We start from the raw sequence: 511,814 nt of genomic DNA, 5'->3' as shown, positions 1-511,814 counted from the left end.
ACACGGCGTGTCGACGCGGTGCTTTTCAAAGCAACTATGGACCCATTGAACCTGTTTTTTTTTGTTCTTTTTCGTCTTCCTTTTCTGAAAAAGAGAAAGTGTTCTTAAACCGTCCTGTAAAACCTCTGACTTTCTTCAACCTGTAAAGCAGAGGGAGAAGGAAAGACATCGTACCTCATCACTGTAACTCCACGGGCCACTGTATAGTTTTGTTTTGTTTTTTAACCGTTTGTTTTGTACTTTTTTCTTCTAGACCTTGGGATGTACGAGCTCCAAACACAACTGTGAACAGATGTTACACATGTTGTGTGACTATTTCACTTCTTAAATACGGTCACTGCTCAGCTTTTACGTCCTGTTAAAACGGGGGGGGGTTGTTTCTGGAGGAACTTCAGGGGGTTGAGACATTTACCGCGTCTTTTACGATGAGCTTCAACTGTTTTTGAATTGAGGGAGAAAATGTTTGGACGGGTTTAGTCAGAACTGACGTCAAGGAGACTCTCGACAGCACTTTATAATTTATCCCGTGTGTGGGGGGGGGGGGATATGATTGTGGGAGCCATGCAGGTTTTTTAAGGGGAATTTTTTAACCTGATTGTTTTTAAGAAGGGATGGGGGGGATGAGACATGAAGGGAAACCCCTCGTCACATCTGTCCACACACACACAATCATTAAGAAAAGATTCTACTCATATTTAGTCAGTGACGTAGCTCCGAGTCATCGGACACATCCACCCACGAAAACCAAGAGCACGTTAATTCAGCATGAAGACGCCTAAAGATGAAGTCACATTTAATCAAAGAGAAACATTTTTATTCATATTTTTCATCTTTAAAAGGGAACATTTGGTTACTGGTGACCGATCACTGATTTGTAATGTGCACCTGATTATCCCAGATCCTGTTTGCATGCCCACCTGTTGCTTTTTGTTTTTCTTTCTGTAATTTGTTTGACAAGATGGCAGCAGTCCTTCAGCTCTGCAGGAATGTATAGATGCTGTAATACATGTAATGAAACCTGACTTGTGTAATAAAAAGGAGTACACCAGCACCTCGTAAGGTTTATATATAGTGTCTTCATTGTAATTAGCATTCATAGAGTCGATATAATGTGAATGAAGCACACTTTATATATTCAAAGTCAACAGATTTAATATTCCAGTCAGGTGAAATGAAGGAAAGTTAGTGAGCGTTCTGTGTTGACGAGGAAGTCAGCAGTGACACACTCACGTTTACATGTTTACATTTACAAAATACTTTTGCAGACAAAGTACCCTGTTCAGAGCAGGAAGTTCATGTAATAAAAAAAAGAAAAAGAAAAAGGGTTCTTCAAATACACAGAAGAGGAATCCGTCCAGGAGGAGGTTCAGCGGGAGAACTGCCGCTTGTCACCCTTTCCTTTATTGACGTGCTTAAAGATTTTGGATTTGTGCACGTTGTTGGACTTCTGGTACCCAAAACCGCCTCCGCCGCCTCGCTTCTGCAACTTACCACCTTTACTGCTGTGGACGTCTGGAGGGAGGAGTCCAGTTAAGGAAAACATACATTTCTAGATCATTCTGTGTGAAAATAATACAAATAATGACAAAAAAACAACCAAACAGAGTTCATAGAATCGCAGCAAAAGGATACTCAGATCGACGTATGGAGGAACTTTAAAGCCAAAGGACAGCGCCACCATGGGGAGGTTGAGGGTGTTGACGCTGTAGATCTGTTTGAGCGAGTGGGAGTCGTAGGCCCTCACGTAGGACTTGTAGGCCTCTTGGGCCGACTTGTGGAGGAAGTAGTTCTTCTCAATCAGCTTATCCAACTAAAGAAAGCAGTTTGAAGTGAATCTCGAGCGATCGGTTGGTCAGCAGGGACGTCATCGCATCACTGAGTGAGTTACCTTACCTGGGACTGGATATCAGAGATTTTACTCCAAGAAAATTCAAACTCGCTCAGTGGAACCTGGACAACATAGGACCAAAGTTAATATTTAAAAGACAGATGGTACAGTGGTGGTAGGGAATGTAGGAAATGGTGGGATTATGGGATGCTAAAAAGACTAAATAAATGTAGAAATCAACCTTGGCCTGTTTCAGGAAGCGGAGGAAGCCGAGCTCCTCTGGTCGGAGGATCAGGAGCGCGTGGCCTCTGCCATTGATGCCTCTGGCTGTCCTGCCCACCCTGTGGATGTACTCCTGTGAATGGGGAGTAAAGCTTCTAAAGAGGAGTCCTAATCTGGGACTAACTCAAAATGTGACCAAAGCGTTATTGTGTTGCATTATGGTCGTGGTAGTTTCAATACCTTGGGGTCATCCGGGGGGTCGTACTGGACGATCCAGTCCACCTCGGGGATGTCCAGCCCTCGAGCTGCCACGTCGGTACACAGCAGGATGCCCGAGTCAGCGTTGCAGAACTGGAAGAAGGTGGTGGTGCGTTTGGTCTGCTTCTGCTTGCCCTGGGAAACACAACAGAAACTTGTTGAGGAGGCTGAACACCATTTCATGACGTTTGAAGGTGAACGTGACGTGTCTTACGTGGATGGCCATGACGGGCAGGTCGATGTAGTTGAGCAGTTCGTAGTGGAATTTCACGGACATACAGGAAGAGAAGAAGACCATCAGCTTCTTCTTGCGGTTCTTCTTCAGGAAGGTGAAGAGCAGCAGGAAGCGCTTCTCTGATGGGCACACCACATAACCCTGAAAACACAAGGGAGACCAACTTTATAGCAGCTTAGTGTGCTGTGGACCTTCAAGGCCAGATCCAACGGAAACGCAGCAGACCGCACCTGCTCCAGGCCGTCGACGGTGGCATTGTCTTTGTTGTCGTCCACGCCGACGTAGAGGGGCTCTCTCTTCAGGGAGATGCGAGCCAAGTCCTCCACCTTACGGGTCTGGGTGGCTGAAAACAGCATGGTCTGCCTCTTCTCTGGAGAAAACACAGGCAGTGAAAAAAAGTGATTTAGAGCGAGCAGTAATTGAAACTGAAGGAGCTCAAATCTGACCTGATGATGTCCTCACAGTTGTCTTTGCTTGGGTTTGGAAACTACACATTTTTAACAGACAGCCTGTGTTAGAAACTGGAGGCTGGGCGGAGTTAATAAAGGGGAGGATCCAGTGTTTCTGGGGTGTTTTTTACATAAGCTGTCTCTTACAAGTCCCCTAACTCTGTGGAAGTACAATACTGAATAGCTGAAGTATATCAAAACTATATAAAAACAATCCCATCAAAGCGGAACAGAAGCTTGGCAGATACGTACTGGGCAGCAGTTTGATGATCTGCTTCAGTTCCTCCTCGAAGCCCACCTCTAGGATGCGGTCGGCCTCATCAATGATCAGACACTGTAGGTTCTTGTACATGAACCCAGGTGTATTCTGAAGACACAAAAGTTTTTTTTAATATCCTTGTCCGAGCATTAAAAACACACCGGTTCCAGAAACGTTGGTACTGCAGTACAGGAGCCTGCTCACCTGGAGGTGGTCCAGCAGACGGCCGGGGGTGGCCACCAGGATGTTGACACCGTTGGCCAGTCTTTGGGCCTCTGCTGAGCGGTTGCTGCCCCCCATGATCAGACCGTAGGTGTGCACATGGTGCACCATCAGCTCCTTCATCACACCGTAAGTCTGCATCGCCAACTCACGCGTGGGCGAGAGGATCACTACACCGGTGCCTGGCAGGAGGAGGGGATTAGTTAAGACTTCACTTACATAATGATACCTTATGTAAAAGAAATGTGTGTGCTAAAGCCAGAAAACACAGAGAAGAGGAGGCGAATTAACAGGAGTATTACCGTTCCTGGGCATGAACTTGAGTTTGTAGATGAGCTCTATAGACGGGATGAGGAAGGCCAAGGTTTTACCGCTGCCCGTCTTGGCAGCAGCCAGAACATCCCTACAGAGAAGCAGAGCAAACAGAAACACTGTCTGAGTATCCACTATGTGATCCTGGACATCTTAAAAGGACATGAACTGACCTCTAAAGGGTCGCAGCCATTGCCAAAAGACATGAAGCCCAGTATGGTACATCGGGTACAGAGTTACAACCAACTGAGGAGAATTGGAAACGTACCTTCCCTCCAGCAGGGGACGAATACTTTTGTGTTGGATCTCAGTCATGTGTTCAAAGCCCATCTCCTTCACTGCTTTCAGCGTGCTGTCGCTCACCATCCCGGCAAGAGAGGCGAAGGATGTGTCCTCGAACGCTCCTGGAATATCAGTTAACAGTTAGTGGTGAGTGGGGGGCTTTCCCAAAAGCAGGTTCCGTTTAATAGAAAGGCCAAGGATGAAAAAAGAAAACAGCACGGAAAGAAATAAAAAGCAGCGTGTCCTTGCAGTCTGTCCCGTCAGGAGAACCACTGGTGACTCTTCCCAAAGACAACCACATGAGTCTCTGTATGCCTTAGTTGACACCCGTTTCATGATGGAAACACTGAAAGGGCAACACATAAAGGCAACACAGCTGCACTTTGCTCCTAACCTCCAGTGAATGTGCGTCACCTGCTTCTGGTCGTATATATAGAACAATTCAGCCACCTTAAGGAAAACTATGTGCTGGACAGATGATACACAGCCCGTATTTAATATTATTATTCATTAGTTAATTAATTAATAACTCAGCTAATTGACATTCTCACAAATAATGAAACTGATCCAGATCCAGCCAGGTCTAAAGTGAGCAGACATCCTTTTCTTCAATACCTGTTAGGCCAGATGGTAATTCAGGTTGATCTCCCTCTTTTTCATCCTCATCTTCCTCCTCCTCATTATCATCTTCATCTCCCTCCTCTTCGTCATCTGCAGCTTCTTCTGTCTTGTCAGTAGCCTGTTCTCCATCTTCATCTGCTAATGATGCCTCCTCCTCCTCCTCCTCCTCCTCGTCTGCTTCCGTCACTGTTTTGGTCTTCTTCTCAGCTGGAACGAGGATCATGACATGTCAGTTAGCCATCATGAAATAAAAACTTATCACTTACAGGTTGACAAACTCCTCCAGCTGTTACCTGGTGATTCAGCAGCGTCCACAAGCTTCCTCTTCTTCTTCGTCTTCTTCTTCAGGGGGGTCTTCTGTGTTGTGGTCCGCTCCAATGGTGCCTCAATCTGCTTCTTCTGTTTTTTCTTGGGCTCGGTCGTACAAGCAGCTGCTGGTTCCGCACAACAATCCTCTTCCAGCCCGTTTGCTGCCAAACATACAGCAACAAAACACATTATTTTCACCTGATGGGCCAGATGATGTTAGCAGTTATGATGTGTTACATGACGCTGCTTCCTGTTAATTCTAAATGTTTCTACCGGTTTATGTAAGTAACGTTAAGTATAAAGTTAAAGCTTTTTTGGTTTTCTCCGGTAAAGTAACATCTTAAAGCAGAACTTTGGGAATCCAACCGTGTTACAGTGCTAGCTAGCTAAATGTCTGCGACGCAGTCTTATAAATCACAATAACCTGTAACTCATCACGGTGACATACACACACAAACATCTGTTGTTATTAGTTAAGGTCAGCTAACGTAATTTATCTCTATGAAATCCCAACTTTAACGTTTAACCGGTGTGACAAGAGTTTCCGATCAAGACTCATGCCGTGCGGAGCTAGCATGGCTAGCTTAGCAGGTGAAGTTCGTCAGCCGGAAATAAGCAACGACGACCGAATACTTTTCATTCAAAGGACATACCGGCCTCTTCGTCTTCCGTCCGCTTCTTTAGTAGTTTGCGCTCTTTGTTCTTATCATTTCTTTTCTGAATTTTCTGGCGGAGAAGCTTCATCTGTAGGGCCGCCATGGTAACGGCGCACTGCACACGTGTGTATGTGTGCGGGGTTGAGGACCCTTCGGGGTACCCGTCTGCGTCGCCTGTGTGAAAATGCGAAGGACCCGCCTCGCACGTCGCACAGGCATATAAAATGCCTCAACGACAGACACTGGGCCATGGGGAAATAAAGACAAATGGAATAGAAACCATAGCATTAAGTTAAATAACCAATACTTTGCAACTAAAACAGTTTTTTAAACGTTGGGTTAGGGGGTTTCTAAGCCCGCAGCTAAATAGCCTATAAAATGGTTCTAATAAACAAAATAAAACCCTAATGGTACATATTTTTGAGTTACATGACACTGACAAATGGCAGACTTTTAGGCTTCCTTACAATCATTACAATTCATTTAAAATGAACAGTTGTACTGCAGAGTGTGTCACGTCTTCCAAGTCTTCCTGCGTGGTGGGCAGATGGCAGCGAATGTCTTGTCTACATTCTCCAAATTCTTCATGGCCTTTTTTCCTCATTAGTGAGGGTCACATCATTCTAGAAAAGTTTCACTGCTTAGATTTGACTTCTCCAGGAAAAATGCTCTATTTTGTTCAGAGGATTCTTTATAAATTAAATGCAGTATCTAAAAGATGAAAAGCGTTGAGTCTAATCTTGACATACGTGTCAAAGTCCGTTTTTCCTGTGTTAACCTGAGCTCTCCAAAGGCCCTGATCAGATCTATTATCTTGCGTGTACAGAACACATCTTCTATTCTCACAAAACCTGTAAATAATAATCTAACAGAATTTGCCGGTATAAATCAAAATATGAATTTACTGACATGCACAGTGATGATGGGAAAATGACAGAATACATCCATAACAATACTATATACCAACATTCACTCAGTCCTGTGAATAATGTGACATTTTCATTGTTGTGGCGATAAATGTTAAGATATTGAAGAAACATATTAAGAAACACAGAGGCCAGTAAAAACAGGTATTTTCTCTTTAATGGGAGCAGAACATCTAAACATCCACGAAGGTCATCCTATTGGAGATGGGTCGCACAGCGTCCACTGTCTTGTGCTTACAGCTCAGAGCCATCCATAACTTTCTGGCTAAAGGTTACTTCCATGTTAAATACCACACTGAAGGAACAGACCAAGTATCAATTAGTCTGAATTGTCTTTGAAAGGCATGAGACATGAGAAAAGACATCTCTCTGCTTTGATTCCTGATGTTGGATCTGCTCCTTGGTATTGTAATTTAGTGTCCTTAAGTCCTCCGATACCTTTTTATCCTGGAAATAGTCCCACAGCTTTTACTGGTATCAATATGGATAACTGTTGTAAGTGCTAAGAGTTAATACGTTACAAATGTCAGGACTTCTGTATGGCAACAAGGGCAATTCACTTGACCGATACTTGTCGATCTGTTTTCTACTGTTGAATTACTGATTTAAGTGTTCCAAGTCTTAACAAGCGTCCTATAACCTACATGCAGGAACAATAGCGGCGACTCTGTATCTAAAATTTCAAGCCAATGGTGTGTGTCTCCTCCTCAATCTTGACCACATGTGGCTCTGTCTCCCTTTTGATGTCAGACGCCTGAATAATAACCTGAGAGCCGTTTTCGCTCAGCCTCTCCAGCGCTTGGCCTTGCTGGACGGGCTGCAGTAACTGAGTCCTGGACATTCTCCTGGTGCGCTTCATCTCCCCCCATCTCTGCATCCTCCTCCCAATCTCAGACCGTTGGTTCTTTCGCTTCAAAAACCTCTGCCTCCAAGAGTAACTTGTCTGCTGGGGCCCGGAGCTGCTCCGTAACTGTGCGCTCTCCCCCACCGTGGGCATGGGCGGCACTCGAACGCATCGTCTCTGCTGCACGTCCTCCTCCACTGCTTTGAACACCAGGTCCGTGACGTCTCGGCGAAGTCTCATGAGCACCATGGGGTCTCTGATCTGACGCATATCCGCCAACATAACCTCCGCGAACTGGTTTAGTATGTCGTGTTTGGGTGTGTTTGGTGCAGCTGTTTGGTCAGGCTGGTCGGTAGGACCCTCGTCGCTGTGGCGGTGCGGGCAGCTCAAAGACATGACCTCTGTAACTTGAGGCTGCGGGTTTGGACAGTGCAGGGGAGCGGGGTTCGGGGTGGAGGCGACAGACTGGGGTTCATCATATGGATCTTGCCCAGTCACATCAGCATCCAGTGGGCTACCAAATGAGCTTCCCATCTCCTGGTCAATACTCCCTTCGGTCTCCAGCTCCTCGTCCTCGTCCTCTTCCTGGTCGTCAAACTTCTCCTCCTGCAAAAAAAAAAAAAAGAGTCAAAGGAGGAGTCAGAAATATGAAAATCTGCAATCTAGACCTGCAGGCTTCTCTGCACTCACCAGATACAAATCAGCTCGGCGGCGGACTATGTAAGGCCTCAAGAAATCAAGTTTCTCCCTGAGCATCTTCTGCTGGGCCGTGCTGACCCTCTCCGGATGCCACAACACCCTCCCGTACTGAGTGCGGAGCGATCTCGATCTTCTCTCAACATCAGATACTGCAAGGAAAAATATGCTGCTATAAAATACGCAAAATTGTGACTGAACAACAGTAACAGTAAGTAGAAATAAAGAAGGATCAAGGATAAACCATACACGTCAGCAACCCTCAACCCTTCCGCTGTTGGAAGTGAAAGTTTCTTATATCTGTACAATGTAAATGTCATTTAACATTAGGGTTAGCCAAGCCCATTCCTATGCCATAAATACAGACTTGAATAAACTTGAGTTCACCTCGGTTCATACCTCTGCTGCTCCCCCTCTGCTTGGATATTGCTTCAGGGTGTTTTTTTGAATGCAACAATCAACCAACACTACACTGTCCCTGGATGCCTCCCTTCACTCCAGGCCTGCCAGGCTTACCGGGCTTCCCGATGGACAGCGCGAACTCGCTCCACAGCTTTGTCTTCAGGTCCTTGTCGTAGTAAGAATCGACCGAGGAATTAAAAAGACAGTCGTGTTTGCGCCAGAAATCTATCAGCATGTTGTCCATTGTGGGACCCCAGTGCGGCCCCCGGATCTGACCTCTGAAGTGTGTCATGGTCCGCGCGTAACGCTCCCGTTACCTCGGAGAACACGGACTGCGCTCCCTGCACCGGCTGGTCCCCCTCACGGATTATGTTGCGCTTCTTCTTTAGTTTTGCTTCATCCGGATGGGGGTAAAAATGTGCAGGACGATTACTGCCACCAACTGATCTGGAGTAAGGACTGGCGATTTTAGAATTTATATTATGGAGATTTAATTAATGTGTTCATTTTGTACACAGAAATGATGATACATTCTGTCCGACATCTATTTATTTATATTACTATAACCATAATTCATATTTATATTAGCTTTTGATGATGATTAGGCCTATTTATTGTTGTTATTATTATTATACTGCTCTTGTTATAGTGTTGTAATATAGGTATATATAAGTATTAGATATTTTCACAACTATATTATATAGATATGCCTATTATAACAATGTTATTAGGTTATATTGTAATGCAATTATTACTATTAATCATAATAATAATATTTGTTTTTTGTGTCAATTTCCAGAGTACAATACGGTGTATATGAGCCGAATATATACATAGAGAGACAACTGAAATAAAAAAACATTAAAATTTAAATAACTTAAAAATAAAAACAAATAAAACAAAGGGGGCTGTATTAATATACACGATGATAATACGACCCCCGCGTTATGTGCTACATCCTCCTGTAAACTGATGCCGTCCTCTCCGGGTGATTGACAGCTGCACAGCCCCGCCTGCGTCGCTCTGCCCGGCCTCCGCCATCTTGCCTCTCCCTGCCTGCCAGGAGCCGAGTGCGGAAGTGGAAACAGCACTGTGCGGGCTCAGGGTTCCGCCTGTGGACGGCTTGCCATATCCTCCAGCCGACACAGCCTGCTATCCACCAAATTCAACCGTTTCTACGCGGCGACGACCAAGGGAGAGATGGCTGGACGGTTACCGGCGTGCGTTGTCGACTGCGGCACAGGGTAAGCTGTTCAAACCGGACCGCCGTGCAAACAGGGGGCTCGGGTGTCAGAGAGAGGCTGAGTACGGGTTAGGGACTGTCAGTGTCAGCAGCAGCAGCAGCAGCACCAACAACTGGGTGTGTGTGTGTGTCTGTCTCTGTGTACATGAAGACAGCTAGCTAGCCAGCGAGCTAATAATGCTAACGACCTGTGACAAATGATGGCTCTCTCCCGGTTGCGTACCGAGAGGAGCCCAGTCAGGTCACCGGAGCTGCTCTGAAGCGCTCAGTCGCCGTTTGTTTTCCTTCCCGTTAGCTAGTTTCACCATTAGCAAGGTTTCTTCCTCCGGCTGCAAAGACCCAGCCAGTGTACGCTGTGGCAAGACCGAAACCTGACCGAGGCAAGCCCCCCCCCCCTACACACACACACACACACACGGTTTCATTCATTTGGAAGTGGCAGGCCGTTATTGTCAGTGTAGTCTTAACGTTTTATGTTCATTTCCCAGATTCCCCATAATGGCGTGTGTCCCGTGAAGATAAGCGCGACTTTAGCTCATGCGATTCATATATGTATTTGTTAGTTAGTCTGGATGTGAGCAGGCGCAGTACCACTTCCTATTCAGCCTACACTTCCTCATTCACGCTTTTTAGTCCATATATGGTCGTCTCTCGGCATCCAAGCATGCTTTTTTGATTAACTTCTCTAATTTCCTCCCCTTTGCCCGGCTGCCGATCATTTCTCTGACCAGATTGTCTCAGTTGTGTTGTGACCTAACGAGAACCTGCTTTAGCGGCAGATGTTTGAAGCGACGGACAAAATAACAGCGGGTTAGATACTCTGCTCGCTCCTCCCGCAGCAGTGCGTGTATTGGTCTCTTTCTAGATGGAGTTTAAACCATGTTAGACATTTGAAAGAACTGGAACTATGAATGATCGCTCGCTTTGAGGAACAGATGTGTCTTTTCAACCAGTGCGGACATGCAGAAGAACAGCACTCAGCATGAAAGCTATGCTCAGTTAGTTTTGGGGGCTAAAAGTGGTTTGCATTGCTTGCATGTACATGTAGAGGCTTGAACTCACTCCTCACACTGCATACCTCCCCACTCAACCCCCCCCCCCCCCCCCCCCCCAGGCTGGGAACCAGTCTGCTGCTTCTGATCTGCACTGGGATAGCAAAAGAAAGTGCAGCTGAGAATTAGGTTAGCCTGCACTACTTTGTACTCATCAAGCAGATGGCTTCTTCTCTCAGGCCAAGCCTCACAGTCATAACACATATGTTCCAATATCAGTAACTACAACACTTTTTTTTTTTTGTAATCTGCAGAACTAATGCTCATAAAGTCACAGTTTGGGTTGAGATTTTGGTTCATGATTAGTGGAAACTTTGACATGCTGTGGCTTTGCAGCTTGGCCAGAGAGTACCAGCCATCGGCAGATGTTGTTAAGTGCTGAGGGAGTTCAACAGCTGTCTCTGAGTCATGCTCATGATGTCCAAACAGTGACAACTCCACTTCCTTTCTACGCATCAACCTTCTAAGCAGCCTGGCTGCTATTATTAGAATTGGACTACTTGACCATGCAATGAAAGAGCCACACGCATCCAGATTTAGTATAGTTTTGTTTAGGTTGTCTTTTTGTGCAAAACTAGCATAGTCAGGCTCCTGCAGCAGAAAAAAACCCTCAGGTGTTGCAGCTCAGTGCAGTCTTAGGGTTGGGTGGAGTCATTCTTCATCTGCCTTAAGCAAACAGTTGAAATTTCATACCATAAGGGTGCAATCATTAACGGGCCTCAGTCTGCATCGATTACAAGGTGAAGCAGACACACATTATATACGACGTGCTTTCTGTAAATACAAAAAAAAGTAAATGCTTCATTGAGCTAAAGATAACGTAAGACTCGCCCCCCCCAAAAAAAGATACTAACATATCATTATTTACCAAAAATGTTTTTCTCCGGTGGTTCAGCTGGTTGTTGGGCTCCACTCCAGCTGTCCTGTCCGATGACCTCCACCGTCAGACATGCGGTGTTTCCCAGGCTTGTCAAGGCAGGTTGAGGGTAGACAAGCTGGGACTGTTCTGTGGTATGAAGGTGTTCAGAGTACTGCTGCTACATTTTGTTGCTGTTGTTGTCGCTGTCATGAAGCAGCTGTTGTTATCTCTGCCAGTCCATCCTTTTTTTGGATTAAAGTGACAATGGGGCGACGTATGTGACAGTAAGAAACATCTTAAATATGCACATTTTTATGCTGGAGTCCAAAATGTTGTGCTCATTAAAGTGGAGAGCCTCCCCCTTTAAATGCAGTCATGGGACACACCATTCACAACTGTGATTATAATGACTGTAATAAGAGTAATAACACACGATGCATTTTCATTACAACCAATAAACAGCATACATCTTTTAGGCTATACCAGTGTGATATTTTGATTAAGTGAAAGGACAATATTGGACACAATAAATATGCAAAATGATATGTTATTATTTTTCCATTATTATGTTATTCTTTAAAGGTTGATAATACCAAATAAAGCCTTACTATTTATTTAAAGCTGCATTAATAGGTTTTGTTGCCGGTTGGGAGCAGTAAAACAAGCTAAATATACATTTACATTTCATCACCTTAAAAAGTCGTTGCCTATTTACACATTACACAAACATTAGCATTCATTTTGAATTGTGTTTTTGGCGACCTGATGTCCGATATTCACTCTCCGTTTAGGTCTGTTTTGGTCTCCATCGCCTGAGAAACTATCCGGCTTTAGAGATGCTAAATGCGCCACCGTGTTCACCAGCTAGTGCCTAGCTTTGTCTGTCTGCTGTTCGGTGCAGGGCAGATAGTGTACAGAGGATTTATCAGCTTTTCTCCAGACCGTAATACCAACAGTGAGCTGAAAGATGAAAGAAACCTTAAGGCACATTAAACGTGGTGATTTAATTCATTGTTGCAGCTTTAAGTTTAAGTCACAGAGATACAGTATGTTGACCACATAACTTCATGAACTATTTGGGCTTTTATCTGACACTCTTATCTGAAGTGACCTGAACTGTTCAGTCTCAGCTGACGGTTTGAGTTGGTGCAGTGTTATAGAAGAAATGTTAACGAAAGTCAATGTATCATCCGTATTTCTCTCAACACGTGTTGTTTGTTATTGTGCTAAATTTCAAATGATTAAAAACCCATCACCACATTGCGTTATGTATTTAAAGTATCATAAAACTGGTATTTCATCAATGAGCAAAGTAGTAGCAGTGACCTGCATACATGCATTTATCAAGCCCAGAGACATGACGTATCAGAGGGTACAGCAAGTCACAAGTGGGAGAATTTTCCTATATTACAAGGCAGCATAAACTTTGACAAAAAAAATCGACAAACTGAAAGAAATTGTGCTGTTATTTTTAGTAATACAGCACATAGTGGTCCTGCCAACTGTTCCCCCATGTTTTCTACTGTATTTGAACACGATGTATTGTGTTCTTTCTCCTGGCTCTACCTTTAAAAAAAAAAAAAATCAACATTGGCAGCTCTGTTGGTTTTTCAGTGTGCTTGACAGATAGGTGAAGTTGCCAGATTAGATTATATAACTTTATTCGCAACCGTGTTTTCAGCTCCTGGCAAACCAAAAAGTCAAGAACAAAAACAGGTAGCGGTGTCACCTGTCGGGCAGTGTCACAGGAGGGTGATGTTATTTGACACAAGAAAGCAGGACATAAGTCGCGGTTGATATCATCTATCCATCTGGGAAGCAGACTTTCCTTTTTGTCTTCTAGCTAAACACACAAATGCAACACACATGGGCTTTTGATCCCATGTTTAGGAGGAAAATACGTTTCTCTTTTTCTTCTTAGATAGTAATCAAGGCACCCGTGTCATTCAAATATTTGACATTAAAATTGCATCTTTTTTTGATATTATTTGGTACCACTTCTGTGCTCAGGGGATTATAAGGGTCAGCCTGCACTTTAGAAACTAAACTAAACTGGCAGGTATGTATTGCAAGCATTCAACTCCTACCATTGAAGGTGAAATATGCCTATGTTGTGTGGTCATTAGTCCCATTCACAGGATGCAGGCTGTTGGGAGAAGTCTGCCATTGGCCGACTATTTCAGTCGGCATTCTCGACCCCTTTCTCTATCTGCGTGTTACCGTTTTGCGAGGGCACCGCCGCTGCGTCCCGGGCTTAGCGCCGCCCCAAGATGATTGTGATTGGTTTAAAGAAACACAAACAAGCCAGAGGACTATACCAGAATGGTAATGGGTTCAGCCGGACCTTAGGGCTGGCTATGTGAGACTATGTGGTCATAAAAGAATTTCACATTTCAGCTATTTGCGACCAAAGTTTGCTCCTAACATTCCCAGGTAATTCCATATACAGACTGCTGATGTGGCCCTTCCTGCTTCTTTTTTTATGAAGTAGAATTCAAAGGAGCCATTATTATGACCAGGATGTGGCCTATTATGCCCACAGTGCTTTGGCAGTCGTCAGCAGTGTCCTCTATCAGTCCCTTGGGCCCTGTGTGCAGGAAGTATGGGAGTCCTAGTGTGGGCCTACCCCAGTCAGGACTACATCTGGTTAGCATGTGCCCTGCTAAACACCATTTGTACAGAGCAGAGACACGGAGAAGGCTGTAAAGTCTAAAGTCTTTGATGCTAAGGCTGGAGGTGTCTTAACCAAATGTTATATGAGCATGGAGGTGGAAATGTTGCGTACCAGTCATAATGATTTTTACAAATGTCTTACATAATTCTTTTTATTCATACGACCTCCCTCGTTGGTTTGGGTTTTGCTTGCTTTTTTATTGCATAGAGAAGCAGGCAATAAAGAATGCAGCCGTGCTGAGGTCAAGTCTAGTTTATATAAAGGAAGGTCAGTTTATGTAGAAGTGATCTTTTTTTTTTTTCTCCCCCTAGACAAATATGAATAGTCTTCAGTTTCCCAATTCGACATGAATGGCTCTTTTAATGGCCTCCCATTAGCAAACTCCAGAGCCGCCGCTGCTTTTGGCATCCAACCAACCCGCCAAAGGACAGTGACGGCATTGATCAAAGCGATAGCGTAGGAGACGGCAGCCAAAAATAATCTTTACCGAAGTCAACTTTCACGCATACAAATGCAGCACCAGCAGGACAGCAGGTGGTCGGTTTTGTCCAAGAACGTGCACGCCTCCATATAACGAAACGCAATGCTTTTCTCTTGCAGTTACACCAAACTGGGGTATGCAGGGAACACAGAGCCACAGTTCATCGTTCCATCATGTGAGTGTTTCACTGAATTCCCCCTCGCACCAGCCGAGCACGCCAGTGGCCGTGGCAACAATGACCATGATGCATCTGTGATGAGAGGAAAATGCTTCAATGTTAAAAGAATTCTGAAGATTGTTCCTTAAGATCCAATCTTAAAGTTTTAGTTTTTAATATAATATGCAGAACAAAAGTAAAATGTTTAATAGCTCTTGATCAGTTGAACTGGTTTAGCAATAAAATGTACTCAACTTTGTAAGAGAGTTCATCCTCTCTGATGCTCTCTGTTGAATTCTCTCCATTCTCTTGTCAGGTATCGCCATCAAAGAGTCTGCCAAGGTCGGAGACCAGGCCCAGCGGAGGATGATGAAGGGGGTGGATGACTTGGATTTCTACATCGGAGATGAAGCAGTAGACAAGCCCACATATTCCACTAAGGTACATGACCCTGGCGTCTGAACACGCCCACAGAAGCCACTGGCAAAACAATTAGCATGTTTGATATGTTTCAGTGTCTTCAGCGCGCTGATGTATTCATTGTACATGTAATCCTTTTAGCGACCTGTAAACAAGACAGCGTGGGAATCAACTCTGTAAACTAATTTACCTTTAAAATATTTGTAACATTTGCGCTTTACATTTAATGTGTTTCTCCTACAATATGGCGCCTTTTAAAGGATGTTGATTAGCGTTCATGTGTTAGTAGTTCAGAGGTGAGGAATGGCTGTTTGGGGTGAGTTGGACTATGTGGAATAAGAGAGAGATTAGATGAAGATAAGACTATATGCATAAGATTAGTATATGCTCTGTGACTTTGCTGACAGTCTGATTTCATCAGATGCAGCCATTCCCGGTTATCTCGGACTCCGGGCATGTTAAGGTGTAAGAAGTAGAGCAGCAGCACACGCACAAGTTGTTCAGATTTCCTCTTTGGTACAGGCAGTAGACGCTAGACTCGTCATAACGGAGAACACTTTTGCAGTTATATAAGCATGAATAAACCTGCGTGCTGTTTCTGCATGCAGTGTTCTAACTAGCTGAACCCTTGTGCCAACAGTGGCCCATCCGTCATGGGATTGTGGAGGACTGGGACCTAATGGAGCGCTTCATGGAGCAGATCATCTTCAAGTACCTGAGGGCTGAGCCCGAGGACCACTACTTCCTCCTGGTAAGAGGCTTTAAGACATGCGCTCAGTCCAGATCGGACTCCTGCTGCATGATTCCCGGACATTTTCTTTTTTTCTCAAGTTCTCTTTTTTTTTTTTGAAATTAACATTTCAACTCATGGGTCAACTACAAAACGTTGGACAAATGTTGTGTGTGCTATTTCTCGTCCGTCCGCAGACAGAGCCTCCTCTGAACACACCAGAAAACCGAGAGTACACAGCCGAGATCATGTTCGAGTCCTTCAATGTACCCGGGCTGTACATCGCTGTGCAGGTGAGATTTGCTGCGTCATCTAGTTTGTGACAAAGGAATACCTTCAGCTCTTTCAGGATTTTATCAGTCTGACATTTCTGTGTGTGTGTGTGTGTGTGTGTGTGTGTGTGTGTGTGTGTGTGTGTGTGTGTGTGTGTGTGTGTGTGTGTGTGTCAGGCTGTGCTTGCTCTTGCGGCCTCCTGGACGTCCAGACAGGTGGGAGAGAGGACGCTGACGGGCACCGTCATCGACAGTGGAGACGGCGTCACCCACGTCATCCCTGTGGTGAGTTTCCAGATGGACATGTGTGCCTGTCGCCGAAACATGTAAACTCGTAACATATTTCTGTATTTATTTTGCCAATATACTTTCATAGAAGCTTGATATTTATATTTTATTTGTCTCACGTAAAATTTCACAGAAACTAGTTTTAATTTCTGAGAGAGACATTTTATTTTCCTTCAGCTTTTTAAATTTAATCTATTTTCGTGTCTATTTCATTCATTCTTCGCTGTTCATGAACACTGAGGACTCCCATCTCACCACGATTAGGGGCAGCAGCCACCTGTCTACCGGCTCAGTAACAGGATAGTGTTTAAATGTTTAAAAGTAGGCCACAGCGTTTCAGAGGCTGGAAGGAATTACTCAGCTTTAGGAAATGTGCTTGCAGAATATATTTAGAGGCTGGGTGTCTGAATCAGCATGTTTGTAGCCACTGCTGAAACGAGCCAAACACAACACCGTGGGGACATGGAGAAGTCCTCGCAGCGCACGGATCCGATGGAAAAACACATAACGGCTATGTTGCACATTATCTGACCTAACCGCTGTTTCCCTCTCCCCCCTTGTCCGTCTCTTGGTTTGTTCCTCTGTCTCTCACAGGCTGAAGGGTACGTGATTGGCAGCTGTATAAAGCACATTCCCATCGCAGGGCGAGACATCACCTACTTCACCCAGCAGCTCCTGAGGGAGAGGGAGGTGGGCATCCCGCCGGAGCAGTCACTGGAGACGGCCAAGGCAGTCAAGGTAGGTCCCCGGCTGTAATCCCCATCAGCCGCTTCCCTCATGAAAATGAGCTGCTCTGTTGAGTAGCTACAAAAGCACATAGGTTAGTATTTGACATGAAACATTAAAACCAAAGGGGGATAAATTAATGAAATACACAAGTATTTAATATTGCGTCGCAAACAAAGAGCTTTGTCCTCTGTCCCTGGCTCTACAAATATAATCACAAACAAAGGTTCCCTTCTTCAAACACAGCTCAAGGTCCTTCCTCTTCAGAGACGTCTTTCATCAGACAGTCAGGCCGTCTTTCTTTAGACATCAGGAACAATTTGATTTGTCTTTTAACATCTTGATATATTGAGATGGGTGCTTCTGGAAGTCTGTCATTGGGGTTTCTTCAAACTCCAGCTCCATTTAGCGTAGTGACAGTGATGGGCTTCTTCAGTTTGAAAAATTAGATTGGAAAATTGGAGCGTCATTGTTTTTCTTCATGAGGACACCAGGTGGCACTGTTGGTCTGCCTGTAATGTGCAGCTTGTGCTTGTCACTGCTTTTGTTTTGCTTTGTTTGTCTAGTTTCTGACAACAAACACTGTTCCCCAAACTGAGATCACACTAAGCGACAGACGCACAGAGCGCAAACGGCAGCACTGACTTAAAGAAGATGCACTGAAAGAAGTAACTTTTGTTTTTCAGTTTAAGCTTCGTGTCTCCGCTCCCGGCATCACCAGAACAATTTGACTTGTTTCCGTTTCCATTTTTCCAGGTGCCAAATAGATATGACTTTATGTTAATATCACACGCCTTCCCTTATTGTTGCTCCTTCTGTCAGTCACCACATTTTATTGATTCACCTCAATTCTCCACAGTTCCCCCCCCATGTTTGTTAAATAGCTTGTTATCCAAGACTTTGTTGTCAATGTCAAGGTCCATTCTTCATTACGCCGAGACGGACAAACAAGAAATAATGTGAATTCAAATAATTAGCATTAGCATCGACGGGACACGCGTCGTGCATATTGCCAATCATGTCTGGAAATGTTAATTCCACACACTGCAGTCTGGCTGGCAGCGTGGACCACATTCCCTGCTAACCAATCTAATGACATCTCGTCACCGTACACCGTCATGTTCTGCTCATTCATAGTCGCTGCTCCAGAAGCAAAATGTTGAGTTAGTGTAATTACACTCCCCACTTATGTTAGTTTTCAAATGAAATGTGTTTTTATAACTTTCCAAGTAGCAGCACAATACACCAGCAAGGTGAACAAAAAAACAGTCCCTGCTCTCATTGTCAGTCTCGCATTACGACACAACGATAACAACAACGCTGACACAAATGGAAAAGGACATTTGTGGGTTGATTCAGCTGACTGATGATATAAACGGTCTATATAAACAGTCAAGGACGTGCACGCAGCAGGAAAAAATTCCAAGCGTAACAATGCCACTTCTGTCGGCTGTCATCTAATCCCACTCCCAGCTGAAGACACAAAAACTGCTTCATATGTTGACGTTCTCATCTACCTTCCTGCCTCTCTAGGAGCGGTTCAGCTACGTGTGCCCGGATCTAGTCAAAGAGTTCAACAAGTACGACACGGACGGCTCCAAGTGGATCAAGCAGTACACCGGCATCAATTCCATCAGCAAGAAGGAGTTCACCATCGACGTGGGCTACGAGCGCTTCCTGGGGCCTGAGATCTTCTTCCACCCAGAGGTTGGTCAGCGTGAATCAAAGCACGCAGCAGCATTTAAGGTTATTGAAGGCTGCAAAGACTAGACGCCCCATACGTAACGACCACAGTCTCCAAAGTCTGAAAGGAGCGGCGTATTGAACAAGGGAGTGAATACGGAAAACAACAGATCGATGGGCAACCTTCGAGCATCCCCACGAGAACACAAAGTCTTGCATGTAAACGTGTCAAAACACAAACTGGTATCCATCACAGTTTGTCTTGCTGAGTTATGCAACAATGAGTGTGAAAAGTTGGATGAGATCAGAGAGATCAGAGATCAGTGTCCCCACCTTTACTCAGCTAACTTCCCTCTTCACTGCTGTGTGCTTTTCTATACACATAGTCTCTGACATAGGTGAGAGATCCTGGATATTCGCTCAGGCACATTTTGGTGAGTGATAATAGCCGTTACTGCACAGTATAACATGTCGTCTTTGTTTACCCACGACCCCCTAGTTCGCCAACCCCGACTTCACCCAGCCCATCTCTGAAGTTGTGGACGAGGTGATTCAGAACTGCCCCATCGACGTCAGGCGCCCTCTCTACAAGGTAAGATGACGTTCACCATGACGACGGGGTGCTCGTTTGCGATGAAAGCAGTGTGAACAACCGTTGAAGGATTCACAGGCTTTGATTTTGTTTAAAGGGATGAATTGCTTCCTTGTGTCTCAAGTCTTGACTCATACTGATGAAGCATGTTTTGTGAAGATGGCCAGCTTGCTGTATGTCTGACTCAAATGTTGAAAAGGAGGGACATTGATACGTCACTGTGTTTACCAAGTGGTATTTCCCAACGCCCAGTTGTGCCCATCGCACTTCCAACGCACTATAGAGGACTGTTTTCTCAGACCGGCTGGCCGTTAGCCAGTTGCAGGTGGCAGGTTTTAAGTGCTTCTTATTCCACTCTGTTATCCCCACCTTTTTCTTCCACAGAACATCGTCCTGTCAGGAGGCTCCACCATGTTCAGGGACTTTGGCCGGCGTCTGCAGAGAGACTTGAAGAGGACGGTTGATGCCCGACTGAAGATGAGTGAGGAGCTGAGTGGAGGCAAGCTCAAGGTGAGAGTGCACCTTCATTTATACGCAGCAAAGATCGATACTGCTCGACAAAACACAATTACTGCGTGAGGAGTGAAACTGAGATAAAATGTCTTTTCCCACTACATTTATTGTTGGAACAGATGTCTGTTGAATGTAGATTAGTTGATTTCAGTATAAACCTAATGTGGTCCTAAAATCTACGATTGAAATGTTTCGCCATCAGGGAAGAAGTGTATGTCTCTGTTAGTCTCTCCTGCCTCCTCCTTAGCTGGTCAAACTGAAGGCCTGTGTGATTCATCTTGATGGGATGTTTAATGTCATCCAGCCTGAGGCGGAGCTGCCTGGCATCTGTAAATCCACCTCGGGCATGAGGCAGAAGCAGATGGTGAATGTAGCTAATCCCAGTGCAGACAATAAATAGAAGACATGCTGAATTTCACAAGTAATTTCAGCAGGTGTTGTCTGCAACAAGAGATATCTGTCCTGAAATGTCCTGGACGTAGATGAGAACAAGTGTGTACAGGCCCTCAGTATGTATGTAGACTTGATGTCAAATCTTTTATTTACTTATTTAATTCATGTAACACACACGACGATATGATGACAAATAGAATGAATAGGATCCCTTCAGTACTTCAGATAATTAGATTGACAGTAGCAGTACATCAGAAAGCCACATATGACAGGTGGAGCGTATTTAAGGTTTTATACAGTCCCACTCTTCACTAGAGCTAGTTGTTTCTCATTTCATATTGTGTTGAGCTGCTTCGTAATGGTTTGTGTTTCAATTCATTTCTCCAAAAGAAATTGGCTTTGCAAAGTATTAAAAAAAAAAAAAAAAGATAGATTCAGATGTATAGTGAAAGTCTGAAATCACAAAACGTCCCAACACGTGTCCGAGTGCTTCCGGTAGAGATTTGTTAAAGCAACACATGCACTCGCATTACCTCTCCAAACTGAAAGACTGTAATTGTGAGTGATGTATTGTGCGGACAGATTCTTCTCTGCTCTGCAGAACGTCTGTCGAAAGTTTTCAGATTGTCAGAAGTGTCGGTAAAAGCCGCTTCCATTTAACCCACCTCATTCTGCCCCATGGCATCCCATAGCTGTTGCATCCCATACCGTAGCTCCCGAGGCGGTTGAACTAATCCCACATTTCTCCTCCCTGTCCTCCCTCCTCAGCCCAAACCAATCGACGTCCAAGTTATCACTCATCATATGCAGAGATATGCGGTGTGGTTTGGCGGATCGATGTTAGCGTCAACTGTAAGTATTTCAAACACGCGCCCACACTACTTTCTCAGCATGACGCGAGGATATCTACTTTTAGATTGGCCAGATTTGTTTCAGTTTATTTCAGTCAGAGTGGAAGTGAATGCTGTGGGTGGTCACATGTCGCCCTTCATGAGTTATTTGTGTGAGCAAAGCTGATCATTTTCCCAGCGGGAAATATGACTTGTGAGCAAAGGTCTCTGACAGTTGATTCACAAAAGGCTAATTGATGTTAGAATATAACAGAATTATTCACCGATAAGAATTCATTATTTAAAGTCCAACTTGAATCATTAAATTAGTTAATTTTTGTAATCAACAATCATGTCAAAGCCATTTTTAGATTTTTACTAAATTGAAAGGGAGAGAAATATGCATCAGAAATGCTCCTTTAGCCTCCGAGCCTCTGAGAGGGCGGGACTGTGTGCACGTTTGATTGACAGCTGAATAGGCAGGAGCCTCGAGACACAACGTAAACAAACTTGTGCCGGTGACTGTAGCTTACAAGACAAAGACGAGAGAATTGTGTTACTAAAAAACATGAAAACTTCATAAAAACATGGACATAAAAACTTCCTGGTAGAAGCTAACTACAACTCCCAGGGTGCATTTCTACAAGAAACATTCTATAAGCTTAAAACTCTGTTTACGTGTGCTGCTAACGGTGGGCGAAAGCTAAAGATTACCGTGTTGAGGAAAACTGAAAACAACAACCCGAAGCCGAAGAAATTCACCAGTGCTTTGCATCGCGCCTCTGACTGGCTTCATCTCCATGGCAACAGCGGGCCAAGGCTAATGGGTGTTGTAGTATTTTGAGCCGTGACGAGCGTGATCCCTCAGAAACAGAGCTGAAGTGATTAAAGCTGTTGGTCATAGCGTGAACCCACAGGATCGCCATTATACAGGAGAGTCCTGCGTTTCACTGAGGGTGTCGTTTAGAGAAAAAGACTAAAATGGGATTCAGAACGGGGGGGAAACACACTCCCACTTTGTATTTGAATTATGTACACATTTTTACCTCATCCGTACTTTTTTTTTTTTCAAGAGAGCATAGCACACTTAATATACATGTTGTAGATGAAAATATATACAATTACATTTTTGGGTGCAAAGAAAGTGCTGCTTTTCTCAGCAGCAACAGCAGCAACAGTTTATTTAAAACGACACCACCTGCAGAAAAATGTATGTAAATAGTTGTCTGGGTTGTTTTTATTTCCTGTTCTTGTTTGGCCTGTGTTCATACTCACCTTCGTCTTCCTTTGTGCTTCCACAGCCTGAGTTCTACCAGGTCTGCCACACCAAAAAGGACTACGAAGAGATCGGGCCGAGCATCTGTCGCCACAACCCCGTGTTTGGAGTCATGTCTTAACTTTGGACCTCCGAAGTCTAACAGTGGCCGGTGGGGCTGCGGCAGGGGAGGGGAGGGGAGGGGAAGGGAAGGGGAGAGTGTGCGGGGTGGGGGGGGGGTGGCATTAGGCAGTGTAAAGGACAGGCTCAGGAGGTGGAGGACGGTTGTGCGTCTGTGCTTTTTGGTTACTTGTTCAGCTATGGATGTGTGGGACGAGAAGGCCATCCAGAATATAAAAAGGAAAAAAAAAAAAGAAAACCAGACCAAACGCAGACCGGCTGGAGGATTTATTGTGAATGTTCCTTGTTTTTCTTTTTCTTTCTGCCTTTTTTTTTATTTTTTCTCTTTCTCTTCACAATGAGGGAAAATGGTTTGTAAGCCAAAACAATTCTAAGAACATTTCTGGATCTGTTGAGCGACATGCAGTGAGTGATGATGATGATGATGATGATAAAGATGGTGTCGGTGGAGGAGGCTTAGGATGATGTCAGAAACATTGATAGTAATTTCCTGACGCCAGAACATATTATTTATGTTATTAAAAACACAAGTCCAGGCGAGATCATTGACAAGTTTAGAACATATTATTGTCTACTTTTTCTTTTTCCCTGCGTTTATTTTCCAGCTTCAAATGCACATGTCTGTGTATCACGGTAAGAGCTTGTTTATATTTCATACAAAAGTTTTTTATATGTAAAACTTGGGAAATCAGGGGTAAAAAAAACAAAAACAAAAAAGCATGGAATACCAGTAGGAGCAAGAGACTGTTTTAACCCACGATGCAGCTTTGATACGCAGTATTTTCTTGAGTTTGAGTTAATGTTCTCCTGTTATTCCCCACGTGTCATCGCTGTCTGCCCTTTAATTCTTCATACAGTACATGTACGTCACATCTGCTTTCACTTCAGACTATGTCAGGATTCCACCTCTGTGATGCAGTGAGAGGAAAGAGAGAGAGAGGACTTGCTGAGGTTATAAAGATGAAACGGAATAAGGACGACTGTCAGACCAGTATTGTTAGACTAGAAGTTTTTTTATTATTAAATACCAAACTATTAAAAGAATGGGATTTGTGTATTTAATGCCTTGCAACATTCCAATAAAGGCTCAAATTTGTTTCTAAGTGCTGGAGTCTCACTTCTTACTTCATTCCTGCTCAGATGCTGGTGATCAGTTGTGAATGTGTGTGTCCCTGACGGTCAAGAAAAGACGATTCTTGAGAAGTTGCAACCAGAGAATGTTTGGTATTTATTTCCTGATAAATTGCTCAAAGGTTACTCCGCTAGCAGGGCCATAGCACGGGTTTTAGGAGTCCAGATTCCTCCAGTGCAACCCCAAGACATTATTCGACTAGACGCCATTTTATTCATATAGGTTGTGTCCAAACTATGGCCCGTGAGTTATGTCACAATTAAAACATATATAAATGCAGTTCATGTTGTGAGTGCTAGCTGTCACTATCTCCACATGGGAATACCAGTCGCAGGCAGCACGCTGCACCAAGCTGTTTACAGCCTCCAACATCTACATGTGTAAATGCAGGATTTAAATTCCCACAAACGTAGGCAGTTTACAATGGTTTCTTGGTTGAGTTAATACTGGCAATAACAAAGTTGCCTGGTGCAACATCAGGTCTAATGAGATGTGCTTTAAAGACAGTAATTTAGATTGGTTGAGACCTGAAGGGCCAATAGAAGCTCAAAAGGGTTATTGTTAAAGGCGATCATCTTGAAATCTATGCCAACACCATTCAGCGCACGTTTGTGACCGGGAGAGTCATGATCATATTTTAATATTTTGCATTTAGCCTAATGCTTCTGACTGAAAACGTACCCTTAGGCAAGGATGAACAAGAAATCATTTTACTGTCCAGACCCGGGTCTTCCAGAGTCTCCCTCCGGTAACTTCACGGTGAAGGACGAACTCCCTCACAGTCCCTCTGCATCTCCGATGTCCACAGCTGTCTGCACACGAGAAGGCGAGGGTGGTGATGAAAAGGCTTGCTGAAGAGCTCTTACCGCTGGGGTCCTCTGGAGGATATTGACCCCAGCTGCCTCCTTTCTGCCAAGGCTGGAAACTCAGAGAGGTGAGACTGATGGAAGAATGAGTGTTTCTCAAGAGCAGCTACCCAACCGTGTGTGACGCCACAAGGTCCCAGTAAGTGAGTTCGGCATATGACAGATGTGGAAACATCACAACAGTTAGTTTCAAGCTTGTTGTATGACAGTGTAACTGATCTAAAGGCACCTGGAAAACCCAACAGCCAGCTTCTCCTGGTGAGCAGGTGGTGCAGAGTGGCGTCTTTCAGCCCGTTGTTTTGGTTGCACGGCACGCAGCTTTAAAGCTGTTTTGGTTCGGTCTCTCTGCTCTCACTAACCTTGTGGGTTTGTCAGAGCTGCTTTTAGCAAAAAAGCTTTAATAAACACACTACCTGCCCCCCAGCACCAAACGGCAGACGGACAAAATCAGCAACTAGCTGGTGAACGAGCATTTAGCAGCTAAAGAGGCGTTTTTCTCAGGAGTTGGTGGGATTAAAACAGAACTAAAAGGAATATTGACCTAAACACTCCAAATGAATGCTAATGTTGCTCCATGTCTGCTGGATGTTAACTAGTTAATGCTTTGCTAGCATGTTAGCCATGTCAACTTTATAGAGCCGTAATAAGTCAAGCCGGTGTTCCTCAAAGTGTCAAAGCTGGCTAGGCTAGTTAGACTAGCTAGCTTTAGCAGGACCAGTTTAGCTTTTATTCTTTGTCATGATTAGATTTAGCAATCTTTTCTTCATTTACAAGAAACAGGTGCGACAGTAAGTTTAAGTAAGTTTAACCTTAGCTTAGCCTAGCCATGGCTATCTCGTCAGCTAGCTTTAACTTGACTCGTGCTTTACGTTAGCTGCTTTATGTCACTACAGTTCAGCGGTGGTTTTTAGCTACATTTCATAATGCAAATATTATGTGCCATTATGTGTCGTGTATATGGCAGAATGATTTTTTAATAAATGTCTGTATGCAGGACTCTTATCAAACTTTGTAAGGAATTAGTGGGATAATGAAGAGAAAACATGGAGAGAAAAAAACCTGAAATACCTTTATGAATCTACGGTAAACTCCACATCACTGACAAATATCATTGCAAAGCATTGCCAATTCAGTGCAGCATTGAGAAAGCTCCTGCAGACTTGTTTGTGAGACTCCATGTCCCTGTCGTACATGTGGAATTTCAAATGTGAAGTTGTCCGTCTGAGACAGCGCGTGGAAGGAAGGCCAACAAAAATCCAGACCCAAAACACTCACGAGGAGGAGAAAAGGGGGCAAATATATTGTAGAGTTGCAATACTCCAAAGCAACAACTGTCAGATTGATACACCGTTAAAAAAAAAAACCCAAAACAACTCTGCAGAGATCCACAAAATGCTGAAAACTCTCTCGTCACAAATATATAGTGTACTAGTGTGTACTGTATATGCTCTGCTGGCTGAGTGGGAGCAAATCAGCCCTCCCAGAAAAGTGGAGGCTGTTATAGCAGCAGATTAATGCCCGTGGATCTAGAATGAAATATTCATCAGTCACATATGGGTGTAGTGTTCAGGTGCCCATACACTTTTGGTGATGGAGTGTAGCTGTAAATGTGTCCTCTTCAGTTGTCAGAAAAATGTGAGAGATCTATGACACAATCGTCCCCATTACATCGCCAAATGGCTCCCCAGTTTTTCCTTGACTGTCCGTTTGCTCCTTGGAGATCTGTTATTAAAGTCTTGTTTTCAACATTTCGATCTCTTCGGTGTGAATGACGAACGAACTTGACGGCAATAGCCTCATCTAAATGGAGGGGGAGTGTCGCCCCTGTGCAGGTAATCACTTCTTACTGAAAGTCAAACAATACAACACAGCACCAGATGGAAATCTGCATTTAAATAGTGTTATCCTCCTGACAGGAAGTCAATTCTGGAAAAAAAAAACAAGCTTGCACATGGGCAAGGACGAATCAAGCCTCTGACATCCACATTTAACTTGATCTTGTAAGTGTTTGTAAATTATTTCTTTAGATGGAAATATATTCACTGTGTTTGGGGATGGGTAAATGTCTTTGCCTCCTCTAAGAATACTTTGCGCATGAAGTTCTTCATTTGTCCAACAGATGTCACCATCTCTGCATCTCCTGGATTTTTCTTTCTTCCTTCTCAACTGTTTAGACTTTTGCACCTTTGCATCAACATGCAACCTAATGGCAAGCAGTTCCTTTGGGTCCATAAGCTACATGGTAAGCAGCAAGATGCACACGTGGCTCAGTGACTGTAAAGACATCCGCTGAGTGTCTTCATACTGTATGTTTTCATAAGCTCCTCTTTTTTTGCAGCAGCAGTGTAGGTGAAAGGTCTCGGGAGTGGGAGGAATTAATGTCCAGACCAGCACAGTGTGCAAAATGATGTGCAGCCAGCATCTAAAGAGACTGCAAGAAGGTTAAATACTGATATGTCACAGGAAGCAAATCGATTTGACAAGGCATTTCCTTTTGGAACCTAAATTGCCGTCGCTTTCACTCCGCACAGCCAATGTCCTGATTCATTTGAGGGCTAATGACACATATACTGCAATGATTGCTGGTCCTTGTGCTTCATACTGGAAAGTAATATCGTTTTATCTTCAATAACAGGCCAGAAATCAGATGTCGGCTTACTTGAGTGAGTGCCAATCACAGGAAGAAGGCTGACACGCTTTGTGAACTTTGGCTGCTGTAATATCAAGACATACATCAAGCTACAGACGGCTGGGTGTTTCTGCTTTTCTGCTGATGCAGACTACAGACGGCACAATATGCAATGCAATATGAGTGACAACGAATAAAATATACATATGTAACAAAAGCCAGAAGGTCGCTGCGCTGAACAGCAATGTCCTCATACTACATAGCATCATTTGCATACAGGCTTATCGCCCCCCGTCGTTTGGTGTAAAGAGCAGCCAAGGTGTGACTGTAAGCGACATGTTGGAAAGGTCACATTATTTAGAAACAGAAAGAAAGGGCACAGCAACAAGGTACTTGCAAGGCTTCAGTACCTTGCAATGTCTTCTGCTTCTTAAATATGCGGAGCTAATCTAACGCTGCCACCCACGAAGCCACCATAAAAGTGGGAATTGATTTCTATCCGCCTGATAATTTCAACATCGAGTTCCAAAAATCTTTTCCAAAGTCAAATTATTTGTACTTCTTTAAAACTATTTGCAGTGGCTTCTGCTACAGCTTACTTTTTTATCAATGCATAGACAAGTGGCTGCAATACACTTAGTGTGTATCTGGAGGACCAAAAAGTATATTCAAAGTATCTGCGGCAGATCATAGCCGACACTGGAGTATCTTGACAATTTCTGATTATGCATAACATAAACATATTGGTGACATTAGAAGAGGTTACTAGATGTTGTTTATTGGGTAATGCTTAACTTTACAGGGATGTTACTTCTTAATATATGTAACACACACTACATTACACTGTTTGGGACAATGTTGCTGTTCTGTTTCAAGTAATTTCATTTATTTTTGGGAAGTATTCCTTATACATGTTTTTATTTTTGCACGTTTAGCTGACCTGCTGTGCACTGACTAAAGGATTATATGGGTTATGCTATCCATAAGCTTGAACTGATTCATTGATAGTGTACTGATTGAACACTGTCAGGTCCTAATATTGTCGCAGTAATTTCTGAGGATATCAGCCCTCTCTTTCCCCCCCCAGTCAATGAGAAAACATAAATACCTGTATTAAATAAAACCTCTCTCTCTGTCACTAATGTGCCACTGGTTTACATGTTTGAATGTGACATTGTGCTGCGTCCTGGCTCAACATTTCTTTTTCAAATGAATGCTGCATAATGGAGCCAAGTCAATCAAAACAAACAAACACACAAACTGTAATCTGCTGATTAACAATTTGTCCCATTATGTGTAATCATGCAACTCCCAATTAGTCTAATCTGAAAGTTAAAAATCAGTCACAACGTCTCGCCATGTGCAAATACAATGGGGCTCTATCTCAGTTTGATCCATGTGCCCAAATGGATTTTAGTACATCGAAATGTTTCATTTTCCTGCCAGACCTCCGATATAAACGACCTGTCCCTAACTGTAGGAAAGCAGGAAGAGTGAAGGGAAATTGGAGTCTTTCTGTCCAGGAGAGTGAACAGACATAATGTTTTCAGGGAGCTATTTGCCAATGGTTCTCGCTCAAACTGATTTTCTGAACAGGCAGAGTGCAGCAATGCTTTGGTTGTGTTCCTCATCACTGTCTCTTGAATATTTCATGGTTATTTTATGGACCAAGCGGCTTTTGAACTAATGCCGTGGTATTTCGTTCGACATTTTTTGGGGAAAAAAAGAAACGCTTTTCATTTCTGTTGGAGAGTAAGATGAGGAGGTCGATGCCGCTCATCAGCCGTCGGCTAAATATTAAGCAAAGACTGGAAACAAGGGGAAACTGGGCTGGCCTCCTGTTTCCTCCTGTTTCCAGTCTTTGTGCTCGCTAATGCTAACCAGTTATTGGAAGTCTGTCTGCAGACTGCGATGAGTGTTTACATCGCACAGTTTGGGGAGATTATTTTACCGTACACCTTCATTTTCTTCATTTAACACCTTAATTAACCCGGTCAGACTTGTTTTTCATTATGTCGCCTTGTTTTGAGATCTCTGCGATGAACTCAATGAGAACAATATTATTATATATTATTATAATTACTGTTTATTGTCAAACAGTATGGTCTGTGCCCTAACCCACCAGTGTCATAAAGTCTCAATTCAGAGGTTGTCGCCGTTGCTTTCATTTAATAAAAACTGCATAAACAGTAAGATGTTGCATCGAGATACATTTTGCTTTATGGTTTGGGGTCTTGATAGATGGGATAAAGAGAATTTCCCTGTTTGATTTAGAGCTGAATGCTAGAAGCAAATGATTTGCACCCAAAGGCGTAAAATATTTTGTTACTTTATTAGCTGTGAATACGGAGATCCTAATTGCGCATTGAATTTACAATAACTACCAACAGCAGAGCTTTTTTATTTAGATTTAAAGGGCTTTACAGGAACGGTATCCATCAAAATTAACGTTGTCACACCACAAAGGCCTTGCTTCTGTCTGATCGTACTCTTATGTCGATTTTCCTTCAGTAAACTACAAAGAGCATGGTCAAGCCGAAGAGTGGAGGGAGGACATCAAGGTTGTTGGATTTTTGTACCATTTGGGGGCTGAACTTGGAGGAGTCAAGAAAGATAGAGTCAGGGGAGAAGAGTGGAGATAAAAGGCTGAAGTCTGAGGGTTGTATAGAAGTGGATAAGATAGTCCAGGAGGACATATCAAGGAGACAGGCAGAGATGTGGAGGGTGATAGGAGTTTGAAGGAGGGATGGATCCTCTCCTCCTGCAGCTGAGAGCAATCAGGAAGCTGGAAGAAAAGAGACCAACTCAGAGCATATCTGTCACATTCTCTTCATCACTGCCTCTTTTTCATCTTTTTACAAAGTCGTAGACAAAGCTGATGATAACGCAGATTCGACATAGCACATGACTCCTAATGTGAGCACTGCTAACCGACCCAAAACAGCACTGAGAAGAAAGTAATACTGTAAATATAAACCTAATGGTAAATCCTGATCATGCAATTGTAACCTTTTGGTTATTATTTCTAACAGTATGTTTAATTATTCTCCACAACCTGTGCAGAATCGCCAAGGTAATATCCTTGGCACAGAAAAGGCATTCGCATAAGCATGTTAATATGTCTGGCTAGTGATTGTAGGTGGGGCGGGGGCAGTTTCTGAATAGCTCCGGGAGGTAGAGTGTCAGCCCCGCTCGGTTGGCAAATGTACACATTTAGGACGTAGAGGAGCAGATGGTCAAGCTGACCTTAGCGAGCAATTCCAAAAGCTATAGCTGTGTTTTCCAAACAAAGGGCATTATGGGATGTTACACTTCAACAGCACCCATGCCAAATAGGAATATTTGTCACAGAAATAATCATTATGTGACAGTCAAAAACAGACAAGGATAGAGCTGATGTTTTTTCTTATCTCATTAAAAGACCTAAATCAGCGATGCGGTTGCCCGACTTCCCTGCTCTGTCTGTGGCACTCCGTCCCAAGCCCACTGGCTCCTGCTGAAAGTCAAAACTGGAATGTCAAAAACGCAATGGATCTAATGGCGATAACATGGCGTAAATTGCGCTTACAAATGAATGCAGCTTTAAAAAACGGGTCACATATATTGGTGGTGGCCACAACATGTAATGTAATCACATCATGTAAAAACCACTTGAAAGTCTGAAGTAACACACTGCCTCTGAAGTGGGTCACGACAGGCTGAGTGTTAATTAGCGGCATTTTGCAGCAATGAAGAGGTCTGGCAATCAGCACTTTTAGGCTTTTAAAGTAAGACCGGACAGCTAACGCCTCCCCAATTAGGCCAAGTCATCTGTATCTTAACTGCATGTTAATTGGACAAAAAAATTAAAGAACTGTTGAGCGGAACAGTCTCAAAAGCCACGGCAACGTAGTCCAGACAGGAACACAGCCTTGACTGACATATAGTATGTGTAGGGTTTTTGCTAATTGGCATGTGGCCCGCTGTGACTCACTTTTATTGCAGCGTTTGCAGTGGCGGTGTATTGACTTTCCCTATGACACGCCGTTATTTCAGCCCCCACATGTATTTGTACAATTATAAAGGTCACTAATCAGTCTAGTGACACGCGGCCATGCCCGGCCACGGCATGTTGCTGCTCCATTGTCGCATCTGGCAGATCACCGACAACAAAAGCCTTTGAGCCAGGTGACAGGTGAGGTCAGTCACATCCCTCTGCGACCACAGAGATTCCTTTGAGGATGCTGCTTACAGGTAATAAGGTGCGAGGCGAGCTGTGCCGCTGTCAGGGCGGCGGGAAGAGCAATGTCAGGCCTCGTATTTGGAGGTGGATTTTAAAGCCTGTGTGTCTCACACAGACTGGGGTTGTGATACAAGTGTCAGTGGTTCACAGGCTTGTGTTGTGGCCAGAGAGAGACGAGAGCAAGACTCCAGGCCTGATGAGCAATCTTCTCTGAGGAGCCTCCTGGACAGATTGTGAGCGGTTGATATAAAAACAACAGAGTGAGGAGGGAAAGCCGTGCAGCCCGACCTCTGTGTTACGTGAGTTGTGTTTGAAAGGACTGGCCAATTAATATCTGTTGGTCTGATAGCAGATCAGTTGTTTAAATGCCAACCATTAGCCGAATCAGCCTTTCAAAAGTCTCCGTGTCAAAGTCCTGTGCTTTGTACGCCCACCATCCACCCCTCGAGTGGTACATGTAGTACTTAGTGCTACTTAATTATGTTTCCCGAAAATGAATTGTATTTGGCAAAAACAATAGAGTAGTATAATCTGTGATTTGGAGGAGACAGAGTTGTGTCGCCGTAGTTGTGCTGATGAACTTTCACTTTTGTGCTTCTTTGTGTTTTCATACAAAACTTTTCTATTCCAAGAGTAACTTTACTCACTCTGAGTGAAAAACACCGTCCTGAGACCAATCAATATGTGGACTTCTATAGTGCTGTCCAGCTTTTTGCTTATCAGCACAAAAAAAAAGCGCCATTCAAGCTTCAGCCGAGTGAGGAATAACATTAGCTCCGTCCCTTTGTCACAATCAGATAACTTTTAACATTGAGAGCTGGATGCATTTTATCTGATTGCCGCAATGCAATTTGTGGAGATTTCTAGAAACTTTGTTGGACGGGTTGCATCCACTGGACCCACTGCCTGTAGATGTTGGTACCATTTGAGCGTGTTGTTAGGCAAGCAGTGATGTGGAAGAAGAGAGTCAGGCTGTACTGCAGAAGCTGCTGCTAGTGGTTATTGGCTACTTACTGTAAAATGTCTCTGTACTGAAGTTACCCAACTATGAATGTATTCTCAGCCTGCGAGAGGGACCACAGGTGGGCTCGCTGATGGAAAGAGCAAAAGTGTTTGCACACACAGAGGGACCAGTTTAATCAGAGAAAGCCAACGTAGAGCAACTTGTACACATTCATACATCCTCTAGTTGCACCAAGCACGCACACACAGACGCATGACATTAATGGAACATGAGTGTGATTGATGGAAGTGTTAAACGCGTTACCTGCTGTAACCCTTATCTCGAAAGACATGGGAAATTGAACACAGTTCGCCCACCTTGTTCAATCCAAACGGGTCAGGCTAGACTGCCCTTTCCCCGTTCAGGTCTAATCTCAACCTTCCTCCATGTGTGTCGCCTCGTGCAGCTCGTGGTAGATGAGAACACTGGACAAGGTTTGAACAAAAATGAGTGGTGTTCAGATGAAAGGAGATTGCTCACAGTTTGAAGGATTACTTTTAGCTGGAAGTGATGTAATTTCAATGCCAGAATTTTAAGGTACTGACAGATGCTATAGCACATTTCAAGGACATCTGTCACTTTATTGTTGGCTTCCTGCAGCTGTTCCCTTTATCTGCGCAACATTAATTATCATTAATATACCCATACATCTTATATTTACTGCAATCATTAGCATGTAGCATTTTTGACACAGCGGCAACGAGCTGCACGGTTCAATATTTAAATATTAATAATGGCTCAAATGAGTGTGAAATGTGAAAGGTGTCACTCGTAGTGACAAACCTGTAGAGAATTATGACTTGACTGCTGTTCCCCTCAGCTCCATGGAGCATTTTAGTGCCCTTTAGCAGGCAGCTGTTTCCAACGAAAAAGACCTAATAATAAACCTAATAAACCCACTGTATGCTAAAGGGACCCCTGAAAGTCGAAGATTCAGATCGTCAGTCGGACTCAGATTCTTCTGCTTCTTTTGTCAGTCAGTGTGCAGCGTGTTTCTGGGGACATTGTGGTCCCCAGAAGTAGCTGCGTAGTGAGCGCTCTTCACTTTCACACTGCTCTCCAGGGTAAAATCATTCCTCTACTTTCAAGTCATCCCGTCCACCCGGTGAAGATGTCTGCGACGGGTGCTGGGAGCTGTGGATCCGGACCCAGGGAGAGTCCGAGTGAGGTAGTTAATACGTTCTATGTATAAAGATCTATTCTCTTCAATTGTCTAATATAAAAGCACTTTTTAAAATGATTAGCATTTGTGTGTTCATTTCCCAGAGACACCAGAGAGCAAACTCTGCATTTTCCACAGATCCTCTGACTAAAAGCATACAGCTACAGTGTCTCTCTTGGATTATACTCCAAATGTTCAGAGTTAGACACAAATATATTTATTAAATGCATGAAAAGGGCAAATCTGATTGGGTCTTCTGATAAAAATAGGTGATTTTATTTCCCCATAGCTGCAGTTTCTTAGTAACTGATCCTCAGTGACCTCAGTGATCCTGTTAAAGCTGCTGGTCACTTTGTAATAATATTCAACACAAAAAAAAAATCTTCATCTCACTCCCAATTTTGTCACGGTCAGATGATCTGTCAGCTAAGTGTGAATGAACTGTTATTGGCTGAGGGGTGGATTGAATCCCGTCTCGAGGGGCAGAGCAGTAAGGCACAGCGGTTTGAGAGAGAAGGGGCAATCAATTGTGGCTTCTTGCCAGAGATATGGGCTGTTTATTCAGAGCGAGGGGAAATAAGATAGGTCCCGAGATAGGCTGGAGGAGACACAAAAACACTCTGAGGTAATCAGATTTTACCCACATTTCCATACGAGCGACCTTTTTTCAGAGAAAGGCCTCGACCTGACTCTGCAATGGGATTTTCTCATCTCAAATATTGAGTTAAACAAAGGCAGCTTTCAAATAGTTTGTAGGTTTTTTTTAATAGAGAAAATGATTAGAACCATTATAGGTAAAACATTTAGGAACTGAGCAGAATAATGGTTGGATTTACTGTAATCTGATCTGACTCCAAAAAGTAATGGTTCAAACAAAAAATAATGATGATAATAATAGATTCAGTCAGACGTATGAATAAAGTTGGTGACGGTAACGGGATCAGTTGGATCGCCGGAATTTGCTGAACTTCAATCGACCGTGCAGATGCACACGCCTGCAATGATCGAAACACATTCTGCAGCAGCTGGAGGAAATCAGGATTGCACACTCAAATCGAATTCTGCTCTGTGCCTGTACACTCACGCATTCATTTAGAGCGCTTGCGTCAGAGGTGTTCGGTTACTTAATACTAACAAAGACCTGACAGCCAATCATTTAAGGATCTGGTCAACTCTAAAAAATTAGCCCCATCCGGTAAAATGCTGGTTTAAATCAAAAGGTTACTGTTACAGGTCCATTCAGACTGATATCTTACATTTTCTATATGTATGTAATTACAGCTTTAGAGGTGTATGTGCCCTCGAGTGATTCATACCCTGTTAGCTTGCCAACGTTGCATACAAACGTCAACAGGAGTCTGGCACTGATTTCTCCAAGACAAACACAAACCAAAGTGTCCTGCAGGTCTCCGGTGGGGTTTTGGTTCGTGTTCAGTGGGACCAGCTTCTGATCATCCTGAGCACTCCCTCTAAACCCCAGCAGGTCATGGCAGGCTGCAGTGTTTACTTGTTCTCATGGCATCTTGTTTGCTTTACAGTTAATTTAATGTCGAGGGCATTTGCGTGCCTGTTTGCCCAAATGTCCATAGGAACAATATGTTAAGATTATATTGTAACTTTTACACTTTCTTAAATGACATAGAGCCTTAAGATTCAGGTTTAGAAAACCGTTATGTAAGTGTTTATCACCATTTCATGGGAAGGAAATTGTCTTAGACGTGCTCTCAGTAAAACCGACACAAAACACACAGGTGGAAAGGAAGACAACAGGAACAATAATAAAAAATAGGCATGCAAATTTGCTTAATAGCAAAGAATTGCTGTGGTAGAACTGAAAAATTATGCAAATAAAGATAGCAGGAGTCAATAAAAGTACATATGCAAATCTAGCAAGCTTGCAGTTAGACTGTTATTGCCTGTGTGAAACGGTTATTGCTGTGAAAATGAAGCTTTTCCTCATTTCTCAGTATTATCTTGGCATTTGGTTACTTGCGGGAAATACCATGGGAGCAATAAAACCCTAATTTATTACAGGAGGGCCAATAGGGGAGAAAGTGATGACACAGTGTATTTACACTAACGTGGGACAGCTTAATTGAGATATTTCATAATTAGATTTAAATATTTGCTCACTGGATGTACAGAATGCACTTCCAGGTTCAGCACGTTGTGGACGTGACAAACATACTGCTGCCGAAAAACTGTACGATGGAAATTACATTCAAGATACAAAGCTTACATGGCAACACACCCAGGCTAGGAATTGTATTTAATCAATTATGCATAAAGTGAAGTCCGTCCCAAGAGCAGCAGAGCTGTTATCATGAGACAAGCATGAGACAAGAAGGCTCATTTCAAACCAAACGTAGGCCTACGCTTTCATCCACACTTTTTCATGCGCACATGAAGCCGGATGAAACACATGAGAAGGATTCCCACGAGTAAGGAAGGAGTGTGACAAAGGGCATAAAATACATATATTTAGCCTCCTTGGAAAATGTCACTAAACAAATTCCCTTTTTTGTAAAAAGAGGAAATTGACCGTCTCTTAGTCTCTTCAGTAACTGTTGCCATGCATGTCAATCCTTCCATTCTCGCACAGTAAATGCTGTATGCAGTGTGCAATTTACGATAGTAACAGTGGTAGATTTGCTATTTATAATTTGTAGGGTCTTCATTTTCACACTGAAGTGAACAAAAGCAGGCTTCTGACTGTCACGTTTGTAGGTTAAAGTGGCGGCTACGAGATGGGCCCGATCACAGATAACAATGAAAAGGCAAACCTGAAGGAAGTAGAGGACCTGACCCGCTGGTGACACAGGACAACAACCTGCCCCTGAACGTCAGCTGGACCAAGGAGCTGATAGTGGACTTTGGGACACTTCATCCTCCAGCACCTGGACTCCGCAGGATCCTATGCCAGGATCCTGTTTGTGGACTTCAGCTCTGCCTTCAACACCATCGTCCCGGCTCTTCTTCAGGACAAGCTCTCCCAGCTCAACGTGCCTGACCCCACCTGCAGGTGGATCACAGATTTCCTGTCTGACAGGAAGCAGCACGTGAAGCTGGGGAAACACGTCTCAGACTCGCGGACGATCAGCACCGGCTCCCCTCAAGGCTGTGTTCTTTCTCCTCTACTCTTCTCCCTGTACACCAACAGCTGCACCTCCAGTCACCAGTCCGTCAAACTCCTGAAGTTCGCGGACGACACCACCCTCATCGGACTCATCTCTGGAGAGGATGAGTCTGCCTACAGGTGGGAGATTGACCACCTGGTGACCTGGTGCAACAGCAACAACCTGGAGCTTAACGCTTCAAAGACAGTGGAGATGGTTGTTGACTTTAGGAAGAGCGCAGCCCCACCCGCCCCCATCACCCTGTGTGACTCTCCAGTGGACACTGTGGAGTCCTTCCGTTTCCTGGGCTCCATCATCAGCCAGGACCTCCGGTGGGAGCTGAACATCAGCTCCCTCATCAAGAAAGCCCAACAGAGGATGTACTTCCTGAGGCAGCTGAGGAAGTTTAACCTGCCACAAACAATGCTGGTTCACTTCTACACTGCCATCATAGAGTCCATCCTCACCTCCTCCATCACCGTCTGGTACGCTGCTGCCTCCACCAAGGACAGACGCAGACTGCAGCGTATCATCCGCTCTGCAGAGAGGGTGATCGGCTGCAACCTCCCATCTCTTCAGGACCTGTACTCCTCCAGGACCCTGAGGAGAGCAGGGAAGATCGCTGCCGACCCCTCCCACCCCGGACACCATCTGTTTGACCCCCTCCCCTCTGGCAGGAGGCTGCGGTCCATCAGGACCAAAACCTCCCGCCACAAAAACAGTTTCTTCCCCTCTGCAGTCAACCTGACAAACTCTCACTGACACCCCCCCGAACACTACCACAAGCTATACGTTATATTAACGTACATCACCCCTGTCCCCACTGCGTTACATTAACGCACTCACCCCCTACTGGACACTTTATCTGGACACTTTACTTTATTCTGGTCACTGCACTGTTGTTATTTATCTTATCTTATTTTTATTTTTATTCTTATTGTTATTTTAGCTTTTATATTATACTTATTTGTTATCAAAACAATAGCACCTTCAGACCACAGCAAATTCCTTGTAATGTCTGTTACTTGGCAATAAACAGTTTCTGATTCTGATTCTCTGGAAGAACCAAAGGAAGGAGCTGTCCACCCTCTTCTGTGGAGACGGGGATCATCACAGCGGTTGGTTCAGCTGAACGTACACTAGGCGGTGCTCTACCCTGTCTAAGGGATATTTACACCAGGCGTTGCAAGAAAAAGGCTAGGAGAATCATGAAGGATCCCAACCACCCGGATAACACCGATAACGGCCCTTTCTCCCTGCTGCGATTTGGACAAAGGTACATACACCAAGCCAGCACTGGGAACAGGTTAGGCTGGATCTGCTGGAGTGTAAACTTCCCACACCAAAGAGAACCGCAGAACTCTACGGCCATAAAACAACAATTAAAATAAATTATAACTCACTTCAACAAGACTTTTAATTCCTGGAAGTGTGGAGAATGCTTTAAATAGCACCAAGACCATCACCATTTTTACGTTGGTTGGTTCAAGGTGCTGCCCTAACAGGCTGCTCCACCCGCGGCGTGTGGAGGAGAGGCACCGCGGCCTCTACGGTCAGCACTGCTCCCTGTAGACCTGCTCCCAGTAGACCTGCTCCCAGTAGACCACACACACCGAAATGGACAATCCACATATTTCTGAATGTATAACAAATGGTGTAACACCCACACCTCTTTGTGCAATCTGCTATAATCCCTTTACCTTCATTTCTTTCGCTCTGTGAATGTGTAAATTACAGTTGCTTTTTACTTTCAGTAGCTTCTTTATTATTGTTTTTATTGATTATATCTTATTTTTCTACTTATGTCTCTATTGCACTATCCTGTATGCTGCTGGAACAATGCAAACTTCCCCGCTGAGGGATTAATAAGGGATTATGTTATTTTAACCATCGGTGTCTTGCTCAGGGATACTTTGACAAAACAAGCGAGCACTAAGAGAGTTTTCACCTTTGACTTTTCGCAGCTGTCTCACAGCAACTAGACACAAAGTAAAAGGTCTTGTTTTCATTTGCCCTGGCTGAATTCGGTGTTTGAAGATCACTGTATGAAGCCAGAGAGACGAACCCCATACTCCCACTGACCAATACGAAGTCCTGCAAAAACATGAAACACTGCCTTCCATTAACTCAAAAAGAGTTGAATCTCTTACATGTGCTTCTGTGGAGCTCTCACACTAATAAAGCATTCAGCGTCCATACCACCCAGTTGGGGAGTCTCTTAGATCAGAGCTTGTCACCTACAGCATTTCCTCTCTCATGCTGCATTGAAATGATGATTTGAAGTATCGCGGCCAAAGGGAATCAAATACCACGGCTCTTTTCTTCAAGGGTGAGCTACAAAGCAACATGTGATTATATGGTTCTATATCTCATTACAAGGATGTTACTTCTTATTTAGGAATACAGGAGAGCAGAATGATGAAGTCTCTAACCAGAACATCTATTATCGAACCTCCTGGCAGATGTAACGTTTGGCAGGTTTCTATTAAGTTTGAACAAGAAAACAGGTTTGAAGAAGGTTTTTAGGCGCTACCTGATAGTATGCAGCTTGAAACATCATTGCTAGTACCGCTAGGCTGGTTTGGATGGGGTTCATTTTGATCTTTGCTTGTGATTACTGTGAATGTTTTAGGGTCCAAGGGTTCGTTTAATGGTCACCGTTGTATAACGAATGAAACGGTCCAGCACTGAATACTTCTTTATATCGCTTGCCAGATGTCAGCGGGGTGAACACGCTGTTGAGAACTTGGCACGGGAATTTTACTCGTGTAAGTTTCCTCCACCAGGGTGGAGATTTGAGAGGACATTTTCTGTAACGTCTTGTCCTGTTTGTAGTACTCGTGTGTTTGCCGCCAGCCTGATTACCGGCCCCGCCCTGATTAGTTTCACCTGTCCCTCATTAGTTACTCACCTGGGTGTATTTAGTCTGTGTGCCCCCCTCCTCCTTTGCCAGTTCGTCTTTGTCCACTGTGTCAAGCGTCCCAGCAATCTTCTAGTGTTGTGTGTCTATGTGTTTTTAGGTTTTTGACTCACCTTCACCTCACTACGCCTTGACTGCTTACCTGTGTACCGAACTCTGCCTGCCTCAAGTAAGAGACTGCTATTTACTTTAAACCCTGCCTGAGTCTGACTCGTGCCATCGAGTCCTCCTCCTTGTGCACCCGGTCTTTACAGGTTCTTTGTGATGCTGATTCCCAGGAAACTGAAACAGTTCACCTGCTCCACTGATGTAGACAGGGTGTGTGTCGTCTCCCTTTTTTTTTTCTACTATCAACGATCAGCTCCTTTGGTTTTGCTGACGTTGAGCAGTAGGTTGTGCATCACTCAGCAAGATTGTGGATTTCCACCTGGTAGAAATTATCTATTTTACTCTAAATGCGACTATAATTTACTAAATGAACATCATGCTGTATTGACGAAGACTTGAAACTAGCGATTGAGACCATGAACTCGTGAGGAAAATGTTTACTGGGGTAATCGATCCAGTGAGAAGCAGGCTCATTTTCTCATAGACTTCTATACAATCAGACTTCTTTTTGCAACCAATGGAGTCGCCCCCTGCTGGCCATTAGAAAGAATGCAGGTTTAAGGCACTTTTCAGACCCGGAGGTTGGTGCTTGGTCTTGAAGCAAGTGGGAACAATCTCCTGCGACAGTAAGATGTTATAAATGTCAGTGATGACATCAACTAGCTGATGATCGATTAGGCACCTGTTCTCAGTGATCAGGCCCAGCAGCCTCACTCACATTTACACTTCTTCTCACATCTGCTGTGGATACTGACACTGGCTGGTCCCCTGGAGGCGGAGTAGATTTGACAGCTGACTCTTTGTTGAGGGGATCAAAGCGAGCGCAGAAGGTGTTAAACTCACCTGGTAATGTGGTCTCACACTTGATGGGGGCGCTCAAGCTTTTGTAGCCTGGCTTTCTGGTTGGGGATTGCTTTTATTGTCTTTGTGATCACCACATCATCAACACATTTGCGGCATCTCAGAAACATGTGCCAGTCCGTGCAGTCCTGTGGAGCTGCTGTAGCTTCATCTGTCCAAACTTTTACTGTCTTTTTCTGATGGTTTGACCCTTTTAATCAGCTGGGTGTAAGTAGGCAGGAGAAGCAGGGAAATATGGTTTGATTGACCAAAATGGGGTCAGGAGAGGGCTTTGTAGTCACCAGCTACATTAAAAGTACCATCCGGCTGTTTTGTCCTGTGACTTCTGATGACCTCGAAAGGTTCCTGTAATGCATTTTTTTTTAATTTGCATCTGGAGGAATGTCAGTAACAAAAGCACTGGTGAATCCTCTGGGCCGATAACATGGCCGGCATCTTTTGGATCTCAATTTATGAAACAGAAACGGGAATAAATAAAAGGAAACAAGAAAGTCACTGTTGGCCTAAAGATAAGATTCCTCCCCACTGCTTTTCCACAATATGATGCAGCCTGATCTCATCTTTCCTGCTGCTCCTTTTAAAGTCCTCAAACATCACATTTTTCTCTCTCCAAATACTGCGACTACAAAGTCACAGCCCATTACTGCTGAGCATATGTCTTTACTCCTTCACTATGGTATAGCCTTCATCAAAATATGCACTGATGTATACTTACTACAGGTCCTTTTAATGGCACTGTAGATTAATCTGAAGTCTTAGACCCTTAGATCATGATATATGTCCAATGTCTCTGTTCAGTGCCAACACAGGAAGTTGTGTGCCCTATATGTAGTGAGGTGGAAGGTAAGGGTGTGGAGGTTGGGGTGGTGGATGGACATGTACACAAACCGTATCCACAACGTCTGTTTACGCTTCCCTGACAACACATATGCAGCGTAAAGAAACGCTGTGCAAATGCAGAAACGGAGCAAGTTGTACATAAAAGTTCTAAAAACTGAGCCGATAAGATGGAGAACCAAAAATCTTCTTGTGTGCAAAGCCAGAGCAGAAGAAGAACCAGTTTTGGGCAGCCAAATAAATTGTTGATTCACTCTCTCTACAGCAATACATTATGCTGAAATCAAGGCCGTCCGTGGCTGCAGCGATCCTTTTGAAGTTGAAATTTTAAAAGTTAAATAAGGCACACATACTTGCGAAGATATAATATGCAGTGATCCTCATAATGCTCTCTGTGCTGCGGGAGACGAGGTCCTGATTTTAAAGGCCACTTTTGAGATTCAGCAGCTGATGGTGCAGTTTGAACAGTATCTACAATCTACGATGACTTGGCAAAGACATTTCACAAAAAGGCAATTCATTCTGTATCACAAGGGTGCAATAGTGTATTTCAACACAGTCAAAATGATTTCCTTCATACTGTCTTTTATCTTTTTGCACTTGTCAAATGGACAAAAACTGAATTGTGGGGAATTAGTGCTTTAGTAGACAGTGTGCTGGGACAGCGAAGATGGGCAGAGACGGTGGATGGTACGCAGCAAAGGTCAGAAGTTCACACATGACATTTATCACGTCTCAGAGCAGGGGGCCTTGTTTGTTTGTTTGTTTGTTTGTGAAATAATAATGTTACATTTGGATCATTTTTCAGCAAATGTTTGAAATGTCGCAAAAAATATATGCGAGTCAGCTGGTTTGGGGCAAATAAACTAGGCACATTGTAGAGCACAGATTTGAACTTGATGCATGGCTGTAATCCACCAGTAAACAGGGGACCCACATGCAGGAGAAAAATGGAATCAGTTTCTATTGGGCAGGTTTGAATTGTTCATGTCGGCTAATGTTGGCCATGCTTCATGCTGTCGGAGACTAACCTTCTGGATTGGACTGAGGATCAGAACGGTATGTGTTGCTTCACTTGTATCAGAGCGGTGTATGTAATATATAATAGTGGTTGCCGACTGAAGTACTCGACCCTTGAAACGACCTGGACCCCCGTTCTGAGGCAAAACACTGGTATCCCAAGCAGCACATTTGTGACATGAAAAGTACCCGTACAGCCACATTCAAGTTATTCAGACAGTTGAACACATCTGGAATATAAAGTAAGTAGCTATAAGACACGGGAAAAGATTTCTGCCACCCACAGCATCTTTTTAGGCTTTAAGGCTATTTTCTTCTAACTTAACCACATTGATTTTGTATTGGGCTGTAAGACTGCGGCAAGACACTTCTGAGTGCACAGCAGTACTGTGCACGACCCCATCCAGTGTGACACTGACGGAGGACTGAAGCAGCTGCTGTTGAGCTGCTGACATGCTGCTTCAGCTGTTGTAGACAAGCTGTTGGTTCAGCAGCAGGCTGTCAAAACTAACCATGGAAGTGGCACACAGCTTCAGGTACGAGCGAGAGGATAAAATATGATCCAGGAAGGCCGGTTTGTGTGATAGATCCATGAGTTTGAATGATTATCGGATGCCAAAACACTGAGCAGTTTAAAATACAATGAAACAGGATTTTTACCACTCTGGAAGATTTCACAGTGGTAATGGTTTTATCTTTGGTCCTAACAAATGCGAGATAAACAATAGACTATCCTGTAATCTACACGGAAACCTTTCTTCAAACTTCCAACTTCTTTGTCTGAACACTTGACGTCAAAAAGTCCTCCAACAGAAGCATCTTCTAATCTGAACCTCCTGTCGGCAGGACACCGTCAGTTTGATGACGTGACGAGGCTGTGGTTGAGATCACGGTCATGGTTTGGGTTAAAACGACTACTTCATAAAGGTTAGGGGGCCGTCGTCGTCACGGTTACAATAACAGCCACACGGTTGAGGTCGTGGAACGATCGTGGTCGTGCAAGAAAAAGAAAAGTTGAGCATCAGTTATATCACAACTGGAAAGTATTCCATTGAAAGAAGAGGAAAGAACAGCACCCGAGGCTTTCCTCCACTGAAAAGGGTTTTCTCTTACTTCGTCACACGGTTCGGTGATCTGATCGGTTGAAGTTAGCCCGTGATAGACGATGATAGACAAATTGCTCATTCAATCACCTGCCAAGTACTTTTTGAGAGCGCCTGCCCTTTCCCAGACGAACCACTGGATGCTGTCATCAATCTTGGGAGGACAAGTAGTTGCCTGTGTCTTGAGAAATGAAAGCACAAGCCAATATCTACACATTTTAAAATCTTCCACACCCCTTGCAATACTGGCACAGAGACACAATGATGTACAGTATAAGACTGAACAAGTGAATACTATTCTGAATATACAATTTGGGGACACTGATGGATGTTCCCCTCACAAAGACCCCCAACTTCATGTGGTTTTTCCAGCAGTTGAGCGCAGCTGAAGTAATTTTGGATATCAGTGTCTAACAAATCTAATTTACCATATGAAGGGCTATTGGCCTGGAATAACTATGTATTTCATTTAACACAACGCTGATTATTTGTAAGGCAATATTCCCGCCAGCACAAGTGTAATGAATTTGAACGTTGCGCAGTCATTTGAGTTGAAACCCAGTGTGCCAGTGAGCGCTGCTTCGTGGGTATGGCGTGCAACGGCTGAACAAAAATGAATTTATAGGATCCCATTATGTTTTTGACAAGGGCTATTGGTAGCGTTTCCCTTGGGACACCTTTATAAAGCAGCTATGTAACGCCCATACAGAGCATTTACAGCAGCATCGTTCAGCAAACATTTGATGTGGTGATCCTGAGTTCATTTCACACTACACTCCAAACAACAGAGAAGCACATTTTGCAGAATTCATTGGCTGCCATTTTCCACCCAAAGAAAAAAGATTTAGTTCTCAGGACCGCACACAAGCTCAGAACGCCATAAAGAATGCTGATTACATTAGCTAAAACTGTTATTGCCTCAATACTATTACCTCCAACTCCCATGGTGATTCCCTGTTAATGGAAAGGTGTGTAGCCCTCTGTGTGTGTGTGTGTGTGTGTGTGTGGGCATCCATTGCTCCATACCTATGACAGTTTGTTTACATATATTTGGCATCATTAATTCATGACCGCAGGTCACCCTAAAAAAATAACAGTATACATTTTGTTCTGCGTTAATTATAAAAGCTTAGATTATTCTCTGCTTCCGATAAGCGTGAAGTCTAATGGGGTTTTGTGGATTTGTGTCATCGACGTGCTTTGGAGAAATGAGCTCGGGTGTAATGATTTGACAGGTGAAAATGCCAATTTACTGTAGTGTATCAGAATTGACCTTATCAAGGTTCAGAATTTCATAAATCCACCAGAAATAGCTGTTCATTATAAGTTCAATTTGACACTCCAGTGGTGTGTGTCCTGGTGAACTTCTCATTAAAGAATCATAATTAATCATAGTGTGTGTGTGTGTGTGTGTGTGTCCGTTATAATATTCGCCAAATAAGTAATCTTTTATTCAATGCCACTGTATAAGTGGTTTGCTAAAGAAAGGTGTGTCGTGGGTCTTATAGGGGAGTCACAATACCGAGGAGATGGTTTCATGAATTCAGCTCAGTTCATTTGATTCAGCCACAGTCGACCAGACACGTTGGCAGTGAACACTGTCATTCAGGCAGCTGCCTGGGGAGGTGTAGCTGCAGGGGTGGAAGGTAACATGAATGTGCACAGCTGGGGGGGGGGTCAAGTTGCTCGAGAACTGCTGAATGATGACTGGATTCACGTTGTGCTCACTTCCCCTGCTCATATTTTCGGGGAATTCAAACCAGTAATGCTCCTAACCATTTTACAGTTGGGTCAGGTACGTTTCCAATGTGATGGCCATTTAAAGATACAGTGTGGCGTTGCAGTGAGGTACTGCCACAAAATGAATATTACAACTGTGACCAGAAAAGAGCAGGACCCTAACGTGTAAAAGTCAGTGTACATACTGTGTGGCCTGTCATGTGATGTGCAGCTCGGCCTAATCTGATTCGTTGCACTGCAGCAGTGCAAGAAGCCAGGGCTCTCCAAAGTGTTCTGCAGTGAGTACATGGTGGTAATGCCTTTGCTCTGCTTATTGGGCCCAACCCTGCATCCACTTTTCAGAACTTTAGTTTTGTGTAATTTCAGCAGTAGGTAAAGATCCAGTGTCCCACATAAGCATGTAAAGAAGAAGAGCTTCTAGTAACCCAGTCGCTAACCGTCAGGGAGTTCCTGGTGCATCGAAGGGCCTGCGTCCACATAGTGTTGTTCCCTGGCAGAGTGAGCCTACAGATGGACTTTTCTGTCTCTGCCTCTCCAGCCCCTTTCTGAGAAGTTCAGAGGTTTTCAACCAGAAGTGCTCAGAGTGGCCACACAGAAGAAGGCGGACCGGTCTGTGGAGTTAGTTCTTTGAGGGTTTAGGGATAGCTTTTTACTGGAACTCTAAAACCAAAGCAGCTCTTTCCATGCTCTAACCCTAACCCCAACCCCAGTAAGCCATGTCATAGAGTAAGCCTGCAAGGTAGATCTGTTGCAGGGCGGTTTAGACAGGATTTAAACAGACGCTCAGCTCAGCATTGACAAAACAGCAGCACATTAGAGGTGTGGTTCACCTGCAAATAAATCACTGAAATTGTTACTGAACAGCAGCTGTCGTTCCAGGAGCAGACATCAGGATTTATAGCTGACACCTACAAACACAAATGGATTTATTGCTCCTGATCTGGACCGTGTGGATGGGCTCGGGACATCTTTGCTTTCACTGTAATTGTTGGTATAATCGTTGATTTTGGGCTCCACACTTTACCTTCACAATTAACAAATGATCGTTCGTTAAACCTACTTGCTGACTTCCTGACGTCTGCACCACAGGAGCACAGGGCCTGTGCACATATTATTATTATGATTCTGATGAATCTGTGAATCACGTTATGACATGGCAGCCTCGTTATTTATACATGATTCTGACGCAGCGGTGTGTGCAAACGAACCACAACATCTCGGTAGACTCTTCTTCGTCGTTGATTTTGGCCCATGAGTGTTTGATTGGTGCAGCTCTCAGCTTATCTCAGCCAGGTGTGTTTGGGATGACGGTGTCTTTGAAAGACAATGGTTGCAATAAGTTAATATTCTCTAATTGCAGCTTTTAGGCTTGACAGTGGTGTGTTCTGCCTTTTTCAAATGTAGATTGTATTGCCACCTGGGACAGTAATGAAGTGGTAGCAATTAGAGTATCACAGTAATGACAGTGGATCATGAAACCATTTAAAACCATTATAATAGAAAGAGCAGTCAAATGACTCACATCGTGTGCATCACAGAGATCATCAGACCAGCTGGGGACTCGGACTCCTCCTTGACACAAATGTCCTTGGACCTGACTATTATCCTCATTGTCTCTCTCCATTTTTCCTCACACCTCCTCCTCCTCCTCCTCCTGCTCCCCTTTCAGGTGTTTTCCTCTCCTCCTGCCTAATGATACATGCTAATTGTTTTTAAATGGTTTTTTTTGTGCCGGCGCACCTTCTCTCCCTTCAATTCTATTATATCCGCTGGACCATGAAAAACCAAAAATTCACACAGAGGCCGGTCAGACGCACGAATCAATACATCTAAATACAATTGCATGGTTACTCGAGACGCTGTGGGCTTTCTTTTTCTTTTGCAGCCTCTACGTGAAATAGCAAGAACAAAAGAAGCGATCCCGATATTGGTGCCGCGATGTGCTCAGTTCACCGTCCAGAGCCTTCTCCGAACCTCCGTGCAAATTACAGCGCTGACATCACATTACATGCCAAAAAGAACAGAAGGCACGGTTATTTGTTTCTTCCTTAGAAGCAGCACATCAAGCAGGAGACAATGAATGAATGTGAACATGAAACGCAGTAACAGTTGTTTGCTTTGTTATTCAGTTTGTGATTATGATTTCTTCCACAGTACACCCCAGCTCCATATGGTGCACTGTAACTTTTCCATATCGCTGCATAGTGTGTGGCATTATCTTTTATTGCTTGCCTTGTTGGCAGAGACACCAGACAGGAGCGGCGCCAAGAAACAGTGCATAGAAACAACGCTTGCGAGATGAAAGGAACAAGTGGGAAAAAGATTAAAAAAAGAAAATGTGTGTGAGAATTTTTTTTCCCTTTCTGCAGCTGTCCACGGCTTTTTAATTTCATCTGAGATTACCGAGCGTGATGAGCTTAGTCGTGTTGCGAATCCCTCCGCGCGGGCTTCACCAACGCACCCCCACGCTCTGATGGAGCTCCATGAATTCCCCTTATTGCTGTTTAATGGAGATGGGTACCCAAACAAATGAGCAGCCTTTGCCTGGCTCAGCACCGTGGGTTCTCATTAATCCGGATGCTTGGAGACGCTGATGGCACTAATTTTTCAGGCTAAGCGGCGCCCGCGCCTCACCGCTTCATGGCACTCCCACAACAAGAGAGAGTTTCAATCAGAGACACAGCCCAAAGGCGAGGAGGTTGTGGTGTTCATGTCACACCTGGTCTGCTGAGCTCACTCCCTCACTGTTGAAATCCTCCCCCTACGGTGCCCATCTGTGTCTGTGATCCAGTATTAAAGGCTTGCTAAGGAGAGACATAAGTGCAAATTACATTTGAAACAAAATGTCTTAAGAATGCAGCCTTCATTTTCATTAATTCAAGCTAAAAAAAGAACCCCTGTAATATAAGCTGCGTTAGAGGGAATGAAAATTAGATTGCTGGAAAACACTACAATGTTCAAATTTGGCTCTTAGGCTGAGCAACGTTATTCAACCGTACAGTATGGTTGGTATGAAGATACCAGCAAACAGGAGGACACTGTGGTCTGATAAGCGTCTTACACGTGAATGTCTGAGGTCTTTAAGTGCAGCTGAGGGGTGCAGGGGGTGTTTCCTGCATCACTATACACAATATATTAAGTTTGGTTTAATCACTTTGCAATATGTTCGTACATATAAATACTTTGTACTTATATAATATATATATACTTTTTCTTGATGAATTTTTAGAATGAAATAACGACCATGAAACAGACATTCATGCTCCCCTGAGGATAAATTGGAATAAAATTTGGTGATCCTCTGACTTTTCATCTAGCACCAACATGAGGTCAAAATGTATGTTTGTCCAGACTAACGACATCCCCATCAGCCTCCGCTGTACTTTGTATTTGGGGCTAATTAGCAAATGTTAGCATGCTCACATGATAACCAAAGATGGTGGACGTGGTAAACGATATACCTTGTAAACGTCGGGTTTGTAAACGTCGAGTTTGTAAACGCAGGGTTGTCCAGCTTAAAAGTTTAACCTGGCTTAACTTTTGCCACAACTTGATGTCATCCGACAAGATGCCGCGTCGGCCGATCAGATACATGCAAGCGCATATTCCTGCTGGATTTGTCACGTGAATGCTGAAAATCGTTGTGATAACTCTCCAGAGCTGTAAAATCCAAACCTTTGATCAGTGTTGTGTTGATCGTTGTGCTGAACGTATGAATCTGTTCCTCAAACTGGACTTCCTGGGTCATATTTCATTGTCTCTCGGTGTACATGTACAGAAATTATGTTGTAATGTTGTAACCCATTAAAAGTGAGATTTTATTCAAGTCTGAAAAGTCTCAAAAGTATGGCTCTGATTTATATGTTAGATCTAGAAGTCAAAGATTTTTAGTTAGCCCAGGCGAGAGCAGGTATTCTTCCTCTGGAGGTCGGCAGCGTTAGAAATATTCAGGAGGAAAGCAGCTTGTGTGGGCTGTGTCATTTGGGAGAAGTGAAGAGCGAGTCCATTTGTCTTCAGTATTTTGCACACTATGGTGATGTAAGAATGTCATATATCCATGAAACAGCTCAACATTTGTTCAGTTTTGATACGTTCTAAAGCGTGAAAAAGAGGGCAAGGTGAGCAATTTCATGAGTGTTTCTTCTGATTTCTCTGGTACATTTTATGTCAGTGATTTGTGAATTTTGTTGCAGAAAATTTGATTGATTCCTTTTTATTTTGACATTTTGTGGTATTTATAAATGTGTGTGCAGCGTTCTGGATATCTGGCTGTTATGGGTGTGTAGTGGGCTTGGCATAGCTGTATGCATCATTCATTCATTCAGACATGATTTGACTACAATATGCCATGGTAAAAAAAAAAAGCAACAACTGTAAAGCTAATACGTCTTCTTCTAAAATGACCTCACTTACGCAGCACTTCCTGATGGTGACAGCCTCCCTCCTCAGCCCTGGTCACCGTGGTAATTACGTGTGAGCCAGAGTTCCCCAGGATCCCTGCGGGAGTTCCTTAACCGCTTCACAGTCAACGAGCATGGGATTCCCCAGGGGACCTACCGACATGGAGAGTGTCAGCGGGACTGATGGCGCTTTTTGAGATGTATTATGAATTTGCATAGATTTCAATATGGGATGGGCGCGGGGAGGGGGGGGGGGGGTTGAGATAGGGCTTCCATTTGCAGCAGCGATATGGCCTACTTTAGAGATTTAATATCCAGAGTGTGGTTGAGAGCTGGCAGTGTAGATATAGAGAGGGTGATGATGAGACCCGTGCTGGTACTCGTAATAACCTCCAGGCAATGTGGGATGGGATGTAAACATGCAGATGTTCTCACGTGTGCTTGTCATCGGTCTGTATACAAAGATGGCCGACGCGTCTCCACTTCCTCCCACTGTACAGAAATGAAGGCAAACTCACCCGGAGAGGCCGCTGCCATCTTGCGCCGGTGACGTCATTTGAAGCCAGAGTCTGCAGCAGTGGTGATTGGGGGTGAAGCCGCGGTGCGAGGTCCCGCCCATACACCCACCCGACCCAATTGCGAGCACACCACAGTCAATCACAGCTGTCAATCATGACGTTTCATGATTGACATAAAATGACAGAAACCATCTTTGGGAAAAATGTGTTTGACGTGTACTTTGACTTTTTTAGCTCGGCCCATGTTCCATCCGCTAACATGGAGGGGGCGGGGCTTCTGACCTATACTGCAGCCAACCACCAGGGGGCGATCGAGACGTTTTGGCTTCACTTTCAGGGAGCCATGTCGTCCATCTTTTTATAGTCTATGGTTCCAACAATGCGTAGCCACAGACTCTACTGTAAACCCAGTTTGTGGGTCTGAACTGGATTACATACTGGTAATTTTTTTTCTCACAGCTCTCTGATGGATGTTCCACATCTGCGCATTTACACGAGATGATCTCGCAGCGTGAGCCATCATGCTGTCTGTTTCCTCCTTCCCTGATTCCTCAAGTGCTGCAGACCTTCTCCAAAAACCGCAGATGATGCAGACTGCTTTGTGGAACATCTTTATTAGGCGGAAGTGTCGTCCTGGCAAAGAACTTCATATTTTGCTGAATTTATTTTGTTGTATTATTAATGAATTGTGCATGTGTGATTAAAAGAAGAAAGGTATTTTGATGCAGATGACAAAATATGTGGGACATATATGTCGGGAGTGCAGCGAATTCCTCAGTAATGCGTGCTTTCATTAATGTGGTGTTGTAACACATTCAGACCACATCTAATTATTTGTCTGATGGCAAAGGCTTTTTAAATATTACTGAGGATGAAATTGAGATGGAAAGCCTTGAGAGTGAGTGAGTTCAGGCCGTGCTCGTAGGTTGGAAACTGCTCCAGCAGGATTTTTGAGAATCTGTATCTATATGCAGAGCAGATAATGAGAAGGCTACAACAAGAGAGGAGCTTACAGGATGTCTGTGATTGCTTGAGAGTGCAATGCACAATCAAACCATGCATCCATTACTTCTACTTATTTTGTTCAGGGCTGCGAGGAAGTGCACAGAGATACATGACTTCAGACTTCAGCTCTCTATAGTAGGTCCAGCAAACTAGAAGTACTAGCAGGAGCAGCGGTGTTAGCAGTAGAAATAATACAATAGTAGAGGCAGTACTGACGAGGTACATGTACTTATACTATTGATCCAGTGGGGACAGCAGCACAGTGGCTTTACAATCACGCAGCTCCCTTGAGAAATCTCTGCACTGCTTTGCATTGGCAGTTTGTTACCGCAGAAGAATTGGCACACTGACACACTGATGAATGTCTCATCACCCGGGGACATACTTAATAAACATTTTATTAGCTCCTGCAAACAGCCTACAGGGGATCAAAGACATGCTTGTTTGACATTTGGACGCATTTAGCTGATTGGCAATTCATCATCTTGCTTCACACTCAGGAACGTTGCCCCTCCATTCATAATTCATCTGACTATTCATTAAATGCTTTCTAATTCAATAAATTATCAGGAAAATTGGTTTAGGAAAACCATAATGCCGGTAATCACTCGGTGGGCCATGAAATCTGAATACATAAATGTTAAGAAATTCAATTATAATGAATGCCATTTGTTTTGGCTCTGTTATGTTAAGTGAAGTGGATCTTTTGTTTGTTCAGAGAGTGAAAGAAAACCGAAGCAAAACTGACCATTTGCTGCTGACCAGGGCGTTCAACACTAAGGTCGAGAAGTCATTTTTTCAGCTGTAGTGTGACAGCTTCTTGGTACGTACTCAGAATTACTTACTCTGCCTATAATGATGGCAATGTGAGGAATTAATCATAATTTGCTCTCAGTAGGAGGGTCAACTACAGTAAATGCCAAAGCTGCGACTGTAAAATGGCATTTCTTCTTCTCACCAGGCCACTTCCTGCCCGCTTTTGAATTGTACACCCTCTTTGTTAGTTTTCCAGGTGCTATTTTTCGCAGTGGTGGCGAACTCTAAAGTATGCTGGCCTCTATTTGCCTTTCTGTTCAGTTTCTTTTGTAGCAGACAGACTCATAACGCTCAGAAATGGAAAGACGGTGAGTGGGCTTTCTGTTGCAGACTCGGGTACGTTCCCTTGGTTCAAACTGGCCTCTTGGGGTGAAATTTCACTGACATTTTCATGGTCTTTGAGTATGAATGAGGCCTCTTACTTTCCACATCCATGAATCTGTTACAGCAATATTATTTCTGTAATGAGCTCTCTGCTGCAAGGTCATTACTTTCTGTCCAAGCTGCAATACCGAGACTCGCTCTCATTGTCACCTTAATGGTTGAGTATCAAACAGACTAACTTAGCCTATGCCTAAGATCACAGCACTTCCATTCTCATAGATAACGATGACTAAAAATGAATTCAAGGACCCAAACATTTTTTAAATCATTTACTGCATCATCAAATCTCACATTCTGCCAGTGATTATGTTAAAGTGGGTTTGATTTGTTTCCTCCAATACATCAACAGCCCTACACTAATTGAAAGAATTCGGCACACTTTCCCCCCCAGTTTTCTTCTGCAGAAGCGACATCAGACATTTCCTCAATTCAAATGAGTAGAATGTTTTCAGCCAAAGAGGCTGACTTCAGAGGCTTTTTACTGCCTTTAGTTGTGTAATTTGTAGTGCAATAGAAGGTTGTGTTTAGATGAAAAAACAAACAAAAACAACAACTTTCAAGAACGTTCTTTCATTTCAAATTTGAATAGATTTTAAAATTCAGTTGGCTTTCTGAGCCTGAATCAGTGCATCAGAATGTTTTAATTTACGGGCCTAATATGAAGCAAGGCACATCTGAGACAGACGTGCTGTTCCACAGTCTTATGATGGATAGCACACCTTGACAAAATCATCTATTCTATTTTATCTATGTTTGAAATCAAAGTGAACCAAGGCCATTCAATCAGTTTCTGCACCCTCACTGCGAGGCAAGTAAGGCAAGCAAGGCCCTCCCCATAATACCCGAAAATTACTTTTACCCTTCTGGCTTGTTGAAACTTCAGGAGGTTTCATAAGACATATTGTGCACATAGTGGTGGAAATCACCAATCACTTTGTTTAGTCCAGTTTAAAGATTCGTATTCACTGACCATGTAGTTGACTATCGGAATCAGAAATACTTTATTGATCCCCGGGGGGGAAATTGTACAGTATCGGTTCTTCCATACGGTGAGGAATGTGTAAAAAGGCGGCTTCCTCCTCCTCTGGATATCTAATAAGATTATTGAATGCGATGTGATTTAAGGTTACATTTAGTTGTGTTGTGTAATTGTGGTCAAGTGGTTTGAATATTGCAGGCGACAGGCGCAGCTTATCAGGCTGATTAGCAGGAAATATTCATAAGAACAATTCATTTAGTTCAACCTGCAGCGATACACTGTCAGTAAGGTGAAAGGCGTGCTGCGCACAGCATTCAACTGCCTCGTATAAAACCAAAACAGTGAAGACGCCGAATGGCACAGAGACACAGACTGGTGGCTGGTGAAGACTGTTGAGCATCTAGAAAGCTAAAGACCCAGATATTGTTCACTGGACCAAACCAAGGCAGAAAAACCACTAAATTACTTTTCATTAAATTAATACAGAAAAAAATACATTTGTTGGAGTGCGGTTGGTGTTCGGTGCGAAGCATGTTAGTTCCTAAATTGTGGCACTACGTGTGAGAAACTTTGGCTTTGTTAATGAGCTTTTTCAACAGCGCATCTTACCTGACGAGTTGTATATATATATAATAGTGGTGACCAGTTTTTTAACTTAGCTTTTCTAGCTAGGTTGTTTTTTAAAATGTGCAAAACATCCCGTGCAAATCTAACGCGCCTCGCTGTAATTAGACCCCTTGTCTTTGCAGGGGGGGAACACTTTAATATTCTGGCAAGAGACTGCAGATGGAAGAGGAGTCAGTCATTTACATTTTAATTAATGTTGATTAATGTACACTGTCCACGATAAAGAAATAAATGCAAATACAAATACTTACATTAATCAGGTGGACCGAAAAATGACTCCAATGGGAGTCTGATGGTCCTCTGTGTCTGCTGAATGTGTAAGCAGGTAATTTGCTGGCAGCCATAACAACTTGATTACAACCCATGGAGATAGCTGAGGGCATTAGTAGGATGCTTTTACTAGCCTAGGCGGTAAACTAAAGTAGCCCCCCCAATTGTGCAACAAACATAATATGAATTGTTTTTGTCACTCCTCTCTCCTTACTTCTGTGTGGTAGACTTTTCATCTTTTGGAAATACAGTTCCCATAATGCTTTGGGGAATTTAAAAAGGTAAAAAGGATTTTTTTGCACATATCTGTTAACAACATTAAAGCATGCTGAAGTAGCTGCTAGCAGTACTCATGGATTTATGGACGACTATCACTGAATTACTTTGATACTGCAGAAAACTTGAAAACGATTCTCAGGCAAGCCTTCGTCGTTCTGGGATAGGGGAAAAACGCTCTGGCTTGTTTGTCTTCCTTTGAACCAATCACAATCGTCTTCTTCAGTCTTGGGCGGCGCTGAGCCCAGGATGCAGCGAAGGTGCCATTGCAACACAGTGTCGGGGGGGGGGGACTTGTTTTGGTGGAACATTTGCACATGAGGAAGCGAGCCCTGGCATTAAAATGGTTAAATCCCCAGTAACGGGAGGAGAACGGTGACTGAAATAGTCCCAGCAGCCTACATCCGGTGAGCCAGACTGAGTCGCAATTGACATCTGAGATAATGAAATGCTTGGAAAGTGTAAGTCACCCTGAATCTAAAGATATGTGTGTGTGTGTGTGTTCAGATTTGACTGAGTTACGACTTATTGGGGCAATCGAACGTTTTGATTATTGAATGTCGTTAGAACGCTGATTTTGTTTTGGCCATGAGGTGACATTACAACAAACAACAGAAAAAAAAGACATTTATTGCCAGTTGCTGAAGCAAACGTATTAGCATACAGTTGCTTATTTACACCTGATGAACGTAAGTCCAATATTAATCAGTTCTGTTCACCGACTAATTGCTAACTTGCTAGCTTTTGGTGCTGGGCAGGTATAGTTTATCAGAGCTTTTTCCTCCGTCTGACGTCAAATAAGGCTTACTAGTAGTATTAAATGATTATTTCAGTCAGAGACACTTACGTCAACAAATCGACCATTTATAGCAAAATCGTACAGTTAGATTTGGGGAGCTCTTATTAAGGATTCTGCTGAGGGAGCCCCTTAATAAATACATAAGTGAACATTAATTCTTAGTTAAATCAACAATATGAAATAATATCACTCATATACATTTATGGCGGCTGACTGTGTCGGTCAGCCAACAACCGAGACATGATGTCAGTTTGCTTTGATGGAACTTTTATGAGTAGCCTGATAAAATAAAATGTCTCCTCACTGGCGTCTTGGCTTTGAAAACACCTGTTCTACAGGGGTGAGTACCGATCCTGGGTAAGGACTGTAAACAACAAGACTAAGGAATAAAAGGTCAGCTTTAGATACGTGATCATTATTAACACGCCCAGCAGATGCATGCATCTTACAAGCTGATTAACATAATGTGACATTAAACTACTGCAATCTGAAGATAAAAAGTGTGTAAACGCTGTCATCAGGTTGTATTTTGTCAGTTTCATTAACCTTAGCACACATCGGTGAAACACTGTGTATTTTGCATCCACAGTGGAGCTCCGGGGTGTAGGCGACAGCTCCGTCCAGCTCCGGGCCGCATCAGAGGCCATTAGCATCCACTGGTTCAGCTGGGTGTTAACTTGGTGTGAGCCGCCTTATGCATGCCTCTGCAAAATGTTCTAAGATTAAAGTAATCCAACCAGGAGTAACAGCTTCTATTATATAGTATGGATGACTAATAAGAAAGAAGTCCTGCAGGCTGGAGCGGAGCTGGTTCTGTGGTGAGAGTGGAGGCCCTCAACTATGTGGCCTTCCCTCGTCTATCAGCTGTTGCATGTGTCTGCAGTCTTTTCACTGGCGCCATGAAGACACCTGGCCAGGTACAGGGAAGTCCTGCGTTATGCATAATGGCTTAATACAGTAATAATATAATTATGTAATTATACAGTTACAGGATATAACCAGCTCTACAGCCTACAGAAAAACCTTTCATACTAAAATACAGTGATAGAATCAGCCTTTTGCTTTGTAGGCTAGCTTGTTGACCACACCCTAATGCTAATGTACTGTATGTAGGCTACAGGCAGCCGTGCTATGATGTGACGTGATGTAAATGGTACGAAACTGGCTGATTTAAAGAGCTTGTAAGGTCCACAAATAAATGTCTAGCATTGGACAGCTGCTGCAAATGCTAAGCCAACATACAAATAAAGTGCACCTCGGTCACACACACACACACACACACACACACACACACACACACACACACCCACACGTACACAAAGGCACACAAAGTCAGAAATTTCTATTTCACCACTAAGTGAGTAGGCTGATGCAGAATCTAAGAGATCGTCCCCGGAGTGCTTCTTTTTACAGTGTAACTACACGTCCCTAATAATAACAGTTTTCTAGTTTCCTGTGTGTGTGTGTGTGTGTGTGTGTGTGTGTGTGTGTGTGTGAGAGAGAGAGATAGCAAGGAGGGATAAAGAGGAACAGTATGTGAGGTGCATATCTGGACCTTCTCTTGACTGAGGTAACACTTGCCTCGGGGTAGAAGGGGAGAATGAATATTTGGCCTCTTACCATTTTTCATATCGGCATTGGTTTCCCCTGGGCCCCCCCCCCCCCTCCCAACACACACACACACACACACACACACGTGCATTCTCCAACAGATACCCATGCTCCAACGCCTAGAGCTGCCTCAAACGAAGAGCTCCTAATGGGCTGAGGGAGACCTCTAATAAATCTGCATATGAATGTATTAATGGTGGAGTCACGCTCGGCAGATATTCATTGTGGAAACAAGCCTTGCTTGGGAGAGGATTGCCTACGTTAGTGGTGAAAGAAATGAATATTGCTGCAGCCTGGGTGGTCAGCCAGTGCTGCTGACAGCGTTCTTTAAAGATATCAAGACTGTGATGTCTGTCAGGTGTCTGTTACCCTGCCGTATTGTCATATGCTGTGGTTGTTAGGGTAAATGCTAAACACTGCATACCCAAGCCTGCAAAAACACATTTTTACAGTATTATAGTTAGCCATAGATATTCCACCGCAGGAACCATGTTTTTCAATGTTGGCATTTATTCATTTGGCCTTCAGGATCTACTTTATGCACGTTTTGACCTGTGCAAAAAAAAAAAGTGATTCTGAAATGATATGCTGTGGAGGAAACGTGGCCCCGGGAAAAGACATACACCTCCACATGAATACTCAATGTCAAATGTCAATGTCAAGGACGGCGTCATGTGATCTCCCTCAAATGTGTCTCGAGCAAATGACTGAGCGGCTCCTTGGTTATTACTTGTGTACATGACTTTACCATAATCTGAGGCAATAAGCCTCCTCCGCGGCCTCGACACTTCTCATAGAATCTCCATTATTGATCTCAGTCCAAGCCATCTTCGTCCCACCCAGTGTCAATAGCCAGGATACGACTTCCCTTACCTTTAATGAGCTCAGTACGTCACGTCTGTCACAACACCACTGACTTCACAGACGGTATAAATCACAGGTAAATGGTTCTAAGCACGAGGCAGCGATAGATAATACTACCAAGCCAGCTCCATACTTATAAAATAAGTGAGAGGTTAAAGACATTCTAATCATTGCACTGTATGTCCGACGTATTACATTCCCCAAAATCTACACCCACGCAAACTCCACAAGCACACTCCACAATTAAAGTTAATTGTTATTCATTAACTTGATGGCTGATGGCATTCATGAGTGTTTATATCCATTTAGCCTCATCTTGGGCAGGCGGCAGGGAAGAGGGAGAAATCCTTCACGGATAGATGGTCACAGTGCAAAATATGCTGAACCTTATGCAGAGCCTGTCTGTCACAATGCTCTGGAAGATTTACAGTAGCTGCTTTGCCCTCATGATCTCACTGACCTGGCCGGCGGTATGGAAGAGGGCATTTCTGTGTAGTAAAACCAACAAACCGTGAAAGAAAAATACACAAATTTGACTCAACAAAAGCCTGATGAAGCATCCTGACCATGGATCTCTCAGCACTGCATGACCTTCCTTAAGGTGGACTTTCTTGAACATTCCTCTCTCTGAGAAAGAAAAGAACAAACCCTTAAATAGGCCCTTCAGTCTACTGAACAATCAGTCTGGGCAGGACCATTCTGCATTCAGGGATTAAGAGTACATTTTTCCAGTGCTACAGATTAAAGATGGGAATAAACAAACAACAAGGATGGTTCTGAGAATTGTAAGGTCAAAATGGTGTAAATGGGCATAAATGGTGAGTTCTCACCCACGTTGTCGTAAGGACTAAGTGTTGACAGTTGAACTGACCTTTTAATCCATGCACACAGTCTCTGCATCCTCCATCAACAAGGTGCACTGCCAAAGTGGTCCTGCATGTCCTCGCCTCTGTGTTTTTTATGACACAGAATTGATCTGAGTCGGAGTTTGTCCGTTTCTGTGTAGGCCTTAAATTATGCCTGCGCTTGTACGCTGCGCTCCTGATCGAGCAGAGGGGAAAATAACTGGTTGTAATAAGTGCGGCAGACTGTAGCTCACCACAGACGCTGTCAGGGAGCACAACACTAACACATGATGTGGCCTTGAGGAGACCAGAAAATGCCAGCAGGTAGTCTCAGCTGGCGGGTGACTCATTGCTCAAGATCTGGACACAGAGTGCAGTATTTTTAGTCTCAGTATCAACTGGTGAACGGTAATTTATCTTTGTTGGGGCCCGCTGACGTTAAATCAACCCTGTAACAAATCAGTCATAAAGTCGACCTCGTAACAATCGATGTGTGTTGTCATAAAAACAGAAGATGTTTAGGACTTTAATTAATCTGTGTAATGGCTTAATTCTTTATTGACTAGCGGTCTTTGCTTTTATCAAACCTCACCACTTCACAGGGCATCACCTCCTGGCACTGTAACGACAAGAAATATTTAATACACTGAGAAAGAGATCCATCTGCTGTAAGCTTTACTCTGCTGTAGCTGCCCATTCTGGACAGAATCAAACTCAAGGAGCACTGAAGTACTCTCAGGCGGAGCCCGGAGAGCAGTCTCACCGGCCCGTCTCCGTGACCGAGCGCAGCGGTGTGACGATGTGTCAAAGCCACTCGGGGAGAACAGGATAGCAGTAACGGCCGTTGACGTTCAGGGAACGGTGACTTAGAAATGGAGCTCTGATCACAGCTTTTGAAATATTCATTCTTACGGTGACGAAAGGAAAGCTGCAAACACAACCAAATAGAGAAATGTGCCTCTCGGCGTGGAGTGCTGCAGGGATAACGTGTTTTTGTATGCCAACCTGGAAGTTAGCATCGCCCCGGTTCCCTCGATCCAAAAGCCAATGGGATTTTTCCACAGGCTTTTGGATTGCAGAAAATAAGCTCTGTGGCAAACAAAAGTGTCGACTGTGCCTCTTCCTCATTCCCTGTGTTTTCCTTCTGTTTTCCACCTCCTTGTGTTCCTGTCAGAGTCCCCTGTTTGTTTTCTGTGTGTGTGTGTGTGTGTGTCTGGGCGTGGCTACCTGTTCCTGCTCCGGCTGCCAAATTCACTAATCAAGGTCCAGCAGTACATAAACGCCGGCTCCTCACTCCATTCTTAGCCAGGTGGCTCAGTAGCCAACGTGGCTCAAACACTGCGGCCAGTTCCTCTTGTAATTTTACCTCTAGTTTGCTTGACTCCCGTCTAATCCTGCGCTCACGTTCACTACTCTGCTGAGATCTCCATTTGGCTGCCTCGCTCTGTGCCTCACCAGACCATTCACCAGCTCCTGGATCTGCTCACGCTGCCTGCCTCGCTTTGCTCACTTCCTGGATTGACAATAAACCATGTTGAACTGTGATTCACCTCGTTTGGGTCCAGAAAACCTTGTGATTACTACAAAAAGGTTATAGCAAGATAATCTTCACTAATGAACTCCACTTTTTATGATTTTTGAAGCATAAATGAAATAGCCAGAAGGGAAAAGTTAACGTTAACGGCTATAAACCAACTACACCACGGTCGCATTACTTCAACGTCACCGCCTCTAAGCTTCACTTTTAAGAGAATATAGATAGATAGAGATATAGAGTATAAGCACAATGAGGCTGTAAAGGCGGACTAGTGAGCAGATGACTTTCTGTGTTTGGCCACTTGTTAGCGACCGCCTTTTTTAAGACATGTAAAAGCTTCAAAATTCACGAGTGGGGGTATCTGCTGACGTATTTTATGTCGTAGAACAAAACGTTGAAATCTCTTCAGCTTGTGTTAACCACAGACCTTATTTCAGGCATATAACCAAAAACCCATTCAAGACGCCAATTGACTTCCGACGAGGGAACTGGAAGTGTAAAAATGTGAACTCATTTCCGGGTTTTATGACTCATTCCTGCAGCACCTCTATTTGGTTTCTCTGCATCAGGAAACCTCCATTGGCGCTGCAATACACACATACAGGAGGCATTACGCTGCAGTCAGAGTCACCTCATGACATACACGTGATAAACATATCTCGGGAAGATAAAAACAAATGAATTAATAACGGCATCATTACGGTTGGCAGCGAGAAACATGCAGAAGTTAAAGTTGTGCAGTGGGTAAGGCACATGAGCTGCAGTTTGATCCTCACGCAGAGACAGCGATGATAAATGGCGCACAGTGAGGGGGTCTCCCACAGAAAAAGTGCAGAGGGGTGGGAGCTCACCTGGTGTCTGATGGAGCACTGGATAAGGTCTATTCATCAGCCTGCCTCAGTGAGAGATAGCCCTGCCAGTGCATCCACCGCTCACAATGGGGCTACCTTGAATAAATAATGGGAGATCTGTGGGAGCGAAGGGGGCACCCCTGCCACTGACCGCAGCTGAAGGAGGATCCTCTGTCACTGGACTGCGGGGGAGTGTCAGCTGAATGATGAATAGTCTTTATTTAGATGAGGAAAATGACAGCCACAGCATGTCCACAGAGTTGAGTAGCTTTCAGTGAACAGTGTGAATTTGAGACATAAATTAGTTGATGCGTCTTACTGTCTGACACATGTGCCGACAAAATCTAACCCCCCCCCCGTAATCCTCATGAATGAGATTTCAAATATTACAAATGCGGGCACGATTGCTCTCACGGCTCATACTAAGAACCATCTCTGAGGTATTTCAAAGAGCGACAGATGGAAAGACACCCTTCACCACTGACGTCCAGTGGGAACAACCCATAAAATGTAAGGAAACCATCAAACGCCGATATAAAATGTCCCAAACAAGACAGATGTTCTTCTCCCGAGGACGCAGTGTTGGATGTAAAGCTTTGAAAAAGAAACAAACAGCCGTCCTCCTTGTTGTCCAGTGTTTTGTTCATCCATCCGTCTCCTGACCTCCTCTTTTCAGCCGCTCGCTGCAGTCACTGATGTTCTTCTTCTTGGAGGACAGTGTCAAAATACATGGCACCACTTTCTGCTTAGGTTAGACTTTATAAAGAACTTAGAGGTTGTAACGAATGGCCCACCATTAATGGCTGATAAATCGTTAATTCTCAATGAATAAGTAATACGTCATTAATAAGGAGAACATATGGTATAGTGGAAAAACTCACCTCCCTTGGACGTTGGAAGTTGACCAGCTGCAGAGCTGCACCAACCCCCCTCCTACTTCAGATGTTATTAGCAGAATTATTAATGTTAACATTGCTTGGGCCGTGTGATTAAACAGTCATGAGGACTGCTGCTGCACAGTGAGCATTACATGTGTGATACGGTTATTTCACCGTATTTCACGAGACCAGGATGTAAGGGAATTTGGCCTCGGCTCCATTTCAAATGAAAACCCCCAAAATGACTCAAAGTCTCAGTCAGCCTGAAAAGAACAAACCAAATGAGCGTATGTGATTGGAATAGAGCAAATCAATCGGGGATAAAAACGTACCTTTAGCTTCCCTCCCAACACCCTCTCTGTGAATGCTCTGCATGCAGCCACCTTTTAATCCCTGCTGGAGCTTCCTGCGCCACTGTACCCTGATAAATAATGTAGCGGCCTCCACATAAATTGGCCAATAGATGGGAGGCAGACCTTTTTACTTGAACACTACTGAAAAATGCATTAAAACCACGGCGATGGGGGTGGGGGGGGGGGGGGGGGGTGTGATCAGGCGGCTACAGGTGCGAGTGCCACAGGTTATCACAGAGCACCTTCTCCAGCTGCTAACACACAGGTGTGATCACTGAGCAGATGCAGATAACACGCCTCCATCCCTGAAGGAAGACGTGTGGAAATAAAACCAGGGTGCCACCTGTTGCTGGTGAACCTGGTCAGACATGATTAATGTTTCTGAAGCCAGGCAGGGAGCTCAGCCTCGTACAACTTCATGGATATGAGACCTCAAAAGTAAGGAAGGACACTAAAACCTCCTCCAGAGACGGATGGCTTGTCTACCTTTAAACATGTTGTAATTTACATATTTATGAGTCATTCATTTCTGTGTTAAAGAACTGAGATCGAGCTTCTAAGCATTATAAAACAGCTGCATTACAAGTGGATTTCAGGGCTGTGCTCAAGTCACCCTTCTGCTTCACCTTTGTAAAAGAATGCAATGAGCTGAACTTGGGGTAACTAGAGTGGGAGTCACAAACCAGAGACTGTGGTTCATGTCTCCCACCAACAGTCAACCAGTTTAACCATGGAGTGGACTGTTGTACCCCTGGTGATCTGACTCCCTAACCTCGTCTAAGTTGTGATGCATTAATGTGTTCATCATTTGAATGTTGCAGCCGCTAAAGTTTGGGCTAATTTTAATTACCTTATACACTGCTGGGTGAGGCTGTGAATGTCAACCCGGGTATCAATAAAGTCAACCTCTGAAGCTACGACAACACGTCATCATTTATTTTATTAATAACACAAAACGTGTTATTAATCTGCACATTAACTAGTAACTAAAGTCATCAGCAGTTACTATATTTGCCTCTGAATTGTTGTGGAGAAGAAGTGCAAAGTAGCATAAAATGGAACTCAAGTAAAGTACTAGTACCTCGTAAATGTAGGTAAACCGCTGGTTTGATGAAGGAACCTTATAGAACCCAGTTGGAGAATGACTAGAGATAGAACCTTTTCTGTTTTCAGTTTGTAGATTGATGCCAAAAATAAACGTACACAAAGAACAGTGTTATTTAAATGACTAAGTTTTGACAAAGAGGTCAGAGTGAACCTCGCAATTCCGACGTCATGATATATGTAAGCAGCATATATTTAGTTTTAACTGTGACACGGTTTTCATCTTCTTACTGAAGATAAATTAATATCCGTATATGTACTGTGTAAACTGTCTTTTGAAGATGAGGAGGACATGTTCTTCCACCTACAACAAAAACAATTTTCTCAGCTGAAAATAACGCCCTTGCCTCAAACAAACATTCGCATCCGCCCACGTGCAAGGTCGCGGCTCGTTGCAGTCCACTCCTCCTTCGAACCACCCAGGGTTGTCTGCAAATGAAACCGTCCTCTCGCTTCCCTTTCAACAGACAATAAAGCCGCCACAACGAGGACAGTGCTCTGAACGAAGGCGGAGGATTGCTCTTGAAAGACGTTGTGCGCCCAAGACAGAGCGAGGTGAGGAGGCAATAAAGTTGCTTACTGTGGGATGCCGACTAACAAGGTGAAAAACAGATCAGCGTGGCGACACCTCGTCTTTCATGTTGTGTCAGCAAACGAACGGTGCAGACGGTACTTGGTGGTTATTCTGCTGCTCAGCGGGACATGAATAAAACGCCTCCCCGAGGAACAGTGGGGACGTCCCCGCCGTGATGGACCAGCGTGAACCAGGCATCGACCCTGCACATCAATTCCCCAGCACTCACAGCGGCAGAGCCAAAACCCCGAGGCTCGACCAGCTCTTCATCCCCATCCGTCTTTGGATTAATAATCTATAACCTAATCCATCCTCTTACATAGATTAGATCTGGCTCAGAAGGAAACCAGAAGAAATAAACACCCCAGTGCTCTAAGGTGTGTGTGTGTGTGTGTGTGTGTGTGACTTGGTGCTCCAAAAATTAAACACAGAAAGGCTGTTGATCTGCACCATGATACAGTTATTAAGTGACATTAGATATTTCAGCAATAATATTTTCTTCTTTGCTTCCACTTTGCTTCAAGACTGCTGATAGAAAGATGCTGTAAACCGGCCTTCAGTGCAGTAACAGCAACAGCAAGGACTTCAATAAGAAATCAATACCATTTAAAGGACTATTGTCCTGATTTATATTACAGTGTCTCAATATAAGGAAACCAACCATAAATACATTTGTTACCTTTATGATTTTAGAGGCTGGTAGTCTAAAATTCTAATTTGGGCTACAAATAATGTTCAGCCATAAGAGTGTGTGCAGCCTGGCTTATCTTTGGGAACAAAAGGAACGTCTGATACCATCTGCAGCACTTTGCCTGGCTCCAGAAAACACACTCCTGACACTAAAACAATCTTTTTCCTCAAATGAAATGGGCATTTTGTTTTCTTAGCGCCGTGTCGAGGATAACATCTCTTCAATTTTGGATCGCTTTTTTGAATGTTTGAGATTCAAGATCGCTATTTGAAACTACTCGACTTTTATGTTATTCCCATTGAACCGTCACATTCAGGATTTTTTTTTAAGACTGCCATTACTGGATAAAGTCCGAACATTTAGCAAACTCTTCCCAGCGTCACTGATATTCCCGCCTCCTATGATTGCAGCACATGCATGACTGAATGACCTCTCTGATTCAGGATGACACACGGTTGAAAAATGCAACGTCAAAGCCCGATGCGGTCTTCTTTTCAATGACCCCTGCCTTGCTACTTCTTACGCGGCCCAATAGATTCTCTGAAAGAGATTAAAGATACTCCCATTGAGGAACATCACCAAAACACTTTCATCAAAAATGTATAATCTTTTTTTGAAGTGCCCCTTTAAAGCTTAATTTCTGTCACCCTTAGAGACATCAAGCATTTGATCAAAGGTGCTGAATAATTAAATACCTTTCAAGGAGATCACAAAGATTAGCCCAATCTGATTTCTCTCAAAAATAATATTTGAGAAATCACTAAATGCACTCGAGAGCATATGAACTGATCCTGGCTGTTTACCTCACGTCACGATGAACACAAAAATTCAAGGTGACCATTTATTCTCACTGAACTACTTTTGATTATTTCACAAGTTCAGGTTCTATTCATGTTGAAGAGTCTTTGCACACTTTACAAAACACATGAAAACATCTATTTATCCAACTCACAATTACTCATGAATATCGCCTCACTTACATACAAGACTGACCTGGAATAAAATAATCCTGAATTTAAGTTAATTGTTCATGAATGATGAAATACTGTATAAGTCTGTATATTTTATAGTTTATCTTAAACATATACATGGGTACAAATATTTACATGTAGATATTCAAGCTTATTGTGTGCCACGGCCATGGAGAATACTCACCTGTAATTGAAGCTATGAATTATTTATAGATAACGGCACTGCTCTGACATACCAGCTTTATTACTGTTGTTATCAGTAATAAATACTAGCTGTTACTTGCCTGAGATTTCCTCTGCTGGTTGGTGATTAATGTTCACTGCAATGTTGACAAGACTGAAGACGGTGGAAGCATGATAACCCTTTTCTGTGAAAAACAGAAGACTCTGTGTCATTTCATATTTTTGTATAACATGGTTTGTTGTGAATAATCCAACAAGCCCTCATATAACAAAACCGGTTGTTGCGCTTCGTATGCCTCATGAGCGATCTGATCTGCTGCAACTGGAAGTTTTGAGACCTCAAAATTGCTGATTTTATGGAAGATGTTTTGAATGACACTGATACGAATGCCAACTAAGTTGAGAACATATTTTTTACAATTAGCGCCCGTGGGGGACAGCTATCTTGCTAAATCTATGTTAATTACATTGAAATGTACAGTACAGACGGTACAATTAAAATAACTGATTTTTTTAAAAATACTCAAAAAAGCGACTTTGTTAACGAGAGTAAATGTAATCTGTTACTTCCACCCCTGGATTTAATGTTGTTATTAGTAACTCAAGTGACTACCTTAGAGATGACAGCAATTTGGGCAGGTTAGCAGTTTTAGAGAATCCTGCACTCACACTAGGCTACGTAATTATGTGACGGTGGATGTTATTGACCTGGGTCTGACGTGGGTCTGCCGCAAGGCATTGTGGGACAGCATTATCTCCTTTACTTTGGTAAAGGATGGCCCAGTGTACCTCACGCTAAAGGAGATAAGAAAGGGAATTTGACCAACTCTTATGGCTGCCACTTAGATACTTCCGGGTCACTTCACTCTATCAGGAACCTTCCTAATCTAAAAAGACTATTTGACTGCAGCCCTGGTCTCACAGAATTGACATTCAAGCTTGAGATTCCTGAACAACCTTTGAATATCAAATCAAAGTACTCAAGGCATACGTTCAGCCATATGCTAATGCTGCAGACCCAACAGTCAGGGACTGCTGAGAGGATTAGCACCAAATACAAACAAAATAATCACAAGCCTCCAATAAACACAGGGCTGTGCTTTTCTTTTGCCAGGTATTATGCTTTCATCTTCTGCTGTATATTTTAAAGGATTTTTTCTCTCCAGACTCGAATACTTGGAGAGAGTCTGCAGCTACATGGCCGTCTTTATGGCTGCCTTGAATCCTCCAGCGGATTCCTGCCTCTTCTCAAACATTTCTACACCGATCTGTCAGCTGAGAGAAAGATCTAATGAACACGAGTTAGTTTTCATTAAGTTTTTATTGGTAAGCTTCCATCTGTCGGTCATCTTTGGTAGTTGTTGCTGTTTTGCCCTACAGTATGTTTCTTATTTTCATACCATGCACATATTGTTTGGTATGCATGCATTGCATTTCATTGTATTCCATCCTATCCTACGCAACAGATACTGTAATATAAGCTTAATGATATGGTTTTTTCCGCACAGTCTGCATGACCTACGGCAGCTGTGCCTCTAATCAAAATCATTTCACTACTTTTCATCGTTCCATATCCACTCATACTAATTGTGTGTAATGATGTTTCTCCGATTGTGTTAATAGCAAGAGAGTCCTGTTGGCTCTGGGTCTAATAGCCAAACCTGATTGCTCATCTCTCCCATCACCCTCCATAGGCCCTGCACCACATGGACTCATCGTCGAGTGCAAATATCTTACTTTCAAGAGAAAGTCAGCATGACGCCAGTGGCCTGTCAGCCTGTTGCAGCAAATTATGGCTTCGTGAGATTACAGTGCTGTGGGGTATCATTGCAATTAGGAGAGTGGATCAGTGCAGGCTGAAGTGCTATAAGGGCCCCCGGAAGGTATGGAGAGATACGGTATGGAGAGTGTTGTGTGGTCATATTGAAGGTTGTTTCTGGGTCTGCGAATGACAGATGTGCTACCTCTGAGTGAAATGACTGTTTGCTAAGCCCTTAGTTACTGTCAAGCTCTCCATTCTCACCGGGAACATTATGCAGTTTTCAGTGAAAACAGTGGCAAATTTACAACTTGAAAGTCTTCGTAACGTTCGAAACAATGACTTCAGACAGAAGTAAAGAAAAGCAGCTTCTCATGTGTGACCTGTAACCTTTGATTTTGCTGACAGTCGTTGGCAGATTTTGTCGCTCTTTAGCTAATTTAGCTAATAATTGCACCACAAGTTGGTTGAAAACGCTCTATGTGGCTGCCTTTTTAATGTTTCCAGCTGAAAAGGCATCTTAAATATGCACTTGATGACCACATACATGATATTGTGCTAAAAGACTGAGGCTAAAGCTGCCAGGGAAAAGGTCATCATCCTCACCAGAGGATGATATAGAGCTATAGAGCCAGATAGTCCAACTATATAAGAATGATATTGGTAGGGACTCTCTCCAAACCGAGTATCTCTTAGACTACAGACCCATGCACAACGCTTCCACATGCAGAGAAATCAAAGTGTTGACTGGCCTGTTGTGCCTGTTTGTAGTTGCTAAGCTATGATTGGACAATCACTGTTTGGGGGAGGTTTGGCCTTTAAAAACTCAACACTAAAGCCTCAGTTTAACATTTTACATCTAATAGTGGCACATTTTAGCAAACAGTGATTCATTGCAATTATTGCAGTCGGTAAACTGCATAAGGAGGATGAGAGAAGCAAGAAGTATTTGCAAGTGTATTTTGCTAGTACATTTTAACACAATACTTCCTGTCAGCAGAGCATACCTGAAATATTTTTATGTTAAAATATGGTCTGTGTAAGAATATAATCATTCGCAAAATGTTTTCACAACTCAAGGTCCACTGACTTGATTTTTCCAAAAGCTTTCAATCATATTAAAACCACATCTAAGTAATGCAGTTGACTGTTCTGGAAGAAGCAAGTAAGCGGACCTTGAGTCGGTGTTGTTTTGTGAAACTAATATTTTCAAGGTCAAGAATGAACCGTCACGCCTACATTAACAAAATCAGCTCTGTTTAGAATAAAAGTGTGTTTGCCAGTTACATCTACGTCTCGGTGCTGTGCCCCTGGCCCCCGTCATTTCTGCTGTTTGGAACATTACATTGGATTTTCAAGCTAAATGACTGCAACGTGAAATGTGAATGAAATGATCCATCAGAGCTGAAGGGTTAGTGAATTAGTCATTCTGATATAGGGTCGTGTCATGGTGGCTCTTAAGTCTTAGGAGAGACAGACCCAGGTTCTTCACTGTAAAGCTTGTGAAGTCCATATCTGTCATTAGTTTATTAGGAAGGAGTCGTCACCTGTAGTAACAAAAGTCATCAGGTATGAAGAATGATGGTAATATAACATGATGATAGTAATTCAGTTCACTGCACGAGCCCTATTAATCTTGTCACTTGAAACATATTGCTGTGATTAAAACTCATGCATAACACTAATTCATAATGCCAAACTTATGGATTCTGGTGCATAAGCACACAGCAGGAGCTTAGCCTATGGAAGCCCAGGGTGTTCAATATTAGTAATAAGTCTGTATGAAATCAATAATCATATAAATTAATAAATACATTTTTGGGTTGTTAGCTTGCATTGCTACTCAACATCAAAGCTAATTGGTGCTTACTGACTAAATTTTTACTAGTTGTTCAGCGTTCCAGCTAAAGAGCTAAGGGACATGTGATTGGCTTAAAGGCAAAGCATCCAACCCTACCTTCTAGGGGGAAAGCTTCTGGCCATGGATCTTGGCCCCCCCGACACTGCGTCCTGGATCATGGACTACCTCACTGGCTGGCCACAGTGTGTCCGAGTGGATGGCTGTGGATAAGCGACACCGGCACACTTCAAGGAACCGCGGCGGCCCCATTCCTCGTCGCTCTCCTCCTTTGTTGGATGCAACAAAGACAACAAAGAAGCTCAACACCTGAAGCTCAATATCAGACCAAAGAGCTGGTGGTGGACTACAAGAGGAACAGAAACCCCCTGTCCCAGTTATCATCCAGGGAGATGGAGTGGAGAGGGTGGACTCATACAAATACCTTGGGGCCCAAATCAATGAAAAACTGGACATGGTCTCACAACGCTGATGGCCTCTTCAGTACGGGACAGAGGAGACTCAGATCCTGGACTGTGTGCAACAGGCTCAGATACTCACATTACTCTCCCTCTCTATTGTCTCTATACTTCACACTAATACCTATAGTATCCATTGTATATTATTATAATATGTACATATCATAATATACTTTATCACATAGCCCATACAATATTATGTTACAATAATATGTACTGTACTGTGCATTGCTATTGCCTATAATTTGAGTTTCATTGCTCTCACTTTTATTTATTTATTTTTCAAGTTTCTCTATTTGTCTTTACTTATTTCCTGGTGTGAATTTCCCCCTCTGGCGGATCAGTAAATGATTGTGTTATCTCGTCGTTATTTAATATTGAACACTTTGGGGCTCCATGCTGGCTAACAGCAAAGCATTCTTCGCTGATACTGATATGTGTCATGATATTTTTCTTGTTCTCCATTTTCTTATTCATTTCATTTCGTTCCATTTGGCTGTGGCTCATTAATGTAATGAGACCACCTACATGAGCCTTGTCTCCTCACTTGCATGTTATTTACGTTTTCACCGTCTGCGCTCGTTTCTCGTTGTGCAAATAAATAGATTCAGAAATTGAAAACACATTCTCACTTCACGGCCTTGTTTTCCCTGTAAGGAGCTAAATCATAAACCCAGCGTGAAGAAACATGTGTCGGTATCGGCACCTAACGGTCCCTTTGTCACGTTCCTGTCCACAGGATAGCGACTGGCATCGCACACGCCTGCCGGTGGCCATGAAGATTTGGACGGGTAATCCAGTTTCCCAGCCACGCATTTCTCGCAGGCAACCCGACTGAGCGCTGGCGGCGGAAGGATGAGGAGACTTAAAATCTCATTTGGAGTTTGCATGGGCAAGGTGAGTCAACCCCGGGAACGATGACCCCTGAAATCAAGGTCCAGACACCTGCCTCCACCAGGCCCCATCTTCATTACAACATCCTGCAGAACAGGGACACATATGAAGGAAATACACAATCTTGACATGGTCACAGGGTTTTATCAATGCCAGTAATCACAGTGTGAAGTTAGATGAAAGGGCTTCTGTGGATGTTTTTTTTTTGTTTTAGTCTCCGCGTGAACAAAAAAGCCAGGTAATCAGACATCGTTAAGCCTGCTTAAAAAATGCAAATCGCCGGCTTTTGGTTTCATAACAAAGAGTAAATAGGGACAAGTCTTTGTGTCCCACTGAGCTGTGATGGACTCTGCGAGATGAGGAAGCAATTTCCCCTTCAAAGCAAATTGAACAGAATTGATTCGGTCCCATCCTCTGCGAGAGTGCAGCTTCAAAGCGAATGTTTCTCCGAGGCCTTCGTGGCCAGCGTCGTCGTACTGAAGCAAACCAAATCCCCCGTGTTGTGTGTGTGATCCAGTCCCCGATGAACGTGTAGTTAATTCATTCCTCTAAAAGACAATTAGCCTGTTCAATCAAATCCTTTGGGCATGTTTGAGTTTGGATAAGTCCAATTTCCCCACTAAAGCTAATGATTAATCACAGTGATTACCCGCTGTGTTCATAAATAGAATTTCTCGTCGACACGCGTGGCGAACTCGTCCGATCCTTTATCCCATAGTTTTGGTCGCGCATAATGATTTACATCGCAAACAGCATTTTGGTTTATTAATATGACTCATTAACTTCAATGTCCATCACAATCACATATGAATGAAATCTGATGTCACGACAAACGCTGTGAATGCACACGTATCCTTGTAAAGATCAACTCAAAGTTCAAGACTTTTGATAAAAAGAAGAAAACACTTAGCCTCGGGCCATTTAGTATTCAGGTCTACTGTGTTTTCACAGCCATGCAGTGAGGCACATGTTAGGCTACATTTTCCAAGGCTAAGATATAAAAAGCCAGTGACTGAAGGGAATGGAACAAAAGCAAGTTCCAAGGGGGACAGCAGATGGGTCCGTTTTCAGGAGAAATTGAATATCTTTTTCGCATTGCTTTTGCAGTAAAGAGATTTGTGTGACAGATCTGAGGGAACACTTGGCAAATTGCTGTAACAGTCTTCAGTGCTTGAACCAGAGTTGACTGAAATGTTCCCAAACATTAACACGGTTTTCTCTTGACTCGAGATGAATAGAATTCTATTTGAATGGACGTTGGAATACAAGTTGAACATTGTTCTGTTTTCATTTGAGTACACTTTATTTGTGCTACTGTAACGCTCCAAAGAAGCATGCTATTAACGGAATCGGTAGCCATACTTGTCTGTAGATTAAAGGACCTGAAAGGCTAGAAATAGTAGTATCTTAGTTGAATGGACAACAACACAGGACATCTTGCTTTCCCAAAGATATTGTATATGTCCATTAGCCAAAGCTTTAGCATGTTTCTCCTTTATTTTATTGAGAAGCTCTCGGGAATTGCTTTAATGCTCAGCTCTGTCAGTGTGAGGAGAAGGCAGGCAGCCGTTCATTTAGTTGCTTGAATCTGGTTTCGCCTGCAGGTACTGCTGATCTATTAGCCCCATCCGCCGCTCGCTGGGCATCGAGCGCTGTGCACACAATGGTGCTTTGTAGTAGAACAAAACCTGGAAGTCATTGAAAGGACCTTTTTACGCGATGCATGTATGCTCAGTCATGCACATCGCCTGGAACGCTTCGCTTATGGCCATCTGACGGAGGAAATATTAATTATTGAAGAGTGATAAGAACGTATCTCAATGTGCGTTTAATTTTGTTGCACTCACAACGCAGAGGAGAGCTTCTTATTGTACACACATCGAGCTGGATGCAAACACCCAATTACTAATGTAAATGATGTTAATTATGTTGATATCTGTATATAGTTGTCAGCTTGACAGCCAACGTGCTCTGACATGGCTTCACCAAGCACTGAAAATGTATCAAAACTCCTTGAAAAGCATGCAACCCTGCAGTTACAACCAAAGAAATCGCCAAAATAAAAAGTAACAAGGTTTCCCCACATAAAGGTTTTCATACGCAGACACAAAGGCAGACAGGAAGTCGGATCCATGCCCAAACAATTAAGCACAAGAGACATAACCCCTCAAACACGCCCACGCCCGCATGCAGCCGTATACACATCCATATACACACTCATCACCTATTCAGGCATGACAGATTAAAGTGAACCCGAAGCTGGTGATTCAGTCACAGTGTACGAGCCCTCTTGCATGAAATCAACCCCACGCGTTTACACCGAGCTCAGTGTGCAGCCTATTAATTCATCTGCCAATACACATCTGCACATGGGAAGTAATTACCAGAAAGTCTGAACATGCACAAGAAACCACCTAGAGTCATTTACACCTGCCTGTACACGTTAAGTTATTTTAGCTGCATGTAATCAGCTGACATTAATTAGCAGATTGTAGCGTCTTCCCAGTTTCCATCGAAGCTTAAAGGCTTAAATACACTTGAGTAAGTGACTATGATGGGCACTAATAAACTGCTGTGCAACACGACAGCATTAGAAACACAAATACACACGACTGGCCTTATCTGGTGTGGTGTTAGGCCTCTCCCCCATATACTGACATTGATATGCAGCCTCAGACACTTGTAAAGCAAAAAGCTCGTCAAGACAGCCACGGGCAGATTGGGTGTACAACATCCCTCTAATGAACCCCCCAGATAACAATGCATGATGGGAAACAGATGTGCTGCAATTGTTCAATTAACCCCCAGTCTTTTGATGGAAGGGGTCCCTGAATACCTCGACATGCTCCGCCATGACTATGTGCAAAGCAGGACCCAGGGAGACATGTGGACAAGAGCAAAGAGACAAAGGAGGAAAACAAAAAGGGATGAAAGACCTTTTTCCTCCTCAGACAAAGAAGCCGAGCTGAAACGCCACGACACCAGAGGGCTGTGCAAGTGTAATTTATCAGCTTGTGAAGGCCACTGCAGACACATTTACTCACTGTGTCATGATGAAACATATTTCTCCCCTGCCTGTGGAATCACCCCATATCAGCCCCCCCACCCCCGTAACTGAGAGTTTCCCCCAGCAGTGTAATAAGATTGTGTCCCTGTACGCCATACCATCCATGATTAGGGTATTTGTCAATGTTAAATTACATTATTGATGCACATAGTGTCAAGAATAGTGAATTAGGCCTGCTGGGATTGGGTAGACGTCCATCTGACTGTACCGTTCCTAAGGTGTGCCATGAAGGTAGAAGACTAACATTCATTCTAGAATAAAGACCGGGATCGTTTGTCTGTTATCTGCCGACGCAACGCCGCCAACTGTGGAAAGCTAAATGACAAAACAAACACTGAAATTGGCGGCTTTACACTACCGTCCATTTCCGAGCTTGTGTGTATATATATATATATATATATATTATATTATATTCATTGCATGAACAACAATAACAGCACAGAACAATTAACTGTACAATGAACCTAAATATAATTTTATTCTATGTCCATATTATGATTCTCTTTTAATTTCACCATCATACATACCTTTTAATAGACCAGCCTGGCTTTGTAATAAACAAATAAACTAATCTTTACTTAAACTTTTAAAATAACCCTTGCATGTAAATTATATTTTATATATATATAAAATGTCTTACCCTGATATTATATATAAAATGTCTTTCCCTGACCCCCAGGGGCCCTGAAGCCCCCGCTGTGTGTTTGGTAACACAAAGCTGTTGAGGGCCTGTGTCAAATGGTTTTATTACCTGTATTATTCCTGTTGATATTACGCTTATATATACTGTACCTGATTAAATTCACATTTAATCAAATTACCACTAATTAATAGACACCGGGGGTGTGTACTGTAGCATTCCAGCATATGACAACCGGCTGATTTATACGTCTGTGGGCAAAATATAATCAAGCTGCTGTGTAGCCCGCAGAGCTTAATGGGAAATTAAAGCCATCTGAGGCACATTAGTGATTTTGGGCTGTATGAATAAAATTAACTCGAACTTAAAGCAGTATCTGGGTTGTTTTGGGGGGGCGCTCAGTGGCGGTGGAATTAGTTGAAAACACAACACTGACACCAAAAGGAGACGGTGGCTTATATTTGCTCGGTCAGTCCTGCATCAGTATCACATGTGTTTTAACTGTGTGTTTTAAAAGGTCCATTTAATGGTGTTTTGTACAATGCTGCCTATCAGGTATCTTGTGAAAACACACTGTACATACATCCTGGTATTTCGTGTGAAGCACTTTCTGAAGAAAAAATGGAAGTGACTGCAGAACTCTGTCATTTGTCCTCAGGCATCAAGGGCTTGTTTGGGGATGTTGGCACAGACCTCGACAGTCATACCTGAGGTTTTACTATCCCCTTGCCCCCCCCCCCCCCCCCCCCCCCATTCGGGAAATTTCTGCGGTCGCCCCTGAACACCAATCATCACCGGTCACTTGTGCACATACCTACCGCGCTGCGCTGCGCGAGGCATACACAGTAGCTGTCAGATGCGGTTGCGCGCCTGAACCGCACACCGAACAAAGAACGAAAGCACGGATCAGACCCGCGCTGTAGAGTTGTAGACGTGGGGGGGGGGACTCGCTTTGCTTCTCCGGCCGTGCTGTTTTGTTCTCACTTGGATAGGAGGACTGTTTGTGTCGGCGTCCCAAGATGAACCAAACCGCCACCGTCTCGCATCAGGTGAAATGCCAGTCTACGAAGGCCATCAAGGTAAGCCTCACGGATGCGTGTTCTTCAGTGTGATCAACTTAGTCGTGTCTTGTGGAACTCCTCACCACCACCAGCACCAGCACCACCAGCACCACCAGCAGCAGCAGCAGCAGCCCTGTGGCAGCTCAAAACTTCAGTGCGGCTTTGGCGAGCCGGGTATGCGCATTGACGCACAGCGCTTTGGAGACGGGTTTGGGGATGTCGGCGTCCCCATCACGACCCGATGGAGTTCAGGCTCATGTTTGAAACTGTCTCATTTTGACACGATGGTAGGGAAGTGCTGTTGATCCCCGTGGCCGTGTTGGGGTGAGGGAGCTCCGGTTCTTGAGTGCGAATGCGTTGGATGAGGAGCCACGCACTGGCGCAGTGGCGAGATTTCATTCATATCACGTCGCGCTCCTTATTATTATATTGTCTGTGCGGGCTGACAAGAAGTCATACAGGCTTGTCTCCCATCAGCACACCTCCCTGAAACATTTGCGCTTTGGATTTGGTCTTCGATGGCGCATCAGTGGCTTAACTTTGCCGTGCACGGTCTCGGGAGATCAGCCTGGTTTTCTACCTGCTATGAACAAATCACATGAAAGTGGCAGCGGGGAGGCAGCAAGGAGTGTGTGTGTGTGTGTGTGTGTGTGTTTAAATGTTAGGCTACCGTTTAAACATGGCGGGAATGGTGAGAGGACAGGTACCGTGTTACGTTCGAGCCACGATCGACGGCAGCATCCGCATTGTCTTCAAATAGTGCACCCAAACCTGGTCTGAAGGAGTGTGACATTTGTGGTGGTGAGTGTGTGTGTGTGTGTGTGTGTGTGTGCGCGCGCGTGTGTGTGTGTGACTCAACAGCAGTATCGATTTTGCTGCGGGTTCTGCATCACTTTTCAACCTCAAAGTCCCACCAGTGAAATTTAGCTTGAGGCAAGTTTATCGACCCCCCGCCCCGCCCCCCAGCCCCCCACGCTGCCCCAGAAGGCTTGCAGTTTTTGAATAAGAGGCTGAATGTTTGGAAATAGTGGGGTTCAACTTGGGATGAAAGATGGGTTCAGATATGAAACTGGTTAATGGGATCCGTTAAGGGGGACCATTTTGGGCAGTTTAGAGTCATCAGGTCTGGGTGCTGAGCAGTGAGACATCATCAACACCCCCAGCCATGTGGGCTCCTGATGCTGGGTCCTTCTCCGTGACCCCCTGTGCTGAACCCGACCCTCCATCCGTCACCTGTCTTGGCGGTTCTGATAAAAGGCACTGTCTTTAAAAAGAGGGTTGCAGCTGTGACGTTGCACACGTTTAGGATGCAGCCAGGGTATTATGGGATGCATTCAGCGTGGGTACTTCGGGACCAGCAGCCCGTGGAGCTGTGTTTTGGACTTAAAGGCCAATTCTGGTTTATTTCAGTTGGCCATCATTTCTATCAGTTCATTGCTGGGATGGCGGCGAAATCCCTACATGCCCATGACCCCCGAAACAGGTGACAGTTAATCAGTTTGGTTGTTGCCGCGTTCCCTGATCTCAGCCATGCAAACGTATCTGATAGATACCAACTGATAGAAACCAACCTATGTGAGACCCAAATTGTAATAAACCAGCATGATCCCTTAAAGCCCCTGAAAACTATAGGCAACACATCTTAAGTATTCCTTAAGAGAAGTGTAACATTTAAACATTCATGACTAGATGAGCAACAAACATCGTCAGGTATTATTTATTCAGTTTAACACTCCAGAGAATCTGCTTCATCAAGGCTGTGTGAAGTGTGCTTTGATCAGATTTAACTGGACAGTGACCAAACAACATGAGCTGCCATCAGCTTCGGATTCAAATGTGGTTAAATCCTGACACGAGTACGGAAACCTCTAAAGGGAAACAACCAAAACTGTAGTAACTTTGGCAGAAACGGGTGTAGTTAGGCTGGATTCCATCATTCACAGTAAGAAGCTGACTGAGGAAATATGTTGTTTCAGGGCCTTTACTTGATGTGGTTCTAGCTTTATACCTGCACGGGACCATTTAAGTCAGCCAGGATCAGTCAGTTTGATTTGAGTTATCTACAAACTGTCACCGAGGGAAGGTCATTTGGGAGTTTGTGACTGTGCGTACCTCCATTGATCCTCATTGATTTAAAACAAACAGCAGCTGATTGGCTTCAGCAGACGGGGTGGAAGTGGCAGGTCTTCAGTGGACATCAATTTGTTGTCACACACACTGAACACAAGGACAAAAAGAACCCCAAGTTGTGCTGTAACGGAAAATGAACCATGTCACATACAGGCGTCTATTAAAGTGAATGAGGCAGTGAACCAGAGAAGAATTAGAGGGGTGAACAAGCTCATATTATTTATGTTCTGCGTCGCTACAGCTTGATGTGCTGACACATATTGACACAAGGACAAATAAAAGAACATGGCACTCTGTACATAACTGTAGACATTACACGTTTCTGAGCAGTGAGCAAATATAAAAAAACCAACACCTTATTCCACAGGAACAGACTCGCTGAGCCAAATTGCTTTTAGGATCTTTGCTTTGTCTTCCAGTGACAATAAACAGAGCTTGAATTACATGTGAGAATATTCAGCCTCATCTTCTGCTGCCTGGAGGCTTTTTGGAATCTCTGTGTGCGGCACTTTTCTCTTTCATGGCCCGTCGTTTCACTTTTAGGGAGGCCGGGCTGCTCGCTGCATTCAAAAATTGGTAATGTATGAACCCCCCCCCCCCAAATAATAACAGTGTCTGACACCCCGAGGCGTCTGCTGCAGCTCGGCATGATGCACTTTGCCTTCAGCTCACAGCGAACCTGTCTCGGAAATCAGTCAAACAAGCAGGGATCATAGCTAGGATTAAGTACTCCAAAACTCCTCTGTGTTGCACAGAAAACCCCGCTAATCTCTCCACGTCTGACCCCTCATCGCCTGGCGCCGACGGCTCCCTGTTATCCTCTTAAATGCCCCCCCTCTTCATACAGTATCATAGCTGTGTCCTTATGCCACAAGCCGAGATAAGAAATCCAATTAGGAAAGAGGGCAGCAGATTCTTCGTGGGCCTTCGTTGGACTCCTGGGGTCTCGCTGATTCTAACAAGCCTGGATGCGGCCCCCGAGGCTCGTGTCATCGGCGGTCCTCGGAAGTGTCAGGTCCACCCACATGCAGATCGCAGCTATAAACTGGGACTGTCGGGGGGGGTGGTTGTGTCAGTGCTTCTCTCCTGGCGCGCACATCGCGGATGGCAGCAAGGTCGTGCGAGAGAACGTGCTGTATTTCCCAAGCTGTGCTGTAACACTGGGGATTTACACTTTTTACAGTGTTGGGATATCAACAGGAAGTTTGCATAAGAGCGGCAGTCAGTGATTTATGTAGGTGCAAAGGACCGAGCCTCTTGTTTTGAAATACCAATTTTAGGATCCCGTTTCATGATGACAAGATAAAGTACATCTGAGTGCGAGCGCGCAGCTGCATCCGACACCCACTTCCTTCAAGCCATTTATAGTCCCATCACTTTTTTAAGGTTCTGGAGTGACAAAAAAGCCTGGAACTGAAAATTAAACTGACACGAAGTCAGAACACAAGCACGACACAACACACAACACGACACAATCAGTGAAATGAATGATGCTTTATTACTACTTTCCATCCTTATTTACTGTCCCCACTGTACCACATGACACGGGCTGTTCTACACAGTGTGTAGACGTAGTCTGAAGTGTGTGTGGGGTGCCTAACGCTCTTTTATAAATAACAGTGTGGGAGATGCACATGTTTTGGTGCATTCACATACAAAATGTTGTCTCGCTCAGTTTGCTCTTCATAATAATGAAAAGCCGAGAAAAGATACGGAGCAAATGGCATGTTGTGACCGTAGACTGTATATGAAGATGGGCGACATGACGGCTCCCCATAAGTGAAGCCAAAACCTCTCTATCGCCCCCTGCCTGGTGGCTGGCTGGCTGCAGTATAGGTCATAAGCCCCGCCCCCTCCATGTTAGCGTATGGGACATGGCTCAAACTAAAAAACTAAAAAGTACACATCAAATACATTTTCCCCAAAGTTTCAGGTAGTTCTCATCACGCTGATGTTTGTTAGTGTTTGTTTTTCTGATACGTTTGGTTTTAATTTGTTATTTGACGCTATAAAAACGGGGTGAAACATCATGATTGACAGCTGAGATTGACTGTGGCGTGCTGGCGATTGGGATAGGCGGGTGTATGGGCGGGACCTCGATACCTTGGGTCTACAGCCCCCCCCATCACTGAGCGGCCGCATCCATTTCTGTACAGTGAGAGGAAGTGGAGACGCGTCGGCCATCTTTATATACAGTCTATGGATGTGACACGAACTCACATCTGGCTCCAGGTGTTTTCGCTGACTACCACACCTTCAGTCTTAGACGAAGGACCTCAGCGGTGAATTCGTTTCATGCCATTTGTTCTATATTTTGTCTTCGGCTAATCGTTGATTTGAAGAGCAAAGTGAGTGAGATAATTGCACCTTAGTTTACCAACATCTGTTGGTTGCAACAGTTGAGTGTACTCAACGGTGAGTCTTATCCCAAAAACTCATTCATTAGAAAGCCTTTTCACCAAATGATAATCAATGATTTACTCTGCATTGTCCAAGTACAGCAAAAAGCTAAATGCACTGGACTGTCTGCTATGCGGTCCATGAAACCCGCCTGTTCTCAAAATAGAGCGTTTTTGTCACTGGAGATATATTCGGAGTTTAAGCCCTGACGCGCTTTGATCCTGCTCAAAGAGCGCCTTATTTCAGATAAAGCACTCTGACAAGTTCTGATGCTGCGGTTGAAGTCAAAGAGACTCCGATTATTTTAAAGACGAGTAATGAGGACAACGCTGAGGAGAATCAAACTCCGTCCCTGAGTCGGGAGAGAGATTCAAATCTCTCCTGTCACATCTACGTCTGAAGCATCAGCGCGGTCGCTAAATGGTTTCATGTGGAACTCGTCCATCTTTAAAAGTGTTCAGTCTGGAGAGCCAAACCCCGGCAGACGTGCCATGTGTTCAGCGGATCAAGTGGTGCTGGCTGGCTTACTGTTGGTTGCTGTGGATTGCGTGATGTGTTTGTGTGATAAAAGACAGAAGAATATCAAATGATGAGAAGTGTTCATAAAGAACGAACAGAGATGGAATCTCTTGTCTGGATAAACAAAATATTGAACTCCAAAACATTTCACTTTCATTTATGTTTCACATCGTGCGCACGGCGGCTCGCTCAGATACGCCGTCCCTCCGAGGTTTCCCCTATCGCTGGCAGGGGGACCGGCATTGTTTGCAATCTCTCTGCCAGCACGCGGCGCCGATAGCTCTCATCTCCGTAACTCAGCACCCTGGATGCTCGACAACTCCGCCGGCAGGTTATTGAACCTGCGAGGCGTTCCCCTGTTCCGAAGATCTATCACATAAACAGTCTTTAAAAACTGTGCGGGACTGGCTGGCTCCGGGAGTGATGGATTGCTGGAATCAGTCTCATAAGAATGATTGCGCTGGCTCTTGAGTTGCAGAGTCTATAAATTACAGAGCTATGCCGGCTGATCTCAATACATCCTCCTCTCCGGGTACATCTCTCATCCCCAAACCTCACCGAGGAACGTGTGATAGCTGTGCCGCTAATTTGTTTTGTGGTTGAGACATATCTGCCACTCATTTGCATAAGAGCGCTTCCTCTCGAGGAGGCTTATTTGTCCCTGTAAAGAAAAGAGAAAGTAACATGATAGCATTTGCCAAGCTATGCGTATTATATACTATACAATACTTGCACTCATGGGTCCTATAGAGTCCTTGCTATTGCATAATGACTTCCCACTGTAAGATCTAAAGTAGCTGCTTCTTAGAACATAATGGCAGTTGGTGTTATTGAGGAAAGAAAACAATTAAACCCTCTAACATTCACTCGAAAGCTCAAAGAAAAAGGAAAGCGTGAAGAGATGTGAGTGATGCAGTTCTGCCCAAAAGCCTCTGTGGAGGTCACATCATCCAAAAGGAGCTCAATGCACCTGACGATTAATGGTTCCAAAAGCCAAACGTTTCTCTTTTGAAGACACAATCGCAAAGATTGATGAGTTCATTCACAGGCTGAGTTATGTTATCACAAGCGTGTTGTTGGTGCGCTGTCTGCAAATGAGAAAAGCCGTGCAGCCATTTAGATGCTATTAAACAAGTTCATTAAAACACAAACTTGTCCTCCTTTTTATACAGTCGAGGGAGCGAAGTGACTCTTTATTCATCACCGTTACAAAGATTTTGTAAGACGTGACATTTGTGATGAAGTAGGGTCGTGTCAGTGAGATTATCTCAGGCCCAAACGGGCTGCAGAGCTCGCTGTGCAGTGAAATTAAGAGGTGTGAATGTATCATGGAGCACGAGCAGCATGCACTGAATCCTGAGGTGCAGAATGAGTAAAGGTTCTAGTGGAGTTTTGGTAATAAAATAAAATAAAAGGCAATAAAATGAGCAGTAAAGTCCTCACTGTGCTACAGATATGATGAGTGTAAGGTTAGTAATCATCCAACACAGCGTTGAGGAATCAGGCTGCATGGAGTGTTTTTAACAAGTTGATTAAACTGACATGTTTAGGCACATTTAAACAAGAATCCATATGGAGTTTAATTCTTGTTGGATGCTTTATAAAATCCTCTCCATAAGGTGGCCTGTAAGTGTGTCTGTCCTGCAGGTGTTTGCTGTGTTATTGTCTTTCATGGTGTTTCCATATGGAAGTGCCATATGTCTTTGTCTTTAGCCGCTTGTCCCGATCGCAGGAGAAAACGCTTAGAAACTGCGACTTTGACTTTTTTTAGAAGCCATGTACAGAAAATGTGCTTTCTTCAGAGTCTCAGGTGAATCCCTGACGGAAATATATACTTAACATATGTTAGTGGTTTCAAAATATGGCGGGGGATAGGAGAGAGATGCACATAAAAACATGCATGACCGTTTATGTCAAGACGACCACATCTGAAAGGATTCAGCAAACAGGAAAATTCTTATCCGAATCTAAAAACAAATTAACTATTTTGGAGGCTCATTCAAATATGTTACATACCAAATTTGGTGTAGTGTGTAGGTGGAGTGGTGTGGGGAAAAAAAAGTGTTTTGCAGAAAAGTGATAATGGCATAAAATCTGCGTAGGTGGAAATGAGCGTGTGGCCTTTAAAGATAGATGCACGTTGAACCCCGGGAATCTTTCTTGGGCTCCCAGCTCAGGAGCCGTGAGTGAAGACGTTAAAACGAGCGTAAAGGTTCATTCTCCACCTTGGAAGTAGTTTTTTCTAAACGTTTTGTTGTTGTTTTTTTGGACAGCTGATAGTCTAGAGGCAGACAGGGCAAGAGGAGAGACAGCCTGAGGTGTGCGACATGCAGCAAAGCTTCTCAGCTGCAGCTGAATCAGGGACGTAACTATTCAGTTACAGGGTCGCCCCAGAAATAGTAGTTTGCCATAACAATCTTGACACGAGGTCCGCTCACTAGCTTTTTTCCGTTGTCTTTTTGGAAGGGAAAGTAACAATGAGTGGAACAGCTGGCACACTGAACCGGAGGTCGCGCCCCGGAGAAGCCTCATGCCGTAAGGAGGGAGCGAAACCTGCAGCCTCAGAACCGGATATTTCATGTTGACCGAATGGATTTCAGTGAGATTTGATGTTTTTAGACAGAATTGTGCTGCTTGCTTACTAGTACGTCACTATTCCTGCTATCTTTAGTGAAGATTTGCTGATTTGAAAATGTAAAAACATTTCTTTTGAATGGTCTGGCCATGGAATTCTGAATTGTTAAGCAGCACGCCTGAGAAAATGTTTCAGTTATTTTTAAGTATTTTTTCTGTTTACTTCGTCTCTGTTTGTGCTGTGTCAATCAATATTAACAGACTGACCACACATACACACACACACACAAAGTTTTTCCTATTGTACAGTCAAATACCAGTTTGTTCTCCAGAGGGTGGTCTTGAGTAGAGGGGGTGTTAAAGAGCTGTTCTTTGTTTCAGTGTTTTGGCGAAGGGATATTAGAGGAAGAGCGTGGAAATAACCTGCATTATTGGGAGCACATTAGCATGCCAGCCGTGTCTGGGAGCCCCCTGATGAGCGAGAACAAAATATGAATGTTTTTATTCTAATCAGCATCAGCAGACTAACAACCAAGTGCGTTGGGGTGATCTACGGCTGCTGTGACCTCTTCTTGTAGGACATCACATACGCTGACAGTCTCACTGAAAACAGTGAGTACGAGTTAATTAACACAGGCGTTTAGTCCGGGTTTAGACCGGGGCGGAGGGGTCCGTTGCTGTTCTCACGCCGACTATAGCCATTAAAAAAAAAGCTATTCATCATTTTCGCCAGCTGACACTATTGGCAGAGCTGCGTTACTTCTGATTGATTTCTGGCTGCAGGGAGCATATTGCTTCAGAGGCATCTTTCCCTCCAAGGTAGGGTGACTATTTTCACCCTTGTGCACACAGTAGGCGTTTTCATCAGGATGGGGGACAATGATTTCAGCTCAGCACACCTACCGAGTGCACCTTTCAGGTTGCAGACCAAACTGGAGCTAAAAGAAATAACTGCTAATGTTACTCCTTGTTCGTAGGACGTGTCAGCAAGCAATATTTTGCTCACCCCTTTGCCACAACAACTTTATATTTATAATATGTCGTATAAAATCGGCCTGTTGCACGGCAGACATTTTGACATGTCGCAGTAGGAAAAGCTCTGACGGTCGAATTCCATTTAGCTGCTTCAGTTTCAGGGTGCTGGTAGTGCTGGCTCACTGTTGTGCTGCCATTGCTTACTGGGACAGTTGAATAGAACGGAGCCATCGTTTTCCCACTTTCACAAGTCAAATGGGCTGTGATAAAGGCCTACGCTCTGCTTGAGAAGTATTTATAGACTTCTTCTGACGTTTTTTAGGGGCTATTGCAGCAGCTATGTCTGAGCTCAAAGGTCACACAGGGGCATCAGTCAATAGTATCACATATCATGGTAAGGTTAACACAGTGCCACAGTAAGCAACATTTAGCTACTCTCTCCAGCTTTCATATATAGATCTGTAACAGGTTTTAGTGGCCTGGTTGTAGCCAGACCACAAACAGTCAAGCGGGAAACCATCTGCTTCACAGCTTGCCAGCAGTCTGTCCAGCGGTTCCCTGCCTCGACACTCTGCCAAGTTTTTAAGTTTAAAGCCAAGGCAGGGACGTTTGCGCTGTGAATACATAAACCAAGCGCAGCATTTGTCCTCGGGCCAAACTTCAGTGTGCTGAGGAGTTCATCCATCACCTCATGTCGAACGGGAGGACTCCCCGTATCCCTGTTTTGAAATGATTATTACCTCTGGTTCACGCGCCACATCTGGAGCAAAGTGACCCTTAGTTCAACCGAACTGCTGTTTTGAATATTAGAATTCGAGATCTCGGCTTCAAAATCTCCCCTCGCTTTTCCTTAACTCAGATTTGCACATACAGCGCCAATTCTTTCCTCATCAAAACGATGATAGTTATCCCTATTGGCCCTTTGCAAGACCCAAAAGTCTTGTGGCCTTTGAGGTCAGCAAATATGAAGACGCTTTTAGACCTATCTTTGTAAAGGATAAACAAGATCCAAGATACTCTAATCACTATTACCTATAGCCAGAATACTGAAAGCATACAGTATATAAGGACTTTATGGGGGGAGGCGGTGGAGAGTCAGTTGAACCAGAGCACAGAAACAGGCATTAGTATGTGTTGACATCTCACTGTTACTGCAGGTAACATGGCCAGCGAGGGGCCACCAGGCCACCCTGGCTTTCAAATGACTGTCTCCTGGCGGTAAGAGACATTTATAAAAGGTTTAATTCAGAATGTTAGTGTGGGCCTAAAAGGCATGCTTTGACATTTCAATTTTAGCTTGCCCAGGGTAGAGAATGTTCTATCTATCTATCTAAAAAGATAGATTAAAATCTAATACAAAGTGATTAAAACAGATAATACTGAGACAAATTTTGAATGTCAAGTTCGGCCTTTTGGACACGTTCTTGTACATTACCACTTCTATAACCCCCACATCATGCTGCAGCAATCATAGATTAGTAATTGCCTGAGAAAATGTTCAGATCTCCTCTGTTGTTTCCTTCTTTACACACTGGGATCTATTTTCCTGAAACTGGCACAGGCTCCTGGTGCAAGTCATTTTTGCGATATGGGGTGCCCAGCGATGGGAGTGCGTTCCCTGGCCGTGAAGAGGAGGAAACAGTTCACACTCGAGTCACCACAACGTATATACGCCAAACACACGTCACTTGTAATGAATAATGTGTGTCGATGGCAGATGAAATACTTTTTAGCTGCATTTATGTCTCAGGCCAGGTTCCCTGTACATATTATTATAGGTTAAGATTGGATAAGACGTTAATCCAGGTCAGGAAAGCTACCAATCAATAAATATGATCCAATAATTGGGGTGGTCATCGTTGCTACTGTCATGTTTAAGGATTCATGATGCTGACATTGTTTTTTTTTCTTCTAAAATCTGATAACTGATTATTTTCATGCTCCTTTTAGGCAATTACATTACCAGTATTTCTTATTTCATTGCAATACCAGCATTGATCTGTTTTCCACCACTGGCGTCACCAATACTCATCATGCTCCCATTTAATGCTGGGTGCAGATTGAGGACAGCTAAGTGATTTATTGCCAATTTATTTCTTACCAGAGCCTGAAAGCAATCTAACTAGGACAAACATAGTGCCCAGGATAATCTACAGTAGGTGGGTTAGAAGGTGGAAGATGATATTGGTGAGTAATTGTCACATTCAAACTGATTATTAGATACAAGTTAGATCAATATAACGTGATAATCCAGCGGTCTTTAAGTTACATCAGTCTGACATCTTGGTGGTATATGGGTCAGGTTTTATCCTAGCATGGGTAATGGACTGAGTCTGCGGCACAGTAGTGTTATTCGTTTCTTTCGTTCATTTTCAGTGATGGCTAGTGATGCCCCCCCCCCCCCCCCCCCCCCCGCTCTTTAAACAGATTATGAAATGAACGAAGGGGGGACTGTTCCTCCTGCAAAGGGACAGACTTTAGTCATTTTGAAGATATTGTTCCATTCTGTTATCCTGGTTCATCCGGCAGACAGGCAGGCAGGGTGTTGATTGATGCACCTTGAGATTAAAGTGTGAAAACCTGGTTAATTAACAGCTGGTTGGAAATCTACTGCACTGTCTTTAGTAAGGACAGGTTGAAATGTAATTTCCAAATGCACGAGTACAGAACCAGAACTCATTCGGACCGGCCTGAACACTTGACACACTGTCATCACCTGGCAACGCCTAAGAGTTTTATACCCTGGTAAGAGGACTGGACTCGCAGTGCTGGGAGGCACCTGCATGCAGAATACATTTAGAGCATCTTGCAGTCCCTGACTGGATATTCACTGAACAAAACAGGCTGGACTGTGAAATGAATGTATTCCTCATTGCCTTCGCTGTGGCCCGCGGCTGCCAGAGAACTCTGGGGAGAGAGAGAGGAGTTATTGCTTAAGTGTGTTATGTGTACGCTCGGTGCATTTGTATGTATAAAGTGTTGTAGCGGTGTGCCTGAGGAGGAAGCCAAAGCTCATCCCAGTAACACAGCGGAGGGGAGGGGGAGAGGTGTCAAAACATTAATGAACGGTTGTGAGTTCTTCTATTCACTGCTCCAGTGTGGTGACAGAGCCGCAATAATGGGAGCTGCACATAATGAGCCGCTGCAAGGAGAGGGTACACACACACACACACACACACACACACACTCACACACACACACACACACACACACACTCACACACACACACACACACACACACACACACTGCAGGAAAGCTGCTTAGAAATACAGTTTGGGAAGAGAGCCGCTGGCCCCTGTTGGTTACCAGGGGAAGTGACCAAGTGCTGGACACATTCAGTTTGACTGGATTCAGTTATTTATTATTTATACTTATTTATTCACAGTGTTCCTGCGTTTGCAGGCTTTGGGTTCGGTCAGTACACGTCTCAGCTGCTGTATGTTGTTATATTCAGTGGAGCTACTGAGAAATGGCATCAGTTTGAGTGGTGCTTACAGGGTTTTACACATTGACATGGATGAATCTGATAATGTTTTTTTTATAGCACAAATATCTGTACATCAATGAACAGAGGAGAGTGTCAGATCTCTTCCAGGACATTCTGAGCCTGAGTAATGTCCAAAGCAATGTCTTTTCTTTTTTGTCTATTTGCTATGAAAAGTTTGGCACTACAGTTCCCATCTTGCTTTGGGTGAAGCAAACAGGAAGTAACATGTTGGCCATGTGGTCAGTGAGCCCTACTTTAGCCATGTTGTTTTGGCTTGTGTCTATTTAGATTTAGTTGAATCTACGTTATGAAAAGTTTCCGTTTGCTCTGGATGGATGTGCAGACAACAACCAGCTGGATTACTTTTGATGGAGACGAAAAGCATCTAAACATCGAGAGATCTACATTCATGAGGAGCATCTGTTCTGGACACCTGTCAGCAATGTGCAAGTCACTCCAGCAACGTAAGTCTGTGTGTTCAGACGTGAATTTGTTATGGATGTGAGACGAAAGGGTGAGATGTTTTTGATGAAAACGGCATTGATCAGGTTTAAAGTGTTCTATAATAAATCTAATTGTCTTAGAATATCTCATCAGTTGAAGCAGTGCTGTTTCTGGCTGTTCTGGTGTCCTAGGCCGGGTAAGAGAACTGATTTCAAGAGTTTTCCTACAATCGTGTCGTTTTCTTGCAGCGGGCTTCCTTATTGTGTCTTCCTTCAAGATATTGACACTTGCAATCCTCCCGGTCGGTCAGATTTTTGTGGTGCGTTCAAGACACAAGCGTTTGATCGGTCGCCTCTCCGATCTTTGAGGTCAACTCGGGGCGCTCAGGTGTCTGAAGATAGCAACATCTTCGGCGTGCTGTTTGTTCTCCCCGACACTTTGGCCCTAATCAACAGCAGCCTGTGTGGGATGCTAACTGAGCTTCAGACCTTCGGGCTGACATTCAGCCGTCCCCTGTATGGGCTTATGTGCTCTTTTATACGAATCACTACAAAACCCTTGTTTAATCATCACTTTAGACTGACGACACTGAACATTAAAAGCTGACAAAACAGAGAAACTCACACTTGCGTCCCCTCCGACACTTGGTAATCGCTCCCCTTCCACATGCTCACACAAGAAAATTCCTCAGAAAGCGAGGCAGTTCACGGTGCAATAGGATTTAATGGCGGTAATAATCTGTAGCAGCGGAAACCTGACAGGTGATGCAATTTCCTGGGCCTTTGCTTCTCTTCTAATCTGGTTTAATAGGATGTGAAGCTTCGGTTGTGCTTAAAGCTCAGCGAACAGACCACAATCCTTTAGCGTGCTCGCAGCCCAACTTGATATGACAGGGTACTCAGCAAATTATTTACTCGGAAAAGAGATTATTTCGGCGCTCTGAAAGGTGATGCAAGTTTAGCCGAGGATTGTTTTTGCCAGTGCACTGCTCCGGGATGTTTTGGGGGCTGACAGGGACACAACACCGGCTGTTCATTGGTATTCTGGAGCCGCCCTGCCTGCCTTGCTGTACTATAGAATGCATAGACTTTGTGACAAAGTTGATGAAGCATGCATTTTCATCACAGTGCCAGGGCAGAGCTCCGACAGTGTACGATGGAAGCTTTAAGCACCAGTGGGGGGTGGAGGTGAGTTATGCAATGTGTGTACAGATTGTAGTACACATGTGTTTGCTTGTATATCTCTGTATCTGTGTCCTGTATCTTTATGCATGGCAGCTTGCAAGTCATGTTTTTACAGCCCAATATCACAAATTCGCCTCAGGAGGCTTTACAATCTGTACAGCATCTCACGCTCTGTCCTTAGACCCTCAATTCAGATAAAACTCCCCCAAAAAAACTTTTAAAGGGGGGAATAACATTAGAAATTGTTCTAAAATCAACGGGAAGTTCGTTATTGTGGTTTGGCCTGCTGATTCGGGCAACTTACCAACAGGGTAAACAGGAGCTGCAGCAGTTGCTCATGGAGGCAGTTAAGGTACTTAAAAACCCTTAGCGCCCAATTTGCGTCAAAACTCCTTCTCCAAGTCCCAACTCAAATCTGAATGAACAGAAATGATAAACATGTTGTTTAGATTCTGTGTGAGGATGTCATCGTCTCCGATGTTCATCACGAATAACGTCCGTAAATCCGCTTAGAAATCATTGAAAAATGAAACTTGCCTGAGAATTATGACATCTTTAGTAATCCAGTGATGGGTGTCTGAACATCCAGGAACAGGAACTGCTAATAGATAATTCGGCGTACTTTTAATGTTGCAAATTTGCCAAAATGCAAATAAATATAGGCCAAAAAGTTGTTGCCCACAGTGTAACTTGAATCCATGGCAACATTATACCTCCTGTTTACATCCCCAAAGCATCATTGGGGGTGTTGTGGGCACAGTTCTCTCATTTTTGTGTGAGGGGGGGCCCATAGTGTCAGACTTTGAAAACCCCTGCTCTAAGTTGCACCTCGTGTAGCTGATGAATATGTATGGATTAATTAATAGCCCATGAATCTGATAAGGTGCTCTGTCATTTAGTCCTCTAAGCTCTAAGAATAATGAAAAGTGCCTGCGGCCTGTGCGTACGCGCCACTCTGCGTGTGAAGATAATTCTCTTTTCTTTTGACAGCAGTCTTCACGCTGTGTTTCAGTTGTCGTGGATGAGAGGGATAGGACGCATCTTCTGTGTCGCTAAGCTCTTCAAGTGACCCTCTCCTCTCGCTGCTGCGCATTTAACTCCGGTGAAGACACAGTGGGACTACTTTGGTGGAGAGATGATACTGTAATGACTAAATAGCTGACTGCTGAGCTGGGTTCAGTAGTGGTGGCAAGCTGTGCCCCCGTCTCCCGCAACCCATAATTAAACCATCTGAGGAAGGGCAAAGAATAGGGATTATTCATGGCTAGTTCGTGGCGCATTCAGCAGGTCGCTGTAATACTTTCTTTATCTTGTCATGTTTGCTCGTCTTCCTAAATAAGCCTGTTTGCTGCATGTGTCCTCACCCTGTCAAGGAACCTGGTCAAAGTGTCCAGTGTCATTTGAGCGATGACCCTAATTATGACTTTAACTGTTGTCTATTGCAACATTTATTCCCGCAGTCTGTGAATATAAACTGTAGAAAACGTTTTGACCCTGTCGCACACGCAGGGCAGATCACATCAGCGTGGACGCAAGAAAGTGCATAAATCTGGCCGCCGGATGGCGCCAAAGACGCCTTTTTTCTATTTTGCTCAGCTTCGTAGACAAAAGATAAGACGGGGAAAGGAATTATCATAACATTTTGATCTCAAGGTCTTTGTCTTCGTTATAGAAAAATGAAAGATCCACTGGAGATTCGTGTTGTTTACCTGACTGTAATTTAGCTTAAGGAATCAGTCGGGTATTTGACTTATTTGCGTTTAGCATTATTTTGCTTTGCTGAGGTTGCTGTTCTGCCAGATCTACGTAGGTACCCGGTACTGTGTTTTTTACATGTCGTATACACCGGGTGTCTGAATGTGCAGATGTGTTCACACAAGTGCAGATGGTGCACATACGTACGCGTTTGCGTGGTCCCCATGGTGCTACATTTCTGGGCTGCACACAGACGGTCTGATCCTTGCAGACATGTGCACATGAAGACATTTTACATCCATGGTGGAACCTTGCAGCTAAGCTAACGAGCGAGCCGTAACTTGTACTTGATGAAAATGTCAGAGTTGCATTGTGGGAAGTGTAGGACCATTTCATTTTATAATCGGTAGCAGCCCTTGTAATATGAACAGCTGGCATGGATTACTTTACGTAAAGAGAATGAATAAAACATGTCCTATGACAGCCCTGTGACTGACAGGCAACCTGCAGGTGTACCCTGCCTCTCTTCCACTGAATGCAAGAACCCCCCCCCACCACCACCACCACCACCAGCCCTCTGAACAGGATAAGCTGTATAGGAGAAAGGATATATTAAAATTTCATATGAGCATTGTTACCTGTGTGTGAATTCTGTTCCCTGAAACGTTTTAACTTTTTCTTTTGACTTCTTCTTTAAGTCCCTGGAGACGGTATGTCCTACACAGAACTGTAAGGAAAGATAATGCTACTTTATTTCTGTCCTAGGGCAAGAAAGAGAGCCAAAGTAATGGTAGGTAGATGGAAAATCATTGCAGGAAAGTGGCAATGTCAGTGAAGCATACAGAATATTGTATGTTGAAAGTAAAATGAGTAAAACAGTGTCAACATGTAATGGTGAATAGAAGGGGAAGCAAAACCAGTATTCGTTTCCAGTCACTTTGAGTAGAATTGAAGTAAAACTGAGCAGACTCTGGTCATTGTGGGGGTTTCTGTGATTCAGCCTCGTACCAAGAAAAAAACAACAACTTTACTCCCACATCTCACCTAGTCATTCACACTCGCCCCGAATAAACATTGCACTTTGTAACTTGAACTAAAACTCAAAGAGAAGCCTTCTGTCACCCCCCCCCCCCCACCTGCAACTTTGTGATTTATAGTTGCCAGGGCTTTGACTTATTTATTTATATTCTCTCAAGATAGCTGATCGTAAAAAGCAAAAAGGCGAGGGGGGGGGGGGGGGGGGGGGGGGGGGTACAGAAGCGGCTTGATAAATGGTCCGTGGAAAAAAACGGACACCTGATAGGCAATTCCAGCGGGCGAGAGACGGATATTGGCCAGAAAATAAAAACACCTCCCTCAGCTCAGATAACACCTCAATCTGTCTCTTAAAGGAGTGAGAAGAATGGAGCGATAGTTCCATTAAGGGCCACAACCGATTCTTTTCAATATCTGTTGGAGAGTAAGTGCGCCTTCGTGTCCCCTTTTCTGCATGTCAGTTGTGTCTGTTGTCGCCGGTGCTTGGACCGACAGTCAATATGGAAACCAGGCGGAGACAGATTGGTCGCCAATAATCAGTTTCCATCTGGATTCGCTGATTACAGAGTGTAAGGGAAGTGAATGTAGAGAGCGGACAGAGGTGCTAACGTGTCTCCGGTTGCGCTCAGCCTGCGGGAAAGCAGAAACATGGTCGGGGCTGAGAGAATAGCTGCTTTGTGTCCTGCTTCAATGACAGAAATGACGAGCTAAATGCTCTGCGCCTGTGATTGTCCCTCATTCTCTGCATATTAACGGAACCGCTGCCGACATCAGCCGCATTAAATACAAACCTCCCTGAATTGCTGAAGTGCTCTGAAGATCCACTTATTTCTTTTCTGTTCATGGGCCCTTGTGCAATTTTTTAATTATTTATGTGAGCTGCACAAATGAGCAAAAGTGACGCCGACAATCACACACACACAGACACAATGAGCCACAGACCTTCAGTGATGGGCTATGCGTTCAGACAGAGAAGATACAGGGTAAATACAGCATGCAGTAGTTGGGGAGAATGCTCTGCTGCACACGTACACAGTGGAAACGTCTCAGGAGAGCCACATCTCCGGGCTTCACTCATCACCGGGTGCCGGAGGATCTTTGTTGCTGTTCCGCTTGCGAGGAGGCGGCGCTCAGGGGAATCTGCAGCCTCTTCCGTCAGAAGCTGTGGAGTCGTGTCAGCACCCAGCTCATGCAGTACCCTCTGCTGGCCAGCAGAAGTCAGCATTGTTCTACATAAGAGACCCGACATACAGGAATGCCCTATAAAAGGCCGAGAGCACTGCCAGAATATTACCTACACATAATACTAAATAAATAAAGTTATGCACTCTTCTCTTGAATAATCCTTCGGGTGCAAGGGGGGAAAAGCCTGCATCTGCAAACAAAATGGGTTCTATCAGCTCTCTTGTCCATTGAAACTAGTTTATTTATGAGAGTAAACTTCATTTGGAATATTTGTAGTTCATAGAGTACCATTAATATTCATATTGATATTAATAAATTAAAATAATGATCAATTTAGTACATTTAAATGTGTGATATTGCTGTGTAAGTGACAAAAATAAACAAAGTTAGTTTGCTGCCTTGATGACTATAATTCTCTACATTTGTACTGAGACACAACGTTGTAGCATTTAGCATTAGCAACAACTATCACTTGTGTACCGCACATGTATGAGTATCTGTAAAGACTTACTGCCTTACTAGTCCTTCAATTCTACAAAACAGATTCTGACTACACATGTAAACATCCGTTGTCCTTACAGCTAAATGTCCCTCCTCCCATCAGACACCCACACAGGCTGAATATAAAGTTCTCAGCACTCACTCATCCAAGTTACACACCGGAGATGTCGGGATGTCTGAATGTAGGGCAATGTCACAGTTTTCGGTATGATACCACAATTGGAGTTATGAGAGCTGGGGGGGGGGGGGGGGGGGGTTCAGCTCTATACACCAGGGGAGGATCAAATCCAGAGTAAGAAAATGTCACAGTGCACAATGAAAGATAATAGGAAACCTCTTATGTAGTCATGGAATCACCCTTTGGGGGCATATCTTGGTATCTTTGGTATCGCCTCCAGGCCTACCTGGGGTCCGACACACATATACACACACACACACGCACAGGTGTTTCTGCTGGTGTAAGCTCCCACTGTGGAGGATTTACCGTCAGCAGGCCGGGCTAACGAGAGGTCACGCAGAGACCCCTCCTCCTGGGTTCATCATTACTCCCACCAGTCACCGGCGAAAAAATCAATACCCGGTGCTGTGACACAGCGAGATCGAGGACTTTCCGTGATGTTTTCCCTCTGCTTTTACACAATATAGGATACAGCATGTGATCCGGCCCTTCAGTAACACAGAGAGTGCTTGGAGTCAAGACGCAGGGTTGTGTGATGAATAGAAATAGTCATACTCGCCTCTGGCGATTAAAGTGCGGCCGTCACTGCTTGAATATTCACATAACCCCTTAGATTGCATCTCAAAGACAAGATGAAGATGATCCATCTTCATTTACAGCGCTTCATATCTGACTGGGCTGTTGTGTGTATTCAATTGAACTGTTCATAATGTTGTGAATGTATATAAGGCTGTCCCCTCAGATTGTGTACCTATCTGCATTCCCCGCGCTCTGGTCCGTCTCTCATCTTTCACATATCAGTATAATCAGCAAGTACAACGCTGACATTCAGAGCCTTGACAGTAAAACAGTGGGGACCCCTAAGCATACTAAATCACACAGAATATGAATACAAAACAATGCTCTGAGGCTCTTGTGATGCATGGATGTGCATAATTACTCAACACAGGATTTTCTCTCAGAGGCGCTCCTTTGTCTGGAAATTGTCCTTCCTTTTGAAATAGTTGTGTCATCCGTGGGGTTTTAGTAAGCTGCCCCCCATATTGTGTGAGAGATGGGAAGATGTGTGCATTTAAATGCAAAGAGTCTACAGAATAAGAATAAGGTGGTGGTATTGTATGTTTTTCTTATTGTCATCAAATCCCATGAAAAGACCCAAAACAAAAATGAATTGATCCCCCTCACAAGTATTTTATAGATCTTCTTCCTCTGTGCCATTCAGCTGCATTGTCATGCACAAACTATTAAAAACACACCAGTGAGCCACAGTGCTGCACTGGGTGACATGTTCCTTCATCACCACGAACACACACACTGTAGTTTATTTTGACTCAGTCCCACATACACCATTTTGGTGTACAAAAGTGATCCCTGATAGTCCCTAACAAACAGTAAGGGAGGCATTTCAATACTGTATATCAAAATGACCAGCCAGTGTGGGGAGTGAGCCTCATTGACGTATTCGTTAAAGTGGAATTGGACTGATGTTTAGAGCTGGGCGGGTGTTTCGAACACGCATCTTAAAGTTCTCTGATGTCTTAAGGGATAGTTTGACGCTTCGGGACGCACACTTATTCGCTTTCTTGCCGAGAGTTAGACGAGAAGATGGACGGTCTGCATGGTAAACGTGAGCCGAACATTTTCTAACCCTAAAACGGAGCCAGGCTAGCTGTTTCCCCCTCGAGAGGGATATCAATCTTCTCATCTAACTCAAACTTTTCCATTAAGAATTACATCTTTATTCTTCACTAATTGCTTCAAAAATATGTACTATTATCTATTATTTATAAATACTGTAGGAATAAAGGAAGGCACTGCTGTCTACATGCTACTTACACATGTACTGTATATGCTTGCTTCTCCTCATGCGAGAGTTCGTCTGTTTGAAATGATCCGCTTGTATTACAGCAACCATCAAAGGACGGGCATTGAATGAATTGATTACACCAGCAATGGTCACCCGTGCACAGCAGCGGGAACCAATCAGGTTGGATTTGAGCAGTCCGTTCAGCATCTCTATCTGACCTGTGCAGCACGCTGCCTCGTCAGATATGGACATTGTTATGCAGTCCACTGATGGCCTGGTCATAGAAACAGATAATTGAATCTACTTGAGAAGGGAAAAATAAAAGACCCATCGAGATACTCTGTAGTTCGTCTGGCTGCTTGACGGTGTTCCAGTCAACAAAATTTCCCATAAAAGTTTTGTAAGGTAAGAAGAATTGCTTTGAACTATCTCCACTGGCCTCCAGTAATGTGTTTCTTATCACAGTTGAGGTGGCTGTAATGCACCGTAGCACCATGTTGTTATTAGATGCACACTGCAGCTTTTCGGGGGTAATTCCAATTTTTCACGAGATAGGAGATGCCGCTTCTTTAGCCTGAGAATAGTTTGATATAAATGCAGTCTTTTGGCTCTGCACGAACCAGTACAGAAACCTTGCAGTGGCCATTTTGAACGGCAGCTCATTTGAATCAGAATGAAGTCTTAGTCACAGCTGTCAGTCGTATGACAAACAAAGAGAAAACAAGGAGTTGAAATTGATTTAGCATGACTTTTTTTTATTTTTTATATCTATGACTGTGTTATCTGTGTATCTATGACTGTCCCTTGGTAAATTCTTAACCCTTACATGGGCAAGATGATTATCATTATGAGTCCAATAACTGAATTTCATGCTTTTCTTTTTTTAAAATATAACTTTTACGATGCATTTTACAATTTGTATCTGCTGGGATGGATTCTAAAAAATAAGAGAAATTAAAAAGTGTTTGCATCACCTTTTTCAAGATTGTAAAATCGCTTCTTAAACACAGGGCGAGCCTCAAACCTTTAATGTTTTTATATTAAACAATCACACTTGTGTGTGAAAGGGGGCAACTCACCTGACTGTGCAGTTCCCCTCACATCTATGGAGCGCTTTAGTGTCTTTCAGCTCATTGTTTTGATTGATCTGGCCCACAACGTTACTGTTTTGGTTCGCTCGCCTGGCTCTCGTAGCGGGCAGCTATTGTCAGCTAAAAAAGCCTTAAAAGCCCACTGTAGACAGTCGAAGTTAGCGACTAGCTGGAGAACACAGTGGAGCATTCAGCAGCCGGGTATTTCCTCGGGAGCTGGTGAACACATTTTATTATTTGAATGTCTTATTTGCCTCATGTTGCGCATTCTGTTAGCACAGTGAGTTACTACTGAATCAACCCAGCAGCTGTCAAAAGCAAGCAGCTAAGCAGACATACTGTAAAGGAAACACAGGAAAATAGAATAATATATAATAATATTACCCACTTAAAGTAAGTCCCATGTGATGCTAGATGGCAAACAATTGCCTCCCTTCACCAAACAACATTTTAGCCTGCAGTGCACTACAACGGCAGGTAGACTAAAACGCCGGAGAACCTTTTGAAACCAGAGCTTCTCTTCATTTAATCTTCTCGCTCGCTAACCTGATTCCCCTTCATCTTCCCTGCCGTCAGTGGCCCGGGAGAATCTAATTCATGAGAGGTCGATGACAGAATGGGGCCTGTGGTCCCGTTAAAAGGCTCCTGTGCTTTTGCCAGTGTGGAGAGATTACTGCGTCGTTAAAGCTGGACGTCAAAGGATTAGTGTAACAGGGAATTTATTAGAGTGGAGTTATTGATGTGAGTTTGACGGGATGTGACGCAGGCATTAAAATGTGTTAAAAATCTGTGGCTGTGAGCTGAAGCTAAACCGAAACCCCGATGACATCATCAGGGTCGATTTCTCTAAGGCTAAGGAAAGCTGACCTTTCATGTGTAAAATTGTTGGAGTTGGAGATGATTATGTCTATCTCCTGTGTAAACACACTAAATGCCAGACAGAAAATGCCAGCTTTTTATCATTTCCTTTGCTAGCGTGATGCTGCAGCCTACAGCACAACAGAGCGGGAAAACCCTCCGTAGCATCGTCGCACTCTGCCACTGTTCTGGCAGTGGACCATTTGCTTTGGCCAATTTATGGTTCATATTTTGCTGCTATTGACCCGCCTCCAGAGAGGAGCGGCTGTGTTGCCCACAACAGCGATTTCCTCCCCGCAGCGTGAGCACCCCTTGCCCAGGCATGAAATTGACCTTGGCCTGCAGGCTCGGTCCTGAGATAAGCCCAAACAGGTGCGATAAAAACCTGATTCCCTGGGCACCCATGGACTGAGTGGTGAGAGAGCAACCTTGGGGCTGTGACGTCAGAGAGGTTTTATTATCCCCTTGCTGTGAGCGGGGGAAAGACATGCAGAGTCGGAATGCAGCTCGCCTGCCCACCTGCCTGCCCGCACTCTTGTGTGGCGTATTAAAATTCATGAGCTACGTTGGTTTGAATGCCAAGGTTTATGGCAGCGTTCTCCCTCTGCATAGGCCCTCAGGGATGAACACCGGGAAAGATTAGAGGAGGACGGTGGAGAGAGATATGGGATCAAGAGGGGAAGAGAGTGAGGGAGAGAGATATGGAGGATAGGAGGCGATAAGGGAAGAATGAAGGAAAAGGGGGTTGAAGATAGTGGATGGAAGTAGAAATCTCAAACCTAATGCCAGACAGAATGATATTGGACATTTCACCAAAACCTGGAAATACATTAAATGTTTGTGAAATTAGCTTTTCTTTTATGATATAACATACTGACGTTCAGCAGGTATAATGTCTACCATGTTAAACAAATTAGTTGAGCGTGTTAACATGCTAACATTAGCTAATTAGCACTAAACACACACGTCATTGGTTTTGCAGGTATTTGGTGTAAATGAAGCGAAATATTGGACAAATGTAAAATTGGACATGATGATGGCACCAGGTGAGAAGTTAAGGCACCACGTATACTGTAGTCTGACTCACCGGATGTAGGCTGTCGGTATAAGTCTGCCATTGGCGCCGCCCAAGACGATTGTGATTAGTTTAAAGAAACGCTAACAAGCCAGAGTGTTTTTGTGGAGATCTATGTGTGGCTATGCGAGACTACCTGTGCTGTAACAATCTATCCTGAGGGGGACATGAATGTCTGTACAACATTTTGTGCCAACCCACCCAGCAGATGTTGAGGTATTTCACATGATACGTGGAAATATTAACCTGCTGGTGGCACTAGATGAAAAGTCAGGGGATCAGCAAAGTAAGCAGGTTTCATCCTCTGGGGAACATGAACGTCTGTACCAAATTTGCCATCCACCACCCTGACCTCACTCTCCTCCTCAGACATAAACACATTGCTTCCTGCATTGGCAGTGGGTGGAGGTGTTGGACGCAAGTCACGCAGAATTGTTCAATTTCAAATTCTTAGGGATGAGCTGAGGAATATTCTGAGCAAGGATGAGAGGAAAACATGGGGACAGATGAAGGAAGAGAGAAAGAGGAATTCAAAGTGGCACGAAGTGGAGAAGTATAGTGATGAGTGTCAGAAACGTAATGAATTGCTGGAGGCCGAGGAGAATAAAACACTGGAGAGGGTTGAAGTACACGGAGCTCAGGCAAGCTCGGTGTCTACAGAACACAAAACACGAGGAGCAGAGAATAAAAAGCCTCCCTGGTGGAGAGGAAGGCTGACCAAAGCAGCCTGCTGACACTTAAAAACCTGGCAACGAAGACGTGTACTGTGATGGATAGGGGGAAAGTGCAGGTGAGTGAGTGAGGGGGAAGCGAGGTGTGCAAATAAGGAGAGAGGGCTGGAGTGACTGAATGAGCGGGAGACTGACAGACTGAGAAGGCGAGGCACTGACTGAATAAGGGAATGGGACACGGCTGACTGACAGATAGAGAGAGAAAGTGAACGGGGGAGAGATTGGGTGACAGTCTTACTTAGTGAGACATTGCATGGAATAAGAATCACGGCAACGTGATGGAGAAAGAGCCGTGCCCTGGACAGACACAGGGGGGCAGTGTTGCATCGAACACGTACTGCACTTGGCTCTGCAATGGTTTGTGATGAAGGCATGGCAGTCTTTGCAGCTGAGGGGCTTTATGGTATTAATCATTGTAACGGTTCAAATGGAAGATACATGGTAACCCCCTGTACTCCCCCCCCCCCCCCCCCCCCCCGCATTCATAAGCAGTATAAACAATGACTGCATGGTTTATGATACACTTTAATGCAGTAATAAGCGATTAATTAAGTAGCTTAATTTACTTAAATACCTCTTTTTGACGACTGAACATGCTCTAGCTGCCGATGAAGGCTATGCGATGTGGCTGAAAGATACAGATTTGTTTTGGTCAAAGTATTTTTTCCAAGGTCAAGATTAAACCCTAAAGCTTGATGTACCTTCATGAGTTTTAACACATTTATAAATAATGGATTACAGCATGTTACAACAGTAAATGATTTGTACATTACAGTAAATGCATTAACACATTGTAAGGATTTGTTCCACTGTGTTGTCACATTAAAGCTATATTATACTGCGTTGTTTCTGTTCATTCATGCTACCTGCATGGCTCTAGTCCTAGCAATGTTGGTCTCTCCACCTCTTCGGTCCAAATAACTGTTAGATGGACTGCAGTTCAGTTTGGTCATTTGTGCTCCCCAGATGATGTATCCTAAAGACATCCTGACTTTTCCTCTAGCACCGCCATGAGGTTGACTTTTATGGCTCCAAGTTAAATGTCTCAACAACCACTGGACAGGTTGCCGTGACATTTATTGAGCACATTCATATCCCCTTCAGGATGAATTATGATAACTTTGGTGATCCTCTCGCTTTTCATCTAGCGCCACCCTTGTGTTTAGTGCTAATTAGCATAGGCCTATGTTAGGAAGTTAGCATGCAGCTATACAAAGATGTGGTAAACATTATACCTGATAAACATCAGCATATTAGAAGTCATTAAGAGCATGTTAGCATGCTGACATTAGCATTTAGCTCATTGTGCCTAAGTACAGCCTCACAGAGCCGCTAACATGGCTGTAGACAACAGCAACGAGAATTTATAATTGTTTATTAAAAACAAATGTCTTTATATTTGCTTACAACAAGTGTGTTATGAAGAGTTTATTAAGTGTTGTGACGTTCATGGAGGCCTCGCCTCCCCAGCGACACTTCACAGAGTCTCTGTTCTGCTGATCAGCTGACACTGCTTGAAGTTGTTGCAGACCCCTGAACACAATGACTTCAGTGACATTAAGTAAGTAAATGCTGCTGGTTATTAATGATCTGTCACTGTCTAACGCTGTCTCCTAGAAATGAGTTTATATACAGCTAATTTGCAACGGCAAATACATTTTTAAGGAAATGTTAATTAATGTGCCTGGCAAGTCACAATAATGTTGATACTGCTTTGAATCAGTGAAATGTTCACTCACAACATTTATCATTTGTTTTCCGCCAAAATAGACGATATTGCAATACACTATCCACCTGTAGTGACTACAGCATTACTCAACGTTTTTATGGTTATGTTTATGCACTGGTAGCACTAAGGTTAGGGAAAGATCATGGTCTGTTTTTAATACAGAAAAAGTCTACAGTGACTTCATGGTCTTTCCCTAACCTTAACCAAAGTGCTGCCAGTGCCTAAACCCAATCGTTGACAGGAGTCTGGACGCGAACCCTGGATTCTGGTGTCACAGTCCTGCACTTTGTATGTGCGTTATCCACCCCGGCCACCTCCCTGAGACTACCGTGCTCAAAGAAATGCTGTCTCTGTACGTAATCCAAGCAGCGATTATGTTGACGTAATCATGTAAGCATTTTATTAATATAGTGAGAAAATGTCAGACAAAAGTGTCTTCATGGAATTCAAAATCCCCCAATCCCTCTTTGAAGTGGCACCATCTCTTGTAGCTTTTCCCTCTGCCTTCCTTTTTCACTTTCTTGTCTGTGACATTTTCAGTAGCCACAGTCGTCTCACAGGGAATTGTGGTTTAGGTGAAAATAAGGACGCAGCCACTTACGTGAGCTCCATAGACTGCAGTGTCTATCTCAGTTCATCTATCTGAATTGTACAGTGGTGGCCCTTACAAGTGTCCCTCCCCACTGCGAGAAAACCTTTGCTGCCGTTGCCGCAGCATGGCATGTGTTACAGTATAATGTCAGTAGGGGGCGCTCAGCTGACACGCAGCTTTGCACAGCTAAACCAACTATTGCAGTGTGGCTTGGGAGGTGATGTCACGTCACGCTGCATTGAGACTGTACAGTACGCTTCAGGTGATAAAACTATATGTAGCCTGACACGTATAGCTAATCACTAAACCGGCAGAGTCGCACATACAGCCACGTTGGACACGATGAGGGGACTGTTTCCAGGCAGGTGTGGCAAACACCGAAACACTCTTAAAGTCCTCGTTGGTGTAACAAGGAAGAAGTAGCCAAGCGCTTTAATCGAGGCTCGTGTGATCGTCTGTATCGATATTTAAAACCAGTGATTACAGATTAAGATAGAGAGGACCCTGACCCTGCCACACAGCCCCGACTGCGACTCCTGGTGGCAGGAAAGAGAACAGCATGTTGAAGTTCACGCGGTGGCACTCGTGCTTACCGCTGGGAACCCCTCGGGGGAGCTACAACCAAAACTGCGGTGGAAAAGTGGGACACTTTTTAAGGGCGGAAATTAACAGGATCTAACAAATCACATTTAAGAGAAGAGTGAAAACGGTGCAGTTCCTCCTTTGCTTATATGCTGTATGTGAGATTGTGGGCTGCAGCCGCTGTGCTGTCTATAATGTTATATTGTACATCTCTCAGCTTTGGTGGAGGTTTTATTCTAACGTTGATTCAATTTTGTTTAATTATCTGAGTTTTCTCCTCTTTCCTTTTCTATTGAGGCTACACTGAGGAAGGCGATTGTATAATTATAACTGACAATCAGTTGTATGCACAGGATGCAAAGTGCCTCCATACAGTTGGAATTTGTTGTTGGTTTGGACACGAGGGCTCGGTGGCGTGATGTTGTTCCACTAGTATACAGTAGCACTATTATTAACTTACATGCCTCAAACGTGATATGACACAGATTGACGCAGATTGCGACCAAGACTTTTTTAGACCCATCCCACACTGTGACATGGAATGAGTTTACTTGTCAGACTATCAGCGCCTGAACCCGGTCTGATGAGGCCTCACAGTAGCCCAGGCTGAGCTTCACTTTTTACAGTGCAGTCCTGCTAGGAAGGGATCCGATTATGGCCGGTATGGACAGGAGGAATAAATACAGTGACCGTTAAATCTCTGGTCATGTGGCATGTGAGTATTGGATTAAGATAAATAATAATAATAAAAAGAAACAACCTAACCTTTAAAGGGGGTTCTTGTAACTGGGGTTGAAGCCAGTTCTGCTGCTGTACCATTTAAGTAATTAAAGTTGCAGCACATATTTTATACCGACTTTTGGGTCACAAGCCACAAATTGAGAAACTTTATGAGGGTCGATAGTTCTGGCTTTGCGATCCTCCACTACAGATTAGATGTCCTGTTTTACAGTTGTGATAATTAGAAAAGGCTTACTTTGCACCTTCCCAGGGGGTGTTGTCCGCAGAATATGTCTCTCAAGGCTGTTAAAGACACAATGAATGGCTCTGATGACTGCTTGTTCCTGTCACCTTCCATCCCCATTGTGTTCCTTTCTTCTCTTCTGCTGTACTTAACAACCCCTGCTTCTCCCCTACTTTTCTGTACCGCCTTTCCTCTCTGTGGGCGCTATGTGGCGAGGAAATGAGTCCTATTTTAAGATGGCTCACGTCAGACCCAAACACCCTTGGGTGCCTTTTTCTCTAAGTCAGTCTTACTGCTGTACCTCTGCAATTTCTGTGTTAATTATATGGCCAAATCCCAAGCTTAGCACAGAACTGGAGACTGCTTATTCATAACTTGACACCCAAATATGATGCTCCTGTATATAGGTGGTATTTAGGTGGTAACCACACCCAAAGATTTTCATTTCATTTCTTGAACTTGTTGATGAAACGCCCTTAAAGGGTAATTCTAGTATTGTAAACCTGGGCCCCTTTTTCTACATTTTTTGTGCTATAAATGATTGCAATATAATCCTTGGGGGCAACTGCGCCCGTCAAAGTACGTCCACTAGAAGTGCTTGTTTTTGCCAGCGACAGGCTCAGATTGTTATTATATCAGTGTCTGACGCCAGAAGTCTGGCTCGAGGAGAAGTCTCGCGAGAGGTGGGGTTGTGGCTGGAAGACGGCGGTGGAAACGAGTCGGGGGTTGAAGAGACGAGTTTGTTGTGTCTACCTTTCGATTCACAAACAGGTCATCACTTCTGTTATTAATTCATCAGCATTTCCATCACTTCCATTTTCTTTCAATTCTTCGTTGTCACTCCCACCCTGGAGGCCGCTTTCCTTAAATGATAAATGCCAATTTTGTGTTGTGCGTGATGAATCTCAGACGGGGGAGAATGATGATGTTTCTATCATGTCACGACTGTTTTAATCAAATCGGCTTCAAATGAATCAAATCACTTGATGATGTTTCACGTCACATGCATTTTCACCGTCTCCATTTTTACACCTCCACCCCTCATAATAAACTGCTCCGCCGGACAGACCGGTCTGCAAACAGTTAGGAGACAGGAGTCGAGTTTCTGAAGTTGTGTGTTTCCACATCACCGTCGTTTCATGTTCTTATCTGGCTTTATGCGGCTGAAGCTGCGCTCTGAGTACCACGCCACAGCGGTTAGTAATTAGAATTAGTTCTCACAGAGCCTTAAAGAGGATAACACAAAGATGTGGGCTTTTGACAAACCAACCGATTCATCACTAAAAAACTGCTCTCCATGTGCCCACTTCAGCTTGTGGAGTGCTGCAGCCACTTAGACGAGAGTGGCAACAGTTGAGTTAATGTTTCAGACGTGATCGGATCTGTCACTTTCTCTGGAAATAGATGTCTGATGTCTTCATGTGCTTTAAGCAATATAAGACTTATAATTTGAGGCACAGCTTGTCCAGTTCGTCCCTGACATCTTTTGCCACTCCAAGTTTTGAGGCTCGAGTTCCCCTTCTGCGCTGTGGGTCTGAGCTGATTGGCTGATGGGAAAAGTTTCATAAATCTGCTCCCCAATTAAAGACACGCATACAAAAGAGAGAAGCACCCCAAAGGTGATGTGATTTAAATAACTCCTTTTAATAGGCAGTGGCTCGGAGGGGTTTGCTGGCAATTATCACTTGTGACCCACAGCAATTATCACCTGCTCCCAGCAGACAAAAGGCAATTTTCAACTAATTGAGTGCTAAGCCACAGGAATTGCGAGAGCTTGACCTTTCAGTAGGGGTTTGGAGGAGGCACGGGACACCGTTTTGGGGCCAAAATGTCGTTTTGAAACTGTGACAATCAGCTTTACCTCCCCGACATTAATGACGTGCTGGAAGCCTGGGGATGGAAACACACCCCCAGGTTTATCCATCATAGTACAGTGTATCACATCATTTGTTTAGCCGGTCGGAGCTAATGGCAGTTTAAATTGCCTATTGTTTTCGACGGCATTAGGTCGAGTGTTTGAATGTTGACTCAATTGATGATAGCTCTCTGTCACCAGAGGCTCATAATCACGGTCCCCCCAGAGGATAAAAACAATATACCATGCTGCATTGCTTTCGATGAGAGAAAAGGCCCCTTTGATATTTTCAGGCACACATGAGTGTTTTCTGCTATTAGCGACGCAGCTGATGTTACTGGAGCCGTCTGCTAAAACAAAGGCTGATTAGTAATACAGCTCTGCTCCAGCCTGTAGTGCTGTCTGAGTGAATCGACCCGTTTCAGGGATGCAGAGATCCATCCATTTCTTTAATGGAGGAATGTTGACACTGAAGTTCTCAGTCAACGTCGAGTGGGTGGGAAGGAAACAGCCTTTTTGACCTGAGGGCGATCTGACTGACGTCAAAAATGGCGTCCATATGAACAAATGTGTGGTTTGGAGTGTAGGCGCTGCTCTTTTCATCAATGCTGTTTTCCAATAACTTTGCACCTATAATCACGCGCTCTGATACCTGGTTCTGGTTTGTGCTGTGTGGGCGCCGTTTCGACTCGCTCACACAAAATGGCACAGGCTGACCTGAATCGATGGATCGAGTGGCAAGAAAACACAATATAACGTGACCAGTATACTCCATTTTTCACGTCTGAATCCAAAGAGAAAAGTCTCATAAGTTTTCAAAAGATGAAGTTAATATATTTTTGCCCTTCCTCTCATACTCAACAACATGTCTTCCCGCAGCATCTACACCACCTGATTAACAGCTGGCCGGGCTTCAGCATCGTACCCGCCGCCTCATACGCTGCCTGCACTAAATTTAAATGGGTTTTTGCCGTCCTCGTCGCTACATATCAAGCCAGCGTGGCCAAATGGAGCCCAGCGGCAACTCACTCACTGACTTTGGGAGTGCTGCTCAGTCGCTGGAAGCCACAGTGTATTGCAGCAGCGCTGATGTGGGAGCACGGCTGCAGCAATAAAGATCCTGCGTTTTTCTTACCCTTCTTTCACGTAGAAAGGAGACTACATCAAGTTTTTTAGTGTCAACTCATGTCTTCATTGTATTTTTCATCTCCACTATAATGGAAATGTTAATATTTTAAAATAAAACTATTAGAGAAGTCATTTTTAGCAGTTTTGTGAATGTATTTTACATCTGATTTAAGCCGGATTAGTCTTTCTTGAAACCCACAGGAGCGTGCTGTATGCTGGTCATGTCCAGAACATCATAGCTCAGGTGGGTTCAGAGGTTGAGTAAATACATCTGGAGACATCTCAAATGCAGTATACTTCACTGTAAACGGCTTACGGCGTCACTCCATCTTCTTGCTGCTCTTCGTGTTCCTCCATCTCTTCATGTCATGTCTGTTAATGCAACCTCAGCTGGCGCTTCAAGCTTCTCCATCACCATCAAAGTAACCTCTCCAAACCTCGACTCTGACTCACTCCTTTTGTTCATATTGCAATTGACATTTACATAATCAAAGTGTCCTTTGTGGAAAATGTTTTGTTCTACATGAACTCTCATCTGCTCATCCTGCTGTGGTCGAAATGATGCTAACTTCTTATTGTCATCAGCCTCCAGTTTACGTTATTCTAGACGTGAAAAACACAGCTTCCAATAAAATGATGGATTTAGCATCTTAATATTACACTTAGTTTAAAAAATACTGCATATATAAAAGGCTGAAACCAGTGAACGCTGGGCCTTAAGGGGACACATATCAGATGTTAGCTGAGTTCACCTGCATTCTTCTTCCATAACAAACAAATCAGCACACTGAATGCCTGAGTTGTCTGGTTAATGCAGGCAGCACTGCAGGACCGAGCTCCATATTTGACATCACACATGCTTCTCAGCACAAAACTTAGGGGGGAAATACAAATGTGATTTTTATCCGGCAGCGGTTTGTATCTTCTATTTTCGCGTCGTTCCAATAGGCTTTGGACAGTGGACGTAGTATACAGCTGGTACAGCGAAGACGAGGACAGTGGGGCCATGTTTGCTGGATTTAAACGTTGGTTTTGTCCCGTGCAGAGATGTCCTCACCCTGGGCGGACAGTAAACACTAGTGCAATCTCGAGAGTACTGTTCTTTGGAAGATGCACATATGAGGCCATACAACAGTCCTGGATCAACTCTAATTACTGTGGTATATCAAAAGTACCCTAGGGTACACTTTGCTGTGATAAGGGGTTAATAGGGTAAGCACTTAAATGCACTGTAAAATTGCTCTCGTAGGTATTAAAGCTTTTATACACCAGTTACCAGTGCATGTACATTGACAGGAAAGTCATACATACAGCATATGAAAGAACCTGAGCCCTTCCGAAACCATTCATAGTATGTAATTGAAAAGAGCATTCTGTGCTAGCAAAGTCTTTCATATCGCCCTCACTGAAGCCAGATGAAGGAGCTATTTTGGGCGTGCTGAAGGTCAGCGGAGACCATGTGCTTTGATCCTGGAGAGAGATACAGCCCGGTTTATGAATGAGCTGGGGTGGGCCGCCTGCATCAAGGCCCTGGAAGAAAGGAGATTAAATGGAAACACGTTTGAAGTTGTCCTTCCTTACTCACTTTTGTTCCTGAAGCCTTGTCATACCACCAGACTGCAAGCATTTACACAAGCGTTGGTGTTGTTTTTTTGCAATTTTAGAGTTTTTTTCTCTCCCTGCGATATTCCACGTCTGTTATCCACTATCTCTTTCAGCCACCAGTGCGGCTACAGTTCACAGGAAGATGTGCATGCACAGACAGTTTTGTTTCAACAAGCTCATCTCCATTGTAGAAAAGAAATCTTGCTATTTGTCGATCACTCAGAAATCCAAACACCACAGCATTTCAGAAACAACATTTCAATTCACACAAGCACATAAGGAAACCCAGGAAACAAAGGCAGTTCTAAACCATGCCATGTGAGAGAAACACATTTAGTCTCTTCCTGCAAGCTGGTAAACTGTTGTTCCTCTAAGAAGGGTGTGCCGTGGGGAATTATGGATGAGTCTATTAGCTTAAAATCACAAGATACAATAACAACCCACGCTAGCTTTCCTGCTAATGTCTTCTTCTTGTGTACACACACACGAGCGCCGCACGTTCATACACGTGCACATGCACGTGATTATGCACGCACCACGGGTGTTGTACCGGGCTCACCTTTCAACACCTTGGACGCCATGAACGCAGCACGAAGGAAGGAGTGAACCTCCTGGAACTCTTTATAAAAGACTGAAGAAAAGACTCTTCGTGACACTGGGACATTATTTTTGACTGTGAAAAGTTTAAACTTTCTTCTGCTTCACAAAAATCGGAATTTCCCCCAACAGTATAAACAAAACGTATGGCCGGATGAGGTGGTATCACTGATGTGTTTCACGAAATCCTCGGGAAGTTTTTATGGAACATTTTCAAACAAGCTGACAAATGAATGTGTGAAACAACAGCCTTGTCCGGTGCCGGTGTTTCCTGTTATGTTATATACAGTATCTCTGAAATATCATATTGTGTGTCCTTATCATTCATGTGTTGTGTCCAGTGGTTTGCCACTTGGGGCCCCTGCAGAAGCGTTTATATTTAGTTGTGTTTTACTTACAGCTGAAATATCTTGGTTCTTGCCAGAAAACAACCTTTCAAAAACACATACAATTGGCGATGGTCATTCAGGAGCGGGTGCGGATGTTTATGGTCCATTGCTCACAGAAATGGCAAGCCCAATCATTTGTTCTGCTCCGCTTGGGGACAGCTCGGCTAGTGTGGTCTGGCTCGACTGATCAGTGATTAGGTTGTCGATGGCTGACAGTCCCCGCGGACGACTGCAAGAAAATCATTTAGAGTGATGCTGAGAAACGCCGTGCCACTTCGCCATAATACTGGGGTTATAGTCGTGGATGGAAACAGTCAAAACACGGAAAGCACCCCCAACAAAATGGAGCACGTCGGCCTTCTGTGTTTGAGATCTAATCTGGAAACACGTGAAACAGCCATCACTGTTTAAGGGATGCGGCATGTTATTCCACTTCACCTGTGTGACCTTCACATCCCACTCTGAGATCTTGTAATTAGATATTTGCCGTGGACACAGCTGAACTTGTTGGGGTTACGTAGCATCTCATACAACAGCTCATACTATGTGCACACATGCAGCGTACTTGCCTGCAGTAGCCCCAGTCTTTTCATACCTCTCTACCTCACATACTTCCTTTTAACCTTTTCACACACAAATGGAAAAGCTAAATGTTTAAATTCAACATGGCCTTAAAAAAAAACCTATACATGTTTTTTTCTAATCGGTGAGAATATACAGCATTGTATTGACAGTACAAAGGGGCTGGAGGTGTACTCTAAGCCAGTGCTTTGACCTGTTATTTGTCTGCTCTGCACCGTCTCACTCTGTGTATCTATTAGTCATAAGCTCTACTAAGCTTGTCAAGGTTATTTGGAATTTCCTGCATGGATGGTTTTCCGACATGGGCTTAATATTGGCGGGTCCAAATGAAATATTTAACCTCTCAGGTGCACTTGTTTCGGAATCTGTGAGCTACAAGGTTGCTAACCTTGAGAGGAGCGCCGCCTCGAGTATCGCAGGCATCCCATTGATCTGTCAATCACTGGCCGGTGATGGACAGTGCTGTATTTATTTCATTGATTAAAATCACTGACCCAGTCTTATTACTGCCAGTCAAACAGGTGGAGGTAGATTCAGATTCTGGTTTTACATCCTGCATGTCCTAATGTCTTGTGAGATTTTATTACTATACTCCACATTTTTTATTTTCAGAAACCCTTAACAACAACTTAACAACATCCACTGTTCATAAGGTATTTCCAGAATCTTCCAAAACTTTGTCTGCTGTACGATAGACAAGATTCTTAATCCGTTTCTCGAGTTGCTACTCGCTATTCTTCTGGAAATGACGTGTCAGGTGTATTTGGTGGACTTACGTTACGTCTTCACCAGCAGATGGAGTTTGCTCATTTGTCATGGACACGCATGTGCTGTCATGCCAGCTCAGTAACTTGTGATTTCATCCATAACACTTGTGGGACTTCTCGTCCGTGTTGTCCTCAAAGTCAGTGGTAAGTCCCATTTTTAAAAAGCCAACATGTCATTTGTTGAAGTTAACCCATGTAGCATAATGACATCATCTCATTTTGATCCATTTCTTCTATATTGTGATTGCAGTTGGAACGTGATCTGTTGATGGTGCCATTAATAATGGGCCGTGGATCTTCCAGTCCCGTTCCTCACAGTAGTTTATATCCCGAATTGAATTCCACAGGATGTGATGATCAGTAGGGTTCTGGTTTAAGGTGCAGAGAGTGAGACGGCTTTTCCTGATGTGGCAGAATAATTAAACTAAGCATGATAGCCATGCGAATCATAATTTGTTGCTTTTAAGTCGTTGGGAATATGATAAAAACATGTAGAAATGCAGAAAATGGTATTCAAAACCTTTCTCCTGTCTTCAGACCAATGTCACGCCTTCGGCTTCCTGAGATGCTCTGGAGTCGTGATTATCCGATTTTATTTTTTAGCTATTGTGGCTTTAGTTTACTGATCGGGCAACAGGGCATTCAATAGGTCAAGTGCCCTCAGCTGGATCACAAGACAAACTACTTCAAATGCTCTGTTGCTCTTGGAGACGGTAAATGTTGAATTTGAACATTACAGTTTGAATATAAAGTGAATACAGTGACAGCCCTTGTAGTAAGTAACTCTAGTTCTGCTAAATGCAGCTGTTCTGCAGATGCAGAAGGCTGTTTTTACCTCCTACTTTTAGGAGAGAACTAAGTAAATGCAAATTAGAGCTATAAACCTACTGACTGTAAATAAACCAAGAAATAATTTGTCATTAAATTGCCTGATCCAAAACATAAACTCTATTTTGACCCAGACTTGCTGTGACACTGTGTGAATGTACTGTTATGTATTTTTCTGCTTCTTTCTTTCTTCAGGACTGTAAGCACGCAGTCATTCATTTCAGCCGAGTCTGGCAGCCGTGAATTCATTCTGTGCAGTGGAGGGGAGGGGGGTTGGGGGGGGGGGGGGTGTATTACATGTTATTATGGATACCATGAAATGGCTTATTGATCAAACTGGTGCGGGGGTGATTAAAATTCATCGAAGGGGAAAGACACACAACAGCAGACGTCCTTTCTGACGGTACATAAACTTTACATTTCAATCAATCGTCCTCCAGCGCCGCTCATCTGTCAGCCGCGACACACTGGCTCGCATGACACCTGACAGTGACGGAGATCGTCGCTGAGTGTGTGTGTGTGTGTGTGTGTGTGTATGGATTCGTGGACTGTATATTCACTCTTGTGTGTATGTGGACACATATTGTGAGAGCCCTGCCATGCAGAGATAATACCTGTCTGCCTCAGCTCTGATAATGTCCAACTGATACCTATCTATTAAAGGAGTCCATCATCAATAACCTTCAATATGGACTCAAATGTCAGATCAGCTGATTTGAATGCTGGATTAAATGTGCAATATGCTGTGGGCTAAAGATGATATTGTCCGAAAGGTATGCTCGTTATCACCTGCTTGCCCCCCCCCCCCCCCCCCCCCCCAAAAAAAAAAAACAATTCCTGAGTATTTTTTACTCACACTATTCCACTGATCAATATCTGGTAACGTGCCAAAAGAAATCCCAAAGAACAAGCAAAAGCAGAGCTGGAGACTGCCAGCTAGCAAACCTTAACGTTACCAGGTTACAATAATAGTAATAATAAATAGGCATGTATTAACTGACAAGCTGTAAACACAACATTTGCATATTATCACCATATAAAGTTAATAAGGGTGTAGCTGCCTATTTACACATTAGCATTTGTTGTGAGCTGTGTTTCTGGCCACATGAGAAAAATATCTTGTCTCTACAGCCTCTGAAAGCTCCACCGTGTTCACCCGCTAGTTGCTACCTTTGTCTGTCGGCTGTTTCGGAGCTTTTTGGAAATCACAATGGTTACGAGCGGTGAGAGTTAAACAATGAGCTGAGAGATGCTAAAACACCCCGTGGTGCTGAGTCAGGTGATAATTCCCCATTGTTTCTATGAAAATGTTGATTAGCGGCTGTAAGGATACAAACAAATGCAGGCTATCTGCAAAATGGAGGTCCTGTTTATTGAGTTTTATAAACTATAAATCTATACATTGAAGAGGAGACAGTGGTTAGCACTATCTTTGTGCAGCTTGGGTGCTCCTGTTGCCTCCCACAGTACAAAGGTTTGCCTGCAAGGGAATGTTATTTTGTGGGTCGGGGCCACCACCATCTGTAGTTTCACATCACTCAGAGACGGACCTGAAATGACTTATTTGGAACTTTTGCAAAAGTAACCCTTCACTCATGTGTAACTTCACATCTGTGTTAGCAGATTTAGTATGTATTTCAATTTGCTTTCCTTGCTGAGGTGCCCTTGGGCAAGAGAGGAATCCCCAGCTGCCCCGCTGAGGTTGCCAAGCGTCCAGATGTTCTTTGGCCAGCTCTCCTCGTGTCTGCCCACGAATGCGTTTACGTCATGTCACTCTCTCGGCCAAATGTATGGTTGTTATCAGTCAATTTGCACTGATAACTAATGAGTAACACACACACACACACGTAGACAGACAAGACCCAACAGCAGTAATGCCATATACATTATAATGATATTAACAGACGTTACACAAGACTTGTGAGGCAGGCTTTTTCCACAGCAGTAGGCGAAGAAGTGATTCATCATTCACTCTGACTGTGTACACAAAGACAAACACATGAAGACAAACACATGAAGACAAACACACAAAGACAAACACATGAAGACAAACACACGAAGACAAACACATGAAGACAAACACATGAAGACAAACACACAAAGACAAACACATGAAGACAAACACATGAAGACAAACACACTCCGTGTCTTCTCCGAGGCTGCAGCTGTCCGCTCTAACTCCTCTCCGGTCAAGGTCGAACACACAAGCGCCTCAGAGCAGCAGAATTTGCTCAGTCTCCATTCATTGTATTCACCGTGTAGCTTCCCCACAATCTGATTGTCACAGATCAATCTGTCTGCACCTTCAGCTGAGGTCGCAGAATTTGGGCATGCGACTGTACTGTGGCCAAATGGATCTGAAATTGATATCGATCCCCTGGTTTGTCCAAGAGTTGACGTTATTCATTCGATCAGAAAGTAGCACAGCAAAGAGTGAGCGGAGGTGAGGTATGCTAGTCTATACAAAGGAAAATCTGACTGTGGGATTTAATGATATCAGCCGAACAGATAGACACACACTCACCCTTTGATAACAACTCTCTGCCAACACTAGATGGATGGATGGATGGTATATATTTTTGTATGAAATGTGCTATAGTTCAAGCATAAAATGGAGAAACTCAAGCCAAGCAAGAACGTCAGAACTGTTCTTAAATACAGTACTTGAGAATTGCATTTAGAATCGTTGGTGTTCTTGAATTTCCACCTGTGGCTAATCCACTATTCATGTCAGAGAAGCAGAAGAAACAACCAAGCTAAGGGAATATAATCACTAACCCCTTTTATACCGATAAATCACTGTTAACACCTCGCCTTTGAATATGCGAGTTATGCCTTTCATTGTGTCTTTTGCATGGAGTGCAAAATATTCTCACACGCTCACGGCAGAGTGCAGTGTTTAGTGTGCGGACAATTCATTCCGTTAATGCATCAAGCGCTGGCCCTGTGGGGAAGAAGCAGTCCTTAAAACCCTGTCTTTAAAATCGGGACTAGTCAGACAGAGGTTGTAATTAAGGGATCCATTTTTACCAGAAGTGCTTCACCGTGCAGCAAGAGGAAGTCATTGCCCACCCCCCCCCCCCGCCTCATGCATTAACAATGAAAGCCATCTCACTGATAGGAAAGGAGCGGGTGGCGTTCTGAAGAATGAAATATCTGACCCATTTCTGTCGGCGGAAGACCCCCTCCCCTGTGCTTACAGACCGGCCAAATGTGCTCTATAGGATGTAAATGCAGCTCTTTAGGAGTGTGTTCGAGTGCATCCTCACAGCTGATGAGGCCGCTCAGCATCAAACAGTCCAAAACCTTGCCACTTGCTCTTCTCTACTTCTTTCTTTTCTTTTCTTGGCATGTTGTTTTCAGTGTTTGGGGGGAAACACATAACTGTATAGTTGAGCTGTTGGGATTTTTTCAGAATGAACCTTTCTGATGGGACATTACAGGAAAGTGAAAGGCTTGAATGAAATGATTAAACAAGTGGTGGAAAGTAACATTTCTGCTGCTTTATACTTCTACTTCACCACATTTCAGGGAGACATATAGTATTATTAGTAGTATTATGAATGTATTAATGAATAATTACTAATATGATGGACATTTTTTGCTGTAAGTCTTAATATTATAGTTAAAATAAAACAATTACATTAAAATCCTTCCTACATGTTAATGCATGGGTGACAATAATAATCCACTAATATGTTGTATTCTGCATAGTGAGTGCTTAAACTTTGTATACTTTAAGTACATTTTGCTGATAATACTTCTGTGTTGTTACGAGTAAAGCTTCCATCTGCTGCAGCACCAAATTATTTCATGCTTCGATGGGATCAGAAACATTCAAACCTGAGTGAGACTGTGTCCGTGTAGTCCGTCTCCTCCACAAGCAAATGCATCAGAAAATACATTTCCACTCATTGTCACCGTATGTCGCAGTTTGCTTGCGTTTCTGCCTTGAGCTGCTCTGAAGTTACACCGTGATAAACTGTGTCTCCTTGGCACAATATTAAACGTGTCCTTTGCTCTAATAGTGAGATCCCTAGCGGTGAATGCCCACCCTCCCCCCCCCCCGTGATGATGGATTGTCTCGGCTCCAGACCGCTTGCCGTCCATCCACATCCTGAAACGGGGTTTGGCTAAAAGCAGCACTGCTATGGCGCTGCCAAGAAGATGAATCAGAATCTATCCAGCAGTCACAGTTGCAATCTTTTAGTCTCCTGAATACAATTCTGTAAATGTATAGAGAAGAGCCTCAGTAACATTGTGTAGACAGGGCAGCTTCTAACACGATATATGTACACATGATATAGGCAGATGTGCAAAGACAAAACACGAGTATGCAGAGGACATGCAGTACAGAATTCCATCATCACGTCCACCCAGGCTGCGTGATGTGCAGTGTAGACAGCTGTAGATAGGGCGCTGGGAGTTTCCAGCAGTGCAATGAACCAGAGCACCAATATACTTGGAATACCGTACGGAATAAAATGCAACCACACACACACACACACACACACAACACATCCACTGACAGCATGCAATGACCAAAATAACCACCGGACACCGACAGCGCGTCCCACAGGGCTAATAATGGCTCTGTCTCCGCGCCCCTTGGCTTAAAAAATATAACTTCTGTGCACCGGGGTGATGCTGCAGCCCGTGTTGCCGAACGCCGGCGTGCCATTATCACTGCTTCCAAAGTGGCAGCGAGGCGGAGACATTTAGCAGGGTGTCAAACTCGCTGGAGTCCTCCATCAAACAGCAGCGACCAGAATAAAGGCTCTGTCAGAAATAGTGACAGCTGTAATATTTCACCTGGCCCTGGAAGCCATTCCATCAGCCACAACACAGACACAGAGAAATATTTCTTCTCTTTAGAACCCCCCCCCCCCCTCACATATATACGAATATATATGAATATTTTTTGGGTTATTGCCTACACTGTTGTTGTCATTGTTGGGATCATGCGGCGAAAGTCATGAAAGCAATTTTCTTTTATGCTGCCTTTGAGGACATTTGGAGAGAGGTTGATTCAGAATGGACAGGTTTTCTCATTAAGTGGAGTATTTTTGTCCTCCATTTTTAATCATTACACTTGCTCTGATGAAGTATTTTCAATTTTTCGCTAATTGTGTCTGGCAAAAGATGAGAGCGCGTCTTCGCAGTGTGACTCCACCTTCAGCTGTGGCTGTTATCCACAGAAGCGCAGTTTGTGCAATTGCACAATTACGAAAAGTGTAGAAGGAACTTCCACATAATTTATAGCATCTGCACAGAAACACAAGGGCACATCTGCTATTTTTAATCAGCATAAGTAAGTCTTACATTCACATGAACCTCACGTTTTTCAGCTGGGTAGATTTATGGCCCAGCTGCGGTTAAGTCTTTAAAGGACAGTTGCACCTTAGGCATCACTTACTCTAATTTCTGGTTTGAATATCACCTTTCAACAGCTTCAATTGCACCGCTGATGCTGTTCTCCTTTCTGGAGAGCAGGCGGAGGCAGTGCGAGAATGGTGTCGTGGCAGGAGAGAGATGTCGCGGTGAGGGTCATAGATCATTTTTAATTGATGTCACTCCTCAAGTCCCACCACTGGGGTTTGTAGCCATTTTTCTGAATATATATTGAATCGTCCATAGCTGTCCCCTGCAGTGAGATGTATATGATTATAGCACGGCGCACATGTCCTCGAGAGAAGCCGCAGGCTATCAGCTGAAACCGTAAGTACACAATATTGACTCTGTGTACGTCGATACTAATGCATGCAACATGCGTGCTACCAATCTGTCAGCGTTCGGTCAATATTTATAGCTTCATGGATTCCTCTGCCATCCAAATGCAAGGAAGACTGAAACCATAACCTGTCATTTAACACTGTCAGGCTAATGGCTGCTAAAGACCTGACACTGATTGAGCGGACCAGGGGAATATTGTAGCTTATTCACATGCCACCTCCCCTTTGTATGACATAAGCAAGGTATGGCAAGGTGTACTTGTGCAGAGCCCTTCAACCACAAGGAAGTTCAAAATGCTTTAAAAAGACATTAAAACTGAATGAAAAGAGACATTAAAGGGACCCTGTGGAGTTCTTTGATTACATGTAGAGCTATGGAGTCAGTCTGGTGACTATTTCAGTCGCCATTCTCCTCCTTTTCCGCTAACTGCACGTTACTGTTTTCAAAGTCCATGGTTTTAACGGGTCCAGTGAGCTCCTCCAGAGCTGAAGTATAGGTAGGCTTCACCTCGAGGACACCGAGGATCAAGCTGTAAAATCCCAAAGTCTGCATACGCCGTTTAAGTTACTATTTTATGTGGCGTTTTCTTTAGCAGGGACTATTTTGCAAGGGTACCGTTGCTGCATCCTGGGCTTAGCGCTGCCCAGGACGATTGTGATTGGTTTAAAGAAAGACAAGCCTGTCAGAGCCAGGTCTGGCTATGCAAGACTAAGAAAACATGGATGTTAACGGTGCAGGATTTAAAATATTCAGTGAAATTGGCTTTACAAATGTCTCACGAGGAAGGAAATGCACCCAGGATGTTTGAAGATCCACAGAATGCCTGTTGGTGAGAAACGCTGAATGTTTCTCTGTGATCAAATGAAAATGAGCTCCATGGTCCACCTGCTATAACATTAAAGTACTGCTTTCATGTTATTGCTTCAATAGCAATGATCCAATAATATAACAGTGGCCTAGGCCATTAGGCACAATGAATACTTTCAGTGTTGATACTAAAGTACACTTTTACTTGTAATGTAAAGTATTTCTACATTGTGGTGTTGCTACTCTGACTTGATGTGAGAACCAGAGACATCGTCTTTTTTATTCCATGTGTTCTTCTTCCTTGTCAAAACCTGGCGTCTACATTACCCACAATGCAACTCAACCGCTGACAGTTTGGTTAGAGATTCAGGCGTGTTGCGCTAATAGCTGCTAATGTAGCCTCGAGCTGCTAGCCTGCAGCAGAGATGAGGAGCGGGCCACAGAGGTCTGGTAAGCTCACTTCTTTCCAACTCTGCACCCCCAGGTTTATATTTCATTTTCAAACTCGTAGTCTCAAGTGACTCGATCACTTCCGGACATTCATCAGACTTCTCTCAGCTCCCTTTGGAACCGCAATGACACATTTTGTGTCACCCATGCAGCAGTAGGACGTATCAAGCATTAGCATTAGCATGGTGACTCTAGTGTGCATCACTTTAAATAGATTTTGGCCAATACAAGGATAAAGTGTTGCTGCTGCTGTGGTTTCATTGAAATAAATATAAAATATAAAATAGAAATAGGATCCAACTAATTATTAGTCATTACTGATTTTTTTCTCTCCTTACCTCGTACACACACACACACACACACACACACACACACACACACACACACCCTAACCCTACCTTTAACCCTAACCTTAACCACTGACGAATCAGCTTGTTCCCAACTGGGGGCTCGGCTTTTGTCCCCAGTTGGACAAGCCGTCCCCAATGAACTGGCCTTTAGTACCCGAAAGTAGCCCAAGTCAGAAACACACACACGCACACCTACACACTTATACATATATATTTATATGTAGGGCTGCTGTTAATCAGCACCCTTCATCCATCAGACCAGCAGCCTGGCAGAGCATTACTGCTCTACCTCCGGCTGCCTTTACTAATTAAATAGCCTCAGTAATTGAACTTTCTATTTTCACCTGAGCTCTTCATATGTTTGGCGCTGGCACGAGTTAAACGGTAAAATAAAAAGACACGCTGCTGTCACATCTGCTACACGCTTGTTTTTAAAGAGTGTCACACAGTAAAGACGTCAGGAGAACGGCACGAACGGCATGATCGCTGACATGCGAGGAACGCCGTGATAATTAGCAGCCGTCGTCTCTTTGTTCGCGTTTTCTCCCGGATGATGGGCGGGGGCAGAGCGTGGGGGCGTTTGTTGCTGTCTGTGTGCACATGTACAGGGCGTGGCGTGACATCCCTGCCTGCTTTCCTCGCATTGTTTCCACCACACGACAAAGTGATGGAGGGGCAAGCTGTCAAGCTGCCCGGCCCATACATCTTCCCGATCACCTGACCGATTCACGGTGGCGCAACGTGCAGCGCGTCAACGTTTACAGACTACAACCCCCCCCCCCGGCTTACGAGGAGAATTGCATTAGAAAAAGATTAATTCAATTCCATCTGCGTCGTGTCCTCTGACAAAGGTCTGCAGGAAAACAAACCATTGATCTTCACAAGAGCAACGAGGAGAAGCTCATTCTTTAGGAGTTTTGTCGGAGAAGTGGCGCATTGTTTGCCAGCAGAAGACAAACTCACCCACGAGCGCGTGGTTAATTAAATGTGTGTGAAGTCCTTAACTGCTTTTGACGAATACACAACAATCGCACACTCTGCATGTACAGTATGCCGTGTGTGTGGTCTGACTTTCTTTGTGCCCTTGTTTGTCTTTTTTTTCATGATAGAGGCTCATTGGTTAAAAAGTCAAGAGCATCAGTCTCCCGGGATAGAAAGAAGAAGCTGTGCTTTTTAGGGCAAGGGCACCTTTATCAGGATTTGTATTCTGCATTCGAAGAGATTGGCCTAATCAAATGACTCTCTCAGCATCGTCCCAGACGTGTCTCCAACAGAACACAGGACGAGAGTGCCGGACAGTTGCAGAGGAAATGAAAGGAACTTAAATTGGCCATTCAGATTCAGCTGACTGAGGCAGGACTTCACAACAACATTAAGGTGTTTTGTTAAAATATCAAGCTAAATTTCAAAAGATCCGTGAAAAAAAAGGTGGTATTTTGTGCTATTGACAGTACATGACTAAATGAAAATGATTTAAATTGGGTTTTTGAATTTCAGATATCTTTTTTGGATAAATAGAAATGGAAGTGTGCCACATTTCTTTAGGCTTGTTTTCTGAAATGTGTCAAAATCATTTATCTGAACCAGACGTTGGTGGTGTAAGAGTGAAAAGTTCAAACATAACTGTGCAAACATACGTTTACTGTATCTTTTTTATTGAATTGTATAGTGTTCCCTGTTAAGTTCAGTTGATGTTCTAGAATCAGACGTTTCAACAAGTCGGCGCTGTTCATGGGAGAGCAGGAGCGTAACGGCTTGACTGATCTGTGTTGAGGACTTCACTAAAGTTATGAGGAAAGCCTTCTCACACACCCACGCCGCTCACAGTAGGTTACATCTGACCGGTTACATCTGTATAAAATGCCCCAGTCTAGCAGCTTTGTGACCAAAGCTTGAACTTCACAGCAGCATTCTTACCTTCTTCTTCTTTGTTTTTCTTTATTATGCATTGCACACCATAGTACTGAAGGAACACAATTGACCTTGGCCTTTGGACTAGTGCTGAATGTCCAAGAGTGTCTCTACTAGTGGTTGTTTGTACAAACTGCATCATAAACACTGTGGCTGACAGGCTAATCTTGTTTTCACCAGTCATAATGCTGTGTTTCCATTAATACACAAATACAGTCAGTCATTTGTCACAAATGAAATGTGATGCAGGATATGGGAAGCGCTTTCAACCGTGACCTTCAGAACATCACTCAGTGACGGCGAACTAAATATACAGATGTGGGAAAAACAAAATGTTGTTTTTATGTTTTATGTTTTTACAACTGAATGAGCCAAAAGTGTTTGGCCCAGCAGTGCCTAAAGACAGCGAGACTGCATGCCAGACTCATCAGGAATCAGCAGAGCTCCACTAGTCTCATTCCAGGTGCAGACGCCAGCTCCAACTTAGTCTAACCAAAACCCATTCTCAGCCCAGGTTAACACTTTGGTGCCGGAACACAGCTGCATGCTTCACCGGATGTTAAACTGATGTAGAAAATTCAAACGTAGTTAACATTTACATTATTTCTAAGCCAAAACTCACCCTGGTAGTTCCCAGACATATGTAGCCTTGTACTGCATGGCTGAAGCAAATGGACTAGTAAATCCAAAACACAGGTGTTATCTGATGGGCGTCAAGACAAACCCGTTATTTTCAATAAACCTACATTCAGTGTTGGTGCACAGGACAGGTGGACAGAACATGCCATTTCCCTATTTTCCAGTGTCAATGCCCCAGAAAAGTAACACTGTCCGTCCCTCGCTTGGCACATACCAACTATCTCTATCTCTTCACTTCCTTTGCTCCTCTGCAAGAGATTGTATCTGCTGCCGTCCGATGACGATTTAGCCTCTGGGGGCAACAGCCGGTGTTTCGGGGCTTCCGCTGTAGCCAGTGGATATAAACAGATATCAGCATATGAATGCAAATATATATAAAAAAAAGAAGAAGAAATAAGAAATAAGAAGCCGTCGCCAGATGATAGCTGCTGGGTTCTGAGATTACATTTCGGCCAATAGCGTTCCGTCTCTTTTGCTCTCCACATGGACTGATTCCCTGCACGCAACCAAAGCTCAAATTTGATTGGTCGATACCACTCGTACTATAAACAGACTACAAATGGAAACCAGAACGCCTCCGACTCTAAAATCTTGTCGCCTGCCTATATCTGTGGTCTCGTAACCATTATAAGAAAGGAAGACAAACTCATTGATGAGGGTTGACCTTTTACGACCTGCAATCCTGGCAAAATGGAGACAATAAAAAAACAAAACATTGAATCCAGCACTCTGAAGTCGCTCTACGCCATGCGGGTAAAGATTTGTGTTGTAAGAGGTCATAAGAGCTGCTGCTACAGTGTGTTTTGTTTGTGCACGTTGTATCGTCATATGTAGGCAATGAAGTAACGGCGCACTGGCTCCATTAAGCAAACACTGTCAAAGCTAACACTTCGATCGATCCAGTTTTTGCTGAGCTGTAGGTCTCTGGGTGATTTCCTCAGGCAGTGGAAGGACAACATATTACCTTCAGAACAACAGCCATGTATTTAATGCACTGCTCAATACAAGTGTGTCGACGGCAGTTACAACATTCAGTACTACATGGCTGTCTGTAACGCTTTAACCTGCTTGACTGTGGTCAGGCAGCAAACTGTGTGACAGAGATGAGTTACTGGTTATCAAACACTGTTATTGTGTCTCCCATTAATCCTCCTTTAATCCAGCTGATATCATATTGCAACAGTTTGTATAAATGAATAGAAACCTTGGTGTACAATGAGCTATAGTAGCTACTGTTTGACACACAGTTTGTCACAAGTTTGAAGTGAGGCCTGAAAGGCTGAAGGCCACGCGGAGGTGGTTGGATGTTTACTGAGGCAGGCCAGCATGTTATAACAACAGCTCTGACAGTCCATGCGTGAGGCAGAGTAACTCCACACAATAACTGTGCTGTGTGGCGGGCCACACAAACAGAAGGACTGTCACACCAATGTGTACGCATGCACAGGTGTCCACACTTTCCTGTCCGAGCTCTACAGCCGTCCAGGACAAAAGCCTACAGGACAAAACAAATATTTACCTGGAGCTGCTGACAGAAACCTGAGGAGAACTCTCGGAGCATCGTCCTATAATAAAATGTATTTTTAAAACCTGTTCACCATGTGTCATAGCATAGAAATGATTGGGATCGACAATCAAGATCTGGAGCGCTAGTGTTCACTAAGCAAAGCCTTTGTGTAATATTCCAGTTGTGACTTAGAGCACATCTGGTAGGGTTTAGGGACTTAAGGAAAGATTCCTTCTACAGAGACCAAACAGGAATCAGCCACTGTCAAAAGAATTCAAATTAAACGGCAGGTTCCAGCTAAGTTAAGCTAATTAGCCATTAGTCACGACCTGTAAATAAACACACAACTCTCACCACTCTCCAAACCCATTCTGTTTCAAACCCAGTCACAATTTATGTGCACCAATGTACTAATGTTTTTCTTATTCTCAACGAATCCCATGAAGACACGGGAACCAACAACGCGCCAGTCCGACATAGAGGAGCGGTGCATTCATGTGCTGTCGTGTAGCTTAAACTTTGTTGACTCTGAGGTCAGTAAAATAACTCTGTTGAGTTACTAAAAATCACAGCGGCGGCTGAAGGGTGAACCTTTTCATCAGACCTTCACTTCACCACCAGGAAGGATTCACGGATCTCTGTATTTCAACACTATTAAAACTCTGAAGCGAAATCCTTTTCGTCTCCTACAGTGTGCCGCTAAAGCCGCCTCAAAGACACCGGTTCTTTGTCTCTGACCAAAACAACACCAAGCTCCTGTCAAGTAGCTGCTTGTTGCACATCCAGCTCCCCAGAGCATTACCTGCCGAGTTTCCTGTCAGCACTGAGTCACGTGCAGGTGAGGTCAGGGAGCAGATCACACATTCTGCGCTATTGCTTTTCGCTTTACGGGGAACTCGATCACAACACACAAACGTCTGCCGTTTTCTCCACGGTGTCGGCAGCCATCGGTCTCCCAGCCGTGAATGAGGAATGAGTGATGTGGCTCACCTCGAAAGACATCCAAGGCTGAACCCCTCCCCTCCAATCCTTTCCTTCACAGCCTCTGATGTATTTGTTAAATGTCAAGCGGCCGAATCGCTCTTTTCCTGCTGTAGAGAGCTCTCCGAACGGGACGTTAGTGGGGTTGCAACAGTGAGGCAGGCAGCTGTAACCTGGATGGATGAGCACCCAGGACACAGCCTGTAATTTAGATTTCATTACGATAGTGGCACAGGTACAGTAGGAGGCAAGAGGCGGCTTGGCGAGGACGAAGATGGTGGTGGAAGATGGTGGGGAGCCATGATGGATCACCAGGAAAGGTGTTGCACGACGGGGGAAGAGGAGGGCCTGAAGGAGGAGATGGTTGTAGCAGATAGTAATTGACAGGACAGGGATAAAAAACGGGGTGAAAAGGAATACAGGTGAAGGGTTTCGTGGGAAAAGATGTCTTTCTGGGTGTAAAGAGGCTCGTTCCCTTGTGTTGGAGTGGATCAAAGGCTGGACGCTGATGACAAGTGGACGGGGAGGAGAGGAGGGCTGGAGAGGCTTTTGAAATGGGGTGCTGGTGAAGATGTCCATTAGGGAGGAGGCTGCTGCTTTTACGTCCTTGCAGGGGAAGAATTTTGCATCATCTTCTTCTGTGTCTCGATCTTAAAACACCAGAGCAGTAGGATGAACGCGATAACATCATTTCCCTCGGATAAAGCCGGTCAAAGCGCGTTAATATTCCAAATGAGTATTTAATAAGCTATGCAAACTAAGCCAAGCGAACAGTGAGCGGCGTACATTGCAATCCTATTAAAACTTTGCCGCCTCTCAGCTCTTTTCCTCTGATCTGTCAAGCTGCAAACCCCGAGCCCACTCCCAGATGGAATGTTTTTTTCTTTTCAGATGCTAAAGGTCTGGATGTCATCTCCCGCTGCCAGTTGTTAATTAGATGTTGTTAAGCTGTCCACTCTTCTGCAGCCTTATCAGCTAAATTGTCTTATTAATGAGATTAAACTTTCTATATGATTCAGTCTCGACATTTCAAAGCCTTTTTTTTTTTTTTTTGATGATTTTATGATAGACACTTTCCAACATTATGAGATTTCATAATTTTACAGGCATTTTTAAACGCACAGTGTCCTTTTAAAAGAAACAACAACAAACATCCTTAAATTCATGTTTAATTCAGGTTAGATTGTTTCAGGCAATAACCAATGATTAAAAAAATGTTATTTGGCTCTTGGAAATTAATAATAAAATAAAATTAGCCGTGCACCCCTATTAACTTCAAACTGTAGATTTCAGCCTGATAACTGACTTTTTGAGTGTATCTTATTAGTTTTTGAAAGGTTTTAAGGATTCCAGGAGCTACATTTCACAGAATAGGAGCAACTGCCATCCAACAAAACAAACAAAGAAGAAGATGAGCAGGCAGTCTGACTGTTAGTTCGATCTGAGCTGTAGTCAGTCTGTCTTTGTGAAACCAGCCCTCGGTTAATGTGACACCTGTGGTTACTGGTGGTGTGGGTCAGGGTTCGGTTCCCATTCGAGAAGGGACACGTCTCGACCACCCGGCGTGGCAAACACTACTTTGTCAGAAACAAACGCAACTGGTTTAACTCTTCACAGTGCAGACAAACCGTGTGGGCTGAGAGAATTCATCCCATCGTCCATCACATGGCCGGGTCATTCATGCAATGAGCACCCTCGATCAGACCCCAGGCAGATACCTGCAATGACTTGGTGGCTTAGGGATCCTTAGAGGTGCTGGTAGGTGGATTTTGTTAAATCTGCAATAACCGATTTGGATCTGCCGTTTGGTGCTCAGCACGTAGTGTAAATTATTCAGCACTGCTTCCTCTACTGCAGACTGAACTGCAATTACAATGGCCACTTTTTTATTTTTTATTTTCCCTGATAGCCTGGCAATCAGTGAGCTGCTCACTTGATGGCATTGCGATGGCAATAAAAACACTTACGGCTGAATCTCACAGGTGAAACACGAGGCTCGAGAGGAAATGTTCTCTTCATGAACTGTATTTGTGTGATTTGAAGTTGCTTCCTCTCAAGTGGCAATTTGGGTCCTGATGGCATCAGGCACCCTGATTGCACACAAACTTGCCGGTTTTGTGAACTTTGCGACTGCAATTAGGGACCATCCAGAGTATAATGGAGATTTAAAAAGCATTTGTCCAGGCCGCCGTCAGTTCAGCAAAGCAGCTACAGTAAATGCCAATCGCACAATTCAACTCGTACTGGCAGGTATTTCACAAGCAAATATAAACAGTCTGATATCAGAAGTGGAGGACTGGATCCGACTTTGAATAGTCGTGTTTGAACCGACCATTAGTCAACATTTATATCTCAGTTTTGCAGTGAAGCACGACAGCTGTTAGGATTTCAAACGCGTGCCAAAGTCTCCGGACCCTGTGATGCATTCTTTCCTTTGACGCGAGCCCTCATCGCTCTCGACTGAGAACAACCTGATTGAAGGCAAATGGATCAATATAACAATCCTTCAGCACCTCTTTTGCACACTCCGCTGTGCATCCAGATAGACCTCTGCGGGGGGAGAGGTGATAGCATCTAACATGTGGCTAACAATCCCGGCTCTCGGAGAGGCTGCAGCTCTGGCCTGCAGTCAACTGAATGGCCATCCATCAGGATGGGTTATTTTCTCCACGTCGGCTGTGCTGTTCTCCTCCCACACAGTGCTGAGGGAGATTTGGCTGTGCAGCCTCGTCCTCTCTCCCTGTTCGACATTGTTTTTCTGTCTGCTCTCTCTCTTCCTCCTGTCCCTCTCGTCTCCCTCATCTGTCAAATCGCTAAAAAGCTTGAAAGCGATTCCCCTCAGTTCCCCCTTAATCCTGTCGTCTGCTCCATTAACGATTTTGTTGCTTTTTGTTTTGTGCAGTGGTGTACAATTTGGATTTCATACTACAAATCTCTCTGTTCCTGCTCAAGTGATCTGAATTTCTTTCTTTCTTTTTTTTTTCAAATTCGACAAGAGACAAACAAATAACAGCTGCTCCCAACTAAACAGTACAGAGGAGACTTTCCTTTAGATTCTTTAGAGTGAAAAGGTGCTGAAGCTACAGCTCATTGATCAGATTATTTACAATGTTAACAGTACAAAGCTCAGAGAGATCAATAGAATAATCCATCACTGGATCACTGCAATCAAAGGCTTAACTCCCTGAAAGAAGGATCACCTGAATATAGTGACGTAGCTAGTAATTATAATAATAATAATTATTATTATGGTAGGTTACATCTTACTAAGACAACTGTTCACACAACACAGGACTCATTACTGTTAAATTAATACATTTTACATGGAACTATTGTGTTACATTGGTCTACATTACCTTTGCACAACCCTCATTCCCTCTACTATCTAAAGTTTGTCTATGTTTGTTTTTATTTCTTCCTTTAGTGCTTTAATATACTTCTGTTCTATTTCATTGCCTATTTTAAAATGTTATTGTATTCTAATTGAAAATATTTGAATATGTGTTTATGCGTGTTCTGTGTGTAGCATGGAGGGGGCTATGACTTCATTTCACTGCGTATTCCTGTATTGTATCCTTGAACCTCGAACCTTTACATGAACAAACCATGAGTAACCCACAACACACAAGACGATGATCAATCAAAATGGCTCAACTAAGAGAGGACAGACATAATTACAAAAAAAAAGGTCTAATGTCAAAATCCTTGTTCAATCCATGTATATCATAAAATCCTGTTTTTAACATCCCCTCGTCTGATACTAGATCTGTGCTGAGTGCATGACAACACACTCCTGGCAGCATCAACCCACTCTCTTTTGTATCCCTCGCTAAGAAAGTGGTGATGTTTGTAGCGTAACGGCCGTATAGTTGATCCATGTTGCAAATTCTCTTTGCTTTAATGGGCAAGCCTTAAACAAGCAATGTGGGGGGGGGAGCTCTCCCCGTGTAATATTGTGTTCCGGTCGGTGCGTTTGCAATATAATTCAGTGTGCAGCTGATTATCCACTTTGTGTACCCATGCTGCCAGAAGACTAATACACTTCTCATCAGACTCCAGACTCACGTGTTGAATATTACCTGATGAATGTACGTAATGTGAAAGTGTGTCTCATTTTCAGTTCCTCGCCACACCAGATCTTTTAGGTTCGTCCTCTTAGACTCTTTGTTTCTTGAACATGCGTATTCCTCTCAAACATGCTTATACATGCCATTTTAAAGTCAATGAATTTTAGAGCCTTCAGTTCAACAAACAGCGGGTCAGTTGGTTCTCGATTCATAGTTTTGTTTACGATTCTTAAAGTTCTCTTTTGAGGAATAAAAAAATTGATTTGTATTTGTTTTATATGTACTGTATTTCATCATACTTCCACACAGTAAGTAATGGTAATATAACTAAACAATACAAAGTGTATAATGAAGCTTGATCTACAGTCAGTATACAGTATTGTAGTATTGTAGCCTTTAGACGTTTCAGTTCTTGTTTCCATAGAATACATTTTTATTGAAGTTCTCAAATAGATTTATATCATCTGTGAGATGAAAAAATATTACATAAAATATACATTAAAAAACACAAAAATGCACTTGAATGTTTTCAGAAACTTTACATATATATCTTTTATGTGCAAAATAATCAACAACGGGCCGAACATGGAGCCTTGAGGAACCCCACAAGTAACCTTCAATAACTGTGTAATTAATTATTTTACTGAACATATTGATCCCTATTTTCCAGGTAGATACTTAGCCAGGACAGTTCAACCCCTTTAGTCATCTCCAATCATTAGCATTAGGTAAATTCATCCTTTTCTATTGCAGTTGATATTCCCTCCAAAAGCAACCAATCGACCGATTAATCTCCAGCCTCCTAAAACACTCCTGACTCATTCCTCTGACTTTGGCTGAAATGCCAACTGAATCAGAAGCCATTCTACCTGAAATCATCCGGAGTGGGGTGATCATAAGGAGTGAGGAAAAGGTTAAATTAAAGGAAGAGATGAGGCATGAATTCAGTAGAATGAACTGTGTGACCTTGAATACTAAATTTCACAGCACTGATAGTCCCTCTGAAGGGTCTGGTAGAGGGCTCCTGTTCCTGCTGCTGCTGCCTCTGCAGACGCTGGCCCACTTAAGGGCCACTGGTGACTTTTTATCTGGGCTATCATTGATCCCAAGACAGTTGCAAGTTGATGTTTCAGCTAGCTTGGGGTAACTTAAAGCCAGCTGTCTCTGGCAACACTGATCTTCCTCTCTCTTTCTCTCTCTCTGGAAAAAGTTAGCGACTCAAATTCCTTCCATGTCTGAGCAGTACATTTACGCTTCTGTTAGCTCAAACTACTAACCCCTTAGGGGACTGTGTATGGAGGATTGTGCATATGAAACCTGAATTTTTGTTGCAGTGGAGAGGCGTCTTCAATAGTCTTGAATTTTGTCTATGTTTGTGTATGCCCTTTTTAATTGTGTTCACATTGACTCACATTGAACCTTTACTGTGTGGGATGTGTTTTCACAATACTTTTCTCTCATATTTTGATGTCCGTGTAGTATTGTGCAAAACTAGGGGATGGCACAGAATAATAATGACTTCTCCAAACTCTTCAAAACTAAATGTATCAGTGTTTGTGTCGGCCAACTGTTGCCCTGTGGGTCTGAGAACCATGCCTAAATTCATCAGCTGTATGGGCTTCAATTGAAGTGAATGGAAGATGGAGCAAATATTTGTCGGATGGAAGAATAGTTTGAAGCAGATTTACATGTGCAACCTGTGTAGAGGTAGATATCTTATCTGGACATGGAAAGACGCAAGAGAATGTGAACACGTTGCAGTCAGAATACTATCAGATCAGCCAGACCACGTTTACGGATCTCCACCAGGTGCAAATGCAGCCTGTACAGTTGAAAGACAGACCTGCCCAACAGAAGTTGAAAGGTTACCTAACTCTGTCTCTTCCTCTTATCTCAAACAGCCTGGCAAAAAGCTAGAAGTGAGCACCTCCTCAGCAAAAGACAAGACAGATCCTGCACAGCAGGACTGCTTCCTTTGAGTACCTAATGTGCATGTTGAGATCTGATCACAAGGCAGGCAATTATTAAGAGAATTGTTACTATTAAATATAAATGCATTAAATGTCATAAATGTCATTACGCGGACAACGTATCCAGAGATTGATCTTATGGCAACACTAGGTATAAAGGCGGTCTTTGTCATGGGTTGCTCATCCAGGTATCAGGCACACAGCTGCAGTTTATCAGTCTATTAACAGCCTGATAAACAGACTAGTAACACGGAGAAGTCACAACCCCAAAGTCAGGAGGAACCAGCTCAAGTCAAGATGTACGGTTCGGCTCCACATTTACGTGTCATTTATCCACAGTTGGCCATATAAACCCCATGATTATTTCACACTGGCAAATCTACATCCACCCACATGAAATGGTTATTTCTATGTTAGTGAGTAAAAATGGACTGCTAATGTCAATATATGTGTTTTATTTTACTTGAATGAATGACCCATCAAGCTGCACCACATCATTTTTTCCATTAACTAATCCACCCAACCTGTGGGTAAACCATGGGAGCCAAGTGCCTGAAAAGCACTTTGACTGCACTTTGTCTGTGGCGGAAGCATTTCTATGGCCAGCAAAGTACAAGGCTCATATGTTGCATGTAGTTTAGTAAAAAGTGTGTTATTTGTTAAAACATGGCCGGGCTGACCTGATAATTCAGCCCAGGCCAAACTCCACAGGGACGACAGGCCGCTTACACTCAAACATATTTCTTCTGTTTACTGATGATGCCAGTAGCACACCTTTTTAGTTTTACTGCTACACACAAAAATGACTTAAAAATAGCACTCAAAATAGTTAAAAACAAGTGTCTTCGGCTTCAAGAGTTATTCAGTTCACCTCCATAATTAAGGCTACAGGAATAAATATTCATATATACGGCCACCTGGCACTTCCTTAGAGCTCTGGCTGGACTAAGCGTCTCCTGCTTTCCCTCGTGGCACGATCAAGTGTTGATGCCATTTGTTCATTTTTATTAAAACATAGAATCAACTTGGGAAGGGCCTCAACACCCGCCTTTTCATTCGCTCTCACTTGCGCTGTCCATTTGTTCCCCTCGCTGCTCGGGCCCCTGACTGAACGCTGAGTTGATGTATATGTGATAGTCTACAGTTGCGAGTGGCTGTAGCTGCCCGGTGTTGTTTTCACAGTCACTGGCATGACGCTCCCGTTCTCTCCGTGCTCCCGACGGCCAGTCCGGGCCGAGCTTCAAAGGTCCCCGAGGGAGCCCTCAGACACTTGCCAATTTCACAGTGGGAGAGCTCAGAGCCGTTGTGGACTTATCTGGAAGTCGTCAAAAAGTCCTAAAAAAAAAGCATTGTTACAGTTGCATCTGAAATATTCATATCCCAACTTCACTACTTCACTACTTAACTACTACCAAATCTCCTGTTTATACTTGTATTTCCACACACTGTCAGAAATGAGGGAGATTGTTTATAGAGTTTCTCTGTTTTCCAAATCAATTTACAGCAGATACATTTTCTCAGTGTCACAGGAATTATTTTCATTGACGATTCTACAGTCCAGAGGTATCCCATCACGCCATGACATTAAAGTGAATCCGGCTTTACCTAATCACCTCGCAGCCCGCCAGAACGGATAGAACGAAACATCCACATAACTCGTGTCAGTGATTAGGATGACTGTTCGCAGTGCACGCTGCCTTGGCTTTTCCACGGCGGGGATGAAACGCTGCACCCAATGTCAAGGAATGCCTGAGGGCTTTCAGAGCCCTTTACTCTGGAGCCAAACTCGGCCTGCCTCTGCTGATTCGCGATGCACAGAATGCAGAAACAAGCTTTTTGAGAAACGAGAACGCTGAGTGCTTCTGGCCTGCTTACACGACGCGATGAGCCCGAGTGTCTTTGATCAGAGAGGGAGGGCTGGAGCCCCCCCGTGCAAAGACCCAGAGGATGTATTGATTTTGAATAATGCTTTGTGTCTCCTGTAGCTGCATACATGCATAATTTGTCTTCATTATGTGCTGGGCAGAGTCATGTCTGCGTGGTTGTGCTCATATTCCAAAGCAGGTTTCTTGAGGAAAAGGTCGGGATCTTTGGAAATTATTTATTTACTGATTTCTCAAAAGTCAGAGCTGAAACATGCCTACTGTTTGATGCAGTACACTGTGTACAGTTTACGCAGTTGTAATAAATACAATTTGGCATCATTTTAAATTTTCTTACTCACCAACAACTCCCCACCTTGTCTGTGGCACTGTTGACCCAAAGTTCTTTGGTTCTTACCAAATATGTAAATCTTACAAGTTAAATATATAAAATATAGAGTTGCCTTTTAAAGTTCCTGAAGGCTTTTAATGCTCAGTCATTTCCTGAAAAAGCTGCCCCACTGTAGTTTTTAGCAAACAGGAGGAAATGGTGCATTTGGGACTATTTGCAGCTGCGGATTAATCCACATTTGGTGCTCGAGTGAGTGTTTACAGCAGCAGCACGGTGCATGTCAGATTGAATCAAAATAAACTACTGTGTGTGTGTGTGTTCATGGTAATGAAGGAACATCCAGTCACCCAGTGCAACAGTGTGACTCATGGATGTGTTTTTGATCAGAATGGAGCTCTACAGCACAGAGGAATAAGATGCACACACACGATACTTCTTTTCATGGGATTTGTTGACAATAAGAAACACACAGCTTCTGTACTGTGTGTCTGCTGAGACTCATCAGGCTGCTCTTACAAATAAGTCTCAGCATCTACATCAACCCGCTCGAGGCTTTAACCAGCTCATGGCTGGTTAAGACAGTAAGATGAGACTGAGCCTCCCTCCTCCTCGACAGCCAACGCTCTGCTGAACCGCGAGGATTTGGTAACAGTACATTGTTACAATGAGCTGTGAAATTTTGGGCTTCATTGATCCCTGTGGGAAATTGTAGCTTTTCCAGCATCCGTCGTCTGGTTGGCTGTTAGGAATTCAGTGTTTCAGCTGACGACACTTGGGCAGGGCGGATGCCTGTGGGTGCTGTGCTTGAATGTGTTCCTAATAAAAACGAGCTCCTGCCCTTATGCAAGTGGTTAATTGCTTGTTGACCGGTGTCTGGGCTGTATCTGTGTCTATAATCTTGAAGTACAGTAGATCTGCTGGTCCTGAAAAGTCACATAAAGTGCCGTGGAGGAATTAAAACCCCAAATCATTGAAGTTACATGATTTCTTGCATTATAATCACAAGAAATGCATCATTTAATACAAACACACAAGGCTGTAAAAGTGGAATGAGGAGGAAACAGCAAGAGATATGTTGGCTCACCATGACATCATGTCATGGAGCAGGGGCATAAAGATTTTGCAGATATTGTTTTTCTTTTCTTTTCCCCCCCCAAAGTCTCAGTTTGTTGTTGGAACAGCTGACAACAGCCCAGCACAGACGTCTAGCTGTCGTTAAAACACGCTTTTTAGGTTATAACTTATTTCAATGGCATTCCATGAAAATGTTTTCAACATGTAGCAGATAGAGGACCCCCAAAGGACTCAAACAGCTGCTCCCTTCATTGGTAAACGTCGATGAGACTGTCTTCCTGTTGTTAGCGGACGCTGTAGAGATGTTTTGTATAGAGAAGGGAGGTTATGGCATGAGGTCTGCTCAGTTTTGGATCCAGGTTTACTTTGAATGTCATGACCAATGGCTTGTCTTATTTTTACTATTAATGACTCTCAGTGGAGTTTTTCACTGACTGTAGTGTTTGTGTCCTTCGCTGTCCAGTCGCACTGTGAGGGGATGTAAAACTGACCATCTTCTTCACCTGCAAAAAAAAAGCTTTTGTACTTACTGCACTCCATCACAGCTGTGTTACAACAGCATCAAGCCACACAAAGTCGACTGTAAGTACAACGTTGTACCCCATAAGCAGGCCTACTTTACATCATATACAGTAACATGTAGGCGATGTACCTGCAGTATGTTCCTAACAATACTCTTCTCCCTGGAGCCAAAGTTAGAACACAAATGTACCCCGTAGTTATTTAGTACCCCAAACCTAAAGAAAGGAACTGTGTTTGTCACCGTCTGCACCCCTCCTGTGCAGGTAAGTAGTATATGGTCATTTTGAAATTTATCACAACAGATGTATAAGGTGCTAGAGAACTCTATGTTCCCCCAGACTTCCAGCTTTGTTGCCCAGGAACGGTCATGCTCTATCCCGTAATATTAGAGTAGGTACCCAGTCCTTAAAAACACCTACAGTAAGTTATCTTTAAGATCCTCCCACACAGCAGATTGTTGCTCAGTAGGTAACTGCACCTTGTAATGATAGAATAGGTACTGGTAGTTACAAAATACCAACAGTATCATTTTCCCAGTTCCCAGATTGTTCCCTCCTTATTTCCTCACTTCACATCTTGTACCTACATGTATGTATCTGCATGTACTGTAGTGGTAAGCCATTAGTATCAAAAATGACACTATACATTTGGAAGAATCATGCCGCAAAATGCATTTTCTCCTTCACTTTTTGTCACTTTTTGTCACTTTTTGTCTATAACCTGTAGAAAAACCTGTATGTGCACATCAGCAGGCGTCTGATGGAACTGCATCTGAGAGTCTGAGCCGTGTGTCGCCCTCCTCTCCCTCCGGGCGACACCCTCGTTAGGGTTTCATTCAGCTCATCGGACACGCCCCTGCATGGTATCAACAGGCACAGTGGGATGACACGGCGCTGATAAATGAATCGCATTGACTGGCGAAATGAATGACGTTGCAATGTCAACAGCGGGGTGCCTCGGCGCCGTGTAATCTGAAACCCTGCGGCATAAAATTGAATTAATGAATGAATGTTTGGTGGATGGAGCACATCGTGTTTCCTTGGAAAGGTTTAAGCTCACTCCACACTCTGCATTTATCCTGTCTAATGACATAATTACAGTCATTACTTTGATACACGGTCAAAGATTAGAACACATATTAGGCCATCAAAGATATTAAAGTTATTATGTGTTGTACTGTTTTGGGGCTCATTCCATTCCTCTCGACACGCTCACAGTACACTGAACTAAACAACCCTGACGTGCATTTTCTTCGGTAAGATTAAGGCTAAATGTGTTGTTTTCCTCACATTGAGCAGTATTTTACTTGAAGTGATTGAGATTGTAAAATATTTCCCCGAATGATCCCCCTTCCTCGGCATCACGATGAAAGGGTCCTCTGCCGGTCATTTGGTGCGTCTGATGTTTATGCACCCCAGGCAGATCGTTTGAAAAAGCCAAATTGCGGAGCAAATCGGCCATTTTGATGTCAGCGTTCACGGCGCTGGGATCCGCAAATTGGTGCTGATATGCAAATACGGACTGTAGAAAGAATTGCCGCTTTAAGGATGGACTTCAAAACAAGGGCTCGGTCTCTGTCTGGTTGTGCCAAGCAGACCAAGTAATAGATTAATCAAAGGACTGGTTGATTAAGGCCTGTAATACAGACAATCATCTGGTTTTTTTTTTTAAACAGAGATTTTGCAGTCGTTTTGAAATGTTGAGAGCGACCGAAAGCTTTGTTTTTTATCTGGAATAGACCGAGCTTTACTTTTGTGATAATTGTCAATGTAAGGGAGCCTCTGATTCCCTGGGCCTTTCCTGCAATCATTTAGCCCTTTTAATGGAAGAGGAGAGCGATCAAAGAAATAAATCAGCAAATATGTGCAGTGTGGCTTAGAGAGAGAGAGAGAGAGAGAGAGAGAGAGCACTCCTCACTATCAACATTGTCCAGATTTATCAGCGATGATGGCTTCACTCTGCTTGTGAAGTCAGAACTCAGACCCTTCAATCAGCATTACAGGTCTGAGCTTTCCAGAGATAAGAGGAAGGGCCGAATCAGACATAATGACTATCATTTCTGGCCGACTTTAGTGTTTGCGACTTTGCTTTACAGCAAGCGAGACGGCCGAGAGAAAAGTGTACACGCAAGAATGCCAACTGAGGAAGAGTTTGACTTTGCTATTTATTAGGAGTCCAGGGCGGTAACACTGCTCCCAGTCAGGCGTGCTGGCGGCTGCTGTAATAATGCGATGTGCTGAGCCACACTGGCACACGGTGGAGTTTGGCCGTGAAACTTCCATCAGCGGCCCGGTGGCGTGGAGTTCCTGAATGTCTGCACTGAATTGCCCCAGGGTCATAAATACTTTATCAACGGCAGACACCTCAGCAAAACACCTCCCCAGGGCTCCCACTCTCTGTAACCCCCCCCCACCTCCCCCTCTCTCCCCTGCTCTCTGTCTCTCTCACACCCTTTCTCTGGCACTCCACAACTGTGCCAGGTGATTTCAAGTGAAGTCCGCCACCCTGGAAACTACACATTCCCTCTGCCTTGTAACTCACACCTCACCTCTGCAATTATATTACAACATGCTCTCATGTGGAGCCACTGCACAGGTAGAGCTGCTGGTGAGAGCATGTTCACCCATTATCAAAAAAGTGCCAATGATGATGTGCCGATGTCTCCAGTTTTGACAATTTGTTGACAAAAAAAAAACATCTAGCGCACCACAGCAAAACTCTAAACTCTCATCTTTTAAAGCGCCGTCTTTGATCTTGTGCCAGCTTTTCAGCCTTAGCCTGCTTAACTTTAACGCCACCGCCTTTATTCTCACGGAGGCCATGCACGGGCCCCGTTTGGAGCGGGACGCCGTTCACTCGGAGGACCTCCACGGACCTTAAACAAGCCGGAGAACGAGAACACGTCTCGAAAAAAGAGCGAGCGATTGATGTGAAGTGCGGAGAAATCACAGTCGGATCCTCCAGCAATCCCACTGCAATCACTGCGGCTGTAAGTCCGCTGTTTAAGCAGACGTGGATCCAGCTGTGCACGTGTCAGTCGGTCAGTCAGTCGTCAAATCACGTGAAATACAGATTGTCCCAATTGTCCTTTTGTGTCTTATGGTATGAGTTGAAAATGGGTACCTGTATGTTAATACTATGGAAGAAGACTAAGAGTCAGGGAAAAAGACGACTTTGTGTTTAAGAGCACAAGTGTGTTCTTCTTCACCTCTGAGCAGATGTGGACAACTCGTAGCCGAGCAAAGCTACTGGTCAACGTACCCTCAGACTACACAGACTTTAAAGTAGCACCCAGCTAGTTCTGACTTACCTGCCAAACGTCATGAGGAACCTCAGTACTAAGGTGAGAGAGTTCAGAGAAACTCAACACCAGGCTTAAAAGCAATATTTACTACCCTACTTTACAGCTGGATGTGGTCGCAGGTCTGCTCTGCTGCAGCTGTAACCACACCCAACAGTGATGTCACAGTGTACTGAAGCCCCCTGGAGTACGCTTCAACATCACTGAAGGTCAGAAAGCAAGTTTTTTTTCCATCCTTGCGATCCTTTTATATATAGCAGACACAACTAGCAACATGATGCAAACTTAGCAAGTGTCCAGGAAGACAATGACATGTAGTCTCTGACACGTAGTCCGTGACATGTACTGTAGTCTCATCATGAGTGGAAACTGTGTATTGTGGACTTTATTAACACTGAAAGCTCATAACAGTCATATCATCATAAGTAACATAGGCAGATAAAAGCCACAATTTTGAAGACGCTCATGGAGGTTAATCAGCGTAGATACAACCTTTACCTTTAGATGAAACAGTCCACTAAAGGTTATCCAATATATTCATCATCCAAGCAGATCCAATGTGCGAATCACTCCCTTTCAGATAGGCAGGCGCCATTAGTCTCTCTCAGAAAGTGGTGCACACAAGCAAAGGTTAAGAGGACTTTATGCTAATGTGAGCTCTGCTGATGCACTCAACACACCCACAAAGAATGAAACGGAGATTTTTTTTTTTTCTTGATTTCGACCTCAAAAGTCTTTGAGCCAACGCTTTTGTTGACCTTCAGGGATGACCACATGCGTGCTGTTTGTACATTTGTTACACAGTGTGTTTACTTTACAATAATTTCACGTCTTTGACATTCTGAAGGCAGAGCAGGTCAAACACAAGATGTCAATATTTGAGCGTCAGTGTTTTGGGTGAGAGAGATGTTTAGTCTGCCCTCAGTGCCAATATGAAGGTCTTCTGCTGGCATTTCTCCCAATTCTGTTAGATATTTGACAGGGGATTTACTCTGTGTTGTCACTGAGCAGTGGAAAGCGGAGTGGATCTATGTTCTGCTTTCTGAAGAGTAAAAATGGCCTGATTCATGTTTTAAAATGGGGGTCGACATCAAGGCTACTGCCCCAGGGCCCCACAGTGCCAAGGGTCCAAAGTCCAAGGGTCCAAAGTCCAAGGGTCCAAAGTCCAAGGGGCGGTTCATGTCAGTTGGTTTTTGGTGATATTATGGATTGCAAATGTGCAAGGGAATGTGCACAACTGAAGCACACTAAGGTGGCTACAGCTAAGTAGTAAACTAAGTTTTTTAAATTTTAGCTTTTAGTTATGGTGAATCTAGACTGCATAAAATCAGCCTGAACCAACAGATGTGGGCCGTTCGGAACGACAAGGAGCATCGGGTGCAACTGTTGACGGTTTGATAAACAGTAACAGCGATAGAAGGGGCCTGCTACACCTACTGGTGGGTTCAGAAGGCGTAGGTTTAGCCAACAAAACTACTTAGTTAAGGTTCGGAAAAGATTGTGTGTCATGTGAAGTCACGTAACTTAAGTCACTCACCTACGTAACTTAAAATGTAAAATAAGTGCGTAAACAGCATTTTCAACCAAGTCATGGAGCTAACATTAGCTTCATTAGCTAGCTCCAGTTGCCGGGACAGTTTTCATTTCAGTCTACAGAATCGACAGCTGCTGGCTCTGCTGCTCGAATCAGCCGATCTGGAAAGCTAGACATGTGGTGTGTCGTGGTGGAGGACAACCAACTAAAAGTAGCGTGCCTTCTCTTCCTCAGTGTGACAACTTCGACGATGTTGGTCTACAGGAACATGACCATTTTCAGTGAACCTGTAATCATTTGACTGTCACATTTGGGTTCGGAGCACTAGACCAAATGAATCGCACCTGTTGGTGCGACGCCATCCTCTGAACACATGCTGCTCACCCACATCCAGTCATGACTGTCTACAATCTAAATGTACTACAAATTCAAACAGCTGTTTAGGTACAATGAGAACAAAATAAATCTACACGACAAATACTTCTGTTAGAGAAAAAGTAGCAGTGCTAACTGAATCATCGGGTGTGCTTCTCATAACCACAGCTGCAACAGCAGCACGGCGTGGTGCCGCAGGCCGACTTGGGCCGACTTCCTCAAAGTGGATTGATTACCCTTGTCTACAAAATGGAGCACACAGATCGATTTGTGCCTTTATTATAAAAGAAGCGGGCTAGTTTTTCAACACCGCTACTTTCTACTCCGCTGCTGTTTAATGTAGTCTCATCTCTGCAACTCTTCACATGGCTGATGAATGAAAAGACGTTTGAGTGCATATGCTTCCATGCGAGGGACGAGGGCTCGCGGAGTGATTTCTGGAAAGCGATGCGAGTCGTACGCCGTGGCGTTCACTGTCATCAGACACGTTAGCCAGCGCTCCTCACCACCAAGGAGGGATGGTGCTCATCTCTCCAGTAGAGTTTCAGAGACCTTCTGTCGGTATTTACAGTATTATTTACACTGTCCACATTCCCGTGAACGCATGTAGAAATACCACCAGTTTTATTTCATTTGGTTTGTTTATTCATTTTCATTCTCTGGTGTTTTCAGTTTGTTATGGTTTGAAGTGTAATCAGTAAGACGGAGCCATTTGCTGCAGGCCTGAGGAGAATGCTTAAAGGGGGTCTGGAGGAGTGAGAGCCTCCACTGAGGGCAGTAGTAGTATGACTGGAATATGATGCACAGCTGTCATTGTTTTAGAGCTCTGTGTTAGCATTGCACACGTAAGCTGTGCCCCAAATCCTTAACTACATAATAATTCTAAGTGAGTTGGGTATCACACTGGAAAGATGCCAAAACAAAGACACCAAAACAATCAGCATGCAAACAACAACAACAAAAAAGCCCTGATCTTTGAATGTGCTGTCGATGGGAACTGTTTTCCCACAATCAGGATGCACAAAGGAAAAGGAGGAGCTGCTCACAACTAATTGTGGATGGTGGTGAAACAGCTTCAGGGACAAATTAGAAAAGCTGTTAACTGTTACAAATACACAACATTACTATTTTAGGGGGAAAAAGAAGGTAGCTTTGCACATATCGCATCATTTATCATTTCCTGTTGGTATAACAACAGCAAGGTTTGGTGTGCACTGTATACACTTAAATTAGTATTAAATAAAACTAGTATGGGATTGGGACACAAACAAAGTCTCACCTGATCGGCCACATGGTCCATGCTGATGCTTGGATGACAGTGTTGCGAACCGAACATTAATATATCATCAGCTTTCACGTTGGTATGGCGATCTCGTTAGCAAACAGCAGCTTGTTTACACATCCGGCAGTTACAGAGACACATTAACACACACAACAACACACTAATACAACATTAGCATTCATGCGATGTCGTGTTTCTGGCTTCCTGGTGAATGTAAGTCCAGTATTCCCTCTCTCTCAGCTCTGAGGGAAATGTCTGCCTCTTTAGCTGCTAAATGCTCCACTATGGTTTGTTTTTTTCGCTGGCTGGCGCTACGAGAGCGGTGAGAGTGAACCAAAACAGTAAAGTCGCGGGCCGGACAGATAAACAATGAGCCGAAAACTCACTGTAAAGCTCTTTGAAGGGGAGCTGCAGATTCAGCTGACAGTCCCCTGGAGGTTCATCACTACCAGATACACCTTTCACATTGGCGCATTATTTTCACTTTATCATTTGATGAACATTTGTTGAGGTAAATATTGATTTTCTGCTTTAAAGTACTTGTTAGTGTTACATTATTGTATTATCGGATCAGTATCATTGATGAATTAACATAAAGAGAACTTAATATTATAACAGTTGTATATACTTTTGGGTAGCTTGATCTGCTACAGTGATCTGCATGTGGAGGTGTCACATGTAGTGCAGGTGGAGTGGAAGTATGAAGTGGCATAAAACAGGAATACTCAGGTAAAGTACAAGTATCTCTGAATCTTACTTAAGTACAGTCGCCTACATGATTCAATGTCCTCGTGTGTGTGTGCGTGTGTGTGTGTGTGTGTGTGTGTGTGTGAGTTATTACACCTCACAATCCCCAATAAGCTCAGTAATAAAACAAAATAAAAAAAAGTCAAACGCAGATCTAAGATATCGACCCGTGTCTGGCAGAGACATTAAAGCTGAGGGACTTAATACCGCAGCCTCCCGGTCCCGTGTCCGCGTCGACAGCGTGCGGGCTCCCCGCATCATAACGTTGAGTCTCCGACCGCAGAGGACGCCGCTCTCTCAAACACCCGGCGGTGAGTTTGATGGAGCGCCGGGTTCACAGGTGTCATTTCACTGCCGAGCGCTCCAGAGACCGATGCAATGGCATCTCTGCCCCGCACGCATTCAACAACCCCGCGGCGAGCTGCGGTGAGCCGCGTTGAATCTCTTCCTTATTGACCGTTTAAGCTGCTCGCTTAAGGCCGGGCAAAAGCTCCTATATTAGCAACAACAACAACAACAACAACAACAACAACGGTTTCTTCAGCTATAGGAAGCAGCCGCCTGACTGAGACTGCGGCCAGTTTAGTGCGTGTTTAAAAAAAGGCAGAGGTGGTGGTGGTGGTGGTGGTGGAAGAGGTGGAGGTGGAAGAGGTGGTGGTGGTCGAGGTGGTGGAGGTGGTGGTGTGCGCGCCCGCGTAAGAAATGAAGATGAATGTGCAGCGGGGCTTTCAGCACCGCGGACAGCTCCTGCACAGCTCCAGGATCAGTGATGTGATGCAGGATTTAAAAAAACCCAAACTCCCACAAAGACATGATGTACAGGCAACACAGGTCACACTCATCTCTCTTTTCTTTTAATCCAGCGACCCCCACCCTCTTGGGAATCACAAGACCACTTGAATATCCCTCCTCCTCCTCCTCTTCCCCCTCCTCCTCCACCTCTCTGTGCCCCCCCCCGCCCCCCCTCATCCTCCAAAAACCCCAGCATCACGGGGGAGAGAGAGTTATCGAGCCCAGAGCTTCCTCCTCACCCAGACGTGCCGGAGTCAGGGTGGTACAATGTGAGCGCACTTCGGCTCTCTCGGATCGGCAGCAACGAGCGTGTCCGAAACTCTCCTCCCTTTTGTTTTTTTGCTTCCCGGGGCCGCTGCGCTGTCAACGCACGGGCTTGCGTTGGGTTCTCGTCAGACGCTCGTCCGAGACCTCGCACATATCCAATCGTGACGGATCCGGTCCCTCCGCTACCACTCCTGTTTAAGATTCCGCAGTTGACAAGACGGCGCTTTGCACCGCCGCCGCATCTCTTCTCCTCTCCCGACTTCTTTTTTTCTTTCGTTTTTCCACGGAAAACGGGATTCTGGCCGTTTCTTTTCTTCCGGATTCAGCCAAGTTTAATCACACCAGGAGTTTACAATGACAGCCACCAAGGAGCAGCCGAACCAGAGAGCGAATCAGCCGCAGCAGGATGAGGTGGGCAACTGGCTTTTCTTTTGACTTGATTCGCAGCTTTCTTCCACTTTATCCATGTACATCACGCCAAACTCTATAGGGTGATCTGCTCTGCAAGGTCAGTCCATTCATCAACACGTAGCGTTGTTTGATTTGCTCAACAGGGCAGCTGACAGCCCGCTCTGGCCGCAGACATGAAGTGTGTACCCGCTCGGCCGTTCAGCCTCCGGGCTTCTTGTCTCCAGCAGCATCAGTTGTCTGTGCAGATGAGGAGGCTGTGGCTGTCGAGATCCCCGTAGAGGCTGATTCAAGTTGCTCCGCACATGCCAGTGTTGAAACAATCACGCCGTCGTCAGCTGTGCGTGGAGCTCATTGTCAGCTGTCAAGTCTGGGTCGCAGAAATCTCGAGCACCGTGGGCACCCGCACTGTCGGTGAAGGGGAAGGGGGGAGGAGGGCTGCGCAGGGCGCATTGTAATTCAGCCAGTTGCCTCCTGTCAGCTGCCCTCGACACCTTGAGAGAAAACAGTCGTTCAAAATCACTTTGTAAGAGAGTGTGTGTGTGTGTGTGGGGGGGGGGGGGCACTATATGCGCATTTTCCCCTCCAGACACACTCGCGCTCTGCCTCTAATCTACGGCACCTATTCCCGTTTTAGGCACCTTCACACAGGTGGCGTCGCGCACTGCAAGGCTTTCTCCGAGGGGGTCCAGGGGAATGAGATCAGCGTCTCTGCCAGGACTGCTGTGTGCAACTTCACGACCAGCAGCTTGTGTTTGCGCCAAACCGCCGAGCTTCTGTCACACTCACTTATTGATTGCTAAACGTCCTGTGCTCCTCCAGGCACATGTGCTATTAGACCAATAACTCGTTTTATGAATGATGTACATGTCTTCTGCCTCTGGGGGGGGGGGTATTGCCAAATATATCCAGGGTGTTCTTAATTGAATTCTGCCCTGTAGCCCTATTATTCTAAGAAAGCAAAAAACCTTGGCCTCATAATCGACTTCATGTGCCTGAAATATTAGAAGGCCTCATGAGATGTGGTTGGAATATGATCGCTCACAGCGTTCAATACTGTCTCCTCTATATTTAAAACTCAGTCAATGCTTCACTCGGCGGCCCTCGGGCTGTTTAAAAGTCATGTTGTTGACTCTATGTGTGAGTAGTGTTCACTGATTTAATTAGTGATGATACTGTGCTGTATGATCACAGCTGGAAGGGGGCTGCTAATGGAGCCCGCTCTTATTGCAGACATCATGGATGTTTTGATACGTTTATTAAGCTGCTGGGTGCCCTTTCTTGTGTCGAAATGGGTTCAGAAATGAGCTGCAGGACTTCAAGAAAACAAAGATTTTCAAAATGTTGCTTCAGGGTTTTGGTACATTCCGATTTAAGAGTCAATAAAAAGAATTTAAAGATCACAAAGTCAGTTGATTTAGATATCTGTGGCTGAAAATGTACACAGTCTGAAAGCCTTGGTGCAGTTTTGTTCAGCTGAAGTTTTATTGTGTAAGATTCGTGCAGCAGACCGGCGTCACGTTTGCAGGCGTCAGGGGGTGAGAGTGCCTTAGCAGAGCCAAAACTATTACTGTCCCAGGCTGGGTCAACCCACAGGCTGTATACATAGCTCTCTGGCAGGCTCTTAACGGGGTTACTCTTCATCAAAGTTGCATGACGAAGCTGAGGGAATTACAACGGGGGGAAAACACAGAGGGATCTTTAAATAATAGGTGCAGGGGGGGGGGGGTGCTGTTTCAGTATCTGCACAGTGGAGGGACAGTGATTCTCTGTCTCCGGCGTGGATGCTTTCTGCTACACTTAAGTCCATTGTTGTTGCCTTGAAAGCCTTTTTTGTTTGTGGTTTAGTCACTGTGGCAAGAAAATGTGAGTATCTTGCCAAACAAAATAACTTTTGGTGGGAACTGTAAGGTACAAATCTATAACTCTGCAGCTTGAAAGGGTTTCAAATATTTTTGTCTGGTTATAGAACTGCGGGGGCCAACTTCTTCTTCTTCTTCTTCTTCTTCTTCTTCTTCTTCTTCTTCTTCTTTGTTTTGCACCGGTGCTCACAGCAGTCGGAGCAACCAGAAAAGTACATTCAAGTCAAATCTACCTTAGCAACAACACCACCACCGTGCCATATGTGTGTCGAAATGGGACAGCGACCCATAATTCTTTCAACAGACATATGGCATGTGAGTGTCGCATGGAAAATATGCAAACCTATCCTTTGAAAATGAACCTACTTTGACTTTTAAAGGTGCAGAACACACAAATATTGCACGTCTACATCAACACAAGAAACCGAGGAAAAGATCCAAACTTTAAATTTGTGGAAAAATGAATGTCTGGTTGATAATGAATCCTTACAGTTCCAGGCCAAAGGCTGTGTTTTTAGCTGACTCTCAAGGTCCCTATTTACAGTCAAATATGGATGTATTGTATTTTTCTGATTAAGGAATGCAAAATATCTGCGACAAACTACATTTTATTTGACTTCTGAAGGTGTCAGATATCTCAGTTTATAAAAAAAAGAAAATGGTTGACTCAACTCAGACCATATCACCAACCTCTCTGACCTTTCTGTTGCGTTCACAGCTCTCGGGGAGTCCTGCTGCACATGTGACAAACATCACATAAAGCTTTTAGTGGCTCCTGAGAGAGCTGTGTGAAGTCTGATAAGCTGAGGCTGCATTATCCGCACAACGCATCCGAATCTCCGACCGAACTGTCTGCAGTCGAGTCGCGTTGATTAAAAGATGTATCTGTTTCTGCTGCATTGACAATATTATAGGATCACAATGCTACAGTACTTCTTTTAATAGGAGTCAACTGCACTGAACCACTCCGATGCTACCACAATGTGAATAATTTACAAACGCATCACAACCAATAAATAAAACAGGGAACTCTGTACAGCCTCTTTGGAGAATCGGACACAAACAAATTGCGATGCGCACATGTTGCTTGGATTGCCATAACAACATGCGGTGAAGGGTTACAGCCAAACACGGCAGCTCGTTTCCATTCATGAGGACATCGATGTGTTGGCTCGTGAACAGATGCATCGATTGGTTCATGAGCAAGCGTCACTTAAACGCCAGGACTGACGAACGGTGAAGGAAGGAGTCAAATGAATGCAGTTCACTAGGACTAATGGCATCTGCGGTGGTGGAGGGGTCAGCTCGCAGCCTGAAGGTTCCTGGTGTCAGGTGTTTGGGCTTCCTCCCACCGTCCAAAGACAAGGCCGGTCGGGTCAACTGGCATCTCCAAATTGCAACACAGGATAAACTGATTATAGAAAATGGATGGATGGTAATAAAAAAAAAAAAAGCCCTAGAAACATGTGGATAAGTATTGCTGATGTGACGCCCAGTCTTAACTAATCTCATCCTGGATGTGAACAAGCAGAACTTTCCCTGTTTCTCTTGATGTACTTAAAGAGAGTGCGTACAGAACTTCTGTCAGCCAGCTCCGAATGGGAGCACTGGCGCACTCTTGGCAGTGAAACTGTACAGGGCGGCCAACCCCTCTTTAGTTTCACTGGAGTAAAAAAAAACCTGAGAACAAACCGACTCATTTGACATTGGCTGGTCTCAAGCTGTGTCACCGCCTCCGGTAACCACAGACATAATAAAAGCTGACTGAGGGGTTGACCCCTCTCTGCGTGACCCCGAGGCCAGCCCAGACTCTGTGCAGCCAGTGGGGTGGACAGACTCACCACCTGGCCTGTCCTCCCTCGCTTTGTTAATAGAGCTGTTGTTGCCTGTGCTTGGGACAAAAGCCAAGCATTGGGGGAATGGATGCCTACCTTATTGTGAGTAAGGGGGGGGCGCTTTCACACGCTGAGATCCTCTGGCCTGGGAAACTGTAACTCACTCTAATGGAGAAAACGTCCAGGACACTGCTGCTGCTCCACAGCGAGGGGGTGGAGGGGGGGAGGAAAAAGAAGAGAAAGAAGGGGTTGTGGGGGGGGAGAGATGGAGATCACAGGTTGTTTCAGAGAGAGGGCGTTCCTATTGGCTGTTAACCCCTGCCTCTTCGAATGCAGATGTGCGTGCAAGGCCGTTCAGAAGGACATGGTCTGATACCGTGGCGGGAAATACAGCAGGAGAAGTCGGCATGGCAATTGAAGGTGACTTCATAGCTGTGCAAAAAGCAAGCGGTCGACCCGACGAACTCCTGGGCCGGCTCGCTGGCGGTTGCCTGTAGTCAAGATCAAGCTTGTGTTGCGTGCTCGCGTATGAAGCGTGCGGACGTGTCTGGTACTTGTCTGATGGGCGGGCCACCGCAGCTTTAAGACAAAGAGAGTAGAGACGGTGAGGAGAGGACGAGGGGAAAGTATAAAGGTGTAAATGACCAATTGATTTGGGGAGGATCAAGAAGAAGAGGGTGACGGGAGGACAAAATGAAGACGAGATGTTAAGGTGCATGTTATGTTTAGAGTGATTGTTGAGAATGATGTATTCTTCTGTCTTATTTTTTACATGTAGTTTGAAAGCCTTTTTATGTCCTTTATAAAGCACTTTGAATTTCCCTGTAGTTCAAAGGCGCTATACATATGAACATGCTCACAAAGGCAACTAAAACTGTATGGATATGGTCTTTTAACAACAAAACAAACAAAGCTACCTTCCCAGTATCGTTAGATATTACATCCATATCGGATGATTCTGCACATCAGGATTTACAGCCAGTGCCGTCATTCAGTGCCAGGTCCAGGAAGTAGTCTGTCCCTTTGGTTGGCATCTCATCACAAACCCGCAATAAACACATGCTTCTTTTTATTAACCGAAATCACGATCTTTACCTTAATAAAGACTTCTAGTTGCCTAAACTTAAACACATAGCCGTAGTTATAATATTTAACCCCTTACCTAACCTTAAAGACCCCCCAGACATGTTTTAAGATTTACAAAAATACTAATTTGTGTCTCATATGATTTTTTTCACAAAAGTTCAATTAAATTAACCCCCCCCCCCCCCCCCCATTGAAAAATCCAGAATTTATGAATATGCAAATATTCTCCTCCCTCACTGATGTGCACTGCAGGCTTCAGGTTTCCACATCACACTTTAATCTCAGGTTCTCGTGTCAAACGTCTGCACACGCATCACTCTGCAGAGTGACGCTCAAACATCCAGGTGAAGCGCGAGAGAAGTAACAATGAGCAAAACACATTAGTGAGTGGAGGGGGCTCTTTACCAGGCAGTCATTTCCACGTGTAGACCTGGCATTGGACGTATGAAAACATTATCTTTAAACCTAATCTTAGGTTTTGCAGTTTTCTGGCGATAGGGTTGTTTTTTTTCCTGGAGGGGACATTTACATATGATTGGTTCTCAGAAAAATGTAGAAATGAACAAAATTGTTGTTTTTGTGGCGCGGGCAGTTTTTTGTGGGATGAGAAATCTGCGAATGTTAAATGCTGATAATAGTGCCCCCCCCCACCCCCTTTCTTTGTGTTCACTTCAGTGTCAGTTTGCAGTAAATTCATTCAAGGAAGGGAAAGAGAGAGAGGAAGACGGCTGCTGTAAATACTGTAGCAGCCAATTTGAATTCACGATGCGTCTTTGTATGAATGTGGTATAAGGTCATCTAACACATGTTCAGCCCATATCTGCACTCATCTCTCTCTGCACACTGAGGCGGCTCACAGAGAAGTGCCTTTAGAAAGTATCACAGATTCAGAGATACAGGAATATTCGTACTATCTGCTCATAGGACACACTGTAGGTTTTGTCTCCACAGTTTTCCATCAATGGTCCGGATTTAGATTTGGATTCATTTCTTTTTGGTTGATTATTATGAATCCAGAATGGATCCAGCGGTTGTAACTCCTTTGCTTCCTGATTATGCGTAAGACACCTGGCAGACACTTGTTGAAGCAGGCGTGTGTGTGTTGACATTGACCTTTCTGTCCCAGATGTCCCAGCCTGGGTGGTGACTCACACTTGTGACCTTTGTGTCATAAGCTTTCCTCTGCATCCCGAGGCGACCGGTGCCCAGAATTACCCGACGCTGACACATGTTCTATCCTGGAAAAGGATTAAAAGGCAATTACAAAGTTTGAGTCATCAGTAGTGACACAGACGGGGAGGGGGGGGGCAGGCTGCAGTCGAACCTGAGATAACAGGAATTAGGAAGAAGGACAGTCAGACCAGGTGTGAGTGTGTGTGGTAAGTGTACGTAGATGTGTAGGGAAAACACAAAGCTCAGGTACCTTAATCCACTCAGATTAGATGGGTTCAGGAGTAACCTCGTGGTATCTCCTTTTGAGATTTTTTGTGAATGTGCCCCCCCCCCCCCCCCCCTCCCTAAACTGGCTTCAAAGGTGTTTTAAAAATGTAACGTTGCTTCAGGCGACTTTCTCCAGCACAAACATCCAGCTCTAATTGAGACGCCTTACATTGGCCCCCGGCGGCCCAGTTGAAACTCTGATGCTGTGTGTCTGAACAACATCAAGAACAAAAGGAACAAATATAACAACAATAGTCCAGAGAGACATGGACCCTCTGATCCTTTCCTGTATATTCTCTGATACAAAGCATGGACATAGACAGCGCAGTAGGTAAAACATGAGCTTTGTGTGCAGAATACATTCAGGCTGAAGGTTTTTTTGCCTCATGATACAATTTAGAGCCACCAGTGCATAACGTTTCCTTGTCCAGATGCACATTTCTATCAGCTCTTTAAGTTGTGGGACATCTAACATATACACATACTAACATGACGGTGTCAAGCATGGCTCATTAAATCTAATGAACTATATGCCACTGGCACAGTTTCTCCCTAACATTGATGTGTAGAGATTACTTTTAGTTTATCCCATGAATATTGCTCTCATTAATATTGACGAGGTGGCTCCTGCCAGGCCTTTACTCGCCACTAGTTCATCAGCTCTGCTCAGATGAAGTGCAGGAGTGTTCCTGGCAAACACTTTTCTGCACTTCTAGGACTTCTAGTAAGCACCGAGAGCAGGCAGGGATCGATTGGACTCCCCGGGGTAGATAATCAAGGCTCATCTGAAAGGGCAGTGATATTGATAGCGCTCTACAGATAGATAGACTGCCACATTTATCTATTGATTCTCTACTGTACTGATCATGGTTGGTTAGAGCAAATGCTACAAACCTGGACAGTGTGAGCTGTGGTGAGCATTCCAGCTGTATCAGTGTTACACTGTACTCACTAAAACAATTACTCAGAAACATTTATTTGTTTATTTATTTGAAAATTTAAAAGTAGTTCGCACTAACATGTTATAAACGTCCATAATCTTTTTTTATTTTTATTTATTATCACTTTCATGGTTTAAACGACATGCTGGTGCCAACAAGATTAATAAGTACATGAGTAATTCTGTGTGAAAGTTTTTCCTCTCCGTCTCCTGTTAACCTTGAAAATCAATATACAGTACAATGACTCAGGAAAGGTGTTTGCGTAGGCTTATTTCGAAAGACCTTAGAAAAGTAAGACAACTCATAATGTGAGACTGACCTTCACCTTACAGACCACGATTAGAATAAAAGTGGAAATAGTTTTATTCAATTTACTGCCTAAAAAAAGCATTGAGCATTGCTTAGCTTACCTTGTAGTTATGAAAAAAGGTTGACGTATCGCTGTATGGCATCCTGATTGCAAAGGTCACATGCTAACAGTCCCCCCCCCCCCACCCCCACCCACCCAGTTAAACCAATAACTGACCACCTCTAACATAATCTACTAATTCATGGAACCATCCCTAATCATCACGACTGACTCCCCGCTCACGCAGCCCTGTGGGATGTTGCACTGACCTTGACACTTCAACGTGTCACTGACATTCAAAGATGTCGTCAGCTCCATTCACATCACGTCTGGTTCCTCAAAGTTAACCACGGTCTTTAAACCAAAATAATTACCAACTATAACTACAAAGACAAAAACAGCAACGAATTGATGCTACTAATAAGTGTTGTCTGTGTATCTAAAGCCTGATATACCTTATTCCTCTCCATTGTAGTCCAGAAAACATTAAAAACCCACACCTTCACACTGGGTGACGTGTTCCTTCATTACTATAAAGATACACACTATTTATTTTGAGTCAGTCCTTCATACACCGTCCTGCTGCTGTAAATACTCATTAGAGAACCAATACTGGATTAATCCACAGCTGAAAATAGTCCTCAACAAATGCACCACTTACTCCTGTGTGAGCAACATGTGCTGAAAACCACTGTGTCCAGCTGTTGTGGGAAATGACTGAGCCCTTTTTAAAAATGAAACTATATAGTGTGAAGTATTATGAGAGGGACTGATGCACTGTTGGTTTTGGTGTTTTCATGTTGGGATAGTATCTGTGTAACTAACCTGTCTGACTATATTAAACACCTAAAGATAGTGTGTCATTTAGGTGGGTGGACAGAATGCCATTACTTTGTTGTTAACTGTTAACATCTGTTATGTCTTCTTGTGAAAACCACTATTTTTACATGGAAGATGATTTCTAATCTAATCCTGGTCAGGTGTAAACTGGTGGAAATGGAGACGGCCCACACCAGAAGAACAACAGCAGTCATTGTTTTGTTCCAAATGCTTCACATTAGTTATGTTTAAAAAGTGACTCTTGTGTCCGAGTGTGTTATAGTAGCATGTAGCATGTAGCATGTAGCACCACAGAACCTCTCAGGGAAGAGGCCTGAGTGGATAGTTGGGTCATCAGAGAGATTGTGCTTTACAACCTCGTGTCCTACCCGTTGTCAACATTGATTTCTTTTAACAAAGACCACGACCCTTCCCCAAAGGCTTGTCTACACAGGAGGCGATTCATCTGCCGTCTTTCAGTCAACTGTCTCATTTCTTTGTCTATTTTTAAACTTCAAGTCTATTACCTGTTTTTTTATGCGTTACTGCAGTGATTGTGTACTGGGATCAGTCAGTACTAGACACTGACGGAGCAGGGTTGTTTTTGCAGAGGTCACATACATTTTGGAAGGTACTGACAAACAGTGTCATCATGACGAACCAGTTTTGGAAGGTGGTTATGAACAACCTATGTTGTTGTTTCGTTTATAGGATGTTTTTGGACGTTTTTCCAGAGTGGTCAGGTCCACTTAGAGTTCCCTTGTTAACCAGCTTCCTTCCCTCTCCACCTCTCCATCCTCACTAATTCCCTCTCAACTAGCAATTTTATAGCTCAGCGCCCACTGAATCCTCCAATGTCACCCTATAGGTATAAAAAACACACAGTGTCTCTTTTCAACCACACACAGAGAGACAATTTCCTGTCTTCACGCCGACACATTCAGCTCCATGTCGATGATCTTCTGTTCCTATTGCTGCTGATGTCAGGTTCTCCTTTCACTTTTTATTTCTCTAGATAAATGGGATTTGTTTGTGAATTGGGAGGAAATGGCTAGAATCTTATCCACCGCCTGGAGTGTAATTTGCCTGGGAACGTACTCAGCTGTGTCTAACTGCGTTCAAATCAGAGATTTGACTGCAGGGGAGAGACAAAGGCTTTGGCGCCCACCATGTAAATGATGTAAAAATCCCATTTACGTGTGCAGAGAAAATTCAGAGTAAAAGCTGATTAATAGAATTAACCTTATTGTTCCGAGTCCTTCGCATGCTGTAGGTAGGCTGAGCTTAGATTTATCCACTATAACGGTCTAATGCCAGTGAATACGTCTCATTAAACCCCCTCCCTGCCTTTATTTGTCTAATAAAATCAGGCATTTCTCCCTTTTCTTGCAACAGTGACTTCAATGAGGCTAGCATAAGAATGAGCAAACCTTAATTCAATGTCTCTCGGCAAATTTCAAACAATGTAAACATTGATTATAAATCTCTGAGCAAGTCCCTGTGCCCCATTCTGGACTGATCCTGTCCTTAAAGAACGTTGATATCCATGAAGTCCCCATACAGTATGTGTATTGTAGAGTTTTGTAGATTTTCTGTAGCTCGGTCATTGGTTCACTTTGGTATTTTTAGAATAAAAAACACTACACAAATCCTTTACGCATGTAGGACGGGGCCGTGCCTCGTACTGCGTACAGAAGTTTACCTGAGGGCTCAACGATTAATCAGTTTGATATTGGAATTGTGATTTTGAAAGAATGCAAATGTTTGTTATAGGTTCTATTATACCTTACAGAGTTGGCCAAACAAACAAAATAAATGAAGAAATCTTGGTTGTTGTCTTCTTTTTGTTCATGAACACACACAGAACGGAGAGTCTTTCTCAGCTTTAAAGATCTGCAGTAGGTGATCGCCTCACGTTCACGTTCGTTAGCTGTCGGGTGTAAATGGCAGAGAGCTTGTCACCAGAGACGTCTGAATCTCCCAGCACATCACGTTTTTATCACCTTACAAACTAGAAACTGAATTGAGCACTTCAGAATTCAGGGCGCAGCAGCTCCTCCTGACAGTCCGGGAGGCTAAAGTTAACGTTTGAACTAGGCATGTTTATGTAGAAGCTGACTTATCTTTGACTGGCTGGGTAAAATATTGTCATTATTATTATTAGTTTGTGGTAATGCTTGGTACTGTCATATCTTGCTTAATACAATGCAGACCACCAAGGCCTTTAAATTGCAATTTAAATTGCAGTCACAATATTGGTCAGAGAAAACACACAATTACTTTACTCAAATTGCTCAGCCCTACACTGCCATATACTGTATACACTAAAAAGGGGGCACCTTACATACCTGCTGCACACCTGCATTTTGCTGCAGTCTCACACACTGACATCCCTTTTCAGGCTGACTATTGACAAGAATCAAATATCTAGACTTTCTCAGGCTGAACTCCTGCATGTTTTGCTTTGACAGTTTCACCCTCTGTCTTTTTAACTCATTGTTCTGTTTGAAGGCTGGTTCAAATTCCACTGCTTTGCTTTTCACTCCTTTGTCATTTATTGTTTCACTCCGTTTGAGCTATTTAAGCCGTTTGCTCAACGCAGGTGAAGGCTGAGTCAGCTTGGGGGCACGCCGACTGATGGCTCGAGATTATTTGTTTGATATGCGGAGATACTCCACATTCGTTTTCAATATGCCAGAGACTGTTACGCAGATGTCCCTGAGGAAGGTCATGCGAGGCTACAGTTTATCCAATATAACAAAGTGTATTCCTTTTTTTTTTTTACCCACTAACAGTTTTACTTCAAAAACAGAGAAGCAAAGGTGCTTTAGCGTTGCCGTTCATTCCAAATGGACACGGGAAGTAACATTATAACCTACAATCAACGATCAACAAGGTTTTCACGACTGAAGTGGCGTCAAATTAATGTTTGATTAGGTTAACGTAAAGATTAAAGCCAGTAAAATGCAGCTCTTATGTTAGATTGTTTTTGTTGTTTACAGTATTGATTTAAGTCTAACTGCCAGGAACAGAAGTCCATTCATACATTTTGCAGGGACTATAATCAGTAAGGCAGCAGCAGGTACAGCGCCAATTTAATAATGTGAACTCATCCTCTACTCATTTTGGAGGCTTATTTGTTTGTGGATAATAACATGGCTTATTTTTATTATAAGGCTAGCAGTATTAGAAGAAGACAGAAATACAATTAAGTACAGTTTTCATTAAAACTTTTGACATGTACAGTGATTTTAAAGGTGTTTAAATAGGTTAACATTAAATATGTTATGCCATCATATTTCAACTCTGTACGCAGCCTTGGGGGAATGAGTGTAAATAGATTGGTGATAATTGTGAATACGGCCTTTGAATTGATTGTGAAGCCATAGAGGGAGACGATAAACAAGCAGCTCCTTCGGTTAGTGGTGTCCATTCACAAAGCCAAGCTCTGTTTAGGCGTCATGGATTGCTTTGCCTTTGTCTCCTTTATTTCTATCAGTTTCTCATCGAGAGTTCACTAATATTCGTGAGAGATGGAGAGCAAATCATTAGTTCATTAGTTAGACATTAGTTCCGTGGTTTGCCAGCAGCTAATGTTGGGATTCTATTGCTAATCTCAGCATCCGTACTAATATGCAGTAATATCATTGCACTGGTGTGTGAGTCGACCGTCTAGTGTATCTGAAACCAATATGGCAGGGACAGTGACCAATTGAGAATTATCTCACATGGACCAAAGGCCAGTAGCTATGTCCTTCAGGGCAGGGCTGATAATGCTAAATACAATAAGACGACAACATGTAGCTAAGCTTGCTGTTTCCTATTAGCCAGTGGATCAATTTCAGATGTTAAGCCTCGAGACCCCAGCGTGGCTGTGGCTGTCAATGATTCACGAGGCAGTGAGAAATGGTATTTCATGGGTAAACAAAAATAAGCCCGTACAGATGGCTTTATTTTTTTTTTCCCTCCTCCCTCTCCGACCTGCTGTCATTGTTAAAATGGCTCGGCTTCTGCTGAAATGCTGCTTGTCATTTGTCACACTCTCTCCAAGGTCAGAGTCCAGGCGAGGGTATAAGCTCGCAGCTCTATAAATAGCCTGACTCCTCTAACAGCAGGCTTGTTGCGTGTGCATGTACGTTTGCGCCACCAACACACGGGCGTGCACGGCGAGCCCGCGAGGAATAAGCTTATTAGCCGGAGTTTGATGAAGACGGTAGGGTTCTTAATCAAACATCTCAAAGGCAGCATTAGCATTCTAATTTTACATAACGTCTCATCACACTCTCCCTCTTTCAAAATCAGGTGTATGCCAACAATAAGCACAGGGATGTGTGCAGTGGACGAGTAGGTGCTGAGACAGAAACATGCAGTATTTTTAACATTACAATAACTACAGTCTCTGTCTGTCGGTGGCCTTCCACACACACGCCTAAATTACTGTGTTCTAGCGTTTTATTGGCGTTTATCCTGCAGCTTTCAAGCGCAGCGAAGCATGCAACAAAGACACATTTTTTTTATATTATGTTGTTTTCTCTCAGTTTATCTATTTCAAAGACAGATGACGTGATTGCAGAGAACGGCTCCTGTTAGCACACAAGCTAAGCCATGTGATTGCCAAGGGACTGCTTTGCAGCAATCAGGGGAGTTTTTCTTTATCGTCCTATCGTCTGCTTTACTGCTTTTTGCCACAGATGCCTTCCAGACATTAATTATTGAAAACGTTATGGAACAATCTCTCCACCGCTGACATGCTGTTAACTGAAATCACAGACAAATAGCATGATTTGAATTGCAAGCAACACTTAAAGGGGCACTCCGGTGATTTTACACATGCAGATCAGTTCCACTCGTGAAGTGTAAGGAAATAGGCCTGATGATGTCACCAGCTTCCTGTCATATCAGGTTAGAGGGTTTTTTTGTTTGTTTTTTTTAACAGAAAGCCTGCGGTACAAACTGGGGCCATGGTGTTTGAAAGATGTGGGTGTTTACCAGGCAGGCAGCAGGGTTTAATGAAGTCTACTGAGCACCAAGTTGCAGTATGGCAAGTGTAGGTCCCAGTCAGGACATCTTAGCCTCCGCTGCTTCGATTTTCGATCATACTTTTTCAAATCTGGCCATTGCGAGTTCACCAACTTTATGGAGGTGCAATACTAAAATGCTACAGTATAAATTTATAAATTGATAAATGAGATTCTGGTCTTAGAGAAGTTGCAGTGGAACACATTTGGAAGACTTTACTGTACAGGTGCTCTTGTGCACTCTGGGAATATATTTCATTGTCATCAGTCAGGTCCTGCTAGGATTCCTCCATGGATTAACACCATCATCACTGTTCGCTCAGCTGTGCCCCTCAATACTCCTCTAACATCAAGTGTGTCCCACCAGCCTCTGTGGTCTGCTTGTCCTGATGAATAATTGACTGTATTGATTGAGTGTGATGGTGTTTGTTACAGAGAGAGACGGGCAGAATTACCGTTAATTAAAAGGAGGCTTTAATCGCTGTCCGATGGAAGATGGAAGTAAAATAAGAAGCAAGGATTTTCATACATTCGTGCATGTGGCATTTCTTGTTGTTGGATTCAACAGAAGTACTTTCATTGTTTTCTATTTAATTGTAATAACCCTCCGTCAGTGTGGAGAGTCAGTGTGGCGATTACTGGGGATTCACATGTAATGGCACCTCTGTCCTCAGCCAGACAAACTGTGTTCACCGGGCTGACTGAATATCAGAATAAAATATCAGCTAAAAGAAAGCAAAAAAAACAGCGGTTTGTATGTGTTGATAGACTGATTTTATTTCCCCCAGCCCACTGTAGCTCTACTGTATGTTCCCACAGTGAAACCGAAAAAGCTCACAGTGAAATCAATAACAAACAGTATAGATTTAGATGTTGTTTAGGTATACTGTAAGTCTAACACTGTAATACATGTGGTTTTTGGCACCTGATAACTGCTAAAGTAGCTGTTTTAAGGAATACTTTGAGCAGCAGTTAGGTTACATTCAGCCATTCTGAGGCTTTCTTATAAGAAATGACCATCTGGTTGTTTTATACCAACATAACAAAAAGTTATTTAGGTATTATTTTATAATGAGAAGTGATTGAATACAACAAAATCAGACATATGCTGAAAGTAATAATAAGGATTTTGGACAATATGCTTTCTAGCCTAGCTTAGCACAAAGACTGGAAGCAGGGGGAGACGGCTAGCCTCTGCCAAAGACGATAAACACGTCTTAGAGCAACTTCAAAAAGCTCGAAAGCTACAAGCTAAAGATTGACGCAAGAGTCCCAGAGGGTTTCATTTAGGGTCACAAAAGTGTGCAAAGCTCCAAATTAGCATTAGCAAATCATTAACCACCTCAAAAATCACAATGTCTAAATATGTGTAAATATGACAGCTTCTTTGTCTGAAGGCACCTTTGACAGAGCTAGCGTGACTGCTTGGCTCTTGTTCGCAGAGAGACAACAATGATAATAACTGATAAGAGAGTATTTCTAGAACCTAAAGTAGAATAACTGATTCATTTGACCAGAGCACCTATGATTTGTTACTCTCCACCTCTGGCTTTAAAGATTTACGTATTGGTTTGCACTAGTTTAGTTAATAGTACTCTCCAGCTGGGTGTGCTAAAAGCACGAGGGGTCACTTTGAATGCTTTTGTTCGAATGGCATTTGGCTCTAACACGTATGCAATTATGCAGTCAGAGCGAATATGACGAGGCAACCTAAGCACCTTAGCAAAGACTCTTTGTCCGGTGCACAGCATTCATTAAACATACCTTGATAGGCTGACGGCCGATTATCACCACGCACAGCACAGACATACATTTCCAGACGGCAAAGCAAGCAACCAGTAACACAACTGTCAGATGGTAAAGAGTGGTAGAGGAGACTGGGTGGATAAAGAGATTCTTCTATAAGAATATGCTGTTTGTCTTTATACTTTTACTTTCAGGCACAGAAGAAATGGAGGCGCCGGCTCTCTTGTTCTTACTGGCCAGCCTGTCAGGAGTGTATTTATAACCCTGTGTGTCCCTTTGTAGCGCAGACTTGCACCTTTTTATGTGAAGTAAATGAACACATTTTGAAAATGAATATCCACGCTGACAGAAAGGGAACCGATTTGAGTTTGTAGCGCGTGACTTTGTTGTTTGCGCTGGGCCGTGTAGGATGTTGTCAAATGTGACGGACTAGCAGAGATGAAATAATAATGTGCCTCATTAAATCATGTTAATGTCAGAGAGTAAAGGTTCAGTTGTTGTTTTTTTGTTTGTTTGTCATCATGATTAAAACATTTTTCAATGAAACGATGCCTCATGAAGGCCCCTGACTGTCCTCTAGTCTACATAGATTTCTTGAGTAATGTATTTCCTCTGCTGTGAGTCTAACGATGGCGATAAGACCCAGTTGCTGTCTCATTCCTTCTGGTAGGCTCGCCGTTTATCAGGGCCCTTTCTATGCTTCCACAATCCTAATAATGGTAATGAAGAGACTCAGCGGGTCAAAATTCTCTTAGTGGTTCTATCATTGCTCATAATTGAGTTAATAAATTGAGGATGGCGATTCCGAAGGGGGCTAAAGTAGGAAATTGGGGGAGAAAATGAGATAGAGAGAAAGTGAAACAGAGGGAGAAAGAATCTCATGCATGGAGGCACAAGGGCAATTTAGAGTTGCAGTCAGTTTTCAAGGACACGTCAGCGTTTTGTGGTATTAATGAAATGAGCAGCGGCCCAAGTCCTGATAATAGATCAGTCTTATGAGTCCAACGGGGGGGCTGTGAATAATGTAACACTGCATCCATGTGATGTGTGTCTGCTGCGGTCTTGGGGATAGTAAAGTTCCATGTACTCTGAGGAAGATCGCTTGAGCGCACAAGAAAAAGAGCAGAAAATTAGCGCTAAACAGCCCAAAGTCTGGTGGATCTGCATTGTGGCTGGCAACTTTGTCTTCTCTGCCTGCTACTTTGTGATCTGTGAGAGATAACTGGAGCTACTTTCTGTCATAATTGGCCCATCAGTGAGTATTTGTGACATTTCTAGACATGACTGTCGGATGAACTGCGCTGCTTTTAAACCGCCGTGTCAAGTACTTAGGAAACTGACTTCAGAGAAAATCTGAGACGAATGCGAAGGAAGCTTCTTTGTGATAGCGGAACCTTGCTCTAATTGGCAATCATTTTGTCTCCCCTCCCCTCCAGCCAATCAAGGTGTAGTAGTGGGTTGGTGGTCAGTAATCACTGCATTTCACCTGCAGGGTTTTGTGGGTAATTGAGGCCAGGAGGAGCTGTGGTGAGAAGAAATTTATAGGGGGTTGGAGGCTTAATTCACCTTATCAGAGGCAGCAGATGTGGTGGAAGACCCAGTTTAAGAACCTCTAATACCAGGACTCAGAGTTAGAGTTGCAGGCAAATGCTTCACAAACTCTCCTGGATAGCTATTTCACTCTAGATAATATCACACACAGTGCACTCTGCGGTCACTCAGATCAAGCCTTTCTGCAGCCACTGCGACCGGCGGAGCCCTTGAATGCAAATGCCCGCCGTATTCTTTATCTGCCGAAGACATAGCAGCATCTCTGTCTGAGGACAGCACACGACATTCAACTCGGCTGCAGACAGAGTGTGTTTCCCACATGGCCGGAAGGTGCCAGTCAAAGGAAAGGTTGGCCAGGCAATGATTGAACCATGCAAATACTTCCAGTGCCGGAACACAAATCAGAAACATTGAGTTTTTACTTTTCCGGCTGACAGCGTGGCTCACGCAAAGCCCTTCGTTGCAAATCCTTCACGGTGCAGGGGATTGGATTGAAAGTACAAAGCCTCTACGTGACCCATGTCAATAGTGGTGTGGACAATATGTGATCATCAGGATGGAGCTGTGTTGCCATGCCTGTAAATGATTTACCTTTCATATTTGCCTCGGAGCACATATCTAGCTTTTTTACATTATGTTTGGTGTCTGCTGTCGTCACTCTCATGATTATAGGGCCTGATTATGATTATAACATGATTATAAAGGCGTTGGTGGCAACAATCGAGTTTGGTAAACATCACAACTGTCAAACTTAAGCAATGTTCAAGAGACTCATGTGTAGCCAAGCCTCTGTCAGCTGGGGAAGTCATTGTATTTGTCATAAAAATACACCGGCCGTTTCAATATCTTCCTCTGTTCCACTCTGACCTCCATTTTCTCTGTCTCTACAGGACCTGGGTGGGGTGAGTCCTCCTCAGAGGAACTGGAAAGGGATTGCCATCGCTCTGCTGGTCATCCTGGTGGTCTGCTCCCTCATCACCATGTCCGTCATCCTCCTCACGCCAGGTAACACTCGGCCATGACGGTGCTCTGCTGTCTCAAAGGTCCTGTGAGTTACTGTGGTTCAAGAAACCCTGTTTTTACACACTCCTGTGGCTGTTTCATCCTGACAAAGTCTACAACAGGAACTACTGAATGTGCAATGTCATATCATGTGGAAATAACTTTGCATGACATTAAGGCATTAAAGCTACACTTTATTTCCTACACTGACAAAAACAAAAATGACTGTGTGGGATGTGAAAGGGTTGCTCATACTGACAATCCCACAAAGAATTATCACCCAACTCAGCTGTTTTCCTCCTCCTTCCTTTGTTGTTGTTTTTTGGTGTTGGATGTGCACACTACTCACCTTCTTCACACCGACAAAGTTAACAACTAACTGGTGAACATAGTGGAGAATTAAGCTGATTTTTTGCTAATATTGTGTATCCACTATATTGAGTATTTAGTTTTGGGACCTGTGAGACCCCCTCAGACCTCTAACCTGGTGTCTCTATATCACTCAATAGCTCTATCCAGTTAGCTGATCAGTATTCTTTGGCTATCTTAATACTATTGTGTGCCGTATACCTGCTTTCACAATCGTGAAAGAAAACCCCCCCATGTTACCCAGATGTAAAATCATCGCAATCCACTGCCCATGCAGCCACTCTCTCCCCTATTCCACGGTTGGTTAGACTTTCATTGCCTCCATAAACAAACATGCTGTGTGGAGTTATCAAGGAAAGCCAATATGGCTGACATTCAAAATGACTTGGCCCCCCTATTCTGCTCACAATCAGTGGCTGTCCTTTTCAGAAGGAGCTTACAATTGGCATGTTCTCTTTCTGCTCAAGGCATAACATTTCATAATTAAAAATGAAACATTTCCAGCGGCAACACTGGAACAGCTTGAGGATTTTCAAACTAATGAACATATGAAATGCCATTCTAAGAACCAAGTTTGTTCCGTGTGCATCGTTTTCATGCACATGGATTTCCTTGTGGGTGAAAGTGCCTTATGTTAATCTGGATGGAAAGGACACTCAACACACCTGTCAACCAAATGTAAATATCAAGGTGGAGATGAAACGGCATTTTGAGAGTATCTAACGTCCGCATCGTGACGTATTTACAAGTGGAACAAAATAGCAGGCGGAAGGTTGCTACCTAGCTAACTAATGAATCTTAGCTCTTCGCCGCTAAAAGTTGAAGATTGATTGACGTGTGGATGTCATGATGTTATTGGTCATATTTTGTTTTACAGGAAGAAAACATTGGAACATGGATTTGGATATAAGAATACAAAGGAATATGTTTTTTGTAATATTTTTGGCATAGGTGCACAATAAGACTTGACATTAAGCTGTTTTTTAAACTTGGGAAACCATGTGTCCACTGCTAACAGTTGAGTTTAATTTACGTTTTTTTGCAGGTTGTAGGTTACAGGCATTTGATTAGGTGTAAGTCCTAAACCTTAAAGCTACTTTAATCAACTTTTGGCCACTAGGGGGCAAAAGTATTTAAGTATGTTTCTGGCCACCGGTCAAGTTCAATAGTCACTGTCCTTTTTTCTCTGTTTTGGTATCCACCAACTCCGTAGAAAAATACCTTTAATGTGATAGATGTTCAATATTAGATGTTAGCTAGTGGTTAACTGTCTGTCTGCTGTTTGGTGCAGGGCAGGTTGTGTACAGTGGGTTTATACGACTTTTTTTAATGTAAAAAGCTGCTTGCCTGATGAGAAAACTGAACTGTACACAAATATGCAGGCAGTTAAATCAAAACAAAAAGCTAAAAGTTACTAAAACGCTCTGTACAAGCTCTGAGTTGGGCGAAGTTTCCCTTTGGGTTTGTCACGCTAAGCGACTGAATATATAATAATATATATATATAACACTGATATCAAAGTAAAATGCATTTGATATTTTATTCTGTCAGGATCATCCAGGATACCGTCACTTGTCCTGGTAACTGCAGCTACACTGCCTGTGTTGTGAAAGCTTAGTCTCCAACACATGCACACACACGGTAATGTATCCTCAGGATGCTTTGAAGGCACAGTGTCATACGTTTTAAGGGGTGACTTTGTGTCGTTGATGTGATGTCGGGAAAACATCTTAGTGCCAGCGGCGGAGGTGAATCCCAAGGTCAGCTAATGCTGGAGATTGATTTCGAACTGCGCTAGAAAGCAAAGTGGCTTGAAAGACAGAATTGATGTTTGATAACCGGGGAGAACAATACTCCCGTGTTTGACTAAAATTGTTCTGTCTTGTTTTTTTATTTGCAGCTGACAACCAAGCAGGGAGCGACACCAAACTGACTGTGGAGGATCTGTTCAAACCCGAGTTCAAGATCCATGACCCGGAGGCCAAATGGATCAATGGTGAGTAATCCACAACACTGACTGTACCTGCTGGAATTCAGAGCTTTCCTGTTAATTCCTCTTGCCGTGGATGGAAATGAGTGGGGCACTGAAACGGATGAGATGCATGAAAAGGCAGGATGTAGTTTTTTACTCAATGATCATTGGAGAGTTTCGGCTTCTACCAAGGTCTCATTTGAAATTGGTTCCAATGAGGCTTTGCCCATCGCAGATAAAGCTGTCATCAGGCTTTATTGCCTGCTTGCTCCATGGAACGACAAAAACCAGGCGAAATGTGGCATAGTCATTATTACTCTTGATGCTGCTGTACATAATATTTATACAAAACACACCGCGACTCTCACCTGACATGAATGACATGTCGATGAGTTCCGAGTGTGCTCCGCTAAAGCAAACAACATCTCTCTCTGCTGTCTCTCCTGCTTTGTAATTGAGGCGCACTAAAACGGCAAGCAGACAGTTCAGTTTTAAACAAGGCTGTTGTGTTTCACCCCAGCTTTACCTCGCATCTACTTATGCAAATTCAGATGTTGGGATTTATTTTCCCTCTACTTATTTACATTGTATTGATTCCTTATTTGTCAGAAGGGGATCATATGTGAAGCCTGGAAGGCTTTGGCTGGAAATAAACCACATCAAGTGAAGTGCAAGAGAATCTGATTATGGTTTGCTTAGGGGGGAGGGAGAAGATAACGATACCTCCGAGGGGAAAGGATGGACAGGGTTGTGGCGTTCCCGCATTGCTCTCCGTCTGTCTCCTTTCCCGCGGATTAGTGTGTTTGTTTTGGTTTTCCTCCTCGTTGCCCATCAACTGCGTGACTCTCACTCCACGCCCGAGGGCACGGGGAAGAGGGAAGGCCTTTCTGTCCATCAATATTTCATTCCCGCGTGACATTTTTCCACTATCTTCGCAACGCCATCTCATTCCCTGAGCTGACCTCGGGCTAGACAGAGAGAGCACCGCTGTTGTGCGATGAGACAGTCAGAAAAGTCAGCTTTATAGGGTGGTTTGTGGATGGATGGGGCAAAATAGACCCCAGACAAATGGGAGAAGATAACAGACAGACGGGCGAGAGGAAAGATTGATCACTAGGATTTGGAGCAAAAATGAGATTTTTTTCTCCTAAATCAGAGGCTTTGGAGGTTTTGGCTTGGAAGTCTTTCATCTCTGTCTACATTAGAGATAATCTGAATGGGTTTATCATGTGATCTAATGAATAGTCAGGCATGCAGTTTATTTTATAACTTTAGTGACACAGAAACAGAAATCAAAGGAATCATACTTCATTACTTCACGTTTCATTATCACAGAAAATAAAATAAAACAAAATTCCAGGCGTCACACGGATCATTTGTAACTCCTGAATATGGGTTTCAAATATAAATGTATTGTCATGCAAATAATAACTAGCTGGAATCCAATAATGTACACCAGGAGATACTACAGTAAAATGAAAAGGCACAAATTATTATAAAGTGATCTGTTGTTTCTAGGAAGGAAAGGAAAATGAAAACAAATAATTGATTCCTCATTAGCCACCAGTGGAAGGTCAGGCTAAGGTGTCATTTCATGTAAATGTGAAAATAAGATCTGCTGCGAATGAACAACTGCAGTCAGCATATGAAAACCTTCCTGGTGAGGGTCACACCTCATCTGTTGGATCAAACTCTGGAGTGTTTGCTGGTTTATTTCAGTTCATTTAGGCTTGACCCAAACAACTAGACTGAGACTATCCTTTTCAACCGATGTCGCCTTCCAGCTGAACTCATTTTTAGCCAGATGGACCAACCACGGGAATGTGTGATGGTAGATGTGATTGTAGCATGAATTCAAATGCTAAACTATTAAAAGGATTGGTTTGTAATAGGTTAGTGTGAACCTTGGTCCCCACCAAATGAAATACTGTCGAACTGCTACCATAGAACAATGATAAATATCCAACTATATTGGTGACTTGAACTGAGAGCCAGGATTTAAGTTACAGCTGGATGGGTTGCTACAATCTGACATTATGACTTGATGATTAGTCAAATAGAGTGCATCATTACAGATTAAATTTGCTGCTAAGAGCACTGTGATCCATCAGGTACCCCTCCGTCTCTCTGGTAATGGAGCCGGTTTTTCACAGGACATTGTTTCTCTGAAAGGCCTCGCCTCTTAAGCACGATGACGACGGCTGTAGCATCCAGTTATCTTTAGTTCGGCGAATTAGAATCTGTTGATTGGACCATGCATCGTTAAATTAATTACATCACTTAACACTGCTATTAGATTAGAAATAGTGCAGTCCTTCTACAGTCTTCTTATTTTCTCATGCCGTTTCACACAAATCTGCATATTTAATGTCATTCTGAAAGTCATCCATTTCTGGAGTGTCATTGGTCTGCAGCGTTACATGAAATGTATTGTCATTCTGATGAGGGTATGATGAAGATCCGTGCAGAGATTATAGGGAGACATCTGGTCAATGTGTGGCACGTGTGCATAGTCTCCTCCAGATGTTGCGTGTGTGCATATCTGCGTGTCTGCGACTGAGAAAGTCACATTCAGCTGCCGCCACACATGATTCAGTGAGCGTCACTCTCCATCAGCGGCGTCGCAGGCCGCGCACACTCAACCTGTCATTGACAATCTGGTGAGAGAAGGGCATCATATTGTGTTCATGTTGGCCCTGCCTGGAGAAAATAACACCAGTTGGCTCACTTAAGCTCTCAAAGCCAGAAACTGTTTCCTCCGTGCAGTAGCATTTTTTCTTTGTAGTCAAGACAACATTTATTTAAACACAACATATCCAGTGAAACATGTGCCTCCTCACTTTCAGCACAAGTGAACATTTAACATATAGCATGTTCTACAGTATATGTTCTATGTAAGAACGTGTGCCATGCAGCACTTCTGCCGTCGCAGCACTGAAGGCGTCTTCAGACTGAACATGAAGTGAATTTGAGAGACTGCGTCTAAACTCCATGCGAAGATGAGTGGGTCTGAATTCTCCCGCGGCGAAAGCAAATCGAAGCGAAGACCAGTTTCGTTGGAAATATTTTCAACTTGAGCTAAAAGAATTTGTGCTCCCCCCGAGGCTGTGTGACTCGGCTTCATCAATGTGCTGTATGGAGACGAGAGGAAAAAAGGGAGAGAAACTTCAGGAAAAAATGGAAAGAATTCTGAGATCAGTCAGAGGCTCAGCACAGGAACACTGTCAGTGTGTACATTGCTAGCTCGCTAGCTACTGGCACAATTTGAAGAGAATTTGTGATGTGAGTATTTTTAGCTAAGTTAAAGCGTATTGATATATTGTTACTTCACTTGGATGTTCAGCCTTCACTGTGCAGTGTCCACAAATGATGAATGAGGTACATCGATCTGGTTCTTCAGAATTGTACAGTACATACGGTTTGAGGTCAGACACACGTGTATTCAGCTGTGTACCTCCCCCCTCTCATACTAATACTCATACTAATCATCGCTCACCTTAATAAACGGTCAGTGCTGCAGTAATCTCTGTAAATCCATTATTGACCCTTTGGCCGTCAATACTGTTTACGTTGTGCAAATTACCACCTGGCTTCACCCAATTACTAGTCAGCAGCGCGGCCTGTCAGTTCTCTGCAATCAAATTCATCTTTCTTTTATTACCTGAAAAGCAGCTTGTTGCCGACAGATTAATAAATCCCAAGCTTTGCTGTTTGGGTGTGTAATTTTACAGCGCCGCCCCCAGAAGTAAACACATGCAATTACGTGAACATGAAACTGAAATGCCCTACCACTTAAATGAATTATTTGGAAAAATGCAGTGCATCGATATTTTCTGTAATAGATGGAACAACTACCGCTCTACTGTATCTCCCTAACACATCGAGGCAGTTAACCACTCTCTTATTGGAATGTGCTCTGTTGCTTTATTGTAAAATGATGGATAGCTGAACATTTCTTTTGTACCTGCTCTTTCCAAGCCAAGTTGCTGGTTTCCCATAGGCACTTTTTTATTTTATTTTACAGTATCTTATATATTATTAACAGGTGAAATGCCTGCAGCAAAAAAATGAGTGGATAATGACGCTTAGAGGTGTAAATGCAGTAGTCATATCTTTCGGTCGAGTGTGCGTCCTTGTCAGTGATAAATGCTTTCCCATTCTGGCCTAATTATTGACGTAAGCCGATGGAAAATCACAATTTCCATCCAACGCATCATCTGCTTCACTCCCACGTTTATGTCGTGCATCCCTGCTCACACTCTGTCGTGCCTCGAGTGCAGAGTCTAGTATTTGATCCTTTTTCTAATGTGCAAGTCTTCTACAAATACTGTTGAAACCCAATAAACCAATCCTCTGCCATGGAAACGGCTTCAATATTTGAAATGTTTGTGCATGAAACATTGTTTTGTATTTTCTGTTTTTTAGTATGGGACTTTGAGAATATATAGGTTTGGTTTCAGAAGCCAGTGGTGCTGTAAAGTTTGGGGTTCATTAACCAGGAAAAAAAAGGATCAGTCCAAAGGATCAGTTCTTGACTTTGAGGAACACTGACGTTTGCTGCATTAGCTTTGACTGTAATGTCTGTTTATTAGAATAATGACATTGCACAAAATCAAAATATACATTTGCTAGCGCTGAAATGATGAATCAGGCCAGGTCAGGCCAACCAGGACCTAGTTTCAGGTTCTTAATTGTAGAGATTTTCTCCTTTTCTGTGTCCTCTGTGATGGTAAACTGAATATTTTTGGGGACTTTGAACTGTTGGTCAGATGTCACCTTGAACTTCAGCAAATTGGGATTAGAGCTCATGACTATTTTCTGAAAATTTAGACCAAAACGATTATTTGATTCATTGAGAAAATAATTGCCAGATTAATCGATAATAGAAACACAAGTTGTAGCACTGAAACAACCCCAGAAACACTCAAAGAAGGATGAGTAGTTTCTTGAGTCCCAAATAGTGTCTGCAGGGCTTCCTGTCGGGCTGTTTACAGGGTTAGGGAAGCCAAAAACTGAGGGCTAACTGAAGGTAACTGAAGGCAATGTACATAAATGTGCCAACTTTATTAGCTCAGTCTCCACCATCCTCGATGGAAATTAGGCCCTTCAACTTAACTGAGCAGGTGTGCTTCAGCACAGGAAATGAGCACCAATCTCTCTGATGCTCATTTGTATCAACACCAGACACACTGCATGTATGGCAAGATGATCTTTACCACCAATGTTCCCTCCTCGGATGAGCCACTTACCTTGGCACAGACACATCCCATTACTCTCACTGTGGGGCAGTATTTGGTGAATCATTGTTTTCCTTCCACACCTTTTATTATAAATCAAGAATTTGGCATGCGATGTGAAGCTCTTGGCCGGACTGCCAATGAATGGGCTGCGACCCAAGCTGCAGTTTGTGGTGGGAAATGGATGCGCTGACACACTGGAACTGAAGTTGTATGCTCATGGGTATATTTCATGGGTGTGTGGGCTTAAGATAGCGTGCACATTTTCTTAATAAGTGTAAAGCATGCAGTAATTGCGTGTCAGTGCCAGATCACGGTCTGGTTTCAGATAGATGTTTGTGTGCCAGCAGACTTGTATCCTTCACTAGATGACTAATCACCTCGCCCGCTCAGTTCAGTGAGTCTTCTCACGTTGAGCCACCAACCCACCTTGATTTTCTTTCATTTTCTTAATTAGCTACATGATCACGCCAATTAATCTCTATTCCCCCGCCACTCAGTCTGGTGGCAAAAGGATATAAAAGATCTGCCACACTGCTGTCAGCTGCCAATGATCTGCAAAGTGCTGTGCAACATTTGGATCTGTGGCAGGGAAACAGAGTCTTGAAAAAGTAAATGGCATTCTTTTTCGACTGCTTTTCCCCTTGCATGCCTTTGCAGCAACAATCTCAGGGGTTAATTAGGGATTGCATGCTCTGGTGCCTCCCATGAATTAACATTAGAAACTTCCCAAGCTGTGCTGGGAACTGCTGCTAAAGCCTCAGTGCAGTGGAAAGACTGTGTGTGTGTGTGTGTGTTGGTCTCTGCTGACATGCACGACTGTTTGAGTGTGAAGGTTGTAAATGGCTGCATGCTACTGCTCGGCAGCTCCTGAGCTGAGATCAGCCGGACAGCTCTTCTCATAGACCAAATATTCTGGTTGGGAAAAGCTTCCTCATTTGTCGAGTCCCTCCGTTAAGCCTGACGTATCTCACTCTTCTTCTCCATCTTCCATTAAGCTCCAGAAACATCCTTTCTTTTTTTTTTTGCGGCCCCCGGTATGCCCATTATCACTGTTCTGGGCAGGGAGAGACACTGATTAAAAGGGAGAGATTGAATTCACCACTGTTCTCCCTGTGCCCTTGCTTTTGCACAGCGCTGAATTCAGACATGAATGCAGCCATTAGTGCAACAGAAGCCTGGTGATTCAGCGCTGTTATCAAAACTGCTATTTCTCAAAAACACCTACCATTCTGTAGGTTGGATCTTGGACACGTTATCATTTGTATAATAGCCCAACACGGGAAAAAAATGGACAAATAGTTACCAAAATAGAAAATCATGAAGGTGTCCAGCCATAAAAAGGCAGGACTGCCAGGAAGCCGTCATGTCACAGTGCACGATGTTTAGGCTGGAAAAAACAGGACGAAACACAGTAATAATGTAATACAGTGGAGACATGAAATGTCTGTCTCTTCCTGCCCTCTGTGTGAGAGACAGAGAGTATACGTCAGTGGGGAAAAAAATGTCTCGTCCACTGATTTCCCACTAACAGAAAATGAAAGCGCCAGGTTGGGAGGAGAGTCACTCTCCCCAGACCCCCGTTTTAAACCTGTTGTTTTCTGTATTCTGTTGAACCACATTGATAAACTGCAGTGTAAATCAGCTACAGGGACACACACAGGTGCTGTCGGTCTGACTCCATCACATCGCCGTTGGATTGTTCAAAACTTCTGCACTTCTACAGACGGCGGTATAGTAGACAGCCAAACAATCCACCAACAGGTGTTTGCTTCACCTGCCAAGGACTGTTAAACCATACAACACACACTTATCTTACTTAAGAGATATTTATGAGTTCTGTAGGGATCAATTCAATGTTACTGTATCACATATTTATTTGACAAATGCTTTCAGCCTTGTCCAAAATGATTGGTGAGATCGGACATTTTTTATTCACTTCCCTTTGCTTCAAAGCAAAACGAAGCGTGTCTAATAAACGTGTATCCAAAATAAGGCTGATGATCCCAACAGCTATTTAACCAGTACCTTCCAAATGGAGAGAGGCGTGTGAGCTGACACGTTACCTCATCCTGTTTTCATTATCCAGCTTTCCTTTGTTCAATCTTCTGAGAGGACGTGATGTCTTTTATCAGGAGGTGTTGTGTTTTTCCGTCTGTAGTCCAGCTTAATGGACCTAATGAACCGATCCCATAATATCTGATCCCTCCGCATCTGCCTGAATGGTAGGTCTAGGTAGGCAGAGGCTACACCTGCCCAGGGTTGAATAAATGAATAGAAGAAAATATATATTCTGATGATGTTCACGTGTGATATATGTTGTACTGTGTATCAGCTCAGGTTGATCGATGGCCGCGAGATGCATGACGCTGTATTTTACTTTTGAATCATGGGTGTAAAATAAAAGTCTTTCGTATCATCTTAGTATTGCAACATTTCTGGACAGGTATTCCTTCTTGTAGTTTTGGTGTTTTTGTTTTCACAATTCACATTGACCGACGATTACGGTGACGTCTCTCTTCTTTGCTGTGTTTCTCTCTTTTAAAATTGTGACCACAGCTCCGCATTCGACAGTTTTAAACATATATTTGTATTAAAGGAACTGCACGCCCCCTCGGCTGTTTTCACTTATGGCTTTTAGACCTCGGCTCAGGTTGGAGGGGGGAGGTGCACCCAGCTGTGCTCTGAGCAAAATCAGACTTTCGTCAAATTGAATACACCACAGAAACAAACTGGTCAAGCCAAGCCCAGCGTATAAAGCCTTTTAATGGAAATCATTGTGACTGCTGTTTCACCTTGATAAGTGCAGCATGTTGCTGTGATAATAGGATATGGTACTGCCCTAATGACGATGACGGGGTAATTGTTGAAGGCCATTCGGTGGGATTCTTATGAAGGAGGGTATTGATTGGCTCGCACCTGCCTGTGGAGGGAAGACAGTGATGTATTGGCTGTAGGTGAAGAGCTGACAGGTCTCAGCAGCAGGCCTGCAGAGGGTTAAAACCACCAGTCACAGCCCATTCACACTGAGACGACTCAGCTTTGTGGCTGTGACCAGAGTTCATTTAATATGAGGAGAAAGGATTTCAGAACCACGCATCTCGAAAACCGTATGACCAGATATCTCTCTGTTTGTGTTAATTAAATGTTTATTAAAATAGCACTGTTTTGTATATCAAAAGCCAGAAAGATATCTAAAATTAGTCATTTTAGGGATAAATCGTAGAGCTTAGCATACCTCAGATTTTCTCAAAAGGCAATTTCTTTGTTTACCTGACTGAAATGACTTGCAGGTTCGCTACCTCTTAGGCTAGTTTGGACTTGTTGCGAAGCTTTTTCATAGCATTTTTTTAGAGGGCAGAGAGAAGTACTGGGTTTCTTTTCCCCTTTCATTCTGAATTCCATCCAAAAAGTCGAAAGTAGGCTTCAAAATTGCAGGTGCATCACAAATTAAAGTAAAACGCAGTTTGCATCCAAATGCCAAACGATTTGGAAGGGAATAAATTACACTCGGATGAATAAAACTGTCTCAAAAACACACATACTTTTTTCCACTCCCTGGCACACGACACATTTAAAAATAATATGACTATGTGTCCTGAATAGATGATGAAGATCTAGGTGTCTAGGTGTCAGTAATGAAATGATTGTTGTCCTAAATAGTCATTCTTTCATGCCAAATTCTGCCTCCTTGTCCAGGCATACCCTGAGCAACACTCTGGTACCTTACAGATGGCTGATGTATGTAAAGAAATGTTACTTGCTTGTTCCTTGTTCTAACAGTATAATGCACATTTAAGTGTTTTGCCCAAGGACACTTCGACATGTGGACAGGGGGGCCGGGGTTTACACTGCCAGCTCTGTGATTAGCGGACCACCTGCTCTACCTCCTGAGCCACATCTATCCTGTGTTCACTGAAGTGCAGTAAACAAACCTCCAGTTTAGCTTAGTTAAGTTATATCTGGAGAACACAAAGGCAGACTGTAAAATGACGACCATTGTAAACATCAACCCTAAGTTCAAGACCAACTTCCAGGTACAACTTTGACCCACTTTACTTGCCGTAGTATATTTCCAGTGCAGTGACAGGTTATTGCTGGCAGTTCTGTTTTAAAATGAAGTGGTTGAGATAACGTGGCTTCACTGTCGTTGGTTGTTCACAACCTGTCTGATCATCTGATTGAATTTCTTGTCCCTTTCTAGTGGGGATGTCGCCACGTTCCCAGGTCTCAGCAATTAACTTAGTGAGTACGATGTTGTCACAACAGATAGAAATGATGGTGAAAGCTACAAAAATAGGACCCACGTTGAACTGCACCAGAAATACCCTTTAAGCCTTGACAAGGTGTCAGAATAAACCCAGCAGCTTCTGCCTCCACCAGCAGGTACTGTTCTGACTCACCAGCCATACGCTGCGTGCCACCGACGTTCAGCGTCTATTGTCGACTCACTCACGCTGCAGCTGACAGCCTGATGCTGGAACAGTTCTTAATGGCCGTCATCACAATGACAACAGCTCTTAAACTTTACAATCCACACTTGAACTCGCACCCGGCTATGTATTTTACTCCAACTTGAGCTGTCTGTAAAAGTGCTTTTTATTTCTTCCTGCCCTATCGCGCACTCTTGACGATGCATCACCATGGAGACTATTAATGTAACCTTTTTGAGCTGTCGCTCTCGATGGAGAGGAATATGTTTGAAAAGCCAGCCACCGGTGGTGTTTCTGGTTGGTCTGTTTTTGCCTGCGAGGTCGTAAACATAAAAAGTAATTATTTTAAAACATATTTTAATCTTCCTCACGTACGAGCTGCTCATTCAACATTTTCAAAATGCTTTTTAACAATCCACAAGCGCCTTTTTTCTTGTGTTCTGGATAAACTGGGGCAGTAACTATGGTATGGTTACATTTTGAATCCTTGCAGTCCAGTCACATTTCAGTTCTGGTTGATATAGCAACACTCAGGGTTACTAGTGGTACCTGCGAGTGCAGTTTACAGGTCCCAGGATTCAGGGGGCAGCAAACACCTGTTGAGCAGCTATTTTGTCAGAAACACAACAGAATAGCGACCGGTGTGTCTGTTTACAGTGCAACCAAACAAACTCACTCAAGCGTAGGTAGGCAATTTGAATCCAGGGCGGGAATTTCGGTCTCTCCACCACCCTGAGCTCCACACTTTAACGTTACATAAATGACACACTACATTGGCAATGAAACGTGGTATTGGACGCAAGTCATGAGCTGCCGAATCGTCCAACATTGGTATTATTCCTTGGGATGCTGGGCTGGTTCCAATAGTGAGAAGTACTGTCCTTTCTTAAGTAGCGAAGGCAGAAATAGCTTGACAATGTTAGATCATTGCAAAATGTCCAAGGGAAGAGTCTGGTGTGGATAGCTGGGCCAACAGGTAACTAATGTAACAACAGGAACTAATGTTCAACTAATGTTGTCTCCAGTTTTATTTGCTGTAAGTTTATATAGTTATCTATAACTATAATTTTTAACCTGAAAGGCATCTTGGAAAGCAAGCACACCACTCAGTTTACACATAAAGATCAGTTTGCTCGTCATGGGAGGGTCTGCTCAGCTTGTAAAAACAGTTGCACAGTATGATGTCTACTGTGGCTCTGGAGCAGCTTTGTCAAGTCTGAGAAAATAACCCTGACGACGTCATGGTGATGTCATCGGGGTTATCTCAGACTTCACATTTCTAACGTGAGTCTGCTTTACAAACTGGGGCTGAAGAGTTTGAAGGATGTGGGCGTTTACGAAGTAGGGAGGATCTAATGAAATGTTCTATTGAATTGCATTATGGGAGGTGTAGGATCAGTAGAGTATCAGATTTTGGAGTTTGGGGGGTTCCTGCGTTATTCCTGTGATTCAGACAACCTTAAAAAACTATTAATGTCCTTAAAAAATGCCATTGGACAAGACGTAGCACATCTTATGTATGGTTCTGTGGAGGAGCAGTTGTGTCTGGTGAAGATCCATTTTACACGCAAACCTCGGTGCTGCTTGTCCCCTTGGGTCGTAAGGCCCAATGCATTATGGAGTGACATTCATATCCCATCTCTAACCTGCACAACCCTGCCATAGGGCTGTGACATTTCACTTCATTAAGTCCTCAGTGCATTTGATGTTCTGTCTCAGATACAGGGCCAGTGTGAAAGGACGATGGCTGACGATGAATTAAACATGGCGGGTTTAAATATAGACTCCTTGGGACAAAGGAGGCAGTATAGTATCTCATTCCCCAACCTCCTCACACACTCCGACATCATCGCCTGACTGACGGCCGATGATGGCAACGCATTTTAAATGTTACAGTTGATTGACAAGGCTAATACCTTAAAGCATGTGGCGATGGATATTTTTCTCACTAAAAAGTCCAAAACCAGCAATGAACTGAAGTATTGTGTGTGTGTGTATCTAAAGCCTGATATATCTTATTCCTCTGTGCCATAGAGCTCCATTGTTGTCCAAAAACACATCAATGAGCCACATTGTAGAAATGGCTGACACGTTCCTTCATTACCATGCACACACACACTGGAGTTTATTTTGAAATGGACATTTTACTCCTGATTGAGAAACATTTGCTAAAAACTACAGTGCCCAGCTGTTTTAGGATATTACTGAACCTTTTTGAAAATGAAACTACATAATGAGCAATGGACTGAAAGATGCGTTGTTTCAACTCAGTGTGTGTTATAACACATATTACTGACAGCACCTTTAAACAACTGCCATGATTTATTTTTGAGCATGGTGACATCAAGTTTGGATTTAGCATTTAGCAGTAATATTTGGTGTCTTTAGTCCCTTCCAGTGGCATCTATAGGGTTAACTGGCAAAATGACGTGGGTCTTATATTAGCACTGCTGAGAACACTTGGGGACTCTTGTCCTTCTGAACATGTTTTTTCAATGAGTGTATGATTAACACATTCAATAATGTCAGTGACACTTGCTTTGCGATGCAAATCAGACGTCGAGCATATCAGGCTCCAAGAGGAGTCAACGAGCTGCAGTGACTCAGGTCCGTCGTTCAGGAAGCCTTAAAGCCACTGCAGAATGTCCAAGACATAGGCTTGAAACAGCGCTGCAACTCATTATTTACTATACAGCGCGTCTCGTCTCAGAAGCCTTTAAGTGGCACTCAGCTACTTTAGCAAATAAAAACGTAGCGCTTGCTGCAAGATACAGAGGTTACCAATTAAAGTGAGCCGGTGAAGCGTGCCAGTGCCACCTGCCTGGCTGTTCTTTGGGTGTAATTCAGGTAGAAAAATAATAATAATAAAAGCGCAAAGTTACTGCAAAGCCATGTGCAAAGGAGATTTGTGACACATGTTGAGCTTTGCTTACTCGTAGCACAGCTCAGTGAGAATTATTTTGATCTCAAGCAGGATGGAGGGGTATATTGATAATGGAACAAAAATGACATGTTGACAGCATACCAATTAAAAGCCCAACAGTGAAGACAGCTGGGCCTGAATTGGATTTAATCTTTCTTTCAAAACATACATGAGGTACACTGAACAAAGCACAACAGTGCTGCTGTTCATTCAACAGTTGGCAACAGCAGACGAAGATGTTTAAAAGTACAATTTGACCAAAGTGTTTTTTTCTTATTCGGATGAAGTGAAGTTGGCAGAGGAGGACGAGTGTTGAAAATTTGAGTTTCTACTAGGAAGGCATGAAGGGAAAGCTCCCAGCATGCAACAGGGCTGCAGACTCACTGCATTGTCAAGTCAAGTAACCCTAACCCAATTTTAATTATACAGCCCAATATCACGAACCACAAGTTTGTCTCAGGGGGCTTCACAGTCTGAACAACATGCAACGCTCTCTGTCCTTAGACAGAGTGTTTTACGGCGTTTTCACATTTCCAATGTGGTTGGACTAGTGGTGGTGAGTGCACGACTGGTGAAGTGCTCCTCAAAAGTAGATATGGTGGAGTGACTTAGCGGATTGGCCGTAAATCTAAGGCCCCATTTATACTTGTTATTTCAAGTGTTGCTCTTATTCGGATAAAATCCCGATGAAATTTAAGACACTTTCAGTTAGACTTTGCCACATAAAGCATGCAAGCTCTAACTCACGGCGCTCTGTCTCCCACACAGATCATTCAGTGGCTGAACTGATCAGGGATCAGATAAACTCAACAACAGCTCGGTGCGCCCTCTGTATGACCATGTTTGTTGAATTTGCCGGAGCTGCTCCCCCCCCCCCCCCCGACGCTTTAATGAGACAGGGAAAACGTCAGATCACGACAGTGTAATTTCAGCTGCCGTTATCACAGGAGACAGGCAGGACAGCCGATGTAAGTGACTATTTCCACAGATCGTTTACTGACGTAGTAGTGTCCATAGTGAATGCCTCTTGGATGCACTTCTATTTTCTATTTGAGGTTGGATTCGCCTCAGGGTGCATTAAGTGACTCATGATTTCACATCTAACCTGTTTGGGTCAGCGTTGGGTTCGCCTGCGGTCCATGAAAGCTGTCAGGACTGAGAGGGCTTGAAAAGGAGGGTCTCGGCCCTCTTCCAACCCTGATGCGGTTTGTTTGTGGTGCGACAGCAAAAGAACCAACCATAGTCTCTTTTAGATACAGCACTAAGTAGCTAAACTAGCTAAACTACTGTTAAAGAACTGTTGTGAACTGTTCAAGAGTCTCTCTCAAGGCCGGTTAGCTCAGTTGGTTAGAGCGTGGTGCTAATAACGCCAAGGTCGCGGGTTCGATCCCCGTACTGGCCAAACTTATGTACAATTTCCCCCCTGGGGATCAATAAAGTCTTTCTGACTATAATATATAGTAGTATATCTATATATATATATATATAATATAGTATAAGTGGTAAGCATGATGTGTGTTATGCATGTATCCTACTCTGTGTAATTGGCAGTGGCAGTTCATTAGATCCATTAAAAAGTGTCTGATCCCACAGTTACACCCCCCTGGTTTTTGCTGCACAAGCTGCCTCTTTTTCGTCTGTATCTGTCTTTACTCCTGACATGCAGTCAATCTGCAGTCTGATAATACTAATACTGCTCATATTTGACCTTTAACATTAAAGTGCTTGAATTTGATTTCCACATTCTGTTGATTGACAAAACTGTCCAATCAATGTCAGTCGGTATGAATTCATGTTTACCCCTCTTGGTTCGTTTGTAAAGAGCCTATGTGAACATCAGAAAGGACACTGCGTGACTCATTGGTGGTTACATTTCGTCAGTGTAGTTTTACATGTCATTGTGCTGCTGTCATTTAGCACACATGCTTTTGCTGTACACATGATGTTACTGTATTTAGTGAGTGCCAGCGAGGTGACCTAGTGATGAAAGACCTTGAGATAATGGAAATGTTCCTGTTTGAGCCACAGGGGAAGTGCAGGTTACAGGCATAACTGCTGACTGCGCAGAACAGTGCAGCATCCAGGTGCAGGCTGGGAGGCAGGACGGGCACCTTTGAAGAGGACTCTGCTGCTTCCCTGAGGTAGAAAAGCCCTCGCTTTAAGGGAGGGACTGGGACCGGTTTAGTAACAGTAATCTCAAGAGAAGTTTCTGTGATGTTCGCCTGCTTTTGTTGCTGAACATTGTTTTTTGATGACGGTGACGGTGAGGAAGAGGAGAACAATGTGATCCGGAGGAGATGCGTAGTAAAGGAGAACTGATGAAAAACAACATGGCAGATATCCCATTTGGGGATTCTCTCTCTCACACGCCCTCACAAAATAATTCAGCGTTACATAAGCATATGTATCCAGAGCAGTGCTGCGTGCGTGCATAGATGGAAAGCTTTTCCCACCGCATCTCACTCTTAGCTTGCGTGTCCAGTGGCGTAAGAGTCAAAAACTTTGATGGGGTTGGAGTAGGTGCTCGGCACACAGAAGAGCAGGCTCTTGAAAGCAGCGGACCGCCTTCTTGCACTCATAAATTCGAGTTCATCACAGTTTGATGAAAATGAAGCGTGTCGTCATTAGCGTGCTGCGAGGGTGGAAGAATTCAAACGAGCAGAGATGAAATGGGCATATTAGCTGTGATGGACAAGGCTAGTACATTCCTGCATGCACACCAATGCAGGGTGAGAGTGTCGTGGTCATTTCCCTGTTTGTTTTGAACAATCCGCATGCACCGTAGGTATCACCGAAGCAGCACTTCTGATATCGAAGAATGCAAAGCCACTGGCACATGGCCCTTGGACAATTTGCGCAACCCCAACAAGCCAATTAGAATGATTCAGAATGGCTTGTTAAATAAGGCTCGATAATTAATTAAATGTCTTTATTGATGATGTCTAAAAGGTTCATGTTGCAGAGGAGGTGTGCTAATCTATCTCTTAATCTTCTAATCTAATCAGAGAATGTTACTCGTTTATTTCTCTGGTGGAAGAAAACATCGAGTCAGAGGCTAGAGGGATTGCAGGGGTGTGCTCTAATTTGAGGCCCTTGTCCGCTCTTATTTTGTCAATCACAGCATAGTGGTAGATTCAGAGCAGGAAGAGGCAGATTATTGGATGCAGTTTGTGCTGAAGCAAATTCAGGGATCTCATCTGGCACTGAACTTTCCTTGTAATGTAGTGTTGTGCACTTTGCAGGTGGATCCATCATAAAAGCAACCGTGTAGTGGCCTACTTGTAAATTTAACTTAATATTGTCAATAAATTGAAGGGCAGAGGATGCGAGAGAGCATCTCCCTTTTCAAACAAATGGTTCTAGGTCCTAAGGAGCCACAGAAACTATAGTCATCAAGTAAACTTTAGGACATAACAGTCCCTTTTGCACATTCCTGCACGTTCCCACTGCATCTGAAGAATTGTGAAGATTACATGGTCACATAATGGATCAAAAAACAATGTGTGCTGTTTGACACAGTTCTGGGTGTATTCAGCTGTAACCCTGATGTGAATGAATGTAAAAGTGGAAAGAGAAGACACACAAAGGTGGGAAACGAGACCGAAACTCTACAGCGTCTCCAAAGTAAACAGTCTGAGCTGGCACATCAGTCTGGCCAGAAGGTCCGATAGCTGTTCTGGAGCTTTTGATTGTATCACACAATCTCCCTCAGCAGATGTAGTTTGCCCAGTCGTCATGGAATTGTCGATGTTCAAATATCCAGTCCCCTGAGCGCTTAAAGGACTTCTCGTCAGCTTTGAATCATATCACAAACACAAATCTCACTTTTAATCTCAAGATCTGCTGCATGCTTTACGGCCATTTGTTTCTATTTTAGTATGTGACAGCAATTAATCTAAGAGCATATTAAAGCTTCTCTTGTTCACTCGCTGCAGCACTTGCACAGTGTTTCTTTTTTGCACACACACCCTTTTTCTCTTGCTCTTTTTAGACTAGTTGCAAAGCTTACAAACAGCTTTTTTTTTTTTTTTTAAAGTCAATAAACTTGACAAGAAATGTTCATCCCTCATTCTGATATTGATTCTCGTGCCAACCAGTTTTTTGCTTGCTTCCTGTGTGTGTATGTGTGAGAATACATGTTTTACTCAAGTCATAGCCCTGATAGTTCCTAGGCCATCTGACAGTAATAGTCTAGAGCAGGGACTTTTTGAGTTCAGGAACTATGGCAGAGGAACTAAATTTAGTTTCTGGGTCCTGCACTGGAAAGGCAGGTAAAGTTCCTGAGTTCCTAAAAAGGTCCCTGGGTTCCTGGAGGAGTCCCTGTGGTAGAAATGGGCTATTTGAGAATCTTCAAATCAGGACAATGAACATGAGTACTTGCTCTGTCTACGAGATATAAAGTAAAAAACAGAGTAGAAATTAAAGAAGGTTATGAAGGCAGAGATCCCATCACCTCAATGCAGTTGTTGTAGGACAATAGTAACATGTTCAAGTCAAAACTAATTTGAAGAGTGCACAGACTCAGCCACATCAGTGTGTTGTACAAGCTAATGTCCATAGAACTATTCAGAGGAAAGGCCACGGTTGACTAGTGCCCCACTTGGACGCGCTCGCAGCCCCAACACCCACTCCTCCTCAAATGGGAACGTGTTTGCCACTCATTGGCACTCATTAACAGCTATTGCGCTGAGTGGTTGTTCTGCTTATAATGTTGTTGTCATGCAGCTCTAAATGAGCTCTCGTGTCATTAATCTTCTTTTGCGTTTGTGTCTTTCCCCCAAAGGGTTTATTTATTCCACCAGTATTAGTAAAAACCTTCTACATCCTAAACCGTACTCCTGCCAAGTGATGTGATGAGACTCCATGTGATGTATTCGGCCATTTACTTTATGAACAGCCATAAATCTGTGGCTTTGCTAATTGATCTTATGATGGAGCTCTGATTTTATGATGTTTGCGTAAGAGAATTATGAATAAGTGAATGAGGATTGGTTCAACATTTAATCGTGGTGATGCTTCAGTGTCTGGTTGCACCATACAGTACAGCAGGTCCCCAACAGAAGGCTGTCAATATATTTATCCCTGTACATGTGCTGCAAGTTTTGATAAAAGTCATTCTGATTCTGCTTTTTGTGTCTAAGCAGTGAACCACAGATGCCATTTTTAATTAAACACTTTATCACTGGCAGCGGCTGGCACTGAGTCCTTACACTCCAGCACATGCTACCATATTTACTGTCAGCATCTGCAGAACCAAGCACTTGTGTTCTATCTTTAACAAGTTGGCTTTGAGCTTGACCAGCTGTGACATTTGGTGGAACCTTAGGGACTGCAGACACAGCATTCAAGCATTACGCAACCTTCCCTAAATTATTCAGTGTGTGCTATGCATATTACATTGTGCCCAGAGTTCCCTCTTGGCCCACAGACTCCATTGGCTGTGAATCCTCATCTGTCAGTGGAAGGGTTAGGCCAAAATTTGCTTCTCACTGTCTATAACCCCCCCCCACCCCACCCACTCCCTGTACTTATGAGACTGCAGCTAGTGTAGCTGAGTAGCAACGTCTGCAAAAAATGCTCTGAGTTATGACTGAGCACGCAATACTTGAAATATTGTGGTAGATTGAAAACATGGGGTTTGAACTGTGCATGTGTGGTATGTGATGGAGAGTTTATGTATTGGTGTTATTTTAAGGTTTTCCATCTCTAAGAGGACAAAGTGGGAGCAATAGTACTAATTTGACATGAATTGTGGGTAAATCAAGACTGTTTCCAAACAAAAAAAAAATGGAGTTACTGCGTCATACCTGCTCAGCTCCGTTCTTCCAACAGAACATGTTTCCCCTCTGGAAGAATTCAACAGTTACAAGGACTTTGGGAAAATCCAGAGAATTTGGTAACAATACAAAAAACTTCCAGTGACATAACATCTCAGTGCAGTGCCGACCTGTAGCAGAGCAGAGACGCTGTAGCTTCTGAATGTAGCAGAACTCAGTACTTCTGCTAACTAACTAACTAACTAACTCGTCACTCAGGCTCAGGATACTTTTACTTGGATAAATGAAAATGAACGACAATATCCTCACTGCTGTATATCTCCAACAGGTTTACTGCACTCTCTGGAAACTCTTCCTGTCTAATTACTCGCTCCACAACATCGTTGGTGCCACTGGTCAGGAAGGCTCACTTTTTAGGTGTGAAAATTTAAAATAAGTCAGTGAAACCGTCTAAATTAAGACAGGCCTAACACTACTCGCAAGTCTTCAATGTCTTTGTGCAATTGGCCACTGATGACATTGGTCAAAGTCCTGTACTAACAAATTTGAGATACATACCTATGCTATTTACATGGCCAAAAGTATGGCTACGCCCTAACTGTCCACCACATGTGATTTTATTGGATATCTTATTATAAAAACACGAGTATTTATATGCTGATATGACAGCTGGCTACATTGATTTGCTGCAATTCAGTTCGATCCAGTATGTCTAGAAATTACACTCCTCAGAATTTACATCCAATGCCAACATTCAGTGCCAATCCAGGTTGTAGCATTAATTCTAGTAACTCCAGCCTTTTTTATTGACCAGAATCACAATCTTTCCCTAACCTTAACCAAGTGTGCTAGTTCTCTTACCTTAACCATACCTTAACTACAGTTGTATGCCACACCCATGATCTGTCCCTAAATGTAACCACTCCGTAGCTGCCGTGCACAGATATTGTACAAAGCGAGAATTTTTTAAATGCTTGCAACAGTCATTGAACGTAATATAGGGTTTTGCAGTACTGTCCAATAACGGCGTTGTTGTCTGATAATAGGGGTGTCCAACCTCAAGGGCACTGATGTTGGGCAATAAGACCTGGCTCACAGTCAATGTTCAAGTTCATCCCTAAGGTGTTGGATGCGGTTAAGGGTCAGGGCTCTGTGCAGACCAGTCAGGTCCTCCCACTCGTAACAGAAAAGGCATTTCTTTCTGGACCTGGCTTTGTACACAGGAAAATAGGAACGGTTCTTCCCCAAACAGAAGCACATTGGTGTCTACAGTATCATCAGATTTCCCTTAATTGGAACTAAGGAAACCAGAAAAAACAGCCTCGAACCAAAAGTACACAAGAGTACACAGACAGAGGTTCCCACATACCTCAAAACCTGCAAAAATTACAGTAAATACCAATGAAGAAGGTGTAAAGACAGTTTACAAACGGTACAAAAGCCGTCCTTTTGGCACAAGACTAAGTGTATCACCCAACCTACATTATCTACTGTGTCATTATTGTTTCCTCAAGTGATCAAAAATAGGCATGTGATTAAGAAATGTGACACATTATTACTGGCTGCTATAGTTAGTACTGAAAGCTGTTTTTCCTTATTGCTGCATCCAGTCAGTGGGCAGAATTAATCTTTTATTTTCTGACAGTTGTGTGGGCAGCAGAGAAAATTACAATGTGACTCGTGGCTCACTAAGTACAAACACTGGAAGGGAGATATCATTACCCCAGCCTAATTTATTTCTTCAAAGAGTCCCGTCTATGGCCGTTTAACAATTGTATGGGAATAAATACTCACTTAGCAGAGAATTTCCATAGATTATTAGTATTTGGGGTTGACAATCTGAGTGAAATGGCGTTCTTCTTTAGGCACACGTTTTTCTCACTTTTTGGTATTCTGGTGACGTGCTGTGAGCTACTGTATCAGAGGAAATCCTGCTGTGGAATTTCTGTGTTGAAACCTTAGAAACCCTTTTTTGTGGATGTGAGAGCCAGCTGGAGTTGGTGACATTTCTCTTTCAAGCAAGATATATTTGGTCCTCATCCAAAAAGGTTATATGTTATATGTTCATTATAACTACAGTAAATCCACATGTCGATCCACACGGCTGTCATGTGAATGATTTGTAATGAATGCAAGACTGTGGTCTGTGTGGTGTACAGTGTAGGCGGCTGCATCTTCCATATTTTGTTTTATAGGAAAAATACAAAGAAATTGGATTTTTGGATTTTGGAAACAGTAAAGTTAATGATAATAGTACAGCTTCCAATGACGATGTAATGTGCCAGTCACAAACATGAAGAGAAAACAGTTTGACATGAAGCGAAATGCTAAAAAAATAAAATCTTGCTAAAGCAAAGCGTTCCATGACTTACATGAGAGGTGGTCACGATGGATGAGACAGTCACGGAGATATTAGTCAAGAGAATATTGTTGCCTACAATAGGTGATTATAGATTTTATTCCAAATTCATGCAGCATTATGACTCTTGAGTCAAACAAGTGTTTTTCCCTCCCGAGAAGACAGGCAGAAGGTCTGTGCATGTCTTGTACGACGGGTCTAGACCACTTGAGGACTTTGTTTGTTTCTGGTTGGTGAATTTCACAAATACTCCCAAATCACTCCTACGTGACACTCAAGAACGAATCGAGCGTTTCTTACATGAGGACCAATGTCGCCTCACTTAAGCGATGGACACCGCCTTCCCCTTCATAACTCACAAGTTGTTTTCAACACAAAACTGAGAGTACTGGGTATTGAGAACATTGGTTTTAAAAGGAAGCACTAATTTCATTGGTCGTGACCAATGCCAGCTTCTACCACAAACACTGATCATGTATTATTTTTAATTCAATCCTGTTTCTCACGGAAACACACATTTGGCCACGAAATTACATGCTCATCATTTGTCTGGCTACCATGGAAGAAGATAAGATAATGACAGATTTTGATGGTGCAATCTGAAATTGAGCTGTAATGGCCTTTACGTCAGGTAAATATCACATTTACTTGCCTTAAAATGACACCCACAAAAGCTGCAGAGGCAGCACGTGGCGTGTACAGTGACCCTTACTTCATCCACCAAAGTTTCAGAGGTAAGCGTGGGAGAAAAAAGCCAAGCATTTCATTATTCATCGGGTTACAGACGTAGGACATTACTTATACATTAGAGTCTTAGCTTGTTCTTTTTCAGCAACGGACATTTCATTATTTAAGGAGACATGTGCAGAGCAGTGCAGAGACCCATGGTAATGTTTTAAAGATCACAGGAACGAGTTCCTTTTTATCAGCACTAAATATTCAATTCTCTCTCATAGGCATGCGCTGATTTGAGGTTTAACACAGCTGGACATCATATGAAAATGAGGTTGATACTTTAGAATTGACCTCATTGGAGACACATTTCGGAGGGACGGTAGTTTTTGGCCAGTGGCACCTTTCAGTGTTATCTAGTTCTTTAGTTAGAAGTGGGCTTAAGTGAGCTATTTCAAGCAATTGCAACACAGCATATAAGAGAATTGTTTAACGCTCTATAGTATGGTGGGGGCACCTTCGCACAGGAGGTAGAGCGGGTCCTCTGGGTTAGTGGCTCGATACCCAACTACCCCAGCCTCCACCATGTCCACTTGTCGAAGTGTCCTTGGGCAAGACACAGAACCTGATGGAGGCCAGCACCTTGCATGGCAGCTCAGTTGCCATTGGTGTGTAAAGAACTGTTAATGTTAAAAGTGCTATATAAGTAAAGTCCATTTACCATTTATTTCCATTTATAGTACTATAGTATCTCAGTTTGTTAAGATCAGGCCATTCAAAACAACCAGTACAGTCCATTAAGACTACAGTACACTGGTCTTAAAGGTTCTCCTCCTCCTCATACACGAGTCAAGCTTTTGTTTTTACTATGTTAACTATATATTTTATGTGACAGTGAAGGTGATAATGCGGCTGCCACATTTGATAACAGCAGAATGAACTTTGTGGACCATCGCGGAAGCATGGGGGAACCTAGTCCTCAGGGTGCAGAGTGCCATCCAAACGAGGCGTCGGCAGCTGTTTGGGATTAGCCAGAGGAGTTCAGCGAAGACAGCTGTGCTTACTTGTAAAGCTATTCATTACTATATGGTTCCCAGTGGCCCTGGATAACCTCAGAGACCCAGACATGACCCTTACATCCAACCCGGCTGATAAATCCACCACAGGGTACACGAGGATCAGAGGGGACAAACTCAATCATAAAATGAATATGTCTCTATGGAATGGAAAGCAGTGACTGTATCAGAGTCACTAGTGCTCCATTAACTATGTACAGGCATGCTTTTTGAAAAATGTTCTTCAATCAATTATTCATAACACATTACTCATTGAAAAAAGTAGTTAAATTAAATAACATATAACAAGAAAGAATAGAAGGTATAGTGACCGTCAACCTCCATCAATGAAGGCCTCCAACTCTGAACTAAACCCGGCGATTTCTGAATGCAAGCCTATTCATGGCTAACATTAGCTAGCTAGCTAAGAGACACAACATTTACACAAGGCAACTTTGGATTTATTTGGAGGTGCATTTGTCCTCATATGGTAGAGGCTAGTCGCCTCCCCAGTTCCAGCCCTCCAGGCCCTGCACCAAGCTAACATGTACCACACCAGTCTGTTAACTGAACCCACACACCTTGCAAGCAAACAGTGCCGTTATGATTAGTAACTGTAATGTAATTACTTAATATCAAATTATATGATTGATTGATTGTACCCCGCCTCTCGCCCAATGTCAGCTGGGATTGGCTGCGACCCTCCGCTCACCTGCGACCCTTGAGGATAAGCAGGTACAGCTAAAGGATGATGATAGATGAATGGACTTTTACTCTGCTGATAAGTTCGATAAGCCAACACCATTTGTTGCCGCAGCTCCACCACCTCAAACTACAGTACTGCTAATGTGCTTTTGTTGTTATTGTTAATTTAACTCATATTTAATGTTCATGCATGTATGTATTAAGAGGGTTAGCTCTCTCAGCAGAAAGATAAATGGTCAATGGTCAATTCCTTGATGTAAGTGTTTCTGACTGAACTATATAAACATATAAATGAAAGGATATTGCATAGTGTTTGAGTGTTTGAGAGGCCCTGAAGATTTTAATTTAAGAGCAGCTGTTAAGATGAATGCGACAAGTCATTTTCATTTTACACATTCTGAGAATCCTCATTTGGGGCAATCCTTGGCCTGTGGTCCCTCGACAATAGATGTATACACACTGCCTGTCTGATGTGATGATATCTATTACTGTGACGGGCACGCAAGGTCAGAAAAAGAGCAATCACGTGTGGCAGCATTAGGCTTAGAGTGATACTGCTAATATGGCCTACCAACAGACCCATGAGAGGCTGGGAATGAAAATATTTTGCTTCAACATCATCATCCTATTAGATTTGAAATAGGGTTGTTTACAGCAATCATAAAAACACTACATTAGCGTGGTAACAATTGCTAATTGCTGGGCATGCTGTAGCAGCATTTGGGTCTTATCTGCTGCCTGGGAGACAGTCCTGAATGCTTCCCTCCCTGCGCGCTGGTCTTTATCTGAGGTAAACCAGACGTACATTTGCCAAACCGACCAGTTAGTCCTCTTCCTTGAACTCATGGCTCAGCACCTCCCAATGGGCTAATTGCTGCCCTTGTGGCTGATGGGGAAAACCCCCCCCCCACCCTCTATGACTGCTGTTCTCACCAAACAAGGTTTTTAAAATGATTTTTTGGGCAGTTTATGCCTTTATTAGATAGAGACAGAAGAGAAATGACAAGAAACGACGAGAGATGGAACAAAGGTCTCTGACTGGATTCTAACTGGGAATCGTTCATAGTCGGCATCTTAACTCTTAAGCCATGGGGTGCCCCACACTAAACGTAGTTGCAGTGGGTGTTTTCTGCTCTCTGGTCACAGGAGGGAGTAATGAGTCCATTCGGGCTTAGTGCACAACAATGAGGCGAAGAAGATGCCGGACAAGCTGGACAAGCTGCGCAATGAGATTCATGCTTTATTGGAAGTGTATTCAAACATCATGTTATGGTTTTACAAAAAAAAAAAAGAGTTCAAGGATGGAGGACTAACTAAGGTTGGTTTGACAAATGCATGTCACACTGATACTTCTCAAAGCTTTTATTATGGGAAGCATCCGGGACTGTCTGTCACGCAGCACCAGATGCCTCTTTGTTGCTTTGGACAAAAACATCTATTTGCTCACAAACTGAAATGTGGGACTAAGTGAAATTTCGACCAGATGATGGTGCTAGATGAAAGGTCAGGGGAGCACCAAAGGTACAGTATTATTGTTCATCCTGAGGGAACCATTAATATCTGTAATCATTTCACTACACTCCTTTGTGGGGTGGGGGAAGGCTGAACTCCTGGGTGCAGATCTGATTTAAAGGTTTACGTTGTTATATTTTGTGGTAAACGGTACTGAAGTGCAGTAGACGTACATACTTTACAGCACGTCTAAAACTTCTTTACAAATCTTTACAGATCTTGTCATCCATTTCTCCATTGTTGTGAATGACATTTCTTGCTTTACTACCTGTCAAAGCAGGTATTTTACTCTTCTGCCAGGGGCGTGGTGCCCACATTTATCACTGCTTCATCTTGACTACTTGGTTCCTTTCTCGTCAAAAATAACAAATCTTGATGAAAAGTAGTTCCATACACACCTGTAAATTTGACAACCTGATGTTTACAGGTAAAACACAAATAAGGGCACACTTCCTGAGTGTTCATGACAGTGCTGGACCTGCTGTACTGAAGACGTTTAAGTGACTTGCTCTGAGGAATATTGTCAGTTGCTTGTGATGGAAATGTCTCCACTTTTCATGTCTATCTGGATAATTTAATAGTCAAACAGCCTGAACATGCGAGAGAAATATTGATCATTCCCTCCTGTTTTATTTCTGTTTTCAGTCAGCGCATTGAGCAAAGAAATTGGTTATTAGTACGAGACACGTCTGCTATGGTCATGCTTATTAGTTGCTGTGTGCATGTGTGTGTGTGTACGTCTGCACGCGTACATTTAAGATTACGGCTATTTGTGCGCGCTATTGTGCTGTCACAAAGGTATTATTGTTCCTGACAATCCCCCGCGCCCTGACATTTGAGGTATTTGGCGCTGACACAAAAACAAACAATGCCTTCCCATCCAAGCAATCCGGCGCGGTACAAAAGATGTTTTCCTGGTGGTGCCACACAATGCTCCACCCATCAATACAGAACATGCTGTGTTACCAAGAAGATGAAAAATATAGGCCTTCCCTTTGTGTCTTTGTCTGGCGGTGAAATCTCACTTTTGATTCTCACAGTTAATCACATTACATGACAGTCGCACCAACTTGATGTATTGTTACTGTAATTTAATTTGAGGGAAAGTGAGTCTGAGAAAGTATTTGTTTTTAATGGCATCTTTGCAATTCTAAATAGAATCAGGACGGCCGCTTCGGGCCTGTCTTTGCTTTGAACTTTGTCTTGCGGGGGGGGGGGGGGGGGCAGCTTTTAAAATTCAATTTCCTTCATGCAGATGTTTTTTTTCTTTGTTCCCTCTGTTTCTACACACAGACTCTGAAGTCATCTACAGAAACAGCGATGGCCACGTCATCAAGTTCAACATCCTGACAAACGAAACAGAGATTGTCCTGACAAACACAACATTTGTAAGTAGATTTTGGCCTGTCATACTGTAAATTCACTTATTAGGATTAATCACAATATAAATGCTATTGTAATGATGTCGTCTTTTTGTCTCTCTCTTTCTCTCTAATTCCCGTCAGATAAATTTCAACGTGGCCAAGTATTCTGTCTCCCCTGATCTGAAATACGTACTCTTCGCCTATGATGTGAAACAGGTAAGGTCCTTAACACCAGTGTGAATGAATTCTCTGTCATTCGTGCTTACATATGGAAGTGCACAGATAGTGTCCCCACTCAGGTAACCATGAATAAAATGTTACACTTTTGTTATGGAGTATTGGATTGTAAGCAGACATCTACCCTTTTTGTGCACAGCAGGTTCAGACGAGACGAGTCAGAGACAATGTAAAAACACTGTATTGCAAGTGAAAGTAATACAGAGACCACAAGTCCTCAAAATGTTAAGTAAAAGTACAAAAGTATTATCAGAGAAATGTACGTAAAGTATCAAAAGTACAAGTACTCATCATGCACATTGACACATCACTACATATTGATATATACCAATTATTGATGCAAGATTTTAATGTAGCTGTTACAGGGTGGGCTACTTTTAACTACTTTTTATAGATGGGTTTCCGAGCTCACAAAAGTAATGAGTGGGAAGGTTAGCTCAGAGTGCAGAATTAGCCTGTTAGCTCCTGCCACCCGCTCAGTCCTGTGGATGGTGCAAAGTACTGGAGGTCGATGGGTAGTTTCGCACAGAACCTGGTGAGGAAGAAGAAACACATGTCTTGAGGTACGATAGCGCACGCTGTTGCCGTGCGTTGAAGGCAGTTTGTCAGACTCTGTGATAAACTGCTTTGGGGATCAGTTTGAAGTGTGTTTCGAGGTGGCGTGTGGGATTTGGTGACAGCTGGCGGAGGTGGCAAACTAATGGCTTTGGATGGAAAATGCATCCCGCTTAATTCTTCAGAGAAACTCAAACATGTGTGCAGAGTCTCTTTTTCAGGATCCTGTGTAGCTGATACATACTTTGAAAGTTGTGTATTGTTATGAGTGATGTTTAACCTGTTTATACTGCAGTCATCTATTATGAGCGTTTGCCCTAATGTATCACATCTGGCATATATCCAGTGTCTGGTATATTGTGAGGAAACAGCAGGATTTTCATGCAAACTGACATTATTATCATACTGAATTTCATACAGTATATGCTACAGGCATGTGGTAAAAAGTTTTGACATGTGCAGCATACACACATGTCCTTTTAACAGTGTTTAACTGGTTTCCAGCAAGTTGCTAAATACTGAAAATGTCTATAATGAAGCTATCGTGACATCGTGGCATGTGTTTTCTCGAGGTGGCCGTGGTATTGTGAATACAGTGCAATACGCAGCCATAGAAAACATTATGCTTCCTCCTGCAGTATACCGTCACTGGTAACACAACTCCTCCCAAGATCCTGCTCTGCTAGCTATGACCTACACACCTACACATCAAGTGTGGTTTGAATAATAAGAGGGGTTGTTCGATACATGCATATGCTCCCGAGTTCGAGATGATCCAGAAATATTTTAATGTTTTACAGGAAGGGAAAAGAGAGGAGTTTTGAAACTAAAAATGTATTTTTAAAGTAGCATTTCATAAAGAAGAAATCAATTGGAAGTGTATAACTGTTTATCAAGTAGCAGAGAAAGACTAGCAAAAGCCGACAGGTGGTGTATATATTTAAAAGAAAGGTTTAAAGATATTTAAATACATAAAGATATTTAAAGAAAGCACCCAGGGACTGATTGGCTGGAGGAACGCAAGCAGAAAAAATCATGGTCAGATACGGTGACATCAGAATTGTGATTGTATGGACGTGGAGCTAATTTTAGAGCTAACTTTATACAAGTAGATAGTTAAATCTATAACAAGGCATCATTCTTTTGGTTAATTATGTGATTTATGTAAAAAAAAAAATTATTCAACTGCAAAGTAAATAACTCTCCAGTAATTCTTAAACGTGGAGGAGTAAAGGTAAAAGTGGAATAAAATCAAAGTAAAGTTGTGCTGAGGTACGGGAATTGAGTAAATGTACATATATATGGGCAAATCACAGTGGTGGAAATTATATTTAACAGTTCAGTGCTGCCAATGTTGAAATAATGTAGTGTCAGTAATTGCAGAAATATTAGGTTCCTCGTTCACCACTCACTACAAAAACATCGTCTTTATAGTTTTGTGTTTTCAGGTGTTGCGTCAGCATGTATCCAGTCCTCATATTATACATTTTAAAGTTAAGATAACACTTTGCTGAGTGCTCGTCAATCCACTCAGATCAGAGTTCACACAGGCAACAGAAACATCACAGCAATACGTCTGTCAGACCTCAGGTTGTCGTAGGCCGACATGCAGAAATACTTGACGTTGATCGTCGTGCTCCTAGCAACCTCTCCTGAGTCAGTGTCGACTGAAGATGTCAGGACGGATATGTCAGTCACTTGGTAAGACGATGCAATAATAAAGCAAAAACAAAATGGCAATTCAGTCTGATTATCAGGCTACATCAGCTCATTCAGTTTCATTCATAACTCTCAGTTCAATGCAGTCAGGTATGCTCCTATTTTGAAAAAGCAATGCTATGCAAAATCTTCCTCGTTACAGTGCGAGAAGGTGTGATATCTGAGACCGAGCAGGACATGCGCTCTGGAGAAGGTGTACAAGATGTCAAGGTGTGATGTCAGAAGCAGACTTTCCAATCCCTGCTCACATCTTTTAGTTTATCTGGTTGCAAGAAATGACATCCCAGGGTTCTAAAGACAAACCCTGCTGAAACACATGGTCAGGGTTGAATAAACATCCACACCGTAGTCTTCTGGTGCTTGATACATTTTGACGGGGGCCCGGGTGAGGGGGTGATTAAATCCCATTGTGGCCTGTGTGCGACTGGCAGGTCACATTCATTCACTAATAGAGCAGCGGTGCAAGCTTGAACCGTAATTACCGGCTTTCCATCAGAAAAGAGTAGATGCAAAATGAGATATGCAAATTGGACCCTCCACTCTGGAAGGGATCAACTGTGAGGATTAGTGACAAGGCGATTAATCAGAACTGATTTACATATTTTGCATGAAGGGTTAGACTTAATAATACAATAATCCAAATAATAATTTGGAACAGTATGGCCAATAGCCACAGGCCCAGTTTATTCTTTATCACAAGGTTATGTTGACGGACTGGTCTATTTCAGAGAGATAAGAGATTTTTCCGGTTTTGTAAGCTCTAATGAAAAAAAAAGTAAAATCAGAATTACATTACAGGCTTGTGATATAATGATTTGCTTTTGAGGATGAATCAGTTTGTCTGTAAGAAGAAAAGAGTGAGCTTTAACCAGAAAGGGACGGGAGCCGGACGTGAGATGCAAAAATGAGGGCTTGCGACTTGGTTTGGACTTAATTATTCATAATTATTGATACAAGACTGAGAGTCTACAGTCATGCTGGCGGCTCTGTGAGGCTGTACTTAGGCACAGCGGGGCTTTGAGCTGGAAGATATTTCACTCTGGACTGACCGACTGACCGACCAACCGACAGAGCGGCATTGCCATCCCTGCAGCATCACAGCGTTTCTTCAGCACGGCTAAAAAAAACATGCTGTGCGTAAATATTTAATGTCATATTGGGGATGCCAGATACACACCTGCAGGTGCGTCTGCTGGTGCCTGAATTAAATGAGAAAAAGTCATAAAATTTAGATAAGAGAAATTAGCCTTATTGCTCATTATAAGATCAATTAGCCTGTACACGAGTGGTTTAATAGTTTACTCCTTTCATATCCAGCACAGACTATTTTGCAAATGATTCTGACGCACAGATCTGTATATTTATGTGCTAATTCCTTCTTTTATGTTCCTCGCTCTTGTACAATATTGAAAATTATTAATGTATCACTTATTTCTCATGCTGTCTGCCTTGTTTTTAAAACACCTACTGCACGAAATACCTGATTAAAATGTTAATGTTGTTTTTTTTTAATTATGCCAACAACTTGATGTTTGCTGCTAAAAAAAAAAGGTTGAAATAACTGTAACCTACCTGTCATAGTGACAATGTCTAATGCCTAATGATAGCAGCTTCTGTCTGAGCTGTTAGCGTGCACGTTTAAAACCAGGATCAGTGCTCATAAATGACAGACATGTGGCTGAAGCTCCATGGAGGGGCTGAAGAGGATACCTGTCTTCATCATGGAGTGAACTGTTTCCATTCCGGTCAGGCAGAAGACCGTGTAGACACGTGTATAAAAAGAGCCAGTCTCCATCATGCTCGAGTTTCTTCAAATTAGACAAAAACAGACAAAAAGTCATCACGGGACTTTGTGCATCAGTAAACATATTTAAACGTGTGCTTTCAGTGCTATTATTTGATTTCAATTTCCATTATTTGGTGTGATTTTGACCTTGTGCTGTTATAATTTGCACGCCAGTTGATGGCCTGAAAAGACCTCCAAGTCATGTGTTATAGACTTGAGACTTGACTTGGACCTGGTCCAAAAGACCAAGGCAAAAAGCCAGTGTACAGTGAAATGCACTGTTAGATTCCCCCTGTATGGCAGCACAGTGCGAAACACACCGACAGCCTTGAGCTTGACACCTGTGTGACGAAGAGTAATAACCGCAGTTCTTTTAGGAAAAATAAATGACTTTTCTAACGGGTTCATCTCCGGTGCACCGAATGAAATAAAACACTCATTAAAACGTTGTGCCCAATTTCAGCGGTGGAGATGTAGGTTTTTTGTTGTTTTTTTTCCCCCAGATTCTTCGATTTAATTGTTTGTTTTGGTTCAGATATTACTCCGTGGTTTATTATATTTCTAACAAATTATGAAGGAATAACAGTGCATAATGTCCTGCATTCGTCACAACACAATTATTTGTTGTCAGCAGCAAAAAAAAAAAAAAGACATTGCCTTGTGCATCAACCATCAGCCAGTTCCACAGTTTACAGTGTGTATGACATTAAAGTACAGTGTGGAAAACGCTTGCTGGGCAGAGACAGACTCCTGTCAGACATCAGTCAGCAGGAGACAGAGACACAAAGTAGGTCATCGCCTCTTTTGCGGCTGCGTCTTGTGATGCTACATCATCTGTTTCTGTCTGCCATAAAACGTAAACATCAGTGGCTTTTGTCAACAGAATTTCTTGTCACATCTCAAAGGCACGCAGGTCAGATGGAAGACGTTATTTTATATTTTTAGTGTTGTTAAGAAGTCGCATAAAAAGACCGAACTAACAACGTGTTTTCTCACAGCGGTGTTAGACTACCCTGTCTGACTGTTAGATCCTAATGAAGACGTAAATCTTGTATAGTTTTATTTTTAGAAAATGAGTTTTTAAGAAATGATACTCAAACAGGAGTAAATTCAAAAAGTGCATTAATTAGGGACTATTTTCATCCGCAGATTAATGCACATTAGGTGCTCTATTTACAGCAGCAGGTTTCAATGTCTGCTCTAAGCACTGGACCCTCACAGACTCTAAACAAGGTCACCTGTGACGTCACCATCATGTCATCACAAGACAAATGCACATACACATACAAGGTGCTGGTTAACAACATCTGTATTATCTTGCTGACTCCTTCCATGTTTGGCTTATTTTTCTGAATCACAATTCTGCTGTGACGGCTAAAGCATTGTGGGTTTTTCCCTTTCGCAAAAGCTGCACAGTGGGACAGCCCCATGGCTGTATTAATGTGGATATGGTGCCTGCCAGTGTGTCCCAGTGGCCGACCGTGGTATTGCAACGGACGCATTTTCCCCATAGACCACCATTACAAAAGAGACGTCTGCAAAACTGCTGATAACCGTTTCAATGTGAGTCTCTGTCTATTTGCAGCAGTCGTTGACTCACCTGTTGGGCATCTTTCTCTGCTCCCCCCCAGTGCACACTGGGATACATCCCAGACCCCTTTGAGAATAGGCCCAAGCTTAAAGAACATTAATGAATGAAGATTTGTGAACAATTTACAGTTGTTGTGTTTAATAACGAGTTTGAGATAAGAATATTATGAGAGCCAGGTTGATTCTTTATTAAATCAGAGCGCGGCGGATGAATATGCGCAGTTGATGAACTTTTCTGAAGACACATGTGAGTAGTGTGATGTTTGTATAACGTGTGACGTTTCAGTGCAGCCTGTGTGGACGCTGCTGACAGATGTGAAAATCGCTGACAACGGCGTGCATCTATGGCCGCGGATTAGCCAGAGCTACAAATGAAGGCGAAATGTGCAGAATGTTTAATCCCTCCATTTAAAGCCTCCTGGCTGTGAAACATTTGGTGAAAACTGGCAGAGAGACGCAAAGTCAGCAAGTGCACACTCGTAGCCTCGATGCTGTAATTTAATAGTTAGAGCCAATGTTTAAAAAAACCCAAACTATTCTGCTCTGCAGGCCTTCAGGCCCGACTTGGGTTTGCTTACTTAGTGTTTGTCACATGTCACATATATTAATAAAGGTGATGCCTTCTTTTGGCATCATGGGGCTGTTTAAACTCTAGATTTCCTACTTCAAGTGAGAGGTCACTGAAGGATTTGGCTTTTTCAGTAGACTTCAGGGCTGTGGGAACTTAAGGTTATACATGTATATTTGAATAACCTCACACTTTTCTCAACAGCAGCAATTATCTGTGGCTCTTTATATCCACTTTCTATGAAATGAAACACCGTCATACAATATTACGCAAAGTTGATTTATAACACAATTCACACACGTCGGCAATTCAAAGTTAAAAGAGCACCTGAAAATAAGCACACGCCCAGACAAACCAGCTGATAGCGACTGACTATAAGGTACAAAATGGGAGTTACATGGGAAATACAGGCAGACAGCTCTTCATGTCTGAATATCTTATTTTACTTTTACATGCACTGAAAGAAGGCCATCGTTTCTCAGACTGATGGATGTGTTTCAGGTCAAGGAATTGACCCTTTATGGCGAATAGTAAACTTATAAAAGCAACAGTACAAAAAACATAAGGAGTATGCTGGCGTGGTGCAGGGAGGTGCAGCAGGAAGTGCGGACTACGTCAGCAGAGTGCCAGTGGGTCCACAGTTATGGTGAAGCTGATATGAATCAGCCGATGCAAACTCTGCTTGAGTTGTCTGTCTGAACTAACGCTTCATTTTCCTTTTACTTCCAGGAAGTCATTCATTTCTATTCAATTCAGCACATAAAAACCATCTTTCAGTGTGCAGCCGTATGAAACTCATTTCCAGCTACAAATACAATTTGTAGGATACAACATAATGCATAATAATTTTGCAATCAACCCAAAGATGAAAAAAAAAAAAACATTTATACAGAACAAATGTTCATTGGCAGTATATTTAATCAGTTTTCCAATGCAATATGTGCTCCTGGCAACTGAAACATGATTAACACTAAGGTTTAGGTTCAGGCAACTCAAAGCACTTCATTAAGTAATAGAGAGTCATCATGGTCAAATGTTGAAAAAGTAATTGCTGATTTGAAGCACGAGACAAGATGCATTTGCATTTTTTTCACATTGTAAGCGAAACAACAATCTTCCCCTAACCTTAAAGTGGCTATAATCACATTCTATAATAACAGTGGATGAAATAAGAAACAGTGTGAAAGGTGTATCTGGTAGTGATGAATCTCCAGAGGATTATCAGCTGGATCTGCAGCTCCCCTCGGCTTTACAGAGCCTCGTGGAGAGTTTCAGCTGGTTGTTTATCTGCGCGGCCCAGAACTTTACTTTTTAACTTTTTCATGCTGCTCTCATAGTGTCATCAGCTGTTTTCAGAGAAAAAGTTCTTCCAGCAGACAGACACAGTTAGAGGCTTGCTGGTGAACATAGTGGAGCATTTAGCAGCTAAAGAGCCAGATTTTTCCCTCAGGAGTCGGTGGAGACCAAAAACACAACTAACATTCATCCGGTGGACACAAAAATGGCTCCAAATGAATGATAATGTTGCAATGGTAAAAGTACAGTACGCGCCGGCCCTCATGTCATGTTTGTTACTGTACAACACAACTAGCCTGCTGCTAGGCAACACGTCTCTACTGCACCTCGCCGCTGGATTCTAGTTTGATTCTGCACATCGTCTTTGCTGCCGTTGTTGTGCTTTCCTGTGCACGGGATCAGGTTTAACATATAAATGTGAATCCTTTTGTCAGGCAGGTGCCAAAACGCCGTTCCCGCTTCACAGCAATGCGGCGTCAGCACATGAGGCCACGTCCAATCATGTATCATCATCATTGTTTTTGTTTATCATTATATACATTTTTCTGGCCATGTTTGCTTTTTTATTTTCAGACCTGTTTGCATGTGGCTTTGCTGTAATCCAGGGCTTTGATCTAAGGATTGTTCCATGAAGTCTATAACCTGTTATGAAGGATGAAAAGAATAACAAAGCGGCCTAGATCTGCTCTAAAACGAGTGAACGAGTCTCCTGCTGATCACACACTTTGATCCCATGCAGGCTTTGAACTGAGAAGTTGGTCTTCATACCACAGTCTTTGTACGTGGGGTTCATAAGCCGCTCTGGCATTAGCTGGTTACATGGACCCGCTCTGACGTGAGTGAGAGAGTGTCCTGCTGCAAGGTGTCTGAGGAAGCTCCTTTAGCTTCACCTTTCTGCAGGATTACATCCCGTTATCTGACTACATCTGTATCTGGGAGTGATTACGCTTGATAAAACCTGATAATCTGTGGGATTCTTGTTTGTGACAAGGCTTGTGTTTTGTTTCAGCCTTCTTAGACGTCTTGTAATGCTCTTGTCAGTGCAAATCCTGGCAGCCCAGTGACTTTCTCCCATGCATTTTAGTCTTCATATGTCGGTATGGTGTCTCCTAATAGACGTGTTCTGTTATTCTTTTCCTAGCTCACTAAAAGAACCTTTAAAAAGAAGAGAAAATAGCTTATTAGCTTTAAGCTATAAAGGCACAGAAGTGTGTGGGTTTGAAGTTGACTGATGACTCACTGATTCTGAGTGACAGCCTCCATTGTTTGCACGTCCAGGCATAACAGGATTGTGTGCTCGCATTTGTTCGGCACATTTCTGCTGTTCAGGTGCAAGATTTCTGCTTGTCTCCAGCCGTCAATGTGAAAGCCGGGGAGCCGTCTTCCTACAGCTTTGTCTCGAGAGTGTTTTGAATAGACGCCGATAGAGTTGTCTGAAAAATAATTTACTCCATACGTGCGAGGAGTTCATATTCCCGTGTCCTGAATTGCTGATGAAAGAACAAATGATAAGTAGTGGATGCAGGCGGGGAGTCACAGATGTAAAGCCATAAAGACAAAGGGACAATAAGAGACAGGAACTATCTCTGCTGTCTCAGTTGAGCCCACCTGGTATTTTAGAGATAGAACCAAACATCCCGCCGGTGTGTAATTCTATGGTGGAAAAACAGCACCTGCGTCCCACAAACAACATATCTGCATTCTGTTTGTCTGTAAATAAATGTAATAAATGAATCTGTTTGAACGGCGGCGGCTGCAGCGAGTGGCGATACCGGCTGTTATGCATCAACATTTCTGCAGCCGTGCCAGCAAAATACAAACAGTACGCCTTTGTGATTTGGTATTTCAAGTACAACACCTGCGTTCCTCACTGTGTCTCCAAAAGCCTCCGTATGCTGCAAGACGTTTTTAATGTAGTCTCACCATAAACACATGCAGAATATTGTGCAAACAAAGGAAGCAGCAGAGAGCAGCAAAAGTAAAGTCAACACAGCAGACAGAATGCAGAAAGGCACGGAAATAAAACATACTGTACATCGTGCTGTGTGGGATTGTATCCGTCAGAGGTTATTCATGCAGAGGTGTACGTCTCTTTAATGTCTCTGCTTGTATCATGTCACTACAGGCAGTGTTGCAACCCAAAGAGCAGGACAGCCTTCTTTGAATATGCATCAACGTGATGGAGCGCTGTGTATTTAAAACAGATATTTTCACCTGTTCTTTTGTCTAAAAACACTGTGACACAATGTTATATGATAGAATTACATACTGTATATACCATGAAAGAAGGGTTTAGCCATTTCACACACCCCTAGAGTGTGAACAGATTGTAGAAAAATATAAGTGATAGTATCTGTGACTTCACCCACAAGTTACTGAGAGTTTTGAGTTAGCTTATCACTGGCCGCCACCTTTGGCAGTGGCATGGCAACAGAAAATCCCAATATGGGCAAAAAGTTGGAACCTGGGTTTAGATGAGAGACAGTGATGAAGATGGTGTTTGTATGCGACACCTGTCAGTCAAGCGTACCTGCACCCAAGTGTCTCAAAGCCTTTAAGAGTGGTTATGATAACTTTGCACTCACCAAAGTAGTCGCTGATTTCTCTGAACGCAGAGACGTCGCACATCAGACAGAACTGACTAGTTAGCACCTTATCAGAAAAACTGAACTACGGTAAGTGCAGTAAGTCGAGGTTAGACCAGGAAGACGGCCTGTAAACTGTGAGGGATGTTTGCAACTCAAAGTTTGGGAGCTGGTTTCGTTGTTCACCTTTTGTTTTCTCTTCCAATTAAAACGGTCGGACCAGATTTGTCTGAACGCTTGTGTTTCTCGCCCCTTTGGGCCCATTTCTAGAGAAGTCTGAGATCTGAGCAGTTATTTTATTGACTACAGCGTTATCATAATCGTTACAACCATCGGCCAGAGCTACAAAAATAAAACCCAAGTCGTAATAAGAAAGAGTTTTCCTTTAAAGTTGCTGCAGCCAATTAGTGTAAGCTTTTTCGTGATGAAACTGGGCGAGTAGCTTCTGAGATATCCCATTTAATTAGAGTCAGACAGCAATCTTTGAGTTTTGGGTTGTTTTTTTTTTGTTTGTTTTTTTACAGTTCACAGCGTTTTTTCCTTTGTTTAAGGTTTGACCAAATCAAAGTACGGGGTGAAGCAGTTTCAGCCTTTTGAAGTTTGAAATTTTGATCTCTGAGTACAACGCTGGGCTGTGGAGTGAAGATGAAGTATTTATGTAGAAGTTATCTTAGAATCAGACTAACAGGAGTCTTTGTGTCTCTAAATGGGCCTGTTGTGATTTGAAACTGGTGCAAACACGAAGATGCAAAAGCCCAAAGCTTCATACCTGTAAGTGCACCTAGAGGCAACATTGCCATGGCAACCAGATGGTACGGCGTCAGCTGCACGTGTCCTTGTTATTCCTCAGTAGCCATTTGGCCGGACATGTTTTCCACTGTACATGTCCATCCAGAGAGCTACTCCCGCCAGGCTATTGATTTTCTTTTTGCTTATAAGTGAGCTGGTGCCAGGCAGGGGAGGGGGAGACTCACTGACACTTCTTCTGCGGTGACACTCCCAAGATACTCCTGAAGCGTCTGTGCTGTTGTCTCTCTTGTTTTTTTCTTTGCGTTGCTCACATGTTGTAGTTTCATGTCATACAATTGAATCTCTTGAGAGAATACTTACTGTAAAGCTCTCGTCTATAGTGAGCTGAAGTGAAACCAGAGCTTTGGCTTCTGTTCTCACATTAGATTCGACTGAAATTAGGAACGCTTTTTCCCCACGGATGGAGAACTGTGGATTTTGTCCGCCATCTTTTACAGAGCTTTTACAATTTCCCACAAGCCCGAGAAAAGTCACCAACTTGACAGACTGAGGCCAGTCGAGTGGCCACTCTTATAGAAATTGACTTGTCAATCTCCCTACGGCTGTAACAAAAACACACACACCTTCTTAACTCACCATTTTCAAGACAATCCTAAAGGAGAGAAAGATGAGGATAAGGAGCGATAAAGGAGGAACAGTTACAATAATGTATGATGAATATCACGGGAGTGGCAGTCTTTGTTCAAATCAAAAGGTGCAGCTCATTCAGGAACATGTTTTACTTTTGCGCCTTAATGAGAGACTAAGTCCGAGATCGAGCATCGAATTACAGAAACTAGTGGCTAGCCCCGGAGTATAAGTGTTTTTGTGGCTCAACAAGATCAATAGAACGGTTAGTTGTCTTTAGAGAAAGGAATTAGCTCCCAGTTAAAGTCGAGATGAAATGAAAAATGCCTTTTTAACCCTTTTGCATCACATCGGTCATATTGTGCACCTACAACAACATATGCCAAAAAAGTCTCATCTAATTTAAGCTTAAACCATCCAATAGTATGATGACATCCACCCGTCAATCAGTCTTCAACGTTTAGCGGCACAGAGCAAACATTCATTAGTTAGCAAGCTAGCGACAGCATGGTACGTGGTGTACGTCATGTCCCGCCTGCCCATCCTGTTTCACTCCGAAAGCTGGATTCTCCCGAAATGCTGATTCATCTCGACTTTAAACACTATTTTAAACTCATCACCTCAAACGTTCTGCATCGCGACCTTCGGTATGTAGCGCAGGTAGTTCAGGAAAAATAAAGCGGGAAAGTGGCCGATACATTTGATCACCTTTTTAGATGTAATACTATTCATCTACGGGTTTTGAACATCCATCAGGCCTTTTCTTCTTCGGCCAACAAAAGCTGATTACGAATCTAAATCGAGCCTCTAGTTTGAGTTATTTTCAACTTCAGTTAGATGCAGAAGTTGAAAGCTGTCCCTAATACAGTTCTATAAGGGATTTGGATTGGATAAAATCAAACCCCAAGCCTGTTTGTCTTGTTGTCAGAGGTGGTCAATATGTGCTTTGAAAGACCAACCTTGTAATGTTAATAACTTTTTGTTACATGGGCACCTGAGCTTTTGGTTTTGGAAATGATATTCATCTTCACAGCCATTTTCTTTTGTTTTTGAGTGTTGAAAATGTCACAACCTTTTTTTGTTTTATCATCCAGCCGGCAACAAAGGTCACCGTGCCCATGTGAGCGCTGCACCTCGTTTAATGAGGACTGCTGCTGAAAAGTTCATTTTAGGGCTCATTTGGAGGCCTGTGGAGGGAAAATTAGGAAGTTTCAGCGTGTCAGAGTTTGAGAAATGTGCCCAGGCACAGTTCTCCACAACACACACAGATATTTGTAATAACACCTGCAAATTTATATTGAGCACTCTCAACCCCTGTGTCAACCGCAGTACATTCAGTGTGCGCTGAGAAGTTACACTCTGCATAAAGTCGATATGAGTCACTTGGAGCTCGGTGAATCCTCCTCTCTCTAAACAGTAATTTACTTTCACTATGAAACAAGAGTGTGTGTTATTGATGTTCCAGCTTATTGTTATGGGCCGTTCATGGGTGCTTAGGCTGGAATCCAAAGCCTTATTGTAGCCTTTGTATAATGTCTTTGTAACTGCCATAAGCCTCATTAACATAAGTTTTGTTTCTAAGACCTGCACTTTGGAGAAAAAGATAATTATATCCTCGGCTCTCTGTGGGGGTTAGGTACCATTTACACTGGGACATAAACCTAGTATCAGGCGTAATATTTCACATTCAAGGGGGGTGCAGCATACTATACTTACTTCTATAACACTGCAATAAGTGTTTGGCCTTTTGGTAGCAGCAGAAACAAGCTGTGAGCTGACAGCGCTGACAGATTCTGATCCTTCCAGCGGATCCGGTGAACTTGTTAGCCAACAGTTGCACATCCGGCAGATGCAGAGCAAAATCTGCATTCTTGGCTTTCTTCTGGCAAATATAAGTCCAATATTCACTCTCCTTTTCACTTCCTCCTTCCCATTCACTCCACTAACTGTGTCTGTCTGCTGTGCAGTTAGGGCACACTGGGCTTTTAGAGCTTTTCGGCTGAAAGCAACGCTATGAGAGCTTTGAGAGGCGAGCCAGAAAACCAAAACAATGAGCTGAAAGATGCTAAAAGTCTCTGTGGAGCCGAGGGGAACTGCAGAATGACAGCATGTGATAATTGTCACGACGAGCGACACCTTTCACATTACACATAGTCATTAGAGCCATTGTCATCATAAAAATACTGATTATAGCTGCTTTTAGTCATTTCTAAGGTAAGATAAGATAGAACTGTAGTTATCCTGAGGGAAATTGTTGTGCAGCAGTGGCAGTACAAAGTAAGAAATAGTGCAAATATATAGTGAAATATCAACAAAGAGAAATATACACAATGGCAAAAATATAAAGAAGGTTAACGGTAGGGATCATAAGTCTTCATAAGTCAGGTAAGTTTATCTGTTTAATTCAAAATGTTCAATGATCATGTCCCGTTATGTCCCGTAAGTCAGAGAGCTGTAATGATTGTGATCCACGGAGAGAGACAGCAGTCCAGAGAGAAACCAGGGCGATTAAACAAGCGGAGCAGAACAGAGCTGAGATGGAGGCCGGGGGCCGCCTCAGCACCCCACGTCTCCGCTGTCCATCTCTCGGCGTGAGGTAGATGGGTTGTAGGGTTTGATTGCCACAGGAGGAAGAGATTTCCTGTGGCGCTCTAACAGTCTGCTGCTGAAGGTGTTCCTGTGCGTGACCCGCACATCACGGAGAGAGAGGGGGGGGGTGGGAGCCACTGTCCATGATGAATCAAGCTCCACCCCCAGGACACAGCCAGCCTTCCTGATGGCCTTCTTGATTGTGGTGGCGTCGACTGCCCTCACCCCCGGTCCTGTGTGCTGGGGCCGGCTTTATATGAGCATGACTACACTTGAATACGAACCCATGTGTGAAATAAACCCCAACTCATTCTATTCAGTTCATATGTGAACTAAAGTCACGACAGGAACTTCAGGAGTAGCCTGTTTTCTGACTCACCTTGGTGAACGAATCCAAATGCAATGCCTACAAAGAAGGGACCTTTGTAGACCTTTGATCATTGATCATTTCTCCCAACTTTTTTTTACCTAAAAGTTGGGGCCCCTAGGTTACTTACTGTGATGCTATACTATGAAAATAACTTAACGTACCCTATGTTAGGAAATAACTAAAACCCAGACACTGTATCCAAGAAACACAATATTTGCACAATATGCACCGTCTTAAATGAAAATAAAAGGTAGAGTTCTTATGACCACATACACACCTTTTATTAATGAGAAGTGTAAATAAACACACAGTAACAGTCCAACCACGAGGCCTTTCATCCAAACGTCCCGACACAGCAGACAGTCTGAATCAGCAGCTTAACTTTGTCTCTCAAACCATGCTGCGATGTCCGTCTCTCTCCGACTCTTCTCCGCCTCCAACCAAAGACAACCCCACCCGTTTCTCTGATTGACCCACAGAATGTGGCCAGTTAACTTCCTCACACCGTACAGTACATACAACACAACAACACTGCTCTTAGCACATGCCTGTACCTGCCAACCTGACTTGCTTAGGTCATAAAACTTTATTGACATTAACAAAATGTTATCAAGGTGTTTTAGCCTACTGACAGTGTAAAACTTTATTTAGATTAACAAACCTTAATCACTGCATTTCACCTTGATTCAGTTGTAAACTTTATTTGAATGAACAAAGCTTTAATGTCTTTTAGACCATTATATTTTTATTTTTTTCATCTTGCTACGTATATTTAAAGGAATATCATGAAGTTTGTCTCTTGGTTTGGTACTTTTTTCTTACATAACATGTGTCGGGCATCGCGGAAAACAAGTTTGATAAGCTCTGTGTCTGTAAGATGGACGGCAGTAAGCAATTCCTGCAAGTTATTGAGGAAGCGAATTCATGTTCTTGCCATCGTGAGCTGGGGAGGCAGCATCAAGCTGGCCAGCAGGCATAACACGCTTGTTAAAAGAGTAAAAAAAAATAGATAAATAAATAAGACGGCTGAGCCTCTGTTGGGCTGGACAGCCTGAAGGAATGGTTCAAAAATGAACTCCATCTTGGACAACACCGTCCAAGGTGATGCAGAGCGCTCGTGGCCTCTGGCTTAACCCCTCCAGGTGAACCAGGGAGCACTTCAAGATCTCATTTGTGCCGTCGTGTTGCACAATACTTCTTGCCGTAACAGCCTGAGTAAAATGAAAAGCTGTTTCTCCCGACTGTTCCCTCTGTTCCCGTTTGGTAGGCTGCACCTGCCTCGCTCGGGCAGTTCGAACCCGAGAGCGTGCTCACTGCATTTTTGTGTCGTTGTGAATGCACTGGTGCATAAGTCATTAATATATAGCTCCAGTTCTGTTCAGATGGTTGCGTGCATGTTCATGTCTGTCAATGAGAAGCCATCTTTATTCATCTGCAGGTGTCTTTTCTTCCATCGCTGACAGACCTTTTATTGTTGAACGGCTCCAAAGTTGTCAGCTGTCAACATTTGTACTCTTGTCATGAATACAATTTCTCGTACGCACAAATGCCCCCACCCACGTGGAAATCCCCATCTCACCCGGTGCAAATGTCTTGCCTCGCAATCGCTTTGCCTGTGCCTGCTTTCGTTGATGCCCTGCTGGCACTCAGCTTACTGTGGGGAGAAGAGGCGTTTGTCAGAGTCATCAGAGTTAGATCAACGTCAGTCCCAGTCCCAGAGATCACTCATGTTGGCTTGTCATTGCTATTTTGGTAAAAGCCCCAGTCATTCGTCAGTCTGTGCCCCCCCCCCCATCACTGTGTGTGTCTGCAGCTCCTTTCAACTCTAATCCTCATGCATAGCTCACAGCACTACAGTGTCAACACACAATGATGTTTCTGATACTACTGTGTGTCACTTTAAAGGGCACCATTTCCTGTTTCAGCATGACGGCCCCGAAAGGTTAATTTTCACGTCTTGTTTTTACTTCAGCCACAATGTTTCTAATCTTATTTACACATCATGTGGAGGCAAGCTGAGAAAAGTGCTGATGTGCTGCTTTCACACACTATCTCATTTATTTCTGTTGACCATAAAAAAACATAAAACTGAATTATTGATATTTTCAGTGAATTATAATAATAATAATATAATAATGTGGCATACACAGACTGTGAAGGAAAAAATAAAATCACTTTACATGTAAATAGACTGTATTATAGTTTTATTTCTTCTTATTATTTCCTGCTGTTTGTGTGCATAAATAATAAAACAATATGTTTTTACAACCTTGAATGGTACCATGATAATAATATTTTGAGTGATTATCACTAAAGATTTGTAACTTGTGTCCTTTTGGGTTATTGCTCCACCTTTATACTTAATACTAAATTAACCAAAATTAACCTGGACTCTGGAGAGTATCTACCCATCCATCCATTCTTCCTCCCTTCCTTCATCAGTGCATGTACAGATAAATGCCCAAATTCACTTCAGTTTAATTTCAATCAAGGTCAAACATAAACAGAAAATAACCCCTCATGGCACAATTTAAGTTACTCTGATGATAGAAATAGAATCAGGGCCCAGCTTACACCCAGCGCTGCCTCATGTAATAGATTTCTCTACTTTGTGTCGGCGCTGAACGCACGAGTGTCGTCTTCATGATGAAATGCAAAGATACAGCCTGTTTCTGTGCCCCATCACCGGCCGCGGTCAGAGGTCTATTATCATGTCAGCCGCAGCTCTTCCACCGGGGGTTTTCAGACAGCTTTCCACGCATCCCTCTGTCACTTTGAATGCCTCTCTCTCTCTCTCTCTCTCTCTCTCTCTCCTGGGCTTTCAGCACAGAGGCGCTCGGCGATGATGAGTTTCTCAGATGGAATTAAAATGTCTCGTCCCACAGCTGTCACCCATGCAAATTGCATTGTCTACAGATTCTATCACTGAGAACAGCCAGCAGTCTGTTTTGTTTGACGCCTTCTTCTTTTTCATTTATTTTTATTTATTTTTTTTTATGTCATGATGTCATTATCTGTGGCACTGCCGCTTCTCTCGTTAATGTTTCAGACAGTCATCTTTTAATCTCCCTCTCTCTCCCTCTCTGTCTTTATTTTGCTACAGGTTTACCGCCACTCCTACATGGCCTCCTACAGTATCTACAACATTCACACACGGTAAGGCTTTTTGTTCTCCTCGCCAGGTGCTGGCGGGATAAAAAAAGGCGCTTGTCATCAGGGAGAAAGCCCTAACTGTGAGCCACCCTGCTACCACACAGATGCCATCGGTAAAGGCCAAGGGGCAGCGCGAGGCCTGTTGTCACCTGTTTACATGTTGTGACATGCCTGAAGAAATGGTGGGCGTTTGTCTCAGTTGGTCTCCTTGTGCCAGCTGACCTCGGCTGCAGCCATGTGCGCAGGGGCCCCTGATTGGCTAGATTTTTAAAACAGAAATTTGGTGGACCACGTCTTACATAAGCTTTGCATTGGTCACACGTAGAAACACTAAACACGACAAGCTGAGCAGGGTACTCACTTTTTTCCAGTTTACAACGTTTTCTAATTCGGTTGTTTGAATGCCTTTATATCTACATATATATATATATATGTATGTATATGTGTATATCAGGGGTCTATGAGAGGACGTGTAAGTCACTTTGAATCTTAAAATGTGTGTTTCATGGCTGTGTGTTCAGATTTGACTGAGTTATGAGCCAATTTTTGACGCAAATCGGGCGCTAAGGGTTTTAAAAAGTGCCTTCATTGCCTCCATAGTCTGCGTTTCGCAGCCGCCGCCGCAGCTCCAACTGTTGGCCGCGTTGCCTGAAGTACCATAACTAACTAACAGGCAGCATGCACCCTGTACCCTTCACCTCACGCAGTATCACCCACATCTCCCTCTGCTGTAAGGAAATGCCCCCCAGTTACAGTGCCGTCACGCACATCGATTTGAATTTAGAGATCCATTCATCTAAAAACTGGAAGTCAAGAGATAACGCACTTGCTTCACCGGACGTATTCCCCATCACCGGCGGCACTCACAGGGGAGCGATCTGGCCGCGGACTTTAATAGCTCATGAAATTAACCTCCAGTTGCCATTCAGACCTGCACACGTCGCTGCCACACAGCAGCAATATGAAACCGAGACATTTCACAGTTATTGTTTGTAACGCACAGTGAAATTAAACCTTGTGTTATTGTCAGGAGGCTGTCGGCTCACCTGCTGTATCTCTGATGCATTCGTATCTTCCACAATGGCCTCGTGTCACTGCGGGGTCCTGGTCCTACTGATCAACTGAACACTTCACCGATATTTTATGTTCAGTTATAATAACGGTTAAGTACTATCAGTAGATCAGCTCGCAGTCTGCTGTCTGTATCCTGCCACGCTCCCCCTGCGATCAGGGGGGGTGGGGGGGGGGGGTGACAGGCAGGATTCCCACTACTCATCAGAGAGGATTCAGACTTTCCGTGGCTGATGGGATTAGCCTTTTCAACCACCAGGGTCATTTCAGCAAAGCGCTGAGATAACTTCTTCAGATGTTGTGCCAATTTTGGGGAACAGCTCTGGCACTTTTTTATCTTGGTCATCTCTGCACTGACAGCAGGTCTGTCGCCAGCAAGCGCTCATTACAATTAGCGCCTCATTTTCGAGAGACCGTGACACATAGCACAGGGTATATCTGGCCTGGAAAAGATCTCATTTTGCTTGTTGTCTTTTATTTATTTTTTTTTTTTCAGGGAGGTTTGGGAGCTGGACCCCCCTGAGGTGGTGAACTCGGTGCTGCAGTACGCTGCCTGGGGAGTGCAGGGCCAACAGCTGGTGAGAACACACAGCCTCACCCTCTCAGCCCCGCCTCACTCTGCCTGCATTAGCTTTATTGCATGAGTGAAAATTAAGTCATGCACTTCCTTCTTTATACATTTAGTTCTCTGTGTCTCATACCTGCTGAAGCCTCCAGTTTAAGAGTCACTGCAATGAAAACCACTTTTTTATTCATACTTGACTGTAATTATACTAAACCAACACATTGAGTCAGTAGTAAAAACACATTTCACTATGTAATTCAATCGGCCAGCACGGAGAAGGCATTTGTTTCTTTATACTGTAGCCTTCACCTCCAGCAGACTTGTTGCTGAGTCAGTGTTTATCCGACGTCCAACAACTTCCAGTTCAGTGCGTCTGCAGAGACATAAAACACAGTGTATCTGAGGCTCTGTGATGGTGGAGCCAACACAATAAAGATTTACCCTCAGTGTGCCATATGAACAGAGATGCAGAGTGTCACAGCACTTTCCAACAAGCTTGGAGCTGTGTGTGTGTGTGTGTGTGTGTGTGTGTGTGTGTGTGTGTGTGTGTGTGTGTGTGAGAGAGAGTGCCATGTGCTTCTAATTCAGAATCCTCCGCTCCATTTTTGAAGGAACCTAATTAGATGCAAATTTTCCCCCCATCATACCTTCTTTTATTTATCTACAGCGAACAGATGGGGAGGCTTTTTATTGTTGACAGCTAAAAGGCTAAAGCACAGTAGAGCTGCTTTGTCCATATTTGCAAATTTCAATGTGTAATGTTTGAGCATAAAGCGAACACGACTCCATTAGGAAGTCATTACGGTGATAAGGAGGTGAGAGCGAGACAGATGTGGAGGCGTTCTAGCTCTCGAGTGGCATGGGCAGCATCATTAGCCATTAGCCAAGTGCATTCTTTTGGAAACAGTGACACAACGCACGTGTTTTTGGGAGCGAGTGTGTAAGCGAGCCTCATAGCAATTCTTGGGGAATCTGTGTATCCTCATTAGGAAAAGATGCCGGGAAGTCACGTTGAGAATATGAATTAGGGGCTTTTCCATTCATCACGTCTTCAGCAATGCATTGGTCACACATAGCAACACTGAACACGACTAGCCGAGCAGGAGGATCACTTTTGTTTTTCCAGTTTTAGAAAGTTTTAGGTGTTGTTTGAGTGTCTTTGATCATTTGTGAATGTACATGGGGAGGGGGGGTTTCAAAGTCTGACACTGTTTTTGCGGATTTACCGACGTTTAATCGTGACGGAAGTCATGATACACAAATAGTGTAAGGAAAGTGCAAGTCACACTGAATCTGAAAATGTGTGTTTCATGTCTGTGTGGTCAGAGAAGGAGTGCCATTTTTGAAATTGCTGCAATTGAAGGGTTTTAAAGCAACTCAATTGCCTCTCCCCCCCACCGCTTCAAACCCTCTGATGTGAATTATACTGACCATTTTCCAGAGTGAATACTCTCATCTTTTTAATCCACCTTTACTTACAGTAACCTGGTCAGTGGTATTTTACAGATGTCTTACATTATCCATATTTTGGTTAAGCAAACTCCTTTTTATACTTTTGGCAATGTAACTTCATTAGAAGTAGAATAGTATGAGATTTTTTTCACACATCCAACAGACACTGAGCAAAATTAACAACGAACGGAAGTCCAATATTCACTCCGGCTGCTGCTCCTTGAATCGTGGTTGATGTGTTGCATTATAGTTCTCAGTGGGTTCACCGATGAGCATTAAAACAATACTTTATGTACCTGAAAAGAGTTGCTGGTGGCTGTAAGAATTTCTCCTCTCCATGCTGTCAGTGAAGTGGTCCCTCCATAGAGGGACATCAGTGTAAAAGATGGGGCCCAAAGTCCACATTTGAAGTTAACATGAGACTTCAACAGAGTTTTGAGAGGGTGAATACAGTCCATTTGTTTTATTAAGAGCCGCAGACAGGATATGGAAGTTGGAAAACTGGAGAGATTGACTAACGCATTGTTGGTTTTGGTCTTTTCATGGGATTTGTTGACAATACAACTCTCACCAGGCCAGCTGTATCCCTGTAAGTTACTGTCGTGGCCGGAGCTCTGACATTTTCATGTTAGCATTTGGATGATTGTGAACGCACTTGGGAAGGAACTACTTTCCATTCACAAAACAAAACAGAGTCTTTTTGGTTTTACTACTGTTTTTTTGACTTAAAGAATAGAGGTAATGACATCAATCTCAATAACTGTCTTTGTGGTGATAACATGAAAGAAAAACAACAATATGTCCCAGGCCTAAAACCTGCAGCAATAAAGCCTCAAATGGCTGATTAGACTCACTCCCCGGGTGTAGTAATGAGCCCTCCCATTGTAGAATAGAGCTTCATTCTTGCAGAGTCTCCTGTTAAATAACCATTTCTCTGAACCTTTTAGCACTCGCATAGACCTCCTTTTGGACTGATGAGATCTTGATGCCTTGCAGCCAGACAGCAGAAGGCCCTGCTGACTGTGAGGTTGTGTCGGTGCAGGCAGAGGCCCCTCGCTAATGAATTTTTATGTGAGATTACATAAGGCTGCAGACTGGCTTTTTTTTTTTTGAAAAGGCCAAAGAAAGATTCGTTTTTTTTTCCTGATTTGAATCTAAGTAGTCGTCCGTCCCTCTGTGGGCACACTGCAAACAGGAACTGCTAATAGCTAATTCTGCATACTTTTAATCGTGCCAGATATAGGCTAATACAGGGCTCAAGTTGTCATACCACAGTGTAATTCACATGAAAACATTATATTGGTGTCGTTGGGTGTCACAGTGTCAGATTTTGAAAACCCCTCAGGTGGAGGATTCTGGTTTGGGGACTAATTTACTGTTGAGGCCCTTGGAGGAAGGAACAGGTTCACATCCACAAATACAGTTTCCAGTACATTAGAGTTAATCACTTGATGCCTTACCAACACTGCCTTGCACCTTTTAATCCTGAGAGAGTGGTTTGGATGCATGAGCAGATACTGTGTGTATTTAATATAATGTTAATCTAGTGGATGTTTGCTAAAGTTATGAAGCCTGAAATCTTCAGCATTTCACAGCCGTGCTCCAATGTTCCTCTCTTGCAGCAGCATTCCTCCATTCCTTACAGTGTCATTTAAGTTGCGTCTTTGTGTGCTTTGCCGCCACAGATCTACATATTTGAAAATAACATCTACTACCAATCAGATGTCAAGAGTAACTCCCTTAGGCTGACGTCCTCAGGGAGGGAAGGGGTCATCTTCAATGGGATTGCTGACTGGCTCTACGAAGGTAAACATCAGCTCGTTCTCATACTTTTTCATTCAGTCTGAGGGCAGAACTAGCCAAAGCAGGTGCTGTTTGAAGAAACCGTGCCCGAGAACCTCACTGGCAAACAGGAACTTGATGTCGGATAAACACACGTTGAGAAACTGCATCGCCGCGGTGGGTTTCTAAACATCACAAATGGAAAAATCGAAGTGTCGACAGACTGTCTCATTTGACTGTGAATGCCTGTGTTTAGAAACTTTACCTTATAAAAGACAGCGATTAAATATTCATAATGTTTGTTCTAGTGCAGATATCTCCCCACTGGGTCTGAGCAGTCGTTTTATGTGCTTTAACACACACACACACACACACACACACACACTGCACTTTGCAATGTTGGCCAATCTCTCAGGAGAAAAGAAGATTATGTAAATCTTATAAAAAGGCAAGCGACCACAATAACCGCACTGCTGTTCTGCCTTCTATCTTCCCTTTTATTCTTAATTATATTTGTGAAGTATGATAATGTAACAATCAGTGAGGGTTGACCCCAAAATTAGAACTTCATTTAATGCCTCTTTTGTTATATTAGCAGTTATTTTTCACTTCAGCGTCTTCGGTTCTGTGTCTGTATTTGAAGAGCATGTTTGTGTATCACCATCAAGGACGATACGACTGTATTTTCTGTGAAATGACAACTGAATACATGTAAACATCACTTGCATTCAATGGAATATGAACAGTGATCTATATTATCACCAAAGTGACAGGATCTGTATCAGCTGAATATGAGTAACATGTTAAAGCCAATGCAGAGGATTAACCTTTTTACAAATGATCACAATACAGTGATATTACTGAGTGTGGACACAGATTAAGTTTCATGCTTTTGGTACAATTAACCATCTTTCCTTTGTTTCTTCATGTCGTCTACATTTCAACCTTAATGCTAAGGTTAATTCATAATGTTAAGTCAATGTCAGCTATAGATGTTCACACAGTCCTAAGTTCAGCGCACCCCGTCCCCCCCCCAATGGTTGTGTCAAAAAAGGCAAAAATGCTGTAATCGCTAGCTTTAAGCACAGATCATATGCTGTGTTATTTTGAAAAATCATACTTTTTGATCCTGAAATTGCAAAGGTTAATTCCGTTAAAAGAGTGTAGCTCATCCCGTGTCTCCTTCCAAACAGAGGAGATCCTTCAGACCCACGTGGCCCACTGGTGGTCACCTGACGGAGAGAGGTTGGCCTTCCTGGTCCTTAATGACAGTCAGGTACCCAACATGGCTCTGCCTCGCTTCACCGGCATGACGTACCCCAAAGGAAAGCAATACCCATACCCAAAGGTAAACACACGCCGTACTATCACCGAACACTTTATACACCGGATTCATGACCATTAGCCACGCTTCCCAGCAAATATGAAGAACAAGTTATCTGTTGTCTTTTTTCCTGTTCAACATTTTGGGACATACACTCGTGTGTTTTATTTTCAAGAGTGAGGTGAGAAGATCGATAGCATTCTTCTTGGTGCGTACTACGACAAGATTCGCAGCAGTGACTTCCACGATCCAGATAAATCCCTGCTCGCCCCCCCTGTGGGCTGTACTGACCCCAAATCGTCATTTTAACATTTCTTTTTGTGCACAAATCAGACACAACACGTTCATTAGTGAGTTTTAGAGTTGTTGGTGTTTGTTTGGACCGAGCCAGGCTGGCTGGTTCCCTCTGCCTCCAGTCTTTATATTGAGCTTACTTATTAAACTTATATTAAGCTCTTGTAGGCTTCCCAACATGTTCAACTTTTGTTTTGTTTATACATCTATATTTGAGGGACCACGTAGAAAAAGTTACAAAAATAATAAAAAATAGAAAAATTACAAAAGAAAAGTACAAAAATGTGCCTCATGCAGAGAGAAGGTATGACTGAGCTACTATTTCCATCTAATGTCAACTATTCTTTTAATGATAATTGTGCTGTTGTGCCTACAAGCCTGTTAGAGTATTTTTAGTTGCCCAGTTGTCGACCAACAGAGCATGTCCAATAATCCAAAGGCTAATACACCCGAACAAGGCCAGTATAGTATAAACTGTTCCTCTACTATATTTGTGCTTTGACATTCTGGTGGCGTGTTTTTCTTATTTCCCCCATATCGCACTGTAGCGATTTGATATCAACACAGTTTGAACTAAGCAAGCTGAAAGAAAAGCAGTAAACAGTTCTGCACCGTTCACTGGTTTCCCCCACTGACAGCAGCTTCACTGGAACAGAATGCAACGATCATACACATAACCCGGTTCTCACAAAGTAGTTGGCGCGCGCTACAGTAGCTTTGCCCGTCTTTGATCGAAAGCAGAGTGTTCTATAGGGCTTGCTGTGTGCATCATCAGAAGTCGTTTTAGGAGACACAGGAAATCAAAGTAAAGCGAGTCGTTGCAGGTGGATTGAAAACGAAAAAAGGACGACACAGAATCCCAAATGAACTTATGATTAACAACACTGATGTGTTATAATGTCTGAGAGAAGGTTTCTCTTTTCGCAGGCAGAACAATGCAAACGTTCGTTCTTTGTAACTTACAGTTGCTTCAGTGAAGTGTTTCTCCAGTGCGTCGCCTTTAATCGGCGGCCTTTTTGTCTGCTGTTAGTTTGTCCGACAAAACACCTAATTATTCCTGCGTCGCAACTCGTGCAAAGCCGTCTAACCATACGTGCAGTTTAAAGGGCTTTTAAAGGCACGCTCTCAATGAATTAGTCATTTCAAGACACTCAATCGTTGTGCAGCACACTGGATTGGCCATGTTGGGATTGTGTAGCACAAAGCATAACCCACTGCAGTGACGTGAGGCTTTTGTCTGAACTGCTGCTTCTGCACGCAGGCTGGCCAACCCAACCCGGCGGTGAAGCTCTATGTGGTCAATCTTTACGGGCCGACGCACACGCTGGAGCTCATGCCTCCCGAGACGCTCAAACTACGGTGAGAGGAGCTGCATGTTGTTTGTCAAACTTTCGCATCAGTTGCAAATTGAAGGTACACTTTTTACAGTTTCAAACTTTAAATGGAAATATTCTTCTCACTAGACACACAGATCTCTTGTGACTTTATTTATTTAAAACCTCTGTGTATCAAAGGGATTCCTCCCTCTCCATCTCCTTGCACCACTTATAATAGTATAAATGTGTTTCACTGTGCTGGACTGAGTCTCGGACCACTCTGCCTCACAAAAGTTTGTCTCAACGATAGAACTGATGTTCTCTGTGTACAAAGAGACGTCTCTTGTCCCACCATGAAAGGACTGTGTAGAAGAGGCATCACAAAAGCAGTGGCAGCTTGATATTGAAGTCATTTAGTAGAGTTGTAAAGAGCAGGACGCTGGGAAATTATCCTGCATCCTTGAGCCAGGTTCAGTTACCAACTGAAAAAGTTTTTTACTTCGACTTTCATCTTCAGTATTGTTATTTCTTATTCAACCACACCCAAAGCCTGCTACTACTAAAGAGCTCATTACAATTCTCTTGTGACATACAGTACATATGGACATTTTGTGCTGTGGTCACATAATCCTTTCATGACAACTTCACATCTAATCGCATTGAATATCATTTTAGTTTAAAGAAATCTCCTAGATTTCCATAATGACAATCCATTATCCTCGGCAGTGTGCAGGCAATTACACAACTTGTAAATATACTGTTTGTGTCTTAGGGAACATTATGTGAGCATGGTGAAGTGGATCAGCAAGACCAAGACATCTGTCCGGTGGTTGAACCGGGCCCAGAACATCTCCATCCTGACTGTGTGTGACACCACCACCGGAGCCTGCGTCACGGTGTGTGTGTGTGTGTGTGTGTGTGTGTGTGTGTGTGAGATGTGTCCTTGGGTAGAAGAACCCATTGTCAGCTAAATAAATAAGTAGAAAACTGAAATATCATTACCTGTGCAATGCAACATAATGCTCCACATTTACTTCAGTGGAGGCTAAGGAATGCTTGTCAAACTTAAGTGGAGTGCTCTTTGCAAGGTTTATATAACAGCCGAGTAACAAATCACGAGTTATTTTATCTGATTTGATTTCCAAGGTACAGGTACCTTGGGTTTCAAGTTTCCTTGAACATTAACTCCATTGCACAGGAACAGAACTATTTCAAATTGAAGGAGAGATACAAAAGATTTCAACGATAACAAATGCGTCATGCACCAAAGGAAATGTGTATAATATGGTCAAATCCATGTTGGCATCATATCCTGCAGACTTGAGCTAAGAGTAGTCGAGTTCATGTCAGCTTCCGACTTGTAATTCCGAGTCTGAGATGTCAGGAATGTCGGACAGCTACAATATATCCCATTTGGTAAGAAAAAAAACTAAAACCTACATGAGTGCCAACAAACAACTGGCAGCATGGACTGCGCTACGACCATGCTTTTCTTATTTGTTTAAAAGGGATACAGCTTCAAATTCTTAGCTGTTGATCCAGTGTGGTTTGAATGCACTTATTGAAAGTCGTTTTGGACAAAAAGCGTGTAATACATACAAAAGGAAAACCCAATATTGGGACTAATAGAATCAATTCAATCGGTTTAATGGGAGCTTTACCCTATTTGTTTGTATCTGGTTTCACTGCTACAAATATGTAACACAACAGATGAAGCTAATTTAGGATATTTATCTGCTGTGACTCCAGTAGTCAATGCTAGCCATGGGGTAACATTTTGGATAGGGGGTAAGTGCAGTATGAAAAAGCTACTGTGCCAGAATCGTGCCAGTGTGAAAACTTTCTTAGCCTGGGGCTAACAGCTCCCTTAGCCTGGGGCTAACAGTGAAGCGCAGTGTGAAAAGCCTTCTACAGAAGTTCCCCTATAAAGTCTTATCTGTTCGAATCTGTTTGACTCATAATTTTTTGGCTTGAAGAAAACTTTGCTGAAATCGCAGTCACATCTGCTGGAGTAAACTCCTTGGATGACACACAGCAACGTTAACCCTGCAGTCGAACTGTGGGACTCAACAGGCCGCTCTCCAGCTCTGTGGTTCCTGATTTGGTGTGATTTGCACGAACAAACATACCGCCCAGCCAAGAGGCAGCTTAGCTCAGGCCTGGACACAGCGCCCGGCCTTGCCTGCCAAAACTCTGGCTCCCGCTCATGCATATTGGTTTGAAATGAGGGCTCAGACTGGGAATGGTGTCCCCAGTGGCGTTTTAAAATAAACGACGAAATAAGGGGTCCATTATGTGACAGATGATTCTGTCTGGAAAATATGCCACTGAAGTGTTATTCCAAAATAAGTTTTACAAAATATGATAAAATATAACACTTTCACAAATGTTTTGCTGACATGAAAGAAAATTCATTTTGGGAAAGAATGTGATTACACCGCATCTACAACACTGCTCTATTGTTCACTATTTTAAAACCTCCGTTTGTTCCAAGTAAAAGTAGAACCTAGAACCAAAAAAGAAAGGCTGTAAAGACAAGAGCCTTTTGATGATCTAGATAAATGAACACCAGGCTGACGTTTTGCTCTGTCGTCTTTTTCAGAGACATGAAGAAAGCTCTGAGCTCTGGCTTTCCAAGCAGGTAAAGTGCTCTCCATTCCACGTGTCACAGTCTGCACTGGGCTTTTTTTGAAAGCACCTTGCCCAGCGCTGTAATTTCACTTGATGACAATCATCTCTATCTGAATATCTTTCAAATTTTGTGTCATAAAGGACAACTTCGCCAATTTTCCACCTCATCTCTACGTATTTCTATGCTCTCTCTCTCTCTCTCTCTCTCTCTCAATACTCTGTATCTTGAAAGAAGGCTTTATTCACCCTCGAAATCCTCCAACTGATGATGCAAACACAGGATGAGCAGTAGCAAGGGGGACTCATGTCGGCCCCTCAAATCATTCTCTTCGGCAGATGAAACTGGGAGAGACTCTGGAGGCAGAGAACAGTGATTTCATTATCACATGTAGGATTTAGAAGCAGAAGAAGAATAGAGTCTTCCTAGAGAGAATACTGAAGTGCGCTGGGTGTATAGGACAAGTTGAAAATCAGAGAAGCAGCCGTTTAAATCAATGTTTTCATTAAATCTATGTAACGTTTTCACCGTAACAAAACTATTTAAATAATAATAATGATAAATAATAACATGCACTGTAGCATTTACTTCTTTGAGCATCAACCTCTTTGCTTGAATAGCAATGTCATGGACATTCAATGACATGACACTGTACCACTGTACACCCATTTAGATACGGTGAAAAGATTATCCCAACTATTACTTCAGTTCAGAATGAAACACTCTCATTTCGCCTCTATTTATTTATTTATTTCTTTCACAAAGGAAAATACTTGTATACTCGGGGAGCAGAGACGGAGGCAGAGGACAGAAAGTTTCTGGCAGGATTTGATCATATAGCCCTGCAGCCGCACATGTTTGACTATATCAGTGGGTAATATAACCACTTGACAATCTTGGCATGCAGAGTTGCTTGTCTTTGTTGCGGTAATCTGCGAGATGCTCATTCACCGACTGTGAGGTTGTGTCAGCGCAGAGAGAGGGCCTTAGCTAACAGATTTCTTATGTAAGACGCCTCCTAAGACCTCGGAGCACCTTCTTGGAAGTGCCAAAGGCTCATTCTGGTTAATCTCTCTCCATCTGAAGCAGAATGTGTTTGTGTTACTGACTGAGATATTTATTCAGTGTGGGTTTCATGAATTTAAACTTGTCAAATGTAAACCCCTCAGTCAAGAATTGCCTCCATACACAGCAGGAATATGTGTTCTTGAGTGTCCAGTACTAATTTTCTGTTGGCCAAGGTCAGTGGCCTTAGAAGTATTCAGATAGGTTACTTGAGTAAAAGTATGTAAGTCTTATCAATAGAATGTAAATAAAATGTCAAAAGTAAAAAGACTCATTACGTGGGCAGGTTGGCCCCTGTCATTGTTATATATTTTATATATTACGTCATTGTTATTGATTTATTAATGTGTAACCAGCATTTTAAACTTGCATCTGGTCGAGGTGGAGCTAATTTAGGTATTATTTGTTTGAGTAATATCATTTACAGTAACACTGTATCATCTATATGCTCATTGCAAAGGAGCTTGTAACTGTAGCTGTCCAGTGACTGTGGTTGAGTAAAAATCCCATTATTTGCCTCTGAAATGTAGTGAAGCAGAAAGAAAACTGAAACTCTCAAGTAAAGTACACGAACCTCAGAGCTGTATTTAAAGGGACACTCCAACGATTTAGTTTTGCACTTAACGTTGAGGGACTCACAAGAAACAGTTTAAAAAAAGACAGATATCCTGACTTTTAGCCCCTAGTGGAGCTCCCAAAACACTGGATCCTACATTTCCCATAATGCAAAATAGTGTTGGACTTGTTGGACTTCAAACCTCATGTCATGTGTTGCAATGCAGTCTTTCTATTGATGAATTTGAATCCCCCAAACCCAGTCCCAGATAACCCTGGTGACTGTAGAAAGCTCCTCCAGAGCCACGATGCAGTTGTTTCTGCAGGTTGAGTGGTAATCCACAGAATAAGAATAGGTGTGTTTTCTGTGTAAATACAGTGCAGTGCCCCCGTTAAGTAGAGCACTGTGTAAATGCACTTTGTTATTTTAGCTGCTATCTCCATTAGAGTTTCAGGAAGTGATAAATGGTGCTCTTTTCTCGCTGCTGATCGTGCTAACTATCCATTTCCCTTCCTGGAAAAGGATTCACTCGCTCAGTGTCTTGTCAATCAGCAGTCTCAACAGAAGCAAAATAAACATTTATTCAAATGGAAAATTTGCAGATTACTACTTTCAGGCTGAAAAAGTATTCTGACTGAAGAAGCCATTTGCTCATCACTCATCATCATTTTCATCCACTTCATGCCGTTGACCTAAGGGGTAATCATATTGTAAGCCTCTGAAAACAGGATACTTATGATCCTTTTTATAATAAGATAAAAAGCAGACATGGTCCAAAAATCTGATTTCTGTGCAGTGTTTACACCTAGCCTTCAACAGGAATGGGATGAGTTGATGCATCTTTGCTTTCTGCAGAACCAGGAACCGGTGTTCTCCAAAGATGGCAGCAGATTCTTCCTGACTGTCCCGGTCAAACAAGGAGGACGTGGAGAGTTTCATCACATCGCCATGTTCACCACACAGGTGAAGCTCCAGCTTACAGTCAATGTACCCTTAAGCTGATTCAGCATGTAGCCACCATCCGAGGGATCTAGCTAAATCCTTTATTCTAGCGGGATGGATGTTGTGTGTTGCCACAGCTTTAATAGAGCTGTTTTATTGAATGTGCAGCCGAGTGTATGCTCCCAAATAACCCAAAATTGAGGAAATTACTCACAGCAGCCCTTATTTGTCATGTTGTTGTTGAGCCGTTAATTGAAGTGTTGCCCTAATCAAGAAACGTTGCAACTTATTTATGGTACTTTCCTCCCCAACAGCATAGGCACAAAATCCAATAAAAAGAGCCGGTTCTCGTGAACACAGATGCTAAACCTCCCCCATCCACATCCAAAGGGACACACACGTTGCATGTTGGATTTCAGTAGCGTTCGTAGAGATGAAAAGGTTTTGTTTGAAGGCAGGTTTGGAGAGCCATGGGTAGTTTCTCTGCTGTTATGGGAACACTTTGAAAGAACTACTTGGTTAAGGTAAGGGTAAGAACGAGGGTCTCAAGTGCCAAAGTCACACATAAACATCCATTCAGCCAAGACTTTCAAGATTTACAATAGCCCCACTGTATATCACTTTAATTAACCAGGAGAAGTGCCTCACTGAGATTCAGTCATCCCAGGATGACAAAGGGTTGAGTTAGACCTGTCTCCAAAGTGTGGAGACAGGTCTGGCTGTGTGAGACTAGTTGTAGCCATATCATACACATCCGTGCCTTGTTTATTCACGTAGTTACCACAGGTTCTATAGCCCCACCAATAAATAATCAAGTCACCAGCTAGCTCTTGAGGACAGTCTAGCAGTCTTCCCTAAACGTGTGTTCAGACTGAAAGCAAAGCATATTTCAAGTGTTTTCCCAGTCTATGTTAATTTGCACCAAACAGCCAATGTACCGTCTGGCACCATAGCAACAATCATGTGGAGTGTGTCTGTCTGTGTGTTTTGTATAACAGCTCAGACTCCTTTTAACTGTTGCTCTTCTACATGTATTGTGTCACATAAAGCCAGTATTCACGTGACTACAGGAGGTGTTTGTCAGGAACACATACACACCGGTCCTCATTAAAGACTGACTGATGCTGGTGTCCTTCTGGTGAGGACAGATTCAAATATACAGCCTGCAGTTGAGGCCTGAGCATACAGAAGCAAAGGAGTTATTAGATGGGGTTTACCAAGTTCAAACAAACAACCTATACTCATCTTCTTCTGTTCCTCTCAGTTCCGAGCTGATCAAAATGAAGTCCGACATCTAACATCAGGGAACTGGGAGGTGACCAAGATCCTTGCCTACGATGAGAACACTGACAACCTGTGAGTCGAACCAGTTTCAGACACATGAGGCATAAACTAGATGATCTTTGACACATTGACTCATACTGTACACAGAAGGACGCTTGGTTTACTAATTAGATGAATGACTTGCACTTAAACAGGGACATAATGAAGTTCAGTATTTCATTCAGCATGTTTGTTTTCTCCATACAGGTATTTTCTCAGCACAGAGGGTTCACCGCGGAGGCGGCATCTTTTCAGGTTTGTTTTGCACTTACTGATTATACTAGCTCTTGGCAGCTATTGTTCTCATAGTTGTACAATCACAATTCTTTTTAATCTGTCATTGCAAGATCTTTGCAAGGCCCTCAGAAGACCCTCTTATTAACCTGACATTATTACCAGAGCATTCGCTTCGTGCCTGCTCTGTATTGCTTTTCAGGCAGACCTCCCTGAGCACGCTCAGGAGCGCAGTTCCTCGCTCACTCTGCTTCAGGGCTGCAGCTAATGATTGTTTTCATCATCGATTCATCTGCCAATTATTTTCCCCATTGCTGGTTAATTGTTTGGTCTACAAAATGTAAGAAAATAGTGAGTAAAGCAGCAGACAGAAAAACCTCCTGTTGGAGATGCTGGAACCAGCTTGGCATGTTGGCATAGAAAAATTCCAAATACGTTTTTCTGTCAGTTGACTGATCGATTAATTGACTAATCATTGAAGCTAACCTGCTTCGCTTTGCTTTGTTTTTTTCCCTGTGGTTTCATGGTTCATATTTCATACAGTTTTATAGTTTTGGACAGTTTTGACAGTTACGTTCTCTGCTACAGAGGTGTAACCTGTGTCCGGTTGGGACTATGTTTTAGCTAGATGTGTTTTATTGTTGGGTTTGGTCTCTTCAGGGGATTTTTTTGATCAAGATAAAAAGATTAAGTGACGGCATCATTACGCTTGATGGCTATCTTTTACTCAAAACGTTTTCTTACTTTCCTAAAATATGATCTTCTCTCCTCAGTGTCAAAACTGTGGGTCTCTTCCCACGACGGTGTTTGACCTGCGAGCTAAACAAAGCTCACTGTCTGTACTTCGATGCTGACATCAGCCCCATGAACCAGCACATTATCCTCCACTGTAAAGGTAGGCCATCAAATGCAGTGTTATATGGATGGGAGGGGTTAGCCGGTCGCCCCACATCACATACTGTACAACTGGAGAAGTACAGGATGAGTCATCAAAAATAACTGCACAGAAAGAGTAAGGAGTGTTTCTCATCGATGACCGGCCTGAAGACAGCACACTGCTAACTGTATCCTGGACTTGCTTTAGAGGAATCATCTTTTCCACTGCATTGCAGATTAAAGCTGACTAACAGTAGTAGCGGCTCCATAAAGATAATACACAAAAACACAGCAGTGCACTGAACTTAAATAACCTCAGATTTGACCTTTGAGTTAAAAAGATCTGTAGAATTAAATGCAACACTGCTGCATTTGTTTGTGTTTTATGTTCCTAAATGATTCTGCCAGTTTCTGTCAAACTGTGACGTCACCTGGCAGGTGTTAGGGTTTGCCCGTTGTAATCTGTCACCCTCCAACTATTCAGTTTTAAATTCATCTCTCATCAGTTCCAGATGACGGGCATAAAATGAAAACAATTAGCCACTCCATTGTGTGTAATTACTTTTAGGTAGCGTTGTTGGGCAACGAGTAGCTTGTTTAATAGAGGGTAGCTCTTTATATTGTTTGTGGTTTCAATTTATTTTGAGCAGATGAGAGCGCTCCATGCTCAGAAGGTGTGGTGATTTATTGGACAATAACACTGTTACCTTTCCCAAAAGCAATAAAAATAATGGAGAAAGCGTGTTGTCTTCCGAGGGCCAGGTTCACATAACCCCGACAAGTTTGTCCTAATACCTGATTTCATCAGGGGCAGCGCAAGCCCTTAAATTCAACTCATGACATGCTTCTGATTGGTTTAGTGTTTTCAAGTGGATACATGCACACAATGAAACCATTTCTCTGCGTGACACAAGCAAGTGTGGCAAAGAATGCTAAGGTCAAAGCTAATCCAGCCCACCAACAGCAAGTGAAAGAGAGGGAGTAAAGTGAGAGCTGCAGTTTGGAGAGATGTGGTCATGGCGGGAGGATTCAGCTGCAGCTGAGCTACTGAGCAAAGCTGCCATCCTATTAACCTCTGACTGGGTATTTTGCAATAGGACCGTGAAAAGAACTGACTTAATTTGACAGACTGAGGCTATTAGGGAGGCAATGTGAGTGACCTTTAATCCCCTAATTGATACAGGTAAGATAAGGAAGGTGGCGGGCAAAATCGGAAAAAAAGAAAAAAGACGGCTGCCCGCAATTGACTTTTGTGTTGCTGGAGCAAACTGTCACAGGGAAAAATACCATTCATAATGTCATCTTTTCATTTTGGTTTAAAGAAAGAAAGATGTTTTCACTTGGTAATTTGTACACTCACAAGCTGTTTTTCACCCCTTTTAGGTCCTGGCGCTCCTACTGTGATCTTACACAGCCTCAATAACTCAAGTAAGGACTTACTGTAGTCTTGTGGGAATGACGGGTATGTGATGACAATTCCAATTTCTTTCAACGTGTATTTCCATAAATGCTGCTACTGTGGCTTTATGGGTCATGCTAACTTTGTGCTCACTACCTCCGTTGTAGAGATTTGGGAAAAGGAGGACTCGCAATAAACAATGTATATGGGGGGGACGCTGCGCAAGCCTCCTACAGCTTTCCAAATAAACACGGTTTGACACGAGTCATTTCTAACGCTCGTCTCCGTCTGTAAGTGAACACATACAGAAGCTGTCTGAAATGGCCATTATGGCTAACTGCACAGGGATCTCTACGGCGGAGGCGGTGAGTGCAAAGCAGGTAACACGGCAGGCTGAAATAAACCTAGCAAGGTTTGCTGGCAGTTGCAAATCCTGTCTCGGCACACTCAAGTTTCTCAAGAGAAGTTACAAAAACGGAAACGTCAACACACATTCATCTTTTTTTTGCATCATGAAAACGTACACGTTGGACAATATCTTGTTGCTTGAAGGTTGAAGTGTTATCGTCGAGGCGTACACACAGCACCTGCAGCAAGCAGCCAAAGCCATGAAAGGCAGGGCATCTTGTGCTGGGCACGAGTGTGTTAGAACAGCATTACAAAACACAATGAAAGGAAAATACAATCAATCAAAAAGTATCAGAGAAGGAAAAAGCAAATAGATATAAATGCAGTGGGGAAAGTGAATCAATCTGAGTAGTAGCTAAATAGAGCCTACAGCTTCACCATATTTGGTTCGGTTCTCCTGGTTCTTGGTGGCAACATTGTGAACGCGCTGCTGTTTCCTGGTGGTCTCTTCAGGAGGTTTTGCTCTCATTATTTGCCATGCATTAAACATTTTTAAGCACTCTTGTAAGCATTCTGGGGCTACAGCTGTCGCCATCTTTGATATGTACAATCACCGTGGTTACAGGTGTTGTTCTCTGTATACCAGACTATAATGGTTCACACAGTGCCCCTGTCACTCACCCATTCTAAGACTTGATATTAGTGGACTACATCCACTTCCACAGCCCTTGTTAGTGTTACATTAACGTTTTGATTAAAGTCAGCGTGCTGGCCCACAGGTTTTTGTGCTTTGTCCCAGCTATTTCGTTGCTTCTTGTGTAGTTCACAATGGGGTTTTAGATTGATTTAGAACTCATATCTGTTGCTTTTTTCTTCCCAGAGTAGGAAACGTTAGCTTACCGTTAGGAGACAACCTTACTGAAAGGCAAGATGGTGCCTTCCTCTGAAAAAGAGATATTTTTCTGTAGAGGAGGATTCTGTTCTACCAATCAGGAGTAGATTTGGCAGATGTGTTCAGTGTATTTCGCCCATTTTGTCCATCTTTCACATTAAGATTGTGTTCTTTGATGAAAACTGTAATGCCTTTTCAGCCTCAGAGGTCACTTTTCATTTAGTTTTCGTCTTGTTTTTCCCGTGTAAAGACACATTTCTTTTCCAACGTAGTTTTTGTTGAGGAAATTAACACTGTCAGGACCAGACAATGGCAATATTCCACCCTGCTGCAGATGAAGGTATGAAAGAGTTTCTCTAAATCGTGTCTTGTCTGCACATGAAACCTCTAATTCTTGTTGTTTGTATAAACGGTTGATTTTGCCTTCGTGGGGTTGCCGAAGCCAAAGTCTATTGAATCGCAGTCGAGGCAAAACTTGACTGGGGGTTGATGAGTTTTCCTTTTTGAAACTGGCCTTCTGCCGGAGCCAACGGTGTGAGAAGAAAAGAGCATATGAGCCTCACCTCGTTTTACCGTTGATTCTGGTCAACAGGGGGGCTTACAAATCTAGATTTCTTCCCTTTGCCACTTTCTTTCTTCTTCCTTTCCCACAATCAGGAATACAGACACACACACACACACACACACCTACAGTTCACACAAGCTTCTTCTTGTTATACATGCCTGTATGTCTATCAGTAGTTTTTTTTTTCCCCCCAAAAAAAGTTAACAGCTGTGCTGCAGAAAAGCAAGCAATTTGCCCAGGGTTATTTGGATAGGCCCTCCATCCACAGCTGGGAACTCAAGGCCCCTGGCGGTTTCATAATGAGACGTCTATTGATTTTGGGTTTTCCATTAGAAATGCTGGATGAATTCCATTTCATTTAGCTGCTTCTCAGATGGCTTGAATGGAAAAATTGGCCATGCCAGAGAGTCATTGTTTATTATATGTGGAGAAAATGGTGGGGCTCCTGTTTCTGAGGCCAGAACGAGCAAACTGCTGTGTGTAAAATGCCTTTCAGAAATGCAACTGTATTTTTTTTGTGCTGCTTCCAAGTTTAACAGTAGCACCAATGACCAAATTGTTATGGTTTGAATTAAGGTCAGTGGAAATTATTTTACAAACTACATCCAGCTTTGGGGATTTTGTCAGTGAGATATTTCACAAATCCCTCTCTTTGATTCTAAAGTGATCTACCATCGTCCCTGGTTGAATATTTCATATGAAAATATCAGAATGTAGAACTGTCTCCTTTATTTGCAACAGTTAAACCCCAAAGAGATGAAATCGAGGAATGTATTCAGCTTCCCCAACCCTTTAAATTGACCACAAAATGATCCACGAGACTCGGATCTCATCAGTCTCACCTACACTTTCCATCTCATCTCATTACATCACTGGCTCCAAAGACAAATCCTCTTTTATTATGGGTCATTTGTATGCAGCGACACTTGGATTATTGGCAGCAATTCTTCCGACTGTTTCATCCCTTTAAACACATTCCCCTCATCTGTACAGATTACTACATCCTCGAGAACAACTCTTTGCTGAAGGCAGCCTTGAAGTACAAAAGGATCCAGCTGGCTGACTTCAGAACTGTTCCGATGGAACATTTTGGTGAGAACAAAGTATTGGTTTCTACACTTTTACTGTGAATCGCAGATGAATTGGTGACACAATGTTTTTTTTCTTTTTTACTTTTTACAGATTTACCTTTGAAGATCTTCTACCCACCAGACTTCTTGGATTCCCGTCACTATGGACTACTGTTGCTGGTGTAAGTACCATTTGTAACGACACATTAGAAAACAGACATAAAATACAATTCTTGGTCATTGCTTTCATCCAAGGAGCAATACAGAACAGAGGATGTATGCATATGTAATGTGTGAGGCCCCAGTTGAACGAGAGTCACTCACAATATACCTTTGTTGCGTCGTTTGTGGTGATATATTTTTGTTATTGCCAACAAATTTCATGAAAAGACCAAAACCAACAATGAATTGAAGTATTGTGTGTGTATCAAAGCCTGATAGATCTTCTAGTCTCTGTGTCATAGAGCTCCACTATCGTGCAAATACTTAAATACACATCAGAGAGCCACACTGTTGACATGTTCCTCCATTACCATGAACACACACACACACACACACACTGTGCTTTATTCTGACTCAATTCCACAAACACTATCCTACTAAATAAATAGAGCACTAAATGTGTATTAATCCACCACTGAAAATAGTCCTCAACAAATGCACTATTTACTCCTTTTTGTGTAACATTTGCTAAAAACTACAGTGACCACCTTTTTTTTTTTTAAACAAAATGAAACTATATGTGACCTGTTTTTAAAGATTCATGTGCTCAGTAGGAACCAATGTGCTCGGTGTTGAGTGCCACAGACTGTGGAAGTTGGAAATTATTGAGGCGGACTAACACATTGCTGGTTTTGGTATTTAATGGGATTTTTGACATTAAGAAAAATATAAAACCGCCATATCCTTTAAAATGAGTTATGTTGTTTACACAAACCGATCTAAACTAGGCTACTTAAGTAGCTCTTAAAATAACACATTCTCTGAGTCGTATTTATTTGTTTACGTCCTGTGCTCTTTACAGTGACAGCGCCCCCGGTGGTCAGGCCGTCAGTGACCGCTTCTCCCTCAGCTGGGACTCCGTGCTGGTCAGCTCCGACAGCGTCATCGTGGCTCGTCTGGACGGGCGGGGCAGCGGCTTCCAGGGCCAGAGGATCCTGCACGAGGTTCACCAGAGACTGGGAACTGTTGATGTTCAGGACCAGATTGCAGCAGTAGAGTATGTTATCAGATCCACTGTATTCTCCTTTAAACCATCTTGTGCTTTCAGGTGTTACATTTAACGAAATCCTCTTGAAAACACGTGCAAATCCCCTCAACAAGGACATACTGACTTTTTGGTTTGAAATTTCCACAGAATACCGTCCTCCAGTGAAAGAAAAGTACACTTTTACTCTTACTTTCAAACTTATTATAAAAGTTCCTTATGATTTTCCTTCTGACATAAAAAATCTAATACATTTCAGAGACCTCCAGAGGTGTTAGAAGTGTGCGTGAGACATAAAGGAGAGGACATTATCTGGAGTTTGTTGACTTAACCATCTCACCTCACCGTCTGTTCAGTAGCTGCTCTAGAGCTAGAGATTATATCCCACCATCTTCATCAGCAGATTTAGTTTAGACCTCATGTCTTGGAGTGACTGCGCGACAAGGAATTGGTGAGGATGAACGACACAAAGCCATATGTATAATTGAAAATATGGTGGGTTTATGGCTTATCAGTTGCAGCCGCTGCTTTCTTCTTAGCTGTTATCTCCAAACACATTTTGGATTGAAAGTTACACAGCTTTTTTTTTTTCCTTGGAGGACGCACAAGAAGAATAAAGCTAGCATTGATTTTGTTTGCAATCTCTTTCCGTGCATCTTCATTGTCGGCACTGGATGTCCTCTGCTCTCATGTCCCTCTTCTGCCAGCAGGAAAGGTTTCTCCCTGCTCCAGTTTCTTTTCTTTTTCTTTTTTATTTCAGCCAATTTTCAGCCAATTTCCTGTTATTTCACAGGTTACGTGTTGTTGCTTTCACTTGTTAATTGCTACTTGAGGCATTTAAGATATCACAGTCACACAGTTATTTTTTTGCAGCATACTTTATTACTGAAATGTGAGGATTTTTACAGAATGAACAATGGAGCAAATTGTGGGTTAAACCTTGCGTGCGATTGGCTATTCCTCACAGAGCTGCTCTTAAAGGTTATTCAAACACTTTGCTGTAAGTGGGAGTGAGTTATTTGATAAATGTGTCATTGTTTTTCACTCGTAGCACAGAACATTCTGGAGTGTAATCCTGACGCACAGGTTTACTAAACTGCTACTGTCAACCTCAAGCTCACAGTGTGAGATTACAACGACCCCATTTTGTCTGCTCATTACTTTGCATGGATTGGCAGACAATACTGATCTGATCAAAAGTAGCAAATCCTCCATAAAGCCAGCAGATGTGATAGCTGAAAGATTTGTGACCCATTTACAGAAAACGCAGAAGAATGAAAATAATAAAACAAGTAATTCAATGAGAGTTTGACCAATTTTACCCGGAATAAGGATTGTTCATGTCTTTGAAACTGACTTTCAGATGAGTGTGTTTGAAACCTGTAGCTCATGTGGCGTGTGTGTGTTTTCCTTTCCAGGTACATGATGAAATTTCCATATATTGATCGGACACGGATAGCAGTGTTTGGAAAGGTGAGTCCAATGTCTTGTCTTGATGTAAAATGACTCTCCAGTCTGTTTTTGCCTCATGCGTTAATATCACATGTTGCTGCCGCTGAGCAGAAACCATGAACAGTGTAAGAATCACTTACAATCACTTTTTCAAAAAAAAAAAAAATGCTTCTTTCCTTAATAAAATTTTTCCATATGTTACTTTTTTTGGGAGTTCTAACATAAAAAGCTTTCAAGTGTCAGCAGGCTGTTTTGTTGCATCTCTAGTGAGTGACTCCAATGACTGGATTTGATTTTGAGATGAGTTTAATGTCTCCGTTTGTCTGCTCAGGGTTATGGGGCGTACATGACACTAATGATGCTCAAGTCGACTGACAGCCTCTTCAAATGTGCGTGTGCGATGTCACCGGTGACAGACTGGAAACTCTATGGTGAGTACAACCCCCCCCCCCCCATAAATAAATCCTGCATCATGTTGAATTTGCACTTAGATCTTATGACGCTTCACGTGAAACATAAGAATTGATAGCATGTTCGTGTTGGCTCTTGCCTGGAAATAGTCTGTTTACCTCTGACAGAGAGGGGAAGTGGATCTAAGTCATATCCATAGACCAGAGTAAAGAGCGTCCTATAGAGTCTAGATGTCACAGAGGACCCTTTGACTTACACAAGGTGTTATTTCCTCCTCAGGATGACAGCAACGCCACTCTGTTTAGGCACTTAGCTGCAGCTGAAGCACTGTCTACCGGGGGCTCTGTTAACAATTTATCACTTCTCATTTGCACAGCATCGGCGTTCTCCGAGAGATACCTTGGCATGCCATTACGGGATGACAGCAGATATCAGGTGCGTGTTTACCGCCTCCCCTCGCTTGTTTGTCGCCGATCTTTGAAGAGCGGCTTGCCGTAACATCACTGACACACCTACAGTTAAGCTCCCACAGTTGCTGAACGCTGCTATCAAAGTCGGAGGCGGCTGCGCTTTGGCTTTTCTTGTGTTTTGTTTTTTTTTCATGCTCCGTAGGATTTTGTCACTCATCCCTCTTCTTGTAACTGTGTGCACCGGTGTGTCAGATCACATGCCGGAGGTTTCTCTCTTTTTTTTTATATAAGCTGCTGCAAAAGGGTTGCCTGGCTCTCTCAGGCCTCCCGCGCAGACAAGATGTTGAGCTATCAGAGGTGTTTTCCACAGCGATAGGAGCGAGGCAGTGGGGGAGAACAAAACTGTTTTTTGCAAGCACATTATAAACAACCAAACAACAAATCTGTCTGGAACAAGTAATTCACTGCTCTTAGTAAGCTGCAGCTTTGCATTCCCTGACTGCAGACTTGTTTGTCTTTTTCCTCACAATTTGTACAAAATGGTGATATTCCAAGCGTAGGAAAGAGTGTCAACGGGAGATACTTTATCACTTGTAAATCTCTAATTGGATTGAATGGCTGTGTCTGTGTGTGCCTGTAATCAGGGTATAATGTCATTTACCACAGTGTCTTTCATTTGATCATACTCTGTATCTTTTTATTGCTTTCCTCAATGCCAGTTAGCATATCTATCAACCTATTATCTCCCCACTATTTCACAGTTTTCCAGTGTGCTGCAGAACGTTCAAGCACTTAGGGAGCAGACACTGATGCTGGTGCACGGCACAGCAGATGGTAAGAGAAAATAAATTGTGATAGAATGAAAATGCTGTATCTGTGGCGCGGCACTGCTGAGCACAAAAAAAAAAGAGCATGCAATCCTGGAAGGTAATGAGCCAAATGGTTTTTAATCAAAAGATAAAAGGAAAAGTGCGTTATCTAAATTGATGTTGGGATTTCCAGAGGAAAACACTCGCTGGTGAACCATGCATGTCGAACGTGTTGAGGTGTTTCCGTCCTGCCGGAATCTGATTGTCTCTTCTTTTTCACCCGGTTAGGATTGGGGCTGAATCTTGCTGACATGTTTCGTTTCTTTGTTCCCAGCCAACATCCACTTTCAGCATACTGCTGAGCTCGTCAAGAACCTCGTGAAAGTTGGAGCAAACTACTCGATGCAGGTGCGAGACAACAACACCGAGGCAAATTCTTAAAACTGTGTCTGTAAAAACAGAGACAGAAATGCACGTTTTGTATGATGCCACTGCAACACATGCGAAATAACCTAAATAATACCCGTAGAATTGCCTGAAGGCGCCAAATGTATTGAATCAGCTCAAACGATCTCTACGAGATCAGAGCCAGACCGGCCAAATAATATGTGCAAGCGCTGCTGCTGCTGTGGGCTTATTGATCAGGACAATGGCGATGATCACAGTCGCCACACACAATCACAGGAAAGTCAATGTAATGTGCTTTTCTATAACAACTTGAGTAATCAGACTGTAGAGAAATATGTAGGGTTTGCAAGACCACCTGTAGGTTTCTGAAGTCTGGGAAAAGGGCTCACCATCGTCATTCGACAGTTTGAACTTGATTATCTCAATTTGGGCAATAAAGTGCTGCTGAGATGTGACAGCCTGACAGAGCTACTGTGTCGCAGGACAACTCTACCACCTAACTGGAGAATGTTGGCAGGGGAGGGGGGGCTGAGTGGGAATGATTATCTATATATATTATATAGTGTTGGGTGTAATGATTGAAATCTGTTTGGATCTATGATTGAATTTAGTACATATTGTATTTTTAACTTGTCTTTGTATTAATTGCATTAGTTCAGTTTACGTTAGTGTTTGTGTCTACCTGCCCAGGGACTGCAAGAATAATCACTAAACTACCAGGACACCCACAGTCCAAGTATTATATTAGGGGTTCCAGTCACCTGACGAATGCAAGTCCAGTGTTTACTCTCCTTTTAGCTCTGTTTCGGTCTCCTGAGGGAAATATCTGCCGTCTTAGCAGCTAAATGCTCCACTGTGCGCCCAACTTTAGCCATCAGAATGATTTGAAAGATGCTATAATCACACTAACTCCAGCATTCAGCCATTGCGGTTGGTGCTTTGTCCCTGACACCATCTGAATTATTGTAAGTCAGCTGACCCTGCATGTCTACAAACCTCCGTCCACTAATTGACTTACCTTTAACCCCCCCAGATCTACCCAGATGAGGGCCATTTCCTGTCTCAGCAGAGTCGCCAGCATCTCTACGCCACGCTGACCAGCTTCTACAGGGAGTGTCTGAAGGAGGAGCTACTACCGCTGCCTGATGAGGAAGACGAGGAGGAGGAGTAGGTGGGAGGCTTTGAGGGTCAGACCTTTGGCAGAGCTTGAAGAATTTAGCTAAAATCCGTCAAGGCCTTTCGCGTTTGGACCAAGTGTTTAGCCGGACATGGACACTGGGTTAGAGCAGCTAATGCTCTTAAAGTGTGTGTGTGTGTGTGTGTTTGTGTGTGTGTGTGTGTGTGTGTGTGTGTGTATGCCGGTGTATAAATGTGTTGAAAAGATAACTGAAGGACACGACAGTGACAGTTGCATTTGCCGGGACTTGAGGAGGGAACTATCCTCTAGCATAAAGTCATTTCAGTTTTTGGGACGCTCTGTTTCTCGGCAAAGCACGCGGATGACTGCCTCCATCTTTTGCAGGCTCTCTGGACTGTAGTCACCCACACCTACCAAGTGCATGGTTCTTTTTATCCCTCTCGGCTTCACTCATTTTGCCATGTTAGTCTCCTTTGTGGTAGCACTTGGGGAGAAAAGAACACAAGACGCACACCTTTGATCTCACCTCTCCTTTGGTTGTTGTATTGTTGCACAAGGAAATGCTCCAGCCATCTGCGGAAAAGTGTTTAGTCACGCAACTCCACCACAACCGAGTCGAACCTGATTAAGTGCGATTTCCTGCTGAAACCCTCCGCCATCGCCCGCCCTAAATGAAAACAGTCTTTATAGGTCACACTTTATTGTACAGGGGTCTTGTGTAGACATGTACAATGCCTTATGAGGTTAAACATACTGTAATATTACTTGCTGGCAGTGGTAGTCATCCATTAGCAGTGTCATGTTAACCTATGTCAACTCAGGTCCTCGAGACACAGCATTGCAGTCAGTTTAGTATCTGAACCAGTTCCAACACTATGTCAGCTGTATGGTCATGAATAAGCTCTGAGTTATATGTGAAGATAATGGTCATCGGCCATACAGTCATTTCAGTTTCAGGCCACTCTGCAAAAGTTCTCCATCTTAATATGTCACTTAATCTTGTTTTCTTAAAATCTTGGTTTTCTTAAAACAAGTGATAAAATCTCCCAAAAAAAAGAAAAAAGAAAAAAAAAAGGTGTGAGATGATTTTTTTCTTTTCAACGCGTCTCCACCTGATTCAAGAGCTTTCTTGCAGTCAAGAGACACATTCCCCCCCTATTTCAGGATGTTCTCTTATTTCAAGAAGCGGATCATTGACTGCGGTGGACATTAATGAAAATGGGCGTACTAAGATGGACAATTTTACAGTGTCAGTAAGGTGTTTGCATGTCTACAGGGAATGTGTCAAGTGTTGCCACATTTTGTACAGTACAATACAGCAGAGTGTGTACATAAATATATTTTTGAGATGTCAGATCTCATAGATAGTTTAGTCTATGGGGATGGATTGATTTGACCTGGATGTCTTGTACTTTTCTTTGGTTTCTTTTCCTTTCAGCTATTGATTTTCTTCTTAGGATTGGATTTTGTAATGCTTGTTCTTGTTCTTTTTGCTGTTTTAAAAAAGGGAACGGGCAGGGTCGAGGTTTTGGGGTTATTGTGATTGTCCTCTAGTGATGATTATAAATAATAATAATAAAAAACTAAAAAAACTACGAAAAAACAATGAGTTGTGCTGATATGTAGCGAGCGCATTACAGCCACGTTTGTTGTGCAGGATTGATTGTTCCAGAGGATGAATAATCCAACCATCTGAGCATTTCAATGCAACGTTTCACCTGTTTCTTCACCTTGGGACTCGTGATGAAGAGTAGAGGCGGTCTGTCGTAGGACGCCTGCTTGTCTTGGAGTGACCATCGCTGCCTCCATGCTGCGTGTCTGTGTGCATTAATCTCTCTCAGGCCCCAGCGGCCGAGCAGATGTTAACTCAGCTGAAGGACAGACACTCTTAAATCTGCCTGGACCAGAGTTAAATGGTGTGTTTTTCCACCAGCGCAGATGAGGCCCCTCTGATATATATTCATTCCATCAACATTTGTTTATATCCTCTCTTGCCGAGAGAGAGAAGATTGACACCACTCTCATGTCTGTACGATTGGTATGAAGCTACAACCAGTTGGTTAGCTTAGCTTAGCATAAAGACTGGTGGTGCCCATCAGCACCTCTAAAGCTCACTAATTAACATCTAATTTCATCTGGACAAAAAGTGTAAAAACAACAGAGACTCCAGGAAGTCACTACGCCCTGCCAAGAAATAGTCCCGCACATGATAGTCCTGCTCCTGTACTTATACTCTAACTAACTATTGCAGTAAGCATGCAATAAGATTCAAACTCAAAATTGTGGGCTGACTTTGCTTCCACACACATGGAAGTGGCTCCAGTTCAGCTTTCCAGATGATGCGCCCAAAACGACAAACATATAGTAACTACTGACTATACAAGTAAAGAGTTGCAGTGTATGTAAAGTGTGCTGATCTGGTTGGCAACTTTATATGCAAGCAAAGTGAGAGTGACTGCAGTTTTCTCTCTCACTGACTTTATAGTTCTTGTACATGAACACGTTTCCTTTCCATTATTGTGGCTGATTAGAATGATTCTGTGCGGTTGGGTACAGATGATGCTTCACTGACTGACTCTTCTTTCATTTCTTTCAGTCTGAACCTGAGAGGAGGGTTGAATCAGCCAGAGTAACTCATAGCTGAGCTCAGTTTGATTGCCATAAGAAATGTGTGTGTATTTCCCCGCCGTGGTCCAATCTGTTCGTCAGCCGTTATCACTACTCGTGTATGGAAACGGTTGTCGAGTTGATGCGCTAAATGGGACATGGAAACGCCTTTGCCGAATAAGTTTTGACATGGAGAACATTTAACTCATGTGACTGATCAGTTGTCTCCGCTGAACTGTTCTGATCCTCAGCCTCCAGACAGCATGAAACATGGCCAACGCCAGCTGACGTGAAAGAACTATTGTTTTCCTGTACGTTGGTTAGATGGCAAAGGCCTCTACTTATTCAGCTCTGTGTACTGGTGGATTACAGCCCTGCGTAAAGCGTAGCCTATACCGCCAAATTCTGACGAACCTATGCTTTGCAACAAGCCTTCTTTATTTGCTCCAAACCAGTTGATGGAAACGCGTCTTTCTGTTTTTGTGACATTTCAAAAGTTTGCTTAAAATTCGCTTGACAATTGAGTGGAAACACGACTACTGTCTCTGTCAGTATGTCTGACATATGAATTCTTTCCAGACTTCTTGAAGTATGAGAAAACAGTCTCAGCTGTCTGAAGCTTTCAATCTAATCACATGGTCTTCATCAGCAGAGTGAGTTCGGCTAGCTGTCATCGGACTGCAGACTCTCGCATTTCCATTTAATTTGGTGACATTGTCTCAGCTGCTGTTTCCAAAGTGAGGGATGAACTTTGATCCTCATCTTGAAGTTTGTTAGTGAGCTCGACAGCCAGCCGTGAGGCTGTCGGTGGCTGGTTTGCTCCAAGTTCACTGATTTATTTTGACAGGGACAATGCACATTCATCAACATCTGTGTAAATGTGCTGGTGTTGGCCAAAAACCAGCCATTACCTGATGGGATTTTATAGGCTAAGGATGTTAAAACTGCTCGGTCGTTGAATACATTTTCATTTTCTTTTAGTGTTGTAGCTAAAATGTCAAACAAAAGTAATCACTGTAGTCATTATGTGAATAGGACAATGCACATCTCATGAGAGAGCAACTTCATTCCAGCAGATACATAAAGACAGAGCTAATTTCCCTTTAAGTGTTGTGTGTCATGGGGTATCTCAGGATGAGATGTTGTTTCATTGAATCTTGAATCATTTCAGAGTCTCACAGTTGAGTGAGAGGCTTCCTCATTTGAGCTCAGCTCAGCTCCCAGCAGCACGATAGACGCACCGTCACACTTCACAGCCACTTCAACATTTGGGGACTTTGCTTTCTTTCTGTAAGTGAGATGAAAAGATTGGTGTCAATCTCGTGTGTGTGTGTGTGTGTGTGTGTGGGTTAAGTACAGAGATAGAGTCAAGATGTGTTTAGCTTAGTTTAAACAACATAAAGACTGGAAGCAACTGGCTTATCTTTGTTAAACCTGTGCAGACAGACAGATGTCAAAAAAAAGAAGACAGCTTATAGTTTTAGGGGAAGTTAGGCACTGGAACTATTTTTAGCAAATAATTGACGGCGTGCAGCTTTCTTAAGTCTTGTTTCCACAGTGAGACTGGTTTAATATCATAGTACCAGAGCTGGGTGTAAAGCCTCTTACTTCTGGTGACAATTTCCATTTTTAAAAAAGGTCATCCAATACAGTGACTTCTGCCGTTACCAGGGGCTACATGGAACAGTTATGAAGCTCAGAATAGAAATAATGGTTTGATTATATATATATATATATATATATATATATATATATATATATATATATATATATATATATATAGTTATTGTCATAATAACATGTAAGTTGATTAAGACTGCAGAAAGACCAGTTGGAAAAAAAGAGGTATCACAGAGGTATATAGGCCCATCTGATATTGATGTGGACAAAAAAGAGAGGGAACTACTGGTCTAACACAATGCTCAGAGTGGACACTGAGATCCATGTTTCAGTTGGTCTCGTTCGTTGGATTGAAATCTATAAAGGCTGTGAAACATAACACACATGACATCCCCACCCCACAACTCATCATCTTTTGTTTTTACAGCACGTCTGCCTCTAATCTTTAAGCTAATTGCTAGGCTAACCATCTCCTGACTCCAGCTACATAATTAGCACACAGACGTGCAGCTGTTATTAATCTCCTTGTCGCTCTCACAGAAAGAAAGCAAGCAAACACATTTCAGTGATCCATTCAGCGCATGCTCAACTCTTCCTTTAAAGCGTCATTTGAACAAAGATGTTGAAGCAGACTGTGGCTTTGACTCGAAAGCAACTTGAAATGCCTGCCACTGCTGCTGCCTCTAAACACTGCACGTCTGGTGCACCTTCAGCACTTTTAAATCAAGATGGGGCACGTTGTATCAGACATGGCTCTCGAAGAAATTACCATTTTATTGCTTCGTCCTTTATGCACAACAGCAAATAATGCAGAGACACAGAGATGCGAGGCTGTCTTGTTTAACAATTTATTTCAGCATATAAATTTTCCCAAGTATACAAACGCCTACTGTCGACGTAGTAACTATAATGTACAGCGTATATATGACACAATCAGTTGCAGTGTAGAAGTGTAAGCAGCACAGGATCGTGGTCAGAGAATCGTCTGGTTTGCTACGTCCTATTCAAGGTGATCATACAGTATTACAGGAGTCTGGTTATGGACAAAGCACGCTGTGCAGAATAGACTGGTATTATTATTATTATTATTATTATTACAAGATGACTTTCTCCCATTTGAAACACTTGTTCACGTTTTGTGATGTTAAATGCTACATGTAACAGTGAAGAATCCAGTTGTTCATAAACATTCAAAAGAACAAGTGTTATTGTGAAAAAAGCATCCATGTTTGAGTGGATTCAATCATGAAAGGTATCAGATGATACCAATCTGTATTACTTCTTAAAAGACTACATTTATCATCATATTGCTCCGAAAACAATGATATAATAGCTTTTCTGATCCCCATAATATTCTCTAATGCGATGGATTTTATTAAATCCAGCATATATATTTCTGAAGAACCCCAAATTAGATAACTGTTTTTTTTTTTAAAATAGAGCTCAAAAAGAGTTCCTAATCACAAAAGACACTAAAGAAAAAAAACAAAAACAAGACGTTCCACATAAATGCCCTAAAGACCAACTGTAATTCCCTTCCTCTGACCGGATTCATGTAATTAATGAACATTAATTATTTACCATGGGGACATTATAGGATGTGGTCTGTAAGACACGTGGACATTCAGCAGGACAAAGCAAAAAAGAGAAAGCCAAACGCGTCCCCATGAATTTGAGGCACAAGCATACTCCTTCTCGTACCCAGAACTCAGTGTCCATCGCCAATAAACCGCCATAAATCTGCTTAGAAATCATTAAAAAAGACACTTCAGAACTTGCCTGAGAATCATCGCGTTTTTTTTTTCTTTTCTTCTGTATCAAAGTAATTCGGTGATAGTTTCGTATAAATCCATGAGCATATTACAAACAGGAACTCCTAATAGCTGATTCGGCATGCTTTTAATGGTGCCAATTTGCCAAAATGTAAACACATATAGGCAATAAAAAGAAACAGGGCTCCAAAGAGAATACCAGCACCGACCCGTAGCTGACATTACAAGAACACGTGATGAGCTCGCCCTCCTGACGGCTTTATTTTTTTTTTGCTGTTCTGTCATATATATATATATATTGGTGTTAGCATGTTTCCACCTATCAGATTAGCAAGAACATTAATCCATTTTCACATACAAGTCAGATTTCACACTGAGTTAATGACAAAAAGAATGAGATACAAGCAGCTCTTCTCGCGGAAAAACTCGTATTCACTATGAAACAGGCTACAGGACGCTCCGGACGGGATTTAAATTACAGAAGGACATGCACGATCTCTGAAAAACAACGGGTAATTGCGGCAGTAATTGTTATTGAGATGGTGGGGAAAATCACTGGTTAAAATCACCCCACCTCCCCGAGAGACATATATCCGAATGGGGCTGACGTTTCACATAATGGTTACCTGAATGTGAATAAAACCACCTTATGGCAATTGTTTTTAGTCTTATGGCTAAAAATGGTCTTAAAGATGAGGACTTAACCAACCACGAGAAGATGCAGATGGTGATCCTCAGTGCTGACAATGTTTAATCTTCATCATCTAGCTAGACATCATGGTAAGTCTAGCAACACGGTGTTGGCCGGAATAGTGATGACTGTAATGAGGTAAAGGCACCTGCAAATATTGTTTTGTGATAAATCTCCCAAATTTGTTTTGTTTTGTAATAAACAGAAATATTCACAGTAGATTACAGCAGTCAGCAAAATGTGTACTCTAAAATGGAAAAATACAAGTTTCTTTAATTCCCTGACTTTTATGATTACAAACATTACAAACAGTGGCTATAATCTGACGGATTAGAGTACAGGGACAATACAACCATCTTTTCAATTCAACACCTTAATCATCAGAACCCTGGAGTCACCACGGAGGTCTTAGCAAATGTACCGCTACGTATCTTACACGCTGCAGGTCTGTGGGTTTCCACCAATGCTCTTGGAGTGCTTTAACAGACAGCAGCCCCTCAGGAAAAAAAACACAGCTTCTCTTTATTGGCTCATGACAGCAGTTCCTACTCTCTCTTCAACTGTCTCGCAGCAGGAGGCTCTACAGGCTAGTCGTCCTCTTTAGATGTCTGCGGGACAACAACCTGTTCCCCCTCAAAGCAGCGCTTGAAGAAGGTGAGCACTGAGTTTAGCATGTAGTGCTGGCTGCTGGCAGAGGCAATGCTGTGTCCTTCATCTGGGAAAATCTAGGCAGGAGGAAATAAAAAAAAGTGTCATCTATTTAACCTCATCCTTTTTTTGTTCAACCAGAAACAGAAGTCTCGCTCAAGGAGAAGTCTCGCTCTGAAATCTCGCGAGAGGTGAGGTTATTGCAGGAAGAGGACGATGGAAAAGTGACTGTGTTTTTAATAAAAGGGATCCTTTCCATAATGGTGTTAGACACTGAGAATAACAATAACCCTAACCCTAACCTGCAAGGATCATGTTGCAGCCATTGCAGCCCGTTTCGTGGCTGCCGGCTGAGGCGATCTACTGGACCAGGTCCCGAACTTTTTTTTTAACTGTTTCTCATTTAGACACCAACATTTGTAAAAATAGGCCCAGTTAAAATACCAGAATTTCCCTTGTAAAAGTGCTGTCTTAACACAAGCTATACAAGAACTTTGCCTACATAAAATAATCAGGAAACAAACTTAAGTGTTGTGTGTAAATCAGGAACTATCTGATCCAACAACAAGAAAACAAGATCTCACAAATCTGACTAGACATCTCTGTGCTATTGGACATGCGCACATTTCAGACGAAACCGAGAAAGTGTTGCTTGTTTGGCCCACAGACCCATAAAAGCAGCATCAAGGTCTCCTCCTGCTAGTAAAATGAAATGAATTGTCACTCAGACACATGAAGAAGAAATGGCAGCAGTCACCTGGAGAGTGTAGTTAACGTTGGTCGCCGACAGCAGTTTGACCAACTCGGCAGAATGCTGGAAATGAACAGTGGCTGGAAGAAGAACGGACAGTTCAAATTGTAAATGCATCGCAGCACATTCAACCAACCAATGCACCGAAAGACCATCACTGTATATACAAAACAAAATAGCACATTATATGTATTGTATACTGTCCAAGATCCAATATAGTGGCTAAGGCACAGATATTCTTATTTCAAGTATCGGGACAGGAAATGTCACCAAATAACAGACTAGACCAAGACTGGAACCCATCCTCACCATCTGCTGTGCCGTGGATAATAAGGAAGTTCAGAGGACTCGGCGCCGTGACGTTGCTGAGCAGACTGGAAATCTGCCGGAGACAGTAAGCAGTAAAACATAAGCCTCCACACACAGAGGCAGCAACAGGTGCAACACATCATCGAAACATCTTACTTAAAGTGGACTAAAGCAACCTTAAGCGACACTGCGTTTATAGGAATAAACAAAGAATTTAAGGTTAGAAAAAAGGAAAATCACATCTTTGAACAGGATCAAGTGAATATTATTACAGTAGCTCCCATCAGTTGTGGCCAAAGAGTTCTTGTAAGTAACAGTAAGTAGTAATGCAGAGTATATAAGTAACACAACAGGGGAATGACTGTACACTTGACAGCTTTTAGGGGTTTTAGAACACTAAAATACCATTATGGACAAGAACCGTTGCTGGTGCTGTGTTACTCTATCTGCTGTAAATTCCCTCTTTATTGTATATCATCAATCTTTAAGATAGAAATCTAAGAGTATCTGGGATAATGTAACTATTCTATAGGTTTATGTAATTATTGCCATTATTTTGAATTTCACAGTTGTGTCTGAGAAATCATCTGCTTTCTTGCAGTTTGGCACAGCAGATGGCTCCAAATACTACAATACCCATGAGCCTCTGCCTCTGCTGTTGCCACGGAGAAGAGGTCAAAATACAAAGTGCTTTGTCACAGCAAGCGACGCTTTCCACAGCAGACATTTTGCAGGGAAAGCACGGGTGTGATAAATCAACAATGCCTCAGCTCTAGTTAACTGCCCCAGTGAGCCGGCGTGCACACTACCTGGGCCCTGAAGCTGGCATACCTAAATGGAACGCAGCCATCATTAATGTTGTTAGTTACACCTGTGCTTTTTCCTGCTGTGATGTGAAAATGTGGGGGGGCCTGTCGGGGACTAACCCAAACACCACACCGCTTTCCAAATTCATCTGAAGTTGACCCAGAATCTGAAAGTCAACTGAGAGTTTATTTAAAATGAACCTGCTGTTTTACATCAGTCACAGTATGCTGTGATGAATGATTGTACCTCAGCACAAACTACTGCTCTTTCTATTCCTTATTTCGATTTTATTATATTATTATATGCTTTATTTTACCAGTAAGTGAATGTAACTATGTGAAACAGTTGTTGTGTATTCAGATCACTGTGTACTAACCCTAACCCTAACCCACAAACATACACACAACTAGAAAACCATCTTCCATCTTCTTCTTGATTGTCTGGAGAAGCCCTCTCTCTATTTGAGACATTTGTGACATGCCCCACTGTGATTGGCCCAGCTGTTTCAGAGGTATGAGACAGGAAATGTGACTCGCTGAGAGGACAACGCTGGTCAATAGGCTCCCGTATCTATAATGAACTGTTTCTCACTCAACACTTTCAATTCAAACAGAGAGAGGAATGAGCATGTAATCTAGCTGTTTACTCCACATGAGCAATGAATGCTCTTGAATTGCACAAAAAAAAAAACACTCCAAATGAAACCTTCACAAACAACACGGGCATCCAGGCGTACTTGATATCTGTGGTCCTGTTTTGCTGCGGAGCCGAAGTATTTTTCGGTGTAGGCCGACCCTTTGTGAGGATGGAAAAGGAAAGAGTTAATGGGGAGATGCTGTGAATAGGGACAGCATTGCTGTTTTAATTCATTCATGATAACACTTCAGTCAACATTGGGCATTGTAACAAACAGAGAGTACCACTCTATCCATTAGCCTTCTTGGGTTTGTTTTCATTCTGAATCAGTGGATCTGTTGTTTGGCCGTGACTATTCTGAGACTAAGCTGAAGTCTGATAATGGATACATGTCTGCATTGATGACCAAATATGGTATAAATGGGTTTTCTGGCTGTTTGAACGTCCTTTTCATGTTTTGTGGTAAGCTATTTAATATTGTAAGTATATATATGATATTCCATCACTGCGTAAATCTGGTCCATCTCACCATAGAGTCTCCAGTTTGTGATTGGAGCTACAGCGATGCCACATCGGAACATAGAGCTGTGTGAGAGGAGCAGGAGAGAGGAAAGAAATCCTCCATACGCCTGGAAAACAAGACCACAGCTGTTAGAAACGTGGGATTAGAAACCGTCTGAATTCTGTGTGGTTATTTATTAGATACAGAGGCTATCTTACCTTTCCATAAACTCCAACTCTGTTGCCGTCGATATAGGGGAGCCTGACCAGGTGCCTGAGCACAGAGAGTGAGTTAATTAAACAGCTAAAATTAAGTGATCCCTTCCTAATAAGACTACACTAAAAGATTGTCCCTGTTCCTTATAAAAATACATTACACAATCAGCTGAATTTGTTGCTAATTCATGGCTTTAGCAGTCTGAGTCGGCCTCATGAAGTGGGTATGTTCAACCCGTCATTCTGGGATAGGGGGAAAAAACACTCTGGCTTGTTTGTATTTCTTTCAAAAAATCACAATCGTCTTGGGTAACAACACAGACACCGGAAAGGGAGGAAAATTCAGTCGGCCAATGGCAGACTTAACAGCCTACATCCGATGAGTCAGACTAGGCAGAGGGAAACTTCCTGGTAGTCGCACGTAGGTCAATAAACCTACACGTGACAGCCAGGACAAAGCTAGCCACTTGATTTGGCTAACTGAGAAGCCTGAAGCCTCACATTAGCAGAGTTGCACTATATAGCACTATATATATATATAACTTCACAGCCTGTACGGACAGGAGGAACGATCACAGCGGCCGATAAATCAGTGCACACGTGGCATGTGAGTGTTGTATTAAGACAGACTTTTAAAAACACCAAAGTTATTCTCTCATATCTACTTGGACCATCGACACCTAGCCTAGTCCATGAAGTAACCTGGTAAGACAGCCGACAAGTCGACCCTCAACATGTCTAAGTGAGGGAGCATTACTTACTGAGAATAGTAAATTATTACTAATACTACATTTCAAATTTTAAACCCTCACGCTACTTGTTACAAAGAAATCACTATTATTGCAATATAATGGGTTATTATAGCAGTAAACACAATACTTCACTTACAAATAAGAACAAAGTTCGACTCATATGTCAGTCTGCTGATACATCGGGACAATATTGGCCCTCTTTTTAAATATTTGATCACAACTGTTGTACAGTTGATGTGTTGATACGACCACAGCTACGTAGAAACAGCGTAAATAAACATATCAGCCTTATTTGGCAAACCCCACACTATACTGTGTACAGTTTGTTCAGCCGGTCTTGTAGAATTAACTGGATAATTTTCAACAAAATACAACAAAACAAATAAAACGTACTCCAGAGCTGCGATCTGGTCCTGAACATCAACAGTTCCCAGTCTCCGGTGAACCTCCTGCAGGATCCTCTGGCCCTGGAAGCCGCTGCCCCGCCCGTCCAGACGAGCCACGATGACGCCGTCGGAGCTGACCAGCACGGAGTCCCAGCTGAGGGAGAAGCGGTCACTGACAGCCTGACCACCGGGGGCGCTGTCGCTGTGAGAGGACCATATGCGTTTAGTTCACCAGGAAGCCCAAGGATTCATCAACACAACCAAAATAAACCCAGAATAAATAAGCATAGTGGCTCATGTGAAAAACACAGGTCAGTGTTTCCCAACCTTTTTGGCTTGTGACTCCTTAAAATAAAACTTGCAGCCCCTTGTCATCGGTTGCCTACATCTACCAGCTGTAAGCCTGTTCAACCATTGACAGATTTCTTTCCCCTTGCGTTATTCGAATAACATTTAGAGTCCTTCAGAAGTCCAGAGGGAAGACTGAAAAAAAGAAGTCATCACACGACCCTTAAAATGTATCCTGCGACCCCTTGTGGGGGTCCAGAACCCCAGGTTGGGAAACTCTGATTTAAGGCACAAATTTGCAGCGTCATTTCCAAACAGTTGTTTCTTAGCTTCTACATATGATAAATTATGGAATGAAATGATTCAGCAGGCAACATGACATGTGACATAATTCATGGAAGTATTCATCCATTTCACCTTAAAACAGCAAAAAGAATAAAATGACATACAGAATCAGTAAAAGTGGGTGCTCCGTTGTTTCATCCAAATCTATTGGCACAATTAACTCCAGACGAAGTGCTGCAAAACAAAATTTCACAATTTTAAAATTATGTTATTTGTACTCAATAATGATAACAATAATAATAATAATAATAATAATAATTGTATTTATAGAAAATATAGTACTTTTCAAGCTTAAACACAAAGTGCTTTCCATATTACAGGATTTAAAGAATTAGAAAAACAACATTTAAGCCCCCCCTCCATGACATACACATGAGAGCACTGAGTACAAACACAAACAGATGGAAGTGCAAGTGCAAAATAAAAGAAATAAGTTCATATATATATATATATATATAAATAAGTAAAATGTGGATAAAAGATATAAGCTCATATAAAGCGGGAAAATACATTTCCTGCTGCACATTTCTGACTCACAGCTTAGCATTCAGTCCAGAGTGCATTGTTATGGTGACGATGAGTCTGGAACAGTAATCTTGTTATGTACTGCATGTACATCTTCTGACTACGTCAAACACAACACAGTAGCTTCATCATGACAGACGTCTTTAAAGAACAGACAGGAGAAGCTTCGCCGTAAAACGTTTTTTCCCTGAGTTGATTGTTTGAATGGTTTAGATTCACTGAAGGTTTAACACAGTCTTTACATTTTATGCGTATCATAGTTGAAATTCAAAAACAACAGAGGCCTTATGGCTGGGAAGTTGTTCAAAAGCTACGTGAGTGTCTCACACTGTGATGTGACGTGAGAGTGGTTGAAATGAATAGGCAGTCGTGGGTTCGCTGTCAGAGGTGTTAACTGGTGTGAACCAGCGGGACACGACAGCACGTCACTTATCAGATCAAGGTTTCAACAACTGAAGATGAAGCCTGTTAAATGAGTGTTAAAATGCCTTTAAGGCTACACTGCAAGTCTAGTCGCCTTTGACTAAATAAACCTGAAATAAACCTGGTGGTTCATGAGAAAAATCATCCTGTGATTTCACTTGCGTCGACTTTTGATGACAGGAGTCCCATCTGACCGTGTTTCTACTCAAAAGGCCTTACATATGTATCACATCGTCTCTAATAGTGAACGCAGATTAGAGAAAGGAGGCCATATGGCGAGCTGTCCCCTTTAATTGAAACAATATACTGCTGCATTTCTGCTTCCAGGGCTGTTTCATGATCACCTCAAAAAGCTCGGCACCTGTTCGCTCAGTAGTGTTTGTCCTGAATTTACATGTCTGACACAGATCTTAGTGAGCCTGATGGGCACGTATTATGCTGTCACCAGTTTACTTTAAGTAAACAGGTTACAGTTTGGCTTTCTGTGGGAACTATTTCTTTCATGCCGTGTTAACGAGAAACCCAGTTTTCTTAATCCGGGAAGGGGAGAAGGGGGAGTTTTTAAGACTTTTTCATGTTGCTCAGCTGAATACAACAAACAAAGACGCTCTTCTTCTTGCTGTCTGGAGCTCGCCACCATGTTTTATAGTGCACATGTGTGGGACGTGTCCGCGGATGGAGTAGACAGGGCTGATGGTCATAAATCAAAGTATTTGACAAATTGAAACTTTGACCTGATGATGACTGTAGATTAAAAGTTAGGGAATCACTTAAGTTATAACAATTCATCCTGAAGGAGACATACTGTAGCCGTCTGCACCAAATTTCATGGCAATCCATCCAATAGTTTAATAGATGGGATTTTTCAGTCTTGACCCACATTGCCATTTCTAGAGCCAAAAAAAGTCAAGTTAAAAGTCAAAATAAGGTCGCGGGTAAGGGGGAAATCTAAACATGAGTTTGCATAACCTGATTTCTCTGACTAACCCAGTTTCTTGTGTGCATGGGCACGATTTAACGCCCTGAATATTACCCGTTAACTAAGCAAGGAGAGAATGACAGGTAGTCTGCGGTGAAGATAAAAAAAGTTGGCTGTTGTAAACATGGTGATAGTTATGATAATACAGACAGCGCTTAAGGGCAAGTTAGAAACCAACACATCATTTTCACAAACCACATTAAAGTTAAAAATGATTGCAATGTCGTACCAAAGTTGTTGATTTGTACAGTTCTTCTTTCCCACTTGGGTATTGTCCTGTTTATCAGTGCATGTCTCAACACTGTGTTCCTTTCCAGAGTCTGGTGCTCTGTTAGATGACAGGCCAAAAAGAAGAAGCATTCCTTTAGTTAGAAGAAAACTCATTCTTGCAACAAATACAACAATAACTAGATAAAGTCCTGAATAAATAATACATTCCAATGTCATGCTTGGCCATAAACCATTGAGAGACTTTCCAAACTCTGTTCACGTACATTATAAAACACACAATAATCACATTCAAACTCTTGCCAAGTCAATGTCACAGAGCAGGGAATAATCAACATCTCTCAGTCTGGAGGAAAACGATATATTCACATACACTCAACAAAGATTCATGCACTTAACGCCTTAACCTTAATCGCATACTCATATCCAGTTTGTTTTTCACTGAAGGCACACACTCAAAGAAGTAGAATCCAACTTCTGCCCAAACATAATGAAGAAATATACCTGATGCAATTGAGTGAAAGAGTCTGAGTAGTAAATTGGTTCAAGTTTGTCAGTGCCAGAGTACTTACTGTTCATAGCACTCAGTTTGTGGAGGGTGGTCTGGGGTATTCCAGGACCTGGGAGAACAAGTTGTTTAGGTCAGGAGGTGCAACTGGATCAAACATTTCCTAAACAAGGTTACACATTAAACCTTAAGAGACTAAAAAGAATGTAAAGGGTAGTAGGGCTTCATTTTAAATCTTGTTTGTGCATGAATTCTTGCTATGTGACAAGTGACTGTAAGTTTTCATGTAGTGGTTCAGTTCTGTTTGTCCTGTGAACTCTCTCCTATGTGAGTTACATCCAGTAAACTCACACTCTTATACTGAAAAAGTAGATATTTCAGTGTGTGGTGGACTTTGTTTTGAATGTTTCAGCTTGCATTAATGAATACATGTGATGCACTGACTCACAAAACATAGACGTCTCAAACTGAACATAATTAAGATGCAGCGTTTATTTAATGTTTGAACATTGGAACGTTTAGTTTGTGAAAACACACACTAAAAAGTTCTGTGAATTTCATTTTCACATTTGGAAATCAACTGAACTTATTCAATTCTTCCACATTTTGGGTTTCTGTCATTGTCAAACTGATCATGTGAGGCTGCCTTGCTATGGACCGCTCAGTTACGATGTCGCTGTTTTGGTCATAAGAAGGTGTTACAGGTGTTACCTCTGCAGTTGAGAAGAACGTGTTGAAGGTTCGGGCTGAGGATGGTGTCGTAGTAGGTGCACTTTGATTTGAAGAGGGAGCAGGTGAGGCATTCTTTCTGAAACGCATCCACAGTGGAGACTCTGTTCGAGGACAAAAGAAGCTGGTTTGAGAGGATTTACAACTTTTGAAATACGATCAGTCTGTTTCCAGCCTGCAGACAAAAGACAAAATGAAGGGAAAATATGCCAAAATAAAGTACGTATCAACGCTGTGGTTTAACGTCCAGCCACCTGTTTTTATTTGTAATGCCGGAAAATGTGAAAAAAAAAATCAATATCACTAGAAAAACGTTTTTGCTTGCCTGTAAAAGTTGGTGTATCGATAAAAAACAAAATGCGACAAAAGAAGCATGAGACTTAAACGTCCACTGGAGAGACAAGAAAAGTGGCAGTAAAAGGAAAACATGAGATGTGTGTGCACCGATGAGGAGGCAGCGACCTTCCTCACATGAACACATGAAACAAGCATGACATGTCATGTTTCCATCATGTTTTCTACGTGGGTTTCCACTGTTTGAGATTTGGCTCGTGCTGATCGTTAATGAACTAATGATGTCAACTCGTTAGGCCCTCCTCTTCTACGACCCTTTAATGGCAGAGTTGGCACCAGCCGTTTATCTCGATGAACCAACTCACACAACAGTAGTGGACAGAAATGCCCATTAATGTGTGTTTTCTTTTGCCGATTATCTGTTAAAATATGAGCTACATTTGGATGGAAACTTGACTATAGCACTGCATGACTTAATTGTATGCATATAGCTATTAAATGGTAAATATAAATGGTAATATAGCCAAGAATAAAATAATAAAATATTATACTTCATATAACACTAATTTTATTTTAAAATAATTTCATTTTCTTGCCCAGACTTAGATGAGAAGGTTGACACCATTCTTATATCCGTACGCTAAATATGACGCTAACGCCAGCAGCCACTTATCTCATGTGTGGTTTGTTTAATCCATATGCAAACCAAAGTGTAAAAACAAGTATTTTCTACTGATTAAAGAATCAAGATAATAATAATAATAATTCATTAGTGAGCTGAGGTGCTGGTAGGTGGATATTGTTACCTTCAGACAGCTGTTTCCAGTGTTTATAGGGAAAGCTAAGCTAACCGTCTCCTCACTGTTGCTCGTATTTAACGACACGAGAGTGGTTCTCGACTCTTAGCAAGAAAGCAAATAAGCAGATTTCCCAAAAACGATTCTATAACGAATGTTGGTGCTTTCTCGACTTCTCTATTGAAGTGAAACCGATATGGTACCTGTACAGCTGCCGTTGTGTTGAGCCGTCCTCTGTACTTAGGAAATAACTGAAAAACATAAAATGTACATAATAATAATTTGAGATATTGTATCGTATCACACTGTGTGGTGTCAATATAGTATGAAGTCAGTATCTTACACTGAGTTCGTGCTTTCATCATAGGCCAGAATTTGAGAGACTTCCCAGCTCCCTGAGGTCAGGTGGCGGAGGTTGACCTCTTGACCCTCAGACTGAGAGGCACGAGAAAGAATACACAACAGAGCAGAGAAAGCATGTTGACATGACCTCACATGCCCTACACAGTCTTAAAGGGCGGCACCAGTGTTGAGTTCTTTTCCTTGCCCTGACTTTCAATCTGAAACTTTTGTTCCCCTTATTATCTCTACAGAACCTGAATTAATCTGCCACAGAACCCAGTGCCTCCGGTGCATCTACTGTACAACACTCGCTTTAATTTATTCAAGTGAACGTGTTCTTAATTCTCTGGTGTTTCAGGAAATGGAGTTAGAATAAAAATTCAAATGATGAGACTTCAAAATGGAATTATATGAGCAGTATGAATAATTGGAGGCCCTGAGGACGGATACGATACCCCGACACAAGAAGTTTCAATTAAACAGTGAAAGCACCCAACTAAATGTATTCGTTTTATTAAAAGTTTGTAATAGTTTTACTTGGTTGGAGACCATGGTGATATGGTTGAATGTCCCACGGCCACCGTGTTTCAAGGGCATAGTGATAAAGATTGTTGTGCAATCCTCTGAAAACACTGGCTCCTCATTCTGGGAAAAGACAAAAAGACAAACGGCAAACATAGACGTAGACACTGCTATTAAAAGTCGTTGGAACCTAGAACACCAAGCACTTAGAACAGGGGAAAGAACGAAGCACAAAGGATAAAGTTATGTGCATTGACGCTATGGGTAAGTTAAAGGTCCCATATGATGCTCATTTTAGCTCTATATTTATTTATTCTGGGGCTCCACTAGAGCAGCTTTGTATGATTCACAGTTCATAAAAAGTCCTTATGTATCTCCTCCTGGCCCTTTCTGCAGCCCCTCAGTTCCCCGTCTGTCTGAAACAAGCTGTGTTAGACAAACTGAACAACCTCCAAACACCTGAAGAGTCGTCCTGAGCAGAGCGCTCCGATAACTCAGACAGACTGAGCGGGTGGATGAGCGTCCCAGCGTCAGGTTTTTTATTTAGTTTAGCTACAGTCAATGACATTCATGATGTTTCACATTAAGAGCAGCTCAAAGCTCATAATTTGTCCCTTTGCTGTGGGAATTTGAATCAAAACATCTGCAGGGAGTGTTCATTTTCACTGACAGTAGCAAAACAGCGATGAAGTATAATCAATAGGAAATAGTGAATAAGTATTTTAAGTATTTCTTTTAAAAGAGTGACTTAGAACAGCAGATTGGTGAGTATGACATGACTGAATTAGTGCTGTGGAAATATACATGATGCTAAATTTACATATGTGAAGCATTAGAGTTCAAGTAATTCCATCCCGCTTCAGTGTTTTTTATCTGCCCCTTATGGCCATTATTTGAGATTCGGCTGTTATAAAGTACCAGCTTTAATGTGAAAGTGAAGTGTTCCTTAAACAGTTTATTGATAGGCTCATCAAAGCTAACGAAGCCCTTCTGGACCGATGCACTCACCTGACGATCAAGCCACTTCTCCGATGTCATCACGTGTTTCTGTGGAAACGTGACAAAATGAAGTTGGCACACTTTCGTCAATTCGCTGTAGATTTTTGAAGACTAGAGAATCATTATCAATAACTTTCTTACCTTTGTGCAGTCGCCTGTCACGACATCACACAGTGAAAGAATTGAGGTGTTTTGAGCTCGATTCACCCAACGCACGCTCAGCCTCTCCTGGGTCACCCATTTCACCATGGTGATGTAGTGCTCACTAGGGAAAACAGATACGAGAAGTCGTAAGCTAATGAGCAACATGGGCAGCCTGGATCAATAAGATGCTATTATGACTGTTTAAAATGTGTTCAAATCGAACCTCTTTTCAAAACTGTTGGGAGGTCTCAGTTCAGTGGTGAGGGAGCTGCCGTCTAGAGTGACGACATAGAGTGCGACGGTGGGGTTGACTTGGCCCATCTGGAGTAAAAACAAATGTACAGTCACACTTGTTTTCTATCTTTATATACGGAACAATGCCAGCAGGACTTTAAACCGAGAAAATACTGAGAATATGAAACAAGTAGAGAACAAACGGTGTTGTTGTGCACTGTGCGGGCCCTGGGGCAAGTCGTCGGCTTTCTTCGCTTAAGCCTCCCTCAGAAACAGAGCTCATTAGTCTACATGACGAGGGAAATCTCACAAAGTACAGCACAACCCTGTCATGAGGACGACAGTATCTATTCCATACGCTTATGCTCGCTTATTTTCATTGGCTATCATTCATGTCTTCTCAGATCGTGGCCTTTCTGCACTTTCGGAGGTATCATTGCTTCTTGGAATAGTTCTGTTCTGATAAGCAATCTGATGGATCACACACATCGGAAACCTGCTAATACTAATACGTTTTCTAACACAGTACCGCTACTATTAGTACATGTAACCATCGGTAACCAAGTGTATAGCTGAGCTTTGAAAGTGTGTTGCTCAGCAATTCAACATTTGACAAAACATGGAGTTAAAATAGTTTTATTATAATCATACTTAACTGAAAAGCTGCATTGCAACCTGACCTTGAGCATAGTCATTGTGAGCATATTAGCATGTTGGCGGTAGCATTTAGCTCAAAGCACTGCTGTGTCTAAGTCCAACCTCACAGAGCTGCTAGCATGACTGTACACTGTTAGTCTTGATATTTTCATATATCTATATTGGTATTGGCTTCAAAAATCTAGTGTTGGCCAGGCACAGTTCATTACTGTGACAGTAATTAGGTATTCCTTTGAAGCGCAGCCACATGATGCCCATGAAAAGTACCGTCTAGGGCATTACTTTAACTGTGTATTGACTCACATGGAGATACCAACACAAATTTATCCCCCAGTGACTGAAGCAGGAGTATGACTGTCAGACTGCGAACAGCGTCAGTGTTCTCATAGACAAATGGAGGAGAAGGCAATTAAATCCCTGCTTCATTTAGTCCCACAGTAATATAACACTGACCCCACTCACGGATACAAGCAAACAGAATCACTGTGTGTGTGTATACAGTTTCTACACATCGCGTGGGCGAGGCTAAGATCGAGTAAAGTGCTTCATTAATTAGATGTCTTCCTATGAACCCCCTTGCAAATGAGGTTGCCCTCTACCTTATGACCCCAATTCCACCAGTTTTCTACAACTCATCTCCCATCTAAGATGCATTTGATACACTAAACACCCGCATCAAAGGATGGGATGTGTGTTAACTCGCCTTTCTGGGGCATATCACTTCCCTATCCCTCCCAGTGCCACAGATCCCTACAGCCAGCCCTCTTCAAAGGAAGCAAGTCACTGTAACATGAATTAAACAAGAAAGGGATTCACTAGCCTTCGTGGATGAGCTAAAGCAGAGAGGCTGCAGTTGTGTTATTCATAGCGCCGGTGTGTTACGGTGAAGTTGAGTCAGGTTGTAAGGGTTGTTGTACAGTGTGACGTCGGCTAAAGGAGGTCAGGAGCAGTCACGTTTCAACTGGATCTAATTCAGAGAGGGCTGGAGCTGACCAGAAGGTTTCGGATGCTCATGTTGGATTCAGTTCTGGTTGTAAACAATGTTTGCAAATAAAAACTGCCTTTATATTTGTTTCTCTATAGCATCAAGTAGTCCCGCAGTGATGTTATAACCAGCTTCAACTGAGATTTAATTGAAATTCTGGAGACAAATAAAGGCATTATCCACGCCAATTGGACTTATAGTACTCTAAGGTCCACCTTTGAATAAGGGTACTCCTTCCCCCTGGGGTAGAGGGAGCCTGTAAAGCGGGGCAGGAGCATGTTGGGAACCAGGGAATCGTTGATGGTGAGGTAGGCCAGTCTGGAGCCATCAGGGGACCACCAGTGGGCCGCCTGTGTGTGTAACACCTCCTCTGGAAAACCAAGAGAGGACAAATCAGTCAATCTGAGAGGGTGGGGCTCAGGACTCTGTTTATTCTCTTTTTAATCTCAGGTTATTCAGTTTGTGCTGAATATATATATATACATTATTAGTCAAGATGTAAATTGATGGCTGGTTAAACAATTGGCCAAATGAATGACTGACTGATGACTTGATTGATTCAGTGAAAATAATATCTACAGCTCTAAATGTGATTTGCTCACCGTGCTCACTTTAAAGATGAAACACAACACATACTGAAGCTAACATACATCGACCATTACATCATTTAACCTTCTGAATGCTAAATAAAAAGAGTTTATGTGACCTTTTAAGGTAATATATTTTCAACAATAAATTATAGTTATAGAGCTTTTAAATTACACAAATTCAGGTCAGATTTATCATCCTTTGTGTTTCACCAGTAGAAAACATAACAGACCATGCACACAGTGGCTAGACAATAAAGGCAATAATGGCCGTTGCAAAATGATTCTTTTAACAGTTTTTTTTAAGTCTAACATTTGGTTAGGTTCGGTGCACTAAAAGTTCTTGGTTAAGATTAGGGGAAGCTCGTCATCATGGTGAATAGAAAGTAGTGTTTATTGGTCGTAGGAAACAGGGTGTGAACAGTGGCCTCTTGTATCCAAGTCACCCTTTTGTCACTCATCCACCCACCCACCCCAACCATCCCCGAAGAGGTTCTACAGCAGTAATAACAACGCCACTTCACATCTGCCTTTGTCCCTGACAGAAAAAAGGCCTAATATACACTAGAGATCCCCGTCAAATAAATATAAATTTAGGTTGTATTCGGCATTTGAACAATTGACAATTCACGTTCAACCGAGATTTCTGTCATATAAAATGGTAAATGTTCAGAGACATGCTTTCCTCAGTTAGAGGAACACCAGATTCTCCTCTTCTGTCTGTCTTTCAACTAGATCTACTGCCTCAGTCGCCTCTCTCTTACCCTCATACAGCCAGTCTGTGATGCCATTGAAGATGATCCCCTCCTGTCCAGAGGACGTGAGCCTCCACGAGCTGCTCTGAACATCCGTTTGGTAGTAAATGTTGTTTTCAAATACATAGATCTGTGGGATAGAGACAAAATACAGGTTTTTTTTATTTCAAAAGTACTGTATTATAGTGAATGTAACGTCTCCATGTGCACACAGCACACAAAGCATGCAGTCATAAACACAGAGAGAGATAGAAAGATAATATCAGCTTGTTTTCATATCTCATATCACTTGATTCATTTGGTCCAGAGTACATTTAAAGTTGCTCCTCTTTGCATTCCCGCCACCTTTTTTTTGCATTAGTCTTGAAGTTACAGCGCGGCACAGGAGGACTGAGAGGACAGAACGTCCCTGCTGAGCAAATTGAGAACTGGTGAACCGATCTCACACAGAGAACATGCTCATAGATAAAAATAAAAAAAAGTGAGTGGCTCATCTCTTGTGATAACACAGACAAATACGCAGGGAGAGTTCATGAGTAATGAACGGTACTTTGTCATTAGCGGTGTGACACAGTTGCTGCAGGGCTTCCTGGAGAACAGGTTCCACTGAGGGCAGGTAGACATACCGAGGAAACGAGATAAATATGCTATCAAATGGTTAATTACTTTCCTTGTCTGCGCTGGAGAAAATAATGGACTGATTATGCTGTGCATAATACTGCACGGTGGAGGCATTACTCACACAGAGTGCTTCGGTGGCCCAACAAGATGTCTTCCAGCAACAGCTTGATTAGTGTAACTGTTTCTGGCTTCCTTAGAAAATTATTGTTTAGTTTAAAGGCAGTTGGTCTTTCCTCCTAAGTCAAAAACAGCCTTTGATCAGCCTTTGAGCTTCAGAGCAGAGAGGATTCCACAAACGCAATGACAAAATTGAATCTAAATGCAGTTGCTGATTAACCTGCCGATCACTTCATCGATACCTGGATTCAGTGTTTGGTCTATAAAACGGCGGAAAATAATTTAAGAAAATCAACATTACAATCCAGAATCCAAGTTGACACATTTGAATGAAAGTTTGTCCAACCAACAGTGCAAATATGTTCAATTCGAATGATATAAAAAAAAGAGAAACGCAGCTAATTTGTTCATTGGAGAAGCAGCAGTTTTTGCTTTGAAGAATTACTTGAATGATTTTCTGTTGAGATTAAATGATTAAATCATTTTACACCTGAGTTTTGAAATGTATGATGGGACTAAATACCCCTAAAAGAACCTTGAAATGATGTTTAAACTGAAAGCGATGAATCAGCTCACATTTCATATGAAATATGCAGCCGTATTATTTATGAATTCTTACTGATATCCAGAGGTGGGATTTCATCACTGAGTGACTTGTTTTTGCTTAACCCAGTGCTGCTGAGGAGGAGACACATATTTGCCATGTGGACTTCCTTGTTGGAATCGCTCACTATAGCACAGTTAGACAGACCTCAGCAGGTCGTAGGTTGTATTCTGGTTATTATATTCACCGACTGGTTTGGGTAGTTAAAGGAAAAATATATCAACAAGAATGATAATAATAATAACTGAATAACAACAGAATAATGGAAGATTCATCCTAATGTTTCCCTGTTGTCAGACCCTGTAAACTACTCACCAGCTGCTGACCATGAACGCCCCATGAGGCGAACTGGAGGACTGAATCTGACACCTCTGGAGGATTCAGCTCCCGCACCTCTCTGATGCAAGGACAATTAGAAACATGTTGCACGTGAACCTTTACAAACCAGACCAGCAAGCATTTACGCCTGCCTGTACATCTCAGAAAAGATACCATCAGTGCAGATTCACAGTCAGTTCAAGCTATTTTACAGGTGAATAATGTGTGTCACCTTCAGTGACTAACTATGAACATGATGAATGATAAACATCATTATGCAAGGTGTCTGTGGATTGGATTTGATTCTTTGTTTACTCACCTTGTATACATGTTGTAGATGAGGTACGATGCCAAGAAAGAGTGCTGGAAGACCTAAAACCCGATCACAAGAAAAACAATTTCCATGTTATTCTGAACAGACCTTTGTTCTTTCCCCATTAATGATAATTAGGACCTCAACAGCTGAGACAAACAGATAAATAACTGAGATAATAAAGACTAATACCTCAAATCAAAAGATTAATCATCAGAACGGATATTCTCTACATAATGTTAGTATGATAACAATGCAAAGAACAACTTTTCTGATTGTGTTTGCTGATTTTTTGGTGAGTCTGCGAGAACACCAGCTGTGATTGGTTTGAGTTATGGTTAGACCGTGTTCCTTGAATCTGCCAATAAACCTGACATTTGCCATTTTAAAAAAATCAATCTTCATCAATCAATCAATCAATCATAGCTTCATATCACACTGTTCATATTTGTTCAATAATTTGAAGAAACAATATTCTAATAAATATCAACAGATCCAAAATGTCCACCATGAAACAATTTCATGAAAATAATAATTCAGTTTTAACGACCTGTAATCGCAGGCTTTTGGTATAGTCACATGTTTCAGCTTGGCATGCCATATATAATAGTGCCATCATTTGGTACGTCCGCGGTATAGTGAGGGGAACTATATATATATAAATATAAGTGAAATTGCTTGGCATTTTGCCTGTTCTGTATGTCCAAAGGTCAACAGATATATCTGCATATATATGGAGAGAGGAGAATGTCAGTGACATGATACCATATTTCTTTGCCTTTGTTCTGTCAAGAAATGTTATGTTGCTAAAGGAACTATTTTTTGTGGCTTTTGTCACTCCTGTTGCTTTCTTTTTCTTATTTAGGCTACTTTTGGTTTTTTTCTCGCAAAATTCTTCATTTGGCTGCTAAGAGTTAACAGTGTTCAGGTGTTATGGTTGGATTTTTCCAACCTCACCTTGTATACAGCCATTTTGAAGCTGTTGTAAGACAAATGTTTTGCCTTCTTTGGCAGAGGCTAACATTAGCTGTTTCCTGCTGCTTCCAGTCTTGGTGCTAAGCTAGGCTAAAAGCATCCTGGACCAATATTTCTAATGTACTGAACATGTGGAGATAAAATGTAAATCATGAGACAGCAAACACGCATCAAAGGTTTTAACTTCTGGCTGCTCATGTGGAGTATGAATATAAGTTCAGTGTTTTTTTAGTTCATAAAAGACATCCAACTCAATACAATACCAAACAAAAATAAAATCAATGGCTGAGAAAAATAACAAAATGAAAATTATAAGGCCAAATTGTGCCTGAAACAAGTTCATTGAATGATCCATAGATGTAGCACCAAAGGCCAAAGTATGACCCTCCTATTGTTTTCTGGGCAAAATTGGCTAATTACAACTTTCTACTGTCATAAATATGGTATATTTCATCCGGCAGCCTTCATGAATTCCTCCATACAACATGTAAAATTAGTGACGACCGCTTTCACTGATTTTTAATGGTTTCATTCCAACTTTATCCATCTGTGGTGTTCCAGGTGAAAACTATGTATATATATATAAATATGTTTTCCTAATTGTTCTTCTTTTTACTGAAAAACAGGTGGTATTATTTCAGATAACTGAGGTCTAAACGCCATAAATAATAAGTGTAGGACTTGTAATAATGACTAGGAATGAAGTGGATTAAAAGATGTCACCCATCATCTGGTGATAATTTATGCTTTATCTTTGATTTATGAACAACGAACAAACACAATTGGAGGGTTAAAAATACCAACGTACATACAGTGTATGTATCATTTACCACTATTCATTTGCCGTGCCAAAACTCGTACTGAAAATAAAGGTGGAGCAGGAAAGAACCGGACAGGCACTTTGTTTTGATTTGTGTAAACGGTATAATTTGGCATTATGGTTCATCTCTTTGCAATTGTGCATGAATTTTATTCTGCAGTGCCACAAATTTAAACAACTCACTTCACCATTTTTTGAGCTTCCACTAATTTTCCCCGCGTGTGTTGAAAGGGTGTCCACCCACAAGGCCTTTGTTTCAGGATTCATTGAGATAATGCTTCAATACCTGAGTGTCTCTACATGCTAATCAGCTGGAGCATTAGCATAACAATGTCACCGTAAGCTCACCCCAGAGCGATATGATAAATACAGTAGAGTCACTCCGTTCCCCTCGGCAAAAGACCGATTGTGCACAGAACGGAGTCTGCTTGGCTGATCTGCTCGTCACCCAGCCTTCACTCCTAATGTGGACCTCCCTCTTCACTACACAAAGGAGAATTCTCCAGGAAGGAAGAAATGAAATGGTATTGTAACTTGACTGTTCTTCTTCCAGAGAGGACGTCAACATCACTCAGCAGACAGCCCTCATACTGTAGGTGACAGCTCCGTGATGACTCCTTGATAAGGCTGTCAGCCATGGGTGACACATGAGAGGGGCGGACGTTTGGAGATGTGGTGTGTGGCAAACCGGGGCTATACATGGCACTTGATAATAATTCTTGATATTTGTTTCATACAGCTTAGAGTACCACATAGGTGGTGTTCAAATCTGATACTCCTTGACTGTTAAAACTAATACTGAGAATCTGTGATTGAAAATGCTATTACGCCTGCTGACTCACTGGCATAACTTACTGGGTATCCATGACAAACGTTGTTAGTTACACCTGTGCTTTTGCCGCTGTGACAAGTCAAGATGTCTGCCATGAAAAGGGCCGATCGCACACCCCCGTCGCCCTCAGTAAACTCATCATCGTGACACCGAATCATCTGAGGAGTAATGTGAGGGAGCGTTTTGGACTCGGCACCACAGATCACAATCGTGGATGAAGGTAAGGCAGTTTGTAATGTTGCCATGACAACAAATCTTAAGCCAACTTTTAGCTTGTCACTCAGTGAGAGAGGCAGCGGAGGCACCGCGAATCAACAGAACCACGTCAGTGTAGTTTACAATGGGTTGCATGTGGGTTGTGTTCGAATGAATGTTGAACAAATTACGTTTGAGTTCTCGTTCGTCTAAACTCTTTTGTATGCAGCAGCCCTTTGTAGACCGAGATAATAAGCGCACGGTGCCTTCCTACGGTGAGATCAAGAGTATTCAATCAACATACTTTCATAACTTCTCCAGAGATGGCTTAAAAATATTATAAAAAGACTTTTGAACCATTCTTTAAGTTGAGTTTCATACTTTTCACAGTATTTGTTGTAGTGAAAGTGACACCTTTTGAACAGCAGCAGAAAAACGCAAATTACTAATCAGCACAAGTCAGAGGAGCTTGCAAGTTTATAGAATGGGTAGTGCTTTATAGATTAACAAAGGACACAGATACAGCACGTACAGCCACAGACACAATGCAGTGAACCTGTAGCAGTTCTTGTCAGTAGTTCTGTACTGAGATATTTCTAATTGGTGATTTGAAAGTAACAAGTCTGGCGAGCAGGAATGTGGCTCATTAACTCCCTTTCTGTTAACTCTCAGAGATCAACCCTCCTGAATGCTTTTGCAACGTATGATTGAATTAATTAGAGCTCTTTGCTTATTTTCATACTGCAACATCATCAACATGCATCTCCTAATGGATGAAAATAGATACTGTGTGACAGCTGCAACAATCAGCACCTCAACAATTATATAAGTGTCCCTGTTCAACTCGTGAAAAATGCCCTTTATAATCTGCACAGAAGGCTGCTGACCATAAAAAAAAAGAAGAAGATCTATGGAAACCTTTGACGCAGCAGTATAGTGCAGTGGAGAGCCAGCATGATTATGATGAATTCATAAGACAACTGGAGACAGTGGTTCAGCAGCAGGCCATTACTCTCCATAGATTCAGGCTGTCACTTTGATGATGAACACATCTGCTCCGTCCATCTCAGGAGGAGATAGCACCTCTAAAACTCCGCCGTCTCAATCCCATCAAGCCCACAGAGCTCATTTTCAAGCCTGCTTAGTTCACCGACACTGAGATGTTCCCGCCGCCATCGAATTATAGAATGAAACAGCGGGGAAGACAGTGTGTCTCCTGCGTCGGCAATGAAAAGCAGTACATTTCCTGTTGTAACTACTTCCATGAAACATAAAAGTCTCATGCAGTTTCTTCAGCATAACAAAGTCGCAGCTGCCCGTCTCTTTTCCAACAGAATCCGAGGGGAGCTGTAAAGAAAATGATCCGCAGACCAGCGTAGCTGCATGCGGTCAGCATGGAACTGTAGAGCATGCAAATGGAAGTGAGAATGAAGGATTAGTTTGTGAAAATCAAGTCCATCATTCAATGAGTTGTGTCTAGATAATAGAAGGAAGCAAATTGTTGTGAAAAGTAGAACATTTCCTTCTTAATGTTGATTTCAAACTCTTTGTAAGCACATTAATGCATTCATCTGCATTCGTTTGAGGATCAACAAAGAGGGAAGAATAAAGAGGCATAAAATACAGCTATATGATCACTGTTTTAATGTATGGGTTCGTTGCAAGTTAGGTAGTGTTTCTGTATTTCTTACAGAAGACAGAAAAGCTGTGATTACATTCACACAAACCGATGAGTAATTGGGTCTACAGTATATGTCATCACCACAGACGCACCGTGGGACTGCAGTGCAGAATACATCATTTCAAGCTGATTCAGACCTCCACTGATGCAAGAAGTACTTCAATTATCAAGGTGCCGCTGGCTGAGTTTACAGGAAAGTTGTTAGCCTGATTATTCAAGTGACCCAGATTTAGGTTTTTAAGTAGCGTGATACAGCAACAGGGACAGTCCTTGTTCAAAACGCCGTGCCATGGTTGGGCCTGTGTGGTGTCTGTCTGCCTTCCAGCTGTCAGTTCTGATTCTACGCCCCATGTTAATACCTCATTGGCATCCTGTTTCCATTTCTTTCTTGTGTTGTGCGCCTGCCTCTTTACATACTGTGGCTTAGCTCAACAACACTTAACTTATAACACGGGAGTCTTCTGATTAATTAGATGATGCTCTCGGTCAATGTTATGGCCGTCAGTAAAATTCACTTATTCACTTTGTTTCTGAGTCCCGTTCTTATCATCAGCTCAGTATGGTGGACGCTCATGAGCCTCAGCCAGTGTTACTCCTGGAAGAAGCCAGTCAGAGGCAGAAATCAGAGACGCAGAGAGTTCAGAACGCTCTGCCATTGTAATCCATCTAACTTTGACCCACAATGGAGAACGTCGCGCTGGCTGCTGGACGGAGATGCTCACAGAGAGACAAGGAATTTGACAAAGAATTTCCTACTGGAATTGTGAAAATCATTTTGGATCTTTCAATGCTGAAATTAACAACATAAGAAGAATCACAACAGCTCCCTTTGTGATCTTTTAGAGCCTCTGTCCCTTACAGATGGTAGCTTGCAAATGCCCTCTCTACGCTGCAATGTTAATGAGTTTGCCAGGATTGTGTGCACAGCCTGTTTCTATCTTTAGCTCCACACCTTGGAGGCCGCAGTCCCTTATCTCTGCTGCATGGTTGAATCACATATCTGCGATGAGATTAAAGGACACAAAGAGTTATTGATAGGCTTGATGTACGATTTGAGAATGGTGATTATTTTGTATAATATGTTGGAATACGGCTGCAGTGCTGCAGTAATCAATCTGAATATCTTTGAAAGGAAGATATTCTAAATTTCCACAGCAAACAATCAGCAGGATTTCTCTTATTGCAAGGTTTTCTATATGTCTTCATGTCTTCAATGCGAATGTGATGATGTTAGATGTGTGATCTGTGTCTGTAAGTACAGCTGAACTCTCCCACGTGACATTTAGTGGCCACTCGGAGATGGTTATTTACATAGATTGAAAAATGTACTAATTGTATTTGAGGAAGACGTCCAAAAAAAAACCCCAAAGAAACTGATGTCAAATGTTTCTCCACTCCTGCGTGCACCAGGCAGAATATTTACACTCATCATCTGCCCTGTGAAAATGAGTTCATCACAGTTACCATGCCATGCTTGTATTTGACAACCACAAAACCTTACAGCAAAGTGTGATGTGGCCCCAAAGCCACAATCCACAATCCCCACACATGCATCTACAGACGTGAATTTCAATCTTTTTCTTCTGTGACAATCACAATTACTGAATTTGTGAAGGGGCAACTTCTGAAATACAGATATTAATACTAGTATGCTGAAGCAACTTTTAAAAAATGCTCAATGAAGACTGAGAAAACCAGACAATTTCATAGACAATAATACTAGAATACACATTGCTTCATGTAGATAATTGACAAAAATTGATTTATTACTGAAATATGTTTCAAGGTCCAGTCGGTCCACCACGTTGGTCCTAACTGAACAACCTCAACAGCTATTGGATGGATTACCATGACGTTTTATAGATATTTGGTGATCCCCTGACTTTTCCTTTAGTGCCACCAGCAGGTTAACATTTGTGGTTTTGAGTGAAACGTCTTGACAACTATTCAGTACTGGTGTTCATGTTCCCCTCGGGATAGGACTGAAATAACTGTGGTGATTCTAGCGCCATCATCTGGCCAAAATGACTTTGGCTTATGAGCAAATGCCTGCAAAAGACATTCCCATCGGCCTCTGCTGCTAGGACAATGATCATGGTAAACATTATACCTGCAGACAACAGCATGCTATCATTGTCATTTTGAGCATGTTAGGTAGAGTTGAACTACCTTCAATTGAAACCCTGGGAAAGTAGCACAGCACTACTTTGATTAAATTGTATAAGGGACACATCCTGCTTGCTTCTTTTCTTTCAGTCTAATGATGATTAAAAACACATGCATGAGGCTCGAGATATTGAAAACTCTTCCTCTACTGTAAGAATCTGCACACGACAATGGACAAAACTGAAATAGTGAAATTGTAAAGTGCTCAGCAGACGAGCACCAGCCCATACAGAGCTGATCGCTCTGATAATCGTGTCTGAGCGCATTCCCTCAACACACACAAACAGTCCTCCATGTCATCGCCAACACTCTGTAAACACCGTGTTAAATTGTGCAGCAAACCTGGAGTGTCTGGGCCTCAACACAAAGCTCGGTGTTTGTTTTGTGATATTGCCATTTTAGAGCAAGAAATGCTGGGATTGTTGGGAGCTCAAAGTGCTGATCCTCAACTAGGCCACACCATTGAGATGCGATTTCTTTTTTTGGCCAACCAAGGAATCGCAATAGAGGATATGCATTAACATATTTGTTTTGTTTTTATAATATTTTCCCTCCCGCTTCACTGAGGGGCATAACAACCTTGCTATGGCTGCTATGAATGGGTAAAAGGAAGCAAAACAATGATCTCAACAGCATACTAAAACTCAGTAATCTGGGGATGTGGGAAAAAGAAACTGCGATTGTCCAATCACAGCTTTGAAATCATAATTTGGCACAGCAGACCCGTCAAGTTTTGGTTGTAGTAAGAGAGATACTTCATATCTCAAACACAGAAGAGCAAAAGTTAAATGGAATGGATAAAACCTAGTGTTATAATATTTTGTGGGGTCACACACGACGTTACTAAAAGCCCCATTGAGGAAAAGGCACGTTCACCCTTTCAGAGCCAAGAAGCCACTATTCCAAGGATTAAGCGCCTCTTAGCATTAGCGCCTCTGTCCTGCTCTTTATTGGATTTGGGGAAGTTCCAACTCGGCCAAACTTGACACCTGAGATGGCGCTTCTTTGCTGCTTCTTCACTCCCATGTCTTCTACATGAATCATCAACTGGTCAGGATGCTGCTACAGCTTTAGCCCTTTTAGCATTATAACATTATAGCACTTTTACGGGGTTCTCGTTTAAAAAGAGTCAGCTGGAAAAGTGATTCCAGCAAACTCACTTTGTGTTAATTAATGAGCTAGCTACAGCTGGTAAAATATGCCAGCATTCGTCATCATTTAAACGATCCACATTGAAGCTTGGCAGCTAGAAACGAGAAGCCCGTTTACTTCGGTGTGAAATCGAAGAGCGACAGACTGGCATAGCAACTGTAACTTAGCAAACGAGTAAATTGAGTTTGACTTGATCGGGAACAATAGGGGACAGCAGCGGGTCATGATGGGATGGCTAAATTAAGGGTCTGTTGTCTAGTGGGCACTTGGCCTTGGCTGCTGGGAGCAAAGAGTGGCAGCCAACCCCATCCAAGACACTCGGTGCAGTGATGCAGTTATTTTTATGCTGTTGCCAGCTCGTCTCATAAGCCAGCCGAACCTCACCCATGAGCCTTGGCTGGCTTGAGGGTGCAGTCTAAGAGTCTAGTGCTAGCAGCCTGGGAGTGTGGCTGTGTGTCGCAGCAGAGAGGGTCAGAGTTTCTTCAAGGATAAGCCGAAAGAAACAACCAATGCTGGAAGTAGTTGTGTAGTTACTACGGTTAGCGAGGCAGTTGAGGTTCATTGTTTTGATTGCTTTAGACTGTTGACTGTTGCTGACCTTTTCTACCTGTGCAAGTGGAGCCACTTTTGATTGTTTTTACAATACGTTCGGATATTAAAAAACTATTTTAATCAAGCATGATTGTTTAAAAAGAAAGTGTTTTTCTTCACAATAGCTTAGTGTTTGTGTGATGATGGCATTGATAGAGCTCGCATACATTGATGTAATATACTGTATAAAATCCCTTCTAAATAGTGTGAAATCACACATGAGTCATGGCACATTGGTCAGCAACTCCTTGTTCAACAACTGGTATCATTTGCAATCGTATCATTATCATTATTTTTACTTCAGCCGAATTACAACCATTGAAGAAATATATTGGGTCAAAAAGCTCTTTGATCCACTTATAATCCGCATTACGTCCAGCAATTCAAAACATAAATGCAATCTTCTCATTAAGGCATTTATTATCACGCCATGGTCGACTGTGTACGCAAACACTCATACTGTACACCCTTCTTTCTGATGTCAGTGTCAGCAGGTGGTCTTCACTACCAGCATACTAAAACCATACAACTGCTAAATGCTGCTACCATAATAATCTTCTTAATTGTGAGATCAGCATTTAGTAAACAGGTAAAGCAAGTGAATATAATAATAAATCAGCTGATATCCACATCAATAATTCATATAATGGAGAACTTGTCTTGTGTCTTCTTGAGCTTGATGAAAATATAAAAGGTAGACAAAGACATGACAATAGTATCATAATGTTGGACTGCATTGAACAGGTATTATTGTGTTCATCCCCTGTGCCATCTGTCATTGTGCTCATTGCCTGAGTGCAAGGGAAGACTGTACCCCCTCCCTCTCTCATTGTGAAACATCCAATGCTCTCCAAGGCCTGAGAGACTTCCCCCCCTAACACATATCAACACTCATAGTTTTGGCATCATTTTGTGCACAGGTGAACACTCTTTTTCAAGCACACGCCTTCTGGAATGAAATGCACCGGCACACCAGCTCACTTTGCTTTGCTTTTGACTCCGCTATAGTGCGCTTCATCGAAAGCATCAAGTGGAACAGATGTGCATGTTTTAATTTAAGATGCAAGTCCTATTTTACCTCCAACAGGACATTCTGTAGCTAACTGGGTAGCAGATAGAGAAAATATATATATATATCATTTTCCAACCAAGCGAATATCTGTGGATGTAAAATATTCTTGGACTTTCAAAGGCTACTGATTTCCTAAAATGTTTTTCTCGTAAACAGAGTTGATACTGGGCACACTTGGATCCATACGAACCCAAGACCCTTGGCAGTAATTTTGTCCGATCCTCCTCGGGTCATGGATCGGGTCTCTGTTCCTCAGAATCAAGTGGACCTGTGAAAACCTCTAATTTGGACAGATGTTCGAGCTGAATTTGAACCATCTTTTTTTGTTAAATTCTTCTGAAAACTCAGACACATTTGCAGTTTTGAGCAGTGAACTTTCCTTTTCTCTCTATAATGATGCCACGGCATCGTCATGCGCACATTGGAATAATAGATCTAAAGGTATCTTACATGACCAAGAAAACAGGTTTCTACAGCAGAGACCGACATGTGTTTCTCCCTTACCCTAATTAAGAAAACAAGGTTTCTCATTGTGCAGAAAGCCAACAACAACACGGTGCCTGTAAACACATTGACCGTGTTCGAAATCGTACACTAACATACTATTCATACCACGCATGACGTAAAATTGAGTATGTACTGCGTTTCATCCAGATAGTATGTGAGAAATACCTGAATTCATTCTAGATTTACAAGAATTTCCGAGTATGCGACATGATCTTACTGGACATACTCAACTGCCCCAAGATGCATTGCGTCTCTTCAGACTGTGTTAGGATGGTAAAATAATAACAAAGGATGGAGAGTGAACGTAAAACAGAAGCTACGCAGGACCCAGGAGGTTAGTAATGTATTGTAGAAAAAATATTGAACCTTCAAATATTTAATAATAATTCTATTATACAATTTAAATATAATTTGCCTTAAAATTATACTGGACTCTGTTAAATTTAGTGGAAGAGGTTATGTTGATTTACACTGGCGTGTTGCTTCAGTACTTCAGTGTGAACAGTCTGCTGGTAATGGCATACTTAAGCGTTAATTTAATACGCAGTACATACCGAGTGAGTACGTAGTACGCAATATGTTAGCATGCGATTTTGCAGGAAATTAATTATAAATACAGGCGCAGAAGTGAATGTGAACAACCAGGTAAAGCAGACAAACGTGGTCTTAATAAGACTCTTTCACTGTCCACTTCCTGGTCCACATACGTCTGCTTATTCCTGACAGAATGAGTGTAATGCAGTAAATGTTGTTCCTCTACATATGGACAAAAACCCTTGTTTCAACAGCATGATCTTTCCTCACAGAAGATTCACCAGCACGAGGACATACAGATAAAACAACTTGCACAACCACAACAACAACATCATCATCATACTCAACAGACTAGTGTATTTTTGGATTATTTCTCTTCTATGTTTTATACTCAGATACAACAAAAAGGCATTGTGAAGACAAGTATGTCTAGAAGCAATGGAAGGTAGTAGAGTTCAAAACACAATGAATGCTTTAGGAGTAGAAATGAGAGAGAAAATAAATGCTTACCAGACAAGCAAAAGGTCAAGGTCAATGTGTCCTGCAGTCGATGTCACAACCTCTAACAGCTGCCATACTGGCAAGCAGACATTGTGCTATTCTAGGTACACTGTATACAGTAGATGCATTATTACTGACGTACTGACGGAAATTTCCACCATGCCAAACACACATTATGAAAAACCAAATCCAATGTTACACTCATTGTATTCTTTTCAACAAATACCACGAGAACTGTGAATATCAGCAGTTGAAAGGGGTGTGGTGGTTCAGAAAATATGGGCTACTGATGAAAATACTAATCAAAGTGAACAGAATCAATTAAAATGTATTTCACACAAGATGGCATGTGTCATCACTGATCCTTATTTAAATATGCTGAACAGCACAGCTGGCTGGTGTTTAGTAAAGGACATGGTGATAGTCTATGTTTTTCTTTAAGTTGCATTAAAAGACCACAACCAGCAATAGATTGCTCCTACTAACAAGTACTGTGTATGTATCCAAAGCTGGATGTATTTATTTACTCTTTAGAGCACCGCTGTTGTCCAGAAATGGTCCAATTTAACGCATCAATGATTCGCACTGTTGCACGGATTTTATTTTCCTCGCTCACCGTTGCGGACGGGGGTAAATATGCGAAACATATTTGAAAGCTCATAGTGAAACTGGGGGCAGTGATCGATCATTACGTCTGGAAGAATAAAGATAGCAGGGGTTTGCATAGTGACACACGTCACATGTGCGTGTCTCAGAGTTGTTAAAGTGGAAGTGCATCTTTTCTGTGAAACGGAGGCGTGACAGATGTCAACAAAGCTTTCTGTTTAGATTGCCCCGTAGGCTAACCCCTGGCCCACGGTAGAAGTTCTGAAAAGTAGAGTATCACTCGGCACAAACAGCGACATGTGAACCTCCGTCACTGACTGACTACAATACAGACGCTATCAAGAGTAAAAACATTCCTTTTCATTGAAACACAGAGACAGACACTTACAATATCCCATGGAAAAACTGAGGCCAAAGCAGTTCAAGTGCAAAGTCTTAACACGTTTTATAGTTATGTTTTAACACATATTAATACTTGCATATTTCATAGCCCACAAGGTTATTGTAGCATGTGTTTGTGAACTGCTCCTGTTTCTCGCAAATAAATATTTTCTGAAACGTGAGCCCTCGTGCGGGATCGATGTTGCCTTTAACTCACTGATAACTCCATGCTGGTCTCAAATGTAAACCTCCAGTATCAGCAGCCCGGGCCAAACACCAGGGTCAGAATCTATGCAACCAGAATATTAAGAGGTTCTCACCTGCTTGACATCATATCCCAGAAGAACAAAGTTCAGATCTGGAGAAACTGCAAACTTTGAGGCCTTAAAAGTTGCCTGTGGGTAGAACAAGACATGGATGAGATCTTTATCTCACGACAAACCATTTTTTACATTCAACGTTCTAAAACTAATAATACTTCACAGATGCACTTGTCAAACAGTCGTGGTCTTGATGCAACCCCCAGAAACATTCTGACAAAGTGAGATCAGTGTAAAAAGCAGTGTCAGAATACCTGCTGAGGGCATAGTGTGTGGGTTGCCACAGCAACAATGAGTCATGATGCTCATAAAATGAAACTAAAATTGAAACTAAAATTCTCCAGGGATTAAAAAGAATGTGACATAATTCATTAAGCCATGCAATATTCTTTAAAATATATATTTTATATTTTTTTGTTGACACTGTGTACAGCTTTGTGAACACCAATGGAAGTGAGTGACATTATCTAAAAGCACTGGAAGAATTCACACGTTTGAAGAAAGACGGTAGCTGACACTTACAAATGTTGTGTTTTTCAGCAGGAGCTCCGTCTCGTTGCTGTCTGTCTTGACTTTCAAAATGTCTCCATCCCAGCTCCGAAAGATGATTTCATCATCTACAGACAGAAACAGGCATGCTCAAAGTGTTGCATGTCATTTTCTTTTCTTTTAAGAAATGCGTTGAAAGGGTTTGATTAAGCAACTCAGCTAACGGACGGAAACAACTGGTACGAGGTAACCAGCTTTCCACATTTGAGGTTCCACATAGAGACTTGGCTTCAAATTCCAGAGTAAATTGGTAAAAGTCGTGTTTCTGGATGTCAGAGCAGGTCGAAGTTTACAAATGGGCTTCCTTTTTTTTCCTCACCAATTTCTAAACCTGCAAAACATAATTCAGTCTGCTGGAAAACTGGGATTCGCTGACAAGAGAAGTAGCAGTAAGGCCGTCTCCACACATGATAAGGGACTGCAGTCACCTCCGTCAACTTTAAACCATACACAAGAGCATGCGTTGCCGTGGCAACCTCAGCCACATGGATTTGCTGTCAAGTGGTGCTCAAAGTTTGCATTATTTATGTGGCCACTGGATGTAATTAGCATATAATTGAAAATCCCCTACCATTGCTAGTGTCCATGTCAGGCGGCAGTCAGAATAAATACTGATGTGTTTTGTGCTAATTCAATACATCATGTGTACTTACAGTGTGTATAGATTTGTATAGATGCTTTAGGCTTCTTGGTCGTCTGTTTGTGGTTTGAAAGTTGAGCAGCGAGCAGTGTTCAGATCAGTTTTAGCAGCGGGATTAAATATCCAAACATTACCACGGTAGCACTGCTATCATCCAATGTTTTCAAACTCCCGATTGTGTTCAATGACAACATATTTGAATGGTTATTCATTTTGTACACACATGGTTCCTAGATGATGAACCCTACTGACTGTGGTGATCCCCTGACTTCACGGTGGGTCGAGCAGGTTGACATTTGCGGTTGTGAGTGAAATGTCTCCACAACTATTGGATGGATTGTCATGACATTTGGTAGTCACATTCATGTCCCCCTCAGGATGAAGTGTACTCTCTTTGATGATGCCTTTATTTCTCATCTAGCTCCATCATCAGGTCAAAATGTCAACTGACCCATTGTTTTATAACCAAACACCTGCAAAACTAATGACATTCCCATTAGCCTCAGCTGGGCTTTGGGTTTAGCAGTAATTAGCACATGTTAACACACTGCTGCTGTTAACAGCACTGTCATCCCTTGTTTTATACATATATATGTGTATTTCTACACTATCTGTGCATGACAACTAGAGTACGGTAAAGGTAACTAAACAGCAATGTTAGAATGTCAGAATACTGCGTCCAGCAGGACAGCTGGAGGTGTTACTCAACCCTTCCACCAACTTCTACAACCTCACTTTCTGAGTCGCTACACAAAGGGGAACACTACTTTCTGCACGGGCACTTGGGTGTTGGCATGTAAATGTTGCACCCAGAATCACCAGCATGAACGTGATTCTTAGGGATGTTGAGTATCATCGGTCCCTCCGTAGGGAAACAAGTCGGCCAAAAGGAATCCCTCTGCTGATCATATCGACAGCCTACATCGAAGATATTTGGGAGGGGTTAAATAGGTCCAAAATGACTCAGGACACAACATGTAAGAAAGTGATTAGGTGACGGATAGGCGCCCCTGAGAACAGCTTTTGACAAGAGAGGAAAACAACAACAGCAACGGCTCATTTAGGAGGTTCTGTCTAAGACAACCCAGCTCAATGAGATTACACTTTAACTTTCAACAATGGAAACAATGACAGGAGTGTCTGCAATAACTCCAGTATAATCCCAAACCAAAACTGCAGTCCAGGGAGGCCTGAATTCTATTAATGCATTTGACAGGCCTAAATCATTTCAAGGTCCCCATCTCATGTAAATGTCAATGAATAAGCTCTGAGGCATCAATCTCAGGCAAGGAGTGCTATAGAGTAGCAAACACTCAAAACACTTTGAGTGTAATGACAGGAAAATAAATATGAAAGACAGATGGATTGCTTGTGTTCAACTCGCGAGGAAATCCTCAAAAGGGCTCTTGTCATTCAGAAACCCTCACCCACGGTACAACAAACCTCAGTCCTTTCTGCATATTTTATATGCCGTGCATGTATCAAATCAATGGTTATATAAAACAGCACAAGTAATTGGAAAATGGGGCCACTGTCCTCCTGAGTTGACAACAGTTCCATCAATAAAGGCTCACAGGATAAAGGTGACACGCAATCTCAGCTGTGATTAAAGGTGTCCCAGATTTTAAATGACTTGCCACTGTTTTGTAGGGCCAAGAATTAAAGGAAATCCCCCGTTGTGCCGCTGTTGGCACTGTTACCCAACTGATAAATTACACACCTCTAGCCATTGAACTTGATATTGGGGTGTGAAGAAAATAGCCAAGTTTGACAATGAAGTATCAGTTAAAACACCAGACACGGTTTTCATTGTTGACATTGTGGGTTCAGGATGCATAGTGATTTTTAATGTTAAGGCATTAAATAAGTGGGCGTTTTACCCTAATGTTGCACTTCAATATTTCACACGAGGATCAGTTTATGTGTCATAGGGAACACTATCCAGCCTGTGGAAACAGTATAATGCATAATGTCTTCTGTGGTTCTGGAGGGCCATAACCCCAGATGATGTCATTAGGGTTATCTCAGTTTGGGTTTGGTGACAACAAATCTTTAAGGTAAAGCTTGTGTTACAAACTGGGCCCATGGAGTTTGAAAGACATGGGCAAGTACCAGGCAGGCAGAAGCTAATAAAAAGATGCTATTGAGTTTCACGGTGAGAATTGTAGGATTGTAAGAACCCTGAGAGAACATGTGCCTACCAGCTAGTCGATGTCATCACTACGATTATTAAGTTTTAGCTCTGTTTTGGTCTCCACTGATATCTGAGAGAAGTCTCTGGCTCTGTAGCTGCTGAATGCTGCACTATGTTCACCAGCTAGTCACTAACTTTGTCTGTCTGCTGCTCGGTGCTGGGCAGGTAGTGTACAGTAGGTTCATCAGAGCGCTTTGAGGGAAACGGCTGCCAAAGACAAGGTTAATGATGGCGATATGATCCAAAATAGACTAAAGTGACGCCTTTCACATCACACATATTGATTGTTAATATAAATAACTCTGATTAGTGCAGCTTTAAGTGAAAGAAAAATTAATGCTTTCTAGAATGCACTTTAAAAGTACAAAAAAAATATAATTCCACCTCTGCTTTGGCAACATGGATGCACTCCTCTCACCCTGTATGTACCCATTATTGTAGCTGATACTGTGTATTACGGCTGAAACACACTGGAATAATAACGCTGTCAGGTAAGCTGTGGAAAAACACCAGTTGGTTGGTGGCATGTTTCAAAAACTGAGTACTGTGAGGTTTGGAGGCCAGCTGTGTCCTGCTGAGTCATTGTATTGAACAATAGCCCTGTCAACAGATAAAATATGATTATTTTGCGCTTCGGAGCAATACAAGTTTGACTTGTTGCACCTTTGAGATCCAAACAGACCCAGTAATGAGTGAGCAGAGGCTCAAAGGGCAGCCAGGCTCTTAAAGAGGAGCCCGTGGCCAAGTGATTATCGTGTGTTTCAAGAACATGGTGAGGCAGCTGAAAACTGACCCTGATGGTCAGTTTTATGTTCGTCATTCCATTTTCACATTTTATGGTAATGTTTTCATTTGTTTTTTTGTTCGTCTTCCTCCTATATATTGTCATTATGCACCCTTATGTGACAGCAGCAAATCAGTAACAGGATTCTTTTGGAGCCTGGACACTGGATTGACTTAGCATTTTATTGTGGAGCAGCTGTTGTGGGGCTGGCATTAATACATAAATGGCACTGCGGTCCATGGAGAGGGCTGAGGTGTCGTCTGTGGTGAGGAAGCAGGTGTTCAAATGCACTTTAAGAGCCTTCATTAAGCCAGGGGCCTCTCTCAAACACACAAAGAGCCACTAATTGAGCAGATAGTCAAAATTAGGTCTAATACATCAACATTTTGTCAAAATGTGTTTGATAGAAACGCAGGATGTTGTTTTAAATTTTAAAGGTCGATCTGAACAAATGTAATCTACAGCATAGTCCCAGTCATGTTTTCAGAATTAGAAACAGAAATACTTTATTGATCCCCCGGGGGGAATTGTACAGTACTGGTGCTCCCATTCAAGAGTAGAAAGCAGCATGAATTTAGAAATAAAAGTATGTATAAAATATAAGAATGAGAAATAAGAGAAATAAAAATATACACATTTACAATATTTAAGTGAAAAATAAAAGTAAAAAACATATACAACAGCAATGTATATGTATGTCTATATATATGTATGTATGTATGTGTGTGTTGCACTAGAAGCAGGTCCAGATTTCCAGTCTCTTCCTGAGTGTCTGAATGATCTCCTGTGTCTCTCTGTTGTACATTTGGGAGGAATGAGTCTCCCACTGAAGCTGCTCTTGTGTCCGACCAGTACGTCATGGAGAGGATGTGAGACGTTGTCCAAGATGACCCGCAGCTTGGACAGCATCCTCCTCTCTGACACCACCGTCAGAGAGTCCAGCTCCACCCCCACAACGTCACTGGCCTTGTGGATCAGTTTATTGAGTCTGTTGGAGTCCGCCACCCTCAGCCTGCTGCCCCAGCATGCAACAGCATAGAGGATAGCACTGGCCACCACAGACTCATAAAACATCCTCAGCATAGTCCGGCAGATGTTGAAGGACCTCAGCCGCCTCAGAAAATAGAGACGGCTCTGGCCCTTCCTGTAGAGGGCATTCGTGTTCTTTACCCAGTCCAGTTTATTGTCAATGTGGACTCCCAGGTCCTTGTAATCCTCTACAATGTCCACACTGACCTCCTGGATGGAAACAGGGGTCATCGGCACCTTGGTCCTCCTCAGATCCACAGTCAGCTCCTTTGTCTTTGTCACGTTGAGCTGCAGGTGGTTCTGCTCGCACCATGTGACAAAGTTCTCCACAGCAGCCCTGTACTCCTCCTCATCACCTTTGCTGATACATCCAACTATTGCTGAGTCATCAGAAACCTTCTGAAGATGGCAGGTCTCTGTGCAGTAGCTGAAGTCCGTGGTGTAGACGGTGAAGAGGGAGGGAGGGAGGGAGGACAGTCCCCTGCGGGGCCCCGGTGTTGCTGACCACTCTGTCTGACACACAGTGTTGTAAGCGCACATACTGTGGTCTGCCAGTCAGGTAGTTTCCACTCCAGCTTCCTCCTGTACTTCTCCTTGGCCTCCCTGATCTTCACCTTCAGTTCCCTCTGGATCGTTCTCACCTCGTCTCTGTTGCCAGATCTGAAGGCCCTCTTCTTTTTGTTCAGTATGGCCTTGATGTCCTTTGTCACCCATGGCTTGTTGTTAGAATAACAATGGACAGTCCTTGCTGGGAAAGTGGAGTCCACACAGAAGTTGATGTAGTCCGTGATGCACTCTGTGAGCCCATCAATGTCCTCTCCATGCGGCTCACAGAGCGCCTGCCAGTCAGTCACCTCAAAACATCCCTGAAGTGTCTCATAAGCCTCCTCTGACCATCTCCTCACTGTCCTCGTGGTTGCAGGCTTCACCAGAGGCACATAACAGGGGTTGAGGTGCACTAGGTTGTGGTCTGACCTACCCAGAGGGGGTATGATCTGGTCTCCAAGCCGGCCGGCTTCAGAGCGATCAGCTGATCTCTGGAGTAAACAATGCGGCCCAGAAGTTCGATGTTTGAATGAAAGTAATTCCAGACTGAAAAGTACCAGAACTCTCGCAACTTCAAAAGTCAGTACTTTAAAAAGTACTGAGTTAAATAAAAGGAATAAAGGAGAAAAGAGACAGGGGCATCTGTAACAGGCTGCATGCACATATTGAAGAAGTACCACCTGCTGCCGAAACCCGGGATCGAACCAGGGACCTTTAGATCTTCAGTCTAACGCTCTCCCAACTGAGCTATGTCAGCTTATTTCAGCCTTGTTAAAACAATAAATAGAGATTTTTCATGAAACAAGTGATCATTTTGAAACAAGGCAGATTTGAATATATGACCAAGAAAGTGTGATTTGTTTTCACATTGTACTTTAATGGCCTCTTCCCTGCTTCAGCTTTCAGCTTCTTTTAGCCCAGCACCAGCAACAGCAGACAAACAAAGTTAGCAACTATCTGGTGAACATAATGGAGCATTTAGCAGCTAAAGATTAGATATTACAGTGAATTGAATTAATTTGAACTGTAAAAGAAATATATAACCATTCCCATACCAATAACAACGGGTCAAGGCAACTTTTACTGACAGTATTCTCTGTTGTGCTGAACGAGTCATTGAGTTTTCATTGCCCTTCATATATTTCAAGAATAACTTGAGAAGAGTTTTTTTATTTTTGAAGCAAACCTTTTGCCAACTATTGTACAATAAAATAACTTTCCTAAGATCACTCAAGGACTTTTGCTCCAGTGTATGTGAGACTGGCAGCATTTGAGAGGAGTAGGTAGATTTGCAAGGACGGGCTTTCAGAAGAAGGAAGGTTCAGACAGCTTGACAGTACCAATACTAACAGCTCTACTTCAACCATTCACCAGAGAGCCATAAAAGAGGAGGACTATGTCCTTATGAAAAGTGGTAATTAATGTGTTATTCATGGTGTCTGCAGGAAAAGAGTCTCTTGGATGAGCTTCTCAAGGGAAACAAAGAAAACATCCCTTCAGGGTTTCATTTCCAATTGTTGACTGTGATCCAACATGGATACACACTGCCCCGTCATCTGTCATCAGACAGACAGACATCTGACCCTTTGAGCTTAATATGTCCTGCCCTGATCAGAAACAGAGTCAAGCAGCATTCATTAACATGGCAAAGGGTCAGGGTCTTGGTTTTATACAGTCTGCATTGACTTGTTAACATTTAATCCAAACCATGATCCTTCCCTGACCTAAACAAAGTGTTTGTTGCCTAAGCTAGCCACTAGAGACCAGGATGTGAACCCTGGTCTCTAGTGGCTGGCTTTTATCACAGTGTAATTAGGGAAAACAATTTAGTAATATATATATTTAATTATGTATAAATGTAATTTAAGAGTTGCTTGTGTTGTTTATGACTCTATGACTGTAGGACAAGATAGTCATTTTTCATGTGGGAGAACTCTCATTTCAGACCAAAAGCTTTCATGCATTTATAATCCAAAGTTCAACGTTACCTAAATTCATATTCACATTTACGAGCCACATTCATCTGTTCAATTCTGTCAGTTGGTTGGTTGGTCCATTACTTTTGTCCAGAATGAAATATTCAAATAACTATTGGATGGATTGCCATGACATTTTGACATTCATGTTCCCCAGAGGATGGATCCTACTGACTTTTATCCAGCAGCACCATTACAGGATGTTTTTACTTAACCAGTGAAGTATCTATCTACAAGATGGACATTCATGGTTTCCAGATGATGTGTCCTAATGACTTTGATGACCCCTTTCTAGTGCCACCATAAGGTTGGCATTTGCATTTCTTGGTGAAATGGCTCAACTACTGTTGGATGGATTGTCATAAAATTTGCTCCCCACATGATGACCTGTGATACCTTCAGCACCATTATCAAGTCAACATAAAATGTGTCCAATACTTTGGTTTATGGCCAGTGCTAATTAGGAAATGTTAGCATGCTAACATGCTAAACTAAGATGGTGAACGTAGTTAACATTACAACTGCCAAACATCAGCTTGTTCAAATTGTCACTGTGACCATGTTAGCATGCTGATGTTAGCTGATGTTTAGCTCAAAAGCCTTCCTGTTTGTCTAAAGCAATCATATATTGTTTCCTTCGAAGACGGAATAACTAATGAAAAGAAAACATCAGTTTTCGAGTTTGGGCCTCAAAATTAGCAGTACGAGTTTGGCTCAGTTGTGTCATAATGTTGTGGGTTCAGACAGTATTTAGTCTCAGTCTCATGTAGCCACAGACTCACTTTAAAGTCTTAAATTGTTATGTTCTGTATTTTTGTTTGTACTGTGGACTTTTTCTTTACCTTGTCATTGCTGTATGTCACTTTGTGACAAGGTCGGCATCACAACTCCCATGTTTTATAACTCTCAACACAACCAATGAGGTCATTTTCTATCTTTAGATATGTTCTACTGTGACAGAAACACCAGTCTGATAAGCAGAGAGCTTGTATAATTGTTTCATTGCTCCACTAGGACAAACAAAAGAGAGGGTGAAACAGAGTGACCAAAACATTTCAGTTGTATCTCTTTGTCCATACCTATCAACAATATCAACCATACTTTAACCATGCTTTCTTTACTATGACCAGAGTATCTGACTGAATGTAATCTGGAAACTGCATGTCAAAGCATGCTCAATGCATGTAACAGAAAAGTTTATATATAATTTCAGAACTATTTGCAGCTATTTGAACTTTGGTTTCTGATGTACTTACCACTGATCCACTTTGCATCAGGGTCATGTATTTGGAAGTTTCTCTGAAAGAGGTCATCCAGTGTCAACTGTGAACCGAAGAGTTTACCACCATCATCTACAGGAAAGTAAAAAAACAAAACAAAACACATTTAATATACTGTCAACAATTAATCAGCTGTCAAAACAAAATACAGCTAGTTTAACAAAAACCACAATCGGTGAAAATTATGAAACTACAACAGCAAAATCCTGCTTTTACATTAATGCATTAGGAATAACACAATGATATAATATATATATATATATATATTTACAGTCACCGAGTCTCTGCATTTAGTTTCACTTTTTATACTTTCAATACATTTTCCTGATTATACCTACATACCTTTACTTACTTGCCTTTTATTTAACAGAGTATTGTGACAGTATAGTATTAGTACCTGTACTTAATCTGACGGGCAAACTGTGAAAATATACTGATGTAATATTGACAAAACTGATGCTGAACACAGGAATAACATGTTGAAAGTGATTGACCTTTTGACAGCAGAACAATGGACAGTCCAATGAGTGAAAGCACCACCACGATAACCAGCAGGGAGATGCCAATGCCCTTCCAGTTTTTATCTGGTCCAATAGATCCTATGTCCTACACAACAAGAGAAAAATATCACGTCAATAATAATGAATTGTGTAAATAATACCCCAAAATAGCAACACAAAGGAAAGAAAGTGGGGGGGGGAAGGGATTATGTCTGTGGGGTATTAAGTATCTTCCCCCAGTGCAGCAAGCTGCCGTAGCGTCCTTGAACAAGACAACAAGACATTGGCCACTCGAGGAGGGGATGACTGAGCCTCTGCACCAATAAAGTCACAGTTCATGTTTCAGTGCCTGTGCTTTTAAAACTTGAAGGTCATGTAAATGTTTGTCTTCTTACCATCAAACCACTCAGTGTGGATTTATTGAACAGGATGCCTCAGGTACGATGTCAGGTGAAAGAAACTGAAAGGGACCACAGAGGTTCTCCTTCAACACCCTGTGAACATCTTGAGGAATCAAAACATTTTACTGCTCACATCTCCAATGAAAAGTCCAATCCAAAAACAGACGTTTTTCAGCATTTACATCATACTTGGCTATGAAAGCATGATAGATACATCATTGAGGAGACTGACTGCTGGATCATAAAGCTTGGCTGCAGTGTCCTGTAGTGTTAAGAGACTACAACTGGGAGGACCCAAACTTCCTTGCAATAGTGTTTTCCCTAAACGTAGGGAGCTGCGGCAGCAAACAATATTATGTAAATAACATGAGCATGCAGGTTTTGGGGGACATGTGTGATTAGTCACCTGAACAATTTCTGACATGTTCATATTTTACATATTGTGGCCGAAACTGTAGTCTTGACTGAGATATAGACTAAAACTTAACTAACAGCTCCACATTTGCACAAAGCCATTCTCTATTTTTGTCAACATTGCTGAGGTTGTGGGCGTCTTGTTTGAATAACCTTTGGAAAACATTAGATCTGTTTGGAGCAATAAGGAGACTGTAACGTTCCTCAAATGAACACATGAAACAAACAAGGCGCTCATTTAATTAATCTTGTTGAGCTTCTTCTGTAGTGATTTGCCGATATTCCCGAAATTCGTTTAGAATTTGCGTTTCATTTGGATGGAAACCTAGCCATTGACATTACTTCTTCATTGTTTGATGTCCCACAGACACCAATGCAGTATGTGTTAAATTAATAACAATAATTGCGAAATTGACCAATTGTATGTATCTAGAAAAGTGTTGGTTAATTTTGGTTTGCAACTTTGATGAAGGCGATACATTACGGAAAAGACCATAAAGCATTGTTAGCAGACTAAATAAGGAAATGTTTCACCCTTAATATGTTACATGGGCTATGAATGAACAAATATATTCCTTTTCTTTGCCAAAAAGATGTATGTTATCCTACTTTGTGACGTTTAACCTGGAAAGTAAAACCTGGAACCTCCTCAAATCTGGAACATGACTTTAAAAAAAAAATCCACTTGTCCTTGGTATTACTTAGCATTTTCCACCTAATTCAGTAAACCTGCTTCTTGGAAGAAACCCAGAGGGATGTGGAGTCGTAGCTGTTCTTACTGTGCTGAACTTGATGAAAGCTTGATGAAAGAACAGAACAATCCTCTGAAGACAGGGCCCATTTTTTGGACGCATCTCAAACTCTTTATCTTCCTGACATCAATTATGCAGCCTTATTTCATTTGCAGTGACAGAGCAGTGTTATAAATAAATCTACCTCGCTCACAGAGCTCCAAGCTACTGAAAACCCTTCTGTATTTATGGATCTATTTGCTTTCCAAGTCTTTTCATTGGGAAGATGATTCAAAGATAAATATCCTGGAGCCTTGCCAACTCTACGCCCCCCCCTCAGTCCTACTCTACAACTTTAGCCTAACACCTAGTCCCTACGGCTTCTCGATATTAAAATTCTGGATTGCTCACAAGAGAAAAGTATTTTTCCTCCAGTCTAGATTCAACATCATTTTGTTTGTGTGGTCTGTTCTTTCTCTGTTTTGTTTAGCTTCATTAACTAGAGCAACCCTCATTACAGGTCAGGGAACAATATTTGCCATTGTGATTTCTCCATCAGATCATTATTCATAGACCTCCAATGATACACTAAGCCGTCAGGCCGTTATGTTCCTGATAGTGTACATTTTCATATGCTGGAGTTCAGTGAATCTAGTCATCCCCTGCTGTGAAATGTGCTGTGAGCAGTTGTTCAAACTGCTGTGTATCCATTTTAAAATCCATTTAAATTTCCATTAAAGATATCCATCGAAAATATAGAGGAGCCCATTTTGAATATCCAGCTCCCAACCAAAGACAAACCAAATTCAGTTCAGTTCAATTCTATTAGATTAGATAAAAGAAAGCTAACACTAATCAGTAAGCAAAAATGCCTAAAATATATAGACTAAGCACAAAATGTCATGACATTAATTTATTTGAACTTGTACTGGCCTGACCAATTAGCTGGGAATATTATTCAACTGACCTGTCGACATCACTCTCAGTTAAGACAGAGGCTACTGAAGTAGGCATGACCATTTTAAAACTGAATTAATAGATTTTTTGACAACTCAAACAAGCTGTAAACAAAACTGACTTATTATCAGGCTCATTAAGTTCCCCACTAGCTAGTCGCTAACTTTGTCTATGTGCTGCTTGGTGCTGGGCGGGCAGAGTCTAGTGAGTTTATTAGCACTTTTTTTCAACTGAACAAATTGGAGATGTGGGTGCTGATTAATAGGCCACCTTTTACTTGCACCTGCCCATTTTTAAGTATGCCTTATTAAACACAATGTTTTCAAAAAAAGCACTGAATGAAACAATTTATCCCCAAAGGTTTGTGAAAAGCAGCATACCTTATTTTCATGTGTTAATCTTCTTATCTAGTCCAAACCTGGCTGTTGAGCCAGTTTGCTGTTGCATTTGAAGCAAAAGCTGCCTCAGACAAAAAAATGCCTTACTGTTTGTCAGCACATTGCGAGAGGGCTTCTTGGTTACAAAGCAGCACTATCCAATAGATACCACATACAATGATGCTACATCTCAGCTGCTAACCTGTCAAGAGAGGCAAAGCATTTCCTCTACGACTTTCAAGAAACGGAAGTGCACCCGCCATTTCAGACACTCTCCTTGAGACAGGGCCATGTGAGTTTACTTCTAATGAAATGCACTCGACTGTCTGTAGCATTGTGCCAGGTGCTGTTTTGATGATACGCAGTTGCAGAAATTGAACTGCACAGAAAACAGGCCACAAAGCGTACTGTGTTATAGAGCAGCTGATCTCATGTCATAATCTCCCCCTGAAAGCCTTCGTCCCTACTGTGTGACAGTCAAACACTTTGTCTAATCACTAGTGGCAGTTTGCAGATCAATACACGTGGTACGCTGTGGATAACACAGACCTAAGGAACCAAACCAGCCTGAACACAGAAAATGAACAAACTTCAAACAAAGGTCACCTTTGTATGACTCCACTCTGTCACAGAAGCAACATACATCAGAAACATGAAACAGCAGCTAGTGTTTATCACACTATGACTTCCTGTATGTCCTTCAGGTGGAGAGCTTGAAAGCTGCGGGTTTCCAAGGTTTCAGCTCTGTTTTTTTTTATAGCAGCGATAGCGTGTGAGACCAGTTAGCTGTGCCACACACAAAGCAACATTTCTTTTTTTAGAACCACAACATTTTAAATGCATAACTATAGATAATTAATCAGACAATGTTTTCTCAAGTTATTTTGTTATATTCATTTGATTATGTGGTAATATATGGCGCTTTCCTATGGAACCGTCCAGGACTGTCTCTACACAGTGCATGACAATCCCAAGCAGGGCTAATGAAGTGTAACTTTGCACTTTACATTATATATCATTTTATTGTAATTCCGGCATTTCAAGGCTGCGCTATAGCTACCCTTCATTACACAAACACACAAGTGCACACAGACACGCTAGAACATACGTGGAAAAATCACAGGTTCCTGCAGGTATTTTTCCCTGGAAACCAAAGCAGATTTTTCAAGAATCCCTTTGACATACCGGGATCTAAATTCCCCGTGTTCAACCCTTGCAACAAGCCTAAACTCTTGTGATTCATTCTTATTAGTTTGGCAATGGACCATTGTAAATGTATGCGTTGATCAGCTGCCAGATTTCATGAACCCCACTGTGTGTCCATTTGCTGGCATGTTCTTCTTTATTCGAGCAGTGGTACATTTTCTTGCAGTTCCAAAGTTCTTAAGAACAGTGAAAATGATTATGCTGCATAATCAATCCTAAGTCATACAGCACACACACTTTTTAGTCCTTTTTATCTTTCGATCTTTGTGCTAGTGTGACAGCTCGCACTTGGGATAGTGCTCAGCCATGTCAGTGTCAAGAGTATTTGCTGTCATACTCCATCACCCAGGAGACCAGTAAGAACCCTCTCTTCTCCAGCTCTTTATTCACCACATCTCAGATTAAGAAAATAGTTTTTTTCCCCTACACTGTGTAACTGTTACTAACTGAATGGTGTTTTAATGGTGCTTGGCTCCAGGGGCCTCTATGTGGGTACAGCACCACGCTCCCAATCCCAAGTGCCCCTAGTGCGGGAAAAAAACAATCCATGCCCAAAGCTTTTGGCAAAGAAAGCAGATGGCACAAATTTGATGGCAAGTGGGGCTGATTCCCGATTTGCCAAGTATTATTGCCATTTGCTCGTAGTTGGCAGAAGTCTGCCCCACCACCTTTTTGACCCAGAAAGCACCACAGATGACACATGATATATGTGCAAATGCATAACTCCAATCATTCAGAAATTGTGGACTTTTTGGATTTTCCTCATGAGCAAAGGACTATAAAGTCAGGAAAGGAGCAGACTTTTCAAATGACTCTGCACTTTGTCCCAGAAGTTTTCAACGCCAACTATGCCAAATTCAGAAGATACAAATACCTACCTAACTTCCGTATTATAACGAGGAAGAGTGCTACAGAAGTGCAAAAGCTGGCAAGTGCCTAGAAAGATTGATGGGTTAAAAGAAATGGCATGAAGTGAATCCCCTCGTGGCTCCTTTTGAGCTTCAAAATAAGTTACGTTTTGGTCTGTAAGTCAGCCTGAGATCTCCACTGGTGCAGGGTTTGAGCGTCTGACAGCATGCAGTAGCTCTACATGCTACACTATTGCCTACGGCATGGCCGAGCCAACCAATCAGAGTATCCAGTCCTCTGACCAGAGCTGTAGGGTTTGTTAAAACAAGCCCAGTCTTCAGAGGACATTTTTCCAATTTTCAGTCTTCTCAAACTAGGGGTTTTCAAAGTCTGACACTGTGACACACCCTTAAACAAAATCCAATTGGTTGTTGTCAAAGATTTTAAAATACCTCAACTTCATGAGCTGAGCCACTGGCACTGCTGCTGCTGCTGACGTTGTTGGTAAGCAGGCCAAATCAGTGGGCCACACTACAATAGCTAACTTCCTGTTAGTTTTAGCACACCTGTCCCTTTCACCTCATGTAATATCTAACCTCGGCACCCCCCCCCCCCAACTCTGCCATACAGGAGGCATGCCACACTGTTTGGAAACCTCTGTCTTAATGTACTTGTGATAAACTGCATACTGTAATTCTCAGTCATCCAGTTCTTGGTCACATAGAATCGAGATGTACTGAGCTATGAACAGCTGGCCTCACTGCAGTTGATGTCCATGTGTCTGGGTATCTTGCAAAAAGACTCTGCTCATCCCCTAATCGGACTCACTGAACGTAGGCTGTTGGGATAAGTCTGCCATTGGCCGACTATTTCAGTCGGCATTTCCTCCCCTTCTGCTGTCTGCGTTTTACCGTTTTGCGAGGGCGCCGTCGCTGCATCCTGGGCTTAACGCCACCCAAGACGATTATGATTGGTTTAAAGAAACACAAACAAGCCAGAGCAGTTTCTTTCCCCTATCCCAGAAAGATAATGGGTTGAGCCAGACCTTTTTCCGGAGGGTGGAGATAGATCTGGCTATGCGAGACTACTCATCCCCAAATCCCTCTCCTGACAATGCAAACTCAGGCCGAGCAGCACCAAGAAAGACACAATGTAAGAAACTTAATCGTTCTCTTCACCTGTACAGCTGAGACATGATGACAACAATGAAACTAAAGTTCGACTTTGCAGCAAGGAACAAAAAAAATAGACTTTTATACCAGGAGAGCTTTCTTGCTACTACTTGGCACACGACACAGAATACAAGCACTGAGTGTTATACTGTAACTATATAAGCTTGTCACTATGTAAAGTGCATACAGTATCCCCCCATATTAACAACTCAAAAATGTTGTAAATAAAGCTGAGCCTGATATCTCCAGGGACCAACTCAGCTTGATTTCCAATCTGAAGCGGTTTTGGCCTTGTGGATATTAAACTTATTTAACCTGACTGACTTCAGCGTCGCTCATCTGTTGACAATAACAAGGTGAAGAAATGGAGTGCTGTGCCTCAATTCAATATTTTACTGAGCACTTTGGCGGATGGGAACAACATTTACATGACGAACTGGCAGAGCAAAATATTCTAATAAATATCCCAAAGGCTGAATTTGAGAGATAATATATCACCTAGCTTTGAGTGTGGAGCTGGGACCACTTGACATTTCTGTCATATAAAAGCAGGGAGGAATGCTGTGCTTCAGCGGTTATTCAGGACACTGAATATTAAGAGAAAGTGTGAGTGGGAGATGTCCTTTGGTTGCATAAAAAGGCTTGCAAGGTTGGTGTATGAGCATTGTAATCTTTGCAAACAAACCCAGGGAGATAAAGCAGTCTGCTACAGGTGGAGCAACAATGGATTCATTACTCATCTCAGACAGAAACGGGGTCATCTTATGCGCACAGGTATAGGACCAACATAAAGTTCTAAATCTGAAACTTCTACAGTATCAATTGCATTTGAGAAACCCTCACAAGTCACAGGGTTCAGCGGCAGCAAACGTAGCCACTGATTTCTACCTGCTAATTCAACATAAGCAGCAGGTTTTGTGTCGTACTCACTCCTTGATATATCTTATTCCTATTGTAGACCAGGATGTAGTCCCTTGTTGTCAAAAATGATTCAAATACATCAATGAGCCACGCTGTTGCACTATATGACAAGTACACAATCCTGCTGCCTGACATACTCACTTCAGCACCAAATATGTATCAATCCGCTGATGAAAATAGTCCAAATCACACATTTACACAACACACTTTCACACTTTTGTGGCACATGTCAGTCTAATTTATGTCATCTTTTTATGTTATGTCACTTTGGACTAATAAAAAAATAGCCCAAGTAACGCCTCCTAAAAACTGCAGTGCCCAGCTGTTTTAGGAAATGACTTAGTCTTGCACAACGATCTCCTGCTGCACAACGGCGTGTGTTGGTTAAGTAAGGGGGAGTTTGCAGACCATCGCTGTGCTGTGTGTACAGTATATTAATCAGAGAACACTGGGGATCGACTTTTCCACCTCTCTTAAATGAGCCAAAACATTTTGTTGCAGTGTAAATAATTAAAATAAATATTAAAGTAACAGTTTGATCCAAGTGTGCAGAGTCTCTAGGGTGTTCTTCAGTATGATATAATATATCTGAGACATTTCAACACACAGTGGAGCCCCAGAAGCAGCAGACGCACGAGGCTGGAGGAATGCATCACATTAGCACTGGAGGTTCTGAGCATGGCTGAAGTGCTGCTCGCGCTCCATGTTTCTGAGCGCGCTATCGAGCAGGCGCAGCTTGCCTGTTTCGCAGAGTGGAGGGCGTGCGTGTGGAGGACCATATGGGAAGTAGGGCAAGGGCTTGAAGTGCCCGACAGTAACACAACAACATTGAAAACTGTCATTTTAACCCTTTTTTTCACTTTCATTGTCTTGCTTCTCTCCCACTTCGGTGGGGGACGTTCGTGGGTTCTTTAATTTCAACAAGTCTTTTTTCATGCAAGCTTACAATTAAAATGCCAAACTCGACTTTAACACCAATGACCCGTGACTTCACTTGGACTATTGTAAATGTAGAAATGCACCAGCCAAGCCTTTTGGAATGACTGGATGTCCTCCCCGAGCCCAAAGATTTCATTTTCATTTTCCTGACTACAGATCAGTCAGAATCAATTAGACTCCAGCAAACTACCACATTTGGACATGAAAACATTCAAATGAGCTTAATAATAATAATAATAATAATAATCTTAAAGCGAAATGAAATATTTTGCTGCTTTAAATGACAATCTTTTGTTGGGGCAAATTATATCAGCAGGAGATTTGGTGTCTGTACTCAGACGATGTAACATCACTGTAAAACTGTAAAATGATCCAACTACTTCACGTCAATTTCAGATCAAGATTCAGCATCTTGTGGTTCAAGTGTCTTTCATGTCATGTCCATATTGTTTTTAGAGCAAGTAGCTCGTGAAAAATAAAGTGTAGTATTTCTGCCTTCAGCCGACAAAGTTTAGATCTCAATGAGATTTTTAGGTTTAGTTATTATATGTTATTTACTAATTAAACATGAAACATTTTTAGATATTTAATTATAATACATGTTGAAACCCTGCATAAGTTTAGGAAACACAAAGTCAGACTTGACTTGGAACTTGTTGGTTTTGACTTGTTGGTGGAATGTAAGTACATTTTCATTAGTATTGCACTGAAGTACAAATTTGAGGTACTTGCCTGCCACTTTATACAACTACTCCACTACGATTCAGAGAGAACTATTGTACTTTTTATTACAATAATTACATAATAATAATTACAATTTTGGTTAATAGTTACTTTTCCGAGATTTATCATGCAAAATACATGATGAGAATATAATCCACTGTTATAGGGTCCATTTTCTTCTTAGGGTCTTATTCCGACTTTTCTTGTAATGTAGTATTTTTACAGTGTGGTATTGCTATTTTTACTTAAGTAAATATGAATACTTCCTCCACCACTTGCTTGTGACCCGCAAAACAATGATTGTGCCCCACCTTTGTCATGTAGTAATCAGCAGAGATCTTCATCACAAATGAGATGTTTTTGACATTAATATCTCCACTCATATGCAACATTTCACAGATTTACTTTCATCACTTTCACCACTCACCGAAGTCCATGTTCATCAGTCAACACTGACCACAGTCGGTGCACTGCGAGCTCCACCGTGGACAATCCAGGACATTAAGGAAAGAAAACTCTCAGCCACATTTAATGAATAAATCTGACGGGTTATAACAAAGTGAGTTTTCATGCACAGGCAGGTTCTCCAGACTCATTTGCAGAGGTGAGAAGAGCCAAATTGAGGTCAGGAAAAAGGTAGTGATGTTATCAGCCAATTCATCTCCTTTCAATGAGCTTTTTAATTAAAAGAAAGAAAAGTCAGTTAAAGGCAGTCCTCCCATCCTGGACACTGAAACAGGAAAGGACTGCCATTTCAGTGAAAAGCAATCAGCTGATTTATCTGGAGTATGACAATTAGTATAATTTGCTTTATATAAATAAGGTCAGCCAGACATTTTATCAGTAAGGAGGATTTTGACAGGCGGTGGGATGAATATATCGCTTGCTGTTTCCCTTTCCTGCTTCTGTACAGCCTTGTTACAGTGTGGTACATTAATGTCAGAATTATTCTGCCTGTAGTATAAAGATTTCTAAAATAAGTCCAAAAGTTTCTGTAAGATTTGGGTTGTTTTTATTCACAGCTTCCCTGTGCAGCTGTCTTGTAAACAAGTTGGTTTACACGTGAATTCCTGAGGCCTAAATATTTTGAATGCATTTTGTTCCACATAAGCCATTTTTTAATATGGTTGTTGTTTGCTTGCTAGCAGTCTTCTTCTTCCTTGTCTTTTGCTGACGCATCACTAGGTTTGCTTTGTTTAAAACCTTTGTTTAGAGTGGCAGGTCCGTCTGTAAACTGTGACAGATAGTTTGGGTCATAATTTCACTGTCGGCCTCCATTTTTTCTTTCAAAAAAGCTTTTTAAAAACTCGTCTGAAATGATCTGATTACTCACGTTTATTGATCTTATTAATTAACTTGGTGAGAACAATGTTGTCCATACTGATAGAACCGAAGGCCAAACCTACTGCTGCAATGTGTCCTGTGTCAATATAGTAGTGCAGTTATCTCCTGGCTGACAGCAATCTCGAGTATGTTTGCTTTACAGCATTTAATACAACATTTGCATTAACCTGGGCCATCGTCTTAAGCCCTCCTCCATTCTTTAATTGTCAGATGAGGTGTTAATCCATGTCATTTTCTGAGGAAACAGGAAATGTTTAACAAATACAAGTGTCAGGAACTCGGTTAATTAAATGCAAACAAAGCTGAATCATGCCAGCACTAAACTGTGATTATAAGATCTCATGGAGTCTTTCATCACCACAATGTGTGGCCACAACTAAGTGGTGCACAATGAGTTTTATATGTGGGTCACTGAGATATACACTCTCCACATACTGTACAAGTGAATAACAATAAGTGACAATACAACACTTTGAATTAAGCTACTCTCACTGCAGTGTGTTTACAGTGTGGTATTGCTACTTACCATGGTGCTTGTTTACTATGAGAACATAGCTCTGCAATAAGGTGTCAGGCTAATGTCCTTGCTCCAGATGTTGGTGAGATTCGTTGTTACCATAGAGACATTCAGGTCTTGCCTTTGAAAATGTCACCAAGGGCAGACACACTATTTATCACGCCTGCCAACAAACAGAAGTGTCATTTTGACCTTGAGCGATGACCAGATCAACCAGCATGCAACATTTTAGCCCAGTCCTCACCAATCAGATGAAAGCTTAAAAAAAACACACAGTGTATGGACTGAGCACTCTGGATGAGGTCACCAAATGTCCTCAGTCCGCATATATCTTCTCTCAGACATTACAGGACAGTGACTCGGCTCATTTCAGACGAGCCATCGAGGGTTCCAGGAACATTGAATCAAAAAGTCATTATGGGTCACATGGAAGGCAATGACAAAGTACCTGTTTTGCCGTTAAGGGATGGGGATTGTTGTATCAGAGCTACGTCCAACACAGTTTCAAAATCCATTCATAAATATGTGTATTTCTTTTTAATTGAGATTGTTTGGTTAACTGCTTCCAAGTTGAAGAATAAACTGCCATTTTTTTTTTCCTGAAGTTACTTGACCAACATAAGACTGACAAAATAATTAACACATGGGAGACAGAGTCGAGCCAGACGACGGAGAAATGACCTCACATTCTCAACAACTTCAACATCGATATTTCGCCCCATTGCATCAAATGTAAGAAAGAGGTGCGGTGACCTTGGTGTCTTTGGTGGTGGTTGTGTCTGTTTATTAAAAGATACTAGAAGAGCACTTGAAAGGAACTATGTGACTTCTTCCTCCTGATGGAAACGGTCATTTTAGCTTGGACTGTGCTCTGTGGGCTCAGGCCTTACCCCTGGACAGTACACTTTGATGACAAAGCTGTATTAGCTAGATGGTGCGTTTCGCTCCAGTGGACTGAAGAAAACTACACAACTGTATTGCAGTGGTACAGAAATGGAAAATGTAACTGCTACTTTAAAGGGAGATGAACATTTATATTATGATACCTGGCAAACAGTCTCACCTCAAATACTGAGTGAAATCTTGGACTTAATACAAAGGGGTAAAACCAATTATCCAGTAGGATCCCACAATACAAAACTAAGCAAAGACAATAGCTAAGGATTGTTTTCTTGTCGTGTCTTGCTTTGTTTGGCCAGTCCAAATACTCAGTTTCTTATCATAGAAGTATTAGCATGCTATTCACACTAGGGGGTTGAAGCCAGAGAACATTTGGCTTTTTTTAGCTTTTAAAAATGAAAAGAAATTCAAAAGTGCTGTTTGCCAATTGACTGGCCGACCAGTGTTTCAGCTCTAACTTTCTTTAGGAACACGTGTATCATAAGTGACTAATGCCGTACCACTGTGCTCATGCAAATATACACATACTCTGTATATGTATAAGCTCCACATTTACAGCATTTAAATGTTTATATGTACATCACTGCAGATCCTTTAATCAGCCAAAAATGTTTTAATGGAAGAAAAGCTACATTACATTATAATATAAAGGAAACAAAACCTTATCCCTTACTAAAAGAAAGGGTTTTAAGAGCCTTTATATAAAACAATACAGGAGGGAAATGAGCAGTAAAAACTCATTACAGCTAAACAAATGGCACATGTACAGTAGTGGTAGCAGCAGAATCACAATTTTCAAGCTTCCTTAAAGGGGAGTTAGAATTAAAAAGATATATTAGTAGAATGAGGACACAGACTATTACGAGGAAGCAATATAACTGCTGTGTTTGGAAAAGTCACGGCTGGAAATAATTTCTCCAGGAGAACCATTAATACTGTTCCCTCTCACCTCCTCACCAAATAACACTGAACTAACGAGCAAACACCTTCTTCTTCCAGCTGTAATTCTTCCTGTCAACAGTGTGGCGGCACTAAAATTCTGTCAGAACCAAACTAGCATCCCACAAACATAATAATGACTTATAATGTTACCATGTTGTCCACCGGAGTGTTTACTGGCATGTCTTGTATCCTGTCTCTCCTCACCAGCTGCTGTCATGAGGGGCATTATGGGTGGACCTTTTGTAGAGTGGCACGGAGATAAGATAGGATACTGTATCTGACAGGGAGGGAAACGATGCGCCGCCACCTCGCCATGCGGCACATCTCATTATCCTGGCCACCCTGTCGACAGCGGGATCATAATTAATCTTCATTGAGCCACTGGGCTGTCTGGCTGACAGGGTAAATGCTTGGGGCGGTAGTGAGGGTGGATAACAATGTCCTCCAATGTGGCGTTAAAGTGGGATTCAATGAAGCTTAATCGCAGGTTGAGGAAACAGGGCTGGTTGTGGCTCAAAGCGACTGTTGACTCTTAAAGGAGGTAAAGAGCAGAACAACAGCAACCGTGTCGCAATGACACGCAGTAGATCAACATCATGGTAGATCTCAATTTTAAGTTTCAATCTTCCTCCAGCGACTCACCACTGCTGAGATTTCTATCTCAAAAAGACGGAAAAAAAGAAGTGTAGGCATGGCAACCCACTCGTTTGATTTAAATATGAAATAATTTATCCCAGCCTCCGTCTCCCCGGACAAAAAGATTCAGGGATTTGTTTACATCTTGGCAGTAGCCAGAGGGCGATCAATTCACCAAATCGATTGTAACTCCTTTTGAGCTCATCAGTTTATTGCATTGCAAAACAGCCCGGAGAAAAACAATTTATTCCACCAGTAATGGCATGCATGCATGCGTATAATGTGATTTCTGCACAACTCATATCCACTGATGCTTTCAGACAGCCTGAAAGACCTTCAATGAAAGAGTGCCAGATGAATCAAAGTTTGTCTAGACTAAAAATCTATGAAGGAAATAAGCAAAAATGTACAGTTTTTACCTTGTGTATACGCACTGCGTACGACACATTTCAGTACACTGTACTAACGCTCATTTCATCAACAGTTGGCCAATAGCCCAATGGATACAGTGCATGACCTTTGTTGCAGGTCATACCCCTCTCCCTCTCTCCCATTTCCTGTCTGCCTCTTCACTGTCGCTGTCTAATAAAATGCCCCAATAAAAGAAAATCTGAATTGTTGGCATGCAAATTATATTGTGAACCTTACTGGCTTTTGATCCTGCTTACAATCAAAGAGGCGTTTATTATCATGTCTTATTCATTCAACATTATCGAAGATCAAAGGTCCATGTATTAGCTCTTTCGAAACTTTCAGCTGCATCTCAATTTGAACTCGAACCACCACTTAAAAGCTGAGAGGTCAGTGGTGAGGACCCTCCTACACAGAGCAGAGCATCTATCAGTGAGGAGGAGGATGGAAAGATGGAGGTGCAGCAGGTTCAGGGGGCCGGGCCGGTCGCGCAACAGCTATGGAGAACACTACATCTGTGAAACAGCAAGGATCCTGGACATCAGCTGTCTGTGACCAGACCGACACAAAAGCGCAGTATTGGCTGGTCAAAGTCATCTCCCTCCCACATACACACCACCTGCTGTCATGTGGTATAAGCTCCATACGTCGGTGTTGCCAAGTGAACCATTTCCATTCGCTTATATTGACATAACATACATACAAAACAATATATTGACATACATATATGATTGCTAGCTGTGCGGTTAAATAATTAACTAATAAATTCACTTTTAATTAAATAATGTATTCAATCAATGCATGAAGCAAAAAATGAATTGCATTAATTGCTACCGCTCCACAACGAACTCCCATAACAGCTGCATGAGTCTGACGTCGTTTCTACCTGTGAGACTTTTAATGCCTTCGTTCTGTTCTGCAACGTGAAAACATCAGATTTCCACACAGTAAAAGACACAAAGCGTGCGTCTCGGTCTCATGGGTCAGTTATAAAATCAGAATGCACCACGGAGGGTTGAAGCCGCGTCACGGTGTTGGTTTGAATCTGATTATTTGATGTAATTCAGTGTAATTCTAATTATCAGTGAAGTGTATGTAACTACAGTGCGGACTGGAGCCTCTGCTAACAGTGAGAAGCAGCATCCCAGAACAGAGCTGGCCTTCTCAATCAGTCTGTCCAGTTCCTTCCTGTCAGCAGCTGAGATGCTGCTGCCCCAGCAGACCGCTCCATAAAAGATGGCTGATGCCCCCACAGAGTGGCCCCCCTGCACTCCTGAAGACCTGAGTCCCCTGAGCAGGTAGAGTCTGCTCTGGCCCTTCTTGTACAGTGCAGTTGTGTTGTCAGTCCAGTTCATTGTTCAGGTGAACACCCAGGTACTTCCACCATCTCAATGTTCATTCCCTGGATGTTCACTGCTGTGGGAGGGGGGTGTCTGCACCGGCGGAGGTCCACCACCATCTCTTTGGTAAAGCATGCATGGAGCTATGCAGTATGCACATTTCCATGTCCCGTTCCTTTTATATAAATACAGATCTCTGTGTGTAACGCGGCGTTTGCATTCCTGACTTGATATACACCGAGTCCCTGGACTTATATTTGGTCATGAACTCAGATATGGCAACAGCAGTTTGTTTGTTTGCTCCTTGAGGAACTCACGGTAACTTTATCTCTGTTTAACAAAAGGCAATTCACGGGCTGACTCGGTACATTTCTCTTAATTTTAGTTACACTTGAACATTTTCAAACCTCCCAGTGATGTTATTTTGAAGTCTTTGACAAGATGCAGCTTTGTCGTCTGGGAGAACAAAAAATTAGCCCAGCAGGCCTTAATGTGCTTAAAAGATGGTTATCCACAAGCAAGGCAAAAACAATCCACATCACTTTGAAGAAGTGGAGAATCTGATCCAAAGTTATTCAACACGCTTCATTTAATCCAAAGAGAAATAAGTTCCCAGAAATGCTATTAACCAGAATTGATACACAGACATGTTTTGTTAAGTTGCTACTTTTGGCCAAACTTGAAAATTAAAACTAGTCTTCCAAACAAAGAGAGTGGATACATAAAGCATTCGGCGGGTCACTGGATCATGCATCTAAATGAGTAAGTGCTATGATGAGGAAACCAGCTTAAAAGGCTGTAAAAATAATCCTCTTAAAAAGACGAGCGTCCTGCATTCACAAACTAACCACGGCTCAAGCTATAGCTTCGTATTAGATTGTCAGTAATTAAGGTGATCTTGTTCAGGGTCCTTAACATGCAGAATAGACGCACATTTAACACATTCTCAGGCTCATCTTCTCTGTGTTCAGCATGCATGTGGACAAGTGTAGGAAGGTAATTTCAATACCCTCTGTTGTATAAATAAACACATTAGAAGTCAGTGATAATCTTCTCTCGTTCAATAGAACGGGGGCTCCTTTCATACCCTGAACACCTGCATATTTGTAATCTGTTTCACAGGGTGAGCTGCATATTCAGGCAAGTCAAATTAAGCACAGTGCCCTTGTTAATCTATCCAGTGAATGAAAGTTATGTCTCCATAAATTTGTAACGCAGTCAGACATCATCAAACTTCGCCTCTCTAAACGTCATAAATTAGCCGCATGCTTATCATGCGTCGTAATCAGTGGTTACTCAGGCAGCTCAATCAAAAAAACATCAATGACAAACTCAAGCAATTTGTGCAAAATAAATGGCACCAGGAACATGTCAGTGCATCTCTTTTAAGGGAAACCTTTAGTTTCTCCATGTACAGATGATTGATGACAAAATCAAAGGCTAAGTAAATACATTTCATTATAATGAGGCACGAGAAAGATTCAGAACATTTCAACTTCCTCATACCAACGACAGTCCCTTGTCAGTGGATTCCAAAACAACCTAAATGGCTGAAAAAGTTTCCATCTAAATGTAGCTCAAATTTTAACCGAGTCTCCAGAAAATCTGCAAAAGAAAAGCCAACTGATACACGTTTTCACTAATGCTGTTATTAGTATTATTATTAGGCGTTGGTTCATCGAGATAAATAGCTGGTGATGCTAATTCTCCCTGTGGATCCCATTAAACCATTGCAGAGGAAGAGGGCGCAATGAGATGACGTCTATAAAGGGCTTCAGTGGACTTTAAGTTACAGGGCAAATGATTTATTTGTAAGTATGTTTCCTTTGCAATGATGTCGCATTTTGTTTTTATTGATACACCAACTTGTCCCCCTCAGCCAAGCAGTTAAAAACCTTTTTGCAACATTTCAACAGACTCAACCAGGGACGCTGTGGTTTTAACCTCCAGGCCACCAGGGTCATTGTCCAGGTCTCACAGAGGTTTGAATGTTGGCAGGACTCCTGCTCCTCTCTCTTATTCTTCACACAACTTCTTCTGCTTTAAAGACTCTGTCTGAAAGTGTTCGGTGTTGTGCTTACTCGATTCCTCGTGTCTTGCCCTTCTCCATGACGGCAGGCTTTCTGCTCCCCCTTTGTGCTGCCATTCGGAACAGATATAAACACTAAACACCCTCTGTGAACTCGTTTGTTTAAAGCATAGCCTACTGTTCCCTTGCAGTGACGATTGCACATTCGTAACACTCAAACATTGGTCGTTTAGCGCTGTTGTATTTCTGGCGCTCCAGCATGCACCTTTCTAATGAGAGCACTCTTTTTCCGAGTCACCTCCACCGTCCGTCAGTGAAACGGGTGCCTTTCCTGTGGCTCCTTTGTGTGCGACTGTCCCTTTCAGCACTGCCAGCATCAAACCTTCTCCAATTATTCCTCCAAGAATCTCCATGAACACATAGAGCCACAGGAGCCAGCTCCGTTTCTTTCAAGACCATTAAAGCTTTCATCTTTCGTATGAACCACTTTCATGCATGTGCTCCAATTCATGTAGCGACCGTTGACTCTAGGATTACTCATACAAATACTATCGTTTCTACTGTTATTTGCCTTGATGAACTCCTGATCATACTTTTTCTCTCCTTCAGCTGTATTTCACGGGCATGCATGATAAATACAAAGAGATCACGTGACCGTCATCACTACTAAGTCTCATCCCTCTCAGCCAGCTGCTTTCAGCTAAAAAGCTCTGATAAACAACCTGTAAGCTACCTGTCCAGCAAGAAACAGACGAAGTGAGCAACTGGCTAATGGCAAACATACAAAGTGACCAAAACAGAAAGTCTGTCTGAAAGGAGAGTGAATATTGGACTGTGGGTAAAAGCCTAAATGGATCCATGTGTTTCTCCATGTCTGATGGCAACCATGGCAATCTACTGTATATACTGCTCATATGTAACAACAGATGTTTTGAAATAAATGTAATGCCTCCCGGACTCCTACATAATATGAATTACAACTGTTTATCTAAATGTAAAGCATCTATCATGTTTCCTTTGTTTTCGTACAATATCCCTTCGTAACAACAATAACATTAACAATTTGATGGTTCTGTTTAGACAACTCACAACATTTGGTTAAGAAAGACTGCAGCGAGGGGGGGGGGGTACATGGCACATCACATGTATTGGGCACCACATCACCTCCCAAAATTAATAAAACATCTTTAAAAAGAAAAAAAAAAGTGATTGATTTAAAATTGGAGCATCCACTGCAAAAGTCATCGTGAGTTTTCACCTATCACGGTTGATTGATGCACCATGCAGGTAAGACACGTCTGGTGCTGGGGAGATTCTGCACGTCACGGGTTACCCCTTGAAAAAGTTGATTTGTTGGATTTACCCTGAACTCTCTTGTAAGCCCCGCATTGATTTTATTAGAGAACACATACAGAGAGCACCCCTTAATGTTGTATATAACTCTCTTTGTAGATTTGTCGTGAGGTCGTGTCCATAGAACAGAACAGAACTCACCATTGTTTCATGTATTAATTGCTTAATTGGTTGCCGCCTAAATCTAGAAGGTAGTTTCACTGAGTTCAGTTCATTTTCAGACATATGAAACATCCATTTTTCTGGGACTGGGGGTGTGATGGGGAAGGGGGTGTGCAAGCTGTCCATATTATGTGTATTTGCAGTGTATGTTTGTTATGTAACGCTGTTCTTCTTTGAATGTGTCCTCTAAAAGGAGATGCTACATCTCAAGGGGCTGGCCAAATCACAGGCCAAATGGAAAAACCTATGTTGGGCTTGTTGAACCTTGGAATACAGTATTGTTGAGTGTGGTATGTAACTCTTCAACTCTTCAGGTGTATTCCAGTCAGTCAAGAGCCTCTAATCCAAATGTAACAGCAGCAGAATTGGTGCCAGCTATTGAAAGTTTGAAGCCGCATGAAACACTTCTGCATCTCAATGTTCCGTCAGCTGTATGTGGGATTGTAAAGAACTAGTATCCTCCAAGTGGCAGAGGTAAGGAGTAATAGTATACTATTAATGACTCTGCAGCGCAGCTCTCAATCTGAGGGGTATTTTGTACCCCCACAGTGCAGCTCATCCCTCTAACTCACAATACTAAATCATTAGAGGTTGACCTAACAGGCTAATATCCACTAAGATCCGGTGACATGCTTAGTTATTTATGAGTTGACACATTGCAAAAAATGTTTATTTTACAGAGTGAAACTGATGCATTAACCCCCCCCCCCCCCCACACACACACCCCACCCCACCCCATTTACCTCAACCGAAGCACTTGTGATATGCAGCATGTCTGACTCCATGAGCTGTAAAAGACATGATTTATATGCCTCTCTTCACTCAAAAGAACCACTTTCATGGTGGCTTAAGATGATAATGATCATAATGTCTGAATTAAACGCCTGTAAACTGTATTTCAATAAAAGTTTGTAATTTTATTTGAATGATTGTGTGACAAAAAATAAAGGGGAGCTATATTTATTGTGTACTTGATGCCTGCAATGACTTATTGAGAAACTTATTTCAGCCATGCTAACAGTGTTGCTCTATGGTTGCAAATGTCAGTCTGTCGGTCCGCCACTTTGGTCCAGACTGAAATATCTCAGCAACTATTTTCCATTAGAATTTATCCAGACATTCACGGCCCACAGAGGATGAATCCTAGTAACTGTGGTGATCCTCTGACACTTCAGATTATGACCAAACACCTGCAGAACTGATATTCCCATCATCCTCAGTTACAGAGTTGGCTGAGCTGCTTTACTGGGCATCATACGATGTTTCATAGTGGGGAATCGAAGCACTGAAGCTCAAGTGTGTGCAGTTCATTACAAATCCAGTGGTGGGCGATATTTTAAAGCCTAATGAAGGCTGTCCTCCAGAGCGCAGATCTGACCCAGTTGTTTCCACTTTGTACACCTTTCAGGAAAAATAGCCGGGATATTTTTTTCTGGTGGCACACATAGGCAAGACAAAGGCCGCAAGCTAGTTTCTTTTCACTAATTAACGTCATAGCTAGGAAATGGTCCGAGTAGCCTGCATTTCTTAGCCGTGGTGTAATTTGAGCTGCTCTGATATTCTGCTCAAACCACGGTTGTCCTGACGATGAGTAGAATAATTGTAGAAATGAATTGCCTGCGTTGGAATGTGCTGCGCTGCCAGGGCTGAGTTTAAAACCCTATTTGTAACGCATTACATTACTACGGTACTGCTAAGAGTAACATATTACTACCCCCAACACTGGTGTGTAAGATGGTAAACTTGGTAAATACTACACCTGCTAACGTCAACATGTTGTCATAGCCTCTATTTCTGCCACACATACGTCTTTTTCGCATTCAGATATTTATAGTTGCTGGTCAGTGGACTTTAATAAAGGAGAAAATGTGCAGTAATTACATAACTTGTCATAACACTGTACTTTTCACTTATTCCAGAAAATGGCTGATCATGTACCTCTGTGAATAAAGCCATGATGTTGAAACATCTGCATTACATTATCAACATCACATTTTGCTACTGGCCACGCAGAATTCATCATCACCACTGTGTTGTCTGAAAACAATGTCTCATGTTTTACCTCTACAAGAGGAAGTCTATTAGCATTAATAGGCCGCTGAGCAACACTGCAACGCTCCATGAAAACAGTCTCATTGGCCTTTTTTTTGCATCAGCATTTTAAAGTGACAGAATTACTCTGGGGCGGCAGTTTATACAATACACTGTCACGAGCAAAACAAAAAAATGCATGAGATGATGTTAATGGGGAAAACATAATTTGACTACGTACAGCAGTGTATTCGCATGCCATTTGCAGAACTGCTTACGGGGAAACAATCTTTTTTTCACTGATGAAACAGGAAACTGTTAACACCTTCTGGAGGTTTTCGAGACAAGGCTATAAGTAACGGCCTCACAGACTTTTGATGCCTTAATAGCATGAACAATCTGGTTATGTTCCTGAGCCTTATACTTTGCTGTGTAATTCTGGTAAAATAGCATGGGAGCATTTTACTAGGTGCTTAGGACTGCATTACATTTCATGCTTTGATTTATCTCTAGGGACGGTGCTCAGGTCTATCAGGCTCGGTGATACAATTAAGTGTGTGGGAGGTAGTGTTTGGAGCACAGATTAGTGTTGAAACTTCCTTGTTATTCTTTCGAGACATTATTATATCCCAGAATTATCAGGAGAGAGTTGTAGAAAACCTTAAAAGGGGGCAAGGTGGGGGGCACAGACTGAGAAGGACTGGTAATCAACCTGTGAATAGGGCCAGATGCATAATGCGAAAAGGGAATGACTGTGTTCATTATGCTATGCTGTGTGGACCCGACTTACAATGTTGTTGGGGCTAACGTGAAAACAGTTGCCTATTAACACATTCAGCAGACATGGAGCAACATTAGCATTAATTTAGAGATGGTTTATTTAAATCTCTCTGGTTAATAAGCATGTCCAGGGAGCGGCATGGGGTGACCCATGATCCTAAACTATGATTGGCCATCTGCCTGGCGGGACCTTAATTTGAACCTACTGTCTGGTGAGTAAACCGGACTTTAAATACTTAAAAATGCAAGAAAGTGTTTGCAAACACAAGAACAGGCCAATTAAATTGATGTCGACCAGAATGGTTATAATTAACAAATGTACCTGGGGCTGTGTCGCAAGAGGCAGCACATTTTCTGTGAGAGATTTGAAGTTTTGCACAATTTTGTCAATAGTATAATTTGTCCACACAGGCTTACTTATTTTGAGTTGGTTGGCATTTTATACTGTGACTGTATTTTGTATTAGTGCATTGTTTTATTTTGTATATATCCATACATTCGTATTGTGCCGCTCTATTTATCCTTTAAATTGAAATTAAAACACAGGAATGTAAGAAATTGTAGGATACTGTAATGTTAGTAATTAAAGTATATATGAGAAATGGTCACGCCACTGCGCTCAGCCAGAGACGGAGAGATGGAGCTGTGTCTTTTTGCTGTCCACAAACGACCGACAGAGTGGGAAGTCTGTTTGTACATAAACAATCGAGGCGCTAGCAGTCTGTTTGACATTGCTCGGTGTCTGTCGAGTGTAAATATCTAACAGCTGGTCAACAGGTGTCGAAAAATGTTTTTTATTATTACAACTGCAACTGGGGCAGAGCCGTCTCATAATTAGTTCCCGGACATGTTCATAATCTGGTAGAGAAAGAGACAAGGGGTCAACTAGTACAGTTTTGTTGGCAATTTATGGCTGATTTATAGCAACAAACGATTCACAAAGCACCCTTCCAGAAACAAGCCAGGCAGTGCAGTCTCTGCCATATTGTCCTGTCCACACCAACGTTTCTGGAGGTGCATGACTATGTGATGACTTTGTGTGGACAAAGGACGCACACTGTTGTTCTGTTGCCACAAATGATGCACATGACAAACAGTGCATGGATTCACTTTCATATAAGAAAATTACACTCAGCACTGAGATGCTAAATACAACGTTATTACGGTGTAATACAGGAAATGGGTCTTCAATTGCAATGCTAAAGGTAGCTGGTGATCATAAGATAACAGGTGTTGTTACTTTCTAAAATAAAAGGGCAAACTGCTCCATACCAGCTGACCTCAAATGGTTTCCGCTGCTGTCAGAGGAGCACCTGTGGCATCAAACTGATCTATCACAGACCTGCATGAACAGATGGGCTCCACTACATCGTTAGTATCCACAATCCACAGGGGCGTCCACGGCATCATCAGTTTCCGATTCAGCTCAGATCATGAATATTCATGATTCGTCCTTTCTCTCAGACAATGTGATGAAGGCTGAAGCCAAAGTTCCAGTGAGCATATGTGGCTGGATATGGATCAAGTTATCATCCCGACCCTCATTCATCACCGGATATTTTCGGGCACATGACCACGAGGGTGTGGGTATGATTCACGGTCGTTCGCAAGGTGACCGTCCCGTGTGGAAATATGATGCAGATTTAAAGGTTTTGTTTAAATATGACTTTCACTCGCACACAGTCCTTCATTCTCACGTCTGTCACCGTCTGGTGGGACTATATCTACCAGCTAACTCATCAGCCAGGAGAATAGGACGGGGGGGTGATGGACTCCTCTATTAACCAACTTGTCACTCATCATCTCTTGACCCATCCTCGCAAACAGGGAGGGAACATGGTGCTTCCACTGTTGTGGTAGTCGGCACCTTCCTTATTTTGTTTGCTGTTGCACATTTTAATCTGCTCCACTGATTGCTTTTCGCCTGCCTTGGCTGACGGCCCTACAGAGCCTAATCACAGGGCCAGAGTTTTATGTCACTGCTGCCCAAACATAATCAACTGGACAGATTATGCTAATGCGCTCACATCCGAAGAGCAGTGTACGCCTCAGAACTCAGATAGGATCACAATCGCAGTCAAAGGCATGTGACAGATAATTCATTTCCTCTTGGGATTGGTTATCTTCACTCTATCATTTAAAATGTACAGTGTAAGTGGTTTAGTAAACCTTATTCCATTTTCTCTCCCTGCATTCACTACGTGTCTTGCAGGAGGTCTAGGTCACAAGTTGGCACAGTAAAGCAGTGCTTTGTAAATGCCAGACTACAGGAAGTCTTTGCTCCCCAACAACTTGGTAAATGGATTAGTGGCATTTCTCCTATTTGGTTTCTCCCATTGTCTTACATGACACACATTGAGTTGCCATGGTGTTAAACAGACAAACACCAACTGCCTCACATATCTTTCAGCCCTTGCAGCATTCATATAGTCGGACCAACAAAAAAAGAGCCTGAAAAGAATTATTTTGGCTTCATAAGAAAGAATTCCATTCTCAATTTCACCTGTTCACAAAAGAATGAAGACCTTGATGGCATCAAGGTTTATATTGGTACGTCTCTATGTGAAAATGGCCTATGACAAGCAACAAGATAGATATAAAATAAAAAAAAGAGGCTTTTAGTGTTAACTGTACACTTTTTTATGGTCACCTGACTGTTTTAAAAGTTTTCCTTTAGGAGTATTTTTCATGAGAACAGACTGTTCAGCTTTAAAAAAAAAATAAAAATACATGTCGCCACAGATTTGACTCTATTTTGTCAAATTTGTGAATTGTTGTAGAGAGTGAATGCAGAGTAGCAGTGTGAGCCTGGAGCCTCTTATTCTTCTAATCTCCAAGTGAAGGCTTTATTACAGGTACGTTTATGTTTCACTTTACATTAGTGATTTTAGCTGTTAGACGGAGGTTAACAAGCCATAAGGGAAGTGGTAAAGTCACTAAGAGAAGAAAAACAAGCTCGAGGAAGCCACAAGAAGGATGTGGCTGAGGGACCTTTTGTTGTTATGCTTTCTCTCTTCCTATTGGATACACTACCAAAAAGTATATAAAGTATTTGAAAGTAGCTCCACATCCAGCAGCTACAACATTAAAATGCTGCATACATGTTAATGCATCAATGATCCTATGATATTATACTTGATGATGCATTAACATAATAACATAATAACATAGTACCCACAGTATAATATAATAATGCTCTGAAAGGCTTTTACTTGCAAGTATTTTTACAGTGCATCATTACTACTTTTACGTACATTAACAATCGGAGTACTTCATCCTTCTTCCACCACTGGCCATTTGTAATGGTTTGGGAAGGCACAAGACATAACGTCATCTTGTTGTGCTATTCTTTCTTGTAATTCCAGTCTAGTTAGGAGATTAGACAGAAACCAATTATGCACCACAGCTCACGGAATAACTTTTCCTTCATCACAATTCTACATATGTCTGACTGGATCTGTATACCGCCAACTTCCTCCACAAACTCTCAACAACAGTTGCCCAAAGTGGCTGAATCCCAGTCTCACTGTTAATTTAGTTATTTGGGCTCTGGGCTTTAGCCTGTATTGGAATGCTGCTCCTGTACTGACCGACTGGCTTTGATGTGGCCTCACAATTTCATGGCTTGCACAGATCCATATTATTCCCTCAGACTTTCTAATTGTGTTTTACTCTGCGTTCCTCCTCCTGTAGCAGAGCTCAAGCTCAAATCGCACTAACGTGCTGACATTTTAAAACTTAACTAATTGTTACTGCCCACTGGTCCAATAAGCCAGGTTTGCATTTTAAGCAAGCCAAAGAAAAGTCTATGAATACAGTGATTTCTACATTTGTGATTTATATTTACTATTTTTACAAGATTCCTTTCCTCTCAAATCAATGATCAAGCTGGGTTTTTACCTTTTACAATCACGAAACACAAATGTATTTGTACATCAGCATTATACATTTATTTAAAATGCATTATACATGCTGTATAATGCATTTTATACAGTCCCTGGCTGAATATACTCGATTGGTTTTTTTTCTGTAGTGAGCAATATAGCCGAAAGCCTTATTTAAATTAGTAGTGAGGCTGCGTACATGCTGAGACAGAAAAGTAGGCAGGCAAAGACCTTGAGGATGTAGAAATGAGTCGCGAGGCCTTGTTACTCCTGCTCATTAGAAACATGAAGGAAAGAGGTGGGACAATACACTGCCAGCACTCAGCTACGAGCCTCTCGCTCTCCCTCAAACAGCAAATGCACACATACGGCTATGAGATGAATAATAGATCCCCACATCAAAGTGGGGACTCTCTCTGCAGTTTTCAATGCCCAGGGCTTGAGTAGACCAGTCCTGCAAATTTCTCCCTCTCAGCCCCTGCCCAGCCAAGGCTCTCAACCCCTTCTGGTCTATTTGCTCTCAGCGCTGTTCAGCCCATGAGACAATGTGTGTGTGTCTGCATGAATGTTTCATAAGCACAGACATTTGTAGCATGCCTATGAAGATTAGACTCCTGGCTTCATATATATGTATTATATTTACCTGCCTGTCTAAGATGACTGACCTCAAAAGGACATGCATCTACATGTTTGGGGGACCATGATTTTGGGAGACACTCGTTTTCCTCCAGAATTTCAGTGCTCTCACCAAAAAAGTTTGGTGAAAATGAGTTGTGTCTGTTTTCGCTTTCCTCCAGCTCACATGGGCTGGATCTGTTATTGAATATCAAACGTGTCTGAAATGCAGAGCTGGCAAGTCCAAATCCACATTATGTCACATCACTCACAAAATACTCTCACTTCAAAGTGACTGGAAATGAGTCACAGGTTCTGGTTGCCAAAAAGTTAATGCCTGTGCTCCTAATGTGAATGGTCTTGATTTCCCAGATTTCCCCATTGATAGGAAAGCACAATATTCATATCTTTACAACAAATGAAATGACTATGTTCAATGTGAAAGGGGAATTATCACCTGACTCATTAATCTGTTTCAGTTCACTCTCACCGCTCTCATCAACCTTGTTTCCAGCAGCAGCCGGCAGCTGTTTTCAGTGAAAAAGCTCATGCTAATGGCAGACGTACAAAGTTTCAAAGATGGTGGGGACCAAAACAGAACTGAAAGGGAAGTGAATATTGGACTGGATGTGTAAATAGGACCGTTTTTGCTAATACGCTTGCCATAACAACTTCATATGGCAATAATATGTCGACAGTGTGTTTACAGCTTGTTGCGCTGCTCATGCGCACGCAATAGCATTTGGACTGCTCAGTGTAGTAAAACATGGCCACTCCGGGGCTGTGTACATTTGCCTTGATTTTCATAGAATATATAGAATGAAGTCTGTCATTCATGTTCTTGCATATTCCTGATTAATGCATTTAGTTTGCTCATAAAAGCTAACTATGATACTGTAATTGTGACAAAGTTATGAAAGGGATTCCCAGAAAATGCTGCATTGACTGGTATTAATACAGTTATTATACGTGTAACATGACCTGGGGAAAATGACAATGTATGTTCTCCTATTTTTACCAGGGTTGTCTGTACAGAAATGTATGTCATCAGAAGTAACAGTTTTCCACGCATGATGGAACTTGAATGGATTTTTAGAAATGACAAGCGATTTTGCTCAAAGGAGCTATGATATTTATAATACATCCATCAATACTTACAGAATAAATCAATTTCAGGTTAATTTAATGTGAGATTGTAGAGGTGTGATGTGTGGTTTGTTTCAATGTGGCCTTCATCAATCAATTCGTTTTAGCCACCACAAAAATAGAAAATATATTCCAAGTACAAAAGCAAGATGTTTCAGTCTCTTGACGTTCATCAGATATCTTCATCTGGTACCAAAAGTTTGATGTTCTCTATTTAAGAATCTTTACAAAGCAAGATGTGGCTGTTCCCTACTGATCTTCTAGAATTCTCCTTTTCTTTACCTGTCAAATACAATAGTCATTGGTATTTTAGTCCTGGTTTGGTCCACCATGCCAAGTTTTGTTGGCTTGCTACATGTTTTACTCTTTTCATCACTCACTTGTTTACTTTGGCTTTCTGCTATTTCATACTGGGCAAAGTAGAATACAGTACAATTGGCTTACATGAGCTTGTGTGCTGCTGTCCACAGTTTTAGAGGAGTGGGTGAGTGGGTGGATGGAGTCAGTGAGAGCCTTTGGGAGTTAATCATACCAACCAGCAAACCAAAACAATGAGCTGAGAGCAGCTTAAAGCTGAGGAGAGCTGCCGAGTGCAGTGTTGATTCCCAGTGGGTCCGGCAGTACTTTCACTTTACGGCAAGTCATTACATTCAGTATTATCAAACATATTGCTTCACAGGGATTTAACAGTAAAGGCTAAGGTGACATGAGGTTGTAAACCCAGAGGGAGCTCATTTTGTAACATCGTTCACATTGTCCAATGCTCAAACTTTAAAAGAACTGTCAAGACGAGGATACACTTGAGTCAACAGACGGTGAAAACAACTTCAGATTGGCGAGAAGAAAATTGGAACCAAGAGAGGAAAACTTGGTGGTTGAGTCTGTCTGAATTGTAATGATAAAACTCATCACTGACAAGGTCTGGCTGTTATTTTGCTGTGCATGGTGTTGCAGTCACAACTAGACTATTTCAGATAGGCTTCACCCTCTACTGGCATGTTATAGCCACCATTAATGGATTGATGAATATAATTATTATAAAATAATACAAAAATGATTATATTATTACAGTATATCATGTCACATATTACAATACATAATGCAAGATACATAACCATTTTCTTTATAGTGTCTACTCTATTTAACTCCTCCTATCAACAAGTATTTAAAATTACAACATTCCCACCATCATTCTTATACAACGGATGATACATTCATGCAAAGGTACCTTAATATCTGGGACCAATCCATTTATCTACAGCACATCTGCCCATCTGTTATTTCCAACTAACAACAAAAACATATGAAGAGGTATCCCCAGTGCCCTAGTTATACGATATTGGAATAATTAAGTAATGACTGCCGAGTACTCAGGGGTCGTAACGTCAACATGTTGATGGGCATCGCGGCTGGTGTGATCCCATCAAAAGATGGTCTCTAGTTAACGTTGTAAACATAACTGTGCTTTCCTCTGCTTTGCATGAATGCATACATCTTCAGAATACATGGGTTCACCCCTCCTTTTTTGCACCTTAAAAGTCCCACTCCTCAAAATACATATCAGTGAGACCAGGCACAATATGGTCTTCTGTCCAGGGGCAAAGTACAGTAGTTTCCATTTGCAAAAGGGCTTATGTGAACAGGCAGCACTTGTTTTAATGCATGTAGCTGTATTAAGCTCTCAGCATGCTCCATGCAGAGATCCACTCACCGTCACCTCTGCGGGTGTGTGCACACTGTCAACAAGTAGGCGTATGTACACAGTTATTGTGTACATACTTGCGCTAGCCGCACACTCATTCGTGAGGGAGTTACCATTGCTCTGCGAGTGGTCAGCGTGGGCGCAGACCGTGAGGCATTTTGAGAGGCACACGCCAGATCTAGCATCTGCGCATTTGCGCCTTAGACCAAGGATGAAATTGGTCAAAGGCCTACAGCAAAGGTAAACAAACCAAGCTATGTTTACATTCAGTGTTTCTCACTAAAAGCACATTGTGTGTATCCTAATAAACGCATTGAACGCATTTCCTTCCTCATGCAACATTTGCAAAGCAGATTTTCTGACAAATTTGAAACCTACATAGTTTACATGCATGTTTGCTTGCTAGCAGTCGTCTTCCTCCCTGCATTTGTTGGTGCTTGCTACATTTCTTGGTACGTTACTCCAATCAGTTGTCAGTGGAGTAGCGAGAATGCATGGGCAGAGCTGTGTATCACGTCACCCATGTCCACAGCTCCACAGTGCTACAGTACTACCCACAGGTTACTCCCCAGGTTAAACATGGTTTTAAAAGTGTAATAAAAAATGATCTGCTGTTGCTTCAGTTATTATAAAGTCAGAACTGCCCGTGTTTTCAATAAAAGTCTTATTAGTATAGTAAGTGATATTATAACATATGTTATGATATCATAGTGACCTCTCTTCACTGGATGACGTTTATTCTGAAGCAGCTGCAAGAAAAAACTTGATTTTGCACTGACAGCAGCTTAACATTGGAAAAACATGGAGAAGGGGACTTGCTCTGTTGCTACGTGTCCCCTGTAATTTTCTAAAAAAATGATGTTATTCTGAGCTCCTCCAAAGTAGTAGGGCCGCTCTGCAGGTACACATGAATTTAAAATCAGACATGCCGCAATTTTGCAGCGGACCCCTGCTGTTAGAATAACCAAAAGAGGCAAGAGACAGTTGTAGCTGTGTAAGACATACAGTATGTCTGCTGTGACTGCAGTGCATGTGAGTAACACTTTCTGTGAAGCAAAAAAGAGGCTCAGACCAGCTGAATGTTTGTTTTTTTCTGTATATTTCTGAGAAAGCAAAGCCTTATGTAATATGTAGTTTCAATAGAACACAAAGGTGTCTGTCTGTCTCACTGACACTGTTGTTGCTTTCAAGTGAATAAGACAGAGGAGGAAGTGACTGCCAGGCAGAAACCTTGACTGCAGACAACATAAATTTCCATAGATATGAGACAAAGCCCTGGTGGTGCCTTTGATATTTCATGGAGTATTTCTTTGCCCATTTGATTTTGATAAGGTTAGAGACAGTGTACCAGATGGAGTAGCAGCCGCAGTAAATATGCGTTTTTCCAGCCAGGGATTAAATTATGGGCAGCAGATGACTGACCTCATATGCAAGCTGGAGATAAACATGTCGGGGATCATTCTGATGAGGTCGGAATAATAGACTGGTGAAAGAAAGGGCAAATAATCACCCAAAAGACAGATGAGAACAACTGGCCACTGTGGTGCTCCTTTGAGGTGCTGTGTGCTGTGCTGCTTTCAATCACTAGTTCAAGATCAAAGACGATAGCCTGCCTCAGTGGTCCACCTGAGGAAGATTTTGATTACATATTGTTAGGTTGAGTCCTTTAAGTAGGGAGAAGGAGAAGTGCTGACCAATGTTAAGAGGCTGTGTTGTGTGAGATGTAGATAGCATTATGAGATAGAATTAGAAGGAATACCAGGGGCATTTTATTTTGAGATTCTACTGTGTTTCTATCAAGTAGCCTACCCACTTAAACTTGCTCTACAGAGGTTATGTATATAGCTGCAACAACAAGTACCTATCCTCACTGATTAACATCTGCGACGATGCTGTTGCAAGATCATTTTGCTGCTTCAAAAACGCCCATTTTTTCCATCTGACATTAAATTTGGGCATTTTTTGCTGCATGTATGGCCCATACAGTTATGCATTGCATGTTCCTTATTTTGGAGCATTATGAATGAAATTGACCGTTTGCTAAGCCCGACCCCTCTTTGCTGTCGCTACGCCATTCAAGCTTTCCGTTGTCAGGTCAGTTTCCTCACTAGTTGTGACCCATGTAGAAGACATGGGAATACGAAGCAGCATTGTGCTTGAAAATGGCAGTGCAGTGTAGCGCTAGTTAGTCCTAGTATTCTAAGTATGATATGGAAAAATCTGATCTCAACAATCACTGTTCAGGGAGGTGTTTTGCAAGCAATCAATTGCCAGTTGTGTCAAACTATTTTGTTGCAGGAAAAGTGAACTAAAAACATCACTAGTGCCCGGTGAGGAGAGAGAAATCCTCACTATCACTAAGAGTTTTAGCAGTTCACAATATCACCAATATCACAGTATCTTGATTGCACATGGGAGATGTATTTGCAACCCTGTTTAGCCACCAAGAAAAAGAAGAAAACCCCAAAACCTCAGTGCTGTAGGAGTGTAAAACACACAATTTTATCATTGTGGCTTGGTGATAGGCCCCACACTATAGACATGGATGGCCAAACATGTCTGAGGAGTGCAGTAAATAGATAAATAAATGGAGCATGGACAAGCCTCCAAATGTCAGAGATGTGCTCAGAAACACACCGGTCCATGAAAGGCTAGACAGATGCAAAGCTGCAAGACATCCCATGGTATTCCTCTGAAAAATGTAGTCAACTTTTTTCTAGTAGTGAACTTTTTATAAAAGATGTCTCTGGGGTGGTATACATCAATATTTCTCCTTCAGGTTAGAATTATTGTCTGGGTTATTACATGGATACAGCAGACAGGAAACCAATCTTTCTTCAGCAAATGAAAATGAAGTATTTTTCAATGCTCCATATGTCTCCTAACGTTTGTGTCATTAGTTGATCGACTTTACTGTATGTGGTAAAAAAAATAAAGAGGATGACGGAGACAGAGACAGTTGTTTTAGGGGTCCAAAAGACTTAAATATGTTTTGACAATGCTATGGTTCAGGTTAGGTTTAGGCACAAAAACAATTAGGGAAAGATGAGGTTTCAAATAAGTACTTTGTTCAGGCTAGAGACCGTCTCGAAACACGACTCCAAATGAATGCTAATGTTGCTCCGTGTCATCTGGATGTGGAATTAAGCAACTGTTTCGTTGCTAAGACGTTAACAAAGAACCGCTCACCTACTGTACACATTTGACAGAAACAGAGCAACATGAGCATCCCATCAGAGTGACTGACAGGTGGAAGTCCAATATTCACAGATTATTGTCTTTCCCCAGTTTGGTCCACCAAGTGTTCAACTTTATTCACTTGAACCAAAACAATGAGCTGAAAGTGTCTGAAAGCCGCAGAGCGCTGGGGTGATTATCTGTAATGTGAAAGGACCAATTGTATCAGTCACGTGATTCATCCTTTACTGTGTGCGACACGTGAATTTGCTGCAGAAGGAGTTTCCTTGCTTTACTCCGTACAGTGCGTAAACATTTCTAATAGACCATATATATTTTCATTTCAATTTAAAGACTAATGCTGTTGAGAACCTAATATCTAATTAAGGTTGCTTACAGCTAATCTATAATCCCCAGTATGACTATTAATCAGGATTTCCTAATTGTCCAGGCTGAGACTATTACCATAAATTAATAAGCACCGTACCCAATATTGTCCATTGGGGTCCTGTTCCTGCCCATTAAGGATTTGACTTAACATAAAAAGGGAGGCAGAGACAATAGCAGAGGGACGTTCCTACAATTCCTGGAAGTCTGTTCACAGCCATCAACACCATTGGTGGACACGTGTCTATTCTTATTCCACACAGTCTCTAATCCCGCCACAGCTAAAGAAGACAAACAAAAGCATAGCTTGTGTCATCTTTTTCCCGCCTGTGTTCGTTGTCTTACCTTTAGTTTTGTATTCATATCAGATTTTGCAGTAATGTGATATGCATGAAGCCGGTGTGATTGAGCTGGAGAACTCCCAGTCCCTCTGGGGAGGGGAGGGGGGGGCATGGATGAATTTATAGATAGGCTATCTCCTCAATGCAGCCTTTGATATCTCTGCCAATGAATTTAAGCTCTCCAGAAAGAGATATGAGAGAGGCAATCTAGGCCCAAGTGCACAAAGTCATTCTTCCAACTGACAAGCTGCTGATATCCCTTTCTGAGCATGGCACGCTTCATGTGTGAGCTGATCGCTGTTAAATGTCTAGGGGCGCCCATCTCCTTCGCTTCGCTGCAACTTGCTTTTTAATATCTCCGTCTCCGAACAGCTGATGGTCGTTAGGAGCAACAGTTGGCTTCTTTACGCTCCTCTTTAAAAACACCAATCAAGAGGTAAGAAGATGAATGTTTAAATAAAGAAGGCGAATGAGGCTGAGATCACTAGATGTTCATGATGAAGTAGGTCAGCAGATAAGCGAGAGTTTGATAACTTAGTTACAGATTCAAGCTTAACCTGTTGCATTACCCATTACAGTACATATTGGATTCTGTGGCACCATCACAGGGATATAATGTATGAGTATCTTCTGTTCTGCAGCCGGTCAAAGACAGATATTCTAACAGATGTGGCAGTTAATACTATAATCAAGCAGCAGTGTGGTAGGACTTATCAAGGCTAAAACTGTTATGAGGAGGAAATTAGCTCCATGTGCCCCACGGAAACATATGGAGAGGAGTTTCACCCATGAATATATTTTCAAAACTGAGACTTTATAATGATGTGTGTCTATTTTGCAGATATTTTATACACACTCCTACAACAAATCCCACATACATACACAGGACCCCTGCCCCCCCCCCTACAAAATGTATTTATTACTGTGTGATGCACTTCTCCATTGTGCCAAGCAGCTTTTGCTCAGTGTGAGACTGCTCCCTGCTGGTTATGACAAGTCATTACGACAACCCCCCCCCCCCCGCAGATCTAAATCACAGCGAACACTTTCTGCCTCTGCTGCTGCAGTAAGCCTGACAGTTTGATTCACGAGGCATGCCTAAGGGTATGACAGCTGCATAAATTTGATGATAGTTCACCTTTTTAAGCAGGGAGTATGTTAATGTATTAATGACACAGGTATGATCGGAGGGGGTGGGATGGTGAATCATAACATATACCTGAACATGTCTTCTCTTATCTGAGGGTCTAAAAATGTAAAATGTAATGTAATAACATCATGCATGAAATGAATCACCCTATGGGGTATAAAGGTTAAGAAAAGAGGCAGAGGGAAAAGCAGGGAGGGAGGGAGGGAGGGTTTGAATTATAACTACCAGCTAGTCTTTGGTTTATGAATGACCCATACATTAAAGCAGTGGTGGCATACATGTGATTACATTAAAAATACACTACACTATAATTAATGTAAGGTAGTGTGAGTGCAGCAGTAACGTTATTTGATAACTCATTATTCTTACGATAACTCTCAGTAAATAAGCACATAGAATAGAATAAAGTGCTCCGAAAGAACAGCAGCGACATGGGTCGAGGTCAAGAATGAACGTAATAAATGCAACCGGGCCATTGAGATTGGTGGACACAGACACAGTCGTACATAGACATAAGATCTAAGTTCCTCCTAAAACTCAACACATCTATATGACGTGATATTCACACACAACCATACAGTAAGGTGTGTCATAGCCTGAGGGAAAACAGATGAAACTATACTTCTCCAAAATCTAACTCTTCTTTTATTATTATTATTGTTTTTATCTCAAATGTTGAACTCAATTTAAATGTTTTTAATTCAAAGTACAACATGTCGTACTTTGCGTACCATTTTTCTTTCTTCTTAAAAATTCAGTATAATTTCACTTACATTGTAAACCTTGTACAACCCACTCCAACCTGCAACACTGAACTTAATTATGGCTATGTCAAGAAAGCTAATTTGAATTTGACAACACAAATATCCAATTACATTCAATTGATGATATTTTTATTGTCCCTGGAGTGCAATTCTAGCGCAGCATAAACAACAACAAAAACTATCGATAAATAGAGAGAGTATTTCAATGTGTGTTAATAAAAACATGCATTTGCATTAAATATGTATGTATGAAAGAGACCAACGTGTTTATACTCTCGAGTTGGCCATTGAGCCTACAAATCACTTCACGGCCTATGTGAAAGTATTAGATTGCAGTACGGCTTATTTCCCTTGTCACTGTTAATGATTCAAGACCTGCTGATGCATTGTGGAGCAATACAAACATAACTGGTGGCTAACAGGCAGCCCTCACCACCCGCCCGTCCTCCAGCACAGCTCCCATCACATGAGGTCTGGATCTATTAAGCAGCCTGGACTGTATATACCCCGAGGCACAGCTTTTATGTGACACTCCGCAAATGGCATCATACATCCTTCAGGTATAAAATGGCCCCTCTATCATTAAAGACAGAATGAAAAACAACGTATAGAATCATACAAAAACAAAAACAAAAATCCCTTTCAACCGTCACTGATGACCCACTGGAAGTGTGTCTATACGTGCTGAGACCCTCTGCCTGTATTTTCTTACTTTGTGTTGCTTTCTCATGCTGGGCTTGTTTAAAGCAACAGCACACTTCACCTCCATCGTATGTATTAAGGAAGTTCAGAGGGACCAAACTATGGAGGATGCAGCTAACAAGAACAATCACTTTAATGAACACGAGCAGATCCGAACACCTTGCCTACTTCTGGGTTAGCTTGTAGCTAAACAGGTGTCCTCCGCTGTGCATGGCTGTTTGGTAGGCATCCAACAACTACTGCGTCCATGAGTCATAAACACAGGGGTGCTATCAAAAACCTTGTGGGTGGTTTAATTTTTGAACATTTCATATGTCACTTTCCCTGAGGTGCGTCCTGTATGCTTTCCCTGGCGAATGAACCCCTGAGGCGGAAGTTCAGACAGTTTGCCTCCCCGCGGCATCTCAGTTAGCTCACTTTCACCGAAGTTTTTCATTTCCTTGATTAGCTTATGCGAGATTGCTAAAGGTTTAGACAGGACCTTTCAATGTAGATATACTTTAATTCAATCAATCAATCATTTTATTTGTCACATGCAATCATACAAGATACAATCACAGCTAGATGCGATGGTTTGGCGTAAGCACAAAATCCACTTGGTTTGCTTGAGGGAAAGATCATGGTTTGGGTTGCAATGGCTACTTCAGTAAGGTGAGGGGACCCTTGTCGTCATGATTACCGTAAGACACACTCAGTTGAGGTTAGGGGAAAACGGCCAACTTTGACTGTCAGTTGGAAACAGCGGTCTTGTATTCTGTTGAGCCACCCAACCACCCCAACCTTCTTCCTCTGCGGGAACCAACCATCTTGACTCTTTAATGGCGTCAATCAAATTCTTCTTTGCTCCCAACAGACATGACAAGAGTCATAATTCTTAAAGACACGAGGAGTTAATGTGGAGTAAATGGTTATACAGTTATTTTTGTATGCAGAATTATATAATCTGATGTTACTAGCCACTGATTGTGAAGCAGCTGATGCCAGTCAGCCAATGCATGACGCTAAGCTTTTTAATAGATGTTGGTTAAGAGGGACAGCCATAGACTGCTTCTGTCACAGTCCAACTTACTCCATCCATCCATCCATCCACTCTCTAAATGGCTTATCCCTTACAGGGTCGCAGAGGGCTGGCTAGTTCACATTAGGCAAGAGGAACATACCCCTGGACAGATCAGTCAGTCAATCTCACAGACTCACTTCATTCACAGCAACTTCACACATGCTTCATTGTTCCCCACCAAATGAAGTAGAACAAAAACGAATACAACATTCACAAATAAATATAAAGATCTTCATACTGCTATTTGCTTGGCTTTGAGAAATGCTACTAACATGCAGAAGGAGGCTTGTGGCTGTGTGTCATTGTGTTGCATGTGTCATCCTTAATTGACAACAGCAGCTATGGTCAGTTCATTTCCGCTACAGTGGATTCCTATAATGACCCGTGTTTCACAACTTGGAAATATCCTTGAAAGTATCCATGGACACGTTAGACATGTTATATCTGCGCCGCCTACACGTCATTCTCGTTTTGTGACACATGCAGTATTGCTACTTTTCTATTTCTTGATGATGATGGCTCTTCAAAGAGAGAGAGAGAGAGAGATGGTGAAAGAGGGGCAGACTGCATGCATATATACATCCTCTTATGTGCACACCTTACACAGAAATGGAAGCACAGCCCCCTGTGGATTTATTCGTCGAGCATGTTCTGTTCTTCAAAGCCAAGCTCATGCGTGTCTGCATCCTATGGAGGCTCTCTTTAGGAGGATTAGCATAATGAGGCAGCGCCGCAGAGCATTAAACAGCTGCTTCTCCAGCCTTGTCTTAACCTGCACCTCAGATCTTGCCTTCTACTCACAGGCTGGATGACCGCCACCGTCGTCACACCCCGCAGGACATCCAGTGGCAGCAGAAGATAACATGCAAAAGGTGTGGGGTTTAATTCTGATATTGGGCGTGCACAGCAAGCCTGTAAGTGTAATCAGATATAGATACAGAGAAGAGCAAGGATTAAGAGTGTCTAAATGAAGGTGCAATGAAGGACAAAATGGTAGGTAGCAAAAGGAGAACACTGCTGGTATGTGGAGGGGTGCGGAGCTGCTAAGCTTAACGTAATCAATATTGTTTATGAGAAGGTGTGTGTCTTTGTGTGTGTGTGTTAGGAAGATAAGGAAAGTGTGCAGCGCTTAAGCACAACATAGGACACTGGATATCTGCAGGAAGCTGCAGTCACCTGAAGGTGAACATTGATGGCATAAGTTAGTTTGGCCTGGATCTACTTAAAATCCATGCATGCCTCTCCTCTCCACCTATGTACAGGTAAGTTCACAAATCTCACTTAGAGGCACAATCTGTGATCCAAATGTAAAATGGAAACCCTCACCAAGGATTCACAATCCTGTAAATTATTACGGTTTTTAAACAATGCGTCTTATGGGTATGGATTTGCATCAACATACAGTACATAGTCATAGCAAATCATGGTGGTTTTATATCTAAATCCTGGAGAGGTTGGGATGAATTTTGTCCAGATATGCACTATATTACATTTGTTCCCGGCTATTTTTCAGTTTTGTCCTGTTCCTGTTGTCAGATTTCTTTTTTTTTTTCAGTTAAAGAATCCTTTTAGTTGTAAAAGCATTTTGTATGTGCACTCCCAGGAGCGGCACCAAAAATAAATGTTAAAACGCCACCAGGAAAGGATAATCTTTGTCATAGTCTCTTCCAGTCCTTTTTTCCCCCTTTTTTCCTTTTTTTTATGGCTTGTTTGTTTCTTTAGCACATTTCACAGGCATCCAACAGCCCCTCCCATTTCCGAGTTGCTATGGAAGCCATCCACACATTTTCCCCCGTCGGCTGGAAAACCTTTCATGGGCTGACAATTGCTATTAACAATTGGAGAGGAGGCGCCTCCGTTCCAGTGGCTGACTTATTCAAATCTCTCCTCTGAACAACTGGAATGATAAGAGAGAAGCCATATCTTATTAGGTGTAATCGTAATTGACAGGTATCCAAAAACAGATTTTGTGCAGGTGGGTTTACGTGTGCACAATATCTGAGTCTCTTCTGGTTTGTTGCAGGAGGAGAGAAGTGCTCAGCCCGCTGGAAAGAAATATAATCTGAAGACAGGCTTCAGGCAGCTGCACTGTACCTCTGACTGTTTGTGTGCCGCTATGTCACTAAATTAAATTGCAATAATACAAAACTCTTTTTGTGTGTGTGTAAAGAAATATCATCCATAATGATAGTGCAGCCACTGTGCACATTTTTCCATTTTTGGACATGTTTGTGAAAACAGCGTTTAAGATTCAAGCATGTGGACGACATCTGATATCGATTGACTAACATTTAAGTGTTGTTAGAAGCTGCGCTGTCAACGTCCTCTGTGCATTATTGACAGAAGCACATCATAACCCTGTCGCCTTCAAGCATAGATACATGGTTATGTACTGTTAGTACCTCTCTCTCTCTCCGCTGGCTGTCGGTGCCTCATTCCAGATGTTCGGATCTGGATCTTTGTGTGTTATCAATATTGTGGTTGTCTCTCTCTCTGTGTTTCTTTCCTTTCTCCCATCTGTGTGAATGGTCTTTGAGTTTTTGCCTCTTGTGGGTTTGTGTAGTCTGTCCTCTTCCCAGGTCTCCATGGTGGAGAGGAGGTCGTGTTGGTCAGGTCTGTTTTGCAGCACCTGGATGTTGCCAACGTCCTCCTGGATCATATTCTTCATGCATGTTTACAATCTGTCTATAATATTGTCATGATTGTCCAAATTGTAATTCTGCTATTTTGGTCTATTCTGTACACACGACATCTATTGCATGCCTGTCCGTCCTCTGGTGCTCGTCCTGACGTTCCATCTTTTCCCCGTTAAAGTTTTTTTGGGAGGAGTTTTTCCTAATTGAGGGTCAAATACAAGTACAAGTGATCGTCTGTCCCCATCAACAGATTAAAGACACACTTTGGGGTGAAAAGTAAACAAGGTTCTTCTTCTTGTGGGCGTCTTCTGATCTGATCGGCAGCCAAATCCGTCTCCACTGCTGCGTCTTTTTTCGGGACCCCCCATGGTTACCACCGCCGCAGCCTAGACGCACTACCCTCATTGAAAATGAATGGGAGGACTGCAGTTTTCACCGCAACTCCGGATTTGGTCTGAATGTCGCCTTACCCTATGATCAAACATTTTAATCCTGGTGGTTTCTTCCAGGAAAAACATGCCCCATCCAGAGGGAACAGGGCTTCACTGAATGGTTTGATACGTTTGAAAATGATGTGAATCATATGCTATGGCCTTCACATTCCTCAGATCTTAACCCAATTGAACACCTATGGGTAACACAGCCTCTATGCTTGACTCGAACTGTTAACTAGTCCTTCAGAATGAACATTTCCCATCACTCAACACCAGACACCCACCGAACAGTTAGCATGCTAGCTAGCTAATTCTTGTCTAATTTGTGTTCTGACTAAGAGTAAATTCATCAAATTCAGTGCCCCTATTTTCAAAGCTACTTTCAGTCCTTTGTTGCTCAAGAAGTGACGATTCTGTCGACCAATCAACGGCCTGCAGTGTTTCTAGCTCCATCTTTAAGGGGTCAGTGTGCCTCAGCAGAGGGGTAACAAAAAAACAGGACGGAGAGGTTCTGTTGGTATCATCCACGGTTTCTGCCAATCGAAACACGAAAATAACCTTCCTAATGTGCAACGAACTGAACTGGACTGCTTGGTGGAAACACGGCTTTAGACTTTTTCTTTGGCTTTTTCCCATCTGTGATAAACGGAAAAGTTTGTGACATGGGACATTACAGAGGCAGAAGGTGTCGTAGTTGTCTTAGGCTCGACACATCACCTGGTGTGAATCATCTCAGTGCTGTTATATTGGATTTGGTTTCACACCCTCTTATCCAGGCCTGCTCTGAATCAATGTGTTAAATTTGGTCGGTGCAATGGGAAGAAGGACCTCAGAGCTGCAGTTCTTTTGATTTGATGCTAAAATTACACAGTTGGAAAGCAATTTCCATTTGCTGCCAATCCAGTGGTTTGAGCACCATCTGGTGCTCCTAATGAGTTCATGATGACTCATTACCTGCTTTAGTTACACTCTTGAATGGTTGAGACGGCAGATCTCACATAACATAATTTACAGTTAAGTCTGCAGGTCCTGGATATGCCAAACCTGACTTAGATAAAAGTACAAATATAAATAAAAATACTGTTTCTACAAAACACTGACTGTATTGTGAAACTGTCATCACAATATACAGAGAATACTTATATATCACATTATTTCTAAGTTCTATATTATGCCTTCCCATATTGAAGTTCTGACCTTTCAATATTTCACCAAGACCACAATCTTTCCCTAAACTCGTGCTGTACTTGCCACAAGCAGATATTATATAGCAAGAGTGGATATTGTGGGAAGACAAATGAAATATGTTGTCAGTGATCAATCTTCTGATTTGTTTAGTATCTACATTTTTTCAACTTGGCAGATACGTTGATTAACAACATTGTAAATAAAAATCAGGGTTGCGTTACATTTCTTTTGAAACATATATCTGCTGTAGAATATAAATGAACTTTGTTTGGACTCGTGTGTTGTTCATGCTGGGGATGAAGCCAGGCTGCTCAAAGCAGCTGGTCAACAGAGGGCATAATACTACCATGGAAGAAAGGATCCTCTCACAGTAAAGGATTGGAAACAGTTCTTTACATCTGTGTGCTTTTGATGCCTCACTTTCAGCGTGCAGTGAATGGGTTTGGAAATTTGACTAAAATGGCTCAGATCTTCCACAAAAACTATACAAAAAGCACCACAGAAAATCATAAATGACAGATAAATTCCTTTTTTTAAATGTTTTTTACATGTTTGCAATATTTTACTTATTTTTTGCAGTGCTAAAACTGGGACAACCGGGTTGAAATTGTAATGGAGGTGTAAGACGGGTTTGTTAGGTCCTAAAAAAACCAACATAGCTCATAACACAGTCCGCACTCCTTCCCTAACAAATCATTCTACTGCTGGCGCCACTCCTCCTGACCCAGATTCACACTCACTAGCAGCTAAGAACTGTATAACTAATAATACAGTTTGTTCACTCAGAGAGACAGTGCAGAGCGAGGGAAGCCCCTATACGTCAGGATTGAGATCTATGCCTCTGGAGCTCTGGAGCTCGGCTCCTCAGTCTGATCCCGTCCCCTGGGTGAAATCTGGAGTTGGCCCGCTCTCTGCCGCCGAGAGCCTCTGCAGCTCCGCTCACTCCCAGCTGATGCTGTAAGTGTGTTAGAAATGCACTGCATGCAGACGCAGCTTTGTTCTATTTTGATGCAGTCAAGGCATGCTCTCCGTTTCTCCATTTGATAAGATCCTTTTTAATACGTCTCTTGTTTCTTTTCTCCTTCTAACCACCCTTTACTCTCACTTTTTTTTGCCACTTTTCAAGTACTAATAATGATCTTCTCCTGCTTTGTGAGCTCATTAATAACAACTGTTTATGAAATGGTGGAAGACATGCAAATAGCAAACACGATGATACTCTATATTAAATTCAGCCTTAGCATTCCTCACACTACAGTCTTCCAGTACATCCAAGGTACTAGCATGGCCTTAGACCTGCAAGTGTGCTACTCAGGATTAGTCTCACTCATATGAGCTTAATCAGGAATTACACAACATCTCTCAAGATATGCAAATATATTGTCATATTTGGCCCATGACTTGTGTAAAGACCTGACATCTCCAAATCTTTGCAAAAAAGAAATTACCATAATTGCCTTCTGAATCTGCATAGCACAAAATTTAATGACAGCTGAGAATAATTAATTTGTTTTGGGCAAACTGTTGGTATGACCCAGTTTTGAAAAAACTGGTTTCTCAAGGATGTTGTTTGTGTGAACAATGCACCACCCCTGAAAATCTCATTTTGAGGGGCTTTCAATTTAGTGCCCGTGCTTCACAGAGTGCATCAGCTTTCACCGATTTGAAAGCGAAGAGAGAAAGGTCAATTACTTGCTCATATATAAAGACCAAAGAGATCTCATCCTTCATCCTTTTCACTTTTCACAAAGGTAAGGGTCACTATAAGCAACAAAATATTCTTGTACTGCTGATTCTTTTACATAATTTCAAGAAAAGGTTGCTGACCCTGAACATTTCCAAATAAATTGGTGGTATTTGTGGAAACATTACTAGCAAATAAAGGTAATCAAAATAGAAAGAACAAGGTGATAAAAGTTCAATCAGGAGAGAAATGAGTGAATAAATATTTTATTGATGCGTACATGCCAAAGATGAGAAATGTGAAAGTCTTTGGCGATTAGTCCCCATCGTGACCCCCCCGATGGAGTCTAGACACTGGTGATGGTGGTGAAAGGATGGCTGAAGATCTGGATGTGATGAGGAGTGGTCTTCTGATGAGCTCCACCCAGACACCAAGTGTGATGACTGGAGGTGAATGGGGTGGAGGAGGAGGAGGAATGATTGGCTGATCTGGTGTGAGAGAGTCAACGCCCATGATCAGCTGATTAGAGAAACGGGATGAGAGAGAGTGATGTGAACGGATGAGCAAAAGATAGTCTTCATGATTGAACTTGCGCAGAGCTTCATTCTGAGGTGTGACATTTCCAACAAAGCTGAATACAAATGTTAAAAAAAAAGTGCAACTTAAACACATTAAAAAAGGTTAAAGCTATTCTTGAAACAATCCTGAAAAAAAATCTAAAAGACAGGCATATTCTTGTCCAACAATATGGCCGCCCATGAAGACTTCATATTATATATATACATACTCCTTCTGTACTCACTTCAAATGTCCTGGCTGCAATGCTGATTATGTAGATAAAAGTGAGTGTTGCATAATGGCCAGGTGAACGCTCAAACAAACCCAACGGTGGTATGTAAGGACGTTTAACATTATGCAATGAAATCAACCGACATTTTGAGACATGCTAATGAGTCTGGATCAATCAGCACTTAGCTGGCACACCTGGTTTATGTATTAGCTGCTACCAACTCTTACCTCCTCCTTCACATAGAAAACAAGCGTTTCATTTTGTGTCTTGGATTGTTCAAAAATGACATTTGAAGTAGAGAGAAACATATTCCAAGATGCCTAAGTTCACCTAGCCACTGAATTTAAAAACAATATATTAACACAATCAAGTCATAAATATAATGAATAAAAAGCAGACCATAAGTGATGCACCTAAAACAGGACAAGTAATACAGGCGATGATTGTTAAATAAAACCTTACAGGCAAGTATCTCATGTCATTCACAAGTTTCATTGCTGTGTGCACAAAAGGCCCATTCTTTCTTCATTCATTCTTGATTCTTTCCTCCAAAACCATCTCGAATGAATCAGGAGTCAACGCAATTATAGAACCAGCATTTTTAATAAGCTTGTTAATCCTGTTCATATTATTGGCGGTAACACTGTTACCCCAACAAGCCACGCTCAGGTGACTAAGATGCAATCATTTTAATACTCATCAATGTTGCTTCAACAGGCGGGTGAGCTACACTTGAGGTGCGTGTTCTCTCCATATCACACCAACGGTGTGACTCAGAAAATATTTTTCATTGTGATTTTTGCTGCTGGAAAAGCTCGACTTATATTGGAAACCATTCATTGCAAGCTGCCCCAGGCAACTGTGAAAGGTTAGAGAATCCCATTTCAATTCAATATCCCAACACCGGAGGCTCATTGCCTCCCTGCTTTCTCTCCTGTAGTCCGTGTATTTTGGGGGCCTGCCCTCCATCCAGACTGACATGAAAGTGTTCCATGTCAGTGCAGCCGGCCTGGTGGGCCGAGTCCACACACATCGTCAGTGGATGTGTCACGGTAAAGGTAGAAATGTAGACACGAACAAAAGCAGGGTGAGTCTTGATTTCTGTCCACAGTGTAAACTTTAAAGTAAGAAGATAAAGAGAGCTCATCTATTTTCAGGCCTCTCTATATTTGCCTGTGTGCACCTGTTGTAAGAAGCCGTTTTACAGCTCCATAATGACTCGTGTGAAGGTTAGTTTGACTGCTCAGATTTTCACCTCCTCTTGTCTACCAGAATAGAAACAGTTTTCCACTCCATTTCAACATAAACCCTACCCTCGCCATTCATCACAGAATCTTCCCAAACTGTGTCTCTGGTGTGTGAAGAGGAGAACGCCGCCTGATTGACAGGAAGAGGTGCTGCCCCTTGTTGAATGCTTGCCTGATTGCTGAGTTTGGCTCACAGGATTTCCAGAGGGGGCGATTGCAAAGCGCTCAATTAGGTTGCACGCCTCAGTGTTTCAAAAGAGCAGAAGAAAATATTGATGGATATGGAAGGTTGGTAGCTTTAAGCTTGTTCACTTATTTAATTTAATCACCTGGCAACCAGTATGAATATAAGCTATCTATAAAGTGATCTGGTGGCTGACTTATGTGTTGCCGCCTCCATTACTGCGGTAGCAGAGTGGAGCTGAACACATTTACACTGATAGCGGAGGTAGAGATGTTTGGGTTAATCATGGTCGGTTATGTAGTCTCAAAATAGTTATGATACAGTCTTTGGAAAATAATAACGACCTCCACAGCGTGGACGCTGAAGTGCTGTGCGGAGTAGCAAACTACACCCAGCGGGAGTTACTTTGCTAAAATCGTCAAACTCTGTGATTTCTTGCATTGTGGTCAGAAAAAAATAATTAAATAAAAATCAGACACATGTAATACTGTAAAACTGAAATGTATATATATATATATATATATATATATATATTTGTTGGCCAGGAAATATAGTGCCAAGCTAGAAAGAAAGTGTACAGCCAAATTGATCAAGTTCAGGGTTTTCTTCAAGTTAGAATCCTAAATATTTTCATTACATCAAATCACATTTTTAATGAACTGAATAAATATTTTTTCAGCAACTGCCATTCATTGTATATGCACCCTGTATATACGTTCCATGTGTAAGACAACAACGTTATATAAGACATGTGGCAGATCATGTGTCATTTATAACATCCAGTATGACTTTTGTCATTACCACCACAACTGTTGTCAAATTAACCGGAGCTGGAATCTTAAGAATTATAACTTTGGTCTTCCTGAGAGAGACCCGTTTGCTCCCAGCCAAGCTCCTGTGTTACACAGCCCTGGCCAAACATACTGTACCACAGCTGTATGCATTAAAAGCATCTAGATAACAAGTAATCAACATGCAATGAGAAAAAAAGACTTCACACCTGCACTCTAGACAATGATGCAATCCATCACAATTGCATGTCTGCCTTCCACCTGTCTTCTTAGCTTTGCGCTCCATGCGCCGCACGGAGCCAAGCAGGGAGAACTGCTGGGAACCTGCAATCACACAATCATCTCCTTTCAGAGCGAGATTGGCTCTCCAGCTGTTCCACCGCTTACACCTCTTTCATAGGGCGCTGACACCAAAAGACCCAAGCAATATCAAAAGGAACACTGCCATCATTTGCTTTGACACTTCACTCAAAAGAGTCAGAGTAGAAAATCGAGAACATTTATCTTTCTAATTAGTCCTATTTTGCTTAATGCTTTTTGGGTAATGGCAAAAGCAAAAATGATGGAAATGGGAGTTCAGTGTCACTGTTCATCTGATGACAAGAACCAACACTCTTATCATGTCTCTGTTGTTTGTTTTCCAATTACAACGGCCCCATGAAATCTAAGAAGCTTAGATACAAAAAACCAATGATACAGCTGGCAGTGGTTAAATAAGAGTTGAACCGATTTCAAGGATTTGTCTCATGACTTCATCATGTGGAGGACAGCCAACGCCAGAGAGCCGACAGCTGGATTCTTCCTGATGTCTGCAAGCAGTGCGCTGCGTCTCTGCAGTCTCTTCAAATCCTGTTGTGGACTTTCTGATATCTGCCGACGACCATACATGTATTTAAAATTAAGAAACACTGCCACTTGTCAAACACTATAAAGCAGTTGCTAAATTATAGTTCTTTGCTGTCTCACAAGGTTCAGCAGTGAAAGCACTTCAGTCTTGATTTGCTGTCAGTTACATGTATGAAGCCAGCGAGCTCCTAGTCTGCGTAGATATTATTTCCACCCGTAAGCAGCCTCAGAATGTAACTGGTGGTCAACATGTACCGGGAGCTATTATACAATAAAGCACTGTGTGACTTTTTAATTTCGTGATGGCCTAAATCTTCCTGAATGCCTTTCCAGAGTCCTTTAAAGAAGGATCTGTTGTTTGATTCATGCTTGTTAGATGCCTTTGTGGGTTTTGTATGCTGGTAAGGCAACATCAAAAAGCTGAAAGAGTTTTCACAGCTGATTGAATGTCTGAATGCCCCTGGAGAAGAGCTCTCTCCATATGTTGGTTTTGGTGAAAGGTTCTTTTTCAGTCGTTCTCATTCTCCTGAAACACTCTCTGCAGGGACTGAGGCGACAAGAGCCCGACTGTTTGCCCATCTGTCCCGCAGCGGGAGCTCCCTGTGGTGCCTGGGTCGCTCTCTAGTGAGCCCTAATGTACCAGGGGGAGTTCCCTTAAATTACACACTAGGCCGTCCTTGAACACGGCATTTTTATCCTGTGTTGATCTGTGTGCTCCGTCAGGACAAGCAAGCTGTTTCCTCACTCAAGGGGCCCATAATGGTGCTGCAGTGTGGCCGAACTCGTCATTTGTAACTAAAAACGTCAGATGATCTTTTAAGTCCAGGATACATTCGTCTGTCCCATGCAAGGGAATTTAAAACCCCACTATCTTTGTCAACCTACTGCTCCTCAAGTTGCTGACTTTATGGACTGCAGGTTTGGGTGTTACAGCCATTTATACAGTCAGGACTGGGTGGGGGTTCGGTGGGTCCATCTTAATTGGCCAAACGAGTACATGCAAATGTCAATGCACCGCTTTGGATGGAAGATGCCTTAAGTCATCTGTGCTCATAGAAATAGGGTTACAACACATAACATTTGCTTTTCCCCCACAGTATGTATAAACCGTTTGGGCTTTCCAGAAAAAGTTGAACAGCCCCCCTGGCTTTAATCAAATGAATGAGGAGGCTGCGTATTTTCCTGCAGGGCTGATGTTGGTCTGAGCATTGCCACACCACCGCTGTGCGTCACTGTGCGGGACTCGCAGGATCCAAATCCCAATGCAGTCCTCTAGTCTAAGAACCCATTTAAACTTGTCATTTCAAGTGTCTCATATCCAGATAAAAACCACATGAGATTTAAGGCACTTTCATTTACACTTAATCTCATAAATGTGTCTCTGTTGGCCAGATTGCAAATCTGATGCAATCTGTCTTGGTTTTTCCAGCTACATGCAATCAAAATCAGGGTCGGCACCGCTCCAGTCCAGAGGGAGGTGGTGATGCACCTGAAGCTGTTTGGTAAAGACGAAAAGAAAAAGAAGACGAGAACCAGCACTTGCACGTAGCAGTTCAGTTTCAACGGTTTGGATAGCTAGCTAACGACTATCCATAAACACAAACACATGGATGGACTACAAGCAATACAAAAGTTTAATCGTCTTCATCGGCTCTCACTCACGCCGCCCCCTCACCCATACAGATCGTTCAGTGATTGAACTGATCAAGGTTCAGCCCACCCTCTGTATAATCCTGTGTGTGTTTAGCCCCTGGAGCCGCTTTTGCAGTCACTTTAATCAGACAGGGAGAACAACGGCTGATTTCAGTGCAACTTCAGCAGCCATCAACACAGGAACAGGCCTTTCTGTCACATTTCAGTCCGTTTTGAATGCTTTTTGGCTTTTTTGAAGTCTGATACTGTAGCTGTACGATCTGCTCCAATTATAAACGGGTTTAAGCACTTAAGTAGAGTGGATTTTCCTTCAATACCTAACCTAGACAGTGCAGTTTAGAGAGATAGGACAGACAAAGGATAACAAAGCATAACAAAAGCTCCAAGCCAAACCATAACCAATCATGCTGTGAGCACAAGGCAAACACCCACTGTTCCAAAACACGACACGTGCCTTTTATCGGCACTGTTCCCCACAGCAGATGCAGTCCAGCCCCAAAGCACTTTTATATCCTGGTGACATATTGCTTTTGATAACAACATTCCTGCTGGGGAATCCAAACAAAGTATGATAATGGCAATCTAGCATTCAGTAAAAGCTGTGTAATGATAACTGTGCTTGCGCTTACAGGAGAGTAGCAGTACACAGGGACAAATGTTTAAGAACCGCCGTCTTTGTTGGGAGTCTTGCCTCGAGTCCTTACACAGTCCGCTGGGAGAATATCACTGTCTAAACCAATGATCCACTGAATCACTTTGCCTCTCTTGTCTTGAGACATGACAAATGTACATGATAGTGAGAGGCGTGTTGGTCTGAGTAATGTAATCCTTTCAATTCGAGCATCCCTGAGGTGGACAATCTGACGACTGGAAAACAAAAGTAGCTTCTGCACGTTTATGTAATCCGTACAAAAAGCCAGGTGTAAAAAATGACGAGTTTTGTTTTTATGGGCTTATGTTTCGGACTGTTTCTTGGCAGCAGGGATCTCCTCGAGCCGCCGCCTGTCAGCGAAGAATATTTCCCAAAATGTAGAAGAATTTCTTTATTTGTATTATAATTAGAGCTAAATTACATACCTCCTCTTAAGAAACTGGGAATATATTAGAGGCACTGTTCTGAAACTGTATACATGGATTATTCTTGAATGAACTGTCAGAGATCCATTTAAACCCATATCAATATATTATTTTTTTATTTCTTGGAAATATTTATATTTGTAGAATTGTTTTACAACCATACATACATATACACACTCATTGGTACAATCTAATGCAATCCAATACAGCTCTGCCATAACATCTGTCTTCATGACGCGTAATGTTTATGTCAACATGTTCAGTTTTTGTCATTGTTAAAGGTGGTGTTGTCATGGCCTACATGTTTCTAACTGTTTGTCCTCCCTGTTTACATACATGAGGGGGGCAGAGTATTTGAAACACCTCTGAATGTGATGCAGTCCGGTACAACACCACCATTAACTATGACCTCAATGCTAAAACATATTATATACGTTATAGGCATCATAAAAGTAGGCAAAGCAGTTATATTGGATTGCATAATTGCATTGAGATCCATTAAAACTTGTATAGGAATTTACAGCTACATATTATATCATATCATATCAGTTCCTGTCTAATAATCAGGACACTATGGCACCTGTAAAATAAAGAGTCACTAAAAATCCTGCTCTCGAGGGACTTTGGTGGCCAATGGGTTTAAGGCGCCGACCATATAATTGAAGCCATTCCCCATCTCTCTCCCACACGGTATTTTGTTTATTCGGCCGTAACAAGTCATTGTGTCCTTTATTGAGTCAGATGACTTTACCTTTTTCCAAAACAAATCATTATCAAGAATTAAGGGCTATTTTTTTTTTAATACCTGTGCAAACAATCCGCCTTACTCTGTCACGTTTCAAGATATTGATGTTCATTTCAAAAAAGTCATTTCTGAAAGTGGCATTATCTTGAACACAATTTTTCCTTTTAAGAAAATATGTCTTGCAGGGTAATTTGGACATGAAAGGACTTTTTGCAGTGAAAACGTACAAAACAAGACTCGTGAACAGGTCTAACCCTGTGTTTATAATATTCAGAGTTCAGAATGTGTCATTAGGAAAACTGTTGGCCTCAAAATAAAAATTGAAAGGCTTACAGTCACATTTTAATGGATAAACTGGAGGAGGCAAGGAAATGAACAACTGGATAGCCCCCAGCAATGCTTGCACATGTATTTCTCTCCCAAAGCCCATGGGGGGGCAATGTCACAATTGCCCCCATTTTCCATTTTCTGCAGCTGGTTTTAATGGCTGCAGAATGCTGGGTGTAATGAGACAAGCAGAGTGTAGCATATAGCCAAGGTGATTGAAATTAATTTCTGCTCCTCAGGGAGAAGCTTTCATTTCACACTGCTAGCGTGGTTCTAAAAAAAGCAATGTCAGTCGGTCGGCCCACTGTTCCATTAGTCTGTCAGTCCGACACTCGTGATACGTGAGCGATATCTCAGCATCGTATTGATCCGCTGACCTCACATGTACTCGTTCAGCATTTCATGACGGAGAACTCTGTCGCTAACCAAACTCCAAGAAGCCTCATGCTACATGTTAGCACGTTGCACTAGCTAAAGAAGCTAAATGTGACATGCTAAATGCCAACATGTTGATACCCAGTAGTTGGTATGCTCCTCTGTCGGTGCTGGACACTGACAAAGATTACAGTCTTGCATTATTATCATTTACCTCAAACTGGAAACACTGTTCTTTACTTCTATTCCAGCTTGCAGTGCTCGCACTCCCTAACACAGATCCTACAGTATTCATCTTCCTGTTCATACTTTATGTTTGTAATCACAGTTCTCTCTAAAAAAGAAGTCAGTCAGACAGCTGCAGCTGATTCAGAAGGCAACTCACTGAGCTCTCAGATCTTTGCACTGGCTTCCTGTGTCATTGAAATACTGCTGTTCAGTTACAGAGCACTGAATGGTTGACGTCTTGAACCGTCCACACCTCTCGGGTCGGCTGGGACGGGCCTGCTTGCTGTCCCAGGGTCGGAACTAAACAGGAATATCTGATAGAAACTGCCAGAGATTTGCTCCACCTCTCAGTTCTTTCAAATCGAGGCTTGAGACTTTAATGTTTGCCTCTTATTGCCTTTTATTAAATCAGATTCGGGAGTAATCAGTCATATCTGCACTGTAAGTCTTTCTACATTGCCTTGTGTTTCTTTTCTTAATGCCTTTTTGTCTTGTGCAAAGCACTCTGAGTTGTTGTTGAAAGGTGATATTAAAATAAACTTGCCTGGCCTTGAAATGTGTAACACTGATGTTACTTTCTATTGCACGAATGATGCCACGAAGAAGAGCTGTGGCTAAGTAGAGCTCATGCTGACACAGCTCGATCAAAGTTAAGTCAATGGGTAGCCAAGTCAGTGCTATTTCTTGGCATTGTGCACAGGCTAAACCACGGCTCTGCAGGTGACATTACCGACTGTGCTGTGGCAACAACCTCCACCGGATCCATCAGCCAGTACGTTTGACATCCTGCTCAACCAGTTATACAATGACAAGTGTACTCCTCTTCTAGGTCGACTATATGTGTGTTTGCTTTATGTATTTGTCTGATGAGGACACAGTAGTGTTTTCTGTTTGCACAATTAAATGCTGCAAAGCGATCAGTGTGCTCCAGTCCAACCCAGAAGCACCTGATTCAGCTTCGTATTGTTGGAACATTAGACCCTCCTGGCTTAATGACCAATGCTGCGCCACCCACAGGCCAAACTTTGCTGTTCATAAAGCCACTTGTCCAACTATTTTGTTTTCTGCTATGTAACGTTGTTGGACCCTCCTTTCTAAAAGGTCTTTTCAACATCGAAACACATCTTTCGTCCACGTCGATGTCATCAGTTCCACTTAAAGGAAGACAAAATACATGCCTGCAGTATCCAGGTTCGATATTAAATGTTAATATTTGCCCTGCCATATCTGACGGAGAGTATCCAAAGTCTCATGAATCATTGAATCAAGTGGATGCACTCGAGAGAGACCGTCCTCAAACGGGAACAGCGTTTGTCCTGCCTTCCTGTTAAATCATTTATCCAACATTGTGCCTGCGCTGAAGGAACACAACAACCCACCAACTGTCCACACTCTGTCCATATGTATCACACAGAGTTTTTATGCCATTCAAATGACTCGCAACTTCCTCCACGTGGCTTACTTTTGCTCCTCGCAACTTATCCCAGCAGCAGCCAACTTTATTCCCGAGTGCTGTGTCACATAAACACTTCTGAAAGTTGAGCCCGGAGGGTTGCAGTCATACAAGCAGCTCAACTCATGCAAACCAGTCGCCGGGACGCGTGATGCAGTGGGCAGCGACAGCCAGCTCTGCTCTTACCTTCCCTTCATTTGAGTACCGCCGGGTGTGCTGCGCCGCTCCTGCGCTTTGGTTCATGTTTCAGCACCGTGGACAGCTCCGGTCGGGACAGGAACAGAGAAAAGAAAAGAAAAGCCAATCAGTCCGCGGATCGATAGAACTGCCGCTGAGAGTGATCACAGGGACCAACTGGCCGACGCAGGGGAGCCACTGAGACCAGTTTACTGATCGGTTTAAAGCTGTTTACTGGTTCGTCGTCTTTCTCTGTGACACGCTTGGGTTCTCAGCCAATGATGCCCGGCGCGTAAAAGACTCGCTCTGCTGGTGCGCCAGCTGTGAGCGCAAGCGGGCTGCTCACTCATCCGACAGCAACGCCACAGCCAAGTTAGCCCTCACTAACCCAGAGAACATAAGAGGCTATGAGCAATCTGGCTGAGAACAAATATAAAAGGTCCATAATCCTTCCAAATAAAAAATATGCTTCTTCCATAAATCCAAATCCTAAATCATTAGGCTACTAGACAGTTGCTTTCCCAGGAATTAACCTCTTACTAAAATACAAGCTATCATCCCATGAGGACAGATTGCATAACATGATAAAACTGATGTCAACAGCTTGCTGCATGTAAAGGCATCATGTTCAGAGAGCTGCTGCACGTCATCTGCTGTGAGCCCGTTCCTGTTGTCTTCACGGGGGATTTGTTTTTTGTTTTTTTTACCGCGATTAAACACGAGTTTGGCTGTTAGTGTGAGAAATGTCCTGTTTGAATAAAACGTGGTTTGATTCTGCAGAAAGCACGTTCAGTGTTCAAAACATGTAGACAACAAATCACTCAGAGTAGCAATAAGTTCTGGGCTCTGTATAATGACTGGTTCTGTTAGAAATATTCCATCCAGATGAGTTTCATTTGACTTCCAACTGTGAATCACAACATTTACCCCCATCCCAGTAAACTTCCAATGACATGATCACCCAAGTGTTCTCTTTCTGCACGGATTCACTTGCTTAAAGTCACGAATTACAATATATTGTAGCATGTTTCTTGGTGAACTCTGCCTTTAATTCAGGTACAAAGTCCCTTCCCAGTTTCACAGTGATTAAATCTGTCCTTTGTATATTCCACTACTTGTTCTCACATTTCATATTTTTGTCATTTCGATGAGGAGAAATCAGTTGGTAGGAATCAAGTTTACAACAATATTTCTTGTGGTAGCAATGAAGAGAGGTCTTGGAGCCCGGTGGTGGTGGTGGTGGTGGTGGTGGTGGAGTAAAGCCAGCAGGGAGGTGGAGCCTCCCAGGTGAACCTCTTGGAACATCCTGATAGTCATGGCAGCGACGGGGGGGGGTGGTGGGTTGTAGTCCTGAGCAGACGATTGTCAGATATGATGTTGGAAGTCTCTGGAGTAGAGTAGGGAAACAACGCTTTGTGTTTTAGGAAGTCATTCGCTCTTTCTGACATTCAAATGCAGGTGATGGGCAGCAGCGTGCGTTTATTCTGGGAGCCCCTATAGAGATCTGCAGAACAGCGCTGACACGTTACACCCTGCAGAAACAGCTGCATCAAAGCATATCTCCAATGCACATTTAGCAATTGTTTATTTAGTGAAATACATTTGCACCATTGACCTTTTCCAAATTTTAGCGTGCAGACAAAAATTCCCACTATAATCAAAGTCTAGATGTGTCCCTTTAAGGATTACGACTGCCCCGATCAGTGCTCCATCTTCTGAGGTCACAAGCAATTTCCAGGTGTTTTCCTGCTCAGATGAGACGACCTTGCAATTGGCATTTATAGTAAAGGTCTTGGTGCTATATTCACCTTATTACTTAAGGCAGTCTCGAGCTATTATTTTCTGGGGGGAAAAACTCCCAGATGCATTCTCCTGACAACGTTTGCTGTCAGTAATTTAATCAGAGCATCAGTGTTGGTACAGTATTACATGCAGGCAGCCAGCCTGAACCACTGACCAACGGAAATTACCTGCAAGCTATGTTTGACTGCAGTGACATTTTAAGATGATTGCCTTGAAACATGCGGGGAAGAGATCCTACGCTCTTGTAGTTTGAAGGAGATAGGGAATGATGTGACAGAGGGTGTCGCGCCAGTTATACCTCGTTCTGACCTGTTGGATAGTGATGGTGCTGTAAGACGTAAACTATCCATCCGCATGCAGCCAGTTTGTCCACTCCGCCCGATCAATAAGTAAAAGGCCTCCTCTTCTGTTAGCCTATAACAGAGCACTTCACTTGTATCATGAAAGCATGTATCCACTTTTAGAGAGCGGGAGACGCGACCTTTTGATGAAAGGTCGAGGGGTGATAGGAAATGTGTCACTGTCCAACAGTCGGACACCAAAATGTCACCAGGAAGTACAGGTCTGTCTGTAGAGTGGGAGACAGTAACAGCACAGAACAAGGCTGAGCTGGTGTGAGCTGAAACCTTCAAATAATGTGTTTTCAGCCAATGCAGCAATGCATTGACTTGTCATAAGTCAAGTTTCCATTTCAAATCTCCAGAAAATCTGCAACAGAAGATGTGAATGAATGTGCGTTTCCGTCCACATATATGCAAATATTAGGAGCAGAGTGCATCGAGAGAAACGCCAGTCGAACCTCAAACGAACGAAAGTCATGTGGGAAATGTGGCATTTCCTTTTCTTTCATGTATTATTGTGTGAAATGTTACCGTCTCTTCATTGCTTCTGTTTTTGTTTTTTACGTCATTTCCACTCAGGGTTTTTTTTTAATGCGCACGATAAAAATGTGCATAAAAACAGGTACATGTGTCACTAATAACATTAAACAATGGCTCTCTTCTACTCAGGTGTCCCAGCAAGCCGTGACAGTGTGACAGAATGCACAATAGGAAACTGAGGCAGCTAAATGGAATTCGGCCATCATGTGATTGTGGTTTTGCAACTGTGGCATGTCAAAGTGTCTTGTGTAAAAAAAAAAAATGGCCACTGGTTGTCAGATCACCTTTTAAGCCCTCCTTGGCAACAGTGTTTGAGTCTTTTTGCCTGTTTTTTGAAACCTGCCTGCCTTTTTCTTCAACTTTCGCCTGCTACCTTGTTTTGATTGCCGACAAAATGCTGACTTCTGCCTTTCTGACAGAGTAAGAAACTCTGCTTTTTAACTGCCTGCCTCGTCTGTGAGTCATGCTTTTGAGACCAAACCTCACCAAGCATCTGTATTGAAGATGTGCAGTTTTTTTTGCACAAATGTGTGCAAACGTTCATCGTAAGGTTGTAACATTGTGCAACCATAAGTAGTTTCTCATGTAGTTGTACATATATTTTTATAAGATTCAAACTAAATCTCGGTTGATTGTCATTATGAACAACATCAGACAACAGCGTGAAGAACATTGATCGAACGTTGTGTCTTTCAGTTTGGATTGGCTCGATTTAAAAAAAAGAAAGAAGCATGCAGTTGGACTTGGAAGATGATTATCTGCACACTCTGTTTCCCCAGTTTCATGGAGGAGTGAAATGTGATGCTTTACTACACGGCTGAGCAGGCAGCAGACTTCCAGCAATCGTGGCGTTTCCTTTGAATGTTCTTCCCTTTAAAAAAAAAAGGAAAACCAAATCAGACCTGTTAAAAGAGATTGGCTGCTGTGGCGGATACGCTTACAGAAAGAGCTCTCCATCCCTACAATAAGCTGATTTCTGTGCATTCAGTCCTGCCACACGGCCCGTGCCCACATGGGTGCCAAGTGAACTAATCCCTCTGACTCTTTTATAATCTGAGGCCCGCAGGTAATGCGTCTGATGTTACGTAACAATGATTTTCTTTTCTTCAAAACCTTGCTCTTATTTTAGTCGCTTGTATTGTAGTGACTCTATTTTTGCTTTCTTTTGATTGAGCTATATTAGTACACTCCTTTCCTCTGCACGATCTGGATCCCCCCCCCTCTCATTTATATTTGATCATTTTTCGACACCTAAATAAAGCCGAGATTTGTATTCAGAAAGCAACACATCCACGCAGGTTCACTAAATTACTGCCCTGATGATGTCTACGATATTCCGCAACAGTGGCAGCGCAGCACTACTCTGACTTTGTCCGCTCAGAAATTCCCTTTAATCTGTCTCGTCTATTCCTCTGTGCTGTTCTGCTCTCATTCATATACGCAGCATGTGTTTTCTTTTACAGTACGATGATCGATTCCTCTTTGATCTACATGACAGAATTATTCCCTGCTGATGCAGCCAGGAGCTTTTAAGCGCACGTGGAGGAGGAGGTGCCCGGGGGCCTCGGTCGGAGAGCAGTGCCGTGTCAGTCCAAACCTGACCTCCTGCTGTCCCACTCTGTCCATCAGCCTGCCGGGCAGTGATGACGTGTGATGTGTTGTCTCTACTTTCCCTCAATCAGCTGCAGGAAATAGACGGGCGAGGTGCATCTCTGCTGCAGTTCTCCTTCGCTCATCGCACATCTTTTCATCTACTCCCAGAGAGAGTCTGCATGTTTATTTGTATGTTCTGCAACTGTCACAGCTTCATTCCTTATTTTCATTCCCGGCATTTCAGTCCCTAGCTGAGGGAATGCTATTTACACACACACACACGTCTGATGTGCTACACTTGAGCCAGCCTGCTCGACAGCCGCTCACAATCATTAAATAAATCTCCACCTCCACCCCCCGCGATGCCAGACGGCGTTATTTGTCTCCAGTGCTTCCTTTATCAGTGACCACGCCAGCTGATGTGTTTTCTTGTTACCTCCCGTACAGAGGAGGGATATTAGTGTGAGGTGGATGCAACTGCCCCCCCCCAAACAGATGAGACGAGCGAAGCGCTTGTCTTCTTTCTTTGATGGATTCCCGGAATTGTTCCAGTGCTCCTGGAACTTGGCTTGGCAAGTTGATCATTGGACTTTTATTTATTTATGTAATAGGAAATTGCTTTTTTCCCTGAATAGAAAATAATTACTGCACTAGGTGCCCTTGTTGAAAAAGGAACAAAGATGTCCAGACCATCTTTAGAGCCCGTCGAGTTACATTCGGCTTCTATTTTCGCCTAAATGAGGCCTCCACAGTAATAACCACAATAAGGAAACTCAATATGAATTTGTACTCCCTTCACCTCAGTTCATGCCTCAAGTTATTCTTTAACTTTCAGCTAATTGTAGTGTAGTGATTGCAGGTCTACGGAAAGAGGACATGTTTGATTCATGGACTATTCTTTCTCTAAAGGATGAAACCCGACTGAAAAGACAGGAGGCTCATCCTCATCCTTGTATTGCAGTATTTTGTTAGTGAGGCAAGAAGGCCAAGAAGAGTAATTGCTACAAACAAACCATTCCCCCTTCCTCTCTGCACATAACCAGCACTTGAACAGTGTTGTACATCATCCACTTATGAGCCTTTACTTTGGCGTAAAAGGACGGGTGGGACCACTCGCTCTCTGTTCACAGTGAATTAGGTGGGTTGACCTTCCTGCCTTCATTCTGATTCCCTCTCCGGCTTCTCTTGAAGTGGAAGCTAATCTAATCAGAGCCTAGCCCATGCAGCACCGCGCTTTAATTCTCTTTCTCACGTTACCATTCTGTTTTGCAACTCTCCAGGCCTGTTTTCAAGCTCTCGCTCTCTGGGGGTGCTTTCCCTCACCTTTTTATACATCGCCCATTAATTATGAATGAGACAGGGCTTTGTGGAGGGAGGAGCAGTGATGGTATAGGGCCATGTGTAGGAGGATACATTGGGGACTGTGCACCCTCTTGAAGAGGAAATAGAGGGGAGGTCCTGCAGCGCTGCACATCCAAGTGTTCTCGTCCTTGCGAACGAGGAGATGAGTCACACACAGCTGTGATAAACCCATAATAATTCCTCAGGAAGTCTCTAAGTAATGCAATTATACTTTGAAGGCTAAAGGAGCTTGAAGTAAAATGCCAATGCTGCATTTTAACCGTGTTGTATACGAATTGCAATCGCTCATTTTATGTGGACAGCATGTGACAGAGAAGTTACAGAGTCAACCTTGAGCCCACGCTCACAACGAGGACCCGAATCCCATTTCCGCCTTTTCTTTCTGTGGATTCTGCGTTTGGGACTGAGGCCGTGACACACTTCACTGTGCGGTACGGAGCGCGCCGCTGACAGAAAATGATTAATGCACGGGTCTATTTAAGACTTTTTTGTAATTACAGAGAGAATAGAGGGAGCAAAACTAAATCCACAGAGGGAATAACCCTCGCAGTAAGACATCTGTGATGAATTGAGAACCGAGCCTGCGACACATGCACCATAGAGAAATTCTATAATATTTTAATGATGTTTGACCTAGTATTTGAGAAAGTTCTGTATTATGAATACAGCTATGGAAACAGGATAACCATAGTGATTATATGAAAATAAAAGAGTACCACACTGGGAGTATTTGGTAATACATTTAATTTAGTCCTATTGATAATACTTATTAAACCACAATGCCTCCTCTTAAGATCCCATTCTTATTGAAAACAGCCATGACTATGAAATGGCTTTCAGGTTTTTTTGGTACTTTTTTCTAAGCTCGCCCATTTTCATGAGGAAAGCTCAGTGACGTATCCAGTCTATCCATCGTATCCATTGTCCTGTCGAGGTTTTCAAACAAGAACTCTTATTCTGGCGTTTTTCAGTCAGCTGTTATTTTGATGTCCTTATGTCTCCTCTTTCTGTTTTTAACAGCTGCTTTAAGGCCAGCTGTGTTACAGGACCTTGTTTCTTTTTTCTTTACATCTTCTACATCTATAATCATCATCATACACTGCAGAAATATCTCCAATAAATCCCCCAATAAAACCACCGACACTGCTGGTGTTGAGACATTAATGGTAGACACAGCACAGGCTGTGTGACAGGAAATGGCAATCACAAATAGCTTGCTGTAGATAAAATGCCGGGTACACGGTATGATATTAAATTGATGCAATAAACTATAGGCATGTGGCACCACTGCAGAAAAACAAAGGCACAATTAGACCAGTAATTACTTATTTTATTACTTTTTTTTTCCATTAATGAATAAAAGAGCCAAAGCATTAAGAATTTAAATGGTGTACCTGACTTTAAACCTTAATATCTTGACAAAAAATGCTCCAGTAAGTTTGCATCGAAACAAGAACTGCCCCAGAATCAGTGAACTGGGTCGCATTATTTATTAAGGCGCTCCATGTGGCAAAGATCATGGGGGGGGGGGGTTGTTTGAGGTCCAGAGGAGAAGCATGGGCAAGTTGGCAGCAAACCAGACAGCAACACTTCAAATATCACCAGTGTCATCATACAACAGTAGAGCTTTAATGCCCCTGAAGGGCAATTTGGCTCACAGACAGAATCAATACTAAACAACAGAAAAATACAGCAATGAATAAGACAAGAATTAATACAAAGGAAAAACATCTGGTTTACGCTACTGTTGTCTTTGTCTCATGTCACAAAAGCCACCAGAGAAAGCAGTGCGAAGAGGTGAGAAACCAGGGGACACCACAGCTTCAGGCCGCGTCCCATTCTGTTTTCACCTCCCCAAAATCAGCTGGAAGAAAAGACAGAGGCCAGCTGTAAGAAGCAATAAACACTAGCACCCGGTCATACATTGTCCTGGACCCCCCAATTACAATGGTAGCTAAGAAAAAGTGACAATATCATTGGGTTATTAGCCCCAGGTAAAATATATCCAAAAAATTAAAAGGAATGTGACACAGTAGTGTTTGGGTCAATTTGCAGAGCAATTAGCCACAACTGTCATCCAACGTTAATCCTCGAGTTGTCCAGTGCAAAGTTAGCACAACTCATAGAGCCGCATTTATAGGAAATACGGCAGGTTGAAACATTCCTGGTTTTACAAGAGGTCTTACAGTCGTTTGTGTACAAGACAAATAAAAGCTGTGGGAGATGAGAGTGAACTAGTCAGAGAACCATTCACACAAAGTCTCTTTTAAAGCAACAAAATCCACGTTCCAATATGAAAACAGGCTACGTGCAACTAACAGCTGAAGAGAAAGAAGCCTGTTTTCACACAGTTTTTTGGAGTTTTTTGGAGTCATTTCCTAACGTCTACAACTTGCTTTCTCTTCATATCATATTCACGTTCAGTCTGGAGTTACACGAGGACACACAACACACACACACTTACTTTTTTTTACTTCTAATTTACATCTTTAACAGCGTTGTAGAATGGAGTGTGCACAGATTACAGGATTGTCTTGACTGTAGTTATTCTACTCGTTTACTCTTTAAGGGGAGCCACACCACAGCCCTCTTCGGCTAAGCTTTCTGGCTCTGCCTGCACATCTGTTGTTACTGTATGAAACGTTATCCAGGGGTGCTCGAAGCCTAAACAGCTCAAAGGGAAGATAGCTGCCCCGTGTTGTTTTCGCTTCACTGGTTTAATTTTGCATTTATACACTTGCTTGTCTATCATGGCAGATCTGCCTGGCTCTTTGCAGAAGATATTATAAAGTTTTACATGTACACCTAGACTGGCACCACTCTATGGGAGGGCATCAACACATTTCACAGAGCAGTGAACCTGCAAGAGGAAGTATTTCGGTGTTGTGTGCATGTGTGGCCTGGGGTGGAGGGTGGGGGGCTCATCAAAAATCCTGGGACACAGCACCCCCCGGATCCGAACCCATCTCTTTTAATGATTGTATTTCATCTCTCGGTTTTCATCATCTCTTCACTTTCATGTTTGTGCAAATACACTAAAACCAAACCAGCAATTAATTGTAATGATTGCTTCCAGTGCAGAGTGGATCTTAAAAAGGCTAACATGTAGGTGAAGTATGCAGCACAACAGCAGGAGGTCACCGACTGATCTCCTGACCAGGGGCCAGTTTTAAATCCACATTTAATGACTAACCCCAGTGAGTGAATACTGGAGGATTAAAAAACAGAATCGTGTTCACACTTAAATAAGTGCTGCAACAGTGAGCAGCATTTCTAACAGTATAATAAAGTGCTGAACAGGTGAATGAAATGCACAGTCAGAATAGCAGCCTGACACTACAATGTTAGCAGAATGCAGACAGACTTCAAAACAACCAATTGTCCGTGCAGTTTAACACTCTAAGTCTGAATAAAGCCAAAGCTAATGGAAGTGAAGTCTTATTTTACGTTTATCCAATACATTACAATATATCGTTCTATTTAGCTGGGTGAAGAGCACATATATCATCGGGCCAGCGGTTCGATTTTCTCCCAGCACATAGACCCACTTCTGCTAATTGATTAGCACCCTGCCTGCAAATGGATGGCGTATAAAGATGTCTGCCGCCTGGTTTGACACACTTCATCACTCAGTAGTCGTTCTACAGTACAATATGCTGAGCAGGGGCAGCTCACTGTGCGCCTCATGAACATAAAAACTAAATCCATTGAATTAGAGATGACTGACACAGGTGATGTGAAGTCTGCACGGCTGTATGCCCACCTTTCTGGACCTCGGTATTTTTTTCGAGGTGTTTATAATAAAAGTTGTAAAATAATTAAAATAATTAATAATAACTTACTTGGGATATAGATAATATAGATACAGTTATCGTTCAACGCAGAGTAAGAGAGAATTTTACAAGTGGACTGCTTGTAGTTCAGTGCCATTCATCCCTGACACCATCTGATGAATAGCTCCTGTGCAGTCGCGATACGTTAATTAACTAGCTAGCTAGCCAGCTAACATTAATTCCATCCATCCATTGGTAGACGGATGAACTTTCAACAAAAGTTGAAATGCTTTTCTTTTCATTCAGTTTGTGGAAAGGGTTGAAATTCATGTTCAGATGAGGTACCCCTATATATATATATATATATATTTATTTTCATCATCCTAGCGGAGGCCGGTGACATTTACATATAAATATAAATTGACCCTTTCCTCACCGAGACAGACCAAAATGAAAAGCCTCAGCTTTGGGAAGGGAAGAGATATACGGGACAAGACGAGGAGACTGAGAGAAAAGGAAAGAGAGAAGGTGATGGAGATGAGAGAGGAAGAGCAGGAACTGCCCACCGTGCCCAGGACAGAATGAGTCCTGAGACTCATGAGACCTGATCCAATTCAAACAATGTGATAACCACAAAGATATATATGCTCTTTGTAACTACAGTGGGACCGACACAAACACCTCGTATAATCATAGTGTAAACCCTGCGTGTGGCCCTGGACGTCTGGCTCTGTCTTTGAAAATGAAGAATAAACTATGTAGCCCAGCTTTCTGAGCCTGTTAAAGGATTTCTGCTCCTTTCTGAGAAGCCAAATGATTTCTAAAGCTTAACACTCCACATGTTCTCAGTCTTCATGCAGCCACTGTTATGACTGAATTGTTCTATTTCTGTTTTCCACATGCTGTGTTTACTGCCACATCCCCCGGGCGTGGCACGGTAAGTAAATTAGCAATATGCACCTGCAGTGAGTAGATTTATTCAACTGTGTTGCTATTTTGGGCGAGTTCATCTTCGGTGTTAGCATGTCTCTTCCTTTGAGGACAAACTCAGATGTGTAAAAATAGGATGTCTTTGTAAGATGTGACACACATCAGGTTCAGAAGAGTTTCTTTAAGATATCCCAGAAATAAAGACAAATACAATAAATAATGCTCTGCTTCTGTTTCTGTGTGTCAGATTGGACATTTTATTGTAGGGGACATTTTCCACTCAAGGTCCAGTAATTGTGTATGTGTGACAGACTGCACAGCTACTGTGCTTCTGAGTGGTGCGTGCTCACTCAGTTAAATATCAAAACACTTTCATTAACGATGGCGGATCTCTGGTTTTGCATGCAGCCGATTTGGTGTGTATTCGGCGTGTTTCATTGAAATCACACATTAGTAGATAAATAGGCGACATATGATGCTGAACTTGAATTATAGGCCCTCATAGGCTAACGTCTTGTGACATTTCAATTTTAATGTAGGTCTGTTTTCTATTAAGATGCTAAATGAAGGTGGAGCTGCTGTAAGCGAGTGAGGCGCTGTGGAGAGCTAACATTAATGAACAGACCCATGAAGACTCACGACTACTCTGTTTCTCAAAAGTGAGAAAGAGTTGTGGAGCACACAAAATCAATCCTTTCGATTTTTTTTCACATTAAATCTCACCAGCTAAAGCTGAAGTAAAGGGTGTCCAGGGTGAGAAAAAAAAGACAGATTAACATGAATATCTGACATTGTAACATTATATATGAGACAGAAAATAAGGAAATAGGTCCCCTTTAATATTTCCATGACTTGTGGCACTGTGCTAACAGCTAATGTTGTGTGTAAACCATATTCTAATAGTCTAATCTGTAACAGATTAGGATTATCTATGCAGCGTAGCCCCTGTGTGATATGAAATACAGTAATACACAAGTACTGATACTGCTTTGGGACTCTTCAGATATATTACAGCAACACAACTGAATTCACCCCAATTTGTCACTAAGAAGATTGCAGACCATCTGGTGAGTTTTTATTTTCTTCCTGTAAGGCGTTTCTGTTATTATCAACAACCCAGTATCATTGACTCCACCGCAGGTATTTCACCCAACAAGGTCTTGGAAGGCATATTTTGGTATCAGATAACCATCTGGACCTACATCTTAAAATAAAGACAGCCATAGTTGTTGCAGTTCAGGCATTTCTAAAAGTAAAAACAAATGTATGATTCACATAGACTCCATTAGATCCTGTGTTCAAATCTAGTAGAAATCTCAGTACTTTCTTTCAGATTACTTTAGGAGGATTTGAGGCAGACGATCAGGATTTGCCTTTATTCATGCTTAACAAACAGGAAGTAGTAATACAGCTGGAAAACGGGTCTAGCAAGGGCACCCAGAGTTCAAAGAGGTTGCACAAATCTTTTCATTAAATCCAGCCATCCACAAAGCTGCCTGTTGGAAGCTGAAGCAATGCAGAGGGCCATAGATGAAGGACAAACAAATAAGCAGGAATATTACAGCTATTTTAAAACAGTATTCAAGCAATCAAATGAGGAAGGAGAAAGAATAACAAACTGTTATTCCATAACAGTGTACATTTTGAATATAAGGAGAGCACGTGGAATCAAATAATCAACATACCGCTCTTGGAAACAAATTTTTTTATATTTTTTGAGGTGTGCTCAGTCGGTGCAATTACCTTCAGAGAGAATTCTAAATTTCCAATAGTGCCCTCGCGTTGCTCTGCTCGAGAAGAGTGCAGATATTATCGACATTATCGATGCCCTCCCTCTGCTAGATTGTCATCAATGGCCACGGCCATCATCGCTACTGGAGAGCCCACTTACTGTAATGTACGAATTGATGCACACAGACTTTGATTTCAATTGACACACGCTGAGCCGCACTGGCAAGCATGAACAGAGAGCTGCTGTCTCGTCCCGCTGCAGGGACGCAGAAAATAAAAGCAGCTGGAGCTGAAGCAGCAGTGACACACCGTAATCCACAAAGAGATTTAGGCTTGCAGAGATGCCGTCACAGCATCGGCATGTTTTCGGTGCATTTGCTTTGTCAGTTTGTCAGTCTGGCTTGTGGGGGAAACTATTCTTATGCAAAGTTAAAATGTCTTGTTGTCAAAGGAAACATCTGTATTGCTGAGAATCAGGTTGGAGGTCATTCCTGGTTCTGCAGACTCCAAAACCCTCATGAAAAGGTAAAATATCTTGGAACACAGCATCCAGCGAGTAGCATATTGTCACATTTCAACAGCTGCAATGAAATAAGCTGAAATAAAACTAAATCACTGCACAAAAATAGCAGTAATGATATGCATTGTGCTTTCATTAGCACCACATTTAATGGATTATCTATTGTTTGTCCTCATTTCTTTATTTCTTTACTGAGTGTGAGCCAAAACAAACGAAAACTCTTCAAACTGAACCCATGCAAACTAGAGCAAAGCTGCTGTTTACACTTTCAGCATTAGACAAAAATTTGGGTCAGTTGCAAATCCGTTCTAACCCAAGGATGATCTGGTGGCTTGTTGAAGGTTGTGTTGTTCTAAAATCCAGGCAGTACATCCTGCCAGTCCCTTGGTACACAGTGAACTGAGGGGGGGGGGGGGGGGGGCTGGAGGCAGTGATACCTCATGCAACACAAATATTGAGCAGCCAGATTCTGCGTCACATTTAAGAGCGGCTTGGAATGACTGAAGAACTCTTTGATTGACTCAATGGTGGACTGGTTACTGAGCAGGAAACTATCCAGTTGTGGCATGAGCTCTGTGTGTGTGTGTGTGTGTGTGTGTGTGTGTGTGTGTGTGTGTGTGTGTGTGTGTGAAAAATGACTTTTCTAAACAAACTTCACAGGCTTACAGTCAGGCATGTGAAGGAAGGCAAATCAAGCAAACAAAGAAAGTCGGGAACAGGGGAAACGGGGGATGGCTGACACAGGAAAACACAACAATGTGAACTGGCAAAGTGAAAGTGGTGGTAAGCTGCTTACATACACTGGAGGACTGATGAGATAATGAGAGGCAGGTGTGTCAGCAGGTGTGTCAGCAGGTGGGGAGGATTCGGAGACGCGATCAGGTGGACGTGGGAGTCAGGTGACCAGGCTTGGCGGGAAAGTCCGAGGGCATCTGGTGGACAGGTGGAGGGTGGCAGACGGTCTGGGAAGTTCCTCAGAAAAGCATGGGCCTGCAGGGGGAAGTGAGAAATGGTCGGAGGCCGAGGCAGAGCGGCAGACTGAGCAAAACTGGCAAATGCTGAAAAACTAATATGAGAAATCTTGGCTCATGTCGGGCAAAATAATAGGACCTCCTCACCACGAGAGGCCTCTGCTGCCTCAAACCTTTTTTACCATTTGTGAGTTCCCCCTTTTTATAGAAGTGAAATGCTAAATCGCTGGAGTTCCCCGTTAATAGGTAAGTAAATCTTTGTGTTGTATGCCATGTTGTACAAAAAGGGTCACAAGGTTGATCCCCACAGCATCTAATGTTCACAATCCTGTCAGGCTGCCTGCAAACTCGCAGACCGAACCTCCACTGCATTTTATGTAATATAACTGAAACAGCCTATGCTTAATACACATTACAATTTTACAATATGCTATATTATTTATATTTATAAATAATACAGCATGAAATGAGAATCAGTCTGCCGTGTGTTTACATCCAAGCACATCTAAACACTTTGTAGCAGCACCTTGAGAGCCACTAAGCTTACAGTACATCATCTACTTTCAATATAGTGGTTGTTATTGTAATGGGTGCCCTAAGTGAGGTTAGCTGTGGGCATCAAATAAACAGTATTGTCAGCTTAACATTCTGCTTTCATACCTGACGAAGAAACATTGTAGAAACTTGGAAAAAGAGGCTTCAAATATAAGCTCTTTTCTCCCTCCTCTACTTTCTGACTGCATCAGTGCATCATGTCGACACAAGCAGGGTGCAACACCATAACCTGATATTATCTGTTACTGGTGAAATACTACTCAGTGGTGGAAGAAGTACTCATATCAGATCCTTTACTGAAGTAAAACTAGCAATAACACACGGTGAAAATACGGCACAACAAGTAAAAGCCCTGCATATAAAAAGTAAAAGTATGCAAGTATTATTAAAGTATCAACAGGAAAATGACTCATTCTGGCGAAAACACTGTCAGTATTTTACTATTATATGTGATGTTTTGCATTAATATTAGTGGAGAATTAATGTCTATGTTACTACTTTTTAACTACCGCTTCCTCTTTGCAGATGCTGGAAATCGCCCTTGCTTCTCTTGCTTCTTAGAGATCCTTTTGTCACCTTTTGCTTTGTTGTTTTCCTCTTCTAAGGCCTCTTTCTCTGATGTATCAGTGAGAATGGCACTTTTATGGGGGTTTTTTCACCTATGATGAGTTGTTTATCCTGGGGCAGCTTTGGAATAGGGCCTGATATCTGGCTTGGTAGTCTTCTGTTAGAGCCTGGCGAGGCTGTGGTTAGGATGGGGCGATCTGTAACATCCCTATTTCAGGATGTACCCCAGCTGCTCCAGTCAGCTTGGCTGTCATACATTTTCCAGGCATCACATGCTGTATTGATGTGCCTCTTAAGTGGCTCATAGACAGTCCTGTCTAAGGGTTCAAGCCGATGGGAGCAGTGGGGTGGAAAGGAAATCATAACTGGGCCATTTTCTTTGGCATAATTGAGACCGTTGGGGGAAAGATGAGACTCATGATTTCCTTGGCTTGTCCTTTGTGCACTTTTTGGGCTCGACAAAATGATTCAAAAAGTCCACAAGCTAGCTTTAGTACAGGACTTTGGTTTAGGTATCAAAATATATCTTTTCTCTCCTGTAACCACATAACCAGCAGCTGCTTTTAAAAAGAGTTCAAGGCTTTATTTTCCTACAGTATGTGTGTAAAAACTGACTCAGTTGAAGTGTCAAAATAACATATTTTCTTTTAGGAAATATGCTCTTCATTGGTTCCAAATCAAAACCATATTTAATGTCTCAAAGCACGACAATTTTAATCATCAAGTGGTGGCAAATAGAAACTGAAATCAGTTTTAATGAAGACAGATTATTTTCATTACAGCTTAAAGATCTCTGCGCTGCCGACATTCTGTTACCTCTGTAAACACTGTTAAAGCCAAGGTGACTGTTGTCAGACAGTCAGGGGGAGCTCTTATTGTCAGAAAGTCTCAGACCATGTCTAACATCTTTAAATAACACACACACACACACACTGGAAGTTGAGACGGTGTGTTTATGTGTGCATGTCTCTTCAGGTCACTCACACTTCATCGGGAAAGCCATGGCTAAATGGTAAATGGACTTCACTTATATAACTTTTCAACCCTAACGGTTCAGTGTCTTGCTCAAGGACGTTTCGACATGACGGAGGGATCAAACCCCCAACCTGCTCTACCCGGCTCCACCCCCCCTGCGGCCTTCTGTGAGATCTGAAGGCTTCACAGTTTATGGGTGTGTATGTGTGTTTGTGCATTTTAGGGGCACAGGGAGAGATATAAAGCTATATAAAAATGTGTGTAAGTACTCTACGGTAAATCCACAGTGTGTTTTCTGTCTGTTGCTGAGACTGAGTATGCATGAGTATGCATGCACGCCAAGATCTCAGTTATGAGTCTTACCCTGTTGATTCAGTCGTAGCTCAAGTCAAAGAAAACCTAGGTAGCACATTTAGACATGGCATTCCTTGTAAAGAATACCACGTTTAGCAGACATGCAGAAACACATCCAAAAACCCAAACCCATAAACTATAGCAGCTGAGGAGTTTCAGGGTGAGTTGGGCTTGAATCCAAGTCTTGGACTGGACTAAAAAAAGTACAAAAGTAGAAATATGTGAATGAGCTGTCGCACATGATTCATTTGTAGATGATGGTGACGGATGAACACAGCTTGCACTGATATGCCATATAAGCAGCAGGATGACAATGTAAACAAGTGCGTGCATCGTGGTCAGTTCACATGGTAGTCGGTAGTCATTTACAAAGGGAGGTCACCTTCATGCAGGATGCAGCCCCCCCCTGTTGTTCTGCTGAGTCTGCAATAATTAGAAGCAGAAAAAAACAACAACAAAGCAGGATAGTTTGCAGAGGTGTCTCCCGTCAGCGTCACCGTTGGCTGGCTGATGATGATGGGGCTGGGCCGGTGAAACAGGAAGCACAGCAGGACGCTGAGCCGTGGGCTGAAAGTGCTTTGCGGAAGCATCACCTCCCCACAGAGAGGGCGGGAGACGTTGTCTAGGATGGACTTCAGTTTCATCATAATTACCGCTGCTGCTGTGTACAGGATGTCCATGTTCAGCTTGACAACATTGGATATCATGTGGCGATGTTCTGCAATTTTCTTATTTTCAACAAATATCACCAGCAATGAACTGATCCGACAAACGAGTTGTGTGTGTGTATACAGCTCAGTTGTCATGGAGATGAATTGTTACCACGTAACCTTAGTAAGAAGCTGAAAGCGAAATATTACATGAGGGCCTCAACTTCACCATTATATCAATGGAAGTCCCAGTGAATGAAATCACAACACTGTCCTGCTCCCATAAATACTCACCAGAGCACCAAATGTTTATAAATCCGCAGCAGAAAATAGGCCCCAACAACATAACGTGAAATTATATATGTGGATATATATATGCAATCAACTACCAAAGATTTTCAGATATAATTCTGTTCTCTTTTGGGCATATTCCTCTAAAGATCCCCCAAACAGAAGCGTGTTGAGGACTGAGGTAATATAACTGAATTGCATAGTGTGAAGTAGTTAACCATGCATGTGTTTGAAGGTGTGTTTGTCTAAACGCATACATTAAACAGCTGAAGAAATTCAAGGAGGTAGTTCAAGGGGCAATTACATACGCATCAAACATATTTCAGTTTGTCGGCCTGGCACACATCATTCACCACACAGACATTAAAATCATAAATATTGCACGGTTCCATCGCTTATGGGAATCTCAGAAAGATGTCGACATGCACCCGCCTACCATCTGTGAATTTCACTCCTTCGAAAGAGCATCAGTGGTGATGAACTGTGGCGTTCTTGGCGCGAGAACATAACAAACTAACTGGAGGATGAAAGGGGTTTGGGATTGTGCCAAGATGAACTATGATACGTGATTGTGCTCGTGCTGAAGTGAGCTTCCTGTTGGATCTAATTCATGGCAAGCCCAGGGAAACCCACCACAGGAGAAATAGAAATGAACTTTTTTCCAGTTTAAATCTTAACTTAACACCAGAATGAAAAACGGCGTTTCAGTGCCCTTTCTGGTAGAAGGTCTGTTCACCATTGGAGACACACCCAGAATGACTGAGGGTTTTTTTTGGGTGTGGTCAGAAGTGCGCTCTGTTGCACCTCTAACCACACCCAACAATGATGTCACAATGTACTCACACAACCTGGAGTACACTTCTACATCACTGCAGCAAGGTGAGTAAAGTAAAACTACTAGAGGTCCGCAAAAAAACAACATTTTCATGCTGCGTCAAGTTACTCTTAAATGACGAACACGGACATTTGTTCGTTCTCAGAGGCTCAGAGGTAAGGTTGTGTCCTGCTTCTCTGCTAGAGTTGTGTTGACTTCACCAGGCTGTGACCTTCAGTGCACATTTGGGTCTTTGCAGCTCAGTGTGGAGCAGTTGGGAAGAGTCCCGGTCAGGTAGGCTGAGGCCGTGATACTCTACTGGAATATGGTGGATTGCAGTAACCTTTGGGTTGGGAAAAGGTTGTCTAAATGTCTTAGTGAGAAGTCATCAAACCCTGTCTCCTAGAACTTATTTTGTGTTTTTTATCAACTCTATGAAGACATTTTTTCACATCTACAAAAGTTTCATTCTGAACATGAGTTCTACAGAACATTTCAAATCAAACTGTGATGGGAATAAAATGCTTTATTTGATCGAGTGTATTTGACACTCAACAGTGATGACTTATGAAATACTGAGAGATACATTTTACACCAACCGTATCAAGGAAAATCTATTTCTCCCAAGTCTTATAAAATATTGATGACTCCAACCTCACCTTCACCCTAACCACCTATCTCTGCTATGCCTAACCATAACCTAGGTCCTAACCCCAACCGCAGAGGTGGAACAGGAGGGGACCACAACAGTTGCAGGGAGCAATTACAATTTGTCAAGACATATTAGGAAAACAAATGAAATTCTACGAGGCAGGGTATGAAAGATATCATCCCATGTCCAGTAGAGAGAGACACCAGGACAGACAAATGGATAAAATATCATGTAATGAAAACTAATAGTAAAAATGACAACATCCGAAAGATTTTGCAAACAATGAAGACAAAATATTTTAAGGCGGAAACCAATGGTTCATCCAAAACCTCCAAAAGTCCTTCAGGCAATATCCTCCTTTCCTCCGAGGTACGGAAACATGAATTTTTATAACAGCCGGCAGCGATCTTACCATTATGCAAAAGTAGGTAATGGCCCTGAGAAAGAGATTTTTAAAATTAATTCCAAAGAGAACTATTCAATGAAAACACCCTTGTGCTCTTGAATATAGAAATGATAAATCTTGGAGGTATGAACTATAATTCAAAAATGTGACAGAATAATTGAAGGACTTGCCTCAGGTCCTGACATCACTAAAGACGATGCATTGTTAAATGGAGTTGTGGTAATGATATCAGTTGCAAAGCATGCAAATACTGGAATAACAAAACATTATCCCCGCATCTTAAATAAATAATAAAATTTAAAATAACAGTTAAAAATGCATGTCCTTCAGGTGTCTAGTGTATCTTTCTGCTTTGTTTCTGCTTTGTTTACCCCCCTTCCACCCCCCCCTCCCTGTTGTTTCTCTTCTATCCTTTCACTCTGTAAACCCACCAGGCATTGTCTGAGAAGACAACACAGCGAAGGGGAACAGATGGAGCGGAAGCCTTAAACCATCTACCGGGAGCACCAGCCACAAGTAAGACTGAGATGACCTCAATGGAGTATTCAAAGTGACAACACACTGCTTGACCTGATTTTGCACAAACAAATGTCTCACTTTGTTGAGACACGGAGCAGGTTTCCCCTCTGCTGGAAGCAGCAGTCAGGGTGAATGATTTATACAGCTGTGCGATGTTACAGATGAACAAGTTAAATGGAGCAGGAGTAGAGCCAACGCGATTGGATGAATCAATAATATCTGTTAACATATAGCTTCCAAACCTAAGCATCTCCCTGGTATTTGGTTGAAAGGTTAATGGATGGATGTAAATGATCACCCATTACTGAGTGGCAAAGGGAAGCTATGCCTGGCTGAAGTCATGATTGATGAATTACCTGGGAAAGTGTCCTCGTTGTGCTTTGTCTCAATTTAGAATCAGTATTTTATTCTGGTCATTTCAAGAAAAACAGGGGAAAGCACAATAACCAGGAGGACGAGCTGTTCTTTATCCTTTATAACGTATTGTCATCCCTAATTATAAATGATAATAAGAAAAGCAAGAACAGAGAAATTCTGCGTATCAATCTTTGCATATTGTACATTCAGACATTCTGAATTGAACAATACTTCTCAAGTTGTGCCCAGGATTACACTTTCTACCAATTAGCCTTCAGGGGCAGTTTTGAAATGCAGCTAAACTTGGGTTAAGAATGATTATTGACTTATGGTTTGCAGTTTATAGCTGGAAATTGAGATCCTGGTATTTCCTGGGAATTCTAGACAAAATCTGCACCTATTTATCCAGCTAGATGTTTCTTCCAAGTTACTTTTCGTGCTAAAATGGCAGCTTCCAGTCCAGCTGTGTGGTTTATATATTGCTTAGAATTAGTGTGAATCAAATAGGGAGCAAAATCAGATAAGCTGGCCCCAAATCAGAGTGCAGAGCGGCATTCAGCAAGTGGATACTGAAAGCAGACAACCGGCCCAACATTACACCCAAACATCCAAGAACAATTCTCCTGCTCCTCAAACCACAGAAACAACACGCTGAAATGGCTGCATTTGGTGCAAGTACATTTACTCAAGTACTGTACTTAAGTACAATTTTCTAATACTTACTTGAGTATTTCCATTTTTTGCTACTTTATTTACTCCACTACAATTCAGAGGGAAATATTGTACTTTTTACTCCTTTACCTTTATTTGATACCTTCAGTTACTCGTTTCTGTGCAGATTCAGATTGATAATACAAAATATTATCAACAAATACAAACTTTATTGATTACTGAGATAAGACTTTATTGATCCCTTGGTGAAATTCCCAGTAGTATATATCGGCAGTATATATAGTAATAGAATGAGCTCCACTGTTACCAGCTAATATATGAAATACAGTACTTCATCATTCTGAAATGGGCCATGCTGCCCAATGAGTACTTTTACTTTTTGTACTTTAAGTACACTATATTTTGATGCTGATACTATTAGTAAAATTCTGAATACAGGATATTTTGAGGAATGAAATTTCACACGTGTCTTTTAAAGTTACTATAATGAAAGAAGACACATGTTGCGAGGAAAAAGGTAACACCTTACTTTATTTGCCAATGAAGTAGAAGTGCCAGCAGTGCCTCTCAAAACATCCCCTCTTCCAAAAACTCAGTCATGCGTTCAGTGTCACTAAACTCTATTTACAATTCAAAGATCAAAACAACCGTTCCTCAGCTATATATAGTAACTGAAGCATAACACTTCTCAGTGGAGGAAATAAAAGCATCCCATATCGTGGCCTTAATTACTACATAGTGTCTTCTCTTCTATGTAAGGCTACTTTTTAAATTAGGCAACATTTGGTTGGTTGTTCTAATTAACTAGTATGATAAAAATGCCCATGTCCTCTCATTCTCCCTCTGAGACACACACAGAGATGTACAGCAACACAGAGCATTTTATATGAAGAATAAGGAGCACCACCACTCATTATGATGAATTCCATTCATTTATTTATGTATTTAGATCCCCATTAGCCACCAAGGTAGCAACTGCTCTTCCTGCGGTCCACGCAAGTAAATATCACATCAAAATGCAGAGATGTCAAGTAAATAAAACCTGTATATTAGAATTAGTTTGTTATTATCATTTACAGCTGACTTCATTCTGTCATGTCTGTCTCTACTTTAACCACACATCTGTGAAGAACATGAAAGGATGCCTCCCTGAAAAGGCTTTTTATAAGATTGTGATTAACCCTCCTTTGTAGACCGAAGTCAGAGAGGCTGCCCATGACTAGTTTACAGTTATAAAATCCACTCTTCAGAGAGGGAAGATGCTCCAGTGTTTTCCTTGTTGTAGTGTTCATGTGTCTTAGGGATCCTTTTACACTGTTGCACCACTACTTTGCATTCCTCTGATCCTCTCCATTAGCCCGTGTCACAACAGGGATTCTGGTCTCAAGATACTTGAATTATGGAGGATGTGACCAGAGCATGAAGGTAGTATCTTGGATAACACTCATCTGGGTCTGTCGTACAGCACGTGGATTTTTTAATTCAGGTATGAGATGAAGGGTCTTTCTTATAGACAGCTGACATCTTTTAGATATAGATGAGAAGACAGTAATGAAATGTAGGATTGGACTGTTTTATTGCCAATATAGCAGAAAATATTTGGAGATTTAAATTATGTTAGCGCCTTTCAACACCAAGGCAATTCAAAGTGCTTTACCTAAGACATAAAAAGGCATTAGGATATAAGATGTAAAAGAAAAGCAAGGTGAAAAGGCACAAATAAATAAGATTCAAAGAGAATAAAATGAAATAGAAGATTAAAACGAGCTCAAATGGAATTAGATAAACAGAAGAATGAAAAACTCCAGTGCTGTACACAGACCTGTCCCAGACTGCAGAGATGTCTGGCTGGTTTATGTAGCAGCAGATCAGAAATACATTTTGACCCTGAACCCTTCAGTGCTGTAACCCAAAAGTAGTACCAATCACGCAGGAAGATCTATGAACTGCAGCGCCTTTTAAAAGCCTTGTAAAACTGAGCAATGCTGCGTGCCAGTGGTGACTTTAATGATTGCAGAATGATGTACTACACTACTGCAGTCTCACTTACAATGGAGTCCGTCCTTCCTGATGGAACATGTGTGTACATGAGGTGCCAGGGTCATGCAAATCATGACTGATCACAAGCATTATTAGCAAAGGATTTATCACACCATCTTGGGTTCACAAGATCACAGACTTCCAAAGATGCCCAGTAACCTAAATCTGGCAAGACTCCTCTGAAAGTCCAGATATTACATCGTTTGAAGCTTCAGTATTTCTTTTTGTCGTAGCATAAGCCAGGCAGTCATTTTTTTTTATGTGGGTTGAGTCCTTTTCAAGTACAGAAATGGTTACACGTCCACAATCCAACCTCCTGAACACCGTGCCTAAAGGCACACATCTGGAGTTGTCATGCTGGAGCTGATTCTTATAAATGTCAAATTACCCTCCCGTTATATAACGTAACTGTGCTACTCTGCCTGAAACCATGTTTGGAATTTTTCAACAGTATTATTTTGGCTTATAAAAATCATAGCTTTGGAAGAACCTATGAATGTATTGTTGTATGTCAAACAGATGTGCATTGTAAGAAGTTTTTGGCATCACTGAAAGTAGCAAGTACAGAAGTTCAAAGAGCTTTACACGGGCATGGATAGGGACTCAAGATGTTTCAGATTATATGTGAGACCAGCAAAAGACTGAAACTTGAATTAATGAGATTTGTCATATCTGAGTTTACACAGTGTTGGCATTAATTAATAGACTAATGTTTGTGCTTGATCCAGCTTTACAGTAAAGGATATAAAGGATAGGATTAGTTTGTTTATTTGTATTAGTTTTTATCAACTTTACATTAAGCCAACATGACAACTGGAATCTCCAACTCTGTGTTGATGATTGCTGATTTTAACGACTTCATATACTGTTGGGTAGTTTAATCTACAGCAATGCATCATATTCGATAAAACCATCATATGTTTGTAGCATCGCTGTCCTGTGAGAACCACGTATCTTGAAAAAGTCAACTTTTCATGAGCTCGGAAAGGTTTTCATCTTTGTGACGATGCATTTTCATTTCATGCAAATGAAAAGTTGCTATCTGAAAAGTGACAGTAAAAGTACAAGTATGCATGAAATGGAAGTACTTGAGTCAATGTACTTCGTGGCATGGTGGCGCAGTGGTTCCTCCTCTTCCTTGAGGAAGACAAAGGACCCGATGTTGCTGCCGATGGAGGCCAGCACCTCGCATGGAAGCTCGGTCCCCATTGATGTGTGAATGTGTGTGTGTGAATGGGTGAATGAGACTTAGCTGTAAAGTGCTTTGGTAACTGTTAAGGTTGAAAAGCGTTATATGAGTGAGACCATTTACATTCCACCACTGGAACTTCTTTTTATTGTTGCCCTTGAAGATTAAAACTAGATTGTGAAGCTTAAAAGTTATTGACTGTGTGCAATATTTTGTTGCAGAATGGCACGAGTCTTTAAAGCGAAGCATCGTAAAAGAGATGTGAATTTAAAAGAAGTTTCAAGCAGTAGGTAACATAATTTGGAAGAGACGTTTGAAGTGAGACTGTAGCAAAATACAAAGTTTTGAAGAGCAAAATAAAACTCCCACATTCACTGTCATTAAAATGAAAGGCATTTCGAGAAACCTCGCCCTTAATGCCGGTGAGGACCTAAAGCTTGGGAACGGCAGGAAAGATGAACCGAGAATGCAGATGGTATTCTCCATAACAACTGAAGAAAAAAACTCTAAAAACGTCAAAATTGAGGAAGCACATTATAGTTCTGCCTGTGCTGAAAAGCCATTTCTCAAAGTGGAAGAAAAAGATGTATGTTGTCAACAGCATCAAAGAAAATGGAGAGATCAAAAAGAAATACAGAAATCTCCAGCATTGGCAGGCAGTAGAGGATCATTAGTGACTTCAAGGAGAAAGACCGTCTTCCTCAGCACTGTGAGTTCACTAAGACCAGACTGAATTCTTCAATTATGCTATTGTAATTTATTAAAAATAAAAAAATAAAATAAACAATCAGCTGAAGGAAGCTTTCTCTAAATCCCTGGGTGGAAATGACAATTGAAGAATAAATGTAAACTTGAAGGTTTCTCTGACAGTGACCAGTTTCAACAGGTTGGGAAAGATCCAGTGACAACTTTTACAACTGACAGCTTGTGGAACTCTTCCAAGAATGATTTATAGAAACATTTTTTACACTTGAGCATGTAGGCCAGGTTTAACTGTTAATTGCATTTCATTGGACTCACGTTTAATCCCTGGGTTAACAATGGCCCTGTGTATTTTCAGGATACAGTTTTTAGTAGCTGTATTAGCTGTGTGTCAGTCTTGTTATGCGTAGATAACCACACATGGTTGGATTTCTCCTTTCTAACCCCTATTCTGTCTCAAAGGAGAGAGGTTCGATGCAGGATCCAATTGTGGTGATTTTCACATTTTTGGTATTTTGGTTCAATCTCCACATTAAGAGGATGATTCTCGTAGTTTATAACACAGTTAGTGAGATTAACAAGGACCTCGGATTTAAAAGATTTCTTTAAGACATGATCTGAAGTGCGGCATCACTTCACTGATTTTTAGTATGAGAATGTCAGATTTTGAGAGCGACCAGAGAGAAGTTTAGGTTTTCCTCACTGGGCCAGGGTTAAACTTTGGGTTTGAGGTTTCTGTCTCTAAGTGAGACAACTGAATCAAGATTAGAGCGGCAGTATCTGTAAAAAAAACAAAACACTCAACTAACTTGTAGGCAGGGCACTGGGTAATATTATGCATGGCTTTCAATCTACTATTTTTATGTTAAGCATAAGTACAAAATGCATTGTCTATATGTAGACAGCTATTTTGTCAACATTTTCAAGAAAAAAAAAGTATTCCTCTCAGAGGATTTTATTCTTTTTTTTGCTGATTTGGTGTCTGCTTAATTTATTTCATTTAATTTCCATGGTATGTTATTGAGATCGCATTGCACTGGATTGCTCTGGGGTATAACTGACTCCTGGATTGTGGCTTTGATTCACTGTAAAATGTTGTAACACGGACTCTGTGATTTGCGCTTCATCCAGTTGGGGGCAGCAACACCTGCTGACGTGCTGCTAACCTACTGCAATTCTACAGAAGAAGAAGTTTCCGGTGCAACAGCTAGGCATCATCATGCCTACTGCTGTGATTATGGAGGAAAATTTTGATAAATTGTTAGAGCAGTGTGAAGCTCAAGAGCTCGAGGTAAGCGCTGACTGGCGGAATCCCTTATTCTTTGTGCCAGTGTTGAATGTTGTCTCACTGTCGCTGTCTGTCTCCGACGGCTTGGTAACTTTAGTAGTGTTTCTGACAGCTAGCTCATGACCAGTTTAGGCTAACGTTATGGCTAAGAAGCTAGGCTGTTTCCACTACTACGGCGCTAATTTTACTTTCAAGCACCGTTTAGTTTAGTTATGCGACGAGGCAGCTCGTAAATGAACCGATGCCAACAAAATGTGTCTTCATTTAAACGGAAGTGGCAGGTTTAGCGTTACTCTCTGTTTTTACTTGTGCTGCTAGTAGGTAGCTAGTTAGCTAACTTTGATAGCCAGAGACATCTTAGTTATGTTGGTAAACATAGCTACAGCTAACATTATAGTATTGTTTTATTTAGACTGTCAAACGTAAAACCTATTGCCATATTTACTGTGTGGCGTCAGGTGAACTTTGGACTGACCTTTTACCTTCATAAATGTAGAAATATTATAAGGTAAGGGATCAATGCTATAACGTTAGCAGAAGCTAAGGAAAATAATAACATAACTGACTGGACGTCTAATCCTGGCTGTTGTTGAGATTTACTTCATACATTGTTTAAGGAATCACGATTTCTTGGCTTTCTGCTTATTTTTTAGTTTGAAGCATTAATATCACACCTGCATTTGTTTTTAACAGGCTCCAGGGGGCATTGCAACACCTCAAGTCTACGCTCAGTTGCTTGCGCTCTATTTACTTCATAATGACATGTAAGTCAACTGTGTCTGTCTCCAGTGGCTGACAGGGTTTTCTCTCTTTCTCTACATGTCTCTTTGTTCGGGGTGGGGGCTTGGACTCATTTACAGCATTTTTCCCCCTTTCCTTTAATTTGAAGTGAAGACATACAAAGCATCCTTAATTACAAATTAAAGTGGCAAACAGTTGGGATGCCCTTTTTTCCTCTTCAGCTTTCTGTGCTTTGACTTTCTGTAACACATCATAGTTCATAAGACACACAAACAGCGAAACAGTAAAATGTTGATTCTCATTATGAGTAATAGCACTAAATGTGCCTCAGCTGTAATATACAGTCAGACTGCATCTCTATTAAATGTCAAACATCATTATTCAAATGCCACTCAAAGCCACAATCCATCTGCCTCCTTAAAAGTGAAATGACATGGCTTCCTGGAGTGATAACTCAAGCGGTCCTCCCACAATAGTTGATTGAAATGGATGGCTTTATAAATAATGCGTTAGGTTTGGTAATGAATATGTGTGTGACAAAATACAGTATGTACCTGACATCTGTTAAGCTGCCTGCACCTGCATCTAACTTGTTAATGTGTGTCCAACAGGAATAATGCCAGGTATCTCTGGAAACGGACTCCCCAGGCAATAAAATCGGTAAGCATGTTAAAACATTTGGAGACACGGCGAAGGAAGTACTACTGATACCCATTTCATTATGATTCATTTGACTGTCCAGCTCATGCTGCTTTATAAATACCGTACACATTAACATCCAGTGGTAATTACAACTCTGGCTTAACAGCAAATAATAAAGAGCTTGTGGGAAAATTTAGCATCATTGTCTTCTGTCCCACAGGACAACAGTCCACTAGAGCTGCTTATTACTGATCAATGTTATTGCCAATCTTGCATAAACATTTTTTGAAATGGACAGTACAGTACCATTAAAAAATTGTACCCACCGTGATTCAATATCCAAAGTATTTGGGTGTGACTGCTCTTTTCAGTAGCATGATAACTATTGCCTTGTCAAGTGTTGCATGCTGAACGTTTTTGAAATGCTTTTCTACTTGTATTATGCAGGCAAACCCTGAGTTAACAGCTATTTGGGCTGTTGGCCAACGCATTTGGCAGCGAGACTTTCCCGGGATCTACACAGCCATCGCAGCTCACCAATGGTCAGAGAATATCCTTCCGGTCATGGAGGCCCTTCGAGGTAACAACAAAAATCTTTTTAGATTATGGGTTAGATTATGGGACACTTCTAAATGATATTTATTTGCGTTACACATTTTGCTTTCTCGTTGAAGTGAATGAAATATTTACATCTCCTCTGCATGATTCAGAATTACAATCAGCAGGGGGCACCGGCTGACCACACAGTTTAGGCTATGATGAACCCAGGGGAAATAACGCGGTGGAAAATTAAGGGGCAGAATTTGACTGTTAATTTCCAGCAGTGTGACATATCAGTATCCCGAGGGCTAGTTCAGGTAGTTACAATACAATACTCTGAATAAGGCATCAGTTTACACGCCCAGATACTGTCTCATAATGTAACAGAATATCTAAATATTTCTGTCGTGTCTTGATTTTAGACATCACCTTCTTAATCAAATGCATCATTTTGAGAAACATCCCATATGTAATTATTGACCTCATGCTCAGAATTGTCAGGGCATCTGCATCATGTGTTGGTTCCCTTGTGCAAGAGTTCAAGAATAGCTTCTCCCTCATGTTTACCGTACTCCGTGTCCAGCCATGGATGCTGACATACAGTATGTCATAAGACACTGTCATAAGGCAACCATTGATTAGAATATATTGGTGAATGTGGGACATTTGGTGTTTGAATCTAAATACACACATTTTACACTTTGAAAAAGTTTTTAGCAAAGGAGTTTTAAATAAAGCAGCAAATCAAAGTGAATTGTTAGTCACTGTATATACACTTTCCATTGACAAAGTTAAGACCATCATCTTGCCATTGTTTGTGCGAAAATAACATTTTGCAGTATATCTAAATAAACACTGTATCACAAGCAACTGGCAAGTCCCAACAGCTTATATGCCAAAAACCTGCCATAAACATTATGCTCTAAAATTGGAAAAAAAAAAAAAAACACCAAATGGGCATCACAAATGACTAGAAGCCAAGCGATGTCTCAGGAGTTTTTCATTTTGTCTGACTGACAGTCAAAAAACCCCAACATACATTTATAAAGAAACAAAGGAAAATAAGTAAATCTTCACATTTGTAAAGCAGATGGTGGATATTCTTTCTTATAAAAGACTTTATGTAATCAATGATTTAATAACGTAGAATTAATATGTTTGTGTTGTAAACAAAACAGGTTATATAAATAGTAAACTAGGCAAATGACAACAAGTCAACAGAAATAAAATGGTCAAAACAACTGAGACCCAGGATGTTGACATTGACTTGTTTACCATTTAGATTGAGCTCCTCTGAGACAGTCACATGGACCCTGGTTGTCTCTGCTCAGTCCACCACTTCGGTCACTGTTAGAGGGGACACAGTGCCCACTGGGACATGTGACACATGCAGCACTGGGTAGGAGGGGGCCATTTCTGTGAAAAGATCCCAAGGCAGAAAGCAGACAGGAATGTGTGCTCTGGATGGTGGAGAGGATCGGATGTCATCAGCTGTGAGGGGCTGGTATAAAGGACAGAGCTGCTAGCTCTCAGCCAGAATAGATATTGGCATTTCACAAGTGACAGCTCACACTAAGGATAAGTTAGTAGAGGCTGCCTTTTATTCTAGTTGCATTTTGAAAGAGAGAGAGTGAAGCTATTCATTTTCTCTTGTGAAAATTAGGAAACTTGCTAGTCTAGCTGTAGGCTGAAACTTTTCCATTATGGACGTCCAGAGGACAGGGTCTATGGTTCGGCCCCCAAGCCCCATGGATAGCCTCGAGAAGCAGCTGAGCTGCCCCATCTGCCTGGACATGTTCACCAAACCTGTGGTCATCCTGCCCTGCCAGCACAACTTGTGCCGTAGTTGTGCCAGCGACCTCTATGACTCGCGCAACCCATACCGGTTTTCCGGTGGCGTCTTTCGCTGTCCTACCTGCCGGTTCGAGGTTGTGCTCGACCGCCATGGTGTGCATGGGCTCCAGCGCAACCTGTTGGTGGAAAATATTATCGACATCTATAAGCAACAGCAAGAAGGTAGCGGCAGTGGAAGCACAGAAACCACCCTGAAGCCTAAAGAATCCAAAGAACCGATGTGCCAAGAACACGAGGATGAGAAAATCAACATATATTGCGTGACCTGCCAGGTACCCACCTGCTCCATGTGTAAAGTGTTTGGCCAGCATAAGGACTGCGAGGTGGCACCTTTAGGAAGTGTTTACCAGGCCCAGAAGGGCGAACTTAGTAATGCTATCGACACCCTGGTAGCCAGCAATGGGCGCCTGCAGGCCCTGCTCAACCAGATGGAAGATGCCTGCCGTGCTGTTCAGGAGAATAGTCAGCTTGCTAAGCAAGGGCTAGCTGAACGCTTTGACCTGTTATACGCTGTCCTGGAGGAGCGCAAGACCATTCTACTAGAGCAGGTTGGTAAAGAGCAAGATGAAAAGGTGGCAGCTCTGCGGGCGCTGGTGCAACGTTACAGTGAGCGACTGCAGTCCAGTTCAGAGCTCACCGATACGGCTGTGAGAGCGTTGGAGCAAGGCGGCGCTGCTGAATTTCTGTTAGCCTCCAAGGGCCTCATCACGCAGACCAAAGATGCAGCTAAATGCTCACTGGGGGAGGAGAGGCCAGAGCCCGGCTTCGAGAAGATGGACCACTTCACTCTGTCAACGGAGCATGTTGAAGCAGTCCTGACAAAAATGGACTTTGGAATTGCTGATGATGATGAATTTGAGGATGCAGAGGAGGAGGAGGAGGAGGAGGAGGAAGAGGAGGAGGAATAATGACAATTGAAGGGGTTACGGACTTGTAGGAAACACTGTAATTTGTGCTTTTTGAAGGTTTTATGTGAATTGTTTATGGCAGGGACTGCATTTGATGTTGAAAGAAACATAAGGTTATAGAGGATGTGGGCTGAAATGGCTTGCCCTTACTTTCAGTGCAATATTCAATTTCAATGTCGTATTCGTACCTTTTCTTAACTTCTTTTTATACTTTTGTACTTCTAAGCCAGTTAAATGGAAAAATAGGTCTAGATAAATGTGAATATAGAATGTCTGAAAATTGATTACACATCCTTTTCCTCATATGTAGTTTATGAACGTAGTTATTTGTGTTTTTCTCACTTTGTCTAACTTTGGTTGAATTGGTGATCAGCTGATCTGCCTGTAATCACCAAATCTGTCTTTAATGGAAACGTGGAATAAAGCTGCATGAAGTTAAGCCTCTATTTGCTTTATTGCTAAACTAAAATATGTCATTAAGGGAACATACAAAAGAAGAAACCATATGAAGACCCAGTATTATTTTGCACATATACATCTTCCTCCGAGTGCTTCCGTCAAAATATTCCCCAGTCTGTTGCTGCTCTTACTTGGCAATAGGCTGTATTTAAAAATAAAAGCCCTTGCCATGTCCTGTCTGCTTTGCCTTTGCTGGTGAAAAGTGGGGGCTATTTTTAAGAGGTGAGAGGGCGAGAAATGATAGCGGCCCTAGAATAGACTGTCAGGGAAGGACAGGGCAGGTCCTGTTTCTCCCCCATAAAACTCCCATCCTCCCACTCATGGATGTCTTGCTCAGCAGCTCCAACCCAACTGCAGAGTGTCAGAGGGGCATCCTAAGAAAGGCCGGTCCAGTTGCCACACGAGTCATCATCTAATGGTCAACAGGCCACGGTAAAAATACATGTCTGCCTGGGGACTGGGTTACAAAAAGCCCCTTGAGATGACCTGCTTGGCTGTGTTGGGAGCATTTGCTCAGAGTCCTCATTTCTTCTCTTAACATGCTGCCAGGTGCAAGAAAGCTGTTCCAACACAAGAAGCAGTTTTATGTAGTGTGACATATGAGTCTTATACTGACTAGAGAAGGGGAAAACAACTCAGTCAGTTTCCTCTGTAGTCATTCATCTGAAGTGAGACACCACAATGACAAAACAATAGTATTTTATCCACATTTCTCTGTAACCACGCCATTAAGAGGGTCTGCTTTAATCATCATGGTGTCTAAATAATGACTGCAGATATTACATAACTTTGATTAGAACCATAACAAAATAAAAATTAAGTACCTTCAAACACAATTGATACATAAACACTGCCTTGAGTTGCATTTTCCAATTGAATATTTTCAGTCCTACCACCTGTTTTTAGACAAGTCCAATAACAGGGAGAACAGGAAGCCCTTTGGACAGCAGAATGAGAAAGCGCTCTTGACAAATCTCTGGCTTTCCCCTCACAGCTGTCTTTTCTCATCCCACTTGTTATTGTTACTGCTGCTAGCTGCTGCAACAGACTGGGGGCTGACTGTTGGTACACATGAACCGTTGCTAGGCTGTAAAACACGAAAGGCCACAACCCTGAGGCATTTACGTGGTAGCTGCAGGAGCAGCAGCAAATACATGCCGGTGTGTGTGTGTGTGTGTTGTTCCACGCTGTCTCTTAGAGTTATCTCTGCAAACTGCAGCACCATGTCACGTCAGGCAAGATAAACAGGGCAGCTTTGGCAGCCAGTGCCTGCTGATACATACCTAAGTGGTTTGGAGTGTAAGTACTGCACAGCATATGATTCGTCTTAAGCATGCTTCATTTAACAGAGATCAACATCTATTGTTAATAGATTGATTATGGAAGATCTTAATTTCTTAGTTCATCACAAACAAATTAAAGGTTCCCTAACAACAAAATGCACCATTTGGTTTAAAACAAACCCAGATGCTCAAAGCAATTAAAAAACGCAAGACAACCCAGAGTTTTTGTTCCGAATAGCCATTTTATTTCAAGTTTGTTTGGGGAGAGGAAGCGACTTCATGAACTCAAACGCACAGAATTTCCATAACCAAAACTTAAGATGGACAAATTTGCAAGAACAGGAAAAACCTGGAATAAAAAAATGCACACCTCGAACCTTCACTTGACATTTTACCAAAACACACTCACCTGTGACAGCTAATGATCATAGGAGAAGCCCCTGGCGTCAGAAACCTTACCTGTCGCTCTTGATTAATTGTTATTCACTGTGTTGTTGCTAATTAGCAGCTTTGTTTACAAGAAGCATGACTCTTAAATACCATGTCAGAATGACATAACAACATACTGTCCCTGTGTCTGCACGTTCACAGTAAGCTGCTGTTGCCCATGGACCGTATGCACTTTAAATGGAACCAGAGCACAGTTTTAGCACGTATGCACTCCCTTACTCATGTGTACCTATCTGATATTTATGTCTCTGTGGTTCATGCATTCTTCACAGAGAGCACACGGCAAAGGGCGTACAGCCTAGTGGCACAGGCGTACACTTCCATCGCAGCAGATGACTTCGCTGCCTTTGTGGGATACTCCGTGGAAGAGGCAGTAAAGGGTGAGATTGGATTTACGCAACCTCTTCACAGGAAATGTTGTCATCACTGGCAATTGTGTATAAAAAATTCAAAAGAAGTCATAAAACCAGCTGCTTTAATACAGTATTTCTACAGGGTGTAATGCAGTTAATGCTCTTTACATAACCATTAATGCATTTGCTGATGGGGGTGTTTTCTTCTTTCCCATCTCTGTCTTTGTCCAAAGGTGTGGTGAGCCAGGGCTGGCAGGCAGACCCCACAACCAGGATGGTAATGCCCAAAAAGCCAGGTAGGTGGCAGTATTGCTCTTTTCATTTGTACCCATCGTCAGCCCCCTGATCTGTTGCCCAAACAGCTTTCTCCTCATGAGCAATCCTGCACCCACCTTCCTGCTAGATTTTATTAGACATGCATAAAACATGTTGAGAGCAGGGATTTAGGAGCGATTTTAATCTCAGTGAAAGATGGATGACATTTGTCCTTTTCCTTTTCTTAGAATCTCTTGAATTTAATTGAACTCTCCCCTGTCCATATCTCTATAACTTCCCTCATCCGTTCCCGTTCTTTTCTTCTCCTTCACTCCCTTATTTTGTCAACATTTTATTGTTTTTATCACATCATCTCATGTCCTCAAGCCCAGAGAGCCACGGATTGATCCATCTTGTAAGAGAAACCTACTGATTTATGCAAACAGTCAAGGAGGAGGTTGCGGTCTGTCCTCCCCTTAATCATTGGACATTACAGCATCTGCTGCACACATGTCCAGCACAGAACGCAAACCAACTCACCATTAATCCTCACATGTTGCCCCCTGCCCCCCCTCCTCAGCGCCACTGGGACTTAATAGCTCTTGGTAATTTCGGTTGTAGAGTGGATCTCACAGAAGGAAATCACTCTGGTTGGGATAAATGTAAGAGTGTTGTAAAGATCTCCAGGCTGAATGTCTCGCAGTCACGTGGGGAGACTCTGTAGGTAGTGTCGTTAAACAGGTCTGGGGGGGGAAGCGGTGAGCTCAGATGTCGACAGCGTGGTTAGCTTGAAACCTGTGGCCTGCTGAGTCTGTCTGAGCTAGAACAGCCCACGTGTCCAAGCCAGCGAGTTAAAGCTGGGGAGATGTAGGAAGATCGATAGTAGCTGGCACAGTGAGGAATCCCCCTCTGACTCAACTTCTCCTCCTCTGTTGCTCTCTCCTCTCTCTCAACAGATCCTCCCCCCGTCTCATTGGTTCCAAATGAGCAGCAGTTGGCCAGACTCACCGACTACGTGGCTTTCCTCGAGAACTGATAACCCGCCACAACCACTGCCACCCTTTTTCCCTTGCTTGGTACAGAGGGAGAACACAAGTTTGGATAGACTCTTCCTGCTTCCGACATCCTGCAAAGGCCCACTCCCCTGATAAAGACGTACCAAAAAAACACACCCATCATCTCGCATGAATGCTGCAAGTTCTTCTCCAAGACCTGCCTATTTATGTTCATTGACTAATAATAGCTTCCCCTGTTAATTCACATGTTGAAAACTGGTCATCTCTCAGACGCACTGTTGTATTATATTCTTTTTTTTTTTTGTTCTCTTGCTCTCTACAAACCCACCTGATGCATACATGTGGGTCTGATTTCAAAAGGAGGTAGGGGGCATCACCGTCAGGATGTTTTTATGCTAACCTAACAAACCCTTCCCACACTGCAGAAATACACAAACTAGAATGTGCATTACGTCCATTCTGTTTTAGCACTTACAGGTTGCCTTGAAACTCATTTTTTTTGTTCAGGTAATAGAAGTCTTGGCATGCATGCATCACCGTGTGGATTTCAGTCCTCAGACCTCATGTTTTTGAAGTTTATGTTTTGACTGGTGAATAAATATTTTGCTGTTTCTAAATTAGCGTTTTTTATTTATTTATTTATTTTATTCAAAGAACAGGTCGGTCCACACAGAGCAGGCTGGGCTCAAGCAAGGATGATGTATATTTAATTAACGCCGTCACATTTTCTCTCACATGAAAATAAGTTTGCCCTTTCCTGTGGCCTGGCATAATAACAGGACGTGTGAGGACGCATACGACTGCTGTTGTTGTAGCCACATTACACCTTAGTGTTGACCAGTAGTGACTTGATATTAGAGCCACTTTGGTTGGTCCACATGTTGCTTTGGAAAATGAAAACACCAGCCTTTAAGTCCACAGTCACCCGGTTGCATTACTGTAACACTAATCTCTAAATCCCTTCTTTGAAGCATTAGTACAAGTCACCCTGAAATATTATTACCATGACAAGTGTGTCTGAATCTGTAATTAGCACGAATTAACAAGAAGAAGTGATGGAGCATTTTATCTTGTAAAGGCATATCTGGCCGCCATCTGTTCATCAGTGCTACGAAATAAAAGTCTGGTGCTGATTTTTTATTTTTTTTATTTTCCTCTAGTCCCCTCTGCATCCTGTTTTGAAGAAGAATTGGAAACACACCACTTGTTTATTCGATCTACAGTGTCGCTCGACATAAAAGGAAGTGGCGGACATTTGATGTGATGGAGTGTGAAACCACATCAGGGCCATCCCCTGCATCATGAACTAATTGATTTCATGACATGCTTTGCTTTTATTTTGAAAATGGCACATTGGCGAGGACAGCAGACATTGAAATTGCAGCTCTGCTTACATCTGCCTTGTTAGGTCTATTTTAATAATAATCAAGGCTACATCCTCCTGTATGGAAATAGAAGTATCGGATGCATCCTTCTGGTTCAGACTGCCCCCGCCTGTAAATAGAAATGTTCAGGTGTGTGTTGAACCAGCATTGGCCCCCCGACAGCGCAGCGGGCCAGCGTCAGTCAGCACAAGCGCGAGTGTGAGAAGGTAACCGACCCTGCTCACTCTTCTGTGCCCCTGCTGACCTCCAGTCTGTCACAACGGCGCTAAATTTGTACACAGCTGCACGTGAACCCACATGGCTGAAAGGCGGAGGTGCAGCGCCACAGCCTGAGCTACGTCACTGCGCAAACACCTGTCCGCTGTACTGATGCGGTCAGCCTCAACGTGTTTCCGGTGTGAGCCTCTTGCAGACAGGACGCACAAGTTCATGTTTGAACTTTACTGTATTCAAGCTGATTTAATTTAACTGAAAATGTTAATTTAACTGAAAACGTGTTCGGGGGGAAATGCACAAGTGAAGGTGTTTGTGTTGACAGGCGTGTTTTGATTTACAGCCTTTCTGGTGTATATAAAGGCCGGTTAGCTCAGTTGGTTAGATCGTGGTGCTAATAACGCCAAGGTCGCGAGTTCGATCCCCGTACGGGCCAAATTTATCTTAGTATCGAAATGAGCAATATATTGCACATAAACATATACATAGGCATACAAATACAAAAAGAAATGTCAGAAAAAATAATAAATGTTGTTGGAATAAAGTTAGTAAATACTAGGAGGAAGACATGAAATGTATAAATGGAAGCATATCTACGTAAACCACTATAATGAATTAAGAATTGTGTTAATTATAATTCATTTGTATATGCTCAAAAAAGCATTTAGTCTTTAATAAACAGTATATCACTAAGTCAATTAAACTTCAGGGCTGTCAGTCTGTCCAGTCAGGAAGCATAAAGGATTGTGAATCAGTTTCACCTGTTTGGATGCAAATGAAATCGACAACAGGTGCACTGGAGCGGCAACAGCAAGACAACACCCAAAAAGGGAATGATTTTGCAGGCGGTGGCCACAGACAATTTCTCTCTCCTTATCCTTCCTGGTTCTACTACTGGTAGAGGAACAGGAGGAGCACTGCCAGAGCCCTACAAAATGACCTCCAGCGGGCTACTGGTGTGAATGTTTCTGACCAACTGTCAGAAACAGACTCCATGAGGGTGGCACGAGGGCCCGACGTCCTCTAGTGGGACCTGTGCTCGCAGCCCACTGCCGTGCAGCTCAATTGGCATTTTACCAGAGAATACCAGAATTGGCAGGTCTGCCATCGGCGCTCCGTTCTCTTCCCAGATCAGAGCAGGTTCACACTGAGCACATGTGAGCCTGGAGACGCCGTGGTGAACGTTATGCTGCCTGCAACATCATCCAGCATGACCAGTTTGGCGGTGGGTCAGTGATGGTGTGGGGAGGCATATCCTTGGAGGTTTGCACCGACCTCCATGTGCTAGCCAACGGCACCGTGACTGCTGTTAGGTACCGGGATAAAATCCTCAGAGCCATTGTCAGACCTTACGCTGGTGCAGTGGGTCCTGGAGGACAATACCCGGCCTCGTGTGGCCAGAGTGTGCAGGCAGTTCCTGGATGACAAAGGCATTGATGCCTTTGGCTGGCCCTCACATTCCCCAGACCTGAATCCAATTGAGAACTTCTGGGATATTATGTATCGGTGCATCCGACACCGCCAAGTAGCGCCACAGACTGTCCAGGAGCTCACTGATGCCCGGATCCAGGTCTGGAAGGAGATCCCCCAGGACACCATCCTCCGTCTCCTCAGGATCACGCCCAGACGTTGTCAGGAGTGCATACAGGCTACATTTTTACTTTTGTTTATTTATATATGTTAATAACAATGTTGGGCACAAAGTTTGAGCTAATTACTGCAATAAGATTACTTTTTGCAGCACAGAGTGGTGTAAGGGAGTACAACTTGAAATTCAGTAATACAGTTTGATGGCGGACTGTAGGAGCAGTAGCTGGAGGTGCTTAGGTGTTACCTTTGCTGTTGAGTAATTAGTTAAGGTTAGTATAGGTTATACTAGAAATATAGTGAAAAATAAGTCCTCAACACTTCCAATGCACTTTAAATGCTGTGAATGAAAAGTTCTGTTTTGTTTTGTGTTTACACTGACAGGTTTGATACAGACCAGAAGAAGGTGTGGACATCTTTTAGGGTTATCAATAAGGGAAACAAGCTCATTTGAAATCCTGCATGCAGATACTGAGTCAGTCTTTACAGTGCAGTTTCTTTAAAACCCTTTCAGACCATAAATACTGAGTAACTTGCGTGTGGACAACCAGCACAGTTTTACAGGTTCATGAGACACATAAAATATGTCAAGGCAATGTTGTGAACCAGCTGGGGGAATGCTTTGAAGTGAGGGCACAAGGTCACACTGTATTTTCAGAATATGCTCTTAGCATTTTACTGCTGCGGGTCCAGCAGCAAGTTTACTAGTCACTTGTTGGTTCATTGAAGAAGGCCAGTGAGGTTTCTTCTGATGGTGATCTTTTCTGTTTGTTCCATGCATACATGGCCTGTATTCCAAGTGTCCCACAGAGACAAACAGCAGTGACTACTTGCTTTAGTAAAAGTTAAAGGTTGTGACTTCATGATGAGTTCAACCTTACATGTGGTAACATGAACTGAACTTTACTAAACAATACGTCTGTTGGACAAAAGGCAGGCTGGCCTTTAGTGCAATTTGTCATTTTCACTGTGTACTGCTGTTTGTACCATGAAATACCAAGAATATGATGTTTAACACAAGTAATACCACACTGTATTAAAGTGCAGGCTTTGTTACAAAGCTATTTGTCAGCACTTAAAATTCAGTCTTGCCTTTGCTGAGTTTCTCACCGGTCCGTACAAATGGCCTGCACATCTTAGAAGTCTTCGTCATTCACATGTTTCCACTCCAACCTGCTCCAATTGAAGTGGCTGAGATCACTGTTTTGTATTATTTGTACAATCATCCTATTTTTGTTTGCAGTGAGCCTCCAGACAGATAGCTGATTTAGCAATAACTAACACGAACACTTTGGAAACATTTGTACATCGTCAGTTTGTTTTTTTTGCGTGGGAAAAAAAAAAAAAGAAAACTCGTGGGACATTAACTGAGTCAATGACCTTGCGTCTTTTGAACAGATGCTCACAAACAGCCAGGGGCTCTTGTTCGTGAGGTCATGTTTTCCAGGGGTTCAGGGTGACGTCTGCCTCGCATCAGAGCACATGCCACTGACATCATGTTATAGAGGACTGCAAGGGTGGTACACAAACACACTTCTGCTAAAGCAGGGGCTTTCAAAGTCTGACACTTTGCCCCCTCCATCCCCCTCAGACAAAATTGAAACGACTGCGCCCCCCCCTGATATTAAGTGTTGCCATGGAGTCAGTTAGCCAGCTGTGGGCTACATCTTTAGCCCCGTATTTGTTAGTCTGCTGTGTATTTGTTTACACTTTGGCAAATTGGCACAGTATGCCGAATGATCCTGCTTGCAGTGTACTCATGGATGTACAGACAACTATCTAAAAACTAAAAACATGACGATTCTCAGGCTAGTTTTGGAGGCAAGGAGGAGGTATTATTTAATGATTTCCAAGCAGATTTATGGAATCACATCTGTGTGTTCTGACTTAGTGGGTTTAGTAGGCCCCTACTGGCCCATATATTTGGGAAATGACGTGTGATAATAACGCCTATTCAGCAGCCTGATAACAGTCAAATCGGCTGAAAATGAAGAGACATAGTTGTTCACAGAGACGCAGAACCTCCTGTTCGACAGGTAAAATGAAAACCATTCTAAAGCTGTAGTAGATATCCCCACCCAGTGCCTCAGTCTGTCGAACAGGATGCTGAGATCGATCGTGTCAAAGGCTGCGTGAAGGTCCAGGTTTACAAGGACCGAGCAGTCAATAAAAGGTCGTTGGTGAACTCGAGCAGGGCAGTCTGAGTGCTGTGATACTTCCGGAAAGCAGATTGAAACTTTTCAACAGTGTTATTTTCCAGTGCAGACAGAAATTGCTTGGACACTATTTTTCTAAAATGTTTGATATAAAATGGTAACTTGGAAATTGGTCTACAGTTTTGAGGGAGGGATCCAGCCCAGGTTTTTTTTTTTAGCTATGGGGACTCAGAAAGCAAACAGATTCCATCACTTTTTAGTAAAGACTGTGTCGGTATTACATCAAGACGGATGGAAGACGTCTCATATATGAGCATGTATATGATAAAGGATTTACCAGCTGACCAATGCCTTGGATGGGGGGGGGGGTTACATAAGAGAGGAGGTGAACCAGTAGGGGGCAGTCTTCACTTGCAGTTGGTGTGATGTTAGAGAGAACGCGCAGTTACCTGACATGACACATACTGCTCGCTATTACCAGATACTAAAATGCATCATAGACAGGTTGATAAAGCTTTCATCAAAAGTAGCAACAATTTGGATAAGAGGAGAAAAAACAGATTTCCTTTTTTTTCACGTTTTCCTTTTGCTCCAACATGGGGGGGGTTCATTAACAGCAGTAAAAGCTCCCTCGCATCCCAGAGAAAATGTTTCCATGTGGGACGATGAGTCATGAGCATGAGACCAAGAGAAGACTCCAAGAGGATGTGGGAGAATGAACAGAGGATGGTGATGAGAAAAAGAGGGAGAAGAGGGGGATCAGAGAGGAGGAAGAGGAGAAGAAGAGAGATGGTGTGAGGGGCCGGTAGGAGCCAAAGCCAGAGAAGTGGTGGGAGGAAGAGTGAGGAGGAGGAGAGTGAAGGAAACATTGCAGAGGCATTGCTGCATGAGTGCCAAGTGGACAAATATCTGCGGCAAAGAGGACAAAAGACGAAGACAGAGACTGGAAATTTAATACAGCTGTAGTAGTAGTTTATAAAAGTGAATTTTCCAGCATTATATCATTGAGATTTGGGGATTTTTAGAGATTACTGCATGGCTACATTAAAAAGATTTATGTTTCAAATAATGTAAACAAACTGGAAATATAGGAAACTGTGGCAGCTTTTCAACATGCACTTCAGTTTGTGTCATTATAAGCCACATCCAAACAGATTCTACAGTCTTGTGGATTCATAAATCACTTATGTTTACCCTGGTCCAGCATGAAAAATAACACAAAAATGTGCTTACGTTTGTCTTATATACAGACAAAAAAAAAAACACTTGAAGAGTCGCTAACTCTGCGCGGCACCATGAAGTCCTGCATCCTCAAACGAGCTCATGAGAACCAACAGAACGAGAAAATCATTCTCACGAACTGAGAATTAGATGCAGTTTCTCGATGCAGCTGTTTTCCAAGCCATGTGACCTCAGTAAGAGTTCCCAGATAATGGCCACGGGCCCCGAGCCCTCACATCCCTCATCCAGGAGATTTCCTAATCCACTATTAAAAGTCAAGATATCCAACAGGACTCGACCGAAACGGCCCTGCTGCCAGCCAAAGCTGAATGGGTCCTTTATGAGCCCACCGCGGACCCTTCATTCACGTCCTGCTCCTGGGGACGTCACCTTTAGATGTCGTGTAATTGCGGAGGAAATTAAGTGAGGAAAATGAACACAGATCACTGGCAGAGTACAGTGAGGACGCACAGAAGTATGTTTTCATTTTATTCAGCTTTAAAGTCTGCTCTTATTTGAAAAAAACACAAAGTTAAATATAAATTCCCTCTTGATGGCAAAAGCGTTTTTCAAATTAAGACTGCTTTAGTGTTACATAATACTTTTTGGAGAGCATTAGGCTGAGCGAATGACATGGTTAAGGGGACACAGCAGACATGGCTCTTGCAGTATGTGGACCTCAGCCAGCTGGACTACACACATTGCTCTTCTTCACCAAATGTCTATTTCAGTCATCAGTGCGACTTTTGTTACGGGCCATGATTCCTTAAATCAAAGATATGTCTCTTCGTTTGCTGGCTTTGAGAGGACATTTTGCTCTTATCCCCGGAGATCAGTTAGAGATAAAGAAAAAACTTTGTCTTATTATCAACAAATCCCATGAAACTAAAACAAACAAGGGATTGATCCCACTGGTTTATCACACGCCTTCTACATACTACTGACAAATGCAGTGTGCAGTACATCCAGCATACTGCTTTTCTTATCAGCATGCAGTATGAAACAGTCACATGGATTTATTTTGCAGTATGCCCATTTTGCAAAGCAGAAGTAATAATCATACGGGTATTATTTTTGGTTTTAGTTTGGTTAGTGTTTATTCAGATTTGTATATCATAAATTAATTATTTCCTTATTTTCTACTTACCATACCCACCATGTGTTGGCAACCACCAACCAACCAATCACTGATGTCACAGGATTAAAGTAGTTCACGTTAGAGTGTGTTAATTGTAATATATTTATTTAGAGTGAATATTTGTTATATGGTTCACTATGTAAATGTGTAAAAGGTGAAAGTTATTGGAAGTAGTAACTTTATCACGTACCTGCTTTCCAGTGAAGTCGTTGACTTACCTGCAGGGTTGGTACGGCCGAGATTGACTCCTGCTGATGGCAGGGCCTATATAAACAGTTGCTTTTGACTGTTGAGGGGGGGACGTCGGTGTGTAGCGGTGTGCAAGTTAAGTTAAGTTTTTTGGTTACATGTGCAGCATGGTGCCACTTTTTAATTTTGTAAATAAACCACCGCTTGTTGAAATTGGACCGCTCTCCTCGTGTCTGCCTCCTATTTCTAGCCCTCTGGACGAGCTTCCCCACAGTTGGCAACAACAAAAATATAGAATAACACCAGCCTTATTCTTCAAGGAAGAAGTTAATGTAAAAAGGTTCGCCAGTACATTACTCTATATCACCGTATGGCAGTGCACTGTAAGTTTCTTACTGTATGAGCTTGTGTTCTCGAAGGATCAATCCAAACGTCTCATTGTGGTTTACAGTGAGCCACAGCCTCCCTGTCCCATGTTATTATTTCTCACTTTCTCTGAATTCTCTGGATATTTGAAGGTATGAGTCATGTAATGCCACATTACACCGACCTAACTTACACTTGTTGTCACACAAGGAGTTATATTTGATGCGAGATATTCTTCTCCCCGGGGTTCAGTGTCTGTGCAGGAAGAGACAAAACCCTGGAGGATGTGCCAGTTCCTTAAGCTCGGGGTTGAAGAGCTTTTTCTGCTTTTCCTTTTCCAACTCCCCGCTGCAGCAAATCGACTCCAGTGCTATCAGCCTAATCTGTGTGCCACTTCAAATCTGAGCATTTTATTGGCTTCTGGGGATAAACACAGACAAACAAGTAATGATAAAAATGGGCAATAAAAAAGGGTCATTTTACACATGAAGTTCAGTTCAGTCATCATGGTAACGCCTGGGACTCTGAAGCCTCGTCTCTGCCTGGGTTTTCAAATTTAATACGAGGCATGGTAAATCTGAAGAGAGAAGCTATTGAGTTGCATTATGGGAAATGTAGGATTAAGCATTTTTGGAGCTGACTCAGCCTCTGCTGCTTCAAATGTGACACTGCAAGTCCTCCAACTTTGTGGAATTGTAATGATAAATTGCTGGCGTACCCTTTTAAATCAACTAGAATACAAAAAAAACATTATGCTGCACAGTGACTGAAATTTCTGCACTTTACCTGTTTGTGGCTTATATTTTTCCGAAGTGTGGCTTTTGTAAAATCCTCACAATCTCCATTATGAACTGTGGTTAATAGAACCTGAATACATGTGGCAGGTATCATGTAGTTTGTCCCCAAGTCTTTGAATTGAATTGAGTTCCTATGTCTGCGTTGAAGAGGATTTTTTTTTGGCATTTCTGCTTTGTTGTGACAGCTGGAGAGAAACAGGTGACGACACGCAGCAAAGGGCCCGAGCTGGAATTGAACCCGGACCGCTGTGATAAGGACTCAGCCTTGATACATGGGACGCGCCGGGGCGCTCACAGCTGCACAAGATGCGAGCATGTGTAATAATACATTTTAAAAACGGATGAAAAACATAAACTGAAGAAAATGTTCTGGGAAGGCGCTGAGCTAGCATATGTGAAGACTCCCACTTCACACAGCAAAGGAGGCGGGCTGATTCCCACAGTGAAGGTCACGCACTTCAGAAGAAGGGTCTACCTTAACCAACGCACACAGCTCAAGAGCTGCGAAAATACAAGAAACTGCAAAAGTGATTTTTATGTGATTGTCATTTTCTCATTTGAATTATGTTGTTTCGTTAGTTAGATGTACATGAAAACCTAAATGTTACAACGTCAGTGGTCCCACAGACAGAAAAGCCTGTAGCCTCAGGCAGAGAAAAGGAGCAAGCTACCGAGGTCTGGTCTGAGGCTCACTTCTTTCAAACTCTGCACCCCCAGATCACTTTCATTTTCAAACTTGTAGTCTTCAGACCCAACGACACTGACTCAAGTGACTTGAGGACAGTTACACAACTTCTTTTGACATATGCCGTAGAGCTCCCCAACACCTGTAAACTGACTTTGATGTGTAAGAATTGGTGGAAGTCCACTTTAAGTTACCCTTTATATGTCGACCACTTTTTTTTATGTCCACACAGTAAAGTCAGTCACAGACAAAGGAAAAACTCTCTCACTGGCGATAAATACAAACACACTAAATAAACTCTCAGCACATAAAAGATAGGTGAGCTTGCTGTTTAATTTGCTTCGGGAAATTTAATAGAGACAAAAAAATCTGGACTGCAGGCCGATGCTGTTAGGAAACAAAACCGCTTCCAGAGGGTCTGTGCACATGTGACTTTACACCGGTTGCCAATCTGGCATTAATATTGTCAAGCCAAAAACTTCGACTGATGGAGGGAGCTGCTCAAAAGAAAGCTGTTGTTGTTCTGGGTTCTTTCTGTGCCAGCATCCCTCTTTGTTAGCATGATTGTTTCCATTTGTGAATAACACAACATCCCTGACTAACAGAGGTTAAGTAAGGCAACTTGTCGTTGTAGTCTAATTTGTAAAGTCAATAGCTGCGGCTCAAGCATAATAGCTGCACTGTAACATCGTATGAAATCATGATGCAGATGGCCACTCAGTTCTACTACTGAAAGTGTAATATACAGACTGGGACAAAACTCGAGACAGCACTGACGTGACTTGTTTTCAGAATCCTTTCCTGTTTTCTTTATCTGAAAAAAAGAGATAAAGACATCTCAGATGAATCTGTTGATCTAATTTATTTTCTCTGAGAACACTTTTCACACCGCTGACTCAGGACGGAAAGAATGTTTTCCTGTCAGACGAGAGCTGAGGAGTGGGTTGAACTGAAGTCTAACTGCTGTCTGGTTAAACTGACCCAGCATGAGGTGGAAAAAAGGAAAATAGAGACTTAGAGAATAGAGAAAATTATTGACCAAGTTGTGGTGACAAAATCCACCATGTCTTTTTGTTTTATTCATAAGGTGCTCTCTAAAAAGTGTGTTGCAAACCTTTCAGCGGGTACTCAAGGATCAGTCTACATGAAATATGACCATACATCTTTGGCTGCTTGTGATAGACTCATGGAATTGCCCAGTATGTCAGGCTGCATTTGCAAGTGACCAAGGCACCCTATTAGACTTACTACGTACTTTTCCTGCTCGGCTTCCACACACCCACCTGTCTGAAAGTTCATGGTAATTTACTGAGTAGCTGCACCCTTAAAGCCCACACACCTCTGCTCGGGTTGAAGTTGGGCAGAGCTGGGCATTACATGAAGTCACCAAAGTTCATGTACCAATAACAAAAATAAAAGGTGTCCCAACAGAACAATAGTGTCCATCAAACACGGCCACGCAGTCCTAAGAGGGGGTCTAACTAGTCAACTAAGAGGAAACACCTGTGTGCTGGGGCTTTAAATACACTGTGTAAAAAGTATATGAACACCAGTGCACCCTTGTGTGACTGTTGAACTTCTCATTCTCTATTGTTGTTGGTATGATTTCTCCATGATATGTCCGTTACAGCTGTGGCCGTACTGCAGAAAACTCCCTCGTGGTTCCTTGTGTTTTCCCCTTCCCTGTGTTCCCAGTGCTCCCCTGTCTGTCTGTCTATGTTCCTGTTTGTGTGTGTGTGTGTTGGTGTGTTGGTGTGGGTCATCACCCCTCCCACTCTGCTCACCTGCCTCTCATCAGTTCATCTGCCTGTTTCAACCTCAGTGGTAGCTGCGCTCTACAGCAGACTTAGTTTATGTGTCTAAAGCTGATTCAGTATGTTTGTGTTTCGCGTACTGTCCAAGAATCACCCCCGGCCTGCCTGTCTCCGGCTTCCCCTCATTCCCTCCGCACATGCCATTGTGCTCCGTTACCATCACTCACTCCTGCCGCCACCGGATCCCCATTCCCTGCCCTCAGCCCCTTATCCAGATCCTCTGCTAAAATATTTTCTTACCAACTCCACCCTGTCTGTGTCCTGCGTTTGGGTCCCTCCTGAGTTCCTAACAATTTCTTACTTTATTTATTTTTGCCATAATTGCAACAAATCTTGAAGATCCATTTAGAGAAATATCTCCTCCCACTGTAGTTCTATGAGTCTCAGAACACAAGTACTAGTGAACATACAGCAGTGTTTCTAGATGTGTCATATTGTGGGAAACATTGTGCTAATTATTGTTAAAGTATAATTCCACTTTATTACAACTTGGATCTTATTAATGTAGTTTTGACCCTAATTTCTCTCAGTTAAGACAACATTGTACTCACTACTTCCAGTGGGGCAAGAAACACAAGTCCAGACAATAAAACAGATTGTAAACATGGCAACAGTTTCGCCAGATTATCTAAACTACTTCATTTGGACACATGCAATGTCACTAATAATCACAGGACAACTGTGTGTGTGTGTGTGTGTGTGTGTGTGTGTGTGTGTGTGTGTGCACTGTAGGTCAAAAGTTGAACCAGGAACTTGATCTTTAAACTGCAATAAATGTTTTCAATGGACCGTTTTGGTTTATGGTATGATTGTCTGCACATTTTCTTCTTTCCCACTTCTTTCTGTTCAGAAATTGGTAAGTGCAGTGTTATCATAACCAAAACAGATGATGGCCAAAACTACAAAAATAAGACCCAAGTTGTTGTTTAAAAGAAAGTATAGACATTTTAAGAAAAATACTAACTGAAAATACTGTTTTGCAAAATTACCTTAATTCCTCAACAAATGTTGAAACCCACCCAGCCTATATGCCAAAACTTTAGGTGTTTAAGTTTAGGTGTATCTACACAGATGTATGAGGTCACTGCCACAGCCTAACCCTGGGGTTTTATGTGGATTACACGAACACACTCTACCCTAATTAGCAGTGAACTTTATGTTAATAAGGCTAAATTGGGAGACATTGCTGAGTCTGCTCAGAAACAGCATGAGGTGGTGTTTTGTTGCGATAGTCTACATTTTGATGGCAAACTCCACACACATTTGAAGGATGGAGTGAAAACATCTGTCGCCCTTGAGAGAATCTGAAGAATGCAGTCGGAAAAGACTCATCTTTATCAGAATGTGTTTTTAATCTCACCCTCTCTGGAGATCCAGCTGAATTCCTTTTAGTGCCGATAGAGTTACCTTAACTGGTGGTCAGGGGCCTCGAGGAGTCACAGTCACAGTGAATGACATTTTAAAAATTCATAGTTTTTGTTGTTAACAAACATATCTGTAGGGCAAATGTGTGCTTATGGTTTTAATGTTTGTGTTTGCCTTAAAAGGACTCACTAAGAACAGACAAAACGGCATCTAATCAGTGAGTTCTGTTCCATGTTTATTGTTGGAAACCTCAATGGGAACTTAACTACATGCAGATCATTTAACCAAACTAATAGAATATGATTGCAGAACTCATTTGCGGAAAGAGAATGCTACTTCATAAAAGGCTGTAAAAATAATCCCTGAAAATCTGCAGTTAGGTGTGTTTCATGGAGCATAAACGCAATGCAATTTGGAGTTGTGCACATCATAAACGGACGTAATTGACTGCAACCAGTTACCACTAATAGATAGAGCATTGAGATTTCAGAGAAGGATTGTGTTTTTAAAAGAATACAAAATATAATCTACTGCTAAATGAGGTGTGTCATATTGTTCTGTTAATATTCGATTGTGAACGGGGGTTATTTATATAACTGGGGCCACTGGAATCTTTGTGCTTTGGCCGTGGTTTCTCTTGGTGTGCTGCCTCTGCATTATGTAATGCAATTTAACATAATCCAAAACAACGCTAGCAATCTGAACAAATTCCAAAATTTGATTGTTATTGAGACTCAATGTTGAACAGCAACCGAATGCCTGAAAATACTGTATTTATATTGAGCGTGGAGGTACATTCTTGACCTCTGGGAATGCATGTCTACAGTGACATATTCTAAACTCAAGCTTCAGGTACTAGCAGCAGAAGAAGGTTTTGGTATTAGGTCGAAAGCTCTGGAAAAGGCTTGTGAGCTAACCTTCAATTTAGAATATTTTACATCTGAGGTGTTCTGTGAGGAGTGCACTGGATTTTCACTTATTGGAGACGAGCACAGGAGGATCAGTCGTCAGCAGGCTCCTTTTAAAGCATTTATTATCTTTTCTTTCGGGTGTCGTTGAGGACTTTCAGTTTTTCAGCGCACTCAGAAACAAAGGGACAAAGAACCAGCTCAGCCAAAGTGCAAACAATAAATGAACTCGGGACACTCAGCACACCTGTGCCTGCTTCCATGTGGGATGTGTGTTTGTACATGTATATGTATATTGCTAAAATCCACAGGAAGCGGGCCTCTCAAATGAACAGAGAGCAGTGTTATGTAAAATCTTTTAGCTTTAGGCCGTGTGCAGATTGGAGGGTCTGACCTGTAATTAGCCACTGATGCAAAACACCTGGGGGCTGCCAGGAGAGCAACTGTGCAGGTGTTGTGCCACACCAATGTGAGCGAGGGCAAACTGTTCAGATTTGTTGTTTTGGACTGTGTTACAGTCGTTGGGACCTTCCCAGCCACGTTTTTACCCATGAAATAAAAGCTAAACCTGCATCTGCCAGAAGCCATGTCACCATGAACCTCACAAGAGGACGTCACATTGGGTGGGCGAGGTGATGGTATGGTTGAGTCAAACCTGTGCCTGTAGTTACATTTTGTCAAGTAATACCACTTGTTACATTTTAGATACCAATAGCCTTGGATTATACAGTAAATTAGGTGTTTTATAAGAGTAGGCTATTGAGTGTTGTAGGAATGAATCCTAAAACCCGGAAATGAGTTAGCAATTTTGCACTTCCAGTTCCCTCGTCTCGAAGTCAATTGGTTTTTGGTTAGATGCCTGAAATAAGGTCTGTGGTTAACACAAGCTGAAGAGATTTCAACGTTTTGTTCTACGACATAAAATACATCAGTAGATACCTCACTCGTGATTTTTGAAGCTTTTACGTGTCTTAAAAAAGGCGGTTGCTAACAGGTGGCTAAATGAGACTAATGTCTTCATGCCGAACACGGAAAGTCATCTACTCACTAGTCGCCTCGTGTTTATACTCTGTATCTATCTGTCTATATTCTCTTAAAAGTTAAGCCTAGCTTAGGTGATGTTGAAGTAATGCGATCGTGGTGTAGTTCATTCATAGCCTAACGTTAGCGTTTTACGTCTGGCGATTTCATTTATGCTTCAAAAATCAAAAAAGTGATGTGATGAAAAGATTATCTCGTTGAACAAAACATGTAAGTATTATAAACTTTTGCCACAGAGCTTATTTTCTGCAATAATCCAAATTTCAGGGCTACTACTAACTTCTGGGTTGGCCTATAAAAAAATATGTAATTCCTGCAGCAATCTATATGCAAGTCCAACATAAAGCATATCTGTTTGCATTTTACAACAGGGCAATAAGTGCATGTGTCTGTTTATTATGAGGGGACTGATACAGGTGTTTCTTTCATGTGAAAGAATACTCAAAATTACTTAAAACAGGTCATGACAAAATAGTGTAATAATAATAGATAGTGTTATACATGTTTCCAAACACAAACTTCATGTTCAATTTGCAGTCACATTTTCTCTGGTTCACAAAAAAATGTTAAATGTCAACTTACAGATATTCAAAATCCTTTTATCATGTCTTTGGTTTTGTGACAATCCTTGAGAACCATGAGGACCATGTTGACTCTGCTGTCACCACAAAATTATAACATTTTTGAGGACAAAAACCAAACCCTCTGTTCTCTCAGATCTCTTCGCCCTTTCACATCAGACGTTTAACTTGGCAGCATTCACTACTCCAGGGAGATTTGTATACTGTATGCTCAGCATTTCGCCTGACCATGAATGGGCAATAGCTGACAAGCATGTTGGGGATGCCACAGAATGCCCGTTTTAGGCCAAAGGAGACAGTGGGCGAGGGAAGAGATGAGTCTGCTGGTGGTTTCTGCTGTGACTCAGGAGCTGCAGATAGTGGGAGTGCATTTACAGCTCTGCTGCTCAATGTGAAAGTCATTACAGGCCCCTGACTTTTATGGCTCTTGTGGAAAGATGCAGTGCCAGCGGTGTGAGTCATCGATGGAACGACTGCATGTGTGCTGCTACAGCAGTAAAAAATCCTCACTGTTTTCCCCTCCTCTTGTTCTTTTGGCCTCATACAGTATAAAGCCGCCAGGGACGGAGCAGAGCTCCCACGCTCGTAGTTTAACCTTGCCAAGTTCATCATTTGGAAAGTAGTTAAGCGGACCGCAACTACATGATCGTTCACCAGGAGGATCACTTCAGCTTCAAGTTCCTATTAAAGGGTCTTTTTCTTGGATTTCCTAACATCAAAACACTGTTTGAACCCCCAATTATTATTTCACTCATCTTCAAAAAGGTTCATGCAGATGAAACCAATGCACTTTGGTTTTCAAAATTTCTCCAGACCACACATTTTTCAACCCTGTCTTTGTAGCAGTTTAAGTTTGTGGCTCAAAGCTCAGAAACGTTTTTTTCCTCCAACAATGTTTACATTGGCCCTCCCATAGCCCTATATGAATCATCAGCCTGTGGAAATGACCATGCAACCACTGGTTTGGTAAAGGCACCATATGGCTGAACCAAGGGAGCCTGTTCAGTTAACTGGAAGAGACGAGAGCCCCTCTCGTCTATCTGGCTCCTGATGATAATATTACTCTTTCGCAGAGTGAGAAGATGTTGCACACGACATTGCTCTTCTGTGAAACAGAGAGAAGTAAACAAAATGGCTTTCCAGTTGAAGCGATCTGAGTTCTACAGCCACAGATGCAAGATTCAAACAAAATGTCTGCATATCAGAGCTTATTTTTGTTATTCATCAAAGACCCAAATAAAAATCCACTGTGAAATCTACTGTGGAAACTCTGCGCTGAATTCACGTCCACAAAAATCCACAAAATCACTGGACTACCCCCCTGTGGCTTAAGTGAAACCACACATACTAAGCTGATTGGTCCAGAATGAATGCGATGCAGGAATGTATCCACAGAATGCCCAATATTGTGATAGAGAAAGGTTTGAAAAAAGGGGGAAAAACGCCAGAGACAAATGGTAGCTTTTAAGTAAAAGAATAAAGTCTTAAACAGAGGAAGAAAGTAGTGACAGGGCAGCATGGACTAGTTGGAATAGAAATGGAGAGAGAAGGATTCCCCTTATTTGACATGTTCTTTATGACCCATTCATCACCTTACGGAAACCAAAAGAATGATTTGCGCTGTTTAACGGAGCTGAGGTTGTTTGTTTTAATTCGTGTTCTGCTGGGTGGTTGCATGTTGGAAGAGAGAGGGTGGTTTGCCTTGGCATGTGCTGAATGCCTCTGCAGTGTACCACAGAGAGCTGCTGTTAGTCACTTTCTGCTCATTGTGGAAATTCTGACACAGAATTGCCAGTTGCTGTGGCCTCTGTTTTTTGGTTGTACACGGAGGACTGGCAGTGTTTTTTTTTATTGTCTTTGCTCAGTTGCTCTACGTTTTAACTCCTGTGGCTCTAAAGTACATCTAACAGAGTGCCACAACAAGCAAATCTGAAAACAATGGATACATTTAAGCAAGATGGCAGTGTGTCCACTGGGTTTTCCAACTTGTCAACTTGGACTGAAAAAAGCGAAGGTCTGCGTTGGTGGTGGCGTGTTGCTTCAGGTACAAGTGAGAAGATGAAATATGATCCAGGAAGTTCAATTTGAGAAGAAGTAAAAGTAGCAATACTCCATGTAGTATTGAGCCCCTGTAACTGACGGATTGTTATATATGAATAGATGTTAATCCTGGTGCATCTGTTGCAGCTGCTCGAGGTGGAGTTAGTTCTAACGACGTTATATTAGATGTATTATAACTAGAGGCAGGTAGTTAAGTCAGATGGTCCCCAACCTAGGGGTCGGGCCCCTCCAAAGGGTCACAAGATAAATTTAAAGGGTCAAGAGATGATTAATGGGAGAAGAAAGTTAAACATCCCCATTGCATCAGTGCAGTGGCCTCACTGAAATGCATGAGGGGGCTGCATTTCTTCAAGAGTTAGATGAGAAGATCAATACTACTCTAAGCTAACAGGTGGAGACAGCTAGCCTGGCATTGTCGGAAGGCAATAAAACCAGTAATAAATGTATTTCCCAGAAGTATTTCTTTAACTCAGTGCTTTTGTCAGTCTGAACACCGCTTTACACTAATCACAAGCCTTTGAATCGGATCTATCCAGAAGAATATGTTCTGGAAAGTATCTGACAGGAACATGTGAAAAAGTTGAAATATATTGTACATGGCTTTCGTCAGTGATGACAGCATGAGTTGGCAATTCACTGTATTCGCATACTTCATTTGCAAAGCTCATGGTTGGTTGTGCGGTGATGGATGTTCACACGGCAAGAAACGGCTGCTGAGACAAGTGTGTTACTGATCAGAGCCAACTGGATAAATTGTACAGTGCATCATGTCGGTGTATATTCAGTATATGCAATGAGGTTTGCATGTGCGTACATGTGAATGCAAGTTCTTACACTCATTGGCAAGCCCCATACAGCTGTTTGAATCTTTAACACATCTGTCCAATAGTACAAATTCCCACCCACAGAGAAAGAGACAGCACTGGTGTGAATATATCAAGTCTCACCACTAATTGTGAGCAGTTGTTTCCAGTTAGGGTTTCGGATTTGAATAATTGTCCTCTAGTGTGATGTAGTAATATGCTAACAAGATTTAACTCTATGTGATGACGTTACATTAATGAAAGGCTTGAGTAGCAAAGTGTGCAAAACCAAAATGATCAAATCAGAGTGTGAGTTTTTCACTAATCATGCATAGTGATTGTAAATCTGTATGCTACTTGAAAAATTCTTCCACCTGCCTGTCACAGTTATTAATATTTACATGACATGGCCATAAGTATGTCAACGTCTCATTCCAAAACCATGAGCATTAATCTGCTGCTACAACAGCCTCCATTCCTCTGTTTTCAGGCTTTCCACCAGATGTTGGAACCGGGCTGCAGGTCAGCTAGAGAGCATTAGTGAGGTCCAACGCGGATGTTGGGTGATAAGGCCTGGCGTGCGGTCAGTGTTCCGCTTCAGCTGGGGCTCAGGAGGTAGAGCGGGTCATCATTAATTACAGGATTAGCGGTTTCGATCCCCGGCATCTCCTGTCCTCGTGTCGATGTGTCCTTGAGTAAGACACTGAACTCAAATTGCTCGCGATGGATGGTGTGTGAGTGTGTTTGTCAATGAGAGGCAAAATGGTCAGGCGCTGGTCAAGTTCTTCACCATACTAGGCATATTAGGCTTTGTGCACAGGAGCACACGTTGGAACAGGAAAGGACCAAAACATTTTGGTCTACAATATAATTGAAATATAATTTCCCTTAATTGGAACTACTCACAGTGGACAAGGGCGTCTGTATACTTCCGGCCACGTTGCGTACATTGTATGTTAAATTCAGTGTTTTGCCTAAAGCAGTTTGGCAGAGATGAGGTTTTCAAATCATGAATACCACACAACACCAACTTTGAGAAATTGCCTCAAATACGTGTAAAGTTTAGAGCCATTGTTTTCATCACAATCCAATTTGTGCCACATTTTGTTTAACTTTTCCTGACAAATGTCAGACTGTGTTCCACGTTGGGAAAAAGTGGTGGACCATGGTGTGAAATACTGAAGTGAAGTGGTGAGTATGGGAGGAAATCAGGGGAGTTTATCAAAACAATGAACTATTTCAAACACCCAGGAGAAATGACATCTGGAAGGTTTGCCGGGGTTGGAGAGAGAACACATCCCCAGGCCTTTTAAATCCACTGACCAAATATTTAATCTTCTCCTCTCCAGACAATGACAAAGCTTGCACTTCTCACTTCTTTACTTTGTTTGCCTATAAATGATTTAGGTCTGATCTCTCGAGGGATGTCGACCACCTTGTACAAACAGTCCAAGTCTTGGAGTATACAGTGTAACATGGGGATTTCTGTAGTGGATTGTTTTCAGCCAGCAGAACTGGCCATGGAAATAGTTTCATGTTTGAAGAGTAATGTTTTGGCCATGACCACTGCATATACATACACACTTTTCATAAGAAACCCACCACCACTAATGAGTAAACGAACTTGCCGTGGTAATGTCTTGAAAACATAAAGGCCAATGGAATCGACAATGATAGGTACAATGTACTAGACAGACTGAGGTCTGTGAGAGTTGAAATGTGGATCCAAAGCTGGAAGATATAGAGACACCCAGTCCTATTTAAAAGCAAGATTTGTCAGCTTGTCAAAAACTCAAAGACCTCAACAGATACTCTGATATACTGACAGGAATATTTCGATTTTATTTTTTCGTCAGGTTTTTGGGAAGTGAAAGAACAGGTTGAATTCCTGCCCACTGTCAGCACTGAATTTATTATAGACAGCGTTTCGGTCATGGACCTTGCTGGACCGGTCATGGATTACAGCTTGTACTCTAAACACAGACAGACATCATGAACTTATCTCAGTTTAAAGCTGGTATCTGCACTTTCTCAGCTGTTTGACAGCAGCTTGACCTAGGTAATAAGCTTGGACATGTTTGACTTTACAAGTTAGATATTAAAGACACACCACTAGTTTTGGTCTTGGCAGGTAGACCGTTTTAACCGGGAAGGAGTTACAGGTGCAGCCTGGCCTCTGGATGACCCACATTAGTGGGCCACAAAATTCAGAGGATCCAGTCTCTGGAGGTGAAAACATTATGGGTCTGTTTACATAGAAATGTATCAGATAAGTCTCGTAAATTGTTTGTTTGTAACAAAAGAAGAGTATCATCAAATACATGACTCATGTGGAATATCCCTTGACCTAATGTCTCATGTCCCCAGAGGCAGGGCTGGAAGTATTTACCAGATCTTTCTTGATAGCTCTTACTTTTTGATATCTGACTTTGGGGAATAGTAACATGTTTTTTTTTGTTTTTGGTTTTGTTTTTTTTATAAAATCCCAAAGTTGTCAATTAATTAATTAATTTCATTAAATGTGGTCTAAATACAAGCAGCAATAATGTTTTTTATATAAATGCTTAGCATAAGCATACAAGTCTCAATTGCCTCCTATAGATCTAAGTTAAGTTAATTACAACTTATTAAATGCTAATCTGTGTAACCGTATTCTCTAATGTACTCTTAAAATATTTGTTTTGATGACAGTTTAACTGAGTCTGCCATTTACAGAGATAAATTAATATTAATGAGTTTGGTAACATGGGACCAACATTAAACTTTGGATTGATTTCAGTGATGAACTTAACAGCCAGAATGATCATCTCAATTACCACATGAATATAAGTGAGCGCTAAAATGTCTGCTTCTACTTGTTTCAAATTCTAAAAGGCTAAAAGGCAGTAAAATAATTCTAAACAAATGAAAGATGACCTTTTATACAATGTTATCAGCTTCTGGTTTCATGCAATATCCACATCATTTATCTGAGTCTCTGTAACTGTTTCTTGTGTATAATTCAAAACAAGAAAGAAAAGAATCAGTTGCTCATGTTTATTAGAAAGTCTAATTCATTTTTATTTCTCCTGTACCCAGATGAAACACAATTTTCAGAAAAACCAAATGAAACAAAAATAAAAACAGCTTGACAAGTACAATCCATTTCTCAATAGCTGGAACGTGTGTTTGAGGCAGTGGATCCAAAAGTGCACTTAACATTTCGTTAATGTTTTAGCATCCGAGCAGTTGGTCACCGTCATTTAAATACACACACCGCCATACAAGATTTGTGTAAACATTGCTGTGGTTTCTGTGACTGTAAAATAGTGAAGGAATGATTCCACAGTGAGTTTGTTAAAAAAAAAAAAAAAAGCCAATGTTGCTATGTGAATGTGGAATATAAAAAAATACAATATAAAAAAAGATTACTGCATTGAATAATGCCAGTCATTGCATGTACTGATTTATTGCTAATCTCTGTCCAAGATATTCATATATGTTTATTGCTTAATTATAAAACTGCATTTTAAAGAGTATGAAAACTCGTATGATATCATTGTTCCAGAAAACTTGACTTTACAAAACTGAATGCACTTAACAACTCCATCCGTAAAAGAAACACACGATGTAGCACCAGTAGGTTAAAACAAATCATGCAGCAAATCGTGTTGCCTTCCTTCTTGTTGTGAAAAAGACTACTTCAAGAATTTTGGGGATAAAGTCCATTTTTGTGGAATCCAGTGCAGCCACCATTGCTTTGGTATTGCATCCTAACAGTATGGCCATTTCGGATGGTTCTCCTCAGAATCCCCTAAACGGAGGTGAAAGCTGGCCATGTGTGTCACTCCTGTCCTATGTTCTTATTGCAGCGATGACTCCTTGGTTGATGGGTACTGGGGATGAATGCCAATGAAAAACATGGTTAAAACATATAATATGTAAAGAGACTTCTTTACATATTAATAACTTAAACTATCCTCTTGTAATCTAATAGTGTATGCTCTAAAAACTGTGACTTGAAGTGGCAGATATTTACCAAATGATCTGCAGAAATATACAGAGGCGCATTGTATTCACAGAAGGATTGGAGACGTTACCTCGTCATTGTGACTTATGATCTTTATGTCATAATTGCAATTACAAATACAATTATATTTCTGTTTCTATTTTATTATAGGATCCATCTAATTAATGTAGCCGTTGAGCTTGAAGGTTGTTATGGTAGTCGGGTTTTAGCCAAATGCTAACTGCTATATTTCAGTACTGAGTGTATTAAACGTGCAGTGAGCACGCCACAGCAGCATTAAGTGATTGCTGCTTGTGACTAGTTACGCCCGTTTCATTGGATTGCGTTGCCATGGAACCAGCTTGAATCTGAGTTTCTTTGCTTCTGACTGATGACAACAAACACTTAAACAGCAAGAGCCGTGCAGAAAGTTAATGCTTCTCTTTGAAACAGCGAAATAGGTTCCCAACCCTCGGGCCGTGGACTGGTACCGAACCTCAGAACTTGCTGCAGAGAGAGTACAATGTGATTTGGAAAAAAAATAATTGAATGACTTTACTGGCTATTTTAGGCCATTCTTTTGTGGACATAAACTTGAACTTTTCCTCATCCCTTCCTGTCAAGCCCCCAACAACAACATACTGATTTTTAACTAGAGTAGGTCATCAGTCATTACCACCTTTCAGCATTCAGCAGAACATGAAATCTGTGTGGAGACACTACCTGAGAGTTGCTGTGACGTCTGTCCCTATTTATTTTCTAATTTAGTAAGTAAGCACAATGAAAGCCAGTTTCAATTTTAGTTTAGTTTTTATGACCGCCCACTCTTTTCCTTGTGCGCTCTCTTTTTCAGTCTCTCTTTCTCTCTCTACCATTCTGTAACTCTGTATTAAGGCTTCTCAGGAAACATTAGATACTTTTACCTATTTGGGCTTCAAACAGACATTATTTAAGAAATTTAGAGGAGAGATTTACCATAGAAATTAGGCTAAGAGAAGACACTGAAGCAGTTTGTCAGCATGATAGCCTCATAGCGTAAACTGTAAATGCTGTAATTGCTCATTAGCATCCCCCAGAGATGGTAAATGGGTTAAATTGTATTGGCAGCTTTGCATGCCAGCTCAAATTTCAAGATCCTGGTTCATTTGGTTTGGTATATAAAAAAGCCGAAATAAAAATTAACAGCACAATGAGGTGTTTTTTCGTATTTGTTGCTTTTATGATGGTGTTTCCCTTCATGTGTCAGGTACCTGTGGATCGACAATAACGGATCACTGAAACTGGAAGATCGTTACAATGAATAAGACATGTACCTGGTTTTCCACAAGCCTTCAGACACTGCTCATGCGTGTCAAAGCGATTCTGGTTTCCACCGCAGCCTCCGTACCAGAAGCGCGTGCAGCTCTTGCTGGGGGCATCGAAGTGCCACTTGAGGACAAATTTGGCACAAGTACCTTCCTCTTTGGGAAGCTGGCAAACGTCCACGGCTGTAGAGGCCGCTGTGAAGGAAGTGACAAAGATAGCAATCAGGGAAAGTATGAGAACACATGCAACTAGAGAAGCACATATCTCTGGCAAGGCTGCGTGCTTGAACTAATTGTAAATACACTAAATTAGACTTTGAATATGAACAACAATGAGTGGTGCAATCAGCAGTAAATATATCATTACCATTATATTGTGCATAATGCCTAGTAATAATGAGATGATGGCAGTATTTTGCCAGTGACCTGTTTGTGTTGGAGAATGGAAATCGATATAATGCTTATAAATGCTTCAAGGAAAGAGTGAAAGCACTTCCATCACAGCAGATGCATTTGGTTTAGAGTAGAATTTATATTCCTGCGAAGTATCTTGTGCCAATTTACTCCAAAGCTGACAAATTGAACTTGCGCTGTATGAGGGCTGCCAAATAAAACAATGAACCAGTGAACAAGGCTTTCCATTCATTTTCTCCGTGGTTATGACTTGGCTCGCACCTGTGACAAAAGCGTAACCTTCTCATTTTTCCATTCTTGGCTTTTTTACTTGTTCCGTCAGTCATTTAGATCATCTGAGGGGCAGTGGAGGAGGTGGGTGGGTTTGCAGCTGAACACAAAGGACTTTGTTGTTTTGCAAAGTGAGCACAGTTTGTGGAAATTGAATTATGTAACAGTGATGTAACGTGCAACGCTGGTGACTTGATGTCCAGATATATGCCAGATATTAGGGGCGGTCTGAAAAGGTTTGATTCAAATCATGTTTTGCGGATTTGGATGTGCTTGTTTAAAACTGGACCAGGAAGGAAGTGCTTTTTCTTTCCTATTGGCTAGCATTTGCATAGATGTGCACCCACATCAAAGTCAGTTATGTCTCCAGACAGGGAGTTAGAAAGGAAGGAACAGCAACATAATACTGCAGGCCCACAGAAAACTCACCAGGAGCCGGGAGGATCTCCACCTGTTCAACTTGCTGCACTTGAGGTTCTGGCACTATGGAAACAAAAAAATATAAATGTGTTTTCAGCTTAAAGGAACAGCTGCTGAAAATGTGGATATAAATGAGCGTAGACATTTACCCAGATGCAATCGTCATTATCTGTCACAAACTGGCAGGTTGCTTTTCTTTGCCTACGTTAACTCCCCAGCACACTTATCATACTTCTGTGATGTGATGTGTGTTCCCAATAGCTCATGTGATCAGTGTCAGTTTCTAAGTCCATTTTACTCTACCCTCAATATAAAAATATATAAAGTTATATCAGGAATAAGAGTAAAATTCCTTCAGCTTCTATGAATTGACTGTTCACAAAGCCCCGCCTCTCTAATCACTGTTAACTACGCCTGTCCAGCTTTCCATTCTCACACTGTACGTGTGCAGTTTACAATGATAACGGTGGCAGATTTCCCATTGACAATTCACAGTAATGTTTTAAACAATGGGTCTTCAATGTCACACATGGTATTTGTTCTAACATGACCACTGGATGACACTACGTTATTACTGTAGGTAGCTAGTTAGCCGTGAATGCTAGCGACTGCAGCTTACGTTAGAGCAGATAAGCTCACTATTCCATCCATTCTTTATAGGCCTGCTCTCTTGTTTTTGCTTTTTGGAGTACTGATTTTAAAAAGACACCAACCACCAAACTAGTATCACTCATACAGCCTCATGCACACCATGTCAGCTGGTGGAGGAAATCCAGAGCTTGACAGGCCTGGTGCGCCTAGTTACGGTTGCTAAGCTATGACTGATTGGACAAGCGCTGTTCTGGAGCGAGGTTTAGCAAACAGTCATTTGTAGGTTTTGTATCTGGGGTTGAAGCTCATAATATACTGTATTATATCACACCAGGAGGCGGCACATTCCCTCCTGGCACTGAAAACCACTTACCTGACCTCATGCAGTTTTTCAAGCAGAGGGCCTCAGTGTTGAACCTATTTTCATTGCCTCCACAACCTCCATACCAGAACTGTGTACAGATCCCGTTCTTTCTGTCAAAGAACCACTTAGCCTGATAGTCTTTACACGGCATTCCAGGGTCATAGTCAAGTGAGCATGGGTCTGCAAATTCATTAACTAGAACATGCAAAAAAGAAAAAAAACAAAACAACAGCAGTGATGGAGGACAGAGAGAGAGAGAGAGGAGGAGTTGGTGTTAAGTTTAAATGGATGAATTCATATTAGCAGCTTAGGGGAGTTCAAAAGGGTCCAATAGAGTCAAATAAGTCTTAGTGCTGATATGGTTCATTCTCACAGGGCAAAGGAAATGGCATTCAACATAATGGCATAACATGCTACAGACAGCTTAGGGGTTCTTGCATTATGAGTTTGAACATTTGAAAACTAAAAGTAGTCAGTAGAAAGGAATAGGTTTCCATAGGTGAATTGAAACGTTAGTTTGTTATAACTCCAGTTCCTGTTAGTTCATTTAGTCTGCCGGGATCTGCATGGCTGTGTTGTCAGCATTAGCTGTGAGGAAATATTTCTGGGGTCGATTTCTGGGATTGGTGCAGATAACCTGGATCAAAGTCCACTGGGGTCTTGGCTGCGGTGTCTGTTAATTCTTTTCTGGGACAGCATTGGTATTCTTCTCTAATCATCACTGAGTGATAGTGGGGCAGGTGAAGAAGCTTGCCTGAATTTACTGCCAGTATGGATGTTCTCACGTCCCAGTTATGCCTTAAGTTTTGTGGCAGCTGTAAGGCTTCACTCCGAAAACAAATATGTGCTGTGTAAATCTCTAGTTATCCACTAACAAGAGGCATTTCTCTCCAAAGTGACACAGATATTGCAACCTCAACTCTTTTGTTTGTCACAACAAATATTAAATCTACAAACCAAGACTTGAGCAGCAGATTTCGTAAGTTTTCCTGAATGACCCACAGTATATTTTGGCATGTACTTGTGATTTGATTAATAGCACATTTGTGTACTTGGTCAGTTGATATATTGCTGGATTACAGCATAGCACTCTCTGATTTGAACCACCAGGTTTTATTTATATGACTAACAATTTGCTTAGGAAACCCAGCCAAACACAACTCTATAGAGACCATTAGCATTAATGCACCCGGGAAATATAGAGTAAATATTGAATGGATTCGTGCTGAAAGTTGACAGACAACATATTGTTTAACCCCTTTTTGTCTCCAATTGCAGCACATTGTTGGTCAGCAGAAATAATAGAGAAATATGTTTCCTCTTTCCTGGCAATGAGCACAAGGTCATATTTACACTCTTATGGTATCACTTCAAGCTTAAAGTTCCCCAAAGCACTGTGCACTGCATATCAATTACATAAAGCAATACAGAAATAGAATAAGCATTTTTTCTGCTGAATAAGTTATGCAGGTTCAATATTACTAAACACGGGTCAAAGCAGAAGAAAACATTATGCGTACACACACACACACACACACACACACTACAGACACACAGGCATGTGCATCAGCATTCACTCACCAGTTTCTGGTTTGTCCAGTGGTGTGGTATTTACATTACCGGTGACTTGGCCGGCTGCCTTTTGCTCTGGCTTAGGCTCTGCTGCTTCTGTCAAAGTGAAATCAGCAGTCATGGAGCAGAGTGTTTAATATTTAGTTTTCATTTTAGTTTAGTTTAATTATAGTTTTTTGTTTTTTTTTTGTTAAACACAAATTAATAAACTAACGCTAAAGAGGTAAAAAAAGGAAAATGTAACTAATAGTGTCGCCCCCCCATTCTCCAAATTGGTGTTTGAAGGGACTGACAAGGTCAGAGTCTGGAGGCCAAACATAAACTCTGTACATGAATAAATCTTTGCCACATGATTTGGCTGAATATAATGCCATATTCATAAAGAAGTGCTGAGGTAATACTGGACTACAATACAATTATGTTTTTTTAATTAAATGAAAAAGAGGGATTTAATATAAACAGCTTTTGTTCAAAAACACTACAATGTGTTTCACAACCCAGAAATCTTATTGTATTGGGTATATTGCTATCTTTTGTGTTATGAGGCAGGGGAAAATAAATAATATGTTCCCTGGTGGGATAAAAAGGAAGCTTACAACATGTTTGTGAAGGTGTGTTTATGGACTTACTGGTAGTGATAATGCCTTTGCGAGTGGAGACAATTTGACCCTCTGCAGTGTGGGCAGTGACCACAGCGTGATATGTTTGAGCGCCCTCCAAGTTGTCCACGGAAAGCTCTGTGCCCGACACGTTGGTCTTCAGCACCAGGGCATGGTCATGCAACCGTGTCACCACTACCTCGAAGTAGACGAAGAGCTTGGGGTCTGGGCTGGTCCAACGCAATTTCAAGCTGCTGGAGGTGACGTTAGAGACGTGCAGCTCTTCTGCATCTGAGGGAGATAATATGCACAATCAAACACATGTTCAGTTTGCAGAAAACAACAGTAGGCCGATAGCTGCTGTGGATGAATGTCAGCGTGACTAAGATAATGATACCTTTCATGTCTGGTCATTATTGTGTTGTAAAGTGTATAACGAGGAGTCTGAGAGAAGACAATGGAGCTGATTTATGGGCAGCCTGTGTTAGTGGTTCGCTGGGCATGAGTCACAGTGAAGAAAACAGAATCAACCCGCCCAAATCAAACAGCACTTTGAACTGACATTGCCTGCTAAAGTAGTTAATTTTAATACATCCAAAATCTTACCATTGTGCTTTCTTTGATGAACTGTTTGCTGGTTTTCATGATGCTTCTGATGTTTCCTATAAATGTACCAATAAATAGGGAATAAAACCATCAATGTTTCCAACAAACTAACAGCAACCAATGACATGGCATAAAAATACCACAATACTTACTCCTGCTGACGTGATGATGTAAAGGGGTTTTTTAGTGGCTGGTCACTCTGGAACCACTTGCAGTTTTTGGAGACTTCAGGGGACATGTAGAAAGCATTTTCAACTGAAAAGAAAAATAACATAGAGCGCAGTATGTCACTCACAGGGACTTGGTTTAACTGATGCAATTAATGGCATTAAGCCTAAAATAGTAACTAAAAAAGTTGCAAAAAGGCAATAAAATCGACTGATTGACAGATTCTCTATCTTGAACTTACTGCTGATGTACTTTGGCAGCAGCTGCCCGAAGTTCTGGATGTGTTTGTCGTAAAAGTGTGAGAGGCTGTCCAGTCGCTTGAAGAAGACATCTGAGGGCTCACTGGCCATGCGTGACAAGATACGAGCATCTCCAGCACTCAACTTCTCACCCACACCCAGGATGACCAGGAAGTAGCCTCTGCACTTGACCTCAGTGGCAATACGCACCAGCTGCTCCTCTTCTTCCTCCACACTTCCTGTCACAAAGAGCATCAGTACTTTCCTGTCACGCTGGTGAGGCGCCTTCTCAAACACCTGCTCCACTGTCGATTCGATGGCCGCTGCCAGTGCCCGGCCACCCTCCAACTGCGGTGTCTTCTCCAGCAGAAATTTGACAATATCCTGAGCGGAGTGGTGCTCGGTCAAACCGATGTCCACATGGATGGGAGAGCCAGTTTTGTTGTGGAGGAACTCATAAGGTGCTTGCTGGATCACAGACACTCTGGCGTGGTGAACGGATGATGTGGGATTAGAAGACACTTGCAGCTGCTCCACTATGTACGCTATGTAGCGTTTCATCTCTGTAAAGACTGTCGGGTAGGTGGACTCGGAGCTGTCCATGACGAAAGCCATGTCGATGTCCACGTCTGTGGTGGAAGACCTCCTGTCTCGGGTGGCCAATGGGGGCACATAGTCACACATTTGGTCCGGAGAGCAGATGTCTAAAGAAGGAAAACACATAATGTAACTTTCATTTCTCCATGGAGGTAATGTATTTCTAATTGACAAAAGATGTATTGGTATTCCGCTTAAGCTAGTGTACCCCTGAGATTTTTTTGAGCAATGGTTATGTCACACTACGTTAAAAAATAGATTAGGGCCATATTTTCTTATTTTTCCCAAAATAAAAATGTATCTGTGTTTATTCTTTACATTTTAAAAGGGGATGAAATGATTACTAATACAAAAAATGTTCAATTGCTCACAGAAATTTCTGAACAGAAACGTCATTTTCTCACAACAGAAAATAGAACAACTATCAGATGCGTACACATGCAACAACGACAAATCTCTGAAAAAATAAAAACAATAAGCCTTAACTGCTAGCTAACTATTAGTGCACAAACACAGAGCTCTTACCTAGGCAGACATGGCAGTTCATAACCTTTTGGATGACTGACTTGTACTGTGAACTTCCAGGGCTGGGAAGGACTATTACCTGGGCCAGTGCGGTGTTGTTGACCTGGTGTACAAAGAGTACAATGTATGTTTTCTTTGGAGACAGACACTGTAAACATGCCTTACAAAGCTATGTGCTGAAAAGTTCCATTTTGAGATGTTTTGTGTTTGTTTTGTCTCACCTGCAGCGCTCTGCTGAGTGCTCTGTCTTCACGGTTGACCAAGAACAGAGTGGCGATTCCAGAATCATGGAGGCGAAGAGCTGCATTAGTAACTGCTTGCGCCTGACTGACTGTCCCACCGACAAAGAAGATGGCCACCTTTCTCATGAGGAAACCACTGCGCACTCTCTTGAAGGTGTTCTGGGCCACAAAGCTCATGGCCGTCTCCAAGCTGCGCGTCTTCTGGGTCTGCAGGGTCTGCAGTCCCTCGATTTGCTGCATCAGGGCACGTTTCTTCATTGCGTCAGAGAAGCGGACCACAGTGGTCACTTCGCTGTTGTACAGGGTCAAAGCAACGCGAGCTCCTCTCGGGCAGTTGCTCTCGGAGATGGTGATGTCTCTGACTAGGCGCAGGACTGTGTCACGCATGTTGTTGAAGTTTTGGCGGCCATTGCCGTCAGAGACATCGAGGGCAAAGGCCAGCTCAGTGGGATAGAGTGGGCATTCCTGCTGACCTAATGGTGCACACATAAAGGATTTTGTTCTCTGTATAGTAGCGCAAGTCATTCGAACAGTTATTACCAAATGAATGCTATATTTTGTACTTACCATAACAGCAAGCTGGTAGGAAAAAAGGACACAAAATGTGGTGAGACATTTTTGTAGCACATAACACATGAACATGAACACATGAACATGAACACATCATTACTTTTCTGGAACGTTATGGAACGACATTTTTGAAAGTTATCAAATTATTCTTACGGCAGTTTTCCCTGATTTTCTTGACCAGATCACATTGCTGAGGACAAAAAGACGTTGAAAAATATTAATAATAAACACCAGAAATGAGTTTTGCTCTGTTCATTCAATGCAATTTTAAACAATTTGATAAATGATCACATACCACGACACCTGGTCCTCTCGGTCCTTTCTGACCCTATGGGAACAAAAAGAGTTGTGTTAAGAGATAGACATGGCCAGCAATAAAAAAAACTTTTATTCTTAGACAATTACTTTTGTCAAATCATGTTATGAAGTTAACAATATTACATTGTGCAGTACATATTATGTGTCATTAGTTTGATCCATGAGAAGACACAAGCAAAAACAGACCAGTCAAGATAGTATATTCTGTGTTGCGGCTGTATGCGTTTCCCTGTGCTACTTGTCCCTTTTTCCTCTTCTGCCTTGTCTTGCTCTGCGCCCAGGTGTTCATTCTTATTGCCCAATGAGGTGCGACTGGCCTGGGCATGTGTATAAAAGGAGCCTTACCAGCGTCACGTGAGAGGCTTCTGGCATGGGGACTGCTGGTTTTACTGCTTCTCAGCCTGGGATTTTTGTGTCACTTATGTTTTGACTTTGTGCCTTTTTGGTTGCCTTTATTTAGTGTTTTGGTTGTTGTCTTTATGTAATAAATCCCATGGCTTTGGTTGTTTTAAAGGTGTATAACTGTGGTTAATTGTGTCGGTAGTGGAATATTTGTTAGTCCCGTAGGGCCGCCAAAGGGTGGGACGTAACAATTGTAAATCATAACTACGCATATTCTGCTATGGTGGCAGCATGTTATTTATATGGAATTTACACAGCTTATAAGCAAAGGGTAGAATTTTTAAGTTGCTTACATATGGCCCAGGATATCCAACCTCTCCTTTCTGTCCAGGTGTACCAATTTTCCCAGAGACACCCTGAAAAAACAGTGAGAGAAGAAGAATTAACACTTTTAAAACTATTCAACTGTCAATAGTTAAAAAAAATAGAGCTTGACTTCAAAGATTCACTCTCTTCAAAGACTGAAAAGTGCCAACATTAACGTGCACGCTCATGCAGCTCATTCACTGCCAAGACTGCATACTATACATTTGAAACCAAACATCAGAACCAGTCCTCTAGTGTATCACGCCAAACATATGTGTCCAGTGATGCTCTTGAACAAGCTCAGTGTTGGAGGATTTTGACAAAGTGATACCATGCAGTGTGTATTGTCACATTTAGAATAGATTCTCATATTAACTTAATCTAACTGGGGTCTGAAAACTTACCCTCTGTCCACGATTTCCTCTGGGTCCAGGTCCGCCCTTGGTACCGGGGTCACCACCTGCTGCCTGAAATGGTGGAAGTAAAGAGAATGAATGGCCAATAGGACTTCCTTTTGTTTCTGGTCATTTGCAGAGTGTACAGCGTAACACTACACCTCTGTTGAAATTTTACTTCAAGAGTCAGTGTTTTCCATTACCTTTGGTCCTGGGAATCCTGGGAAGCCCTCATCACCCTGTAGCGGAAACGCACACATACTTTAAGTATTATTTGCATCATTATCATCTCATTGAATCTGCATCATTATCATCTCATTGAATGAGTGTGTAACAGAATTTGTCTTGAGACTTCTCTATAGTGCTATTCGATATCACAGAAGGGATGTACTGTATGTGGGTTTGGTAAAGGACTCCAGATGTTTTAAACGACAGTAGTAGTTAGACTATTAAACAGTTCTATTGGTCCCTCTTATCACACTTCTTGTCATTTTGCCGTTTGTGATTTTAACATTCTCTAAATTCAATTTCTAATCTATCATTGAATATTTGAAGCTAAATCTAATTTTAAGTATAATCAAAATGAAGACACACCTTCTGATTAATATATATTTTACTACAGGTCAAAATTTACTTGCCTTTCTCCCTTTAGGTCCTGCGACGCCAAATCCATCTCTACCATCTTCACCCTATAAGAAAAACAAATTTTCTTTCTAAAATGCTTATAAATTCAGCTGCATACATTAGTAGTAAAAGTGAAACAAGAGCAACACCCCGCCCCACCCCCCATGCTTGTGTTACGTGATATACGTGATACAAAGCAATATCATGGTACTCATTAAAAACACATCACATACATTCTCAGGCACAGCAACATAAGTCTTGCTTTAAAACACACATGGCAGTGATGCAAAGAACTGCTTCTTCCACTTGCAGCCTAAAGCAGAAGTTCTCCTGCCAAGACGTTCTCTTTCACAAGGACAATTAGTTAGAAGATTATCTAATAATCATCATTTTGTGTTCATGACTAACCATGTACGTCTGATATTTTAGATAGTGGATAGTTAGTTAGAGTTTTTGACCAGTTTTACATTACGGTACATGCAAAAAAGATGTGGTTTCATTCTTACAGGCTCTCCACGGGGACCAAGAGGTCCAATAACACCCTTAGGTCCCGGGTCTCCTGGCTCTCCCTGTGAAGGCACAGAGATACAGAGAATGAGACAGAGACAGAAATAGTTAAAGATTCAAAGAGATTGTCAAGGCTTTAAATCAAGAGTGAAATATTTCTTTAACCTGTCGGGTCAGTTTCTATAAACTTAATTAAGCTCATATGTCTTTTTTTGTAGTAGATCTAAAGCAGAGCCCTGATGTTTTCTTATAGTGCTTTCATGTTTGTACAATAGACTACACATGTGTGTCTCGTAATCTGAGAGAGCTGAGCTTAGGCCAGTGTGTTTATAAATGAAACAAGCCTGTAATGGAAGAACACAAGCCACCACAAATTATGATCCACTCAGTACCTTTCGACCAAGAGCTCCTCTTCTACCCTTCTCTCCAGCGGGGCCTGGGCTACCTCCGGGACCCTGGAAAGCAACACATTAGGACATTAGAAGCCAGTATATAGTGCACATGATTTTCAGTCAGTTAAACCAGTGTTATTGTTTTTTGTTTGTGTGAAATTAGATTTTATTATGTCTGCTGTGTGTTCTCTATCTGCATTTTACCATGGTTTGAATGTGATGCTGATTTTAAATGTGCTTCATAAATATATATGACTTGAATGAATATGTGTTTCATATGTTACAGACATAGCAAAAGCATGTATTTAATAAAATGGCCCTAATAGTTTCACTCACCCTGGGTCCAGGGTTCCCATCTTCTCCTCTGGGTCCTGGAGCACCGTTCGGTCCAGGTGGACCCTTAAAAAAAGACAAACCAGAGATCAATGATGCTCCAGTTTCTGGACTTCCAACCCGCGAGTAAAGAATGAACACACATTACTAGATACATGAATACTCCAGTCACAGTCCAGTCAAAACAATTTGTCATATTGCTAATGCAACCAAGAAAAGTATTAACATTCATGTCAACATTCGCTATGATACGTGTTTTGTCAAGTACATTTGTAGATTCAATTATCTGCCAAATACTGTGAAAATAATACCAAACTTACTCTAGATCCTCCAATACCAGACTCTCCCTGCACACCATCAGCTCCTGGTTTGCCGGGATTTCCCTTTAATGATACGTGGGCAGCAAAACATTACAATTACTGCCATTACAAGAGTTATTGAAATAAGTATTAAACAATGTATGTTACCACTAAAAAGGGACTTACAGCCTGTCCAGGTGGGCCTCTTCTGCCATCAGCTCCCTAATGAAGTGGGAGTAGAAATAAGCCATGATTAACAAAAAACAGTGGCACGTAAGTATTTAGCAAAGATAATGAACACATGGCAAAAGTGTTTACCCTTCTTCCGAGTTCACCAGGGCCTCCCTTCTTTCCATCCTCACCAGGCTCCCCCTGTCATTTCAGAGCAGAAACCTCAGTAAAACAAACCCATACAAACACAACCCTGTAATATTAAACTGCTAAAAAAAATATTATAAAAGTATAATGTTGAAAATGCATTGACAGGACTGCTTCAATGGCATTTGGCATTTTTTTGATAGCAATACAATTGGTGAAGGGGGACATTACCGCTGGTCCAGCATCACCGGGGTCTCCTTTAGGTCCTGCACGGTTGTTATCTTGTCCACTTGTACCCTATAGACATATATGGCTTTTTCAATTTCAGCCACATTCAAACATGCTAAAACACAATTTGCCCAGGAAAGCTGACCAAGAACACATTCTTATTCATACAAACTGCATGAGAGAGCAATGGCAGGCTGAGGGAGGGATGTATACAATCACGTATCGAACGGAATGATCAGACACCACAATTTTTTACCACTGGCCAACAGTGGCCATTAAGGAATGGATGAATGTAACTTAATGACTCAATCCAAGCCAGTCTGGGAATTTGTAAGAGGGGATAAACAACGTACTCCTCTGACTTTCACTTTATCATGCACTGCGTATGCATACAAACACATTTACAAACATTCCACAAGAAATGCATACAATATTACTTATATCATATGATCAGTTCAGGTATCCATGTTTAACACAATATGTAATTGTATAGATAAATACCAACTCAGAGAGTAAATGGTACTATAACTAGTTTCCATAATACTCACAGGATCTCCTCTGATTCCCATTTCTCCTCTGTCTCCTCCTTGTCCTTTGGTACCTTTGGGACCCTAAAAGCAATACATATGTTTAGTGAGCATGAATCAGCACTAACCATATGAGATTTTCTTTTTTTTCTTTTTTTTAAGTGAAGCTAAAATTGCATCCAGTCACTCACTCTTCTGCCAGGATTTCCTCTGTCTCCTGGGGGTCCAGCCACTCCACTTTTGCCCTGAAAACATACAACAGATGCCAATTGAAGCCCACAATGATGCATAAACCAAAGAAGATTCACATGTATTTGCCACATGAACACATTGGTGGGACTCATGATTCTGTATGATGTGTTAGATATAAAATAAATCTAATATAACACACACTTACCTCTTCGCCATTGATACCATCAAGCCCAATTTCTCCAAATTCACCCTGCAATATGGTAGCAGTTGGTTAGGTAATCATTAGCCTTTTTTCTGACAGGGTTATATAATAATGAAGACTTAAAAAAAAGGAACACTCACCTTTTCTCCTGAGTACCCACGAGAACCCTGAACAAAAGGGAAAAAAAAAGTTACATCATTATATTTAAATAAATATAAAATAATTTACAACAACAAATAAGTTTAAGTTGAATGTTAAAGTTAATATCAAGCCTTTACCTTGACACCTCTCTGTCCAGGACATCCTTGGAAACCCTGAGTTCCATTCACACCAGGAGGACCTCTCTCTCCCTGTCATTACAGAATAAAGACAATAAAATGAGTTGACAAAATACAGGAGGGATGCAATATGAAGGAACACAAAGTGGTGGATAACAAAAACAAGGTTTAACAACAGTTATATATCAGGACAGTTTACAACAGATGTCTGAAAGTGATAGAAACGTCAGACTGTGACCACATATGTAAGCAATTCATTCAAACTTACAGGTCCACCCTCATCTCCAGGATGTCCTTGGCTTCCTGGGAATCCTGGACTACCCTGAAAGGCAAAACAATCAAGTATTAGCTTCTGTTATAAATTAAAGGGAAGGTCTTTGTATTTTTGAAGTACTGTACATCAAAAAATATATTTTCTTTTTTTTGACATTGGATACCTTAGACCCTGAGAGTCCAACTGCTCCTCGGTCTCCTCTGGTGCCGGTACATTTGCACGGCACTGCACAGCACTCCCTTTCTGCAATATTGTCCTATACAGCAAAAGAAAACAAATATTAAGTAATTCGGGGGGGGGGGAGCTCAGTTTTATGTCTGACTGATTAATACTCACCAGTTCTTCCATTAGCTCATAGTCCAAGTCCATGATATTGACTCGTAAGGGTCTGGTGTACCTGAAGCCCCGACCAAATTCCAGCAACAAAGCCTCCTCAAATTTGGGCACCCGCTCCAGCCCCACCAGAATGAAACTGTTCACTCCTGTTTTGCACATACAAGAGTTAAATGAACAGATTTGTCCTCATTAATTAGTAATATCATATTCATATATAATATTCAGAATTCAGTCAAGAGCCATTTGTGCTGTATCATCTTTTTACCTGACAGCCGAAGCTCCTCAACTCGCCTTTTCATTTCAGCATATGGGGCATCAACACCATCAGTCAGATGAACCACAACCTTCAGGGGAAAATCACAATTCAGTTTCACACTTACTTACATTTTCCATACATCTTTTCATGGATAAATTTAAACTAGGGATGTCCTGATCAAGATAGGGTAGCTGCCGATACTTAATCCAACACTAGACAAATTTTACACACCTCATTCATAAGCTATTTGATCCAAATAAAACCAACCAAACAAAAGCAATGAAAAAATGTGAAGATGCTACCTGTACACTGCCCTTTGCTAATGAGGAATAGAGAGTTAGAGTTGGAGATAAGAGAATCTGTGTAACGCTATTTTGCCAATGCGGGTGTCAGAACTGGGAAGCACAAACACACTCAGATTCACACAAAATTACCAAACACTAGCAGGCTGAGTTGGACTAAACACTGTAGAGTTCAGTAAGGGAAGGATCTTAATTTGATTGGATTTATTTTAGCCAATACTGATCCTTGAAAATATGCCCAGATCAGCTACAATGCCGATCATAAGGATCAGCTCGGGATATATCTAGTTTAAACAGTTTCAGTAACCAACCTTAACAACATTGTCCTGTCTGGTTTTGAACCTATTGGTGTAAGCTGAGATGGTCTTGCCATTGAGGACAAAAGGGCCACGACTCCGCAGGGCTCTGAAAGCCTCAAAAAGCTCATCAGCATTGTCTGTGAAGTCCAGCTGGACAGGCTCAGAGGCAGAATCCATGGCCAGCATGCCCACTTGTACAGAGGGAAGCTGCCCAGATGAGCAACTGATAGCTGCCATTTTGGAAATTCTCTGCAGAATGGCACCCATCTTGGTTTGAAGGTTGGTCTGAGCACTGAAGATGTTCTGGGCAGAAACATCAAAGCCCACCAACACCTCTATGTTACAAGCTGTAAAACAGAGCATGGTTTTATTTTAGGCACTTTCTTGTGAACCACACAAAACATCTGGAATTTGAAAAGTCCAATAGCAAGAAAAAAAAAGAATACTATGTCTCTTACTTTTGGGAGTTTCTTCCACACCAACACACAGCTTCCCCTTCACTTCATCATCCAAAGTCTCCAGAATTTGCTCATTGAGCTCTGAAAGTTCCTGAAAGGTGCTTGCTCGAGCCACAGTGGAGGACTCGCTTGCTAGGTTTTCTAACTCATTCTCAGTGTTTCCCACTCCTACGGCAAAGACTCTCACACCTTTTTTCTTCAGACCAAGGGCTGCTGTTTTGCTGTCATCAGCTGAGCGTCCTCCAGTGATAACCATTAGGATCTGAGGAGTGCCCTCATCCATCCTACTGCCTTTTTCTTTGGTAAAGTGAACATCTTGAACGTGGCGAATGGCTGCACCAGTGTTGAGTTTTTGTCCACCTTTGTACTCTGCACGGCCAATGGCGCTTACAATGTCTTGTCTGTTCTTGTATGTGTTGAGGTAGAAGGCATCAGTCACATCTGCAGCGTAATGTGCCAGGCCAATACGCAGGTTGTCTCTCTCGTTGAAGAACAGATCAATTAGGTTGATGATAAACGTCATCACTTCATTGAAGTTGTTTCTGCCCAAATTAATGGACCCATCCACCAAAAACACTATGTCAGCCTTTTTGGGTGGAGGTAGGCCTGCTGATATGAGAAGGAAGATGAGATAATGAAGAGGACAGGGTAAAGAAAGGTGAGAACAGTAGAAGAAATGGATATGGATACATATACTTAGTTTAGATAAAACATGTGATAAAGTATATGTAATATGTGCACAACTTACTAGGATAGTCTGTGGGTATTTCCTCAGGGATGGTCCCATTCAACCTGGCAATAAATCTGTCCTGGATTGCTGGCAGGCCAGGGAATGTAGGAACCTGAAGGACATCATCTGAGGAGGTGGCAATTTGAGTTAGCTGCCTTGTGTCAGCACCACCAGCTCCAACACCAATGCAGTTGACTCGGGAGCCCTTAAGCAGAGGTCCATAGATGGAAACATCTTGGGGGGAACGTCCACCTGTGAGAACCACAAGATGCTGGGAGGCCTCAGCCAGACGAACACCGGCAGAGGGTTTTAACTCATTCTGTATAACATACTCAATGGCATCAGCCAGATCTGATGACCGACCACCCATCTGACGAAGTCTTTTGATAGCAGAGATAACAGCTGGCTTGCTGTTGTGAGAGTTGAGTGAGAACTCTGTTTTAACTCTGTCTGCATACTGGACGACAGCCACACGCACTTGATCAGGCTGCACGTTGAGTTGTTTGACAATGTTGAGGATGAAGTCACGGATATGAGCAATGCCAGCAGCACCTGTATTGTCTGAGCCATCAATAAGGAAGATAATGTCCTTTCTCCCAAGATTTAGGTTGCCTGCAAAATAAGCACAACAAAGATAAAGGGAGATATACTTTATTTTGAAGTATATTAGAAGACTTCAAATTAGATTAGATTTCCAGTGGTGGACGGAAACCGTGCAATTACAATTACACGAGGAATGAAAAACAGTTCAAAAAGTAAATGATTAAAGCATTAATTAGCTATTGCTCTGAGCACTCACAACTTGAAGTTAACTTAATTCTTGGATATATGAGATAGTATTTCTTACCTAAGTCCACTGAGACAGGAACATAACTCTCGATGATTTCAGAGGTGGATATTGTTTTGACTGAATCAATGAGCTGCGACTCCACTCTTGGAAGCTGCTGGAAACTGTCAACTGTAAATACAAGTTCAGGCTTCAGGGAAATCTGTCTCAGTTCATCAGGGTCTGCATTCCTTGAACCAATGGCAAGAGGTGCAACATGGTTTTTCTTAAGTTGGTCGGCTGCAGTGGATACATCATCTGTAGACTTGCCACCTGTCACTAGAATGAGGAACTGAGGCACACCATCCTCAATGCGACTACCTGCTGACCTCTGGTAGATGTTTCTGGAGACCCACTCGAGAGCACGACCTGTGTTGAGACGGTTCCCACCTTTGCTGCGAAGTTTAATCACAGCCTGGCGTACTTCTTCTTTGGTGGAGAATTCATTCAGAAGAAATTCTAACTTCGGATCATCACTGTATTGTACCACTGAAACTCGGACTTTATCCAATCCTACATCCAGCTTCTCCACAACTCTTCTTATCATTTCGCGGATGGAAGGGAACTCACTACGCACCGCTGTTGTGCCATCAATTAGAAATACGACATCCCTCTTTTCTCCTCCCGTGGATGTTGGTGTGATTACTGCTCAAAAACAAGCATGCAAGCACAGTAACAAGGTATGAACTACAGAGTTCAACACATACTGTGATTGAATAAGTGTGATAATGTGTTTAGGCTGTAAATTATTTTATAGACATCATTTAATTGAGTGAAATTACCATCAGAGGTTGGGAACACTGGACGCATCCTGGCGATGTCTTCATCTGACAACTCAGTGAGAGTGGTGATTAAGTTTTCTTGGACTGTGTACAGGCCAGGGAGATCATCGACACTGAAGGCAAAGTTAGGCACGTATGACACTACCCGGAGCTCTGTAGGGTTAACATCTCTGGTCCCAATGCTGAAGGGAAGAACTCTGGATTGTTTGAGGGAAGACGCTGCACGACTGATGTCATCTGTCGAAGACCCACTGGAGACGACAATTACAAACTGTGGTACACCCTCTTGCTTCCTGCTACCACGTGCTGATGTCAGAACATCCTGACTGACAAACTGCAAGGCTTGACCTAGGTTACGTTGTCTTCCTCCTCGTTGCCTCATTCCCCTGACAGCATTCAGAACACCTTCTTTGGTTGTATGTGTGTTCAGATACATGTCAGCCTGAGCAATGTCACCATACTGGACGACGCTAATCCGGATCTTATTCTCGCCCACATTGAGACTCTCCACAACCCTGCGGATAAACTCCTGGATGATAGGAAATTCCCGTCCAACACCATCAGATCCATCAACGAGGAAAACAACATCCTTTCGAGGGCCCTGCGACTCAGCTGAAAGAGAAATAGAAAAGGTAATTACGTTCTGCTGCAGAAATGATCAAAATATGGAACCAAAACTCAAAGGAAAATTACAGCAGCAATTATACACAGATGTATCATGGCCTTTTAACAGACTGTTGGACTGCTTCTTGACTTAGCTTAGCCCACAATGCGTTCCTTAACCATATATCCAGCATGTTTTATTGCCAAATTTGGGGTAAACTGGAGCATATTCAGGAGGTAAAGTACATTTTCTCCCAATTGTTCTTAAATTATCTTATAATGAAACCATAGTCACTAAAAGAACTCATTGTAAACTTGCATCATACAATCTGGATGAAAATTAATTAAAGTTAAATTGGTTTAAAAGAAAAAACTATTAGTCTTAGTGTATGTAATGGATATCAAGAGAAATCCTGCCTACATCTCACAACCTCAGTTTTCATTGACTTAGATTGGAAAACATCCACTTCCAGAAGTCTGAACCTGGCAGCTGGATGTCAGACCGACTAGTGATCTATGGCAACCAGTTCTTTCTCACACAAAAAATTCAAGAACTTGTGAACTGCTACTTAAAAGCGTGCTGTAGTTATAAACTGAAGGATTTGTTTTTCACCTTAAATTTATTTGGATAATTGAAAAAACTTGCAATAGCAGCTTGTGTGTTTTTAGAATAAGTTTTATGTTACTGTAATTTCTTGTATTTCAGGTAGTATCTACTGTATCTGTGAGCTCAAGCTAATTCTTCGGGAGACAGCAACCTTCTCCAAAGTCTATCTATGGTCCCAGAGTTGGAATATTCTGCCAATTATTATCATACTTTAACACATCTCAAAAACTATAAACAATTTAAAATATGCTTTACTTTAATTGTATGTAATTTTATGAGCATGTTACTTGTTGTACCACCCCCACTTTTTATTGTGTCGTAGTTCTTTGAAGCCTTACAAATGGAACAAAACACAGACAAATAGAACCACAACACAGAAATGACATTGCAATATCAACTGCCAGCTGGTTTACATCACTTCAGCGTTCCTCTTTGTGGTGCGAATGCAAACAGAAAAAGTCCTCAAAAAGGTATGAAGTTCTCAGGGGAGCTCTCCAGTGAGCAGTTCATCTCAGGGAGTGGATTTTAGCCTTTTCTTTATTAATTATATGGAAATACAGTATTCACCATTCATCATTCCTTGTACAGCCATGTTAAAACAATGGCACTAATATTCAGTTGAATAGGAGAAAATCTGCACATTTGTGTTTTTACTTTTCTGGACTACAGCTTTTTTCCCTAATAGGAATGCAAATAATCTTGTTTATGGGGCTATCCATCCATGATGAAACCAATATCCTTCAATTAATAGCCTGATTCAGTGCATCATTCAAAAATAAAACTAGCAAAAAGAAATGATAAGATTGAAGGTACTTCTTGAATGTAGAAAAAGACAGGTCTCCTGAAAATGCTACCATAAATGGAAATATTGTTAAGAATGCTCTCTGTTACGTCAGAAACAGAATCATTTTACTAAGGGGTACTGAAACAGATTGTGGATGTCAAAATGAAAATATTCGAAAGAGAGAAAATTAATAGGATTAAAAAGAACATTAAAAATATGAATGAGAAGAAAAAGAGTACAATTTGTTGCTAGAAATAGAAAGAACGTGGGTCAAAAAGATGTCCTTGATTCAAGACTCAGAATGAAGAAAGTCCACAGAATCAAGAATGTCCTTATTGTTGGAAGAGTGTTGAACCTCTTCTTTTGGTCAAGAAGGGTGAGGCAAATTGTATTCAGTTAAAAAAAAAAAAAAATCATATGTGAAATCTCAATTTAAAAAAATCCACAAGTGAAATACTACATTGAAAACGATGCCATGACAGAAAGGTTGCAGGAATAAGCCCAAGGAATTCGACGTCTCTCACATATACTGTTTCAATAGCAAGTACTGATTTACTGTTCTTTGAATGTAGAGGTGGGTCTGGATATTTTGTTGCAAACTTGTGCTGTTTGTGTGTGGTTAAATCAAGGTAATCAAAGTGGATGGCAATGCGGAATAGGACTGCACTACATCGCAGGACTTCTACGATTAGAGGTTATGATTTATTAAACATGTTAATTGTACGCTGCTGTGGATAACAACTACTGTAAGAAACTGTAAGAAAGACCCAAATTGATACGTACATCAATGTGGATTTGAATTTTTTAATATTGCTCCATGAATTCAGCAAAAGTCTTTGGTTTGCCCTTAATAACAAGATCACCAAATTGAGTGACTTTACAGCAGACACAGACGTGGTGCTGATAAACCCGTAAAAAGCAAAAAATCTAAGAAACAATTTCCATCATGATGCCTTTTCACTGTCTAGTTTAAATTGGAAGAATAAATAGGACCCTTAACTTCAGTCACTTGATGTGTGTTAAAGAAAATGCTTTTGCTTTCATTAAAGAACCGTGCTTGTTAACATACCAACAGTTGGTGGTTCTGGGGTGACGTCAATAACCACAGCCTCCACAGAGGACTGAAGTTGCTGTTGGATACTGGGAAGGTTAGTGAATTCAGACACAAATAGAGCAGAACTGGGAAGGTGGGATATCTTCCGCAGTTCGATTCTAGCAGAGCTGCTGGTTCCAATTGCAAAGGTCAAGACACCCAGCTGTTTGAGAGCAGAGGCTGGTGCATCAACACTGTCGGAAGACCTTCCACCACTTAGCAATATTAGGAGCTGTGGAACTCCTTCCACACGCCTGCTTCCAGCAGAGGCCGTGAAAACATTATCCTTCAAGTACTGGAGAGCTGCTCCAGTGTTGAGGGGTCTTCCCCCTTTGTGCCTCAAACCTCTGACAGTGTCAAGGATCTGGCCTTTTGTCCTAAATGTGTTCAGATAGAACTGGACAGCTGGATCTCTGCTGTACTGAACCACTGAGACACGGTCTTTGTTGTCATCCACACTGAGTGTCTCTACTACTCTTTGGACAAAGTCTCGCATGGCTGGGAATCCAGTTCTAGTACCATCAGATCCATCCAACAAGAACACAACATCCCTTCCTGGTAGCGCTTTCTCCACTAGGGAACATAAAATTTCAGACATATTTAGGTTGATGTGTCAAATGTTTCCGGTGTGAAAGTCAGATGACAAAAGCCAGCATCTACGTTTAAATAACTCCTTCTAGTAATGCTGGCAAAACTGTTTTGTCAAAGTGACACTGGCTGACCTCAACTTAGTAAAATACACTTTAATGCAGTTCAATTTGCATCCTATCATGATCGTGGAATGTAAAAATGGATCACTTTCTTACCAGTGACTGTTGGTGTCAGGGCCGTGGCCCTCACTAGCACTTTGCTCATTACAGAGGAGAGCCGTTCTTGGACACTGGGGAGGTCAGTGAACTCAGACACTGATAGAGCGTAACTGGGGTCATATGATATCTTCTGCAGCTCTCTACTATCAGAGTTCCTTGTTCCAATGCCAATCACAAAGATGCCCTGCTGTTTGAGAGCAGAGGCTGGGGTATCCACATTGTCAAAAGACCTTCCACCATTTAGCAGGATCAACAACTGTGGAACACCTTGCAGGCGCCTACTCCCGGAGGAGTTTGTAAAGACGTTGTCCCTGACATATTGGAGGGCTGCCCCGGTGTTGAGGGGTCTGCCTCCTCTGTGTCTCAGCCCTCTGACCGAATCCAAAATATCATCACGTGTTTTGTATGTTTTCAGATCGAAATGGACCTCTGCATCTCTGCTGTACTGGACCACAGAGACACGGTCTTGGTTTTCTCCCACATTGAGTTCCTCCACCACACTTTCAACAAAATCACGCATGGCAGGGAAGCCATTCCTTGTGCTATCAGAGCCATCCAGAAGGAATACGATATCCTTTTTGGCAGTGTCGACTGAAAAGAGACAGGAAGACAAACAGTATAAACCTTTGCACAAGCAACGCTGGCGCACTAATCATCAAGTGGTGGACTATATTTTCTTTTAAATCACCTAGCACTGCCTATTTCATTGTTAAACAGTGCAAAAGCACACCACCACCTCTCTTTCGATGCACACCTGGAGCTAAACAAATGTCACACTTAATTACTTTGCCTCAGCTTAGGTGAAACAAGTCAGGTAGCTTTTCAGGCCAGCAAGAGGCCGTGCATGATAACATACCAAAGACAGTTGGTGGTTCTGGGGTGACGTCAATAACCACAGCCTCCACGGAGGACTGTAATTGCTGTTGGACACTGGGAAGGTCAGTGAATTCAGACACAGATAGAGCAGAACTGGGATGGTGGGATATCCTCTGCAGTTCGCTGCTATCAGAGTTCCTGGTTCCAATTGCAAAGGTCAAGACACCCAGCTGTTTGAGAGCAGAGGCTGGTGCATCAACACTGTCGGAAGACCTTCCACCACTTAGCAATATTAGGAGCTGTGGAACTCCTTCCACACGCCTGCTTCCAGCAGAGGCCGTGAAAACATTATCCGTCAAGTACTGGAGAGCTGCTCCAGTGTTGAGGGGTCTTCCCCCTTTGTGCCTCAAACCTCTGACAGTGTCAAGGATCTGGCCTTTTGTCCTAAATGTGTTCAGATAGAACTGGACAGCTGGATCTCTGCTGTACTGAACCACTGAGACACGGTCTTTGTTGTCATCCACACTGAGTGTCTCTACTACTCTTTGGACAAAGTCTCGCATGGCTGGGAATCCAGTTCTAGTACCATCAGATCCATCCAACAAGAACACAACATCCTTTCCTGGTAGCACTTTCTCCACTAGGGAACATAAAATTTCAGACATATTTAGGTTGATGTGTCAAATGTTTCCGGTGTGAAAGTCAGATGACAAAAGCCAGCATCTACGTTTAAATAACTCACTCTAGTAATGCTGGCAAAACTGTTTTGTCAAAGTGACACTGGCTGACCTCAACTTAGTAAAATACACTTTAATGCAGTTCAATTTGCATCCTATCATGATCGTGGAATGTAAAAATGGATCACTTTCTTACCAGTGACTGTTGGTGTCAGGGCCGTGGCCCTCACTAGCACTTTGCTCATTACAGAGGAGAGCCGTTCTTGGACACTGGGGAGGTCAGTGAACTCAGACACTGATAGAGCGTAACTGGGGTCATATGATATCTTCTGCAGCTCTCTACTATCAGAGTTCCTTGTTCCAATGCCAATCACAAAGATGCCCTGCTGTTTGAGAGCAGAGGCTGGGGTATCCACATTGTCAAAAGACCTTCCACCATTTAGCAGGATCAACAACTGTGGAACACCTTGCAGGCGCCTACTCCCGGAGGAGTTTGTAAAGACGTTGTCCCTGACATATTGGAGGGCTGCCCCGGTGTTGAGGGGTCTGCCTCCTCTGTGTCTCAGCCCTCTGACCGAATCCAAAATATCATCACGTGTTTTGTATGTTTTCAGATCGAAATGGACCTCTGCATCTCTGCTGTACTGGACCACAGAGACACGGTCTTGGTTTTCTCCCACATTGAGTTCCTCCACCACACTTTCAACAAAATCACGCATGGCAGGGAAGCCATTCCTTGTGCTATCAGAGCCATCCAGAAGGAATACAATATCCTTTTTGGCAGTGTCGACTGAAAAGAGACAGGAAGACAAACAGTATAAACCTTTGCACAAGCAACGCTGGCGCACTAATCATCAAGTGGTGGACTATATTTTCTTTTAAATCACCTAGCACTGCCTATTTCATTGTTAAACAGTGCAAAAGCACACCACCACCTCTCTTTCGATGCACACCTGGAGCTAAACAAATGTCACACTTAATTACTTTGCCTCAGCTTAGGTGAAACAAGTCAGGTAGCTTTTCAGGCCAGCAAGAGGCCGTGCATGTTAACATACCAAAGACAGTTGGTGGTTCTGGGGTGACGTCAATAACCACAGCCTCCACGGAGGACTGTAATTGCTGTTGGACACTGGGAAGGTCAGTGAATTCAGACACAGATAGAGCAGAACTGGGATGGTGGGATATCTTCTGCAGTTCGCTGCTATCAGAGTTCCTGGTTCCAATTGCAAAGGTCAAGACACCCAGCTGTTTGAGAGCAGAGGCTGGTGCATCAACACTGTCGGAAGACCTTCCACCACTTAGCAATATTAGGAGCTGTGGAACTCCTTCCACACGCCTGCTTCCAGCAGAGGCCGTGAAAACATTATCCGTCAAGTACTGGAGAGCTGCTCCAGTGTTGAGGGGTCTTCCCCCTTTGTGCCTCAAACCTCTGACAGTGTCAAGGATCTGGCCTTTTGTCCTAAATGTGTTCAGATAGAACTGGACAGCTGGATCTCTGCTGTACTGAACCACTGAGACACGGTCTTTGTTGTCATCCACACTGAGTGTCTCTACTACTCTTTGGACAAAGTCTCGCATGGCTGGGAATCCAGTTCTAGTACCATCAGATCCATCCAACAAGAACACAACATCCTTTCCTGGTAGCGCTTTCTCCACTAGGGAACATAAAATTTCAGACATATTTAGGTTGATGTGTCAAATGTTTCCGGTGTGAAAGTCAGATGACAAAAGCCAGCATCTACGTTTAAATAACTCACTCTAGTAATGCTGGCAAAACTGTTTTGTCAAAGTGACACTGGCTGACCTCAACTTAGTAAAATACACTTTAATGCAGTTCAATTTGCATCCTATCATGATCGTGGAATGTAAAAATGGATCACTTTCTTACCAGTGACTGTTGGTGTCAGGGCCGTGGCCCTCACTAGCACTTTGCTCATTACAGAGGAGAGCCGTTCTTGGACACTGGGGAGGTCAGTGAACTCAGACACTGATAGAGCGTAACTGGGGTCATATGATATCTTCTGCAGCTCTCTACTATCAGAGTTCCTTGTTCCAATGCCAATCACAAAGATGCCCTGCTGTTTGAGAGCAGAGGCTGGGGTATCCACATTGTCAAAAGACCTTCCACCATTTAGCAGGATCAACAACTGTGGAACACCTTGCAGGCGCCTACTCCCGGAGGAGTTTGTAAAGACGTTGTCCCTGACATATTGGAGGGCTGCCCCGGTGTTGAGGGGTCTGCCTCCTCTGTGTCTCAGCCCTCTGACCGAATCCAAAATATCATCACGTGTTTTGTATGTTTTCAGATCGAAATGGACCTCTGCATCTCTGCTGTACTGGACCACAGAGACACGGTCTTGGTTTTCTCCCACATTGAGTTCCTCCACCACACTTTCAACAAAATCACGCATGGCAGGGAAGCCATTCCTTGTGCTATCAGAGCCATCCAGAAGGAATACGATATCCTTTTTGGCAGTGTCGACTGAAAAGAGACAGGAAGACAAACAGTATAAACCTTTGCACAAGCAACGCTGGCGCACTAATCATCAAGTGGTGGACTATATTTTCTTTTAAATCACCTAGCACTGCCTATTTCATTGTTAAACAGTGCAAAAGCACACCACCACCTCTCTTTCGATGCACACCTGGAGCTAAACAAATGTCACACTTAATTACTTTGCCTCAGCTTAGGTGAAACAAGTCAGGTAGCTTTTCAGGCCAGCAAGAGGCCGTGCATGTTAACATACCAAAGACAGTTGGTGGTTCTGGGGTGACGTCAATAACCACAGCCTCCACGGAGGACTGTAATTGCTGTTGGACACTGGGAAGGTCAGTGAATTCAGACACAGATAGAGCAGAACTGGGATGGTGGGATATCTTCTGCAGTTCGCTGCTATCAGAGTTCCTGGTTCCAATTGCAAAGGTCAAGACACCCAGCTGTTTGAGAGCAGAGGCTGGTGCATCAACACTGTCGGAAGACCTTCCACCACTTAGCAATATTAGGAGCTGTGGAACTCCTTCCACACGCCTGCTTCCAGCAGAGGCCGTGAAAACATTATCCGTCAAGTACTGGAGAGCTGCTCCAGTGTTGAGGGGTCTTCCCCCTTTGTGCCTCAAACCTCTGACAGTGTCAAGGATCTGGCCTTTCGTTCTAAATGTGTTCAGATAGAACTGGACAGCTGGATCTCTGCTGTACTGAACCACTGAGACACGGTCTTTGTTGTCATCCACACTGAGTGTCTCTACTACTCTTTGGACAAAGTCTCGCATGGCTGGGAATCCAGTTCTAGTACCATCAGATCCATCCAACAAGAACACAACATCCCTTCCTGGTAGCGCTTTCTCCACTAGGGAACATAAAATTTCAGACATATTTAGGTTGATGTGTCAAATGTTTCCGGTGTGAAAGTCAGATGACAAAAGCCAGCATCTACGTTTAAATAACTCACTCTAGTAATGCTGGCAAAACTGTTTTGTCAAAGTGACACTGGCTGACCTCAACTTAGTAAAATACACTTTAATGCAGTTCAATTTGCATCCTATCATGATCGTGGAATGTAAAAATGGATCACTTTCTTACCAGTGACTGTTGGTGTCAGGGCCGTGGCCCTCACTAGCACTTTGCTCATTACAGAGGAGAGCCGTTCTTGGACACTGGGGAGGTCAGTGAACTCAGACACTGATAGAGCGTAACTGGGGTCATATGATATCTTCTGCAGCTCTCTACTATCAGAGTTCCTTGTTCCAATGCCAATCACAAAGATGCCCTGCTGTTTGAGAGCAGAGGCTGGGGTATCCACATTGTCAAAAGACCTTCCACCATTTAGCAGGATCAACAACTGTGGAACACCTTGCAGGCGCCTACTCCCGGAGGAGTTTGTAAAGACGTTGTCCCTGACATATTGGAGGGCTGCCCCGGTGTTGAGGGGTCTGCCTCCTCTGTGTCTCAGCCCTCTGACCGAATCCAAAATATCATCACGTGTTTTGTATGTTTTCAGATCGAAATGGACCTCTGCATCTCTGCTGTACTGGACCACAGAGACACGGTCTTGGTTTTCTCCCACATTGAGTTCCTCCACCACACTTTCAACAAAATCACGCATGGCAGGGAAGCCATTCCTTGTGCTATCAGAGCCATCCAGAAGGAATACGATATCCTTTTTGGCAGTGTCGACTGAAAAGAGACAGGAAGACAAACAGTATAAACCTTTGCACAAGCAACGCTGGCGCACTAATCATCAAGTGGTGGACTATATTTTCTTTTAAATCACCTAGCACTGCCTATTTCATTGTTAAACAGTGCAAAAGCACACCACCACCTCTCTTTCGATGCACACCTGGAGCTAAACAAATGTCACACTTAATTACTTTGCCTCAGCTTAGGTGAAACAAGTCAGGTAGCTTTTCAGGCCAGCAAGAGGCCGTGCATGTTAACATACCAAAGACAGTTGGTGGTTCTGGGGTGACGTCAATAACCACAGCCTCCACGGAGGACTGTAATTGCTGTTGGACACTGGGAAGGTCAGTGAATTCAGACACAGATAGAGCAGAACTGGGATGGTGGGATATCTTCTGCAGTTCGCTGCTATCAGAGTTCCTGGTTCCAATTGCAAAGGTCAAGACACCCAGCTGTTTGAGAGCAGAGGCTGGTGCATCAACACTGTCGGAAGACCTTCCACCACTTAGCAATATTAGGAGCTGTGGAACTCCTTCCACACGCCTGCTTCCAGCAGAGGCCGTGAAAACATTATCCGTCAAGTACTGGAGAGCTGCTCCAGTGTTGAGGGGTCTTCCCCCTTTGTGCCTCAAACCTCTGACAGTGTCAAGGATCTGGCCTTTCGTTCTAAATGTGTTCAGATAGAACTGGACAGCTGGATCTCTGCTGTACTGAACCACTGAGACACGGTCTTTGTTGTCATCCACACTGAGTGTCTCTACTACTCTTTGGACAAAGTCTCGCATGGCTGGGAATCCAGTTCTAGTACCATCAGATCCATCCAACAAGAACACAACATCCCTTCCTGGTAGCGCTTTCTCCACTAGGGAACATAAAATTTCAGACATATTTAGGTTGATGTGTCAAATGTTTCCGGTGTGAAAGTCAGATGACAAAAGCCAGCATCTACGTTTAAATAACTCACTCTAGTAATGCTGGCAAAACTGTTTTGTCAAAGTGACACTGGCTGACCTCAACTTAGTAAAATACACTTTAATGCAGTTCAATTTGCATCCTATCATGATCGTGGAATGTAAAAATGGATCACTTTCTTACCAGTGACTGTTGGTGTCAGGGCCGTGGCCCTCACTAGCACTTTGCTCATTACAGAGGAGAGCCGTTCTTGGACACTGGGGAGGTCAGTGAACTCAGACACTGATAGAGCGTAACTGGGGTCATATGATATCTTCTGCAGCTCTCTACTATCAGAGTTCCTTGTTCCAATGCCAATCACAAAGATGCCCTGCTGTTTGAGAGCAGAGGCTGGGGTATCCACATTGTCAAAAGACCTTCCACCATTTAGCAGGATCAACAACTGTGGAACACCTTGCAGGCGCCTACTCCCGGAGGAGTTTGTAAAGACGTTGTCCCTGACATATTGGAGGGCTGCCCCGGTGTTGAGGGGTCTGCCTCCTCTGTGTCTCAGCCCTCTGACCGAATCCAAAATATCATCACGTGTTTTGTATGTTTTCAGATCGAAATGGACCTCTGCATCTCTGCTGTACTGGACCACAGAGACACGGTCTTGGTTTTCTCCCACATTGAGTTCCTCCACCACACTTTCAACAAAATCACGCATGGCAGGGAAGCCATTCCTTGTGCTATCAGAGCCATCCAGAAGGAATACGATATCCTTTTTGGCAGTGTCGACTGAAAAGAGACAGGAAGACAAACAGTATAAACCTTTGCACAAGCAACGCTGGCGCACTAATCATCAAGTGGTGGACTATATTTTCTTTTAAATCACCTAGCACTGCCTATTTCATTGTTAAACAGTGCAAAAGCACACCACCACCTCTCTTTCGATGCACACCTGGAGCTAAACAAATGTCACACTTAATTACTTTGCCTCAGCTTAGGTGAAACAAGTCAGGTAGCTTTTCAGGCCAGCAAGAGGCCGTGCATGTTAACATACCAAAGACAGTTGGTGGTTCTGGGGTGACGTCAATAACCACAGCCTCCACGGAGGACTGTAATTGCTGTTGGACACTGGGAAGGTCAGTGAATTCAGACACAGATAGAGCAGAACTGGGATGGTGGGATATCTTCTGCAGTTCGCTGCTATCAGAGTTCCTGGTTCCAATTGCAAAGGTCAAGACACCCAGCTGTTTGAGAGCAGAGGCTGGTGCATCAACACTGTCGGAAGACCTTCCACCACTTAGCAATATTAGGAGCTGTGGAACTCCTTCCACACGCCTGCTTCCAGCAGAGGCCGTGAAAACATTATCCGTCAAGTACTGGAGAGCTGCTCCAGTGTTGAGGGGTCTTCCCCCTTTGTGCCTCAAACCTCTGACAGTGTCAAGGATCTGGCCTTTCGTTCTAAATGTGTTCAGATAGAACTGGACAGCTGGATCTCTGCTGTACTGAACCACTGAGACACGGTCTTTGTTGTCATCCACACTGAGTGTCTCTACTACTCTTTGGACAAAGTCTCGCATGGCTGGGAATCCAGTTCTAGTACCATCAGATCCATCCAACAAGAACACAACATCCTTTCCTGGTAGCGCTTTCTCCACTAGGGAACATAAAATTTCAGACATATTTAGGTTGATGTGTCAAATGTTTCCGGTGTGAAAGTCAGATGACAAAAGCCAGCATCTACGTTTAAATAGCTCACTCTAGTAATGCTGGCAAAACTGTTTTGTCAAAGTGACACTGGCTGACCTCAACTTAGTAAAATACACTTTAATGCAGTTCAATTTGCATCCTATCCTGATCGTGGAATGTAAAAATGGATCACTTTCTTACCAGTGACTGTTGGTGTCAGGGCCGTGGCCCTCACTAGCACTTTGCTCATTACAGAGGAGAGCCGTTCTTGGACACTGGGGAGGTCAGTGAACTCAGACACTGATAGAGCGTAACTGGGGTCATATGATATCTTCTGCAGCTCTCTACTATCAGAGTTCCTTGTTCCAATGCCAATCACAAAGATGCCCTGCTGTTTGAGAGCAGAGGCTGGGGTATCCACATTGTCAAAAGACCTTCCACCATTTAGCAGGATCAACAACTGTGGAACACCTTGCAGGCGCCTACTCCCGGAGGAGTTTGTAAAGACGTTGTCCCTGACATATTGGAGGGCTGCCCCGGTGTTGAGGGGTCTGCCTCCTCTGTGTCTCAGCCCTCTGACCGAATCCAAAATATCATCACGTGTTTTGTATGTTTTCAGATCGAAATGGACCTCTGCATCTCTGCTGTACTGGACCACAGAGACACGGTCTTGGTTTTCTCCCACATTGAGTTCCTCCACCACACTTTCAACAAAATCACGCATGGCAGGGAAGCCATTCCTTGTGCTATCAGAGCCATCCAGAAAGAATACGATATCCTTTTTGGCAGTGTCGACTGAAAAGAGACAGGAAGACAAACAGTATAAACCTTTGCACAAGCAACGCTGGCGCACTAATCATCAAGTGGTGGACTATATTTTCTTTTAAATCACCTAGCACTGCCTATTTCATTGTTAAACAGTGCAAAAGCACACCACCACCTCTCTTTCGATGCACACCTGGAGCTAAACAAATGTCACACTTAATTACTTTGCCTCAGCTTAGGTGAAACAAGTCAGGTAGCTTTTCAGGCCAGCAAGAGGCCGTGCATGTTAACATACCAAAGACAGTTGGTGGTTCTGGGGTGACGTCAATAACCACAGCCTCCACGGAGGACTGTAATTGCTGTTGGACACTGGGAAGGTCAGTGAATTCAGACACAGATAGAGCAGAACTGGGATGGTGGGATATCTTCTGCAGTTCGCTGCTATCAGAGTTCCTGGTTCCAATTGCAAAGGTCAAGACACCCAGCTGTTTGAGAGCAGAGGCTGGTGCATCAACACTGTCGGAAGACCTTCCACCACTTAGCAATATTAGGAGCTGTGGAACTCCTTCCACACGCCTGCTTCCAGCAGAGGCCGTGAAAACATTATCCGTCAAGTACTGGAGAGCTGCTCCAGTGTTGAGGGGTCTTCCCCCTTTGTGCCTCAAACCTCTGACAGTGTCAAGGATCTGGCCTTTTGTCCTAAATGTGTTCAGATAGAACTGGACAGCTGGATCTCTGCTGTACTGAACCACTGAGACACGGTCTTTGTTGTCATCCACACTGAGTGTCTCTACTACTCTTTGGACAAAGTCTCGCATGGCTGGGAATCCAGTTCTAGTACCATCAGATCCATCCAACAAGAACACAACATCCTTTCCTGGTAGCGCTTTCTCCACTAGGGAACATAAAATTTCAGACATATTTAGGTTGATGTGTCAAATGTTTCCGGTGTGAAAGTCAGATGACAAAAGCCAGCATCTACGTTTAAATAACTCACTCTAGTAATGCTGGCAAAACTGTTTTGTCAAAGTGACACTGGCTGACCTCAACTTAGTAAAATACACTTTAATGCAGTTCAATTTGCATCCTATCATGATCGTGGAATGTAAAAATGGATCACTTTCTTACCAGTGACTGTTGGTGTCAGGGCCGTGGCCCTCACTAGCACTTTGCTCATTACAGAGGAGAGCCGTTCTTGGACACTGGGGAGGTCAGTGAACTCAGACACTGATAGAGCGTAACTGGGGTCATATGATATCTTCTGCAGCTCTCTACTATCAGAGTTCCTTGTTCCAATGCCAATCACAAAGATGCCCTGCTGTTTGAGAGCAGAGGCTGGGGTATCCACATTGTCAAAAGACCTTCCACCATTTAGCAGGATCAACAACTGTGGAACACCTTGCAGGCGCCTACTCCCGGAGGAGTTTGTAAAGACGTTGTCCCTGACATATTGGAGGGCTGCCCCGGTGTTGAGGGGTCTGCCTCCTCTGTGTCTCAGCCCTCTGACCGAATCCAAAATATCATCACGTGTTTTGTATGTTTTCAGATCGAAATGGACCTCTGCATCTCTGCTGTACTGGACCACAGAGACACGGTCTTGGTTTTCTCCCACATTGAGTTCCTCCACCACACTTTCAACAAAATCACGCATGGCAGGGAAGCCATTCCTTGTGCTATCAGAGCCATCCAGAAGGAATACGATATCCTTTTTGGCAGTGTCGACTGAAAAGAGACAGGAAGACAAACAGTATAAACCTTTGCACAAGCAACGCTGGCGCACTAATCATCAAGTGGTGGACTATATTTTCTTTTAAATCACCTAGCACTGCCTATTTCATTGTTAAACAGTGCAAAAGCACACCACCACCTCTCTTTCGATGCACACCTGGAGCTAAACAAATGTCACACTTAATTACTTTGCCTCAGCTTAGGTGAAACAAGTCAGGTAGCTTTTCAGGCCAGCAAGAGGCCGTGCATGTTAACATACCAAAGACAGTTGGTGGTTCTGGGGTGACGTCAATAACCACAGCCTCCACGGAGGACTGTAATTGCTGTTGGACACTGGGAAGGTCAGTGAATTCAGACACAGATAGAGCAGAACTGGGATGGTGGGATATCTTCTGCAGTTCGCTGCTATCAGAGTTCCTGGTTCCAATTGCAAAGGTCAAGACACCCAGCTGTTTGAGAGCAGAGGCTGGTGCATCAACACTGTCGGAAGACCTTCCACCACTTAGCAATATTAGGAGCTGTGGAACTCCTTCCACACGCCTGCTTCCAGCAGAGGCCGTGAAAACATTATCCTTCAAGTACTGGAGAGCTGCTCCAGTGTTGAGGGGTCTTCCCCCTTTGTGCCTCAAACCTCTGACAGTGTCAAGGATCTGGCCTTTTGTCCTAAATGTGTTCAGATAGAACTGGACAGCTGGATCTCTGCTGTACTGAACCACTGAGACACGGTCTTTGTTGTCATCCACACTGAGTGTCTCTACTACTCTTTGGACAAAGTCTCGCATGGCTGGGAATCCAGTTCTAGTACCATCAGATCCATCCAACAAGAACACAACATCCTTTCCTGGTAGCACTTTCTCCACTAGGGAACATAAAATTTCAGACATATTTAGGTTGATGTGTCAAATGTTTCCGGTGTGAAAGTCAGATGACAAAAGCCAGCATCTACGTTTAAATAACTCACTCTAGTAATGCTGGCAAAACTGTTTTGTCAAAGTGACACTGGCTGACCTCAACTTAGTAAAATACACTTTAATGCAGTTCAATTTGCATCCTATCATGATCGTGGAATGTAAAAATGGATCACTTTCTTACCAGTGACTGTTGGTGTCAGGGCCGTGGCCCTCACTAGCACTTTGCTCATTACAGAGGAGAGCCGTTCTTGGACACTGGGGAGGTCAGTGAACTCAGACACTGATAGAGCGTAACTGGGGTCATATGATATCTTCTGCAGCTCTCTACTATCAGAGTTCCTTGTTCCAATGCCAATCACAAAGATGCCCTGCTGTTTGAGAGCAGAGGCTGGGGTATCCACATTGTCAAAAGACCTTCCACCATTTAGCAGGATCAACAACTGTGGAACACCTTGCAGGCGCCTACTCCCGGAGGAGTTTGTAAAGACGTTGTCCCTGACATATTGGAGGGCTGCCCCGGTGTTGAGGGGTCTGCCTCCTCTGTGTCTCAGCCCTCTGACCGAATCCAAAATATCATCACGTGTTTTGTATGTTTTCAGATCGAAATGGACCTCTGCATCTCTGCTGTACTGGACCACAGAGACACGGTCTTGGTTTTCTCCCACATTGAGTTCCTCCACCACACTTTCAACAAAATCACGCATGGCAGGGAAGCCATTCCTTGTGCTATCAGAGCCATCCAGAAGGAATACGATATCCTTTTTGGCAGTGTCGACTGAAAAGAGACAGGAAGACAAACAGTATAAACCTTTGCACAAGCAACGCTGGCGCACTAATCATCAAGTGGTGGACTATATTTTCTTTTAAATCACCTAGCACTGCCTATTTCATTGTTAAACAGTGCAAAAGCACACCACCACCTCTCTTTCGATGCACACCTGGAGCTAAACAAATGTCACACTTAATTACTTTGCCTCAGCTTAGGTGAAACAAGTCAGGTAGCTTTTCAGGCCAGCAAGAGGCCGTGCATGTTAACATACCAAAGACAGTTGGTGGTTCTGGGGTGACGTCAATAACCACAGCCTCCACGGAGGACTGTAATTGCTGTTGGACACTGGGAAGGTCAGTGAATTCAGACACAGATAGAGCAGAACTGGGATGGTGGGATATCTTCTGCAGTTCGCTGCTATCAGAGTTCCTGGTTCCAATTGCAAAGGTCAAGACACCCAGCTGTTTGAGAGCAGAGGCTGGTGCATCAACACTGTCGGAAGACCTTCCACCACTTAGCAATATTAGGAGCTGTGGAACTCCTTCCACACGCCTGCTTCCAGCAGAGGCCGTGAAAACATTATCCGTCAAGTACTGGAGAGCTGCTCCAGTGTTGAGGGGTCTTCCCCCTTTGTGCCTCAAACCTCTGACAGTGTCAAGGATCTGGCCTTTCGTTCTAAATGTGTTCAGATAGAACTGGACAGCTGGATCTCTGCTGTACTGAACCACTGAGACACGGTCTTTGTTGTCATCCACACTGAGTGTCTCTACTACTCTTTGGACAAAGTCTCGCATGGCTGGGAATCCAGTTCTAGTACCATCAGATCCATCCAACAAGAACACAACATCCCTTCCTGGTAGCGCTTTCTCCACTAGGGAACATAAAATTTCAGACATATTTAGGTTGATGTGTCAAATGTTTCCGGTGTGAAAGTCAGATGACAAAAGCCAGCATCTACGTTTAAATAACTCACTCTAGTAATGCTGGCAAAACTGTTTTGTCAAAGTGACACTGGCTGACCTCAACTTAGTAAAATACACTTTAATGCAGTTCAATTTGCATCCTATCATGATCGTGGAATGTAAAAATGGATCACTTTCTTACCAGTGACTGTTGGTGTCAGGGCCGTGGCCCTCACTAGCACTTTGCTCATTACAGAGGAGAGCCGTTCTTGGACACTGGGGAGGTCAGTGAACTCAGACACTGATAGAGCGTAACTGGGGTCATATGATATCTTCTGCAGCTCTCTACTATCAGAGTTCCTTGTTCCAATGCCAATCACAAAGATGCCCTGCTGTTTGAGAGCAGAGGCTGGGGTATCCACATTGTCAAAAGACCTTCCACCATTTAGCAGGATCAACAACTGTGGAACACCTTGCAGGCGCCTACTCCCGGAGGAGTTTGTAAAGACGTTGTCCCTGACATATTGGAGGGCTGCCCCGGTGTTGAGGGGTCTGCCTCCTCTGTGTCTCAGCCCTCTGACCAAATCCAAAATATCATCACGTGTTTTGTATGTTTTCAGATCGAAATGGACCTCTGCATCTCTGCTGTACTGGACCACAGAGACACGGTCTTGGTTTTCTCCCACATTGAGTTCCTCCACCACACTTTCAACAAAATCACGCATGGCAGGGAAGCCATTCCTTGTGCTATCAGAGCCATCCAGAAGGAATACGATATCCTTTTTGGCAGTGTCGACTGAAAAGAGACAGGAAGACAAACAGTATAAACCTTTGCACAAGCAACGCTGGCGCACTAATCATCAAGTGGTGGACTATATTTTCTTTTAAATCACCTAGCACTGCCTATTTCATTGTTAAACAGTGCAAAAGCACACCACCACCTCTCTTTCGATGCACACCTGGAGCTAAACAAATGTCACACTTAATTACTTTGCCTCAGCTTAGGTGAAACAAGTCAGGTAGCTTTTCGGGCCAGCAAGAGGCCGTGCATGTTAACATACCAAAGACAGTTGGTGGTTCTGGGGTGACGTCAATAACCACAGCCTCCACGGAGGACTGTAATTGCTGTTGGACACTGGGAAGGTCAGTGAATTCAGACACAGATAGAGCAGAACTGGGATGGTGGGATATCTTCTGCAGTTCGCTGCTATCAGAGTTCCTGGTTCCAATTGCAAAGGTCAAGACACCCAGCTGTTTGAGAGCAGAGGCTGGTGCATCAACACTGTCGGAAGACCTTCCACCACTTAGCAATATTAGGAGCTGTGGAACTCCTTCCACACGCCTGCTTCCAGCAGAGGCCGTGAAAACATTATCCGTCAAGTACTGGAGAGCTGCTCCAGTGTTGAGGGGTCTTCCCCCTTTGTGCCTCAAACCTCTGACAGTGTCAAGGATCTGGCCTTTCGTTCTAAATGTGTTCAGATAGAACTGGACAGCTGGATCTCTGCTGTACTGAACCACTGAGACACGGTCTTTGTTGTCATCCACACTGAGTGTCTCTACTACTCTTTGGACAAAGTCTCGCATGGCTGGGAATCCAGTTCTAGTACCATCAGATCCATCCAACAAGAACACAACATCCCTTCCTGGTAGCGCTTTCTCCACTAGGGAACATAAAATTTCAGACATATTTAGGTTGATGTGTCAAATGTTTCCGGTGTGAAAGTCAGATGACAAAAGCCAGCATCTACGTTTAAATAACTCACTCTAGTAATGCTGGCAAAACTGTTTTGTCAAAGTGACACTGGCTGACCTCAACTTAGTAAAATACACTTTAATGCAGTTCAATTTGCATCCTATCATGATCGTGGAATGTAAAAATGGATCACTTTCTTACCAGTGACTGTTGGTGTCAGGGCCGTGGCCCTCACTAGCACTTTGCTCATTACAGAGGAGAGCCGTTCTTGGACACTGGGGAGGTCAGTGAACTCAGACACTGATAGAGCGTAACTGGGGTCATATGATATCTTCTGCAGCTCTCTACTATCAGAGTTCCTTGTTCCAATGCCAATCACAAAGATGCCCTGCTGTTTGAGAGCAGAGGCTGGGGTATCCACATTGTCAAAAGACCTTCCACCATTTAGCAGGATCAACAACTGTGGAACACCTTGCAGGCGCCTACTCCCGGAGGAGTTTGTAAAGACGTTGTCCCTGACATATTGGAGGGCTGCCCCGGTGTTGAGGGGTCTGCCTCCTCTGTGTCTCAGCCCTCTGACCGAATCCAAAATATCATCACGTGTTTTGTATGTTTTCAGATCGAAATGGACCTCTGCATCTCTGCTGTACTGGACCACAGAGACACGGTCTTGGTTTTCTCCCACATTGAGTTCCTCCACCACACTTTCAACAAAATCACGCATGGCAGGGAAGCCATTCCTTGTGCTATCAGAGCCATCCAGAAGGAATACGATATCCTTTTTGGCAGTGTCGACTGAAAAGAGACAGGAAGACAAACAGTATAAACCTTTGCACAAGCAACGCTGGCGCACTAATCATCAAGTGGTGGACTATATTTTCTTTTAAATCACCTAGCACTGCCTATTTCATTGTTAAACAGTGCAAAAGCACACCACCACCTCTCTTTCGATGCACACCTGGAGCTAAACAAATGTCACACTTAATTACTTTGCCTCAGCTTAGGTGAAACAAGTCAGGTAGCTTTCCAGGCCAGCAAGAGGCCGTGCATGTTAACATACCAAAGACAGTTGGTGGTTCTGGGGTGACGTCAATAACCACAGCCTCCACGGAGGACTGTAATTGCTGTTGGACACTGGGAAGGTCAGTGAATTCAGACACAAATAGAGCAGAACTGGGATGGTGGGATATCCTCTGCAGTTCGCTGCTATCAGAGTTCCTGGTTCCAATTGCAAAGGTCAAGACACCCAGCTGTTTGAGAGCAGAGGCTGGTGCATCAACACTGTCGGAAGACCTTCCACCACTTAGCAATATTAGGAGCTGTGGAACTCCTTCCACACGCCTGCTTCCAGCAGAGGCCGTGAAAACATTATCCTTCAAGTACTGGAGAGCTGCTCCAGTGTTGAGGGGTCTTCCCCCTTTGTGCCTCAAACCTCTGACAGTGTCAAGGATCTGGCCTTTTGTCCTAAATGTGTTCAGATAGAACTGGACAGCTGGATCTCTGCTGTACTGAACCACTGAGACACGGTCTTTGTTGTCATCCACACTGAGTGTCTCTACTACTCTTTGGACAAAGTCTCGCATGGCTGGGAATCCAGTTCTAGTACCATCAGATCCATCCAACAAGAACACAACATCCTTTCCTGGTAGCACTTTCTCCACTAGGGAACATAAAATTTCAGACATATTTAGGTTGATGTGTCAAATGTTTCCGGTGTGAAAGTCAGATGACAAAAGCCAGCATCTACGTTTAAATAACTCACTCTAGTAATGCTGGCAAAACTGTTTTGTCAAAGTGACACTGGCTGACCTCAACTTAGTAAAATACACTTTAATGCAGTTCAATTTGCATCCTATCATGATCGTGGAATGTAAAAATGGATCACTTTCTTACCAGTGACTGTTGGTGTCAGGGCCGTGGCCCTCACTAGCACTTTGCTCATTACAGAGGAGAGCCGTTCTTGGACACTGGGGAGGTCAGTGAACTCAGACACTGATAGAGCGTAACTGGGGTCATATGATATCTTCTGCAGCTCTCTACTATCAGAGTTCCTTGTTCCAATGCCAATCACAAAGATGCCCTGCTGTTTGAGAGCAGAGGCTGGGGTATCCACATTGTCAAAAGACCTTCCACCATTTAGCAGGATCAACAACTGTGGAACACCTTGCAGGCGCCTACTCCCGGAGGAGTTTGTAAAGACGTTGTCCCTGACATATTGGAGGGCTGCCCCGGTGTTGAGGGGTCTGCCTCCTCTGTGTCTCAGCCCTCTGACCGAATCCAAAATATCATCACGTGTTTTGTATGTTTTCAGATCGAAATGGACCTCTGCATCTCTGCTGTACTGGACCACAGAGACACGGTCTTGGTTTTCTCCCACATTGAGTTCCTCCACCACACTTTCAACAAAATCACGCATGGCAGGGAAGCCATTCCTTGTGCTATCAGAGCCATCCAGAAGGAATACGATATCCTTTTTGGCAGTGTCGACTGAAAAGAGACAGGAAGACAAACAGTATAAACCTTTGCACAAGCAACGCTGGCGCACTAATCATCAAGTGGTGGACTATATTTTCTTTTAAATCACCTAGCACTGCCTATTTCATTGTTAAACAGTGCAAAAGCACACCACCACCTCTCTTTCGATGCACACCTGGAGCTAAACAAATGTCACACTTAATTACTTTGCCTCAGCTTAGGTGAAACAAGTCAGGTAGCTTTTCGGGCCAGCAAGAGGCCGTGCATGTTAACATACCAAAGACAGTTGGTGGTTCTGGGGTGACGTCAATAACCACAGCCTCCACGGAGGACTGTAATTGCTGTTGGACACTGGGAAGGTCAGTGAATTCAGACACAGATAGAGCAGAACTGGGATGGTGGGATATCTTCTGCAGTTCGCTGCTATCAGAGTTCCTGGTTCCAATTGCAAAGGTCAAGACACCCAGCTGTTTGAGAGCAGAGGCTGGTGCATCAACACTGTCGGAAGACCTTCCACCACTTAGCAATATTAGGAGCTGTGGAACTCCTTCCACACGCCTGCTTCCAGCAGAGGCCGTGAAAACATTATCCGTCAAGTACTGGAGAGCTGCTCCAGTGTTGAGGGGTCTTCCCCCTTTGTGCCTCAAACCTCTGACAGTGTCAAGGATCTGGCCTTTCGTTCTAAATGTGTTCAGATAGAACTGGACAGCTGGATCTCTGCTGTACTGAACCACTGAGACACGGTCTTTGTTGTCATCCACACTGAGTGTCTCTACTACTCTTTGGACAAAGTCTCGCATGGCTGGGAATCCAGTTCTAGTACCATCAGATCCATCCAACAAGAACACAACATCCCTTCCTGGTAGCGCTTTCTCCACTAGGGAACATAAAATTTCAGACATATTTAGGTTGATGTGTCAAATGTTTCCGGTGTGAAAGTCAGATGACAAAAGCCAGCATCTACGTTTAAATAACTCACTCTAGTAATGCTGGCAAAACTGTTTTGTCAAAGTGACACTGGCTGACCTCAACTTAGTAAAATACACTTTAATGCAGTTCAATTTGCATCCTATCATGATCGTGGAATGTAAAAATGGATCACTTTCTTACCAGTGACTGTTGGTGTCAGGGCCGTGGCCCTCACTAGCACTTTGCTCATTACAGAGGAGAGCCGTTCTTGGACACTGGGGAGGTCAGTGAACTCAGACACTGATAGAGCGTAACTGGGGTCATATGATATCTTCTGCAGCTCTCTACTATCAGAGTTCCTTGTTCCAATGCCAATCACAAAGATGCCCTGCTGTTTGAGAGCAGAGGCTGGGGTATCCACATTGTCAAAAGACCTTCCACCATTTAGCAGGATCAACAACTGTGGAACACCTTGCAGGCGCCTACTCCCGGAGGAGTTTGTAAAGACGTTGTCCCTGACATATTGGAGGGCTGCCCCGGTGTTGAGGGGTCTGCCTCCTCTGTGTCTCAGCCCTCTGACCGAATCCAAAATATCATCACGTGTTTTGTATGTTTTCAGATCGAAATGGACCTCTGCATCTCTGCTGTACTGGACCACAGAGACACGGTCTTGGTTTTCTCCCACATTGAGTTCCTCCACCACACTTTCAACAAAATCACGCATGGCAGGGAAGCCATTCCTTGTGCTATCAGAGCCATCCAGAAGGAATACGATATCCTTTTTGGCAGTGTCGACTGAAAAGAGACAGGAAGACAAACAGTATAAACCTTTGCACAAGCAACGCTGGCGCACTAATCATCAAGTGGTGGACTATATTTTCTTTTAAATCACCTAGCACTGCCTATTTCATTGTTAAACAGTGCAAAAGCACACCACCACCTCTCTTTCGATGCACACCTGGAGCTAAACAAATGTCACACTTAATTACTTTGCCTCAGCTTAGGTGAAACAAGTCAGGTAGCTTTTCGGGCCAGCAAGAGGCCGTGCATGTTAACATACCAAAGACAGTTGGTGGTTCTGGGGTGACGTCAATAACCACAGCCTCCACGGAGGACTGTAATTGCTGTTGGACACTGGGAAGGTCAGTGAATTCAGACACAGATAGAGCAGAACTGGGATGGTGGGATATCTTCTGCAGTTCGCTGCTATCAGAGTTCCTGGTTCCAATTGCAAAGGTCAAGACACCCAGCTGTTTGAGAGCAGAGGCTGGTGCATCAACACTGTCGGAAGACCTTCCACCACTTAGCAATATTAGGAGCTGTGGAACTCCTTCCACACGCCTGCTTCCAGCAGAGGCCGTGAAAACATTATCCGTCAAGTACTGGAGAGCTGCTCCAGTGTTGAGGGGTCTTCCCCCTTTGTGCCTCAAACCTCTGACAGTGTCAAGGATCTGGCCTTTTGTCCTAAATGTGTTCAGATAGAACTGGACAGCTGGATCTCTGCTGTACTGAACCACTGAGACACGGTCTTTGTTGTCATCCACACTGAGTGTCTCTACTACTCTTTGGACAAAGTCTCGCATGGCTGGGAATCCAGTTCTAGTACCATCAGATCCATCCAACAAGAACACAACATCCTTTCCTGGTAGCGCTTTCTCCACTAGGGAACATAAAATTTCAGACATATTTAGGTTGATGTGTCAAATGTTTCCGGTGTGAAAGTCAGATGACAAAAGCCAGCATCTACGTTTAAATAACTCACTCTAGTAATGCTGGCAAAACTGTTTTGTCAAAGTGACACTGGCTGACCTCAACTTAGTAAAATACACTTTAATGCAGTTCAATTTGCATCCTATCATGATCGTGGAATGTAAAAATGGATCACTTTCTTACCAGTGACTGTTGGTGTCAGGGCCGTGGCCCTCACTAGCACTTTGCTCATTACAGAGGAGAGCCGTTCTTGGACACTGGGGAGGTCAGTGAACTCAGACACTGATAGAGCGTAACTGGGGTCATATGATATCTTCTGCAGCTCTCTACTATCAGAGTTCCTTGTTCCAATGCCAATCACAAAGATGCCCTGCTGTTTGAGAGCAGAGGCTGGGGTATCCACATTGTCAAAAGACCTTCCACCATTTAGCAGGATCAACAACTGTGGAACACCTTGCAGGCGCCTACTCCCGGAGGAGTTTGTAAAGACGTTGTCCCTGACATATTGGAGGGCTGCCCCGGTGTTGAGGGGTCTGCCTCCTCTGTGTCTCAGCCCTCTGACCGAATCCAAAATATCATCACGTGTTTTGTATGTTTTCAGATCGAAATGGACCTCTGCATCTCTGCTGTACTGGACCACAGAGACACGGTCTTGGTTTTCTCCCACATTGAGTTCCTCCACCACACTTTCAACAAAATCACGCATGGCAGGGAAGCCATTCCTTGTGCTATCAGAGCCATCCAGAAGGAATACGATATCCTTTTTGGCAGTGTCGACTGAAAAGAGACAGGAAGACAAACAGTATAAACCTTTGCACAAGCAACGCTGGCGCACTAATCATCAAGTGGTGGACTATATTTTCTTTTAAATCACCTAGCACTGCCTATTTCATTGTTAAACAGTGCAAAAGCACACCACCACCTCTCTTTCGATGCACACCTGGAGCTAAACAAATGTCACACTTAATTACTTTGCCTCAGCTTAGGTGAAACAAGTCAGGTAGCTTTTCGGGCCAGCAAGAGGCCGTGCATGTTAACATACCAAAGACAGTTGGTGGTTCTGGGGTGACGTCAATAACCACAGCCTCCACGGAGGACTGTAATTGCTGTTGGACACTGGGAAGGTCAGTGAATTCAGACACAGATAGAGCAGAACTGGGATGGTGGGATATCTTCTGCAGTTCGCTGCTATCAGAGTTCCTGGTTCCAATTGCAAAGGTCAAGACACCCAGCTGTTTGAGAGCAGAGGCTGGTGCATCAACACTGTCGGAAGACCTTCCACCACTTAGCAATATTAGGAGCTGTGGAACTCCTTCCACACGCCTGCTTCCAGCAGAGGCCGTGAAAACATTATCCGTCAAGTACTGGAGAGCTGCTCCAGTGTTGAGGGGTCTTCCCCCTTTGTGCCTCAAACCTCTGACAGTGTCAAGGATCTGGCCTTTCGTTCTAAATGTGTTCAGATAGAACTGGACAGCTGGATCTCTGCTGTACTGAACCACTGAGACACGGTCTTTGTTGTCATCCACACTGAGTGTCTCTACTACTCTTTGGACAAAGTCTCGCATGGCTGGGAATCCAGTTCTAGTACCATCAGATCCATCCAACAAGAACACAACATCCCTTCCTGGTAGCGCTTTCTCCACTAGGGAACATAAAATTTCAGACATATTTAGGTTGATGTGTCAAATGTTTCCGGTGTGAAAGTCAGATGACAAAAGCCAGCATCTACGTTTAAATAACTCACTCTAGTAATGCTGGCAAAACTGTTTTGTCAAAGTGACACTGGCTGACCTCAACTTAGTAAAATACACTTTAATGCAGTTCAATTTGCATCCTATCATGATCGTGGAATGTAAAAATGGATCACTTTCTTACCAGTGACTGTTGGTGTCAGGGCCGTGGCCCTCACTAGCACTTTGCTCATTACAGAGGAGAGCCGTTCTTGGACACTGGGGAGGTCAGTGAACTCAGACACTGATAGAGCGTAACTGGGGTCATATGATATCTTCTGCAGCTCTCTACTATCAGAGTTCCTTGTTCCAATGCCAATCACAAAGATGCCCTGCTGTTTGAGAGCAGAGGCTGGGGTATCCACATTGTCAAAAGACCTTCCACCATTTAGCAGGATCAACAACTGTGGAACACCTTGCAGGCGCCTACTCCCGGAGGAGTTTGTAAAGACGTTGTCCCTGACATATTGGAGGGCTGCCCCGGTGTTGAGGGGTCTGCCTCCTCTGTGTCTCAGCCCTCTGACCGAATCCAAAATATCATCACGTGTTTTGTATGTTTTCAGATCGAAATGGACCTCTGCATCTCTGCTGTACTGGACCACAGAGACACGGTCTTGGTTTTCTCCCACATTGAGTTCCTCCACCACACTTTCAACAAAATCACGCATGGCAGGGAAGCCATTCCTTGTGCTATCAGAGCCATCCAGAAGGAATACGATATCCTTTTTGGCAGTGTCGACTGAAAAGAGACAGGAAGACAAACAGTATAAACCTTTGCACAAGCAACGCTGGCGCACTAATCATCAAGTGGTGGACTATATTTTCTTTTAAATCACCTAGCACTGCCTATTTCATTGTTAAACAGTGCAAAAGCATACCACCACCTCTCTTTCGATGCACACCTGGAGCTAAACAAATGTCACACTTAATTACTTTGCCTCAGCTTAGGTGAAACAAGTCAGGTAGCTTTTCAGGCCAGCAAGAGGCCGTGCATGTTAACATACCAAAGACAGTTGGTGGTTCTGGGGTGACGTCAATAACCACAGCCTCCACGGAGGACTGTAATTGCTGTTGGACACTGGGAAGGTCAGTGAATTCAGACACAGATAGAGCAGAACTGGGATGGTGGGATATCCTCTGCAGTTCGCTGCTATCAGAGTTCCTGGTTCCAATTGCAAAGGTCAAGACACCCAGCTGTTTGAGAGCAGAGGCTGGTGCATCAACACTGTCGGAAGACCTTCCACCACTTAGCAATATTAGGAGCTGTGGAACTCCTTCCACACGCCTGCTTCCAGCAGAGGCCGTGAAAACATTATCCGTCAAGTACTGGAGAGCTGCTCCAGTGTTGAGGGGTCTTCCCCCTTTGTGCCTCAAACCTCTGACAGTGTCAAGGATCTGGCCTTTTGTCCTAAATGTGTTCAGATAGAACTGGACAGCTGGATCTCTGCTGTACTGAACCACTGAGACACGGTCTTTGTTGTCATCCACACTGAGTGTCTCTACTACTCTTTGGACAAAGTCTCGCATGGCTGGGAATCCAGTTCTAGTACCATCAGATCCATCCAACAAGAACACAACATCCTTTCCTGGTAGCACTTTCTCCACTAGGGAACATAAAATTTCAGACATATTTAGGTTGATGTGTCAAATGTTTCCGGTGTGAAAGTCAGATGACAAAAGCCAGCATCTACGTTTAAATAACTCACTCTAGTAATGCTGGCAAAACTGTTTTGTCAAAGTGACACTGGCTGACCTCAACTTAGTAAAATACACTTTAATGCAGTTCAATTTGCATCCTATCATGATCGTGGAATGTAAAAATGGATCACTTTCTTACCAGTGACTGTTGGTGTCAGGGCCGTGGCCCTCACTAGCACTTTGCTCATTACAGAGGAGAGCCGTTCTTGGACACTGGGGAGGTCAGTGAACTCAGACACTGATAGAGCGTAACTGGGGTCATATGATATCTTCTGCAGCTCTCTACTATCAGAGTTCCTTGTTCCAATGCCAATCACAAAGATGCCCTGCTGTTTGAGAGCAGAGGCTGGGGTATCCACATTGTCAAAAGACCTTCCACCATTTAGCAGGATCAACAACTGTGGAACACCTTGCAGGCGCCTACTCCCGGAGGAGTTTGTAAAGACGTTGTCCCTGACATATTGGAGGGCTGCCCCGGTGTTGAGGGGTCTGCCTCCTCTGTGTCTCAGCCCTCTGACCGAATCCAAAATATCATCACGTGTTTTGTATGTTTTCAGATCGAAATGGACCTCTGCATCTCTGCTGTACTGGACCACAGAGACACGGTCTTGGTTTTCTCCCACATTGAGTTCCTCCACCACACTTTCAACAAAATCACGCATGGCAGGGAAGCCATTCCTTGTGCTATCAGAGCCATCCAGAAGGAATACGATATCCTTTTTGGCAGTGTCGACTGAAAAGAGACAGGAAGACAAACAGTATAAACCTTTGCACAAGCAACGCTGGCGCACTAATCATCAAGTGGTGGACTATATTTTCTTTTAAATCACCTAGCACTGCCTATTTCATTGTTAAACAGTGCAAAAGCACACCACCACCTCTCTTTCGATGCACACCTGGAGCTAAACAAATGTCACACTTAATTACTTTGCCTCAGCTTAGGTGAAACAAGTCAGGTAGCTTTTCGGGCCAGCAAGAGGCCGTGCATGTTAACATACCAAAGACAGTTGGTGGTTCTGGGGTGACGTCAATAACCACAGCCTCCACGGAGGACTGTAATTGCTGTTGGACACTGGGAAGGTCAGTGAATTCAGACACAGATAGAGCAGAACTGGGATGGTGGGATATCTTCTGCAGTTCGCTGCTATCAGAGTTCCTGGTTCCAATTGCAAAGGTCAAGACACCCAGCTGTTTGAGAGCAGAGGCTGGTGCATCAACACTGTCGGAAGACCTTCCACCACTTAGCAATATTAGGAGCTGTGGAACTCCTTCCACACGCCTGCTTCCAGCAGAGGCCGTGAAAACATTATCCGTCAAGTACTGGAGAGCTGCTCCAGTGTTGAGGGGTCTTCCCCCTTTGTGCCTCAAACCTCTGACAGTGTCAAGGATCTGGCTTTTCGTTCTAAATGTGTTCAGATAGAACTGGACAGCTGGATCTCTGCTGTACTGAACCACTGAGACACGGTCTTTGTTGTCATCCACACTGAGTGTCTCTACTACTCTTTGGACAAAGTCTCGCATGGCTGGGAATCCAGTTCTAGTACCATCAGATCCATCCAACAAGAACACAACATCCCTTCCTGGTAGCGCTTTCTCCACTAGGGAACATAAAATTTCAGACATATTTAGGTTGATGTGTCAAATGTTTCCGGTGTGAAAGTCAGATGACAAAAGCCAGCATCTACGTTTAAATAACTCACTCTAGTAATGCTGGCAAAACTGTTTTGTCAAAGTGACACTGGCTGACCTCAACTTAGTAAAATACACTTTAATGCAGTTCAATTTGCATCCTATCATGATCGTGGAATGTAAAAATGGATCACTTTCTTACCAGTGACTGTTGGTGTCAGGGCCGTGGCCCTCACTAGCACTTTGCTCATTACAGAGGAGAGCCGTTCTTGGACACTGGGGAGGTCAGTGAACTCAGACACTGATAGAGCGTAACTGGGGTCATATGATATCTTCTGCAGCTCTCTACTATCAGAGTTCCTTGTTCCAATGCCAATCACAAAGATGCCCTGCTGTTTGAGAGCAGAGGCTGGGGTATCCACATTGTCAAAAGACCTTCCACCATTTAGCAGGATCAACAACTGTGGAACACCTTGCAGGCGCCTACTCCCGGAGGAGTTTGTAAAGACGTTGTCCCTGACATATTGGAGGGCTGCCCCGGTGTTGAGGGGTCTGCCTCCTCTGTGTCTCAGCCCTCTGACCGAATCCAAAATATCATCACGTGTTTTGTATGTTTTCAGATCGAAATGGACCTCTGCATCTCTGCTGTACTGGACCACAGAGACACGGTCTTGGTTTTCTCCCACATTGAGTTCCTCCACCACACTTTCAACAAAATCACGCATGGCAGGGAAGCCATTCCTTGTGCTATCAGAGCCATCCAGAAGGAATACGATATCCTTTTTGGCAGTGTCGACTGAAAAGAGACAGGAAGACAAACAGTATAAACCTTTGCACAAGCAACGCTGGCGCACTAATCATCAAGTGGTGGACTATATTTTCTTTTAAATCACCTAGCACTGCCTATTTCATTGTTAAACAGTGCAAAAGCACACCACCACCTCTCTTTCGATGCACACCTGGAGCTAAACAAATGTCACACTTAATTACTTTGCCTCAGCTTAGGTGAAACAAGTCAGGTAGCTTTTCAGGCCAGCAAGAGGCCGTGCATGTTAACATACCAAAGACAGTTGGTGGTTCTGGGGTGACGTCAATAACCACAGCCTCCACGGAGGACTGTAATTGCTGTTGGACACTGGGAAGGTCAGTGAATTCAGACACAGATAGAGCAGAACTGGGATGGTGGGATATCTTCTGCAGTTCGCTGCTATCAGAGTTCCTGGTTCCAATTGCAAAGGTCAAGACACCCAGCTGTTTGAGAGCAGAGGCTGGTGCATCAACACTGTCGGAAGACCTTCCACCACTTAGCAATATTAGGAGCTGTGGAACTCCTTCCACACGCCTGCTTCCAGCAGAGGCCGTGAAAACATTATCCGTCAAGTACTGGAGAGCTGCTCCAGTGTTGAGGGGTCTTCCCCCTTTGTGCCTCAAACCTCTGACAGTGTCAAGGATCTGGCCTTTCGTTCTAAATGTGTTCAGATAGAACTGGACAGCTGGATCTCTGCTGTACTGAACCACTGAGACACGGTCTTTGTTGTCATCCACACTGAGTGTCTCTACTACTCTTTGGACAAAGTCTCGCATGGCTGGGAATCCAGTTCTAGTACCATCAGATCCATCCAACAAGAACACAACATCCTTTCCTGGTAGCACTTTCTCCACTAGGGAACATAAAATTTCAGACATATTTAGGTTGATGTGTCAAATGTTTCCGGTGTGAAAGTCAGATGACAAAAGCCAGCATCTACGTTTAAATAACTCACTCTAGTAATGCTGGCAAAACTGTTTTGTCAAAGTGACACTGGCTGACCTCAACTTAGTAAAATACACTTTAATGCAGTTCAATTTGCATCCTATCATGATCGTGGAATGTAAAAATGGATCACTTTCTTACCAGTGACTGTTGGTGTCAGGGCCGTGGCCCTCACTAGCACTTTGCTCATTACAGAGGAGAGCCGTTCTTGGACACTGGGGAGGTCAGTGAACTCAGACACTGATAGAGCGTAACTGGGGTCATATGATATCTTCTGCAGCTCTCTACTATCAGAGTTCCTTGTTCCAATGCCAATCACAAAGATGCCCTGCTGTTTGAGAGCAGAGGCTGGGGTATCCACATTGTCAAAAGACCTTCCACCATTTAGCAGGATCAACAACTGTGGAACACCTTGCAGGCGCCTACTCCCGGAGGAGTTTGTAAAGACGTTGTCCCTGACATATTGGAGGGCTGCCCCGGTGTTGAGGGGTCTGCCTCCTCTGTGTCTCAGCCCTCTGACCGAATCCAAAATATCATCACGTGTTTTGTATGTTTTCAGATCGAAATGGACCTCTGCATCTCTGCTGTACTGGACCACAGAGACACGGTCTTGGTTTTCTCCCACATTGAGTTCCTCCACCACACTTTCAACAAAATCACGCATGGCAGGGAAGCCATTCCTTGTGCTATCAGAGCCATCCAGAAGGAATACGATATCCTTTTTGGCAGTGTCGACTGAAAAGAGACAGGAAGACAAACAGTATAAACCTTTGCACAAGCAACGCTGGCGCACTAATCATCAAGTGGTGGACTATATTTTCTTTTAAATCACCTAGCACTGCCTATTTCATTGTTAAACAGTGCAAAAGCACACCACCACCTCTCTTTCGATGCACACCTGGAGCTAAACAAATGTCACACTTAATTACTTTGCCTCAGCTTAGGTGAAACAAGTCAGGTAGCTTTTCGGGCCAGCAAGAGGCCGTGCATGTTAACATACCAAAGACAGTTGGTGGTTCTGGGGTGACGTCAATAACCACAGCCTCCACGGAGGACTGTAATTGCTGTTGGACACTGGGAAGGTCAGTGAATTCAGACACAGATAGAGCAGAACTGGGATGGTGGGATATCTTCTGCAGTTCGCTGCTATCAGAGTTCCTGGTTCCAATTGCAAAGGTCAAGACACCCAGCTGTTTGAGAGCAGAGGCTGGTGCATCAACACTGTCGGAAGACCTTCCACCACTTAGCAATATTAGGAGCTGTGGAACTCCTTCCACACGCCTGCTTCCAGCAGAGGCCGTGAAAACATTATCCGTCAAGTACTGGAGAGCTGCTCCAGTGTTGAGGGGTCTTCCCCCTTTGTGCCTCAAACCTCTGACAGTGTCAAGGATCTGGCCTTTCGTTCTAAATGTGTTCAGATAGAACTGGACAGCTGGATCTCTGCTGTACTGAACCACTGAGACACAGTCTTTGTTGTCATCCACACTGAGTGTCTCTACTACTCTTTGGACAAAGTCTCGCATGGCTGGGAATCCAGTTCTAGTACCATCAGATCCATCCAACAAGAACACAACATCCCTTCCTGGTAGCGCTTTCTCCACTAGGGAACATAAAATTTCAGACATATTTAGGTTGATGTGTCAAATGTTTCCGGTGTGAAAGTCAGATGACAAAAGCCAGCATCTACGTTTAAATAACTCACTCTAGTAATGCTGGCAAAACTGTTTTGTCAAAGTGACACTGGCTGATCTCAACTTAGTAAAATACACTTTAATGCAGTTCAATTTGCATCCTATCATGATCGTGGAATGTAAAAATGGATCACTTTCTTACCAGTGACTGTTGGTGTCAGGGCCGTGGCCCTCACTAGCACTTTGCTCATTACAGAGGAGAGCCGTTCTTGGACACTAGGGAGGTCAGTGAACTCAGACACTGATAGAGCGTAACTGGGGTCATATGATATCTTCTGCAGCTCTCTACTATCAGAGTTCCTTGTTCCAATGCCAATCACAAAGATGCCCTGCTGTTTGAGAGCAGAGGCTGGGGTATCCACATTGTCAAAAGACCTTCCACCATTTAGCAGGATCAACAACTGTGGAACACCTTGCAGGCGCCTACTCCCGGAGGAGTTTGTAAAGACGTTGTCCCTGACATATTGGAGGGCTGCCCCGGTGTTGAGGGGTCTGCCTCCTCTGTGTCTCAGCCCTCTGACCGAATCCAAAATATCATCACGTGTTTTGTATGTTTTCAGATCGAAATGGACCTCTGCATCTCTGCTGTACTGGACCACAGAGACACGGTCTTGGTTTTCTCCCACATTGAGTTCCTCCACCACACTTTCAACAAAATCACGCATGGCAGGGAAGCCATTCCTTGTGCTATCAGAGCCATCCAGAAGGAATACGATATCCTTTTTGGCAGTGTCGACTGAAAAGAGACAGGAAGACAAACAGTATAAACCTTTGCACAAGCAACGCTGGCGCACTAATCATCAAGTGGTGGACTATATTTTCTTTTAAATCACCTAGCACTGCCTATTTCATTGTTAAACAGTGCAAAAGCACACCACCACCTCTCTTTCGATGCACACCTGGAGCTAAACAAATGTCACACTTAATTACTTTGCCTCAGCTTAGGTGAAACAAGTCAGGTAGCTTTTCGGGCCAGCAAGAGGCCGTGCATGTTAACATACCAAAGACAGTTGGTGGTTCTGGGGTGACGTCAATAACCACAGCCTCCACGGAGGACTGTAATTGCTGTTGGACACTGGGAAGGTCAGTGAATTCAGACACAGATAGAGCAGAACTGGGATGGTGGGATATCCTCTGCAGTTCGCTGCTATCAGAGTTCCTGGTTCCAATTGCAAAGGTCAAGACACCCAGCTGTTTGAGAGCAGAGGCTGGTGCATCAACACTGTCGGAAGACCTTCCACCACTTAGCAATATTAGGAGCTGTGGAACTCCTTCCACACGCCTGCTTCCAGCAGAGGCCGTGAAAACATTATCCGTCAAGTAATGGAGAGCTGCTCCAGTGTTGAGGGGTCTTCCCCCTTTGTGCCTCAAACCTCTGACAGTGTCAAGGATCTGGCCTTTCGTTCTAAATGTGTTCAGATAGAACTGGACAGCTGGATCTCTGCTGTACTGAACCACTGAGACACGGTCTTTGTTGTCATCCACACTGAGTGTCTCTACTACTCTTTGGACAAAGTCTCGCATGGCTGGGAATCCAGTTCTAGTACCATCAGATCCATCCAACAAGAACACAACATCCTTTCCTGGTAGCGCTTTCTCCACTAGGGAACATAAAATTTCAGACATATTTAGGTTGATGTGTCAAATGTTTCCGGTGTGAAAGTCAGATGACAAAAGCCAGCATCTACGTTTAAATAACTCACTCTAGTAATGCTGGCAAAACTGTTTTGTCAAAGTGACACTGGCTGACCTCAACTTAGTAAAATACACTTTAATGCAGTTCAATTTGCATCCTATCATGATCGTGGAATGTAAAAATGGATCACTTTCTTACCAGTGACTGTTGGTGTCAGGGCCGTGGCCCTCACTAGCACTTTGCTCATTACAGAGGAGAGCCGTTCTTGGACACTGGGGAGGTCAGTGAACTCAGACACTGATAGAGCGTAACTGGGGTCATATGATATCTTCTGCAGCTCTCTACTATCAGAGTTCCTTGTTCCAATGCCAATCACAAAGATGCCCTGCTGTTTGAGAGCAGAGGCTGGGGTATCCACATTGTCAAAAGACCTTCCACCATTTAGCAGGATCAACAACTGTGGAACACCTTGCAGGCGCCTACTCCCGGAGGAGTTTGTAAAGACGTTGTCCCTGACATATTGGAGGGCTGCCCCGGTGTTGAGGGGTCTGCCTCCTCTGTGTCTCAGCCCTCTGACCGAATCCAAAATATCATCACGTGTTTTGTATGTTTTCAGATCGAAATGGACCTCTGCATCTCTGCTGTACTGGACCACAGAGACACGGTCTTGGTTTTCTCCCACATTGAGTTCCTCCACCACACTTTCAACAAAATCACGCATGGCAGGGAAGCCATTCCTTGTGCTATCAGAGCCATCCAGAAGGAATACGATATCCTTTTTGGCAGTGTCGACTGAAAAGAGACAGGAAGACAAACAGTATAAACCTTTGCACAAGCAACGCTGGCGCACTAATCATCAAGCGGTGGACTATATTTTCTTTTAAATCACCTAGCACTGCCTATTTCATTGTTAAACAGTGCAAAAGCACACCACCACCTCTCTTTCGATGCACACCTGGAGCTAAACAAATGTCACACTTAATTACTTTGCCTCAGCTTAGGTGAAACAAGTCAGGTAGCTTTTCGGGCCAGCAAGAGGCCGTGCATGTTAACATACCAAAGACAGTTGGTGGTTCTGGGGTGACGTCAATAACCACAGCCTCCACGGAGGACTGTAATTGCTGTTGGACACTGGGAAGGTCAGTGAATTCAGACACAGATAGAGCAGAACTGGGATGGTGGGATATCTTCTGCAGTTCGCTGCTATCAGAGTTCCTGGTTCCAATTGCAAAGGTCAAGACACCCAGCTGTTTGAGAGCAGAGGCTGGTGCATCAACACTGTCGGAAGACCTTCCACCACTTAGCAATATTAGGAGCTGTGGAACTCCTTCCACACGCCTGCTTCCAGCAGAGGCCGTGAAAACATTATCCGTCAAGTACTGGAGAGCTGCTCCAGTGTTGAGGGGTCTTCCCCCTTTGTGCCTCAAACCTCTGACAGTGTCAAGGATCTGGCCTTTTGTCCTGAATGTGTTCAGATAGAACTGGACAGCTGGATCTCTGCTGTACTGAACCACTGAGACACGGTCTTTGTTGTCATCCACACTGAGTGTCTCTACTACTCTTTGGACAAAGTCTCGCATGGCTGGGAATCCAGTTCTAGTACCATCAGATCCATCCAACAAGAACACAACATCCCTTCCTGGTAGCGCTTTCTCCACTAGGGAACATAAAATTTCAGACATATTTAGGTTGATGTGTCAAATGTTTCCGGTGTGAAAGTCAGATGACAAAAGCCAGCATCTACGTTTAAATAGCTCACTCTAGTAATGCTGGCAAAACTGTTTTGTCAAAGTGACACTGGCTGACCTCTACTTAGTAAAATACACTTTAATGCAGTTCAATTTGCATCCTATCATGATCGTGGAATGTAAAAATGGATCACTTTCTTACCAGTGACTGTTGGTGTCAGGGCCGTGGCCCTCACTAGCACTTTGCTCATTACAGAGGAGAGCCGTTCTTGGACACTGGGGAGGTCAGTGAACTCAGACACTGATAGAGCGTAACTGGGGTCATATGATATCTTCTGCAGCTCTCTACTATCAGAGTTCCTTGTTCCAATGCCAATCACAAAGATGCCCTGCTGTTTGAGAGCAGAGGCTGGGGTATCCACATTGTCAAAAGACCTTCCACCATTTAGCAGGATCAACAACTGTGGAACACCTTGCAGGCGCCTACTCCCGGAGGAGTTTGTAAAGACGTTGTCCCTGACATATTGGAGGGCTGCCCCGGTGTTGAGGGGTCTGCCTCCTCTGTGTCTCAGCCCTCTGACCGAATCCAAAATATCATCAAGTGTTTTGTATGTTTTCAGATCGAAATGGACCTCTGCATCTCTGCTGTACTGGACCACAGAGACACGGTCTTGGTTTTCTCCCACATTGAGTTTCTCCACCACACTTTCAACAAAGTCACGCATGGCAGGGAAGCCATTCCTTGTGCTATCAGAGCCATCCAGAAGGAATACGATATCCTTTTTGGCAGTGTCGACTGAAAAGAGACAGGAAGACAAACAGTATAAACCTTTGCACAAGCAACGCTGGCGCACTAATCATCAAGTGGTGGACTATATTTTCTTTTAAATCACCTAGCACTGCCTATTTCATTGTTAAACAGTGCAAAAGCACACCACCACCTCTCTTTCGATGCACAGCTGGAGCTAAACAAATGTCACACTTAATTACTTTGCCTCAGCTTAGGTGAAACAAGTCAGGTAGCTTTTCGGGCCAGCAAGAGGCCGTGCATGTTAACATACCAAAGACAGTTGGTGGTTCTGGGGTGACGTCAATAACCACAGCCTCCACGGAGGACTGTAATTGCTGTTGGACACTGGGAAGGTCAGTGAATTCAGACACAGATAGAGCAGAACTGGGATGGTGGGATATCTTCTGCAGTTCGCTGCTATCAGAGTTCCTGGTTCCAATTGCAAAGGTCAAGACACCCAGCTGTTTGAGAGCAGAGGCTGGTGCATCAACACTGTCGGAAGACCTTCCACCACTTAGCAATATTAGGAGCTGTGGAACTCCTTCCACACGCCTGCTTCCAGCAGAGGCCGTGAAAACATTATCCGTCAAGTACTGGAGAGCTGCTCCAGTGTTGAGGGGTCTTCCCCCTTTGTGCCTCAAACCTCTGACAGTGTCAAGGATCTGGCCTTTCGTTCTAAATGTGTTCAGATAGAACTGGACAGCTGGATCTCTGCTGTACTGAACCACTGAGACACGGTCTTTGTTGTCATCCACACTGAGTGTCTCTACTACTCTTTGGACAAAGTCTCGCATGGCTGGGAATCCAGTTCTAGTACCATCAGATCCATCCAACAAGAACACAACATCCCTTCCTGGTAGCGCTTTCTCCACTAGGGAACATAAAATTTCAGACATATTTAGGTTGATGTGTCAAATGTTTCCGGTGTGAAAGTCAGATGACAAAAGCCAGCATCTACGTTTAAATAACTCACTCTAGTAATGCTGGCAAAACTGTTTTGTCAAAGTGACACTGGCTGACCTCAACTTAGTAAAATACACTTTAATGCAGTTCAATTTGCATCCTATCATGATCGTGGAATGTAAAAATGGATCACTTTCTTACCAGTGACTGTTGGTGTCAGGGCCGTGGCCCTCACTAGCACTTTGCTCATTACAGAGGAGAGCCGTTCTTGGACACTGGGGAGGTCAGTGAACTCAGACACTGATAGAGCGTAACTGGGGTCATATGATATCTTCTGCAGCTCTCTACTATCAGAGTTCCTTGTTCCAATGCCAATCACAAAGATGCCCTGCTGTTTGAGAGCAGAGGCTGGGGTATCCACATTGTCAAAAGACCTTCCACCATTTAGCAGGATCAACAACTGTGGAACACCTTGCAGGCGCCTACTCCCGGAGGAGTTTGTAAAGACGTTGTCCCTGACATATTGGAGGGCTGCCCCGGTGTTGAGGGGTCTGCCTCCTCTGTGTCTCAGCCCTCTGACCGAATCCAAAATATCATCACGTGTTTTGTATGTTTTCAGATCGAAATGGACCTCTGCATCTCTGCTGTACTGGACCACAGAGACACGGTCTTGGTTTTCTCCCACATTGAGTTCCTCCACCACACTTTCAACAAAATCACGCATGGCAGGGAAGCCATTCCTTGTGCTATCAGAGCCATCCAGAAGGAATACGATATCCTTTTTGGCAGTGTCGACTGAAAAGAGACAGGAAGACAAACAGTATAAACCTTTGCACAAGCAACGCTGGCGCACTAATCATCAAGTGGTGGACTATATTTTCTTTTAAATCACCTAGCACTGCCTATTTCATTGTTAAACAGTGCAAAAGCATACCACCACCTCTCTTTCGATGCACACCTGGAGCTAAACAAATGTCACACTTAATTACTTTGCCTCAGCTTAGGTGAAACAAGTCAGGTAGCTTTTCAGGCCAGCAAGAGGCCGTGCATGTTAACATACCAAAGACAGTTGGTGGTTCTGGGGTGACGTCAATAACCACAGCCTCCACGGAGGACTGTAATTGCTGTTGGACACTGGGAAGGTCAGTGAATTCAGACACAGATAGAGCAGAACTGGGATGGTGGGATATCCTCTGCAGTTCGCTGCTATCAGAGTTCCTGGTTCCAATTGCAAAGGTCAAGACACCCAGCTGTTTGAGAGCAGAGGCTGGTGCATCAACACTGTCAGAAGACCTTCCACCACTTAGCAATATTAGGAGCTGTGGAACTCCTTCCACACGCCTGCTTCCAGCAGAGGCCGTGAAAACATTATCCGTCAAGTACTGGAGAGCTGCTCCAGTGTTGAGGGGTCTTCCCCCTTTGTGCCTCAAACCTCTGACAGTGTCAAGGATCTGGCCTTTTGTCCTAAATGTGTTCAGATAGAACTGGACAGCTGGATCTCTGCTGTACTGAACCACTGAGACACGGTCTTTGTTGTCATCCACACTGAGTGTCTCTACTACTCTTTGGACAAAGTCTCGCATGGCTGGGAATCCAGTTCTAGTACCATCAGATCCATCCAACAAGAACACAACATCCCTTCCTGGTAGCGCTTTCTCCACTAGGGAACATAAAATTTCAGACATATTTAGGTTGATGTGTCAAATGTTTCCGGTGTGAAAGTCAGATGACAAAAGCCAGCATCTACGTTTAAATAACTCACTCTAGTAATGCTGGCAAAACTGTTTTGTCAAAGTGACACTGGCTGACCTCAACTTAGTAAAATACACTTTAATGCAGTTCAATTTGCATCCTATCATGATCGTGGAATGTAAAAATGGATCACTTTCTTACCAGTGACTGTTGGTGTCAGGGCCGTGGCCCTCACTAGCACTTTGCTCATTACAGAGGAGAGCCGTTCTTGGACACTGGGGAGGTCAGTGAACTCAGACACTGATAGAGCGTAACTGGGGTCATATGATATCTTCTGCAGCTCTCTACTATCAGAGTTCCTTGTTCCAATGCCAATCACAAAGATGCCCTGCTGTTTGAGAGCAGAGGCTGGGGTATCCACATTGTCAAAAGACCTTCCACCATTTAGCAGGATCAACAACTGTGGAACACCTTGCAGGCGCCTACTCCCGGAGGAGTTTGTAAAGACGTTGTCCCTGACATATTGGAGGGCTGCCCCGGTGTTGAGGGGTCTGCCTCCTCTGTGTCTCAGCCCTCTGACCGAATCCAAAATATCATCACGTGTTTTGTATGTTTTCAGATCGAAATGGACCTCTGCATCTCTGCTGTACTGGACCACAGAGACACGGTCTTGGTTTTCTCCCACATTGAGTTCCTCCACCACACTTTCAACAAAATCACGCATGGCAGGGAAGCCATTCCTTGTGCTATCAGAGCCATCCAGAAGGAATACGATATCCTTTTTGGCAGTGTCGACTGAAAAGAGACAGGAAGACAAACAGTATAAACCTTTGCACAAGCAACGCTGGCGCACTAATCATCAAGTGGTGGACTATATTTTCTTTTAAATCACCTAGCACTGCCTATTTCATTGTTAAACAGTGCAAAAGCACACCACCACCTCTCTTTCGATGCACACCTGGAGCTAAACAAATGTCACACTTAATTACTTTGCCTCAGCTTAGGTGAAACAAGTCAGGTAGCTTTTCGGGCCAGCAAGAGGCCGTGCATGTTAACATACCAAAGACAGTTGGTGGTTCTGGGGTGACGTCAATAACCACAGCCTCCACGGAGGACTGTAATTGCTGTTGGACACTGGGAAGGTCAGTGAATTCAGACACAGATAGAGCAGAACTGGGATGGTGGGATATCTTCTGCAGTTCGCTGCTATCAGAGTTCCTGGTTCCAATTGCAAAGGTCAAGACACCCAGCTGTTTGAGAGCAGAGGCTGGTGCATCAACACTGTCGGAAGACCTTCCACCACTTAGCAATATTAGGAGCTGTGGAACTCCTTCCACACGCCTGCTTCCAGCAGAGGCCGTGAAAACATTATCCGTCAAGTACTGGAGAGCTGCTCCAGTGTTGAGGGGTCTTCCCCCTTTGTGCCTCAAACCTCTGACAGTGTCAAGGATCTGGCCTTTCGTTCTAAATGTGTTCAGATAGAACTGGACAGCTGGATCTCTGCTGTACTGAACCACTGAGACACGGTCTTTGTTGTCATCCACACTGAGTGTCTCTACTACTCTTTGGACAAAGTCTCGCATGGCTGGGAATCCAGTTCTAGTACCATCAGATCCATCCAACAAGAACACAACATCCCTTCCTGGTAGCGCTTTCTCCACTAGGGAACATAAAATTTCAGACATATTTAGGTTGATGTGTCAAATGTTTCCGGTGTGAAAGTCAGATGACAAAAGCCAGCATCTACGTTTAAATAACTCACTCTAGTAATGCTGGCAAAACTGTTTTGTCAAAGTGACACTGGCTGACCTCAACTTAGTAAAATACACTTTAATGCAGTTCAATTTGCATCCTATCATGATCGTGGAATGTAAAAATGGATCACTTTCTTACCAGTGACTGTTGGTGTCAGGGCCGTGGCCCTCACTAGCACTTTGCTCATTACAGAGGAGAGCCGTTCTTGGACACTGGGGAGGTCAGTGAACTCAGACACTGATAGAGCGTAACTGGGGTCATATGATATCTTCTGCAGCTCTCTACTATCAGAGTTCCTTGTTCCAATGCCAATCACAAAGATGCCCTGCTGTTTGAGAGCAGAGGCTGGGGTATCCACATTGTCAAAAGACCTTCCACCATTTAGCAGGATCAACAACTGTGGAACACCTTGCAGGCGCCTACTCCCGGAGGAGTTTGTAAAGACGTTGTCCCTGACATATTGGAGGGCTGCCCCGGTGTTGAGGGGTCTGCCTCCTCTGTGTCTCAGCCCTCTGACCGAATCCAAAATATCATCACGTGTTTTGTATGTTTTCAGATCGAAATGGACCTCTGCATCTCTGCTGTACTGGACCACAGAGACACGGTCTTGGTTTTCTCCCACATTGAGTTCCTCCACCACACTTTCAACAAAATCACGCATGGCAGGGAAGCCATTCCTTGTGCTATCAGAGCCATCCAGAAGGAATACGATATCCTTTTTGGCAGTGTCGACTGAAAAGAGACAGGAAGACAAACAGTATAAACCTTTGCACAAGCAACGCTGGCGCACTAATCATCAAGTGGTGGACTATATTTTCTTTTAAATCACCTAGCACTGCCTATTTCATTGTTAAACAGTGCAAAAGCACACCACCACCTCTCTTTCGATGCACACCTGGAGCTAAACAAATGTCACACTTAATTACTTTGCCTCAGCTTAGGTGAAACAAGTCAGGTAGCTTTTCGGGCCAGCAAGAGGCCGTGCATGTTAACATACCAAAGACAGTTGGTGGTTCTGGGGTGACGTCAATAACCACAGCCTCCACGGAGGACTGTAATTGCTGTTGGACACTGGGAAGGTCAGTGAATTCAGACACAGATAGAGCAGAACTGGGATGGTGGGATATCTTCTGCAGTTCGCTGCTATCAGAGTTCCTGGTTCCAATTGCAAAGGTCAAGACACCCAGCTGTTTGAGAGCAGAGGCTGGTGCATCAACACTGTCGGAAGACCTTCCACCACTTAGCAATATTAGGAGCTGTGGAACTCCTTCCACACGCCTGCTTCCAGCAGAGGCCGTGAAAACATTATCCGTCAAGTACTGGAGAGCTGCTCCAGTGTTGAGGGGTCTTCCCCCTTTGTGCCTCAAACCTCTGACAGTGTCAAGGATCTGGCCTTTCGTTCTAAATGTGTTCAGATAGAACTGGACAGCTGGATCTCTGCTGTACTGAACCACTGAGACACGGTCTTTGTTGTCATCCACACTGAGTGTCTCTACTACTCTTTGGACAAAGTCTCGCATGGCTGGGAATCCAGTTCTAGTACCATCAGATCCATCCAACAAGAACACAACATCCCTTCCTGGTAGCGCTTTCTCCACTAGGGAACATAAAATTTCAGACATATTTAGGTTGATGTGTCAAATGTTTCCGGTGTGAAAGTCAGATGACAAAAGCCAGCATCTACGTTTAAATAACTCACTCTAGTAATGCTGGCAAAACTGTTTTGTCAAAGTGACACTGGCTGACCTCAACTTAGTAAAATACACTTTAATGCAGTTCAATTTGCATCCTATCATGATCGTGGAATGTAAAAATGGATCACTTTCTTACCAGTGACTGTTGGTGTCAGGGCCGTGGCCCTCACTAGCACTTTGCTCATTACAGAGGAGAGCCGTTCTTGGACACTGGGGAGGTCAGTGAACTCAGACACTGATAGAGCGTAACTGGGGTCATATGATATCTTCTGCAGCTCCTTACTATCAGAGTTCCTTGTTCCAATGCCAATCACAAAGATGCCCTGCTGTTTGAGAGCAGAGGCTGGGGTATCCACATTGTCAAAAGACCTTCCACCATTTAGCAGGATCAACAACTGTGGAACACCTTGCAGGCGCCTACTCCCGGAGGAGTTTGTAAAGACGTTGTCCCTGACATATTGGAGGGCTGCCCCGGTGTTGAGGGGTCTGCCTCCTCTGTGTCTCAGCCCTCTGACCGAATCCAAAATATCATCACGTGTTTTGTATGTTTTCAGATCGAAATGGACCTCTGCATCTCTGCTGTACTGGACCACAGAGACACGGTCTTGGTTTTCTCCCACACTGAGTTCCTCCACCACACTTTCAACAAAATCACGCATGGCAGGGAAGCCATTCCTTGTGCTATCAGAGCCATCCAGAAGGAATACGATATCCTTTTTGGCAGTGTCGACTGAAAAGAGACAGGAAGACAAACAGTATAAACCTTTGCACAAGCAACGCTGGCGCACTAATCATCAAGTGGTGGACTATATTTTCTTTTAAATCACCTAGCACTGCCTATTTCATTGTTAAACAGTGCAAAAGCACACCACCACCTCTCTTTCGATGCACACCTGGAGCTAAACAAATGTCACACTTAATTACTTTGCCTCAGCTTAGGTGAAACAAGTCAGGTAGCTTTTCGGGCCAGCAAGAGGCCGTGCATGTTAACATACCAAAGACAGTTGGTGGTTCTGGGGTGACGTCAATAACCACAGCCTCCACGGAGGACTGTAATTGCTGTTGGACACTGGGAAGGTCAGTGAATTCAGACACAGATAGAGCTGAACTGGGATGGTGGGATATCTTCTGCAGTTCGCTGCTATCAGAGTTCCTGGTTCCAATTGCAAAGGTCAAGACACCCAGCTGTTTGAGAGCAGAGGCTGGTGCATCAACACTGTCGGAAGACCTTCCACCACTTAGCAATATTAGGAGCTGTGGAACTCCTTCCACACGCCTGCTTCCAGCAGAGGCCGTGAAAACATTATCCGTCAAGTACTGGAGAGCTGCTCCAGTGTTGAGGGGTCTTCCCCCTTTGTGCCTCAAACCTCTGACAGTGTCAAGGATCTGGCCTTTCGTTCTAAATGTGTTCAGATAGAACTGGACAGCTGGATCTCTGCTGTACTGAACCACTGAGACACGGTCTTTGTTGTCATCCACACTGAGTGTCTCTACTACTCTTTGGACAAAGTCTCGCATGGCTGGGAATCCAGTTCTAGTACCATCAGATCCATCCAACAAGAACACAACATCCCTTCCTGGTAGCGCTTTCTCCACTAGGGAACATAAAATTTCAGACATATTTAGGTTGATGTGTCAAATGTTTCCGGTGTGAAAGTCAGATGACAAAAGCCAGCATCTACGTTTAAATAACTCACTCTAGTAATGCTGGCAAAACTGTTTTGTCAAAGTGACACTGGCTGACCTCAACTTAGTAAAATACACTTTAATGCAGTTCAATTTGCATCCTATCATGATCGTGGAATGTAAAAATGGATCACTTTCTTACCAGTGACTGTTGGTGTCAGGGCCGTGGCCCTCACTAGCACTTTGCTCATTACAGAGGAGAGCCGTTCTTGGACACTGGGGAGGTCAGTGAACTCAGACACTGATAGAGCGTAACTGGGGTCATATGATATCTTCTGCAGCTCTCTACTATCAGAGTTCCTTGTTCCAATGCCAATCACAAAGATGCCCTGCTGTTTGAGAGCAGAGGCTGGGGTATCCACATTGTCAAAAGACCTTCCACCATTTAGCAGGATCAACAACTGTGGAACACCTTGCAGGCGCCTACTCCCGGAGGAGTTTGTAAAGACGTTGTCCCTGACATATTGGAGGGCTGCCCCGGTGTTGAGGGGTCTGCCTCCTCTGTGTCTCAGCCCTCTGACCGAATCCAAAATATCATCACGTGTTTTGTATGTTTTCAGATCGAAATGGACCTCTGCATCTCTGCTGTACTGGACCACAGAGACACGGTCTTGGTTTTCTCCCACATTGAGTTCCTCCACCACACTTTCAACAAAATCACGCATGGCAGGGAAGCCATTCCTTGTGCTATCAGAGCCATCCAGAAGGAATACGATATCCTTTTTGGCAGTGTCGACTGAAAAGAGACAGGAAGACAAACAGTATAAACCTTTGCACAAGCAACGCTGGCGCACTAATCATCAAGTGGTGGACTATATTTTCTTTTAAATCACCTAGCACTGCCTATTTCATTGTTAAACAGTGCAAAAGCACACCACCACCTCTCTTTCGATGCACAGCTGGAGCTAAACAAATGTCACACTTAATTACTTTGCCTCAGCTTAGGTGAAACAAGTCAGGTAGCTTTTCGGGCCAGCAAGAGGCCGTGCATGTTAACATACCAAAGACAGTTGGTGGTTCTGGGGTGACGTCAATAACCACAGCCTCCACGGAGGACTGTAATTGCTGTTGGACACTGGGAAGGTCAGTGAATTCAGACACAGATAGAGCAGAACTGGGATGGTGGGATATCTTCTGCAGTTCGCTGCTATCAGAGTTCCTGGTTCCAATTGCAAAGGTCAAGACACCCAGCTGTTTGAGAGCAGAGGCTGGTGCATCAACACTGTCGGAAGACCTTCCACCACTTAGCAATATTAGGAGCTGTGGAACTCCTTCCACACGCCTGCTTCCAGCAGAGGCCGTGAAAACATTATCCGTCAAGTACTGGAGAGCTGCTCCAGTGTTGAGGGGTCTTCCCCCTTTGTGCCTCAAACCTCTGACAGTGTCAAGGATCTGGCCTTTTGTCCTGAATGTGTTCAGATAGAACTGGACAGCTGGATCTCTGCTGTACTGAACCACTGAGACACGGTCTTTGTTGTCATCCACACTGAGTGTCTCTACTACTCTTTGGACAAAGTCTCGCATGGCTGGGAATCCAGTTCTAGTACCATCAGATCCATCCAACAAGAACACAACATCCCTTCCTGGTAGCGCTTTCTCCACTAGGGAACATAAAATTTCAGACATATTTAGGTTGATGTGTCAAATGTTTCCAGTGTGAAAGTCAGATGACAAAAGCCAGCATCTACGTTTAAATAGCTCACTCTAGTAATGCTGGCAAAACTGTTTTGTCAAAGTGACACTGGCTGACCTCTACTTAGTAAAATACACTTTAATGCAGTTCAATTTGCATCCTATCATGATCGTGGAATGTAAAAATGGATCACTTTCTTACCAGTGACTGTTGGTGTCAGGGCCGTGGCCCTCACTAGCACTTTGCTCATTACAGAGGAGAGCCGTTCTTGGACACTGGGGAGGTCAGTGAACTCAGACACTGATAGAGCGTAACTGGGGTCATATGATATCTTCTGCAGCTCTCTACTATCAGAGTTCCTTGTTCCAATGCCAATCACAAAGATGCCCTGCTGTTTGAGAGCAGAGGCTGGGGTATCCACATTGTCAAAAGACCTTCCACCATTTAGCAGGATCAACAACTGTGGAACACCTTGCAGGCGCCTACTCCCGGAGGAGTTTGTAAAGACGTTGTCCCTGACATATTGGAGGGCTGCCCCGGTGTTGAGGGGTCTGCCTCCTCTGTGTCTCAGCCCTCTGACCGAATCCAAAATATCATCAAGTGTTTTGTATGTTTTCAGATCGAAATGGACCTCTGCATCTCTGCTGTACTGGACCACAGAGACACGGTCTTGGTTTTCTCCCACATTGAGTTTCTCCACCACACTTTCAACAAAGTCACGCATGGCAGGGAAGCCATTCCTTGTGCTATCAGAGCCATCCAGAAGGAATACGATATCCTTTTTGGCAGTGTCGACTGAAAAGAGACAGGAAGACAAACAGTATAAACCTTTGCACAAGCAACGCTGGCGCACTAATCATCAAGTGGTGGACTATATTTTCTTTTAAATCACCTAGCACTGCCTATTTCATTGTTAAACAGTGCAAAAGCACACCACCACCTCTCTTTCGATGCACAGCTGGAGCTAAACAAATGTCACACTTAATTACTTTGCCTCAGCTTAGGTGAAACAAGTCAGGTAGCTTTTCGGGCCAGCAAGAGGCCGTGCATGTTAACATACCAAAGACAGTTGGTGGTTCTGGGGTGACGTCAATAACCACAGCCTCCACGGAGGACTGTAATTGCTGTTGGACACTGGGAAGGTCAGTGAATTCAGACACAGATAGAGCAGAACTGGGATGGTGGGATATCTTCTGCAGTTCGCTGCTATCAGAGTTCCTGGTTCCAATTGCAAAGGTCAAGACACCCAGCTGTTTGAGAGCAGAGGCTGGTGCATCAACACTGTCGGAAGACCTTCCACCACTTAGCAATATTAGGAGCTGTGGAACTCCTTCCACACGCCTGCTTCCAGCAGAGGCCGTGAAAACATTATCCGTCAAGTACTGGAGAGCTGCTCCAGTGTTGAGGGGTCTTCCCCCTTTGTGCCTCAAACCTCTGACAGTGTCAAGGATCTGGCCTTTTGTCCTGAATGTGTTCAGATAGAACTGGACAGCTGGATCTCTGCTGTACTGAACCACTGAGACACGGTCTTTGTTGTCATCCACACTGAGTGTCTCTACTACTCTTTGGACAAAGTCTCGCATGGCTGGGAATCCAGTTCTAGTACCATCAGATCCATCCAACAAGAACACAACATCCCTTCCTGGTAGCGCTTTCTCCACTAGGGAACATAAAATTTCAGACATATTTAGTTTGATGTGTCAAATGTCTCCGTTGTGAAAGTCAGATGACAAAAGCCAGCATCTACATTTAAATAGCTCACTCTAGTAATGCTGGCAAAACTGTTTTGTCAAAGTGACACTGGCTGACCTCTACTTAGTAAAATACACTTTAATGCAGTTCAATTTGCATCCTATCATGATCGTGGAATGTAAAAATGGATCACTTTCTTACCAGTGACTGTTGGTGTCAGGGCCGTGGCCCTCACTAGCACTTTGCTCATTACAGAGGAGAGCCGTTCTTGGACACTGGGGAGGTCAGTGAACTCAGACACTGATAGAGCGTAACTGGGGTCATATGATATCTTCTGCAGCTCCTTACTATCAGAGTTCCTTGTTCCAATGCCAATCACAAAGATGCCCTGCTGTTTGAGAGCAGAGGTTGGGGTATCTACATTGTCAAAAGACCTCCCACCATTTAGCAGGATCAACAACTGTGGAACACCTTGCAGGCGCCTACTCCCGGAGGAGTTTGTAAAGACGTTGTCCCTGACATATTGGAGGGCTGCCCCGGTGTTGAGGGGTCTGCCTCCTCTGTGTCTCAGCCCTCTGACCGAATCCAAAATATCATCACGTGTTTTGTATGTTTTCAGATCGAAATGGACCTCTGCATCTCTGCTGTACTGGACCACAGAGACACGGTCTTGGTTTTCTCCCACATTGAGTTCCTCCACCACACTTTCAACAAAATCACGCATGGCAGGGAAGCCATTCCTTGTGCTATCAGAGCCATCCAGAAGGAATACGATATCCTTTTTGGCAGTGTCGACTGAAAAGAGACAGGAAGACAAACAGTATAAACCTTTGCACAAGCAACGCTGGCGCACTAATCATCAAGTGGTGGACTATATTTTCTTTTAAATCACCTAGCACTGCCTATTTCAATGTTAAACAGTGCAAAAGCACACCACCACCTCTCTTTCGATGCACACCTGGAGCTAAACAAATGTCACACTTAATTACTTTGCCTCAGCTTAGGTGAAACAAGTCAGGTAGCTTTTCGGGCCAGCAAGAGGCCGTGCATGTTAACATACCAAAGACAGTTGGTGGTTCTGGGGTGACGTCAATAACCACAGCCTCCACGGAGGACTGTAATTGCTGTTGGACACTGGGAAGGTCAGTGAATTCAGACACAGATAGAGCAGAACTGGGATGGTGGGATATCTTCTGCAGTTCGCTGCTATCAGAGTTCCTGGTTCCAATTGCAAAGGTCAAGACACCCAGCTGTTTGAGAGCAGAGGCTGGTGCATCAACACTGTCGGAAGACCTTCCACCACTTAGCAATATTAGGAGCTGTGGAACTCCTTCCACACGCCTGCTTCCAGCAGAGGCCGTGAAAACATTATCCGTCAAGTACTGGAGAGCTGCTCCAGTGTTGAGGGGTCTTCCCCCTTTGTGCCTCAAACCTCTGACAGTGTCAAGGATCTGGCCTTTTGTCCTGAATGTGTTCAGATAGAACTGGACAGCTGGATCTCTGCTGTACTGAACCACTGAGACACGGTCTTTGTTGTCATCCACACTGAGTGTCTCTACTACTCTTTGGACAAAGTCTCGCATGGCTGGGAATCCAGTTCTAGTACCATCAGATCCATCCAACAAGAACACAACATCCCTTCCTGGTAGCGCTTTCTCCACTAGGGAACATAAAATTTCAGACATATTTAGGTTGATGTGTCAAATGTTTCCGGTGTGAAAGTCAGATGACAAAAGCCAGCATCTACGTTTAAATAGCTCACTCTAGTAATGCTGGCAAAACTGTTTTGTCAAAGTGACACTGGCTGACCTCAACTTAGTAAAATACACTTTAATGCAGTTCAATTTGCATCCTATCATGATCGTGGAATGTAAAAATGGATCACTTTCTTACCAGTGACTGTTGGTGTCAGGGCCGTGGCCCTCACTAGCACTTTGCTCATTACAGAGGAGAGCCGTTCTTGGACACTGGGGAGGTCAGTGAACTCAGACACTGATAGAGCGTAACTGGGGTCATATGATATCTTCTGCAGCTCTCTACTATCAGAGTTCCTTGTTCCAATGCCAATCACAAAGATGCCCTGCTGTTTGAGAGCAGAGGCTGGGGTATCCACATTGTCAAAAGACCTTCCACCATTTAGCAGGATCAACAACTGTGGAACACCTTGCAGGCGCCTACTCCCGGAGGAGTTTGTAAAGACGTTGTCCCTGACATATTGGAGGGCTGCCCCGGTGTTGAGGGGTCTGCCTCCTCTGTGTCTCAGCCCTCTGACCGAATCCAAAATATCATCAAGTGTTTTGTATGTTTTCAGATCGAAATGGACCTCTGCATCTCTGCTGTACTGGACCACAGAGACACGGTCTTGGTTTTCTCCCACATTGAGTTTCTCCACCACACTTTCAACAAAGTCACGCATGGCAGGGAAGCCATTCCTTGTGCTATCAGAGCCATCCAGAAGGAATACGATATCCTTTTTGGCAGTGTCGACTGAAAAGAGACAGGAAGACAAACAGTATAAACCTTTGCACAAGCAACGCTGGCGCACTAATCATCAAGTGGTGGACTATATTTTCTTTTAAATCACCTAGCACTGCCTATTTCAATGTTAAACAGTGCAAAAGCACACCACCACCTCTCTTTCGATGCACACCTGGAGCTAAACAAATGTCACACTTAATTACTTTGCCTCAGCTTAGGTGAAACAAGTCAAGTAGCTTTTCAGGCCAGCAAGAGGCCGTGCATGTTAACATACCAAAGACAGTTGGTGGTTCTGGGGTGACGTCAATAACCACAGCCTCCACGGAGGACTGTAATTGCTGTTGGACACTGGGAAGGTCAGTGAATTCAGACACAGATAGAGCAGAACTGGGATGGTGGGATATCTTCTGCAGTTCGCTGCTATCAGAGTTCCTGGTTCCAATTGCAAAGGTCAAGACACCCAGCTGTTTGAGAGCAGAGGCTGGTGCATCAACACTGTCGGAAGACCTTCCACCACTTAGCAATATTAGGAGCTGTGGAACTCCTTCCACACGCCTGCTTCCAGCAGAGGCCGTGAAAACATTATCCGTCAAGTACTGGAGAGCTGCTCCAGTGTTGAGGGGTCTTCCCCCTTTGTGCCTCAAACCTCTGACAGTGTCAAGGATCTGGCCTTTTGTCCTGAATGTGTTCAGATAGAACTGGACAGCTGGATCTCTGCTGTACTGAACCACTGAGACACGGTCTTTGTTGTCATCCACACTGAGTGTCTCTACTACTCTTTGGACAAAGTCTCGCATGGCTGGGAATCCAGTTCTAGTACCATCAGATCCATCCAACAAGAACACAACATCCCTTCCTGGTAGCGCTTTCTCCACTAGGGAACATAAAATTTCAGACATATTTAGGTTGATGTGTCAAATGTTTCCGGTGTGAAAGTCAGATGACAAAAGCCAGCATCTACGTTTAAATAACTCACTCTAGTAATGCTGGCAAAACTGTTTTGTCAAAGTGACACTGGCTGACCTCAACTTAGTAAAATACACTTTAATGCAGTTCAATTTGCATCCTATCATGATCGTGGAATGTAAAAATGGATCACTTTCTTACCAGTGACTGTTGGTGTCAGGGCCGTGGCCCTCACTAGCACTTTGCTCATTACAGAGGAGAGCCGTTCTTGGACACTGGGGAGGTCAGTGAACTCAGACACTGATAGAGCGTAACTGGGGTCATATGATATCTTCTGCAGCTCTCTACTATCAGAGTTCCTTGTTCCAATGCCAATCACAAAGATGCCCTGCTGTTTGAGAGCAGAGGCTGGGGTATCCACATTGTCAAAAGACCTTCCACCATTTAGCAGGATCAACAACTGTGGAACACCTTGCAGGCGCCTACTCCCGGAGGAGTTTGTAAAGACGTTGTCCCTGACATATTGGAGGGCTGCCCCGGTGTTGAGGGGTCTGCCTCCTCTGTGTCTCAGCCCTCTGACCGAATCCAAAATATCATCAAGTGTTTTGTATGTTTTCAGATCGAAATGGACCTCTGCATCTCTGCTGTACTGGACCACAGAGACACGGTCTTGGTTTTCTCCCACATTGAGTTTCTCCACCACACTTTCAACAAAGTCACGCATGGCAGGGAAGCCATTCCTTGTGCTATCAGAGCCATCCAGAAGGAATACGATATCCTTTTTGGCAGTGTCGACTGAAAAGAGACAGGAAGACAAACAGTATAAACCTTTGCACAAGCAACGCTGGTGCACTAATCATCAAGTGGTGGACTATATTTTCTTTTAAATCACCTAGCACTGCCTATTTCATTGTTAAACAGTGCAAAAGCACACCACCACCTCTCTTTCGATGCACACCTGGAGCTAAACAAATGTCACACTTAATTACTTTGCCTCAGCTTAGGTGAAACAAGTCAGGTAGCTTTTCATGCCAGCAAGAGGCCGTGCATGTTAACATACCAAAGACAGTTGGTGGTTCTGGGGTGACGTCAATAACCACAGCCTCAACGGAGGACTGTAATTGCTGTTGGACACTGGGAAGGTCAGTGAATTCAGACACAGATAGAGCAGAACTGGGATGGTGGGATATCTTCTGCAGTTCGCTGCTATCAGAGTTCCTGGTTCCAATTGCAAAGGTCAAGACACCCAGCTGTTTGAGAGCAGAGGCTGGTGCATCAACACTGTCGGAAGACCTTCCACCACTTAGCAATATTAGGAGCTGTGGAACTCCTTCCACACGCCTGCTTCCAGCAGAGGCCGTGAAAACATTATCCTTCAAGTACTGGAGAGCTGCTCCAGTGTTGAGGGGTCTTCCCCCTTTGTGCCTCAAACCTCTGACAGTGTCAAGGATCTGGCCTTTTGTCCTGAATGTGTTCAGATAGAACTGGACAGCTGGATCTCTGCTGTACTGAACCACTGAGACACGGTCTTTGTTGTCATCCACACTGAGTGTCTCTACTACTCTTTGGACAAAGTCTCGCATGGCTGGGAATCCAGTTCTAGTACCATCAGATCCATCCAACAAGAACACAACATCCCTTCCTGGCAGCGCTTTCTCCACTAGGGAACATAAAATTTCAGACATATTTAGGTTGATGTGTCAAATGTTTCCGGTGTGAAAGTCAGATGACAAAAGCCAGCATCTACGTTTAAATAGCTCACTCTAGTAATGCTGGCAAAACTGTTTTGTCAAAGTGACACTGGCTGACCTCTACTTAGTAAAATACACTTTAATGCAGTTCAATTTGCATCCTATCATGATCGTGGAATGTAAAAATGGATCACTTTCTTACCAGTGACTGTTGGTGTCAGGGCCGTGGCCCTCACTAGCACTTTGCTCATTACAGAGGAGAGCCGTTCTTGGACACTGGGGAGGTCAGTGAACTCAGACACTGATAGAGCGTAACTGGGGTCATATGATATCTTCTGCAGCTCCTTACTATCAGAGTTCCTTGTTCCAATGCCAATCACAAAGATGCCCTGCTGTTTGAGAGCAGAGGTTGGGGTATCTACATTGTCAAAAGACCTCCCACCATTTAGCAGGATCAACAACTGTGGAACACCTTGCAGGCGCCTACTCCCGGAGGAGTTTGTAAAGACGTTGTCCCTGACATATTGGAGGGCTGCCCCGGTGTTGAGGGGTCTGCCTCCTCTGTGTCTCAGCCCTCTGACCGAATCCAAAATATCATCACGTGTTTTGTATGTTTTCAGATCGAAATGGACCTCTGCATCTCTGCTGTACTGGACCACAGAGACACGGTCTTGGTTTTCTCCCACATTGAGTTCCTCCACCACACTTTCAACAAAATCACGCATGGCAGGGAAGCCATTCCTTGTGCTATCAGAGCCATCCAGAAGGAATACGATATCCTTTTTGGCAGTGTCGACTGAAAAGAGACAGGAAGACAAACAGTATAAACCTTTGCACAAGCAACGCTGGCGCACTAATCATCAAGTGGTGGACTATATTTTCTTTTAAATCACCTAGCACTGCCTATTTCAATGTTAAACAGTGCAAAAGCACACCACCACCTCTCTTTCGATGCACACCTGGAGCTAAACAAATGTCACACTTAATTACTTTGCCTCAGCTTAGGTGAAACAAGTCAAGTAGCTTTTCAGGCCAGCAAGAGGCCGTGCATGTTAACATACCAAAGACAGTTGGTGGTTCTGGGGTGACGTCAATAACCACAGCCTCCACGGAGGACTGTAATTGCTGTTGGACACTGGGAAGGTCAGTGAATTCAGACACAGATAGAGCAGAACTGGGATGGTGGGATATCTTCTGCAGTTCGCTGCTATCAGAGTTCCTGGTTCCAATTGCAAAGGTCAAGACACCCAGCTGTTTGAGAGCAGAGGCTGGTGCATCAACACTGTCGGAAGACCTTCCACCACTTAGCAATATTAGGAGCTGTGGAACTCCTTCCACACGCCTGCTTCCAGCAGAGGCCGTGAAAACATTATCCGTCAAGTACTGGAGAGCTGCTCCAGTGTTGAGGGGTCTTCCCCCTTTGTGCCTCAAACCTCTGACAGTGTCAAGGATCTGGCCTTTTGTCCTGAATGTGTTCAGATAGAACTGGACAGCTGGATCTCTGCTGTACTGAACCACTGAGACACGGTCTTTGTTGTCATCCACACTGAGTGTCTCTACTACTCTTTGGACAAAGTCTCGCATGGCTGGGAATCCAGTTCTAGTACCATCAGATCCATCCAACAAGAACACAACATCCCTTCCTGGTAGCGCTTTCTCCACTAGGGAACATAAAATTTCAGACATATTTAGGTTGATGTGTCAAATGTTTCCGGTGTGAAAGTCAGATGACAAAAGCCAGCATCTACGTTTAAATAGCTCACTCTAGTAATGCTGGCAAAACTGTTTTGTCAAAGTGACACTGGCTGACCTCTACTTAGTAAAATACACTTTAATGCAGTTCAATTTGCATCCTATCATGATCGTGGAATGTAAAAATGGATCACTTTCTTACCAGTGACTGTTGGTGTCAGGGCCGTGGCCCTCACTAGCACTTTGCTCATTACAGAGGAGAGCCGTTCTTGGACACTGGGGAGGTCAGTGAACTCAGACACTGATAGAGCGTAACTGGGGTCATATGATATCTTCTGCAGCTCCTTACTATCAGAGTTCCTTGTTCCAATGCCAATCACAAAGATGCCCTGCTGTTTGAGAGCAGAGGTTGGGGTATCTACATTGTCAAAAGACCTCCCACCATTTAGCAGGATCAACAACTGTGGAACACCTTGCAGGCGCCTACTCCCGGAGGAGTTTGTAAAGACGTTGTCCCTGACATATTGGAGGGCTGCCCCGGTGTTGAGGGGTCTGCCTCCTCTGTGTCTCAGCCCTCTGACCGAATCCAAAATATCATCACGTGTTTTGTATGTTTTCAGATCGAAATGGACCTCTGCATCTCTGCTGTACTGGACCACAGAGACACGGTCTTGGTTTTCTCCCACATTGAGTTCCTCCACCACACTTTCAACAAAATCACGCATGGCAGGGAAGCCATTCCTTGTGCTATCAGAGCCATCCAGAAGGAATACGATATCCTTTTTGGCAGTGTCGACTGAAAAGAGACAGGAAGACAAACAGTATAAACCTTTGCACAAGCAACGCTGGCGCACTAATCATCAAGTGGTGGACTATATTTTCTTTTAAATCACCTAGCACTGCCTATTTCAATGTTAAACAGTGCAAAAGCACACCACCACCTCTCTTTCGATGCACACCTGGAGCTAAACAAATGTCACACTTAATTACTTTGCCTCAGCTTAGGTGAAACAAGTCAAGTAGCTTTTCAGGCCAGCAAGAGGCCGTGCATGTTAACATACCAAAGACAGTTGGTGGTTCTGGGGTGACGTCAATAACCACAGCCTCCACGGAGGACTGTAATTGCTGTTGGACACTGGGAAGGTCAGTGAATTCAGACACAGATAGAGCAGAACTGGGATGGTGGGATATCTTCTGCAGTTCGCTGCTATCAGAGTTCCTGGTTCCAATTGCAAAGGTCAAGACACCCAGCTGTTTGAGAGCAGAGGCTGGTGCATCAACACTGTCGGAAGACCTTCCACCACTTAGCAATATTAGGAGCTGTGGAACTCCTTCCACACGCCTGCTTCCAGCAGAGGCCGTGAAAACATTATCCGTCAAGTACTGGAGAGCTGCTCCAGTGTTGAGGGGTCTTCCCCCTTTGTGCCTCAAACCTCTGACAGTGTCAAGGATCTGGCCTTTTGTCCTGAATGTGTTCAGATAGAACTGGACAGCTGGATCTCTGCTGTACTGAACCACTGAGACACGGTCTTTGTTGTCATCCACACTGAGTGTCTCTACTACTCTTTGGACAAAGTCTCGCATGGCTGGGAATCCAGTTCTAGTACCATCAGATCCATCCAACAAGAACACAACATCCCTTCCTGGTAGCGCTTTCTCCACTAGGGAACATAAAATTTCAGACATATTTAGGTTGATGTGTCAAATGTTTCCGGTGTGAAAGTCAGATGACAAAAGCCAGCATCTACGTTTAAATAACTCACTCTAGTAATGCTGGCAAAACTGTTTTGTCAAAGTGACACTGGCTGACCTCAACTTAGTAAAATACACTTTAATGCAGTTCAATTTGCATCCTATCATGATCGTGGAATGTAAAAATGGATCACTTTCTTACCAGTGACTGTTGGTGTCAGGGCCGTGGCCCTCACTAGCACTTTGCTCATTACAGAGGAGAGCCGTTCTTGGACACTGGGGAGGTCAGTGAACTCAGACACTGATAGAGCGTAACTGGGGTCATATGATATCTTCTGCAGCTCCTTACTATCAGAGTTCCTTGTTCCAATGCCAATCACAAAGATGCCCTGCTGTTTGAGAGCAGAGGTTGGGGTATCTACATTGTCAAAAGACCTCCCACCATTTAGCAGGATCAACAACTGTGGAACACCTTGCAGGCGCCTACTCCCGGAGGAGTTTGTAAAGACGTTGTCCCTGACATATTGGAGGGCTGCCCCGGTGTTGAGGGGTCTGCCTCCTCTGTGTCTCAGCCCTCTGACCGAATCCAAAATATCATCACGTGTTTTGTATGTTTTCAGATCGAAATGGACCTCTGCATCTCTGCTGTACTGGACCACAGAGACACGGTCTTGGTTTTCTCCCACATTGAGTTCCTCCACCACACTTTCAACAAAATCACGCATGGCAGGGAAGCCATTCCTTGTGCTATCAGAGCCATCCAGAAGGAATACGATATCCTTTTTGGCAGTGTCGACTGAAAAGAGACAGGAAGACAAACAGTATAAACCTTTGCACAAGCAACGCTGGCGCACTAATCATCAAGTGGTGGACTATATTTTCTTTTAAATCACCTAGCACTGCCTATTTCAATGTTAAACAGTGCAAAAGCACACCACCACCTCTCTTTCGATGCACACCTGGAGCTAAACAAATGTCACACTTAATTACTTTGCCTCAGCTTAGGTGAAACAAGTCAAGTAGCTTTTCAGGCCAGCAAGAGGCCGTGCATGTTAACATACCAAAGACAGTTGGTGGTTCTGGGGTGACGTCAATAACCACAGCCTCCACGGAGGACTGAAATTGCTGTTGGACACTGGGAAGGTCAGTGAATTCAGACACAGATAGAGCAGAACTGGGATGGTGGGATATCTTCTGCAGTTCGCTGCTATCAGAGTTCCTGGTTCCAATTGCAAAGGTCAAGACACCCAGCTGTTTGAGAGCAGAGGCTGGTGCATCAACACTGTCGGAAGACCTTCCACCACTTAGCAATATTAGGAGCTGTGGAACTCCTTCCACACGCCTGCTTCCAGCAGAGGCCGTGAAAACATTATCCGTCAAGTACTGGAGAGCTGCTCCAGTGTTGAGGGGTCTTCCCCCTTTGTGCCTCAAACCTCTGACAGTGTCAAGGATCTGGCCTTTTGTCCTGAATGTGTTCAGATAGAACTGGACAGCTGGATCTCTGCTGTACTGAACCACTGAGACACGGTCTTTGTTGTCATCCACACTGAGTGTCTCTACTACTCTTTGGACAAAGTCTCGCATGGCTGGGAATCCAGTTCTAGTACCATCAGATCCATCCAACAAGAACACAACATCCCTTCCTGGTAGCGCTTTCTCCACTAGGGAACATAAAATTTCAGACATATTTAGGTTGATGTGTCAAATGTTTCCGGTGTGAAAGTCAGATGACAAAAGCCAGCATCTACGTTTAAATAACTCACTCTAGTAATGCTGGCAAAACTGTTTTGTCAAAGTGACACTGGCTGACCTCAACTTAGTAAAATACACTTTAATGCAGTTCAATTTGCATCCTATCATGATCGTGGAATGTAAAAATGGATCACTTTCTTACCAGTGACTGTTGGTGTCAGGGCCGTGGCCCTCACTAGCACTTTGCTCATTACAGAGGAGAGCCGTTCTTGGACACTGGGGAGGTCAGTGAACTCAGACACTGATAGAGCGTAACTGGGGTCATATGATATCTTCTGCAGCTCCTTACTATCAGAGTTCCTTGTTCCAATGCCAATCACAAAGATGCCCTGCTGTTTGAGAGCAGAGGTTGGGGTATCTACATTGTCAAAAGACCTCCCACCATTTAGCAGGATCAACAACTGTGGAACACCTTGCAGGCGCCTACTCCCGGAGGAGTTTGTAAAGACGTTGTCCCTGACATATTGGAGGGCTGCCCCGGTGTTGAGGGGTCTGCCTCCTCTGTGTCTCAGCCCTCTGACCGAATCCAAAATATCATCACGTGTTTTGTATGTTTTCAGATCGAAATGGACCTCTGCATCTCTGCTGTACTGGACCACAGAGACACGGTCTTGGTTTTCTCCCACATTGAGTTCCTCCACCACACTTTCAACAAAATCACGCATGGCAGGGAAGCCATTCCTTGTGCTATCAGAGCCATCCAGAAGGAATACGATATCCTTTTTGGCAGTGTCGACTGAAAAGAGACAGGAAGACAAACAGTATAAACCTTTGCACAAGCAACGCTGGCGCACTAATCATCAAGTGGTGGACTATATTTTCTTTTAAATCACCTAGAACTGCCTATTTCAATGTTAAACAGTGCAAAAGCACACCACCACCTCTCTTTCGATGCACACCTGGAGCTAAACAAATGTCACACTTAATTACTTTGCCTCAGCTTAGGTGAAACAAGTCAAGTAGCTTTTCAGGCCAGCAAGAGGCCGTGCATGTTAACATACCAAAGACAGTTGGTGGTTCTGGGGTGACGTCAATAACCACAGCCTCCACGGAGGACTGTAATTGCTGTTGGACACTGGGAAGGTCAGTGAATTCAGACACAGATAGAGCAGAACTGGGATGGTGGGATATCTTCTGCAGTTCGCTGCTATCAGAGTTCCTGGTTCCAATTGCAAAGGTCAAGACACCCAGCTGTTTGAGAGCAGAGGCTGGTGCATCAACACTGTCGGAAGACCTTCCACCACTTAGCAATATTAGGAGCTGTGGAACTCCTTCCACACGCCTGCTTCCAGCAGAGGCCGTGAAAACATTATCCGTCAAGTACTGGAGAGCTGCTCCAGTGTTGAGGGGTCTTCCCCCTTTGTGCCTCAAACCTCTGACAGTGTCAAGGATCTGGCCTTTTGTCCTGAATGTGTTCAGATAGAACTGGACAGCTGGATCTCTGCTGTACTGAACCACTGAGACACGGTCTTTGTTGTCATCCACACTGAGTGTCTCTACTACTCTTTGGACAAAGTCTCGCATGGCTGGGAATCCAGTTCTAGTACCATCAGATCCATCCAACAAGAACACAACATCCCTTCCTGGTAGCGCTTTCTCCACTAGGGAACATAAAATTTCAGACATATTTAGGTTGATGTGTCAAATGTTTCCGGTGTGAAAGTCAGATGACAAAAGCCAGCATCTACGTTTAAATAACTCACTCTAGTAATGCTGGCAAAACTGTTTTGTCAAAGTGACACTGGCTGACCTCAACTTAGTAAAATACACTTTAATGCAGTTCAATTTGCATCCTATCATGATCGTGGAATGTAAAAATGGATCACTTTCTTACCAGTGACTGTTGGTGTCAGGGCCGTGGCCCTCACTAGCACTTTGCTCATTACAGAGGAGAGCCGTTCTTGGACACTGGGGAGGTCAGTGAACTCAGACACTGATAGAGCGTAACTGGGGTCATATGATATCTTCTGCAGCTCCTTACTATCAGAGTTCCTTGTTCCAATGCCAATCACAAAGATGCCCTGCTGTTTGAGAGCAGAGGTTGGGGTATCTACATTGTCAAAAGACCTCCCACCATTTAGCAGGATCAACAACTGTGGAACACCTTGCAGGCGCCTACTCCCGGAGGAGTTTGTAAAGACGTTGTCCCTGACATATTGGAGGGCTGCCCCGGTGTTGAGGGGTCTGCCTCCTCTGTGTCTCAGCCCTCTGACCGAATCCAAAATATCATCACGTGTTTTGTATGTTTTCAGATCGAAATGGACCTCTGCATCTCTGCTGTACTGGACCACAGAGACACGGTCTTGGTTTTCTCCCACATTGAGTTCCTCCACCACACTTTCAACAAAATCACGCATGGCAGGGAAGCCATTCCTTGTGCTATCAGAGCCATCCAGAAGGAATACGATATCCTTTTTGGCAGTGTCGACTGAAAAGAGACAGGAAGACAAACAGTATAAACCTTTGCACAAGCAACGCTGGCGCACTAATCATCAAGTGGTGGACTATATTTTCTTTTAAATCACCTAGCACTGCCTATTTCAATGTTAAACAGTGCAAAAGCACACCACCACCTCTCTTTCGATGCACACCTGGAGCTAAACAAATGTCACACTTAATTACTTTGCCTCAGCTTAGGTGAAACAAGTCAAGTAGCTTTTCAGGCCAGCAAGAGGCCGTGCATGTTAACATACCAAAGACAGTTGGTGGTTCTGGGGTGACGTCAATAACCACAGCCTCCACGGAGGACTGTAATTGCTGTTGGACACTGGGAAGGTCAGTGAATTCAGACACAGATAGAGCAGAACTGGGATGGTGGGATATCTTCTGCAGTTCGCTGCTATCAGAGTTCCTGGTTCCAATTGCAAAGGTCAAGACACCCAGCTGTTTGAGAGCAGAGGCTGGTGCATCAACACTGTCGGAAGACCTTCCACCACTTAGCAATATTAGGAGCTGTGGAACTCCTTCCATACGCCTGCTTCCAGCAGAGGCCGTGAAAACATTATCCGTCAAGTACTGGAGAGCTGCTCCAGTGTTGAGGGGTCTTCCCCCTTTGTGCCTCAAACCTCTGACAGTGTCAAGGATCTGGCCTTTTGTCCTGAATGTGTTCAGATAGAACTGGACAGCTGGATCTCTGCTGTACTGAACCACTGAGACACGGTCTTTGTTGTCATCCACACTGAGTGTCTCTACTACTCTTTGGACAAAGTCTCGCATGGCTGGGAATCCAGTTCTAGTACCATCAGATCCATCCAACAAGAACACAACATCCCTTCCTGGTAGCGCTTTCTCCACTAGGGAACATAAAATTTCAGACATATTTAGGTTGATGTGTCAAATGTTTCCGGTGTGAAAGTCAGATGACAAAAGCCAGCATCTACGTTTAAATAACTCACTCTAGTAATGCTGGCAAAACTGTTTTGTCAAAGTGACACTGGCTGACCTCAACTTAGTAAAATACACTTTAATGCAGTTCAATTTGCATCCTATCATGATCGTGGAATGTAAAAATGGATCACTTTCTTACCAGTGACTGTTGGTGTCAGGGCCGTGGCCCTCACTAGCACTTTGCTCATTACAGAGGAGAGCCGTTCTTGGACACTGGGGAGGTCAGTGAACTCAGACACTGATAGAGCGTAACTGGGGTCATATGATATCTTCTGCAGCTCCTTACTATCAGAGTTCCTTGTTCCAATGCCAATCACAAAGATGCCCTGCTGTTTGAGAGCAGAGGTTGGGGTATCTACATTGTCAAAAGACCTTCCACCATTTAGCAGGATCAACAACTGTGGAACACCTTGCAGGCGCCTACTCCCGGAGGAGTTTGTAAAGACGTTGTCCCTGACATATTGGAGGGCTGCCCCGGTGTTGAGGGGTCTGCCTCCTCTGTGTCTCAGCCCTCTGACCGAATCCAAAATATCATCACGTGTTTTGTATGTTTTCAGATCGAAATGGACCTCTGCATCTCTGCTGTACTGGACCACAGAGACACGGTCTTGGTTTTCTCCCACATTGAGTTCCTCCACCACACTTTCAACAAAATCACGCATGGCAGGGAAGCCATTCCTTGTGCTATCAGAGCCATCCAGAAGGAATACGATATCCTTTTTGGCAGTGTCGACTGAAAAGAGACAGGAAGACAAACAGTATAAACCTTTGCACAAGCAACGCTGGCGCACTAATCATCAAGTGGTGGACTATATTTTCTTTTAAATCACCTAGCACTGCCTATTTCAATGTTAAACAGTGCAAAAGCACACCACCACCTCTCTTTCGATGCATACCTGGAGCTAAACAAATGTCACACTTAATTACTTTGCCTCAGCTTAGGTGAAACAAGTCAAGTAGCTTTTCAGGCCAGCAAGAGGCCGTGCATGTTAACATACCAAAGACAGTTGGTGGTTCTGGGGTGACGTCAATAACCACAGCCTCCACGGAGGACTGTAATTGCTGTTGGACACTGGGAAGGTCAGTGAATTCAGACACAGATAGAGCAGAACTGGGATGGTGGGATATCTTCTGCAGTTCGCTGCTATCAGAGTTCCTGGTTCCAATTGCAAAGGTCAAGACACCCAGCTGTTTGAGAGCAGAGGCTGGTGCATCAACACTGTCGGAAGACCTTCCACCACTTAGCAATATTAGGAGCTGTGGAACTCCTTCCACACGCCTGCTTCCAGCAGAGGCCGTGAAAACATTATCCGTCAAGTACTGGAGAGCTGCTCCAGTGTTGAGGGGTCTTCCCCCTTTGTGCCTCAAACCTCTGACAGTGTCAAGGATCTGGCCTTTTGTCCTGAATGTGTTCAGATAGAACTGGACAGCTGGATCTCTGCTGTACTGAACCACTGAGACACGGTCTTTGTTGTCATCCACACTGAGTGTCTCTACTACTCTTTGGACAAAGTCTCGCATGGCTGGGAATCCAGTTCTAGTACCATCAGATCCATCCAACAAGAACACAACATCCCTTCCTGGTAGCGCTTTCTCCACTAGGGAACATAAAATTTCAGACATATTTAGGTTGATGTGTCAAATGTTTCCGGTGTGAAAGTCAGATGACAAAAGCCAGCATCTACGTTTAAATAACTCACTCTAGTAATGCTGGCAAAACTGTTTTGTCAAAGTGACACTGGCTGACCTCAACTTAGTAAAATACACTTTAATGCAGTTCAATTTGCATCCTATCATGATCGTGGAATGTAAAAATGGATCACTTTCTTACCAGTGACTGTTGGTGTCAGGGCCGTGGCCCTCACTAGCACTTTGCTCATTACAGAGGAGAGCCGTTCTTGGACACTGGGGAGGTCAGTGAACTCAGACACTGATAGAGCGTAACTGGGGTCATATGATATCTTCTGCAGCTCTCTACTATCAGAGTTCCTTGTTCCAATGCCAATCACAAAGATGCCCTGCTGTTTGAGAGCAGAGGTTGGGGTATCTACATTGTCAAAAGACCTCCCACCATTTAGCAGGATCAACAACTGTGGAACACCTTGCAGGCGCCTACTCCCGGAGGAGTTTGTAAAGACGTTGTCCCTGACATATTGGAGGGCTGCCCCGGTGTTGAGGGGTCTGCCTCCTCTGTGTCTCAGCCCTCTGACCGAATCCAAAATATCATCACGTGTTTTGTATGTTTTCAGATCGAAATGGACCTCTGCATCTCTGCTGTACTGGACCACAGAGACACGGTCTTGGTTTTCTCCCACATTGAGTTCCTCCACCACACTTTCAACAAAATCACGCATGGCAGGGAAGCCATTCCTTGTGCTATCAGAGCCATCCAGAAGGAATACGATATCCTTTTTGGCAGTGTCGACTGAAAAGAGACAGGAAGACAAACAGTATAAACCTTTGCACAAGCAACGCTGGCGCACTAATCATCAAGTGGTGGACTATATTTTCTTTTAAATCACCTAGCACTGCCTATTTCATTGTTAAACAGTGCAAAAGCACACCACCACCTCTCTTTCGATGCACAGCTGGAGCTAAACAAATGTCACACTTAATTACTTTGCCTCAGCTTAGGTGAAACAAGTCAGGTAGCTTTTCAGGCCAGCAAGAGGCCGTGCATGTTAACATACCAAAGACAGTTGGTGGTTCTGGGGTGACGTCAATAAGCACAGCCTCCACGGAGGACTGAAATTGCTGTTGGACACTGGGAAGGTCAGTGAATTCAGACACAGATAGAGCAGAACTGGGATGGTGGGATATCTTCTGCAGTTCGCTGCTATCAGAGTTCCTGGTTCCAATTGCAAAGGTCAAGACACCCAGCTGTTTGAGAGCAGAGGCTGGTGCATCAACACTGTCGGAAGACCTTCCACCACTTAGCAATATTAGGAGCTGTGGAACTCCTTCCACACGCCTGCTTCCAGCAGAGGCCGTGAAAACATTATCCGTCAAGTACTGGAGAGCTGCTCCAGTGTTGAGGGGTCTTCCCCCTTTGTGCCTCAAACCTCTGACAGTGTCAAGGATCTGGCCTTTTGTCCTAAATGTGTTCAGATAGAACTGGACAGCTGGATCTCTGCTGTACTGAACCACTGAGACACGGTCTTTGTTGTCATCCACACTGAGTGTCTCTACTACTCTTTGGACAAAGTCTCGCATGGCTGGGAATCCAGTTCTAGTACCATCAGATCCATCCAACAAGAACACAACATCCCTTCCTGGTAGCGCTTTCTCCACTAGGGAACATAAAATTTCAGACATATTTAGGTTGATGTGTCAAATGTTTCCGGTGTGAAAGTCAGATGACAAAAGCCAGCATCTACGTTTAAATAGCTCACTCTAGTAATGCTGGCAAAACTGTTTTGTCAAAGTGACACTGGCTGACCTCTACTTAGTAAAATACACTTTAATGCAGTTCAATTTGCATCCTATCATGATCGTGGAATGTAAAAATGGATCACTTTCTTACCAGTGACTGTTGGTGTCAGGGCCGTGGCCCTCACTAGCACTTTGCTCATTACAGAGGAGAGCCGTTCTTGGACACTGGGGAGGTCAGTGAACTCAGACACTGATAGAGCGTAACTGGGGTCATATGATATCTTCTGCAGCTCCTTACTATCAGAGTTCCTTGTTCCAATGCCAATCACAAAGATGCCCTGCTGTTTGAGAGCAGAGGTTGGGGTATCTACATTGTCAAAAGACCTCCCACCATTTAGCAGGATCAACAACTGTGGAACACCTTGCAGGCGCCTACTCCCGGAGGAGTTTGTAAAGACGTTGTCCCTGACATATTGGAGGGCTGCCCCGGTGTTGAGGGGTCTGCCTCCTCTGTGTCTCAGCCCTCTGACCGAATCCAAAATATCATCACGTGTTTTGTATGTTTTCAGATCGAAATGGACCTCTGCATCTCTGCTGTACTGGACCACAGAGACACGGTCTTGGTTTTCTCCCACATTGAGTTCCTCCACCACACTTTCAACAAAATCACGCATGGCAGGGAAGCCATTCCTTGTGCTATCAGAGCCATCCAGAAGGAATACGATATCCTTTTTGGCAGTGTCGACTGAAAAGAGACAGGAAGACAAACAGTATAAACCTTTGCACAAGCAACGCTGGCGCACTAATCATCAAGTGGTGGACTATATTTTCTTTTAAATCACCTAGCACTGCCTATTTCAATGTTAAACAGTGCAAAAGCACACCACCACCTCTCTTTCGATGCACACCTGGAGCTAAACAAATGTCACACTTAATTACTTTGCCTCAGCTTAGGTGAAACAAGTCAAGTAGCTTTTCAGGCCAGCAAGAGGCCGTGCATGTTAACATACCAAAGACAGTTGGTGGTTCTGGGGTGACGTCAATAACCACAGCCTCCACGGAGGACTGTAATTGCTGTTGGACACTGGGAAGGTCAGTGAATTCAGACACAGATAGAGCAGAACTGGGATGGTGGGATATCTTCTGCAGTTCGCTGCTATCAGAGTTCCTGGTTCCAATTGCAAAGGTCAAGACACCCAGCTGTTTGAGAGCAGAGGCTGGTGCATCAACACTGTCGGAAGACCTTCCACCACTTAGCAATATTAGGAGCTGTGGAACTCCTTCCACACGCCTGCTTCCAGCAGAGGCCGTGAAAACATTATCCGTCAAGTACTGGAGAGCTGCTCCAGTGTTGAGGGGTCTTCCCCCTTTGTGCCTCAAACCTCTGACAGTGTCAAGGATCTGGCCTTTTGTCCTGAATGTGTTCAGATAGAACTGGACAGCTGGATCTCTGCTGTACTGAACCACTGAGACACGGTCTTTGTTGTCATCCACACTGAGTGTCTCTACTACTCTTTGGACAAAGTCTCGCATGGCTGGGAATCCAGTTCTAGTACCATCAGATCCATCCAACAAGAACACAACATCCCTTCCTGGTAGCGCTTTCTCCACTAGGGAACATAAAATTTCAGACATATTTAGGTTGATGTGTCAAATGTTTCCAGTGTGAAAGTCAGATGACAAAAGCCAGCATCTACGTTTAAATAGCTCACTCTAGTAATGCTGGCAAAACTGTTTTGTCAAAGTGACACTGGCTGACCTCTACTTAGTAAAATACACTTTAATGCAGTTCAATTTGCATCCTATCATGATCGTGGAATCATCATAAATATGTTCACAGCTAAAGATGATTTGTTTAAATAATTATTCAAATAAGTCTTACCTGCTTTAGTTTCTTCCTCAACTCCCATTTGAGTAAGATGACTCATCAAACTTTGTTGAATGCGAGGTAGATTTACAAAGTCAGGGACGGAGTAAGCATAATTTGGGTCAGATGAAATGACCTGCATCTCAGCTGAATTTGATATTCTTGATCCAATTGTAAATGTGACAACCCCTGCAGCCTTGAGCATACTTGCTGGGCCTCGAGGAGAATCTCTAGATCTTCCACCAGCCAACATGACAAGTATCTGCTTGGCACCTTCATGATGTCGACCTCCAGCATTTGAAACAAAGACATTATCCCTCACAAACTGCAGTGCTGCTCCAATATACTGAGGCCTTCCACCTTTTGGTTTTAGGCTTGCAACGTGCTTAAGAACATCATCTCTGGTGTTGTAAGCATTCAGATTGAAATTGAGTTCAGCATTGTTGCTATACTGTACAACAGCGACTTTATCTTTTCCTTGGTCAATGTTAAAGCTGTCAACCATTTGTGCAACAAATTCACGTATCACAGAGAATCTGCTCCTGACATCATCAGAGCCATCAATGAGAAAGACAATATCTCTATTCATACTGGAGGTTGAACCTAGAAAAGTCCACAATCATGTAAATTGTGTTAGTTAACAATTCAACAGAAATCTGTTTACTGTTGATGTAACTGAAATATGTGCAGTTTACAGGGTGTCAGTAAAGTAAAATGAATTAATTAATATTTATATTTATTTATAATTAATGTTTTCACTCACCTACACCTGGGCCGACAGTGACCTTGTGAGATGCAATGACTGAGAGCAACTGTTCTCTCACAAGAGGAAAGTCAGAATTCTCCTTGATAAAATACTTTGCTCGAGGACTGTGTGCTAATTGCTCCATCTCCGACGTATCTGCATTATTCACTCCAACACTGAAAAGGACAATTCCAGCATTTTTTAGTCCTTCCACTGGACTTAAAACATCATCTTCTGACTTTCTCCCACTTAAGAGAATCAATATCTGTGGGACTCCCTGCTGGGCTCTGCTTCCAGATGAAGCAGTGAACACATTGCTCTTCACATACTCAAGGGCTACACCAGTGTTCACGGTGAACCCTCCTTTCAGTTTGACATTGCTCAAATGACTCAAGACATCATCTTTCAGTGAGTATGTGTTCAGGAGAAAAGCAGTAGAGGGCTCTGTGCTGTACTGAATTAAAGCAACTTGTGCTTTGCTTGGCCCAATTTCTATTTGCTTGACAAAATCTCTGACAAAATCCAACGTTTGTCTTTCACTTGATCGCATATCATCAGATCCATCAAGGAGAAAAACAATATCAGCACTCTGGAGTTCTAATTCTGCAATTGTGGAAGTGTCTGAAATGGATACAAACAAACATTTCACAAAACGAACATCACAGTAACATTTTAAATTTTCCTGTGGTATATAATCATACAACGTTTCTGTCCATGTTTGTTTTCTTCTTACCAATAACAGTTGGAAATTCAGTTATTTCATGTGCACCCCTCAATGCGGCTTCCACAGATGGATGTATGCTTTGCAGATTGTTAAAATCTGTGACATGAAAATAATGTGCTGGAGTGAAAGAGATGGTTTGCATTTCCAACGTATCAGCGTTCTTTGTTCCAACACTAAAAGTCTTTATTCCATTTTCTTTGAGTGACTGTGCTGGTCCTCTGACATCATCCCCAGATCTCCCACCGCTAAATACATACAGATATTGAGGGACTGATTCTGCACGTCTGCCTCCAACTGAAGCAGCAAAGACATTGTCTCTGACAAACTCAAGTGCTTTGCCAATGTTGAGGGGTCTTCCCAGCTTATGGCTCATTGTTCCAATGGAATTGAGCACATCGGTCTTGGATGAATAGGAGTTCAAGTAGAAATTGACTCTGGCATCACGGCTGTATTGAACAACAGCCACTTGGTCTCTGTTCTCACCAAGATTTAAACTTTCAACAATTTTTTCAACAAAGCCTCGTATCTCTTCAAAGCCGTTTCGTGAGTCATATGATCCATCAATAAGAAATACTATATCATGTTTCTTAGAATCTGCAACAAAGACAAAAGATGTACAAACAATGACTAATTTTCTGTAAGTAATAGATTGGAAGCTACAGTGCCAGTCCTCTACAATTCAGTCATGGGCCTAAATAGAGGTCATCTTGTAGTTTAAAGGTAAAAACATTACATCTTACCAAAATCCGTTGTGGGGGCAGTTTGTGTTACATGGTGGGAAGCCTCTCTTAACAATGAAAACACATCCTGCTTAGCAGTAGAAAGCTCCCCATAATCAGTAATAGAGAGCGCATAGTTGGGTTCATGAGATATTGTCTGTAGCTCTAGGGTGTCAGCGTCAGTTGTTCCAACAGCAATTAAAATAACACCAATCTCTTTGAGCATTGTGACTGGGGTTCTTATGTCATCTCCAGATCTTCCACCACTCAGTAGTATGAGTATCTGTGGAACTCCCTCAAGGAGTCTACTTCCTGAATCAGAAGTAAATACATGGTCCCTCACATACTGGAGAGCCGCTCCAATGTTGTGAGGATAACCTCCTTTGTGACTTAGGCCTCTTACTGCATCAAGAACATCATCCTCTGTTGAGTAACGTGTCAAGTTAAAATTAATCTCTGCCGTGTTGCTGTACTGGACCACAGCCACGCGATCTTTGTTTGCATCAATGTTGAGGTCCACCACTATTCGCTGCACAAAGTCTTTAATATCTGGGAATCTTCGCTGAGAATCATTAGAACCATCAAGCAAAAAAACAACATCTCTCCTGTTGGGATCTGTAATCACACAGGCATTTAAACAAATTGGTGAAAAACAAAATGATGAAATTTCTGATTCATGCAAATGTTCAATAACCCCATGTGCACAACTTGCTCTGCTATTTTAATGGACCATTTTCCATATCCGTGATCAGATGGCCAGCGGATACAATGGCCACAAAACATAACTAATCTGTTGCTGTCCATCATTCATCCTCAGTTGGAATGAATGACTAGAGGTCTACGTCAATTTGACAATGTGTGAAGTTGTGCACGTGGCGTACAACATGAAGTCATTATGGTCATTACAGGCTTACCATTTGATACTGGTTTGATAGCAGGGGTTTCACCCTTCTTGATGGCTGAAAATATTTGTTGTTCAATGCCTGGCAGATCACTTGAGTCTGCTACAACGAAAGCACGACTGGCTTCCTGTGAAATAGACTGAATCTCAAGGGTATCCGCATTCTTTGTTCCCACCACAAATACCATCACACCAATTCCTTTCAAGTTTTCTAAGGCATTTCTGACATCATCACTGGACCGTCCGGCAGTGAAGAGAACCAAAATCTGAGGAACACCCTGTTGGTACCTACTTCCAGAAGAGGCTGTAAAAACATTATCCTTGATGTACTGGAGTGCTGCACCAGTATTACGGGGTCTGCCTCCCTTATGCCTCAGAAATCGTACTTTGCCAGCAACATTCTGCTGTGTTGTATATGTGGTCAGATAAAATTCAACAGACGGTTCTCTGCTGTACTGCACCACTGAAACACGATCTTTGTTCTCATCCACATTGAGTTTCTCCACCATTCTCTCAACAAAGCCAAGCATTGCCTTAAAGTCATTTTGCATCTCATCCGAGGAATCCAGCAAAAACACAATATCGTGAATGGATTCGGTTTGATCTGCAGAAACTTGACAAATGTGATGATATTCAGTTAGAGTTATACATGAAGTGATCCAGTAATGAAATAAAGATTGACCACGATAGTCAGATAGATAGATAGATAGATAGATAGATACTCTTACCTAGACCATTCTGTGGTTTTAGTCTTGGCTGCTGTCGAGGCACCCTTTTCACAAATGACACAAGTTGTTGATGGATGCTCTCAATATCATCAAACCGAAGCACGGAAAAAGCATAAGAAGGGTTATATGCAATCATTTGGTGCTCGAGTATGTCTGCATTTCTTGTACCGACACAGAATGGAACAACTTTGTCCTGTTTTAGAGCTGCAGCAGCACTTGCAACATCATCTTGTGATCTTCCCCCACTCAACAGAATCAGTATCTGAGGGACACCTTCTTGATGGCGACTCCCAGAGGATTCAGCAAAAGCACTAGTCCTCACATAGTCAAGAGCTGCCCCAGTGTTGAGGGGTCTGCCTCCTCTATGGCTCAACTGCTGGACAGCAGCAAGAACATCTTGTTTTTCTGTGTAGGTGTTCAAATTGAAATGTGTCTGTGGATCTCTGCTATACTGGACCACAGACACACGGTCTTTGTTCTCACCAACACTGAGTGTTTCTATCACTCTTTGGACAAAACCTTTCATTGCTGGGAAGCCACTCCATGTGTCATCTGACCCATCCAACAGAAACACAATGTCTCTTTGAGAGGACTCTAATTCAACTAGAAAATAAAAGGAAAACCTTGTTTGAGAATCAGACATATAATACATAAGCTATAAATATATTATAAAAAATTAATATAATATCATTACACATTAGGTGGTTGGTAAAGCCATAGGAGCAAGTAATTGAAATTCAAACTAATTATTGCAATAAACAAGGTGTTAGATGCCAGAACATTTAAGAAAACTGGTAGATGAAGAAATTATAGAGAAACTTGGAAATAACTACAAGAGAAGGAGCATATTCCTCTTTAACGAATGGAGAATGAAGATGGAGAAAGCTGAAAAGACTTCAATATTGTAATAACTCTACATATTCGGTCAATGATGTGATTATCATTGGCTCAAGGAAGAGCTTAAGAATAGCAAGAAAGGATATTTGATGATGTGGGGCTGTCAAGAGAAGACTCTCCAGGGTACAAGAAGAAAAAGAATGAGAGCCAAAAAAGAAACAGCATAACCAGCCAGTTGCCTCTCACCAGTGGAGACATGTTTGAGAAAAATGAAACTGATCGACTGACATTCTTCAGAAGATGATGCAGTTTCATTGCAATTCAAACTATGAAAGACCAAATGTACTAAAACATAAGCGGCGAGTGAGTTTGATTCTCAACTACAAATCAGTGACACTTCTTACCTACAACAGTGGGAGGCTCAATTTGTATTTCCGCCTGGACAAATGCAGCTATCTCGGGCTGAATGGACAAAAGCTCACCAAAGACAGGAAGGTTGAAAATAAATCTGGAGGAGAAGGCAATTTTTTGAAGGTCCTCCTGTTTAGTGTTTTTCATTCCAATGGCGAAAGACAGAACACCGATTTGTTTTAGGTCCAACGCAGCTCCTGAAACATCATCATTGGATTTGCCACCAGTCAGTAAAAATAGAATCTGAGGGACTCCCTCCAGGCGTCTACTCCCAGATGAAGCTGTGAAAACATGGTCTCGCACAAACTGTAGAGCAGCTCCAGTGTTCCGAGGTCTTCCTCCTTTATGACGAAGACTTCTTACAGCATAGATGATAGCCTTTTTGGATCTGTGAGTTTTTAAGTTGAAGTAAACTGTGGTGTCGTCACTATACTGTACAACAGCCACTCGAACCTTATCATCTTTGTCAATGTCCAGCTCTTCTGTCATTCTTCTTATGAACTCTCGAATAGCTGGTAGTCCATTTCTGGAGTCATCCGATCCATCAAGGAGAAACACTATGTCCCTCTTATTGCTCCCTGTGTCAAGAAGGTGATACATGGATAGATAGAAAGAGAATTCACGAACTGCACGTTCAAGACTTTTCGATACTCATGCATATTTATCAGCATGAGCAAGTTAGAGGCTCAGATGAATACACTGAGCACGGAAAGAGAGATGAGAACCTCTGAAAGTGTTATTTCAAGCAGAATTGCTAAAGAACCATCTTTTTATCAAAAAGATGTATGAAATTATTTGTCGACTTCTTCATCTTCAAAGTAACATTGAAGTGGAAAATTGGAAAGAGGTATAAGAAAGGGCTACATTCTTGAAAGCCTAAGAAATACAGAACAGATTTTCTAGTGAGGGAAATCACAAATGTTATGCAACAGAAATGTGCCAACACAATTCATAATCAGTAATAATCTTATCATCAATCATTAGACTCTAGGCATTTCTGTTATATATTCCTAAGACAGAGAGAGTACTTTAGAGAGTAAAACCCTTATTATTATTGTTATTAAGACAAATAATGTATGTTGTGGATGTATGTGGAATTCTTACCTACTAAATCAGAGATTCCAGTCATGGTTTCCTCAGTGTCTTTGTTTATGTTCAGTGTAGCAACAAGTTGTGATTGGATTGAAGGCAACTTGGAGAAATCAGTGACCTTGTATGTGAAGCCAGGTTTAAAGGCAATCATCTCCAACTCTGAAAGATTGGCATCTCCCACTCCAACCCCCACTGCCATAATTTCATGCTCTTTAAGAGCAAAAGCTGGGCTTCTCACATCATCAGTGGATGGTTTAGTACTTAGAAAAATTAAAATCTGGGGCACTCCTTCAAGTCTTCTACTGCCCATGGAGGATGTGAAGACACTGTGCCTCACAAACTGAAGAGCTCCCCCAATATCAAGGCGTCTCCCACCCATGTGCCTTAAATTATCTATGGCATTTATAGTGTCATTCTTTGCCTTCTGAGAATTCAGATAAAAGTTGACCTCAGGGTTATCAGCAAACTGAACCACAGACACTCTGTCTTGGCTCTCACTGACAGAGAGGCTCTCCACTACACTCTTAACGAAGAGTTTTATCTCTGGGAATCCATTTCTTGTGTTATCAGAGCCATCCAGTAGGAACACAATATCTCTTTTTACAGCAGTGCTTTGTACTAAGACACAACAAATAAGATTCAGTTATTCTGATAAAGCACCAAAGACATCAGTTGAAGTGCTGTTTGTCTTACAGCAATTTTAACACGCCGAAAAGAAAAGAGACTTAGCTTACCTTGCTGTAGAACGACAGTCAGCTCTTCAGCTGGAAGGCTCACGTAGTTATTGAGCCTTTGTGGTATGGTGCTGAGCTCGCTGAATTCCTTCACATTGAAGGCAAAGGAAGGGTTGTGTGAAATGGCCTCAATCTGCTTTGGGTCTGCATCCTTGACTCCAACACCAAACGGTACGACTCCCCCTGTCTTCAGTGCACCAGCAGATTCCTGCACATTATCCCTGGACCTGCCTCCAGTCAAAACAATCAGAAACTGAGGGACACTTCGTGCAGCCCGGCTACCATGCCTTTCAGACAAGATGGTGTCCTTCATGAATTTTAGAGCAGATCCTGTGTTTAGACTGCGTCCACCGGTCGGTGACATTGCGTTTACAGCTCTTATCACTTCATCTTTTGTTTGATAAGTGTTAAGGTAGAAATTTGGAGTTGGCCTCTCGCTGTGTTGAACCACTGAAATTCGTACCTTGTCTGTCCCAATGTCAAGAGGTTCAATTACTTTAATGATAAAATCCCGGATGTAGGCAAAATCTGCTCGAACATTTTCTGTGCCATCAATGAGGAAGGCAACATCCCTTTCACCTGAGGGAAAACAAAAAAAACAAAAATAATTGTTACCTGGGAAACTTCTATGTACATCACATTTATTTCATTAATAGAAATAGAGAAATACAAAACTCACCACTTTCTTCAGTGAATGTCACATCTGTATCGCCAACCACTGTTATCAACTTTGGCATGATTAGTTCAGCCATAGCTGGTAAATTAGAGAAGGTTCTTTCATGGTAAGCCAAGTCTGGAACAAAGGCAACTGTTTTCAGAAGGGCGTCATCCGCTTGCCCAGAACTGACTGTGAAGGTCAAAACACCACCCAGAGCCAGTTTATCGGCTATGCTTTTAACCTCATCCTGGGCTGGACCACCTGTGATCAGAACCAACACCTGCTGGACTCCCTGTCTCCTGCGGGACCCAGTTGATCGCTGGAACATGCTGGCAAGGGCATAATTCATGGCAGCTCCTGTATTCAAAACTGAGCCTCCAGTCAGCCTGAGTTGAGAGACTGCATTCACAACATCTTGCCTGCTGGTGTAGGTGTTCAGATAAAATTCAATTTTTGGGCGGTCAGCAAACTGCAGGAGACCAATCTGGACCCTGTCAGGACGCACATCCAGCTGGTTGACCACATTGATAATGAAGTCTCTCACATAGGGTAAGTTAGTGCTGCCAATGTAGTTGGAACCGTCCACAAGGAAAACAATGTCTCTGACCACTTTTTGAGTATGCACTGTGGTTATCTCCACCCCTAAGGAAAAGCACAAAAACAGAATAAAGAATATATCCACTGAGTAATACCATGTACTTATACTTTCAGGCTCTAGAGGATGTAGCACTGTTAGCGACACATTAAAAGGTCAAATGAAGCAGTAGTTCCCAATGCTTTTCTTTAGGGATCCCTATTTTACTATTGTATATTGGCTATTGTATTGTACACATTTAGCACCACCCACAACCCAAAAAGTTTAGTCAATTTAGCTACAACAGTATTAAAATTATCCTGACGCAGGTACCGTTTAGTTTGCTGTGTAGACCAAATCTAACATGTATATTCATGTCAATAAAAAGATACATAATACATACTGTATATCTGTTGTAGCTAATTAGTGCTAGCTTAGCTGCGTTATAAAATGGGTCATAATTACAATGACTGCTTGAGGACTTCGTTACTTGAAAATAGTATTTGGGCATTTGGACTGTCCTTGATTTTTCAAGACCTTTTTTTTCAAGCCTATTTTCCTGATTTCCAGCTTGCAGTAAAGTCCTTACAGATGGGTGACAAATTAAAAAAAACATGAGGTATCTTAGTATAGTGTTGGTCCAGCACGAGCCAGCAGAGCAATTTCAGTGTGCTTTGGTATATGCCATTTTTAAATTGCCAGTATGTGTGTGAAACTGTGACCGTTTCACAACGTTAACCACGTGTTAGAAAGCCTTCAGTTAAGTTTAGGAAAAGACAATGGTTAGGATTAAAAAAATAAATAAAAATAGACAATTAGTAGTTACCCTAACCCCTTAACCCTAACCCTTCAAACTCACAGAACTGTTACGTCCTCTGGACTCCCCTGATTGTATTTCATGTCTCATGTTTCATGGGATACTATTCTTCCAAAAGACATGTCTTACAACAAAAGTCTTTTGGTGGTTTGATGATAGTGGCGGAAAGCGCTTTCTAATAAGTTGGTCCAAAAGTTCCCATACGTGTTCATTCAAGTTCTGCTGAGCAAATTCAAGATCTGCTCAGCATTTTTATACGTCACAGAGCATGTAGGATTTTAATAGCCTAATTTTATAATACTTGTTTCCACTTATTTATTCAAGGTTTTCCATTAATTTGTCACTCATCTCCACATTTCCATTTATTCAAAGTCCAGTTAATTCATTAATTGCACTTGAAATGTATTGAATGTGTGTAGAAGACAAACCATTACCTGGTTCAGTGGGTACTTCAGTCACCACCACCCCAGCTAGAGTTGAGAGAGCATCAACAATTGCCCTTGGGTTACGAGCCAGCGCGCGGAAGTCCCTCAGCATGAACACGACGCTGTCAGCAAAGGCAATCTGTTTCAGCTCCCGCTCATCAGCAGCCCTGGAGCCTGCAGCTAGAGTCAATACGCCCATTCGCTGAAGGGCTTTAGCAGGTTCTTCCACACTGTCACTGGACTTTTTACTGGTCATCAACAGTAAAAGCTGGGGTACCCCCTGTTGAATACGACTGCCCTTCTCAGGTCGCAGCATATTCTCCCGGACAAAGTCCAAGGCTGCTCCAATGTTGACTGCCTGTCCAGGTCTTGGTTTGATACTGCCCAAAGAAGCAGTTACTGCTTCCCTGGTTCCATGGGAGTTGAGATCTATCTCAAGTCGAGGGTTATTGCTGAACTGGGCCACACCCACTTGAACTTCATCTGGACCAATTGGCATGACGCTCACAAACTGCCTGATGAATTCGCGCACGGAGTTGATGACCTGCGAACCCATTGTACTGTCGACTAAGAAAATGACGTCTCGTTTTCCGACTGCCAAAACTGAAAAGAAAAAAGAATAACATTAATATGAGAATAAAAGCTGATTTTAAGAAATGCTACAATAATACATATGTAAAGGCTAACAAAGCCAACAAAGGACATTCTATCATTAGATTTATATTTTACATTTATATAAGATTATTTGGGATATGTGTTAACTAATAAACTAGACTAGAAAAAACACCTTCTAAATGTTGTTTCTTAAAGATGTATTCTCATAAGGTATGAATTCCAATTTGCAAATCCTAGAGCATTTTTTAATTAAAGTTTTGACAGCTGCATATGGTACCCTAGACGGTATCAATTACGCTTAGATTTTGAATAGAAATGCTCAATAACATTAATGATTAATCAAAAAACATTTAATAAAAATACATGACGGAACAGAGACTAGTGTCACTGGACTACTTCTTGGTTATTCATAGAGTTTATAAAATCATTTAATATAGGTATGTACTTATTTGTTCTCAGCACTGCAATGATTGTTGGAATTTTCTCTTTCATAAAGTTTGACAACAAAAAACTGTATTCGAAAGTAAACGGCACACATTTTGAATTCACGAAAAATGATTTACTTGAATGCACAAAATACTGCAAAAATATACCAACAAAATACTGTATCAAGGAATGTTCTTGGGCATATACGACATGGGCACAGCCTATTCTGCATCTCTATGCAGAATTTCAGATCATTGCTTTGGGTCTGGAGTCTGTATACTAAGTCACTCCCAGTCTCCCCATAAAAAAAGCTGTGGGCAGCATGTGCCATCACCCAAGCTCATACCAGCCTGTTCTCTACCTGTCCGCATGAAAATGGTGGAGAACCGGAATTAACAAGTGCCTGATTTAAACTGCAACAGAATGTGTTTCTCTGGTTCTGTTTGATGTGTAAGTACTGTTGGGCGAGTATTTGACAATGTGTTCGCCATGACAACTTGTTAAAATATGCTAAAATGAGTACATGTATAGTACAAGTATAAGCTTGCCGCTGTGAGTTTGTTTTGAAGTCAACCATTTGCCATATAGCCATTAAAAATAACTTAATGCAGCTTCAATTAGTGCTGTGAAAAAGTGCTATATGGATTAGTTGAGAGATGTTCCCTTTCCATATACATATACAAATTTGTGATACTATTTTTCATTGTTTGCACTTGCTGAGATGATGTCCCACTACTGTTGAATATATGTTGTATAATAAACCAGGTTCTGAAAGGCATGGTAAGGTAGTCTCTTTCAATGTCATTTTCATAGTAGAAAATCTGTTCACCATTAGGCTGTTTACCTTTACAATGGACTTGTGGAACTTTATGGATCCATACATTTAACAGCTTAATCAGCTGAGTCTAATTACACTCACAAGGGTTAGTACTTTTCACTTTTACTGTGTTATTGCCTGTTAAAAGCCCTTATTACGATTGAGAATAAAGATATTTTAAATTTAATACAAGCATATCTTACCTTGCACACTATATTACATTTATCGTGAGCTCTCTAGGGCTTTTAATTTTTTAAATCCCCTTCCACAACCACAATGCCCCGCCAACATTTACAGAGAAGTTACATACCTTCTGTGAACTCATTCTGAACTATAATGGTGCGTTGGACCACCCCGTTAATGTATGGGAGCAGCTGGTCACCCATGCTCTCCACTGCTCTGAAATCAGGGGCTGACAGGACAAAACTTTTATCTGTAGCAACTGCTTCCAGATCTGCAGAGGCAGTATCAGCAATCCCCACACCAAATGTGATAACGCTGGCCCTCTTTAGGGCCCGGTCACCGGCACCAGTATCATCAGTGGATGGCCCAGCACTGATGACCACCAACATCTGGGGCACACCCTCGTCTGCCCTGCCCCCAGCTGTTTGGCTCAAAAGGCTCTCGGCCACTTCCTCCAAGGCAGCCCCCAGGTTAGATTCGTCACCCCCTGAGTAGGCGAGGCCCTTCACAGCTTCCAGGACTGATGATTTGCTGTCATAGCTATTCAGATAGAATTTTATCTCTGGGTTGGCGTTGTACAGGGCCAAGGCCACCCGAACAGTGTCCCTGCCCACATCAAGGCGCTCAATGATTCTCAAAACCAAATCACGCACATAGGGGAAGTTCGCTGCTCCAACGTTCTGTGATCCATCAATTAAGAGCACTAGGTCAGCTGAATCTTGTGCTTTAAGGGGAGAGAGAGAAAAAACAAAACAAAATGGAACTTGTGAAAGCGTTAACATAGTGAGACAGAGACAAAGGATCCGTTCAAGGAACTCGTGCTAGCATATCATTGCATGTGTCTAGTGACATTCAAAGTGAACAAATCAATAACAACGTTGCAAAACACATCATACTGCATGTAGGCTGAACCAAGGAGATTTCCTAAAGTGATATAATTAGTCAGGATTGTTGTTAACTGTAGTGTGATTCTTCCCTATCATCGAATGGTTATTTGGATTGGATATGGATTAAAGTAACATAAGAGAGACTGATGAAGTACAGTAGGGTTGTCAGTACGAATACCAAACACTGACATGAGAATTATTTAGATAATGCTCCACGTCTTGTATGGCCAAATTTAACAGCTTAATGAGGCCAAAAATATATATATTTAAACTCTAGAAAAACTAATGTTTTCCCACAAAAAAATAGGAAAATTAGACATAATTTTGATTGTAACAGAGAGAGACTTGTGATAAATAGTCAAAAATGTTAAATGTGACATTGTTTGAGCCTGATGGAAAAATTTGGAAAGTATTTAAATTATTATAGTTGTTTGTAATGTTTAATAATAATTATCATGTCTAACTATACCAATTAATAAATACTATATTCATAATGATTATTGTTATTATAAAATCGATCTTGGGAAGAAAAAAGTATCCACAGTTGTTCAGGGGATATTCAGGATTGTCATCATAGTGTGAAAACAAAATAATTTGTTTTGTCATTAAACTTTTAGTTTATAAGTTCCTTATAACTTTGTGTGATATGTCCCTTGTATAAGCTCCACTGAGTTCAGCCATCCCATGCAGACTCTTGTTACGGACCTCAGATAAAGTGACCAGTCATGATCCTGTGGCCCATCCTTGGTGCCTACAAGTTTGCAGTACTTGAGAACGTATTACATGTGATTCCATGTAAAATGAGTACAAACTTAACTTAACTTGACGTAGCTTATTGTAACATACTGCACGTCATTCATGGACATCTACATATAAAAGCAAGTACTTGCTACTGCAGGTCAAGGATGAGTCCAATCAGGTTCATCACTGTTTCAAATACAGAATATTGCACATATTTCACACAGATAGACATTGTGACTGATAAAGACAAACATACATAGTGCAAGACACGTAAGCAGTGGTGCATTGTTAGCTATTGTTAAAGGGTAAGGCATCCCCAAGTCCATGTTCTTTTCCAATGCTTTTCTGGAGGAATGTCAGTCTGAGGCGTCACTATATGGATGTTTTTTTTTATTGCTGTCTGTATATATGTCCTCTCACCTACAGCTGTGTCTAATACAAACAGATATCATCTGAAAATGGTGTCTTAAATTATGACTGAGGTTATTGGTGTATGCCAACACAGTTCTTAAATCACAAGAATCTGTGCCATTTTAAGAAACACCCTAATCTAAGTTGCTGTAGGGGTGTCAATCACATGCAGATCTTGTTGTGATTTTTAAAGCATTAGGGACATATTAAACGTGGTAAACGTGGACAAAACAAGTGATGTTAATTTTGCAGGTGGATAGTGAAAGGTTATTATGGTTAAAAAATACTTGACCATGTTAATAATAAAATCCAGTCAAGACCACATATGCAGCAGCTTCTTCCCGCACATGTAGACACATTAGTATGGTAGTGACACTGGTCCCATTTCATTACCTGTCCCTCCTCCAGCCACAGGGGCCTCGTTTGCCACAGGACCCACCCCTGACTGGGTCACTGCTCCGCAAAGGCCAACTACTAAATCTTGGATTATATCTCGCAAGATCAGGAAAGAGTCTACATTGAAAACATGACTGTCATGGGGCTGGCTAGCCATCTCCCTGAGCTCCGAGTCCACTGCATCCTGAACTCCAACTGCAAACACCTCCACGCCTGCCAGCCGCAGCACCTGAGCTGGCTTGGCCACATCATCCTGGGAGCGCCCGTCTGTTAGCACCACCACCACCTGGGCCACTCCTTCAACAGCGCGGCTGCCCGAAGCAGTGGTCAAGTGTGTACGAATCAGGAAATCCAGGCCCAGGCCAGTCCGGGTGCCACCACCACGGTAAATCATAGCCTTGATGTGTGCCAGGACTCCCTGTGTTGTTGGGTAGGTGTTGAGCTGGAACTCAGTTTCAGGCCTGGTATTGTACTGCACAAGGGCAAATTTAAACATGCCCCCTCCAGTCTGGTGCAGTGCTTGGGTCAAGCTGTACAGAAATTGTCTGACATGCTCAAAGTTCTCCTCTCCCATACTCCAGGATGTATCCACTAGAAAGTATATATCAGCTGCCAACCCTTGTGTACAATCTTCGAAAGAGAGCGTTTGGAGGACAGAAGTGAAGACCAGTGAAAAGATGCTTGGTGCTTGGCTCCAAACACTAATGCTGTTGCACAATACAACTCAAATGTTTAGGAAATTCTAAGTTTGACAGCATCGTTCTACTTTGTTGATCAAAAGCATCTGACTGGGCTTGGTGCTCTTACACTCCTGAGGCCTCTGTTCTATTTTCTGTCCCATACTGATATATGCAGTTTGAATTCAGATTTTAAAACATTAAAAACCAAAATTTAATTAAAGAAAAATAACATTAATTGGAAGAAATAGCCATTTTACCGATAATAAAAAACTGTGTAATTACTTTCTCTACATTCATGTGTTTTGTTTGTTTTGTTTGGATGTTATAAGCACTTTTATAAATCTCACTTTTCTTTGCAATGTATGAACAGATGTGTAGGTTGTATGAATTTAGCACAACTTACCTTCCTGAGCATCAAGATTCGGGAGGAGTCCTGCGAACAGGACGCCCAGGAGGGCACATAGCGGTAACAACCTATGCCTCTTCATCTTCTATTGCCAAAACAGCAAAGGGGACACCTGTGAAACCAGAATCAAATATGGTATGAATATGAACCAGAAAGCACATAGCAGCCCAATCCTAATACCACAAGGCCTGTCCTATTCTTCAGACTTCAAATGAGCAAATGTAAATTGAAATAAAATGTTATATTATTCTTACTGAGAGTATATACAGTTTTGCATAAACATGCTGCAGTACAAGTACTTGGCCAGCTTTAAGGTTTTTAATATACTTTGACGTACAGCTTGTATTTCTTTTTGGTGAACAAGTTTGACTTGTAGGGCTATCCTATTTTTGCTGCTCTGCTTCTCTAAATATAATGCACAGCATTGCATAAGCTTGTTTCATTGGCCAAGAGTGCATCATTTAATCTTTGACACGAGAAAAAACATGCCTGCTGTCAGCCCTTCTTTGCAGTGTGTGCAAGAATATGAGATATGCTACTGCTACTGCTGAAGTGTCACCATGTCCCATGTTGCTGGGATGAGCATTTTTTCATTTTTCACGTAACATCTGCCCGAGCCTTAAAACAGACATGGCATCTGTCATTAAAGGCTCCTACGTTGCTGGTGTATCAGTAGCAGACCTGAAGCACGAAGTGGTAATGATTAAAACCACCTGTTAAAACTACCAGCCAAGGTGCTTTAGTAACTAACTCTGCTTGGCAAGGAGTGAATTTTCCGACTCACAAAATAACGTGTTCTTTAGAGGGGTGTTGGACTGGAAAGTCCAGTTTTATAGCAGGGGTGTGTGTTTTCTATTTAGTCAGATTTCCCCCATTGTGATGGTAAGTAATGTCACAGGAAATGAAAGGAAGGTCACACGTGGCTCTCTACTGACCTTATAAATGTAGCTCATGGAGAAAGTGCGCATGCATGTACAGTAAGTGTGTAAGGTTGAGAGGAGAAAGAGAGAAAAAACTGTTTTTTGCACTTGTTTATTTGGCGTATAGTACCGGAAAAACATTAAATCTAACCTTAACTCAAATATGATCAAATACTGTAAGTAAGCTCTGTTATATAACCCCCCCCCCCCACACACACACACACACACACACACACACACACATATACACAATTGTTCTGTTGTCACAGCCAGAGCAGAGTTACACCTAGATTTCCTCATTATGAAATCCATTCTCATAAAGACAGATATACTGTACAGATACAAACACACACACACACATTTGTACTTTTATACTTGTGAGGACTCTCTTTGACACTATCCATTCCCTGGCCTATATCCCTAAACTTCATCTTCACAGCTACATGGCAAACCCATTTGAGAAGTGAGGATAGCCTTCACATTCCTCACTGTCTTGATCTAAAACTCACAATCGTCCTCACAAAGGTAGACTGCCAACAGCACACATAACCTATTAGATTTCAGACCACCCTGAGGAGATAATATGGGTCCAGGAAGACACAGAGCGGGAAAACAAGATTAATTACATTTTAATGCAATGAAGCAAACTTAAAACTGCAAAAAAACAGATGCCACCCAAATGAACTTCCAGCTGTGACCTGGCAGACTCACCACTCTGCATTTAGGAGCATATAAAGAAAAAAAAGGGATCTTGAAAAATAAAATGGCCTGACATGCCACACATGGCCAATGACGCCGTAACCATTAGACTAATGACGGGGGAGTGAAGGTCGACAGCTCTTAAATTCCCAGAGGAGTCTCTTTAACAGGCCCTGTGCCTGCTGGCAGACACGCAATAAAAGCTCAGCACTAAGTGCAGCTCTAATGTGCGCTGTAAGAGAAGGGGGATTTGGGTGGTTAGAGATTTACTGCATATCTGCTTTATTGGGAATAAAAGAGGATCACTTTTTTCTAGCATGTACAAGAAGTCTGCATATTCCAGTGCCAAAAAGTGTGTACAAAGATGTGTTTTCTTTATTCATTGTGCATGTATGATGATGGAAGAGGGTGTCATGGCTGCTGAGACACAACTGTGATAGGACTGAAAATGACTCATGCCCTCTAGTGGAAAACACAGGTTTAACACTAGAATAAAGTAGCACATAAAATGTGTGTACTGTTCAACTGTCTTTTGTCGTGAATCATGAGGCTTGTGTAATGTGGAGAAGATGCCAATGTCTGAAGATTTGATTTCTGCAAAATGGTATGAATGCAAGAACATTTTGTGCAAAATTCTGTCCCTCCGACTTTGTGCCTTTTCTGATTAACCCCAACAATTATTTTCACCTAAAACAACACACTCCAGCACACATTGAAAAGAATGAGCCGCCCAGTAAAACCACAGCCCGATATGTTGCAGTTGGGGGTCCAGCGTCTTGCTCAAGATCACCTCCATACTCAGATTTGTCCTGCGGCTCCAGAGCAATCTGAACTTTAGGTTACTTCAGCCTGAACTTTAAGCTACTTCCACCAACTGCTAATTGGGCTTATCAGTGCAGCAATTTAAAACGAAAACTAAGAGACAGGAAATTCTGATGATCAATAGAGATAAAACACAGGCTGCACAGGTCTTAGACTGAAACCCAAAATAGATCATGCAAAAGTGATTTTTGCTTACTCTGCATTGTGCCTGGTTGTAAATCTTGGCCAACAACATATACCAGTATTATTAACTCTCAGTTGTGGAAAATGTCACCGTCTACAGTGGATTCTGGACCCTCTGATCTTACCAAATGTGCACTTCAGTCCTATTCAAATGAAATAATTTTTTGCTGTGGAGTAAAAGGGACCCTTTCACAAGGACAGGAAAGCTAGGCTTGAATCAAAGCCAGCCACAATACACAGCAATAATGAATTATAAACACATGGCTGTCGTATTTAATGCAACACTGCAGGCGTTGAGTTTGTTGGAGTCGCCGTGTTTATACTTGCTGTGTCCAGTGTTTATGCAGACCACACTTTGCACATGAGAATGAGGGAAAAACTGTAACAGTGCATATATACTCACTTTTAAGACAGGCCCATCAGTGTGTATCATCAAAACACACTGACCAAACAAAACTTAACAAACAACTTCAGGAACGTTGGCTGTTTAGTTGAAGACTGAGGAAAGTTACTGAACTGAAAATATTAGGAGGCAGCTGCACAAAATATGAGTGCCAGTTGTTCCTAAAGTATACAGCAGACACTGTTAACTGGGTGGGGTCATTCTACAGTGCACAAGATCATGATGACTGTACATAAGAATTTTCTGTGATCATTTTTTTCTTTATAAAACAAACAAGTCAAGACAGGTACAAATTCAAGTGAGAAATGTATGTCCCAATGCCGTCACTGTGCAGATATAGAACCTAAATCACCAAGTTCCTTTATTTCAAGGAAATCCAAGCCCTCTTGGACACTGCAACAGATGTTTGTGTTCTCCGCTCATGCTCATGTGATTTCAGGTCACTCAAAAGCCACTTGCAGAGTTTGCCAGGCCTGGCCAATGTGTCAACACTATGGCTTCCCCTCACCGCCACAGAGGAAAACATAGTAGCACAGTGGAGTCCTGTTTTCTCGGACACGAGCAGACAAAGCAATGGTAGCGTGGGGAATCGCTTTACAGAGAAAATCAAGAAGGAAATTAAAAACATGCTGTCTCAAAGTGACTAACTTAAAGCTGCATTCATCTTTACACATTCTAGGGAAAAAAGGACAATACAAAAGGTAACTTGTTCTTAATTTCCTAACCTATGAATTTGATTATTACACAGTCAGCCCGAGTCTCCATCTGCACCAACCAAGTTTCTGGCAATGTGTCAGTTACACTCTCACTCACGGCATGCGGCGTATACTTCAGCCACATCCAAGATACAGGTCACAGCTTCAAAAGTGCCGTCCCTATTTGTTTGGAGAAGAATGAGACAATGACGGTGACGAGTAGTGCAGTCTTTGTGCTGCTTTCAGCTCATTCCATATTAGTGTCACAAGGTAAGATGCATGATATCAGCATTGCATTGCAGTCTATTAGAGTGTCGTTTTTTGCTACCGCCACAAGGAGCCGCCAAAGCCTGACATGTTTAAATCTTACACATAGGCGCTTTAAAAAGCTACAGTTATGCATGGGCCATCCATCATGATGCATGCCTGAGCCTGTCAGCATAGCAGAGGCAGCTAAATATGTATAGCATCATGATAGTATAATAATAACAAAGAGGAGTATAAGATCTGTTACTGTGTTTGTGTTTTTCTCTCCTTATGAGGTCCACTTGTGTGTCTGTGTGTGTGTGCTGAGTCATCACGTCATCTGTATGTGTAATCCAGTCACCACCGGTCGTAGCAGTGAGCAGTTTATGTTATACAGTGAGCAGAACATATTTCTCTGTACACTTTATATAACAGTTTATCTTGCTCAGTGGCATTATTTATAGTTAACAGTGCATTCACAGAGCAAGATAGACGCTGCAACGTGCCCATGAGCACTCTGAAGCTCGTCTGCAGCTGGACCTCACACACTCATTTATAGCAAAGACCACACACACACAAACATGCACATACATAAAGACACACACACACACAAGCTTACAGAGCAGTGTAGCACAACATTCAATCAGCCTCAATGACAGATATCAGTATTATTGATTGCATGTTACATCAACTGCACCAAGCGGACCTCCGAGGTTAGGAAGAGGAGGCAAAAGGTGCTAAAAAGGTCCTTGTGCACTAAGGGTTTGTGGCGATTGGTACATTTTCTCACTGGTTTGAGTACTTTCAGAATATTTATCTGTATTTAGAGGTTAAGATAGAGAGGCTTGGCTTCACACTTCACACAGGAGATTTGAATACATCAGAAAATGACTACAGAAACATGGCCAGCCATATTCTACCAGCCTAAAAAATTTATTTTCAACTGCTGACTACAAAATTCAACATCTCTACGGGGCGTTTCAGCATCTTTCAGCTAATTATTTGCTAACTGTTTGCTAACAAGTTTGTCATATCATAATATGATAATATGTCAGTTTACTAGCTTGTTTCTTCTGTTCCCAAGTGGCCAAATAAATCTGGTTTAACCTGAGCCTAGATTGTATAAGTCAAATACAGACCATGCCTGTACACACTGAACAAACTGAAGAAACACATTCTCCATGAATTGAATGCACTCTGTAACTATTCTGCATTAGTGTTTATGTTCAAAGGCAACACTCAGTGCTCATACGAACGTTTTGCCAATACTGATATTATGTATATATGTATGTATATTCTGCGAGATACTTTGAAAAACCCCACCCAAAAAGTTGCATGTGAGCCCAACTGGTGGCGGTCCTGCCACACTGGCACGGCAGCATTTCTTTTGGCAGTTAAATCCTCAGCAATCATTGAAGTTGATGTTACATTTGATCCCTTCCACTTGCAGATAATTGAGTCATTAATTATGAATAGTGTTGCAAGTCAAGCTCACACACACACACACATACATGTATAGAGGAAATAACTGTAATATGATAATATGCATCGAAAAAGAAACCTTAATGTACAAACCACACATTATGCTCTGGGACTTCATGGGTAATGGTGTCAAATTGGCTCAACTTTATCTGCTCCCCTGAAACCTTGTATATATCCATTAAAATGTCAACAGCAGCTATTGATGCCAATATGCCTAAATCAATTCTAAAGACCAGACATCTCTTTGGAAACTGTTGACACATTTGACACCAAATCAGATCAGTAAAACAAGTGGAGTCACGAGGGGTGTGATTTCAGCTTCTGAGTGTGAGACAACTCCACACTGCCACTCACTGGCACCATGCGAGGAAATATCATGTGTTCATACAGAAAGTCTGACTTTGCCTTAGTTAGCCTCCACATGTATGAATCAATCACGAGGCTGTGTGGACCAGGACAATAACGCCCCCCCTCCCCTTCAGCTGGAAGGACGTGACGTGACATATGTGGCACAGATGAGAGGTGGATCACTGATAAAGTTAAAAAAAGGGAGGTGGGGGCAGTTGCACACAGCTGGTGTGTATTAGTCCGTCTGACACCTAGCAGATGTGTGTTCAAGTGTCATGGCCAACCTAAGCCTTCAGGCTGGCTGAGTTCAAGCATTAAACGTGACACCCAGTTAGTAAGGTGAGTTCGTTCCTAACACCTATTGTTCTCCTGATATTCCTGTGATCTTAATCAATCAAACAATCAGCACCTCAAAATGACCAGAAAGAAGTTAGAAGAGAACATTGGAGCAGTGGTTCCCTGAGACCTCTCTGAAAAAATGTTCCAACCTTCCAGACATCTGTGCTGCATCATGGAAAAAAAGACAAAAAGCTGGAGAGAGTGAAGTAGTCATAAAACATACTAATGCTGATTTATACTACACATCTAAAAAAAAAAAAAAAAGAGGCTTTGTTAAGAATCCTCCTGATGCAGCTCTGCCAATAACTACTAATTTAGATACCAGCTTCCAAGGGGAGCTAAAGCATTGTCGTAACTGGTAGTAAATTATGTGAAAATACTTCAAACACATAAAACCAAAATGTGGAGCGCACACCAAGTTTCCTCTCGCTTTTGAACAGCGACCAAGCTCTTCCTCTCTGTATCATGGCAACGGGGTACATGCAAACATAAGACTACGTGGAAGTAGCAGCTTATGAGACATATTTATGACATATTTGCAATGTCATGTCACCATGTTGTGACTTGTATAAGTATAATTATAATAATAAAGTATAATAAGTATAAAATAACTTCATCAAATCCCACACGCTCACTTGGACAGTCCTGTAGGAGAAGTGGAAGATTAATGGTTCACACCTGGTCCTCTAAACCCTGCAGCCCACTACCACCACCACCACCACCACCCACCCACCCACCCACCCCACCTCTTTTGTCCAATGAACCAAACCCCTTCTGGTTCTCCTGGTCCATCTGGCTAGTAGAGTGGAAAACACTTTCTTCACACTTTTCCACTCCTGCACTCGTTTCAGGGAGGGTGTGGTTTTGGGACTACTGCTGCAGTGGAAACATCTACCCATCCAGCTACTCTTCTTTAGAGCTCACATGAGGGTGTGGAGACAGATTCCCCATTTAGATTGAATTGAATGGCCAAAAGATAAAATTCCAGAATACTAATGCACATGAATAAGCTATTGAAATGACATTTCTTATTTCTTGACATAAGATACGGCATATTCAGCGGGTTGTGACAGGAGACTTCAAATAACCGGTTGTATTACGTGATGCATTCATTACACAAAAACTGCATTCTACCATAGAAGTACAACACAAAACTTGAATTGAGATTACTCCGTGCAAAGAAACTCCTCACAGGTTCACAGCTCGAACACTGATCTGAGATCACAGCTTGAGACTTTAGATGTAGCATCTCGGGGACTTACGCTTTTTTCTCTCACCACAATTATTTGACACCTCTGCAGTGAATTCAACTTTACACAAACAAACAGTGTCAGGAAGAAGGGTAGCATTTCAAGACTTTTGAAGAGAAAAAGAGAGCATACACGCCCCTCTACACTCACATGCATGGTACATAACATTGCTGAGGTCTCTTTCTTCACCCTAACTGCGGTTCACCTCTTGCCCTTGCAGCACTCTCACCACTAAAGTATAGGTTTCAGTCATGCTGCTAAACGCATGCTGTCTGATATTTATGAGCTATAAGCCAAAAACTCTGTGCAGCCCTATGATTATGACACTCATCATAGCTTACATGTTGTGACTATGCCACGGTCAATGCACTATTTATAATCAACATACAGTGCAATCAAGGTCAGTGCTTAAAAAAGTAAAGATTGAGAAAAGAAGCAAGCATGCATTTGTAAAAAGCTTTCTGCAAGATGAATCACCTTGAGAACATAGCAGATTTGAAACTTACCCTGAGCTGAAGTAGCTGTACTCCACTCTATTTGCTTTTGAAGAAAAAATGAATATCAGTTATGTGAAATGACTGTAAGCTGGACCTTTGGTCATTATCCTCCTGGTAAATCCCCCTTGCTGGCTTTTCCAGCACCTCCCAAAGGAAGGCCGCTGCGCAAGGCAGTGATACGGTCACTGATAAGAGATGGGCAGAGAGAGGGGTCCTGAGTGAAGGGAGGAAATGGCTGAGACAGAAGGGGACAGACACCCTCACGGTCTCAAACCAGAGGAGCTGTGGTGCTGAGTTCAAGGCTGGGATGGGACAAACTTCCAAACTCCTGGAGTTCTGCCACCTCTCTCTTCCTCCTCCCACTCTCTCTGAAGAAAGGGAAAAAAAAGAAAAAGAGGAGGGAGAGAAGAGGAAAGGGTGAGCGGGGGGGGGGGGGGGGGTAAATGAAAACCAGACACATAGCCCTGTTTGGTCTGGATGTGAGCAGTGGGGAGGATGATGTCACAAATCTGGAGCAGGATTTTCTCCTTACCTTTTCCTACATTTTCTCCACTTACCTCTGTAGGGCCCTTTCTCTTACAGTTCAGCTATTTGCACATTCTTTTTGGTTTTTGTGTTAGAAAGCAAAGAGAAAATGTCCAAGGAGTAGCAGGGCATCTTTTTACACCCTTTTTACATTCAAATGACAATCAAGTAAAATACATGTTGCAGTTTAGCATCCATTGGTGATTCAGGCCACACAAGTTCATCTTGAAGATGAATTAAAGAAGATTACATATTGTGTCCATTTACATCCCACTGACTGCTGATAAATATGATGTATTGTCTGTGAGGCATATTGACAAGAAGTCTCACCAAATTAAACAGTTTAACTCGCAAATCTCCCACAAAGGAATGTGCAAGACAAGGAATGTGCTCTGGCAGAGGTTGAAGATGTGAATGCTGTGAAGGAAAAGCAATGACACAGTGCCATGAATGTAACTGTCACACAGCAATATAATAAAATTAGCATTCAGCAAACACATCACTTATGACTTCATTTTTATTACCAACACCCTCACACAGCCACTCTTTGCAGAATAAATGTGCCATGTTTAGCTGCAGCTGCTGAAAATAACACATATTACTTCATGTGTTTGCAGGAGTTCATGAGAGATTGTAGCTGCGTCCCAACATGCGACACATTAACCTTGTTTTGTAACAGACACAGTTAGCAACTAGCTCGTGAACAGTGGAGCATTTAGCAGCTAAAGAAACAGACATTTCAGTCTATAGTTGGTGGACACCTAACAGGAAAAGACTTAAATTTTGCTGCTCTGTCTGTTGCAAACATGTTTGTCGACTTTATAACGTGATAGTGTGTAAATGTTGTGTTAAAAGTGGTTAAAAAAATCAGTGAATGCAGCTTTAAACCTTTCAGCTCATTATTTTGAAATTCTTCAAAGTCACAATTTGACTTGTGCATTCATGTGCATACCTTGTATATATAATACCCTCCGCTGTAGACGCAAGAACATTAGTGTCCACTTTAAAGCATTAGTATAGAATATATAAATGGTATGGAATGCTTTATAACATATACAGCGGACTGTACAATACACTAAATGTCAACAGGAAAGAACCCTCAGCAGCACTTTGCTGTTGAACTCTTAAAAATGTCCAAGCCAAATAAAGGGAGGGTTTGCTGCAGCATTTTTCTGTCAGTGAGCTGAAACAGACTTTGTTCTCAGAGGTCAGCATGATGTGAAATTAACTCCCTCACGTCTGTGTGAATAAAAGTTGAACGCTGAGCTTATCAGGCAAGGCAACCTGAACCACTGAAATATATCTGCATTGATACTGTTTCTCTTGAATCATCAAATGCATAAAAAAAAGAGGCTTCAAAACGCACCATATGGAAGTATTTATAACACTGGCCCATTTCATCCATGTTCTGTTCTGTGGGTCATTACTCTCACCACCAATCTTTCCTGCAAAGCGTTGCACTGTTATGGTGGTGCTAGGCAACCGTCGTTGTAATATCCATTGAGTAACAAGCTGTTATATGTTCTGAGAGAATATGAAGATCTGATAAGCAGCAGAAATTGCACCAAAATTATGAACAATTAAACTGTTTCTTTAACAAACGTTGGTGACTGCATCTCTCCTTTGACGTTAACAATTAAAACAGTCCTTATTGAACGCGTTCATCTATGTTGTGAGTTAAGATCAAAGCAGGAAGCGGGCTCGCCTAGATCCAAATACTCCTTCATCATTTAGGAAACATGTCTCTCACGTATTCCCTTGTGAGTGCGCACTAACCCGCCACAGACCATTCCAAATCAAAACCTCTCACAGTCGCACTGTGACGAGGACTAATAATTATATTGTTGGGTGATGTTAATGTCACGCTCACAGCTTTTAACAATTGCCTGAGACTTCAAGGCGGGGTAGAGCTGACATCTGCGGTAAAGGGATCCTTTGATGCATGCCACCAAGGTGACTTCATGTGGGTGGATGAAAGTGCAGATTGCTTCCCGTGATGCTGCCCTGACTCTTGTCTCTCTCATTGATAACTGACAGCTTTCATAACGCAGACAGGTATATGACACCGGACAGACGAGAATCACTCAACTTTAAACACAAAAACCGGAATAAACGGACATTCTTTAGTATTCAGATGATGTTTTGGGTGCGGCTGTAATGTCACAAGGTTCCTACAGTATATGGAAATTATGAAAAGCATAGGAAATGTGTCCTTAAGCCCTGTAAAATCGTGAACACACACTCTGTGTTTATTTTATTCTCAAATAAAAGCATGAGACTCCCCTCCACATAACTGGAGTATTCAATCTGGTCTCTGGAAGTTGCTTTCCTCGCCTGTGAAGACGTTACCCGTAGGAACAAACTGTTCACTGGCCAGTTTGAGGAAAATGCATGTGTTGATTCCACCGACATACTTATTTCCATCGCAGCATAAGCAAATAAATGGGTGGAGATGCATAGGCCTTACCTCACCCCAACCGTGTCTGATGAGGAAAGTATTAATACTCACAGTAACGGTAGACGCTCAACAGAAGGAGGTGCAAATAGGGGAGAATAACACTTCATAAAGCTGCCTCCCTTCAGCCATAACCCAACACAAGCACACATATGTGTCCCAATAGAAATGTCTCGTGCATATAAGGATAATCTGCATAGGAACATTACTGACAGGTAACTCATTCATTGGTTTTGTTGATGTCATCCTGCATCAGCACTACTTGCACTAATCACATGGGGAAATCTATTTCTGGTTACTGACAGAAAGTCAGGCAGCACTTGAATGCATCTTATGTGTATATAACATAAGATGTTCTCTGGTGTCCCAAAGAGCTCATGAAAAACAACTGATTATGAGTATTATTAGTCCAGACAGCAACTGGAACTCTTTATTTTATGAATAGTGACACACAGGAGAAAGAAAAAGTCTTTGACCATAACTAATATTCCTCTGGGAGAGATAGTTACTGTGTAATCTGGAGAACAACACAAGCATAGCAACACACCTCTGTTTTCTCTCTCTTTTTACTTCTTTTTTCACTTGATCTCATTGATCTGGGAAAATCCTGAACTCACATGTTCACACGAATACTAGTCACCATGGTTATGAGCTCCTTATCAGATTGCTTCATGAACAGTTCACGACCAGCAGACGCCAAAATAACACATCTATAGTCACAACACTGTGGTTAGTCCGTTTTGCTTTCACACCACAATCAAACCGCACCAGAGTCCACTTGTAACGCTGACCGTCCTCTTCATGTGGCCTCAAGCCGGTGATTTAACGTAGCCAAGGAAGATGAGGAAAATATTAATAAGCAAGCTGTTATTAGTCTGGTTTTGTTGGGTAAAGCTGATACAATGCATACTATACCAGTGATGCACACTGTATCCCTCTTTACACACTCTGCATTCAAGGCCTTACATTTACTGCATATCAAATTCAAAGGCCCCTGTAATCTGAGATCTATTTGACAGCATGACTGCATCAAAGTCAGCGTGCGATGAAAAAGTGAGAAATGTGTGCAGACTGACTAACAGAGTTCAGAACAGGAGGTCAAATGCCAAATATTCAGTTTTAGACTGGGCCAGGTTCAAAAGCACACCAGAGGTCTACAGAGGATTTAAGGCAAAGCCAGTGATATGCCTGTTGACGTGATCTGCTTTTTCTTTTGAGCTGGATCACGCAAGCATTACTGTTCAGTCCCTTATGAGGTGACAGTGCAAGCGTGTGGGGCATCAGCCACTGCACAGCCCCAAGTCAGCTTCAATCCACAAAGTAGTCTATAATAACCATTTGGGCAATCAAATGTTTGACAACGACCAGAAACAAGGACGGCTGAAACGCAAGGTCACGATCATCAAAGTCAAATCTTTTCTGTGGTTTTCATATTCCTGCAGATGGTATAATACTGACTGGCACATGTGCTGTACTTTCCACTTTGTGAATGACTTTGACTCAGCAACACCCAGTGACTCATGAAAATATGAGACTCCTATGAAACAAGTATTTTACTCAAGGATCTATGGTCTCTCCAGGCCATCATGCTGCAGTACTGACATAATAAATAAAGACAATGAAAGTGTACAAAATCTCATGAAATCCAAGATCTTAGAGATGACTTAATGATAGTAGAATTAATTGTGATTCAGAAGTCAACGATATAAGGAAGCGGAGAGGGTGGGACTCTAAGTTTTTTGTGCTTCCAGCAGGTGGCCATATCCAGAAACCATGCTACTGTTCATTTCCTGAAGTGGGATATAGCGATCACATCTGGACATACAAGCCGAAGCATCAGTCTAAATATGGAACTTATCTAAAGACAATTCTGTTGATCCCCGACTTGAATAAGTGGCTAGATTATAGGCTTCATTCGTCCAGAGTAAAATGCTTAGTAATCGCTCCAAGTTCGCTTGACAGGGTGATGGAGGCCAAGCTAGTACTTAGGAAGCTCTTTGTTGTTTGAGGTGCAATTTGAGGGTCGCGTTACAGCAGTAATTTCCCCTCTCAGAGTTTATGTATGTTATTTCTACAAATACTAACGCGTCATTCTAGGCTCATACACTGAAAGGTCTCTCACAAGGGTAGAACAGAGAGTACCAGGACAAAACTGTAGTGTTGCCAAATGAAAACAGACACTTAATTCATTCAAGTACAGCGTGCATATGTCCTATTTATTATTCATTTATTGAAATATTTGTTGTTGGCTCTTTTGAAGCACATTTGAAGTGTAGTTACTGCAATAGTCGCCAGGGCTAAGCTAGCTGCTAAACCACTATATCAGTTATTTTTTATTTCTACACGCGAAAGAGAAGATGCAACATGGTAGTGTTGCGGCTTTATTAGAAACCACCTTAGACAGAATACTATTGCTTTGGAGTAATTAGGGAAGTCATGTAATGACTCTTTCAATGATGAACATTTGAAGTACATTTTCCAAGTAACTTGGCCAACACATAAATTTAGAATGGCGGAAACCTGCATCATAGGTGTCTGGAAACCAGTCAGAATCGAGAAATCTCAGTGGCCATGGTATCAATTACTGTATAAGAGTAATCTTATTGAAAGGTTTAAGAAATGAGACAACAAAAGAATATATACCCTCCAATAAAACATGATGGAAGTGGTGGTGGAGAAACAGTTACAGGATAGCCACCACTCCTTCGGCCCAGACACATTTCACTAAGCTGCCACAGTTTACGATCACAAATTAACATGTTTTGTGGAATTCTGTGTGAATCAATTGTGACATCTGTGTTTCCTATTCTAAAAATCTTCTCCCTGGGAAGTCTTTCACAAAAATGAATGCATGCAGCGTGCAGCAGCAGTGGTTTTTCTTTGTTGAGAACACGGCTTCTGATTCTGAGCACAAAAGGGAACCCCCTGGAGTTTATACAACAAGGTCGCATCATCTCTAAATAAAACTTGGAAGTGATGCAATAAAGTAAATATAAACCATAAATCACATACTTGTATTTTGTGAACTAAATATTGAATGTAATGATTAACAAGTTCACACGTAATGGACACAGCAGAAATGTGTTCAAGGCTCAGATACTTCTCGATCAGTGCTCTTACTTTTTGAAGTTTACACCAATGCTGTGACTCGGGGCTGCTGTCTCCATTAGGCAGGGGATACAGAATTGGACTCCAAACTCTGACAGATGCACCAGATGTGCACCAATGTGTGTGTGTGTGTGTGTTCAGGTGTTAAAGTAAACTGCTTACAGATGACATTGGTAGGGAGAGCAGAGTGAGGATTGAGGGCGGAAGGCAGGGGGAGGGGGGGCACACTGGTCCTCCCTGAGTGAGGAAACAGAAACCTATCTCTCCTGACGTAGCCATTTCTGGGAAAACTTGCTATTTTTACTGTGTTCGTTTCTCACTGTGTTGTATCTTTAATTTTAGTACGGGTTTCGAGTGCTAACGTGTGTGTTTGTGTATTGGCTGCACTTGAGCGTATGAGTGTTTTGCTAAGCTTGTGCAAACCAATTTTAAATTTTAAACAGTTAAAATAACAACATTTTTGTCAAGTGAGGTCATTTTGGCCAGACATCAGCTCTTGGCTTGGCCTTAGGGGGTGAAATAGAATTACGATAAGACTCTTATTAAGGGTCAACAGTAGCACTGTAGTCACAATATTGAAACTCTGACTTTAGATTGAGTCCAGTATTTATTATTTACATTTCGGGTTGTCCATCCGCCTCTCGTGAACATGATATCTCAGAAGAACTGATTAGAATTTGGTGGTCAAAGGTCACTGTGACCTCACAAAACACTCATGAGTTCATATGTTAATTATGACAACATTTCACGCAAATGTCTTATAGGATAAAATGATGAAGTGAAGACATTTCATATCCAAAAGGTCAAAGGTCAGCTCCACTGTGACATCATAATGTTATATTCAACAACATAACAGAACAGAAGGGGACATTGTGTTTCACACTAATTTTGGTGATTGTATAGATCTTCTGTGCTGCCGGGTTGAACGTCTTTAGAATTTGTAGCTTCTTTGCAGCAACATCCATATTTGAAGCACTGTCTGCAGTCATGGCTACGACTTCGTGTTCTATCAGAAATCAGCTTTAATGGCCTAAACATGTACACACACACAGAGAAATGTGAGGCAATGGGTTGCTGTAGGATGATGGACAGGGTCTTAGTCATATTTCACATCCGTGTGCAGGTGAAGTGGGATTTCCTTTGTAAGCAATTTCGCAGTCTGGCACAGTAACTTCCTAGAGTCTCTGCTGGTTGCCTGGCAACCTCACGGTGATGACAAGACACCAGTAGGTTGCTGATTTTGATTACCTTTGGACAGAGCCAGGTTAGCTCCTCAAGACTGTTTCCAGTTTTGTGTTAAGCTAAGCTATCTGGCTGCTCGCAGCTTCATTTTTACTGCACAGAATTGAGAGTGGTATTGATCCTCTCATCTAACTCTCAGCAAGGAGACGATTAAGTGTAAAAAAATGTCAGACTATTCCTTTTAGGGTTAGGGTTAAGAAATGCATTAAGTCAGTCGTAGTCTATTCTCTTTGTTTGTGTTTGTCAGGGTGCATGTATGTGTGTCTCTGCGTGTGAGGCGTTGCTAAGGGAGAAGCCCAGAAACAAGGCAAAAAACTATTTATACAGGCCATTTCCTCTGCAAGGATGAACCCAACCCCTTAAATCTGCCAAAAGGCTTGGCATTCTGTTGAAGATGCACTCATCGCATTGTGCATCTGTTTAATCTCATATCCTCCTAAACTGTGCTTTATCTCCATTATTTGTAACATTGCAGATCAGCAGGGGCGATCAGGGAGAGGCAGAGAGGCTTGTGGCTTGTCCTTTTTTTTCTGCTTCGTCATCTCCAGCTTCAAAGCTCAGCATTTCAACATCTGAGGCAGTTATAGACAAACACTGAAACATGTAATCTTTGCTAAGGTAGGAGGAAGGTATAAAACAGTCTTTTATTAAGCTATTTCTGCGCAGTGGGAGGCTCCCACCTACCTATGTTTTGGGGCTTTACTGTCTTTTTATTTAGGCATGTTGTTTTGTTTATGAAATAAACAATGGCAACCTGAACATAATTGGAAAAACATGGCTGGATGTTAATAATCCATTATCTGCATGCTTTATTCATGAACTGAATGAATCACAGATTCAGTTTCGGTCATAAAGAGAGTATGATAAAAGGAAAACAGTAAAGCTCACCACTGTCAACTACAATATTCAAATACAGAGCATTCATTATATGATGAGGAGAAACAAAAGCATATCTGCCATTTCAGCTTAAACTATGTGATTAATGTTGACTAATGACTTCTTTTCTTTTTTTTATCCCTATGGGGTCACTAGCAAATGGAGGAATTTTGAAAGACAAAAAGCTAAATAGGAAGCAGACAAGCCAAACAGTTGGCCAAGAGGGAAAAAAGCAAAAGAAAAAATGTTCTAAGCCCAAGAGGAGTTATAAAATAGAAATGTGTTGAACACATGAGGAGCACAGCTGCGTACCATCCTTCAGTGATCCCATTTCCTTTGATTTCCCTCACTCTTATCTGGACATCACACTGAGGTCGCCTTTCAGTTTCATACCTGGATCTTCATCTGGCCTGTTACCTTTACTTTGGTTGTTATGCATTCAAACAATCAAATGTTGAGTTGAACATGTAACATTAAACATAGTTAACGGAAATGTAGACTAGTTTTCTAATGTGGTGAAACTTAACTATGTACAATGATATGATAAATCTTGCAGCACCCTTGGCCCGTCCTCCCCATCCCCCCCCCCCCCCCCCCCCCCCCCCCCCCACACACACACACACACACACTTTGAGAGCCACTTGGTCTACAGTCATGCTGGCTAAATGCTAACATCAGCTTGCTAACATCCTCACAATGATGTTCAGTAGGTATGTTCACCATCTTAGTTTAGTGTGTTGGCATGCTAACATTGACTAATCAGCACTAAACACAAAGCACAGCTAATGCTGATGGAAATTGATGGAAATGTCATTATTAGCTTTGGTCATAAAAGTGGTGGACTGACCGACCGTCCAACTGGCACACAGACTTTGCCGTCTGCAGCTCCTCGCTGAATGCAGTGGAGCAGCAGAAGGTCACAGGTTTAATTGCAGCTCTAGTGAGACTGTGAGATCTGTATTACAGCACCTTTACAGCACGACTCCTGACTGCTTTTGACTCTCTTTAGCTCTAATGTGTGTTAATGTGTGTGTATACATAGTGTGTAACAGCTTCTTGTGTTTTATGAAGATTGTTGTTCCAGTTCCTTGACACAGCCAAGAAAGCAACGTGGTATAAATTGCACATGTGTAATATAGTGTATTTGAAGCAGCCCCACTTCCACTGTAGTCAGGTACATTTTTTTAATTAATAGTTTTTTGCTAATAGCCAATCAAACATCCAAATAAAACAGATGACCAAACTTAACAGGTCAAACAGTTGACTTCACTAATAACCTCACAGGTTATCTACTGTAATTTAGAGACACACAGCTCTTTTTTATGATTCTCACAAATGTACCAAGAGTTCCTCTCTTTCCAAGGACCAAAACGAAGCCATTTCAGCTAAATCACCTCACTCAACACAACAACAACAACAACAACAACAACAAATACACAGCTGGTCCAGTGAGTTGCTATGGATACGTGCACTATATGCGCACTGTGTTTGAAAGCATGGCAAACACGGATTGAACATGTTGAATATGACCAAACAAGGACAGCCGTGGCAAACCAAACTGACATCTGTGTTTGTCTGTGTTTGTAGGAGAATGTTTGATTGGTGTAACATGGGCTATACAGCACCATTTAAAACATTTACCCATTTAAAACTCTTTCTTCAACAGCGACAGTTTAGTGATTATACATATATATATATATATATATATATATATATATATATATATGCTAAGCAGAACAGCAGCAACACCGAAAGTGATGCCATTATCTAAAATAAATAAGAGACTTCACTTTTATGTCTCTTGCCTGGGCTTTTATTTGGATGAGAAGATTACTAATGCCATAGAAATTGCAAGCCGTTAAATGTGAAAGAACAAGTCATCTCCGTCCAAGTGTCATTACTCAATTATTTCTCTTTGAAATGTGTTCACATGGCTCCACAGTATTTTTTATTTTTTTTTAACAAACCGCTTTGAGCGAAAGAGCTCACTAACATGGCCAGTCACGTGATGCACACATATTTCCATTCCCATTCTGGGTTTGGAAAGCCATTCTGGAATATTCCTTTCTTAGTTTTCCCATGGCCAACCTCAGGCCCATGTTACACCTCTTCTTACATGACAACGATGGAGTAACTGACCACACCTTCTTCCCACACCACCCACTCAATCTCAGTGGGAGGTAAACTGAAAAACAGGACCAGATACTGTAATTTTGTGATGAAGAACAAATCCCTCTAAGTTGTAGACTACTTGTGTTCTGAAGAGTTAGTGTTATCAAGTGTTTTCGTCTGGTGTAAATGTAGTTTATGATTCTGATGACTCAAGGGCATAACTAGTTTTTCATACAAGCTTTCTGCAAATGTCTTTTTTGCAAAAAAAGTAGCTGCAGTTTCTTTGACTCCCACTCGTCCCCACAAAAGAGGCAGGGACTGAATGTCTTTCCAACACTTAACTGTTGCTGTAACTTGCTTCTGGTGTATCACATCTCCCTCTTGCTCTGCCAAGTGCAGCCGCACAGTCCCCCCGCCTCCAGTGCTTCTCTGACTCACCAATCTGACCGAACAATGCCCACCATTGAACTCTCAATGGGTGTCTTTAATTGACAGCTGGAATCTATTAATGCTGTAGCCAGTAGCCATGGCTACTCCACAATAAATGTACATACGAACATATTCATGAATGAAGATACATTTTCAGCCGGATTCAAGATGGAAACACGGTCGGACTCATAGTCCTTAGTTGTCCTGAAAAGGCCCTTTAGGCTTGCAGATGTTTTGGGGCTGACTCACTATACTGTCGCCTTTTCCGCCCCTGGTCCATGAGTGGTATTTACCTTGAGAAGTTATAATTTCCATGATTTGAATAAATGAGTTGGCTTGCTTGACATCTGGGAATGATTTCTGCTCATCAGGCTCACAGTTTTGTTCTCCCGTCTCTCTTAATGTACTTAAGTACAGTGGAGTACATTGTGTTTCACACTATGAGACTTGAGTGCTGACATGTTTAAAATGGATAGTTGTGCAAATCTTACACACATCGAACCTCCATGTGATGTTCTTGATGTGCAAAACACGCTGTGTGTTTTCGACTCTTGCTTTAAATCAAACAAAAGTTGGGGCAGCACGGATACTGAACCAGCTGTTTGCAACTGGACAAAGTTTGCAGCCAAACGTGACTCATTTTAAAAGAGCATCCAACTCACAGTCATGACACAAAAGGTATCAAAAGTACCACGTAATCATGAAAAGCCTTCACTATGTAGCGGGGTGCACAGTGTGGTGGAGCCAAGTGTCTGACAGGGTGGATGTTCTGCTTTACAGGTTCACTTGGGGGAGCAGTCGTTATGTAACGGCAGAGGCACGACAAACGTTTCAACATGGGAGTAAAGCGAACACCACTTTGAGAGGATGGATTGCTATATTCCAGAGCTGCATTTGCCTTTACTCTCAGTGCTGCATTTAACAAAGAACAGCCACTTCAGCATGGTGATTTGACTGCAGGTCAAAAGGTCGCTGTTCAATTTGGATAACTGGAGTCCAGTGATTGAACTTTGGCTACTCTGCATCATACAAAGGATTTATCCTAATTGCGGTGCTTAAGTGTGTCACTGCTCATCCATCAGACTCTCAGTCTTGGAGTGCATTCTGTTTGTCTTCCCTACGTCATGCTTCCTCTCCTCCGTAGTTCCAGAGGTGTTTGTCGTGGGAATTTCAGGAAAAACAGAAGACTGGCAACAAGGGAGTAGTTCTTGTGGTTTTATTCACGTCTGCAGACGGACGGTTCCGACAGCAACTCAATTGTCCCTGCCCGGCTGACCGTACTGCACCTCAGAGTAGTCTGCTTTTATACAGAATATACAGCAAAGAATGTGAACACTTGTAAGACATACGTCACTCTCTTTGACAGTGTGAACACTTGTAAGACATACGTCACTCTCTTTGACAGTCGTCACCTTGTAAGGATCAAGTCCCCAATCAATGATAATTATAGACAGCTGAAAATACACCACCAAGATCATTCAGAAAAGGCTATGGTTCCTTGCTAGAGTCAAGACGGCACCACAGCAAATACCTGTGACCTAAAATAGACTTTTAAGGGTGTTAGAAGGGATGTGTTGTATTTTCCCACTACAGTGTTCTGTTCATAAATTAATAAAATGCTTCTTTATTCTCTTTCTGTCATCAAACCCACTTTGCCCATACTTTATAGCCATTTTTTACAATAAAACACATGATCTTTAGTTATGCGCTTGGTCTGATAATGCTGACAGTCTCACCCTACACCCTACTTTACAGCTCTGCAGCAACTTTCAGCACAATGTTTTGGTTATCTGGGGGGGGAGTCCAAGATATTTTAAGAGGCACTCATGTTCCTCTGTGTCTGCTGGATGCGTAAATATCTGGCTCTTTGCTAACTTACAACAGATTGATATGAAGGCTCATAGTCTTTCTGCCCACTAGAGGACAGTAAGGAAAGTAAATGTCCACACTGATCAGCAGTAACAGCTGAATGTGAGTAACTTTATATTAATTAAATTTCAGGTTGTAAAGGCAATGGTCACCATTTGCACAGGCTAATTGGTGACCTCATCTGACTGCTCAGCAAGATAAAGAGTCATTTTATGGACATGGACAAGTTCATTCATGCTTGTATTTACAATTAGTGTAACATCCCTCTAGTCATGACTCAGCATGACAAACAGCAGCCAGTGCAGGATGCTGCACTGAAGCCTGTTCACACTCACTAAGAGATGAGACCTTATTACTCCAATCCTTGCTACCCTTCACGGGTTGCTTGCCAATTTTGGAATTGGTTTTATCAGCACACACAGCCTGGTCACTGCAAGAGATCTTCTGGCTGGGCCCTTTTGCCAGAAAACTTGGAAAGAGCGCGAAGATGCACACAGCTGTTGCCCCCAGTAACCCTTTTGGAGAAAGCATCGGTGGGAACATCGGACCCTGAGGATGCTCAGTGATACAGAGTTTAAATGGTTTTCTTCAGAATTTTCCAATCAAACTGTATTCCCAGGGTGTCCCTATCCTACGCCCCATCATTTTCAACACAAAGCTGGTTATATCTGACTATGTACAGTAGTTTGTGTGGTTAATGGTGCTGCATTTTAAATTCAAGGCTGCAGATGTCATTCATATCCGTCCTGCTGCCTGCAAATGGCTAAAGAGATTTACTTTACTGAAGTTCATAAAGTCTAAGCGGTTATGGATTTGGGGAATCATCCATTACTCTATATTTCAATATCCATACAAAAACAGAGTCAGACTAGCTGTTTTCCCCAGTTTTCAATAGTTCTCAGTCATCTTTAAGCTAAGCTAAGCTAACCAGCTGCTAGCCATATATCAAGCATACAAACATGAGAGTGGCATCAATCTTCTCATCTAACTCTAAGTGTTACCTGCCAGGCAGGGGAAAGTGTGATTGGTTTCCACCTGTGCAGGCCTGGCCATGCTGTTTATTGGTTGTTTGGACTTCAAGCTCGCTTATCGTCATTTGGGATCCCCTACAAACCTGAAGAGTTTGTCTGGCACAACCACCTGGTCCTTTCCTCCCCTACATTTTGGGATCTTTTGTTATGTTTAAGTTTCGTTGAGCAGAAAATAAATCCCTTTTATTTGCTCTATTACTGACTTTTTCAATTTCTTATGATGTCTTCTCTTTTCAGTGAAAAGGGCTATGATTACTTGAGTATGGCTTATGCAACAAATCATCCAGACTAAATGACGAAAGACATCTTTTGTAAGTGCCCTCCAGACACCCCCTATTGCCACATCATTTTTCAGTAATTTGTCAGCAAAAAATAAAATGTTTTTTCTGATCCAACACCACTAATGGTTAAGGTTTGGTTAGCTTTAGGCACAAAAAGACTTGGTTAGGGGTAGGAAACAACTGTGGTCGTGGTTAAAAGAACTGTTGACTGTTGGTAGGAAACAGGAATCAAACAGTTGTCTACCATGTTAAAGTCTCACATTTTTGCTCCAGATGGACACAGACTCACATTCATTTGTACAGTAAACATATACTGTTATTGGTCATTTTTCCTGGGAGGACAATCTTGGGTTATACGGGAATGAATGGAATTTATAAAAAAAAATGTTGGGCAGACCAATTAGACTGAGGCTGAAGGAGAGTCCCTCTTCCTCTGTCAGTCTATGTAGGTTTCTTACACAAAAACTTTCACACAAGAACGAAAAGAGTGAGTTTTAGTTTTTCCTTTTATTGTATGGAACATGTGACACTCTGTAAAAGACCCACGTCTGAAGCACTAAAGCTGTCTCTATAATGAGCCTTTGTCATTTGGTCCAAACAGCTTCCACATAAGAAAAAAATGCATTGACATCCAGCAGTGCCCAGCTGGATGTGTGAAAGGAAACTTCTCCAGCATAAAGCCTCCAACATTTTAAAATGGGGGATTCCCATGAAACTGTTGGCTCTATAATCCCCGTTAGAGAACACACAAAGAACCTTTGAATACAAACATGGTCTCTCCGTTCCAGTCCACAGACTCACTTCACTTTTAAGTATGGCTCAAGTACGATGGGAAAAAAAAACATAACCACCAATTAATGATGAAACCAGTCTCCACCTGCCATGTAGTGCTTGATGTTGGAGGCAGTCAGATTTTTCTCAGGCGCTCAATATTTAAAAAAGCACACTGGGATGGCGTTTTACTGTTTAGTAGTTTGCGTGACGGTTTGACTCTGTGTGCTGGTTGTTAGAGTCTGGGGGGAATGTGACCATTTCCTGCTGTTATGGCTTCGTCACAGCATTGCACTGAAAACAGGCCCCCTTCCTGCTTTGCAATGATTGCCGGAGAGGAGGACCAAAACTCCAATAATAGCCGAGGGAGAGATAATCAGCTTGTCCATATCAAAGTGCTTATACTAAATGGGCCTAATCTCACAATAGGGGAAAAAATCAGAGAGGAGAGGGAGACTCCAAAACCACATAACGATGATTGGTCATGAGAAAAATAATCTTGATAGAATCTGTGGTTGAGTTAAATTCTTTCACCCGTTCTTTCTAATTGTTTGGTTCCACTGTGGGTCAGAGATCTAGTTTAAATCAGGCCTGAATGTCTACAATCTTCACGTCACTGATCATTACATGTCTAATAGAGAAATACATTAATAAAAACTCATAAAATCCCTTAATTAAGGGTGAGATTTTTGTACCTGAAGGGATCGTATAGCACCATCAGTGTCTTGTGTGTGTTCCATGTGTTTAAGTCGATGCATTAATAGGGGGAGATTTAAACCAGATGGCCAAAGGTTTCCTGTACATATGGCCCCCTACGGTGCCCCCAAAGGGTCAAAGAGGGAATACCGCAATACGTTTTGCATTCCCTCTGATCCATACAGAAGGACTGAGAGCTATCATGATATGATATTAAGTGTTATGTAGCCGCTGGTGGTGACCACAGCACTTGCGGGCACAGCTAGGTAGATAACTGACGGAGCTTGTTAACCTACTGTGGCTCTCTCACCGACTGCTGCAGAGGCTGACTGACTTGATTATGACTAGAGCCATGGGATGACTAAGCTTTGGCCATCTGTAGCTGTAGCCATGGCTGTGCTTTAGTTGTTATGATTATGGTTGTCATGTTATGATCATTACTTTATAACTGGAGCAACACTAACTACATGCAGGGGCTGTGTGTGTGCAGTGAATTGACATGGTTGTCCTGGCTGCTACTGTTTCCTGAACGACAGATGTGTTGATATTAAAAGTTAATGCAACTAACACTAAATACCTGAAAACTAATGACATTCCCATTCATAGTGCAAATGTAAGCATGGTAACACGCTAAACTAAGATAGTGAACATGGTAAACATTATACCTGCTAAACATCAGCATATTAGCATTGTTATTGTGAGCATGTCAGCATGCTGACATTAGAGGAGCTAGCATGGTTGAAATTTAAAACAGCTAAATATTATTGCATTACATCCTGTAACTCAAAAATACACAAACACTTGTCTCTTCAATAATGCATTAACATTGTGTGTGTGTGTGTGTGTGTGTGTGTGTGTGTGTGTGTGCGTGTGTGTGTGAGAATGGTTGCCACATTTCTTTTTACCCACTAATAATGTTTGCCATCTATATATTTGCTTATGCCTGTTACAACAGCGTCTGCACACACCGCAGAGCTGGTAGTTGGAGGTTTACTGATCATTTCAGAAGGTAATTCATCGTGTGCTCACACATGCAACTCTTTGTTGATGGAGCAAACAGGATGTGATGACAAACATGCATAACAAGTACAAGAAGAGGTAAACTTCGGGTCATGTTTTGATTCCAAAATGAAACATCCATCACTGAGACATTTCACATGTAGTCTTTCATATTAACTACCACAAAATGAAAAAGAAATTGAACACTATGTGGAATTTTAAGTAATTATTTCCTATTAAATTGACAGTAAACTTTTTAGGAACAGTGAGGTTTGTATATTTGTACTCTATGATATATTGCATGTGAAGGATCTCCTATATGTCAAGTCTTAAATAGCTCTATTCTGCAGGCCAGCTCGGGGAGAGTGAAAATCAAACATGCAAACCTGGTGATCATGTGCTGTCTAGGATTTCTATACACACTAGCTTGTTTGCACTGGGTGTTATCCAAGATAAAAAGGAGAGGAAGTGAATGCTAACACACACTGGAAGATAACTGCAGGAACTGACTGTGCTGCAGCCAAACCTTTGTTGTAGATGTTTTTCTCATCGAATTCAAAGACTGTTTGAGGTTCTTCTTGTTTTAGGGGATTTCCACTCAATTCACGTCAAATACAAGATGTCTTCAAAAAGTCAGTAAATGCTGTTATACAACCTGCTTGGTCTTAAACGTTTGAAACCAGCATTGTTTATATCAATGTTTACTAGCTTACGGTCATGGCATTTTACCGCCACCTGTAGATCAGTGAAGCAGCGTGAGACCACTGGTAGGAATACACACATAAAGCATAACTCTTTAGCGCTTAGCGGTCAGAAACTCCGCTGGGTAGCTTTAAGCTTTAAAAAAATATATAACGTCATCAGTATGAGCTTTTGTGCGTTCAACACTAATGTAATACACGTTCCACATTTCAGTAAAAGAATATCAGTGCACCTCCATAACACACTGAACTGTGGACTTATGTTTAGTTTGGTGTTTCACATCAGAACCCATTGTGTGAATACTTTTAAATATTTTACATTGTTCATTGTTTGCATCCATGTTTCTACGCTTCTTTGCGCTTCACAGCCACACATGCTCACATGACCATGTGCATCCTTGTGCACATGCACAATACAAACAACACGGGGACCCACTTAAAGAAAACATTGCTCGATAGCACCACTAGTGGCCAAAAACTCTGCGGGGTACATTTTAAGGTAGATGTGCTATATTTGTGTACCTGATGTACAAAAAGACAATACTTTGGTGCACTGGGCAGCAAACATTTGCTTCAGCTGAGAAGTCAACAATTAAATTAAAAGATTTAAAAAATGCTAAAGGTTATTTCAGTAAGCAGGATACAGCCCTGAATACTAGTGTAGTTTCTGAATAAACTACTGTGCAGTATACACAGATTCATTCACCAGAATGTAGCTAACTTACAGAGTAAAAAAACAGTCTGTGACTAACCTCTTCCAAAGACTATGTTCATGTTTATTTACTCCGCAGGAAGATGACAGGGCCTGGTGGTTGAGCAAACAAGAAAATTGGATTGCCGGACGGGTCACACGGCTCACATCAACCTCTTGTATAACATAATCCAGTGAGGGAGGAAATGGGAGCAAATCCTGAGAGGAGAATGAGATAAATAAATGAACAAAGACACGTCTTCTTGATTCAGCCGTTTTGATTTTCACATTCAATTGGATTCTTTCAAATTTTCCCAAATCAGTTTCTGAGTGTACGTTTCTGTCACAATCGATGGGGAGTTTCCTGTGTGATGACGATGCTTACTCGTTCCAACTCTGCCTTCACATCACATTAGAGTAACTGTAATGATCTCCACACATACGAACACTCGCAACTCTGTCTTCTAAGTTGTCATTCAATGCGCAAATGTTTGGCTTCATCAATGGAGCCTGATTCCCCTCCGAGAAAGAAACTTGACCCGCCCACTCTGCAAATAACGATAATATAATAACGATAAAGTCTTGCAGCTACATTCTGCCACTTAGTGCCCTTAAACCAACGTTGCATCAATTATTAACAGATACAGAAAGAATTCTTGCTGCTGTAACATTACATATTAGAAAAGCCGTGAGCGCAGCACATCAGGTATTAATAAAGAGGTGTCGCTTGTCAGTTAACAGCTCTCTCTCCTACAACATAGGTGCCATGACATGTGACTGGGGACTTAAGCCCAACTGGCCTCTACGTAACCTCATGATCACTTCACACTTGAATGCCGTCCAAGCAATGAAATGCCCCAAATAATT

General features: G+C 42.8%; 11 protein-coding genes and 3 non-coding genes across 17 annotated transcripts; 6 read left to right on the top strand and 8 right to left on the bottom strand.

Annotated features, from left to right (window-relative positions):
- Window positions 1–792: 792 nt before the first annotated feature.
- Window positions 793–5,777, bottom strand: ddx18 (DEAD (Asp-Glu-Ala-Asp) box polypeptide 18). Its single transcript, XM_070914604.1, has 14 exons — window positions 5,651–5,777; window positions 4,982–5,158; window positions 4,683–4,895; window positions 4,054–4,189; window positions 3,776–3,876; window positions 3,456–3,655; window positions 3,245–3,359; window positions 2,774–2,913; window positions 2,523–2,684; window positions 2,291–2,443; window positions 2,070–2,183; window positions 1,894–1,950; window positions 1,633–1,810; window positions 793–1,512 (listed from the first exon to the last, which is right to left on the bottom strand). The coding sequence occupies exons 1-14, from the start codon at window positions 5,754–5,756 to the stop codon at window positions 1,367–1,369; spliced, it is 1,998 nt and encodes a 665-aa protein (XP_070770705.1). The 5' UTR covers window positions 5,757–5,777; the 3' UTR covers window positions 793–1,366.
- A 3,786-nt stretch (window positions 5,778–9,563) lies between these two features.
- On the top strand, window positions 9,564–22,862 carry LOC139292012 (actin-related protein 3-like). 3 transcript variants are annotated; one of them, XM_070914120.1, is made up of 12 exons: window positions 9,564–9,765; window positions 14,950–15,005; window positions 15,304–15,428; window positions 16,048–16,158; window positions 16,335–16,430; window positions 16,587–16,694; window positions 17,292–17,435; window positions 18,957–19,130; window positions 19,606–19,698; window positions 20,083–20,208; window positions 21,373–21,456; window positions 22,736–22,862. In XM_070914120.1, the coding sequence occupies exons 1-12, from the start codon at window positions 9,722–9,724 to the stop codon at window positions 22,829–22,831; spliced, it is 1,257 nt and encodes a 418-aa protein (XP_070770221.1). In that variant the 5' UTR covers window positions 9,564–9,721; the 3' UTR covers window positions 22,832–22,862. The 3 variants fall into 3 exon arrangements, with proteins under 3 accessions (XP_070770221.1, XP_070770222.1, XP_070770223.1); XM_070914121.1 differs by lacking the exon at window positions 20,083–20,208; XM_070914122.1 differs by lacking the exons at window positions 20,083–20,208; window positions 21,373–21,456.
- A 52,918-nt stretch (window positions 22,863–75,780) lies between these two features.
- LOC139292904 (inactive dipeptidyl peptidase 10-like) lies at window positions 75,781–231,664 on the top strand. Of its 2 annotated transcripts, XM_070915305.1 has the most exons (26): window positions 75,781–75,840; window positions 159,779–159,893; window positions 162,160–162,255; window positions 188,198–188,292; window positions 188,410–188,484; window positions 206,044–206,096; window positions 207,661–207,742; window positions 210,867–210,987; window positions 212,157–212,311; window positions 213,843–213,940; window positions 214,670–214,793; window positions 216,500–216,538; window positions 219,003–219,110; window positions 220,354–220,445; window positions 220,620–220,667; window positions 221,420–221,541; window positions 222,906–222,950; window positions 225,720–225,818; window positions 225,909–225,978; window positions 226,821–227,015; window positions 228,422–228,476; window positions 228,787–228,886; window positions 229,243–229,301; window positions 230,038–230,110; window positions 230,420–230,493; window positions 231,527–231,664. In XM_070915305.1, exons 1-26 carry the CDS (start codon window positions 75,781–75,783, stop codon window positions 231,662–231,664), a joined length of 2,391 nt encoding a protein of 796 aa, XP_070771406.1. The 2 variants fall into 2 exon arrangements, with proteins under 2 accessions (XP_070771406.1, XP_070771407.1); XM_070915306.1 differs by lacking the exons at window positions 75,781–75,840; window positions 162,160–162,255 and having other exon boundaries at window positions 159,800–159,893.
- On the top strand, window positions 176,153–176,226 carry trnai-aau (transfer RNA isoleucine (anticodon AAU)). Its single transcript has one exon. It is a non-coding gene; the product is annotated as a tRNA-Ile (tRNA).
- A 7,244-nt stretch (window positions 231,665–238,908) lies between the features above and the next one.
- LOC139292693 (inactive dipeptidyl peptidase 10-like) lies at window positions 238,909–346,092 on the bottom strand. The gene is made up of 26 exons (XM_070915056.1): window positions 345,883–346,092; window positions 277,467–277,578; window positions 276,949–277,044; window positions 268,497–268,591; window positions 267,975–268,049; window positions 255,648–255,700; window positions 255,326–255,407; window positions 253,678–253,798; window positions 252,542–252,696; window positions 250,674–250,771; window positions 250,448–250,571; window positions 250,316–250,354; window positions 249,323–249,430; window positions 248,787–248,878; window positions 248,647–248,694; window positions 247,335–247,456; window positions 246,688–246,735; window positions 246,117–246,215; window positions 244,065–244,134; window positions 243,335–243,529; window positions 242,193–242,247; window positions 242,002–242,101; window positions 241,573–241,631; window positions 240,030–240,102; window positions 239,727–239,800; window positions 238,909–239,046 (listed from the first exon to the last, which is right to left on the bottom strand). The coding sequence occupies exons 1-26, from the start codon at window positions 346,090–346,092 to the stop codon at window positions 238,909–238,911; spliced, it is 2,541 nt and encodes an 846-aa protein (XP_070771157.1).
- Window positions 274,401–274,473, bottom strand: trnaf-gaa (transfer RNA phenylalanine (anticodon GAA)). Its single transcript has one exon. It is a non-coding gene; the product is annotated as a tRNA-Phe (tRNA).
- An 8,789-nt stretch (window positions 346,093–354,881) lies between the features above and the next one.
- cops8 (COP9 signalosome subunit 8) lies at window positions 354,882–364,083 on the top strand. Its single transcript, XM_070914248.1, has 7 exons — window positions 354,882–354,968; window positions 355,659–355,729; window positions 356,318–356,366; window positions 356,796–356,928; window positions 362,115–362,222; window positions 362,429–362,491; window positions 363,407–364,083. The coding sequence occupies exons 1-7, from the start codon at window positions 354,897–354,899 to the stop codon at window positions 363,484–363,486; spliced, it is 576 nt and encodes a 191-aa protein (XP_070770349.1). The 5' UTR covers window positions 354,882–354,896; the 3' UTR covers window positions 363,487–364,083.
- On the top strand, window positions 358,592–360,083 carry trim63b (tripartite motif containing 63b). Its single transcript, XM_070914247.1, has one exon. It carries the CDS (start codon window positions 358,592–358,594, stop codon window positions 359,648–359,650), a length of 1,059 nt encoding a protein of 352 aa, XP_070770348.1. The 3' UTR covers window positions 359,651–360,083.
- A 1,343-nt stretch (window positions 364,084–365,426) lies between the features above and the next one.
- Window positions 365,427–365,500, top strand: trnai-aau (transfer RNA isoleucine (anticodon AAU)). The gene has a single exon. It is a non-coding gene; the product is annotated as a tRNA-Ile (tRNA).
- A 19,298-nt stretch (window positions 365,501–384,798) lies between these two features.
- Window positions 384,799–493,286, bottom strand: col6a3 (collagen, type VI, alpha 3). The gene is made up of 46 exons (XM_070914180.1): window positions 493,171–493,286; window positions 485,275–485,389; window positions 481,884–482,480; window positions 479,725–480,318; window positions 478,939–478,943; window positions 477,924–478,533; window positions 477,242–477,820; window positions 403,830–404,441; window positions 403,069–403,692; window positions 402,240–402,833; window positions 401,492–402,100; window positions 401,046–401,380; window positions 400,442–400,520; window positions 400,177–400,322; window positions 400,004–400,096; window positions 399,835–399,888; window positions 399,567–399,638; window positions 399,429–399,455; window positions 399,292–399,336; window positions 399,086–399,139; window positions 398,916–398,978; window positions 398,371–398,436; window positions 398,140–398,193; window positions 398,008–398,043; window positions 397,843–397,905; window positions 397,526–397,588; window positions 397,190–397,252; window positions 396,797–396,859; window positions 396,305–396,355; window positions 395,870–395,905; window positions 395,676–395,738; window positions 395,259–395,321; window positions 394,541–394,573; window positions 394,399–394,435; window positions 394,243–394,254; window positions 393,655–394,148; window positions 393,434–393,536; window positions 392,314–393,015; window positions 392,057–392,159; window positions 391,905–391,960; window positions 391,329–391,589; window positions 390,709–390,774; window positions 389,137–389,322; window positions 388,182–388,235; window positions 387,078–387,263; window positions 384,799–385,651 (listed from the first exon to the last, which is right to left on the bottom strand). Exons 2-46 carry the CDS (start codon window positions 485,357–485,359, stop codon window positions 385,611–385,613), a joined length of 8,832 nt encoding a protein of 2,943 aa, XP_070770281.1. The 5' UTR covers window positions 485,360–485,389; window positions 493,171–493,286; the 3' UTR covers window positions 384,799–385,610.
- LOC139292048 (collagen alpha-3(VI) chain-like) lies at window positions 407,787–408,302 on the bottom strand (the record flags this gene model as incomplete). Its single annotated transcript, XM_070914181.1, has 1 exon — window positions 407,787–408,302. A coding segment is annotated over one exon (516 nt), but the record flags the coding sequence as incomplete, so codon positions are not given.
- LOC139292560 (collagen alpha-1(XII) chain-like) lies at window positions 409,539–470,662 on the bottom strand (the record flags this gene model as incomplete). The annotated part of the gene is made up of 2 exons (XM_070914921.1): window positions 470,558–470,662; window positions 409,539–409,991 (listed from the first exon to the last, which is right to left on the bottom strand). Coding segments are annotated over exons 1-2 (558 nt in total), but the record flags the coding sequence as incomplete, so codon positions are not given.
- Window positions 472,549–473,948, bottom strand: LOC139292559 (collagen alpha-3(VI) chain-like). Its single transcript, XM_070914920.1, has 2 exons — window positions 473,453–473,948; window positions 472,549–473,153 (listed from the first exon to the last, which is right to left on the bottom strand). Exons 1-2 carry the CDS (start codon window positions 473,946–473,948, stop codon window positions 472,549–472,551), a joined length of 1,101 nt encoding a protein of 366 aa, XP_070771021.1.
- LOC139292558 (collagen alpha-3(VI) chain-like) lies at window positions 475,392–476,015 on the bottom strand. The gene has a single exon (XM_070914919.1). The coding sequence runs from the start codon at window positions 476,013–476,015 to the stop codon at window positions 475,392–475,394; it is 624 nt and encodes a 207-aa protein (XP_070771020.1).
- Window positions 493,287–511,814: the final 18,528 nt, after the last annotated feature.

This window comes from Enoplosus armatus, chromosome 11, assembly GCF_043641665.1.
Source record: "Enoplosus armatus isolate fEnoArm2 chromosome 11, fEnoArm2.hap1, whole genome shotgun sequence".
Lineage (NCBI taxonomy): Eukaryota > Metazoa > Chordata > Actinopteri > Centrarchiformes > Enoplosidae > Enoplosus > Enoplosus armatus.
Note: the sequence above shows the minus strand (reverse complement) of the source record. Positions and strands in the feature narration are given on the sequence as shown.

Excerpts from the sequence above, each read along its gene's own strand:
- ddx18 (XM_070914604.1), bottom strand. The coding sequence starts at position 5,756 with ATGGCGGCCCTACAGATGAAGCTTCTCCGCCAGAAAATTCAGAAAAGA. Across the intron at positions 4,896-4,981 it reads GGACGCTGCTGAATCACCAG|CTGAGAAGAAGACCAAAACA; the intron begins GTAACAGCTGGA and ends TCCTCGTTCCAG. Across the intron at positions 2,184-2,290 it reads ACCCCCCGGATGACCCCAAG|GAGTACATCCACAGGGTGGG; the intron begins GTATTGAAACTA and ends CCCCATTCACAG.
- LOC139292012 (XM_070914120.1), top strand. The coding sequence starts at position 9,722 with ATGGCTGGACGGTTACCGGCGTGCGTTGTCGACTGCGGCACAGG. Across the intron at positions 19,131-19,605 it reads AGATCTTCTTCCACCCAGAG|TTCGCCAACCCCGACTTCAC; the intron begins GTTGGTCAGCGT and ends ACGACCCCCTAG. Across the intron at positions 21,457-22,735 it reads GATCGATGTTAGCGTCAACT|CCTGAGTTCTACCAGGTCTG; the intron begins GTAAGTATTTCA and ends GTGCTTCCACAG.
- LOC139292904 (XM_070915305.1), top strand. The coding sequence starts at position 75,781 with ATGAACCAAACCGCCACCGTCTCGCATCAGGTGAAATGCCAGTCTACG. Across the intron at positions 229,302-230,037 it reads GGGATGACAGCAGATATCAG|TTTTCCAGTGTGCTGCAGAA; the intron begins GTGCGTGTTTAC and ends ACTATTTCACAG. Across the intron at positions 230,494-231,526 it reads GAGCAAACTACTCGATGCAG|ATCTACCCAGATGAGGGCCA; the intron begins GTGCGAGACAAC and ends TAACCCCCCCAG.
- LOC139292693 (XM_070915056.1), bottom strand. The coding sequence starts at position 346,092 with ATGATATCCAATGTTGTCAAGCTGAACATGGACATCCTGTACACAGCA. Across the intron at positions 255,408-255,647 it reads ATCTACAACATGTATACAAG|AGAGGTGCGGGAGCTGAATC; the intron begins GTGAGTAAACAA and ends TCCTTGCATCAG. Across the intron at positions 250,772-252,541 it reads AGGAGTACCCTTATTCAAAG|ATGGGCCAAGTCAACCCCAC; the intron begins GTGGACCTTAGA and ends TTTTTACTCCAG.
- cops8 (XM_070914248.1), top strand. The coding sequence starts at position 354,897 with ATGCCTACTGCTGTGATTATGGAGGAAAATTTTGATAAATTGTTAGAG. Across the intron at positions 355,730-356,317 it reads TATTTACTTCATAATGACAT|GAATAATGCCAGGTATCTCT; the intron begins GTAAGTCAACTG and ends TGTGTCCAACAG. Across the intron at positions 362,492-363,406 it reads GGTAATGCCCAAAAAGCCAG|ATCCTCCCCCCGTCTCATTG; the intron begins GTAGGTGGCAGT and ends CTCTCTCAACAG.
- trim63b (XM_070914247.1), top strand. The coding sequence starts at position 358,592 with ATGGACGTCCAGAGGACAGGGTCTATGGTTCGGCCCCCAAGCCCCATG.
- LOC139292559 (XM_070914920.1), bottom strand. The coding sequence starts at position 473,948 with ATGGTGGAGAAACTCAATGTGGATGAGAACAAAGATCGTGTTTCAGTG. Across the intron at positions 473,154-473,452 it reads TATCAAACCAGTATCAAATG|ATCCCAACAGGAGAGATGTT; the intron begins GTAAGCCTGTAA and ends GTGTGATTACAG.
- LOC139292558 (XM_070914919.1), bottom strand. The coding sequence starts at position 476,015 with ATGTATCACCTTCTTGACACAGGGAGCAATAAGAGGGACATAGTGTTT.
- col6a3 (XM_070914180.1), bottom strand. The coding sequence starts at position 485,359 with ATGAAGAGGCATAGGTTGTTACCGCTATGTGCCCTCCTGGGCGTCCTG. Across the intron at positions 402,101-402,239 it reads AATACCCACAGACTATCCTA|CAGGCCTACCTCCACCCAAA; the intron begins GTAAGTTGTGCA and ends TTCTCATATCAG. Across the intron at positions 385,652-387,077 it reads GAAGGCTTGTGGAAAACCAG|TACCCATCAACCAAGGAGTC; the intron begins GTACATGTCTTA and ends ATTCATCCCCAG.